The sequence below is a fragment of the Hemicordylus capensis genome, chromosome 8, assembly GCF_027244095.1.
Source record: "Hemicordylus capensis ecotype Gifberg chromosome 8, rHemCap1.1.pri, whole genome shotgun sequence".
NCBI classification, from domain to species: Eukaryota; Metazoa; Chordata; class Lepidosauria; order Squamata; family Cordylidae; genus Hemicordylus; species Hemicordylus capensis.
Genome location: NC_069664.1, coordinates 2,296,749 through 2,756,660, shown reverse-complemented (window position 1 = coordinate 2,756,660; position 459,912 = coordinate 2,296,749). Strand labels below are relative to the sequence as shown.

At 47.7% G+C, this 459,912-nt stretch overlaps 8 protein-coding genes and 1 long non-coding RNA gene across 20 annotated transcripts; 2 read left to right on the top strand and 7 right to left on the bottom strand.

The window, feature by feature from the left end:
- The first annotated feature begins 203 nt into the window (after positions 1–203).
- On the top strand, positions 204–158,301 carry ANTXR1 (ANTXR cell adhesion molecule 1). Of its 2 annotated transcripts, none has more exons than XM_053270047.1 (18): positions 204–333; positions 15,131–15,202; positions 16,169–16,240; positions 22,724–22,805; positions 23,630–23,663; positions 28,350–28,429; positions 33,515–33,583; positions 34,561–34,641; positions 44,974–45,034; positions 55,169–55,267; positions 79,488–79,557; positions 80,875–80,953; positions 102,015–102,110; positions 113,671–113,712; positions 128,818–128,913; positions 130,116–130,283; positions 131,846–131,926; positions 152,844–158,301. In XM_053270047.1, exons 3-18 carry the CDS (start codon positions 16,182–16,184, stop codon positions 153,117–153,119), a joined length of 1,473 nt encoding a protein of 490 aa, XP_053126022.1. In that variant the 5' UTR covers positions 204–333; positions 15,131–15,202; positions 16,169–16,181; the 3' UTR covers positions 153,120–158,301. The 2 variants fall into 2 exon arrangements, with proteins under 2 accessions (XP_053126022.1, XP_053126020.1); XM_053270045.1 differs by lacking the exon at positions 204–333 and adding an exon at positions 2,686–3,278.
- Positions 158,302–159,140: 839 nt separating this feature from the next.
- Positions 159,141–206,892, bottom strand: GFPT1 (glutamine--fructose-6-phosphate transaminase 1). Of its 6 annotated transcripts, none has more exons than XM_053269644.1 (20): positions 206,474–206,892; positions 190,393–190,500; positions 189,451–189,558; positions 188,770–188,895; positions 187,652–187,710; positions 187,388–187,522; positions 186,433–186,494; positions 184,426–184,505; positions 181,033–181,138; positions 180,070–180,233; positions 178,925–179,020; positions 177,886–177,983; positions 176,722–176,872; positions 175,902–176,027; positions 174,675–174,835; positions 166,240–166,354; positions 165,671–165,798; positions 164,732–164,899; positions 163,323–163,484; positions 159,141–162,538 (listed from the first exon to the last, which is right to left on the bottom strand). In XM_053269644.1, exons 1-20 carry the CDS (start codon positions 206,757–206,759, stop codon positions 162,494–162,496), a joined length of 2,484 nt encoding a protein of 827 aa, XP_053125619.1. In that variant the 5' UTR covers positions 206,760–206,892; the 3' UTR covers positions 159,141–162,493. The 6 variants fall into 6 exon arrangements, with proteins under 6 accessions (XP_053125619.1, XP_053125620.1, XP_053125621.1 ...); XM_053269645.1 differs by having other exon boundaries at positions 174,675–174,832; XM_053269646.1 differs by having other exon boundaries at positions 176,752–176,872.
- Positions 206,893–209,567: 2,675 nt separating this feature from the next.
- Positions 209,568–225,952, bottom strand: NFU1 (NFU1 iron-sulfur cluster scaffold). The gene is made up of 8 exons (XM_053269937.1): positions 225,849–225,952; positions 223,759–223,865; positions 219,849–219,984; positions 218,665–218,731; positions 217,679–217,793; positions 215,501–215,564; positions 213,397–213,571; positions 209,568–211,539 (listed from the first exon to the last, which is right to left on the bottom strand). The coding sequence occupies exons 1-8, from the start codon at positions 225,896–225,898 to the stop codon at positions 211,498–211,500; spliced, it is 756 nt and encodes a 251-aa protein (XP_053125912.1). The 5' UTR covers positions 225,899–225,952; the 3' UTR covers positions 209,568–211,497.
- Positions 225,953–229,089: 3,137 nt separating this feature from the next.
- Positions 229,090–240,140, bottom strand: LOC128333594 (uncharacterized protein FLJ45252-like). The gene has a single exon (XM_053269195.1). The coding sequence runs from the start codon at positions 239,662–239,664 to the stop codon at positions 238,555–238,557; it is 1,110 nt and encodes a 369-aa protein (XP_053125170.1). The 5' UTR covers positions 239,665–240,140; the 3' UTR covers positions 229,090–238,554.
- Positions 240,141–248,515: 8,375 nt separating this feature from the next.
- AAK1 (AP2 associated kinase 1) lies at positions 248,516–336,322 on the bottom strand. 6 transcript variants are annotated; one of them, XM_053269190.1, is made up of 22 exons: positions 336,228–336,322; positions 334,938–335,323; positions 300,641–300,759; positions 298,837–298,945; positions 297,036–297,178; positions 291,812–291,933; positions 290,104–290,185; positions 284,993–285,125; positions 284,653–284,756; positions 284,072–284,151; positions 278,847–279,001; positions 277,684–277,979; positions 277,177–277,413; positions 270,993–271,216; positions 269,779–269,936; positions 268,387–268,503; positions 265,802–265,891; positions 259,110–259,211; positions 256,167–256,280; positions 255,479–255,589; positions 252,236–252,340; positions 248,516–251,024 (listed from the first exon to the last, which is right to left on the bottom strand). In XM_053269190.1, the coding sequence occupies exons 2-22, from the start codon at positions 335,098–335,100 to the stop codon at positions 250,930–250,932; spliced, it is 2,859 nt and encodes a 952-aa protein (XP_053125165.1). In that variant the 5' UTR covers positions 335,101–335,323; positions 336,228–336,322; the 3' UTR covers positions 248,516–250,929. The 6 variants fall into 6 exon arrangements, with proteins under 6 accessions (XP_053125165.1, XP_053125164.1, XP_053125166.1 ...); XM_053269189.1 differs by lacking the exon at positions 336,228–336,322 and adding an exon at positions 335,695–336,026; XM_053269191.1 differs by lacking the exon at positions 336,228–336,322 and adding an exon at positions 335,695–336,026 and having other exon boundaries at positions 256,167–256,268.
- Positions 336,323–337,992: 1,670 nt separating this feature from the next.
- LOC128333596 (uncharacterized) lies at positions 337,993–341,885 on the bottom strand. The gene is made up of 3 exons (XR_008310982.1): positions 341,773–341,885; positions 340,875–340,950; positions 337,993–338,680 (listed from the first exon to the last, which is right to left on the bottom strand). It is a non-coding gene; the product is annotated as an uncharacterized LOC128333596 (long non-coding RNA).
- Positions 341,886–347,680: 5,795 nt separating this feature from the next.
- On the top strand, positions 347,681–375,017 carry ANXA4 (annexin A4). The gene is made up of 13 exons (XM_053269196.1): positions 347,681–347,983; positions 358,529–358,585; positions 361,648–361,735; positions 362,892–362,986; positions 363,987–364,100; positions 364,950–365,040; positions 365,891–365,970; positions 367,765–367,821; positions 370,111–370,204; positions 371,450–371,545; positions 372,361–372,419; positions 372,779–372,901; positions 374,020–375,017. The coding sequence occupies exons 2-13, from the start codon at positions 358,583–358,585 to the stop codon at positions 374,077–374,079; spliced, it is 960 nt and encodes a 319-aa protein (XP_053125171.1). The 5' UTR covers positions 347,681–347,983; positions 358,529–358,582; the 3' UTR covers positions 374,080–375,017.
- Positions 375,018–376,425: 1,408 nt separating this feature from the next.
- Positions 376,426–389,650, bottom strand: TSR1 (TSR1 ribosome maturation factor). The gene is made up of 15 exons (XM_053270280.1): positions 389,470–389,650; positions 387,941–388,044; positions 387,624–387,840; positions 387,406–387,540; positions 385,574–386,004; positions 384,022–384,181; positions 383,263–383,423; positions 381,452–381,660; positions 381,028–381,190; positions 379,807–379,917; positions 379,398–379,530; positions 378,922–379,038; positions 378,321–378,461; positions 377,349–377,423; positions 376,426–377,234 (listed from the first exon to the last, which is right to left on the bottom strand). Exons 1-15 carry the CDS (start codon positions 389,573–389,575, stop codon positions 377,056–377,058), a joined length of 2,442 nt encoding a protein of 813 aa, XP_053126255.1. The 5' UTR covers positions 389,576–389,650; the 3' UTR covers positions 376,426–377,055.
- Positions 389,651–390,787: 1,137 nt separating this feature from the next.
- FAM136A (family with sequence similarity 136 member A) lies at positions 390,788–396,451 on the bottom strand. Its single transcript, XM_053268926.1, has 3 exons — positions 396,250–396,451; positions 394,924–395,064; positions 390,788–392,964 (listed from the first exon to the last, which is right to left on the bottom strand). The coding sequence occupies exons 1-3, from the start codon at positions 396,334–396,336 to the stop codon at positions 392,776–392,778; spliced, it is 417 nt and encodes a 138-aa protein (XP_053124901.1). The 5' UTR covers positions 396,337–396,451; the 3' UTR covers positions 390,788–392,775.
- Between the last annotated feature and the right edge of the window lie 63,461 nt (positions 396,452–459,912).

Here is a 459,912-nt window from a genome sequence, read left to right as displayed (position 1 = left end):
GGACCAGACAAGTCAAGTCTGAGCATGCCAGCTGTGGAAAATTTATTATATTTACTTTTAGATTTATATCCTGCTCTTCCTCCAAGAAGCCCAGAGCAATGGACGTGGTGATGTTTATCTCCACAACCACCCTGTGAGGTAGGTTAGGCTGAGAGAGAACTGGCAAAACAAAACACTCGACTTGCATTTCCTCACTGCAACCACTAGAGGTCAGAGGGGGAACTTCTGGCTCTGTCTCCCTTCTGAGAACTGCAGCTAGAAGGATCCTGGAAGTTCAGCAGCTCATAAAATTGTTGCATTCCGGTGTGCGTACACACCTGCCGCCACCTGAAGGTAGTGTGTGTGGTTTGTTTGTTTGTTTGTTTGTTGCAAAGGAACTGCTCCTTCAACTGAAAAGTTTCAAGTTTGCAATTTCAGCTTCTTGAATTGCTTTCTAGGTCAGTACAGTTGGAGGATTAGTGCTGAATTGCCCCTTATTTCTCAGTGGGTGTGTTAAATGATTGTTTCTATGCATTTCCCCCCTCTTTTCTTTATCTTGTGGGGAAATAGCGCTAAGTTTCTTTTTTCTAACAGTTAAGCTTATGCCCAGTGCAAAAAGCCACACTTCCCAGCAAGGAAAATACTGGGGCAAAGAGGCAATGGTTGTTCCCCCCTGAACATGCCAACACCAGCAGTTTTTCAAATCTGTCTCTGGGCTGAGAGCAGCCTGGCATTTGCCGTTTGTGTCGGCATCTTTTCAGAATCTCATTCAGCAAATGTGAACTTGCTCTCACTTACTCCAGGGAAGCAAAGAAATCAAAGCATGAACAAAGCAGTTTTGTGTTGCTGTTCTTAAAAAAAAAAAAAAACAATTTCCTGGGATACCAGCTAGCATTTACAGTTCATGCTCTAAACACACTTTCTTCTTCCCTTGCTCCAAAGCGGGAGTTGGCCCAAGGGATTGCTGAGGTGGGGCACCAGAGTGGCCTTGCCCCATGCCCCGAAGGGCCAGCCAGCCCCCTTTCAAAACATGTCCCACCAACATGTATGGATGCCAGACTGACAAAAGTCAACATAGTTTTACAATTATGGCGAAGTCTGATCATCTGTGAATGTGGAACGTTTCTTTTCAATTGGGTGATGACTACCATGTTTCAAGAAAGAATTGGCATCCATAGGTTTCCTGTAAACATCTGTGCTCAATCTATCATTAGATATCTCAATATTAACATCCAGAAAATGAATACTGCCTTTATCAGACAGTATCTTAAATTTAATAGACTTATGTACAGGGTTAATGAAAACGCCAAATAGCTCCAGTTCATTGACGGTGCCTTTCCATATTATGAAGATGTCATCCAAGTATCTCTTATAGACTAATATATGTTCCCTGAAGGGATTGTTTTTATTTATCACATATATCCGTTCAAAGCGATCAATAAAAAGGTTTGCTAATTCTGGAGCAAACATGCACCCCCTCTCTGTACCCGAAATTTGCCAATAGTAATTTTCCATAAACCGAAAACAAATTTCTTCAATATTTCAGCTAGGTCACATAAAAAAAAGTTTGGTGGGTTATACAGTGCTTCCCGCTGATTCAATACTCCCTCAAGTACCAACATAGCCTCTTCCTGTGGAATATTAATATACAATGATGTCACATCCATAGTTACTAACAAAATATCCACCCCGTCCAATCTAATCTTTTACCATGGTGATTCTCTTTATTTAGCAGGGGGAGAGTAACTGGCCCTCTCCACCCCCAGCACAGGACCTCCAGTGACTGTTGCTGGTGTCTGTCTTACGTTTCTTTTTAGATTGTGAGCCCTTTGGGTACAGGGATCCATCTTATTTATTTGTTATTTCTCTATGTAAAACTGCCCTGAGCCATTTTTTGAAGGGGAGTATAGAAATTGAATAAATAATGATAATAATTCCCTCTAGAAATTTGAGAAAATGCATAGTATCCTTCAAATAAGAATCTATTTGGGGTACAAAAGGTTTAAGGAAGGAATCTATGTATGTAGAAATAGGTTCAAATATTGAACCACACCCTGAAATAATTGGACATCCGCGAACTGGCTGTATATCCATGTGTATCTTTGGAAGAATATAGAATTGAGGTACCCTTTCTTCAGACTGGATCAGAAAACCATGTGTCGGCCTAGAGATACTGTGTGACCTTCCACCAGGGCTTCCTCTATTATATTCATGATATCACACACAAAATACTGTTTGTGTCGTGGTTTGTTTGTGTGTGTGTGAGGGGGATGATGCTTAACTTGCAGAGTGGGGTGTGGACTCCAAAAGCCTTTAGGTCCAGGCTCCAAAATTACCTAGGTGCACCTGTGCTCACCATGTCTCATGAAAGGATGGCTCTTTCCTTTAAAGCCCCAACGGCACCTCAACTGTTGCAAGAATCATTACCGAAAAACTTAACTTTTGGCAGCAGAATCAATTAGGGGAAGTAAGAGTATATGTCTCCCACGCCAGGAAAGAAAGAAAGAAAGATCCTGCCCGGATACAATGGAAACAGCTAGAACAGAGCTTGACCCCTTTGTTGATTCAAGACAGAGGGCTGTTGGACGGGAGCATCCTCAAAGCCTCGCCTAACAAGGGATGCTGGACTTGTATCACAAGCATCTCACCACCAGATGGCGCCCTTGGAGCTTCCCTGGGCAAGCAGAAAGAAGAGAGCAGGGAAAACCCACAGCCCGCAATAAGAACATAATCAGTCTGGGAAGGGGGGGAAACCAGCTTTCCCGCATTCGCCGAAATCTGGGACAAAGCAGAAAATTGCCCGGAAGCTGCCTATTGCGTTGCAGTCAGCAGCGATGCTGCCTTCTCAGGGCTGCTGCGGGGGAAAGCAGGAGAAGTTTCTTTAAAAGGAGGAGGAAGCAGCAGCAGCAAGAAGAAGAAGAAGAAGAAAACTTGAGGAATACAGTCCTTGTGCATCCTGAAACCTGAAACCCAGCAAAGGAGGAATCGTCTCTTCCAACTTCCGAGAACTGACTTTCTGCAAGGCTTCCGTGTCTGCCCGGAGCAGCCGCTGGATGGCTTTCCTCGAGACCGTGTCGGAATAAAGGCGCTTGGCGAGGAGGCAGCAGCGACCTCGGCAGCCCCGTCTCGCGGGATACGATGGCTGCTGCTGCTGCTGCAAAGCCCAAAGTTTTCCGCCTGGGCTTGAAGTGCCTCTTCCTCGCAACCGTGATGGTCGCCTGTGATGGGCAGGCGGGGAACGGCGAGAATGGAGGCTCTGCCTGCTATGGGGGCTTCGACTTGTACTTCATTTTGGACAAGTAAGTTGGGTTGTCTGTAAGGCCAGAAGGTTGATGCCTCTTCCAGATTTGGCCCCTGCAGCAGTCGTTTCCTCCTCGAGATGATCTTTGCTTGGCCGGCTTTGGTCTGCAGTTCTGTCTGGCATTTGTGCAAAAGCGCCCATTAGATGCCTTATTCCTGTCGTTTCCCGACACTGGTGAAGACAGAGAACTTCGTTATTCCAGTTTCCATTCTGTGTTTCTCAGTTTCCGAAACACGTTTTCGAAGGATATGGCTAAGGAATGTTGAACTCCAAAATGCCACTTTTCAACAAATAGGAAACCCATCTCTGTGTTCTGTTGAATGGCTTTGTTAGGTCTTAGGTGCTTAGAAAGAAATTCCAGTTTGGGCCAGTGTTTTGGAAAGTGCGTTGTTGTAAGGTGTTTTGTGTGTGTGTTTGTTTTTTAGAAATCGATTTCCCCCCCTGAACTCTGAGTCATTTTCTCTTTGTTCCCACTTAATGAAATGCACATTTTGGGCTTTGCTGCTTTCTCTAGCTAATAGTATCCAGAGATGATATAAAGTGCTTACTCATGTTATTTACCCCACTGCTGACACGATGCCATGAGATGTTTGCATAAGCGGCTTAGGACCCTGTCTGGAAACTCCACAGGCTGCTGGGATGCCCCAGTATGAAGCAGCAGAGCAGTTGACAAATAGACGCCTCGTGAGAAAGGAAAACACAGGGGAGGACTTCAGATAGACTGGGATCCCAAAAGCCACTTTGACACCCCCCCCCACCCCAGGGGGCTGGAGGACATGCTCTTTGCGGGTGGGGTGGGGGGTTTGTTGCCTCTTCTCATATCACAGCCTGCTTCGGATAGTCCTCTTAGAAAGACAGGGAGATGCCTTCTACTGAGTCAGACCATTAGGCCATCTAGCTCAGGGTTGCCTACACTAATTGGCAGCCGCACTTCCAAGGTCCCCCCCTCCCGCCCCCAACCTGGAGATGCTGCCAGGAATTAAACCTGGGACTTTCTGGGCGCAAAGCAGAGGCGCTTCTGCTGAGCTACAGGGCTTCTCTAAACCTACGTGCATTGTTTTAATTATATTGTAATAATCCCGCTTTGGGGTTATTTTAATGAAAAGCGGTGTAGAACTCGAACAATCAATCAGTCAATCAATCAATCAGGAAGCCGTCAGACCTTTGCTGCATCGAGCTCAGGGCTCTAATTTGATTTCAAAACTGAGGGTGGGTGGTTGTGGTTTGCTTTTTCTACATTCATGTGAAAGAATTAAATGCCTAGAGACATTTGGGTTAGGCAGGATACAAATTTAATAAATAAATAAGATTAAAGAGTTTGCCAGGCTTCCGTTCCTAGGCCACATCCAGCCCTTCTCCCAGGGCCAAAAGGAGAGCGGAGAGATTTCTGTGCTAACTGGCATCCCTGACCGGCTCCTTTGAAGGATGGGGGTTAGGGCTTGGCCTCCCATGGCATGTTCTCTGTCCCAAAAGGAGCCTCTGATAAAACTGGTTACGGCCTTGAATCACAGCTGGATGATACAGAATAAGGCACTCCAGTGAGACAAATCTATTTGCTCCTAAAAAAAGAAAGCTTCCGAGTGGAGAACGGAGAACATTCTCTTTCTTGCTCTCTTGTGCAGATGCTGCCTTCAGCTTCTCATGGTGACGATTTTCATTTGGGTCGCATATTTCTTTTGAGTGTCAACTTTCCTGCTATTGCTGCAGGGATGGGGGGGGAGGGGGCTGTGTGGATGATTAGCATTTCAGATGGCTCACAAAACACTGCACTTCCCAGAGATCAGAGCCAGGACCGAGTGTGTTTTGCACCAGAAAGATCCAAATTCTACACCAAGGAAACCCAAGGGGTCTTCTGAGAAATCTCCCTGGCCTTAGACTCAGTTTGGCTTCCCTTGAAAATTTTCAGATGTTTGCTTTGAATTTAACTGTTTAAAAACCACAGTTTATATTTCTGTTCAGGCCTCATCTCTGTTCAGAAGAAATTGAGCATTTACGTACTTTCCAGAATGTACTCCCCAACTCCCCCCCCTCTTGGCACTTCATCTGGGGTGGCAGATGCGGATAATGAACTGAATAAAGGGAAGGACATAGGGAGGAGAACTGGTCTTGTGGTAGCAGGCATGAATGGTCCCCTTTGCTAAGCAGGGTCCACCCTGGTTTTCATTTGAATGGGAAACTTACATGTGTGAGCCCTGTCAGATCTTCCCCTTAGGGGATAATGGGGCCACTCTGGGAAGAGCATCTGCCTGCTTGCCTGCAGAAGGTCCCAGATTCCCTCCCTGGCGGCATCTCCAAGATAGGGCTGAGAGAGACTCCTGCCTGCAACCTTGGAGAGGCCACTGCCAGACTGGGTAGACAATACTGAGCGAGAGGGACCAATGGTCTGACTCAGTAGAAGGCAGCTTCCTATGTTTCTTCCTAAGGTCAGGTCATTTTGGGGACTTAAGGGCTCACTGTCCCAACAGCACTGCCATTTCCCCCTAGAAGTTCTTCTCGATTTGCCCTTCTGACACCCCAGCTGCACTTCCACTGTCCCTGGCCGCCCACATGGAGATTGATTGATTGATTGATTGGTTGATTAAGTGCCGTCAAGTTGGTGTCGACTCTTAGCGACCACATTAGATAGATTCTCTCCAGGATGGTCTGTCTTCCACTTGGCCTTGAAGGTCTCTCAGTGGTGCATTCATTGCTGTCGTAATCGAGTCCATCCACCTTGCTGCTGGTCGTCCACTTCTTCCCTTTCCTTCCACATTCCCCAGCATGATGGACTTCTCAAGGGAGCTGGGTCTTCGCATCATGTGCCCAAAGTATGATAGTTTGAGCCTGGTCATTTGTGCCTCGAGTGGAAATTCTAAATTGATTTGTTCTATGGTCCCTTTGTTTGTTTTCCTGACTGTCCATGGTCGCCTCAAAAGTCTTCTCCAGTGCCAAAGTTCAAAAGCATCAATACTTTTTCTATCTTGCTTCTTCAGAGTCCAGCTTTCGCATCCATAGAGTGTCATGGGAAAAACCATTGTCCAAACAATTCTAATCTTTGTAGGTGTAGACACATCACTACATGGAAAAGGCACATCCAAATATAGCCTACTCCTACCTATGTGTAGGAGAAAGCCATACTGGAAGCCGTGAATCAGCTGCTTGATTTTGGCCTATGTGCATGTAGCTTTTTATGTACATGTATATAGTTAACAAAGGAAATAGGAAGCTCCCATCTACTCAGTCAAACCACTGACCCAACTAGCTCAGCATTGTCTACCATGATGGGCTTTCCAAGGTTTCAGGCAGGAGTCTCTCGCAGCCCTGCCTGGGTTGGCTCCCAGGGATGAAATCTGGGATCTTCTGTATACAAGCAGGCAGATGTCCCTCCACTGAACGATGGCCCCGTTGCCTAAGGGGAATATCTTATAGTTCTCACATGTTGCTGCCCTTGCAAATCCTAAGCAGGGCAGACCCTTCTTAGCAATTCATGCTCGCTGCCACAAGACCAGCTGAGGCAGGATATCCCCCTGTGGGATATCCAGGCCTGGTAGAGATTGCTAGATAGGTGGGGGAGAAGCAGGTGCCCTCCATGTGATATGGGTAAGCACATTCAAACTGGCCCCACACATTTAGCTGAGTGTGCAGGTGTTGGTTCATCCTAGAGATGTTGTGAAAATAAAACTCCCCTCCTTATCATTGTGAATACACTCCTGTGACAGTTGGCTTCTGGTTTCTGATCCTTCATCCAGCACACAGGTTTCCAAAATAATATAGGGGTGTGTGTGTGTGTGTGTGTGTGTGCGCGCGCGCACACACGCTTTAAATGCTCAATGTTCCGTATCCTGTGCTGAATTATGATTGATTAGGAACATAGGAAGCTGCTGTATACTGAGACATTGGTCTGTCTAGCACAGTATTGTCTACACAGACTGGCAGCGGCTTCTCCAAGGTTGCAGGCAGGAGTCTCTCCCTGCCCTATCTTGGAGATGCTGCCAGGGAGAGAACTTGGAACCTTCTGCTCTTCCCAGAGTGGCTCCATCCCCTGAGGGGAATCTCTTCCAGTGCTCACACATCCAGTCTCCCTTCCATATGCAACCAGGGTTGACCCTGTTTAGCTAGGGGGACAAGTCATGCTTGCTACCTCAAGACCAGCTCTCCTCTGATTGATTGATTGATTGATTGATTGATTGATTGATTGCATTTATCTTGCCAAGGCATTCAGGTAATTTACATTGTTTAAAAACAAACAAGCAAAAGATAGCAACAAAAGACAAAGTAACAGCAACCATGACCTGGATCATTCCTTCTATCTCTAGGGGCCAATTGGCATGTGGGCTCCCTTCCTTGGACTTCTTCTCGGTTGTCCCTCCCTCAGGGCATAGGGGTCTTATCAGAGACCTGGGGACATGTAGTGTGTCAGAATTCTGTGTCCCTGGTGTGTTTTGGAGCCAGATTCAAAGTGAAGGTTATCCCCTTGAAAGCCCTGGTCTTGTGGTAGCCAGCACGACTTGTCCCCTTAGATAAGCAGGGTCTGCCCTGGTTGCATATGCATGGGAGACTTGATGTGTGAGCACTGCAAGAGATTCCCCTCAGGGGATGAAGCCACTCTGGGAAGAGCAGAAGGCTTCAAGTTCCCTCCCTGGCAGCATCTCCAAGATAGGGCTGAGAGAGATTCCTGCCTGCAACCTTGGAGATGCCGCTGCCAGTCTGGGTAGACAATGCTCAGCTAGATGGACCAAGGGTCTGACTCAGTATATGGCAGCTTCCTTTGTTCCAAAATGCACATGGTTTTGGAGAGGAGAGCTGGTCTTGGGGTAGCAAGCATGACTTGCCCCCTTTGCTAAGCAGGGTCTGCCCTTGTTGCATAGGAATGGGAGACTTGATGTGTGGGCACTGTAAGAGATTCCCCTCAGGGGATGAAGCCGCTCTGGGAAGAGCAGAAGGTTCCAAGTTCCCTCCCTGGCTGCATCTCCAAGATAGGGCTGAGAGAGATTCCTGCATGCAACCTTGGAGAAGCCGCTGCCAGTCTGTGCAGACAATACTAAGCTAGATAGACCAATGGCCTGGCTCGGTTTATGGCAGTTTCCTCTGTTCCCTCTCCAACTGGAGACTCAGCTATTTAAATGATTACCTGCTCCATCATGACCCAGCCCACCTTGTGAGATCTGCTGGGCAGATTCTGTTCTGCATCTCTCCTGTGTCTGCAATGCTGTTGGTGGGTGTGGGGGTCAGGGCTGTCTAGGTTGTGGCACTTTTACAAGATATAGCTGTTTTGAGTCAAGCATCTTCTGGCCACTTTGCAAGTATTTTTCTTCCAAGGGGAACATTTCGTGTGCTGGCAGCTCTTGCCATAGAAGATATACCTCCTCCATGGCTTCGCATCATGTTCAAATTGTGTGTGAAACAGTTTTAAAAAAGGAAACACACTACTACAACAAATATTTATATGCCACTTTTCAACCAAAGCTCTCAAAATGGTTTACATAGAAATAAATAGAATGGCTGCCTGTCCCCAAAGGGCTCACAACTTAAATGAAACCTAAGGCAGACACCAACAGGAGCCACTAGAAGGATGCTGTGCTGGGGCTGGATACGGCCAGTTGCTCTCCCCCTGCTAAATATAAAGAGAATCGCCTCTTTCAAAGGTACCAGTTAGCAGGATCAGCATATTAGCTTTTATTAGTTTTCTTAATCAAAGATACACACATGAACGGAGGGGAGCACTCATGTCATACAAAGGATAGAAATAAATCAACATACAAAGTTCAGGGATTTATTTATTTTTTTAAACATTCCTTAAGTTTTTTTCTCTCTTTGCATTTTCACATCCCAGTATGATAGCTGCCTGTGACCTTTCTTGTCCAGCTCCTCCCACTGATACTCCCTCAATGGACTCTTCTCTTTATCCTTTTTTGCCCCTTATTCCTGGAACTGCCTCCTGGCAGGATGCCTCTGCTTGATTGATTGATTGATTGATTGATTGATTTTACATTTATATCCTGCTCTGCCTCCAAGGAGCCCAGAGCGGTGTACTACATACTTAGGTTTCTCCTCACAACAACCCTGTGAAGTAGGTTAGGCTGAGAGAGAAGTGACTGGCCCAGAGTCACCCAGCTAGTTTCATGGCCATGCTGGCTCTTTTCTAAAGCTCTGATTGATTGATTGATTGATTGATTGATTGATTGATTAAGTGCCGTCAAGTCGGTGTCGACTCTTAGCGACCACATAGATAGATTCTCTCCAGGATGATCTGTCTTCCACTTGGCCTTTCAGGTCTCTCGGTGGTGCATTCATTGCTGTCGTAATCGAGTCCATCCACCTTGCTGCTGGTTGTCCTCTTCTTCTCTTTCTCCAGCATGATGGACTTCTCAAGGGAGCTGAGTCTTCCCACAATGTGTCCAAAGTATGATAGTTTGAGCCTGGTCCTTTGTGCCTCGAGTGAACATTCTGGATTGATCTGTTGTATGATCCATTGGTTGCATCAAAGCTCTATCACTAAAGCTCTATCACTTCAGTATTTCTAAACTAGCATTATTATATTATGCGGTGAGCAGCTTTGAACATTGAGAAGAATGGTCAGGCTGGATATAAATTCTTTAAATAAATGGCACTTGAAAAAGGAAAACCATTTCTGGATTCCCAGGAGGCATACCAGCGTGAGGCCGGCTAAATCTGAAGACTGGCCAAGGATAGGCCAGGGCATGGGGTGGGCTCCAGGGTCTGGGGGGCCCCTAAGTTTAGCACCCCCAGCCTAGGAGAGGCTAACTGGGGCCCAGGAAGGAAGGAAGCAGCATCATGGTTGGCAAGACTCATAGAAATACTGCATATGTAAAGAAATAGGCTGAAGAAAATCAAAGTCTTCCCATAACCATTTAAAAAATGTGCCTTTTCCATTGCTCTTTATCATGCTGACACGTTTCAGATTAAAGAGCTCTCTAGATGCCGCCTATATGCTGCTCTAGTATTCTGAAGCCTGCTTTCATGAACCAGGAGGGGACTGAAATGAACAGGGCAACTTCTATTCTGCAAAAGTTGATCGTGAATGCTTGCATTGAGTTTCTCTTTGAGTCACGTCACTCCATTCATCTTTGTTGTCATTTTCCTCCCTCTCTGCTTTTTTGGCATTTAAAAAAAGAACTGCTTAGAAACATAAGTGAGGATTTGAAATTTCCCGCTCTTCCAGTTGTGTAGCACGACCGGTTTCCTTTCACCCGGAGGTCTCAAGAGAAAAGCAAACACGACTTCATGTTGGCTTTGGGATTCTTTGCTGGGTGACATTTTGGTACATTTTCATGCAGCTTCTTTGTGGTAGAGGTAGGCAAAGTATTTCACAAAGACAGAGAGCTTTATTTCAAAGTTTGCCCTGAGTTTGCAAACATATCTACCAGGGTGGTCAACAGCAAATTAAAAACAACAAACTAATTTTTTAAAAATCATAAGCATTACAACCAAAACCCAACAAATGCAGCTACAAAACCAACTAAAAGAGGACTTCTACTCTCACTGGCCAAAGGCGTGAATGAACAAGGAAATGTCCTGTCCCCACTTGACCCAGTTGGGGTTCTTAGGGTTTCTCTTCCCTTCATCTCTGCTTCACATTTTCTTCTCCTCATACAGGGGTTCCCAACCTGTGGTAGTCCAGATGTTGCTGAACTACAACTCCCATCATCCCCAGGCATAGCTGGGAATGATGGGAATTGTAGTTCAGCAACATCTGGACTACGACTCCCACCATCCCCATCTGGACTACCACAGGTTGGGAACCCCCTGATCTAAATTAAATGCTTAACAATGCATCATCCAAGCTCCTGAATCCAGCCTGTGAGCTCTGAGTTCCTAGTATCTGAATTCAGGAACCCTTGGATTTTCCCTCTCTTTGTTTTAGAGATTTTCTTCTTCTTAAATCACTGCATCTCAAAGTGGAAGAAGGCCACCTTCTTGAGAAGTGACGAGACGTTTTCGCTGGCATTGGTGGCTGTGCTTTTTCTGTGTGAAGATCTGTGTGGGAAGGTTTTATGGAAAAAAGAGCTGTAATTTTAGATGTTTGGGTCTTGTTCCAAAGGAGAAAAAACTCTTGAAGCTTTCCTTATGTGGCAGATTTAAAAAAATAACTAAGAAGGGCCACTTCCAAACCACCAAAAAGTTAAGACCTTAGGCCAGCACAGGGCTTCTCAACCTGGTGGACGATAGGAGTTCTAGTACAACAATATCTGGGGACCCAAAATTAGGAACCCGTGGTCCAAGTCGCAACAGCACAGGGAAAACAGAGGATGGAATTTGTTGGCAACGAATGCAGGACTGAATTTGGAAGTTAGCATTTGAGCTTGGCTGGTACCATTTCTTAAAAAATGCACAACTTTTCTAAGCCATGGAAAATGGGTCAGAGATTCTAAACGCTGTGACGCTTTCACATTCTCAGCTTCCTCACTGTAAAGGGGTGGTGGACGTGGAAACTTCTGGCAAGATCCTTAGTCTGATAGGTTCTGCATGCCAGGATCAGACCACTGGCCTACATTTTCCAGTGCCCCCGATCCAGCTGTCCAATGCCAGATGTTTGAGAGGAGGGAAGAAAATGGGTTTCAAACCTCCCACAGGCTTGTGTTTTGATGTTTGACAATGTGCATCTTTGTGTTCAGAGGCGTATCTAGGGAAAATAGCGCCCAGGGCAAGCATTGAAATTGCACCCCCTGTCCAAACATCTGACACCCATCTTTCAGATAACTTTACCATAATATCAATGGAAAAATACAAGTCTGAAGGTCACATACAAGTGACATATCTGAATATGTGTACAGTGACTTATATTATATTATTATGTTTTTAAAAAATTACCTGTAGCCCCTTTGTGGGGCTTCTAAAGGCTGGGGGGTCTGCAAAGTTTCCCCCTCCCCCCTGCTGGCCTCTAGGGCCTCACAGGGACCATTTAAGCATGTGCGGTGGCCATTTAAGAAAAAAATTTTTTTTTAAGGCAGCTTAAAACCAAATGGCCACCACACATGCTTGAATGGCCTCTGTGAGGCCTGGTATGGCCTAGGGCCTCAAAGAGGCCATTTGAGCATGCGCGGTGGCCATTTTGTTTTCAGCAGCATTTTAAAAAAAATTAATTTTAAGAAATGGCACCCCCTTCAAGTGCCCTGCTTGCCGCACCCTAGATACGCCCCAAAACCTTCCTCCATTGACTTATTTAGCGACAAGCCTTTGTAACATCTAAAATAAAATAAAAAAATCACAGGGAATTCTCACCAGTTTAAGTACCACTTATGGTTTTGGGTACAATGGCTGCATTCAGATGATCCTCCAGACCAGGGTTAGGAGCAGGGGATCCCAACCTCTAGATGGAGTTGGAATCCAACTCCCTCATCAGAGCAGGGAGCCAGGACTGGTCGCTAAGGAGGAAACACCCTGAATTTTGCTTTGAGAGGAGCAGCTGAGCCAGCCTATCCTTTTTCTGGGTGGGGGGAGATGCTTTATTTTTTAGGACACGTTGAGGCTATTCTCACGACCAGGAGGAACTGGGCTAAGGGAGCCTAGCTGGGTTCCTCCTAGTTGTGTGCTGTCAGGGGGACCGTGTGGCTCCCGGCAGCAAACCTCCCAAAACACCCCTCCCCTTAAATGAGGCTAGTGGAGTGAGCCCTCCACTAACCCTGTTTAGTTGATCGTGTGCTGCCGTGGTGCGGCTCCACGCCACGCGACACACAAGTAGACCTCCGACCGGGAGGCTACAACAAACCTCCTGGCCTTGGGGGTCTCCCTGGGATTTCCTGCGCACTTGTGTGGGGCATCCTGGGCCTTTTGGGGGCCGGGCGGCCCCTGATCCCTGCCTCCCCTACTGGCTCCATGATGGAGCTGGTAGTCATGTGGGCAACCGATCCGGCTGCCCAGGCCGAGCTCCCTGATCATCTGCAGAGAGAGGGGGCTAAGCCCGCTCTCTCTGCAGAGCCCAGTTAGGCTCTCTACACCAGGGATTCCCAGCGTTGGGTCCCCAGATGTGATTGGACTTCAACTACCATAATCCCCAGCCCCAGTGGACGTTGGTTGGGGATCATGGGCGTTGAAGTCCAATAACATCTGGGGACCCAACGTTGAGAATCCCTGCTCTACACTTTTCGTGTGGAGAGCCTCATTTTGAAAATCCCTGCAGAAGAGTTGGTGTAGTGCAGCAGCTGTGAGCCAGGGAGCCCATGGTTCGGATCTCATCTTAGCCACACACACACACACACACACACACCCCAGTGGTCCCTCTAATTTTTTTCATCTGTGTGCAGAATGAGTTTTGTTCTGGGCGTCAGCATCAAGGCAGTGAGTGTGCACACGCATTCAGAGTGGGACCTTCCTAATTCAACCTGAGCGGGATCTAAAATAAACTGAGCAGACATCAGAAAACTTGTGAGCGCATCCACATGTGCATGCCTTAGAGGGAACAGTCACGCACGCACACACACACACACGCAGTGGTATTGCAGTCACATCATCTCCAACCACGTAGAATGGTCCAACCACATCTGGGGACCCTGGTTTGAGAATCCCTGGTGTATAGGATTGCAGACTTAGCTAACAGAACTGTTTTGGCTTTTAACCAGCTGACTAGATGTATTGACATCCGCTTAGCTGAAATTCCTCAACTACATTGGGAGGAGAGCTGGTCTTGAGGAGCAAGCATGAATAGTCCCCTTTTGCTAAGCATTTTGTTTATTTGTTTATATCTGTGTAAACCATTCTGGGAACATTTGTTGCAAAGCGGTATGTAAATATTTGTCGTATTTGTATCCATATTAGTTTGCACTTGAATGGGAGACTACATGGATCAGCACTGCAAGATATTCCCCTTAGGGGATGGAGCTGCTCTGGGAAGAGCAGAAGGTTCCAAGTTCCCTCCCTGGCAGCATCTCCAAGATTGTGCTGAGAGAGATTCCTGCCTGCAGCCTTGGAGAAGCCGCTGCCAGTCTGTGAAGACAATACTGAGCTAGACAGACCAATGGTCTGACTTGGTAGAAGGCCCCAGCTTCCTTTGTTCTTGTGGCCTTACGCAAGCTCTACAGTGCTTCTGCTCTCATCTGCAGTGGGGAAAAATTATATTGAGCTATGTCCATGATTGGTATAGGGATTTCTGAGACAGGGCCTTCTCGGTGTTGGCCCCCAGGTTGTGAAACTCACTACCGAGGAAGTTAATTTAGATACTTCCTTGTTGGCCTTCAGACACCAGAACAGGACAATAGAAATTTGCTAGGTTTTTGATCTGAGCCCTAGTGAAAAATGCCCCCTTTCCTCCTTCTCTAAATGGCCCTGTATTTGTGCTATATACTGCATTTTTTCATTAAGAGCAGCACAAGGAAGTCAATCACGTAGGAGGGAGGATCTTAAACTTGGGTCCCCAGATGCTGTTGTACTTCAACTCCCATAATCCCCAATCCCCGAAGGCCATTGTGGCTGGGGATTGTGCTTAAGCCCAACAACATCTGAGGACCCAATTTCAGGAACTCGGATTTAAGAATTCCCTCTTTTCCAAATTTGGATCTCTTTTCTGTCCTTTGGCCCATGGAATTCATCCCAAAACCGTGCAGTGATGAGAGCCAGGCTGTGTATTATTTGTGCAGTGTCAAGTTAAAGGTCCAGTGCAGCTGCTATATATTCTTGTCAAGGAACATCCTCAGGAGCTTACCTGGAGCATAAATCATCTGCATGTGCATTTCAGAGGCAATGCATGAAATATGGGCATTACCCCTCCCGCCTTGTCCAAGGAAACGCAAAAGACATTTTTAGCAGCAGATCAGATTCAGACCTGATGAGCTACACAGATGTCCAGATAATAAAGCAGCAGAGCCTAAAAGTTTCTGTAATTAAACCAATATTCCGGAATTATTTGTTTTCCAGATCAGGAAGTGTCCTGCACCACTGGAGTGAAATCTATTACTTTGTGGAACATCTGGCCCACAGATTTATAAAGTAAGAAATTATGGCTGATATTTCTGATATGAAAGTCCGTTGATAGCAGAAACAAGGAATTAGGGTGGGGTGGTGGGGTAGGAGGAGAAATCTACTGATGTAAATTGCTTGGTTGAAAATTATGTCCAGCCACAACCTAATGCAGAGCCATGCATACTGAAACAAGTCCTAGGCACACTTAAAGGTTGTGGTTCTAAGCACACTTATGAGGAGTAAATCTCATAGAACTTACTTGTAAGTAAGCGGGCATAAGCTTGGACAGCATGTCTGCATTCGACTGTGAATACAGCCTTGTTCACACAATCACTCAAATCTAGGTTAAAGTGGGTTACCAACATGAGCGTAATTGTGTGAACCCACACCAAGGCAGGTTTCTCCGATTCATCTGAAGCTGGCCCTTACGGTGAACCGTGCATCACTACTCCTGCTACTTCTATTTATATATTGCTTTTTGATGAAGAAGTTCTTAAAGTGCTTTACACAGGAGGAGGAGGGTCCCTGTCCCCAAAAGGTTCACAGTCTAGGGAGAAATACAAGGTAGACCCCCAAAACAGCCATTGGAGGAATGCTGTGCTATGGCTGGAGAGGCCCACATGGTTGCTGAGGGTCCCTCAACCTTTGGCAACACCTTTTCGGCGGACTCAGGAGGCTGCAGTGGCCAAGACCTGCCTGCACAATCTCACTGCTTCCTCTGGTGATGTTGTGTATGTGAACCAAGAAGAACTCTGCTAGGTGAGCCTAAAAACCCACACAGTCGAGTCTCTTGCTGTTGATCAAGGGATAACTTGCATCATAAATACAACAGGACAGAAAGAGCATTCTCCAGCAGGCATCTACTCTGACACTTCCCTGGTCACCACTTCTGCATTTTTCAAAGGAGTCGGCCGTCAGGTCAAGGAATCGAGCACAAGAGATGCACATGTGAACGGAGTCATGGATTGATTGTAACCCATCTTGTTTTTATAGCCCCCAGCTGAGGATGTCTTTCATTGTTTTCTCAACTCGAGGCTCCATTCTAATGAGACTTACAGAAGACAGGTGAGTGTTTTTGCTGAATGCAAAAGTTTGGGTTGCACCTTCCTGATGTTAGTGCATCTGGAGTTTTGGGAGTTGGGATGCAAACCACAGCATGGGACTAAAGTGGAAATTAACTCGGCAAGGGCAATAGCAAGTGCTGTCATTTCAATAAAATGTCACTTTTCTCCCAAAAAATACTTTTGGAAACTTGTATATTGAAAAGGAACAATTGCAAGAATCAGCCATCGGCGTTTCCCCTTCCTAGTCCTCTGGTTAACACTCAGTATTTATTAGCAAAAGCCACACTCGGGTGCAACTCAGAGTGTGGGCACATGTCACATTCACCATGTAACAAGCAGTCCTGTGCAACTGGACTCTGACTGTTGAGAGCTTTGAAGGTTGCTGTGGAAAGAGGCAGAGAGAACTCAGAGGGGCTGCAGGTGAACAACACGCCTCCCAATGGGGCAGCCTTTCTCAAGAACTACAAGTCCCAGAGTTCCTTAGTTCCTCCTGGCATTTCTTGTGCAGAGGCAGGAGGAGCTAAGAGGGTTAGGCACAATGGGCAGCAGGAGGGAGGGACAAGCACCCTAATCACCAGGGATGCTGAGAACCCAGCGACGTGAGATCTCATGCTGCCGACGGGATTTACAGGCCCCAGAATATATGTGAGTCAGTAGGGCTGTTCACATGACCTTGAACAGGGTTGGAGGAGCACCTAGCAGGTGATCATGTGAATCTGGACACGGGCGTAGCCACCATTGGGCAACCAGGTTCAAAGAACCCGGGTTGCCGCCCCTCAGGGGCTGTGCCTTGCGGCCCTGACACCCCCCCCACAAAAAAGTAGGTTTTGGGGGTCCTTACAGCCGGGGGAGGGGGTCCTCATGGAAGGGCTGGTCCCGCGCCAAAATCAGACACACACACACACACACACTTCTGCTTAAGTAGCCATCAGCCTTGGCTTTCTGTTTCTCTCCTCACCACGGCCCACACGTCTCCAACATGTGTCAGCCTCCCTGCGGCATCACCTCTACTTTTGCAGCCCCCTTGCTTGGATTGCATGATCCTTGGATAGCAAAGAAATGCCCCTTTTCTGCAAGGAGAGCCCTCTGCAGACTGCAGATTCTCTCTCCTCCCCAGATTCCACCCCCCTCCAAACACTTTCAAAGAGCAGAAAAGAGAGAAATCCACTCTTTGCCTCTGGGGAGCTTTTGACAGTATTTGCATTTCATAGGCGTGTCTTGCTTGCTCTCATCATCTTAATGTGAAGGCTAACACGTCAGTGCCTGCTACAGTTTATCTCCAAAAAGTCCAGGGTAAAACAGGATTTTAAAAAAACCTCATAAATCGGGATGAAGTGAAATCTGGAAGGAAAAGCCCGATTTGTGTATGGGGTACTTCCAAAGACATCAGACTTTGATGGAGAGCTGGTCTTGTGGTGCCAAGCAGGACTTGCCCCCCTAGCTAAGCAGGGTCCACCCTGGTTGCAAATGAATGGGAGACTAGAAGTGTGGGCGCTGGAAGAGATTCCCCTCAGGGGATGGAGCCGCTCTGGGAAGAGCTGAAGGTTCCAAGTTCCCTCCCTGGCAGCATCTCCAAGATGGAGTGGAGAGAGATTCCTGCCTGCAGCCTTGGAGAAGCTGCTGCCAGTCTGGGTAGACAATACTGAGCTAGATGGACAAGTGGTCTGACTCAGTATATGGCAGATTCCTACGTTCCTAAACTGAGCTTGGGGGCAATCTGGCTGCAGTGAGGACACACACCCTCCTTTTCCAGAGGAGATTCAGAGTAAAGCCCCTGTGTGAGGAAGCTCCTGCAGAAACATATTTCTTTGGGAGAAAATGAACAGATAAATATGTGTGAGGATTGTGTGCATCAACCCCTAGGCAAGGGCTCCCCAACCTTGGCTCTACAGATGTGGCTAGACTACAATTCCCATCATCCCCAGCCACAGTGGCCGCGCCATTGTAGCTGGGGGTGATGGTGAGAGTCGTCGTCCAGCCACATCTGGGGAGCCCAGGTTGGGAAGCCCTGATGGGCATGATAATAATCCTGGTCCGCCTTACAAGGTTGTTGTGAAAGCAGCTATTAACATATATGCAGCACTCTGAACACTGAAAGAGCAATGTTTTAAGTGCAAAACTCTTTATCATGTTCCTTGTCCCTAAAACCGGGTTTAACTGGTTGAGCTGGGGCAAAATATTTCCTCCAACATCGTCCACCTCTTTGCATACTGTGAAACTGGACAAATAATTTTGGTGATTTTGAGGATAGGGTGGGTGAGCAGCTGCAGTGTGGGGTAAACTTGCTAGCAGCAGGTGATCAGGCTCTTGGGAGTCCCAGTAGCTGGTGGGTGACACCCCCTCCCCTTTTTATGGGTAGAGAGCCAGTCTTGCAAGAGTGGGCATGAATTGTCCCCTTTGCTAAGCAGGGTTCACCTTGGTTTGCATTTGGGTGGGTGGCTACATGTGAGTGCAGTCTGCTATAAGATATTCCCCTTAGGGGATGGGGTGATAGCTCAGTGGAAGAGCATCTTCCTGCTTGCTTGCAGAAGGTCCCAGGTTCACTCCCTGGAAGCATCTTCAGATAGAGCTGGGAGAGACTCCTTCTGGAAACCTTAGAGAGCTGCTACCAGTCAGTGTAGACAATTCTGAGCTTCATGGACGAAAGGTCTGACTCAGTATACAGCAGCTTCCTGTGTTCCTATGTTGTCGTGTCATTATGAACACAGAATGAGAGCAGTGCTTTCTGCACTCACTCTGCAGTTTGCTGGGTGAGTCCAAAATGATGCCTGAGAGCATGATACGTTGATAGTGAGGACCATGAAGCCAACAGCTGGCAGCAAAAGAAAAGGTGATCTGGAGGTTTTACAGGCAAGGCTCTCACCGCCCCCGCCCACCGAATCCACTCCTAATTGGAGTGTGCCAGTCCACATATTCGCTGGATTCAACCTGACCTCCCTGAAGGCTATCAGGGACCAGGACAGACAGGGCTTTGTTTTTCTCCGAAGGGAGGCTGTGAATTCTGACTTAGCCTGAATTATGTCTGGGGTAAAAAAATCCTCTATTTCCAGTAGCTTTTGAAAAACAAAAATGGGGCTTCTGCTTTCTCTTAAGGTGTTGATGGAGGTGTGGATGGCTACATGAAGGAGGTGCCATCTTATCCCTTGAATTAAAATGCCTCGATTTGCTCTTCAGATACCCCGAGGCCGTGTGTGAAAAACCTCCTGCTCTGGGAAGCAGTGCTGGGTTTAGGCACAAGCTAAGTGAGTGACAGCTGAGGGTCCCACACTGTGATGTCCTTCCGAATACAAAGAAATGACTAAATTTCAAGTTTTACATAATTGGTTGAAACCGTAAAGGAGAAAGGAGATGTTTTAAATTTTATGTGATATGCACATTGACACAGTATTGCTTCTTCAATTCAATAATGTTGAACCGTGTAATGGCTTTTGTGTTTCTGTATATTTATTTTCATAAATGCTAGGTAAGAAATCATCATATATTTTCTTTTAAAGATACTGTATTTCTTATGCCAGTAGTTATTGCAAGATAACTGTTAGATTTAGTTTTTTGTTGCATCTTTGCCAAGTAAAACAAAGCTTTATTGTTTCTGTTTCCATTGTCCTTTTTGTTAGAATAACAACTTTTTTTGTAATGCTGTGGGGCCTTTTAAGCTTGATAAAGCTTCGGGCTTCAGCCTGTCCTTATCCAGCCCTGTTGTAGAGGAGGTTTTCTGAAGCTAATTCCAAACTGAAAAAGTTCTGAAATAACTTTGGCTTAGCCTGACTTTGGGGCAGGTTTGTCGCTGAATTAAAGAGGTCAAACCACCGCACAAATGTTCTTTGTGCAAATATCGTTTGTGATTCCCACATCCCTTGGAAAGCAAAGTGTGTTTGCACTAATTGTGAACCTCAGGAAAGGGAACCTGTCAACGAGCCTCAGCTGTTGGCTGGACTTGGTGGTGGCCACACATGTGGCTGCTTGAGTGGTAATAATCAGGTTCCCATGGAGATAGCAGCAGCAGCGTGAGTTTATGGGGAGATAGAGGGTGACCCCCCCCCCCGAGGCGTTATCTTGGCTTTCCAGCCTTTTGAGCTCCACTTGGCTCTCTCCGAGTTGGTTTTCACAGCTGAGTGAACACACAATGGAGCCCACCCTCTGTAACCTATGTTTAATCTTTCAGTGTGCCGGGGTTTTAAAAGATTAAATTGGCTATCTGGGGTTTTAAAAACCCTTTCCCATGAACTCATTATTCTTGGATGGAAGACCGGGAGACTGCCTTCAAATGATCTGAAGCCTGGAGACTGGAGCTGACGGTGCCGTTCCATTCCTAGGGGGTTCTCTTGTGGCTTGGCCAGTGGTGGGAGGTTTCTCGGAATGGGGCTTCCTCTCCAGTGGTGCTGCCCAGACGTTGTGATTCCCTCTTGGGGAAGTATAATCTACACCCCTTGCCTTCCAGCAGCAAGTCAAAACTACTTTGTTTTGGAGGGCAATTAAGGGCAGATCTGAAGGAGGAGAGCTGGTCTTGCGGTAGCAAGCATGACTTGTCCCCTTTGCTAAGTAGGGTCTGCCCTGGTCTGTATTTGGACAGGAGACTACTTGTGTGAGCATGGGAAGATCTTCCCCTCAGGGGGTGGAGCCGCTCTGGGAAGAGCAGAAGGTTCCCAGTTCCCTCCCTGGCAGCATCTCCAAGATAGGACTGAGAGAGATTCCTGCCTGCAACCTTGGAGAAGCTGCTGCCAGTCTGGGTAGACAATACTGAGCTAGATGGACCAAGGGTCTGACTCAGTAGAAGGCAGCTTCCTATCCTAAGAATCCAATTTAAAGGCTAGCCAATTTATTGTAACGTAGACCCTAGCAGACCTAAAGCCCACCATTGATTTCCTAACTTCTAGCCTTTTAAAGCACCTTGAATAAACTTAATTTTACTTTTTATCATTGTAACTTCTGCATGGGCACCTTCTCCCATCTAGGCATTGCTGGGTTCATGTAATCGTGGTTGGAATCCCCCTTAGCCAAAAATAGGGCTCTTTATGAGTTTCTATAGACAGCCAACAAGTACTGGAGATCCAGGTGGCTCTTTTGATATCAATTTTTGAAATAATACATGGTAGATGGCAGCTGTTGAGGTACCAGGAGGCTTTGGGAGCGGGGTGCCTTGTATTGCATTGGAGGGCCCTGCACATCTTCTGCTGCAGACAATGTGTTGGTAGCACAAGACTCCTGTTGTTTTTGCTGCAACAAACTAATGCTGGGGGTGCAACCATAGCTCAGTGGTATGGCTAGGCAACCTTGGCTCTCCAGCTGTTGTGGAGCTGCAACAACTATCCTCTACAACCACAATAAACTGTGGTGGTTTATTGCAACTGTGGTAGTTTACCCCTGCCCCAGGTTTGGCTGTAGTTCAGTGTGGGTAGCGCATCTGATTTGCATGCAGAAGGTTCCTGGTGGAGTCCCTGGCAGCATTTCCAGGTAGGGCTGGGAAAGACTCCTGCCTGCAACCTTGGAGAAGCTGCTGCCAGTCTGGGTGGACAATCCTGAGCTAGATGGACCAAAGGTCTGACTCGGTAGAAGGCCGTTTCAGATGTTCCACAGCTGTCCTCTGGAAGTCGTTGACTGGATCCCATTGTTCAGTTACTGTTTGCATTCTTATTTGTGTGTCCTCTGGTTTTATAAAGGTTTGTGTTTAATCTTTTTGTTGTGTGATTGTGAGCCACCTTGAGCTGCTCTGGTATGAAATGCTGGGACACAAATATCTTGGTATATTAAAATATCATTTAGCATTGGTGATTTTAAAAAAAACAAAGAACCATGTATATACTGAAGCTGGAGTCTGGACTACAGCAGAGAGAAGAGCAAAAGTTTGGGGTCCTGCAAAACTGGATTGGAATTGGGGTAGCTCTCTCTTTTTTTTTAATCCCCCACCTTCACTGTCTTGTACAACAGCCTAGCATACATAGGAACTGACTTGCAGCATCAGACCAAGAAGGTCAGTCCAACCCAGTATTCTGTCTTCAACAGAGGACAGCAAGATGGTTCTACTTGCTCGCAATTAGAATAAGAGGGTGATGGCCCTCCCTTGATGCAAGTTCTCAGCAACTGGTATACTATCTTGGGACACAGCAGGGTCATTTAACTCTTCTGACTAGTAGATATATATAAAGTTTGTCTAATAAATTAGTCTAGTCTTCAAACCATGCAGAGAGATAGTAGCTAAAATTTCTCACTGCTTGTGTCCGTGCCAGGAAATGGCTCATCTACAGATATAAACTCATGCACACAATAAGCACAATTGACCAGATTATCTTGTAATCACAACAGTACTACAGTTACATTGCAGAAAAGAGGTTTGCTAAATCTGAAATCTAGGGTTTCGGTTCCATTTCAGGTGTAAAATGGTTAAGATTCAGAGACCTATAGCTGCACACTTTCCTCCATACTCACTTAATGTTGTTTGCAGCACCCTGATTTTCTCTAAGAGAATGTCTCTTCTCTTTTTTTGCAGGGATCAGATACGGCAAGGTTTGGAGGAACTTCAGAAGGTCCTGCCAGGGGGAGACACTTACATGCACGAAGGATTTGAAAGGGTAAATAAGACCAAACTGTGTGGATGTGAGGTTTACTCTTGATCTCAACATGGGTGCGAAGGAATAATGTCTAAACAGTCCCTAATAGCAACCCGTTGAAGCATATGCTATGGGATGTTTCATCCTAGGCATACCTTCCTCCTTCCTTTTCCATTCCCCACATGTGAAGGTAGAATTCCGAAATATCGAATTTCTTACACTGTGAACAGCATTTTCCAAACATGGGACCTTGTTCATCTTGCAGATAACTGAAGCAGTAATTCCTAAATACTGTTGAGTGCTCTCCAGTTCTCCAGATATCTACCAGCCCAGGAACCCTATTCACACATTATGCTCAACCCTCGTATGAGTGTATACAGGTACAGTTATTCACACATTATGTTGAACACAGATACAGCTGTACATGTCCTATCTCTACCATGCATTTGAGGGGCCTGTAGCCAGGCTCACTTTTAAATGAATGCAGGAACAGTCATTCACACAAAAAATACAGACCTCTGGATACGGACATGGGTACAGACATCTGAATACAGGTATGACATAATGCCTGAATATGGTTAGGGGTGCTCAAACCTGGGTCCCCAGATGTTGCTGGACTACAACCCCCATCATCCCCAGCCAGGATGATGGGAGTTGTAGTCCAGCAACATCTGAGGACCCAAGTTTGAGCACCTTTCTCCCAGCCATTAATTCCCATGAAGGAAACATCACCTAGGTGTCTTGGGCTGCTGTTAACCAGTCATCTTGCTAATGGCAACAACAACAAAAGCAACCCCAGCAATATCTCTCCGTCACACTAACGATCCTCTTTGGTTCAATTTCAGGCAAGTGAGCAAATTTATCATGAAAGCGTGCAAGGTAAGACTGAACGAGTGAGTGGGTCAGTAGACAGTAGCATGGTTTCTGCTCTGCTTTCCTTTTGTGGCTGAACAGCTGTGTCCGTCTCCCGAGAGCGGGATGCTTCTAAAACTCCCGTAACTTCTTTGAGTCTTGCAGGGCAGTTGTGATTTGGGGGTGGTGGCGGCAGAAAGGGGGCCTGTTTTTCAGTGGGGACAAATGGGTAGTTCGGAGTAGATGGGGCCAGTGCTCAGCGGGAGCACATCTGCTTTGCATGCAGAAGGTCACACTAGAAGTGTGAGCACTGGAAGAGATTCCCCTCAGGGGATGGAGCCGCTCTGGGAAGAGCATCTAGGTCCCAAGTTCCCTCCCTGGTGGAATCTTCAAGCTAGGGCTGAGAGAGACTCCTGCCTGCAGCTTCGGAGAAGCCGCTGCCAGTCTGTGAAGACAATACTGAGCCAGATAGGCCAAGGGTCTGACTCAGTATATGGCAGCTTCCTAAATTCCTATGTCCCAGGTTCAGCCCCTGGAAGCATCTCCAGGAAGGGCTGGGAGAGAGGCTAACCCTAGCTGAAGCCTTGGAGATGCTGCTGCCAGTCAGTGTAGAGTAGGCAATTCTGGGCTAGATGGACCAATGGGCTGACTCAGTAGGTGACAGTTCCCACGTTCCAGACTAATTGAGCCTTCTTTCTGCTGCTTCTTTGTGTAACTAACACACACACACACACACACACACACACACACACACACACACACTTTATTGCAAAGTATATGGGGAGGGAGAAATAGTGGGAGAGGAAGCGAAGGCCAAACGATGACTATTGTGACCCTGGAAAACCCAGCATCCTGGGATCCAGGACTGGGTTCATGACTTGCTTGAACTAGCAGCACAGGCAAAGTGGGCCCTAGTTAAAGCAAGCAAATGGAATAGATGGTCAGAAATCTGGGACAATTTCCTTGGGCTGTGCATACAACAAGAGCCTTTTTACTTACCTCTATCCATACATACAAAGGTGTGTATTTTCCTCTTCCTCTTTGCGGTCTTCCTTCTATCTATCCATCTGTCGTATTTATATACTGCCTGATAAGTGCATCTCTAGGTGGTGCACACAATTCAAAACACAACAAATACAAAACAGAGTAAAAACAGTTAAAACAATTTCACAGAATAAAAAGTTAAAACAATCTCATGAGATAAAAACAAATTAAAAAGTTTAAAATTAATTTCAGTAAAAAGCCAGAGAAAACGGGTGTGTCTTGAGATACATCCCAAAGCAAACAGAGGAGCAGATGCTCTTATTTTAACAGGGAGCATATTCCAAAGCCCCGGGGCAGCCGCAGAGAAGGCTTTTCTGCTTCTTTTAACGTGGTTGCCCACACCTAGGACCTCTTCCCTTTGAACCTGCGAAAAGCAAACCACCCTCAAGACGACAGTGTCTCATTTGAATCTGCTGAATCTGCTGTCGATGCTCCATTCTCAAAACTCTCTTTTTCTCTCTTTCTACAATAGAAGTTTGCCCATAAATACGGGACACTTTTTATTATAAATGCATGTTTCATACAAATAAAAGAATCTTTATTAAAAAATGAACAACATTTCTGTCAGTTTTGGTTCTCCAGCTGCTGAATCAGAAGTCGTTTTTGGCTACTTTGCTCCCTGCCCCCTTCCCCGCCCCATCAAAAAGCAGCTGAACCCAAACCAGATCATCCCAACAGAAATTATTATTTTTCATCCTCTCCAGAAATGCGGGCAATTAAATGCACAGCTGTTGTTGTCAGTGGGGAAAAAAACATTCTGACGATTTAAAATAGTTTTAAGATGGATAATTACTGGGGCTCTCATTTCTTCTTCAGACAGAAGGCTTGGAATTATATTTAACTTTGACAAAAGCTAAATGTCAACTTCAGAATGTAATGCGTGACTTCAGAGGTCTTTCAAATTTACTGTGAGGAGCTGACGGCAGGAATCCAAATTAACTTTAATTAGTTCTGCTTCATGATGGTTTTGCGATTTCCAGCTAACCCCGATGACAAGCCTGGGCTATGCTGAACTAAAGATAGTGATCTTCATGTGATAAGAATGCATTTTGGCAGTAAATCTCCGCTCTCTATTGGTGGCACGCTGTAATCTGGCTGATGATAGGCTTGGCTCTTCGGCTTTATGAGCTGTTCTGTTGTAGTGGTGCCAGCGTCCAAATGGGTTCATGAACCTTTCCAAGCATCGTTGCACTGAGGGCCAAAGCAGGAATGTGGGGGAATGTGTTGCTTTTCACATGTCCAGTTCTCCCCTTTCTGTAACTTCAAGCCCAGGGCTGAGGTCAGGCTTGTGTGAATCTGCATTTCTGGAATGCCTATTGTTCGCCAAGGAGTTCAAAATGTAGGAAAGCATGATTGCATAGAGTCAGGACCTCTTAATAGTTAAGTCATAACCAATATGTTGCATGAGCACAAGGCTGTTGCGCTTGTGCCTTGTGCTAAATTTGGAGCTGGCATTCCATCCAGATTAGTGCTGTGCTCCTGCAGTCATGTCTCTGCTTGCACAGCGAGGTGTACAAGCTGTGGCACACCACCTATGCTTGGCCGGGAACACTTTTGCAAAGGTGCAGTTCTGAGCATCTCTGTGACTTCACACAGTTGTGCAGCCTTCTTGCACTAGTGCAGTTTTGTGCATTGTGCAAGGGTGTCATGACTCCGGATGTTGTCCCCCAGTTGCTGTATAAGGCATAAATATTGTTGTAAGACACACAGAAAACAGCTGTGAGAAGGATTCCCATATTATTTTATTTATGTATTTGTACACCGCCCCAAACTTGCGTATCTGGGCAGTTTTACAACAACATGAAACAAAAATTAAATCATTAAAACAAGACCACAATTCTAGTTTAAAAAGCTTGGGTGAATAAATGTGTCTTTTAAAGACTTCTTAAAAGCCGTTAGAGAGATGGGGAGGCTCTTATTTCAGCAGGGAGCGCGTTCCAAAGCTGCAGGGAGCAGTGGGGCTCATAGTGAAGAATACAGTCTACAGAAAATGCTGTTGAGCCTGTTTGATCCTAGCAAGACAAAGTAAATGTGTGTGATCATCATGGCAATAATATTTCTGTCTTACCTTCTCCAACTCATTGGATCCCTCAGAATGAGGCAATTATTGGCCGGTCTCCAACCTCCCATGGTTGGGCATGGTGATTGAGAGTATGGCAGTGTCTCAGTTCTAGACAGTCTTGGAGGAAGCAGATTATCTAGACTCATTTCAAACTGGCTTTTGGGTGGGCTCTGGGGTTGAGACGGCTTTGGATGATCTCCAAATTGGAATTGATAGGGTGTGTGTGACTCTGTTGATCCTTTTGGATCTCTTGGCGGCTTTCAATACCATCAACCATGGTATCCTCCTGGAGCGCCTGAAGGGTTTGGGAGTGGGAAGCACTGCTTTGCAGTGGTTCTGCTCCTACCTCTCGGTAGGTTCCAGATGGTGTCACTTGGAGATTGTTGCTCTTCCAAACAAGAGCTATTGTATGGGGTCCCAAAGGGCCCCATTCTGTCTCCAATGCTTTTTAATATCTACATGAAACCGCTGGGAGAGATCACTAGGGGATTTGGTGTAGGGGGTTATCAATATGCTGATGACACCCTGGTCTATTTTTACATATCAACTTCATCAGGAAATTCCCTGACTTCCCTAAATGCCTGCCTGGAGGCGGTAATGGGCTGGATGAGGGAAACAAACTGAGGCTGAATCCAAGCAAGACAGAGGTACTCATTGTGGGAGGTCAGAACTTCGTAAGTGGCTTAGATCTGCCTGTTACACTTCCCCAGAAAGAGCTGGTACATAGTATGGGAGTACTTCTGGATCCAAACCTCTCACTTGTCTCAGGTTGATGCAGTGGCCAGGAGGGTTTTATATCAGCTTCAGCTGATATGCAAGCTACATCCATTTCTGAAGATAAATGACCTTAAAACAGTGGTACATATGCCGATAATGTCCAGACTTGACTACTGCAATCTGCTCTACGTTGGGCTTCCTTTACATGTAGTCTGGAAACTGCAGTTGGTACAGAATGCAGCAGCCAGGTTGATCTCCGGGATTACCCAAACAGACCCTATTACACTTATTTTAAAATAACTACACTGGTTGCCAGTAAGTTTCTGGGTGAAATATAAAGTGCTGGTTATTACCTTTGAAGCCCTGAATGGCTTGGGTCCAAGGTATTTAAGAGAACACCTCCTTCATGAACCCTGCTGCCTATCAAGATCCATCTTAGTCAGGCTTTTAATTTAGACTTCTAAAGCTTTTATCTGTATTTTAAACTGTTTTAATTGTGTTTGCTTTTAGATTGTGAACTGTCCAGGGACTTGCTTTTGGGCGGTATAAAAATGTGTTAAATAAATAAAACAAAACCACTACCACTCTTGACAAAGGTGCACAGAGCAAGAGAGAGAGAGGAGAGGGAGAGAGAGAGAGAGAGAGAGTGCTTAAGGAGCAACTCCTCACTAAAACTTGTTTTTGTTGACAGGGGGGAGGCATCTTTGGGAAGGAGATCTGGGTTGTTAGGATTGGAGTTGGTGAGTTCAATAAAATGAGGCAGGGGGAACTCCTCAAATGCTTGAGGGGAAATCAGCACCCCTGTCTGACGGGAGAAATATAGCTCACTTTCGCCTGCAGTTTCTGATTATGCAGCACACTAGTAATGTTCATAATACGACTTTTCTCAGGTTATAGGACGGCCAGTGTCATCATCGCCCTGACTGATGGAGAGCTTCATGAGGACCTTTTCTTCTATGCAGAGCGAGAGGTGAGCCCAGAGAGCCTGGGGCCTGAAGGGCCATGATGGGTCAGGAGGGAGCTTTATTTTTATTTTTACATGTTCTATCCCGCTCTTCCTCCAAGGAGCCCAGAGCAGTGTATTACATACTTAAGTTCTTTCTCAAAACAACCCTGTGAGGTAGGTTGGGCTGAGAGAGAAGTGACTGGCCCAGAGTCACCCAGCTAGTTTCATGGCTGAATGGGGATTTGAACTCGGGTCTCCCCGGTCCTAGTCCGGCACTCTAACCACTACACCACGCTGGTCCCCATTGGGACCCCAGATGTTGTAGCTGGGAATGATGGGACTTGAAGTCCAACAACAAACGCCTGAGACTGTTGCCCAAGGAGCATATTTATGGGGAAACGGATTATGCCAGCAGGGAAAAGGTTTGTCTCTTCTCCCTCTCCTTTTAATATGTGTAACTTCTTGAGTAATAATAGGAGGGAATGTAAACAAGAGACATCAAAGTGTCCTTTTGTGTCAAACAATGCAATCTTAGTTATGAGACTTCAGGGTTCATGAACCAATTTTGATTGCCTGGGCATAGCTCAGGAATGCATGAAGCTGAGACTTCCTCTGAGCATGCCCAGAAAACCTTTTCTCTTGCGTAACGCCAGCCTGCTCTCACACATTAGGAAACAGAGCTTGCACTGCAGTCTTCTTTCAGACCCCGGTGTAAGAAAATACTCTGACCAAGACGTACGCTCCCTTGCAAATGTAGTGTTGAAGTGTGCCCCTTCCAAACTGCATTCCTTATCTCCTTGAATTGTCATGAAAGAGAGACAGTCGTGCATTAGTATATTTGGGCATGACCAGTACACATGTGTTGAGGAACAAATGAAATGTTCACTATACAACAACCCACAGCAGCCCAGAGGCACTTCTCAGTGCCAACTCCACGGCCACATCTCAGCTGGGATGTCCAGTTCCAAATCTGCATGCATATCTTGGTCCATCAGACTAGACCAAGTACTGGCTCCCATAAACTGCCTTCCAGAATCAGCTTGGACTCCATCTTGGACTTCCGGTGCTTGGGCTTAACCAAATGTAAATAATAAAACCTCTTCCCTCAGTCCCTTGCAAACTCAACTTTTATTACAAAGCCAGATTAATAAATAGGAACATCAGAAGCTGCCATATACTGAGTCAGACCCTTGGTCCATCTGGCTCTGTACTGTCTGCACAGACCGGCAGTGACTTCTCCAAGGTTGCAGGCAGGAATCTCTCTCAGCCCTGTCTTGGAGATGCTGCCAGGGAGGGAACTTGGAACCTTCTGCATGCAAGCAGGCAGGTGCTCTTCCCAGAGTGACCCTATCCTCTCAAGGGAATCTCTTCTTTCAGTACTGACGTAGTCTCCCATTCAAATGCAAACCAGGGTGGACCCTGCTTAGCAAAAGGGTCTTGCTTTTCATGCTTGCTACCCTGCATCTTTTCCTGCTCTTGTGAGCGGGGGGAGGGGGAGGCTAAATTCTATCCCTTTAAGATAACTTACAGCCTCCAGGTTTTTCAGAAAATAAATCCTTCCGTTGTGACACTTGGTTAATTTCCCTCATTCTGTCTCAAGAGAGAACTGTGCGGCTATATCTTTGCAATATCATGTTTTGTCTGTCTGGTGATCGAAGCTGACATGTGCTTTTTAGCAAGTCTGACAGCAAGAGTTTGCTTTCTTCCCGAAGACTCAGGCAGACAAGGGAATGTTGTCCAGACAAGCTGGAAGCCACAGACTGACAGTGCAGGGTTCATCTTACAAACACTGATGGAAATACTGAAGCATCTGCTTGGGTTTCTGTCTGGTGCACCGAAAGTTCTCCCTCATTTGAGTAAAGGGGCGGGAGGAGATGAAAGCAGACCCTTAAGCATTCCTGTAGGGGAAGATTTCTGGACAGCCAGTCTTGTGGGAACAAGCATGAATGGCCACCTTTGCTAAGCAGGGTACATGTTGGTTTGCATTTGGATGGGTGACTACATGTGAGTGCTGTCTGCTAGAAGGTATTCCCCTTAAAGGAAAGGGCCATAGCTCAGTGGAAGAGCATCTCATGTTTGCATGCAGAAGGCCCCCAGTTCAATCCTTGGCAGCATCTCCAGGTAGGGGTGGGAGAGACTTCTGCCTGGAACCGTGATTTGCATTTGGATGGGTGCTGTCTGCCAAGAGGTTTGCATTTAAATGGGAGACATGTGTGAGCACTGTAAGACATTCCCCTTAGGGGATGTTGCCGCTGGGGAAGAGTACCAGTGTGCTTGCATGCAGAAAGTTCCAAGTTCCCTCCCAGGCAACTACAATGGGCTGAGAGAGACTCCTGCCTGTAACCTTGGAGAAGCTGCTGCCAGTCTGGGTAGACAATACTGAGCTAGATGAGCCAAGGGTCTGACTCAGTATATGGCAGCTTCCTATGTTCCTATGCCTCAGGTCCCCAGATGATGGACTACAAATTTCACCATCCCCAGTATCAATGGCATTTTTAGTTGTAGTCCAACAACATCTGGGGAACCAAGGAACACATGATTTAAAGGGCTTACTTCTCCCAAGGGCTAGAGATAAAGAAGGGATAATAGCACACACACAGCTGTAAGCGCAACTGTGCTATCACTAATTTCCACCTCTAGTGGATAGAGATGGAAAATACTCTATCAAGAGCTTTCATCCTCTAAGAGGGTACCAGTGGCCAAAATTTGTGTGCCTGTGTCATGGACTCTACAGTGTCATGCAATGCTTTGCATGGATGGAATACCTTTTCAACTCCTTCCTGGGGTTGCAGCCACATTGTGTTCTCCTTGCAACCAGGCCCAGGATAATCATCTGTTTCCTGGCAACCAATCTGGTCCTCATTCTTCAGTGACAGTCCAGGCAGCTGGGTGTGTGCCGAACAAAATCCCACTCCACAGATTTTGACAAAATGGGTGGATCGTGAGAGTAGAGGCTAGGGGTTATCGTATTTGGGAGATGACACTCCACCCTCTGTTCATTTTGCAAAAAGCAATGTTCTCCACCCCCTTTTAAGATGCCCCTGTCTCCATGAAAATAAAGAGGAAAACTTAGGGAGAGCAAGCAGATTTTTCAGAGCTTGAAAGTGGAGTTTAGCTGACAAAGCGTTTAACAGGCAAAGGGATCACTGATGGTGATCTGTTATTTCTCAAAACACATTCCAGTCCAGAGTGACATGACGTCAGCTTGGTAACATCTCATGCACACTTTATTGGCTCTTACCAAGAATGTAATACTCTAATGAAGGCTATTGGGTATCTGGGACCAAGAGTGGTGATGTATCGGGGAGTTAATGGAATCCAACTCTGCGACTGTGTAAAAAGTTGGATTCGTTTGGACCAGAAGTTGGAGTGAATTATTGGCCGTGATGGAAATGTGGGGATTGTTATGAGACTTTTATCTTCCCAGGGAAAATAGGATTTCTAGCTTTAAAACGCCCAGATGGGACGGCTGCTCTTGTGGAATGAAAACAAAACTAGTCCAACAGTAATCATTGCAAGGAACAATAATGGGGGAAACAAAAGGGAAAAATAAATCTGCATTTGCAGGAAAGGGAGATAACCAGCTCTGTAGCCTTGATTTCTGGGAATATAATGTGGATGTGGACCCTTGGAAATTCAAAGGTATTCTCTTAAAGCAGGGGTGGCCAGCTTTTGTACTTTATGGTGGGTGGCACAGCACTATTATGCAGCAGACCAGGGGTGGGCAAACTTGGCTCCCCAGCTGTTGTTGAACTACAACTCCCATCATCCCCAGCCACAGGGGATGGTTTAGAGCCTAGGAGTATCTTGCAAGGCAAATCTACCCTTTCATGAGTGGTCAGTTTCCAGAAATCTGTCAACACCATCTGGCAGGAAAGGCTTCAGAGTCAGGCCTGGAGAAGGCTTAGCAAGGAAGCTAGAAGGGAGATGCTCTAAGACAGTGTTTCTCAACGTGTGGGTGCCCAGATGTTATTGGACTTCAATTCCCATAATCCCCAGCTCCAGTGGCCTTTGGTTAGGAATTATGGGAGTTGAAGTCCAGTTACATCTGGGGACCCACACGTTGAGAATCCCTGCTCTAAGAGCAGCTCAGCCTGAGCAAGGAGGCCAGTTGGAAGCATGACAGGGTCAAATGGGATACTCTTGGCTACCCATGGTGCTTGATCTGTGCTAGGCTGAAGCCTGCAGAATTTCCCCCTTTCCTGTCTACTGTAGTAGACTGTAGATAGTACTGCTGCTGAAATCATGCTCCCTCTTTTGCTTGCAAGCTGGAATGTGGGGAGCTGCCTGATACCGAGTCAGACTCTTGGTCCATCCAGCTCAACATTGTCTACTCTGACTGGTAGCAGCTCTCCAAAAGGGGTCTTTCCCAGCCCTACCTGGAGATGCAGACAGGGATTGAACCAGTGTTCCCTCTAACTGGGATTCCCAGATGTTGTGGACTACAACTCCCAGAATCTCCAAGCAAAAGTCATTGCAGCTGGGGATTCTGGGAGTCGTAGTCCACAACGTCTGGGAATCCCTGTTAGAGGGAACACTGGATTGAACCCGGGACCTTCTGCTTGCAAGTCTGCCAGTGAGCTGCAGCCTCATTCCAGTGTAAGGGGGAAGATCTTCCAGTGTTCACCCATCCAAATGGGAACCAAGGGGACCATGCTTAGCCAAGGGGACCATCCATGCTGGCTACCACAAGGCCAGCTCTCCTCCCCTGAAGATGCAGGAAACAAGGCATCTGAGCACCAGCAGTGGCAGAGTCCCTGGGCCAAGAAGACCTTGCTAATGAAGCACACGTGTCTAGGAGAGCCAGGGAATTCCAAACGAAATCCAGACGAGAAATGAGACACCAACATGTGGAATATCTTTCTCTCCTACACCATGGGCACATATATTCTTGCCAGTTAAATTGCAGGCAAACGTCTTAACCACAACGTGATTATTATTGGCTAGGGCTGTCAGTGGCTGGATCAAATTGGTTTGGGGAAGGAGCAGGCTGTTTGCCAGCTCTGTTTTGAAAGGAAATTCCATCCCGAGAATGGCACGAAATGCATGCAATGGATGGCATCTTTCATCTGCTTGAATCATTGATGACTCTTCGTCCTCTTGTTCAAGGCCAACCGATCTCGCGACTTGGGTGCGACTGTATACTGTGTGGGTGTGAAAGACTTCAATGAAACGCAGGTAACGGAGTCCATGTTTGTTGTTGTTGTTGTTGTTACATTTTATATCCTGCTCTTCCTCCAAGGAGCCCAGATCGGTATACTACATAATTAAGTTTGTACCTGTGAAGTAGGTTAGGCTGAGAGAGAAGTGACTGGCCCAGAGTCACCCAGCTAGTATCATGGCTGAATGGGGATTTGAACTCGGGTCTCCCCGGTCCTAGTCGAGCACTCTAACCACTACACCACGCTGTTATAGTTGAGTTGTTGTAGAATAGTCGGGATGCCTTGAATATGGCATTTGGTCACCTTCAGATACATTTGTTTTGTGGAGAGCAGCTAGTAAGAGGTTCCAGTTTCTAAAGAAAGCACCATTCAGTATGATAAACCAGGACACAGAAAGGCACTTGGGATTGGCCTGAGACCAACTCATGCCTTCAGCTTTTGCATACTTAATTTTTCATGGCCTGAGTAGCCCTTTTCACATCTTTGACATGTGATCTGCATACATGATTAATTTTAAGACAATTATTTGCACATGCAGAGCTGTTTATATTTGGGTTTATAACAGCCTCCTGGTGGCTGTTGCTGGTAGGGACGTGCATAAAACTGGAACGAATCAATTTGAATGGATCTCCACTTTATTCAATGGTCTTGAATTCGATTCGAATTTGAATCGATGCGTTCCAATTTCGTGCACATCCTTAGTTGCCGGTGTGACTTGTTGTGAGCCTTTCTGGGGACAGGGAGGAAGCTTATTCTTGTGCTGTGTGAACCTCTATACACAGGGTTCTCAAACTTGGATCTCCAGTTGTTGCTGGACTACTGTCATCCTTTGGCTGTTGTGGCTGGGGATCATGGGAGTTGTAATCCAGCAACATCTAGGGACCTAGGTTTGAGAATCCCTGCCTTAGACCATTGTTCCTTGACTGAAGTTTTGTGTCAAGACTTCCTTGTTTTCTGGCTTGCTTCTCATGTCTGTCTCTGCTACATTACCAGTTGGCTCGGATAGCTGACAGCAAGGATCACGTCTTCCCTGTGAATGATGGCTTTGAAGCTCTCCAGGGGATCATAGACTCTGTAAGTATTACTTACCACTGCATTCATTTTATGTCTTTGTAAAAAAATAAATTAAATAAAACAGCACTGTTGGTGCCAAAAGCTTCATTTATCAGCATTCTGTCATCTGAGGGCGCCTTCTCTTGGAGACTGTAGTAGCAGAGGCTTACGTGAAGGGCTGGGAAAGGGTGTGAACCGGATGGTGATGGGTGTGAGATATTTGGGATGCGTTTGGCAGAAGCAACGAAGGAAGATGCTTTTATAGGCGGCCTGGGGATGCCGCAGATATTTGCCGTTCCCCACTCCCAGTGTGTAATGTGCTGTTGTGCATTTAGTGATCCAGAAAGGCTGCAGGGTTGCAATTTCTGTGGGTCTTCTGTGGGCTGTGGGGCTGGCAGGTACGCACACGCAGCCAGAGGCTTAATTGTGCAAGGCTGTCTGGGCGTCTTAGCAATCATGCTGCTTGTGCTCACGCCATCCTACACAATAACCAGCAACGATGCAGCGCCATGGCCTGAGCTTTTCACAGTGCCTGTGCTGAGGAGGTCTGTGGTATGCTTGCACATGCACAGTGTAGGTTTGTGCATTGATCAGCTGACGTGGCTTGCTTGTTCAGTTTCATTGCTGAACCTGAAGTCGCCCTTGGCTTCAAGTGAGACTAAGGTAAGCGGAACAAAGAACAGCACCTTGGAGTTCTATGTCAGCAGTATAGTTAGATGCTATCCAGGCTGCACAGGTGACAAGTAAAGATGAATGACTCCCAATACAGGACCTTCTCAGAGATGATTTCCACCCTACCTAGGACTGTGCCTGGAGTATTATTGTGACTGTAGCGTAGACATCTGTGCTGCTTCTCTGCCCCTCACACTGCTGGGAGGAGAAATTAATGACCATATCAGGAGATGTTGCTTTTTTTTTAATGCTGGCTCCTCTCTGGCCATAGACACTTAACCCCTCTTTAAGGTGGATTTACTCTCAAAGGGTCCGGGAGACTCCTGTTCCAATAAACATGGGTCACCCAGTTTCACCAATCAATCTCTATTATGGTCATAGACCAGCATAAAGTATAAGGGTGATTACATGTTAAAAGTGAGAGTAGATAAAAATGATTACATATAAAATGGGACATATTAATACTAAAAGGACTAAAAATAATAAAAATCGTAGATAATACTCCAAAAGCATGAGGGCCTAAAAGCCGGAGAAGTAATAAAAACATATGAAAGGCATAAAAGGGCGGCGGGGGGTAAAAATGGACGTAAAAAGGTTAAAAGCAATGAGAAGACAGAAATATATGAAAGCCTGAGTAACAAAACTGGAAAACAGCCAGATTAAAGGTTATAAGGAACAGTAAAAAAGGGAGGCGCATGAGCAATTGTAGGGCCCGCCCAGAGTCACCAAGGGTCAGATTAAGGCTGATAGGACTCACTGCCTGTCATCCGCCGACGAATGCTGATCGCAGCCGCACGGTACCTGGTGACGCTATATGTGATGACGGGCTTAAAGTCAGAGAGTAGCAAGGAGCTGCAGAATTGGCTCGGACGACCTGGATACTTGCTTAGCAATGGAAGGATGAGGGAGGTGTGAATGTCGCTATAGAACAAGCAGTGGAGAAGGACATGCTCAGTAGTTACGATCTGCCCTGAGCCACAGGGGCATAGTCGCTCTGCAAATGGAGTCCTTCTGTAACGGCCTTCCAGCACTGCTGAAGGGAGGCCATGACAGCGAGCCAGAGTGAATACCCTTCTGTGCTTTGGGACCTCCAGTTGGTTGAAGTCTGCTGCTGGAGAGGCAGAGTAGCTAAGCCCATCACTGATATGAAATTTTGGGACCCTGCTGAGATCGGTTTGGTGCTCAATGTCTCTAATGTGCTGCTTGATGTTTGCTTTTGCCTGGTCATAGTCCATGTTGAGCAAGGTCAAGGGGGAAAGGCCCAGAGTAGCTATTTTTGTGAATCCAGCTAGATTGGTAATCATCGTGTAGGGTTAGGTGGGCAAGACCAATTGGGCAGAAGGATAGTCTGAGCCAATCACAAAGAATGGCCATCCACACCCTGGCCTCCAGCTTGATCAGAGCTGTCTCCAGGTGCAGAGTGGCATTGGAGACGCATCTCGGTACTTGGAGTGCTGCCTTCAGGAATTTAGATTGTACAAGTTCCAGAGTCACAATGTTGAGGAAGGGGCCCCATTGAGCACCATAGAGGAGCTGAGCTAGCGACTTGGCTGTGACCAGTTCAAGAGCCGCGGTTACATAACGGCCTCCTCTTGTCTGCAGGAATTTGAGAATGGCAGAGGAGCTTCTCTGGGCATTTAAAGCCACGTGTTCCCCATAAGTTTTCCTAGAGCCGCCAGAATGAAAAACTACTCCCAAGTATTTGAAGAGTGCAACGTGCTCAATCTTATGCCCCTCAATCCGCCAAGAGTGGATCTTGGGCCTCTTGGCAAAGGCCATGATTTTAGTTTTGTGATAATTGATTTCCAGTCAGTCCTCCCTCCAGTGCAGCATCGGGGCCCTCCGTGCTCTTCTACGGCCAATGGGGGTCCTTGAGAGGATGGCTGCATCATCCGCTTATGACAGAATGGCAGCGTGTCTCCCAGCGAGCTTTGGAGGGTGGAAATCTGGGTTGCTGAGCTGGCCCACCATAGAGTTAATGTAGAAATTGAAGAGGAGTGGGGCCAGAATGCATCCTTGGGGTTACCCAGTTTGGATATTCAGCAAGGAGGGGATAAATGAACCCAAGTTGCTTTGCATCTGATCTTTCCCTGGATGCCATCATCATTGCATATGAAATATAACGTGAAATATAATAGCCCACAAAAGAGGCCACAACTTCCTCTTTTACATTTTTTCTCGCAATGCAGCAAATTGGGTTGCAGCCCTTTTTCTAGCTTTCCGGACTTTTCTTCCAACCTGGATTGAACTGTGTGCCAAATTATGCTGGACCATCAGGTGTTGTGAGAGTCTGAAAGAGATTTGGTTCTCAGGCTACGCTCCCTTTGCAGCTGCTCTTAATAGGTTCCAGAAGCACTTCTGTCTCCGCACAGAGTCTGTGCGACTCTGTCTGTAGGTTTGATGAATCAAAGATTTCAGGCTTGGGCAGCTTAATTTAGCCGTGGCCTCAAGGTTGGTTGGCTGGTGCTGCTGAACCTATTGGGAGCAGTTGGGGCAGAGAAAGGTTACTCTGAAGCTGTAGAAAAAGTCACACAATGTAGAGGTGGAGTCGAGGTAGGAGAGAAGAGTTGTTAGATGGCAAGGAATAAGTGTGTGTCTGTGTGTGTTTGTCAGGGACACCACTGGGGGTGGCCCATGGGGCTTAGGCCCCATTGAATGACTCATGGGGCTCAGGTGGGAGACCCATGGGGAGATGCTTGGGGCTCAGGTGGCTCAGGCCCCACTGAATGACTCGGAGCCTTGAATCTCATCAACTGCCTCCTCCTTGAAAGGCGGATGGGCAATCCCCTCTGTTTCTGCTCCAGCAGCAATGAGCGCCTCTCATCTCTGTCCTTCCCAAAACTTGCTGTGTTGGGGACAAAACAGACCTGTAGCTCCCAGTGTCGCACTTGCTGCCTCCAGTTTCCCTTCCCAGGAGTCAGAAGCCATTATTCTGGGTGTGGGGGAGCACGGCTGATCTTAATTCTCAAAAGTGGGGACCCAGGGACCAGATCTCTTAAGTACCAAGCAGTGTTTCTGGGGTGTGTATATTATTTATTTATGTATTTATTTGAGTTCTATACCACCCTTCCAAAAATAGCTCAGGGCGGTTTACACAGAAAAATAATAAATAAAATAAAATAAAATAAATTTAAAAAATGGATTCCTGTCCCAAAATTGCTCACAATCTAAAAAGAAACGTAAGATAGACGCCAACAGCATTCACCGGAAGTACTGTGCTGGGGATGGATAGGGCCAGTTACTCTCCCCCTGCTCAATCAAGAGAATCACCACGTTAAAAGGTGCCTCTTTGCCCAGTTAGCAGGTGAGAGTGTGAGAGGGAGATAACCACTAAAGCATCAAACAAGCACATGCTAAATGCATATGCTGGGAAGGAGGTGTTTTTAATTTTCCCCAATAGCGGCTTATATTTTTCTGGACCACTAAAATGGAAGCGCACACATTCTAATTATTGTACAACCAGCCTTAAATTGGAAGATGGGTGGGCATGGGCGTGGAGCCAAATTGGCTTGGGACAGTAGGTCAAGGTATGCCTAATGTTTTTGGAAGCAGCTTGGCTTGCTTTCTGAGCAAGTCCAGCACGAACCGCTCCCTCTCAGCCTCAGATGCAATATGTTCTCATAAGTGCATAGGACAAGCGCCCTTCCCACCTCTGGCAGCTGTGTGCACACTTTCAGTCATGTGTGAGTTAAAAGGTAGGTAGGAGGAGGGGAAAGGGATGGTGCGTGAGGCGAGCCCAGGCTCTGGCAAGTCCTCCTACCGTAGTCATGTGCTGAGTAAAAGCGCTGGGTAGGATGCCACCCTTGGAGCCTGTGCTCGCCTCCCACACAAGCACCTTCCCTTCCTTTGACTTAGAACTCGCACCCGACTGAAAATCGGGAGCAGGCACAGCTCCCAACGGTGGGCAGGACAAGCATTCACGGTAGTGAGAACAGCCCTAATGCTTTCTTAGCCGAGGTTCTCAGTGGTCAAAGGCCTTTGTGGCTGGAAACGATGGAAGCTGTAGGCCAGTTTGAGGGCCCCTGAATTATTGGAGCAACTCCAAAGCACTCTATAGATGCTAAATATTATTAGTTTTAGTGCCCGGTACTTGGCAAGCCTCCTGTCTTGCACGGGTGGCAAAATGCAGAATGTTATCGAGGCCTCCGTGGGCCAGCAGACGTGGTTCGTGAGTTGCGGTTGGCTGGCAGATCACAAGGCACACAAGCCCATTTCACTGGAATCACGATAGAGACATGTATGCTTCTTTCTCCCCAGAATAAGGTCTGGAGTAAGATTTGTTTCCTCTGAGGTTGTCAGCTTGTTGTGATGCTTGGGCTGTGTAAATTCAATTAAGTGGCAGCTGCAAGTAATCGGCAACAGATTTTGTTATGCTGTGACTCACTTGAGGGATGGACGACTGGTTCGTAGATGCAGACTGAAGGTCGCTGGCAGACCCCAAGCAAGCGAAACCGTTGCCATTTTCTAAACTTCCACATCCTGTTTGCTAAACATTTCTTTTCTGTTTTGTTTGTGTGATTTATTGGGCCTTGTATGTCTTAGGGCAGGTAGCACCAAAATCACACCGGGAGATAAAAACATCCCCCTACTTATCGCTTTCCACCAGGTTGCCTGCCCAGACAGAAGGGTTTCCTGCTCTTCTGGAATATGCCAGGCTAAGGCTATGGTGAGCTCTAGGGGAGGGGAGTTCCACAGATAGGATGCTGCTGGCTGCTGCCCCAAATGTCCTTTGCAACCTCCCTGCAAGCATAGTGACAGTCTTACTAGATGTGATGTGGGATTACCATGACTGGAAATTCCAGTGTCACTTTCTCTTTCAAAAAGCCGCCAGTGCAGATTTGAACCCGTTTGGTGGAGGGGTGGTGGTTATCCCTTTGCTCCTGCACGGATCCTTTGATTTGAATCACTCCCCAGAACTGCTGTTCGCTGAAGGGGAAAACTTGTGCCTGTGAGTTTCCCCCTCTGTGGGTAATAGTAGCTTCAGGAGGATGATTTGAACTGTAGGGGAAAGAGTTCTTAAGCAGTGTCAGGTGGCCCTAAACCAAATTGCCGTGGAGGCTAGTGCTCAGTGGTAGCACAGATGCTTTGCATGTAGCATGTCCCAGGTCCAAGCCCTGGAATGGGGAAAATCCCAGTCTGAAACCCTGGGGGGCTGCTGTGGGTCAGTGCAGGCAATATGGAGCTTGCTGGACCAAGGGTCTGGCTTGGTATGAGGGAGCTCCACATGTTCAAAATGGGGTCCTCTGTTGCTGCTTTAAGAAAAAGACAGTGGCAGGCAACCAGACCAGCACATGTGCAACGAACACAAAAGCGCCCCTGCACGAAGGCCATGTCGCCGAGCTCACACTCCATCTCTCGTCCGTCGTGCGCAAGCATTGTGCTCGCCTAGCAAGCGAGCTGATAGCTTGGCCTCATTCCCTGCAGCATGCATGGACCGAGGAAGAGGTTTCACAGCAGGTGGTGCTCCACAGATTGTGCAAGTGCACCTTTGTGGCACCAGGGCACACTAGTCTGGAATGCATGCCCCCGACTTGGCGGGATGAGCTCGCGCAACATCCTTGCACCCGTGCCGCGTTGGTCTGGGTGTCAGGTCAGCCATGGGGCGTTCTAAGAGCAGAACCTCTGCACCCTGTCCAGTTGTCCCTAAGAGACTTGCTGTGGACTAGGAAGGCTGCCTCCTCTCATGTTTCCAGGCCTTGATTGTTGGGAATCTATTTTAAAAATAACAGAAAAATGTTCAGGACCTTAACAATAGCCCATGGTGGAAAGCACACTACCCCTGAAGGTGTGCATTTCACATATCTCAGAGCTAGACAGTGTCTGCTCCAGCTTGACTGTTTCCTTCTTCTTCTGCCACAACAGTTTTCTGCTTCAGGCAAATGGATCATGAGCAGAACCTGCAGCTTTTGTGTGCCACCATGAACCTCCTTAACGAGGGCTAGAGCCATGCGATGGCATGCAAAACTGCCATAGTTCCCTTTGCCTCCCAACTCAAAGTGAACTCTTAATCTCTGAATTACACAATCCACACTTAAACATTTGAATTTAGTGGTTTGCTTACACATTTAAAATTACTCATTGTGTTTATTGTGTCCCAAATGAATGGTTTCTTCTTTCCTTCCAATTTTCCACTCTTCTTTGTTCATCACATTTCTGTAACTACTGTACTCTTTTTTTCTTTTCTTTTTTCTTTTGCTTACTTCTATCTCTGGCAGTTCCTGCTTACTTCTGGATGCCTCTGCTGCTCTCTTCCAAATTTCACCTCTACTCCTAGAGTGTTGGGTAGAAGAATCTGGTTTTCTTCCTTCTTGGATATACATCCCAAGGACTCTTTTTCAAGTATCTGTGGAGACTATTTAAGCGGATATAGTTCCATCTGCATGTTGTACAGGCAGGTATACAAGGCAGACGGAGGGGTAATGCCCATAAAGTTAATGGGGGTCTCTCCCCCCCTCCGCCTTGGAAACACAGTTTGTCACAGATGTCTTTGTTTAAGACTTGGTTACAATTATCCAACTCAAGATATCTACTAAATGTTTCTGGCTTCAAAGAATGAACACTGGATTGGCTTAAATGCTGTTTTTCTAATGATCTGGTGCTGCAAAGTGCTGACCCTGTGAAAGTCTGGAAATGTGTCTGAGACAACTCTCAGAACTTCTTTATAAAATTGCACTCAAACAAGATATAACTGAAGTAGGGTAACTTGGTTGGTCTTTTATTGTTGTGAAATGAAATGGATGTTATGTGGCACTTCCGTCATATCAATAGATAGCTGTTTGGCTGGTTCAGATGATATGTTTGCTGTCCCTTCTTGAACATGTGGAAGAGTCTGGGTGCACAGGCATGCGCCCCCCCCCCCAAATCTGGCACACTGTTTCACTTTTGCCTAATTGTTCTTTAAAGGCATATTTCATCCATGCATGGAGGGGCAGTTCAGAAAAGCCTTCCCCTGCACAACTAGGGAGCAGAAGGATGGCACACCTTGTGTGGGGAAGACATTCACGTCCATTCCAGCTCCCTTTATGTGTTTGAAAGATGCATTGTCCAAATCAGCCGGTAATGAAGCAACCGCAGACATAGTTCACACACTCAGAATATTCTCCCGTGAAGTATCTCTGCAGGGCTGTGCAAAAAGTGATGTACGACTCTTCTCCATGACCTCCCCCTGCCCCCCGCCCACAAGATTTCTTTTCCCCTTTTTGTGTGCAAAAGTGTGCAGTTGGGGCCTCCATGCATAGGGCATTGGCATGGAACCAGCTCATGTGCTTCGTTCTCCAGCAGTGAATGTTATGAACCAGGGCTTAGAGCAAAAGACCAACTCAACTGATTAAGCATGAAGTTAACAGGCAGTGCTGACTGAAGCATAAACCGGAGTTTCCCAAATTGGGTTCCTCCAGATGTTGTTGAACTACAACTCACAACATCCCCAACCACAATTTATTGATGATGGGAGATGTAGTATTTGGGGGACCACAGGTTGGGAACCTCCATACTAAATTAAAAAAAAATAAAGCATTTGTTGCCTATTTTGGGTACCCCAGAATGTGCTCGCTGAGGTGGCTACTCCCAGCCTGTCCATCTCTCTTCCCCCGATGAGCATTGCCATGGCTCATGCTTCTCACACCCAGACCAGGGATGACATTTCTGGACTGACAACATGAACATTCTCACGAAAGAGCTTTCAGTTTGAAATTTGGTGTGGGGGGGGGAGGAGAGGAATGGTCCCCCTGAAACGTCCATCTCCAACTTAGTTTTTGTTACTGTCTTCTGTTTCACAGTATGCTGTTCCTGGTGGCTGTCTCTTACAATTTTTTTTAGCTCAGAAGTACCCTCAGCATCTGTGTTATACAAGCAAACAAGAGCTATATAACCTGGGTGTTATAGCTGTGGGTACCCAGAAGTTGGTGGATTACAACTCCTATCATCCTCAGCTGCAAGGGCATTTTGGCCATTGTGGTTTGGGATGTTGGGAGTTGTAGTCCAACAGCAGCTAGGGACCCAAGGTTAAGAATCCCTGATTTTATTTATTTGTTTATCAATTGTATTTCTGTAAGGTAACAAACATCTCTAGGTGGTCTACAAATTTTTTTAAAAAAACAGCAAATATTAAAACAGTATAAAACAATTAACAATCACAAAATTAATGAAACAAGACCACAGATGAAAAACACATTAGATTAAAAAAAATAAATCAGTTAAAAGCCTGAGAAAACAGGTATGTCTTGAGAGTCTTCCTGAAAACAGACAGAGAAGGGGATGCTCTTATTTCGACCAGCTTTCAGTTGGGCACCTGAATCAAGGTAGCTGTTTATAGCCAGGTAGGTCAGGTTACCAGTTTAACACAATCATAGGGGAAATCTGGAATCCCACAATATACCAACAGTCCTTGTTTACCAGACACTGTCCCTGTTTCTTTCCCTGCTGTATCACTGTCCCTGGGTTTTTTTTGCCTTTTGGAGGAGATGTTGCAAATACCTTTAAGTAATCCTTTCATTTCAGACCCGTGTTCTTTAAATTAACTGACATAGGAAGCTGCCTTCTACTGAGTCAGACCTTTGGTCCATCTAGCTCTGTATTGTCTACAGCAACTCTACACAGACTGGCAGCAGCTTCTCCAAGGTCGCAGGCAGGAGTCTTCCAAGGAGGGGAACTTGGAACTTTCTGCATGTAGGTGCTCTGTCCAGAGCAGGCCCATCCTCTTAGGGGAAGATCTTCCCATGCTCACAAGTAGTCTCCCATCCAAATGCAAACCAAGGCAGTCCCTGTTTAGCAAAGGGGGCAATTCATGCTTGCTACCACGAGACCAGCTCTCCCCTGACTTTGGGTGCCTGTGCGTATCTTGGCATGTGTACCTGGGTGCAGACAGCTGTGCCGTATGAGTGCTCTGCTTCCCCTGCCCTATAACCATCCTTCACCATAACACAGATACTGAATGCAATTTTAAGCTGCAGATGGCCCATCTCACGAGCGATCTGGATATATTTAACATTCTCAAGTTAAAAAAAGAAAGCAGCTGTAGTCACTTGACTAACCCACCATTCTTCAGAAGCCAGCTATGGCAGAGTAAACAATACTGTGTGTATGGCAGATGTGTAATGGGCAGGGACCCCCACAGAGTAATCCATGGCACAAGGAGAGGAGTATATAAGAGGGATCCCAGGTACATAGGAAACTTCCATATACTAAGTCAGACCATTGGTCTATCGAGCTCAGTATTGTCTTCACAGACTGGCAGCGGCTTCTCTAAGGTTTCAGGCAGGAATCTCTCTCAGCCCTCTCTTGGAGATGCTGCCAGGGAGGGAACTTGAAACCTTCTGCTCTTAACAGAGTGGCCCCATTATCCCCTGAGGGGAATCTCCTCCAGTCCTCACCCTTCTAGTCGCCCATTCAAATGCAACCAGGGCAGACCCTGCTTAGCTATGGGGACAAGTCATGCTTGCTACGACAAGACCAGCTCTCCTCCCTGTGAGAGTCTCCTGCCTAAAACCTTGGAGAGCTGCTGCCAGTCAGTGTAGACAAAACAAGATTCAACAATGATCTGACTCTGTGTCAGGCAACTTCCTATATTTCCTATGACCAACACATAAACAAATCTGATTATCTCCAGGATGTAAATAGTCTTAAATCTGAATGTGAGAAATATCCTCACACTTTTTATTCTCTTTATTCTGTGACTTCTAGATTTTGAAGAAATCATGTATTGAAATACTGGCTGCAAAACCTTCTAGTATCTGTGCAGGAGGTGAGTTTAAACTGGATTCTTCCAGTGCTTATTGCTTTATATTCTTGAGCTCCTTTCTTGATCCCTGAGGGAAGACAGATGCTGGAATCTGCCATCATTTTGCTTTCCTTGGGAAAACTTCCAGATGGAACTTGGCACAAAAATCCCAGAAAATTCCATTTGTTTTATGTCTGCTTCTATGAAGTGATCTTGATTTGATCTATATTAGGAATGTTTTTCAGACTTTTCATTTAGGCTACAAAATCTAACTAGTAGTTCTAAGTGGAGCCTGCTTTCTGTTTCTTTTAGTATGGTGGTGCTTACCTAGGACTCCCTCCCCATGTGCTATGTATGTGATTTGTATCACCTGACTGTTAGAATATGGGTTGTAAAGGGGTGTTGCCTGTACTCTGTGTTTCAAGATGGCGGACTGGCAAAAAAGACTCCCTTATTGGGGTCCCCAAGCCCCACCCTTCTATGTGCTGTGAACTTGGTTTGGATCAGTTACAAAGGAGTGCAACACATATTTTGAGTGGCTGCCATTTTGAACCGATATAACAGATTGTAGAAGGGTGACTCCAGAGAAGGAGCAAGAGTGGCAAGTGCCCCCCACTGCCCCCTAGAAGTGTCTTGCCTATCTACTGCCCACATTCTTATATGCGAGACCCAGCTTGCCCACCCTTATGTGCCCACCCCCTCATTTTTTTCTAATGCTACCACTGAGATCAGAAAAGAAAAGTTGGAGTCCCCTTGGCTGTCCTCCCATGGGCTGTGAATTTGGCTTGTACTGGATTGTAAATGCAAAATTTATTAGAGGGGGACATACACAGTGATCTCAAAAGCCTTTTTTCCTTTGTAAGGGCAAGCAAGCTAGAAAATCTCCAATCCATCATTCTAAGATTTAAAGATATCAATTTGTTGAACATTTTTGCAAGAGAGACACTTTTTTTAAATTCCCTCCCCCAAGGGGATGTGTAATCTCTTAACCCATATTTCCCAAGTTTTGAACATCCAGAATGACTTCCAAATCCCAGTCTTGCGAGACAAGATCAGAAGTGGGCTCCAGGCTCACATGCCCCATCCCTTCCCCCTCTCCCTGTGGAGAAGTCAACTGAACCGTGAGATTTTGCTTGGAGCATTCCTACCCCTGTGTGCATGACCCCGAGGACACGTGAGGGGTGCAAGCAGGCTTGCGGATATCCCCTTCTGCCTGCACATTATGGGGAAGGGTGGATCCTGCTGTACATCTTTAAAAACCCAAAGTGAAAAAGGTCCTTCCTCAGGGTATGGTAATGTGATGCTACCTCGTGAGTTTGTTTGTAGAGAACTAATTTGCAACATGGGCATTGAAGGAGAAAAGTCACTGGTGACTTGGATTGGCCACATGAAGAGCCACAGTGCACCGCTCGTGTTTTCATGTGTCTCCTTAGACCAAGGGTGGCCAACCGTTGCAGTAGAGGAGCAGAGCAGAAGTTTGTGGGATTCCTGGGCAGGAGCAAGGGGAACCGTGGCCCTTGTAGCATAGAGTAAGGCCTGCTCCCCTGCCTCGTGAAAGGGCTTAGAGCTTAGGTGGGCTTACCATAATTTATGCTACTGAAGTTAGGTTATAGGTCTAGGCTTCATAGGTGTAGATGGGAGTTCATAGTCTACATTGGTAGATTATGGTTCCAGCATGCCTGGAACCATGGATTTCTTCACACAGCAGACTTTACCACGGGTTTTCTACAAGGCTTTACTTCAAACTTGAAGTTGTCCCAAAAAACCAATGCAGAAAGTGGATTTTTGTACCCCAGATATAAATCAGGCTACACTCTAACGTGCAGTGAAAAACCAGAATTGGGTGTGAAGTGCTCCTCCCCGATAGCTCGTAGGGACTTCGGGGTGAATCTGCACACCCTCTATTCCAATATGAGCTAAAAACACCCATGCCTGTGTTTTTTACTTCTTGTTTATTTCAAATACTAAGTAACACAACTAAAATTCATATATATACAAATTTTTAAAAGAATGAAAGAAAAATACACAAATGAAATACATCCCCTCCCTCCTAATCTTCATATTTAAAATAAACTATTTATTTCAGTATAAAAAATAAATTTTACTTATTTATTTATTTATGTTTTATATCCCACTCTTCCTCCAAGGAGCCCAGAGGAGCCCAGTACAACATACTTTGGTTTCTCCTCACAACAACCCTGTGAAGTAGGTTAGGCTGAGAGAGAAGTGACTGGCCCAGAGTAACCAAGTATCATAGCTGAATGGGGATTTGAACTCGGGTCTCCTCGGTCCTAGTCCAGCACTCTAACCAGTAAGTTAGAAAAAGCCACCTTCTTTTAAAAATATAATCTTCCAATTTCATATAATACATTAAAATTAGACCAAATTGCAAAAAAAAAATAAAAATAAATCCTCTTCCTTTCCACTTTTTGAGGGGGGGAAACTTGTTCAAACTGTGCTAAAGAACACACATCCATAATCCACAACTGTCTGTCAGGAGTGAGCTTGTCCTTCCAATGTTGGCAATTCCCCATGCCATATCAAGAATCCATTGTTCTTGATATATAGACAAGTTCCATACTTTGGGGATATACTCGAAATGGGACATGGACATCTTTAACCATGTTTAATATTAAATACTGATAGACACCACTGGGCAAGGTGTGGGTGCCTAGCTGAAGCAGACAGTGGTAAATGAATGCCCAGGAACGAGGCAGGAGATTCTCGTGAAAAAGAGGTAGTGGTGGTGTGCTCTGCCCTGGCTAAAAATCCACAGGGAACTGGACATCAGTGAGTTGCCTCAAGAGGCCCCCTCAGAGGTATATGATGTCCCTCAGCCATCATAAAAACAATGTCCAAACATTTCAAACTTGTGTCCTCACAAAACTCATTGGTCCCCACAAGATGGTCCTCACAAATCTTAATTCTGAATCTGGGCCTATAGACTATGAAAGCCTCTGATAGTGGCCGGTCTACCAAGCTAGGACTCCACCAACCATCAGCCAGTCACCTATTTTAGTTACCTAATATATGAAGTTAATAATGAGGAATTCTCACACACAAAATTAATTCCTTAGTCAACTAGATGTAATACTGTAAAGACACTAAACTCTAGCAATTCTCTACCTTTCAACACACAGTTGATCCAGCACCAGCACCGTTGATCTAAGAGGACACATTAATATTTATGAACTTTTTTTTATTCTTCCATATAACAAAGTCTACATAGGTTAACAAAAATATGTCTCTTATCACATCACATCTCTTATATGCTTAAATTTGTACCTCTTAGCTGAGAGAGTTTCACATTTTGGTCCAACAGGGATGTGCCTAAAAACAAGTTGCAAAACAGAAGTCAGAAAATTATCTAGTGTCTAAATTTATTTAATTAATTTATTATTTAGTGTCTAAACCAAATGGCCCTCCTGACCCCCCTTGGATTGGAAATCTCAGGTTCCATGAAAATGCGAGCCTCCGAGGTGGAGATAAGAAAGATGGGTTGTCTTAAATAGTTAAACTTGAGTACGAGGTCTTTAGTTTGAATGAACCGGTCGAAACGGGCATTGACAGTTCTCGCAATAGCCTCTTAAATAAGTAGCCTTTAAATAAATAATAGTCTTTAAATATATATTGATTCATGTCTGCTTAAAGGAGCAAGCTGGAAATCAGTCACCTGGCTGGCTGAGGCCCACCTGCAAGCAGTAAGGATGCATCATGGTGACTGTTACAAGATAAGGTTGATGGTTGAGGTGATGCTAATTAAAAACTCAGTCAGTTGTCTGATGCAACGATCCAGGATTGCTTATGGTATCCTTAGTGTGCTGAACACAATGCAGTTTTTTGTGGTTGTGCTTTTACCAAATCACTGGCTAAATGTTTGCATTTAAAGAAAAAATTAATCCCCACAGACTAAAGATTGTGAGTGGATCTTGGCATCTGCCCTAATCAGTTTTGGCTTCTTTATCGGGGTTCCAGTTTGCTTGTTTTAACATATAAACAACCCACAAGAGAGAGGAGGCAGGGCTGGAATTCTGCAGAATCGGAGAGTGATTCAGAGTTCAAGTCATTTATTATTTATTTCACAGGCAAATTGGAGCAAGCTCACATTTGTAGAGGGAAAATGCATCTTAGTTCTTCCTCCACTTTCCTGCAGCTTGCCCTATTTATGCCGTCAGAAGGACAAAAGGGTGGTTTTATTTTTTTAAATCTACCCAACCATCTGTTCTGGTACATCAATCCTGAACTGAATCCTTGTTAGTTCTCTTTCAAGTGTGGCATTGTATATTTGGGTTGTAAACCAATTTAAAGATTGGGTGTGGTTTGGGGGTCAATCAATCATTTATATTTTACCTGGTTTTTAAAAAATAAATTGGAATTCTCCCAAACTCTCAACTGTGTGTGCCATTTTGAGAATGTTACAAGGCAGCATTCTTAAGTATGCTCGCTCACTATGGTGTATCCCTTATGGAAGTCAGTGAAATTTATGGGGCTTACCCCCAGGAAAGTGTGTTTAGGATTGCAGCTCTGGAGGTCTATCCAAAGCATGTTTACTCAGACAAATAAACATGATTTGGTTGGCACTATAAAGCTGCAATCCTAAACACACTTTCCTGGGAGTAAGCCCCATTAAACTTAGTGGGACTTGCTTCTGAGTAAAGTTGCATGGAATTGATCTGCAAAGCTGCTACTCACTGTAAGAAGATGGGCCTTTTCATCTTTTAACATTTTCTTTGTTTTAAAAAGTCCCCTAATGCAGTACCACACCAGAGCCAACATGACTTCAAGAAATGATTCAATATGACCGAGACTTGGCCTTTGTCAATTACAACGTCGCTTCACCAGTTGATCAGCTAAAGTTCTAACTGATTATGCTTCTGATTAAACAGTCTTGCTTTTTAAATCTTCCTACATCTAAAGATCCTGTAAAGTACTTCCTGGATCGATGGATGGATGGATTACTATTCATTCATTCATTCATTCATTTATTATTCATTCATTCACCGCCCTTCCTAAAGTGGCCTAGGGTAGTTTACATTAAAATCAAAAACACATTAATAAGATGACGACAACAACAGATAGTTATATACCGCTTTTCAACAAAAGTCCCCAAAGTGGTTTACACAGAGAAATAATAAATAAACAAGATGGATCCCTGTCCCCAAAGGGCTCACAGTCTTAAAAGAAACTTAAGGCAGACACCAGCAACAGTCACTGGAGAGATGCTGTGCTGGGGCTGGATAGGGCCAGTTGCTCTCCTCCTGCTCAATAAAAGAGAATCCCCACTTCTAAAAGGTCCCTCAGTGCTCAGCAGAAACAATTTAAAACAATTAAAATTAAAACAAAATTAATCCAGATTAAAATAAAAACAAGATAAGCCAGGCTAAAAAGATGGGTCTTTAAGGCTCTCCTGAAGGCCTCCAAGGAAGATAATCCTCTTATATCCATGGGGATATCATCTCAGGATTATTTCAACCCTGAAGTGAGTGTGCTGCTCAGGAGGGGTACAGTGGCCGAGGATGATGGGAGTTGTAGTCTAACATCTGGGAACCCCCTGGGCTGCTAGGAAGAGTCTTAAGATGGTTGATCATAAAACAACAAATGGATGAGGATATCTTGGATCTGGCTGACGTATGCATGCATACTCATCCTTTGAGGACTGCAGCAGTATTCTCTCTAATTTTTTCATCTGTGCGCGGAATGAGTTTTGTTCTGGGTAGCAGTATCAAGGCAGTGTGTTTGCACCATGTGCATTTAGAATGGGGCCTTCCTGATTCGACCTTGATCTAAAATCAAGTGAGCGGACATTAAAAAAAACCACCCTTGTGTGCGTATGTACATGTGCACGCCTTAGAGGGAATGCTGGACTGCAGCATCAGCTTATGTCCTGGATGTGTGAATGGGTAGTTACAGATAGAATATCAACTATAATGCCAATAAAAGATTTCTTATTATTTATTTAATTTTTATATCACCTGATTCCAAAGGCTCTAAGAGGCTCACAAAAACAAAATAGGACAAACTGTTAAAACAATTAAATAACATTCAACGATTACTCATCGCTTCAATCGCATAAATGCTCTTCGCTGGCATTGTTTCACACATTCAGCGGCAGGTAATCAAGTGGAGAGAAACGAAGTGCTATATGTGCATGTGTGAATGGGTTCCAGGGCTCTGATCCAGCAGCTCCAGTGTGCATGTGCAAAGCTCCAGCAGGAACTGTTGCTGTTGGGCACTCAGTGCTGTGGGGTTAGCAAGGCAAAGTTGGGTAAGAAGATTAAAATACTCAAGTGAGTAGAGGCAGGCAGGCAGGCTGAGGGGACGCCTGGCAAGATCTGTGAAGCCACAGAGCGGCTTTCCCAGGTGACCAGTTCTTCAGACTATTTATTTATTACACTTATATACCCCTTTTCTTCCATCATGGCACTCAGAAGGCATGTGACGGATGTGTTACCCGTCCAGGTGCTGAGCGCCAAGACCTGCTTAGCTTCAGCAAGAGCCCTCTTTGGACTTTAGGACTGTTCTCACGGCCATAAATAGGGCTGGAGAAGAGTTCAGGAGCCGTGTGTGGTCCTGTTTGCCGATCGTTGGTGAGTAGAAAGCAAGGTTGGAGGCGCAGTCCATGATCATCTGCTAAGCAGCAGTTAAATCAGAGGGCTTTCCCTCCTACCTTGTTAAAGACCTGGGTGCAGCAGCTGGGTAGGAGGGAGCCTTCCGACCCAGCTGCTGCTTAACATGCAGTCACTGATGATGGCTCCCTCCTTGTCGTTAATTCAATCAGCCAGCAAACGGGAGCGTGCCCAGCTTCCAAACAAGGGCAGGAGGCTTCTTCTGCCCTTCTCCAGAGGATCTGAGTGAGCCTGTTGTGTTAAATGTGCACACAGGTGTCTGTACCCATGTTTGTGTGTGAAAGACTGTACATGCATTCATTTTAAAAAGGGACCAGTACACACAGTTCCCCTCAAATGCAAGGTGGGGTACTACTACTGTACTGTACGGAGTACTATGTGTACTAAGGTACAGACAGGAAGTGTACTGCTTATGTGCATTGAACATAATGTGTGAATAACTGTATGTGGGTGTGCTGTCCACAGATTGCACATATGCCCACATAGTATGTGCCTAAGGTAGTTGCTTCATGTGCCCTGCCCTCGGACCAGAGTTAAGCACAGCAGCAGTCCCTGGGAGACAGAGGACCCAGCAGGTAGTTGGCTATACCTGATGACCTGACTCTTTGGCTAGCAGGTTTCTGCCTTGAAGAGCCTGCTGTAGCTTCCACCTGTCCCCCCCTCCCACCCCCCTGGTCTGCTACCCTGGATGCAAACCATCCTTCTGCGAAGCTTGTGCAGACACAGCTGCCAAAGGTCGGAATTGTTCCTCCTTGCTCCCAAGGATGGGAGGCCTTCCACCTTCCTGCTCCGTGGCATGCCTCCCTGAATGAGTTCAGCAGCCTGAGGGAGCTGATCTGGAGCTGATCCTGCTGGGATGGAAGAAATTGAGGCCTGGAGCACAGCCCAGATTCCTGAGTCAACTTGTATTCTGTGCGCAGCTACAATGCAGGAGTCCGTCCTCCTCCAGGCGTGCCTTAATAGAGGCAGTGAGTGGGCGGTGTTTGCTGAGTGCCAGGGAAATGGTTGATTCAGCAGAAACCGGGGTCACTGGTGCTGCAAATAATGTCTAAAGGGAGAGTGGTGCACTCTTTGGATCTCCTGTTTCTTTCAGTATTTCTGCTTGTAGGCAAAAGCTCACAGCTGTGAAGTAGAATCTGTCTAGAAAGCTTTCCTTGAATACGTTGACCTCTGCCTTGTCTTTTGGCCCATTGCTCGATGGTGGAGCTTCTGCTTTGCATGCAGAGATTCCCTCTCTGGCATCTCCAGGTCGGGCTGCGGGAGATTCCTGCCTGAAACCTTGGAGAAGCCGCTACCAGCCAGTGCAGACAATGCTGAGCCAGATGGACCAAGGCTCTGACTCAGTTTAAGGCAGCTTCCTATGTTCCTATAAGGCAAACATCTAACACCCCATCCAGGGCTTCCCAACCAGCATATAGTTCAACAATAGGAAGCCCCAGCCACAATGGCAGCAGAAACCCCCAATTTGTGACACCTTAAAAGCTAATTTCAGCAGAAGCTTTCATGGTCCACTTCATCAAATGCATTAAAAGTAGATAGTGACACATTTAATACGCCATCTAGTCTGGCCTTCAGGGACAGCCTATTGCAGGGTCAGTTTCTTTTGGAGGGGGAGAGTGCTGGAGACATCGGGTGTTCTTGTAATATCTGTTTAATGGCAAATAAAGAACTAGACCATGGGGGAGCAGGACGATGCTGGACACAGAGTGCTACTGTGACTAGTCTCCAAAGCAGTTTCGGTCCCCCGGCCCCCAAAAGCCAGACAGGATCCTCTTGGAGTTCACCACACCCGGCTCCTCCACCTGCAAAAACCCTTCAGACCGTTGCCTCCTTCATGGATTGTCATGAAGACAAAATCCTGTTCTGAGGTTCATTTGCAGAAGGACAGGGAAATAAGTTTTATCTTCATCTTGTTAATTATACAGATGAAAAGCTGAAAGACGTGAATGTGAACATTCAGATCTGCAAGATTAAACATGTCTTAATGTATCTCTGGGCCTGTGTTCCTGACTGAGAAATGTGTCTCTCCATTCTTGATTATCTCAACCTAGGGATGCAAGTGACAAAAATTAAAACTGAAGTAGCAGAATTGGAGACCTGGAGGACTTGGTCATGATTTTCTTAGGTTGTTGTTTTTCACTACCCAGTTTTTGATTCACATATTTTTGTTATGGCTATGACTAAACAAATGGATTGATTTGTCAAACTAACAGATTTGTCTGCATGTCAATATCTAGATTTAGTATTTTATATTTTTTGCAGGGAATAGCAGCTGATTCGTTGATTTCGCTAGTATAAAAGACAATTGTTACTCAAGTACTTCTACTTTTATTTGCACTAATATGGAGGATTTTTTTTAAAGACACATTAATTATCCAGCTGGTAACTTACTCCCCATCTGTTGAACCAAGTATGTAAAGGCAATAAACACAGCTGGAGATGTAACAGCATTTGCCCATTTGAATCTGTCAGGGTCCACCAATCATCATTGTAGGTTTTGCTGTTTGGTTGGTGGGGCATTCTCAGCAATGTCCCTCTTTCTTTTGAATGCCCTCGCAGAAGAGCTTCATCAGCATCCCTCCTGGAGGAGTTTTGAAAAGAACTGGATAATTCTTCTATTTGAAAAGCATGTTAAAATTGGTTTTAATTGGGCTCCAATTTTATCCGCTTTAGTACTGTTTGAAACTGCTCGCCCTTTTTATCTTGCTGCTTGTTTGTTATGATGTTCCTTTTACTGCCATTATTATTGTTTTTATTGTTATGCTTTTATTATAACAAGTAACAATGTGCTGGAGAGGCAGGATAGAAATATTTTAAATAAAATAAAATGTAGGTATTGTCTTGTGGCTTTTATCCACATGTGGTGGAAATGCCTGAAAGTGCAGGAATATTGTGCAAATGTTTTACAGGAAATTAAACGAATGACCTCTTCTGAATTACCACTCAGTCCTTACGGTGGGATAAGGATCTGCCCAAAGGCCATTATTCTTAGGTTTTGAATCGCAGACTGCTCCTAAAATTGTACTTTCAGAGAACTGGGGCAAGAGTGGAAAATGAAGGCTTGGCATGCCACACTTTACTGCATTAATGAGATGGGGATCAAAAGATGGAAGAAAATGACAACTGTTGCACCTGTTTATTAACTTTGGAGATGGGTTGATAGAAATGTTTGTGGTTGGGGCGGTCAGGAGTGCCCCTGCTTCCATGGGCTTAATGCCCCACTTCTCTTGTTGGGCCTCAATGAAGAAGGAGAGAAGGTTTAACTTCACCCTGGTATTTCTTCCTCCAGTCAGTCAGTTTGATCTGATAAAACTGGAGCCCAAAGCAGCAAAAAGCACACCAGCATCAATATGTGATCAGCAGATCAGCTTCAGAGCCAAACGTTAGTTATTCCTGAACTGATCATATATTGATGTGGATTTGCTTTTTGCTACTTTGGTTTTGACATCTTTTTATTTTAAATAATAATGGTGAGGATTTAGTTTCTTCATTGGATGTGGTAGGGATAGCCAATTATTTCTCTTGCTTTCAGAGTCCTTCCAAGTAGTGGTGACAGGCAACGGATTCCGGCATGCCCGCAATGTCGACCGAGTCCTCTGCAGCTTCAGGATCAATGAGACCGTCGTTCTTAGTAAGTGGATTGCTTTCATATCTGAACGCTTGAATACAGCACTGTGTTTGTCTGTGATTCACTGTTGACTTCCATGGAGCGTTGGCTATGGAAGACCTTGAAGAAGAAAAACGAGAGCTCAGTGTTGGTAGAAGTGGGTAGTCTCAGGGAGTGGGGTGGTTTTAGGGTACCATTTGGGGGTAGTACGGGAAAGCTGTGCAGTTTCCATTGCATTAATGTTGATAGATAGATGGATCTTGATTACGGTCTGCAACCAGTCTTAAATGCACCACTTAAAAGAAATGTTAATAGAATTCTGTAACTCTCCAATGAATGGTGACTCAAATTGCATGTTACACCAGCTGCATACAAGAGTGGCCTGATGGCCCCTTTTAAATTAGGAAAAGCTGCTTCCAGTGGTGGTGACTGGGTTTAAAGGACCTGCGGTTTCCTAGCCTGCTGTTTCCCTGCTTCAATAGGCTTCCCTTCTGATGGCATTTTACATGCTGCTTAGGTCAGGTAGCAAGCAGATCCAAGTCCATTATTTTACCTAGGAAGAAGATGGACCCATGTACAGGTAATGAGATACCAGCAAGGCAGGGAAGTTGCAACAGTTTTCATAAGAACATAAGAACAGCCCTGCTGGATCAGGCCCAAGAAGGCCCATCTAGTCCAGCATCCTGTTTCACACAGTGGCCCAACAGATGGCAGGAGTTGAGGGGGTTCCCTCTCTCCTTCTGTTACTCCCCTGCAACTGGTACTCAGAGGCATCCTCCCTTTGAGGCTGGAGGTGGCCTATAGCCCTCTGACTAGCAGCCGTTGATAGACCTCTCCTCCATGAAGTTATTCAAACCCCTCTTAAAGCCATCCAAGTCGTTGGCTGTCACCACGTCTCATGGCAGAGAATTCCACAAGTTGACTATGTGTTGTGTGAAAAAGTATTTCTGTATGGTCTGCACCTGGTTCATCAACTCTTTCATGAGGATCCACTTTGCAGACGATCTTCTTACGCAACCTCCAGCTATAGCATTCAGCCATACATGGCCCTGGACAACTGAGAACTCCCTGCTGCCAGGGTTACCAACCCTAGCATCGAAGGAGCCATCTGGAAGCCCTGCCTACATCTCAACAGACCAAGTCGATTCACAGCACAGCTCTTGGCAAGGGCCTGTCCACTCATAGTTTGGAAAGCACCATGGGCAGAGAGAGCACCCTCATTAAAAGAAGCACTATGTGCACAGAATTCGCAGGCAGTCCCTACGTCGCAGGGTACGGCCTGCTTTGAGCCAGCCTTAAAACTGAAAATGACAGACGTGGATAGCAGTGCATAGCATGTTCATTTGTCACCTTTTAAAATAAAACCAAAGAAACTTGAAGTGCATAACTGCTCAAGGGACTACAGAGGGTGTTTCTTGGTGACATCACGGGGGGAGCCAATCAACATGCAGAACCATTATTTCCCACAACTCAGTCCAGGAGAGGGATAAGTACATTTGAGAACACGGGTGGGTGGTGGCGGTGGGAGGGGGCACATCAGGGTTCTCAAAATATTTACATTTGCCTTTTGCCGAAGGAACCTGCCTTGTACGGAGTCAGACCACCAGTCCATCTAGCTCAGTGTTGTCTACACTGGCTGGCAGCACCTTCTCCAAGGCTTCAGGCAGGAGTCTTTCCCAGCTCTATCTTGGAGATGCTGCCAGGGATTGAACGTGGGACCATCTGCATGCAAGCAGGCCGATGCTCCACCACTGACCTACGGCCCCATTCCCTAAAGCACTTGCATGTCCACCCATCCAAATGCAAATCAGGGTGGAGCCTGTTTAGCAAAGGGGACAATTGATGCTTGCTGCCACAAGACCAGCTCTCCTCCCTAGGTAATGCTTGCATTCAGTTGCCAATTTCTGTATTCCTATTCACTATACTTACTAGCAAAGTCCTATCAATTTGCAAGTTTGATGGACTTGCACCCTGGGGATGCAGCATTCCTATCTGATAACAGGATGTCTGGATGTGAGGAGCGGGAGGCAGCAGAATTTGCTGGGCAGCGCAAAACAGCTGTTTACGGTGTGCATGTGTGCAATGCGTGTTGACAAGTTAAGACACTGACTAATTAATTGCTACCCAAAGGTCTCCTGTTCTTGTAAGACACTGCCCTTTGTTGCCCCTCATGCTGGAACTTAAGAACATAAGAACAGCCCTGCTGGATCAGGCCCAAGGAGGCCCATCTTGTACAGCATCCTGTTTCGCACAGTGGCCCACCAGATGACGCTGGAAGCCACAGGCAGGAGTTGAGGGCATGCCCTCTCTCCTGCTGTTAGTCCCCTGCAACTGGTACTCAGAGGCATCCTGCCTTTGAGGTTGGAGGTGGCCTATAGCCCTCTGACTAGTAGCCATTGATAGACCTCTCCTCCATGAAGTTATCCAAACCCCTCTTAAAGCTGTCCAGGTTGCTGGCTGCTTCCACATCTTGTGGCAGAGAATTCTACAAGTTGATTATGTGTTGTGTGAAAAAGTACTTCTGTTTGTTGGTCCTAAATTTCCTGGCAATCAATTTCATGGATGGACCCTGGTTCTAGTGTTATGTGAGAGGGAGAAGAATTTCTCTCTACTTTCTCCATACCATGCATGATTCTATAGACCTCTATCATGTCTCCCCACAGTCATCTTTTTTCTAAACTAAATAGCCCCAGCTGTTGTAGCCTTGCCTCATAAGGAAGGTGCTCTAGGCCCCTGATCATCTTGGTTGCCCTCTTCTGCACCTTTTCCAGTTCTACAATGTCCTTCTTTAGATGTAGTGACAAAATTGTGCACAGTATCCCAGGTGTGGCCACACCGTAGTTATATATAAGGGCATTATAATATTAGGAGTTTTATTTTCAACCCCTTTCCTAATGATCCCTAGGTTGGGATTGGCCTTTTTCTCAGCTGCCGCACATTGAGTTGACACTTTCAATGAGCTGTCCACCACGACCCCAAGATCCCTCTCCTGGTCAGTCACCGACAGCTCAGATCCAGCAGCATATTTGTGAAGTTGGGGTTTTTCGTCCTAACGTGCATCACTTTAGACTTGCCAACGTTGAACCACATTTGCCATTTTGTCGCCCACTCACCCAGTTTGGAGAGATCCTTTTGGAGCTCCTCACAATCTGTTTTGGATTTCACTAGTTTAAACAGCTTGTTGTAATCTGCAAATTTGGCCACCTTGCTGCTTACCCCAACTTCTAGATCATTTATGAATCAATTAAAAAGCACCGATCCCAGTACAGTTCCCTGGGGGACCCCACTTCTTACTTCCCTCCATTGTGAAAATGCTCCATTTATACATACCCTCTGTTTCCTGTCCTTCAACTAGTTACCAATCCACATTTCTCCTCTTATCCCATGACTACTATTTTTCCCCAAGAGTCTTTGATGAGGAACTTTGTCAAAATCATTTTGGAAGTCCTGGTATACTATGTCAACCAGATCACGTTTATCCACACATCTATTGACACGCTCAAAGAACTCCAAGAGGTTCGTGAGGCAAGATTTACCTTTGCAGAAGCCTTGCTGGTTCTCTCCCAGCAAGGCCTGTTCTTCTATGTGCTTAATAATTTTATCCTTGTTTTATCCAGGCTTTCCATCAATTTGCCTGGAACCAGATGGCCTCATAAGCTAAATGGCCTCTAATTTCCCGGATTGCCCCTGGATCCCTTTTTGAAAATCAGTGTTGCATTGGCTGCTTTACAGCCTTCCAGTACAGATCATAGGGATAAGATATACATTTTTGCAAGGAGGACTCTTGAGTGGATGCTGTCTGGCCCTGAAGATTTGCCAGTTTTCAGTTTTTCCAGACAGTTTAGAACATCATCTCTTGTCACTTCTATCTGACTCAGTTCTTTAGGCTCCATCCCTGAAAAGTCTGGTTCAGGAACAAGTATATGCTCAGTATCCTCTGCCATGAAGACAGATGCAAAGAACTCATTTAGCTTCTCTGCAACCTCCATATCCTCAATAATCCCTTTCACTCCCTCATTGTCTAATGGTCCAACCACCTCCCTGGCAGGTTTCCTGCTTCTGATGTATTTCAAGAAGTTTTTGTTATTCCCCTTGATGCTTTTAGCTAAATGTTCCTCAAACTCTCTTATTGTCACCTTGCATTTCTTTTGCCAGAATTTGTGTTCCTTTCTGTTCTCTTCATTTGGGCAGGCCTTCCAATTTCGGAAGGCAGTCTTCTTCTCTTTTATGGCTTCCTTGACTGTACCTGTTATCCATGCTGGCATCCTCCAGGACTTAGTGATAACTTTCCTCCTTTTTGGTATGCATTCGAACTGGGCTTCTAATATTGTGGTTTTGAGTAAACTCCATGCACTCTGGAGCGAAGTGACTCTCCTGGTTTTCCTTTTCAGTTTTCTTTTCATCATACTCCTTATTTTGGAGAAGTTTCCTCTTCTGTCTGTGTTAGACTTCCTTGGTGATTTTCTCCCCACAAGTATGCTGAATTTGATCACACTATGATCACTGTTCCCTAAAGGGTTGATGACACTGACATCATGCACCAGGTACTGGGTGCCACTCAGGATTAAGTCCAAGGTCGCCTTCTCTCTGGTTGGTTCCATGTTCTAGGGCACAGTCATTCAGCCTATCTAGAGATTTTACCTCTTTGTCATGACCTGACTCTTAATTTACCCAGTCTATGTGTGGATAATTGAAGTCACCCATTATTACTGCCCTGCCTCTCCTTAATGCTTCCCTGATTTCCTTCTGCAACTCCCAGTCACTGTCAGCGTTTTGATCTGGAGGGCAATTGCATGTCCCCAGTAGCATATTTCCTTTAAGGCCTTGTATTGTCACCCACAGGGTTTCTGTGGAGGACTCCAGTCCACCTAGGTTTTCTAGCTTGTTAGATTCTATCCCTTCTTTAACATATAGTACTACTCTACCTCCAAGGCACCCCTCCCTGTCCTTTCTATAGAGTTTATATCCAGGAATAACAGAGTCCCACTGGTTCTCACTGTTCTACTATGTTTCTGTTATGCCCACTATAGCTATTTCTTTGTTAGCAACCAGGCACTCCAGCCCGTCCAACTTGGCTTGGAGGCTTCTGGCATTGGCATATAAGCACCTATATGCTGAATCTCTTACTGGGTGTATGCTATCTTTCTTTTGGCTCTTTGGTTTCTTAGAGCATCTAGCACAGCCTCCTTTCTGCTCTTTATGTGGTTCTGCTCTGTCCCCTTCTGTTCTATTTTAATCTTTTACACTCTCACACCTTAAGGGAACACCTTCACACTATTTGCTGAATCCAATAATGCCCACCTCCAGTTGGCTATTCCCCAGGCATCATTTTGAAAGCTGCTCTGCAAACTTTTTGATTATAAGTGCCAGCAGTCTGGTTCCAACTTGGTTCAAGTGCAGCCCATCCCTTTTGTACAGGCTTTGCTTGCCCCTAAATGTATCCCAGTGCCTAACAAATCTAAACCCCTCCTCCTGGCACCAAGGTCTCATCCACGCATTGAGACCCCTCAGCTCTGCCTGTCTTTCTGAACCTGCATGTGGAACAGCAGAAGATAAAGAAGTGGAACTTGGTCATCGAATAGCTTTGTGCTGCCACTGTTCTCTTTCTTCAAATCTTAACTCTGGCTTAACTCTTAGCTCCTGAGCCTAAGGACTTGGAATTGCAGTTGTTCACATGCATACTTACCGTCTCCTCACTCCCTCACCACCTGGTCTAACTTCTAGGTCCCTGTCTTGCTTATGCTACTCTGTAAAGCATCGTAGATGCCAAAGGGGCAATAATAATGGTATTAGAAACGAGGGTGTATAATATTTTTGGTATGGAATAGGATCATCTGGACGTGGACAGTATGAGTAAATCGGGTTGCCCTCCTGAACATGGCAAGCAAGTCCACTTTTTCAGCTGGCTGACTTCCGCTCTGTTGGAGTATGAGCTTTTGGCCAGATGCCAGCTGGGAGTAGGGGCTGAAAACACTGTGTGTGTGTGTGTGTGTGTGTGTGTGTGTGTGTGTGTGTGTGTGTGTGTGTTCCAGTAACTTTGTTACCAGTCTGCTGGCATGAGTCTGGCAGAGAACTGCTCAGTTGCTATCCTGTTCCAGGAGATGGTCAGGGGTCATGCTGTGGCTTCCACTGAGGGGTCCAGATGCAGATAGAAGTTCTGGGAAATGCTCCAAGGGAAGCACAGTTGGCAGAGGGGTCAGGGGTCATCTGATGGTGACTCAGGATTGGGCCTTCTCAGTAGTGGCTCCTGGGCTATGGAATGTGCTGCTCCCTATAGACGTCCATGGTTTAACCTCTTTACCAGCCTTTAAAAGAGCCCTTAAGAAACTTTTTTTTAAAGCCAGGCTTTTAGTAATCTTTGAATGTTCTCAATTGCTTTATTTTATTTATTTTATTTATTGTATTTAACACATTTGTATACTGCCCAAAATGCAAGTCTCGCAGTTTATCAGTTTTTCTTATTTTGTTTTTGTTGTGTTTATTGTTGTGAACTGCCTAGAGCCTTTGGAGTCAGGCAATATAGAAATTAAACAAACAGATAATGAAATGTAATAGCTGCTGCCCAGGCAGAGGTTGATTCCCACCCCGGCCCCCTCTATCAGCTAAGCAGGTAGAAGAGAGGTTTCACACCTAGCTTCTTCAGACCCATCCCAGCTTCTCCTGACTTGGCTACAGCACCTTCTGTGGGAGGACCAGGGATCCCATAATTAAGCTCTCTAAATCACCATGAGGCCAAGTAGCAACTTTGCTTTGGCAGGAGATCAGAGATTAGATTAGTCACCTAATTCTAACGCAGGACACGCTCAAAAAATGTCCGTCTCAGATCAATGCTTTGACATGTTCAAATGCATAAACTGAAGTTCTTAAAATGCATTTGCGGTCAGGAGACCAAGCTCCCCCCCCTTTTTTTTTTTAAAGCAGTCTCACCTGGCAAAGATGCTGTGGGCTGGGCAAGTGTGCTGAGCTGAAGCATCAAATCTTCCCAATGTTTGTTAAAATTACCCAAGTTGTGTGGGCTCTGGTGCACCAAGGCTTCCAAGCTCTCAACTGGTACAAATGCTTCTGAGTGAGCAGATCGTTTCTGAAAATGTCAGTTTTTCTCTTGCACGAGACTCTAAACAACACAACCCTATACCTATGTGCTTGGAATTAAGCCCCGTTGTGTGTAAACAGGCTTACTCACAAGTAAATGGGTATAGGATTGTCGCCTAAGATTGTCAGTTGAGGTACTGGAGCTCTGCAGTCTTGGCTCTGTGTAGGAACTTACTTATTTTACAATACTTCTTGTTTAAAGCCCCTCTCTGTTTGAGGCAGCAGCATACAAAGTTCATAAAACTGAATCCCAAAAAGAACAAAAACATTCCTAGAAAAGCTGTGAAGCCAGCAGAGAAAATAACAGTGGAAGCAGCAACAGATTAATGAAAAGCAAGAGATGAAAAAGTCTCCAACGTCCTTGCATTACATCATGCTCCGTTATATTAGGTACCTGTGTCAGTTGTGAAAAACACCTTTATCTGTTTAAACTAAAAATGTTCCCTTTTAAATTTTTCAAAAGCAACGAGTGGGAAAGGATCAGGCCTCAGTTCTGTGGTGATTTGTACAATACTATGTCTTAGGGTATGTGTTTAGCACTTTAGTATCTACACTAGAGAGGAGAGCTGGTCTTGTGGTAGCCAGCATGACTTGTCCCCTTTGCTAAGCAGGGTCCACCCTGGTTGCATATGAATGGGAGACTAGAAGTGTGAGCGTTGTAAGATATTCCCCTCGGGATGGAGCCGCTCTGGGAAGAGCAGAAGGTTCCAAGTTCCCTCCCTGGCAGCATCTCCAGGTAGGGCTGGGAGAGACTCCTGCCTGCAACCTGGGAGAAGCTGCTGCCAGTCTATGTAGACAATGCTGAGCTAGATAGACCAGTGGTGTGACTCGGTAGATGGCATCTTCCTATGTTCCTATGTATGTTCCTAGATTATAACATTTAATGTGAGAACCTTCCCTCGGATTACTTAGACAGCTGTGCGATGCAGCTACTAAAAAAGTGGATGCAATCATAGGCTGCATTAACAGAAGCAGCTCATGAGAAGTATTCATTCCACTCTATTCTGTGCTCGTCAGACCTCACTTGGAATACAGTGTCCAATTCTGGGTCCTGCAGTTTTAGAAAGGAATTGATAAACTGGGATGGCTTCAGAGGAAACCACACCTTCTGAGGAACAGTTGAAGGAGCTGGGTGTGTTTAGCCTGGAGAAGAGAAGACCAAGAAGAGAGTTGTGACCACTCCTTCAAATATCTGAAGAACTCTCATATAAAAGGAGGAGTGAACTTGCTTTCGGCTGCTCCTGAGGGCAGGACCTGAACCCATGGGTTGAAATAGCAAGGGAACCAATTCAGGCTAGGCATTAGGAGGGCTTTCTTGACTGCAAGAGCTGTTTGACACTGGCACAGTCTGCTTTGTGCTCTGGTGGGTGCTGGAGGTTTTCAAACCGAGGCTGCTCTGCCATTTTTCAGGGATGATGCTATAAAAGAGCCCTACGCTGAGCACTGGGTTGGACTGCGAGTCCTCCAATGTCCTTTTCGACTCGGACATTTTGTGATTAGAATTCAGGGTGTTGGTGATGGGTGGCTTCTGCTGCCGTATAGCTGAACCAAGAACAAGGATCTATGCATTAAAACTCTCAAGTGGTTGGGGATCATAAAGACAACCTCCACTCTGCCTCTTGCTTTGTGTTCTCTTGTTGACTGATGTGTGCTGGATATCCATTCAAGAGAGGGGCTGCTCACCTGTGAGGCTTGCCTGCTGGGGAAAGCCTGCCTGCCTGGCTCCATCTTGGTTTACTTTTCATTGCCTGGTAAAAAAAACAACCCCTCTAAGGCTGGCTCTTGGTGGTGGCTGACAATTGCTTTGTAGTATTCCTGTTTTCTCTACTTCTTTTTTTTTTTTAACTCTGATTTTATTTGCTGGGTGTGCGGTGTGGGTTCTGCTCCTCCTAGGTTTTTTCCTTTGTCTATTTCCTTGCAGCTTTTATTGTTTTATAACAATTGGTTGTTTTTATCCATCTGTTCACTTTGGCTTGTTTTTACCACAGAAGTGGAGTATAAACAGCTTACAAATAATAATTTCCTCTCCCATTGCCAAGGATTTGTGTGGGTTAGGGCTGAGCTGAAATGGCCTCACCAATGATTTTGCCACTCCATTCACAGGTGGCGAAGTTGAGCGGCTATTTCAGTGATTTGGGGGAAGAGTAGCAGTGCTACCCACAGTCCTGGTGGCTGCCATGGTTTGAATCCAGGTTCCCTCAGAACAACTGTACATAAAGAAGAGTTCTGCTGGTGTCCGCCATTTTTTTTTTAATGCGGAGGTCCCTCAGAATAACATTACCTGATGATGTAGCATTGTTCTGAGGGGACTTTTGAGTTAAAGAAGAAGAAGAAGAAGAAAGAAAGAAAGAAAGGCACCCGCCTTTCTTGGAGTGGGAGAAAAAGGTGAGCCAAGGGTTTGCCCCTCCCACACATGCATTTTGAGCTGAAAGTTGCTGGTAGAAAACGTTTGGCTTTCCCTTCATGCTAGTTTTATTGAGATTCCCTTTGCTTCTCTTGTGCCAGCAGGGCAGGGAAATGCCCAGTGTAAAGACATCTAGAGTATGTGAGGTAAATTGTGCCACACATTATTGGGTGTGTGTGTGTGTTTGAACATGACACGGCTGCCATTTTGGAAGGCAATCTTGTGTACCTTACAACATGCAAGTTCTGTCCATGGAAGTCTTCCTCAGGCTCCAGATCTGCTTCAGATTTCAGTTCAGTAAAGTGTAGTAGTGACATCCAGGAACTGCCCCTGAGATATGTCTCCACTCGTGGCAAAACTCTTCTGGCATTCCTCAAAAGTCTTAGTCTCCTGAAGGTGAATCTAGGCACACTCAAAATGGGTGTAAGTTCTATTTTTGACTATTTTTTTAATCCTACACAACAAGGATCACGACTACAAGGCTTTGCAAAGTAAAGATGTGACCTTGGCTTCTGGATTACAATGAATATTATAGTTCTGAAATGTATTTTTAAGCCATTAGTGTGAGTTTCCTGGAAATGCAGCTGTTTTATTGCAAACCTTGCCTTTCAGGCCTGCTCAACTTAGGCCCCCCAGCTGTTTTTGGACTAAAACTCCCATAATCCCCAGCCACAGTGGCCAATAGCCAGGGATTATGGGAGTTGTAGGCCAATATCTGCGAGAAGGCCAAAGTTGAGCAGTCCTGCCTTATGTTGTTTGAGTTCTGGATGTGATAGGTAGATACCCTTTATTACGGTCATCAACCAGATAAACAATCATCATACAGTTTGCAGAGTTCTGGATGTGTGAAAGCAAAAGTCATTATCGAAAAGTTTCCAAATATTGTCTGTTTCAAAGGAGCCACATTGGGGATTATTGTGTCAGAGTTGCCAGATCAAGAGATTGGTGGTGGTGGTTATTAATTCGATTTCTATACCACCTTTCCAAAAATGGCTCAAGGCAGTTTACAGAGAAATAACATGACTGACTTCTGGAGAACTTTTGAACTCAAGCAAGGGTTCTCTGATTTTGAGATGTATGGAGTTTAGGCAAGTTAAGTAGCAAGCCACAAAGACAATAACTGAATGCCACACCATACTAAAGCAATTAGCAGTGAACTGTAGGTTTTAGAAATTGAGAGATCCAATCAGAAATCCTACAGTCCTACAGATCAGTGTGACAGAGAATCGGCATTCAGTGATTGCATTAAGAACAGCTAGATCTTTTATGCATGCTCCGTGGAAACAGCTGAAGGGCAAGTGGCCAGTACTGAAAAATCTGATCCTAGGAGAAAAAATGGATAAGTTACAGCCTCAAGAAGGGACTTGAGGCTGCAGTATTAGAGATGAATCAGTTGGCCAAGAAACTTCCTGTTTCTTCTGCGGTGTCCGTCAATCCCATAAAAATGCTTCCCCTCCCTGCAAAAGGAAATGGCTGCATTTTTGTGTGAGGAAAAGAAAAGGATGCAAACTGAAGCAAAAGCTGCAAGAAGAGGCCAAACCAGCCAGACCAGGTACATCAAATAGACCAAGAACTGAGCAGTGAGGAAGATTATGTTTGTGCAGTAAGCACAGCAACATTTGGAGACCCAGGTTTGAGAATCCCTGGTTTAGCTCAGAGACCATGGCTATGTACAGATTTATGTGGATCTTTTCCATCAGGAGATTACCTGCTGGTTGTTGATGCATAGTCCCAGTTACCCTGGAGTGGATATTCCGAAAGCCACATCTGCTAAAGCAATCATCCTGAAATTGTACCACTTTTTTTTTTTTTTGCATTTGGAATCTCAGAGGTACTCAAAACAGACAGTGGCCTACCTTTTAAAGGAGCAGAATTTGCAGAGGTTGCAAACTGCAGGATTTGCTAACTGGAAAATAAAACCTCTCTTACCCAAAGCAAATGGAGAAGCAGAAAGATTCATGAGAGCCACTGGCAAAAGAAGAGCCTTAACAGTTGAAGGAAAAAATTGGAAGTAGGAAAGATACAAGTTCCTGCGTCATTACAGAGCCACACTGGAGAACACAACTGGTCACACTCCAGCAGCTGTAATTTTCAACAGTAACATTTGCATCCAGTTACCAGAGAACACTCATCCAATGCTGGATAATTCTGACTTCAAACAAACAGCTGATGAGATGAAGCTAAAAATGAAACACAATTCCATGGCATCCAAGTCAAGTCAAGTCAAGGGGACCTAGTACTAGTGAAGTAAAAGAAGGAAAGTCGACCACTTTTTGAGGGCAAACTCATAAATAATAGTAAGAGGAGTAAAGATGGCCAGCCAGGGCCATGCTATTGCCAGAAATTCAGCCCATTTTGGGGTCATCAAGGAGTCATCAGAGAAGGCGGTGGCAAAGAACAAGCCATGGTCAGAGAAAATGTAATGCCAGCACAATACAAGAAGCAGCATTCTGCAACAGGAAGTCTTCCAAGTACTTTGGCAGATGATGCCTTGTGGCTCAATCCTTCCTGGGTAGAAGGGAGCCCCACTGTATCCCATGGCACTTATTCCTTTGGATTCCATCCATCACACACTTACAAAGGGTGTCAAGTGGAGCCTATGCAAACCAGCAATAAAGCTGTTGAGTTCATGTTATGCAGAAGAGAAATGCATGTATTTTGGTGGCAAGGGATCCATAGTAGCCGCAGCCACTGCCCAGAAGGAGTTTGGAACAGAGGAAGCTGCCATATACAGAGTCAGACCCTCGGTCCATCTAGCTCAGTATTGTCTATACAGACTGGCACCAACTTTTCCATGGGTGCAGGCGGGAATCTCTCTCAGCTCTATCTTGGAGGTGCCAGGGAGGGGATCTCACAGTGCTCACATTTCTAGTCTCCCATTCATATGCAACCAGGGCAGACCCTGCTTAACTAAGGGGACAATTCATGCTTGCTACCACAAGACCAGCTCTCCTCCACTTAGGGAGTTGGATCAGTTAGGAACTGATGGCAATAAGAAACCGCCCTGAGCCACATTTGGAAGGGCGGTATATAAATTAATTAAACACATAAATATGTCCAGAGGGAGAGGGTTCAATTTCCTCTGCTTAGATTAGGACAGTGCTCCAAGGGAGGGGGCCCCATCGTCCCATTGCCCGCTGAGCGGGGTCTGCCTCCATGCCATGGTTCATGAGTTGGTGATGCTTCCTCCCAAGGCACAGCAGCCTTGGTATAGTGCCCAGGAATGCCAGCTCTTGGCATCAGCCTTACTAGGAGGTATCAGGGGGGTAGCACTGACTGCCCGGGTTCTAACCTAAGGTTCCTTCCTTTATGCAAGACAGCGGCACAGGCAGATTCAAGTATCTGGGGAAAGCGTCCTGAACTCTTCAAGCTCCGGAAAGAATAGAGGAACAAGTCATGTGTATGTTACTTCCCCCCCAATATACCTTTAGTAGTCCCAGCTAAGAAAACTTTGATGATAAGTGGCAATTGGCAGAAACTCTAAATGCAGCATTCTGTAAGCCTTTTCTAACAGGCAAACTAGAAAGGACAGTTTGGGTCAAGAGATCACAGGCCTTCCATGTCAAATACATGACTGTGGCCAAAGGAATATAAATCCAGGTTTATACATTGGAGAATAATAGAGAAAGGCAGTGCACCCCTGCAGCGTCCTATTTGATCACATCTTGGGCTCTCCCCCCACACCCTGCCCGAGAGAGAGATCAGTGCATAATAGTATATTCTTCATGAAGATGTTGGGACTAAGTTCCTTCTTGGCGCAAATGTGTACAGTTTTGTGTTGCCTTCAAGCTGCGCCAGGTTCCACCAGTGGTGCATTTGGCCCCTTGGAGAGCGTTGAGCTCGGAGCACCCCTTCCAACCCTGCATTCTTGAGGTGGTGCTGTGACTCTTGGCTGGAGGAGGCTTAAAAAGCAGATTTAAATCAATTCGGCCCTGATGGGAACCTTATGCGGGCCGTGGAGTGCAGGTCAGTCGCTGCATTCGGTGAAGCCTCTCGTGATGTCAAAGGTTAACAAGGCCAAGGCCAAGATCCTTTGCATGCTCAGATAAGTCTGGTGGAGAGCTAAGGGAAAACGAAGCAGCGAGGCTTTTACAAGTCTTGACACTTATATATGCATGGAATCCAGATGATTGATAAGGGAGAGTTGTAACATTTCCAAATTCAGGGCTGGTGGGGGAGAGGGGGAGACGCCCGGCCAAAATACTTTTACAGCACGCACCCTGACTGCCTTCAGTCCAAATGTATCTGTTCTGCTCCAAGATCAAGCTCTGCGAACAAATGCTGCAGCCGTAGTTTGAAGCAGAAGCCGGCTTGGCACGCTGCTGGATCATGGCTCCCATCCCCCTGGCTGAGGCTCAGGGAACTATACAGAACACCAAAGCTCAGTCCACTGGAGAACTTATTCAGATACCTTCAGAGCTTTCCTCAGGTATTGACATCTGCTCTTGAAATCATATGATGGTGATCATAAGGCTAATGCTTTTCCTGAAAAAGCAGCTCCTAGGAAGCTGCCTTCTACTGAGTCAGACCCTTGCTCCATCTAGCTCAGTACTGTCTGCACAGACTGGCAGCAGCTCTCCGAGGTTCCAGGCAGAATTCTCTCCCAGCCCTACCTGGAGCCTCCTGCATGCAAAGCAGATGCGTTGCCTGGGCTTTGGACCCATCACCAAATCGGAGCTGCAGTTCTTAGGAAGCTGCATTTTGTGTGGCCAGTCCTGTGGCTTTTCTGTGCTTGTGCAGCAGGGTGGTGGCACACACACACACACACACACACACACACACACACACACACACACACACACACAGCCTTGCCTCCTTATTCTTGGAGACCAGATGAGCCGCAAGCTCAAAGTTCCCTAACCCAAGGCATTTCACTGAATGGTGGAAATGATTTCCTCCCAGTTTTTTCATCCATCCTAATCATTAATGAAGGTGTTGAGCCGCACTAGGCAGAGGGTAGTGGAACCACCCTGTCTATGGAACACGCTGGCTTCATGCTGGCCCATTAATTACTCCCGTTGCAGGGAGGCTTTCCAGCCAGAAGTGGATCCGCCTTCTTTCTTCCATATGGAATTGCATCCCATTCCTTGCCAAAGACGAAGCATATGCCGCCAGCTTAAAAGCTTGCGGAGGAATCCATTAGAGGGAAGGTGTGATTTTCCCCAGCCTCCTTCCCAGTCTATACAAAGAGCTGAGCCTGTGACATAACTGTCTATATGATTACCTCCCCCAGCCCCCTCCCCACCCCCATCCAGCAATCGTCGTCGTAAGTCGCTTTGGCGCTCAGAATGCGTACGATGCCTCTATGCAAAGGAGGGGAATGATATGATTCCAGCATGGTTTTCATTACAGCATTAGCAAAACACTCATTTCTTCTTTGCTGGGCTCTGGAGCAGGCGATTTTGCTGGCTTGGAGAAGGCACCAGTGTCTCTCTCGCTGCATTCTTGCCTCCCCACAAAATGAGCTTCAGCTTTTTAGAAAGGGACTCTTTTGTCAGAGGGAATATTCCGCGCCACTGTAGCTGGAGTTGGAAAAATGTCTCTGCCAGAAAAAGCAAATATTTCTGGATGGTGTGAAGATTTCCACGGCATTCTTCATGGGCTGCTTGCCTTATGTTAGTGCTTGAAGATCCACTGGCAAGGAAGCCAATGCCAAATAAAGATTCAGGGCTCAACCCCCAAATCGATTGAAATATGGAAAGAAAACCCAGCAGCCGAGCAGGGACTTTGGAGGAGAAACCTGTTGCTTTTGTCATTCCATCATATATATATATGGGGACACCCAAAAAGTATGTGGATCATCTCACTTGCTTTTAGGGCGTCCATATACAGCCTCTACCCTGATGGAAGAAATCCATCATATGGAAGAAATACATATCATATGTATCCGAAAGAAATAGGTTTATATAAAACTCATTGGAGTAATTTGGATATCTAAAAGCAAAAGGAGCAATCTATCTAAGATGCAAATCACCTACCTTCTAATACCACAGAGGGCAACACATCCATCTGGGCTAGTGTCAGGGCTCTTCTGTGGGTTGGATATGTCAGATTATACAGGTAGTTGGCTGTTTTTTGCAAGGGCTTAACTGCTCCAAACCTGCTGCAGCTTGATGCCCAGCCTAAATCGATCTGGTCAATAACGCACTGCTGAAGGATCACCCTGGCAGTATCATAGTCCAGGGGGCTTAAAGGCAGAACAGGAGGGGTGACTGAAGGGATCTCACTTAGAAAGATCCCCCATGGGTGGGACACCCAGTGTCAACAGTGTTTTCACATCCTGGCTTTGTAGTGCAACCTTCCCTACAAAGTAGAACCAGCTGTGCTATTATACTAAGGCTAGTATTCTAATGACAATGGGTACAGCAACCAGCCTCAGAAATGATAATGAAGACATTGATAATGAAGACATTGAAATGGTGTAAAGATAATGAAGACATTGAAGTGGTGTAAAGTAAAGTGTGCCATCGAGTCAGTGTCGACTCCTGGCGCCCACAGAGCCCTGTGGTTTTCTTTGGTAGAATACAGGAGAGGTTTACAATTGCCATCTCCTGTGCAGTATGAGATGATGCCTTTCAGCATCTTTCTTATATTGCTGCTGCCTGATATAGTTGTTTCCCATAGTCTGAGAAAGATACCAGTGGGGATTCGAACCAGCAACCTCTGGCTTGATAATAAGTCATTTCCCCACTGCACCATTAGGTGGCTTGAAGTGGTGTAGTTTCTGCCTTCTAGGATCAACCACCAACAGTAAGGGATCCAGCAGTCAAGAAATACGCCGCAGACTAGTACTTGGTAGCGTTGCAATGAAGGCCTTGGAAAGGATATTTAGATGCCGTGACGTGTCTACACCTACAAAGATTAGAATCAAGATAGAAAAAGCATTGACGTTTTTGAACTTTGGTGCTGGAGAAAACTTTTGAGGATATCATGGACAGCCAGGAAAACAAACAAAGGGACCATAGAATAAATCAATCCAGAATTTTCACTCGAGGCACAAATGACCAGGCTCAAACTATCATACTTTGGGCACATTATGCGAAGACCCAGCTCCCTTAAGAAGTCCATAATGCTGGGGAAAGTTGAAGGCAAGAGAAGAAGAGGACGACCAGCAGCCAGGTGGATGGACTCGATGACGACAGCAATGAAGGCACCACTGAGAGACCTTCAAGGCCAAGTGGAAGACAGATCATCCTGGAGAGACTCTATCTCTGTGGTTGCTAATTGTTGACACCGACTTGATGGCACTTAATCAATGTCAATCAATATTGTAAGGCTAGTATTATAATAAGGCAAGTATTCACACGAGCAGCCCAGCCTGGGTTGGGCTGCTTGTGTGGCGCACCAGGATTACTTTCAATCCTGGTGCTTCTGCCCCCACTAGCCTGACTTTAAACCCCGGCCCCAAACTGGGGTTAAAGGGCATAAGCGTGCCCTCAGCCCCAAGGCTATGTGTGTATGCATGGGCTACACGCAACCCAAGCACACACAGCTGTGCACCTAGAGTGCCCAACTCACCGGGGAATCCCCCAGTGTGCTATGCTCATCACATGGTGCATGATGGGATTCCTGGAGGCTGGGACCTGTTTTCCCAGCCTCCAGTGATCCGTGCTGCTGGGAGCAGCGTGGATTATGTGAGCGGTCAATGTCACACCAAAGAGAAGCTGCTTGCCCGTCTGGGGGGAAGGTAGATCCAACCTTGCCTCGCCTCCTCTCCCTTTCCGCCACTGCCATGGTCGTTTTCTATTTTGCACTGTTCTGCTCAATTGCACATTTTCTCCTGCTGCCGCCCATCACTAGGGGCGATTCTGAGCTAGACGGAGTGAAGGTTTGACTTGGTATAAGGCAGCTCCTGAAGCCCCACCTATCTCTGTAGTGTGCAGTGGCAGGCTTGGGGGGAAATCAGGATGGTGGGGACCAGGGCAATGGATTAGGGTGTGCCTAAGCTCCATCTGAGTCCCCATGTCATACAGACCTGGACCCATCACATTTGAAATCTGGTCATCCAGTTTCAGAGGCAAGGTTTGTTTTTCAACATAGATTTCCAGGAAGGAGCCAGATGGCTGGGATGATGCAAACCAAATGGATACGCATTTTTGTTTGTGCCAGAAAAAGAGCAACCAGAAATCGGGGTGTGTTTGTGTGTCTCAAAGCAGAAGCCTCTTACCCTGCAAAAGGAGACCCCCACCGCGTTCTTCAGTTAAACCTGTGTCCCTTGGGGAATGCCAGGCTACAAAAGAAGTGCAGGCTGAAGACAAACAACAACATTATGAAATCTTCTCAGAAAGTGGAAACACAAGATCTTGAGTCATTACATTGATAAATGAGACCAGTTAGGGTGAGGAAAGGAAGGACAGGACTGCTCTCTGACTGGGACATGCCCATGCCATCATTCAAGAATCAGGAACTCCACTTTTGGGTTGCCTTTGGATGAGGCACATACTTTAGCCGTGGTTTATTCTGTATAAAACAATCAAGGAAGATATACAGGGAGTCCCCAACTTACAAATGGGTTGTGTTCCAAAAGTTTGTAAGTTGGATGTTCATAACTCGGAATGCAACTAGTTCCTATGAGGGACGACTTGTTTGTATGTGTGGATCGGCATTTGTAAGTTGAAGACTTAATTTAATATGTTATGGAGCTTTGTTTGTAAGTATGGGCCATTTGTAAGTCGAGGAACGCCTGTAGCTGCTTTGAAATTCTGTCCATTTCTTTCTGCAGACATGCTATGTGCACCATAGCATCATATGGTCAGGATGCTTACCCACAAAAGTGGAGATGTGATTTCAGTGCAGATCTCTGTATCACTGCAGCATGTTGCAGGCACATTTTTGCCGGCCATTGACTTCACTGCACATCAGTGTGCGCATCCAGACACCATTCTGGAGTTGGTGTTTGTGTGATAATGATGTTCTCAAACGTGCTGCCTGTTCAGGGCTTGACCTCCCAAAGCAGAAATGTGATCATCAGAAACGGAAAACTGTAGATATTGACCGTCTATATTCTCTCTTATTCTGCTTCTATATCCTCTACTTATTCTGGTGCTTCTCATGTAAGAAATGCATTATGCATCCACACATGCTCTAGGTTGTTCTGAAGTGGTTCACTGTTCCTTTGTATGAACGATGTCATATCAGTCTTGTTCTCCCACAACCTCCCTTTTAAGTCAATACCCCTTCTGAGGGCTGTGCCTTTTTAAGTGAACACTGCTGATGAAATATAGTCCTTCAAATGCATATGCTGCTGTAGTAGATTAAAGCTTTTGTCTCAAAGCAAGCTCACGTGAGGGAGAGAAAATGCTAAATCATCCCTGCTGAGCTGCCTGGCTAGGCTTCTCCTAAAACTATCATTTAATTATCGTTAGGTTCAAAATATTGACACCAAACACCCTAAAACTTGTAGAGAACTGGACCCATGGATTGAGTGCTGTAATCCACAGGGCATTAGGCAAATACAAAACAACCTCCCACATGTAAGCTTACGTGGGATGAGAAAACTGATAGCTGCTGAACATCCGAGGACGTGTTTGCACTAGAGAAAATCCCCCTTCGTGCCCCCCTTTTCCTGAGTTAAAAAGCGACTCGGAGAGGCTTGTAAAAAGTAAAAACTTTTTTAAAAACCAATTTTATTCAATTACTGCAGACTGTTTCCATCTAAGGCTTTCTAGCTTTATTAGATACAGTAAAGAATACTTAGTAGATTACAAAAATAGGTTGTCTTAGGCACGTTTAAATGTTTATAGAGTCTTTTGCAATGCCCTAGTTAGGATGGGTGTAGGCTAGTGTTTCTTATTTCAGTCACATTGCAGGTAAATTATAATAAAACAGTATCAGGAATATGCAAAAGCATGCACACCAAATAAATATAAGTTCCTAACACAAAGTCTCAACAAACTTTCCCCTAAATTAACCTTCCCGAAGCCAAAGCCCAGGCTTCCTTTCCTTGAACTCTCCAAACTCCAAATGAGAATTCAAGCTTCCTGACCTCCTCTCTTTCAAGGATCTGCATAGTCATTCTCCTGCAGCCAGCCTCCATGGCTGCATGTCCTCCTCTGAGCACTTCGAGCCTAGCTTCTTTTCTAACAAATAAACTTCCTTCTTCCTTGCAACAGCTCTCACCTGCCTAGGGTGCTGATTGGCTGAGCCCTGGAGTTCACCAACCTGCCAGTCAGAACAGGGTTCACTTCCGGTTAACTCTTTGTGGGTGGAGAGTCTAATCACTACAGCTACAATAATCCTTAAAATGTCACAAGACTGTGTTTCTCCTGTTTGAGACTAGTAGGAAGATTCTGAAAGTGTATATGTTTTGTTATCTCTCATCATGGAGCTATTGAGTCTCATCTCAGGGTGTTAGTGTACTGAGCAAAATACAATAAAGTGGCACACCTCCCCTTTTGTCCATTTCGAATGGATCTGAATGGACAGATCGAGACGTTCGGTGTTGTTGCAAAGTCCTATACCTTTTCATGTGTAGAGCAGACTCAAAAATGCCAGCAGGAGTTTTTATCTTGTTTTCTTAACACCACGGTAGCATTTTATGTATTTTTTTTTATTTGTGGGGCTATAAAAATAAATGAACCGAGTCTGCTCATGTTCTTAGAACCTTTTCCATTGCTAGAAAAAAAAACATACTAGTTTTCTCATCTCCTGGAGTGATCTCAGCCCTCTGAACTAGCCACAGAGGAGGGAGGCAAAGCGTTCTGATGCTATAATGCTGATGTAACTCTAGCATTACCACTAAATGCCTAGAAAAGGTCAGGAGGAGATTTCTTGGAAGTTCACTGAGCTCCATTGAGTCTGGGGGAGTCTTTGTCAGGTTTTATTTTATTTATTTGGTGGATTTAGTTTCCTCCCTTCATCAAGTGTGAGTAGAATAAGGCAGTGTACAGATTCTGATTATGTAGTGGAGCCTGAACTTTCTCTACAGGGGCCATCAGGATTTTAAAAGTGGCAGCTAAACCTTTTGGGGTAAAGGTGGTTTTGCAGCTAAATAAGACCTTGCTATGTTTGGAGATCTTAATCAAATGATCTGCAGAGTGCAGTCAAGGCTCAGTGGATGCCGCCATAGCTCTGTGGAAGAGCATCTGCTTTGCATGCATAAGGTCCCAGGTTCAGTCCCTGGCCGCATCTCCAGGCAGGGCTGGGAAAGACCCTGAAACCTTGGAGAAGACACTGCCGGTCAGTGTAGACAATCCTGAGCTAGATGGACCAATGGTCTGAATCAGTAGAAGACAGCTTCCTGTGTTGCTATGCACCCCTGCTGTAGCTGGAACGAAGGCATGGATGGAGTTGCTTTGGGTACTATCCTCTCACAGTCCAAAGCCTTGACCGGTGGCCTTATGCAAGCACTGTCTTTCAGCCTCAGTTCTTTCTCTCCTCTAGTCTGCAATGTGTGTATCGTAATACTGACTTCTCTCACAGGGTTCTTACAATGATGACTGAGATAACACGTGTGATGTACTCTGATACTCTTCCAAGGAGCTGCATAAATCCGGCATTGGGCTTGCTAACAGGCACATGCCTATGGCTTGTGGGTGTTGCCACCTCCTGGTGACCAGGCAGTGAAGCTGTATAAGAGTCCATCCATGTCTCTTTTGTGTTGGAAATGACCAACATAGCCATGCATGAAGAGCAGAAGGTTTCAGGTTTCCTCCCTGGTGGCTTCTCCAAGATAGGGCTGAGAGAGATTCCTGCCTGCAACCTTGGAGAAGCCACTGCCAGTCTGTGAAGACAATACTGAGCTAGATAGACCAATGGTCTGACTCAGTATATGGCAGTTTCCTATGTTCCTATGCATGGGCAAGTAGACTAGTGAAAGAAAGAGCATGTTATGGACTGATAGCTTTCAAGGCTTGACTCGCAAAGCTGTGCCACTGTTCAAAAATGGCCTAGTGAAACTATCCTGGAACAAGGAAGCTGAGAAGATTGCCACAAGGTCAGCCGCCAGACACTGTGTCTTACCCAGAGTTTTTCCTGACAGGAAGCACAGACTGGTGCTAGATAGTCATGCCTAAGAACAGAAGTGCCAGACCAGCCCTGCCCAGCTGGTCTCCCTTCAGTCTCCTCCGGCACCGTTTTCTGCAGGATGCTTTGGGTTCCTGCATAATCACGTTGAGTAATGCAAACATGGGGCCTGAAGACGGGCCGTGTAGGACTAACTGGAGAGGAAATGAAAAGCAGACTTCTGGACTGAAGTGGGATTAAGGTTGCTCTTCTGGACAGTCTAAAAAAAATCAAAGAGCTTTTCAAAGCCACAAGGTTAAGAAGTTGTTATGATTTTTCCAACTCACTCTAAGATAGGGCAGCTTGCTTGTGCTTTTCTGCCGCGATGGAATTTTGCTTTAAAATAATGGTGTCTGACAAGGGGAGGTTTTCTTGGGGGAGATAAAACTTCCAGAGCAGAGCGTGTGATTTAGTCTGTCTGTGCACCTACAAGGCTGGTGCTGAAAGCTCTCGCAGGGATGTCTAGATTAGAATGAGTTAAATCTGTACAGCGCTTTGAAGTTTGTAGGAGGCAGACTGTGCAGCTGTGGCAAGGTGTTGGGCTAAAAGTTCTACTAAGCCTGGCGTTTGCATTCCAGACTAGTGTCGCACTACAGCCAGCATGCTTGTACTTGCGCGACAGCTGCACAACTTGTGGCATGTTTCGATGGGAACTTTTGCACAAGTGCACAATAGTGCAATCCTGCATTTCCCTCTTTTTTTAGCACAACTATGTGCTCCTCTTGCATTAGCACAGCGTTGTTCGTTATGCACACCTTCATTAGTCAGGATGTTGGCTGGTGGCATTGCTTAGTAAATATCTGGCTCTAGGTCTTCAGTAGTGGGGGGAAGTCCTCGGGGCTGTGCTCAGAGCTACAGTCCTTGCACGTCCCCTAAGCCACGGCATAAGCACTGAACATTTGAGTCAAGGTTCATCCTTGAGCTTGTCGTCCTAGAGCGAAACGCTCAGAGCCCCGAACTGGGTGAGTGCTACACTGTGCAGCTTCCTGTGGGCACTTCCAGACATGCTCCCTGTAGCACCCCACTGCCAGCTGTTGCTTACAGCCGAGAAACAATTGCTGGGTGGTGCTACAAAGAGCACATCTGAAAAGAGGGCACTATAAGGAACACATCTGGCAGCTGCTCTTTTAACTGTATAAGATTTAAATTGCATTAATTTGGAAATGCAGAATTGTGGTTTGATGATGTTTATATTGTGGCTGCATTCACACAAACATGGCAGCCCTGCTTAAAGAGTTAACCACGATTGCTGAGCCTTGTGGAGCTGATTGTGAGAATCCAGAATTTTCAAACCACTGCAACTAAACTGCATTTAACCGGGATAGATAACTATGATCTGATCTATCTGTTCCTGTTAAATGCAGTTTAATCGCAGTGGTTTGACCAGGATTGCCTGGAAATTCTGTGGTTGGCTCTTCAGGGCTTAGCAATCCTAGTTAACTCTTTAACTAGGATCACTGTGACTATGTGAATGCAGCCTTGGTTTTATGGCAAGGTGATCTGAAGGCCTTGAGTGGAGAGAATGAAGAGAAGCAAATATAAATTTGAAAAAGTTATATTTCAAAATTTATTTGAAATATAAATAAAGCTATGCCCACAATAATCTGGGGTCTCTACCTGAGCAGTTTGACTTGGTTCTAAACAGTCGATTACGTCAGGAGGCTTTCAAATTCTTGTCATATCAAGCCTCAACAAAAGTACGAACTGAATGAGAGGAGCAGAGAGTCCCAGACGTAATTTAAGAAAACTGGACCAGAGTTTGTAGGGAGGAGAGAGATCCCACATGTGATAATGAGAGAGCTGTTATTCAAGACGATCAAGGAGAGGCACACAGCACAGACTTGGGATTGGGATTGGGAGGAAAATCTGATTCCTGTGTTAGGAGAGGGTGTTCTTGTGACATCTCCTGTTTACCCATATCTAAGGGAATGCAGGTGCAGTCTTGGAGCTCCAAGACAGAGTGGCCAAGCTAAGGCTCACTAGCCATTCTGAGGGTTGTACTGTACACCTTAATTACAAAACTGAAGCCTGATAGGTGGCTACAGCTCTGATCCATGCTGTGGCTGTTCAGTAGCCGCAACCATGGAAGAGAGAACTCACTGCATCCAATGCTTCTGCCACTGCGGCATGGTGGTTAATTAGGACACTGGTTCAACCCTCCACTTAGTTCAACCCTCATAGTCTGTTACTTTTTCTACCTACTTCATAGGGTTGGTCCAGTCAATCAATCACCTTAATTTCGGTCTTGGACCAGCATAAGAGAAGTAGAATATGTGAGGTCCAAGCCGGGGTACAATATAAAATACAAAACTACAGTTATGAAGCTATAAAAGTGTAGGCTAATGTTGGGGGTGGGTGGGATGAAATTTAAAATAGAACTGAGACTGTCTACGAGAGAGAAGTCTGCATCCTAATAAACATTTGGCCAGAAGAGCTCTATGTGTGAGAGTACTTAAAAATACATAAGAAAATTTAAAATATGCATATGTGTGATGAAGAGTTGTAGGCAGCCTCTCATGTCTGAAAAAGAGAAGAAACACACTGGCCCTTCCCCCAACTCCTTGGTTTGTACGCTGGGATTTTGTTGAAGGTCATCTTGGCTTTATCATCAGCGGCTGTGGGAGTTGTGCAGGCCGAGGAGCAGGGTGCGATACGACAAACTGCCCTGCTTGTCATCGTCCCCTGCAGACATTGTGTTGCCATCTTGCAGTATGTTGTAACCTCCCTCTTTGCTTCTCTTCCCAGATGAGAAACCGTTTGTCGTCGAGGACACCTACCTGCTCTGCCCGGCACCTGTATTACGAGAAGTTGGCATGTGGGTTTGTTAGGGCATTGTTGGCTGTTCCCATGTTAAAACTTTCCCTTTTGCTGTCTGTATCTCTGGCATGAATTGCTCTTTGTCTGTGCACATCTCCTCTCCCTGAGATTCCTTGTCTGCCTTATGTCCTTTTTAAAACTGTTTTGTGGAATGGGGGTCGGATTCCCTTGGTAGCCTCAGCTGCAGCGAGTGCTGCTGAAGCATAAATGTTCCTATAGGACCAGCAGAATGTGCAGCATGGAATCGCCCCGTGATCTATCTGAAACAGACCTGCAGGCCCAAGTCTGCAAAGCGTAGGGGGAATCTGTGCACGCTTGGCAGTGCATGCAGATGTTTTCCTCTGCAAAGCCCTTTGGGGAACCTGTGCATGGAGCCCGAGGAGGAGAGCCAAACCCCCCTGTTGTTTCACACTTCCCCAGGCGATATGGTCAGAAACTTCTTTACAGAGCGAGTTTCCTTGGGAGGAGGGCAAAGGGGGAACTTGCCGTGTTTCTGTAAATTCTGTACAACAATAAACAAGTTGATCATGGGGGAGCAAATGGGTGTCCAGAGAGATAGTGCTCCATTGCATGAGTCAGCTGGGGTGTCAGTGCTGTCCAGAGGGATGGATGCTCATGGTGACTTTTGACAAGGTCTGCCCCCTAGAGATGGGAAAGAGCTGATAGCCTCCAAGACTTTCTGTGTGCTTTCAGTGCGTTGCTGTCATGCTTTGATTCTCCGGACCATCAGGCCTGCAGCGGCCAAATTTGCAATGTTGTATTAGAAGCTTTTAAAAACATAAAAGCCACTATAAAATTGTATTGATGTCGTCAGAGCATGGGAATGAAAATTGGCAGGAATGTCCTCCAAAGATTACTCCATGGAGAGAGTAGAATAATTTGTCCATTGTTATCCCCATACTGACCTAACCCTTCCCTCTATGCCAAAACAACTGTAATTTTACCCTCATCATGTAGGGGTGGGAATAAAGAAGGGGTGGTGAGAACACACAGAAAGTGCAACCCTGCTATCCCCTGTGTTCTACCTCTGTGGGGTAGACGTTGCCAAAAATAACTATGAGCATTCTTCTCCTGAGATGGTACGGATGGCGAACATTTCGACAGATTTGCATTCACAGGCTACTAGACGCCACCAGCCACCCTATCTGTTAAGCAGTCATCAAAACATGCAAGCTACAGACAAAATAATATCTTAGCAGGACACACAATAGTACTACTATCACAAGATTATGGTTTTGTGGGCACAAGGAATTGTGGCCTCAACCCCAATTTAGGTAATGACTTTTCTCCTTCCTCCTCCCCCACTCCCCCCCAGGGAAGCTGCTCTTCAGGTCAGCATGAATGATGGCTTCAGTTTCATCTCAAGCTCCGTCATCATCTCCAGCACACACTGTGTAAGTTATTTGCTTCAAAATCCATCCTCCCATCCCGTCGTCCCCCCGTGCAAAGCATCCATTGTAATGCTGAGGGGATGGGCCCATAGCTCAGTGGTAGAGCATTTGCTTTGCAGGCCTGGGAGAGACGCCTGCCTGAAATATTGGAGAACGGCTGTCAATTGGTGTAGACAATACTGAGCTATTTGGACCAAGGGTCTGACTCACTAGAAAGCAGCTTCCAATGTAAGGGACCTTGCCTGGTGGTCTTAAGTGCTGGGAGTGGTCTCTGCTAGGACTGGCTGGGGTCTTCTCTGCGGATGAAGGCAGGCCTGTGTCTTCAGGTCATGGTGGAGATGCTGGCTCAAGTTCTTCACATTCTCCTACTGTGTGGGATCCTGACAGTGCAGAGCAACCTGAGATCTTGTAGGGTCTTTCTATCCTCTCTCATCCCCTGAACTGTTTTTATTCATTGTCCTTAAATTTCTATACCGCCTTTTGTTAAAACAGTCTCAAGGCGGTTGAGATGATCTGCTTCATCCTCCAATGGAGGGGCAAGAGAGTCCTGGGTAATGGGAGCCAGTCCAATTGGGGAGGGTCTGCTCCCCCTGCCTGGCTAAAGACATTGGCCAATGCTGCTCTACAACATCTACGTGGAGGCTGAAAAAACCCACAAGATGATGATGCTTGAGTAGCAAGTGCCTAGAAAAGGCTGCCTGATGGTGACCCAAATCAGCGAACAATATTTGTCTGCCCAACTTGAGAATTAAGCCTGAGGCCAGGAGTGGCAAAAGCAGCGTGTGCATTTCTGGTCCCTGTAGCTTTGCAAACAATCCCATTGAACAATGTACCTCTAGGGATAAAAGAGAAACACGTCCTTCTGTCTGGCAAAACAAGAAAAGAATGAATGAAATGTGTGTGTATTTAAATAAAAGTGGGTAGGGAGGAGATTGGTTTTGTAGTTGAAGTTCTTGTACGTGTTCCTGTTGCTCAGAATTCTTGCTCAGAATGTTTTGGACAAGTTTTATAACTCTCCCCCACCCACCCTGCTCCTGGCTGAACTGTGGTGTAGTTAAGTCTGTGTTATTTTTTTATTATTCTTGTTTTAAAATCCAGCTATTTTCAGGTTCTCAACTTAAATAAGCCAGTAGGGGTTCAGTGGTTTTATATTTCCTTTCTAACAGAGACATTGCCAGCAATTGGACTGGGGCGAGGAGAACAGCATGCTTTAGGAAAATACAATCATGTTTTAAGGAAAACAGGAGGAATCTCTTGAAGCAGTGACACCTAACGTGCTTCAACACTAGCCCCTTTCTCTGGAATTTCCATCCTTTGTTCACTCACTTTTTACAGAGCATCCAGGAAGTTTTTCACACCCGGCTTCTAGTTTGCATCTCCTCCTGGAATGGAGGTGTGTGTTCATATATTGGCCAAACTTACCGCAAAGTACCTGTGAGCTGTCATGAAGCACTACACACAAATCTGGTATTTTTATATTACATATTAGGGATCTCTATTGTAGCCCAATTTATATCTGGAGTTAAAAAAATCCACCTTTTGTGTCGGTTATTTTGGGCAACTTTGAACTTTCAGTAAAGCCTCGCAATAAACCTGCAGTGAAGCCCTGCTGTCTGATAAAGCTACAGGAGACACTGATGTCAGCCTGTTGCATTCCAATGCTTTCTGCATTCCCTTCCTGGATTTTTGATTTGGGATTTTGGGGGCAGATGGGTAATAAAGCAGAATTGTAGCACCAAGCTATCCAGTGTGGACAGGCAAAGTGCTCTTAAGGTTTTGTCTGAGATCTATTTTGCCGTTAATTAAACCCTTTCTGTTTGAAGGTTCAGCCTATTTTATTATTTACTGTTCATCTTGACAGGGCGATTAGTGATAAATACCCTATTAATTGCCAACTTGCAATATCTATTTAAATTACTCTATTTAATTGCCCCAATATTAGTTTCTGATTACACAGATGGTAGTGGTGAAATTTTAATTACTTTTCTTTTAAAGAAAAATGCTGTAAAGAAAAACAAAACAAAAAACTTGAGAGCACATCAGCTTTTCTTATGGGGACAGAAACTGACATTGAGGCTATTAAGGATGAGAGACTGTTCAAGAGGCAATCAATAGGCTTTTCCTCATGAATCTCCCAAAAGTGGTCAACAGGAAGCAACAGGGTGGAATGAACCTGCAATTCGGAAACTTTAAAATCCCCTCTGCTAACTGGGGAAAGAGGCACCTTTCCTGGTGGAAGCTGTCTTCAATGTAGCAACCCAGCACAGAATCTCTCCAGCAGCTGTACACAGTGTCTGCCTTATGTTTCCTTTTCGAATGGGAGCCTTTTGGAGACAGGGAGCCATATTATTTCCGCCCCCTGTATAAACCACTCTGGGAACTTTTTGTTTAAAAGTGACATACACATATTCTTAACTTCAGTCTACTTATCATCATCATCATCATCATCATCATCAATTCTATTTTATTTTATTATATCAGGGGCCTTTGCTGAATGGGACTTAGTTGTGAGTTAATGTTATAGGAGGCTCTTGGCCATAGGGAAGGACATGGCTAATTAATATCGTGCCCAGAGAGTGCTGTGTGTGGAACCCTCCTTTTAATTCCAGTTCCACCTGATGTCAGAAAAGCAATGCTTCAACAGCACTAAAAATACTCTAGTGTGGAAGCATCCCTCGAGTCCAGTGGTTCAGCTGTTCATTAGCTGAGGATGAGGCCTGATCCAGCAGCCAGATCCCCACTTCTTGGCCTCCACTTACCTCTCCTGGGGCTTTTATGCATGGCAGGTTTTACTGTGAGTTTATGGGGAGGCTTTACTGCTAACCCGAAGTTGTCCACACAAATAGTGGATTTTTTTTTTACCCTGGATATAAATTGGGCTACGCTGTAATGCACAGTGAAAAACCCAAATTGTGTGTGAACTGCTCCCCATTAACTCACAGGGACTTCGGGGTGAATCTAGCCGATATGTGAATGCACCCCCTCCCTCCTGGAGGAGATGTGAGTTAATCGGCTTCAAAAGCCCCAGGTGAAAAGTTTCCAGATCCAGCTTTTATATCCTGAATGATCTTTCTCTTCCTAGTCAAGGCCCTTCCTCCCCTCTCCTTCCTTTAGGTCTAAACCAGGAGTCTTGTTTTGCTTTTGACTCATTTGTAACTCTTTGTTGAATTAGCATCTTCTGTAGTCAGAGGAACCCGGAAGAATAAGGTGTGGGTAGGGGTGGAATTGCTCCTAAACCTGCAGCAAACCAAGGCTGTGGGCTGGGGAGATGGACATGGCAGATTGCCAGGGTAGGGCTGGCTGGTCTTCACCACCTTGATGCCAATGTGTGTGCCCTGGCACTATGGCATTCTAAAGCCCACCACTCAAGACATTTTGCTTCCCAACTTCTGAATTTTCATTTTCAAGGCCCTCATTTTCAGAAACATCCCTTCCCCTGCCTCTGCACTAGCTTAAACCCATATTGGCTGCTTGGAAACTGGAGGACTGAAATGTGTCACAGGAAACCTGGCTGGATTCTGCAGGACGGCACACCCACAACACTCTTAAGTTTAAGAGCAGAAAAGCCATCTGCCAGGGATGGAAAATTGGTGCTAAGAGGCGTGCAGCCTGGAGAGTGGCCAGGAATTCTGCTCTCATACCCACCTGCCCAACTGGAACATGAACTTGGTTTTTATCAGTAGCCGGTAGGCGAGAAATTGGATGGATCTTTCCCCCGATTATGTTTTTGAGATTGGGTGCAAAGAGCCTTGCAGATTCTGGCTCTGAGGAACACAAAAAGGGAAAGGGGGCAGTGATTGTGCCTGGCAGGCCAGAGGGAGCCTTCGGGGATTTCTCTGTTCCTTCTCCTTCAGCAGCCAAAGGACCAAGAAGCCCAAGGCAGCTGGCAGAATTCTGTAGATCTTGGGCCTTTCCCTGAGACTCCTGTTTAGTTATTGAATTGTCTAACCTGCCTCATAAGGAGCACAGGAAACCTCCTTCTACCGAGTCAGACCACTGGTCCATCTAGCTCAGTATTATCTGACTAGAAGCGGCTCTCTGGATTTTCAGGCAGGAGTCTCTCCCAGCAGGATGCCTCTGAGTACCAGTTGCAGGGGAGGAACAGCAGCAGGAGAGAGGGCATGCCCCCCTCAGCTCCCACCTGTGAGCTTCCCAGAGGCATCAGGTGGGCCACTGTGGGGAACAGGATGCTAGACTAGATGGGCTTCCTCGGGCCTGATCCAGCAGGAAGGCTGTTCTTATGTATTTGGAGATGCTGCCAGAGACTGAACCTTTCTGCATGCAAAGCAGATGTTCTGCCAGTGAGCTACAGTAATTAATATTAACATACTTTGTTCTGAAGACATATATTTTGCTATTTGGCTAAAACATTCTCAGACTGGCTCACTACAGTTGCAGTAATACACACATAAAGCCCAACAACCTCCCCCTCCACAAATCCACATATTTACACACAAACCCGCAGCTTTTAGTACCCTTGGGCATGGCAGAGTGGCCTATCCATTGTGCCCCAGAACAAGAAGCAATCTGTCAATCAATAACATCCAGATAGATAGATAGATAGATAGTCCTCTTAAAACCCACAGAAGATTTTAAAAAATTCTATGAGACAGAATTGTGGTAGCTGCTAGGATAAGACTGCCGTAGGGAAAAGAGGACAGGTCTCTTGTAGCTTTTCCTATAGCACGGCATTTTGGCAGCTGCAGCGGGGGAGGTTCAGGAGACCTGTCCTCTTTTCCATATAGCAGCCCTGTGCTGGAGTGTCTCTTTACACCTCTGTCCACATCAGAAATGAAAGGTCTTTGCCCTCCTTGAGGGTTGGGAATTCTCTCTGGTAAGAGATACCCTTCTATTACAGCAGAGTGCACAGAGGCAAAACACAGCGGAGTCTGCCCATGCATGCATGTTTGCTAAGAGCAGAAAGAAACTTGGAGCCAGTTCATAGTTTCAAATCAATATGAGGAGTCTTTATTGGAGAACTCCATAGGAAAGTGGAGAGATAGAATCTCTACTCTATCTAACTAGCTGGATGCAGACAGATGTATGGTGCAGAGAGAGAGGCGAGCCAGGAAGGAAGTCTCTGAGAGTAGCAATCTACATATCAAAGGGATAGTGTTAGAGCAGTAGAGAGGAGGAATGACCAATGTCTTGATCCCTCTAGCCCTCTGACTCACTAGTCTGTCTCCCTCTGTCATTGAGGCATGAGGCAGCGCAGAGTCCTTCGCTTCCACTGAGAAACCTCAAGAGAGACCTGCTTAGGTGGCCTGTTCTCCGGGTGGGGCAGGGGAGAGCTAGAAGACCACAGCCCCTTCCAGCAATGACATCTTATGCATCTCTGGCCCTGCTTGCAAGAGATGCTGTCTGCTGAGAAAGAGATTCATGGAAGGGCTTCTAACAGCCTTCAAACAATAGGTTTCAGCCACTTGTCACAACTTGCCAGGGGAGGGTGAGGCAGCTCGTAGAAATCTCTGCAGTGGTTTTCAGGCCCTTATAATCCTGCCACATCCCTAGGCTGGCATTACCGTTTGGCAGCTGCCCAGAGTAATACTTCATACAGCACATTGGCTTGCGGCTTCAGTTGGAAACAGGAGCAGAAGTACATAGGAAGCTGCCTTCTACCGAGTCAGACTTTTGCTCCACTCACTCATTATTGTCTACACTGACTGGCAGCAGCTCTCCTGGGTTTCAGGCAGGAGTCTCTCCCAGCCCTACCTGGAGATTTTATCTTGCACAGAGATTACTCCTCTGGGGGATGGGGGCCTCATAGTAGTGGGCAATTTAATCATAGAGAGATGGGGTTGGTGACCCACGTGTAGAGCGCACGGTGACCTGCCTGCCTGGTACAGATGTTACAAAGTGTCTAGATAGGCTGTTGGGCAGTGCTGGAGAGGAGTCGGCTGTCGTGGTGCACGTTGGCACCAAAGATGTTGGGACATGCAGTCAGGAGGTCCTGGAGGCCAAATTTTGGCTGCTAGGTGGCATATTGAAGCCCAAGACCCCCTGGGTAACTGGCTGAAGGACAGGCAGCAGAGCGTGGGAATAAATGGACAGTCTTCACAAGGGAGGAAAGTAAGAAGTCCCCAGAGATCTGTACTTGGACCAGTGCTCTTTAACTTGTAATCATTAATTTAATGACCTAGAAATTGGGGTTATCAGCCAAGTGGCCAGATTTGCAGATGACACTAAACTATTTAGGGTAGTGGAATCCACAACAGATTATGAGGGGCTCCAAAAGGAGCTCTCCATACTAGGGATGTGCAAAACATTTGTGTGGCAATGTTTCGTCTTGAAATGGTCTGTTTTGAGCTCCAAAAAGAACACCCTTTAAATAAAGGGCCTGTTTCAAGCTTGCAACAAATCAACCCTGACTCCATCGAAACATTTTGACATTTCAAGCGCCATTTTGGAGGCCTGTTTTCCCCTTGCTGATTGGTTTTCTGGCACTGGCTTCTGATTGGCTTGCAATCTCCTTGCTTCTTGGTTGGCTTGTTATATAAATCAAGTGTTGTCATGGACAACTGTGCCCCATTGGCTGGGGGTGGGGGAGGGAGAGGGGTACACAAATTGAGGGCATTTCAAAATGTGTCCAAAGGGACTGGGAGACAGAGAGAGCCCTTATAGTGTGCTTCTCTTGAAGGAGGATACATCAGGAGGAGAGGAGTAAGGAATTGAAGAAGGTTTGCTTTTTTCAGCGCTGAGTATACTATGCTGTGCTATTGCTGCTGTAACTATCTGGTGGTTTTGCTGGATCTCAGACTGACAAACTTGGGTGCCTTCCTTCATTGAGTTGGGATTTGTTTTGTTTGTGAAATAGTGTTGTAGTAAGAAATGGACAGTGGCAGCTCTGTGTGTGTAATGTTTCTTGGTGGTTGCTGTGAAGAGCTCAGTGTCTGGCCTTGAGACTAACTGGTGCTTCACTCACAGCTCTGGGCTGCTCTGCAATCTGCATTGCAAGATGTACTCAGTCAAAATGTGGCTGAAGTCGCTCTAGTTGAGCTTATGGCTATGACTGCTGCTAAGGGTGTTGCTGTGGCAGCTGTTTCAATGCTAGGAAGCAATGTAAGGAGTCATAATTGTGTGTGAGAGAGCAACTTGTGCCAATCATGTTATTGCAGTGCAGGCACTGTGGCTGGCAGTAGATCCTGGGTCAGTGATTCTTTTCTGGACTGTATTTGAAATGTGTGTTCTGTGTTGGGAGAGACAGATTTCCTTTTACTGTGTGCTTCTGTAGTGCTTTTCAAGCCAGGGTTATAAAATACATTGCAAATTGCAATACAAAGCTTTTTGTGCACTCTGTGCTGCAGTTTGCTCTGGCTATAGGGAACAATGTGGAAACCCAAAATGCTCCATTGTGTCCCATGGGTAGCTCCTAGGAACACCAAGATGGGTTGGGTGGTAGGGCATGATGTGTGCTACTTACCACCCAGGCCACAAAAGAAGTGGGCAAACTGGCAAGTTTTAACAAATTTTTAATCTTTCCCCCAAACCTCCATAGAGTCTTCCCCATTTTGTTTGTGGGTTGGGTCAGGCATAGGTAGCACCCATCACAACCTGCCACCCAACCCTCTTTGGTGTCCTTAGGAGCTCCCCATGGGGAACAATGGGGTGTTTTGAGTTTCCCCACTCTTCCCATGGCTGAAACAATCAAAGCATTTTGAGTTGGTTTCATTGAAACTACCGGTCAGACTGGTTGTTTTCACTAATGAGCCCCTGGTGGCGCAGTGGTAAAACTTCCACCCTGTAACCAGAAGGTTGCAAGTTCAATCCTGACCAAGGGGCTCAAGGTTGACTCAGCCTTCCATCCTTCCGAGGTCGGTAAAATGAGTACCCAGAATGTTGGTGGGCAATATCCTGAATCATTGTAAACCGCTTAGAGAGCTTCCAGCTATAGAGTGGTATATAAATGTAAGTGCTATTGCTATTGCTATTGCTATTGCTAAAACATTTCAGCCATCTGAGTTTTGTTTTGAGCTTGAAACAAAACACAAAATCCGTTTTGTGCACATCCCTACTTCAAATTGGGTATGTGAGTGACAAAATGGCAAATGCACTTCAATGTAAGCAAGTGTAAAGTGATGCATACTGGAGCAAAAAAACCCCACCCAATTTCACATTTACACAGATGGTCTCTGAGCTGTCAGTGACTGACCAGGAGAGGGATCTTGGGGTTGTGGTGGACAACTCACTGAAAGTGTCATCTCAGTGCGCGGCAGCTGTGAGAAAGGCCAATTCCATGCTAGGGATCATTAGGAATGGGATTGGAAATAAAAATGCTTATATCATAATGCCCTTATACAAAACTATGGTGTGGCCACATTTGGAGTACTGCATACAGTTCTGGTCACCATATCTTAAGAAGGACATTGTAGAATTGGAAAAGTTGCAGAAGAGGGCAACCAAGATGATCAGGGTCCTGGAGTATCTTCCTTATGAGGCAAGACTACAACACCTGAGGCTTTTTAGTTTAGAAAAAAGACAACTGCGGGGAGACATGATAGAGATCTATAAAATCATGCATGGTTTGGAGAAAGTGGAGAGAGAGAAATCCCACCCCCAACACTAGAACCAGGGGTCATCCCATGAAACCGAAGGCTGGGAGATTTAGGACCGACAAAAGGAAGTTGTTTTTCATACCACACATAAGTAATCTATGGAATTCTCTGCCACGGGATGTGGTAATGGCCACTAGCTTGGATGGCTTTAAAGGGGGCTTAGACAAATTCATGGATGACAGGTCTACCAGTGGTTACTAGACTGATGTCTGTGGGCCACCTCCAGCCTCAGAGGCACAGTGCCTCTCAATACCAGTTGCAGGGGAGCAACAGCAGGAGTGAGGGCCTGCCACACCTCTTGCCTGTTGCCTCCCCAGAGGCATCTGGTAGGCCACTGTGTGAAACAGGATGCTGGACTAGATGGGCCTTGGGCCTGATCCAGCAGGGCTGTTCTTATGTTCTTATGTGATGCTGTTAGGATTGAACATCTTACAACACTCCCATATAGACTCCCATCCCAGTGGAAACCAAGGTGGATCCTACTTAGCAAAGGGGACCATTCATGCTTGCTATCACAAGACCAGCTCTTCTTCCCCAGAGCTTCCTTTGAGAGTTAGGCACTCATCTCACATCATCTCAAATAGATTCGGCTGTTTCCTGTGTTTTCAAAACCTACCAAAGCTGTTTGAGCAACCCTGGGTGAAAGGCAGTTTGGGTGTGTGCTATGGGAAGCCCCTACTTCGGGCTCCTTTTAATCCATCCCCCTTTGTTTTTTGGTCACCAGCCATGAAGTACAATCTTGCTTCATGTTTATCCAGGGTGTATTTAGATGCCTGAAGCATCTGATCCTAAATTCTCTTGCAAGGGAGAAAGTCTCTTTGAAGACAGGGGGCAGACTTCTGAGTGCATGTATACAGAGGTTGTGCTGTGATTTAACCACCTCACACCTTGTTCATGTCTCCGAACCACCCATGGAGGATGGAGGACATTTGCTTCATCAAGTCCTCTATGCACATGAATGCACCCCGCTTAACACTGAAGGTGTTTGCTTAATGCTGTCCACAGCTGTTAGGGTTGCCGGTGGAAACTCTGACTCCTGCTCTGAAGGTGAATTTCAGAGCATGCTTTCACAGATGGCATGCAGGCCAGCTGCTCTGTTTATCCCTGTTTTGGCAACGCCTGGAGCAAAACCTGATGAAATTCCAGCCAGTGGGCACCACCCCTTTAATTAGTTAAGGAGGAGAGGGGGTTGTCAGGTTGAACTCGTTGGGCAGGAGGCTAGATGCTCAGTTCTGCTATGCGTGGCATGTTTAACAATTGTGCCATGATGCTGTAGTTGACCACTACAAGGGATCAGTCCAGGACCTCCATCAGATTCCATCCTAACAGTTCACACTTCATAGTTTTATTTAAGAAAAGCAAGTTTCTATTTCTCCGGTTTAAAAAGATATGAAGGCTTCTGGGATCTCAGACCCTTCAATGTTTCACAGGTGTGGTAGTAGTAACTTTATTTCCGTGCATGCTCAGGAACAAAAACAAAACAAAACAAACAAAAACCCTAGTAACAACAACAGTAGTATATATCTAATATAGCCTGAAATTAACATGAATTATTTCACAAGTGAAAACAGGGTATTCCCATGCCAAGCCTCCCATTATGTATTGCTCTAGATACTTCTCTGTTGTCTACTGTATTTATTTACCCTGCTGTCCTCCACTGATCTAAAACATGGCTTTTGCTCTTTTGGTTAAAGACAGATGAACCTTGGTTTCTCATTTTGGTTTATTTCAAGCAAGTAGGTTAGAATAAACCAAGTCCAGTTGGTTTAGGCATCATAATAGGTTTGTTCCTAACCCATCAGAAATATGCTTCTTCCGACTCACTCACAGGTATGGGAAGGGGATTGCATACTCCTGAGGCTAAGAGTTGTCACGTGGAAGCAATGTTTAACTGTGGGTTCTTGTGATGGCTGAACCTGCCCTTAGACCTCGGAATCACAAGAGCAGGTGAACTGAGTTTTTTTTTGTGACTGGCGCTCCCAAGATCCTTCTCTTTTTCAAAATGGGTTGGGTCAGATTTTGACTGGCTCTTGCCCCCTTACTGATCCTGGCCTCCAAGGGTAAAACTATGGGCAACCATTCTTCTCCATGGCTCATAGAAACTTGAGGGTTATTTGGATAAAGGTTGTGGCATGGAGGGGTTAGACTCTTCTCTTCACTCCATCCACACACCATGGCCCCCCTGATCCAAATCAGGCCCTTGCACTGTTGGTTTTTGAAAAAAGAAAACAATATTGGGAGTCCTAGACACGTTTCCTATATCATGTTTAGTCTTGAGACACGATGCAAGATCTGCACTGGAAATAACCAGCATGCTGAATTTTGGTGCTCTAGATTAAATTTTCCCATTGAAGACAGTCTGCTCTGCATCATTTCCCATAAAAACCTTCTGCTACTGAACAGACAGATAAGTTAGGTTGGATTGGAATCCATCCTCTGGGTCAGGCACGGCAGGTATTTTATGAGATTCCCCACTATTGCGTGTGGCTGCTTTTCTAGAAAACAGTGGATGATCAAAGCAAGCTGGACTCTAAACCAGCAGGGAGCCTGTTGGAGTTTTAATTTCCTTTTTATTAAACCAGATTGTTTCAGTTATAAATACATGTTTTCTTTTTCTTTTTTAAAAAACCACTGTTATATACTGTATGATAGGCAGCACAGCTTCCATATTGCAAAGCAAAATTGCCCCAGGGAAACCACACAGAATAGCTTTTCTGTAGGCTTCAGAATAAGAGACCTCCCAATAAAAATTCAGTTAGTGCACACTTCTTGCCCATTTGTCTCCAGAGTCATTCTGTAACAGAACTGGGAAGGAATTATAAGGACCAAATTAGAAGTGTAGTAGAAGTTCCACTGGTGGTGGTGGTGGTGGTGGTGGTTCTTCTTCTTCTTCCTCCTCCTCCTCCTCAAAATGTTTATACCCTGCCTCATGTTCCCTCTAACAGGGATTCCCAGATATTGTTGACTGTGACTCCCATAATCCCCAAGCAAAAGCCATTGCAGCTGGGGATTCTGGGAGTTGTAGTCAACAACATCTGGGAATCTCTCTTAGAGGGAACACTGACCCCACCCCTTCACTGCACTACTGTTCAAGAATCAATATTGTAATATTGATACAATGCAGACTAAAAATTTAATAAAGTTTAAAAAGTTAAGACCAGACTAAAACCACAATTCTTTATAATTGAAATTATCAATGAAAAGCTGAACACTAAGACACCAGCCAGATAAAAGCAGAAGATAAGATATTTAAAGGTGTCTCTATAAAGATGCATCTTCAGTTGTAAAAAACACGAAGCATGGCGAAGCTCTCCTGGAAGGTTTCCAAAGTTGAGGGGGCCACCACTGAAAAGGCCTCGTCTCTAGTCAGCTAGCCGCATCTCCATTAGTGGTGGGGCCATGAGCAGGGCCTGAGATGCCTCAGTGGAGGGCCCTGGCAGGTTCATATGGCAAAGACTTTCAATGTCTTTGTCTTTTCTATCACTTCAAAGAGCAACTGTGGAGAGATGTGGAGGCCTGTCAAGGGCTACTAGTCAAGATGTCTAAATGGAGCTTCCCAAGGGCATAGCTAGGTTGGCCTTGGGGGCACGATCTGAGGATGGGGCACGCTGCCTGTCTTTACTGCTTGCCTGCTCACCTGTTTACTATCACTGGCCCACCTTTGCCAGGTGCCAACCTGTTGACTCTCAGCCCCAAATCTGCAGCAGCTGCACCACATAACATTGCAGAGACGATGTGGCCGCTCTTCCCCATGCCAGCGAGAACAAGGGGATTCTGAAATGGATCCCATAATCCACTCTGGGCACCCATAGCAAAGCCTAGTATGGCTGGACCTAGAATACGCCAATGTCTCCCGTGTGAGGAGCGTTGTTGTTCCTGAGTTGCCCTGCACCCTCTAATGTGGCGAGGGGACTGGCTTGGCAAGTGGTGAAGTGGGCGTAGTGCCACCCGGGACATCCTCAGGGCAAGTGAGGTCGCTCCCGTCCCAAGATATTTCTGGGATAGACCCAGAACCCGTCTGGTGTGTCGTTCATTTGGGTTGGTGGTAGGTAGGCCTCCCTGGCTTTCCACCTGTTGTTGAACTACAACTCCCATCATCCCCAGCCACGATGGCTGTGGAGAGCCAAGGTTTGGTTGCCTGCCCCTGATATGGATGGATTCTCTCCCATTGCCCCTGTTTACCAGAAACGGGCTCTGTTTTTTGTTACTTGTCTCGGGACTACCTTGTTCAATACAATACAGTTCAATATTGTGTTGAATACAATCGTTCTTGGATTTCGTATTGTTTCTATAGGTATTGAAGAGGCTACTAGGAAAGTCTTCCAATGTGTTCAAAGTCTTAAGATTTCACATTAAGAAAGCTAATTTATGCTCTCTAGCGTCTGCCCATAGCTGACTTTAATTGTTCTCCAGCTGGCAACGCAGCTTTAAGCAAAACATTTGGCCTTTTTAGAGTCTTTGGCGAGAAAAACCAGATTTCAGGTCATGATTGATTTGCTTGTTCTACAATTCTGCCTGTTCTGAATGGGGTTACACTCCCCCTAAAAGATCAGGTACACAGCTTGGGAGTGTTCCTGGACCCAAAGCTCTCCCTGGTTTCTCAGGTTGAGGCAGTGGCCAGGAGTGCTTTTTATCAACATTGGCTGATACATCAGCAACGTCCATTTCTAGAGATGAATGATCTTAAAACAGTGGTACATATTCCGGGAACCCTCAGACTAGATTACTGTAATGCGCGCTATGTGGGGCTGCCTTTCTACGTAGTCTGGCAACTACAATTGGTACAGAATGTGGCAGCCAGATTGGTCTCTGGGACAACATGAAGAGACCATATAACACTGGTTTTGAAAGAACTGTACTGGCTGCTGCTATGTTTCCAGTGCTGGTTATTACCTATAAAGCCCTTAGCGGCTTCAATCCAGGCTATTTAAGAGAGCGTCTCCTTAGTCATGAACCCTGCTGCCTTTTACGATCTTCTGGAGAGGGCTGGTTATGGTTGCCATCAGCTCATCTGGGGGCGAAGCAGGACCGGGCTTTCTCTGAGGCTGCCCCGGGGCTTTGGAATATGCTCCCCGTTGAAATTAGAGCATCTCCTTCTCTGTTTGTTTTCAGGAAGACCCTCAAGACTCTCCTGTTCTCACAAGCTTTTAATTATAATTAATTTTAATAATTTGTTTTATATTCTTTTTATTGTGTTTTATGTATTTTAATCTCTGATTTTTAATATTGAAATTTGTACATTGCCTAGAGATGTACATATCAGGTGGTATAAAAAAATGATAAATACATAATAATATGTAGAATACAAATTAGTTTTAATAAGTACAAAGTCAATTACATAATCCCTGCTAACTTGGCAAAGAGGCACCTTTTAACATGGTGATTCTCTTTATTTAGCAGGAGGAGAGTAACTGGCCCTATCCATCCCCAGCACAGAACCTTCAGTGACTGTTGCTGGTGTCTATCTGATGTTTCTTTTTAGATTGTGAGCCCTTTGGGGACAGGGAGCTATCTTATTTGTTTGTTAATTCTCTGTGTAAATTGCCCTGAGCCATTTTTGGACGGGTGGTATAGAAATCGAATTAATAATAATAATAATAATAATGATATAATACTATGGGAGTTCCGACTACAAACAGACAAACATCTGCCACACAATACACCAGATATAACTGTAGTCGAGAAGAAAGAAAAACGAGTTGAAATAATCGACATAGCAATGCCAGGGGATAGCAGAATAGAAGAAAAAGAAATAGAAAAAATCACCAAATACAAAGATCTACAAATTGAAATTGAAAGGCTGTGGCAGAAGAAGACCAAAATAGTCCCAGTGGTAATTGGCGCCCTGGGTGCAGTTGCAAAAGACCTTGAAGAGCACCTCAACACCATCGGGGCCACAGAAATCACCATCAGCCAATTACAAAAAGCAGCTTTACTGGGAACAGCCTATATTCTGCGACGAGATCTATAATAATATCAGCAACAACATTGACAATAAAATACAGCCATCCCAGGTGCTTGGGAAGGACTCGATGTCTGGATAAAACAAAACCAGTCAATAACACCCGTCTGACTGTGTAAATAAATAATACTATAATAGTAATAAAACAATGGAGTAAAGAAATCTGAAAATGTCAAAGAACATTTCTGATCTATATGGACAACAGGACAGATGTTTTGTGTTTGTGTAACAAGTAAGAGGGGCCCAATTTAAAGTTCTATTTAGGTGGTGCTCCATGTAGCACAGTGGTCAAGCCTCTGCTTGGCAGGCAGGAGGTCTCAGGCTCCCTGCCTGGCAGCATCTCCAGGTAGGGCTGGGATAAACCCCTGCCTGAAACCTTGGCCAGCTGCTGCCAGTCAGTGTAGACAGTTCTGAGATAGATGGACCAGGGGTCTGACTTGGCGTAAGGCAGCTTCCTATGGTCCTATGACTGAGGAACATTAGTGGTACAAAGACTGGACCTCTTGGAAGGGATGCCCTGTTCATATGATGGGGCTGCCCACCGCAACTCAGGAAGTATTTGGCTGAGCTTGTGACAGGGTGTGATATGGTTGGATATTTCCTGCCAGATGCCCCGTGGTATATCTTAGATGTAGTAAATGTAAATTAATTCAGGTTATAATTTCAGGAAAATAAATGAATGGGACACATATTAACTATCAGTGAAAAGACAAGCAGTTTAATCAGTTAATTTTAATTAATTAAAACACAAACATATAAACACTTCTATAAAAGGAAAAGAAAACATTATTTGACCATTCTCTTGCTGCCACGAGTAATATTTTGGACAGTTGCATCTGTTGAGAATTATTCATTCATTCATTCATTCATTCATCTTGTACATTTATATCCCACCTTTCCAATTCTTAGGAAAGCTCAAGGCCATTTACAAGTCTTAAAATGCAACAGTTCAAAACGTGAACACAGTAACATATTTTCAGTCCTAGTCCAGTTAACTTTTATCCGGCTTTGTCTGAGTACTAACTTCAAGGTCTGGAGCCTTCCCAGATTCATTGGGCTGTGTATGACTTGTGCTGAGATGCTTTAAAACATCTGGCAGCTTGGGATGCAACTGGAGCAGATGTGGTACAGTATCACAGTGGGGTTGTTCCTGACAACTCCAACGCGTGTCTAAAAATAACAACCCCTCTTTAAAAAACTAAAAACAAACAAACCAGGCAGTAGGAAAAGCTCTTTAACGCCCCCCTCCTTTTATAACAGCAAGACTGAAGACATTTTTTAATGAGCAAGATCTTTTCAAAGCTAACGTTCAGTTTTTCTACTGCTGTTGGCCATCTCTGAGCACATTCTGCATCTAATTGGAAAAGGCAGTCATGGAGAACAGCTCTTATCTGGCTCCCTTTCAGGATTACAGTATTCCGCTTTTGGGAGTTGGGAGCTGTGCAGGCAAAGAAGCCAGGCTCCTTGTCGTCTCTGATTTTGGGTGCGGATAAACTTGCAAAGAACTGGACAGATGTGCTTCTCGCCCTGCTCCATCTGGAATCTCTCCTCTGCTCCATTCTGGGCACCAGGGCTCAAGGAGAATGTTGATAAGTTGGAAATGCTTTAGAGGAGACCTACAAGGATGATAAATAGTCTACAAGAAAGGGCTTAAGTAGCTGCATATGTGTAGCCTAGAGAAAGAAGATTAAGTAGGGACGGTGGGAGAGAAACCTTGGCCATTTTAAAGCATTTGTTTCCAAGATCGATTGAGGAGAGAGCAAGAAGCAAAGTGTTGAAGTCACAGTTGGGTAGATCTGTAGTCTAAATATTGGGTGTGCAGCAGTGGAGATAAGAGCAGTTCACAGTTACACTTTTAAATTTACTGTCTTTTTCTTTAAAGAAGATGTATGACCGAAGACAGGAGGGAGTGATGCTCTGTGCTGGATCTTATAGTGCTGGGGAAACGGGAGTGATCCAGGGATTGAAGAAGTGCTTTTCCTGCAAGGGAAGGCTAAAGGGTTTGAAGCATTTTAGTTGAATGAAAAAAGGCAGCTAAGGGGTAAAATAATGCTTGGTGTGCAGAAAGTGAGCAAAGAGTAGTTTTAAAATTGATTGACAGGAGATTCCGGACAGAAAGGGTGGTTAAGGGATGGCAGGGGTTGTTCTCAAACCTAGGGTTCCAGACTGCAACGCCCATTGTTAATTTTTCAACGCTGCCTTGTCTTTTTACAAATATACAGGTACTGCGTGAGTCAGGGGCTTTCAAACTTGACTCCCCAGATGTTGTTGGACTACTGTTCCCATCACCCCCTGCCGCAATGGCCAGTCTCATCATCCCCAGCCTTTGGCCATTGGGACTGAGGATGATGGGAGCTGTAGTCCAACGACATCTGGGGACTCAGGTTTGAGAAGGCTGCATTGGAAACTAACCAATGAGAGCTTTGGTTTAAAATCTTGGTGGCGGGGGGAGTGAAAGGGGGGATGTTGGGCTTTCCGCTATCTTCTTTTGGGTCACTGGTGCTGTTTTGCAGGGCCTCCATCCACCGTTTCCCCCACAACCTGTTGGGGTTTGTCTCCAACATAACCTTCCTCCAGGTTCTCCAGTGGAAAGGATCTTGGGGTACAAACCTCTCTCTACTGAGCGAGGTGGGCCGGTGGTCTGATTAGGCAGTTCCAGGTGGCTCCCACATAGTGGGCAGTCATCCAGTATGAAGCAGTCACCCTGGGAACTGGTCCTGGGAACCCCCCTGTGGGCCAGGATCTGCTGCGGCCTCCAGTTCTGTCGTGTGTCGGAAGCAGCCTGCCTCTGTGGCCGTGGGGAGGATTCTCTGCCCTCAGTTTTGTTTTTTTAACTGTCTCGCTCTTTAAACCCAAAGCCTTGCTGAACTGCAGCCAAGCCCAATTTTGCCTGCTAGCTGATCCCAAAACCCTGATGACACCAGTGAGGAATGGCTCAGCAATATTAGCTGGTCTCTGGAAACTTAATAGCCTATACTTCGGGTTACGTTTGGAAGCGGCGCAGAATAATTCATTTGGAGAGCATTTCCCCGACTTAGGGAAATGGCTTGCACGAGGGCTTCCAGGGAGTGTCCAGTGGGGAACTGATTCTGGGGGCTCACCAATGGAAAAAAGATCTAGCAGCTGAGTCCGGGGGTCTGTCTGGTTTTGCGTTTCACACCTGCAGTAGCAGCTGCCACCTTTTGATTGGTGGTGCTGTTTGTCCTGAACTCTGTGTGGATAGGCAGCAAGTGGAGACTCGCCATTTCTCTTCAGACCTTTGAAGCAGTCCACAGCAAACAACATCAGATCTGTCAGCACTTTGTGACAAAGGCAGGAACTGTGAAATAACCATGTCACACTTCCATTAGTTGATCCTAAGACTCTCCGCAGCGTTTTGTTCAAAAATGAATAATAAAAAAGGCCTCCAAAGTAAAATAGAGTTCTCAAAATGACAATGACGGAGAGAAAAGGCAAAAGCTTAAGCAGTGCACTAATTAAAGAGTGCCTAATCTCACATCACTGATTAAGCCAGCTTGCAAGGCTGGAGAGAGGTGATTGCTTTTTTCAAAGAGTTGTCCGACTTGTGAAAGACGGGACACTGCACAGGATGTCTGCGCACCCATCCTTTTGGCAAAACAGGTCTGGCAGGGTTTTGTGTTAGTTCCAAACCCTGCTTGACCGGAGAACAAGATGGAGTAGCAGAAGTGTCCATGTGCACCTTTTACCAGACCTCTTCCAACTCTTCTGAGAACTACCTCTGGCCTAAGGGAGGTCAGTATGATTAGATCTACATTGCAGATGGGAGAATTAAGAGAGATTATTTCCTGAGTCTGAATTTGAACTGGGAACTTGCTGACTCATGTGCTTAGGCTCACAGATGTAATATAGTGGCTATTGCAAATAAAATTAAATCTTGGGGGGGGGGAATAGTTTGGAAAGATCCACAAATGGGGGTCTTTGTACAAATGCAGGAGAGATGGGGATTTCATCTTGTGTTGGCTTTCTTGATGAGGTGAAGAGTCACTCTTGAGGTAGTGAGCATGAATTGTCCCCTTTGCTAAACTGGGTTCACCTTGGTTTGCATTTGGATGGGTAACGACATGCGAGTGCTGAAAGACATTCCCCTTAGGTGGGGATGGGGCCATAGCTTAGTGGAAGAGTATCTGCATGTTTGCATGCAAGGTCCAAGGTTCAATCCCTGGCAGCATCTCCAGGTAGGACTGGGAGAGACTCCTGCCTGAAACCTTGGAGAGCTGGTTCCAGTCAGAGTAGACAATACTGAGCTGATGGACCAGTGTTCTGACTTGGTAAAAGGCAGCTACTTATGGTATTATTATTATGACTATTATTCTTTATTCACACAGTCAGACAGTTGTTATTGACTGATTTGTTTATCCAGACATCGAGTCCCTCCCAAGGACCTGGGATGCCTTAATTTTATTGTCAATATTGTTGTTATAAATATCATTTCCCAGTAAAGTTGCTTTTCGTAAATGACTGACGGTAATTTCTGTGTCCCCTATGGTGTTGAGGTGCTCTTCAAGGTGTTTTGGAATTGCACCTAGGGCGCCAATTACTACGGGGATTATTTTGGTCTTCTTCTGCCACAACCTTTCAATTTCGATTTGAAGATCTTTATATTTTGTTATTTTTTTCTATTTCTTTTTCTTCTACTCTGCTGTCACTTGGTATTGCTATGTCAATTATGTTGACTTGTTTTTCTTTCTTCTCAACTACCATTATATCTGGTGTATTGTGTAGCAGATGTTTATCTGTTTGTAGTCGGAAGTCCCATAATATTTTTACATCTTCATTTTCTACAACTTTTTCAATTCTGTGGTCCCACCAATCTTTGGCTACAGGTAGCTTGCATTTTTTGCAGCTGTTCCAGTGTATCATCCCTGCTACCTTATCATGCCTTTGTTTGTAGTCAGTCTGTGCAATCTTTTTACAACAGCTGATCAGGTGGTCCACTGTTTCATCTGCTTCTTTACAAAGGCGGCACTTGCTGTTTGTTGTGGATTTTTTGACTTTTGCTCTTATTGCATTTGTTCTTAGTGCCTGTTCTTGCACAGCCGTCTGTTTCTTTCTTCAAGTTGCCATTCTTAAGCCACTGCCAGGTCTTGGTGATGTTTGGTTTTCTGGTTATATTGTGCAAATATTGACCATGCAGGGGCTTATTTTTCCATTTTTCTACTCGGTTCTTGACTTGTTCTTTCTTGTAGGCCTGCTTTCTTTCATTGGTATTGAATAGTTTCTCGTTATTGACCATTTGAAGTGCATCTTCTTCACTGTCCTTTATGTATTCTTCAAGGCCTCTTTTCTCCTCCTTTACTGTTTGATGGACCTGCAGCATTCCTCTTCCACCTGAGCTGCAAAGAAGGTATAACCTATCTACATCACTGTAGGGATGCAGTGCATGACTGATGGTCATTATTTTCCCAGTCTTACGATCTAGCATCTCTAGCTCTGCCTGAGTTCAGTCTATTATTCCTGCAGTGTATCTAATGATGGGTTTAGCCCTGGTGTTTATGGCTTGTATAGAGTTCCCGCCATTGAGTTTGGACTTTAAAATTTTTCTAACTCTCCTGATGTATTCACTTCCACTTTTTTTTTAACTTCAGTATATTTGATGTTACCAGCCTGAAGAATTCAGGTATTTGTAATGTTCTTTCTCTTTGAAATTCTTGATGTTGTTTCCATTGGGAAATTCTGTTCCTTCCCTTTTTGTTATTTTTCCTCTGTTCATTATTAATACAGCACACTTATCTAGTCCAAACACCATTGATTCAATTTCTAATTGGGACCTTCCATACAACTTCAAATCATCCATATAGAGCAGATGGTTTATTTTTCTTCTTCTTGTTGTTGTTGTTATTTACCCAGTCAGACAAGTGTTATTGACTGGTTTGTTTTATCCAGACATTGAGTCCTTCCCAAGGACCTGGGATGGCTATATTTTATTATCAATGTTGTTGCTGTTATTATTTTAGATATCATCGCAGAATATAGGTGGTTCCCAGTAAACCTGCTTTTTGTACTTGGCTGATGGTGATTTCTGTGGTCCCTAAGGTGTTGAGGTGCTCTTCAAGGTCTTTTGGAATTGCACCTAGGACGCCAATTACTACTGGGATTACCATGGTCTTTTTCTGCCACAGCCTTTCAGTTTCAATTTGTAGATCTTTGTATTTTGTGATTTATTATTGTTGTTGTTGTTTTTTTTATTCTAGAATCCAACCCCTCAGCCCTGACCAAGTCTAACCAAATCTGTGTATGCAACTGAAATTATTACATATTATTTTATTTAGCTTTGCCTCCATCATCCTTCCTTTCCCTTGTTAACTCTTGGTGGCACTTGGGGCAGGGACATATCCTCTTACAAGGCTAGTTCATCACTCAGCCATCAATAGCACTATATAGATAATTATATTTTTATCCTGCCTTCTCTCCAAAGAACCCAAGGAAGGGTTTTCTCTCCCCCGCCCCCTCTGCTTTACTCCACAACTTTGAACACATGTCCAGTGTTTTCACCGCACTGACCCGAGTCTGTTCTGTTTTCCCTTTGCAGTCTGATGGGACGATCCTGGCGATTGCTCTGCTGATCCTGTTCCTGCTGCTGGCGCTGGCTCTCCTGTGGTGGTTCTGGCCCCTCTGCTGCACTGTGGTAAGCCTCTCCTGCCCTCACTCCAAAGGTCCTTCTTCCATCACCGCCGTGCAGGCCAGTCAGCACTCAGGTGGGGAAAGGATCATTCAAATCAGACACCTAGGCCAGTTCTACAGGGGGTCATTTTGTCGTCAGCCACGGGCCTTCCTTTCCCTCCATCACAGAAGTCCCAGCTTGCTTATGGGAGGGCAATGCCGGTACATTCCCTGCAGCTGGGATGAAATTGAATCAGGGCCCAACCTCCCAGCCTCCAAAGTATCGGCCTTGGGACATCCCTAGGCCCAGTTCTTACAACAAGCAAATGTATTGGTATATTTGTGTCTGGACTGGACTGCTGCATCCTCTTAGGGAGGGCTCACATTTTATTTAATTCATCTTAATGTATCTAGCCATTGTTACCCTCTTTTTCAGCCCTAATGAGGGCTTCAGAGATGGCTTCTAGATCAGATAAATACAATACAAAATCAACAACAAAGTTCTCACAGGAAGCTGCCATATACTGAGTCAGACCATTGGTCTATCTAGCTCAGTATTGTCTTCACAAACTGGCAGTGGCTTCTCCAAGGTTGCAGGCAGGAATCTCTCTCAGCCCTAGCTTGAAGATGCTGCCAGGGAGGGAACTTGGGACCTTCTGCTCTTCCCAGAGCAGCCACATTATCCCCTGAGGGGAATATCTTACAGGGCTCACACTTCTAGTCTCCCATTCATATGCAACCAGAGGGCCCTGCTTAGCTAAGGGGACAAGTCATGCTTGCTACCACAAGACCAGCTCTCCCCTCCTTCTCAAAGCAGTTACATACAGAAAAGGAATCCTGCATTTCCCTGAATAGAAGATAACCGTGAATTTAAGCCAGCACCTTAAAAAGAGAGGTTGAATATCTGTATTTACCCAAAACATTTTCCCCCTTTTTGTCTGGATTTAAGACAACCCCCTCCCCACTGGCTGCTGGCATGCTTTGCTTGCTGCTGCATGACAAGCTGTTGCTCCGTTAGTGGCCCCTTCTCCCTCAGGGAACTAGGGACATTTGCCTTCCCTGATTAAATTAAATGACACCCCTGCATCAGCAATAGCCACTGGAAAGATGCTGGGCTGAGTTGTGTCCCCAGCACCCCCACCTTTTAAAATACAAGAGAGTCACCACTTCAAAAGGTGCCTCTTTGCCCAGTTAGCAGGGGCGTGGTGGTGGTGGTGGTTGTTTTTATTGATCAAACCGTCGATATTTTTTTTAAAAAAAAATCAGTAACAGCTTGAAAACTAGTAACAAGGATTCTAGTTGCAAGGATATAAACTCATAGCAAGAGGAATGTCTGAATTCTTCCTCATACCAAAAAGAAATTCCCTGCACACAGAACAACTAGTATGTCAGGACAAAGGCTAGACCAGAACCTTTCCTTCTGCTTTTTTTTTTTTTTTTTTTTTTGGTACTATCCTAGCATTTTCACATACTCTCTGTAATATGTTTTTGGCTTGCAGTTTTAGGCTGGAAACAGGCTCCATAACTCAAAGGTCAGAAATTTGTCCTGTAAAGCAGAAGTTCCAAGTTCAGCTCTTACGGGGATTACAGAGGTGGGGCTGCAGCATCTGCTTTGCTTCCAGAAGGCCCCAAGTTAAATCCCTGGCAGCATCTCCAGGTAGGGCTGGGAAAGACCCCTCTGTCTGGAATCCTGGAGAGCTGTTTCCCATTCAGCGTAGAGTAGGCAATCCTGAGCAAGATGGACCGAGGGTCTGACTCATGAGACTTTTTCTTAGAGAGCTGGTTGGAAAGAGGATTCATTGCTCAGCAGTTCACGTTCCTGCCAGCTTGCATCTATCCATCCTGGTTTATTCCCCTCAGAGTATGAACTCTACACCGGCATGTCAGGCTGGAAACAGACAAAAATAATCTGAGAGAAGTATTGGTGAATGCATGCATATGTCATTTTATTCCACTTTTATCTGGAAAACGGGTCTAGCAAGTCTTTGTGTTGCTTTCAAAACCTGCAAAGCCTGTTTGACCCGAGCTGACATTAGAACAAAAAGGCCTCTTTTGTGCCTCCTTTAAATTCCTTCTGAATTTCTTAAAAACTCCAGCCTGAAGTGCATATAAAGTTAATACCCTGGGGGAGAGTAAACTGGGGGGGGGGGTGAGTGGGAGGGAGGGAGGGATGCAAGTTGGCAGGAACCTGACTGCTGTGGTGACTTCCCAAGGCTTCTGAATCTAGGTTTTGTAGCCCTAGCCAGGGGTTGGGCTGGTCTCCCTTCCAGAGCTGGAGGTGAGGTTTGGGCAGGATTCCTTGTCTGAGAGCAATGCCGGCAACCCCTGCCTTCTCCCAGCATTGTGGCTAAGAGAGGCTGTCCCGCCAAACCAAGGACTATGGCGGGACGTCCCTTCCTGGCATGCCCCATGAGCCTGGATGAACTTTTCCCTTTTTGTCTGCTAGCAAATGGGTTTCTGCAGGCTGGAAGCCTCTGTTTAAAGCCCATCAGGCTAACTTGAGAGGTAAAGCACAGCTTCAGATGCTGGTGGCATTCTGAGTGGGGTAAATGCCTGTGTTGTCAGAGCAGAACCAGTTCATGACAAAGGCAGAGAATCCAAGAGACAAGGGTCAAGACACAGTCAAGAGAAAATTAACCTCAACTGGCCTCAGGAGGGCCAGTCAACTGCTCACCTTAAAGCATACACACTTGGAAAGCATGTGCCTAAAGCAAAGGATGATGGGAGCTGTAGTTCCCCAACATCTGGGAACCCAAGGTTGGGAAATCCTGGCTTAAAGTGGTGTACAGTTTCACCCTTAGCTCAGCCCTTTGCCTGCAAATGTATGTTTGGAAGCATGCAGGTAATAACTGTGGAAATGTCTGAAGCCAGGTGGATTAGTAATCCTCTATAATAAAGAGCCGCGGTGTAATCCCGTGTCTCCCTGCCCGTGTCTTTCTCGGCCGTTCTGGGCATGCGCGGAGCACATGCCCAGAACGTCCGAGAAAGATACGGCTGCAGAGACATGGCCATGTTGGGGCCGGGAGGAGGAGAAGCGGCAGGCCGAGGAGAAGCGGCCGCCGCCAACGCAGGGAGGAGAGTGCAGCGAGGCGGTGGTGGCCGCGGCGGAAGGACTGGGCCCGCTGGCGGTGGCAGGGGCGGTCTACTAGCGCCCATTAATCTAACGGGCTTAAAATTGCTACTAATACATAATATGTTATCATAATAGAATATAATGTGATAATAAACACAGGCCATCTATGTAGCTCAAGTAATAGTATCCAAATCGCTTCACATATCTTGTTGTAATTATCACAACGGCCCTATAATATAGGGGTCAGTATTGCTATCCCCATTTGTGGATGGTGGGAGTGCTGAGGTGTCAGTTTTCCAGTGGCTGGGAGTGAGGCGTTGGCTCCTTGCATAGCTCCCACTACCAAGAAACCGAATATTTTATGCAAAACAGCCAGCCTTGCAGAATCCACTGTGCAAAATGACAGAATTCAAGCCAATCTGCCTTGCATAGGAAGGTGGGGCCTTCTGTTCAGTCAGACCATTGACTCAACTACCTCAGTATTGCCTGCACTGACTAGCAGGGTATATAAATTTAGCAGGGTATTTCCAGGGTATCAGGCAGGCAGGTGTTTCCCAGGCCGACTTTGAGCTGCTGCCAGTGGTTGAACCTGGAACCTTCTGCATGCAAAGCTGCCAGACATTTTCCGGATGCAGAATTTTTAACGTCCTCTTTTAGTTTTGGTTTTTTTTAGTACAGTGTCCTGGCAGCCCAGGGCATGCCCAGCCTTGGGATGTACATTTATTGTGGCTCCTGGGATGGTTTTTTCTTTTCTTTTCTGAGGGAGGGGTGTGTGTGTGTGTTTGTGTGTGTGTGTGTCTGTGTGTGTGTGTGAAGCATGTGTTTTAATTTAAGAACGGAATTCCTCCCCACCCAGTTGTGCTCCAGGCAAGACCCAGAGTCAGTTTCATTTGGGGGCTGTGCGTGTAATTAATTTCACCGAACACAGTGGATGCCTGCCACGGATTCTTCTGGACCAAATGGCTTCCTGGCATCCACCCAGCGATAAACATTGTTTCCAAATGCATCATTGTTTATGATTCTCTGGTGCATTCTGTTGAAGAAGGGGATGAAGGATGGAATTCATTGCTCCATATGCAGGAAAATGCAGTGAGGTCGATCGGTGGTCACCCAAAAGGGTTTTTTAAAAAGAAAAAAATCTGGCTCATGCAGATGTTCTGAACAGGTGGAGAGAGAGAGAGAGAGAGAGAGAGAGAGAGAGAGAGAGAGATGCATGCTTTGGGAACTTTGTTGAAAAGCAGTATATAAATATTTGTCGTATTCATGTCCGTGGACCAGTTTGGGCCGATGACCTGTGCATGCAACGGAATAAGGTGGTGGCATGGAATGTGTCGCTTGAGGCTGCAGGTGGGCAGGCTCCTGGGAAATAGGATAGTGGCTGACCCGCCTGCCTCTCTCCTCTTCTACCCCAGCCCATCCCTGCTCATGACCTTTGCCACCACAGCCATCCAGAGGGGCCCTGTGCCCTCAAATGTGTCTGCCCTTCCTACCTTGCTGCCTCATATACCTGGAATGGCCTCTTTTCCCTCTTCCCCTCTGCCTTCCTCCACTGGGTCTCTTGTGTGTATTTTTAGATTGTGAGCACCTCAGGGCAGGGACTTGTCGTCTTGTTCTTTATAATGCACCTTGCTAGTGTGGATAGAGAAATGTTTTTCTCCCTTTCTCACAATGCTAGTACCAGGGGTCATCCCTTGAAACTGAAGGCCAGAAAATTTAGGACGAACAAAAGGAAGTATTTTTTCCACACATCGCATATAGAATAGACTCCTCTGCCACAAGATGTGGTGATGGCCACTAGCTTGGATGGCTTTAAGAGGGGCTGACACAGTTTCATGGAGGACAGGGCTCGGCCTTGACCCTGATCCAGCAAGGTGGATCTTATGTTCCTATGGTGCTATAGAAATAATAATGCTCATGATAACAAGAAGATAGTGGTGTGGGATTGGCTCTCATTCAGCTGACTTCTGGGGTCAGGAGGCCTGTGGCAAGCCTGAAGTATGCCCACTTCTGCAAGCAACTGAATTCCAAGAAGGGATCATTCCAAATGTCAGTCATCTCACAGAACATCTTGTGGGACGGAAAGTGGTGTGGTGTGGTGTGAATAATCTCCTGGAGGTACTCATTTCTCAGTCTGGACTTTAATTTGCCCAAAGGATTTTGACGTTTTGGAGAAAATAGAGGAAAGTTTCCAAAAATGAATTAAGTACTCTTGAGGACAAAGCTGGAGAGGAAATGCAGGCCTTCAGCTGTAGCCCCCAAGGAACAATTAAAACCTAACCTACACATTTTCCCATCAGTACAGAGAAAATAATGAGGCTAAAAATCCTTTGACAACTACCCTTCCCAATGACAGAGATGAAGACAGGAGTAACTCCTCAGTTCTATTAGGATGCTTTCCAAAATCAAAAAAGAAAACTTTTAAAGAAGGAAAATAAAATAACAGCAGCAGGAGAAATCTCAAATGCTCATGGTGGAATCAGAATGACGTCAGCTGGAGAAGAATCATCCATCCCACAATCCACTGGGAAGTTTTCCTAAGAATAGCCTGCTGGATCAGGCCCAAGGAGGCCCATCTAGTCCAGCATCCTGTTTCCCATAGTGGCCCACCAGATGCATCTAGGAAGCTCATAGGCAAGAGGTGAGGGCCTGCCCTCTCTCTTGCTGTTGCTCCCCTGCAACTGGTATTGAGAGGCATCTTGCCTCTGAGGTTGGAGGTGGCCTATAGCCAGGGCCGACGGCGGGGTCAAAGCCAGTACAAATTACTGGGTCCTGGCAGTCCAGAAGGGGGCCCGGGGCCCAACTATGCTGCCTCCTGCCGCCCCCGCCCCACCGCTGGCCCAAAGCTGAACCGCCAATCTTTAAAATAATCCTAGCCGCCTGGGTGGGGGTGGGGTGGGGGTGAGCTGAGCACCCCACCTCCCCACCCCCGTGGCTACAGGCAGAGCAGGAGTGGCCGCTGATCCTGACCCTCCGGCCCAGCGACCCTTGAGAACCGCGAGGTGCTCCCGCACGCCTGTGCAGTTTGAATTGAGTGTCGACGCTCGATTCCAACTGTGCAGGTGTGCTGGATCACCTCTCAGTTCTCAAGGGCCGCTGGGATGGATGATCAGGCTCAGTGGCCGCTCCGCCTGCCGCCACAGGGGGGTGCTTGGCTCACCCCCCAGCCCCGGCTGCGCACATGGTAGCTAGAATTATTTTAAAGCTCGGCAGTTTGGCCTTGTGGCGGCGGCAGCGTTGAGGGGGAGCTTTTTTCCACCGGGGCCTGAACCTGCTCTTGGTGGCCCTCCCTATAGACACCAGATTAGTAGCCATGGATAGACCTGTCCTTCATGGGTTTGTCTAAGCCCTTTTAAAGACTTCACCACGTCGCATAGCAGAGAATTCCATAGATTAATTATGCGCTGTGTGAAAACGTATTTCCTTTTGTTGGTCCTAAATTTCCCGACCTTCATTTTCATGGGGTGACCCCTTATTCTGGTGCTGTGAGAGAGGGAGAAGAATTTCTCTCTGTCCACTCTCTCTACTCCATGCATTATTTTATACACCTCGCTCATGTCGCCTCTTATCCAAACTAAAAAGCCCCGGATGTTGTAGTCTTGCCTTATAAGGAAGGTGTTCCAGGCTGCTGATCATCTTGGTTGCCCTCTTCTGCACCTTTTCCAGTTTTACAGTGTCCTCCTTTAGATGTGGTGACCAGAACTGAACGCAATACTCCAGATGTGGCTGCACCATAGATTTGTATAAGGGCATTATAATACTAGCATTCTTATTTTCAACCCCCTTCCAATGATCCCTAGCATGGAATTGGCCTTTTTCACAGCTGCTTTCAACACTTTCAACAAGCTGTCCACCACGACCCCACAATCTCTCTCCTGGTCAATTACTGACAGCTCAGATCCCATCAGTGTAAATGTCAGATTGGGGTTTTTTTTGCTCCAATTTGCATCACTTTACACTTGATAACATTGAATTGCACTTGCCATTTTGTGACCCACTCTCCCAGTTTGGAGAGATCCTTTTGGAGTTCCTCACAATCTGTTTTGGATTTCACTACCCTAAATAGTTTTTTGTCATCTGCAAATTTGGCTACATTGCTGCTTACCCCAATTTCTAGATCATTTATAAACAAGTTAAAGATTGCTGGTCCCAGTACCAATCCCTGGGGACCCCACTTCTTACTTTCCTCTGTTGTGAAAACCATCCATTTATTCCTACCCTCTGTTTCCTGTCATTCAACCAGTTACTGGTCCACACACGAACCTGTTCCCTTATCCCATGACTGCTAAGTTTACTCAAGAGCCTTTGGATGGGAAATTTGTCAAAGGTTTTTTGGAAGTCCAAGTATACTGTGTCTACTGGATCACCTTTATCCACACGCCTGTTGACACTCTCATAGAATTCCAAATGGTTAGTGAGGCAGGACTTGCCCTTGCAAAAGCCATGCTGGTTCTCCTTCAGCAAGGTCTTTTCTTCTGTATGTTTAATAATTTTATCATTAAGTGTGCTTTCCATCAGTTTACCTGGCACAGAAGTGACCTGTAGTTTCCCGGATCCCCCCTAGATCCATTTTTGAAAATGGGAGTTACATTAGCTACTTTCCTGTGTTGTGGTACAAAGCCTGATTGTAGGGACAACTTGCATATTTTTGCTAGGAGATCAGCCATTTCACATTTGAGTTCCTTCAGAACTCTTGAGTGGATACCATTTGGCCCTGGTGATTTGTTAATTTTTAATTTCTCAAGACATTTTAGAACATACTCTCTCATCACCTCAAATTAGCCCAGTTCTTCAGCCTCCAAGCCCGAGAAGTTCAGTTGTGGAGCAGTTATATGGTCAGTACCCTCCTCCGTGAAGACAGATGCAAAGAACTCATTCAGCTTCTCTGCAGTTTCCTTATCCTCCTTAATAATCCCTTTCACGCCCCTATCATCTAAGGGTCCAACTACCTCCCTGGCAGGTTTCCTGCTTCTGGTATATTTAAAGAAGTTCTTGTTATTCCCCTGACACTTCTAGCTGTATGCTCCTCAACCTCTCTTTTTCCATCCCTTATTGTCACCTTGCATTTCTTTTGCCAGGATTTATGTTGGTTTCTGTCCTTTCTTTGGGCAGGACTTCCATTTTCTGAAAGAAGTCTTCTTCCTACTTGTTAGCCATGCTGGTGTCCTCCTGAACTTAATGATACCTTTCCTCCTTTTGGGTATACATTCCAACTGAGCTTCTATTATTGTGGTTTTAAATAAGTTCCTTGCTTTCTGGAGTGATTTGACCCTCCTGACTTTCCCTTTCAGCTTCCTTTTTACCAGTCCCTTCATTTTTGAGAAGTTTCCTCTTCTGAAGTCCAGCGTACCTTCGTTGGACTTCCTTGGCAATGCTCCACTTACATATAAGCCGAATTGTATCACACTATAGTCACTGTTCCCCAATCACTCTACAACTCTGACATCTCACAACAGGTCCTCGGCACCACAGGATTAAGTCCAATGTCACCTCCTCTCTTGTTGGTTCCACCACCAACTGTTCTAAGGCACAGTCATTTAGCATGTCTAGAAATTTGGCCTCACTGTCAATATCCGAATGTGAATTTGCCCAGTCTATGTGAGGGTAATTGAAGTCACCCATTGGTACAGCTCTGACTCTCTTTGATGCCTCTCTGATTTGCTTCTCCAACTCCGGGTACTGTCTGAACTCCATCAAAACGAGTTGCACAGGAGTTCAGTCAAGGCTCTTGGGCCGTGACCGAGAGTTAGGGTTGGGCCACTGGGGTCCTAGGCCTATGCTTTGTCTTTGCTATAATGCTCTTTGGAGACAGGCTGTTTGTTTTGGTGAACTGATGTCATCTCTGTATTCTGAAGCTAAATGGGCCTGACAACTTGGGGCAACACCTCCCGAATTTGGCTCCACTCTGTTATCTAATCAGTGCCTGTCAAATCATGCCAGGATGCCACTCACATTCTTTCTTGAGTGGTGGTTGCCATTCAGATTATTGAGCGTTGGAAAAGAGATGCAGAAGAAGAAACAGGAAAGACCTGGTTTTAATTTCAGTTCCCACTTGAACAGGGATGAGCTAGGGATATTATATGTTCCACGTTAAACAAAGTTGGCCACGTATAATTTTTTTCTTCTTCTGGAAGCTAACTATGAATGCCAAACATCAGAGTGCTGGTGGGAAATCAGATTTTTGAATGCTTCCCCGTGTATAAAAAAAGCACAAACAGAAGACCAGCAAAACAGACTGGGATTCAAATATTTCCTCCTGGTGTTTGTGTGATTGGTTTATGGGCAGAGATCCCCCCCACTCCCTACCCCCGTGGGGGGGAATTCAAAAATAGCACCCCTGCATCTGCAACCGGAAGTGGTATAGCCCACCTAGGACTGTACCGGCTTGTTTTTTAAAATTTATGGAGACTCAGATGAAGAGGGAGAGGAACCTCAAGGGACTCCACCTCTTGCTCCCAATGATTCCCTTCAAGCACCCTCAGACATGCCCGGCCCCTCCCTGGAAACTCACTCAGCTCTGACCAATCCTGCTGGCCCCAGAGGCTGAGGGAGATATCGCTGAGTACAGGCCTCAGAAACGGAGCGCTCCCCCTGATGAGGGCTGTTCACTTGCATGGAACATAAGAACACAGGAGCAGCCCTGGTGGATCAGGCCCGAGGCCCATCCGCAGGGAGGAGTGGCACAGAAGAGACACCTCCCTGCAGATGGCTCCAGCTTGCGTCTCTGGCTGCTGTTCCGCCTTAGAGCAGGGCTTCTCAACCGTGAGTCCCCAGAGGTGGTTGGACTACAAGTCCCAGTGGCTTTTGGCCTTTGTGGCTGGGATGATGGGAGTTGTAGTCTAATAATAATATCTGGGGACCCAAGCTGAGAACCTTTGCCTTAGGAGCAAACTACACATGACAGTAAAGATCCTTCCTTAACTGGACCTGCCAAAGTCTTGGGTAGATTCAGTCGGCCACAGGGGGCAATTTGGATCAGGATCATGTCATGCAGGAAGGATTTATCTTTCCCGGACTGATACCCCATGCAGTTGGCTCATCTTTCCTGAAAGCTGTGGAAGGGAAAAGGCACACTTACTCTTATTTGGCATTGTGCCTGTATGCATTCCTTTCTGTGGCTAATGCCAGCTCCAGGGATGGGATGGCAATGTGCATCAGGGAATGAGGTGGGAGGAAGTGTAAAATCCCTTCCACCATCCCCTAGCACCAGGATTTTGCCCAGATATTGCAATAAGATTCTCTCCTAGGCTGCATCTGAGGTTTAGGAGGGATGTTTGACGTGCCTCTGCCTTTGCTTTCCTGCTGGACGACTCTCTGTTGCTTTTGGAGCAAAAGGTTGCAGCGTTCGCCAGCTGCTTGCTAAGTCCTAGATGCAAACTTTTGCATGAAATAACAGCTTCACGCCCACATCAACTCTGTAGACTGTTTCTATGGTGAAGGCACCAGACAGACTTTTACACACACACACACACACACACACACACACACACACACACACCACCTCTCACTTGGATTGCTTTTTATTTTCATACATGCAGACAGACCCCACCCTGCGCCCCACATAGTGGCGTTTTTTTGTGTGTGTGGTGGTGGTGGTACTTTTTACCAAGCTTATGGGGAGGGATGAATCGCTTAAATTTCCCAGGGGGGAAGTTGAGAAAGGAAGCTGGAAAGACTAGGATTCCAGAAACTTCTAAATCTATGCATTAGTTTCATATTTATCTCACACTTTCTCCAAGGAGTTCAGGGCAATTCCTCTTCCTCCATTCTATTCTCACAACATTACAAAATAAGTTAGGCTAAGAGAATCTGGCCCAAGGTCACTCCGGCGAGCTGTATGGCCAAGTTGGAAATTGAGTCTAGTTCTCCCCAACCTAAATCCAGCACTCTAACCACTACAGAGCTGGCCTTTCTGTTCCGTGACCAGTTAATTTCTAAAGAGGGAGATCGTGGGACATAGACATCCTGTCAGCCAGGGTTTCTCACTCTTTGGGTCCCCAGAGGTTGATTCACTACGACCCTTTCCACAGTGGTTGGGGATGATAGGAGTTCGCAGTTCAGCAACATCTGCAGACCCAGGTGTGAGGAATCCCTGCTGCTGTTGCCACCACCTCTGACCCAGGAGCCCTTCTGCTCCAAATGACTCTTGGCAATTCTCTGCTGTATGTAGGGGTTCCGCATGCTTCTCTTTATTTTCTCTCAGTCACTCTTGCAACAGCCTTGTAAGGTAGAGCCCTAGTTTTATCCTCCATGGTGCAGATGGGGATTGTGGTGGTGTGACAGATAGGGATGTGCACGGAACCAATTCGGAGGCCCTTTATGGGACCCTAACCCTTTATGGGCCTCCGAACCGGTTCGAATGGCTGGCAGTTCCACCGGTTTGAAGAGGGGGGGCATACCTTTTAAGGGCGGGGTAGGATGCCCTTACCCCTCCTGCTACATTTCCCCAACCCTGGACATTACACAACATGGGTATGAATTTAACGTTCCGTGTCTTTTTTCCTGTCTCTTATAGATTATTAAGGAGCCGCCCCCACCCCCTGAAGAAGACAGCGAAGTAAGTGCAATAATCTTTTTCAGCCCTTTGTTAGGTCTTGGCTGCTGGTGCTGCTGCTATGCATTTTCCATCGCTTCCTCCTTTCTGTAGGCCGGGGCCCCTGACTCCGGAGGCTCCAGATGTTGTTGGACCACCACTCCCAGAATCCCCGGGCACAATGGCCATCAGCCAGCACACATGGGATTCCATGCACAAAAGCTCTAGGGCAGTTCACACCGTCGACGTGAGGGCAGGAGAACCTAGAGCTGGCCACGCTCCACGTTTCTGTTTGTGCATTGTGTGAAAACAAGGTCAGAGGCAGGGAGCTTGATCGTCAGTCAAGCCCCAGCTGCGTCGGGTGGTTTTCCCGCCTACCTCGTTCATAAGCTGGGGGTGGGATCTGAGCAGGCCTGCTTCTGCTCCCCAATGGGGGCTTGATTGACAACCAAGCCCTCCGCTTCTGACCTTGTTTTTATCCAGCTCATGATCAAAAATAGGGATTGTGCCCAGCTCCCAAATTAGGTTGGGAGGCTTCTCCTACCTACTGTTGGTCATGTGAGCTACCCTTATATTTAATAGCCTCACGCAAAGGCGCACTTACCCCTAGACTTCCAGGCAGAAGTCCAGGGCCTCCACACCCCCTGATAAAGGTCAAGTGTGCCGTCACATCTATTTTGACCCCTGGCGCCCACAGAGCCCTGTGGTTTTCTTCTGGTAGAATACAGGAGGGGTACACCATTGCCTCCTCCCGCGCAGTATGAGATGATGCCTTTCAGCATCTTCCTATATCGCTGCTGCCCGATATAATCCCAGTGGGGATTCAGCCCGGCAACCTTCTGCTTGTTAGTCAAGCATTTCCCCACTGCACCATTAGGTGGCTCCACACCCCCTGGGGGCCCCCAAATCCTCTTTAGTCTGTCCTGGGTAGTGTGGTTGCCGCTGGCTTGTACTGCACCAGGCAGCCGAGTGTGATTATAATCTGTGCCGGGTGCTTTGGAGACACTAGCGTGGAGTGCGGGGGAAATATGTTGGATGGGGATATGTTGGGTTGCATGTTGAAATGTTTCTGCTCATGCATATTTGCATACATATGCCTGTTTTCTATTCTTACATTCTTGTGAGTTCAGTTGCTATTTGTGCCCTCAAGAACCCACGTGTTAAAAATACAGTGTGTGTGTGGGGGGGATGATGCTTAACTTGCAGCGGGTGGGGGGCAGGTGTGGGCTTCCAAAGGCCGTTAGGTCCAGGCTCCAAAATTACATTGGTGCACCTCTGGCCCCCATGTGGGCCTCAGGGGACACTCCAGCTGGGGCTGGTGTGCCAGGAAGTTTTTTGCACCCAGTTTTTCGTTTGCATCTCCTCTGGAACGGAGGGGTGTGTTCACATATTGGCCAAATTTACCCCGCGGTCCCTGCAAGCTATCAGGGAGCACTTCACACAATATTCGGGTTTTTCATTGCGCCTTAGAGTGGAACCCGATTTATACCTGGAGTTTTTAAAAATCCTCTTTTTGAATCAGTTTTTTTGGGCAAGTTTGAACTCTCAGTAAAGCCTCGCAGAAAACCCATGGTAAACCTTCTGTCTGGGGAAAGCTCCAGGTGGGCAGGGAGGTCAGGCGTGCTCCATCCAAAGCAGAGGGCTGTGCAAACCAGCCCTCTGAATGTCCAGCTATAGATGGCATGGCTTGCTCAAGGACAGTGGAAACCCCAGGTGTGGAAATGCCACCCAGGCATTAAATGATGCATTGGCTGCATTCTTGTCTGCAAGGCAACGTTCAGCCCAACTGGGCAATTGGCAGCACATCAGCCAGGCATTGATTCTAGGAGGGATTTCGAGGTGTGGGGTCTGTTGGTGGCTGAGCGCTGCCTTTCCTCTGAATCTCCCCATTGTTGCTGTTCTGCATGAGCCCAGTTGAATTGTGTGGCAGCCAGAGTTAGATATGTGTGTGTTTTGATTGAGAACTTGGGTTCGGGCGAGGCTGCAGCTAATCAGCCATGAAGAAATAGAACTTCTGGATTATTAGACTCCTGGTGCGAACCTGGGTGTCTGTGAAAGGAAACGGACAGTCCTGTTCTGGTTGTGCTGTTGAACGGCTGGTTGCTTGGATCTCTCAGTGGCTGCCTTGAGTTTGTGGGTCTTTGCCCACGTAGGTCCTAGCCAAGCCTTTGGCCAGCCCACAATTGCATAATGCTTCCACCGGATTGGTTAATGCTTCCATCGGATGTCATCTGGCTCACTTAGCAGCAAGGCAAAGACATGCTGCAGTCTTGGCAGTGCTGTAATTTAACAAAGGTGATTATTACCCCCGGTAAGAGAAGCCTGCTAACCTAACCAAAGCAATCTTCTACATCCTCCTTGTCGAGAGAAGGAATTCCTAGAAGCTGTAGCTGCCCAGCATTTGGAGCTCAGCTGAGCTTAGCCCCCTGGTGGGATCCATTCCTGGTCCTGGACCATTTCGGACTCCAGAGTCCAGAACCAGCGACTTGAGTTGAGCCAGCAACTGAACCCGTAGCCCAGTTTTGTATTTTTACACTGCACTGGAGTTGTCAGCAAATAACTTAGTTGGGGTCTCGTTGACTCCAGTATCAGATTAGGAAAGTGCTTGTTGGAAACGCGGGTGGACGAGAGCCGTCTGCACTCCCACCTCCGTGGGCTTTCGGAGCCACCAAGTCAGCAAGGATTTGGCAGCCCTCCGTCTGCGCTGCAAAGCTGCTGCTGTAGCTTTTATCGGTGCTTATTAATCTTTCCCAGATTGTTTCCGCTCTCGCTGGCTCTCTTTTCCTGAACGATCTCATTGGCAGTTCTGTATTAAAATAAGCCTGAGGGCACATGGCTGAGCTCAGTGGAGCAGGAAATGTACTATTATGATTATTACCCATGAATTCTCCCATGCCTTTCAGTGTGGGCAGGGCTGCGTGGGGGTGGCGTGTCTCCCGCCCCCCTTCCTAGTAACCCTGGACTAACTCCTCTGTTGTGGGAAGGACAAGGGAGGAGAGGAAGGAGCCTTCCAGCAGAGTCCGGGGTCCGAAGGGGTGCGACTGGTGTGGAGCTGGAGCTGTGATTGGGAACAGATGCAGAGCAGGTTCTGTGCCTGGAAGGTAGAGACTGAAGAAGCCAGATTAGAGCATTGAGTTAGGGCAGGGGTCCTCCTCACCCTGGGGTTCCCAGGTGATCTCCCCATCCCCTGGCTGTTGTGCCTGGGGATGATGGGAATTGTAGGCCAACATCTGAGGGAGGAGAGCTGGTCTGCTGGTAGCAAGCATGACTTGTCTCCCTAGCTAAGCAGGGTCTGCCCTGGTTGCATCTGAATGGGAGACTATTATTTATTTATTTATTATTTATTTGTTCGATTTCTAGACCGCCCTTACAATTTTTCCAGTTGAAAAGATGGCATCCCCACCTCTGTGGCCTCGGTCCACTTCTTGGCCGTGGCCAAGTGATGGGGGCATATGCCCCCTGCTGCCTTTGGGCTCAGTTTTACTCCCATGGTGGGAGTGGGGGTCAGCTGCCTCCCCTGCCACAGTCCCGATCCAGATGGGCCCCTCACAGCTGCTGTTTGCCCCACAGAGACAAAGCTCCCATTGGCATCCATCTCACTCTTCTCCGGGAGCTTTCCCAGACAGCAGGGTTCACCATGGATTTACTGCAAGGCTTTACGACAGGCACCTCTGTATTTAATTCCCTTCAGTGTACCTGTCGCTAATCCCATGTGGGGCAGCTCTCGCGAGAGTTCGCAAGCAGCTGCGGGACTAGCGACAGGGACAGGGGAGGAAACAGGGATGCCAGGAACAGCGGGCGGCAGTGGGATACCCGGCCACCGGGAGCAGGCAGTGGCAGCAGGCCGGCCCAGCTGCCGGGAATTGGTGGGTGGGCGGGAGGGAGGAGGGGGCGAGCCGGGTTTCCAGCCAACCCACCAGCCCGAAAGTGCCAGGCGAGGGTGGGGGTGGGGCAAGAAGAAGTGGCCCAGCCGGCCCACTAGCCAGAAGCTGCAGGTGGGGGGGAGAAGTGGGCTGGCCGGGCAGCGGAGGCGCAGATGCTTTGCACCCGGCCCAGCTAGTATAGGAAATTTCAGATTTGCCTAAAAAAAGACTCAAACAGTGACTTTAAAAAAACAAAAACGGGCTAGGCTTAGGGTTGTCATATGCTGGCTCACCAAATCTGGGAACCCTAGCTGTCATAGTATGTAAATTGGCTTGCAGATAATTTGCACATTGTGTACATTAGCAGGTGCACTTTCCAGTTGACTTGTATTTGCTCTGGATATCTGCCAACAATAGTTGGGGAAGAGACCTTTGCCTGACCATTTTCCTTGACATATTAACAGCAGCAATAGAACAGAAAAATGCACATCTTTTCAGATAAGGCTGCAATTCTGTACACACTTCCTTAGGAGAAGATCTGATTGAAACCAACAGTGCTTACTTCTGAGCAGGCATGCGTAGAATGTAAAGCCAAAGTCCTTAAACATTACAATACACAGCCTGGTAGGCAGACAGTGATCTACATAAAAAGCAAGCTATCCTCTCACCTGCCTGATAGAGATCCCATGCTGATTTATTTTTTTAAAAGGCGACATTCCACAGGGGATTACTATACTTGTGAACCCCTCCCAGGTAGCCTCCTGTGCTATACCTGCCTTAATCCAAGTCCAGTGGTTGAGCAGAATAGTGATCGCATGTTTTGCTCCATAACTCCACTTCTACAAGGGCTAGAACCACCTAATGGCACCACGGGAAAATGATTTGACTAGCAAGCCAGAGGTTGCCGGTTTGAATCCCTGCTGGTATGTTTCCCAGAGTATGGAAATCACCTCTATCGGGCAGCAGCAATATAGGAAGATGCTGAAAGGCCTCATCTCATACTGTGTGGGAGATGGCAATGGTCAACCCCTCCTGTATTCTACCAAAGACAACCACAGGACTCTGGAGTTGACGGCACATTTCACCTTTTACAAAGGCTGAAATCCGGAGGAATCAGAGTGAGCCAAGCTATCTGGGTGACATGCTTAAAATCTGGGTACTACCTGGGAAATCGAGTGAGAAGGCAACTGTATCTAAGCTCCAATGTCCAATAAAAAGCCCGATTCATGTATGAAGTGCTCCCTGATAGCTTGCAGGGACTTTGACGTAAATCAGGACAATATGTGAATGCACACCTGCCCTCTCACGGGGAAGCAAAGTAAAATCGCCATCGGGGAATGGCCGTGCTAAGCCTTTTCACTGGTGCTGAGTGCCAGATTGTGACTCCTCCTTGCTTTCATCACTGGTTTTAAATGCACCCGATCTACTTTTTAGATTGGACGGAAATGCTGAGTTGCAGGAGGTTCTAGCCAGTCAGCTATTTTTTTTTTAATTGTGGCATAAAACATAAATAAATAAAGGGACGTTGGGCTCTCGTATAGCCTTTAATCCTTGGTTTTGCTACTCACTCCCTGCTTCTGGCAGCCAGGTAGCTGCTAGAGGGAAGCATCCATCTCAGTTAATCGACACCACATGTTGAAAGAATGTTTCCCTTCTGCCCTTGGCAGGGTGTAGGGCCTTAGTCAGAGTGAGCCCCAGGAAATGGCTTTCTTTCTTTCTCTCTCTCTCTCTCTATCTCTCTCTCTGTCTCCATTTAAAGCAAAACAATCTTGTTGCACAAAAAGAGAAAATCACGAGAAATTATTTGGTACAGGCAGCAATGGAGCAAAAACAAAAAACAACAACCAACCATCTCCCTCTAACATCTCCTGCTGCAAAACTCTAGGGATAGAAAAGAGGGATTGCAGTGATATCTCTTTTTGCAATGACTTCTGCTGCTGGTAACGGGCTGGAAAAGGTCTTGCCAGTTCCGAGGTGCCAGACTCCAGTCCTGAGAACTAGTCTCATATTTCCAAACATTTCTAGGAAACGAGGTCGCCAGGCGTCCTCCAGCTTTGGAGTTACGTTTAATACTTTATATCAGAGGTTCTCAACCTTGGACCCCCAAGTGGTGTCCCATTGTGGCTGGGGATGATGAGATTTGTAGTCAGACAACACCTGGAGGTTTTTCACACTGGGCTTTTAGCTCGCATCTCCTCTGGCAGGGAGGCTGTGCATTCACATATTGGCCAGATTTACCCCGAGGTCCCTGTGAGCTATCGGGGAACACCTCACACACAATTCAGGTTTTCCACTGCACCTTAGAGTGTAGCCCGATTTATATCCGGGGTAAAAAAATCCCCTCTTGGGTTTTTTGGAGACAGCTTCGAACTCGCAGTCAAGCCTCTCAGTAAGCCCTTGGTAAAGTCTGCTGTCTGGGGAAGCTCCTGGGAAGCCAAAGCTGCGAAGCCCTGCCTTGTACGGAAGTTCATGGTCAAAAGGTCCCTTTTTAGAAAGGCTGCCTGTTCCACCTACCCACACGTTCACTGGGCAAAGCATGAAACAGCAGCACCATAAGAAAGCTGAAGAGGCAAAGTGCATTTATGGGTGGGCAAGATTTCTGAAACCGAAATAGGGGCAGGGTGGGGGGCAAGCCACTTGTCTGGGGGGCATTTGCCCCCTGCCCCCCCGAACTGCCCTTGGGAGTGCTAGCCCTGTTCTCCCCCTCCCTACCCACTGCACAGTGGGCCCAATCCAAATCGACCCCTTAAGCAGCCATGGAGGGAAAGATTTCCCCTCCACAGCTAATCTCAGCTTTTTCCCCCTTTCTTTCTTTTTGACAGTGAGGGGAGGGGGTAAGTCAAAGGCTCAACAAGGGAATGAAGTTTTAAACCTCTCTACTTCCATGCCACACCCCTGTCCAAACTGCTGCCCCCCAGAGCTGCTTTCTGAAAAATAAAAAAGATGGGATGTCATAGGAAGCTGCCTTCTACTGAGTCAGACGAGTAGCCCATCATCTAGCTCGGTCTTGCCTACACTGACCAGCAGGGGCTCTCCAAAGATTCAGGCAGGAGTCTCTCCCAGCCCTACCTAGAGATGCCACCAGGGAGTGAACCTGGAACCTTCTGCCTGCAAAGCAGATGCTCTACCGCTGAGCTATAGCCTCATCAGGGGCGGAGCCACCATTGGGTGAGTGGGTTCAAAGAACCCAGGTCGCCAATGGGAAAAGGCCGCCAAATCCCGCCCCGTGGTTCAGGCTCCATAGGAGCCCAGAGCAAACTCCCCCCTCCCACGCCTGGGCCGCCGAGAGCACGGGCGAACTCTTCACCAATTATTGCAGGCAGCTCTGACTGCCCGATAGAACGTTTTCTCCCTCTCTGGAGGGAGAGAAAGGGGGAAATGTCCTATCAGGCAGCTGACGCTGTCTGAAATGATGAGGGGAGAGCTCGTTCGGGCTCTCGGCAGCCCAGGCCACGCCCCCTTGGTTACGTCACGTGCACAGGCATATTGGAGGGGGCTGCCGAGTGGGGCTGGATGCAGGCCGCCGCTTGGCTGGCTCTGCGCCTGAGCCCCATTCCCTATGGGGAATATCTAGCAGCAGACAGTGCTCACAGGTAGTCACCCATCCAAGTACAAATCAGGGCAGCCCCTGCTTCGCAAAGGGGGCAATTCATGCTCGCTACCGCAAGACCAGCTCTCCTCCCCATGATATCCTATCATGGAACCTCCCCTGTCACCTCTAGCTTGACCCTGATATTTGGTAAAGAATTTAGCATGCTCTGCCCTTTCATATTACAAAAGCAACCTGCTTCTAGCCTCCGTGGCATCAGAGCAAAACTGGGAATTGTGTGGTGAAGACTTAGAAATGAGACCAATCTGAAGTGCAAAACATATTTGGTAGAATTCCAGCAGTTGAGAGATGGCAAGAGAAGTGGTGGAAGGAGGTGAGAGATCCATCCTGTTTCAGTCCTGCTTGGAGGACTCTTCCGTGTGCTCTGAAAGACCCTTGGAGGTCAAACTGCCTTTATGCTGCTGATCCACAATACTCCTTTAGGTCAGGGGTGTTGAGTCGAAGGCTCCAAATGGGTAATAGGAGACCCAAAAGGATTCATGGGCTTGGGGGGGGGGGGTGTTGTGTGTGTGGTCCAAACATTTATGATGGTGGGTCTCTGGTTGCAAGAATTGTTTTCTGTTTTTGTTTTTGAACATTTTTAATGCTAGCTAAAGCCGATTTCCCACCCCACTGGATTAACAACTATAGATGCTTGGGTTCTCTTCTCCTTAAATGCACTTTCCTGGAAGCCGTGACACTGCTGATGTCTCCTCGGGTCGGAGCCTGCGGATATTATTTTACTACATGCAAGCACAACTTGACAATGCTTAATGCAGCTCATTTCTCTTTTGCTGAAAGGAGGGGCTGAGCAAGGGATACCTGTGGTGCCATTGTGCCCTCTTTCCCCACCCCCCATCCCCGTTACCTTTCTATTTTAAAAATATGTGTTTATTTAAGTCAAGCTAAACAGTACTTTAAGCATGGGATTAGGGCTAGTGTGCTTGGTTTTTAGCCTATCTTCCTTAAGGAAAGTAAACTTATGAGACCGTGTGTGTGTGTGTGTCCCATCCCCCTATCAATTTTGCTGTTCCTGGACCAACTTGGACCAAATTTGGTACAGTTGTAGTGGCACAAAGGGACACCTCAATGGCGTAGTTTGTGATGCTGTCAACCACCCAAATTCAAGATGGCGAATGCATTATTGTTTGAGGCAGAAGTGGGCTAACCTGTGAAGATGGTAATTATCGATTAAGATGATAATGAAAGGAAAGTAGGCAGACCAGTTCTTACCAGAGCTGCTTGTTTGTTCAGAAAATCACAGTCGGAACCCTCCTCCACAGAGCAGGACCATGGGGGTGAGGAAGTGGGGGGGGGTGAAGCCTCTGCCCCATCATAGTCCTGGTCTGTCTCATCGCCTCTGTCTGAATCCCTTTCCACACTGCAAGCATCAAGCCTGTTGGCACACTCCCAACCAGTCCAATGTTTCATGGGACTGTGCCACTCTACACTGTTCTCGTCCTGTGTGTTGGGTGTGCTGCTTTCTTCTGCCTGTTGGCTCCTCCAGACTCAAATGGCTCGCGTGGCTTTTAAGGGTCTGCGGAGAGAGTTTCTTAAGCTTTGGTATTTCCTGTTGTGCGAATGCTGGTCTGTGCAGTAACAAAGCGAGAAGAGTGGGTCGGCGCGGTGGGAGAAGGAGAGAGACGGCGAGAAATGCTGAAGGAAAAAATTTGGCTGGCTTTGATCCCAGTTTTTAAGCAAAAAGGTGGGGGACTCCCAAAAACTCTGGGCTCTCAAATTGCCGTGGTGTCCTTTTTTCAACTCGGAGAAGAATGAAAGAGGATCTGGGACCCAGGAAACTTGGATTTCCTCCAAGCAGCTGATTTCCCAACAAAAGACTTTGTTTGTTCCTTTGTTTATAGTTAAATTTATACACCGCCTTTCATATACTTATCCTAAGGCAATTTACAGAGTTAAAATAAAATCACCCACCACCATCCCCCTTCACAAAAGCAGTCTGGTTCACTACCCAGATTTGATTTCTTTTGGAGATGAAAGTGCCCGAGACTTCTGGTGTTCCTGAAACGTTTGCTTTACAAATAAGTGGAGACAGGGGTGTCATTTGGGGGTGGCCCATGGGGCTCGGGCCCCAATGAATGGCTTGGAGCCCCGAATCTCCTCTTCGAAGGGAGGGTGCTGCTCTGCTCCAGCAGCAATGGCTGCTTCCAGGGGCGTATCTAGTGTGGGGCAGGCAGGGCACGTGCCCCGGGCACCACTTGAAGGGGGGAGCAATTTCTTAAAATTAAATAATTTTTTTAAATGGCCACCAAAAACAAAATGGCCACTGGGCATGCTCAAATGGCCTCTGTGAGGCCCTAGGGCATGCCACTCCTCACAGAGGCCATTTGAGCATGCACAGTGGCCATTTTGTTTTCAGCGGCCATTTAAAAAAAAATTTTTTTTTAAATGACCACCGCACATGCTCAAATGGAGCCTGTGAGGCCCTAGAGGCCAGTGGGAGGAGGGGAAAACTTTGCAGACCCCCCACAGCCTTTAGGAAGTCCCCCGAAGGGGCTACAGGTAATTTTTTTAAAAAATTAATTTAATATAAGGCACTGTACACATATTCAGATTGGCACTATGTACAGAGAATAAGGGCTTGTGAATACTGAGCTGAAGTTTATGAGCTAAGATTGTATCCATTTGCTCTTACTTTGCTTCTTGTGATAAGTGAGTTAAATGTGATGTCTTAATAATATGGCTATTAATGGTCAGTTTGTCTTTGAATCAATGTGAAATCCTTAGTATTAAGGCCCACTGGGAGTTTCTTGCTCTTTCTCTCATTTTTACTGTCTTTCTGAAAGACTAGAATATATTCCAAGCAGTGACACAGTTTACTCTGCATATCTTGCTTTAATTATTTTCAGAGTATCTGGGGAAAGTCAAATTCTCCATTTATTTTTAAAACTTATATAATCATGATGCTACAATGCATAGCAGAGAATTAGACAGGCACTTCTATTTAGTTTTTCTAAGTACACCTCCACATAATATTTGGGTATTTCATGAGCCCCAGCATACTGAAATTTGTCGTTTTCCAGCATTTTCTTGGCCTGGCTATATCTACTGCTAAATAGTTTTTGAAATATTAAAAGATTAACAAGCTTGACTTGTATTTTTCAGCTGACATTAAGGTAAAGTTATCTGAAAGATGGGTGTCAGATGCTTGGACAGGGGGCGCAATTTCAGTGCTTGCCCTAGGCGCTATTTTTCCTAGATACGCCTCTGGCTGCTTCTCGTCTCTGTCTCTTCCCCAAAGGGTGCTGTGCTGGGCACTTTCCAGATTGCCCTCTCAACCGTGGCAAAACGTTTCAGTTCAGGCAAATCACATTCAAACCGTAAATAGCAACGCTACCACCAGGGGGAGCAGTCTCACAAAAACTAACAACTGGGAAATACAGCAACCTTTTTATGCCGGACATACAACATTATAGCAATAAATCACAGCGATTAAATCCGAATCAGGGCATCCGAATTGCGAACAGCACCCTGCTGACAGCGTAGAGACTGCAGTGTCACAACACAGGAAGTGCAGAAGCACACTTCGCAGATACGTCATGACCCCGTTGCAGGGTCTAATCTGGAAAGCACCCTGGGGACAAAACAGACACTGTAGGCCACAGTACAGCATCTACTTCCCCCCGGTTTTCCTTTGGGGAGGAACCAGATGCAATTATTCTTTGTGGGGGGGCCATGTCTGAGTTTAATTACTAAAGGAAGGGCTGTGAGCCCGGATCTTTTGAGTATCTCGCAACTCCTCTGAGTGGAGGCAAATGGCAGCCGTTCCTACAAAGCAGTGGACCCACATGGGAGCAACCTAGTAAGCCCAAGGTGTCTTCAGCCAGCCCACAACACTCCCCTCCCCCTTAACAGCAGACTGCTGTTTCTTCATGCACAAACATTCACACACACCCTTGCCAGGGTTCCCTCCAAGGCATGCATGCACATATACTCATGCTCACATTTTTTTTTAGACGTCCACTCATTTAGTTTTAGACCACGCTCAGGTTGACTCAGGAAGGCCCCACTCTGCACACATGTGCACACACAGTGACTTGAGACTGCTGCCCAGAACAAAACTCATTCCGCACACAGATGGGGGAAATGCCCCTTGCCCCCTCGCCTGCGTAGGAATGTGGCATGCCCACTCTCCATTCTAATGGGCATCTCATTCAACAGCACAGAGGAGTGGCCGGCTTTCAGGAGACATTCTCCTAATTATGATCTGAGAGGAAACATTAACCAGCACTGCCTAAGGAAGGAAATGGCCCCCCCACAGCTGCAATAGTTCTGGTTTCCTTGTCTCTTGCCTTGAATTCCCTTCGGTTCCAAGTAACTGCAGTGTTCACAGGAGTGGAGGGAGGCTGGCGGTGGCCCGTGTTCAGCTGCCGCCACGGCCCCCTGGCCCCGCCCTCACGTCTGATGTCAGGCACAGGGGGCTGGCTAGCCACACCCCTCTGACTGACATCAGGTGCAGGGGGTGTGGCCTCCCTCCCGTTTGGATTGGGCAGCGCGGGCCGGAGCGGCTCTCCCTGCCTTTTAAAAGGCAATGCTGTGTGGGCCGATTTTGGTCCCAAATGATCAGTCCATCTTTATTAATACAGCCAATGGCCACATTTACATAAACTTAGAATTTTTTTATTTTTTTTAAGAACAAAGTTTTGGTCCCAAATGGGGCCACGCTGGAGTCTCTGCTGGAGTCCCAAGTGTAAGCACACACAGGGTCTTGGAACTGGGGATACTTATATCCCAGAACGTGCCATGGTGGCACATGACCATTGTCATGCTTTGCTGAATAGAAAGGCTGAATAGATGGACCTGTTCGGAATGCATTGTTTCTGATCGGTCTTTCCTGGGTGTAACGGTGGGGGGGGGTGCTTTTTGCAAGTAAGACTGCTTGTGATGAAAATCAGAGTATGCAGGTGTGTGAAAGAATATCTATGGCTCTCTAATAATCCTATCAATAGGGGGATTGAAAATAAAACTGCTAATATAATAATGCCCTTATACAAAACTATGGTGCAGCCACACCTGAAGTACTGTGTACAGTTCTGGTCACCACATTTAAAGAAGGACATTGTAGAACTGGAAAAGGTGCAGAAGAGGGCAACCAAGATGATCAGGGGCCTAGAGCACCTTTCTTATGAGGCAAGACTACAACACCTGGGGCTTTTTAGTTTAGAAAAAAAGACGACTGCAGGGAGACATGATAGGGGTCTATAAAATCATGCATGGTGTGGAGAAAGTAGACAGAGAGAAATTCTTCTCTCTCTCACATGACACTAGAACCAGGGGTCATCTCATGAAATTGATTGCCCGGAAATTTAGGGCCAACAAACGGAGGTACTTTTTCACACAACGCATAATCCACTTGTGGAATTCTCTGCCACAAGATGTGGTGACAGCCAACAACCTGGATGGCTAGAAGAGGGGTTTGGATAAGTTCATGGAGGAGAGATCTATCAATGGCTACTAGTCGGAGAGCTCTAGGCCACCTCCAGCCTCAGAGGCAGGATGCCTCTGAGTACCATTTGCAGGGGAGCAACAGCAGCAGAGAGGGCCTGCCCCTTTCAACTCCTGCCTGTGGCTTCTAGCAGCATCTGGTGGACCACTGTATGAAACAGGATGCTGGACTAGATGGGTTTCCTTGGGCCTGACCCAGCAAGGTGGTTGTTATGTTCTTATTGTGGTGCAGTTCCTGAGCATATACAAGGTACAATCTCCAAGCCTGGTGACTTCTGGGAGCTGGGTACAATAAGCATGGATGGTAACATACCATTGCTGTGTCCAGGCTGTGTGCATCCTGCCATTCTGTTGAAGCTCAAATATCTGAGAGAAGGACCCAAATTCTTGTTTTAAAAAGAGGTGGGTTGGTATTAGTATTTATACAGCAATCTAGAGAGAGAGAGAGAAAGAAGGTAGGCAATGAAGGAAGAGAAGGGAGGTGGAAACAAAGGGAAAATAATTGTAACGATCAAGCTAGAGAGCATGTGGGCAAATTCTCAGAATCCAGAAGAGTTGCAGAATTGGATTTTCAGTAGAGCCAGTACCCATCTTATCTTTTTGTTCCTTCCCCATGAGTAGCAAAACCAGAATTATGCAAGTAAGAACAATTGTGTAAGAGTTCTTAAATGGCAAAATTGACATGGGTTGCAGAACTCCATATTATTGTTGCAGAGCTTGGATTACCTTTGCTCAGGATTCTGGTTTAAAAAATTATTTTATTTTAGTGCAGATCCACATAGGCCTCAATAGAACACACATTAGTTCGTTCGCTCGCTCTCTCTTCTCCTAAGATGAGCACGTACTGGAGAGACACGATTAATGCTTCCCGTAGCCTCCCCATGCATAAAACCATCTCCCCAGTCTCAAGTTCATGTGCCTTGGAGATAACAGATCACATTCCACTCTGCCCGCCAGGCCAAGGAAATACCTATTGAGAACAGTCTCTGAAGCTTGAAAGAGACTCTATTCTTAAGTGTTGGTTTTACCTCCTGTTAGGCTGAATTAATGAACAGAACTTTAAGAGGAGAAATGCTCCTCTCCAATAGCAACATCTGATCTAAATGAGAAACAGTATGATCTTGTGCTGAAGTATTAGTGTTCTTAATGGAGGTGCATGTTTTTCAGGTATCTGACATAGCTGCTAGCTCCATAACCTCTTAGGATCCTGTCTGCTCAGTTTCTGTGCTTTCAGGGTGTGATTGTAAAAGGTGCCCAGCTCCGTTACATGAGAATTGAGAGTTCCGTGGGCAGAAAATGAATGCAACAAATTAATAGAGGAGAAAGACATCTATCCATGGCCATTAGCCATGGTAGCCAAACTGGAACCTCCATTTTCAAAGGCGGTCTACCTCTGAATATAAGTTGCTAGGAACAAACAAAATGTGAGTCTTGCTGACTTCATACCCTGCTTGTGAGCATTTTGGGAAGCAGGGTGCCAGACTGGATGAAGATTTCCTCTGATCCAGCTGCGTTGTCCTTAATAGGTACCTAGGAACCTGCCATATCCTGAGTCAGACCATTGGTCTATCTAGCTCAGTATTATCTTCTTCAGTATTAGCCCTATCCTGGAGATGCCAGGAAAGGAACTTGGAACCTAGATGCTCTTCCCAGAGCAGCTCCATCTCCTGAGGGGAATATCTTGCAGTGCTCACACATCAAGTCTCCCTTTCATATGCAACTAGGGCGGACCCTGCTTAGCTAAGGGGACAAGTCATGCTGGCTACCTCAAGACCAGCTCTCCTCTGGTCTTACTTCAGATGTAAAATACAGACAGAGTTTGAAATGGCCACACAGCCGTGTCCTGCTGTGTTTTCTAAGGCAGGGGTTCTCAAACTCGGGTCCTCAGAAGTTGCTGGACTACAGCTCCCATCACCCCCAGCCACAGTGGCCAAAGGGAGGATGAGAGCTGTAGTCCAACAACTTCTGGGGCCCCGAGTTTGAATCTGAACCCTCATACTAAGGCTGTTGAAGCCTGTTGCCCTGTGATGTTCAGTCCAACATACTGTGAGTTAAAGTTGCCCCACACCATGCAGAATCTAGCGCAGCAGATAAATGTATGGTTTCAAAGTGCTCTTGGAAGCAGGTAAGGCTGCCGTCACTAACTGGCTCTTCCTTTATTCCCCATCAGCGGAAGCTTTAACAGGGCGCCTCTTTTGTCCCTCTTTGTTTTAGGAAGAAGATGACGACGGGCTTCCCAAGAAGAAGTGGCCAACGGTGGATGCCTCCTATTATGGCGGACGTGGCGTTGGGGGGATTAAGCGGATGGAGGTAGGACGCAAGGAAAAGCTCCTTGCCGACTGGTGGCGTCTTTGCATTGGAGTCCTTGGCAAGGCTTGGCTGACCTCATTCAGTGCTACTGAAACCTGCAATGGCCGTTGTGCCTCGCTAATGAGGACTCCTGCAGCCGAGAGCTGAGCTCTGGATAGGGCAGAAAGTGTGCTTCGTGGTAAGGCCCTGCCGTGGCCAATAGCAGCCTCCATCAGCCCTAAGTGTGGCTCCCTGACCCCTTGTCTATTGGGCCTGTGTGAAGCTTCAGCCCAAGCCGAATGCACTGCATGGTCTCCCTGGCACCACGTGGAGGCGGCTGTGACCACCGGGCAGTGCTGCGCTTTCCCCAGTGCTGGTGGGGTTCAGGGGCATACCGATCATAGGGCAAGGGGGAGACAGTTGTCTGGGGCCCACTGCCTTGGGGGGCCCCCAGAGGCAAGTCACATGACTGACTCCCCCAGCCACGCACCCACCCGGGCTTCCTTCAGTTGTCTTCATCCTCCGAAATTGATGTGAGTGTTAAGACCTGGAGCTACCAGAACAGCATGTCTTTCTCTAGTACCATGAAATGACTTGCATCGTCCACAATTTACAAAACCTTTTAAAAATAATTTAGGATGATGTTCTGTTATATATATTTAAGGTTATATATATTTAAGATTTCTTTCCTTCATGAGCTGAGCTTCAGTGAGGCGGGTAGCATTTTAAAATCTTGTCTCTGAGCCCACTCTAACCTTGCTACGCCCCTGGTGGGGTTCCTTTAAAGAACACGGAGCCGTCTTGAGCCCCTGCTCAAGAGAACTCTTGGAAGATATTGGAATAAAGGGGGGGGCTGGTTCACGGCTTAGCCCCTCCCCCCGCCCTCCCCCACAAGAAAAGCAGGTCTCAGTGTGGTCAGTACCTGGATGGAAGACCCATGCTTGCCATTTTGGGGGGTGGGGCTGTAGCTCAGTGGGAGAGCATCTGCATGCAGAAGGTCCCAGGTTCAATTCCTGGCAGCATCTCCAGGGAGGGCTTGGGAGAGATTCCTGCCTGGAACCTTGGAGAAGCCGCTGCCAGTCAGTGTAGACAAGACTGAGCTAGAAGGACCCAGGGTCTGATTTGATATATGGCAGGTTCGTATGTTCCTAATTTGGGAGGAGAAACAGTCCAGGTGGTATAGGAACTGAATGCTTTTGGATGTCTCCCCACCCGCCTCCCAGGTTCGCTGGGGAGAAAAGGGATCAACAGAAGAAGGTGCTAAACTGGAGAAAGCAAAGAACGCCCGAGTCAAGATGCCAGAACAAGAGTATGAATTTCCAGAGCCCAGGAGTCTTGGAAGCAACATGCGGCGGTCCTCTTCTCCCCATAAGTGGTATTCTCCTATTAAGGTGCGTCTCTTGTCTGATTTGTTTTTCTACAGCTCCTGAAACCACCTCCCCCATTCATGCAGTGAGCTGAGCATATTACATCAATACTATACTGGTTGCACTGGGCCCAATTCAAGGGTTTATATTGTATGTTGTTATATTGGGCTTTACGTTCTAATGTATTGCTTATGGGCCCAATTCAAGGTGCTGGTTTAGATGTCATCATCTTACATTCATATCCTGCTCTTCCTCCAATGAGCCCAGAGCTGTATTCACGGTTATGTTTATCCTCACAACAGTCCTGTGAGGTAGGTTAGCTTGAGAGAGAAGTGACTGGCCCAGAGTCACCCAGTGAGTTTCGTGGCTGAACAGGGATTTGAACTCAGGTCTCCCTGGTCCTAGTCCAACACTCTAATCACTACACCCCACTGGCCAAGGCACTGCTGAGATAATTATAGCTAAAGCAAGCCCCAGCCCTAATTCAAACCATGACTGTTGTTTCTACCAGCTGAAAACTCAGGCATTCGAAGCGGCTAGAGAGAGGTTTCCACCCACTAAGGACCATTATGTCCCCAGTCACCCATCAGTTGCCAGGGAATAAGCCCACTCACAATTTTCAGGACAACCCAAATACACAACAATATGATTGGAAACATCTCCAGCTATTCTTCTGTAGCCATGCCAAAAGCCTTTTGGTGAACAGATGTTCAGGAGACTCCCTTGCCCACATATGTGGCCACTGCTGGGTAAAGTTCTTCCATGGCTGCTTCTATATCTGTACATTTCCATACGGTCCAGAAATGAAAGCTTCCCGTGTGTCAAGTGTTCCTAAGGAAACGTGTTCCTTCTTGGAAGCTCAGATCTCTGGCTTATTTGGAGGGACAGGAAGGACCTTGCCGTTGTTCAGGAAGTCCCTGAAGGAAGGAAGCAACCGTGTGTGTGTGTCTCTCCCCAAAGCTGATGCTTGCCATGCCTGTAATTTTCTTTTTGGCCTCCATGAACTCGTTCACAAAACAGCCACCACATTTGCATATTGCGTCCCTGCCCAGTTCAAATAAGAAATTGATTTTTTAGAAGTCTCTTTTGGGTTGCAAATTTAAAAAAAAAACCCTTCAGAGTCCAGGATGCCTTGGCCCTAAGACCTCATTCCACCCTTGCTCATTTGTGGCATATTTTTATCTAGGGCTGAACCGAGTTCTCTCGTGATAATTTTTGGCTCGAGATTGCAGGGAGCAGGGAGGGCTTGGAGGAGGGGAAAAGTGGGGCGAAGCAAGGCTACCCTTTTTGCCCCTGCCCAGTTTGAAGTGCAGAGCTCCTCCTGATGGCCAGGGGCTGCCCTTTTCCTGCCACCATGTGCCCCTCAGGAAGAGACTAGATCTGGCTGGCCACTGTGGGAAACCGGAAACCGGGTGAGGTGAGCCTCCGGTCTGATTCAACAAGGCAGTTTTTATGTCCTTGTGGGTTGTGGGACGAGCCGGTCCGTGTGTGCCTCAGAGCAGCTCTGCTAGCTTTCAGGCCTTTAGAAATGGCAAGCGAGTCTGTTCAGTGAGCTTTGAGGCTAACGGTATTCATGGCAATTGCAGGGGAAGCTGGACGCCCTCTGGGTTCTGCTGCGGAAGGGATACGACCGTGTTTCCGTGATGCGACCTCAGCCTGGGGACAAGGTACTGTTGCCATTCTCCCATCACGGGTTCTGCACAAAGCTTCCGAGGGGTTGGAGGAAGGTTTTCTTAGAACAGGGATAGGCAGACCTGGGTCTCCAGCTGATATTGAACTACAGCTCCCACCATCCCCAGCCAAAATGTATTGTGGCTAGGGATGATGGGAGTTGTAGTTCAACAACAGCTGGAGAGCCAGGGTTCACTAACCCTGCCTTAAACCAAGGGTTCCCAGCGGTGATTCCCCAGATGCTGGTGGACTACATCTCCCATCATCCCCAGCCCCAGTGACTGAAGGCCATTGGGACTTGTAATCCAACAACACCTGGGATGCTAGTTCGGGAACCCCTGCCTTAGACATTTTGTGTCTGGTTGGCCATTTATCGGCATGCTTTCTCAAAGAGGGAGACGGTTGCATTTGTGTAGATTTCTAAATGAAAATGCTTATCCATCACTGGGCATGGCACTTTACAAAGTATTAGAGGTCAGGTCTCTGCCCCTAGGGGCATGCAATCTACATACTGACATGAGAAATTATTGTGGCAAGGGTAAAGTGGCGAATAATGTGCTCTTGTTTTCAGTTAACCTGGCTTAGTTACAGTAATGAAAGCAAGCTGGTTTTTCTGTGATGTATAACACAATTATACTCGGTGGTACAGAAAAGCAAAGGATCTGGTGCTAACTTCTTAGCATGGGCACAGTGGGATGATTCTTCCCCTTGTCCTGGTGGTGTTGCACTGTGACGCCCTCTCCATGCTCTGGGGCAGCAGCTCCCATCAATGCTGCTGTGCCAGAATTTACGAGAAGCCTTCATGGAATGCAGTTGGCACACATGCAGCCACTCATGACCAGGAATGTGCCAAGTCAGGGGGGTGTGGGTATGTCTGTGTGCATATGCATTCAGTGGCTCAGGATCTGCCCCTTTGACAAAGTTCACCCCATTTGTGAATCCAGGAGTTTTGCCTCTTTTTGGGTCTCATCAGGTCAGTCTGGGAGCAAACAGGAGAAGCTGGTGGTATTTTTATCCATCTTATTTATGTATTATTTCTCTGTGTAAACCGCCCTGAGCCATTTTTGGAAGGGTGGTATAGAAATCGAATTATTCATCATCATCATCATCATCATCAACACAGCAATACCAGGGGATAGCAGAATAGAAGAAAAAGAAATAGAAAAAATCACAAAATAACAAAGATCTACCAATTGAAATTGAAAGGCTGTGGCAGAAAAAGACCAAAATAATCCCAGTGGTAATTGGCACCCTGGGTGCAGTCCCAAAAGACCTTGAAGAGCACCTCAACACCATAGGGGCCACAGAAATCACCATCAGCCAAGTACAAAAAGCAACATTACTGGGAACAGCCTATATTCTGTGACGAGATCTATAATAACAACAGCAACAACATTGATAATAAAATTCAGCCATCCCAGGTCCTTGGGAAGGACTCAATGTCTGGATAAAACAAACCAGTCAATAACACCTGCCTGACTGTGTAAACAAGAGATGATAATAATTTGATCCCTCCTGTGGGAGGAGCTGTGGGTGGTTGGGTGGTGCAAAGAGTCTCTCCATACCGGCTCCTAGAAGTTGTGGAGGGCTACCTGCTAGAGTTGTTCCCCGCAGATTAGGGACATCACATCTGCACTGTAAAGGTCCAGTCTCATTTGGCATGGATTTGGGTGGATGAGTGGGGATGTGCAAATAGCTCTTAAGGTACACTCAGGGGTTAAGCAGGCCTTCCATGCAGAATTCACCTCCCATGGAGAAGAGCAGCTGCTTTCCTGGCTTGCTTCTGACCTCGAGGTGCCATATGGGAAGTTTCTTTGTTCCTTTAAATTTCCTTACATTGCAGAGCTCGTAATGATCCCCGTGTGGCAATGACATAACTGGGAGGGTGATGTAATAGAGACATGCTCAGGCGGCAGCAATGCCGTAATGGTGGAGGCAGAACCAAAGTGTTTGTGATATGCCTCGGTTAACACGTCTTCCATAAAAGAAGAAAGAAAGCCAGGCAGATTTTCCTTCTCTCCCCACCCTCTGGCTGGAGACAGATTTTATTTTCTTTAGGAGTTGAAAATCATTGAGATAGAACCATCACCGTCCTTGGTGTATGTACAGATTTCTTCTCCCCAGCTGCTGCCTCTGGTTTTGCAGGGTTTTGAAACTCTAAGGTCATGCACACAACAATTTTTGCTGGCGGGGAGGCAGGCATTGAGGGAGCACGTTGCGTTGAGGGATCTTCCCTCAGCCAGGTGCTCTTGCCGCCCGGCTCAGTATATGCTCAGGTTGCGTGCAACCCGAGCATAAACATGACCCCAGCGCCACTGTCTCCCCACCCCCCTGTCCTTCAGTCGCACTTCTTACAATTAGGAGATGTATGTTCGGTTTTCAGCTGTGCCCAGAACCTGAAGTTATGGGAAGAGAGCTGGTCTTGTAGTAGCAGGCATGACTTGTCCCCTTAAGCTAAGCAGGATCCGCCCTGGTTGCATACGAAAGTGAGACTAGAAGTGTGAGCACTGTAAGACATTCCCCTTAGAGGATGGAGCTGCTCTGGGAAGAGCATCTCAGGTTCCAAGTCCCCTCCCTGGCAGCATCTCCAAGATAGGGCTGAGAGAGATACCTGCCTGCAACCTTGGAGAAGCCGCTGCCAGTCTGTGTAGACAATACTGAGCTAGATAGACCAATGGTCTGACTTGGTATATGGCAGCTTCCTATGATTCCTATGATCCCATCCTATGACACCCAAAAGATGTCCTCCTTGCAAGCAACACTGAAGGGAAATCTGGTGCAAAGAGCATTTCGAATCCATGGGGGAGACAGGGTGGAAACAACACCCACAAATCCTACCACTTACTCCATCTCCCAGAAACCTAGACACAAATAATTCCAGAGGCTGCATTAATCATATTTTCTAAAGACACCAAGAAGAGAATTCCCCACTGAGAGTTATAAAAGAAAACCCCCCAGCTGAGGAACCTTCAAAGAGAAACCTGTGAGAGCTTCAAAAGTGCCACAAAAATGCTTTCTCTTGACCAAGTGACGCACCAACGTTGCTCCTGCCTGACATGAAATTTCCATCAATGTAAACATAACATACAGCAAGAGTCCCTGGGGAGGGAAGGAGGCATTAGGCGGTCTGGAGGCTTCTGCCTGAAAAGCATAGATCAAATTTCTTTCTCAAAAATCATAATTCTTCAGTTGCCAAAAAATTCCCCTCTAGGAGCAGGCAGAGATAGTGATGCGCTCAGCTCAAATAACATCGCTTCCCAATGTAACAAACACAGACAACGGTGTGTCGTTACAAGATAGTGCAAGTGGCTCAGAGAGAGCTGTGTTCATGGTTGTTCCCTGGCAGAGATCCAGGTTTGATAAAACTCCGTCAACAAAGCCATTTTGTCATTGGGACACAGATGTGCTCTCCTTGCGATGTGACACAAGAAGGAGCCCTCCTGGGTCCGGCCCAGTGTGCCCTCTAACAGGGATTCCCAGATGTTGCGGACTACAACTCCCAGCATCCCCAAGCAAAGCCATTGCAGCTGGGTGTTCTGGGAGTTGTAGTCCACAACGTCTGGGAATCCCTGTTAGAGGGAACACTGGTCAGGCCTGGCACCCAAAAGGCAGAAGAGTAGGAGTCAGGAAAGCATTTTTGGGGGCAGTGGGGTGTGTGCCCCAGCCAAGGAGATTCCACTCCAGGCAGGGATACCTGGGTGCTTTCCAGATTACACGCTGTTCAGCAGTATAATGCTTCGGCTTCTCAGGATTGTTTTGAAAACATATATAGCTTGCACAACCCTCCTACAATGGGAAAACACAGTAGTTGTTGTTTTTTTGGTGCAATACTGGTGCAATACTTGCAGCATTGTAGGTCTAAAATGCAAGGATAAAATCCGAAAGGCGGCGTCGGAAAGGTGAACGGCCCCTTGCTGACAGCGCAGGGACTGTGATGTCGAAACACAGGCAGCACGGAAGCACGCTTAATGGACATGTAGTGACACTGTTGTAGTGTGTAACCTTGAAAGCGTCCTGGAGAAGGACCTCCCGTGATAAGCCTCACTGCATGGGCAGGTTCAGGTGGGAGGCTTTTGCCTTTGTGTTTCAGGGCCGCTTCCTCTGTTCCGCTTCAGTGTTGCAGGCAGTCCCAGCTAGACCTTAACAATTCAGTCAAGGCAACATCTAGCAGTGGGGTCCGTGCAGAGGAAAGAGGGTCTGGTGGTACCTGCAAGTGATTAATTCTCTGGCTTGGAGTGCTGATTGGATGGCCTGGGGGTCTCCCCCCACCCCCACCCTTTTTTAAGCTGCAAAATTGTTTTCTGATCCTGTTTATTTTCTACACACTCATGAGGCAGGTATTGGGTCCTGTTGCTACCAACAACTCAAAGGGAGCTTTGGGTAATTAAAGGAGCTGGCTTGAAGCACTGATGATAATTCTTCTAAAACAGTGCAGAGCTCTGGGCCAGCTACCGGAGGGGTCTTGTCTGTACAGTGCCTCAAGGTCAGAGCTTCCCAAGCTTGGCTCTGCAGAAGTTCTTAGACTATGACTACTACTCCCATCATCCCCTGTCACAGTGACCAAAGGCTATTTGTAGTCCAACAATACCTGGGGGCCCAGGTTGGGAATCCCCCTGACCTAGGACAGGAGAAAACGTAGGGACACAGGAAGCTGCCATATACCAAGTCAGACCATTGGTCCATCTAGCTCAGAATTGACTACAGTACAGACTGGTAGTCTGTTGCCAGTCTCCAAGGTTGCAGGCAGGAGTTTCTCCCAGTCCTATCTGGAGATGCCAGGGAGAGAATCTGGAGCTTTCTGCATGCAAGCATGTAGGTGCTCTTCCGAGCAGCCCCATCCTCTTAAGGGGAACATCTTGCAGTGCTCACACATATAGCCTTCCATTCAAATATAAACCAGGGCAGACCCTGCTTAGCAAAGGGGATGATTCATGCCTGCTAGCCCAAAACCAGCTCTCCTCCGCCTCACCATCCATACATCTTCTGCCCTTGGCTGGCCCTCACTCCAGCCTCTGGATGGGCTCTGAGCCCTTCCTTCTCCTGGACATTCTGCCAGAAGTGGGCTTGTTCTCTCAAAGATATCCTAGAACAGGGCTGCTCAACTTTGGCCCTCCTGCAGATGTTGGCCTACAACTCCCATAATCCCTGGCTATTGGTCATTATGACTGGGGATTATGGGAGCTGTAGTCCAAAAACAGCTGCGGGGCCAAAGTTGAGCAGGCCTGTCCTAGAATGACGTGCTCCAGAGAGGACACCATGTTAGTCTGTTGCTGCAAACACAATGAGACCTCTTGTGGTATTTTCAAGACTGATAATTGATTTTGGTAGAAGCTCTCATAGACTAGAGTTAATTGCACTGGATGCATGAAGTGTTCTCCTTAGTCGACATGGGTATCAGGGGGGAGAAGTGTTAGACTGTGGGCCCAAATTGCAGTGGGGGAATGACCAGCTACGCTATGCAACATATTGTGCCTTCTCATCATGTGCATTCCTTCACATGCATATGCTTACTGGGCAAAGAGGCACCTTTTTAAAGTGGGGGTTATTGGGATAAGGACGAGATGTCTACAGTACCTTGTAGACATCTTGACATAATAAGGCCATTTTCCTTGACATAGCAAGGCCATTCACACAGTCGGGAACTGAGTAGGATACGTGTGCTCCCCAGATTTGGGAGCTGTGAGCAATCCCAATTTTCAGTTGTGTGGGATCAAATAACTAGGTGGGATGACCCCCATGGGGGGTCGTGGAGGAGGATTCCTCAGATGAAGACTCAGAGCAGGGGGGACAGGTTGAGACTCCACTTGACTTAGCAGAGCCAGCACTGACAGGCTTGCAGGCTCCTCTGCCTCCTTCCCGTTCTCCTCCTGATAAAGCCCCTGAGGTGCTTGAAGTTGAGGTACCTGAGCCAGATCCCCGGCAGCAAGGTTTGGCCAGAGTACAGGCTCAAAGGGAGGAACACCGCAGGTGCAGGAGGGAGGAGTTGGGTAGGCCAGCTTTCCCTACCACCTTGGTCAAGTGCTGGGTATGAAAGCTCCTGCTTCCACACGATCGCTTCTCCCTCCTCCTACCTAGTAGCTTGCTTCCATGCAAGCAAAAACTGGGAGCTGCTCACAGCTCCCAACCCAGGGGAAGACACTTGTCCTACCCTGTTCTCGATTGTGTGAACAGCCTCAGTGTCTTTTCCAGTGGCTGGTGGTGGGAAGTCATCTGTGCTGAGGAAACTTCCCTGTGTTTCTGATTAGATTGCAAGCTCCTTTGGGAACAGGGGAAACCACCTCATTCCTTTTGTTATGTCAACCAAAAGTGTCAACAACGTTTTGTTGTTGAAAAGCAGTATATGGAGTCAACAAATGAATATAGGCTAGAGCCAAGATGTATCTATCATTGACCTACACAGGTTTATGTTCTAGACATGGTTGGAGCTGAGTCCTGAAGAATCTTCTCAGACAATTCATAGGTTGTAGGTTTTGTTTTTTTTAAAAAAAGATTTTATAAGACACCTCTCAAGGCCAAAAATAGAGACCGTGGTTTTCCAGGGGCAGGTACCAGTGAAAAGAGGACTGGGAAATTGAGATGTTTTGATCTCGTACTCTCAGCACAACCCTCTGCTCCCTGGGAGATACAGATGACTCCCAGAAACGGCTTATCACAGGGGTTCTCTAGCCCGGGTCCCCAGGTGTTTGGACCAGTGTTCCCTTTAACAGGGATTCCCAGATGTTATAGACTACAACTCCCAGAATCCCCAGCTGCAATAGCTTTTGATTGGGGATTCTGGGAGTTGTAGTTCCTAATAGCTGGGGATCTCTGTTAGAGAGAACACTGGGACTACTACAACTCCTATCATCTTCGGCCATTGTGACAGGGATGATGGGAGTTGTAGTCCCACCTCTGGAGATCCAAGTTTGAGAACCCTGACTTAGCAAGTTTAGGACAAGGTGGAGACTGCTGAAGCAGACAGAAGTGGGGAAAAGCGTCGCTGGGGTACCTTTTGGTTAAAAAAAAGAAATCTTGAGTGGTACTTGTGGCTTCGTTGGTTGCAGCCGTTCGTTGGTCAGCTGCTGCTGCTTTTGTTGAATTACACTGTTGATTGCAGGGTGAGGGGCGAAACCCCTTTCCTAAGTTCATTCTGAGGAACTCGGGTGGATGAAAGAGGTTGTGGATGTGTTTCTCTCAGCCTCGAACCAGGAAATGGTCTGGGCTTACCAGCTGTTTCTAGCCATGAGATTCCTGTGGCCTGCCACATTCTAGAGGGGGCTAGCTGTGCTATTTTGCTTGTATTAAAGAAGTTATTTTTATATTCAGGAGAATAGTTCAAATAGATTGCTCTTTCCCCCCTTAAAGGAGTGTTGCTGCTGCTGTTTCCCCCCCTGAGGATACAAACATCCCTTCCCTTGCCAATTTAACAGGAATGGGAGCTGGGGTCTCCTAATTACAATGGCGCCCACTTGTGGTATTTTATAGTTGTGTCTTGCATTTCTATTATAAACACGGTTTTTTCAGGAATTTGCCAACCAACCATAAAAATGTGTTTCAACTCAAAATTAGGCCCAAAGGGCATCTTAAAGCTGTCAGAAAACTGTGTTTATATCCCCCCCCCCCGGCAGCCCATGCTTTAAAGGGGGGAAATTGCATAAATTTCATGCCGATGACACACTGTCGCATGACACGGGATGCTGAGGGAAGCTTGTTTTCTTTGTTGGTGTGTTTTTATTTGAAGTGTTTGTACCTCACTTTTCAGCCCAAAGGCTCTCAGAGCAGCCAATAATGGATAAAAAGACAAAAATGTTCCTTTTGCTACGAAAAATACTTGGAGAAACTTTTTTCCTTGAAAAGCAGTACATAAATTTTCTTAGTGATCGTAAGAGAACATATTAAAGCAACAGGACAGCATAAAATGACATTTAAAACACCAGTGTTGCACAAGGATTAAAAATACAAGACTAAAAGCAGAAGGTCAAGGCTCAGCAAATGAGAAGGGCTTTGTTGGGTGCAGAAAAGAGATCCAGGTTGGCACTGGGCAGCAGGAAGGAGAGATGGTCTTGTGGCAGAGAGCATGGATGGTCCCCTTTGCTAAGTAGGGTCCACCTTGGTTTGCATTTAGACAGGTGAGTACATGTCAGGGCTGTAAGATAATCCCCTTAGGGGATGGGGTTCTCAGACTTGGGTCCACAGATGTTGTTGGACTGCAACTCCCATCATTCCCAGCCACAGCGGCCTGTTCTGGGCATGCATCCTAACTGGAAAGAGGCAAGCACAGAGTCATGGGACAGCAAGGGAAAACAGCAGCAAGCGGAGGTGGGGAGCTCCAATTTCACTTGGTGTGGGACCAAGCTAGTAATGAGAGAAAAGAGCAGGGAGAAATGGATGGGTTTGGGGTGAGGTTCAGCCCCTCACCTCTGGCGTTTGCAAGAGACTCATTTTTCTTCTAGTAAAGGAGAATTAAAAACCCATTCATGGCACACCTGGATGACCTTTTTTTACAGCAGGGCTCATAAATCCAACCTAATAACATGTAAAATGCACACAGTTATTAGGAAGGGTCTTAACTTGAACTATTAAAATATTCTGGAATATTTGTGAGGTTAAAACAAAGGGCAGGGGGATATCCACAGATGGTCTAGAAATCATATTCTACCCATATGTAGAATATTGTCTTGTATACACAACTAATACCAGTAGGTCTGCTTGAGGAGTAAAGAAGCATCTTAAAAACTAAGCTGTGTGAGTCAATGGTTTTGACTTCTAAGTTGTCTTTAAAAGAAGCCATTATGTGGCTGTTTTACCATTCCAGATAAAATTATAGGTCCATTCGTAAATATGCCCGGAGCGAATATAAGGCACAATGTATTACTCTCATGACTTTGCCACAGCTCTGCTGAAAGAGGTGTTGGCATTTGCATTTCCAGCAGAGATTATATGTTAAGTAGTTCATATTGAATCTCACGAGACTTCTGCCCTTTCTTCTGCTTGTTTCTCAATTTTAAGATTATCTCACAAATTCATAAAGGAGACATTTTTCTATCCAGTGGTTGGGGGGGGCATTGAATTGAATTGCATACATGCACACCCTGACATGCTCCCAAGATCCCTCTGCCCAGGATGGGTCTGTGCAAATGCATGCACGCACAAGTGGAACAAAATTCAAAACACAAACATTATTAATTCAGAATATGCAGGTTTTAAAATCGGCTTCCCCACGTCTTGTCCCGCCCCTGGGGCTCCATATCCGCCCCTTCCCCGCCCCCAGCTGGCTGGGCCTGTTTGTTCCTCCTTTGTTTCCCAGGTTGGCTGGCAACTCTGTTCACAGAGTGGCTCACCAGAGGCTTGGTCAGGCTCCCAGCTTTGCTGCTTGTGTGGGACTGCAAAGCTGTGGGTGGAGCTGCTGGGCATCCTGGAAGGCCGCAAGGTCCTCGGCTGGGTGGGTGGGCTGCTTTCAGCTTAGGGGGTCACGCGTTGCACATGGCCATCTCCTTCGCCATCAGACTGCCCTTGCAAAACCACGGTTGCAAAATCACTGGCCTTTGTTGTTGCTTTTGCAGAATTTTGGAATGGAATCCCTCTTCTCCTCTGCTGTTGTTGTGGTTTGTTCCCCATTAATACAGCCATGGAAACATTAATCCAAGCATTAGCTGTTTTCCTGGAACTTCATAGACAGCAGGCAAAAGCCTCCCTGACTGATCCGCTCATCGGCTTCTCGGAACTGTGGCGCACCAAAGGGCTCGAGAAAGAGCAGCAGCCCAGAGCCTGTCCTGCCGTCCTGAGCACTGGCAGGCCAGCCGGCTCATACGCCACCCCTGAGGCCAGACATTGCTGTGCTGTTAGAGGCTGTTTGCACTCAGCCACAATTCTAGTAATTTCACCACTTCAAGATCGGCAGCCCTCCTCTCAAGGGCCCAGGAGGTCCGGTGCAGTGAGCCTGAAGCTAGCCCAGACACTTCACCAGCGCCATCCTCGGGGGCAGAATTGCTTGTTGCAGAGAGCGCTTCCCCTGAGGAAGGGGAGGCCGCAGAAACCCACACCCCCTCATGCAAGCAGGAATGGAGCCACTGCCGGCATTAGGATGGCTCTTTTGCCTAACCTGCCTCACAAGGTGGTTTTGGTTGAAATGGGGGGCAGGATTGGGCGGGGGGGGGGGAGAAGAAATGTATATGCCCCTCTGAGCTTCTTGGAGGGAGGAATAAAAATGAATAAGTGCGGGGGTGTAGCAAGGTTGGAGTGGGCCCAGAGATGAGATTTTAAAATGGGGCCCCCCTCACTGAAGCTCAGCTCATGAAGTAAAGAAATATTTAAGGAGGCTGAATAGTGGTAACAAAAAGCATAGTGAGTGTGTGTGTGTGTGTGTGTGTGTGTGTGTGTGTGTGTGTGTGTACACACACACACAGAGCAGTCAGCAGCCCTCCCTGCCTACGAACAAAGCAGTGGCCAGATGCTTAAACCAGCAGCAAGGCGGGAAGCCAGGAACAGCGGCCTCAATAAACAGGGCATGGGCATCCCTCACACACAGCAATCTCTCTTGCTCACCTGCCAGCCAGCTGATGCACCTTTCTGCTTCCACGTGCGGAGGGCTCCAACACGACACATGCCCACCTGCCAGCCAGTGACAGCCCTGACCGGAAGGGGAGGAGGAGCAAAAAGGAGATGGGGGGAAAGAGGGAGGGGGCTCAAGAGAGACAGAGAGTGAAGGAATACCTCTGGAACACTGAAGGAAGCGCAGGTGCTGGAGAGCCGGGATGATGATCACGTGAGTTGCCTCTGGAGGGCCCCTTGAGGCGGCGGGTCCGGAGACAAATGTCTCCCCTTGCCCAATAGTAGTTATGCCCCTGAATAAGTGGAACTCATGAAAAATAGGGAGCACCTATAACTATGAACTCCATTTGCATCTAGGGTATTGTATGACCCTAGACTCCCCCCCCCCACCAAAGCGCAGTGGAGTGGATCTTCTGTCCATGTGGTGTGTGTTGGAGTCAATCCTAAAACAGCAGTACTAACTGCAGCTTTCTTCGAGTGGTTTAAAGGGTAAAGGCCACTTGTGTGGGATTAGCACAGAGGTCCCAGATCAATTTCTATAAAAGCATCCAGGACCCTCTCTGTTTCCTCTTTCAGTTCTTGCTGTTGTGCCTTTAACCCCTTGCTTGTCAAGTTGTGTGATTTTCCACGTGTAAAAAATGTTGGGTTTAGGCCAGTGGTTATAGGGCCAAACTATAACTGGATCTCCCAACATTTTCTAAACACTTTAGTAGCACCCTGAATCCAAAGGGCTAGAAACATCTGTTGCTTAATCATGCGTCCTGAAAAATCAGTAATGAGGCCCATTCAAGAAAAGTCTTGAATGGGCATATCCTCCTGTGATTATAGCCCCTCTCTTGAGCTATTCAGATATTAGATACTTCTGTTTTGGGTTTTAGGGGGAACTTCAGTAATCTCCCAGACCTTGTGGAATTATTGCATTTTTCAGAAATCACCCAGATAAAATCATGGCTGAAATGGGACAGGAACAACCAGGAGATTTTTCTTGGAGTTGTTAAGCACAGCCACACCTATAAAGGAAGGACTGCACTCTTGCAATCTTGGGAACCTCACACAACATGCTGATTTGGTTCCACAAACGTGTGGCACTGTTGGTATTTTCAGAAGTGTGGCAGACAAAATCCTGGCTGGAATTGTATAGATATGCCCACAGCATGAGGGTCTGGAAGGCATCAGGGTGAGGGGCAGGCCGGGCCATTCATTTTCTAAACCATGTGCCGTGGTTTGGGGCTGTAGCTCAGTGAGAAAGCGCCTGTTCATCATGCAGAAGGTCCTGGGTTCAGTTCCCAGCTAGAGCTGAGAGAAGTTCCTGCCTGAGGCACAGGATTGCTGCTGCCAGTCAGAGCAGACAGTACTGAGCTAGGTGGACCAAGGGCCTGACTCCGTGTTAGGCAGCTTCCTACGGTTACCAGCTCAATTTGGGATGCACATCCTGATGCTTCCTTGTCTTTTGATGTAACTGCCACCATCTGTTTAGACAAGGAAGCTGGGCCATTCCAATATTATAGGGTTTGCTAACCCCTTGATTTGTTTGTGGCCGCACGATGCCTGCGAGCGTCGGGTGCTTCGGCATCCGTCTCGTTCTCAGATTGCCACATGCAGCTCCGGTGCCAGGTTTGTTTTGCCATTTGGCTTGTGGGTTGAAAAGAGGCCTTTTCTCCCTTAGGTCAGCTTTTTGCAGTCCCTTGGGGAAGCCTGGTATAACATTATCAGCAGAAGAGCCTCAGAATTCCTCCCAGACTTCCTTCTTGCCATTCGATTCAGCAGTTCCTTTCATGGGCGGGATTGGCTTCTCCCTCTTCTGTGAAGAGCCGGAGAGCGGCGGCGTAGTCACCCTTGGGGACTTTCCAGCCTGGCATTTGCTGAGCAGGGACTTCCAGGCAGTAGATCCTCTCCAAACGAGCAAAGAGGCAGGGGGAGAGCAACCGGCCCTCTCCAGCCCCAGCACAGAATCCCTCCTGTGGCCGTTGCAGTTGCTGGTGCCCACCTTACATTTCTTCTTAGGTTTCGAGCCCTTTGGGGACAGGGAACCATCTTATTTATTATTATTTTTTCTATGTAAACTGCTTTGAGAACTTGTGATGAAAACTTGTGATATTCCAGAGGAGAGGAGAGCTGGTCTTGTGGTAGCAAGCATGACTGGTCCCCTTTGCCAAGCAGGGTCCACCCTGGTTATATTTGAATGGGAGACTAGAAGTGTGAGCCTTGGAAGATCTTCCCCTCAGGAGATGGAGCCGCTCTGGGAAGAACAGAAGGTTCCAAGTTCCCTCCCTGGCAGCATCTCCAAGACAGGTCTGAGAGAGATTCCAGCCTGCAACCTTGGAGAAGCCGCTGCCAGTCTGGGCAGACAATACTGAGCTAGATAAACCAATGGTCTGACTCAGTATATGGCAGCTTCCTGGGTTCCTATGTTCTTAGTAGCAGTGTGAACTGTGTGAACTGATTGTGTGTCCTCCGGATCGTCCCCAGTTCATGGAGTTTTGCAGCAGATGTTAATGTGACCAGCCATGCCTCAGAACCACCATTAGTAAGGCAGAGTCAACAGTCCTTTGAAGACGTTACCACTGTGGGGGAGGAGGGTGGGAGTAGGGGTGGTAGGCAATGGTCGGGGGGGGGGGCATTTTTCAAAACTCACCCGTTTACCTACTGCCCTGTGCTTTGCGGTCCTGGCGGCAGCAGCTGCAGCGCTCCCTGACATTTCCCCCAACGCCATTTCCCCCCAGCAAGTGGAGGGCGGCGGGAAAGAGTGCCTCGCGTGATGCTAGAGCTTTGTCCTGCAGCCAGGCCAAGGAAGGGTGACACCGCCTGCCCTTATTTTGCCCACTGGAGGAGGGGAGCGGGGCCTGCAACATCCGATGCACCAAGGAATGCTCCAGCCACAGGTGGGCGGTAGGTTTGCCTCTCTTTCCTTGACCTGGAAATTGCAGAGCTGTTCCCTCCACTGCCTGTGAATGCCTGGCAAAATGGAGCGGGCACTCGAGCAGAAAATTGATGCAGAAAAGCCTGTCAGCTTCTCCAAGCCCGACTGTTGCAGCGGCCACTGCAGCTGGGGGTGATGGGAATTGTAGTCCAGCGACATCTGGGGACCCCAGTTTGAGAATCCCAGACAGGAAGGTGAAGTGACAGTGGTGGCTCCTCTTTTTTCACTGAAGAAGTGACATTAAGTACTTGAAGCCCCGACAGGAAGCTTGAGAATCCCAGACCCCTTGGAAGCCTTTCGCAACCCAATGCAAAGTGCTGCTGAGGGCATTTTCAGCCTCCTGTTTGCAAATGCTGCCCTGCGATATAGTATTATTTATTTCATTTATATATATTTAGCATATTTGTATACTGCCCCCTACCGAAGTCTCTAGGCGGTTTACAACATTAAAACAAACCAAGAAAATTTAAAACATATAAAAGTTCAAATTAAAACAACTATCCATAAAAACCACTAAATAGCTGAAAAGCTTGGCTGAAGAGATACGTCTCCAGTGGTTTCCTAAAAGCCAACAGGGACGGAGCAGCTGAAGTCTGAGCAGGAAGAGCGTCCCACAGTCCTGGGCAACTTACAGTGAAGGCTCTTGCCTCTGAGTCGTCACCAGATGAGCCAGCAGCATCCTCAGACGAACCTCCTCTGAAGATCTTAATAGGCGGTGGGGTTCATAATGAAGAAGGTGTTCTCTTAAATACCCTGGGCCCAAGCCGTTAAGGGATTTATAGGTAACATAAGAACCTAAGAACAGCCCTGCTGGATCAGGCCCCGCAAGGAAGCCCATCAAGCCCAGCATCCTGTTTCGCACAGTGGCCCACCAGATGCATCTAGGAAGCTCATAGGCAAGAGGTGAGGGCCTGTCCTTTCTCCTGCTGTTGCTGCTCCCCTGCAACTGGTACTCAGAGGCATCCTACCTCCGAGGCTGGAAGTGGCCTACAGCCCTCCGACTAGTAGCCGATGGTAGACCTCTCCTCCATGAAGTTATCCAAATCCCTCTTCAAGCCATCCACCACATCCCGTGGCAGAGAATTCCACAAGCCGTTTGTAGATGCACTACTAAGAATGCATGTAGGTGCTTCCAGTGGCCGGCCGGCCAGCTTTCTGACCCACTCCAGGGAAACTACAGCACCTGCTGTATTCAGACTGGGCCCCAGATTCTGCCCCTGAAGATAGTAGTTGTGTCTGGCGGGGAGGGAGACGTGTTCCATATGACTCTGTGATCTCAAATTGCAATGAAAACCGTCTCCTCTAAATATTTTGAGTGGATTTTGATGGGGGCTCGGCTGGGGCCCCAGTTGGATCGATGCAGCCTTCGCTTCGTGATTCTTCGGATCCCAGCTGCACACAGTTTCAGGCAAAGCAATCACAGGCGTGCTTATTTCTGGCTGAGTTTCTGCTGGCAGCGGTCCCTGCTTTTTATTAAATACTTGGGCATAAATAAAGAAAACAAATATTGCAGGAGGAATTGGTCCTCTGCTGCTTGAGTTACATTTCAGGAGTCAAGGCAAGGGAGGGACGTGTGTGTGTCGAGGTGGAGTGGGGATTTTTAAAAAGTCCAGGTAGCTCACCGAGGGCCAGACTAGATGTGATATGAGAGTTGGAATTCTTTTTCTCTCCAAAGGTGGCTGTGGGAGGGGCAATTTAGATCAGAACTGCAGTATTATTATTATTATTATTATTATTATTATTTTACATTTATATCCGGCTCTTCCTCCAAGGAGCCCAGAGCGGTGTACTACATCCTTGAATTTCTCTTTCACAACAACCCTGTGAAGTAGGTTAGGCTGAGAGAGAGTGACTGGCCCAGAGTCACCCAGCAAGTCTCATGGCTGAATGGGGATTTGAACTCGGGTCTCCCCGGTCCTAGTCCAGCACTCTAACCACTACACCACGAGACACTCTTTGCTCCCCCACTGGCCTCCTGTGATAACTACAGGTGGGGAAACTTGGGGGTGGAGGTTAAACTGGGGAATTGTCATGAGAGCATATCTGGGGCTCCTCCTGCCAAATAAGTCGCCTTTGGGAGTCCTAATCCCAGAACTCCCCCATCCATCCCAGTCTGACCCCTAAGTGTGCTGCTCAAGCAAGAGGCAGACACAGCTGTGACCAAATGAGATCACATTACTGTCTAACAAGCCTGCTGTGCGTGGGACTTCACAGATGTACTCCTTCTAAGAAAGATTCTCATAAATACCCTGTCAGCGTCTGAGCTCATCCAGCCCTTTGCAGGCCCAGGGTTTCAATCTTGCTCTTTCCTGCCTCATCTCCTCTGCTCACGTGTGTCTCAGATTGTGGTTCACAGCTGCCTGTTGTCCACTGTTATAGGGCAGGGACAAACAGAAAGGTGGCTGGGATCTCCTGGTTGACCTCTTGGTGATTTGCAGTAGATCATCAAGGATTCCTGGTTTCCAACTGTTTAGAAATAGCAACAACAAAAGATGCATCCCTGTACAGATTACCCGCGTGGTCCATGGGCAAGGCGTATAGCTCTGTTTAGTCGTCCCCAGCTGCCCCATGGAACTTTATGCTCCAGAGTGCTGCCAGCCCTTAAAATGACAAGTTTAAAAAAACCCAGTTCTCTGCCATGCAGATTGCTTCTCTCTCACGCTCCGTGTTTCTTCTGTATAAGTGTATCAGTTGGTTGCCAATAAGCAGGTCCTTGTGCTGCCCTACTGTGGGGTTGTGTAAGATCCCTTGATCTATAGTAACTCAGACGTGTGTTACTTTTGCATCTCAGTGTGTGGTGCTGCAGGTAATTAACGTTGCCCACTGAGCCATTGTTTTCACTTGTTCCAGTTGGTAGACCTTGGGATTCACATGAAAAAGCAAAGTGAAGTAGGTCCTATCATCCTGAAGCCTACCTGCCCCTACCTGTCTGTTGGCTTTTGGGCGTGCTTGGGATCATGTCAGTGCGTCCATGTCTCACCCAAATAGTTCTCCCTCCCTCTAGCTACACCTTTCTTTCTTACTCTTCAACAGACTCTCCTCACTCTCTCTTATCTCTTGTAAAACTGCAGGGTGTTCCCTAGATGAAGCCTGCCCTCTAGCAATCCATTTCAGCAGGGCGTAACATTGCTGTACTGTTTTCTTCTGAATACATCTAGTTTATTTGCAGTTAAGACATCAGCTGCTCAGCGTATCTGAACCACAGGCCACAATCCAGCACAAAGTTAAGCTCTGTGCTGGAAAGGAAAGGTTGTGCTGTCGAGTCAGAGTTGACTCGTGGCGCTCACAGAGCCATGTGGTTTTCTTGGTAGAATGCAGGAGGGGTTGACCATTGCCATCTCCTGCGTAGTATGCGATGATACCTTTCAGCATCTTCCTATATTGCTGCTGCCCGATATAGGAGTTTCCCATAGTCTGGGAAACACACCAGCGGGGATTCGATCCAACAGCCTCCTGCTATCTAGGCAGGTTGCTTCTCTTACACCCAACTAATTTCAATGGGTTTCAGTTATCTTAATTCTGTATTGGGTTATTATGACCACAGTATTTGCTCAGAGTTGTGGCACAATGCTTCCAAGCAATATTTAACAAGCTGGGATCCAAGCTTGAACTTGTCCACCCCACTGAATATGGGGTTAAGAAGGATGCAGAATTGTGTGTCTTGGAGATTCACGGCTATGTCGTAGAAATAGGAATATATTTCATATATGAACGTCGTATCCATCATGCCAAATGTTTTATTTATTTATCTAGGCCATATTGCCAGAATTCCTATTGTGGAATGTCTGTGTCGATGTGGGTCTGGAGAAGTAGAAGATTTGATCCATTTACTTTGATTGGTGCTGTAGTAACTTCTACAACGGTTTATCCTGGGAGGTCTTTGGGGTTCTATGCAAAAAATGTATTGGCCAACACCAGGCCCCATGTTATGAGAAAGTAGCCAGCTTTTTAGTTTCTGTCGTCAAAGTATGTGACAAGTAGATACAATCTGTCTGCAATACATTTTTGAGTGTCCGGTGCATTTTTAAAAATTGTTTTAACTAGATATTTTTGTTATAGCTATGGCTCAACAAACTGGTTGGTATTTTATTTATCTAGGCATTTATATCCCTCTTTCCCAACCTAGTTATGGGATTCTCAAAGCGGCTCTAACAATCCGCAGATAGAAACTACAATAAATGGCCAACGTTACAATGCTCAGGCCAGTGGGAATTTCCCTTCTGGTGAAATTCAGTGACCACGACGAATATAAAGTCCGTCTCCAGTTGCAACAAGAGAACAGTCACCTCCTCAGAGGAGGGCCCGCTCCCCCCCACTGCATGCTCGAAGCTCAGGCAGATGTTTCTTAGCAGACAATGATGTTGTCAGCGGCTAGCCAGCTGGAGGGAAACCGTGTATGCTTTTGCTGTTGCATTTGCGTTGCAGTACAACAGCATTGCGTCACCCTTGCATTCCGTCCCACTGCGCCGCAAACCCCAACCACTCGATCATGTCTGCTGGGCCTGGGTGGGGGAGGACAAAGGTGGCATGCCCCTCCTGCCCCCGCCATCTCAATGTATTATGCCTACATTTGCATCTTCCCGTCTGCTGGAAAGCTGAGCCATGAAAGAGGCAGACAAATTCAGCAGTAGAGGCCTGTGGCTGGCTCCCCGGCCGGCCTGCCAAGGGACAGTGAATCAAGGCATTACGAGTAAATGCAGATAGGCACTTTGGTTTCCAGCTTCCCCAGCATTGGCTGATAGGATCTGGCAGTGAGCGAGTCAACTAGAAACAGCCTGCTAATACGATGATGTAAGGCTGGGCTTAGGCACCACATCCAGGGGTGTAGTGGACGGGGAACGCGCAAGGACGGAACGCCGGTACTTCTCGGCTTCTCTGTCCGGTGGGGTGGGCATGGCTGCTGCCAGGGAGAGCGCCGCTTCTGCCCTTCTGAATTGGCAACTGCATCACTGGTGGCAGCCTCCAGCCTCCATTGCCATCGTGGCCCAATCCTTCTGTGGGCTAGTCATTCCCTCCCAGAGGAAAGGAAAAGAGAAGGGGAAACATTTTTTTTCTGGAAGGCGGACAGGGGGCAGGGGGGTTGTCACTGCTGTCCATATTTTTACTTTGTGGCCTATGACTAGTCCCACAGAGGGCCAGAGGTAAGCTGAGTATGCCAGAATTTGAAACCAGGACTTGATGTGGGTTTGCAAACCAGGATGAGGAGGGAACTTGGTTAGTGTTCACCATGGATGGTATTGATGCACATCTGCAAATGAGGCTAATACTGGTAAGGGAAGAGAGAAGTCAGTTTATTGTGGAGGGGAAAGGGAGGAACAGGGGTGCAGTGCAGACCCCCTGCTAAGCATTTGAGTTTCTACTGAACTCTTTGTCTTCAGGTGTTTCCTAAAAGCCAACAGGGGTAGTGCAGTTCTAATCTCAGCAGCAAGTGCATTCCACAGTGAGCTGAACTCCTCTCACTTTTCTAAACTCAGTGCCCATCAAAGCTAATAACCCGTCTCTCTCCCCTCAAACATGTCCTTCGTCTCTCCCCAAAAACTTTAAAAGAGGAGTTTCTCCTCAAGCTTCCCCTCTATCTCTGCTCCTGGAAGGGATAGGAACAGGAAGGAGATATTTTTGTTGGCGTTGTTAAGCACATCCTTCCTTGCCCATGAGGCAAGTGGACTCTCAAGATTTTGGGAGCTTCAAAACATGCTGATGTGGGTGGACCAGTCTGGGGTAATTCTGACATTTTCAGAAATCTGGCAGATAAGATCATGGCTCAAATTGTAGAAAGGCAAGGCGGTTCGCATTCCCAAGGCTGGTTGCCAGTCTGTATGGGAGGATGGTGGCAGGGAGGCGGCATTTCATCTGCTCTGGGCCTGGCAGAACAGATTACCAAGCAACAGACGATCACTAAAATGTGGCCCTTAGGAGCGACTCTAGTTGCCAAGGTCGTTTTAAAAAGTGGACCTTTCCCTTCTTTCCTACAAGCCAAGAGAACAACGGGTGTCCTGGCAAAGCAACACATCTTCAAAAAGTGCAGTCTGTAGCCTTGGGGCCAGAATGAGGAAGCCTCTGCTTCTCCCCCCCCCCCCGGTCCCAAAATGGCCCAGGTTCCCACCTGCTGGTGTTACATCCGGGCAGGCGGGGTGGGGGGCAAGAGGCAATGCTCAAGCACCAGCCTTCATTCCCCACAGTGCTGAATTCTACCCTCTTTTTTCCTCTCTTTCTCTCTGCAGCGCTAACATAATCACACTGGTTCTAAAACCTTTGACATTTCTTGATTATGGGATCTGTATTTTTTGCACAGGTGGAAATTATTAGAGGAAACTAAACATCTCTGCAGGCAACACTCAGGAACTTAGCACCATTTTTATAGGTGGCTGAAGAGGCATTTTTTGGCTCAGTGCAAGGATCCAGCTCTTAATGTGCAACCACATTGAGCATTTTTTTCCACCCAAGTTGCCATACGAGCAATTGCTAAATATCCCCCCGCCTGCCCCATCCTATTCCTACTAGTCCATAAATGCCTATAAACATCAGCCACAGCCAAGCCTCTCATACAACCCACAATGCAAACATCACCAACTATAACTTCTGTTTTGTTCCACAGTTGTTCTATTTCATCATAGAAACAGGATCCAGATTTTTAACAAGAGGGAGAGAAAGAAAAATACTTAAATTCCTAAGGCTCTCCGTTTGTGTTGCAGCACTGCACCTGTTTCTGGGTGGCAGAGAAAGAAGAGTGAGTTATGTGGCTCAGGCCAGAGGCAGCTTCTGGTTTTGATAGGCATTAATTCTGTAGCACCATCAGGGCACAAGACGCCACAGAGCGCCATAAGTGCAGGAGTGAATAAAGGCCGGTCATATCTGAAGCAGAGGAAAGCCAAGAGAGGGACACGCTGAGGGTGAAGAAGAGCAAATGCAATCGGGCAAAGCAACATTTGGCTTTTGTGCAGGTTTGTGGTGGTTGGTTTTTTTGCCTTGGAACTGGAAGGAGGTACTTAGTTGATTGATCAGTTAGATTAGTCTTTTAAAACCCTTTTGAGTTGCAAAAAAACTACCCCAAACCTGTCGATTTGGGGCAGTTTATCCCCACTCCTGCAAAACTGTGCACGCATGCGTGCGGCTTATGGAGTTGTGGCTGACAGGCCCCATCCTGGAAAAGGCCTTACTACTCTTCTCTCGGATGGGAGGAAGCACCCTCTCCAGATCTGCTTGCCAATTTGTTGTCTCCCTAACATCAGGCAGAGGCCTTGGTGTTCATGAAGACCTTCCCAGTGTCACCTGGTAGTAAACTTTAACCTGTTGGTTTCATTGTTCTCCATTAGTTTTATTCTGTATGTTTACTGCTCTGTTGGGTCCCTTTTATGATTGCAAATTACATATTTTATTTCTTTGGCTGTTATGACTTTCTAGCTGAAGGACACATTCATATTTTAATTACTAAATAAGCCATTCCCTCTTTGTTTCTCTTCCAGGGTCGCTGCATTAATTTCACCAGAGTGAAGACGTCTCAGACTCCGCCAAAGTACCCCCTCAACAATGCCTACCAGCCCCCTCCCTCTGCGCCCCCGGCTCCCATCTACAACCCTCCCCCTCCTGCCCCGATCTACACCCCTCCACCACCCAGCTCACCGACACCTCCCACCCCATCCCCACCTTCCACACTCCCTCCACTGCCTCCGCCTCCCCATGCCCCGCCCCCTAACCGGGCTCCGCCCCCTTCCCGACCCCCACCTCGCCCTTCAGTCTAAAGGGCTCGCCCCTCACTCCCAGAAGCATTTCTCAAGCCATTTCAGCAGTACTGTAACAATTCTATGGGGGGGGAGGGGTGGCCTTAACATTCTGGGTGATGAGATACGCAAACCACTTAATTTTTTAAAAATGACAACCCTATGCCTCAGTCGACTGGAATGCTCAAATCACTTGCGTTTGGTTCAAAAGGAAATTCTGCCATTCTTTGCTTCACCAATTGCCAGCATCTTCAGGTTGGCCAGAAATGGAAGCTGCCTATGGACCCTTGAATTCCCTGTTTCATGTTCCGAGTCACCTGAAAATCACAGAGGGAGGCAATTCTCTCTCCCTTCCCTGTTGCTTCTTGTCCATCCTGAGAACAGATCGATCCTCCGATGAATGTGAGGATCTCTGGCTGAGAATGTAGCTGTGATCACAGAAGCCCTAGTCGCCAAGCCAAGGCCATCCCGACGAACCACAGAGATATTGCTGGTGCCTTCTAGCATGTGGGAAGTATTTGTGTACATGCCTGGATTTGCTATGTTGCTATAAGGAAGAAGAGGTTGATGAAGGTTGGTTAACTAAGGGATAGATTAAAAAGAGGGGCAGATGGTTGAATGCGAAAGATCTCTATGAAAGGAGACGTCAAGTTCTTTGCCCTCTGAGGCAGGTGGCATTAAATGGACAGGTCAGCCCTCACAATGTTCTCTGCTGACAACAGAAGACCAGAAAAGTTGGAAGACAAAGAATGAAAAAGACAAGACATGTACTTTAGCAGTTTCACTTTGCACCAAGAATGATGGCTTTGTCCACACAGCAGATGGATGGAGTGTAATGCCACAAAGTTTGCCTAACACATGTTTGCAGAACATCTGAAGGCACCACCAAATGGTTGATTCTGTTGGCACACATAAAATCATAATTGTCATGAGCCTGACAGGGCTCCAAGGCATCCTTTAAAAGTGTGTGGCAGTTTCAGTGGAGTTCAGGACCATACTTCCTTCTGGCTGGCTTGAGAAAACCAAGAGAGATCAACAGTCAGGGGAAGCAACAGAAGGATGACTCTAAGGGGTTGTGTGTCAGTGGCACCCCAGTGTATCACACCCAGGACTGAGTGGTGAGTGCTGAGCTGTGGCATGGCTCTAACTGCCTTTTTGAACCAAGAGGAGTGCCTTCAACAATACTTTTCAAATAGATTCTCACAACCATTTTTTAACATGTTGATGTCAACACAAGTAGACGTTTTCAGTGGATTTGTGCAGGCTGAACTGGTCTTGTGAATGGTACATTAAGAATTGAACTGCTACTAACTCTGTGGCTGAAGCAAGGCAGTCTTAGCCTCAGTCCCCCATCTGTAAAACAGGGATAATAATGAGCATAGAGGGATAGTGCAGTTGTTGTGATGAAGGGGAACATAATATTGTAAAGCACTTGCAAATTAGAAGTGCTACTGGGATGATAAAAAGTGGTACCACGGCACCATTTGGTCCAGGACATAACCCGGTCACCTAACAAAACCTGTCTGTCTTGACTTCAACATGGGTGTGAGACTCTATTCTCTCCCAATGTTTAACAATAGATTATTTTTCTACATCAATTTGTCTCCCTTTCCTAAGGAACAGCTCAGAAGGTAGTGTATGCATTCTGGAAGGTCCAGGATTCTTTTCCTTGCATGTCCCATCAAAGGAGTGTGGACAGCAGGATTGCGAATGTCTCTGGAGAGCCAAGGCCAGTCAGAGTAGACACAGGACTGGGGAAGATGGACCTTGACAAGTGGTCAGACTTGTTTTCAAGCAGTGCCATATGGTCAGGGCCAGTGGTCATGTGATCTGGTGCTAGGCAATTAGAGGAGGGAGAAGAACCTTTGGCAAGAGCTGGTTCAGGCCATCTCCTCCGCAATGTCACTTTTATCTGGGGAGGCACTGAGGCGAGGCCAAAATGTACAACAGCACTGAGACTCCCAAGAGATGCACTGGTTGCATCTTGCTCTATTTTCCCCTCTTTTTAAAAACAGGCACGAACCTAAGTTTCCATCGACATGCATCGTAGCCTGTAGTAAAAGGCCCCGTTGTCCCAAAACCACTTGCCTCCTAATTTTTTCAAGGTTGTCTTTTAAAATCACCAGTGTAGCTCAGTGAGTGGGGTGTGTTGTTTTTTTCCAACACCTCTCCACAGAATAAATTAAAATAGCATCATATATTGGGCTAACCAAGTTTTAGACAAGCAAGGGTATGCTCCAGCCACAGTTAAAAGCACTTTCGGCTTAACTCTTCCATGCTTCAGCCTTCTTGCCCTGAGGTCAGCGTGACTTGATTGTGTGTAACTTGGGCTGGCTCATGCGCTAGGAAGAACCTTCTTCTTGGATGGTTCTTTGGGTATAGAGTTTCAGCGCAATAGAGCATAGTCCCAGAGGACTTGTTCAAGAGATGTTCTTCTGCCTGACTGTGGGACAAATAGCTTTGAGATTATTTTAATGAAAAGCAGCCTGGAAACCGAACAATTAAATAAATGAGCAGACAAGGTCACCATGTACCCTGAGAACTGCATGTTATAGTGTTCAAAGCCACCCAAAGGACAACCATGGACGGCTTGAGCTGAGGTTGCAACTTTTAAACAACTAGCTGGGCCAAACAAAGAGCAGCCTGCTTCTGCCGCAGCGGCTGTGGGGCCAGCAGATCTCCTGAGCTGAGGAGTTTCAGGTGCCGCCCCCCCCACCCATAACCTAAGGTACAAATTGCATAAGACATTATTATCTCTGCTCATCCTATTTATGCTTTCAAAGGAGATGGGCCAGGAATGGAGATTGAGGCCAGTTGAGCACTGCCCTGGGAAGAGGTTCTATCGTTTTGTGGGGTCATTTCTGAATCGCTTCTTTATACCTAGCGCAGAGAGGTTCAACTGCCTTTTGACCGTAGGGCTCTCCTCCCCTCTCCCACCTCCCGCCCCCCCAAACCATCACCAGAACAGCAGCTGCTTTGTCTGCAGGCAGTACAAGGCAGCCTCTATAAGAGCAAAGGGACACCCAGACACTGCTCTGTCACATACCTCTCCAAAAGTCTACGCCGTTTTGGTTTACAGGTTGTGGTCAGTTCAGTCACAAGACTACTTTGCGATGGTCAGGAAGTCCTGACAAAAAATTGGCGACGCCACTTCGCAGTGGTTGGATATCGTCTAGCCGAGTAGTTGTTTAGCTCACTGAAAGAGGGCAAGCACAGTCTGCAGGGAAGTTCTCTTGCACAAGTCCTGCTGAGATGAATGAGAGCCATGCAAAAGCTCTGCTTTAACAGGGATTGTGCAGGAGACTATCCCAACAGATTGTGCCTGGAACGTGTAAAATAAATGGGATATGTGTAATAGTCATTTTGGATTAAGTTTTACTCTTAACAGATCCTTGAAGTCGCCCCAAAGTTTGGAATTGGAATGCTTTTTAAGCAAAATAAAATTCCAAGGATACTATTAATTAACTCAGCAGTCACTGCAGATGCAGAACAGCTTCAGAGGGAAAAGTAAATGTGTTTTTACAGCCTCTGATTTTATTGAAAGGGAGTTTTGTTTTCCCAGTTCTGAAATCAAAAGATTAAAATCCTGGGGTGGGGGTGGGGGTGCTCAAAATATTGACCAGGCCAAGGACTTTTCAAGAAGTGTGCTAAGATTCCCCGCACAAGTTAAAAGCAACATTCCAAATCTGTGGTGTACATATTGTTATTGCATGCTTGCCATATTTTAAGTGGAAGCATTTCCTATCCTGTGTGGATAAAAGATCTTTTTTCACGTTGTAGTAAATTATTATAAAGCCAATGATATTTCATGGCATGTTTATTGTATCAAGCTGTGCTTGTTTCATTTTTATTTTCCCCCTTTATGTTTGTATTGCTTTTATTAATGTATAGATATTTCCTGTAATGACGAATGCCTCCTTTCACAGAGCATTAATGGCACTCAAGGCCTTTTGGTTCCTAAAACAACTTCTTCTTGAACCTGAGAGCAGTTCATTTCAGTTTCTGACGGGGGGGGGGGGGGGGGAGATTAGGTCAGTGGTCCCAATCCACCAGTGTCTAACTCTGCAGACACATTGCCTCGGTCTGCCTCTCTGGCCTGAAGCTGGATCAGCTTGTGCTGAGCTTCCAAGCCCCATAGAACTGTGCAGACAATTCCCACCTTCCTCTCCAACTGGGGGCTGGAAAATGGGGGCAGAGGTTGGGTTCCCTGCTTTGGAAACCCAGCATGATTCTGAAACACACACCCCCGGCCCCCTTCTAAGTGCCTTTTGGAGGCCAAAAACTAGGCAGCATTGCTTTGTGGGACAGTCCTGGCAGCCACAAATTCTTGGCTGGCCATCCATCAAGTGTGTGCAAGCCATTTGTGGGGGCAGGTGTGATTTGGGTTTCTTAACTACGGCTGGTTCCATTAGATTGTGGCCTGTAAGATTTGGTTTTTGCGTTAGCTTTTCCATATGGGGGGAGGGGCTGGACAACCCCTCCACATTGCACAAGTGAGATGCTAGCAACCTGGGCTAAGCCAAGACAGAAAAACCAAGGAATTTAAGTGCTCACCATTGGCTGGATTGTGACCATTGGTCCTAATGCTAATCAACCCAACAGTGGCAATTAATGCTATGTAAAAGTGAGGTTGAACTGCCTGGTGTACTATATTTGGTATATAGTACTGTGTATGTATCTTTTTAGTAGAAAACCCTAGGAGCTCATTATAATGAATATTCCAAACTTTGCAATTTCTAAAAAGAGTTCTTTATAGAACACCGCAAAAAGAAGAGCAATGGGAGTGATCTGATGGTGCTTTTCTGCAGTTTCTGGAAGACTGTGCTGTCTGTAGGATCACCACCACTTCCCAGACCTTGAGGCCGAAACAGTTGAGCAAATATTGATGAACTCTGCTGGGGCCACTTGGATCACAGACTTTTCAATCCTCGGAATGCCAAGAGTCAGGAGCCGGGCACATGTCAGCTTACAGAAATGGTGGCCAATCTGGCTACAGGAAGGAGCATTAACAAAAGGTAGAGAGGATGCAAGTCTGAAATGGAGCCTTTCTTGGGAAGATTTGGCTACTTCTGGTGGTAGCGAGGAATGACTAATCAGCCCGCAGAAGAGTGCAAGTCTGTGCCCTTGGCTTGGTTACAGGAGTCATTTTGAGATGCAGTCATTACTCTTTGCCAATTTTGATGTTATTAAAGAACTAATTGGAGCTCTGTGTATGTATATTGTATTCACAAAAGAGGGCAAGGGAAGCTGTGCAACAGAAGCTTGTGTGGCTGGCTGAAGCAGAGTTGGAGGAGCCCCCGTGGATGCTCTCTCTCTCTCCCCCCTGTGTTGTATTGTGCTTGTGGCTGGGTTAGGGCAAGGGCTTGGCATGTGAAATTGCTTGGCCAGCTCTCTGTGAGGGAATGGAAAGTTGTCAGTTTGGTATGCATTAAAACCTCACACTGGGAAGAGGCCTCTGGACAGGGAGCCAAGGAGGCAGAGTAGGGAAGGGACCTGAGAAAGCAGAGCATGAAGGGCAGAGGCAGCAGTAGGGGCTAGTGTGTTACTGAGCTGGGTGTCTGAAGGAGGAAGTGGAACAGAAGAGAGGTAGTGTGGCCTAGTGGCTAGTGTGTTGGATTAGGAAGAATTGAGTTCAAATCTCCCCTCGGCTATGAAGCTTGCCAGGTGACCTTGGGCCAGTAGCCATCTTGCATCATGGTTGCTGACAGAACAACAGTGGTGGTGGTAAACTTTAGTACAGCACCGTGAACTCCTTGGAGGAAGGGTAGGATTAAAATGCAGTATAAAAATAAAATATGCATGACATGAGGAGGAGGAAGCAGAAAGAAAAGCAGCCACAGAGGACGGGGGCAAAACTGTGTATGGATCCGAGAGAGAGAGGAAAAGGTGCACATACCATTGGCGGGGAGAGTGTGGGCAGGCTACTGCTAATGGTTACTTCTCTTCGTCATTTTAATGTGTATATCTCTGGCTTCCTAACAGCTCTTCGATAGTTCTTGTTATGGAAGTCACACTAAAGGATCAAGAACTTCTAAGTCACCGTCAGGTTGGGCACTTGTTTTTATTCAAAGAGCAAGATACAAAAAAGGTAAGCTAAGAACTGAAAACATGAACAATAAATGCCTACAGCCCCAATCAACGCTGTGCAGAGCACACAGGACGAAAGAAGTACATTGTGGTCCCCATAAAACCAAGGCAAGCTGGATATATACATTCAAAAGGAAAACAAGCAGAGAGAGGAAACATATTGCCTAAAATGTTCCAAGTTACACACACACACAGAGACACATATAATTTCATTTAATTTTTTCACGTGAAGGCCAGTTGTCAGCCATGTCAATCTTCGGTAAGCAGAAACAAGGAAAATTCATAACTAAGAATGTTGGCCACGACAAAAGTGCGAAGGGCCACACTAGGTTGGATGGTTGAGTTCCATGAGTTCTCCATGTTAACAAGCTTGCTGACTTCTAGATCTGTTGTGCACAAAGCCAGGGGTCATCGCCCCACAGGGAAGGTGATGCAGGAAAGATTGCTCAGAGCCACCATCTGCCAGCATCCCCTTGAGCCACATAGACACTGTACTGTAACTGGCTGAACTGCACACATTCCAGTTCACCAACAGTAGGATGAACCAAAGTGGAGTGAAGCCTCCTCCCAAAGGGGATTCTCCTCTTCGGATGGTTTCAGCAAGCCAGTAAGAAAGCTAAAGACAGTCCACAAAGGGCCATCACCGGTGCCTCAACTTTAATTTGCACCAAAGCAGCAAGCTGGCTTTCAAGAGAAACTTTAGAGCAGAATATTCCCTTCAGGACTGCTCCAGGGGGAGCATGGAGGAGACCCTGAACCTTGACGCTACATAACAACACAGACGTTTGCAAGGTAACTTTTTGACAGTATGAAATTCCACAGCTATCCAGCATTCAGCTGTATTTGTGGGCTACTTCACGTCTAACTGAATGGCAACTAACATTTCCAATGTGACAGAGTACGAGAGCTTGAGTATGAGCATTCAAGACTGAAAATGCCCCCAGACACCCATTTTGGGTGTGGTCCTGCCATCAAATTCCCATTCCTGGACACTGGAGGAGGGACAATAGCCTGACCCTTTTCTTAGTCCACCTCATGCCATCCCTGAGGTCTCCCTACTAGGACATTGAGCTCTGATCCACTAAAAAGCAGGATGCAGGGAACCACTTGCTGTTCAAAAATAAAACCTCCGTTATTTGGGCTTACTTGCCCTTTTCCCAGTTTCTGAACCATCTTCAATTCCTCCAGTCTTGAAATGCAGCAGCGAAAGCAGTACTGTCAGAGGACGCTATTAACAACACTTCTCTCAGCACCTCTGCCCTACTGCTTTGGGAGTTGGGGACTGTCCATTTGAGTCAGCGAGACTTTTGCCATCTTTGCAGAATCAATGGCTTTCAAAGCTGGAAAAGTCCTGCTGCTAGGAGCTCGTTGCTACAGATCATCTTTGGTTTTCATCTTCTATTGCATGGTCTCTCTCCTAAATTACCTGCACTATGCATTTATCTAATCACCTTGTGCCCCTCTTACCTACTTCACAAACATCAGTATAGTAGTGGAATGAATGCATGGCAGTTCCGTTTCTAAACTAGGTTTATGCATTACTAGGCGAGAGTAATACTAGCTTGTTTCCCTCGGACTAGGTTAGGGAAAAGACAAGTGGCAGACTGCCTGAAACGGCTCAACATTTTGTCGACCTTTTCTTTCACTTCTTGTAAGAAACCCTATATATAGCAGCAAGTTACAAACATTCTTATTTAAAATTGGTCATTCACATTAAACACAGTTCTCCTGCACGCTGATGGGATTTGGGGTTGGAAGGGAAAATTATCTTAAGAGGACTTCAATAAATGGATGCAGCTGGTGCTCTGCCAAAATCACCACCCTGGACATTTTGAGGGCAAAAAGCATCTTTTGGAAGGGGCTGAAATGGTCCCAAAATACTCCAGAATAATACTCCAAAATACTCAGTCCAGTTGGGAGGCAAGACACACATGCCTGCCCATTTCCTTTCTCCCCTCATTTGTCAAAACAACTTTTCAAAAACCAACAGCGTTTGGGAGTAAAACGACTTTCTAACAAAGCATACAGAGCGCCCATTTGGACTCCGCACTCGTTTCACCACCTGTCCCAGGGAGGGAGGGGAGGAGAATGTCCTCCACAGTGTGATAACGGCAGCTTGGCCTCCATCATTGCTTACATGGATTCAGCTGAGAGCCTCACGTGTTCTCACTCCAGTTTTGCCCCGGGACGCACTGGGTCAACATGAGTGGATCAGGGGAGAGAGGAGAGACTTAACTGGAGAACCATTAATGACAGACAGTCTGGCGCTAAGCACCATTGCTTTGGCTCTGCAGATAAGGTGCTTGCAGGAACACAGATGGCCAGCACAGAATCCAGTTCCGCCCCCTTGCCCACACAATTATGGGGGGTTCAAGACTCCTGGAGGGCTCAAGGGCAGACTTCCCTTTGACTGCAAACAATGCCTGTTCTTTACTGCTGTGAAAGAGGCACCCGGGAAGCCAAAGTTAACCACACTCTTGGGATAAATGCCAAGAGTATCTATCTCGCCAAACGAGCATGACAAGGTCAGGTTGCCTCACAGCAATTCCACTGCATCAAAAATAAATGCAAGAATTGGCCCCTCGTCTCAGTCCCAACTCTGCAAGATTGTCTAGGCAGAACTCTTCTTTTTTTAGGCATTGTATTTTTTACAAATGAAATGCAAAGAGTGACATCAAAAATGGGGGTGGGTGAAGATCCAGAGTATGAAGGATGCCTGTAGATTTGTGCTGACTGAGGGGACCAATGCATGATGGGCTGATGCCACTGTGCTTTTCTAGCAAGCTGCACAAATCCTGATTGCTGGAAGTGCAGGAGTCCACCGTGCAATGAGCCCAACCAAACCAGCCAGGTCCACATGGATCCTACCTTTTGACAACAGACATCACTGAGCAATGAAGAAAGAGCTGTTACCTGTGGCAGAACGCAGTCTATGGGCCCCATCTCTGCACACATGACTTTGAGAGCTATTCCTTATTTCGCAGCTAGATTCTTAGAAGATCTGACCAGCCTGAATGTCTAGGGATGATTCATCGGCTGGGTGATTTCTCACTAGAGAGGCCTAAAATCTCATCAAGCTAGAAGATTTTTTTAAAAGATAAAAACTACTTTGAAATCATCACCACTAATTGATGCTATTGGCATAGCTCATGGGTTCAACTTTTAACCATCACAAATGCAACAGAATTGTAAAGATTCTTGGACACATGAAATAAGATTTGATCAAGAGGGGACTTTTAAAATCAATGTCCTCCAGTACAAAAAAATAAAAGTCACTAACATCCGTGAAACAATGATTGAGATATCTCCTACTCGACTGTAACAGATTTGGCCAGGTTTCTTGGAAAGTCAACCTGCAAAATAAAGACAAGTTACTCTAAGTAAAAAGGGTCTCACAATGCTTTGAAAAATTGCCTTCAGGCAATCTTAATGAGTGCTCTCTCACAGTTCGCTTGATTCACACATCACTTTATACTAAAACCAGCACTCGAACTGAACTCCTTTCTTTTCTGCAAGGATCTATCCTGGCCTCCCCTCCTGAGTACCCAGAATGTTGGGGGCAATATGCTAAATCATTGTAAACTGCTTAGAGAGCTCCGGCTATAAAGCGGTATATAAATGTAAGTGCTATTGCTAAGTGCTATTTCAGCTCCAAGCAGCCTCTATAGGGCAGCTACAGTTTCCTAAAATTTCCCCCTTCCCGGGTGTGATCTCATGGACTGGGCCTTCACTTTGGGAATCCTTGCTCTATACAGAAGATCAGTACGGGAGGCAGTTTATGCTTCTTTAAATCATTCAGGTTGCTGGTGTTTTGAATATTCAGAATTAGACCACCACAAAGGGCCCCTCCTAATGCTAGCCTTGCTTTGCTGGCAAGTTGTCTGGGCACCTGCTTTTTGCAAACTAAGTTGCTAGCACTGTTAATACAGAGAACAAGGCAACACTCTGCCTAATGTAGTAGACAGATTTCAGAATGAAATGCTGCAAATCTAGGGCAAAATGGACTGTGTAGTTCAAGAGACACTCCCTTGGACGCGGGAAAATCAGAATTCAAGACCCAGTTCCACCTAAGGGCTCCCTGGCTGACTCCTGTCCTGGAAGGAAGAAGGGTGACCCCTCCTCCTCCCTGGTACTTACATCATAGCCTCTGAGGACTGCAAGGTGGAAAGCCAGAAGCTGTAAAGGAATGACGCTCAGGATTCCCTGCAGGCAATCCACAGAGTGGGGGACTTTGATGGTCCGCTTGTTGTTTTTGATGGTCTCAGTATCCTCCTTACCACAAATCACGACTGGCCGCCCCTGGGAGTTGCAAGAAGGTCAAGCAAGAGGGGTGGGGAGAGAGAGAGAGAGAGAAAAGAATCCTGTTTGAGTGGTGGGACAGGAAAAAGGAGAGGCAGAGGCAAGCAACCATTTTCATGCCTTCTGAAAGTTAACCTACCAGCATCTCCTTTTAGTTAAATTTAAGGAAACTAATTAGACATTGTCATAGTAAGGTAGTGCGTAGGCCTGTTCCCTTGAAAACTGAAGTCTCTCAGCCCCTAACCCTATGCTTGCCCCAAGGAACAATCTGCACACTTGCCTCTGTCCACTGTGCTCCTTTGTCACCCCACATTTTAAAAGTGCCAGGTTAAAGAGCTTGGCACAGTTTTAGACCTTCCCCTCCATTTCTCTAGTTCTCCCATTTATTTTAATCTGGAGAGAAGACACAGAAGCAAAACCAAGCCAAACTCGTTTAGCTTCACTTTGGAGCAGATCTTAAAGAGCCAAAACCAAATTTGAATTTGATGCAAAATTAATAGTTTTGTGCGCTGCCATTTGCCATCTGGTCTTTGAATACCGTAGTACCAATCTAAGTGATGTAGTGCAAAAATTGGGTCATGCATCTGTTTTATTCACATGGTCCGACCCACTCACATATGAAGGGATGGGTATCTCAACTGGCATCCAAAAGGAAAGTGCACCTGAGGGGGGAAGGAGGAGATACTACTCCCCCTCACCTGCACTCTCCTTATTGATGTCAAAATTATGACTGAGCAGCCCTCGCTGCTGCCCCCACCATGCCTAGCTTGGCCCCAAGAAATACGTGTGAAGGGAAAGAATGGTTAAGGCCCACAGCGGGACCCGGCAGGCTGCACAGAAGCACCTTGAGGGTCCTCAGCATGCCCGTTCCAGCCCTGAACAGACCCAGTGTGTAGTTGCTACACAAGCAAGAAGTATCAACTGGACAGATGCCAATAGCTTTGGCCCTCAAAGCGGTCCCAGTTACATTCTGCCTCCAAGCCAGGAGTCAAAGCAAAGAGAAGCGGGCTCAGGAGGAGGGAGCGAAACTCCCAAGTCAACTGCCGATGGGCAGAGGAAATGGCTTCCTCTTTTCTGTCAGGCACTGCCAGGTGTTCTAGGCTGCCTCGTCACACTTCCCTGTCCAATGCAAGCAAGAGAGGGGCTCTGTGGGGCTTGCTCTCCTTCCTGCGCCATGACACGCCCATGTCCATCTCAAAGTGGGGCTCCGACCTGCCTGGGGATGGCATTGCCCCGCATGGACTCACCTGCCGTGCCATCACTTGCTGCAGCGCGTTCTGGCACTTGGCATAGGTGTTGTCCCTCATGATGATCATGATCACAGGCATCAGCTTGTCCACCAGCGCGAGGGGCCCGTGCTTCAGCTCGCCAGCCAGGATGCCTTCCGAGTGCATGTAGGTGATCTCCTTGATTTTCTAGGGAGGAGAAGCAGCAGCAGCAGCAGCAAGTTAGCCCAGTCCTACGGAGTTTATGTTCCAGGCCAGAAAACTACCAGCATATCGCATTTGGATTCTTTTCTGAGTTCAGAAATAAAAACTCAGCCCGTTCCAAACTCGGAGAGGCAGTTCTTGCCATCTCAAGGTCTCACAACGTCCCTCCATCTTTGCTACATTTGACAGAATAGTTCTCAGTCCCTCTCTTCATCTAAAAATAATACAGGAAAGAGTTTTATAGGCCCATCTGAGTCTTGTTGAGTACTAGAAACTGGGGCAGCAGCGGGTGGGGGTACATTTAAGGCTGAAATCTGACTTCCACCCGTATGAGCCAAAAGCCACGCGCGCCATGGATGGCAGTTCCAGAAACCTCCTGGGTTTGCTGCCTGCCTGAGGAGGCAATACAAACCCCATCCCATCACTCCCCCAGAGATGGCTAAATACCTGGCAGGTCCCAAGGCATGGCTGGTGGGTTGTGTTCCGCTAGCGGATCACAAGCTGTGCAAGGCTCATTTAAAAGTCTGCACCTACTTCAGTCTTTTAGAGATCCTGCTTGGTTCCTTCTGGATTCAAAATCTTGCTACCAAATTAAACATAGCAGCAGTCTGAGAACTCCACCCGTACACCTCCCAAGCAGGCTTCCTGGAGATCTCCACCCCAGCCCCCCTCTTTTCTATGCCTGGTCACATCCGGCCCTTGGGAGTGTGGCTCGCACCTAGCCCTGGGCCGGCCCCTTTCTGAGGAGGCTCTTACCAGAGCGCCTTCCAGGCACGTCGCGTAGTGATAGCCACGGCCCATGATGAGGATGGACTTCTGGTGGTAGAGCTCTGTGGCCAGCTTCTGGATCTCATCGTCCATGCTCAGGACTTCTTTAATCAAGTCTATGGGGAGCAGCAAAAGCGAGAGACGCAGATAGAAAAGATTGCAGTCAAAAGCCACCCTCTCTTCTTTTGATTCTCAAACATGTACATGTAAAGTAAAAATTTAGGTGGGGGTCCCAGTGGGCTGTGAGCCTGGAAGATGACTGGTCTACCATACCCAGGAAGTGACATGGCCAACTGTTGGACAGCCTGCCTGCTCTGGTCTCTTCTTGCAGTGCAGAGGTAGGGGTGGGTGGGGGGTGGGTGGGGTGTAGATTGCGGGGAGGAAGAGAAGTGAGATCCAGAAAAGCAACCAGGGCCCTGGCCCACTCCTCCTCCATGATGTCTTCCAACACCTAGGAAGAAATTTAGTCTCGACTGTACGAAGAGAGCACACGAGCAGCACTGTCTTCCTTCAAAAAATTGTGTTTTATCATCACATCGTGGGGCAGCTGTACATACCAGGCAGTAACTTGAGACCTCGCATTATTTCTTTCCGTCTTTCTTGCATAGAGATTCTGTCATCACACATCATGAGTGCAAACATGACCAGTGAAACAAACTGGCTTGTGTAGGCCTAGGGAAGAGAGGAAAACCCCATTTGCAATATATGCTAGAATATTTCAAGTTGTCCAAAGCATACACTATAAGGCTGATGGGAGTTCAGAAAATCGACAGCTTTATTTCGGTCTTTGTGGGTGTCTTAAGGGCCAGGCTACCCATTTCCCCTGGCACACTAGTGCCAACAGTGTTCTCCTGGACGGCATCAGAAAATGAATCAGCTCTTCTACTTTGGAGTGGACAACAAACCTTGGGGGCAACCTGATCACCCTCTACTGGGTTATGTATTTTAACTCAGGAACCCAGATATCACCAATCAGGAATAGTTTACTGACCATAGGCATCAAACCAACCAATTTTTCCCAGTAGAGGAGGACCTCATTATTTACAGGGGTTCCATTCCTAGCTTATGATCGCGAATAATGAAACTGTGAATAACGAGGCATTGTGTCTATGGGAATTAGGGGGTTAGACTCTGGAGCCTGGAAAATGAGCTTTAAAGATCCACTAAAAAATCAGGGGGGAAAGCAGAAATAAGGATGGAGCACAGCTCTATAAGTATTATAATCATGAGGCTTCCTTACTCCACAGTTGAAGTTCAGCACTTACAAACCCCAAGCCTGTCTGGTTGCTCGGTTGCTCAGAGAGGAATCACAGGATTGGGCCCAGTTAAAGTAAACACACATGGGAGTTCCTTCACACCCCTGCCCCCTGCAAAGTTCAAGCTCACATTCGAAGCTCATGGTTGCAGTTCAGGTCAAGTTCAAAACCACGGATGTGCCAAATACCCTACCGTGAATATTGAATCTGGTACTTATTTTTAAACCACAGATATGTGAAACTGCGAATACTGAAACCGCTATTATTGAAGTCTGCCTCCATGGCGCAAAGTTATGTTTTGCAAAATTATGTGGTCAAGTCTTTCTGAGGCTGCATTCATACTTGCCAAAAGTAGCTGGAGGCCACATCTCTGTGGTGTCTTCTCACATTTGGGCAGGGCCAATTATGCTCTCTAAAGTTGTTCCTGAGTGGGCAGGAGCTGCCCAACCAGCCCCAGCCACGTTGTTTCTGTAGCCAAACCCTGACTGCAACGGTGCAGGAAAAGGATTCCCAACCTTGGTCTTTGGAGGCTGCTAGACTGCAACTCCCATCAACATTCTGTTTTCTCAGGTGATGGTCAAAGACCAAAATAAAGCTATCAATTTTCGGAACTCCCATCAGCCCAGTGGAGGATCCCAAGGCTAGAAATCCCTGGTGTAGGAAGACCCCGTGAGAAGCACCTCCCGCACTGCTAGTGGCAAGTGTGAACAGAGCTCCCAAAGGCCAGCTGCCCGAGTGCACTGAACACTGAGAGCACCAAGATCACAAGTGCTAAACCTCTCACAGCTCTGTTGCAGCGGCTGGAAACCTCTCTGCAAGGGACTAGGCGGGACTTCAAGCTTTGCCACAGCAAGTCACTCATCTTGTGAGCACATCAACAATGCGAAGGAAAGCAAAGACTTACTACTGCATAAGCAACAGGGTGAAGAATCTTACAAAGAGGGGGCATTATACAGTGAGGGAAATAAGTATTTGATCCCCTGCTGATTTTGTCCGTTTGCCCTCTGACACAGAAATGACCAGGCTATAATTGGAATGGTAGGTTTATTGTAGCTGTGAGAGACAGAACAACAACAAACAAACCCTCAAAAGCCCAGTGCCCAAAAGTCAGCGATGGATTTGCATTGTAGTGAGGGAAATAAGTAATCGATCCCTTCACAAAAGATGTCTTAGTACTTGGTGGCAAAACCCTTGTTGGCAATCACAGAGGTCAGACGTTTCTTGTAGTTGGCCACCAGGTTTGCACACAACCCAGGAGGGATGTTGTCCCACTCCTCTTTGCAGATCCTCTCCAAGTCAGAAAGGTTTCGAGGCTGATGTTTGGCAACCCGAACCTTCAGCTCCCTCCACAGATTTTCTATGGGATTAAGGTCTGGAGACTGGCTGGGCCACTCCAGGACCTTCATGTGCTTCTTCTTGAGCCACTCCTTTGTTGCCTTGGCTGTGTGTTTTGGGTCACTGTCATGCTGGAATACCCATCCACGACCCATTCTCAATGCCCTGGCTGAGGGAAGGAGGTGCTCACCCAAGATGGTACATGGTCCCGTCCATTGTCCCTTCGATGCGGTGAAGGTGTCCCGTCCCCTTAGCAGAAAAACACCCCCAAAGCATAATGTGTCCACCTCCATGTTTGATGGTGGGGATGGTGTTCTTGGGCTCATAGGCAGCATTCCTCCTCCTCCACACACGGCGAGTTGAGTTGATGCCAAAGAGCTCGATTTTGGTCTCATCTGACCACAGCACTTTCGCTCAGTTCTCCTTTGGATCATTCAGATGTGCATTGGCAAACTGCAGACGGGCCTGTACATGTGCTGCCTTGAGCAGGGGGACCTTGCGGGCACTGCAAGATTTCAGTCCTTCACGGCGTAGTGTGTTACCAATTGTTTTCTTGGTGACTATGGTTCCAGCTGCCCTGAGATCATTGACAAGTTCCCCCCGTGCAGTTCTGGGCTGCTTTGTCACCGTTCTCATGATCATTGCAACTCCACGAGGTGAGATCTTGCATGGAGCCCCAGACCGAGGGAGATTGACAGTTTTGTGTTTCTTCCATTTGCGAGTTATCGTGCCAACTGTAGTCACCCTCTCACCAAGCTGCTTGGCGATAGTCTTGTAGCCCAGTCCAGCCTTGTGCAGGTCTACAACCTTGTCCCTGACATCCTTTGACAGCTCTTTGGTCTTGGGCATGGTGGTGAGTTTGGAAGCTGAGTGATTGCTTGCTTCTATGGACAGGTGTCTTTTATACAGGTACTGTAACAAGCTGGGATTAGGAGCACTCCCTTACAGAGGGTGTTCCTCATCTCAGCTCGTTACCTGCATATAGTGAAAAGACACCTGGGAGCCTGAAATCTTGCTGGTTGATAGGGGATCGAATACTTATTTCCCTCACTACAATGCAAATCCATCGCTGACTTTTGGGCACTGGGCTTTTGAGGGTTTGTTTGCTGTTATTCAGTCTCTCACAGCTACAATAAACCTACAATTCCAATTATAGCCTGGTCATTTCTGTGTCAGAGGGCAAACGGACAAAATCAGCAGGGGATCAAATACTTATTTCCCTCACTGTACATCCCTATCCCACAAAAAAAATATATGTCTCTGGCCCTTATCATAGTTTGTTTATTAGATTTTTATACTGCCTCACCCAGATGGCTCTAGGCAGTTCACAATTTTACAAACAGATAAACACAAATAACCCATTAAAAACAAATAAAATTAAAACCAGTTGAAAATAGTTTCATTCCAGGTGTAACTTTTTATTCCTGAGCACCAGCAGAGCCAAACACAGTTGCAGTTCAATTCAGTGGAGCTCCACCAATCTAGAATAGGATTCGTCCAATAAATCCAGTCTAACTCCATGTCTGCCTGACCGGATGGACTATGTACGTTCTGACCAAGCACAGCAAGTGCCACCGACTCTGTGCTTCAGCTCCCTGCCTCCGCCCCCACCCGCAAGGGGGCACATCATTACTTGATGACCCCCCTTCTGTTCCATTGGCTGTCTTCTCAGTTGATCAACACAGGCCGTTTCCCCAAGGAAGTATGGTCTGGGATAAGAAGTGGAAGTGAGCCCGAGCGGTGATTACATTCTCCAGAAATGTAATCTTAATGTACTGTGTAACAGCGGCTCACTTTTGGGCCGTTGCCCACAGGACCAAGTGCCACCCCTCACACAAAAGAACTATCGGCTTATGGCATCCCAGAGCTACACAACCACACAATGAGGAATTGAGGCAGCAGTGGGATGTTGGGGACAGATTGCTGGGCTTCATTTTATTTATTTTTATTAAACATTTATTAAAATGTGTATTCCCCGCCCCTCCAGTACACTACTTGCTCGGTGCGGCTCACAATGCTAATAAAACAGATTCAAATGTAAAATAAAAGACTAATTAAGCCAAAAGACCAGGTTAAAACTACATTTAAAAGTACACATTTTTTAAAAGTTTCAAATTAAAAGTTATTAATAAAAAGCTAAAAAATGAGAACTATACAAACTTAAGAACCTACCAGATATAAGCAGCCAATAAAACATTAAAAAGCCTCTTTTAAAAGGTATGTTTTTATTTGCTTTTTAACAAAACACTGAGGGAGGGAGCATCGCAAAGCTCTTCAGGGAGGGCGTTCGAAAGCCGAGCGGCCACCACCGAAAAGGCCCTGGGGAGACCTGGGATCTGAGCACCACTCAGCTAAGCAACTCACTGGATGGCCAAGGGCGTCCCTCCCCTGCCTCAAGCCAAAGAGGCTGAACTGGGTCCTCAGGAAAAGAGCAGGATGCAAATGCAACCAACCAAGTGACTGGATTCAGCTTGAGGGGAGAGGATCCATTTCTGGGCAACCCATGGCCAGAACACGACTCCCACCATTATACTTGGAGGGGTTGGTTCTCTCAGCCTCTTGGGGTCAGTTAGTAGCAGTTGTCTGAATGAGCGGGGGGGGGCACCGAAGGAGGCATGGCCGCCTCTGCTTCCTGGCAGCAGCTTGGGTGGCTCCTCTCTCGCTCCCGCCCTGCGGTCTGGCCACTCAACAGGTAGAGCTACACTGTTAACTGCACAGCTCTACCTGATGAATGGCCAGCCTGTAGGCAGTGCGGGAGAGAGAGCTGCCTCCTTTGGCTCGTTAGATTGAACTACTTATTAGGATGAAGATCCTTCCTGCTCTTGATGGCAACTTGGGCACCACAAGAATCTCCCTATCCTTTGCACCCGACATTAACCCCCGAGCTCCATGTGGGACGATCACTGCTGCAGAAGCAGCAATACTGCAAAGAAGCTGAAACTTAATCCAGATAGGACGGAAGTGCTCTGGGTTGGTAGAACTGACCAACTGAGTAATGAGGTAAATCTGGTCTTGGACAGGGTCACACTCCCTCTGAAAGACAAAGTCCGCAGCTGGTGTGTGTGTGTGTGTGTGTGTGTGTGTGTGTGTGTGCGTGCTTCGGTGCCCCCCGGATCATTCGGACAAACTGCTACTGACCCCAAGAGGCTGAGAGAACCAACCCCTCCAAGTATGATGGTGCGAGTCGTGTTCTGGCCATGGGTTGCTGTCATTGGAGGCGCAGGTGGCGGCAGTGTGCAGAAGCGCCTTTTACCATCTACGGCTGGTACACCAGTTGCGACCCTACTTGGAGAAGTGGGACCCGACCTCAGTCACTCATGCGTTGGTAACATCCAGATTGGACTACTGCAATGCGCTCTACGTGGGGCTGCTATTGAAGACTGTTTGGAAGCTTCAGCTGGTTCAGAATGCTGCTGCAAGCATGCGCGTGGGTGCAAGTCGTTTCACAAGTATTACAACCATCCTGTGTCACCTTCATTGGCTACCAGGCTTCTGGGCTAGATTCAAGGTGCTGGTATTGACCTTTAAAGCTCTACACAGCTTGGGGCCAGGGTACCCGCTGGACCGCATTCGCCCATATGAATCTTCCAGGGCCCTCCACTCATCATCTCAGGCAACTCAGACCCTGCTCGTGACCCTGCCACTAACAGAGATCCGGTCGGCGGGGACTAGATACAGGGCCTTTTCAGTTGTGGCCCCTCAACTTTAGAACACCCTCCCTGAAGAGCTTCACCATACTCCCAACTAAAATGCATCTGTTTAAAGAGGCTTTTTAATGTTCTATTTCTTTTGGTTATATCTGGAAGGTTCTTTAGCTTTTTATAATTTTCAGTTTTTAGCTTTTAAAATAATCTTTAATTTGACCCTAATAATGATTGTGGTTTTTAATCTGACAACTTCTTTGTTTAATTTAGTTAATTTTATTACTTTTATTGCATCTTTCTTTCTTTCTTTCTTTATTCATTCGATTTCTATATCGCCCTTCCAAAAATAGCTCAGGGCGGTTTACACAGAGAAAGAATCAATAAATAAGATGGATCCCTGCCCCCAGAGGGCTCACAATCCAAAAGGAAACATAAGATAGACACCAGCAACAGCCACTAGAGGTCCTGTGCTGGGGGTGGATAGGGCCCGTTACTCTCCCCCTGCTCAATCAAGAGAATCACCACGGTAAAAGGTGCCTCTTTGCCAAGTTAGCAGGAATAAGATCTTGTGTTTCTCTTATTGTCGTGAGCCGCCCCGAGCAGCAGTGCACTGGAGGAGCAGGGTATAAATATTCTAAATAAATAAATATTGCAACGCGCTCTGGACTGGCGCGCAGCTCCTCTTCGAGTCCGGAATCACGGTCTCAGCCCTTTGGGGAAAGGGTTCCTACTTGCCCGACACCCCCAAGGCCCTCCCCCAGGTCAGTGGCACCCTGCGGGAAGCAGTGCCTTGTCAGGGATTACCCCAGACGCCAAAGCCTCGGCATCTGAAGAGCGGCTTCTTCGCTGGTCTCCCGGGAAGCAGAGAGCAGCCCCAGAAACAGACTCGGAGGTTTCTGACCTGCCTTGTGGGAAGCAACACAAATATTTTCCGAAGAGCTCGACTGAGGGAGGCTGGACCTGTCACACCTGTACCAACAAGTGAACTCATACCATTGTGGCCGGTGTGGAGGACCTGCCAGCATAACATTACGTACATGGCAGCTGTTGCCTCAGCATTCAAGTGCAGGAGAAGGCCGGCTCGCTGCCAAGGCCTCTCAAAGACAAAACCAAACCGGCCGATTGCCTGGGGGCAACTCACAAGGGACACTCAGCTAGGAGTCTGTTGGGCACCCCACAAAGAGAGGAGGGGGAGACCCAGCCGAAGAAGAGCCCGGCTGCATTCGGGAGGTTGGCACAGGAAGCACCACGTGAAGGGAGCGTGTGGGGGTGGCTGCTCTTGCTGAGCCACAGTCCGTGCAGGAATGCACCACTGGAGGCTGCAGCCACTCTGAGAAGCACCAAGGCGGGGGGATGACAGTGTCGGCTCTAGTGGAAAATGGGGCACTGCCTCATGTTGACAAACACTCTTCTCCTCAGTGGGCAACCAGTAAGCGTGAGAAAGAGTGTCAGCTTCCTGAAGAATAACTGAATACAATACACAGAGGAGTAATACGCTTACATGTATATACCCCTTACAGGGATTTGTGCAGCATTCTATATAGGTCACCTATTCTCGCTTCCTTGTTATTTATAACTGCATCCTAATCTCAAACCTACACCACAGATGCGGCAGTCTGGCAGACATCTGGAAAAGCTTCCTGAAATAAACAGGGGGAAACCCAGGCAATCTCCCAAAGCTTTAGGAATGCCCCATCATCAACAGTGCAGTACAGATGAATAATATTGTTCTCGGCTGGCAATAAAACAGTCTTACCTTTACCAGCTTAAATGCTAAAATGCAGTTTATAGTTCTTCAAACCCAATCAGATTACATGACATACATAATGCATGAATGGTAGTGCTGGCCCCCTTTTTCTTTCCAGAGAAGGACTGAAAGTAACTTTCTAATGCTACCCCGAACAGAAGCCCCCTCCTGCATGGATGCCATGCAACATATTTAGCTGCAAGAAAATTACCCTCTAGATTCTGTCTTGATGTTCACACCATAAAACAGTCCAGCTAAAATCATTAAAATCATGCACCTAGCATACAAGCTCTATATCCCATGGGATGTCTGACTGAAAACCTGCCTTCAGAATTCACACCAACAGAAAGGCAGCTTTTGCCTGCGAGATATGGATGTGCCCGTACTGTTACAGAGCTCCACCAACATTGATTTATCCACTATAGACAAGTGAACTATGGTTTCTTGAGGACTTAGGACCATCAAATTTAGCAAACAGGAATTTGGAATCCGATGCAAAGTGTTGACGGCTGGGGACATTGAGAAATCATCTAAACATGGGAATCATCTTTAAGTCACCTTTAACAACAGGATTGAGTATTAAAAGGAGGGCATTTGTGTCTCGTTCTCCTGGCTTCCACTCATGCTCCATATGCTGCTGCTGCTGCCTCTCACCAATATGGAAAAAAAAATCAGTGTAGCACAAGGAATTGTGCTGGGTTGGAAGTGGGAAATCTGGGTTCAGATCTCTGCCCAGCCAAGAACTTCACAGGTGATACCTTTAGCAAGTTTTCCTTCTCAGGTTAACTCAACATGCAGGGTGGCATGCAATTTCTTAATAAAAAGTATTGGGGGGGGGGGATCCCCAGTCTTCCCAGATCACCATGCCTCTTGAAAAGGCTTTTTAAATAAATGGCTCCAAATTCAAAATGGGGTTCAAAATAGAACATTCTAACTGTATCACAAGACAGACAGATCCAAACTGTTCATCCCAACAGCACTTATCTTGGTGCAGAGAGAGGATCACCTACCTTGGTGCTGGCAACTCCAATCTCTGGCCCAGCATTGATGTGCACTCCGCAGTCGGTCTCCCGGGATATTGAGCTACCAACAGTATTGGTGATGCCTACAGTGAGGGCTCCTCTCTCCTTGCAGTACCGAAGGGCCATCAGCGTGTCTGCGGTCTCACCTGCTAAGGCAGATGGAGAGAGTGCATTACAGCCCAGAAGACAGCTGCAAACATGGCTGACCAAAGCGGCAACTGATTTTTCAAGAACGTTTGTTTTGGGCCTTCTGCTCAGTTTCATGAACAAACTACTTCTGAGATACAACAGGGCAGAAGACATTTCAGTGAGAACGGCTTTGTGAATGACAACCACATGCTGAGAAGAGGGAAACACTGCAGATGTCTTATTTTTATATGGTAGAACTTTGTTCCTGGGATGGCATAAAGTATTAGAAGAAATTCAGTATAGCAAAGGATGCAATCCAGCAAGTACTGTTGCTGGGCGTCCCGTATTTCCTGTAAAGTGCACTGAAATCAGTGGAATTCGAAATCCTTTTACTGCAATATTGTAGAAGAAATTTCCCTGCTGATTACTCTTCTGCATAATCCACTGGCATGGAACTCATTACAGACAGCTCTGTCTGGAGTGAGTGTGTGTCTGCAACCAGACTGCCCCAAACCACTCAGGAGGCGCAAATGCCCACCACCCTCTAGCAAGAAGGGCCCCAGCAGCCTTGTGCTGCAGTTTGGAGAAGGAAACACAAATAGGAGGCGATTCTCCTGTTATTCCTCATGACATCCAGACCTCAGTGCAAGCAGGGTGTTCTCTCTCAGGTCCTCTCCACTTGCTGGAGGGCTTGGGAGATATGAGGCTTGTCTTGCTGTCTGGAGAAGGGAAGAAACAGCAGAAGAGACTTCTGACATCTCCTAGCTTCTCTTCCCAAGGCTTTCTTCACCCCAGAGGAGTGGGGTGGGAAGAGGGTGAGAGAGACTGGAGAAGAATCAAATCAATATTTGTAGGCCCCTGATGTGTACAAACATTAATATACTTAAAATGTGAATATCCACTTGGTTTAAATGTGTAGCCTTCATTTGACATTTAGTTTCTCTCCCGATTTATTTCTAGATGTACTTTACTTCATTACATTTGCACAGAGTTTTCCTTCTTTCAGTCTTGTACCTAAAATGAAAAATGCACTTTGCCCAGGAAAACTTGCATGTACTGGACTCTTGATCAGCACCAGAGCTGTACCTAGGATGTTGTGGTTTTTCAGCGCTGTCAAGATGGGAGGGGATGGTGCTTTGTGCTCCGAAGTCCTGAAGGGAGAACTGCAGGGAGGCATCTGCTCGGGGCTCCATGAGCTGCAACCACTTGTGCCTGGGGATCGTGGGAGTTGCAGTTCAACAACTGCTGGGGCCCCAAGGTTGCCCACCCCTCCTCTCAGTAGCATCGGGAGGCTGGCAGCAGCCAGTTTGGAAGGGAGATCAGCCGGCGCTGCGTTAGGCAGCACGGGCCAGAGCGACTCTCACTGCCTTAAAGGGAGAGTGTGTGAAGTGTGTGTGCACGGCCCCGTTTGGGAGGGAAATCGATCGGCCCCGCTGCGTTGGCAGCGAGACCAGGAGCGGCTCTCCCTGCCTTTAAGGCAGAGAGAGTCACTCTGGCCGAGCTGCCAATGCAGCGCGGGCCGATTTCGGCTCCAATTTTGGCCCCGTAGCCCCGTTTGGGACTGAAATAATGCCCCCGCGTCTGACGTCAGACACGGGGGGCATCTGGGGCCGCGCTCACGGCCCAACTGGTGGCAGCCCGCGTTCCTTGAACCCGTTCGCCCAATGATGGCTCTGCCTCTGCCTACTCTGGAGCATCCAGTGTCAATGGCCATTATTTATTTATTTGTTCGATTTCTATACCGCCCTTCCAAAAATGGCTCAGGGCGGTTTACACAGAGAAATAATAAATAATAATAAAAAAGGTGGATCTCTGTCCCCAAAGGGCTCACAGTCTAAAACATTAGGTGCTGATCAACCCCAGTAAAAAGCAATTAAGTCTGGCCTCCCCTCTGAAGTCTGCCCACCTGCTGACACTTCCCGGAGAAAGACCCCACCTGACTGGCTAATGAAAAAGCACACGTCATCTCGGAAGACTGGAGTGTTTCTGTCCAAGAAGTCACTGGCTAGTTCCACCATGACAGGCAATTCCGTTAGTTCTTCCAGCACTTGACGAGTCTGGTGAGACAGAAGCAAAAGGAAAGTGGCACACTGCTCAGCCCACAAAGCAATGCCACTAAGACTCTGGAGGGGATTCCCTCATCCTGCTTTCATCTGGGTAGTATGCCAATAATGAGCAGGGAAAAGGGGAGTCATTTCGACTTTGCATTTCGTATGCAGGGGGGGAAGCATCTAAGATCAGCCCTGCTCAAAAACATATCCTCACAGACTCTTTGGAAAGTGTGTGAGAGTGTGTGTGCGCACACACCCCCAGCAATAGGAAATATTTTAGAAAAAAACATCCACTGGGTTTAATCAAGTATAGTTTGGGTGAGCCATAGTTTGCTGCTACACCTGAAAAGATATTGGATTTATCTGAATCCAAGACTAGGCTTTTTCCAGGTTCTCTGATGTTAGAAATCAGGAAATTGTCTTCAATTCAGTCTTCTTCTTTTCAGGTAAATACAGGTATAACCTGTTTTGATATCTGTTTTTAAGGGGGGTATATAAAATTCGAGATAATCTTCAATTTGAGTAAATAATATAGTAAAATAAGGTTTGTGCTTACCCTCTAAACTAATTTTACCAATTCAGATGAAATTGCAAACTGGATTTGCCCAAACAATGCAGTCAGGGGCTGAACCTGAGCATGCAGGATCAGGGCTGCGATGGTGTGTGGAAGTCAGCCCAATGACTAACACTCTAATCCTAAATACCATCACCTGGGAGGACAAAGTGGCATGATTTCCATAGGCAAGCAATCTCCACCCTTTGAATACACCTTTGCATGTTCAGACTGATAATTAATCCCTGGATTGAAAACTTTATGCATTCCAGATGGGCCACTTTCAAACAAAGGCCAGGCCACTCTTTGAACATGGCTCTGTTACTGCAAGGGGCCATCACCGCTGCATTTGTGACCAGAGACTTGCCAAGGCAACATCACCCTTGGTGACCATTATGCAAGGAGCTGCTGATTTGCTTGATTTGTTTCACTCCCTACTTGAAAGAAAATCCAGTTGGTCACTTACTGCAACTGCAGCATGATAACTTGTCCCACAAGCAATTAGGATCAGACGCCGACACCTCTGGATCTCCTTAATGTGATCTTTCAAGCCTCCAAGATTTACTGTTGCACAACACACACACACACACTTCATATTAAACACAGCACAGAAAAACAAATCAATCAGCTTATTTGTTTAGGCGTAGCCATAACAAAAATATATTTGATATAAAAATAAGTCGTTAATTTTAAAAATTCACAAGATGCTCAAAAACAGAAACATTGACTCAGAATAATTCCGATTGCATCAGCTTGCCACAGAAACAAAGAAGGTGTGACATAATTTTTTTATCAGCGAATACAAAATTTGTATAGACCCCCAAAGATCTCCCAGGATAAACCATAAGCAATGGCCGAATAAATAATTGCATAAACCATTGTAGAAGTTACAATAAAAGTGTAAATGGATCAGGTCTTCCACTCCCCCAGACCCACCACAGGGACCCAGCCATTCTGCAACAGGAATTCCAGCCATATGGCCTGCGAACACAGGGGATGGTAAAGCATTGGATCTAGCATGTTAAACCACTTTCCTAAGTCTCATCTCTGTCCAGCTTGATAAATAAAGTACTGGGAATGAGGGAAAAGAAAGTTTAGGATAAGTGTAAAGAGGGAAAACAAAAACAAAAATGCATTTCAACAAAATCTCCAAGATTAATTTTGGCAGCTTACAGGAAATGAGAAGCTAGCCCCCCCTGCCCCCCTCCACTCCAAGAGAAAGGGGAAACTGACTCAGGTGATGCCATCCAGGAAAGTGGCTGAGCCTACATAACCCCAGCCCTCTGAGCAGCCCAGAGGGAGAGGCGGAAACCTACTAATCAGCAGAATGACCACAGTGCCATCCATGGAGAAGAGAGGCAGAGGGATCTTTGTGTTCCATCAGGGGTCACTCACAGGTTGTCTCTGATGTGGATAAACCCACTTAGCCATATTTTAATAGGCACCACTGAAACAAAAATACTGAAATCCTAACGCAACAATGGCAAAGCTTGTGTTTCGGTTACCAGTGTAGTCATCAAAGTTGACTCTTCCCCTCATGGTGTTAACAACAGATTCCGGTTGTTCAAAAATTTCCTTCTGCATGAACGAACTGAAGTTACCTTTAGAAAAACAAAAAAATGTCAATGGGTGGGAACAAAACTGCAGCATAGCAGAAGAGTCAATTTCTTTGTCCTCTGCAATACAAGCTGAAGGCGGGGTGCAAAGCCTCAACCTCCACCTTTTTAAATACCAAACCCAGAAGTGACATCTTCTAGCCCCATCCCGCCCCGCCCCAAGGAGCCTCACAACCAGCATCCCAAGTGCTACTTGGGCCTCCGAGGCAGTTTGGGGTGTGTGGAGGACATCATGGTTGCCGCCACAGGACTTCCTGGCAGTCAGTTCTGGAGATGTGGGAAGGCCTAGCCCACCAGGTCCCACCCCACTCTCTCCAAAAAGGACTCAAACTGCCAGCCAGGAGGCTACAGTCTGGACTACATGAACAAGATGGATGAGAGAGGGGTGAGATATGGACAATTTATAAAGGGATATGGGCAATTCAGTAAGGAGAGGAAGAGCAGACAAGGCAGAACCCAAAAGGCTTTGTTCAAGAAGTCAGTCTTGAAGAGAGTCCAAGCCCAGAATTCTGTTTTCCAGTGTCCAGGGGCAAAAGCTAGAACATGTTGCTATTCCTTTTTGAAAAACTAGCAGGAGCAATGTACCGTCCTACTCTCTTCTTACTCCCCGAGTGGGAGGGAGTGGTCCAGGTGGGAAAGGAAAGCTTGAGAAGGACAGGTTAAGGAGAATAAGTCCCTACCTAGCAGGACCACAAAGTGAGTGGTGAGGCAAGATGGGGGATTTCTACCCACCATCCTGCCCCAGACAACAGAAGAGGAGCACAAAGATGCCTTTCTGGAAAGCAGGCTGGCAATACAAAGTGGGAAGCTCTGAGCGTGAGGAAGTTTGTGAGGGGAGGGCAGGTAGCTCAGCAGCAGAGCCTCTCTCTCTGCAATCAGAAGGTCCTGGGTTCAGTCTCTGATCAGGAGGATTTCAGGTCCAGCACTGGGAAAGACCAAGAGGCATGGAAGAGGAGCCCCCCAGCACAGCTGACAGTACTGGACTAGATACACCAGAGGCCGACCCCGCAAGGCAGCTTCGTAGGGACACACACCCTTCATGATCTGCTGAAGTTCCATCTGCAGGGTCTGAACAGCGCGCCCAGGGTGATCGCCAGCCCCGCGCTTGATTCGATGGATGGAGAGACGACCTTCCACAACAGCCGCCACATCGTCATCTTCTAGAAAGATGACTCTGTTGGTGTGTTCAATAACTGCACTGTAAGAGTTGAGAAAGGCACGGAATTGGGGGTGGGGAGGCAACCACTGATTTTAAGAAAACAGAAGAGTCTGCAATCCAACACATGAACTTTGCCACCTTACTCTGAGTCAGGGGCTTCTCAACCTGGCATCCCTTGATTCTGTTGGACCACAACTCCCATTATCCACAAAGTCACAATGTTTGGAGGCCACTGTGGCTGGGAGTGATGCAGTCCAACCACACCTGGAGACCCAAGGTTGGGCGCTCCACTGTGCTTCAGCTCCTGCAGGATCTTTCAGGAACTGTATTTTCTCTTGGATTAAAGGCACGCGTTTGAACCCATTTTTTATCTGAGCCAATTTCTCCTTCATCCTGAAGCAAACTGGAGGTCAATCAGCCAGGTCAATGCTAACGGGGTCTCAACCTTAAACATTTCACAAAGCAGCAGAAGTGCTTATCACGTGAGGAAATGTTTGTTAGTAACGTCTGTATCCCACCACCTCTTCAAGGAGCTCGCAAGGGTCTTGTGCCAACCATGTGAGAAAGGTTAAACAGAAAGAGGAACTGCTCTAGCCACTGCACCAAGCAGCTCCCAGGGATACACGAATAGTGGCATGGTGCCACTCGTGTCCTTACAAGTGACTAAGCTATGCCTGTTAGCTACAGCCCTGTGGCTCACGGAGCCCGCTCCTCTCTGGCCCTCGCTGCAGAAGTGCCGGCCCACCATGGCGTTAGGTGAATGCACAACCCACTCCTCCACACACTGTAGGAAGCCAGGCAAAAGGCTACCGCCGCCCTCTCCACAGGAGCCACAGACCTCGCGTCAGATGCAAAGTAGTACTCCACGGCCTTCTCTTCCACAGGAAAGAGGCAGGTAGTGCTGTCAATGCGAGACAGGCTGCAACTTCCCTTCTTGTCTTTGCCTGCAGGATCAGAAAGTCGGGTTAGGCGTCGTCACTGCACACACCAACATGATCAGAGAGCACTCGAAATTCCTACCACAGAATCGGCCCCAAAGTTACAGTACCAACATGAAACTTTTATTTTTTTTAAATGCCACTGGCACAACCCACTGGAATATTGCCTGCACAAGCTCCGCTGAAAGAAAATGGGATATGTAGAAGAGCCCAGGCACCTCCTCCTTTCAGTGGGACTTGAGCAGAAGACCTTTCCATAGATTCTGTCTTGCTGGGCATTTTCGTAAGGAATTAGAGATGCAAGTCCGTTGAAGGATGACACACTTGTCAAAATGATAAGCTAGTTGTTCTTGAGGCTGCAGTTTAACTAGCTAGACCTTCAAGTGAGCAGTTTTAAGTAGTTTTGCATACACAGCATTCAACTCTTTTAGATAAGTTCTGTGTTTGTCAGTAAAAAGCAGTAGGCAATATTCTAGTTACGAGGCAGGAATTCAGTTCAGGCCATGGTTAGGTAGACATCTCCAAAAGACTCCATAATTAGAGTAATATACACCTCAGTGTTTTGCCCTAGCTGTTAATTCTGGTTCCTTACAAGACAGCTGTCCTCAAAACCACACCGGGTAGCTTTGCTGAAGACAGCTGGACTTCTTGGAATATATTGTACCTTAGGAAGAGAAGAAGAATCTCTTTTCCAGAAAGAACATCAGCTGAAGAGTATCTTCGAGAGCCAGCCAACACTCTTCCTGAACAGGGACCCCTTCTCAATTACAGGGATTGTTCATCAATCTCAATCTCAATCTCCCCCCGCCCCAGGTCTTCTGCTTGGCATTGGAGCTCAAGAAGATATCTGAATGTTCTGGGGGGTACATTTGTGCACAAATGATCCAAACAAATGCTGAATCACAGAACAAGCTACTCTCTTTTTAAAAGAAGAAGTGGAGGGAAGGGTGAATTTGAATTTGCCACTGTGCCAGGCATGCATACTTGTCCTCATTCTGAGAAGGATTATCCACTAATGTTTGACAAACTGTTCACATTCAGATTGATAACTGATTGTATTTAAATACAGTACAAAATCTAGCATTATAAAACACTGCTTTCATGTTGATACCAACTTTAAAAAAACAAACACCCCACAAATTACACCAGGCCCACTAAAACAGTTTCTCCGAATCCTCATATTCATATGTTGGTTTCAAGTGAACAAATCAACAGAAGGGAGAGAAACCAGAAAAGGGCAAAGAAGGGATAAAGACCCTTTTGTTAAGCAAGAAGTCCCCACTCTTGATTATGGCATGCAGATCTTCTCCACACACTGCCATCTCTTTAGTATGCAGCCACTGCTTTCCATCGAAGAAACAAGAGGGAGTTTGACACCCTGCTATTACACACACAGGTGCGCAAGCACGCACACACACTCAACAGCTTGACAGTTAAGGCACACACTTGTGTATGTTAGATGGGTGCATATGTTCATATACATTTTGATATCCTGGAAACTAGCCGGAGAAATGAAAGGCTCTGCTCAAATAAACGTATTCGTAGAGTATGCACTGTGAGGTTTTGTTCATCCTTTCGAACAGCAAGCTGTAAGCTGAGTATTAAAGAGGCAGTGCTCACTTGAATTCATTTACTAAGATGCAGGAGGACTGAAGAATTAAGAATTATGTCTCAAATAGGCACCTTCCTCCAGTTTTATGGATATTCCATCAAAAGATTGATCTATAGATTGTGTGGCTGAAAGTGCAATATGAAAAATAGCTTCAGAAAGTCATCGACAACAAGAGGAAGTTCAGCATGCCAACTTAAAATAAAAACCAATGGCATACACACAGAGAAGGCAGACCCTCACTGGGACCCCATTCACAGAGTCCTGCTAGCTGTTTTAAGACAGGAAAATGTTACTTCCATCCTGTGCAGTGAGGCCCAGCAATTACATCGAAGGAATAACTCCTTTGCACAAACTCTGCCACTACATTTAGAGAAAACTGCTTTCAAGAGGCCACACAACGGAACAAATATCCCCACAAAAGATCCACACAGTTCATCAACAAGGGTCTGAGCAACACTGGCACTGTTCAGCACATAAAGGAGCTGCTATTCACATATGGTGGAAACATAACAGAGTGATTAAATATGGGGATATGATGGAATAAATGAAGTTCTTAACCTACATTTGAGGCTAGACCCTTTGATATAGCCAATTAACTAAGTAAATCCTGGGGTAAATGATCAGGTGAGATAGCCAGTTCTGTACATGCCAGTGGAGGCTCATTTAGTATATGCAGCAATGTGGGGAAATGACCCAAACTGGCAGATTTTCTGAAAAGAATGTGGGCATCTGTATTCTTAACAAGATCAACAGCCTATTTAAAATAATATCAATATAAAAAGTAATAAATTATACAAAGAATGCATTACACATCACAGAAGCTGGATTTGAGACTGGATTTAATTTAAGGCTACATTAACTGAGGAAAATCTGAAATAATGACACTTAATAGGTGGGGTGGAAATGTGTTTTTAACTATTGTTAATGTTAGCATATTTTTTGTTGGAACTGAATTTTGGTAGTACTGAATGATTAATAGTGAAGCAATCTAGGTAATCTACATGTAAATTTATTTAACAACAACAACAACATAACATTTGTAATGTAGATAACCCAACAGGAAAGATTCTACTACCATCATTGATTCAGCACTATGAAAGAACAAAACATGCAATCTCTCTATGCCCCCCACAATTCCGATTTATGTAGCTACAGCCAAGGGATGCATTTTTCAGGTGTTTAAATATATATATTTTTAAAGGAGGTCTCCCAAATAGTGTCGCATTTCCCTATTCCTTCAGCCCAGGGATTGTCCAGCCTGGGTCCAGTGTTCCCTCTAAGGCGTGCGCACATGCGCTCACATGTTTTTTGATGTCCTCTCAGTTAAATTTTAGATCCCGCTCAGGTTGAATCAGGAAGGCTCTATTCTGAATGCACATGGTGTGCACACACTGCCTTGATACTGCCGCTCAGAACAAAACCCATCCTGCACACAGATGCACAAAACTCATTCAGCACACACAAATTAGAGAGAACACTGCCTGGGTCCCCAGAGGCTGTTGGACTGCCACTCCCATCATCCCCCCAGCCACAGTGGCCAAAGGCCCATTGATGATGAGAGTTGTTGTCCAACAGTCTCTGGGGACCCAAGTTTGAGAAGCCCCGATTTAACAGACAGTGCCCAGGTCCTCACTTCTGCTGCCCTGGACTAAAAGACAGACAACATTCTGTTTGTATGTACCTGTTCTGTACAGTATTGGAATGTGGTCAGTAGAAAGCTTGTGCTCGCTTCGCACTCCGATGAGCAGCGGGCTCCCCCTCCTGAAAAACAGAACACCCAGCCATCACTGGGGGAGGGGAGGTTTTGCACTTGCAGCTCACCCCAAGCAACGACCAAGCCATTCAACTTTAAGCTAACATGGAGGTTCCCAACCTGGGCACCCCACTGCTGGCTGGACTACACCTCCCATCACCCCCCAGCTAACTGCCAAAGGCCACTGTGGTTGGGAATGATGGGAGTTGCAGTTCACATCACCTTGGGACCCAAGGCTGGGAACCCGGAGGTAAAGTGTCAGCATAGCCAAGGGAAATGATATGCAGTAGTGTCAAAGGTAAGCAGGCGTGCCCTGGAAAGAGCAAGCTCAAACAAGGCACCGTGAAGAAAGCAGGAAGGGGTCATGCCTGGGGGCTAATATGACTGGACAAGCATCATTCTGAACCCAGTGGGGAAATGTTAGATACAAAAAGAAAGAATTAAAAAGATGAAAAGGACGGAGAAGAATAGGATCTCAGCCGCACTCAGTGTTCTTCAGTGGGCTGGTTCTCATCATCAAAATCAGGGTCGGAGGAGCGCCCAGTCAAACTTCAAGCCCCGTGGGTCAAGACAAGGTCATGTGGAGGGGGGCAGGACGTGCATTTCCTCCATCCTTGCTACAGTGTTGAGTACACAAGGTGGGTGGGCCACCATCGCCCTAACCAGACGGGCCCAGCAGACAATCACCCCCACCCCCACCACTCCTTGATGTTTGCTGACCCACGGCCATTTCTCAGGACTGGCACACAGGGCTTGGCGCTTGATCATGAGAATGACCCCATACCTTTGCAACAAATTCAGAGTTGGATAAATCTTATGCTGGGATGGAATACAGTTTTAAAGCATCCCATGTAAATGGAATACATTATAATCTGTGGACCAACATCTCAGCTTCATATTTTGTACAGGCATGAACGTCAGAGACGTAGACCCTCTAGGCAGCCGAGGAAAGGATCTTTAAGCAATTTCCTTCACACAGCTCAAGCTGCAATTCCCAGGAATCTTTAGGATAAGCTGTGAAATGTGTATAAAACTGATCTCAGGATCAGTGAGGCACTTAGTTTGCCAAACATCAATAGCAGAGAAAATCTAAACATTCACTACAGTCAAAAGCGTCAGAGTCCATCACCATCACACCTGGGACCAAGCTCTGCTCTCTATCCAGCTCATCTCATTCTGCAATCATACTTCAATAAACAGCTGTTTAGCAAGCGGCTGCCTGTTAAATGCACAGTTCTTGGGATGGCTGTTGGGACTGACTGTGTACCAAAAAAGATTTTTAAAAGTTCTGTGTCTGTGCAATGGCATTTTTCTTTCATTTGGCCTCTTACTGCCCAAGCCATGGAAAGAGTGGAATATAAATCTACTAATAAGTATGCAGATTGATCTGATAACCCCCAATAACTGAGCAAGAGGCACCTTTTCAAAGTGGTGATTCTCTTTATTGAGCAGGGGGAGAGCAACTGGCCCTCTCCAGCCCCAGCACAGCATCCCTCCAGTGGCTGTTGCTGGTGCCTACCTTGTGTTTCTTTTTTAGACTGCGAGCCCTTTGGGGATAGGGAGCCGTTTTAATCAATTACTCAATCAATCAATCAATCAAATTTCTATCTAAACAGTTCTTTGGGAACTTTTGTTAAAAAGCGGTAAATAAATATTCATCGTATTTGCATCTGCTAATGTTCAACTGTTTGTAATTTCTTTTAAAAAAACAGATAGAGAGAAAAAATACATTAAGGAACTGGGACATTTTTATAAGAGAAATGTTTCACAGCTGTGTGCAGTGTAAAAAAACAGAATATACAGGTGATATAATCAGGCTCAAAATTAGCTAAAGAATCAAAAGTGTGTGATAAGACAACCAACATGAGAGATGTGAATAAGAAAACTGAGGTTTTTGTGTCCAATAAGCGCACAGTGTCTAGGGGTGGTATTTACCTGGTTCCGACTGCTTGACCGGGATAGTGAACACTCTTGAATACCAGGGCAAACGCACCTTCCTTGTGAGGGGAAAAAGCAAACATATCCTTTGGTTATTTCAAATCAAAAGATACGTACATATGTACGTACGTACACACACACAGTATTGCAGCACACTCTTGAGTGAATTAAGAGAACCCATCATCAATGCATTTGGGTGGCAATAACCATGTGATGACTAAGGATACCAAATTGGTATAGTGCAGACATAGCTAAAGTTGCAATTCTATGCACTTCTAGCAAGCCTCACAGAGCACTGTGGGATGTACAGTATTTCTATGCTGTACATATGCATAGGATTGCAATGTAAGAGTATCAGCTGGGAAGATCCTTCATCAAGTTTCACTTCAGCTAAGAAAAATATGTACAACTGAAGATAATATCTAATAATAGGCATCATCATCATCATCATCATCATCATCATCATCATCATCATCATAACCTAGCCTTTGCCATTTTGTAAACACAGACTGATAAACTACGGAACGTACTGCCACAAGCTATGCTTAACAGAACCACGTACTAATGAGGTGATTAACATAGTTGCATTTATAAAGCCACCATAAACACTTATGTATGTAGATGAATTAGTAAAACACCCTTGAGAGCAGGATACTCCCTAGTCAATTAACCTATCTCCAGTTTGGCAAAATCTCTAAATCAAAATTGAGGTATTTCAGGCATCTGGTTGTGGCCACTGTGAGAAACAGGACTCTGGATGATGTGGGAGTTCTGCTGAGATCCAACTGGGTTCTTCCGTGGCTTACTCAAGATACTGCCAGAGAAAGCATTCTGTTCTCCTCTGATGATCAAACCAGACAATTCCGGAAGCAACACAATAAAATGGATCTACAGGCTTGGCAAAGCACAAGGATTTCACATTGTTTCTTGTGGATCAGGAAGGAGGATTTACCAGTTGTTGGATGACCCTCTCGACTAAGGTGGTGAAGCTGATATCGTCACTTTCACGGTTGTCGTACATGTACTTGACAAGTTTGGCAATCGTCTCTGTATCAGTCTCGGACTCAAATTCATACCCTTTGCTTTCCTGAAAGAAATGAAGACACTTAAACCAGATACTCAAACATGGTTTATCGTGATAGTTAAAGCTGCAAAACTGCTTCCTTTCTCAGCATCTTAAGAATGTTAAATATTTTGAAACATTTTGCTTACTTACCAAGAATTTTTTCAGATCTTTGTAGTTTGTGATGATGCCATTGTGGATAACAATAAATTCTGAAGGAATAGGAAAAGGAACATCAAATCAATGTCTGCAATCTTAACATGTGCTGCAAAAACAGGGAATTATTCCAGCAGGAGGAGGAGGAGAGAGATGTCAAAATGACTTCTTCAAAAACAAAATATCTTATACACAGCAAAGCCAGCAATAGAAGCTAGAAAATCCAAAACCAAACAAGCAGCTCAGAAGCACACAATATACAGATGATCTAATATACTAAAGTAAGAAGCCAGACCTCAGCCTAAGTACCATCACTTGGTTGCTTAACTTAGAGTAGACCAGCAGTATCATCTGCTGTACTCAACTGCAATACTAATGAACACATCCTATTTACAGTGCAATTTCCTAATGTAAGAGAATGTAGGCCATCCTGCATTTGGGCCATTACTCAAAATTGTTTTCTGTACAAACCGTACCAGGAGTGATGGTTGAGAACGTAACTGCCTGTTTTAACAATGCTCAGGGCAGTCTGTAATTCCATTTTGGAAATGTAATGAGCCTTTAGAATCAAGACATTTGACAGATTAATGATCTTTTATAACAGATTAATGGGAATTATAACCCATGCTTGCAACTTGGGTAATGTTTTAAAACTGCTGCTGTACTAACAGGCAGGTCTCTATAGAAATCATAACTGTATTGTTATCTAGAAACAGTCAGTGCACAATTGTAATTTGTTTAAGTGCATCATGGATTATTCTGTAATCCATGATGCACCTTTTTAAAAAGCCACCATTTAAAAGTTGTTACCATTTCTAAGGATGATACAGGTTTAAGAAGGATTGAGACCAGTCCTGTTTTTAAAGATTAAATACATTATTTAAGATGGAAGACGTGTTCAAAATGCAACTGACTCCTGGTTTCTTGCTGCTCTCTTCTTCCCATGCCAAAATGGGACATTCAGGCCCAACAGAAATGGCTTCCTAGCACTCTGCTCAACCAACCCCTCAAGCACAGGTCGTGAACTCCTCACAGCCAACAGCAGCCTCTGCTGGGCCAAAAATCAGAACCACCATCTCACTCCGCTACGTCCACAGACAAGACCAGCTGCTTACCATTGTCCTTATCCGATCGCTGCGGATGACTGTTGACAGGACTGGGCTCACCATGTGTAGCCCAGCGAGTGTGGGCAATTCCAAGATGTACATCAAACTCAATGTCCAGGTCCATATCCTGTTGTTCTATGCAGAGAAAAAAAGCAGTGGTGGTCTTCAGAGCCCCCTTTACTCTTCATAGGGCTCTGCTTGCAGCCTTTGGCCCAGGGGTACTTCTAGCTCCCTCCCCCAACTGCCATCACAGAGATGCCTGAGGGCTATCATGCTTGGGGGCGGGAGAAGAGAGACTCAGATTAGCTGCCACTTGCCCTGGTTTAAGAGTTCAACATGAGGAGATCTAGCTCTTGAAAAGTCTTTTTATGCACTGCTTAGCTTTGTCATACTTTCCATTTTTACCTGAAGATGATTACCAAATAGATTTTTTTTAAAAACTATTTTACAGGATTGCAGTGCGTTGCACATGGCAACCTGTTATGCTGTCTGAAGCAGAGGTTCTTTTCTCTGCAACATCACTGTCTTGCATTCGCACAACAGCCCTCCCCTAGTGCAACATTATTTAGAACACTTATGGGGGGGAGGGGGGATTCACTGTGCCCCAAGGTTGGCCTAAATGGCTATTGAGATCAAGAAGGAAGTTGCTAAAAATAAGAGGGGGGAAGAACTGTTTAGTGCTGTACTAACTGTTCACTTCTTCATCCAGAGCCTTCACCTTTCCCTTCTTCTTGATGAGTGCAATTTTGCAGGCATTGGCTTCCCAGTCTTTATCATTGCCTCCATCAATTCCAACTCCTAAAACACAGAAGGCGATAAAAACAATGCTCCACACCCCTACCCTACAGCATTAATAGTTCTACTTTCCAAGAGCAGTGATGCTCTTTTCCACTACTTTCCCACATGCCAGAATATACATTTATAGTGCCTCATTTATATATTTCAAAGTCAAACGTGACAATTATGATTCCACATGGAGATGTACACACTAGTTAAAATAAAATTTTGCACATTTGAAGTCTGGCAAATGTTCAGCAACTAGATTTGTAGGACATACAAATATGAATCCCCCCTCCCCACACCCCAATCATCCCCTGTTAGCCACTGGCTGAACTGCTGTGAAGTCACAGAACAGTCAAGCATTCCAACTGCTCAGGGTGATCCATGTCAGCAGTTGGAATCTTGCCCAAAGGGGAAAAGATGCATCTCTCTGGCTGGGGAAAAGCCTCTCAGAGTCTAATATTTAAGCTGCAGAATTTGTTTTCTGAACTGCCACTCTCCATATGCACACACAGTCAGAGGACAGCATTTTCCCCCCAAACTAGCTTTGGCTTTAAAAGTTCACATCATTAACATACTTGCACAGGGCCTTCACAGCACTGTACGGCCAAGAAATGCTGCTAAATTCATACATGGGATATTAGAATGCATTTCTGAATCTCAGAATTATACTAGATAAAGTTGTTCTGATTGTATATGCCCTGAAGGACAGAACAAATCACACCTAGCCTTGCTTCTGATATGCCACAGATTAAGTGGTGAGACTGTATTGGAAAGCACAGATTTTCATAAGCACAGCCATAGAAGAACGTTCACATGATAAATGATCCAAGGACCACATGAGCTACTTACCAGCAGAGTCATATCCTCTGTACTCCAGTCTCTGGAGCCCTTTAATAAGGGTTTCCAGGATCTCCCGTCTGGTCCGGGGAACATGATAGTTCAGGTAGGCAAAGATACCTGCAAAATTGATTTAGAACAGAAAGGGAAAACCAAAGACTACATTAGTCGAACTATATTTCATTTAGTAACTAAAAGTATGAACTGAAGCAAGTCTGCATAGAATTTCCGTTAGCACTGTCCAAAACTGTGATGAAGGAATTCATATTTTGACCAAAATGTTACAAGCCATAAGGAGGAAGACTATCACTTTATTGTTGCCACGGTTCTCCAAAGCAACAGCAACCTAAACATTATTATTTTATTATTTTAATTAATTTATGTGTGTTTCTTTCTCACACCACCCTATATAATTTATTTTTATATTATATTTATAATTTATATATTTATACACAACCCTGTATAAAATCTCATGGTGATTTACAATCTAATCAAACAAAAACCTAAAAATCTTATAAACAGATTAATAATAATATAAATAAAAATGTAAAACATAAACTAAAAGCCTTATAAAACAGGTGTGTTTCAAAAGTTGTTTAAGAACAACCATAGATGAAGAGAGTCTGATTTCATTTGGGAGTGTGTTCCAGAGCCTCAGGGCAACCCTAGAAAAGGCCCAATTTTGGGTCGCCATCAAACAAGCTAGTGGTAACCACAACCGTACCTCCCGTGATGATCTTAATAGGCAGCGGGAAGAATGAGGAAGAAGGCGCTCTCTGAAATACCCTGGGCCCAAGCTGTTCAGGGCTGTATAAGTTATAACTGGCACTTTGTATTTTGCCTGGAAACTAACTGGCAGCCAGTGTAGTTCTTTTAAAATAGGAGTAATGTGGTCCCTATGGGTGACCCCGGAGACCAACCTGGCTGCTGCATCCTGCACCAGTTGCAGTCTCCAATCTACGTACAAAGGCAGCCCAATGTAGAGCGCACTGCAGCAGTCAAGCCTGGATGTTACCAGCACATGCACCACTGTAGTTTGTCTCAACAAGGTCACTTGTCTCGAGAAACGGACATAGCTGGCATATCAGCCAAATCTGATAAAAAGCACTCCTAACCACTGTCTCAGCCTGAGCTATCAGGGATCAGTTTGGGTCCAGAAGTACTCCCAAGCCAATTACTTGATCTTTCAGGGAGAGTGTAACCCCACCCAGAAAAATTATTCATCAGTGTAAGTGCTTTACAAAGTTTCATAAGCAAACAAAGTTCCCTGCCTCAAGAAGTTCATAATCTAAAACCAACAGGTGGGAAGAGAAGAGAAGCAATGAAGAGATCTGAGCAAACCCACTTCACACTTCAGCCTGATTACAGCAGGAATGAAGTTTCAGGGTGTGCGCTGAAGGCCTCAAGGAAAAGGTGGTTTCAAATGAGGGATTTGAAAGGAGAGGGAGGGAAGGAAGGTCGCACCATGTGCACAGTCTTCACCCTCTGATTCTAAACAAACTGTGAAGTACCACTGAAAGAGCATATAAGGAATGTGATCAAGTTAGAAGCCACAGTTCCCTAATCTCAGCATATTCCAAACACTTTCATTTAAAAAAAAAATCATTCTCCACATTCCTGATTACTTATTAATGCATACTTTCTTTTTTTTAAGTTCCTGAGCTGGGTGTAGAAACAATGAGTAGTGGATTTTAAAGGTTGCTTCCTGACACTGCAAATGCCACTAAATTTAGGAGGGCAATTCCAAGTATATTTGTACCTAAATATGTTTAACTACTCTTTTAGTAGCTTTGAATTGCGCTATGAATAGATGTGTTGATAGGCTTGTTGATTGGAAATGAGAAACCTCTTACAGATACATCTATGGTGCACGAGTTTAAAAAAAACCACACACCATAAAGGAAAGATGCCTAAGATTATTGTATTATTATTTATTTACACAGTCAGACAGGTGTTATTGACTGGTTTGTTTTATCCAGACATCGAGTCCTTCCCAAGGACCTGGGATGCCTTAATTTTATTATCAGTGTTGTTGCTGTTATTATTATAGATCTCGTCACAGAATATAGGCTGTTCCCAGTAAAGTTGCTTTTTGTAATTGGCTGATGGTGATTTCTGTGGCCGCTATGGTGTTGAGGTGCTCTTCAAGGTCTTTTGGAACTGCACCCAGGGCGCCAATTACCACTGGGATTATTTTGGTCTCTTTCTGCCACAGCCTTTCAATTTCAATTTGTAGATCTTTGTATTTGGTGATTTTTTCTATTTCTTTTTCTTCTATTCTGCTATCCCCTGGTATTGCTATGTCGATTATTTTAACTTGTTTTTCTTTCGTCTTGACTACAGTTATATCTGGTGTATTGTGTGGCAGGTGTTTGTCTGTTTGTAGTCGAAAGTCCCATAATATTTTCACATATTCATTTTCTTCAACTTTTTCAATGTTATGGTCCCACCAATTCTTGGCTACAGGTAGCTTGTATTTTTTGCAGATGTTCCAGTGTATCATCCCTGCTAACTTGTCATGCCTTTGTTTGTAGTCAGTCTGTGCGATCTTTTTACAACAGCTGAAGAGGTGGTCCACTGTTTCATCTGCTTCTTTACAAAGGCGGCACTTGCTGTTTGTTGTGGATTTTTCGACTTTTGCTCTTATTGCATTTGTTCTTAGTGCCTGTTCTTGCGCAGCCAGTATTAAACCCTCTGTTTCTTTCTTCAAGTTGCCATTCTTAAGCCATTGCCAGGTCTCGGTGATGTCTGATTTTCCACTTATATTGTGCAAATATTGACCATGCAGGGGCTTATTTCTCCATTTTTCTGCTTGGTTCTTGACTTGTTCTTTCTTGTAGGCCTGCTTTGTTTCATTGGTGTTGAATAGTTTCTCATTCTTGACCATTTTAAGTGCATCTTCTTCACTGTCCTTTATATATTCTGCAAGGCTTCTTTTCTCCTCCTCTACTGTTTGATGGACTTGCAGCATTCCTCTTCCACCGGAGCTGCGAGGGAGGTAGAGCCTATCGACATCACTGCGGGGGTGCAGAGCATGATTGATGGTCATGATTTTCCTGGTCTTACGATCCAGCGTCTGTAGCTCTGTCTGGGTCCAGTCTATTATTCCTGCAGTGTATCTGATAACAGGTATAGCCCAGGTGTTTATGGCTTGTATGGTGTTCCCACCATTGAGTTTGGACTTTAGGATTTTTCTAACTCTCCTGATGTATTCACTTCCAATTTTTCTTTTAATTTCAGTGTGTGCGATGTTATCAGCCTGGAGAATGCCCAAGTATTTGTAATGTTCTTTCTCTTCCAGGTTCTTGATCTTGCTTCCATTGGGCAGTTCTATTCCTTCTGTTTTTGTTATTTTTCCTCTTTTCATTATTAATGCAGCACACTTGTCTAGTCCAAACTCCATTGCTACCGTATATCGCTACTGAATATACAGACAGTGTTTAGCAGTGATTCAATTTCTGACTGGGACTTTCCATACAACTTCAGATCGTCCATGTACAGCAGATGGTTTATTTTACTTGATGTTTTAGATGTTTGGTATCCGAGGCCTGTTTTGTTTAGTATCTGTGAAAGTGGGGTCATGGCGATTACAAACAACAGAGGGGATAGTGAGTCCCCTTGGAAAATGCCTCTTCTCATGCTAACCTGTCCAAGTGTCTCACCATTGATTGTTAACTGTGTACTCCACATGCTCATTGCTTTTTAAATAAATATCTGAATGTTTTTGCTGACACCAGTTGTTTCTAAACATTTTCGTATCCATGTGTGAGGCAATGAATCTAAGGCTTTCTTGTAATCAATCCATGCAACACTTAGATTTGTTTTTCTTCTCTTGCAGTTTTCTAAAATCATTTTGTCAATCAGCAGCTGCTCTTTTGTGCCTCTGGTGTTCGGGCAATTTCCTTTCTGTTCAACTGGAAGCTGTTTGTTAGTTAATAAGTGTTGCATCACTTCATCTGCTATTATTCCAGTTAATAATTTGAACATGGTTGGCAGGCAGGTGATCGGTCTATAATTACTTGGAACTGCACCTTTTGCTGGGTCTTTCATGATGAGATGTGTTTTCCCAGTTGTTAGCCATTGTTCAATATCACCACCTTGCATAATGTGATTGAACTGTTTTGATAGTTGTTTATGAAGGCTTGTTAGGTGTTTAAGCCAAAAGCTTATTGTACATGGACGATCTGAAGTTGTATGGAAAGTCCCAGTCAGAAATAATAATAATAATAATAATAATAATAATAATAATAATAATAATAATTATTATTATTATTATTATTATTATTATTATTCAATTTCTATACCACCCTTCCAAAAATGGCTCAGGGCAATTTACACAAAGAAATAATAAATAAATAAGATGGATCCCTGTCCCCAAAGGGCTCACAATCTAAAAAGAAACATAAGATAGACACCAGCAACAATCACTGGAGGTACTGTGCTGGTGGTGGATAGGGCAAGTTACTCTCCCCCTGCTAAATAAAGAGAATCACCACATTACGTTAAAAGGTGCCTCCCTGCCAAGTTAGCAGGGGGTTAACTTGAGATTCCACTTTTTCAGTGCTATGATAGTTTCTCCTTGGTTTCCCTTTACAATACCCACCCTTTAAGCATGTAAGCACCACACATCCTGGGATCTAAAGGTAAAACTTGGATATAATTCCTAAGAAGCACCAAGATTTATTAGGAGATGCAGAAAATAATAGCTGGACTATATAAATAATAGGACTACATTGGTCCTACATTTTCAGTACAACAAACCAGATCTTCCTTGAGGCATCAGAATTCCAAATTGCACCCTCAAAACTGCTTTTAAAATGACCTTCAGAATTGCCCATGTGTTAAAGGCATCACAATTCTCATGCTCTCTATTGCGAAGTGGGTAAAAAGGAAGAAACAAAAGATGATTAAGGAGAGAGGGGGAAAAGCTCAAATCATTCACAATATTCTACTAAATCAATATGGCTAAAAAGTTATGAAATCCCCGTTAAGGAGGAAATATCCATGTCACCATATCCAATGATGCTGGAAATAGTACCCTAGCAAAGGAGTTACACAGACTTTGTGAAGGCGAACAATTCCAACCCATGAGAATTTGTTTGGGAGACCCAAAATATAACTAAATGAAGAACACATGATTCGTTCCTCAAAGAGGAGGCACATGGTTTTCCTCCCGTGCCCTCCAGCTCTTTACTCCTCAGGAAAGTTCTGGTGCCAAAGTTGAGTCAGCTGGCAGGAAAATGCCTGGAGAGAGGGACTGAAGGGAGATAAGCAGCAGGCCAGGGAGAGGGGTCTGCACTCCTGTCCATTTGCCACTGAACACAGACCCTCCTTTTTCTACTTGAGTAGAGCAGTCCACATTTGGTGCCATCATAAGCAGCAGGAGCCTCATAATATTCTCCTTCTTGTCCAGAGTTCCACAGCATGCAAATCCTTGCAGCAGGATCGCCAGTGAGGGGGAAAAGTCTGTGGGAAAGAGACTAGGCCTGCCTAGTGATGACCCCCAACGCCAGTTAAGACACTTGGTTTTCATGATCCTATCAAATGGCAGATCTTCACAGGGAAGAATTACGGCCTCTCTGATGTTCTGTTGCCTCCCTAAGGGAGGGCCTACTCTGATTATGGTCCTAAGAAAAAAGACATTTTATTAGAGGTGTACAGACCCTTTTTAATGGCTTGGTTTACACAGTCATTCAAATCTAGGTTTACTTTGGGTTACCAACATTAGTGCAATTGTGTGAACCCCTGCCAAGGTAATTTATGGCCAGAGATGAATCTGAGATTCCCGTCTTGGCGTGCGTTCACACAATCACGCAAATGTCGGTAACCCACATTAAACCTAGATTCGAACGAGTGTGAGTCAGACCTATGTAAAGAAAAACTCAAAGTGACTTACAAACACAAAATACATTTTTAAAAAAAACACTTACATGAACTCATAATTTTAAACAGGACCCTGAGAACACAAGCTTACAACTGATGACAACCTGCTTGCCCCCAAATGCATATCCAAGCCTCCTGACACAATAAGAGGATGACCCCGAGATGGCTTAAAACAAATTCATAAGCAAAACAGTGAACTTCCAACATTAAAATCACTAAAGCGTCACTATAACCAAGAAAGAGAGAAATTTTCTCAGAAGTCTACAGAGCTGTCCAAGGTTTCAGGCAAGAGTTTCTCCCAGCCCTACCTGGAGATGCCACCAGGGTTAGGGTTACCCTAACTTGGGACCTTTTGCATGCAAGCAGGCAGGTGCGCTTCCACTGAGCTATGCCCCATTCCTTAAGACAGGGTTCTGAAACTTGAGTCTCCAGATCTTACTGGCCTACAACACCCATCATCCCCAGCTACAAAGGCCAAAGGGCATTGTGGCCAGGGATGAATGGGAGTCATAGTCCAGCAACAGCTGGAGACCTAATTCTGAGAACTCCTGGCCTAGAGGGAATCTCTTAGAGCATTCCTCACATGTAAATGCAAATCAAGGTAGACCATCCAAATGCAAACCAAGGTAGTCCCTGCTTAAAAAAGGGGACAATTCATGCTTGCTACCACAAGATCAGCTCTCCTCCCCTTCATGGCCTTCCAAGAAGAACCAATAGAGCAGAACTCCTTTGGGATGGCTTTTTAAAGCCAAACTACCTCTTTAATGGCCAGCCCAGACGTTACCCAAGGCTGTTTTCAGTACTTCTATTGCTCACATAGGAATAGAAGTAACACATGAACTTGCAACTGAAAGTAGATAAGATTAGAGACGTGCAAAACGGATCAAGCTCAAATTTATTCAAACTCGAAATGGGCCATTTCGAGCTCAAAGCAAAACACCCTTAAAATAAAGAACCTGTTTTGAGCTTGAAACGAAACAGCCTCGTTTTGACTTGAAACGTTTCAAGAGCCATTTTGAAACCTCTTTTTCCGAGGAGAGCTGGTCTACCAACTGGATTAGGCTGGTAGAGGCAGGCCAATGTGCAAAGTCCAGAGCAGAGGGCTGGTCTACCCGCCAACCCCAATCGACAGACCAGCTCTCCCCAGAAAAACAGGCCTCAAAATGGCATTCAAAACGTTTCAAGATTGATTCATCAAAACAGCCAGTTTGGCCATTGTTTCGACGAATCGATTTGAGGATTTTGCTATTTGTTTCGAATGCAAAACAAATTGCAAAATCTGTTTCGTGCACCTTCTCTAGATAAGACGGTACTGTAAACTACTGCCCCACTGACTTGCAGTCAAAAACCAGCCCCACACTGCATCAGCACTGTAAGCGGAGCTACAGCTTTAATTACCACGACACAGTTTCAGCTCATGCCAGGAACCAATTTCCTGTTCCCAGTAATGTGAGGTGTGTTTATCTTTTAGAAATGTTTGAATCAGTACATTTTCCAGTGCTCTAAATCAAATGGGATCTGATTTTGCATGTTTGATTAGTATTTAGTAAACAAAAAGGTACACAATCTATATATTTATTTCTCCTAGGTGTACCCGCCGCTAATCCCATGTGTGGCAGCTCTCACGAGAGCAGCTGCCTGGGGGATAGTGATGGGGAGACAATGGCGGTGGCGGGCCAGGCTGGCTGGCTGCCCGCTGGGAACAGGAGGTGGCGGTGGGCCAGCTGCCAAGAACAGGAGGCGGCAGGCTGGCCTGGGCCAGCCACCGCGAGGAGGAGGCGGCAGCAGCGGGCCAGCCTAGAGGTGGCGGGCCGGCCAGCCAGAAAGCACTGGGCCGGCAGAAGTGCAGATGCTCTGCGCCCGTCCCAACTAGTATTAATTTTATATGCTACATAAATATTTCAGAATGTTCCAATAGGCAGAAGTATTTGAACTGAAATATTTGATTATGAAAAATTCAGTAAATCATACTTAATGTAGTTAAATGCTATACTCAAAACAAATTCAAAGCTTTGTCGGACATTATTTTTATTGGAATACTTGCAATCATATTAAGACAACTCAACAGCATACATTTCTCTTACACCATGTCCACTTTTAAGAAAAAACAAAGGCCCTGGAAATTGCTCACATACTAACTTTAGCACAGCCAAAGATTATGCACTCAGATGTATTCTATATGGATGCCTGCTTCCTAGGGATGGTCACCTGAAAAGAAATGTTAATTACAGCTCTGAAACTGCCCACTGGTATTTTAATCATTCATAGGTTACCAATTAATTTTATTAAGCAGCATTTTTAGAAATGGAAGATGTTCTGCAGAAAGCTTTCCACCCCACATCACTGGCTCTTCCCCATGAGTAGCTTGCACCCCTCATCGGGGCAAATGTTTGACCTGCGCTAAAATCCACCTGCTCCACGGAAGGCAATAAATAGTCAAGTCATGAACGTGAGAAAAGGACCAGGGTAAAGCACTCCAGCATTTGCCATTCCCACGGCTTCCCAGAAAAGAGCAAGAACAGCGAGTACTGCTGTGGCTCGCAGCCGTGATCTTGACCCTGCAATGTTATCAGGCTTGTCGGACGTAGAACACACCCAGGACCACTTACTCATGCGAGGCACTGGTCTAAAGGACACAGTGAAAGAAGGAAGTGGGAGAGAGAAAGGCCCCAGGGAAAACACATCACGGCAGCATATAAACAATAAGAAAATAATCCATTAAATAAAATCTCTCTCTACGCACAATTCCACAGCAGTTTTGCAAACAAGTCCACAAATGTTACTAGCCAATAGGAATTCTTGCAAGTTCACCTTTGGAGTGAGCCATATGTGGCCACAAACCACCCCCACAGACCTTTGGCAAGTCCAGGCTCCCACCTCAGTCATTAGGAAGCAACTCATCACAGGTGACCAGGCAAGTCGCTGTTTGCACAGGTGTGCTACAACAACCAACTGCTGGAGTTAGAAGGGCCCTTACAAGGCCACACAACCTCCCAGGAGCTCTTACAAGCTGCCACATCCTCCTGTTTTTTAAAATAATTAATTGTTTGCTCTGCAAACTTTCCAGTGTGTTGTACTGTTTGCAATAATAATACAATGAGATTTAATATTTGCACTAACAGGTATGTAACTTCAAGAGCATTCAAATAACTGAGGGTGGCTTCAAGTGTAAGCATCTTTGATGCTACAAAAGAGAAAGTAACACATCATCACTACAGGAACACAGGAAGTGTCAGACCCTTGGTCCATCTTAGGGATGTGCACAAACCTGTTCAGAGGCCCTTTTATGGGCCTCCGAACGGGTTTGAACACCAGGCGGTTCGAAAGGGGGGCAGGAGATAACTTTAAGGGCGGGGGAGGGTGCACTTCCCCCCACTCCCTGCCACTTGCGTAAAAACCAATCCGGCGGGACAGCAGTGTACCTCCCTGCCGCCCCCCGTCCACTCCTCAGACCAGAAGTCACTGGAAGTAGCCCATACGCATGTTGTGCATGTGACATGCGCACGCACAGGCTACTTCCAGTGACTTCTGGTCTGAGGAGCGGACGGGGCGGCAGGGAGGGACGCTGCTGCCCCGCTGGACCAGTTTTTAAGCAAGTGCTGGCAGGGGAAACACAGTGGGGGGGGGAGTGCCCCCTCCCCCACCTTAAAGTTAACACCGACACACCTTTGAAGCAGCCCCCGCTGGTTCCCTGTGCGTGACATCCCTAGTCCATCTAGCTCAGTATTGTCAACACTGGCTGGCAGTGACTCTCCAAGGTTGCCGGAATGAGCCTCTCGCAGCCCTGCCTGGAGATATCAGGGGATGAATCTGGGACCTTCTATATGCAGATGCTCTTCCACTGAGCTATGACCCCAGCCCTAAGGGGAATCTCAAACTTGGTCACTAACTTAGATAAATACCCATTGTAAACAGCCAGCAATGCCTCAATCTCTCTTCTGCAAAACAAGAGAAAGATTTATTTTATTTATTGTTAAATTTATAGCCCGCCTTTCATTAAGAAAATCCCAAGGCGGCTCACAATAAAATTTAAAAACAAGTTTATTAAAAAGACACATTAAACTATTGAGCTAAAAAATATAAAAACAAATCTGATTTTTAAAAAATTAAATAAAAACACTAGCATAAAAATAGTACAAAATACAAGCAACAGTAGAGACAATAATATAAAAGCCTGGGTAAAAAGCCACGATTTGACATGCTTTCTAAAAACTGTGCTAGAGACTGAGGAGCGGATACCCACTGGGAGAGTGTTCCAGAGTCTGGGGGCAGCAACAGAGAAGGCCCTGTCCCGATGTACAATCAGTTCACAGATCACACTGTAACCAGCAACTAATGCTTGGAATTTCCTTTCAGTCCTATGGACAACCCCACCTCCCAATTTACTCTGCTAAGCCATGAAAAGCTATTACATATTTTCATCATTCCACCGTTTATAAAAATCCACTTAAGACACTGCTCAGGTTTAATTATTACAAGCAAGCAATCTTGTAAAATTTTAGCTTGCCTTTTTACCTATGCTGCGAGCATCAATTGGTTAAGGGGATCTATGCACAATACAGCTGCAGAACTGGTTTGGCTTGTGTGTCCTGGGCCATTGGAAGAGGCCAGGCACAACTCCCTGTAATCTGCTCTCTACTTTGGCTGTTAGCAATAAATATTTATTCAACAAAAAACCTGTCCATCAAAGACAGGCAAGCTTTATGGAGAAATTTAAGATAAAAATAAAGCCACAAGGTCAATAAACCCTACAATCTCAAGCACATAAGACAGGGGTTCTGAAACTTGGGTTCCCTTGTGGCTGGGGATGATGGGAGTTGTAGTCCAACAAAATCTAGGAACCCAAGTTTCAGAACCCCTGAATTAAGATAACCCCCAAAGACAGCTTGAAGAGAGAGACTCATTATGAGCCTCCATCACTCATTATGAGCCTCCATCATTTTCTCCAAAACAAGAAACTACTTAAAATGATGTGTTTGCAGACAATGCAAGAGAACAATATGCCACCGAATCTGCAAGCCACACATAGGCCCAAGATGACATCTGCAGGAAGACACACTTGCCCTGTGCTCTCAGCAAACTATTTATAGAACAAATTGCCTGTTCTATTCTTAGATTTACCCCACCTTCCCTCTTCTGAGGCAAATCTACAGAGCATTAAACACAGCTGCGCACCCTGTGACTGCGGCCATTCTTCTCAATGCTCAGCAGATACCTCTGTGCTCCGCATCAAAAACCCCAGGACGCCAACAGTGGAAGGAGGGGGATTTTTCACGCTCAAGCATGAAAAATCCCCAATTCTAATGAAGCTGGAGGAACGGCTAATGTCTGCCAATGGAGATCATGTAGCTGGTGAGGTGGGGAGTGTAGTGGCTAAGGGCATGAACTCTGAGCCAGGAAGATCCCGGCCCAAACCTCGCCTCAGCTTTCGATTCATGACATGGCCTCAGGTGAGCCATTCTCTCCTCTACCCATCCCTGTGCAATATAATACCACTGACCTAGTTTACAGAGGGTTTTTTAAAAAAAGGATTTCTGAGAGTGTACAGCAAGGGTTTTGCATACTCTATATAAACACTGAGTTTAAGTCCAGAAACTGCAGTTGGTACAGAATGAAGCAGCCAGGCTGGTCTCCAGGCCATCTTTGGTTCAACTCTTCAGGGTCAAACTGAACCACCCCGTTTGGTCCAACCCTGGACCAAACCCTCCCCCACCCACCCCCGCCAGAGGTCGGCCAGTTATTTTCTAATTTAATTTTTTTTTTTTTTACACATACCCCCTACGGGGGAGTTATCCAAGGCAGCAGGGGGTTCTCCCTCCCCCCGCCAGCCACCTTTATTTAAGAAATCAGCCGCTGTGCCAAGGGGGAAAGGCCAAAGAGCCGCCGCCGATGATTTCTTAAATAAGGGAGGCCAGCGGCAGGAGAGGATACCTCAGTGGACACACACACATCCCCGCCACCTCGGACAACTCCTCTGGAGGAGGTTAATGTAAAAAAAAATTTTTTTAAAAACAAAACAAACTCACAACCCCCAGCCCCGGGGAGGCTTCGGGGAGGCGCCAGACCAAACTGGTCCTGTCTGGGTCCAGCTGGTTTCGTGCACACCTCAACACATTACTCCTATATTAAAAGAACTATACTGGCTACCAGTGCATTTCCAGGCAAAATACAAGGTGCTGGTGATAACCTAAGAAACACTAAACAGCTTAGGTGCTGATTATTTAAGAGCACGCCTTCTTCACCATGAGCCCATCACCCACAGCTCATCTGGAGAGGTCCTTCTGCAGTTGCCACCAGCTCAACCAGTGGCTACTTAGGGACGGCCCTTCTCTGTTGCCACCCCGAGACTCTGGAATGCACTCCCTGCTGAAATAAGAGCCTCCCCATCTCTGGCAACTTTTAAAATGTCTCTAAAGACACATTTATTCATCCAAAGTTTTTAACTAGACTTGTGGTTTTACATTGCTCTAAGGTTTTGTTTTATGTTGCTGTAAACCATCCAGAAACGGAAGGTTGGGGCAGTGTACAAATAAAATAAACAAACAAACAAACAAACAAACAAACAAAAGCGAGAGGCCCTTCTTTCTTTGGCCACCCCTGCCTTCAAGGCTAGGTGGGAGGAGTCCAGAGTGGGGGCCTTTTCTATGGTGGCACCTGATAAAGGAACCCCCTCCCCAGAAATGTTTCTATGAAAACAATCTGTACAATTGTAGGCACCAGGTTAGCACCTCTTCATTTGTCTGAGATTTAAACCAACAGTGAGATCAATTTCATTGCTGCACCATTTATTGTTTTATGACAAGCTCTTTGCAATAATGTTGTATTAACTTTTTGGGGGGGAAACACTTTTTTTAAAAAAGGAACAATAACAATTAAATATGAAGTCAATGACTCTGGACATTATCCAGGGGACACACACACACACAGGCTCTCATATATAATGGGGCTCTCTCCTTTTCTAAACTGTCCTGTCTCTTGTTCATATATTGGAAGCTGCTCAGGGGTGTGTGTGTGTGTGTGTGCGCGCGCGTGTGTGTAACAGCAGCTTCTGATCCATCTAAGCATCTATTATTCAAAGAACATATTTGTAGAGAAGGGACAAACGCAATGCAGCTGAAGGCTCAGAAAAACTTGGCACAAGCCTCTGCGCCCCATAGGCCACTCTGCCCAAGTACAGGTATCCGAAACAATTGCCTGTTCTTCTGCGGCTTGCCCAGCCTCCATTTTCCTCCCCTTCCTTTGCTTTTCTCTTGTATGTCAAACTGCAGGTCTCTTGGAGCCAGGTCCTGTCCTCTCATGCTTGGCCAAAGAATCATGAACAGAAACATCATAAAGCAAGAGCTTTTTACTCATACACCAGAAGACCAAGTCAGAAAGGAGGAAATACCAGCCAAAGAATTAGCAGCACCTCTTGCAACGTCACCTCCATTGGCAAATCCAGGGAGGAAAAAATTCAGCAAGGACGTGAGGAAAAGCCAATCATTTCCTTTAAAAGAACTAAACTTTTGAAAGACATATTAGTCAGGAGTGAGGAGAGAGAGTACATGATACACCGCACATTTTGCCAGGCTCTTCGAAACCTTTGGGACATCACCCCTGTGGCCACTGTGTTTATTCAGTATTTATTATTTATTACTATGTAGTCAGTACACCTGCCCAATTAAAAACTTTGAGAACCATACCAATCATAAATGCTCCATATTGAAATCCTTCACCACATGCAACACATCTGGTGTGAGAGGCGCCATCCAACGCCCATGTAAGAAAATGTTGGTAAGACAGCGAGAACATTGAAAAGACACATTGGTGATAGGGATGTGCATGCTACCGTGGAGGCGCAGTCTGGCGCCGGTGGGGGTCTCCCTTTAAGGGCGAGGGGTTTGCACTTACCCCTCCCGCCACTTTCCCCCCGCCGGTTTTTGGGGCGGCAGCATTCATCCCTGCCACCCCTGCCCATGTTGTTGCCTGGAAATACTGGAAGTAGCGATCGTGCATACGCCTGCCGCCACTGCGCACAACTGCCGCATGTAAACGTCATGCACGCAACATATGCGGCGGGGACGCGGGGCGGTGAGCACACACGCAATTGCTACTTTTGGTATTTCCGGGCAACAACAGGGGCAGGGGTGGCAGGGAGGAACGCTACCGCCCCAAAAACATTTCACAAAAACGGAGCGGCGGGGGGGGGAGCAGCAGGAGGGGTAATAGCACCCCCCCACCCTTAAAGAACCACCCTCCCCCAGCGCCGGACTGGGCCACGTTCAAACCCGTTCGGAGGCCTCTATAATGGCCTCCGGACTGGTTCATGCACATCCCTAAATTGGTAAACATCTGAGCAATGTGAAATGTGTAAAAATGGTAGCTGTTTTTTGTTTGCTTGTTTGTTTTTGTTAAAAAAAAAACATTCTTTTAGAAATATACAGTTTTGGTCAATTGGAAAAAATCACACATGGCACTGATAAACTTTTACTTAAGAGAGAAGCATGATGGATTTTGGAACTGAACATTTTGGCTCCACAGGAGTTAAATGAAGAACATGCCTTTCTGGCTAGATTCAGATGAAGGGTGGTATATTCCTCTAAACTGATGTTTTTACAGTCAATGAATTACCTCTGGTTCTACTGGCAACAGTATAAATTTGCTTCTCCAGCTGGTAATGGTGTACGCTTGTAAGAAGGCAAAGGCTACTTGCTCAAGGTCTCTTTGATCTATTACAAATGCAAGTAACCATGAGCTTGATATGTTACTGGCTGCATTTTATATTGTTCCAAAAATGTTTCTATGAAGTGGTTTAATTGTAATTTTTAAAAATGTTATCTTAGTCTTGCCCCTGAAGAAGGCGGCTTCAATAAATGCTTGTCAGCTCCAGTTTTCACCACAAGGTGTCAGGAAGGCCAGTGTGGTTTGATATATTAGAACTCCAAGCAGGTGAACCTGATCGCCTTCCCTGTCCACCTACCTACCACTCACGGCCCATCTCCCTCTTCACATCTTGCTTCCGAGTCATATTCTAAAGCCATTTTAACTTCTCATAGTTTTTATGTTACCTGCCCTAAGCCTCATTTAAGGCAGCAATTTTGAAAATATTGCTTCCACTAGATACCATCTATTCATCCACACCCCGTTCTCTCCACCATTCCCAATATCAGCCATGTGCCCAGTTCTACACTTCTCACCCCACTTGCTCCAGTCCCTCAGACCATTTATCCCCCCGCCCAATTGAGCACCCACACAGAATTTAGGTTGCAAGCTCCTCAGGGCAGAGACATTTGTTTTGCTCATATCACGCTGTAATTTGTGACTAACCGTTACTCGCAACATACACCAACAGTGCTACATAAATGCAATATTAAAATCTACTACAATTATGAACAGTTAACTTACAGAGCCAATTTTTGCAGGGGGGTGGGGTGGGGTGAAAACCATCCCTATCCCTTGTCTCCTCTTCAACCCCTCACAAGATTTCCCAGCAAATCCCACTTATTTCTGCATCCTGACCAAACAGATAACCTATCAGGGGCTAGGGTTGCCAACTAACCAGAATCCCACTGCCCCAGCCAGCACTTCACCCTTCTTGCCATTTGAGGACACACACATATAGCTAGACATAACGGAAACACTGCCTGCACAGTTGTAGTTTTATGTCCTCAAATGGCAAGAGGGTAAAGCGCTGGCATATCTCTACAGTATGCAGCACACACACCCCTGTTTAAAAGGGATGGTACTCTTTGGAAGAGGTACTCTGGCGCACCGTCCACACATTCAGTCTGGAAAGGGTGTTTTTTAAAATGGCAAATGGGAACGGCACTCCATGCATGCTCAGAGAGCTTTGGATTGGGGTGGGGGGAGGCCTTGAGCCAGACCTATGCTTAGAAGTAGGTATTTATGGGGTGGGGGGAACCTGGGAGCCCCTAACAAGCTGCCCTGCAGTCCTTGAAAGAAGCGTGGGGTCCAAAGGAGACAGCCGGAATAGGGGGCACAGACCCCTAAGCAGCCGCAGCCGCGCCCCCAAAGAGGCACATCCACAGCAGAAGCCCCATAGAGAAGCCCCCGCCCCTTGCCAGAAGCCCACGAGGGGCAGGTGCTCGCCCCCCCCCGAGCCCCACACTATTCGGCCCTAAAGGGAAGGGGAGAGGACCCCCCCCATCACCGGCAGTCCTCCCCACGCAGCCCCCCCCCCCCCCATATTCCCGGCCTCAGCCTCCCTCACCGCACATGATGGCGTCGCCTGCCGGGGCCGAGGCGGGAAGAGGCAGCCGGGCCGGGCGTAGCAGCGAGGCGGAGGAGGCGGCGGCGGCTGCTTCTGCTGGCGCTCCCTCCTGGGCTGCTGGCAACGGGGGCGGAGGCGTGTGGCGGCGGCGGCGGGCGAGGGGCGCAGGCTCCCCGCCCGGCCCGCCATTGGGCCCCGCTGGGCTGGGCCCGCCCCGGCCTCGCTCCGCCTCACAGGCCGCCGGCGCTGCTTGGGAGGGACGTGGCAGCAGAGGCCGGATCCGCATCCGCCTGGGGCGGGCTGCGGGCACCTCTCGCCACGTGGCTGGGCACGCGAGCCCTGGCTGGCGGCGGAACGCACGGAGACATGTCCGGGGGTGGGGTGGGGGGAGCCGCGCTGCCACTGCGAGAGCCAGCTAGGCCGCTCAGGCCCGGCCGCCCCCGCTGCGGAGCCAAGGGCAGAAAGGAAGCGGGCGAGGGGGCGCTGGTGGGCTGGCGGGTGGCTTCCTTCCGAGGCCCTCCAGCGGCCGTTGCGGGGCTGCCGCCCGCACCCAGCACCATCCATGGCGGGGTCGCAGCCGGAGAGCCTCGGGCTGCCCGGCCCTGAAGGAGTCCGAGGATTCTTGCTGCCCCGTCCACTCGTTGCCTTCCGTGGCCGGCTTCCACCGGCAGAATCACCATCTCCCTGGCTGAGCAAAGGGCATGCAGGAGCTCGCCTCTTTTCGCCATAAAAACGTGCCAGCTGCAAAGCAAAGTCAATGCTTTGCCATTGTAACTGACACCCAGGAGTCACCACCGGACTGCACCTTGATCGCAAGGTGGACAAATCTCCTAAATAAAATTATGTTCTCCTAAATAGTTATTTTAAATAACTAGCCCACACAACGGCTGATCTGGCACCTTAACTCAGGATCAACCAGTTCCAGATAGCCCTTTTTTGCCAACCCAGTGATTAAGTGCCCCAGTGCCCACTCTTAGCGACCATCTACAGATTCTCTCCCGGATGACCTGTCTTCAACTTGACCTTTTAGGTCTCTCAGCCGTGCATTCATTATCTATCTTCCTCTCCTTCTCTTTCTTTCAACTTCCCCCAGCATTATAGACTTCTCAAGGGAGCTGGGTTTTCACATAATGTGTCCAAAGTATGATAATTTGAGCCTGGTCATTTGTGCCTTGAGTGAAAATCTGGGACTGATTTGTTCTAGGATCCATTGATTTGTTTTCCTGGCTGTCCATGATCTCCTCAAAAGTCTTCTCCACTCCAGCACCAAAGTTCAAAAGCGTCAATGCTTTTTCTATCTTGCTTCTTCAAAGTCGAGCTTTCGCATCCATAGGGTGTCACGGGAAAAACCTTGGTCCGAACAATTTTAATTTTTATAGGTATAGGCACATCACAGCATCTAAACATCCTTTCCAAGGCCTTAATTGCAACGTTACCAAGTACTAGTCTGCAGCGTATTTCTTGACTGCTGGATGGTCGATCCTAAAAGGCAGAAGCTATCCACCACTTCAATGTCTTCATTATCAATTCTGAGCCTGGTTGCATTAGTTTAATTCTTTACATTTAGTCGTAGTCCCATTTTTTCACTGTGCTCCTTGACTTCCATTACTAGAGCTTGCAGGTCATCCGCATTCTCAGCTATCAGTGGTGTCATCAGCGTAGCGCAAGTTATTGATGTTTTCTCCTCCAACTTTAAAACCATGCTCATCTTCTTCCAGTCCAGCTTCTCTCAGTATATGTTCAGCATATAAATTGAATAAAGAGGGAGAAAGTATACAGCCTTGTCTTACTCCTTTGCCGATCTGGAACCTGTCTGTTTCACCATGTTCCGTCTGGACTGTGGCTTCCTGTCCTGTGTATAGGTTTCTCAAGAGAACAATGAGATGTTCTGGGATGCCCATTTTCCTAAGGAAATTCCACAACTTGGCATGGTTGACACAATCGAAGGCTTTTCTGTAGTCAATAAAGCACATATTGATTTCTTTCTGGTATGCTTTGGTTTTCTCAATTATCCAGCATGCATCAGCAATTATGTCTCTTGTTCCTCGGCCTTTTCTGAAACCAGCTTGAACATCCGGCATTTCCCTTCCACATAGGGCTCTAATCTGTCTGGATGATCCTGAGCATTATTTTGCTAGCATGTGAAATTAAGGATATTGTGCAATGGTTTGCGCAATCTGTTCAGTCTCTCACCCAGTAGAAACTAGAAAGTTCTAAATACAGGATCTTCAACTTGGGAGAGTCTGGATTTACTCAAGTAACATTTTTCTTTTTTTCCCCATGCCACTGCACTTTAAAAATAGAGAGAGGAATGCTTTCTAAAAGGTTATGTTTGCAGATTGCATCACATCAGGCAATAATGTGCCTAATGCAGAAGCAGTAAAACCAATAAAAAGCTGTTATCTTCCAGGAACTTGGAACAAGCCACATCTTGATAAAATGCTTCCCTTGAACAAGTTCAAGATGGGAAGAACCCAGATGGCTTTAAGAGTCAGAGGCAAGGAGAGGCAAAAGGGCAGAACTTTGCATCTCAGGAGTCTTCCAGACTCCCTGGCACTTTGACATTTCACCAGCCCATCACTGCAGGGAGCAGCTCTGAATGTCTTTGATGTGGCTGCCCCTGGCCCCCCCACGTGGCTGCTGCCACACCAGACTATGGACAGCTCTGAGCAGAGGCTGAGGTGTTCCCTTACATGATGAGCTAGTGCCAGATTCTCTGCTCTTCTGCCCTTTAACAAGATGGTAGGAAGGAAATTAATCCCAGACACTTCTCTGCTGTTCCAACAAGCTGGCTAATACACAGTTGCAAGGCCATCTGAAGCAGGCTTTCCCCTTTCTGGGTGGCTTGGCCGAGCAACCTGCTGGGGCAAACAGAACAAGACTTGCACCACCCTTTCTCCCACTTCATGTACAGGCAGATTTTGGCACAGGAAGATGCTGGCAAATTTATTTGTATGGCGACGGAATTCAAAAAACATTACTGGACTAAGGGCTAAATCCACCCAGTAGGCTTAAATGACCAGAGTACTGAAATCTCTGAATAGAAGCAAAGAAAGTTAAGAACAATTGAAAAAAGACTCAAAAGACCACATCATACAAGTCGAGCAGATATAATATGTTGTATTTGCCGTGCTAGAGGATAATTGATTTGCCATTCAAAATTTTACAATGCACAGATATATCCCATAATTAAGCCAAATTAACTGATTTATTTTTAAGTCACCAGCCATTTATATAGTTTGAAGACTGAACTTCTATCCCAAAGGTACTTACACATTGGGCAAATCACACAATTGCATGAAAAGATGGCAACACGGTAGTTCAAAGTCAGTTTACCGACACAACTTGTTTACCCAGCAGGAGTACTTGCTGTTGTGTTAAATATTAAATCGAAACTACTTGTAGCTTTATACACTATAGGCTTCATTCTCTACTGGTTTTAAGTCAAGCTACCAGAGGAGTTGATCCTAAACCTATATCATCTGCTCCCTTGAATAACAAACATCCCCCTGCAAGGCAAAGCCATTTCACGTTTGTCTTTACTAAAGCTTCCCATCTTTAGTTTCCTTAAGGAGTCCCAGCTCCTGCATGGCAAACACATTCCTAAATTAACTCAGTGAGCAGTATATGGACTGGAACACTCTTTAATTACCTTGCTGTAGTTAAAGCAAAACTCTAATAACTTTTGTGTAATATGGGTAGTTAAAGAATAGCAACTAAGTTGGTTTTCTCCACATTTTTAAGGCTCCGGGTGAAGGACAGAGTCTAATCCACATTTATGACTGAATATGGAACCTGAAGCTAGCAGTTGTTCCGGACTAATTAAAAAGTGTGATCTTGTGTCCAGATGACATGGGTGTTCCAGCAGGAACTAAAGACTGCTCTGACTCCACTGCATGGAATAAGGGAGAGCCAGACTTTGGTTCACATGGGTGGGGGAAAGAAATGGAGTCTTGAAGATTATGGCACTCACCAAGAGGTGAAACTCAATGCAGGGAAGGAAGGTTCTCAATTACACCCGCCACACAAGCCTACACAAGATAAGCAAATTGAAAAGGGTATGAATAAGGTTTTAATGTATTTCAAACAATAGTTTGAAAAATGAAGGCTATCCAACCCCCATAAGGTCTCTATCAGCAGCAAATTAAAAGATTGAATTTGGTTATTCTGAGGACAAAATACATTTTTGTTCACTATAGTGTTGTGCATTTGGGGGGTGGGGAGAGAATATATATGTAATGACAGCAAGACCCAAAACAGTTACAATGCATGGTAACTGAACTGGATTACCCCCTGGTTTGAGTAGCAGGAAGGTATCTAGAGGATAATGCCATCTTCCTCTTTATATTTCATTCTCCAAGACGTACCCGTGGCTAATCCCATGCGTGGCAGCTCTCATGACAGTTCGGAGAGCTACAAGATAACCACGGGTACGAGCAGGAGGGGGGGAAATGGCGGACAAAGAAAACTGATGGCCGGCTGGTGGCGGCACAGAAAAGCGGGTGGGAGGGCAAGCCGGCGGCAGGTGGGGGAGGGAGAAAATGATGGGTGGTGGGTGGATGTGGGGGAGAGAGAAAAACAACAGTGGGCGGGCAGAAAAGCGGCAGTGGAACGGTAGCAGCGGTGGGAAAGCAATGGGGGGGGGGAGTGGCATCTAGAGGTGCAGATGCTCTGTGCCTGGCCCAGCTAGTTTACATTAAAATTGATCACTGCATCACTCTAGGAAACACAAGCTATGCTAAAGCTACCTAAATCCAAGAGAAAGGGAAAAGGTTTCATGTATTTCAGTTTATTCCAAAACTAAACTCCTCCATTTGGTTCATGAAAACAGCAGCAAATGGACAACTCTTTAAAGAGACCTTTTCATCACTTAGTTCTTTGGAATTGATTGATGAATCAGACATGAAAACAGTCCATTTAACAGGTTTCTGGAAGGAGTGGTGATGAAAAAAAATCTCCACATTGACTTGCCAGTTTAGAGACATTCACCTGGAAATAATTTCTGTATAGAATCTTTCACAAATTCAAGTGGAGTTTGCTCCTTTTTCTTTATCCTCATCGATAACCTGAAAGACAACAGGTTGTAATACTAAAGCACAGGTCACAGTCAACTCCAAAAAATAAATAAAACATCCATATACAAAAGAAGCCACAAGATCATCCCTGTAGGTGAGCCTCCACCATAATGAAGCACAAGTAACATAACTTATTAAAAAGGATAAAACTGCTTTTAAAATCAGAAATGGACACTAATTTGCTAAAATTTGGTTGCCATTTAGAATAATTATCTCTCAGAGAAACCATCACATACTAGGGATGTGCAGAATGTTCTGGGTTCAGAATGTTCTCACTCGAAACATTCTGTTGCGAGTCTTCTGTTCCGAAACTGAATGCCCTTCATCGTAAGGGTGTTCCATTCCAAAACAGAACTCTCACAATGGCTCATTTTGAGCTCAGGACGTTCTGCACATTCCCTATCACATACCTTTCTTCCCTCCATATACACCAGTGGTTCTTAACATGGGGTCCGCCAGATATTGCTGAACTACAACTCCCAGCATCCCCAGCCACAATTTATTTGTGGCTGGGGATGCTGGGAGTTGTAGTTCAGCAACATCTGGCAGACCTCACATTAAGAACCACTGGTATATACTGTAAAGGTAAAGGTGTGCCATCGAGTCAGTGTCGACTCCTGGCAACCACAGAGCCATGTGGTTTTCTTTTGGTAGTATACAGGAGGGATTTATCATTGCCATCTCCCACGCAGTGTGAGATACCATACTCAATCCATTACATACTGGTCAAAACAACACTTCCCAGACATTCCACACAATATGGCTGAGACAGTCAGCAACAAAAGCAAAGTCGTCCTCTTGACTAGTCTGTCTGGAGAGCGGGAGGCAGTTGTGCCCCACAGAACGGCAGCCACTGCCGAGTGAAGGAAGCGAACCTTTGCACTATTGTGGCCACCTGCTATACTTGCCACTCTTGGCCCACTGGAGCCAGCCAACTTAATGCATTCGTTAAATTTTGTTCCTGGCTCACTCTTTCCCCTCCCCCACCACTTAAAGTTTTCAGGGACCCTCAAGGCATCCCTATATGCTTAAGAGTTGGCAACCAGGGAGAGGGCCTTTTTGGTGCTGGCACCCCATTTATGATATAGCCTCCTCAGTGAAGCTCACCTGGCACCATCATTATGCTTTTAGATGGCAGGTGAAGACCTTTTTGTTCACCCAGGCTTTTTACATGTGTTTGTCTTTTAGTTCTATTCGTTGGTCTTAATGCGTGTGAATTGTATGTGTTATCTTATGAGCTGTCCAGACAACAATGGGTCAGACAGATAAAGATATTATTAAGAGTTGCACAGAAGGGAGACTGTCACAAGGGTTAGTCCAGGGGTTCTCAAACTTGGGTCCCCAGATGTTGTTGAACTACAACTCCCATCGCCCCCTGCCACGATGGCCAAATGCCATGGGAGTTCCAGACCAACAACATCTGGGGATCCCAATTTGAGAGCCCCTGGCTTAGTCTTTCCCAACATGGAGGTGCAGTATCTGGAGAGGAACCTGATGGAACTTTCCATCCTAAACAACTTTTCAAGGCCCAAGAGACGTCTCACAGTCTAGAGTGGTGCCTAAATCTTAATCTTCTGGAACGTACTTGCAAAGGCCTTGTGCAAGTTTCTACAGACCCACTTTCTCCACCTTCAATTATGCACTACCAAATATATCCTGTTGTACACACTGCTTCCTTTGATATGAAGCTTCTAGACTGTGTTCTTAAGCGGAACCAGGTATTCCATTTGAAGGGTCACAATGTTTTTCTAAACGTACTTGGCCAATACACTTTGAGGAGGTGTGGAGAAGCAACCGTATAAATAAAGAAGTGGTGTTAGTCCATTACACCCTTGAAACTCTGCTCACCTGTTCCACGCCTTCTACTTCTGGAATATAGAATTGCAACATGTTCTGAATCCCATTCTTCAGAGTTATGATGGAGCTGGGACAGCTTGTGCATGAGCCTTGAAGTTTCAACTGCACAATCCCGTCTTCAAAGCCCTTGAAGATGACATCACCACCATCTTCCTGGACAGTTGGCCTGAGGGAAGTTGCATCATTCATACACAGACAAATACTGTAAGTTTTAATATTGTATTAAATATTAATATTGTATTAACTTAGAATGAGGCTCGAAGTGCCTTGCAAACTAGGGATGTGCTGGTTTGAAGGTGTGGGTATGTGTGTGTGTGTCATTTTAAGGACTCCGCCCCCACCCCCGCCCCGCTGTGACATGCACAGTGGCCAATTCCGGTCCACGGCAAAGAGGTCCCAGCAGGACCGTTTCTGAGAACAGTGCTGGAGGGGAAAATGTTGGGGGGAGGGGGAGTTATTCCGCCAAACCAGTTCCATGCACATCCCTATTGCAAACACATGCTGTGCTGCCTTCTCCAACTCGCACCTCTGTGTCTTTCATTGTGCCATCGCTTGTGCCTAGAGCAGGCCGCCTCTTCCTGCCCACCTCCCTTCTCCTCCTTCAAACCCCTGCAAACATCTTCCCGTAACATCTGAGTTGGAGCTGCATTTGTTTATTTGTTTAGATTTTGATACCGCCTCACCCAGTTGGCCCCAGGCAGTTCACAAATATAAAAACAATTAGTTTCAGTACTCACTAAAAGCCAGGCTAAAAAGATGTGTTTTCAGGGCTCTTTTAAAGCCTTCTAGAACTCAGGCCTCTAATATCCATAGGGAGTGCATTGCAGAGCCCAGGAGCAGCTAGAGAGAAGGCCCGATTCTGGGTCACCGGCAGGCAAACTGGCGGTAGCTGCAGACGGACCTCTCCTGATGACTATAAAAGGGTGGTGGGGATCATAAGAATCTCCCAGGTAACCCAGTCCTAAGCCATTGAAGACTTCAAAGGTAATAAGGCAGCTTCCTATGTTCCTATACACTCCTTCTTGGGCCTGGAATCCGAAGTACTGCCAGGCCTACATCCCTTATGAAGTAACCTCCATCCAACCTGGCTCCCTTCTACATGGAAACACATGACCAACACTTATGAATTCTATCTCCATGGCAATGCTTTGCCATACTGAAGAACTTTGTGCTCCTTATACAGGATCTCTTTGTACCAGTTTGCATCCCTGGTGAATTCATTGAAGGATTGCTCACATTTATCACTGCTGCTACCAACTAGCTCCGAACAAAAAACCTTAGTTCCCAGAAGCGGGCAAACACCTGCGTCCAGCTCAGAGCTTGGCTCCCCCTTCAAAAACCAGGCAAGCTACTGTGCAAGAAAAACTGGCCTCTCCATTTCCCGTTTGTCCTGTGTCCCAGCAGGCCTTCTGTTTTTCCCCAAAAAGAACAGCAAGCACTCAGTTTGTGGGGCTGGCAGGCACTAGAATCCTGGAAACACCTCTGTGTGAATATTGACGCAAGCAGCAAAAGATAAATACACAACTGCCGAGTGTCTCTCTGGTGTTCTTCTGGAGGCCAAGCAGTTTTAGAAGATATATTCTAGGTGTCAAACAAGAGAGCTACATAATCAAGGAGCCCATCTACCTCCAGAAAAACACAGATTATTCACACCACTAACATTTTAACTCATTTCAAGTATACTGACTGCCGTCATATCTTTTTGAGGAGAAACAGCAAAAATAAAGGAACTCATGGGAAAGCAGTGGGGCAACAGCATCCTCTGAAGGGCCTGAGGCAGAGGTTCTCAAACGTGGGCCCTCAGGTGTTGTTGGACTACAGAGCCCGTCATCCCCAGCCACCATGACCGAAGGTCATTGGGGAGGATGGGAGCTGTAGTCCAACATCTGGAGTCCCAAGCCTGAGAACCCCTGAATTAGCAACATCAACAGTTCACACGATGAACAAGATCTTGCCTCCACAGAAGAATCGAAAAAGAGCAGGCCTTTGAGAAGTCTGCCGAAACAGATATGAACAATACATTCAGAACCTGACCCCCTTTCTGAAACTCCACTTTCCCCCAAGTGCTTGTATAGCAGGCACAGTCGATTGTTACCTTATTCTTGTATCCAGCAGCTCTTTTATCATTAATACAACTTCATCATCGTCTTCAGATGGTGCTTGAGTGGTTTATGAAAAAAGACAAGAACAATGGCCCATGTTTATCTTCATCAACAGCAGCAGAACAAAAGTACGATGAGCTCTCTGGGGGCTCTGCTCTTTGGCCTGACCCCATTTGGAATCTGGTGGGTAGAGACCAGCAGCAGGGTCTTCTCAGTGGTCATTATGGATTTCTCTCTCTGGGAAATCTGAAAGGCTCCCTCTCTGTGTTTTCAGGCAGGCTTTGAAAACTCTTATTTAGAGCGGCATTTGATGCATTTCCCCCCCTGCTGTTTAACCATTTTTAATACTTTGCTAGTGCTGCTGATTGTATAATTACTCTATTTTCAGACAGATTTTTAATTGTGTTAATATATAATAATTGTGCTGTTAATAAATATAAATAAATAAAATAATACTGTCGATGTCTGTAAGCAGCTTTGGTTGCATTTGCAGAAAAGCAGGGCAAAAGTAAACTGAAATAAATAAAACTGATCAACTACAATAAATAGTCCTTTTCAAAAAATATTGCTAGAAAATACCGGCAATGCACTGCCGAGAATTTCTGAGGTCCAAACAACAAGACTTAAACTATACTCTTAAAAATATGGTTCATTAGCATGCATTTAGGGCCTCTTAAGATAAAGGGCATTTCTTAGGACAAAATTCCTGTACTTGAGACCCTCTTGGTTCAGGGTCAAAGCTCTCTCTAAGTAGGGATGTGCACGGAACCGCAGCAGGGAGGCTCAAAGTGGAGCGGGTCTCCCTTTAAGAGCGGGTGAGGTGCACTTACCCCTCCTGCTGCTTTCCCCCCACCGTGTTTCTTAATGTCCATCGGGGCGGCAGCGTACCTCCCTGCCGCCCCATTACATGCCTCCCTGCCGCCTCATCTTCCAGATATGACTGGAAGTGACGGGCGTGCCCGCATGCGTGACGTACGCGTGCCCATGCACGCAGGCATGTCAGCGACATCCGGTCATATCCGGAAGACGAGGGCAACGGTGCGGCAGGGAGGTACGCTGCCACCCTGATGGGCATTAAGAAACACGGACGCTGGCGGGAGGAAACCGGTGGGAGGGGTAAGTGCACACTCCCCCACTCTTAAAGGAAGACCCCCGCTGCCTTCGAACCAGAGGAACCACCAGTTCTTTGAACCGGTTTGGAGGCCCATAAAGGGCTTCTGAAACGGTTGTGTGCACATCCCTACTCTCTAGTCCCGTATGAGCAGAGGGTTCCGCAGATGCTGTTGGACTACAACACCCATTATCCTCAGCCCCAAAGCCTAGGATGATGGGTGCTGTAGTCCAACAACATCTGGGGGCCCAAGTCTGAGAACCCGAGTTAGCTGACCACTGTTGGAGACCTGGTGCTAGACTTGATCGACTACACCAAAACTAACCAGACAAAAGCCCCATAACCCTAAATGATGATTGGTGAGGAAAACTGTGCTCCCAACAAGCTGAACATGAAAGTGGAACAGTAGAGAGAGGGCATCCCTGCGAGACCAGACAAAAGCACTTATGAACATACATAAGAGAGCCTGGATGCTACAGGCCACCTCCAGCCTCGGAGGCAAGATGCCTCTCAATACCAGTTGCAGGGGAGCAACAGCAAGAGAGAGGGCAGGCCCTCAGCTCTTGCCTGTGGGTTTCCCAGAGGCCTCTATCTGGTGGGCCACTGTGTGAAACAGGATGCTGGGCTGTGGGAAACAAGGATCAGCCTTGGGCCTGATACTTGGGACAGAGCAGGGCTGTTCTTAGGTTCTTAGCCCTGTGGGATCAGAGCAAAGGTTCAGCAGGTCCAGCCCCAGGTCTTCAACAGCCGCCAGCTAACTCCGGGGTTCTTGTGTCCCCAGATGTTGTTAGACTACAACTTCCAGCATCATCAGCCACTGTGGCTGAGGATAATGGGGGGAGTGGTCCAACATCATCTGAGAATTCAAGTTTGAGAACTCCCGGTCTCTGGAAGCTCCCAAGCAGAGCATGCAGCCAATGGCCTACCCTGCCACTGTCTGTCCCCAGTACTGGTACTCAGAGATGTACTGCACCTGCACACTGAGGTTCCATCTGGCCATAATGGCGAGCAGCCGTTGACAGAATCTCATCCATGAATTTGTCTAATCTCAGCCATTTACCTGTGTCTGTACGAGGAGCCTCTTCAGTAACGACAGGCAAGCCAGAAGCATAGAAATCCATAATGGCTGCATAAATATCTGGTTTCATTAAATTCCAATCTAAATCTTCACCTTCCTACAAAGTGTTCAAGAAAAGCATAAGAACAGATGAAGAACTTGTGGGATTAGGACCCGGGTCCATCTCATTCAGGGTGGCGTTTTCCACACTGGCTAGCTGCACACCTCTGTGAACGCTGTGTGAAGGCAACACTCCTGCTCTCTTTGTCCCCAGGATCTAAGAATCAGAAGTACACCGCCTATGAATGTGGGCACTCCCATGTTATGGATAACGATGGGTGACAGATCTCTCCTCCATGAATTTTCCTAATCTAGGGCTCTCAGTCTTTGGGTCCCCAGATGATGTTAGGCTACAACTTCCATCATCCCCAGCCTTTGGCCAGCGTGGCTGAAGACGGTGGGAGTTGTAGTCCAACATAATCTGGGGTCTTATTTGCTTTCCAGACAGAAAACAGTTTCCAGACAGAAGTACAGTTTAGCCCACTACCTTGAGAGGTAGCACATACATTTTGGAAACAATAAATCCATGTGGACCAAGGGCTGCTTCTCTTGCAAAAGGCTGCCATCCTTTCCACTAATTCTTTGAAACCCAAACCAAAAACAGTGAAAAATGACTGCTTACATTTATTTTAAACAAAGCATTCTAAAGGCAGCCAAGAAAAGAAGTGAGGGTCAATTCTGTCCAGCAATTGGGTCCAAAAGCTCATTTCCTTCAAAGCTGTAGTGGGAAGGCAGTACAAAGCCCCAGTTAAGGACCTGGCTTAAAACTCGCACAAATCTTTGGCAGCTTCTATTTTTAGAATGCTTTCGTGCATGCTGAAAAACTCTCCTTCAATGATTCAAGAAAGGAATATACTTCTCATCACTCCCGCAGACTGTGTGCAAGCCTCAGCTCATGTTTAGAGCATTAAGATCGTATTTTAGCTTACCTTTGTGACAGTGATGAAGTCTGTACCAAAGAAGACACTTTTAACCCCTTCAATCCTGAAGAGCTGCCTACAGAATTAAACAAAAGAAGTAAGACTATCAAAAATAAAGACCACCATTCACATCTGTGCCCATTGTGAGCTTCCTGGTTTCTCTGGATTAGTTCACACATGTGCATTTGTCCCTTGATGGCTGCAGTACTTCTAAATCTGAAACTCTAGCACATTTATTATTATTATTATTATTATTATTATTATTTCTTGTTTACACAGTCAGACAGGTGTTATTGACTGGTTTGTTTTATCCAGACATCGAGTCCTTCCCAAGGACCTGGGATGCCAGAATTTTATTGTCAATGGTTATAGATATCGTCGCAGAATATAGGCTGTTGTTGTTGTTATTATTATTATTTACCTCAACACAATGGTACTTATTTGTAGGACATATGGAACTGCACTGCAACAAAAACCCTCTTCAAATATTACCTCGTACAGGTGTCTGTGTGCATGCACATGTTTTTGTGTGAACTGTACATGCATTCATTTTAAAAGTGACCCTCAGTATAAGCCCACTCAATTGCATGGTACAGACAGGATGTGCACAACTGTGCAGGCATTCTGCACAACATGTGAATAACTGTACATGTGCACAGAGCGGTGCATGTGTACACAGACCGAGCATGTGTTGAACAGGGCTGGACACAAGGGCAAATCAAAAAGCTCTCTTTAAAAGGATGCATGTTATAGTCCATCCAGAACTGCCAAGGAAGAATTGCCTCGAGGCAACCCAGCAAGCAAGCTTTTCTAAGGTGCAGAAACCTGGGCTTTTTTCATTTCCTCTTTCTTACAGGCCCTCACCATGCCTCCAATGACTAACTTGCAGTCGCAGTTGAAAACTTTTGTGCACTTGCTTATAAGGCTGATCTAATCTTATATGAAGTAATATGATGATGCAATGCAGGGCAATCACTCCGGATTGCTGGCAGGGGCAAAAGCAACGAGGAGGGGAGGGAGGGAGGGTTTGGGGGAAAAGGAAACAGGCAGAGGAAGGGTCACACACAGAGTTCTTGTCTCTAATGCAAACCACCTTCCCCAGAGAATGCTTTGCAAGAAGAGACGAGACCCCTCTGAACATCTCTTGATCTGAGCATACAACCAAGTTATTGCATACAAAACCAACCACAAACCTTGCTAAAGGAGAGCAATACGTGGAAGCTGGAGAGGTGAATTCCATAGTCCTAGACTCCAGGACTGGTTTTCCTGGGATAAATTTCAGGCTGTTTGGATTTGGAGTGTCCTGTGTCTGAACAAACATAGACCTCGCTGAAATTTAAAAAAGAAAAGAAAGATGGGTAATGTATTAAGTGTGTGTGCATAATTTGTAATTGCCTAATTTGAATCCAATCGTCATATGATATAAGCAAGAACTCTTTGATTAAATCAAAGGTCTGTCTCTGGTGTGCCCAACCTTGGGCCCCCAGATGTCGTTGGACTACAACTCCCATCATCCCCAGCTGCAATGGCCAAAACACACTGCCTCTGAACACAGAAATTCTATCCAGCGTTCCTGCTAAGGCTCTCAAATGTCATTATCAGGCAATTTCATTTTCTTTCTTTCCTGATCAGGCAGTCTCAAACAAACTGATATACCCGTGATGCAAAGCAGCAAACACTACCGACACTTAACAACGGCTGGGCTGGGACCCGTTTCCATTTGGATACAGTTCCATTTGTCCTTCCCTCACAGAACTTTCTCCAGGTTGTCATGTGACTTGAAACTTCTGGTGCCTCAATTGACTTCTTTTCCTCCCCACCCCTTTCTCCGTTGCTAGCCAGACTGTAAGCCTGGGGGAATGGTGCATGTCTTAAATTTTTTAATCTCTGTACCACACCTAGAAAATTGTAGGCATAATAATGACAAAATATGAAGCTATTTACATGATATGAACAAGATGCTATTCCCAGCTTAACTAGAGCAGTTACCTTCTGGGGATTGTTAATTGGGCAAAATGTATGCTTCAGAAGGAATGACTTTTACTAAACATCAAACAAACAAAAAGAGGCCCTGAATCTTTTGTTTCACAAACCATTATTCTGTCATTAGCTGACAAGCAATATATAAATTACCAAGTTACTGCTCCCAAGTGCCTGTCATGGCAACAGCTCATTGGACTTTAATACACTCAGGTTTTCAAGAGACAAAATTCCAACAGGAAGCATGGATTTATTCCCACCTCGTCCTCTGCCCCCGCGCAATAAAGAGACTCAAGTTTTGTCATGGTGATCCACAGAAGTTTGAAAAAAACAGTTTGAGATTCAAGCATAATCCTGAGAAATCCAGTCCTAAAAGTGTGGCAGCCACCCTGGATTCAACCTCATTGCAATAATATTTTATGTTCACGTTTCAGAATGGGATTACAACCAAGGACCACAATATCAAGTTGGGATGATGATATGGCTTGGATCCTAACTTGAATCCTGAAGACTGGAGAATTCTACTCATAGAACTAGGCCTTCAGACCTCCCCTTTCCCTCTGGAGCCCCCTAAAAATTCCATCCTGAAGGCTGGGAATCCATCCTCTTGGATCAAGATGCCATACAGTATGGAGGGTTGCAGCCACTGTTAACAGGGATTCCCAGATGTTGCTGACAACAATTCCCAGAATCCTTGGCCAAAGGCCATTCCAGCTATGGATTCTGGGAGCTGTAGTCACAAACATCTAGAAATCCGTTACAGGGAACCCTGGTTCCAGCAGGAAGAGACTGGTGAAAACCAACAAACACATCTATCCCCTTACACCAGTGTCTTCTCCTTACACACGGCCACCAAATAAAAATCCAAATAAAATCCGTGTATAATTTGATGCCCCTGAACACTGGCAGTTGCTCAGGGTAACCTGCACTCAATGCAAATGGCCGCATGAATGGGCTGGACGCACTTGATACGGAAGCACTGCTGAATGGGGGAACCCAAGTTACTGCTAAACATCTCCAATGCAACAAAGGAGGGAAACGTTTATAGCAAAGAAATAGTTTGCCATATTTCTTGTGAGCAGAAGCTGTGGGTGGGAGGGCAGCTGTAGAAATAAAGTGCAGGGCAAAGGCTAAGCAACTCCCTGCCACAACTGCACCCTCCCCTTGCTGCTTTGCTGATGCTCAGCAGTGAGGTTTGCTGCTAGGTGTGTATTTCAGCCTTAAACAGGTGCAGACCTGATCAGAACTACTGGGAACTCAACAAAAGATGCTCTGCTTCCAGAGTGGGAGATAAATATAAACGAATGAAACATATGCATACTACTCTCTGGAGATGCTTCCCCTCCCATCTACTACAGGTGCCTAACAAGCTGCTGCTTCTTTTTTAAAAGTTAAAGGGGTTGGGTCTCTCTCTCTCTCTGTTTTTGACTTACAAAGACTTCACTCTAACAAAACTTGGGAGCCTCCAGATTCAAAAGTAGAAACCACTTTGTATAGGGAAGTTGCACGGCTAACTTCATGAGGACGACTCAGTTTTTGTTTTTACAATTTATGGGGGCATCGCTTAGTAGCAGAGCACCTGCCTTGGATGCACAAAGTCCCACATTCAGTCCTGGCAGCATCTCCAGGTAGGACGGGGAGAGAGTTCTCTGCTAAAACCTTGGAGAGCTGTTGCCAGTCAGTGTAGACAATATGGAGCTAGATGGACCAAGGGTCTGATCTGGTATGACGTGGTTTCCTATGTTTCTATATGAAATCTTTAGGGATGGTGCTGTAGCTCAGTGGGAGAGCATCTTCTTTGCATGCAGAAGGTCCCAGATTCAATCCCTGGAAGCATCTCCAGGTAGGGCTGGGAAAGACTCCTGCCTGGAACTTTGTGGAGAGCCACTGCCAGTTAGAGCACACCAGGGATTCCCAATCTGCAATACTCCAGATGTTGATGAACTACAACTTATTCCCAGCCACAAAAAACGGTAGCTGGGGATAATGGGAGTTGTAGTTCAGCAACATCTGGAGCACCAGAGCCTGGGAACCCCTGATGTAAACAATACTGAGCTACATGGACCATGGTCTGGTTTGGTAGAAAGCAGCTTCCTATGTTATACTATATTTTTCTACATTAGCATGTAAACAAAGCATCTTATGAAAAAGCAAGCACCACTATGCTGGAGAGAAGCTTGGACATGCTAGCTCTAAGAGGACCCAGCCACTCTCTCCTGCTACTCTGCTATGCTCTGTTGGAGTAGTAGCAATTGTGTGAGAAGTAGCTGGAACTAAGTGTGGAAGTCATTTCAATTGCTTGACCAAACCGAAGCCATTTTGTTAGCTTGATGCTAGAGCTGTTTGAACAGAAATGCTTTGCAAGGAGAAAGCAAGGCACTGGCTTAGCAGGCAGACAGGAAATAGCTAACTTGGGGTTTTGGCTTGAAATAGATTTCAGGGGAAAGGTCCCTGGAGATTTGAATCACACTTTAGCAGACACTGACAGCAGCTACACTTTGCACTACCCTATCTGGAGCATTCTGATCAAGCAGGGTAAATATGGTCTGTCATTGTAACTTCCTTGTTTTAATGTACACGTGTAAATGTCCAGCTAACTGACTGAAAATGTTTAAGCAACTTGAGTTCAATTATGTAACTTACGCTTTTGACCAGATAAGACAGTGTGATGTACTTTGCAAGTGGTCTTTGGGGTCTGATCAGATCTGTAACCTGCACAGGCTCTCTATGACCCATTTCAGCTGAAACTGAAAGCTGAAAGGCTTTCAATAAAGCAATTACTTGGATTATACTAAACACGACCATGTTTTCTTCCACATAAGCAATATAATATACGGTTCTTTCAGGAGAGCCTTAAGGACCCATCTTTTTATCCTGATTTTTAATCATATCTAGTTTTACTTTTAATCTGATTTATTTTAAAAACATTTTAATTTTTTTACTACGTGTTTTTTATTTTAATGTAAACCACTCTAAGCCATTTTAGGAAGGGCAGTATATAAATGGAATAAAATAAATAAAAACTGCTTCATGACAAAAATGACAGTCGTGTCAAGTATGGTTTTTATTGCATCCTCCCACAGAATTGTGAATGCCCACTTTTAGGTCAAGAAATATACTCACCCGTTGTCTGTAGTACTGCAGGTGGAAGGAATGGCTTCTTTTGTGTGGCAAGGTGTAGAGGTTGTCTAGATGCTCTACGAATGTCTTTTAATCCCAAGTGACAAAAACTCAAAAAGAAAAAGACCAGTCTTACCAAGAAGGCCACCATCTCAGACTCTTACGTCTTGTAGCACATCCCACATCATGCTCCAATGTCAAAGATTTAGAGGAACTCAGTAGATTCAACTAACCCATACTGCAGATTTAGTAAAGGTAAAGTGTGCCGTCAAGTCAATTTGGACTCTGGGCGCCCACAGAGCCCTGTTGTTTTCTTTTGGTAGAATACAGGAGGAGTTGACCATTGCCTCCTCCTGCACAGTATGAGATGATGCCTTTCAGCACCTTCCTATATCGCTGCTGCCCAATACAGTACCAGCAGGGATTCGAACCGGCAACCTTCTGCTTGTTAGTCAAGCATTTCCCCGCTGCTTTCTAGCTCACCCTAATTTGTGGCTCAAGGCAGGAAAGAATATTTCCTATCCTTACATCTTCTGCTCTCACAACCACCCAGGTTGGCCAAACTCACTCAGGTTAATCAAGGAACCAATAAATGAGTCAGGACTGGAGTCCTTGGTTCCAAGCAGCCTGTTCCAGGGATTCTGGATCTTGAGTCAGCAGTTCTGTTGAACTACCCCAATCAGCAACCCCAGCCACAATGCCCTGTGACCATTGCGGCTGGTGATGATGGGAGTTGGGAACACACAAGCCTTTAAGCACCAAAAAGGTCACTCAAAGGCCTGCATATTCTTTCACAGGCAAAATTAAGGGCAAATACGCAAAACATTTGCCAGGGTTGCCTTAGGTATCAGGATTGCAAGCTTCTCGAGACACAGATCTTTCTTTGCTTTGATATTCTATAAAGGCATTCTGAGGGCTATATCAATCTTCAAGGAAGAAAGGATGCAACGAATGGTACAAGGTGCTTTCCAACTGAATTTAGGCATACTCCTTCAAGGCAGATAACCCATACACCAAGAAAAAGATGTCTGTTATCTTAGAGTATAAGAATGATTTCAAGTTAGAATCAGGTTGCCTGTTCAGCATGTCTAAACCACTAAAATCAAACTTTTGAAGCCTAACTCTGTGCAAGATGGGCCCTTAATTACTTTTAATACACTCAATCAAGTTTTTGTTTATAAAACCTCCAGTTAACTCAAGAATGGTGAATGGGCAACTTTTCTGCCTTTTAAAGGCACATGAACAATGATGTGGAGAGCAGTACAAGAACATTCTTATTTTTAAGACTATCCCATCCAATATTGACTGGGGGTAACTTGGGGAGAACTGGCCTTGTGGTAGGAAACATGAACTGCCCCCTTTGCTAAGCAGGACTGGCTGTGGTTTATATTTGGATGGGCAACTACACATGAGCAGTGTCTGCTATAAACTATTCCCCTTAGGGGACTGGGCCCTTGTTCAGTGGCAGAGCATCTGCTTTGTATGCAGAAGGCCCCAGTTTCCATCCCTGGCAGCATCTCCAGGTGGGGCTGGGAAAGACTCCTGCCTGAAACTTTGTAGAGCTGCTGCCAGTCAGTGCAGGCGACAATGTGCTGCGTGGGCCAAGGGTCTGACTCAGTATAAGGCAGCGTCCTGCGTCCCCCCCACCCCTAGGGGGTAGACGCTGCACTGCAGGGACCGATACAACTCCTTGTTCAGGTACAGTGTTTCCTCTAACAGGGATTCCCAGGTGTTGTTGACTACAACTCCCAGAAACCCCAGCTGCTGCATCGGCTTTTGCTTGGGGATTCTGGGAGTTGTAGTCAACAACATCTGGGAATCCCTGTTAGAGGGAAGACTGTCCTGGTGGTGGGCGAGTTGTGCAGCAGCTCGGAGAAACCACTTTTTGCGGGGAAGGAAACAAAGAAATAAAAGCTCAAACTCTGGTCTTTACGCGGGGTGGGGGCGCTGAGGGGACAGCAGAGAAGAGCGGGCCCCCCCGCGAGGATTCAAGCCCTTCCCCCCGACTGCTGCGGGGGGCGAGGAGGACATAGCCCCCCCTTTCCAGCTCTCCAATTCCCCGGGGGGGAGGGGGCTCCGCCGGCGTCACCTACCGGCCGCCCCGCCCCAGCGCCGCCGCCCCCAGCCGCCTCAGAGCCGCCATCTTGGCTCCCTCTCTCTTTCTCTTCTCTCCGGCCTCCCGGAAATGACGCAAAAGGACCCCTGTGCCGGGCTGCCCTCCGCAGACGCCTGATAGGGGCACCTCGGTGGGAGAGAGAGCCAGGAAACTTGGGAAAGGTCTTCCCGAAAGGCGCCGAAGAGCGGCCTCTGCTGGCCGTCTCCGGGAACTGCAAGGATGGAGGCAGGAGAGCGTTGGTGCGCGAGGCGTGTGGGGTGTTTTTTGCACCCCGAAGCAGCTCATCTCTGCAGCTTTGCAGCGCACACACCCCTTTGGGACAAGCCGTCGTCTTCCCGTGCTGTGCCTCCAGCAGCCCCGGGCCCTTGCTGTGTTTGGGTGGGCAAGAAAAGAGAGGCGGCCGGAGCTTCGTGCAGAGTCAGTCCCGGGGGGGTGGCTCACTCCTTGGCAGCATCTCCGGGTAGGAAGGACGGGGAGAGACCCCTCGTTACCAGAGGTTTCTCCAGACATCCTCGGCATCGACAGATAAAAATTAAGGCTTCCCAAAACTCTTAAGAGGAGTCCTGCCTGCAGGATGAGACCAGGCATTCTCAATCTTGGTTGGACTACAAATCCCATCATCCACAGCGGTCAGATTGTGTGGCGGGGTGATGGGAGTTGTAGTCCAACATCCTCTGCGGACCTGCGGTTGAGAACTCCTGGTCTCTAGACCACCTACTGTTCCCAGCAGTGGCAAAACGGATCTTTTCTGGCAAACTAGAGGCGGGGGTGAAGGCAGCGGCGCACTGCCCTGTTGCCCGTCTCCCCTGCCAGGTAGGCTGCCTCCGCACGTGGGGGCTCAGTCTCTAATAGCTGCCACATAGACTTCTCCTCTGTGAACTTGTTTGGCCTAGAAGTTCCCATGCTTGGGTCCCCAAATGTTGTTTGACTACAACTCCCATCATCCCCAGCCTTTAGAAAGATAGGAGCAGCCGGATTAATCCCCTTTTCAAGCCATGTCAGTGAGTTGGCCCTTCCCAGGGCCGGTCCTAAACAGGTGGTCCTAGCAGGGGCGTAGCAAGGTTGGAGTGGGCCCAGAGACAAGATTTTGAAATGCCCCTGCCCCCCCACTGAAGCTCAGCTCATGAAGGAAAGAAATCTTAAATGAGGCTGAATCGTGGTAACAAAAAGCAGAGTAAAATTCATATATATAAATAAAAACCTATGTGCCACAATAGAACATCACCCTACATTTTGTTTTTTAAGGTTTTGTAAATTGTGGATGATGCAAGTCATTTAATAGTACTAGAGAAAGACCTGCTGTTCTGGTAGCTCCAGGTCTTAACACTCACATCAATTTCGGAAGGTGAATACAACTGAAGGAAGCCCGGGCGGGTGCGCGGCTGGGGGAGTCAGTCGTGTGACTTGCCTCTGGGCTCCCAGACAACTGTCTCCCCCTTGCCCTATTATAGTTACGCCCCTGGGTCCTAGGCAGCCACCTGGGGCACAAACTCTTGGGAGGCACAGGTAGCAGGGTGGGTGCTGCTGCTGCCCACACCAAATATCTACCACCGTTCCCACATCCAGTGGTAATGGATTCCACAAGCTCCAAATCTTTTGTTTGTCCCGAATCTTCTGCCGATCAGTTTCACTGGGCAACCAGAGCTCTCCTGCTGAAAGACAGGGGAATGTTTCTCTACGTCCCCTTTGTCCACCTCATGCGTAATATGATTCTGCCTCCAGCTCTCCACATGGTGAGTTGTTTTTGGGGCTCAGAACAACACATCTTGGATTCAGGTTTCCTTTGGAAGCAAAGTTGTTGCAGGCTGACAGGGAGTCTTGGCAATACCCAATTTATTGACACATTCAGCAGAGAGAGGGGTTGAGCATCTGATGGGAGGTAGGGGATTACAGATCAGTTTCAGGCAGTGTCTCAAATCCTTCAGTGTGTCTCTCTCAGCTAGCTGCCTGGCCTGCTTCTTCTCACAAATCTTATTGGGGGGGGGCATGGAGGAGGAGGATCAGGCTTCTCCCAGGAGGTGGCCAGTGCATGAATCTCCATGTCCAAATGACAGAGAGTTCACTTTTGTACTTAGCAAGTTGCCATATAGGGAGTCAGACCATTGGCTCATCTAGCTCAGTATTGTCTGCACAGACTGGCAGCGGCTTCTCCAGGTTTGCAGGCAGGAGTCTCAGCCCTATCTTGGAGATGCTGCCGAGGAGGGAACTTGGAACCTTCTGCATGCAGGTGCTCTTCCCAGAGCGGCTCCATCCCCCCAGGGTAATACCATACAGTGCTCACACATGTAGTCTCCTATTCAAGTGTAAACCAGGGCAGACCCTGCTTAGCAAAGGGGACCATGCATGCATGCTTTCTGCTGGCCAAAGACCAAAATAAAGACTAGGACTCTGCATGCATGTTTGCTACCACAAGACCAGCTCTCCTTGTGGAATTATTGCGTCAGAACTTCTGGTTCACACTGCAACTCGTCAGAGCTCTACGAGGAGGTCCCCCTCATCTCCTTTCTGCCCACTACAGTGAGCCCTTCTGGTGGCTTTCTGCAGGACAACAGGAGGAACAGGTTAGCCAGCACCTGAAGTTGCTCTGCCGCTAACGGGCGTGGAGTGGAGTCATCGCTGGGGCTAGCAGAAGAGCCGTGGTGCTGCTACAGAGCCATGGAAGAGGTGGCTGCGGCTACTACCGGCCGGGGGAGAATGCAGCTGTCCTCTCCGTTGGACTTGGGATCTGGGGCACTGTCACCAAGTCATCTCCTGTTTATTTTCTGGGGCTGAAACTAACAATTTAGGTAGGGCAGAGGTTTCCCCCAAGCAACACTTTGTGCAAACATTCGCCCTCTTTTCCTAAACTTGCTTCTTTCTTCCTGGATGAATGACGTGTGATATCCCAGCCAATTGGGAACTGTGCAGAGCATGGGATGATGCAGTGTGATGTAACCAATTCACTTTAGCTACAACGTGACACACTAATGTAAATGAACTGGCAGAGGGGTGTGTGTGTGTGTGTTGCATTAACTGTCAAATAACTGGGAGGGAAATGAGATGGTAGGTGGCAATGCCAAATATATTAATGGAAAACTGAGTCACTTCGGTTCCAACTATTGGCTGGTCCTGGGGTGTTTGCAAAAGTTAACTTGTTTTTGTTTGTTTTTTAAACAGAGGGACACTTTACATTCAAGTTCTTGGGAACACAAGCAGGAAAGGACACAGCAACACACACATTCTTGAAATCAGATTGTTTTTAATACAGCAAACAACAGTTTTCAGCGCTAACATTTCTTCATCAAGACTATAGCAACTGGAGTGAAACAAAACCCCAGAGGGACTCCAAGCAGCTCAGTAGGTCAGAGAGGTGTTTCCCACACCATCAAGTTCTGACTGTATCAACAGGAGTTTGGAGCAAAATCACTGGTCTTACAATCCATAATTGCACACTTCAACAGTTCCACATTAGCAGGGAAAAAGAGATAAATAACCCACTCATTCTCAAGCTGCCAGTTCAGTCAAGGCAATTTGAGCTGCCTGTGGAATGGGCCACCGTGATCTTTATTGTCTGCATTATAAACATCTGTAACAGCATTTCCTTTTTCCTCTCAAACCATCTACTTTCCCCATGAGAAATAATCCCTTTAAAAAGGGTCAAAGATTGCCCCTCTAATATCATAGCTGGCAAGTTTCATCATAACGGTTAAAATATTCCTGGTACACACACAAAAGAGACACAGATAACCAAAATAAACACAAACACACAAAAAAGCCACCAGCCAAATGACCGATGGCATAGGTATAGTCACAATAGCTAGGTTTAGGAATGGGTATATAAAGAGAAAGAGAGAGAAAACTGTTGCATCAAAATACTTATTGAGCAAAAATGTTACAATACCGAAGACAACTCTGGAAGATACCTTGATTTAAAACCACGCAAAATAAAACAAAGATACAAAACAAGTTTCCAGCATGACTAGTCTTTGGTGGCAGCTCAGCTGAATCCATGTAAATCTATTTATGATTTCACTGTGATGAAGTCCACACAGGTCCTGCAACATTATACTTCCCCCAGACATAAACCAGTGACTGTGGGTACAGCTATGCTTAGGACAGGATGTGGGAAAGGTGGAGGGAGTCTGAAATGTGAAAAAAGATCCATGGAGTGTCTCAGGCCAGGGTGCCCAACACAGGGTTCTCAGCTGTTGTTAGACTACAACTCCGATCCTCCCCAGCCACAATCGGAATGGTGGTCCAAAGACATCTGGGGACCCAAGGTTGGGAACACACACACCAACCCCTCGGGTCTCCAGTGTCCTCGAAGACACTGGAGAAGTCACTTACTTGGAGACGAACTTCACCTCTTCTTCCTTCACCAGCTCATACTGATCAAGCTTATGCTGGAACTGGTTCCACACAAGGGTTAAGTCACACAACTGAGAACTGGGCTTGAAGCCCAAGTTTAGTCCAGAGTCTGAAAATACAAGCTTTGCTAGGCAAAAACATTTTGGTGGTGGAGGCAGAACCCCCCCAGTGGGACCAGCACCAAAAGCCAACTTTCTGCCTTTGATCAGCGCCTCAACATTCTGCCGCCTCACTCGGCCTAACCGTAGGGCTGCTCCTTCTGCCCCCAAGAAGGCAGCATCTTGAGGACCAGGGACTCCTCAAGCTAAGCAAGGCCACATTGCTGCAGGATTTGATGGGCAGCAAAATGAAGGAAGAAGCTGGTTTCCCCCAAACCCCTTGGCATGCTCTTTGCTGTTATGAAGAATAGGATGCAAGGTCAACAGCTGACCACACCTTTCTGCTTTTCTCTTGTGTTTTAGAGGAATCATCTTACTAGGAAGGTTTACTACTTACATGTTTACTAAGAGTCCTCCTAGTAGTGGGTAATTCGATCATTAGGGGCATAGAGAGATGTGGGTTTGTGACCCACATGTAGGCCGCACAGTGACTTGCCTGCCTGGTGTGAAGGTCACAGACATCTAGACAGGCAGTACTGGGGAGGAGTCAGCTGTCGTGATGCACATTGCCACCAACAATGGTGGGAAATGCAATCAGGAGGTCCTGGAAGCCAAATTTAGGCTGCTAGGTAATATATTGAAGTCCAGACCAGGACCCCAAGATAGCGTTCTCTGAAGTGCTACTGATGGGCAGAGCTGGGGAGTCTCAATGTGTGGATGAGACGGTGGTGCTGGGAGGAGGGGATTAGATTTGTTAGGCACTGGGATACATTTTGGGGCAAGCGAAGCCTGTGCAAAAGGGACGGGCTCCACTTGAACCAATGCTGGTGCTTAACATCAAAATGGTTGCAGAGCAGTTTGGGAGATTGCCAACAGGACACCTGGGAGGTATATGGTTTGACAAGCAAAATCACCCAAGGTGTGAGGGTGAAAACCTTTCACATAAACCAGAAGGGGACAGATTAGAACCAGGAGTGGAGCAGATGGAAACAAATGACAGCTGGTCAAAAAGGTCAAGTGGCAGTAAGGGGGATAGCACATGCCAATGCCAAATAAGAGACTCGGCATATAGGTGCTTATATACCAGTGCTTGATGCCTCCGAGCCAAGATGGATGAGCTGGAGTGCTTGGTTGCAAATGAAAACATAGATGTAGGGGGCATAACAGAAACCTGGTGGAATGGTGAGAACCAGTGGGACACTGTTGTATCTGGATACAAGCTCTACAGAAAGAACAGGAAAGGGAGGATTGAGGGAGGAGTAGCAGTTTTGTTAAAGAAGGGACAGAATCCAACAAGCTAGAAAACCTAGAAGGACCGGAGTCCTCCACAGAATCATTATGGGTGACAATACGAGGACTGAAAGGAAATGTGCTACTAGGGACATGCTATCGCCCTCCAGATCAGAACGCTGAGAGTGACCGTTGGAGTAGCAAATCAGAAGTGTCAAAGAGAGACAGAGCAGTAATAATGGGTGACTTCAATTACCCTCACATAGACTGGGCAAATTCATATCCGGGTATTGACAGAGGCCAAATTTCTAGACATGCTAAATGACTATGCCTTAGAACAGTTGGTTGCAGAACCAATCAACCTTATATGTGAGTGGAGTATTGCCAAGGAAGTCCAACACAGATGCGTTGGACTCCAGAAGAGGAAACTTCTCAAAAATAAGAGGACTGGTAAAAAGGAAGCTGAAAGGGAAAGTCAGGAGGGTCCAGAAAGCATGGAACTTATTCAAAACTACAATAATAGAAGCTCAGTTGGAATGTATACCAAGAAAAAGGAAAGGTACCATCAACTTCAGGAGGATGCCAGTATTGCTAACAAGTAGAGTCAGGGAAGCTATAAGAGGGAAGAAGACTTCCTTCCAAAAATGGAAGTCCTGCCCAAAAGAAGAGAGTAGGAAGGAACATAAACTCTGGCAAAGGAAATGCAAGGAGACAATAAGGGATGCAAAAAGAGAGTTTGAGGAGCATATAGCTAGTAGTGTCAAGGGGAAATAACAAAAACTTCTTTAAATATATCAAAAGCAGTAGTTCCCAACCAAAGGCTCTAGAGTAAACTTAGCAGTCATGGGATAAAGAAAAAGGTATATGTGTGAATTGGTAACTGGTTGAAGGACAGACAACAGAGGGTGGGAATAAATGGACAGTTTTCACAATGGAGGGAAGACAGACATGGGGTCCCCCAAGGATCTGCACTGGGACCAGTGCTCTTTAACTTGTTCATAAATGATCTAGAAGTTGGGGTAGGCAACCAAGTGACCAAAGCTGCAGATGACACCAAACTATTTAGGGTAGTGAAATCCAAAACAGATTGTGAGGAGCTCCAAAAGGATCTCTCCAAACTGGGGGAGTGGGAAATACGCTGGCAAAGAGGTTCAATGTAAACAAGTGTAAAGTGATGCATATTGGGGCAAAAAACCCCAACTTCATATATACACTGATGGGGTCTGAGCTGTCAGTGACTGACCAGGAGAGGGATCTTGGGGTCATGGTGGACAGCTCATTGAAAGTGTCAACGTGCGGCAGCTGTGAAAAAGGAAAATTCCATGCTAGGGATCATTAGGAAGGGGATTGGTAATAAAAATGCTAATATCATGATGCCCTTATACAAATCTATGGTGCAGCCACATTTGGAGTACTGTGTGCAGTTCTGGTCACCGCATCTTAAGGAGGACACTGTAGATACTGGAAAAGGGGCCTGGAGCAAGGCTACAGCATCTGCGACTTTTTAATTTGGAAAAGAGGCAACTATAGTGAGACATGATAAAGGTATATAAAATTATGCATGGATTAGAGAGAGAGCGGACAGAGAGAAATCTTTCTCCCTCTCTCAAAAACACTAGAACCAGGGCTCATCCCATGAAACTGAAGGCTGGGAATTTTAGGACTGACAAATGGCCACTAGGTTGATGGCTTTAAAAGGGGCTTAGACAAATTCAAGTAGGATGGGTCTATCAATGGCTACTGGTCTGGTGACTATATGCCATCTCCAGCCTCAGAGGCAAGATGCCCCTAAATACCAGTTGCAAGGGAGCATCAGGAAGAAGGAAGGCATGCCCCGACCTCTTGCCTGTGGACTTCTCAGAGCCCTCTGGTGGGCCATTGTGTGAAATGGAATGCTGGACTGGAATGGCTTCCTTGGGCCTGATTCAGCAGGGCTGTTCTTATGTTCTTAAAGCAGGGGTTCCCAGAAATTGCTGGACTAACATCTGGGATGCGTGGGGATGATGGGTGTCCTAGTCCAACAACATCTGGGGATCCGCCGTTGGGAACCCTGCTGTAGAGCAAACTAAGTGAGCTACCCTGTATTTCAGCTTCATGTATCACTATTTGGGTCCAATCTTGATTCTGTGCTCCTGGATGAGGATACATCAAGTGGAAATGTTACACCTACATTTACACACATCAGCTGATTGACCCAGGAACATGGGGAAAAGCAAGGAGCAAGCTAGCCTTAGTGATGCTACAGACACACAGTTTTTCAGGGATGATGTGGAGGTGTGTTTCCCAATACTGGAATGGAAAGGTTGTTGCGAGGAAGAGCGCCCCACTCAGCTTTGGATTTTGCCTGCCGTCCGCCATCCAGTTCTGCTGGAGTACCATTGTTTTCCTGATAATGTGCATTACTAATTTAACAGGGTAATCAAATGCTTTCCTCTCATGGAGTGACGTCTGATTTTTGCAACAGTCTAAAGGCACCCAACTTATACCAGAAGCAAAGTTCATAACTGATAGGAACACTGCTGGAATTTCTCTTAATAATGGTGCCAAAATTAGATCTGGAGATACTACTTTGTCATTGCTTAAGCACCAATAATAATAATAATAATAATAACAACAAACATAATAAGAATAATAATTCAGAGACTTCAGCAGCCAGATGTCTGTATATTTCCACTCAATAGACCCATGGGCCATACAGAATACATTGCTGAGTGACAGGGTACGCCATCGTCAGTAACACATGCTGCTCAGTCTCCGAATTGTGCTCTGAGAGCCATAACACTGGAAGGATACCTCGGTCTGCATTTCCTATGGAGGGCATTCTAGCCATCCTCTTTCCTATGGTCCAGTTTTAACCTTTTGAGCAAGCTTTATATTCCAGAACACAAACACATCATGGAATGTTCATATGAATGGGGTGAGGAATACTTTGGAGAGAAACACGCTGTGGTTTCCCCCAGGGTGGACCTTGGATTTGATTTGCTAGGAAACAGTACACACACCGCAGCTAAGCAACCACCTAGCTTGATTTATTTAAAAAAGCAATATCCATAATGAGGCTCCAGTTTTCAAGCAAAACAGTGCAAACGTTTGTGTGTCTCCGTGTTTTCAAGAATTCTTCCCAAGGAGGCCTCACAGTCATCCAAACAGCACCAAAGTGCTTCCTTCCTTCCTTCCTTCGAGCCAGAGGTTCTCAGCCTTGGATCCCCAGATGTTGTTGCATACAATTCTCATCCTCCCTAGCCCCACTGGAGCTAAGGATGATGGGAGTTGTAGTCCAGCTACTTCTGGGGATCTGTGGCTGAGAACCGTGGTTTTAAGCCATGTTGGCTGTACAAGCAACATCGTGTTAGCTGAAAACAATATAAGAACAAAACCACTAAGCTCAAGATACAGGAGCTCCTTAAGAGAGGAGGTAGTGAACAATGAACTGACGACTCCAGACAGAGCGGAATAACCCGTCCGATGTAAGCTACATTGAGAGCCAAGCTGCTTTCTTTGCTATCCAAAACTGTCTTAGCAGCACTAACAGCAAATTAATACATGAGAAGAGGGGAATCCAGAGCTCAAGCTGTTCTGGAAACCCTGATGCTTATGGCAACTGGAGGGAAGGGCCTGCTGTACATGCTCAGAGGCACTTCCCAGCTAGCCTACAAATGCTGTGATTGTTCAAGTGAATGCATGCAAGAACCAGGTGCTGGTGTTCAGCCCCGGTGATGAACACTCATGGCAGGTTGAGCACAGGTACAATCCCCTTGGTACAGCTGCTGCTGCATTAAAAAGCATCTCCTCTGCCAGGTAGCTGGATTTGCCGGTTAGGATTCCTATTTACAGTCCTGCAGAGCTGCAGGCTGGAAAAGGCCTTTCAGTGATCACATTATCAGACCTGGTCAGCCTCGACAGGACAAGTCCTCTTGGTTTGACAGCCAAGGCACAGATCCAAGGGCCTGTGGTAACATACTTTAAAGTTAAACAGGATTAGGAAAGGTAAAAAATGTAAAGGCCTTTCACGGTCAGCTTACAAAAAGGGTCCTTACGAGAAGAGTAGAGATCCCCCAGCCTGCCTCAAACCGCCACTCTATGGATCCCTCTAGTTGAGGCTCGCAAGCTTGGGTACCTAGATGTTGGACAACCCCCATCACCTCAGCCTCAATGGCCTTTTTCACAGACGGTATAACCAATCGATGGAATTCTCTGCCATGGGATGTGGTGGCGGCCACTAGCTTGGATGGCTTTCAGTGGGGCTTAGACAAACTCATGGAGGACAGGCCCATCAATGGCTACTCGTCTGGTGGCTATAGGCCATCTCCAGCCTCTCAACGCCAGTTCCAGGGGAGCAACAGCAGGAGAGAGGTCATGCCTCCATCTCCTGCATGTGGGCTCCCCAGAGCCAACTGGTGGGCCACTGTGGGAAACAGGATGCTGGCCTGGACAGGCCTTGGACCTGATCCAGCAGAGCTGCTCTTATGTTCTATTATCTCAGGATCTGGGGTTGAGAACCCCAGCTTTAGCTGTAGTAACAGAGTCTCTTCTCAATACCCAAGACAGATTCCTGTGCATCGAGGGCAAGAGATTACAGAAGGCAGCTGGAGACGGAGTTTGAGAACCCAACAAAAGATCCAGTCCCATCAAGAGCAGCTCAGATTTCCCTCCCCACCAGGAAGTGGTCCCATGCAAGCCACTGTGCTCTTGCATAGCCCCCAATTTCTTTCAATGGGCAGTGTGCAAGAAAACTTCCCAATGGATCATACCCCATGGGCCAGATCTGTCCCTCACTCTGCATTCTTAATGGCACTCCAAATCCTTGCCTCAGCTCACACGAGGAAAGTAGACAAGCCCTCCAGAGGGTGTCCTTAAAAATACTTTTACAAAGGATTAGAGGTAAAACTGCAGTGTTAAAGGAACACAGCTGGCAGGATTTCTCTCAAAATGTGGGCCTAGCCACATCCGTTACCTAGGGATGCGAAGACCCCTCTCCTCAAAAAGGCACCACACACACTGACCTCTGTGGGTGAACTGGTCATTTTCTACATTAACCAAGGGTTACCCCTCACAGCTCAGTTCTGCAATTCAACAGCTTATTGGATTGTCTGTTAAAAACGGATAGATCGTCCTTCATAGAACAGCAGCGAAGAACACATGTGGGTCTATCATTCATTCATTCAATGCTTTGTTGAAATTGGAGTTTCAAAACTGATTGGAGTCAGGATTAAAGTTCACACCAGCCCCATTCCAAGATCATGTTTTTTCATGGTATGAACTATGGCAGGGGTGGCTAAACGGAGGATCTCCAGCTGTTGTGGGACTACAGCTCCCATCATCCCCAGCTGCAATAAACTGCAGCCAAGGATGATGGGAACTGTAGTCCAGCAGCTGGAGAGTCTCAGGTTGGCCACTCCTGCACTAGGGGATACCTTTAAAAACAAAACAAAGCAGAGAGCTGAAGTTCTTTCCCCCAAATATACGGTACAAAAAAATAAATAAATAAAGGATGCTTGAGTGCCTTTGTTGTACTCTCTAGTACTGCTGGTATGTTTGAATATGGGCTTCAAAAACATGCCAGAAAAGGAACTGCACCAGAAATTATTGCGAATTCACTTCTGTATGTAGAACGTAACTCATAAATGCCTCTCATCAGTGGTTTTCCAACTACGCTCCAGGAAGCGGTGCATTTTTTTTTAATGTTTTGCAGGGGGTTCCCAATGAGGAGTGGAGGGGGCGTGGATCAGAAACAGAGGATAAACTTCCCTGAAAGACAGCTTGCCCACCCACTATAGGGACACAGTGACAGGGAAGAGAGCTGGATGTCTTCACTCAGTTCATGCGGCACTATAAGCAAGGCTCAGTAAGAGAACCTGGTGCCTCCATCAACCAAGGGTGCCCCCACCCCAAATCCTCAGCAAAGTGGGGGGCGGGATTGTGACAGATGGACAGGGTGCCTCAAAAGACCACATGGAATGGATTCCTTGAAGACAGGAAGCTGAGAAACCTCAGCCCTTTCATCAAAGGGGGTTATCCTATCACCCCAATCACTAACAGTTTCACCAAGGTCAGAGGGAGCATGGAGGTCAAAACTTTCTCCACTGATCTCATCTGACTTGGATCCAACACAAATAAGAGAAGAAGCTTTTTGCAAGTGTTGTGTATCAAGTGATAAAGTTACGCCCTCCTTTAAGAAGCAAGCAAATGCCATGTCACAACGTTTGCAGGCTTTCTGCACTTTCCTTTCCACACAGGGCAAGACGTCCAGGAACAGCCACAGCAGGCCACCCAGAGGACAGTCCCCCTCCCCACCCGAGTTCTAGGTCTTACTTTCAAGTAGATGTGCATTACATTAGTGTCACTGGGGGAGCTGTTACCCAAAACCTTCACCTCTCACCTAAAGCAAGCAGGGCTTAAGACAATCAGACATGAACAGCTTCCAGTGGAAAAAAAATACAAACACACACACACACACACACACACACACACACACACACACACACACACACTCGTATTGTAGAACTAGACTTCCATCTTAAATTGGCAGTTACTGGTCCTGGAATAAGAGCTACTAGCAACAACTGGAAAAGTATATTCCGTCCTCCCTCGGTCAGGAAAATCTTCCATCTGGGTACCATTTTCTTCTGGAACGTTCTTGGTGTAGTGTTGACATGATGTGGAGTCATTAGCCAGTGCTAATATCAAGGAGGTAATTAGTCCTACCCAGTAAATTCACTCTGATTACTAGCTTAAATAGTTACCTGTCCCCCACAAAAAAAAAAATTGGAGGGGAAATGGAGGAGGAAAAAGTATCTTAAGAAGCACATGTTTAAAAACCAACAAAAATACCCCAAACCATTGTGTGGCAGTTAACAGCCCCAAACCAGCACCTTCATTATGATTCAGAGGACTTATCCCAACCAACTGGAGTTTGGACATACGTCTCTTATAGCTCTGGAGTGTCTTACGGCTTCTGAGTTCTTCACAGGGCAATATATTCAAAGACACTTACCCTGTCCCAGTAGATTAAGGATTCTGCTTTCCCAGTTTAGAAGGGAACGGTGCAGAGGCAAAGGGGTCAGAGCTGGGCAGTTCCTTAGTCCTGGAAGAAAGAGAGGCAATAGAAACAGACCCGGCAATTGCTTGCTTGTGGGTTTGGGAGACCACTTTGTAAGCTGCGATGGGCTGGACCTCCACAGCCGGAATCCTTTCTGGACTATAGTGACGCGAGTATTTCGCCAACGACTGAGGACGGAACGGCTTGCTGGCCTTTGAACCCAAGAGAGGTTCTTGTGGGAGGGCGTGTCCTTGGAGGATGTCGTTCGGAACACTGCCCAGCTCTCTTGAGGCGTCTTTGGGAGGAATGGTGTCTGGACCTTCATTTGCTCGTATGGAATGCGGCAGAACCCGGGTTGGCTGGGCAAATGAGGCGGCAGAGTACGGGCCTTGGGAGATGGGCACGCCAGGCACTCCCACCTCCAGGTTCTGGAACGCAGAGTTAAGCCCATACTGGCCAGCTCCAGTTGAAGCTAAGAATGCCACGGGGCTAGGAGATTCCTTAGCAACGCTGGGCAGCACCAGCTCTTCCTGGCTCTTCTTTTTCGTGAACGGGGCCCTCAGGAACACGTCACCGTCATCCAGCTGCTTTGCAACCACGTGGCTCTTGGAGATGAAGGGCGCTTTGGTGAAGATGTCCAGGTCCTCGTGGAAGGTTCTGGAGCTTCGGAAAGGAGCTGTGGCAAAGACGTCTTGCTCCTCAAACATTTCTCCAAGTGGCAGCTGGAAAGCATTGTGTGGTACCTGCACCATCCCACTCTGAGGAAGCTGTGGGCTCAAGCCTTCTTGGGGAATGCTCCCTTTTTCCTCATGGGGTGGGTTTGCTTTGCAAGCCTCCTCCTCTTCTTCAGAGTCCATGAGCAGAGGTCTGGACCCACTGCAATCCAAGAGGTCCCCCTCATGGTCAGTCCCTTCTCCCTCACTGCTGTGGAAAGAGCTGTTGCTTGAAGGACCATCCCGCACCAAGAACTCCAGTTCCGCTCTGGGCTGGGCATTCACATCCAGTGCCTCTGGCTGCTGCTTGCTTAGCGGGAACCAACCAGAAGCAGAAGGATCTTGACCTTGTTCAGCATTTACCATGAAGTATATGGGGGGCTCTCCTTGCAGACCTGCACAAAATGTAAGACAAGACGGTTACTTGTGGTCCTCAAGACTTTCCTCAACAGAACTTTAGCCATAGACGGTTTATGATATTTCACATCAGCAGCACACATGGGGAAGGAAATGAAGGGAGGGAGAAATACACTGGAAAATTAGTATGCAAAGATGAAGTCAGGTATTTACATCACACAGACTGGAACACAACTCAGCACTTCCTCACAGTTCAAGACTCCACAAAATGTGTGTTAGAAAGAGATGGAAGATGTTATAAATACACAAACATTCAAGCTTCATTCAAGCCTCTGTGTAGAATTGAAGGGGTGGTGGTGGGACTAAAAATCTGCACGGCTGTGTTTGCACCCGGAATCATTAGCACACAACAATTGTTGCTTTCATTTAAAACAAAGGTGGCCAGTTCCTCATAAATTTGGAGGGGGGAAACGTGGCGGGGTGGGGGAATGTGATCCATTTCTGCTTAAATGCTAAGAAACTAGAGTAAACGTGGGTCAGGTGCACCTCAGTTGCAGAGAGGGGTTTCCTGCATTTCTGACCCCTTGACATGGTTCCTAACACCTTTTCTCTCTACTGGCCTATTGATTCCCAACTGGCCTCTCACAAACCATGCAATTAAAAATAAAATAAAATCCTGTGCTATATGATGAAAATAGAGTATGCGAATTAGACCTAGGCAAAAATCACTGCATTTTTACAATACTTCCAGCCTGGATTGGCTTTTCTCACAATTTGAGATTTTAACTAGAAAATCCCAGAGCCTTGGGAGATGGTGCTGCAAATATCTTGCAAGGTGCACGTGAGAATGAAGGACCACCACTCACAGTAGATTCTACCACATGGAGAACATGCTCTGTTATGAGAAGCTTCTGAGTGGATGATCCCTTCACTCTTGTGGGTGGGAGAGGATCACTTCCTTGGCTTGCTGACCAGTTCACTGAGCAACCGCTGAAAGAGGGCAATGGGGCTTCTGCTTAGCTCCCGCTATGGCCAGATCAGGGGAGGAGACCTTGGCCACTGCAAAATCTATTTGGGCTCAATCCAATTCAAAGTCCCTCTGAGCACCTACCAGTTTGATGCCTTGTGAGCAGAACAATGAAGGCAAAAATGGAATAACTTTGTCTTGCTTTTATCTGATTGCAAGAGCCAAGAATTAATTTCTTTTTTGCCTGATGAACCACACATACAGTTATCAGAAGACGAGAGGGCTTACCTTCCAAGAAATAGAAGCAGGGTATCATGGCATTGGATTCATGTTAGCAAGAGGACAGGAAAAAGGCACATGAAAACTAAGCTATTGTTGAGAACCCAACCCAAGGCCTCAGCATTTGCTACGATCCATTACAATAATGGGATGGAAGGACAGCCAATACTCTGTGTTAGGAGGATGGGAAAGGCAGAAGGCAGACCACCGTCCACCTAGGCACCTTTCGCAAGTTGCTATTGGCCTCTCCCGCCTTGCCAGTTTTGGGAATTGTTGCAAAGAATGCTGAACTAGACGGACCCCACCTGACCTGATCCAGTCTTGGGCTTCTTATGTTCTTAAACTAGAGTGCATTACTCAAGATCACTTTGCACAGATTATGCCTTCACTGTCTGCAGTGAAGAAATCCAGATTACACACCCTTGCTTTGTAAATTTAACTCCTCTCTGGACCACAAGAATTCCAACAAGAAGCATTAACCATTACAAATACCCTGTGTGTCCTGGAGGGCCAAACAACATGTTAGGTATGTATTGTATGTAGTTCGGCCCTACGTGTGTGGTTATTTTTCGTGTAATAGCAGCTGCAGGGGAGGTCCCATCAAGCTCAGGTCCACAGCACATGAGGAAAGAGTCGGGGTGGGGGGAGCACACCAAACGCAAGTCACCAGAAGTGTAGAACACTAAACCACCATTCCTTGTGATCCAAGACAGTACTCCAAAGAAGCATCAACACCATTGTTTATTGAGAGACCATTAACTTTGAGACATGACACGCTGTGAGTGCAAAGCTGAGGTAGTTAAGAGGGCGGCATTTTTATCACATGATGATGTCCAAAGCCTCTGCACTGCTTCTGAAGGCAACATGCACTTGGCTGCCGTGTTACTTCCTCAGTTAAAAAGTTACCCCTGCTGCTTCCCCACACAGCTTCCCCACCCCTAAACCACCACCCCTGCTCAGAAAACACTCTGAACTCTTAATTGCTAGCGGTCTTTTGAGCCAGAACAGCAATATGGAGAAGACTGGGATGGATCAAGGCTTCAACGAGCTGGGGATTTCGGAAGCAGATATTCAGTACTGGGAGCATCTGCCTTCTTCCTGTATCTACCCTTCCCACACCCACCCACAATTCTAGCAACCAGCTGAGTGCCTTTCATATTTTAAAATTAAAAGCAACCATTCTCTTCTGAATTCTCCCTTTGTTTGGGTATGGATCTGCACTCAAAGCAGGTTTTCTCATTTTCAAAAAGGGATCCAGGGGCAGCTGGGAAACTACAGGCTTAACTTCTGTGCCAGGCAAATTAATGGAAAGCATACTTAAGAACAAAATTGCTAAACATATAGAAGAACAGGCCTTGCTGAAGAGGGACCAGCAAGGCTTCTACAAGGGCAAGTCCTGCCTCACTAACCTTTTGGAGTTGAGAGTGTCAACAGGCATGTGGATAAAAATGATCTGGTTGACATAGTATACTTGGACTTTCAAAAAGCTTGTGACAAAGTTCTCCATCAAAGGCTCTTGAGTAAACTTAGCAGTCATGGAATAAGGGAACAGGTTTGTGTGTGGATTGGTAACGGGTTGAAGGAACAGGAAATAGAGGGTGGGAATAAATGGACAGTTTTCACAATGGAGGGAAGAAAGAAGTGGGATCCCCCAGAGATCTGTACTGGGACCAGTGCTCTTTAACTTGTTCATAAATGATCTAGAAGTTGGGGTAAGCAACCAAGTGACCAAATTTGTAGATGACTACAAACTATTTAGGGTAGTGAAATCCAAAACAGACTGTGAGGAGCTCCAAAAGGATCTCTCCAAACTAAGGGAGTGGGCGACAAAATGGCAAATGTGGTTCAATGTAATCAAGTGTAAAGTGAAGCATATTGGGTTAAAAAAAAGCACCCAACTTCACATATACACTGATGGGGTCTGAACTGTTGGTGACTGACCAGGAGAGAAGTCGTGGTGAACAGCTTGTTGAAAAAGTTGACTCAGTGTGCGGCAGCTGTGAAAAAGGCAAGTTCCATGCTAGGGATCATTAGGAAGGGGACTGAAAATAAAAATGCTAATATCATGATGCCCTTATACAAATCTATGGTGCAGCCACATTTGGAGTACTGTGTGCAGCTCTGGTCACTGTATCTTAAGGACATTGTAGAACTGGAGAAGGTGCAGAAGAGGGCAACCAAGACGATCAGGGGCTTGGAGCACCTTCCTTAAAGAGGCAAGGCTACAGCATCGGGGGCCGGGGGCTTTTTAGTTTTGAAAAGAGGTGACAAAGATACAGGGCTGACAAAAGGAAGTACTTTTTCACACAGCACATAATTAATCTATGGAATTCTCTGCCATGGGATGTGAGAATGGCCACTAGCTTGGATGGCTTTCAAAGGGCCTTAAACAAATTCCTAGAGGGCAGGTCCATCAATGGCTACTGGTCTGGTGGCTATAGACCACCTCCAGGCTCAGAGGCACGATGCCTCTCAATACCAATTGCAGGGGAGCAACAACATCCCCTCACCTCTTGCCTGTGGGCTTCTCAGAGGCATGAAGTGGGCCCCTGTAGGAAACGGGATGCTGGACTAGATAGGCTTGATCCAGCAGGGCTGTTCTTATGTTCTTAAATACCCCCTTGCCATATTTGCTTTGCTAAAACATAAAGCCAACTTATCTTGCTGACATGACATCACCTGCATTTTGACTCGGGTGAGTGAAAACAGGCTTGGTTTGAATTCTAAATAACTGCTTGCACTAGAAACGGTTGAACACTTGCTTCGGGTGAGCAGGAGGTTTCAATCCTGAGCCTGGGATTTGTATAACTTGAAAAGCCACCTTAAAAGATATGAAAGAATAGAATGAAATGCCTAGAACTTCTTGTCTCAACTTTGGAGCTCTGCAGAACAAGTTAATCATACTTCATCATCCTCAAAAGGAATATTGCCATTCAAGAGTGTGTTCAGAAAACTCAACATTCTTTATCTTTGTCATTCTTATAAGAGGATAGGGTAATATTATCCCCAAATGGCAGTAGGGTGGGGGAAGCAGTAAGCTTTGCTGCAAGTTTCCTAATGAGTTCAGGACTGAGAAGGAATCTGAATCAGGGACTTCCTGATTAGCCAACATTGGAGAAGGAACACGAGAGACGTTACAGCCTCTTCTTTTATACTGTTCCTTTTATAAAGACTCATGTGCCAGGTTGATCACACCATTGTTACTGAGCAGCCCAGGTAAGGATGGATCTTACTACACATGGTTTCTCCTCTCTGATCATTGTGTAGACACTATCTGAAAGGCAGCTAATTTTTGCTTGGCAGCTATTAGAACTAGGCAACAAAGGACCTCCAATGAGATTTAATTCAATTTTGTATGGAATAAGTACTATCGTCTTTAACTATCGTATTGACCAGGGGGGCTTCTGGGTTTTCGTTTTTGTATATCTGAGCATTGATCATTAAAAAATAAGGTTTCTAAGATTAGCCAACACAGCTCTGCAGTCTGCATGGTGGCCTCCTGCCCACCAAGCATCTAAGTTGCAAGCAACGCTGGTGCTTTCATGCAAAGGCCCGATTTGCACTCTCTGGCTAAATATGTCCCCTTCTGATCCACTTGAGTACTTCTATGAGGACATAGATGTTTGACCTATTTTGCATACATTTGATTCTACAATGATTTCCGGACTGGCATATATCCTCAAACACATTGTTTGCCTCTTATGGTTTCAAATTATGCAATTTCAGGGTAGGTGGGTGTGGGGAGAGGAATGCTAAAGTTTTTTCTTAAAAAACAAACATAGAAACTAAAGAAATAGAGAGTAAGACCTATAGAAAGGCAACCTGGAGGAAGAGTAGATGGAAAAGGAAGCTGGAGAAGGAGAACCGAGCCCGAACCGGGAAGCAGCAGGGCCAGGGCCAAGGATGGAGCAGAGCAGGCTAAGAGGGCTGGGGGAGGGGCAAGAGGGAGCTTGTGGGGGGTGCTGGGGTCTAGATCCTGGACAGGGAATTCTGCCAGCTGAGGCTTCTGTTATCATTACAGCATTTGGATCTTGAAACCCTTCCGGTGCAACGATGGCCAAGAAGAAGTCATGGATCCACCTCTTGACTGGACCACCAGTTATTTGGAGGCAGACTTCTGAATTCATTATCTAAGAATCCATTTCCATGTGCACTTTTTGCGCGGTTCTGCTCCAGCTGAAATGTGGCCAGGTGAATTCTGCTCAGAGCTTGTGTTGGACGGCTGTGGGCAAGCGAGCATCATCAGGAACAAGGACACACCTGCTGCTGCACCAAGTCCAGAAACCGGAGGAGGAACACTTGGGTTTGGCGACACCACAAGGAAGAATCCTACTCGCATGTGGAGAGAAGCGGCTCAAACAGAGCTAGCAATGTTGGAAGATGCGGCCACTTGGGCTGCTCTGTGAGATTCGTAATTAATCCCCCCCCACACACACACACACACTTATGATATGAAGGCATGTGGATGGCTTGCCTGGCTTTGAAGCTGGCAAAAGCTCCAGGCCCCTGTTGGGTCGGACCATCTTCAATTCCCCCAAAGCGTTTGCAACCCAAAGAGAAACCAATTAGTGAAATGAGACCTCTCCTTCTCCGCTGCATTTATGAACCCACATTTCCCTGTTACTCCAAGCCATTTTTGTAATTGGTTAGTGGTATATGCACTTGCAGTAGTTATCTTTGGGGTTTGAAAAGGTTTCACAGTGTCTGGTTCCTTTCACTGATGCAGCTGTTGCTGCTGCAAACATGGGTAAGCCTTTGCCTCTGCTTCGAGAATCTGCCTCTTCCCCGGGTGATCGTCTGCAGCTGCTCAGCCTCTGGAGTTAAACGGCAGGGCTCCCCTTTAAGGCTTGAATGCATCTCCACAGCTTGCAAAGTTGGGAAAAGCGACTCCAGTTCCTCTTGCAGTTCCACAGCCTACAAGCCAGAGTCTACATACAAGCCTCTCTCTGGCTTGTACTCCAGTCCTTTCGAGCACCTGACTGTACTGCCATAGCTCACGGACAGTATCTGGTCACACTTCCCCCACCATACCTAGTCAAGAAAGAGCTTCTACTTACCAAGTGACTGTGTGTGCATTCCTAAGTATGCACAGCAATAAACAGTTGCTCATATTCCTCGGCTTGTTTACAGACTTTGTTGTTCTTTTCAAGGTATACAAGAGCAACACTGTCTTCTGCACAGCCCTTTTGGAGCCATGGTGTGTAATCCACACCAACGCCCAAGGAGAAGCTCCCCAGTGGGCGCCCAAGTTGGCTTTAACACACAAAGTACAAGGCAGAAAAAGGAGATACAGCACAAGCTTCCAACAGGAGAACCCATACAGCACTGCAGCGTATGATTCTCAGTCACAGATACAGCCAACACCGTTACAAGGAATGGTAGACAAATTATATCATGATACATCCATATGCTCTCTCTATAGAATAAACGACTCTAAGACATTACTGCAGTTGGGAAGTTGCTATGTGGACAATTGACTGGGAGCAACCTCTCCCCTTCCCTCCGCTGGAATGAATGGGTCACAAGAGATGGCACAAGGCCACGAGACACTCCCTTCCTTTTGGTGCCCAGGAGCGCCTTCCCAAAAGGCGCTCCTGAATGCAATCCTGCTTGCAGAGGTCTAGTAACACAAAATCCATAACCCTCCACCCAAATATTAGTGGAGCATGGGGAGAATAACATTGCTAAGGTTAATTTAACCTCCTGAAGCTCTAGTCAGCTGCAAGATAAAGCAATAAGAATATGGGCCAGATATACAGTGGGTTGTAACGGTCTGACTGGTGAGTAAGCAAATTTCTCTCTCCCACCCATTTCCCAGAGATTTCCCAAGGGTGCTGCATAAAGCAGGCCCTAAGGAGAACCTGCAGGAAGAGGACGGGGGAGTTGGGGCAGGACCAGAGATGTGGGCTGGCAGTGGGGCAACAAGGCTAACAGTCCAAAGGCAGGACCCACAGAACATGCACGTGTGCAAGAGAGAGAGCAAGAGAGGAGAGTGTGCGCGTTGTGCCAGCTTCAAAGCCATACAAGCCATTCATATGCCTTGATATAATAAAAGGGGTGTGGGAGGATTCTTGCACGCGTGTAAGAAAGGGAAGGAGAAGGGAAGTTTCAAAGGCCTATCCAGAATAACCAAATCCCGTGTTGTTATTTCCTACTTTAATTTCATTCAGGATTGTATTATAGTCTGGTCACAGCATCTCTAACTTAATCTCTGGGAGCAAGGAAGCGCCTTCGATTCCATGGCTCCCACCTCTCTGGACTTCCCTTCCCAGCTAACTCGGAAGGCCTCTCCCCAGGGCCTGATCGCGGCCTGCAACTCTCCCACTCCAAAAGGGGAGCTGACTCCCCGATAAAAAGGATGCTTCCCCCTCCAGGCTTCTTTCACTTCTTTTCGTTTTAAGAGTGGCCAAAGAATGCCAGCCAAATCCAGTTCTCAGAAGCTGAACTCAGCACTGCATTCCAGGCAACATGTGCCAGAGAGGTGAGCCGAAGGGACCAGTTTCTAGCAGGCCACCCAGTGCCTGCTGACTGCAGGGATCCTTTTGAAGAACCCTCTTCAAAGCAAGAGCCTCTTTGGCTCAACACAGGCTTATAAACTGTAGCGATCCTAAAGTCTTGCCAACACCACGTTGACCCTTGTAGCTTTCAGTTAAAAAACAATAATAATAAATCATTTGACTTAAAGCACCGGTATGAAGTCAGCCCTTGGATACCACAGAAGTCTACTTGCCCAGGTCAGGAATGCAAAAGCCGCTCCAGGGGGTGGGGGTGGGGGTTCAGCATTGCATGGTGAGCCAAACCGTCACTCCCTAGAGTTAAGATCATGACTCATGGTGTGAACTGGGCTTTCACACTCAAGCTCTTCTCAGTCCTTGGTGCACCATCAATGAGTTACCCACAAACCAAGCAAACCAGGATCTGATCGAACCATTAGTCTGTTGGGCACATCACTGAGTTGCCAGCAGAAACTGAGAAACTCAGGTGTTTGGCCTTGATTTCTGCAGTGAGGTCTGTTGGACAATATGCCCATGAGAATTTGCCGTGCAGATGCTGATCCTGGTAATGAACAATATCTAGACTGGCTCTTAAAACATCACATAAGAAAGACTACCCAGTGCAACAAAAGCACAGGCTGGCTGAGAAAGGGTGGTTCTTCTTGCCCCCATCCCCGAAAATAATCCCTCCCAATGCAGCTTCGGGGTTTAATACACAACCAAGAAGCAGCCCTGCACATCTGGCGTCTAAGGCAGATAATCCAGATAACACCCTTCCCAACCCTATGCACGGTTACTCAGAGGTAAGTCCTGCCATGCTCGGTGGGGTTTTATTCCCAGGTAAAAATGCAGAAGCTCACTGCATAAATAAGGGACAAACTGCTGCCCCTTTGACCCTGGAAGATGTGCTTTAGGGTGCCCCTCCCTGCTTAATGAGAGTGCCAGACCTGCAACAAACACTTGCTAACTGTAAGAATGAAAACAGGGTGAGGAGAGGGACAGAACTGGATGTTCAGGGCTTTGCCACTCTACATTTGAGCACTGCTTTTTTTTTTTTTTTTTTTAAAGGAAGAACGTCAACTTCTTGCAACAGTCTAATAATATTAGTCATTCCCAGAAGTTCAGTCTGGCGCCGTTTATTAAAGAATCTGCTACACGTCATTTCAATGACTTTTGGTCAATTCATAAACCTCTGTACAGAATAAATTAACTTTTCACCGTGTTATTTTGCCCATCCAGATGCATGAATAATTTTTGGGAAAACACACACAAAAGAGGAAAAAAGAGAAAGAAAAATCCCCACAACATTCACAGTTGCTTAGTTAATAGCACTACCCTCAAGCAACCACGTTACGATCATGATCCTGCTTCCAGAACTCTTCAACAAGTTCAATTAGACTTAAAATGTTAAACATTCTTTTAAAAGTATTTTAATTCACAGAAATGTTCTTTTTGGTTTCTAATATACAGTAGGTGGTTACTTTGTTTAAAAAAATCCATTTCTCCATATATTTTCAGCATCTGACTATACAACAACGTTCTATCTAAAGCTTTGCCAACATAATCCAGCCCCAGTTGCCTGTGCTTTAGGAATCAAAATTCAAAACAAAATAAAACAAAAACAAACCCAAAAATATAAAGATCTATCAACAATTTTACTAAGATCATTTTCCATAGTTCTGTCATGTAGATCAGGGATTCTCAGCCTTGGGTCCCCAGACGATGTTGAACTACAACTCCCATCATTCCCAGCCACAGTGGCAAAGACTATTGTGGATGGGGTGATGGGTGCTGTAGTCCAACATCTGGGGACCCAAGGTGGCAAACCCCTGATATAAATCATCCAGAAAGTGCAGTAGAAACACGAAAATGGACACAAACACACACGTATGCATGTATGTAGAATTTAGAAAGATTCATACAGAACTGACATGACTGTTAAATTCTATTTACAGAATTTGTTAAGCTAATTCCAGGGAGGAAAAGGATTGGATGGGATTCGTGGGGGAAAGCTTGGGTGCATCAGAAAGTCTTTTCTTCTTGTAGGAGAGGCTGAAACACCTAGAAATGGAGTCATTCGTACCTGCACACATGGAAAAAACTGCACTTTTTAAAACTAGTACAACTACATACACATACACAAAGTTAGCATAAAGCTAATTGTATTCCACTACGGAGTAAGGGTGGCCCTTCTCTTCAGAAGAACATCTGGAGAATGACACTTATCTCTGGACTTGAAGGTCAAAAGCCAAGGGAAAACAAGTTTACTATATCCAGTTGTAGTCTGACAAAACTGAGCATACCAAGGTGGAAATAAAAAAAGATACAACCCATTCAGGTACACCTAAGCTGGAAAGCACTGACTCTCAACTGCCTGACGAGGAGTACATGCGAGCTCTACAAAGACTGAAGGATTAAAAGAAACCTTACGTCATTGGTCTACTGGGAAGGAAAAGATGGCTCCATATTACGTGTTCAACACTATACACACTTACAAAGGGAGAGCAAAAACCCAAACCAGGGGTGGGGGGTGGGGAGACACCCAATTTTGACTATAATCCAAGTTATTATTTATTTTTAAAGAAGAGACTTGCCTTTAGGAAACTCTGACGTGTACATAAAGTTTACAGAATTCCTCTGCAGCTCAAAACCCTCACAAGAGTATACATCTGTTGCTACAACACGCCCCTCTTCAACTGAGAGTTGGTTCAACAGAAAGATCTTAGCCATGCTTTTTTTTTAAAAAACACATTATGATGTTTTACATTTTTAGCTATTTTGCGTGGGATAATTTCCATAGCTTTATTATTATCATTATTACTTTTAAAAGCACAGTCCATTCCTAAGCAGGTTGCATGAAAGAGTAGGTTGGGGAGCAAAACATCCTCTTTCAAAAGCTTGTGGTCTCTGATCTACTTGGCAGGTCTTGCAATTTTGGCTGTGGAGGACCCTCACTCTAGTCTAGAGCCTTCCTGACAGGTTCCCCTGCACTGGGGAGGGACAATCCGACTTCCACTCTCCTTTTCCCTTCTGACTTTTGAATCCGGAAGAGACACTGATATACAATTTGGTTAGCATTCGCTAGACTAAGACAGGATTTCAGAGGGAGAAGGCGTCTCGGTTGTATGCATTTCTAGCAGGGACCATACATAGGTTACACAGAATTCACTCACAGTTAGGGTTTTGGTGGAGCTAAAGGGTAAATCATAGCAAAGTGGTTAGTGAACAGTAGCGCTCCCTTAAGGGAGGGGGCTAGTAGAGAGACATGTACAAAGAACTGTAGCAGGCTGTATCAAGGACACGCTGAAAAGGAGGAGGGCAGAGAAGTCCCAAGGGATGGGCACAATTTGGGGTGGGCGGGCTTCTTCCATTTTATTTTAATTAAAAACAAACAAACCAAAAACCAAAAACAACCACCCGGCAAGGAAAAAGGTTAGCTCCGCTGGAAACAAAACAAAAAACAAAAAACAGGGAGTGGAGAAAAGAGTTGGATTTAAGTACGTTACAGAAACCGCCTCTGTTACTGAGGGGCTGCTACAGGTCTATGAGCTGGTCCACTAGCAGAAGAGACCTGGCTAGGTTGGGGAGGCTGGACTCAGGACTTCCACTGTTGTTTCTAGAATGCCCACCTGGAAGTGCGAGAGAGAGCAATTCAGTATTGCGCAAGAGACACAAACGAAAAGTTAGTTGTTGTTTTAAATTTAGTTTTTAAAAAGGATGCTTATAAGCAAGCTAAAAGGAAGAGCAGGGTAAAAATTAGAGAAAGCAGTCTAGAATCTTGGCAGGCTTGGATGGGTGAGAATTACCAAGGTGGGCACAGAAACTTGCCAAATATACACCCTACCTTTGCTGCATGCAGATTTCCCGGGCTTAAGGAGATTCCAACCACCAAACCTCTTTTAACTGCTCCCTTGCAGGAAAGGAAGCCAGCTGGCAACCCATCATCTATGATTTTTATTCCATGTGTAACACTCCTTAGTGAACAGGTAGGGCAAGGGCTCAGGCCTGTAGCTTCTCCCCATTACGCACAACAAGCAGCCTAATTCTTCCTCCCTTCCCAAAGGATGGGCTTTAAAACATCACTCAAGGGGATACTAAGAGGATAGGACTCATCACCACAACATGAAGTGAAAGCCCAAGCAAACCTCTCCTTCAGCTCGGAGGAGACCCCAGCAGCTCTTCCCTCGCTGGTGGAGAGGAGGGTCAGCTGCCTTATTTTCTGTGCTCTTTTGCTGCCATTATAAACCCTTCGGGGAACAGGAAAGGGCTGATGATGGTGGGAGAGATGGCTCTTGCATGGGGATGGGTGCCTTTGTGTGCGTGTGAAGCCTGGCAAAAGCGGACAGGCCAATCTTTGGGCCACCAAATCCAGGTTCAACAGAGGGCTTTCAGGTCTGGCCATTTAGGCCTTGATTTTAACAAACCATATGATTCAAAGCAGTCCCCCTAACCACAATCTCTGCAGCTCATTCCCTTCTTTAGGGTGGAATTAAAAAGAAAACACACCACACTATCTCTCCACAGCTACAAGCAGGACCTAAATGGGCCCAGGGAACACGGGTCACCACCATCAGATAGCAGCAGAGGACTCAACAGTGGCAGATCTAGAGCGATTCCTCTCTCCTTGGAGGACCTACACCCTTGCCACAGAGAGAGAGAGACGGAAGTCAAGGGTAATTTAGTGTCAGGCATGATGCAGAAGCCAAAGAAAGTTGGGCTCACGGGGGGGGGGGGCATGAAGACCTCATAAATTTGCATCTTGGTTTCTGGTTACAGGCCAGACAGGTTACCATAAAGACGAGGGCTTGAAATCTCAGGTCATTCCAGACTGCCTGCTTACCTTGTGAATTTTTGGATATCAACACAGGGATGGGGTCAAACTCATCTTCTGCCACCATTTCAGAGCTCTCTGGGACATCGAAGCCCGATATAAGGTTAGTATCTTCTGCAATGCGATGGGGAGGATGTAAGTGGGGAAAGGAGCAAAAAAGATAGAGCAGAGAAAGCCAGTTAGAAGTCACCAAAACAACAAGATGGGCAGTCATGTGTTTTGCTGCAGGAACAGCACAAAGAGCAGGTGGTTAGAAGTTGGCAGGGCTGGGAGGGATCTGCTGAGTTTTGAGTCAAGAAAACCAGCACAAAAACGCAGAGAAAGCAGGAAGAGGAAAGTGGGACGAAAATATGAAACATAACACGGAATGGGAGAAAAAGAAGCAAGAGGCACTTTTGTGGGGGAGAAGATAGAAGCCAGGCTGCACCAGAGTGTTAGGAGCGAGGTCGGTTTTCTGGCCACTTGGGAGGCATAGCCAGCAAAGGGACAAGGAAGGAGCAGAGAAGGCTTTGGGCAGGTGCACTGCCAGGAAGACTCACACAGAAGCAGCACCAGGGAAGCCAGACGCTTGGCACTTCCCCGAGAGATGGAGCCCTGTTTTCTGCTCCTCCCATGCTCATGCAAGCAAGGATGGGCTATGGGCTGACTGGCCAACCCACACACTTTAAAAAGGGATGGACAAGTGTTGTTCCAGGTAATGTGGGGCCTCATCACCAGGAAATGTCAGCTTTAGTGCAGATTCTGACAAGAGACTCCCGGCCTCTTGACCTCCTTCCTTGAAAAAGTTGTTGGATGAAGCTGTGAGGTCTAAGCAGCAGCCGCAGCGAGCGGACCTGTGATCCTGGGACGCCAGGGAACTCGGGAGCTCTGGCAACTCCATCGCCCCAGGATGCCAGAAGCAGCCTGGGCGTGACTCTGCATCCCCCCAGCCTGGACCCCGGCCAGCTTCAAATGCAGCAGGGGTATACTCGTGAGTCAAATGGGCTGTAACCCAAAATTTGGCTTTCAAAAAGCCAAATCTGGCAACAGAGCTCTGCACACCAAGAAGGGAGACAAGAGCAGGATGGGGAGAAAACGCAAGAGACGTGGCCAGTGAGAAGCTGCACATGAGCTTCAGAACAGCATGGGCCCATTTGGGGTCCAAAAGGCAACATAGAAAACATTGACATTAAGAACGTTGACCACCTACAATGAGTAATGTTAGTCTCAATATTGCTTAATACAGAAGTTCTCCAACATGGGTCCCCATATATTGTGGTACTAGAACTCCCATCTTCCTCAGCCACAATAGCACTTATAGCTAAGGATGATGGGAGTTGTAGTCCAACGACACTGGAGAGACCATGTTCGAGAACCCCTGGTTCAATAGTATCTAATCTTCATCATAATCACCGGTGCCACTAAGTAAGAGTTACGTGTTAAAGCCCCAAAGGTCTACAAGAAAGGAGCCCTCTTCAAAATGCCACTGAAAGCAAACATAAGTTACAACACGTGTTCCCTCCAGAAGAGGAATAATTTCTATTGCCAGAAAGATGTACAGGTGTCCTAGACCCCCCTCTTTCTGGTGCACAGGATTAAGCAGATCCCTATGCAAGGAAAAGAACATGGGGTGCCCCCAAATATTCACAGCAAGCAGATTCCTCCCCCTCCCCACCAACCACATCACTGGATCAAGCCTGGGGTTTGCTGCCATCCAATATCTCAAAGACCAGGACAGTAACCCCTGAGCATCCTCAGAAGGAACAAGGAAATAAACCCTGTTGAACACTGGGAACATGTATAAGATCAAGCTGGAGCCGGTCCATCAAAATAAACAGACAGGATTACTTTTTGCCTCTTGCTCTGCAAAAACAATGCAGCTATTAACACAGATCCATTCATACTACGACGACGACAACAAAGACGACGAATATTTATATACTGCTTTTCAACAAAATTTCCCAAAGCGGTTTACATAGATATAAACAAACAAAATGGCTCCCAATCCCCAAAGGGCTCACCATCTCAAATATCCACATGGTCCTTGCTCAGTTCACAGCCAGCTGCTTATATAAAACAAGGAAAGTGCACCTCTTGCACAATCAATGGATTTAAGAGTTGCCCACTATGAAATGGGAATACCGGAACTTCATGCAGTTATGCATAAGTGGAATGCCTTGCAGCAGCTGAATGGGAAAGAGCAAGCACTAACGAAGGTGGCAAGTGATTAATTTATCTACTGCCGGCCATGAGACACCGTGGCACATTACAGGATAACATGAGCAAGAGCTGTTTAGGAGCAACTTCAACAGGACTGAAAGGTGCAGGCTGGTAGCCTTGCATATCGGAACCAAAGGATCCCGCTACTGACAATTCAGGGCTGTTCACCTCTCTTGGCAGCCCTGCCCCAAGAAGCTTACATTTAGAGGGCAAGAAGGAGGACAATGCAAGAGAAATGGGCAAAGTCGCAGCTCTGGGCATTGCAGTTCCCCCTACTAGACGACCCATAAGAATCTTGGCACTGATGTCACCCTCCAAATATCTAGAGAGCTTGCTGGAATCCCTACAGCACTCAAGGAAAGGCCACATTATCACCGCTATATTGCAGATGGAGGGGATGAGCAAAGAGTGGCTTGATTGAGCCTTGGAGCTCCTGCATGCAAAGCAGACACTCTCCCACTGTGCTATGGCCTCACCTCCTAAGGGGAGCATAACTCTTACAGCAGACAGCCACTCATCCAAATGCAAACCAGGACAGACCCCTGCTTAGCAAAGGGAACTCTTCATGCTTGCTATGATAAGATTGGCTCTCCTCCCCTGACATTGTATTGCCAATAGGAGGTTCATCGTCTGCTATTCTTTACTTCTCACATGAAACAAAAGGTTTAGTAATATAAAAACCATGCCCGTCAAGTTTTTCGGGTGCAGTTTTACATAAACAAGACACAACACAGTACTGCTTTATCTGACATTTTCTTATTGTTTTGATTATTTAATGAGTGATATTATTATTCATGGTTTTCTATGGTATTAGCCACCTTGTGCATTTTTATTAAGTGCAAAGACAGAGAGAAATAAAATGACACCACACACACACACACTTCCTTCCTTCCGGGAATGAAGAACCAGAACATTTAAACTGGATCCTTAAGCTAGTACACATTGGTATTGTACCACCAGTTTCACAAGCTTTCATTTCCAGGACATCGTCTGTCCCCCAACCCAGATACAATCAACTTCCGTGAGTACAGTATATGCTAAAAGATGCTTTACCTTTGTGAGTTTGGGATGAAACTGCGAGAGGAGCAAATTCGTCCAGAAGGTCAGCAGCAGGATTAGGAATCAGAGCGCAGTCAAGCAGGGAGTCCTCCCCAGTGACAGAATCTGACCCCCAGTTAAGCAAGCGACAGCGTCGGCAGCAGAAAACAGCACACAGAACAGCTGGTTAGCGGTCTCACCTGGCCAGCCACAGTGTCCCAGCCCACCCTGAGCCCTTGACTAGGGCTGCTGCCTTAATTGAAGTGGAACCAAGTCCATCATTTCTGAATGGACTCAACACATCCATGAGGCATTCAGACTATTTCTTTCAGGCTAAGGACAAAGCAAGAGTCATTTTCATTGACATTTGAAATGCAGAGAGGAATCTTCCTGTAAGAGTGTCCAGCTCACTTTGGCCAAAGCCAGGTCAGATGGCAGGTCAACCAACACACACATTAGCCAATGTAGCACCAAAGACCTTAAACGAAGCAAGTTGGAACTTTTAAGTTTCTGTACTAGAGAGGATTCCTCATTATATCAAAAGTTCCTTCTTTAAAGTCAAGTGAACTTGCAGGAAGACCACAGAGCTGGGACTAGACCGGAGCAGTAGGCACGCACACACACACACACGCTCACGCCCTCTAATTTCCCACTGGGCCAGACTGCCCTCCTTGCCCGTGTTGGCTCAAGGGGCCCCACCAACCTGCTCTGTTTGAAGCCATGGAGTCTGCCTGTGATGGGGCCCGCTGGAGCCCAGGAGCCTCCAGGCCTGGTATAAGGCTCTCGACCGCTAGGTCAGCTTTTCCTTTCCGAAGGCATAAAAGAAAAGAGCAGAGCACAAGTCAGACTTGTTAAACGCAGAAAGAACAGGAGCAGAAACAGAGATGACAGAAGCTTGGATTGACAGGCTTGGTGCCACTGGTTGCAGAGAGAGGCTTTACATCAGGATTCCAAGCCCAGGCTAGTCTGGGTGCTAACATGTCGTAGCTGCCCTCCTGTAGACCAGGGCTGCACAACTTGGGCCCCCTGCAGTGGTTGGAATAGAACTCCCTTCATCCCCAGCCTCAGGGGCGAATAGTCAGGGGTGATGGGAGCCACAGTCCGGCAGGTGCAGCAGGGCCCAAGGTTTATTAGTCCCAAGCACAGGCAACCTGATCAGCATACTAGCCCAACTCACGGACAGATCTGTGTAACCCCATTTTGTCCTCCTGGGGTCGAGGAGGCTCCACTCCCATATGCCACTAGCAGGGTGGGGGCCATTTCCTTGGGGCGAGAATCCAAGTCACTGCAATATGCAAAGCCTCATGGGTGGGGATCTTTCCACCGCCCAGCTATGAAGGTGAGCAAGAGTACAGTGGGAAGCAAACGTACAGATGGCAGCTTCGGTATTCATGGAAACATCCAACCATTATGGCCTGCTACAAGCTTTAAAAAGATCCATACATAACTCATAAAGGAATACTGTACATCATCTTTGAGAACTGTGGACGTCTGGTTAGCAACATCTTATCCACTTGAGAAAGAGACGTTGAAACAGTCTCCGTTGTGGTGTCTGTGGACCATGTTCAGTGGCTGAGGTTTATGTTTCCATGTTAAACAGCTACACATTGGGTGGTTTTAGAGATTCACATTGCATGAGTTTTGCTCTGGGCGGTACTATCCAGGCAGTGTGTGCACACGTGCATTCAAAATGGAGCCTTCCTGATTCGACATGAGTGGGATCTTAAATTAACTGAGCGGACAACAAAAAAACTTGTGAGCCCACGCTCACGCCTTAGAGGGAACACTGGTCCCTAGTGATTTGGTTTAATTGTTAAGTTCTGGTTCAAATACCTCGTGGCTTAGGTGACAGATTATTATTATTCATTCGATTTCTATACTGCCCTTCCAAAAATGGCTCAGGGCGGTTTACACAGAGAAATAAAAAATAAATAAGATGGATCCCTGTCTCTAAAGGGCTCACAATCTAAAAAGAAACATAAGATAGACACCAGCAACAGTCACTGGAGGTCCTGCGCTGGGGGTGGAGAGGGCCAGTTAAGAATAAGTTACTTCCTCTACAAATTAGTAAGAAGTGATTTAAGAACCATTCGCTTTAGCCTAGATTGTGAAGTTCATTGACTTAGAAACCTAAAGGATGCTCTTTCATCCTGGTGGAATATTGACATGCTTTTCAAGAGAGCTTAATAGAACAGTAATAGCTCCTTTAAAATAAAAAGATTAAAAATAATATTTATTTATTTGAGTGCTACAAGCAAATAACACAACGGAAAGTTTTAAAGCTACCAACTTAAATTTTTGTCACCTATGAGAGTGACTAAAGCAAGCTTCCCCAAACTGTGGCCCTCCAGATGTTGCTGAACTACAACTCCCAGCATACCCAGCCACCATAAATTGTGGCTAGGGATGCTGGGAGTTGTAGTTCAGCAACATCTGGAGGGCCGCAGTTTGGGGAAGCCTGGACTAAAGTAAGGAGAAATGTGGCAGCCTGGAAAATGCACGGTCTCTGCCCCACACACCATCTGCCATGTGCTTGGAGGGTCTAAATTCAGAATGTCTTGGAGCTAAAACTGGACAACACAAATAGAGGCCTTAATACCTCAGGCTGTTAATCAGAAAGCTGGCCATGTCTGCCAAATGCAGACACGGGAAAGAATGCAGCCCCACAGAGAAATCCCTGGAGAGGAGAAGGGGGCTAGCATCCTTGGTTCTAATGGATTACTTTGACCCAAGTTGAAAAAGATCCATCCAAACGAAGCTGCATTCCTATGGACTTACGCTGGATGCTTTACTAGTATTGGGTTTTAACCAGGCCAAAACAGCACTCAGGCAACAGATTGTAGACCTGGAAAGGCAAGTAGAACAACCCCTCACACCCAGAGACGTTTGTTTGGGTAACCAATCCTTTAGCCTTAGGCCAGCCAAATATTTAAGCCGAAATCACAGAGTTGAAATATCAAAGGGCATTAACATTAGCTCGTTGTAACATTTTATCCATGGCTTTTTTCGGAAGGAAACTTTAAGAAAATTCCTTATGCAGCTCGCCTCTGCCCATATGGTGTGCGTGCCATCGAAACAGCTTATGTTTTTTGTTATATTGTCATTTTTATAGAAATATTCCTGCCCAGTATATATCACCTTTATTAATTAATTTTCCAGGCCATACGGATCTTTTCCATCTTCAGTATTTACTCTGTGAATAAAATGATGTAATTTCTTCTAATGTTGCCAAATTTTGCTTGTCTGCCTGTGGAACTCAGCAAGACCTGATTGCTCTCCCAGAATGATTATTGGCTGTTTGTATTGAGATCTGTCTGGTCTGAGACTGTAATCAAGCTGACTACCACAACTTCATTCTGCTGCAGGTGTAAGATCTGGCCCAAGTCTCTCTCTTGGGGTGAGCAGAGGAGAGAGGAAGACAGGTGAGTAGGAGAACCAAGGTTGGAAAACCAAGTTCTTGGCCTCAGGTGCAGACAGGGAATTTCAACAGCATGCTCCATTTCTCCCCCCCCCCCCCCCAAGATCATGCTGCACAACCTGGGTCCCCGGCTGGCCTCTGCCCACATTTCTGCTACAGTTCAAACATGCACTGCTGACAGGTCGACATGCAGGACAGACACACGCCAGAGAGGCTTTCGGGTTTTACCATTCACAGCATCGGAGGTGCTACCGAAGGGATCAGCAAGAGGCAGGATATCAGGGAGCAGAAGTGCAGGCTCAGGAGATTTGAGGCCCTCAATCAATTTTTCTGGCAAGGGGGCAGAGTGGGGAGAGGAAGGAAGGAAGGAGGCAGGAAGGAAGCAAAACAAAACAAGGTTGGTTAAAGCAGAACACAGGTTGTCCAAAAGGGTAAACTGCTCCTCTAATAACTAAGACTAAGAGTGACATTTTTATCATATTATACATGCAGAGCCGTAAATATTGTATTTCTTGCCTAGAGGACACAAACATTTTGGTTAGAACATAGGAAGCTGCCATATACCAAGTCAAACCATTGGTCCATTTAGTTCAGTATTGTCTACACAGACTGGCAGCGGCACCTCCAAGGTTGCAGGCAGGAGTCTCTCTCAGCCCTCTCTTGGAGATGCTGCCAGGGAGGAAATTTGGAGCCTTCTGCTCTTCCCAGAGCGGCCCCATCCCAAGGGGAATATCTTACAGTACTCACACATGGAGTCTCCCATTCAAATGCAAGCCTGGGTGGACACTGCTTAGCAAAGGGGACAGAAGAACTTATAGGGCAATGAAAGAGTCCTCTCTTAGAGAGCTCACAGACCTTCCATGACTCACTGTTCAACAAGAAGCTGACACGACTATTCCAGAAACAAGACGGTGGCCAAATAATGTTGGGCAGTTGTGCCTGTTGTTCCATGGGAGTTGTTGACCACATCAGACACGTTAGCATCCCTACCCTAAAAGAGATCTAGCTGGCTTGAGAGAGCAGGCTCAGAGGCACATGCCACCCCTTCAGTCAGTCAACAGGCAGAGAGAGAAGAGGAACAGCAGCCAAAAAAAAGGTGCATCATTCACATTATTTCCCCCCACCCACCCCCCAGCTCTCAGGCCTGGGATGCAGCAAGCCCCAACTCCAACATACTTCTGTGCCCAAGTCGGGTTGCAGGAGCTCCAGCTGAACACAGAGCATCATGAACCCAGACCAGTACACAGCACACTCCAGTTTCTGCGCAAGTGCCTTGTGTTAGTGGACAAAATCTTTGCAAATGTAGCATGCTTGAGATGAGCTACCTCGAGGGTGGGGTGGGCTGGGGGCAAAGCGGCTGACACCTGACTGAACAGTGCCGCCCAATACACATGGCCAGGAGAAGAACTCAGAATCCAGCTGAACTGGAATTCAAACCATTGGGCAAAGAATGAACAGCCCATGCTCTGGGATCCCAGAGGCATAGAAAGTGGTCTTCACTTCACTTCTGCAAACCCGCCCCCCCTCCCCACCCTCAAATCTGGCAGTGTTGAGCTATGTTGCTGTTAGGAACATAGGAAACTGCCATATACTGAGTCAGACCATTGGTCTATCGAGCTAAGTATTGTCTTCACAGACTGGCAGCGGCTTCTCCAAGGTTGCAGGCAGGAGTCTCTCTCAGACCTATCTTGGAGATGCTGCCAGGGAGGGAACTTGGAACCTTCTGCTCTTCCCAGAGCGGCTTCATCCCCAAAGGGGAATATCTTGCAGTACTCACACATCAAGTCTCCCATTCAGATGCAACCAGGGCAGATCCTGCTTAGCTATGGGGACAAATCATGCTTGCTACCACAAGACCAGCTCTCCTGTTTCTGATGGCGTGTTTGCACGGATGACATAGTGCATGGTGGGCTCCAAAGGGGTTTATTGCACACACACACACTCTCCCAGGTGGGGGGCCAGGTTTGCCCTAGCATTTCAGAGCTTTTGGGTCAAGACGTTTCAACATCACAGACACCAGAGCCACACTGTGCAAGCCTGGCTGACGTTGATTTCACGCAGAAGGCAGATCCCCTCCTCTTTCGAGTGGAAGGGAAGCAGCTGCACCTGCTGTCTCCAAGTCAGCTCTTGACTTTCCCCCCTCCTCTGTCACAAAGGAGAGAAAAATCAAGCCACACATCTCTTTTTGTGACCCTGAATCTCCCACAAGCCAACACGAAATCTCTGCCTTTTGTCCCCCCAAGCCCAAATGCATTATGCATTATGCAAATTAAGTTCCTGGAGGTCTGCAATTAGCCAATTTGCATTAAGCAGGCTTTGAATCTCACAACAGCTGTGTGCAAATTCTTCCAGGCTGATTTGGCACATGGACATGGAGAAACCAAGATCTGCAGGAGAGAAACAAAGAGATCCCAGAAAGGAAAACTTGGAAGTGCACAGGGCATCCAAAAGAGGTCTCAACTGGAGAGGTCCTCCAGGATCAGCGCTCTGTCCATGCAGAATCTGTTTGCTTCCCCACATGTGGCCAAGTGTTGGCTTTTAAGGAAAGCCTTTGAGCTCACTTACTGCAGCCTTTGGCATTATGAGGCTTTGCTAATGGTTTATTGTGTTCTGTGGCTACTGAGTGACCACTTTTAAAGTTTATCCTTGTAAGTCACTTTGAGCTTTTTGTGTCTCCCAGAAAAAGGCATGTTGCATGTACTTTAAATAAAGAAGAACACACTGTCTGTGCTGTCTATACCAGGGATGATTCACCTTTTGTGCCTGTGGGCCTTCCAGATCCTCAGGCATTACCTACAGACCCCCGCCTCACCCCACATATATTTTCATAAGGCACTAGTATGAAGCAGAGGTGGAGGGCAAGGGACACAGGATAGTTAACTCCACTCTGGTGTCTCTTTTCAACCGTGAAGGCAAAATTAACATGAAAGAAAAACAAATGACATGCTTTATTTGGCTATAAATTATTGTTTTGGGGAGCTGCCTCCAATAATATTTTTAATTTTCCACAGATCACTTGGTGTTCCCCACAAAATGCCCAGGGACCCCAGGTTAAGAATCCCCCATCTATACATATGGAATTAACCTCTAGGTCATTTCTTTTTAAAGCTACATACCTCAGGCTTTCTTTCTTATTATAGAAATGAAAATCTACAGGTGAGCCTTCAAGAAAAGTCAAGCTAAAGTTAGAGTATGAATGCAAAAAACAGACACACATTTGCAAGCACACATCTATCACAGAGGCAGAAGGGCGGCTTCCATAGAGTTCACTTCATGCATACACACTTATCGGCTTACTGGTCATAATTTGTGGTTTTTGAAACATGTTGCTTATAAGCCAGCCCCACCATGCCCAGCTCCCTAGTCAGGGTACAGCCCAAGGGACATACAATAGTTTGGAACTGCTGCTCGGACCCTCGGTCCATCGAGCTCAGTATTGTCTACACTGACTGGCAGCAGCGTCTCCAAGGCTGCAGGCAGGAATCTCTCCCAGCCCTAGCTGGAGATGCTCTGTCAGGGATTGAACTTGGGACCTTCTGCATGCAAAGCAGGTGGTCTCCCACTGAGCTATGGGTCCATCCAGTTTGACAGCCTCAGGTCTAGCTCATTCTGCCTGCTGCTTCTCTTCCTCATTCCAAAACAGAGGCGAACTTCAAGTGTACCTATGTTCTTCTTAGGAGGGCAACCAGCCCTCAGAGAAGCTTTCAGTGGGCAAGGATTACGCCTCGTTTATCCAGCATGTGATCTTAAATATTAATTAAAATCTTTTTATTACACTCTCAGAGAGAATTTGGTTTCTAAACCATCCCTTGCCATCAGTATGCTTCAGCTAAAGATCTAAAACAAATATGTAAACATCCCATCAAAGATCCTGAGCGAGGTGGGACCCAGAAGCTCAGCCAAAGTGAATTTCAGCAAACCATACTTGGAATCCTCAAGATGCACCCGTCAAAAGAGAGTCAAAACTTGGAGCATGCCATGCACACCTTGGAGGATATTACTCACTCTTCAACCAGGGAAGGAAAGAAAAGGAGCCACTGTTTTCAATAAAGCATACAGCAGCACAGTCCTTTTCTTCGGACATCAGCTGGGGAAGGAAAACTACCTAGTCAGAACCCACACAAAGAGCCTATTTGGACCAGGAATGCAAAGGGCCAAGGAGTACTCCATGGGGTCTTCCCAAGCGACTGCTCTAGGGCAAAGAGGCAGATTCCACATTTAGCCCTACGGGGTGTCAATGGATCAAAAAGGTGGGCCATGCATTTTGCAAGTTCTGCTAAAACGGAATAGATTAGATCCAGCCACTACATTGTAAAGAACAGCAGCAACACTTGTACAATACGAGGACTTTTTAAAAGAACTACTAGAGAGGGTGGTAAATATGTCATTCCTACACAAATAAGTTTAAAATCTCAGTCCAAAACCTGCACCAAGGGAAGCTGAAGTCTGTAATGTGCAGAAATGGTGCAGAATCTTGTGTTGTGCAATTTCATCTGCAGTTAATTTTTTAAATACAGTTTTATTTGGGCTTTGCAAGAGCACAGAAGCCTTCTCCTTAAGTCACTGAAAGTCAGGGCCACTGAGATTTCACCGGCTTGGCCCACACGCGGTTGCAAAGATGTGCTTCAAAGCCCGAGGACGAGAAGCTCGCTCTCCTCTTTAGGAAAATGAAAACAGATGTTGGGGAAGCGGAGTTCTGTGCCGAATACCATCGGTCATCCAATTTTATTTGTGAAGCACCGAAAATCAACAGGCACACTTCAACAAATCTTGCATTGCTTCTGCGCTCTGTGTTACTACTGAAGCACAATGCGCAGCCCTGCCAGAAAAGAAATCACTAGAGAGCGGGGAGGAAACACCCTGGGGGAAAGGCTTGAGAAAGTTGCTACAGAAGGATAGGCTGGTGCCAAGGCATTCTGCAATGAAGGGCTCAGGCTGGGGCACGCAGCTCTTCGGCTACTCAGTGCCTGCCACCTTGCCTCACGGCAGGGCCAGCACTGCATGGGGGTGACCTATGAGTGGAGCAAGACCAGCGTCTGGTGCATGGAGCAAAATAAAATGCTCTCTGACAGGTCAAGTGGTGAAGCCAGCAATAAGCTTATTAAAAGGAACTGGGCTCCATTCCACACTAAGGCATGGAAAGATAAGTGCTACAAGCCTGAACATTCCAGTATTTTAAACAGACGTTTGGCTGCCTTTGGCCTTCTCACCAGTCCAGCTTCAGCTCAACGCCTATTCGTGGTGGTGGCTCCTTGAATCGCAAATACCACCACAAGGGGATGCCAAAGGAGACAATTTCCCCAGAAATGTCTCCTGTGGAAACTCACTGGAATGGGGGAGAAGCAGATCAGAGCATTTCCATGTGTTTAATGCAGGGGTTCTCCAACTTGGGACCGCCAGACCTTGCTGGACTTCCAACTCCGACCCATGGCCACTGTGGCTGGCAATTATGGGAGTGGAAGTCCAGCAACATCTGGGCATCCAAGCTGGAGAATCCCTGGATTAATGGTGTCCAATGTTCAGCTGGTTCCATGATTCAACCACTGCAATGTACTGCCGCTAAAATTCAGAACGAGACACAAGGCTCAGTCACACCCCAGATAGCTGGCTAGGTCATAATTCATCATTGGTTTAAGAGACAACTTCACCACTATGTTCCTTCATAACCTTAAAGAGTGACCAGAAAGTCTGACTTAAGCCCACCCCCACTATGTGTCAAGTCAAGACACATGAAAAAGGGCCATTGGAGCCAAGACCTTTAAGTCCATCTCGCTCTGTCTTGTCTACACTGACTGGCAGCAGCTCTCCAAGGTTACAGGCAGGAGTCTCTCCCAGCCCTACCTGGAGATGCCGCCAGGGAGGGAACCCGAGACCTGCTTGCAAGGATGCAGATGCTCTTCCACTGAGCTATGGCCTCATCCCCTAAGGGAAAAGTCACCTATCCAAATGCAAACCAAGGTAGACCCTACTTAGCTAAGGGGACAATTCATGTTTTTGCTGCCACAAAACCAGCTCTCCTCCTATAGACCACAGACAACAAGGGAGCGTAGAGAAGCACTGAAAGACCATTTTATTTAAGCTGGCTTTTGGTGGCTGGGGAGAGGGCAGGATGGTGCTCAGTCATTGGAACTAGGAAGTGTAGCAATTTATATATTGCTACCTGGGCCAAGACCTTGGGAGACTGCAGGCTATATACTCAGTATTTGGGCTAAGTTATTTTTATCCTGCCCTTCTTAAAAAGAGTGCAGGGTGGAATACATATTCCCCTTGCCCCCACTGAATCCTCACAACCAGGTCGGTTAGTCGGGTCTAGCAAACTTCATGGCTGAGTGGAGATTGGAAGCTGGTTCTTCACACTCCCAGCCCACTCTAACCACTACACCCCACTGGCACTCACTGGATAAGTCAGATTAAATAATTCATGGCTTGCTCATTTGGGAAGGAAAGAAATCAGACAGAGTCTTTTTATATTTGGCAAAGCAAGTTCCATTCCTAACTCATGCCCAGGATCAAGGCCAGGAAAACAAGTAAGATTCTCAGGAGCAGCACCACCCCATATTTCGGCACCAGCCTGGCAGAAGAGCTGAATCGATACTCCAAAAAAGCTACCAGTGACACATTTTAGGAGTCCTGGAATTTTCCCAGCTGGTCCAATCCCCATCAAGCATCAAGGTGAATGCGCCATTCCCAAAGGTTCCCACATACTGGAACAGTTGCGCAAACAGTCTGAGGCAGCATATAGGTCCAGTTCACTTATTGAACATTTGCGGGGAGTGAGGGGATGGATGTGGCATGGCCAGCCCGACTGCACAGACCACCCAAGCTGCACTGGATGTGGCAATACTTTTAGTGCACAATCCAAGTGGCAAATCCTGGGATTGTTTGCCATTTTACCCTCCAGATATGCAAGTTGCAGTTACCTGGTGTCTCTGACAGTGGAAGAGGAATGAAAGGATCAGGAACAGCCAGAAGTGGAGGGCTAGAGTCCAGAATATCTTTTGTTTTTTCAGCTGGAAGAGCAGCAGGGGAAAGGAAAGAAAGAGAGAGAGAGAGAGAGAGAGAGAGAGAGAACACAAGATGTCAGGCAGAGCACAGGAGACAGCAAACAGACACTAAAGAGGCATTCAGGAGTTGTTTAGTTGCAGCCTGCATCTTGGCGTACCACTGCTCTGCTCCTCTGCTTTGCCCCCTCAGCACACTGCCATTATTTCTGTCCCGCATGGCAAAAAGGGGCTGCAAAACAGACATGAGAGAGGGGTTTCTATCCAAGGTAACCCAGCCACCAGCAGAACCCAAACCAACAATTCCTCTTCCAAGGGCATCAGGACACACCGCCACCTCCACGCAACGATTTATTTATTTTATTTGTTTGTTTGATCTTTATACCGCCCTTCTGAGCTGGCTCAGGGCGGTTTACAATTAAAACAGAAATTATTAAAAACAATTAAAACAGAAATACAAATATAAACCACCAATTTAAAAACATCTTAAAAAACAATTAAACTATCAAAACAATTAAAACCCTGAAAACCAGGTTAACATTAAAAGAATTAAAACGAATTAAAAACCCTGAAACGCTTTGCATCATAAGGGTCAGGTTCAAGAGTCACAAGACCCATTTACTTTGCAAAAGAAAAGAAAAAGAAGAAGCTTACAGAACTGTAACTATAGCTCTTCCAGATGAGTGCGGTCCCTAGGCTGAGGAACCAGGACGAAGCGCCTGGATTCATCACTTTGTCCTTTTAGGCGCCAGCTAAAGAGCTTTTTTTGTTTACTCCGGCCTTTTAAATTTTGATTTTTACTTGCTGTTTTAATGCTGTGTTGTGAACTGCCAAATGGTGAGGACAATTTGTTATGTGGCAGGTAACAAATAAAAGTGCATTGATTGTTATTTATTATCATTATTTAAAGGTCATGGCCTAGTCCAGGGGCAGACAACCTTGGCTCTCATTCTGCTGCTGAATAAATTGCGGCTGGGGGTGATGGGATCCGTAGTGCAGCAACAGCAGGAGCTTCAGAGCATGAACCCATGAAGCCGGTCCACTGGCCCACCTAGTCCGCTCCTATCTGCTCTCTTGGGATTTCCTTTTAACTGGAGAGGCCAGTGGGGCTGAGCCTGGCGTTTTCAGCATGCAAAGCAGGTGCTCTACCGCTACGCGATATCCTTCCAGCACGAGGATGTGTAAGCAAACACATCCAAAAGGTCTTCAGCAGTTCCTCAAGGGCTGCCGCCTTCCCAGGTGGTCTCGGCACACAACAAGAGCCTCCCTCCGTTGCATAAGTTGGCCAGGTTCTGCAGAGACGCAGCCAAACTTCATGGAGGTCAGATGGGGCTAGATCAGGGCTGGACTCTGAGAAGGATCAGCATCTTAGAGAGATGCTGCTTAGAGAGCTTAAACCGCTTAGAGAGCTTCGGCTATAGAGCGGTATATAAATGTAAGTGCTATTGCTATTGCTATCTTTGAGCCAGCAGAAGGAACTGGAAGTTTTAGGGTGGAGTTACCGGACAGTTCAGTTGGAACTGAGTATGAGCTTTAAGCCAACCCCCAGTTTCTGTATTCACTGGACAACTTTGCCTCATAGTCCAACAGCTCATCCCTCAGGAGGAAAAGGGCCCCCACATTCAGCCACCTTCCCTCTCTGCTTTTCAGTGCAGCCCCTTCCTGCATTTCAAGAAAAGCACTTCAGGAGTGTGGCGTGAGGGAGACGTTTGTGGAGCTGGACACGGAAGTCTTGAGGCAGGAGCTCCAGGGCTTGAGGCTGGGAACAAACCCAGGGAGCTACTTGGGACAGTGTGCATTCAGGCTTCAAACCCCTCTCCAGAGTCAGAAGAACAGAGGGGTGTGCAACAGTGCAAGTTGCCTAGGATTGTCAGGAAAGAAAGAGGCCCGGTGGTTGCTAGTGGCTGGGCCTGGTGGAAGGATGCCCAGTCTGGCTCTCTGCCCTGGCCTGGTCCAGCAGGCAGACATCCACACCTATGGAGGTGCCTTACACAGAGTCAGACCACTGGTGATGACGGACTACAACTCCCATCATCCCCAGGTGCAGTGAAACACAGGAAGCTGTCTGCTACCAAGCCAGACCAGTCTTGCCTACACCGACTGGCAGCAGCTCCCCAAGGTTTCAGGTAGACGTTTTTCCCAGCCCCACCTGGGGGAGCTGCCAGGGACCGAGCATGGGATTTTCTGCATGCCAAGCAGATGCTCTGCCCCAGGCTACGGCCCCATCCCCATCCCAGGAACTAACCCCAGGGACAGAGAACACACCCTCTCCAGACTGGGATCTGCATACGGCCCAGCCCCAACGCAGCTGACCACTGCGCAACTCAAAAATCCTTGCACCCCACCAGATGCCCCCCCCCCCCGCACACACACAACTCTTCATTTCAGCCGGGACAGGATTCAGGCTGACCAGAACCAACCAATTCCACTGGGAAAGCCCCCTGTACTGCGTGGGTGGAGCTGCAGATCAGCCCCCACGCACCCCCCACCCCACCCAGGCATACCTGGCACCGGTGCAAGAGAAGACGAACCAAACGCATCTGCCTGCGCTATTGAAGGTGCTGGCTGAAAGCCTGGGATCAGGTTCTCAGTGGAGCTGCCGAGCTTCTCTGGCGGTTTACCTGGAATGCCAAGGATCTGTTTACCAAGGGGGCCCGGGCATGGCGACCCACTTGCGCCCACTTTCGACCCATCCCCGTGCACTGCTCTCGGCAAGCCAGAATGACACCCTGGCAGCCACAATATTTTTAGGACAAGAATCTCAGACTGTTTAAAAAATCAGTTGTGAAATTGTAGTGTAGTTGTATTTTACTGTATTGTTTTTTAAAATTCACTTAAACAGTTAAATTTATTTATTTTGTGTATCATTGTTGTATGCAATGTTTTAGTCAATGACCATAAATATAACAAACTCACTCACTCCACATGGCTTCCTCGCTACAGCCACAGACTTCAGTGGGCCTCTGCTCCGAGTTAGGGTTTTGTTTTAGTTTCAAGTGAACTGTAATCATATTTTTTTTTAAATAAATGTTTTTCTGCCATTCTATGACATAAGCTTCTTGGAGGCCCCTACAAAGAATAAACTACTTTCAGTAGTTTTGGGAAAGGTTTAGAGAAACAAAAGTGGAGAAGGCCTGCTGGCAGTTATAGCCACCCCAGGCAGAAAGGCAACAGATTTGTATTAACAGACCGTATATTCCGGAGAGTTGTCATGCGACAGTGTTTCTGATTAAGCATGTCGGCACTGAGCACCAGCAGGCTGCACAGCACCATGGCTAGCGGACTCCCAGGAATATACATGTCTATTTTAGGGGGAGCTGGCCAGCAAATGCCAGATGTGGCCAGTTGCAATTATTTGCTTCCATACTTGAGCAGGGCCTAACCAGAAACCTCCTTCCTCCTCTCCTAGAAAACAATACCGAAGACTTCAAGCAAGTACAGAAGCCTTGAGTTGACCTCGGATTGTAATAAAACAGGCCAATTATTCGTTGTTGGGCTATGAAGGCCAGCCTTTAAGATGCTTCAGCAGGGGATGGGTGCTGCTGCCACACTGAGAAGCCCCCTGGTGTTCCTGGTTGACTCGGGAGGAAGTGGGGGGACCTCCTGAGAGTGAGCTAAGGGGACCTTTTGTTTGACCCCAACCTCCCCAGCCACAATGGTAGCAGGGCATTCTGGCAGGGGATGATGGGAGTTGCGGTCCAGCAACATCTGGGAACCCAACCCTAACCAGCCTGCTTTAATGTTGGCCTTGGCTGCTGGAGCAAACAGGCAAAGCCTCAGACAAGTCAGGCTGTGTGTTCTCGGGGTCACACCAGAGCTCCACTAGATTTTTATGGCTACCTCTTCCTCTCAAACAACCCTGTTACGCAGTTTCTGTTTTCTGATCGACAACTCACCGTCACTTAGTTTTGCAAAATCCTTATTCAGCAGCTCTTCTGCGGTGAGCTTGGAGAAGTTGTCGTCATCAAAAGGGTTCCAGGTGGAGACATCTGGTGGGTTGTAGACGTTTTGCTGAGAGGTTCTGGGGGACCCAGAGGGTGTAGTTGAGGCAGACCTAGGGAGGAAGCCACCACCAGGGGAAAGTGAAACGTTCACGCAAGCCAAACAGGCTTTCCCATTGGTTTGAAAGCCCCCCGGCTTCCCAGAAAGCCATTGTGATGACTACAGGCAATGCAAAGAGATGTGACCAGGGGATCTGAGGGCTTGTGCACATGCATCCAAGCAACGACACGGCAGAAATAGCAATGACACGGCAGAACAAGACAGACAGATACCAGGAGTCCTTCAGGCATACAGTACTGTGTAGTGCAGGGCCATACAACTTCAGTCCTCCAGCTGTGGTTGGACTACAACTCCCATCATCCCCAGCCACAGTGGCCAAGAGTGAGGGTGCAAGTTTGAGAAACTTGATGTAAGGATATCATGCATTAACATAAGAACAAGAACAGCCCTGTTGGATCAGGCCCAAGGTCTATCTAATCCAGCATCCTGTTTCCTACGGTGGCCCACTAGATGCTTTTGAGACACCCTCAGGCAAGAGGGGAGGGCAGGCCCTTTCTCCTGCTGTTGCTACTGACACTGAGAGGCATCTTGCCTCTGGGGTTGGAGGGGGCCCATAGCCATCAGACTGGTAGCCATTGAGAGACCTGCCCTCCGTGGATTTGTCTAAGGCAAAGGACTTTGAGCGCTTGTTCTTATTGTTTACCATCGTGGTCTTGGGGAAACCAGGCAGAGTCAGGGGCATGGAGTGATGGTGTGGCTGGATTTGGTTCGCCTCATTCAGCTCGTCTGAAGTTGCATTGTTAAACACTATAGTAATATTAATATAAACGTCTAATAAATCATTCTATTAATTAGCCTTAGGACTCTTGCATACAGAATTCTCCCTCAAAGTGCTTCATACGCATACATCGGCGCCAGGGTCACTGCAGAATGGCTACAAGCGCGTTGGTGTCATGTCAATCGAATACCAGAGGAATCTGAACTCCAAAACAGGCAACCAGGGGTCCACTCAAGGGCCTAGATATTTCAGACTACGTCCCCCCCCCCCCCGTCCAATATTGCAGCCAGCGAACCAAGAGGAGGCCAGAGAAGAGAACCCAACACTCACTTGGATTTATTGAGGCTGGCCTCAGCGGCCGCCGCCTGCAGAAGCTGCGTCGATTTGCTAGCTGGGACGCCAAAGACAGCGCTGTGAGTCACGTCGCTCAGAATCCTCCGGTGCCCGGCGCGCTGTGTCTTGGGGGAGGATGGGGGCGTGAGGGAGCCCGCCTTCTGGCCCTGGAGAGCAGAGGGAGGGGTCGTCGAGGCCCTTTGTTGGCGTGGAGGCGCTTGCTTTGAGGAAGGAAAAATTGTATTACAGTTGATATCGCTTTTCTAGCTGGGTTTATGGTCACCAAGAGCTTGCTAACGGAGCAAAGAGACACCTTTTGAAGTGGCGAGTCTCTTATGTTTAGCAGGGGGAGAGCAACTGGCCCTATCCAGCCCCAGCACAGCATCCCTCCCGTGGCTTGTGGCTGGTGTCAGCCTTATTTTAGATTGTGAGCCTTTGCGGGACAAAGATGTATCCCAAAGGTTCTCAAAACAGTTTACGTACAAAAATAAAGATGCTTCTCTTTATTTTTGTATGTAAACTGTTTTGAGAACTTTTATTAAAAAGCAGTATCTAATATCTATAATCATAATAATAATATTATACACACACACACACACACACACAATTAATAATAATGAGGAGGAGGAGGTCATCACATCTGTATCCAACCCTTTCTCTAAGGAGTCTCAGGGTCGGGGGGATATGGGGATTTCCCCCATTTCAGCGTTTCAGCAACTGTGCAAGGTTGGTTAAGATGACTGGCCCACAGGTATCCAGAGAGCTTCAAGGCTCAGTGGAGGTCTGAACCTGGATGTCTTTGACCTCGTCATAAGAACAAACCAAGGTTGTTCTAGTCCAGCACCTTATTTCCCACAGTGGCTCACCTGAGGGGCCTTGGGAAGCCCCCTCTCCTGCTATAGTTCCCCTGAAACTGGCATTTGAGGCATCCTGCCTCGAGGGAGCCTGTAGCCATCTGGACTTGTAGCCTTTGATAGACCTGCCCTCCATGCATTTCTTGAAGCCCCACTTAAAGCCATCCAAGCTGGTGGCCATCACTACATCCTGTGGCCGAGAATTCCATCGATTAATCGTGCTGTGTGGGCAAGTTCTTCTTCCTTTTGTCCGTCCTACATTTCCTGGCAATCAGTTGTAGTACAGGGGTTTCCCAGCCTTGGGTCCCCAGATGTGGTTGGCCACAGGTTACTGTGGCTAGAGATGATGGGAGTTGTAGTCCAACCACATCTGGGGGGGGGGGCGCATGGTTGAGAACCCTGGGCTAGTCACTGAGAAGCATAATACAACTTGCACCCCTGAAAGCATACACATATACAGGAATGAGACAGGATGTAACGTCGATGCTCTCAAACAGACTTTGTTTTTCTTCACAGTTCAGTTCCTTTGAGGTTAAGTGTGCCGTCGAGTCGGTGTCGACTCCTGGCGCCCACAGAGCCCTGTGGTTGTCTTTGGTAGAATACAGGAGGAGTTTACTCTTGCCTCCTCCCAATGTATCCCATAGTCTGGGAAACAGACCAGTGGGCATTCGAACCGGCAACCTCTGGCTTGATAGCCCAGTCATTTCCCCTCTGCACACTGTAAACCTCAGAGGAGATGCAGGCTGAACAGACTTAGTGAGCACTGGCAGATCTCACTGACCAAACACCAATTTGAAACTTGCCCTTCCTGGTTCACTCCAGGGTGGTGGCAGGAAACCTCTCCTGTTTTCACCTCCCACCAGGAATTCCTCCTTCCAGATCTCCTCCTGAAACCAGATGGGTTGCTGACACACAGGGCCTTTGGCATTCGAGGAAAACTCTGCAGCAAGAACAGCTGAGTGCAAGGACCGCTCCAGCTGGAATGTATTTAATGCCTCCTTCTTCATAGGCCGGGTGCCCTTTTCGGGGCGGGGGGGGGGGGCGGGGGGAGGAGCCAGCCAAAGAAGCTGCATTTCCATTTTTGAAAAGGAACAAAAGAGGAATGATTACCCTTGAAGAGTATGTGAGATTTCATTCCCAACAATCTGCAAGGAGGTTAGCGGGCTCCTTGGCACGCTCCCACGCCTTTTATACTGCAGGCAGCTGCTTTACTAGGCACAGGGAAAACCCTGCTTCTCATGAAGCAAAGTGCATTTGCTTGGGACAAACACGTACATTATATATAGTGGTTAAGTGGAGTATTCATTTATTTTGTAGTCTGTTAAAACAGAGAGTTGGGATTCACCTGCAGGTCCCCCCCACCCCGCACCGGGGTTCCTAATCTCAGCCTTGGCTCCCCAGTTGGACTACAACTCCCATTACCTGAAGACCATTGTGGCTGCAGATGATGGGAGATGTAGTCCACAACATCTGGGGACCCAAGGATGGGAACCCCTGGCCCAGACACTGGATTCTCCCCAGTGCTGAGGAACAGGAAGGAGAGGCCAGGATCCTTACACAAAGCAGGATTTGGGATTTCATTGGTTTAGCAGGGGGGAAACTAAAGGAGAATGACATGACCGAGGTTTATAAAATGATGCACAGTGACGAGAAATTGGGTGAAGGTATGTTTTTCTTCCTCTCTCAGAATCTAGGACTCCGAGGAACTGATGGGCAGGGGAGTGGAGAGGGACGGAAGAAAGGGCTTCATGCTTGTGGAACCCACCGCCACAAGATGTAGGGCTAGCCACTGGAGTAGATTGTTTCAAGACAATATCAGACTGAGGGATGGTCTAACCACAGCTGCTAGCCACAACAGGATTCCAGAGTAAATAACCTCTTATTCCATTTCGGCAGGGCTCCTCTTATTCAAAGAACCATGGAACTGCCCTCCTTAAGTCCCACAGGTACATAGGAAACTGCCTTATATTGAGTCAGACCCTTGGTCCATCTAGCCCAACACTGTCTAAACTGACTGGCAGCAGCTCTCCAAGGTTTCAGGCAGGGGTCTTTCCCGGTCCTGTCTGGAAATGCTGCCAGGGAGTGAATCTGGGACCTTCTGCAAGCAAGGAGCAGATGCTCTTCCACAGAGCACGGCCCCACCCTCGAAGAGGAATACCTTGCCATGCTCACAGGTGGTCTCCCATCATGAACCCTGCTTGGCAAAGGGGACAATTCATACTGCATTTACCCGAATCGAAGATGACTCTGAATAAGATGGTCCCTTTAAAAAGCAGAGGTGAAATACAAGTTATACCTGCATTTACTCAAAAAGAACAATACTCTGAATTTAGGACAAGCTCCTGATTTCTAATACCAAAAAATTTGGGGGGAAACTAGTCTTGGATTCAGGTCAAAACAGCTTTGCTTGCTAGCGCAAGACCAGCTCTCCTCCCTTCAGAGAATGCTCAGTAAGGACCATCACACATTCTAGATTCCTATTCAAAATACTGGCTGCTGCACGCAACAAAGATATTGAATTGAATTCGATGCATCCCTTCAGGACGTGCAAGAAAGAAAATGTGGTGAGCCGCCCCGAGCAGTAGTGTACTGGAGGAGCGGGGTATAAATATTTTAAACAAGTAAATAAAAATAAACCTTGCCATTAGACATCGAATGGGCTGGGTCTCACAAAGCTACCCTGGTCTCAGGACGCTGAAGGCAGGCTAGGTCTACGGAGCCTGTGCAGCTGAATCAGAGAAGTTCAGCAGCGGGTTTCCAAGGTTTACATTTCACCTTTCAGTAACAAAACATCTCCAGGTGGTTTGCAGCAGCAGCCACATGCTAAGAACCATTTTAACAAGATAGCAGCCAGTCCCTTTAACACAGAGGCAGTTAAGAACAAGCCACAGCCCAGGATCCTAGTGGGTTTCCGTTGCAATCTGGGCAGCCTCCTTTTGCACCAGCTGAAGCTCTCCCAAACGGTTTGCAAAATGCAGCACGAGCAGGCACACCGCATGGGTCAGCCTGCCCGGTTACTAACGCTTGCCCACAGGAGTGGCAAACTCCTGTCGGCTAGATAGGGGCAGGGGGGCAGTGTTTGCTGGTTGGTTAGATGCCGTCTATTGCCACATGATCGCCCAGGAGCAAAGCAGAAGAAGTCCGGAGACCTCTTCGGATGGCAGTTCCCGGCTCTTTAAAGCAGGGCTGCACGCCTTCGGCCCCCTTGCTGCTGCCGGACCACAACTCCCATCATCCCCAGCCACAGTGGCTCCCAGAGGCCCTGAGGGTTGCTTTCCTTGGACAGCAGATCCACCCCACCCCACCCCAACCCACCCAATGCTGCCTGGCAAACTTCAAAATGAAAGGAGGTGTGTCAAAAACAAGATGTGATAGTAGCAGCGGGTGGGGGCGGCATCTCAAAGTCAAAATGCAAATGCTGAAGGCATAGCTGTTTCCATCTCACAGCTCTTCTGTGGAAGAACTGACCCCAAGCCAGGCCAGGAGGCACCAACTCTTTCCCACACACCGGGGGCTGAGCATTTGCTTTGCATGCAGGAGGTCTCAGGTTCAATCCCTGGCAGCATCTCCAGGTAGGGCTGGGAAAGATTCCTGCCTGTAACCTTGGAGAAGCCGCTGCCCATCAGGTGCAGACAATACTGAGCTAGATGGACCAAGGGTCTGACTTGGTACAAGGCAGCTTTGTATGTTCCTAGCAATTGCTAAGAGGACCTACAAGAATCCCCTTGTTCAAATGAAGATCCAACAGCAAGGACAACAGAGGGCAGGAGCTTGCTAAGTTGAACAAATGCAAGAAGAGCCCCACAGATCAATTCAACACTCCCCCCATCCTTCTATAGCAAGCCACTGGACCTCCACAGTCACATTTCAAGGGGCCCCTGCTGGAATGAAGAAGAGTTTGCCATGTCACTTGGTGCCTTAGCCACCCTCCTAAGAAATGAGGTAGAGGCCAAGAGCTCAGAGCAACTGCTCTGTGGTGACATTTGCTGAGAAACCTCTTCCTTCCCTCCAGCGACTACTCCACCCCAAGACAAACAGAATCGTTCTACAAATACCTAGCTCAGGATGAAAGCGAACGAGAGGCATTTAGCAAAGTCAAATCAATTCCTCCACTTTATTCTGAACACAAAAACTAAAATGGGGATTCCTTGCACACCATTTGTATTGCTTCTTGCGGACTACAAGTAGCTTGCCTGAGTTGTCAACATCCCAGAAGAGGCCATGGCTCAGTGGAGGTCTTCCTACATGCCTGAATCCTGCCCTTCCTCTAAGGAGCACAGGGCAGCACCCAAGCGGGGAAAAGATCCCAATCTATTTTCACCAACAACCCTGTGAGGTAGGCTCAGTGAGAGAGCATGCACAGTATGACACCATGGTGATGAAGACCAGGGGTGACCAGGAGCCTTTTCCAGATCTGCTCCACAACACGTGGGGTGGGGGGAGATTTGGATTATCCATATCCAAACATTCTTGTCCGCTAGACCAGGGATACTCAACGTTGGGTCCCCAGGTGTTATTGTACTTCAACTCCCATAATCCCCAACTGAAGGCCACTGGGGCTGGGGATTATGGGAATTGCAGTCCAATAACATCTGGGGACCCAACGTTGAGAATCCCTGCGCTAGACCACTTGGTTCTCCAAGCCAACAACTGTAAGCATAATTGCTACTGTAGAAGAATTGGTTGTTGTTCAAAATGTATTTGACAACCACCATCTAAGAAGACCTTGATGAGCAGGGACATCATTAGGAACAGAGGAAGCTGCCATATACTGAGTCAGACCATTGGTCTATCTAGCTCAGTATTGTCTACCCAGACTGGCAACGACTTTTCCAAGGTTGCAGGCTGGAATCTCTCTCAGCCCTCTCTTGGAGATGCTGCCAGGGAGGGAACTTGGGAACTTGGGACCTTCTGCTCTCCCCAGAGCGGCTCCATCCCCTGAGGGGAATCTCTTACAGGGCTCACACTTCTAGTCTCTCATTCATATGCAACCAGGCACCCACATTCCCTCACTCTCTCTTTTCTAGAAATGGCCTTCTAAGAAAATTAGTTCCCGATCACGGCCCAACAAGCTCATTTGTGTGCAGATTCCAGTACCATATTTACCCAAATAGAAGGCAATTCCAAATTTAAGACGATGCCTTAAAAGACAGAGGCTAATAAATACAGGTTATATCCAAAAGAAAGGGGACTCTGAATTTAAGACAAACCCCCACCCCATATTTAACAGGAAAGAACTGGAGGGAAACCTTGTCTTGGAGTCAGGTCAATATGGCAGTTGGCGATCTATTACCAAACAGCTCCTCCTCATGCTTGCAGATTCTTACCGGCTGCTCCTGCGTAGGGGTCGGCTGTCCCGCCGCCTGTTGCAGCAGGGGCGGTGCCTGCGGCTTCTGCTGCCCCGCTGCTGTGGCCGGCTTCTGCGGGACGGCAGCCTGTTGCGCCAGCGGCTGCGGCGGCTGCATGTAGTTCTGCATCGGCTGCTGTTGCACCGGTGCCGCCACCACCTGCGGCAGCCCCGGGAGTTGCGGCTTCACGGCCACCGGAGGCGCCTGCGGCACGGCCTGGAGCGGGAATATCACGCCAAGTACTCAGAGCCCTGCTTCAGGATCAGCTGCGGCCTGGCACGTTCTGGGCAGCTCAAGACAGGCCAGCCGAGATGGGGCAGGGGGCAGCTGCACACATCCGCTTGGCCCGAAAAGAAATCTCTAGGTCGGAGAGGAGGAGAACCGCCACCCCCCCCCCCAGCCCACTGACGCTCGGCATCTCGGCTGTGACGGACCGCTGAGAAGGAAGCGTCCAAGAAACCCACCCACCACCCCAAAGAGCCTCACCTGCGGAGCCGGCAGGAGCGGCGGCTGCTGCTGCTGTGGTGGCGGCTGATAAAATGCAGCCGCTGGGGGGGGTGCCGGCTGCGGCGGCGGCAGCTGCTGTTTCAAGAAGAGCTGGTGCTGCGGGGTGGCCTGGGCCGGAGCCGCGGGGGCCTGGGAGGCAGCGGCCGGCTGCGCGGGGGCTGGCTGCTTGGGCTGCGCTGGCGGCAGAGGCTGACTCGGCTGAGGCAGGGCCTTCGGCTGCGGGATGCTTGCCGGGAGGGCGGGCTGGCTGCTGGCCAGGGACACCGGAGCCACAACTGCAGGGCAGGGCACACAGCGGGAGGTTAGGGCATTGCCCACGCTCGGCCGGAAGCCCCGCTGGGCCAGTTCACTTTTCTTCTCATTAGAACGGTGGTTGGGAAGCAATGAAGAATTAAAGCACGGATAAGGGCCCAGGAGAGGAGAGACGGGCAGCCTGTTGACTGCGTGGGCATTCCTGGTCTGACTGGCGTCTTTCTCTCAATACTGTGGGTCAGGGTTTCCAGCCTTGGGTCCCCAGATGAGGTTGCACTACACCTCCCATCATCCCCAGTCACAGGGCCTTTCAGCCATTGTGGCTAGTCAAGAGAGGAGCTGCCGCCCAACGAGACCCCCTGCTGGGAAGCCCTGAGGCAGAGCATCTTCACTCTCATTGGACTACAACTCCCATGACACCCGATTGTTTGCCACTGTGGCTGGGGGGGATGGGAGTTGTAGTCCTAGAGCAGCAGGGTGGGGGGGTGGGGCAAAGTTGTGTAGCTCTGTATTAAACGATCCTTCTATCCAGACTGTCAGAAATGCAGAGCTGATTGGTTACAGGCCTGAATTTAAAATGGTCAGTTCTTTAGAAAACCGATTTCATTAATAATGAATAAGAAACTTAGCAAAAGAGTTGCGTCTTCAACATATCCAAGTTACATGCCACTTGGTTTAAGGAGATGTGTTTGATGTAATGGACTACCTAACCTCTCCGTGACTGTTTTTAAGTTTCTTTCTTTCTGCACATTTTAATTCATTTTGCAGGGGCCTCCAGCCAAAACCATCAACTGGAACTGAGCTCGGAGTGTGTCATGAACAGGCTCTCTCCCTCTCCGGCCGTGGGGCTCCTTCCCCCAAGGTGCCTGTCTCCCCTCCCTCCCGCTCACCTTGGGCCTGGACATTTGCCTGGATTGTGGGCCTCTTCCTTGGAGTGAGAGCAGGCTGGATGGGAAGTATCCCCGGATTCGGTTGCGTCTGCCCGGCTTTGGGTCTTTGGCGTGGGGTGATAGATGTTTCCGTCGTAGGAATAGGATCTGTCAGCCTTGGGGGAGGAAGGAAAACATACATAAGCCACAGAAAACGAGAAGGCTTGTTTCTTTAAGAGAGAAAATAGGTTTTAGGTCCTCTCTCAGCATAACCACAAGCCATTCTCCAAGAACCCAATTCTTAGAATCCCCCAGCCTGCTTCCAAACAGCTGGCACATTTCCCCCATAAACAGGCAACTTATTTCCTGCCCCCACCAAAAAGAGAGCCACATAATTCCGAGTTCTGCAAGGCAACTGCACAAATTCCATCTAGGATGGCTTTTTGGGCAACTCTGCATACTTCTCCTGATTTGCGTAATTAGCTCCAGCTGGAGAGAGACTGGGGCTTGTGGTTCCAAGTGCAGAATGCCAGGTATTCTGTTCAGTCCCTTGGAGTCATTGTGTTAGTATTAGAGATGGAGAGAGCCCTGGGTAAGACTGCAGAAGGCCTTTTGAGGTTCGAGTGACAGCAGGGCCTTCCTGGTGGTGGCTTCCCCTGTCCTCTGGAACTCTCTCTCCCCTTGAGCTATGATTAACACCTTCTTTGGGGGTTTCTAAATGATAGCTAAACAACTTGTTCCAGTTCAGACCCCTTGAACATTTGTGCCCTGCCAGTTAGAGGAAAGAGGAGATCTGGTCTCGTGGTAGCAAGCATGACTTGTCCCCTTAGCTAAGCAGGATCTGCCCTGGTTGCATCTGAATGGGAGACCACATGTGAGCACTGTAAGATATTCCTCTTAGGGGATGGAGCCACTCTGGGAAGAGCATCTAGGTTCCAAGTTCCCTCCCTGGCAGCATCTCCAAGACAGGGCTGAGAGAGGTTCTTGTCTGCAACCTTGGAGAAGCCACTGCCAGTCTGTGAATACAATATTGCGTGAGGTGGACCAAGGGTCTGACTCAGCATATGGCAGCTTCCGATGTTCCTAGCTATCTGTGACTGAGATTTCCACTTGATCTCCATAGCTGAGTTCCATGGTTCCACCATTTTTAATTTTTGGCCTGAAGGTTTTAACTCCGCTTTAAAAAAAAAAAAAAACTTTTGCTATTAGCCACTATGAATTCCACTGGAAAACAGGAAGGATAATGTGTTCAGGGTAGTGTGGTGTGGATCTCTTGAACAGTAAATTCAGCAGTTGGGTCCCAGCACTTTCTCTCCTGTCCCACTGATACTCTAAAGTAAAGTGTGCCGTCAAGTTGAGTGCGACTCCTGGTGCCCACAGAGCCCTGTGGTTTTCTTTGGCAGAATACAGGAGGGGTTTATCATTGCCTCCTCCCACACAGTAGGAGAGGATGCCTTTCAGCATCTTCCTAGATTGCTGCTGCCCGATATAGTACCAGCGGGGATTCGAACCGGCAACCTTCTGCTTGTTAGTCAAGCATTTCCACTCTGCGTCCCTTGAAAACTGGGCTAACTCAGTGCTGCAGTCTTACAGGCTGCTGCAGCTGTCAGCTGACCCCCTGCAGGCCAATCCCAGTTCAACTAGGCCTATAAAGCTTTAGCCTCAGAGCTGGCCCATCTGAGCAACTTCCAGCTCCAAGCATCGGCAAACGACGACGTCTCTTGCCTTGACTTACATGACCGTCTTGCCGGAGGAATACCTTCATCCTGGCCCCAACTAGCCCTTGCTTCTGACCTCTCAGCCCAGATCTTCTTCCACCAGCCTCAACCTTGCCTTTTCATAGATCTTTTCATAGACCCTTGTTTCAGCACCTGTCAGTCAAGAGCAAGCCCCTGCCAAGGCCTGACAGATGGAGCTAGGCTGGCTCAGAAAATGCTTCACTAAAGCACAGGAAGGAGTTTGAAGGGCTTGAGGGACAGGGCAGCACACACATCCGCCAACGCACTCTTAAGTGTGCAAGCTCTCTTTCCAAGGATGGCTGCTCGAGCCACACCCCGCCTCTAATTACAAACTGCTGAAGGCTGTACGTCACCTTCTGTGCTTTACTCTGGGGTCACCTGCTTTCCACACATTTACAAAGGCAGGAAGCTGTCTGTCCTTCTGGTTGAAGCTCTGCTGGGCAAACACACAGCTTTCCTACAACCCGTTACTGACAGTTCCAAATGGAGTCTCACCAAGCGGTCAGAGAGTAAGCTCTGGGATGCCTCTGCGGCCACATGCATGCACTTCTGCAGCTGTGCATTTGAGCACGGGTTCTCAAAGTGGGTCCCCAGATGCTCAGCATGGGACTACAACTCCCATCCTGTCTGTTGATTTATCATGTTTATATACCACCCAATATAGGTATCTCAAGGTGGTATACATAATTTAAAATGTGACAAATATAAAAATGGAACACAAAACAATTTCACAGAATAAACACAGTTTAAAATTAATTTTTAATTAAAAGGCAGAGAAAACAGATGCATCTTGTGGGTCTTTTTAAAAGCAGTCAGAGATGGAGAAGTTTTTGTTTTGACAGAGGGCATATTCCAAAGCCCTGGGGCAGTCACAGAGAAGGCCCAGTCCCAAGCCACCCCAAAAAGAGCTGGTGGTGATGAAAGACTAGTCTCTAAGATGTACAAGTTGTTGCTTTTGGAGGAGACAAGAGATGAACTATGATAAAATGGGCTCAAGATGTGGGTCATAATATAGATATGGCTGCTTGGGAAAAATTATGGAAAACTGATTTAAAGTTTACTTCAGGTTATACTTAAAATAAAATTATTATAAGATGATGTATAGGTGGTATCTGACACCGAAAAAATTAGCATTAATGTATAAAAATGTTTCAAACAAATGCTGGAAATGTGGACAATGTGAAGGAACTTTTTTTCATATGTGGGTGGTCATGCAGGAAGGCAAAGGCTTTTTAGGATATGATATATAATGAGCTGAAGAAAAATTTTTAAATGACATTTCCTAAGAGGCCAGAATCCTTCCTGCTGGGAATAATTCAAGGAGAGCTTTCCAGAAGAAATTTAACATTTTTTATGTATGCAACCACGGTGGCTAGAATAGTTTATGCGCAGAAATGAAAAGACAATAAGATGCCCTCAAAAGAAGACTGGTTGATAAAAAATTTGGAATATGCTGAGATGGCAAAGCTTACAGCACTTATAAGGGATGAAAATTTGGAATGTTCCAAAGAAGACTGGGAACCATTTTTACTTTACTTGAATAAGTATTTTTCTAATATGGACCTTTCAGCAGGGTTTGAAATATAGTAATAACAGCAGGTTGGGTTGGGTAAAATCGAGTAGAAATGTGGAGTATGTATGTTTTGAATTATTATAGCAATGGCTTATATGTATAGTTAACGTGAACCAAGCAGACAGATAAGCGGGAAGTCAATACTTACTTAATCAAATAAATGAATATAGTTTGATTGTAAAGCTATGGTAAAAGTCAATACAATTTTAAAATACAAAAGAGCTGATGGCAACCCTAACCGGACCTCCCCAGATGATCTTAATAGGTGGCAGCAGGGCTCATGGCAAAGGAGGGGCTCTCTTAAGTACTTAATAGCAATATGAAGTAAATGTCATTGAATTAACACTCCCCAAGATGGGAGTTGAAGTCCAACAACACCTGGGGACCCAGGTGGGAGAATTCTGGCATTAGACACAAGATGCATCTACTCCCTACTCAGAAACCTGGCTTCAAGTGACCCTAGGGAGGAGGAACACACCAGCAATGTGGCAGAACCACTTTTTAGACATGCTCCCCTTAAAGACAAGAATAAGGACCAGGGACGGGATCCAGAAACCAGGAATTGTCCCTGGTCAAGGAGGGGCAGCGGAGCAAAATGGGCTGACAATCTCCTGGCCATGGCATGGCAGAAGACACGGAGGCTGGAATGGGAAGAGGAGACGGAACCAGCAGCCACTCCAGCAACTGCAGGACTCCTCTGCCCACTCAGCATCAACCCAGAGCCCCAGCATGCTACCACCAGCAGGAACAGAGCCATCAAGGTGATACGGCACTGAAACAGAAACACGAGACAATTCATCACCCGATTCTCTGAAGGCAGAGCCTGAAAGCAGGCGTGCTTGCCAAATTAATCTGACACATTAAGTATAGCCTCTTCCCCTGCACGGTTCATTTCCCCTCCTCCCACCTCTGAGGAAAGGACAGCTGGAACATGTCGACATCACTTAATACATGCAGAAGCTGGAGACAATATACTATTTAAATCTGCAGTTTGTACAGTTTGGGGAAGAGCAGACAAAAGGCATAATGAGCTGGCAACCTTGAAGAGCAGCCGTTCACGCTGGTGTTCTAAAAGGGACTTGTGTCTGGCTTGAGACCCCGTGCTCAGGAGTCAGTTGGAGGGTGCGCCTTGTAGCCACGGCTGTAGGATTACCGAACTGGTAGGGAACCAGAATCATGGCTCCTTTCCGGCACCCTCGTCCCAGACAAAGAGCGTAGAAATGCCAAGATGCAAGCACACCACAGTTAAGGAAAATGCAGAGGAAGAGGGAAAACAGCTGGACTACTCAAGTACAAGGGGGGAAACGGGATGAGGCTGCTCAGTTCTGAGTGCTGTGCTCCAAGGATCACCTAGGAACGGATTCGGTAGAGAGTCTAGAGCGCAAGCCAGATGGGAAGAACTGAAGGGACTGCATACTTTAGCCAGGAGAAGAGGTAGAAGCTCTTATTAAGAAGGGTTTATTTAAAATGTTCCCAAAAAGTTTAATTTTACAGGGCTGCTCAACTTCGGCCCTTCTGCAGATGTTGGCCTACAACGCCCATAATTCCTGGCTATTTGCCACTGTGGCTGGGGATTATGGGAGTTGTAGTCCAAAAAGAGCGGAGGGGGCCTAAGCTGAGCAGGCCTGGACAAGATGCAGAAATTGCACTATGGGATTTTACGTTTGGATGGGTTCTGGGTGGTACTCAATGAAACTGGGGGACGCCTCCTTTCTCTGTGACCTGTAAGGACACCGTGGGGAATGAACTGGATCCTATTTGGGCCCTTTAATTTTCAATTCGAATTCAGCTTAATTAGAGAGCATACCACGCCCTTTAATTTTGGGCCTCCAGGTAGCAGCCTGAACTGACAGCAGTTCTTGAGCACTGCGTTTTGACCTTCCACCTCAGAGAAGCAAAGGGGACACCACAGGAAGGCAGACAGATGCTCTTACCTGGCTTTTGGCTGGCTCTTCTTCGCAGCGGCTTCGCTGGCTTTCACTGGCTCTGGGAGTTTGGCAGGTATGGGAGAATTCTGTAAGGCAAAGCCCAGCCTCATTACTGACGGTGCGCAGAGTTACCCAGCATAATCAGAAGCTATGGGGAGAGAGAGTGCAACCCAAGTGGGGGAAACCCAAAGCTCTTCAGTCATTATCTTCACTTCAGAGAGATGCAGAGTTTATTAGCACAATTAATAACCATGGGGGCAGGAGGGGGGAGGAGGAAGCCGTGAAGGATGCTTAGAGATGGCAAATCCAAGTAAAGGAGTACAGGGTACCAATACAGAGTACAGAAATCGCTCTTCTGACATTACCGAAGAAAACCAACAGAGAACATGGTTTTTAAAAAATATGGTTCAGCTCAGTACATGGGAAGGTATATGTTGTATAGTTAGAAGACTATCAGTCCTTGTTTCTTGCAGACCTAAATGTTCTGGAGGTTAAAAGGAGAGTAAACCCAAATAACCTGACCCTGACCCCATAGGAGTGGGTCAAGGAATCTCCTTTCCTTCCGTGAGGGATCAGTTGCCACCTACCTGTACATTCTGGACCGGACAGTCCCTCTTAGCTAGCTTGAATGCGAAATAGGAGACCTGATAAATTTCAGGTCTCTTGTCAGGGTCTGGTTCCAGCATATATCCTACAAGACAGAAGACGGATTAGCCTCTGGAGGCATCAGGTGCTAGGGAGAGCCAAATCACATCTGAATCATTTTCCAGCACTGGCTCCCGACCTTGGAGCATAGGAAGCTGCCATATACCGAGTCAGACCCTTGGTGCTCCAAGCAAATGTTCTGGGTCCCAAGCCGAAATACCTGGGAGGGATTTGGGTTTTGAAAGCCAGGAGACGCTTCTCGGACTGAGGCCAGATACTCACGGATGAGGCAGTGCATGTCTTGGGAGTAGCGTGAGTTGTCCGGAATGGTGAAGTTTCCGTCACAAATGGCTACTTGGCTCTCCCCAAAGGGTAAAGTAAAATAACAGAGTTTGTACAGCAAACAGCCCAGGGCCTGAAAAGAGAGGAGCAAGTCTTTAGCTGGTTATGTGTGTGGATGTCAGCCATCTCCATTGCCACCTGTGGCTCTATATATTTAAAATATTTATACCCCCCACCTCTGGCATACTACTGTTCAAGGTGGCTCACAAACCACACACACACGCCAAATTAAAAAATCTAATGGACTAAAAAAACAAATCTCAGTTAAAACCAAATTTAAAATTACAAGTTAAGGAGTTCTGCTGTTAGATATTAGTTTGCTCCGTCTTGCTACAAGAGAAAGTTGGCCTGCCTGGAGGACAGGACCCACATCAGGCTGTAGGTCAGCAAGAACCGGCTTGATCTGAATCTAGGAATGTAGGAGCTGCTGGCTCTGCTAAGAGGGGCAGCTTTGCCTCTAGCGCACCGAGAGTGATTCTGAGCTAGAGGGCTGAGAAGCTTCAAGAGCTAACTTTTGAAATCCCAGTTATATGGAAAGGTTGTGCCAGAAGTTCTCCACTTTGGGACCCCCGGTGGTGTTGGACTATATGGACGACAACTATAGCTTTCAGCTGTTGTAGCCGGGGGAGGGGGGCGATGGGAGTTGTAGTCCAAGAACACCTGGGGATCCAAGGTCGAGAACCCCTGCTTTAGGTGACCTGGTGGAGGGCCAGGGGGGCCACCTATATATTCCCTTCTCCCTCACACCAAGACTGGCTGCTTGGTTAAGCTCTGAAACTGGGCCTCTATCTAGGTTTGCAATACGCATTCATAGGAGGAAACTCTGCAGACTGACAGCTCATCAACTCTAGATCCAGAGAGCAGCTCAGACTTCACCATCCATTATTTTAGTTTTCCTGGGAGTCACTGATTCCGTTTTGTATTGGAGGCGCCAGGTCTGGAATTGAGTTAGTCATTCAAAAACCGATGGGCACATAGCTTGAGTCTTATGGTCTTCTTTGATGACAAAGAAAAATCTACAGCAGCCATTGAGACATCCAAAAGTGGAACACAAGAATTAGGATACAGGCATCTCTCTGAGAAAAGAACCGAGACAGAGAAAGCTAGACGCACCCCTGAGTTTATAGACCACGTGTGGGGAAGCTTGGCCATTGTTGAACCCCAGAACCTCAAATACCCCCTCTACATCCCCACAGGGGGGAAGAAAAAAACTATCTCTTATCTGGGACAGAGCTGGGCTCAGATGATTTTGATCAACACAGAAATACACAGTGAATATCAAGGAGAAGACAAAATGTGCGAGCAACTACAGATTCAAGACATAGACTGATAAATAAAACACAGCCTGCAACAGAAGAAACCCCTTAACATTTGTTTAGAAAATGTCATAAATAAATTATAAATTTTAAACTAAATATAAAGGCCCAGAGCGGGGGAGTCCTTACTATCTAGTCTATTCCCTTTTGCTGTTATATTGTTTATTATTCTTTAAATGAAAATATTAGTGTTGATAAAGATGAACAAATTAAAGCTGGTGGTGCTAAAATGTTACAGGGTTGAATAACTGCTTAAGGAGGAGTAGCTGCAAGTCTATTATTAAAGAGAAGCAAAACAAGACATCTGTTTTGCAAAAAGAATCTATTTAGGGGCTAAGGAGGAAAGATTCCTTCGGGCTTTGGTTCAGGGGATAGATTTTTCTATGCTTCTGCACAAATGAAGAACAAAAAGAGAGAGTTCTAACTAGGGGCTTCTAAACATAAAATACTGAAGAAGTGTCACTGGAAGAAACAGAACTTTAAAGTTCTATAATGAACAAATGAAACTTATCTTCCTATTTTCCCCTTTAGTGTGTTTATATGCCTCAAACAAACAGTCAAAGAATTCTATGGAACTTATCAAATATCTTGAGTAATGAGTAGAAGGAGAACTATTTTTGGCAGGAGACCACAACTGAGTAATGAATAATGAATTAGATCAAAAGAAAATACTATATTTGCATGTTGGCCAAAGATTTTTCTAGCATAGACCTCTGAGGGCACTTCTATTCCAAGAAAAAGGCCTGTGCTTTTACAGTTGGGCTGCCCAAGTGGTTACTTGAGAACTGATTATATTGTTTTTAAAAGTTGTTCCTAAAGACAAGAATAGCTCAGATTCAGAACTAGGATTTATGCTAACATTGGAAACACATCTGGAGAACAGAAAGCATAGTACACCTTAAAAGCCAGTTAACAACGTGACGTTAAACCCAGAGGTTAAGGCAGAAGTGGAGACTTTTCTTCCCCAAACCCTGTTGTCTAAAAATATTACCATGTCCAAGAAGCATTTGAAGTCCATATATAAATACTGGCACTTATTGAAGATGGAAAAAAGTAAAGAGCAAGAAAAGTAAACAATTACTATGGAGCTTGAAAATTCAGAACAGCAGCATAAACAATATAGGGGATGGGATTGCACTACAGGTGAAACTCGGAAAATTAGAATATCGTGCAAAAGTCCATTAATTTCAGTAACGCAAATTAAAAGGTGAAACTGATATATGAGACAGACGCATTACATGCAAAGCGAGATAAGTCAAGCCTTAATTTGTTATCATTGTGATGATCATGGCGTACAGCTCATGAAAACCCCAAATCCACAATCCCAGAAAATTAGAATATTACATGGAACCAAGAAGACAAGGATTGTAGAATAGAATATCGGACCTCTGAAAAGTATAAGCATGCATATGTATTCAGTACTTGGTTTGGGCCCCTTTTGCAGCAATTACTGCCTCAATGCGGTGTGGCATGGATGCTATCAGCCTGTGGCACTGATGAGGTGTTATGGAAGACCAGGATGCTTCATTAGCGGCCTTCAGCTCTTCTGCATTGTTTGGTCTCATGTCTCTCATCCTTCTCTTGGCAATGCCCCATAGATTCTCTATGGGGTCAGGTCAGGCGAGTTTGCTGGCCAATCAAGCACAGTACACTGTATACTTTTCAGAGGTCCGATATTGTTCTGTTCTACAATCCTTGTCTTCTTGGTTCCATGTAATATTCTAATTTTCTGGGATTGTGGATTTGGCCATGATCATCACAATTATAACAAATTAAGGCTTGACTTATCTCGCTTTGCATGTAATGCGTCTGTCTCATATATCAGTTTCACCTTTTAATTTGCATTACTGAAATTAATGGACTTTTGCACGATATTCTAATTTTCCGAGTTTCACCTGTAAGTTGAAACTTTGCAATTGCAAATAATGTAATTTGTAAGGAACATAGAATTTGAATATACAGGTAAGAAGTACAGATAAAGAGGAGTCCTGCTCGATCAAGAGTCTATCTAGTTCACGATCTGGTTGCCAGTATTGGCTAGCCAGATGTGCCTGCATGTCCACAAGCAGGGCATGTCATGAAGACAGTAGTCCACTTTATTCAATGGATATAATTCAGTTACTCAACTTTTCTTTGGGGAAGACCAAGTCAACCTAATGTAGGGGCTTTCAAGCAGCCTCCCATCCAGGCAATGACAAATGGCACTGTATATATCAATTATAAATATGATTGTGTCATGGTTCCGCCGAGGGTGCCCAGAGCTCACAGGAGCCTAGGGGCGACACAGACACGCTCACCCCGGGAATAGGGGCAGAAACTGTGCCCTTGCCCCCACAGCATGGCCCCACAACAGGCCTGAACTGGCCAGGCAACCTGGTGTCACCCAAAGAGGAGGAGATCTCGCGAGACATGGAGGGCACCCTGTGCGATCCCGCGATGAACTCTCATGAGATCGGGGAATATTTTGAGAGTTCCCATGAGACTGGCAAATCTCGCGGGAATACCCATGAGATTTCGCCAGTATATAAGGCCGATGATGAGGGGCCAGACTAGTGAGGGCTGCCCAATAAGGGAGTCCAGAGAGATGGAGGCCTGGTGATCAGCAGCAGTCCCAGCTAGCCTGTGGAGTTAACAGGCGCTGGGCTTATTGAGGCAAGGAGGCCGGAGCTCTGAGGCCTGACCCGCCCTAGCCACCAGGCGTTGATGGGAGATCCCATAGGGACCCCGACAGAGTGGTAGATAGATAAATAAAATAAAAGCCCCATCCCCAGCTTCAACCATGGAATGCCATGCTCAGGTGGGCTCACTTTGAATGACACGTCCATTTCACATTAAGCTAATTTTTCCTGCACTTTGGGCCACTAAAACATGTGGCATTTTTGTTTTTATTAAGGCCACACTTATGAAGGGAATGGAAAATACTTAGAAGATACTTAGAATGGAACAGAAGATACTTAGAAGACACTGAATGGAAGATACTTAGAACAGGGGTCCCCAGATGTGGGTCCCCAGATGTTGTTGGACTAAAACGCCTAATAACCCCAGCCACAATGGCCTTTGACCATTGTGGCTGGGGACAATGGGATTTGTATTCCAACAACATCTGAATGGACCCTGGCATGAACCCTGCTGCCTGGAAGTCCAGTTACGGTCACCACCAGCTTGTCTGGAGGCAACTCAGGATTGGGCCTTCTCTGTGGCTGCCCCAAGGATTTGGAATGTGCTCCCTGTCAAAATAAGACCTTCTTCATCTCTGATTACTTTTTAAGAGACCTCAAAGACACACCTGTTTTCTCAGGCTTTTAATTAAAACTAATTTTAAACTATTTAATTGTTTTTAGCTTGTAAAATATTTTAATTGTTTCACTCTCTGAATTATTTTTATTCTGTGAAAATGTTTTGCTTATTTCGATATTCTAATATGGATTGTGCACACTGCCTAGAGATGTATATATCAGGCAGAGAGAGAGAGAGAGAGAGAGAGAGAGAGAGAGAGAGAGAGAGAGAGAGAGAGAGAGAGAGAGAGAGAGTGTGTTGAAGATAAAAAATCAAAAAAATCTGGGCACCCATAGTTGGGACCCCCTGACTCAGAAGCTCCAAACAGAGGCTCTTTTTTGGCCACATGTCAAGAAGAGGGTGCTGAGCTGACCCAATGACTTCCCCAGTTTAGCTTCTAGCCAAGAGAGATTGCAGGCCATGGGCATCTAGACAATTGCAGGAAGGTGTCCTACGCACCCATATGTCTGCTTTCGTAGTAATCAGCTTGCCGCTGTAGAGGTTGACCATTTCCGGTGCTCTGTAGGATAGCGTGGTGTACCTACAAAGTGAGGTAATGGGGTAAGAAAAGTTTGGTCATTGGCCAGAAATTATGCAAATACTTCCTTTTCCTTCCAAGGAGGTACACCCACCCACCGATAGTCAGGAAATATAATTCCTGATTAGAGAGCACAGCAGTTTAACTAAGCTCTCCTAGTTTTTACTTACAAAACTTCAGAAGGATTTAAATAACTATTCCACGCATGCTGATACAGTCGCGGAAGGGGGAGGGAAGTACGCTTTTTTCCCTGCCTACATGAAGACAGGGGCGTAGCAAGGTTGGAGTGGGCCCAGAGACAAGATTTTAAAATGGGGCCCCCCTCACTGAAGCTCAGCTCATGAAGTAAAGAAATCTTAAATTATTTTTTAAAAGGTTTTGTAAATTGTGGACGATGCAAGTCATTTCATGGTACTAGAGAAAGACATGCTGTTCTGGTAGCTCCAGGTCTTAACACTCACATCAATTTCGGAGGATGAATACAACTGAAGGAAGCCCGGGCAGGTGCGCGGCTGGGGGAGTCAGTCATGTGACTTGCCTCTGGGGGCCCCCCAAGGCAGTGGGCCCCCAGACAACTGTCTCCCCTTGCCCTATTATAGTTACGCCCCTGCATGAAGAAGCTGAGCATTTCAGATCAAGTGGTATCTTTGCCACATATGAATGGCTTTTATAAGCTATTCGTTTTCTAAGCACCAAGCTACACTACCAACTGGCCGAGGTTTTGGATTAGTTTAACTGCCATAGGCACAGGACCTGGGGTGCCAAGAAATCACTGTCTGAGATTCCTAGCTGCCCTCACTCCAAGAACTCCAGTTCCCTTTGTTCCCTGTGAAAGGTTACAGGGAATCTGCATTAAGTTTAAGATGTGCTTTATCATTCCCCATAAGGGATTCTAACCCCACCTCTGCTACCTGGGCAGAGAGAGACTTTTTCAAGCAGTGCCTCTCATGTGTAGCAAGGAGGTTTGCAATGGTCCCCATTCATCCAAGTGGCCATCACTACGGCGTTTCTTGTTAGACTGCTAATCCCAACGGAACTCTGAACCATCTCCACATTCTTTTTGCTACGCAAGGCACTGTGAGAACATTTTTGCTGAATAATTCTTAAATAGCATTGTTTTAAAATAGTGTAGACACAACCATCACCTTGGATGGACCAAGCTTTCGCAGATACAGAGGCCCCATAGCGCAGCGACAGATTAGTCACTGACTCGGGTCAATTCCCCCTTCCCTGCATCTGTCGCCCCATCCCACACGTGTCTCCAAATATTCCATCCCCAGGGCTGCAGCCCTTGTGCCTGTGGGAGCTCCAGACACAGAGCGGGGTACCCATGTGGTGCAAGCAAGCAAGCATGTAATACCCAGATCCAGAATAGCAAATCAGGCTTTAACCCAACCGATGCTGCCTTGGATCACTGGGTGGCCGCTGGGGAAATGGCCTTTACAGCCTCTGGCCTTCATATCCAGTGGAAATATATAGATCATATTCCTCTTAAGGGCTACTGCAACGATGATACAGATGAGGATACTATATACTATGGAAAAGCACTCCTGTATGACAAACATGCACACACAAATCAACAGGGAATAACAGAGAGTTGAGAAAAGCCACTCGAGACCCTACACGTACTTCTTAATCTCTTCCTCCACCGCGTTCACGCCTTCAAGCTGTGGGTTCTGGAATTTGTTGGTAGCACTTCCAAAGTCGCACAGGACGTAATGGCCACGATCGTGCAGCAGAATATTCTCCACCTGGAAACAGAGTGTGCACACATCAGGGCAGGACAAAGGATGCTCTGGACTAGAAGTGAACCGGAAACCTTCTGCATGCAAAGCAGGCGCTCTAGCACCAAGCTATGCCCCCTCCCATATGCAAATGAAGCTGCCTCATACGGAGTCAGACCGTTGGCCCATCTACCTCAGTATACTGTCTGCACTTACTGGCTGCAGCTCTCCAGGGCTTCAGACAGGGGTCTTGCCCAGCCCTACTGGGGTTGCACCTGAGACCCTCTGCATGCAGAAGAGGTGCTCTTCCACAGAGGGATGGCCCCATCCCAACTCTGTTGACTGTCTACAATCTGCAATAAATCACCACCATGGAGAGCAGCTTCTAAAAGCAAGGGGACAAATGCGCTCGGGCTAGGACAGAAACGACTTCGGAGAGGGCTACGGTTTACTCCTCTAACCCAGGTCTCTGTCAGAGGAGAGCCCCCCAGAGGGACCCAGCTTCCTCTTCCACAGCCGTGATGACCAAGAATGCTCCCTCGCCTCGTCACAATATTAGCGGGATACAATTACTGCCTTTGACAGGGTTGCCGAAAGCGGAGGGCTTTTCCTGCAGTTCTGCAGGCTGCCAGACAAGTGACAAACCTATCAGGAAAAGCTCTGCTTTCGGCAATCTAGCCCTTTGGGCTGCAAAGGAAAAGCTTGGAGAAAAGAGCAGCAAACGGGAAAATAGCCTCAGTCGCAAGAGGGGCAAAGAGAAGGGCTCTCCGTCGTGTCCCTGGCCCCAAATGATGGCGCCAACAGTCTCCCAACGGGGCTCAGCGTATTACAGAATAAAGTGCCCATCTGATATAAGCCCCAGACTTCCTCGTCAGTGAAGGACTCAGGTATACTACCTCTCCTGTGGCATCCCTAACACAACTGGATGTCCCAAAGCACAGGAGGGCTCCATGCTGGCACGCTGCCATGTTCTTTCCTCAGCTGTGCTAGAGGGACATTAGCAATAGCAATAGCAACAGCACTTACATTTATATACTGCTCTATAGCTGGAAGCTCTCTAAGCGGTTTTACAATGATTTAGCATATTGCCCCCCAACATTCTGGGTACTTACAGGGAGATTTTATTTTATTTTATTAAATTTATTTATTTTTACATTAATATCCCGCTCTTCCTCCAAGGAGCCCAGAGCGGTGTACTGCATACTTGAGTTTCTCCTCACAACAACCCTGTGAAGTAGGTTAGGCTGAGAGAGAAGTGACTGGCCCAGAGTCACCCAGCCAGTCTCATGGATGAAGGGGGATTTGAACTCGGGTCTCCCCTGTCCTAGTCCGGCACTCTAACCACTACACCACGCTGGCTGGTGTAGTGGATAGATCCCACTATCCAGAGATAGTGAGAGTGAGAGAGACAGTGAGAGAGATCCCACTCTTGGAACGTCAGGGCAAGTAGAAACAACAGGGCATGTCCTCCTTCAGTGTTTGTGCTACAGGGACATCTGTGCCACCCTCATTCTACTGTTACTACACAAGTATCCAGATCATACGGACCAATTTTACACCTCTTTACTGCTATCTGATAGCATCCCTGCCACCACTAACAGTGTTGCCAAGTTCTGCACGGCAGCGATTAAAATCTGGAGGATGAGGACCTCTTGCTCGTGCCCAGCACCCAACTTTATGGTCTAACTCGAGCCCACCTTTGCCTGCTGCCTCAGAGCACTTCATGGCAGCCCAGTGCTCCTACAGTTCTACAAGCCCACAACTTCTTGGCTTTTTATCTTGCCCTAAATTGATATAACTCTCATTAAACTGCAATTTTTATGTCTCGGCCATTAAGGGTCATTAAGTTTGTGGTCTTGCTCTGATTTAGGCAGCCATTTTAAATTTTACTCCTATCTTTGATTTGTATAGTCTCTCAGTATATTGTGCACCAGTAGGCTTTTAATACCCACTTTTACTTTTAAAACGTAATCTGAAATCACCCTTTTTACTTTATGCTGGTCTATGTCCATAATAAAGACTGATTGGTTGGTTGGTTGGTTGGTTGACCCAGGGGGCGGAATGTTCAAGGGTATCTGCTGCAAACAGAACAGCAGCAGGCCATGGAGCATTGTTGGACAGATGACTCACCATCAGATCTGGACCCTAAAATCAGCAGCTTACACCACTGTGTTTACTTACTCAGGCAATGCATGACAATGCAGGGGAGAAGAGCTGGCCTTGTGGTAGCCAGCATGAATTGTCCCAAGGATCTGCCTTGCTTTGCATTTGGATGGGTGACCACATGGGAGTGCTGTAAAATAGTCCCCTTAAGGGATGGGCTGTAGCTCAGTGGGAGAGCATCAACTTTGGATGCTGAAGGCCCCAGGTTCACTCCCTGGCAGCATCTCCAGGGAGGTCCGGGAGAGACTCCTGCCTGAAACCTTGGAGATGGGTTTACATTGCCAGTCAGTGTAGACCAGGGATTCTCAACATTGGGTCCCCAGATGTTATTGGACTTCAATTCCCATAATCCCCAACCAAAGGCCACTGGAACTGGGGGTTATGGGAGTTGAAGTCCAATAACATCTGGGGACCCAACGTTGCGAATCCCGGGTGTAGACAATACCGAGCTAGATGGACCATGAGTCTGACTATGACAAATTTTGATGTAAACCACCCTGAGCCAGTTTTGGAAGGGCAGTATATAAATCAAATAAATAAGTAAGTAATTAAATAAATAAATCAAGCCTCTCAAATGAACTGAAGAGAGAACTGGATCACTTGGTTGCAGGGAAAAGATGTACAGAGGAAAGGAAGAAAAGCTAGAATACTGGGGGGTGGGGAGGTCCCAAGACCCTCCTCTCCTGAATTCATCCTCTCTCATCACCCTGGCTGCCTTTCCATCAATGTGCACAGAACTATTGGACCAGAAGGAAGAAGGTCATTCAGTGCACCCCCTCAAGCCCTACAGATCGAGATTTTCTAGATATCCACTGTATCACTGCTCCCCCATAACATAAAGTTCAGACCACAAGAGAGAACAGATCAGTGCTCCACACTGAAGGTGCCTGCAGAGTCTGTAAGCAACCAGAGAAAACCTGTGGCAGTGGGGTGTGGGCAGAAAAGGCCCTGGTCCTTTGAGCATGGACAATGCCCACTGCTTCTGCCAACCACAATTGCACAGTCCGCTGGCCTTATTTGCTTTCCCTCCAATAAATTTTTCAACTTCTTATCAAGGGATATTCTGTGGAAGAGGTAACCAGATGTTGCACAGACCATCTAGGGAGATTTTAGGGTGGGTGTTGGATTCTGGCAGGCAGTTTGGAACTGCTACTCTCCACATAATCAAGTATACACAAAGGATTACCTCTTTAATCCACTGCAGATGTCCCAGCATTTATTTTTATGTTCTGAACAGATCCAAAAAACCCTTTCCTAAAACAATTATATGATACGGATGCCGAAAAACTGCACATTCAGAAGACTGAATTAGTCTGTTTCGACAGTCATCTTGGCTACTTTGCATATGCACACAAAGAATTCACTTTTTTTTTTTGCGCAAGGCGGGAATTTTGCTTTAAGAAAGATATATCTTTTTGTCATCTCCCCAAGATAAAAAGGTTCTTCAGCAGCACCTAAAGGAATGTCCACAGAGTGACTGGGCCCATCCACTGAAACTCCAAACAGAAATATTTACTACCTTAAATGTTTCTCACCTTAGCACTCTCTGTGCAGAAGAGTTTTATGTAATCATCAACTATACATCACTTTGAGCACTTACACGGATTGGGAAAGTGGCTCAACCTTTTTATAAACAAAGCAATCTATGAAGTCAGACTAAGACTTTGGCCTGTTGGGCAGGCCAAGGCCTCGCTTCTGAACCATAATCACCAAGTGTTGAACTGTGTACCTATATCAGCTTGTGAAGAACGTGAACTTCCACGACAAGTATACATCTCAGGCAAAATGATGTAGGATGGGGCAGGCTGCCATTTCAGACTGTCCTGAGACTGGAGGAGAGACAGAATCCCAGTGCAGACATGAATGGTGAACCACCTGGCACTGAGCATGGCCTTCCCTTGAGGACGAGTTTAAGACAGGAGTGAAATGGCCAAAAATGAACAGAAATTTATTTTCCTTCTGCAAAGCCATAGTGAGGGGCAAAAGCTATGCAGGCTGCTGAAGCCCTGCTTTCCAATTACTAGAAATGTGTTTACTTGCTCATAAGTTTATACCTCTAGCTTCCCTGTAAGGCATAGTCCAAGGCAGGAATCTCAGCCAGTTTCAGAGATTTCACTCCACATTTTCAAGCCTGTCTCCGTAACCATAAACTAGACATTTGGCAAGCAGAATTCCAAGGCACGTACCATACTCTGCAAGTTCAGTGTGCTGATCCACACACTCTTGTGAAGACAAGACACAATCCTGCTCATATTTAGTTTTAAGTAAAGAGAGAGGCAAGACCATTTCTACCAGTCATGATGTCATTACCTGCCAACTGAGGTGCTAAGATGCAATAAATAAATAAAATGGTGACAAAGATGTGTGTCACCTTAAGTGGTACAGCGGGGAAATGCCTAACAAGCAGAAGGCTGCCGGTTCGAATCCCCACTGGTACTATTTCGGGCAGCAGCAATCTAGGAAGATGCTGAAAGGCATCATCAATGGTCAACCTCTCCTGTATTCTACCAAAGACAACCTGTGGGCTCTGTGGTCGCCAGGAGTCGAAACTGTCTTGACAGCACACTTCACTTTACTTACAAAGATGTGCAGGGTAGCCAGTCACAGAACTGTTGCCACTCAACAGTTTGAGTGGAAAAGGAATAAATGTTCACAATTTCCATGTCATGCATGTGGACACACACAACTGCCCAACACCAGCCCAGACCAACTTGCCCAGTATTTTCTTCTCTGACAGTCAACACCCTCCAAGACTTTGGGGAGAGGTCTTTTCCATCACAGATGGCAGAGGTCTTCTTTTTAAAAAAAAAACAACCACAGGAGATTCCAGGGACTGCACGAGGGGCCGTCTGCATGCCAGACACATGCTCCACCACCAAGCAACAATGCCATGAGGTGATATCATCATGCAGAAGGTCTCCTGGTGCCACCCAGTTCTCCAGCTCACCAAGCCAGCCGTGAGTTACCTTCAGGTCCCTGTGGACAGTGGGCAGTTTGCACTGGTGCAGTCTAGCCACGGCTTCGCACGTGTCGCAGAAGATTTGCAGGACTTCATTTTCCGTGAACCCAGTCTGCAAGCGCTGATTCATCAGGTTCACCACCTGGCCCCCTGAAAATGATACAGCCACGGAGGGGGAGAGAGAGAGAGAGAGAGAGAGAGAGAGCGCATCCTAGTCAACCAAGATGGTAGCTCCCCCAGCCTTCTAAGGCATCGTCAACCAAAAGGTCAACGAAGCTTCCATTCCCCCATCACAACTGCACACAGACCGAGGGACAGCAAAAGGCTCCCTTCTGGCTGCTCCCCTTTCGGGGCATCTCAGGCTGCTTAGCCACACGATGCAAGAGGTGTGCCCAAACCCCCAGCACCGTCTCCAACGGTGCTAAGGACTCCACGGTGCATCTCTGAAAACTGCCATCCCCAAAGAAACTGCTTGGAGTCGCTTGCACAACTGGGCCACACCTGCAGATGCTCCATAAGAGCAGTGGTGCAGCAAGAAGAGAATGGCCCGGGGCCATGTAGTGAACACCCCCCACACACAGTGGTGCCCCCCTCGCCCTTCGCCATGCCGGCCGGCCGGCCCCCCTGCTGTCACCGCTGCGGGCCAGCCCCAGTTCCCAGGCCCATCCTCCTTCCTTTCAAAGGCTCCTGGGCCCAAGGGAGGATGGATCTGGGAGCCGAGTGAAGGGAGGCAGGAGGTGGCGCTGGTGGGTGGCAGGCCTCTGGGAGCCACCTCACTTGCCTCCTGCCTCCCTCTCCCAGCCGGCTGATGCTCCTCCTTCCCCCACCGCCATTGCTCACCTGGCTTCCCCAGCATGCTCCTAACTGCTGCAGGGACACAGCCGCCCTCGGAGTGGCTGGCCAGCAGAGGAGAGAAGGCAAGCCAGACAGCCCCAGAGAGGAGCAAGGCGGCCCTGGAGGCAGGAGGGGCAGGTTTTTGGGACCCATGTGCCCCATGATGGCTCCTCCCCTGCATAAGAGAACGGCCAACAGCTTCTCTCCTGCTCCTCTCGGAGCTCCTCCCATCACCTGGCTGTCCAGTTCATGCAGCTAGTGCAACAGGGTCTTCTTTATGGAAGCAAGAGCTCTCAGAAGGTGCCACAGAGGGGCTCTTTTGCTGGAACAGACGAAGAACAGCTGCTCTTAAGGAATTTTTACTTTCCATTTCCGCTGTTCTGAACGGACACTTTGCAGGATCCTTGTTATCAGGTCTGCGGTTTTAAACTGATCACTCAGATTTAAAGTGAGTAAAACTTTATTTTTATTTAAAATTATTATTAAAGTATTATTTACTAAGTAAAACCCTTCTTAATTGACTAAAAAGCACTATTTTTTAGGCTTGCTTCCTAACTTTCAATGCAGAAAGTGTATGTTTTGCTTTGATGTTTATTGTTTGGTTTTAGTTTGGTTTGATCAATTTCTGTAACTGGGAAATTATATGAATGCGCCAAGCTTGTTGGCCGAGATGAGGGGCTTGGCTTAACTAGGCAAGGAAGTGCTTTGTTCTTTTTCTTTTTTAGTCCACGGAAGAGCAACACAGGCATGTGCATGTGGGGAAAATGGGCTGGCACAGTTTGTGGACTAGTAACTTCTAGGGGCTTATTTGCAAGTCATGAATCTATGCTGTTTGCATTTTCCAGCACTGCTTGATCAACAATTCATGATTTAGCCAAACCAGTTATTAACAGAGTTGAGTCTGGATGTCACACAGGTCTTTTGGAAACTGAAGTCCTACTGTACAAGTCTGTCATATAGCTACTTTTACACACCTCTGCAAAAATCCATCAGAATCAAGACTTCCCAAACATCTCCGCTGCTCACAGAGTTTATACTGGAATCGATGTATCCAACAATATTCTTGTGTCCAGCAAGATCCCTCTTTTAAAGGGGAGAGAGAAAGGGGCACTGGTTATTACAGGCCTCAGCTAGCAAGATCAACATCCCAAAATACCCCGCTTCAAGCAGAATTATTATCCTATTTACCCAAATAGAATACCACTCTGAGTTTAAGACAACTCTCTTAAAAACAGAGGTTTAATTTATTATTTATTACTTATTACTTATTTATTCGATTTTTATACCACCCTTCCAAAATGGCTCAGGGTGGTTTACAATTAAAAACAAAACTATTAAAATCAGTTAACAATTAAAGCAAAAATTATAAAACAGTATAAAACAATTAACAATTAAAACATCATAAAACAGTAATTAAACAATCACAACAATTTTAAAAAACCCTGAAACACAGGTTACAACATTAAAACCAATTACAACTATTTAAAAGTATTAACTATTTAACTATTTAAAACTATTTAACTATTCATTGGAAGGCCAGGCCAAACAGATAGGTTTTAAGGGCTCTCCTGAAGGCCAGTAAAGAATTCAAATTGCGGATTTCTGCCCGGAGTGCATTCCACAGCCCAGGAGCAGCTACAGAGAAGGCCTGCCTCTGAGTCACCACCATACGTACCGGTGGTAACTGGAGACGGACCTCCTCAGATGACCTCAACGTGTGGTGGGGATCATGCAGAAGAAGGCGCTCTCTAAGATAACTCGGACCTAAGCCGTTCAGGGCTTTAAAGCTAATAACCAGCACTTTGTATTTTGCCCAGAAACATATCGGCAGCCAGTGTAACTGTTTCAAGACAGGCATAATATGGTCTCTCCGGGTTGCCCCAGAGACCAATCTGGCTGCCACATTCTGAACTAACTGAAGTTCCCGGACAACGTACAAAGGCAGCCCCACGTGGAGCGCATTGCAATAGTCCAGCCGGGAGTTTACCAGCTGATGCACCACTGTTTTGAGGTCATCCTCTTCAAGGAATGGACACAGCTGTCGAATCAGCCGGAGCTGATAGAAAGCACTCCTGTACAGGGAACCTGTACTTAGGGGGTTGTCTTTAAAACTCTAAGACAACCGCCTGATTTTAAACATCAGAGAGCCCAATCTTGGATTCAAGTAAATACAGTACTTGGTGCGCAGATGGCACATCTGAGTATTGTTCTAACCTCTCCAAGCACCCAGTTACTTTCCAAGCCAAAAGCGGCTGGTCCTAACAAGCCGGGGGAGACACCAAAGGCGGCATAGCGGCCACTAATTCCTGGGAGCAGCTTGAGTTGCTACCCTCTCTCTGGTTCCACACAAGAGCTGACCTGCCGACAGGCTGGCCATTCGTCAGGTAGGGCCATGCAGTTAACGGCACAGCTCTACCCAATGCATGGCCAGCCTGCAGGGGTGGGAGAGACAGGAGCAACCCAGAAGCTGCCTCCTTTGGCACCCCTGGCTCATTGGGATGAGCCACTACGACTTCAAACCCCAACTCCCCCCTCTCCTTAGGATTTCACCCCACTAGAATTCCCTGGCTCTGCCCCGGACATCCAGACCCCCCACCCCCTCCAATTTACTCAATTAGACACAGTTTTGATCATTTAGAATCTCTGCGGGTTCCGCAGCCATTCCAGAGGCTTCCCTTCCCCACCCCACCCCAGGTCTATAAATGGGCAATTTTTCAATCACCGTAAGACTATCCACACCGAAAGAACTTTGGGATCTCAGGTACCGTGTCTGCTTACCATGATCTGAATCTCCCACTTGCAGACTTGTAGGTCATGTTCATTGTTGACATACATTCGTTTGAGGGCACATTTCATCCCGTTGCTGGTCCTCACCAGAAACACGATCGCAAACCCGCCTGCAGACACATGAAACAAAAAACCTCAGTCAATAATTCAGAGGGCGGCCTGAAAGCCCATGACGCGGTCCTCCTGCTGAAGCAAAGCAGGGCGGCCTTTCCATGCTGCCTGGATGGAAAGCCAGCTCAGGCCTCAAGCTTTCTATCCGAAGAGCAGAGGAAGAGGTGCCTATACAGCCAAAGCACACTTTTTGTCCCAATAAAAATGGGAGGAAGGTGACAGATTTGAACATGAAAGGGGTTGCTTTAGATAGAGAATTCTTTTTAGGCCAGAATTACCTGCACTCAGTGGACTCCACCCCTGTTCCTGTGGGCTGCTGTTCTAGGCATGCCTCCTGCCTCATGCAGAGATGCAAGAGGCAGCCTCCTCTGCGGGTGAATAAGGCTGCTGTCTGTCTACATCAGAAGCCACTGAATGATCCAGCATGGATCCAATGCAAAGCCAGGGCAGAATTACTCATCCCAGAAGAGGCCAACTGGAAGGATGCAGGAGCAGCAACTGGGGCAAGAAGAGGAGATACTTCTCTGAGGGTCTGTCGTTTTGCTCAGCAGCCCCCAAAGCAGAGCAAGTTTACTCACTCCTGGCAGAGGCTGACTGCTCTGGCGGGGCCTCCTACACAGGCTCAACGGGCAGCATCGCCTAAGAGGTAACTTGGGTTCACGGTAGCCTTTGCTGCACATCTTGCAACATGCTACTGGTTCTCTCACAGCCAGTGATGTGCGTTTTCTGGAGAACTCTGTATTGGAAAACCTTCCGGAATTTCCCCCCACTAAAGTTACCCTAAATTTGTTTGAGGATTTCTCAGAATTCACTATGCAAGTTTCCTCAGGGCCCTAGACAGACTGTGATTTGACTTGGCACGTGATGGTAGTCATGGGTGCTGGGGTGGAGCATACAGAACTGCCATCTGGATGGAGAGGTGGAAAAGCTCCACTGCGCACAGGGAGCTGCCTTGGTCCACCTCGCTCAGGATAGTCTACAGCGATGGGCAGCAGCTCAGCAGGGTTTCCAACAGGGAAGGGTCTTTCAAACTGGAGAGGCTGGGTTGAACCTGGGGTCTTCTGTATGGCTGGCATCTTGCCTATATAGTCTGAGAGCAACACAGCCCTCCACCAATCCATTTCAGAGGAGATGTGGCTGTAACTTATTTATTGTTTGTTTGTGTTTGTTTGTTTGTTTGTTTGTTTGTTACATTTATATACTACCTTTCATTAAAACAATCCCAAGGCGGTTTACAACAAAATTAAAAAAGAAGATTGTAAAAATGGCACAATTAAAATATTAAGCTAAAAATATAAAACAAAACTGATTAAAAATTTAAAACAGCACAAAAAACAGTACAAATACAAAAAAGCAGCAGCATATAAAAGCCTGGATAAGAAGCCAAGATTTAACATGCTTTCTAAAAGCTGTGATGGAGACTGAGGAGCGAACGGCCACCGAGAAAGCATTCCAGAGTCTGGGGGCAGCAACAGAGAAGGCCCCGTCCCGCGTCCACGACAACCGAGCCTCCCTCATTGTCGGCACCCGGAGCAGAGCCCCCTCAGATGACCTTGTCAAGCGAGCAGCAACCCTTGGGAGCAGGCGGTCCCTCAAGTACCCTGGGCCCAAACCGTTAAGGGTTTTAAAGGTCAAAACCAGCACCTTGAATTGGACCCTGATGTCCTGACCTGCATCACCAGGTGACCAGCAGGTCGGTGAGGGGAGGGCAAGATGTGGGTTGCTCTTCTTTTTGCAAGTAAAGAGAGTCCTGTTGAGCAACTACCTCCCTCTCCCACTGACTTTTGCTCTGCCACAACTGCAGCACTTCGCCTGCTTACACCAGAGGTCTAAAGAGGCAAGTTCTCAAAACGGAGGAATCAAAGTCAAGAACATATTGATAGTAACAGGCAATTATGCAAGCTCATTACTGTGCCACATGGTGTTTTGCTGCTCCATTAATTTGCATTGTGCAGAAGCACTTGAAATACAACCCCCCCCCAAAAAAAGCGAGGGGGGGATGACATCATCATTGCTGTGGCAAGTCCTGGTTAGGTTTGCAATCTTGCCCTTTTCTCCAAGGAGGTCAGAGTGTCATTTTCTAGTGGCATAGGATCAAGGATCACCGCAGCAGGCAATCTGCCCAGGCCAGGTGCAGACGGCACTTGGAAGACTCTCCATCTACAGTTCAGATAATCTGTAGCAGAAAGAAGGAATCTGCTTCGCAGGAGTATTGTGGAAGGGAAGCCACTTGATCTTCCACCAAATAATCTCCAGTGCTTTACCAGAGATAGTATTACCTTGGAACCAAACTGTGATACAACCACTCTAGATAGAACACTGATTAATGCCATTCCACAAACCACGACCTTTACAGCCAAACCACAATCAATGCCCCCACAATGCACCACGTTTCCAGGCACGCTGCTATGTAACGTGGATGCACAGGAACCTAGGAAGCTGCCTTCTACTGAGTCAGACCCTTGGTCCATCTGGCTCAGTATTGTCTACCCAGACTGGCAGCGGCATCTCTAAGGTTACAGGCAGGAGTCTCTCTCAACCCTATCTGGAGATGCTGCCAGGGAGGGAACTGGGAACCTTCTTCATGCAAGCATCCAAGTGCTCTTCCCAGAGCAGCCCCATCTCCTAAGAGGAATATCTTACAGTGCTCATGTGTACTCTCCCATTCAAATGCAAAAAAGGGCGGACCCTGCTTAGCAAATTAATGCTTACTATCACAAGACCAGGTCACCTCCCAACAAATGCCAGAAGCCCTATGTGTTTTCCTTTAGACCATGATGTATAAATGCAAGAATTTTCTTTTTGAATTTGTATGGACCTCCTTCATTACCAAATGTGGTTATGAATTAGTTCCGTGTTTTGGATCTTACTGTTTCTTTTCTGTATTCTTATCAGGGGTGTAAAGGCAAAGTGTGCCGTTGAGTCGGTGTCAACTCCTGGCGCCCACAGAGCCCTGTGGTTGCCTTTGGTAGACTACAGGAGGGGCTTCCCATTGCCTCCTCCCACGCAGTCTGAGATGATGCCTTTCAGCATCTTCCTAGATCGCTGCTGCCTGATATAGGTGTTTCCCATAGTTTCCCCATAGTCTGGGAAACATACCAGCGCAGCGGGGATTCGAACCAGTAACCTTCTGCTTGCTAGTCAAGTCATTTCCCCGCTGCACCATTAGGTGGGAAATGCACAGGACTGGAGAGCTGGCTGTCAGGGTGAGCATGTAACTAAGTTCTGTAGTAAGGTAAAATCTCAATAAAAATCTGTTTCCTTAAATTAAAAAATCTGTTTCCTAAGTGTAACCTGCTTGTGTGCTTGAAATACTGAAGGATGACACTCCATGCTCCCTTCCAGGGCTCTGGAGGTTTTTGTTCTCCCAGGAGGGCCATTTTGGAACATTTTCTCATTGAGTCTGACACACACACACACACAGTGATGAGATCGACTTAAAAGAGCCCAATCCAGTATCTTAAGAGCCTCAAATGCCAACCATTTCACTGGCATTGACCAGTCAGGTCACCAAAGCCACTCCTGCCCCGGCCTGGCATCAGCACATGGCACCTTCAGGTAGCAGTCAGGGACCAGGTGGCCTCCTAGGGAACCCCCACAACCGATGTCCATCCTGGGACCGAAGGGAGGATTAGATCCAGCCAGCAATTGGCAGCCACCAGCTGGGTCAACCTTGGCAGTGACCAACTCCAGAGGAAAACAGAAACCCAGATCCACCACCGGGGCAAAAGGAGGGGGCTTATGGTAGGAAGGGTGCATTGTTTATTTGTGGACTGTTTTCCAAAAAGTGGGTGTCCACTACTTTTACTGCTACTGCTACTGTTGATGATATGCTGCCTTTCAACAAAAGTTCTCAAAGCAATTGACACAGATTGATAGATGGATAGATGAGTGAATAAACAGATAGATCAATCAACAATCAATCAATAAGATAGTAACAATAAAATATATACTATCTTACAAACAAAGATCTTACAAATGAATACATATACATATATCAAATGACGAAGATGATAATAATATAAGCAACTCCCAGCCGTAGATCTATAAAAGGTGGCTAGAACTTCTGGCAAGTACTGAAAGCCACGATTTTCCACGGGCACCACGTTATTATTATTATTTTTTAAAAAAACACAACATAGTTCATGTGCAATCAGACTCGAGTTAGGCATTCCTGCCCTTTCTGGCTTGAGTATGGGGGAAAGTGCTCTTGAGTCACAGCCCTCCTAAAATCCAAGATCTCCCTCTTTATTCCTATGGGCAGCTCTCATGGCCACTTCTTGGCAGCAGCGGCTGGTCCCTAAGAGCCCGGGGGTGCCAACAGAGACGCGGCCTGCCTCTGCTTCCCGGCAGGAGCTCCGGTTGCTCCCTTCTCTTCCTGCCCCACCCGAGAGCCGTGCTGCTTGCAGGCAGGCCATTTGTCAGGAAGAGCTGTGCCATTAACCACACAGTTCTACCTGATGAATGGACAGCCTGCAGTTAGAACAAAAGACAGAGGAGCCATCCAGGCTGTTGCCGGGAAGCAGAGGCAGCTGGGCCTCCTTTGGCGCCCCCCTGGCTGCTTCGGATGAGCTGCTGCTGCCTCCGGGGAGAGGGGAACCAACACCAACACCAACCCTTTCAAGGTCAACTCATAAGCATACCGTTCAGGCAATGAGATCAGTCACTGGCATTTCCTTAGCTGTGTGCACATCACGATGAGCCAGCCACACTACCAAAACGGAAGCCCCATTGTGGCCTGGCGCGCTTGGAGATTCCCCCTTTAAGGACAGCCCACAACTAACACAAGACCTCATTTCTCAACCCTGGGCCACGTCAGACCTACTAATCCTCTCCAACCAGCCTGATGAGCCTTCGCCTCTTCCTTCCCTTCCAGACCCAGTCATGTTTTCCATCCCCAGGGCTGCTGGCTACGAAACCGCCAGTCTCCTTTGCCGGGAGAGCCACATGCGTGCATTTGGAGAGGAGGAATGCCAACCCCAACACACTTCCCCCCAGGACAGAGTTCTGCAAGGGAAGAAACCAGCACAAGCCCACCTGGGAGGCTGTTCCATCCCCAGCTCAACCACGTTAGCCACCACATTGGCAGTGACCCAAATCCATGGGCACCCAGTTTGTTTCTGAAGGGCAGGACGACTGGGGTCGTTACTGGTCTCTTTTTAGGCCGTGAGCCCTCTGAGGACAAGGGGCCGTTTTATTTGACTGCAGCCCGTTCTTCTCTGCACTGACTGGCAGCAGCTCTCCGAGGATAGAGGCAGGAGTCTCTCCCAGCCCTGCCTGGAGACGCTGCCAAGGAGTGAAGCTGGGACCTCCTGCAGGCAGATGCTCTGCCACTGAGCTCCAACCCCATTCCATAGGGGCAGCACAAAACGTGAGACACACATAGGAACATCGGAAGCTGCCATAGACTGAGTCAGACCCTTGGTCCACCTAGCTCAGTACTGTCTTCACAGACTGGCAGCGGCTTCTCCAAGCTTGCAGGCAGGAATCTCTCTCAGCCCTATCTTGGAGATGCTGCCAGGGAGGGAACTTGGAACCTTCTGCTCTTCCCAGAGCGGCTCCATCCCCCAAAGGGAATATCTTCCAGTGCTCACACTTCTAGTCTCCCATTCATATGCAACCAGGGTGGACCCTGCTTAGCTAAGGGGACAAGTCAGGCTTGCTACCACAAGACCAGCTCTTCTCTCCTTTGATTTCCTTATGTTTGATTTCTGTAGATATGCATGTCTCCTTTTTCCTTTTATCTATATTCTTGTTCTTATTTTTACTCTTTTTCTCTGCAGTTGTTATAAATGAGAAAAACAGGAGCTACAACAAACTGAGAATGGTCTCTGTCATATATACAGGCATCTCTCCTGTCTGGTTTCTAAAACTTTCAATATACATAGTTTATAGGGATTTTTAAGAAAGTAAAAGTCGAGCAGTTGTGTCGGCGGCAGCACGGATGGCTCTTGGAACCGTACCCTAAGCCACAGGGCCTCAGCTAATCTCCGTGTCAGCTGCATGCAATTAACAAGCCCGTGTACGATTTCAAATTATACCACTGCGGATTCCAAAATACAGTGGGTTGTCATTCTGCACTTACTAATAAATATTATTCTGAATTTATTCCTCAGGCCAGCTAAATGGAAACTCCATGTTCAGAGGGGGAGAGAGAACATGAACAAACATGTCTCTGAATACCAGATGTTGGGGTGGGGTGGGGGGTGGGGAGACCCATCACCTCCTCCGTGACCTGCTTTTGCATTTCCAAGAAGCATCTGGTGGGCTGCTGTTAGAATGATGCTGGGCTCCAGGGCCTTAGTCTGATCCCTTGTGACTGCAAAATGGAACTTCCATGTGCAGAGGCAGTGTGGTGTAGTGGTTAGAGTGCTGGACTAGGCCGGGGAGACCCGAGTTCAAATCCCCATTCAGCCATGATACGAACTGGGTGACTCTGGGCCAGTCACTCATCTCTCAGCCTAACCTACTTCACAGGGCTGTTGTGAAAGATAAACTCAAGGATGTAGTACACCTCTCTGGGCTCCTTGGAGGAAGAGCAGGATATAAATATAGTAATAACAACAACAACAACAGAGAATCTGAGAATCAGATGCCGGGAACAGACATAGGAAGGCCATCACCCCAAGGCTGCCAGCTGTCCTTAACCCAGAGGCTGCAGCAGCTTCTTGGGAGTGCAGTAACAGAAGTAGCTGTGTGAGTACCCAAGAGACTCTGCAAAATCGGGACTTGACATCTGGGGACCCAAGGCTGGGGGTCCATGATGTAACTGGACTACAATTCCCATCATCCCCAACCACAATGATTGAAGCCCTGCTTATATCATTGCTACTCCCCAGTATTTCTCCTTTGTTTCTGCAAGCGGCTTCCTGCAGAGCTACCTTCATTTGACTGCTGACTTGGTTTTATTTTAATCGGTGGATAAACTGAATATGTTGCTTTACAGTGAACATTTCTAAATTGAATGAGCTTTGTTTGATCTTTACTATATTGCCTGATGTGTATTGTGAACCATTCGGGGCATGGGGGTCCCCCATGGAAGAGCAGCAAACTAAACGGAACTTCCTGCACAGATGGTTAACTTCCCAGAAGAAGCAGCCGGGCCAACGTTGGGGAAAGAATTCTGGGCTAGAGAGGCGTTTGATCAGGTCCGGCAAAAGAGCTCCAATATTTTTACATTTTGTAGTTTAGAAGTGTGGGGTGGTCTTTCGGGGAAAGGGGGAGAAATTTACTTCATCAACCTTCTAATCATGGATTCTAAAATTTCACAATGGCTTTGCACGCAGGTTTCCCCCCCTTCCATCTCCACCTGCCATTTTTGCAATTATTTTTTCAAACGTATAACTGCAAAAATTTAAAAAATTAAAATCCCCTTCAGATATATATTGCAATGTCAAGATTCTAAAATGGTAGAGAACTGTCTTGGAGGAGGAGAACATATCTGACCTGTGTCACACCCATCCCTCTTCATTTATTGCAGAACCAGGTGGTGTTGGAAAGAGACCAATATGGTAGAGACAGCGAGTGGAAGACTCTGGATGAGCACAGGAGGCCAAGCAGCAAGCCAGCAGCCCACCATGGACCCCAGGAACCATCTCCATGGACTGGGAGCCAGGCTGATTTTGCGAAGCCCAGAAACCGGCTCTTCAGAAGCTTTTATGCACACACACAAATCCTGAGACACCTGGGATTCTGGAAACGCAGCCAGAGTACAACCTGTTTGATGTGACCATCTCAAACTTCCCTGATCTGCAGGCCTCCCTGCATATTCACACTTTCCCTGTATCCACCTCCATGGCAAACACAACACATGTTCATGTCCAGGGCGAGCAATTTCCATGTTTCATAGCACCCTAAGACACACACCACTCACGCCCAATCCTTTGCAACACACTAATGTATGAAGAATCCCGATTGCTACCAAAAGAGCATTAGTCATCATTATTATGGGCCAAGTAATTCCCAGAACATGGGTGCTGCAGTACTGTTTGCATTTTTAGAAGCCAGTACATGCTGCCAGCAAAAGAGGCAGAGAAAATAATGAAACACCATTATTTTCTGTAAGTACAATTGCATTAGGCCCCAGTGATTCAATGGCATTAGCGACCTGAATTCTGAGAACATACAAATTAACCTGGCTTCCAGCTCTCTGATACCCTTTCTGACTCCCAGAGCAAAGCTCCTCAAATCCCAGATTGTTAACTATAGTGCATGCAACCCTCACTGTAATGAAGGGACCCAGATGCGGTCCCATTTTGGGGACCCACACCAATGTCCCTGCTGTCACTACAAACATTGCCTCCTCCTCTCGAGAATTCCCTCAAGTGGAGATAGAAGAACCTGCCTTATACCAAGTCAGACCTTTAGTCCATCTAGCTCACAGTATTGTCTATACAGACGACGTCTTCTCCAAGGGTGCAGGCAGGAGTCTTTCTCAGCCCTATCTTGGAGATGCTGCCAGGGAGGGAACTTGGAACCTTCTGCTCTTCCCAGAGTGGCCCCATCCCCTAAGTGGAATATCTTACAGTGCTCACACCCATTCAAATGCAAGCCAGGGCAGACTTTGCTTAGCAAAGGGGACAATTCATGCTTGCTACCACAAGACCAGCTCTCCTCATCCTTTTGAGAGTAGCAGAACTATCTTTTCTGAATGGATGCTGCTTTTGTGTGCAGGACTGAATATCCACCACCAAAAAATACTTCTTGCACATAGAAGATCAACATTTTTGCGAGGAGGTTCAGCCTCCTTGCAACAGTAATTTTCCGTATGAAAGTTGGTGTTTGGTCCTTGCAGTTTAAATCTGAAGCAGCATGCCCCACTACAGCCTGAGATGGTACCATTCAGAGAAAGCTCTGCCACGGAGTTCTGCTGATAGTATGCCCTGGCATGCAGGGAATTGAAACAAGCTACTAAAAATGGAGTTGGGAAGAGGCACCCCTGGCTTCACCATGGCTCAGCCATGAGTCTAGGGCTTGCAGCCTTGGGTGCTCCAAGGGACCCCAGGAGCAAACTTTGCCAGTTTCCTGGGTCTCCAAACCCCGATAAACACTGTCTGGAAGCCAGCTGGGCCTCGGGCCGCCCATGCCGCCCCCAGCCCATCTGCATTCATCTCTGCGCTGTTTTCGCAAAGGTCCTGGCGCTTCCATGGCTGGGAATGATTACCGAGGAGTCCTCTCAGCAGTTCCAGACATAATACCCAGCTTCCATTTGCTGGCTGCCTTCAATTTAAACACACACCCCATAGCAGAGTCCTCCTTCCTTGCTGCGTTTCCCAGAAGCCTGCTGAGCAAACAGGTTTTGCTACATGAAAATAACAGCCTTCGGAGCTAACACTCAGGTAGGCAAGAGAGCGAACTAAAGGAGAGGCCACCTCCCGCTCAGGATCTCAGGACGGCGCCAGCAACGCAACTGACGGGTCACTTGAGGGGCCATCGCCCCATGCGAGAGCACAGGCTGGGCACGCAGGAGGCCCCAGGCTCAGTTTCCAGGGAGGGCTGGAGAGAGAGGAGTCTAGAGGCGCTGGCTGGGCACCTCTACCCGCCCTTATAGCTAGTCACCAACACTCCTTCCCCTCCACTGAGTCCTCTGGCACACTCCAAGGGCCTGTGGACGAGGAAGGGTCTCTCTCCAGGACCAGCAGTGGGAGTCTCCTCTCTCTCTCTACTGCTCAGAAAGCATCCCCTCAACTACAACTCTCATCATCCCCAGCCACAACGCTTGGAGGGCATTGTGGTGGGGATGGTGGGAGTTGTAGTCCATCATCATCATCATCATCATCATCTGGGCACTCAAGGTTGGGAACACCTGATTTATGTATGTATGTATGTATGTATGTATGTATTATTTTTAGATTTTATTTTACATATTTATGTACTGCTCAAAACTCACGTCTCTGAGCTGTTTACAATAAAGCAGCACAGATTAAAACAAAAACCAAGACATTAGAACAATTTAAGACACAATGACAAATTCTGTAAGTCTAATTAAAACCCTGGGTGAATAAATGCATCTTAAAAGCTGTCGGAGACGGGGAGGTGCTTATTTCAGCAGGGACCTCATTTCAAAGCCTCGGGGCTGCAATGGAGGAGGCCCGTTGTCCCTCTGAGTAGCCCCCCAGTTGAGCTGGTGGCAACCGCAGACGGATCTCCCTGTCTGTACATAGAACACTGAACAAGACAGACCAGGGCTCTGTAGCAGGCAGCCTCCTGGGACCGACGGAACCCTGGCTGGCAACACAGAGGCCGGTTCTGGATCCCGGCAGAACACAGGGCTTTGGGCCAGCCAAGCTCAAAAAGAACCCTACAAGGATGCCTGGAATCTAGCAGGACGCAAACAGGCAGGCTAGAACTTTTGTGCTGTCTCAAACCAGAATCCAGCACCAGTGAAGACAAAGCCACAGACTAGCCAGGTCAACATTCTGGAAGCAAGGAACAATATGGAACTGTGGTGTCCGAAACCAAGTGGTAGTTACTAGTGCGATGTTCGGAAGGAAAGGCGAAGGGAAGCCAAGGGGTGCCTGCAGCTTCCAAGATATTACTGGAAGGGAGGAGCTGTCAGCTGCAACAGGGCAGGTGCAGTCAGACCTGTCTGTGATGATGTTGCAATTCTGAAAGAGAACGCCACCCAAGTGGATGATGTCACCCTCTTGGCACCTGGAACTGGGGAGATTTTGGGCTATTGCCCAGTGGTAGGTGCACTCTGCATGCAGAACACTCAATCCCCAGAAGAGGCCTCTTCCTACCAGGGGCCTTGGAGAGCCACTGCCCGGCAGTGTAGGCAGCACTGGACTCAATGGCAAAGGGGCTGGCTCAGAATAAGGCTTTTATGTGTAATTTTATGCTGGTCTCCAACCGTAATAAAGCTTGATTGACTGATTGATTGAACAAGGCCGTTCCATACGTTCGAGTATGCTCAAGTTGTCCATAAAAATGAGTTCTCCCTCTTGCAGAATGCCACAAACTTTACCCACCGGCCTGTTCTTTCTGCGACATTCCACAGAGGTTTGGGGGAAGCGAACACACACTCCAGCTGGCCTTGGTAGCCGGCTAACATTGCAGCTGGCCACCAACTCTGTCCCTCCAACATCATGCCGAGGTTCAAAGGCACTTTGCAGGGAGGAGCCCATCTCCTGCCCCAGTTCCAGTGGCAGCGGGGAGAGGGTTGCATGAGCTTGTTCCCCATCAGGCTCCGCATGGCAACTGTGGCAGGCAATTTTCGCTCTGGATCCAGTAATAGGCAGGCCTCCTCAATGGCACAGTTGTGACAGAGAATGCACCCTTGTGTGAAAGAGAGGCAGTTTAGAAGTACAGGCACATGAAGTGCAGCATGACATCTTGTCTTATCTGCGCTTTCCATTCCTGCCCACGGATCACCCTGCGCCCCTCACACACAGAGGAGCTTCACAGTGCATTTTAACCCTTCTGGGCTATTCCAAGAATCAACTGCAAGCGACCCACCCTACCTGTATATGCTGATTTATCAGAGCCAGACTGACATGGTCTCTCTCGAGTTTGGACCCCTCTGCAGCCACGAAGCTGAGAGGGCAACTCTGGAGCAGTCACCCTCCTTCAGCCTAACCTGCCTCACAGGGTTGTTGTGGGATGGATTAGCCTCCTGTGTCCTGCCCTCAACTCCATAACAGATCCAGGTGCCGAGTTAGGACGTTTTTTCTCCTCCAAGCTTTTAACTTCGTTTTCTTCCTGCTGACCTGCTTATTTTACTGGCTCTTTTACTGACTGTTGCTAGCCACTGTGCATCTTATTGCCTTTTTAGAATATGCATATAGTTCTTATCTTGTTTTAGTCCTGCGCTTTTTGTGAGCTGCTTTGGAGACTTTTTCCTTTTTAAAGTGGACAGTCTCCTTCCCAACTTGCAAATCACATTATGGCCAATATAGAGTTGGTCTCTTTCCCTCAAGGCTGAAAGATCAGTTGATAAATTCTGCCTGCCAATTAACTCCCAACACAAATTGACCTTTTCAGATTATTCTTCCTCTGCTAAAAAACAAAACACACACACACAGTTTGGCACGAATAGCTTGGTTGCAACTGTCAGTCTACAGCTTGAGTCAGGAAACGCTTTGCCTGGGCTTGCTTCAGAAAAAGACTCAGAATAGCTTCGCTTTGCAACTCCCCTGTGAAGAACGACTACAATGTTAGGGCCTTTTTCGTTTAGGAAGACGGCAAAAAGGCTTGTAGGGAGGGACTGAGTCCATGGGTGGCAGGGGTGCTGAATGCCTCTCTAAAGCAGGGGTGGTTTCCCCTTGCCTGGAGGAGGCAGTCATTAGGCCCCTCCTTAAAACGCCCTCAGTGGACCCAGATGACTTAGATTACTTCTGACCAGTTTCAAACCTCCCCTTCTTGGGCACAGTGCTGGAGAGCGTTGTGGCGTCTCAGCTCCAGGCAGCCCTGGATGGATCTCATTACTTAGACCCTTTCCGGTCTGGCTTCCGACCTGGAGATGGGACGGAAACTGCCTTCATCGCCCTGGAGATAGGCAGAGGGAGTGTGACTCTGTTGATCCTCCTGGACCCCGCAGCTGCTTTGGATACCATCAACTATGATGGCATCCTTCTGGGTTGGGACTTGGGGGCACAGTTATACGGTGGCTCCGCTCCTACCTGGAGGGTCATACTCAGAAGGCCGTGCTGGGGGATGCTCGCTCCACCCCTTGGCCTTTGGCCTATGGAGTGCCACAAGGATCTATTCTGCCCCCCCCCCTTGCTGTTTAACATCTACATGAAGCATCCAGGAGAGGTAATCCACAGATATGGACAGCAGTGCCATCAGTATGGTGATGACACCCAGCTCTACCTATCCTTTAAATCAGCAGACACCAGGGAGGCAGTGGATACTCTGAACCGGGGCTTGGAGGCTGTTCTGGACTGGATGGGTTGGTAGGACTGATCGTCCAAGTAATGAGATAAATCTGGTCTTGGACGAGGTCATGCTCCCTCTGAAAGCCAAAGTCTGCAGCTTGGGGGGGCGGGTGCTTCTGGACCCAACGCCATCATTGGAGGCGCAGGTGGCAGCAGTGTGCAGAAGCACCTTTTACCAACTACGGCTGGCACACCAGCTGTGACCCTACTTGGAGAACTCGGACCTGACCTCAGTCACTCATGCATTGGTAACATCCAGATTGGACTACTGCAATGCGCTCTACATGGGGCTGCCCTTGAAGACTGTTCAGAAGCTTCAACGGGTTCAGAATGCGGCCGCAGGGATGCTTGTGGGTGCAAGTAGCTTCACAAGTATTATGCCCATCCTGCGTCAGCTTCAGTGGCTACTGGTCCACTTCCGGGCTAGATTCAAGGTGCTGGTCTTGACCTTTAAAGCCCTACACAGCTTGGGGCCAGGGTACCTGTCGGACTGCGTTCACCCATATGAACCTGCCAGGGCCCTCCACTGATCATCTCAGGCCCTGCTCATGACCCCGCCACTGACAGAGATCCGGTTGCTGGGGACTAGAGACAGGGCCTTTTTGGTTGTGGCCCCTCAGCTTTGGGACGCCCTCCCTGAAGAGCTTCGCCATGCTCCCTCCCTCAGTGTTTTTAAAAAACATCTTAAAATGCACCTTTTTAAGGAGCCTTTTAATGCTCTATTTCTTTTGGTTATATCTGGTAGGTTCTTTAGCTTTTTTTATAATTTTCAGTTTTTCATTTTTAAAATAACCTTTAATTTGAACCTAGTAATGATTGTGGTTTTTAATCTGACAATGTTTTGTTTAATTTAGTTAATTTTATTACTTTTATTGTATCTTGTGTCTATCTTATTGTTGTGAGCCGCCCCAAGCAGTAGTGCACTGGAGGAGCAGGGTATAAATATTTTAAATAAAAATAAAAATAAAATAGATGGAGATCTTCCTAGGAGGCCTTCAGGAGAGCCTTAAACACCCATCTTTTTAGCCTGGCTTTTAATATCTAGTTTTAATCTTAATGTTTTAATCTGGTTAAAATGTGTTTTGTTTTATGCTTTTTAATTTTATTTTAATGTAAAATAAGAGGAAAGGCTGTGTGTGTGCACACACGCGCGCATGCGCATACAGGTACGGATAACCTGGACAGAGAAAAAAACTTCTCTCTGTCTCAAAACATTAGAAACCAGGGACAGGGTCATCCATTGGAGCTAAATGCTGGGAGATTCAGGACAGACAGAAGGAAGCACCTTTTCATGCATCGCATAATTAACCTATGGAATTCTCCACCACAAGGTGTGGTGATGGCCAACAGGCTAGATGGTTTTAAAAGGGAATTAGACAAACTCATGGAGGAGAGGACGATCAATGGCCATCAGCCTTGATAGCTGTATACTTCCATCAGGGTCAGAGGGGGCATGCCCCTGAACACCAGGTGCTGGAGGGTATCAACAGGAAGGGGCGGTTTCCCTCTTTTCCCCACTTGTGGCTTGCCCAAGTGCATCTGGTTGACCACTATGTGAGAAAGGATGCTGGCCTGGATGGGCCTTGGCCTTTTCCAGCAGGGCTGTTCTTATGTTCATTGCACAAACCCTCTAACTGGCTAACTCAACTAATTCACCAGAGAGGGAACCCTCAGCTTATCTCCCCATCTACACCAGGCCCCCAACTCCCTCTAAAAATCTGGACCTATCTTGCTTTAAGGCCATGACACATCCCCATCTCGATGTGCAACACCAGTTAGGAGAGACGACTAGAAGCTTTCTGAAGAAGAGTGGCAACTCAAGAGCAGGCCTCTTCAGCTGGGGTGGCCAAATCATGCAACCCACCCCCACCCTGAGAAGAATGGTGTGATCCCTGCACACATGTCCTTTCAGTGCCAGGAGAAATTTTCTGGTTTCCAAACATTTTAGAGCATCAGCTGAATTATTTTAGTCTACCTCTGTCGGCAGTGACGTCTTAAGTTGTTTTTACTCTTGGTATTTTAGCCTGCTCAATGTTTGCTTGCCAAGAACATGGCAACTGTAATGCCACTCAGAGGATGTGCTGAAGGCTCAATGCGGTCTACACAGCCCAGCAGCGGCTTCTCCAAGGTTTCAGGCAAGGGTCTTTCCCAGTCCTACCTGGAGATGCTGCCGGGGAGAGAATCTGGGACCTTCCACATGCAAAGCGGATGCTCTACCATTGAGCAATGGCCCCATCCACAGGAAGGAAGGAAGGAAGGAAGGAAGGAAGGAAGGAAGGAAGGAAGGAAGGAAGGAAGGAAGGAAGGAACAAGTCAATATATTACTAGAACCCCTATTTTACAGAACAGCAATGTCCTCTGAGATTGGAGCATTTGAGGGAAGATGCATTCCCATCCAACTGCTGCAATTGTCATGGAGCCATCAGTTGCAGTGAAAGACTTCTCAGTGGGCTTTGTGATTCCTGATGAACCATGTGGCACTCCAATAAAACTGGCAAGGCAGGCCTCCCTCCCTCTGGAGGCACTCCGACAAAAGCCTATGAAGTTGGCAGCAGAGTCAAGGAGAAGTGAGCTGTTCTTGTGGTAGAGAGCATGAACTGCCCCCTTTGCTAAGCAGGGTCTATCTTGGTTTGCATTTGGATGGGCCTACATGTGAGCGCTGTAAAATATTCCTCTTAGAGGAATGGGGCCGTAGTTCAGTGGCAGAGTATCTGCTTGCATGCAGAAGGTTCCAGGTTCACCCCCTGGCATTTTTAGGCAGGGCTGAAAGAGACACCCGCCTGAAACCTTGGAGAGTCATTGCCAGTCAGAGTATTGAGCTGGATAGGTCTATGGTCTGACTTGATATAAGGCCACATTCTACGGTCCTAATAATCACAAGGGGAAAACTCAACTCAATGGAGCACCAGCAGAAAGATATAAAGAGTTTCAAAGGATCCATTTAAATGAGAAATTCCTAACTTGCCTTAATATATTGTAAGCCACTTTGACTCTCCGGGATAAAAGTGGGGTATACTCAAAGCACCAATGACCAGGCTCAAACTAGCATACTTTGGACACATTATACGAAGATCCAGCTCCCTTGAGAAGTCCATAATGCTGGGAAAGGTGAAGGAAAGAGAAGGAGAGGATGGCCAGCAGCAAGGTGGATGGACTCAATGACGACAGCAATGAATGCACCACTGAGAGGGACTTAAAAGGCCAAGTGGAAGACAGATCATCCTGGAGAGACTCTATCAATGTGGTCGCTAAGAGTCGACACCAACTTGACGGCACCTAATCAATCAATCATACATCTTCTGAGTATAACAAGAGCCTGGTGCTCTAACATGTAAAGCCTTGAATCAGTTCTGAATTTCTGTTTTTGGCCAGGCTTCCTACTCGGAGTCCAAGACATGCTCCCCTAGCTGCTTTTGCATCCCGCCCCCAGGAAAGAGAAACAGAGGCATCTGCACTTGATCCCACCCATGCCAGGAAAAGGAAGAGACAGCCCTGCGCACAATCAGCTACAAAATGCATGGCAAAAGCGGCTGGATCTACTCCTTGTGCACAGCAAAGGGCACATTCTCAGAACCTCTGGCAATTCCTCCAAGGATCTTGGGATACCAGGAAACGACTGCCCCGGGGGCAGCGAACCCAAGGCTCTCCAGCTGTTAGACTACAACTCCCATAGGCCCTTGCCTCATTAAGCACCTCAGCTGCACATGCCCAGGTAGAAGCCGAGACTCAGGGAAGGGGCAGTGAGTTGTCAAGCTGGCATCCCCTAAGGAAAGGGCTAGTCACAGCTTCTGCTGCCATTCAGAGAGAAGGGGGTCAAGGAGCCCTTCGCCGGGGCCTCCCAGCAAGGCCAGCACTCCAGCTTCTGCCCGACTGAAACGATGCGCCGTTGCCAAAGCGGCTCTGAAATGCAGGTTAGGAATTCTTCGGAGGTCCCAGCAAGCTGGGTCATTAGATCAGAGCAGAAACAGAGGGCACGACGAGCAGGAGGGAAATCGTGTGCCTGGCCTCCGCGCCGTCACTTTGAGCACAAAACGGAACTGCTCCGGAAGATTACACAACTCGAGAAGTGTCACAGAAGCATTTTCTCACTCTCCAGGCTGCCTCTTCCTCCCCCTCAATTACTGCGTTTTAAAAAAACCACACTGAGCAAGCATCCTTTTAACCCTCCAAGTCTCTGTGCAAGGAAAGTGTTCAGCTGTGCGGTGTACAAGACTTGCCATGCGCCGCCCCACCCGCCCCATACACACACAGTTTTGCACAGTCAGTGCTTCCTCCCTCTCTCGCTCTCTCTCTCTCTCTCTGCCGCTTCAAATGGAGCCTCGCAGCAGAGGGCCAGCCTGTCGCCAAGCGAGAGAGGCTATTGCATAAGCACCATGAAGCGAGAGCTGCTGCAGAGTGATCCTGAGCACGGCGGCTAAGCCAGCAAGGAAATGCAGAGGCCAATGCAGAGGAGACGGCCTTTGCTACCTAGCGGAGGAGGAGGAGGAGGAGAGCCCTAGAAGGAACACGAGGAGGAGGAGGATTCCATGCACGTACCCATATCAGGAGGGTACTAGCAGGGAGAGTGATAAATGGAGCACGGGCAACTGCTACATTGACTGACACTCTTTAGCTCCCATGAAGTGTTTGAGTGTCCAGATCACTCCACATTCTCTCAGTAATCTAGCGGCCACCAGCTGCTCTTGCAGCAGCAAGCATTAGTTGTCTCCTTTGCTAAGCTAGGCTTGCCTTGGCTCGCAGGTTTGGCCGCGCAGCTGTAGCTCGGCGTTAGCGCTTCCACTTGGCATGCAGAAGGTCCCCAGTTCAGTCCCTGGCAGCATCTCCAGGCAGGGCTGGGAAAGACCCCTGAGCCTGAAACCTGGGAGAGCCGCAGCCAGTCAGTGTAGACAACACAGAACTAGATGGACCAACAGGCTGATTCGGTAGAGGGCAGCATCCTATGTCCGTGTGAGAGCCACAAAGAGAAAACTCAACTCAATGGAGCACCAGCAGAAAGATAAAGAGCTTCCAAGTATTCATTTGAAGGAGAAATTCCTAATGTGCCTTAGTTTATTGTGAGCTGCTCTGAATCTCCAGGAGAAAGTAAAGTAAAGTGTGCCGTTGAGTCAGTGTCAACTCCTGGTGCCCACAGAGCTCCGTGGTTGTCTTTGGTAGAATACAGGACTGGTTGACCATTGCCTCCTCCCACACAGTATGAGATGAGGCCTTTCAGCATCTTCCTAGATGGCTGCCAGCGGGGATTCGAGCCAGCAACCTCTGGCTTGCTAATCAAGTCATTTCCCTGCTGAGCCATTAGGTGGCTCCAGGAGAAAAGTGGGGCATAAATCTTCTACATTTAACGAGAAGGGCCTGGTGTTTCTTATACAGCCCTGAACCGGTTGTTCTGGATTTCTCCTTTTTCGGTCAGGCTTGCTCTATGGCTCCCTTTCCACTCTGCGTCGAAGAGAGGCTTCCTAAGCTGCTTTTGCACCCCACCCCACCCTCCATTCACCCCAGGAAAGATGCATCTGTGCCAGATGGTGAGCTAGATGGACCCATGGTCTGACTCAGTCGAAGGCAGCTTCCTATGTACATGGCAGGGCACTCCCACACTGCAGAGGCTGAGCGAGCAATGGCATGGTCAAGGCCCACTAGCAAGTCTGTGGCAGAGGGAAGATTTGAACCAGGGACTCTGCAGTCCACTGCTCCGTTCTCTTAGCTACTCAGTCTTTTGCGGGGTGGGGGTGGGGGGAAGCAGCAATTGCCCTCAGGCAAGAGACAGGCAGACAGACAGACGCCGTTGCGGCTGCATCTGCTATGGCCAGGGCAAGGAGGTGGCAGGAACGGGACGAAGACTTCAAGGCCTGTGCAAACAGCTCTGGCACAGAGATATGCAAATCGCCTCCTTGAGCCAGCAATGGCCTTTTCTGCGTTCCAGCCCAGCGCAACACCGGGTGTGTGTGTGTGTGTGTGTGCTGCTGCCCCAAGAGGCTGTCAGGACGTTTAAAGGCACAAATTGGCCCCCGTCCTTTCAGGCTGCTTCTCAAGCAGAAGGCAGAGGGCTTGTTGACACGCCGAGGTAGCAACGCCTCCCAGCGCCCATGCGCTTCTAGGCTCAAGGAGAAACTGCAAGATGTTGAGAGGCAACATGATAGAGGTCCGTGATGTGGAGAGAGAGAGAGAGAGAGAGAGAAATCTTTCTCCCTCTCTCATAACACTAGATCCAGGGGTCATCCCATGAAACTGATTGCCAGGAAATTTAGGGCTGACAAAAGGAAGTACTCGTTCACACAACACATAATTAACCTATGGGATTATCTGCCACAAGATGTGGTGACAGCCAGCAGCCTGGATGGCTTTAAGAAGGGCTTGGCCTTAGATAGGTTCATGGTGGACAAGTCTATCAATGGCTACTAGTCTGAGGGCTATAGGCCACCCCCAGCCTAAGAGGCAAGATGCCTCTAAACACCAGTTGCAGGGGAGCAACAGCAGGAAAGTGGGCATACCCTCACCTCTTGCCTGTGGGCTTCCCAGGGACATCTGGTGGGCCACTGTGTGAAGCCAGATGCTGGACTGGATGGGCCTTCATGGGCCTGGTCAGCAGGCCCGTTTTTATGTCAGCACACGGAAAGGACACCTTGAGCTTCTATTTGCATCATGAAACCAAGCAGCATAAACGCGTAGCTGCAATCACCTAGGTCAGGGCGGGCACCATTTTGGACTCCAAAATGGTGCTCTTCTGGTGGCTGCGAGTGTGCAGAGGCCAGAAGAGCACTGTTCTGGAATCCACTTGTATATGTACTGGTTGAACTAATCTATATTAAAAAGAAGGATCGTGATCTTGGTGCAGCCTGCATCCCTGAGCCCTGGATGTCAGATGGGTTGCAGAGCAGAAGGCCCGGCTCCTAGAGCAGAGGGCAGCACACTGTGCCTGACAGAGCCAATGGTAGCGAGCCTGGTACACTTAGAACTCTCTGCTAACTTGGCAAAGTGGCACCTTTTTAACGTGGTGATTCTCTTTATTTAGCGGGGGAGAGTAACTGGTCCCACCCCCAGCACAGGACCTCCAGTGACTGTTGCTGGTGTCTATCTGATGTTTCTTTTTAGATTGGAAGTCCTTTGGGGACAGGGAGCCATCTTATTTATTTATTATTTCTCTGTGTAAACTGCCCTGAGCCATTTCTGGAAGGGCGGTATAGAAATCGAAACAACAACAACGACAACTCTCCAGCCCTGCGTGCTTTGCTAGGATTCGCTTCAGCCCTATGAAGTTCTTAGTAAGGATGTGCAAAATGTTTCAACATCAAAACATTTCAAATCAAAATGGGCCGTTTCAAGCTCAAAACAAAACGCCTTTTAAATAAAGGGTCTGTTTCTAGCTCAGAACAAAACAACCCCATTTTGATTCAAAATTTTGAATCATTTTCCATTTTGGAGGCCTGTTTTTCCTTTGCTGATGGGTGTTTTCTGGCACTGGCTTGCGATCCTATGAGGGTTTGGGGAAAAGGTTTAAAATTTGTTTAAAATCACCTGCTTGCCCATTTCTTTTGTGGGTTGGATGGTAGCACCCACCATGCCCTACCACCCAACCCACTCTGGTGTCCCTAGGAGCTACCCATGGGGAACAATGCAGAGTTTCAAGTTTCCCCATTGTTCCCTATGGCCAAAACCCTTGAAACATTTCGAGTTTTCTTCTGTCGAAACCACCAGATCGACCACTGTTTCGATGAAACGTTTCGGCCGTCTGCATTTTATTTCAAGCTCAAAACAAAACGCAAAACTAGTTTTGTGCACATCCCTAGATCTCAGTTAAAGCCCCTGAGAGCAGCTGCATTTCCCTTTCACGTGCATGCAGGAGTATCAATAAGTGTGTGCCATGCATTATTCATCAGATAATTGTGGTCCTTTTGATAATTTGATTGCTGGACTGCAAGCATCAACCAGCACCTACTGCTGCCTCTGAGCAGCTCATGGAAGCGAGAGTCTGAGGAAGCAAGAAGAGTGTTCTGTGGCAACCGAGGCTACAATTTTAACATCCCCGTTTTTATAGCAGGGTAACATGACGGCATTAAGAATGCAAGGAGAGGCTTGCTAAACCAGACCCAAGTCTCCACCGGGCCCACTGTCTGCAGAGAGGCCACAAGCATTGCCCAGACCCCGGCCAGCCAACGGGGCACGAGGCACTTTATGAGGTGGCAGCTCTGTTCTATTCAGCAGGAGAGAGCAACTGTCCCTGACCGGTCCTGCTGAGCATCCCTCTGTACAGCTGTTTTTGGCATCTCCCTTGTGGTTCATTTAGCCCCTTTTGGACAAGAAACCCTCTTCAGGCCCTCTTGTAGCAGCCTGTTGGGGACTCACCCCTCCTAACGGGGCCAAGAGGCACTTTTGCAAGGGGGAGCGCCTGTGTTTATCTATTAAATTCATTAATTTACCATATTTATACCCCGTCCCTCCAGTGTGCTACTGCTCAGGACGGATTACAACATTAAAAAATAATAGTAAGTTAAAAGACCGGGCTAAAACCACAACTGAAATTGAAAGTTACCAATAAAAAGTGAAACACTAGGACTAAACACATGTTTAGCAGGGGGGAAAGCAACCGGCCTTGTCCTAATCCAGCTCAGCATTTTTATGGTGGTGGCTGTTGATGCCTCACTCCTGTTTCCTTTTAGGCTGTGAGCCCCTTCGGGAAAAGAAACCAACTTATTCTTGTTTCTGTGTAAACCCCTTTGAGAACGGTTGGTGTCAAAAAGGGAAATAATAATAAGGGCAAGGGTCCTTTGCTATAGTTTCCCCCCAGAAATGGATACTGAGCAGCCAGGCCGCCTCTGAATACAGGAGATCCCGTTAGCTATGGCCTAAATGAACCAACAGATGAGAGATTGCCCATTTTAAGTGCTCCCCAGTGTACAAACATAGAGGTAGCCCTGCTGGATAAGACCAAAAGGTCCATCTGGGCCAATACAAGACTAGCAGCACTAGCCAAATGCCCCAAATGGGAAGGCCACAAACAGGGTTTGAAGGCAACGAGAGTCCTCCATGAAACATTGCAGAACATTTGATATTCCGTCAGTTTTCTCTTCACATAACCTTCCCCAATGCTCTGTCTTTTAGGCTGCACACTTGCAGGCAGGTTCTGCTCTGTTTAATATTTGATACGGCATTTTAATCGTATATAAATATTGCAGTCGTTACATAGTTATGGTTATACTCCCAGACTCCGTCCCTGAAAAAAGTATGTTGCACGTTACGTTGCAAGACTAAGGAATCATCCATGGACATCAAATAAGCTACTCAATAGCAATAGCACTTACATTTATATACCGCTCTATAGCCGGAGCTCTCTAAGCGGTTTACAATGATTTAGCATATTGCCCCCAACATTCTGGGTACTCATTTTACCGACCTTGGAAGGATGGAAGGCTGAGTCAACCTTGAGCCCCTGGTCAGGATCGAACTTGTAACCTTCTGGTTACAGGGCGGCAGTTTTACCACTGCGCCACCAGGGGCTCTCAAGTCACCACACTGACTACACAGCTTCAAGATACACAGAAATCCAGTTACCCTACTCCAGACCTAACATCTGCCGTGTGTGTCTTGTCCCTCCTGCCCTCTGAAATGAAGCAGCAGCAAGATGCACAAGAGTCCGTCTGCCAGAGGACCAGAGCTTCAGAGGCCCATGGCTGGTTCGGCCAGTGAGCATATCCTGACCCAGAAGTGTTTATAAGAAGTCACGGACCATCAACTGACCTGCTTTGGCCTATTGCAATGAAGAGGTTTCCTTATCCATTCATAGCTGGCCTCCTCAACATCCCTCTCCTTTGAACTAAACCATACAGTGGAGCATAATCCAAATTCCCCTTTGACAAAATCAAGTTTGAAACATGTGCAGAAGCTGCTTCGTTTCCCAAACACTTTCAAGCTGTGTTGGCTGAAGAAAACCAGTTTGCATGCCATGGATCTTGAGGGACACGCAGCGAGCATTCAACCAGACTCTACCAGAGGTTTTAAGATTTCTACCAGAGGTTTTAAGAAATCTGACTTGCTTTAAAAACACTAGGATTAGGAAACAGTTAATACCCTATGTGTTACCAGAAAATGCCTTTCAGGAGTCCGTAACCCTTTATAACCAAGCAATTAGAGGCATTCAACCTTTGGAATCTAGGAAAACTGCATAGCAAGGAGCAGGCACTGACTCTCAAGGAGTCTTCAGAAGGGTTAGACCTTTCTCATCTGGCTTCAGTTTCAGCTCTCTCAGTCAGGAATCATCCGTATATTTTATTTATTCTGCAGGGCCCTGGAAGAGCTCTCAAGCCTGGCCTATTCTGCCTGAGTGAAAAATTAAATTAAATTACAGATCAGAGGCTGGCTAATGGGATGTGTTTCCTTTTATGTCTAAAGTCACAGCCATACTGCACCTGAAGAAACCCCAGTGCAGCATCAGGCAAACAACTGAACAGTACAGTCTGGGTGTCCTCCATTTTCACCCAGACTTCCACAACACACACACACACACACACACACACACACTTTTACTCTTAGGGCCTTTTCACAGGGCGTGCTTATTAGCTAAACAGCTAAAATTTGTTTTCAAATGTACTGCTCCAGTCACAGCGTGGATGTCACAATCAGATATTTATGAACGCATGAATCACGGTTAAGTACGTTCATCAAGAAGCCAGAACTGGCTCCAGCACCTCACTGCATATGTGCTCTGGTTTGTGTACACACAGTACATCACAATACACATTGCACAAGGTGGTTGCTATGCAATGTGCAAAACAACCTTTAGTTCCAGGAGGTGGGAATGAAGCTCTACCTATTTCCCGGGTGGAGCAACCAGCTCACCTTCCTCTGTAGACAATCTTCAGCAGCTATGGCTGCCTGTCCTTTCGAGGGCTGTTGAGACTAGTTATGTGCAGCACATTAAGAGAGTGAGATTTTTTTAAAAAAATCTAGAGATGTTATGCCCATGAAATGTCACTTATGTTTCATTTGACCTCTCATCCCCAGAGCCATTTTTTAAACTGTTAAATTTATATACCACTTTTCATTAAAATAATCCCAAAGCAGTTTACAATTCGATTTCGAGTTCTCTATCATCCTTTCAAAAATGGCTCAGGGCAGTTTACTAAAAGAAATAATAAATAAACAAGATGGATCCCTGTCCCCAAAGGCCTCACAATAAAAAAAGAAACACAAGACAGACACCAGCAACAGTTACTGGAGGTACCTTGCTGGGGGTGGATAGGGCCAGTTACTCTCCCCCTGCTAAATAATAAAAAGAATCACCACATTAAAAAGGTGCCTCTTTGCCGAGTTAGCAGGGGTTTTAATTACAAACACACACAGGTACAAACAATATGATTACAAACACACACAGGTACAAATATTTAAATATAAAAAATAATCCAGCTATTTAAAAAGTTTTTATATATATACGCTAAATTTTAGACTGTGAACTCCTTGGGGACTGAAAAGTTTGCATTCAAAAAGATACTGTAACCTCCTCTAAGCCCACAGGACAGAGAGGGGTAAAAACACTAAGTAAATTTGCTGGTCAATGACCGAATAAACTTATAACTAACTAAGTAAATAGTTGAAGAATAAGCCTTTTAGACTAAAATATTAAAATATTTTAAAATATTAATCTAAAAGGTGCTACCTTATACTTATTTTGATCTATATATTTGGCTAACATGCCATATCATGTCTCTTTTTTACACAATTAAAGAAACAGTTGTTAGCATTAATGTCTCTCACTTGGCCATTCAAGAGAGTCAGGACTACAGTCATGAAGCAGGTCACACATGCTGGGCGTGAAGGTTTGCCTCCCCTGCTTGTTTCAAACATTTCTATCCCACCCCTCCAGCACGCTGCTACTTGGCCAGCTGTAGCAAGAACCATCTATAAGAACAGCAGCAAGTGATTAAAACCAGGAATCCAATTTTCCTTAGACATAAAGGTGGGCAGACATGTGACAGCCCTGGGCCCATGCCCGTTTCCAAGAGAAGCAGCGATCTTTAGGGCAATCCTCCAATTAAATGAGTTTTAAGTGATTCGTGTAGGAATCATAACTGACCAGTTGACCAAGAGTGCACCTATTCACATACCAATACTACTGAAGAATTTTTGCATTGTTGCATTTTAAAAGTCTGCTTCCTGGATAGTCAGGAACATCTTTTTAGCTGATCAAAAGGTCTTTAATAAAATAATGTAGCAGCCCACTAAACCTTGTAACCCTAATAGTTTTATGAACATGTTTCATGTATTTGTATTCATATACTGAATACCAAGGTGAAATAGTACTATATATTGTATATTTTTATGTGAGCTCTGTTGAGCTGTAGGAAGAGCCTACAACCTTTTAATACAAAATAAACACTGTCTTATTGTAAATATTGAGCAACTTGGAAGGAAAAACAATACACGCTCTATAAACAAACGACACCCATACAAGTGATACTGGAACTATGCAGAATAAGCATTCACTTGCATGTCTGAGCTCCTGCCAACTCAAGGAAAATATCAGCACCCTTCCACAGTTCCCATCCATTCAAGTGAGAGAGAGAGAGAGAGAGAGAGTATGTCTGTTTTCCCTTGGAGGACTTCCTGCTAGGCTCAGGCCCATAAATGTGATCTGGGTTGCAAAAATCCCAGGCGTCTAGGAACGGGATCATGCAGACCCTTAAGAATGTGAATGGAGCCTTTTCTACAGCCTGGGATCCTGTTACTCTGCTCTCTGCCTCTCTGGGGATGCTCTCAGTACAGCCATAGCAGATGGCACACCTACAGAATCTGGAAGCTTGCAAGGCTTCTGTTACTCTTCGAAACAGATCGCTTCACCTATGAAAGCTCTTACATGGTAGCAGCCGGATCCGCGATGGCAGTAACTCCCAAACCGTGCGTCAGGGCGACTCTCAGGGGTCCATGAGACATGCATTAATGAAATAAATGAGGAGAGTCCTCCTCCTGTGAGCCCAAGGCACCCATCCATACAGAGGCCGCAGCCTGCTGCATCTCCAGGTGACTTACTCTTCTGCCTCCTCCTCCTCCTCCTCCTCCCAGCCAGCCAGCCTGCCTCCCTCCCCCACCAGGGCAGCAAACTGAGCCAGGCGTCTGCTCTGGATGTGAATGCATCCGGATACAGACTCAGCAGAATCGCCCACTCTCCGAAGAAGCAGCGGCCTCTTGCACGACTCACGGCTCTCATTGTCTCTTTCCAGTCAGGAAGCACACGCAGAACAGTGACTCAGGCAGGAGGCAGGCAGGCTCTCTGAGGGCAGGTAGTGCTCACCCTCAAAAGCAAAACCTGCCTTCGTGCGAGAGGAAAGCGGGCCTCCCGTCTCAATGCAAAGGGAAAACAGAAGCCTGCTCTACCCTGCACCATGGAGCATGGCAAACACAGGCCAGGAAATCAGTAACAACAGCCTTTAAACATGACAAAGAGATGCACAGGGGAGGTGTTGGAGGGTGCGAAAGCAGGACTCCGCTTGGAACTGTGCAATCATGAGGAAGCCCAGTATAACAGATGTGCACAGGGACAGTGCTGATCGGGGTACATTTGAACCATTTCCCTTTTCTTTTCTTTTCTTTTTTTTTAAACGCACATGAAATCCTCCTTGATAAGGAATTCGGAGCAGGCCACAGGACTGCCTCTCTCTCTTCCTGGAGAGCTCATGTGCCCTGCTGGCCTTAAACTGCAGTTAAAGCTAGTCACGGTTCCTGCTTCAAGCAGGTTTGGAACTGGTTTCAGTGCTTGGTCACAGAGGGAACAATGGGTGAAGGCTAACCGGAGTAACCCTGGTGCTGATGCAAGATAAGGCCAATCAGTGGGGAAGGTGGGGCAGGGGGGAGAAGCTTGAGCTCCATAAGGGAGGGAGGGAGGGAGGTGGAATTTTCACATGGTTTAACCATAGTTGAGCAAAATCAGGAGCATTACATGGCTACTATTAATCTTTTACAGACACATCCGCTAAATTACAAGATCGCTTCTTAAAAAGCTACTTGCTCATGGTGAGAGTGTATTGCCACACAGTGCATAATCAATCTCTGGAATTCTCTGCCACGGGATGTGGTGGCGACCACCAGCTTGGATGGCTTTAAGCGGGTCTTAGACAAACTCATGGAGGATAGGGCGGTCAGCGGCTGCCAGTCTCGATGGCTACAGGCCACCTGCAGACTCAGAGGCAGGATGCCTCCGAATCCCAGTTGCAGAGGGGGCAGGCTTCCGTTTCCCACTCGTGGGCTTCCCAGAGGCATCACAATGCTGAGCTAGATAGGCCTTGGGTCTGATCCAGCAGGGCTGTCCTTATTACTAGCTTTGCAGACTAGAAGAGCTTCTACTCCTCTTTCAAGCTGTAATAAACCATCATCTAAGAACCAAAAGGGGCATCTGGTCGAGCATCCTGCTTTCCTGTCTTTGGAAAGCCCCAGGTCTAAAGCCAAGGCCTCTGTGAATTGGTCCAACAACCGGTGGCCATTCATTCACAAGTCAGGGGTTCTCAAATTTGGGTTCCCAAATGTGGAAAGACTACAGCTCCCATCACCTCTTGTGACTGCTGGTGAGAGCTGTAGTCCAACCATATCTGGGAACCCAAGACTGAGAACCCCTGACTTAGGTTCATTGCAGGGAGGAAACCGGGTAGCAAGCATGGGTAGCAAGCATGAATTGTCCCTTTTGCTAAGCAGGGTCTTTCCTGGTTTGCATTTGGATGGGTGACGACATGAGAGCGCGCTCTGCTGAAAGATATTCCCTTTAGGCATCGGGGGTGGGTGGGTCGGCTGCAGCTCAGTGGAAGAGCATCTGCATGCTTGCACACAGAAGGCCCCAGGTTCAATTCCCTCCAGGTAGGGCTGGGAAAGACTCCTGCCTGAAACCTTGGAGAGCCACTGCCAGACAGTGTGGACAATACTGAGATAGACGGACCAAGGGTCTGACTCTGTATAAGGCAGCTGCCTGTGTGAAGTTGTACTCTTTTGTCTGTCCTGAATCCAACACCAGTCAATTTAACTGGGCAGACCAGAGAGATTAGAATATTAGAAGAGAGGAAGTCCCCCCCACCCACATGTCATGCATAATGTCATAAACCTTTATCATGTCCCTCCATTTAGTCATTTTTTCCTAAACTCAAAAGCCCCAAACGCTTTTGCCTTGAGTTGCTCCAGCACCTGATCTTTGGAGTCACCCTTCTCTCCATCTTTCCCAGCTATACGTTCTCCATCCTGACCCACAAATGCCAGGATACTCAAGACATCTGTGGTCTAGTAACTTCGGTGGACTGATCTGCAAGGCAATTATCCACACTGTTTGTGGGGGTAGCCCACAGAGACCACGCTGACTGGTTGCACCCAGCGACCTCCGCTGAGGCACAGCCTGCAATTTTGCCCGGAAGGAGGAGCAAACTTAAGAGTGTAGGTCAAAAGCAACTTCCTACATGGGAACAGCAAAACAGCATCTACCATCAAGAGTGGTAATCAAGGTCTGGAAGGAGGAAAGGAAGAGAAACCAACAACAAGGCTGAACGAGGATGGGTCCAACTGTGGCTTCACCCACAGAGGCAGGAGAACGGGGACTCTCTGTTCAACAGAGGAACTCTGTCGGCATGGCACAACATTCTAGGTCAGCCGAGCAGACTTGCTGTATCAAACCATCAAAACCAGTATTCCCATTCTGTCAGTCGAAACTCTGGTCGTTCATCCCCAGAGGTACACTGCCTCTGTACAGAGGCATTCTGTTCATCAGTCATGGCTGATAGCAGTTGATAATAGTCCAATCCTCCATGCCGGCTTTGAAAAACCTAGGGCAGAACATGACCCATTTTCTTGGGATCTAGGAGCCAGCCAAGGGGTGCTTGACAAAGTTACCAGACTTTTAGAACATAAGCGCAGCCCTGCTGGATCAGGCCCAAGGCCTATCTGATCCAGCATCCTGTTTCCCACAGTGGCCCACCAGATGCCTCTGGGAAGCCCACAGGCAAGAGGTGAGGGCATGTCCTCTCTCCTGTTGATGCTCCCCTGCAACTGTTATTTAGAGGCATTTTGCCTCTGAGGCTGGTCTATAGCCACCAAACTAATAGCCATTTATAGACCTGTCCTCCAGGCTTTTGTCTAAGTCCCTTTTAAAGCCATCCAGACTGGTGGCCATCACCATAGCCCATCAAATTTGATAGATTAATTATGCACTGCGTGAAAAAGTACTTCCTTTTGTTGGTCCTAAATTTCCTGGCCTTCAGTTTCATGCAATGCAGTTCTAGGGCTGTAAGAGAGGGAGAAAAATTCCTCTCTGTCCACTCTCTCTACTCGATGCATCTATCATGTCTCCCCACAGTCACCTCTTTTCCAGACTAAAAATCCCCAGATGTTGTAGCCTTGCCTCATAAGGAAGGTGCCCCAGGCCCCTCTTCAAGGATTATTTCTGAACAAGAAAAATGCTGTCATGGCGATCCCTGCCTGCAATCCCAAGGGGGGATGCCGTGAGTCATATGTACACCTCCTCTCCTCTGACTTGTGAGAACTAGCCAGGTTTGAACTACCTTCAGACCTGGATCTTCAACTCATACTACCCGTTTTGAGTCAAGTGTGGTCTCAATCCTAACCCCAGTGCAGTTAGAGAGAGAGAAAAGGGTTAATGGCGAAAGAGAATGGCCACGCTGATTAGTGAGTGTCCAGTCATGCTATGCAGACACTCTGTATTCCGGTTCAGCCAACAAAAAAGCCAGGGAACCACAGCAAACGGCAAAGAATGCCCCATGTGAGCTTCTGCTGTGTCCCACAGACCTGTTACTCTGTTCCCTGTCTCATTAAAGCCATCACCTTCCATAATCATAGAGCTGAAGGAGAGTTGTAAGCCATTAAGTGCAACCTCCTGTTTGATGCAGGAAACCCAGAACTGGCACATTCCCAGCCTCTGCTTGAAGATCTCCAGCGAGGGAGAGAAAACAGCTACCCTTGGGTCAAGGATTCCCAACCCATGGTGCTCCAGATGCTGATGAACTACAACTCCCATCATCCCCAGCCACAATAGGCTGGGGGTGATGGGAGTTGTAGTTCAGCAGCATCTAGAGCAGCGATTCTCAACGTTGGGTCCCCAGATGTTATTGGACTTCAACTCCCATAATCCCCAGCCCCAGTGGCCTTTGTTTGGGGATTATGGGAGTTGAAGTCCAATAACATCTGGGGACCCAACGTTGAGAATCCCTGATCTAGAGTACCACAGGTTGGGAACCCCTGACCCAAGGGTAACTGGTCTCATTGTTGAGCTGCTTTTAAGAGGTTTCTCCCAATGCTGACATGAAATCTAACCCCCACAACCGAGGCCTATTAGTAGGAAATCCACTATACTTGTCCACGAGGAGTGAAAAATGATGCCCAACGAGTGAAAACATTCCTGATGAGTAATATACCAACATATCTCAAGGAACCACCTGACAAGCAAGTTTTTTGTCTGGCTGATGAACAGAGCCATCATTTCTTGACCCCTGCTCACTGGCTCTTGCCCCGCCCTCTGGAGCAGCAAAGCACAAGCCTATGCCCTCTTCTGTGCAACAGGCCTTCCAATATTTGAGGAGTCCTAGCACAATATCAGGCCTCCTAAGAGAAGCAGACCACCTTCTTCTAGAGCAACAGTTCCAAGACTAAGCTTATTCTTCATAGCCTCCCTTTCAGCATGCAAAGAGCTGTACCATTCTTACCGCAGCTATCCTCAGCGCAACCCTTGGAGGCAAGTTCATGTTCTTCTCCCTGATGTCATATCATGAGCTTTAGGACTGGTCCAGGCTCCCCACTGATCATCACAACCACATGATCACTAAAGTATAGACAGCAGGAAGCATGCAAGACCATTTCCGCAGCATACCGCCATGGAGGAGCCTTCCCTTGCAGGCCCCACCCAAGTCAGAGCCTCCAGATGAGAGGACACACACTTCCACAGGGGTGGGCTTGTAGGTCAAGCTTCTAACAAGATCACGTCAGTGCAACACAGAGGCTTAGGAGTGCAAAATGTCCCAGGTTCTAATCGCACCTCAACTGCATTCAATGGGGAAAGTGTGTACAAGAGGGCGGGAGGAATTTAACAAGTGCCTTCGTACAAGCGCTGGTCTTTAGCTGGAAGCTTTGGGCACATTTTAGTTTAGCTGCCAGTGCTGATCCACGAGCAAAGATCCACCCGTTTACGTTTAGCTCACTAGCCTGCCATTATCCGTAGTTGCCACCATAATCCCCTTCCTTCCCTCTGATCCTTTTCTGGCACACAGGCAGTAGGGTTAGGAAAGAAGTGGGTCTTCTGTCATTGGCAATGAGATGTGGAGATGGTAGGAAACCGAGGGAGTCCTCTCCTACTGTTCAGAAAGGATCCCTGCTGTTTCTTGCCTTTTCCAGAACGGCAGCAGAAATGAGACATCGGGAGAAGAGATCTATGTGTCCTCCTCGCCAGGGAACACTCACCACTGGCAAGCAGATTTGTAGATGCTGGTCCATGAAGATCAGGGCAGCCAGAAGCCGATTCCAGACAGGAAGGGGAGCAAGACTCCCAAGGAGTGTTCCTGACTCAAGGCCCCACAGAATAGGCATGGATTAGAGCACCTCTGTATGTAAGCCCAGGTTCAACTGACCTGACCATTTCAAGAGGACACCACAAGGATGCCACCACCATAGACATGAGCCTTATATGTAAAATCCAGTCACTCATTTTTAAAATGCTGTGCTTTTATTTTTAAAGGCCTCAGCCTCTCTATCCACCCATATCTCACTTTGGTATTTGTCCCAGTTTTACTGCTGCTCCCTTGTCTTATGCAAGATATGCTTTACGGACAGTCCCTTATGAAAAGCTGAACCAGCAAGAGTTATAAAATGAACACTGTAATCCCTGGATAGATGCTGGAACTACGGCCCCACCACTAGCAGGGCACTCTGTGCAGGCCTCTTGGGATACAAGTCCTGGGAGGAAGAGCAGCCTTATTACTGGAGAGTTTGCCTTCTCCATGGGAGGGTAGTTCCTCCCACCAGCCCAGACCACAGGTTCCCACCATATCCCATAATCCAATGAGGCAGCCAGGTTGCAAGACATTGGAACACAGGAAGTTGCCTTATACCAAGTCAGACCCTTGGTCTACTCAACTCACTATTGTCAACACTGGCTGGTAGTGGTTTCTCCAAGGTTTCGGGCAGGAGCCTCTCCCAGCCCTACCTGGAGATGCTGCCAGGGATTAAAAACCTGGGACCTTATGCATGCAAGCATACAGATGCTGTACCCTGCTCACATGTAACCCATCCACATGCAAACCAAGGCAGACCCTGCTTAGCAAAGGGGACGATTCATTCTTGCTGCTACAAGACCAGCTCTCCTCCCCAGGAATAGAGATGGCTAACCTTTGAACCCCTAAAGTCTGTTCTGGGTCTGTGCAGTCTCCCTGTGCCCCCCTCTGGGACCAGCTCAGCAATCCCCCAGGCAGACTTGAGCACGCACACATGCACACACGATGCCGGGGGTGGAGGTTGTTGTTTTTGCCAGCCCTCGATTTCCCCCAGCCAAAACATGCTTTAGAGCACGGGTTCTCAAGCGTGGGTCCCCAGGTGTTGCTGGACTACAACTCCCATCATCTCCAGCCACAATGGCCTACCGGGGGAACCAAGCCTGAGAACCTCTGCTCAAAGGGCACCTGGATCCAACCACACATAATCACCACATCTGTATTCCTCCCTTTGCACACTTTCAAGGGCCGCCCTACGAACAAGGATTTGGGGGAGACAAGGTGCAGACCATACCACCAGACGGGAATGGAGCAGCACCATTTCTCAAGAAGAGAATCTGCCAGTAGAGGAAGCCGCTCATACTCTGTTCCTGTCAACATCACACAGAGGATCTGCCGGCAAGTTATTTAATCATCTTCAAAGGAGGGCTTATGTTTCCTGCGGTAGGCAGGAAGCGAGGAAGGCAGAGCTGTCAGTCTGTCCACAGCTCGCTCCTAAGATCTCCGCACAGACAGGGCCCTTGCAGAACAAGCAAAGCAGGCATCCAGGCCGGTTTGGCTGAACTCGTGCCTCACCATTCTTAATTTGCTTGGTTATTTTGAAAAGGGACGAGGGCTGGCTGCCTGCCCACTCTCTCTGTGCTGTGCGGTGCTGCCTGCAGCAATTTGCCATGACCAGCAACAGCCCGCTCATCCAGGGTCAGAACCCGCCAGAACCCCAAGTGGCTCTCACGCCAGTCTCTGCAAATGCATGCCCCATTCAGAGCACCAGTTCCATACAATTAGCTTTGCATAGGGATTAAAAAAAAAAAGCTAGCACAGATTTCTGCATCCATTTCTGCTGATCAAATTCCCTCCATGGTTGGTCGAGTCATCCATTACAAAGCCTAAACTCCCCGTTTTTCCTCCCTTTTACAGAGATGCTCTACAAATGCCTGGCCCACAAATATGCCTAAAGGATAATGCCACCTTGAAGGTCAAACCTAAGGTTACATATATATCATACAAAACCAGATTTTTAGAGAGAAAGAGAGAACCGCCCCCTACTTGGACATTAACCCATGGACTCTTAAAATCCTGACTAGATTGCAAGTAAGAGGCCACTGGCAAACTTTATGGGTAAGGCTTATGAGGCCCTTTGGAAACATCTTGCAGTCATTAAAACATAGCACAGCCCTGTGCAGTCCACAACCCAGTCTGCAAACAAAGATATCACACAAGTCTGCTTCACTCCTGCTGTACAAACAGGCCAAGGAGATTGGGGATTTAGTCCTCAGCACCCAGTTACCCCTTCACTTACAGTACTGAAACTGACAAACAATCTAGAAGGAACGACTTCTGCCCATTAGTCTATGCATCAATGCAGCCTAGCATGTTACATAATTTTGTTGCTGGGGAGGGGTGGGAGGAGAGAACATTTTACTACGATACGTATAGAGGAAGCAGTTAATTAAAAGCCACCCAGCTACTAAGAGGTGTTTTTTTTTTTAATGTCTCTTACCTCACTATTCTTAGAAGCGATCACCCAAGTCATCTTTAATTTATGTTGATTTAAAACAAAAGGCCAACCGCACCAGCATACGCCTTCTATTATTAGGAGGCGCCGTGTTTGAGAACCTTGGAAGACCAAGCTGACTTGTGACCTTTGTGAAGTTTCACGTTTTCTCAAACTTGGGTCCCCAGATGTGGTTGGGATGATGGGAGCTGTAGTCCATCAACATCTGGAGACCCAAGTCTGAGAGGTCCTGCTCAAAGACAGTGCAAGGGAGCATGAGTTAAGAATCTGCTTTCATTCAAGTGAGCAGATATTGGGGGCTGGGTGGGTGGGGGGGAGATCCAACAGAAGCTTACCTTCTGCTAGGACTTCATCCACCGTCACCTGATGTCTTCCAATGTTGAACACCCGGCCTACGTAGCCACTCCCAGGCCCGGTGCTGCTGCTGCTCCCCCCAATGGTACCAGAACCCGCTCCGGATCCCCCCTGGTCTCTTCGGGAGTCAAAAAACTTCTTCATCCTTCCAGAGTGTGCAGCTCCAACTCTTTGTTGAACAAGTTACGGATGGCAACCCCCTCCGCAAAGATATATATATATATATACACACAACTCTTTAGGTCTTGAATCAAGACAAGGTTAACCAATCCCTTGGAAGGAACCTCCTGCTTGGCTTTCCTTAGAGGTCAAGTGCTTTGCTGATCTCGCTCAGTCTTGGGAGGCAGAGCTTGGGAATGGTTCAGGCCTGGAGAGGGAGAGAAGAGGCAGGGTTAAGGTGCCCAGTTTCTCCAGCAGGCAGGAAAAAGGGGGCCCCGTTGTGGAGGGGGGGCCCCAAGCCAGCTTGCCCAAGAGGAGCCAAAGGCTTCTCGCTCCCCCTTCCAAGGGTCCAGGAGAGAGAGAGAGAGAGAGAACTGGGCAAAGCAGCGGGCAAAGGGGTGCCCCCCCCGCTTGCTGGGTGACTCTTCATGCCTCTAAGGCGCCCCCACCTCAAAGCGCAGGAGAGAGCCAGGCGAGGGGGGAGCGGGGAGGAGAGGCCTCCCCCCCCCTCCAAAGACCAGGGCAGGCAGCCCCCCCCGCCCCCGCCCCTCCCCAGGAAGTATCCAAGCGCGGCGCTACCTGGCGCGGCCACACTGTTGCTAGCGCCGCCGCCGCCTGGGCGTTCCGGCCTTGCGGCATCGCTACAAAGTCGCCGGGCCAGGCGCGGCAGCATCGCCGGGGGCCCGGAGCTGGCTGGGCTGCTGAGGCGGGCCGGCGGGCGGCGGCCGCAGCAGCAGCGACCATGCCCGGCCCCGCGCGCCCTCCGTGCTTGAGCCCCGCTCGCCTGTCCCCTCTGCCCGCTTCCCTGCCTCCGCGCCCGGGAGCAGCAGCCGCAGCCGGAGCCTCAGCAGCACCCCGCGTCCAACCAGGAACTGGCCTGTCACAGGAAGTCCCTGCTTCCACCCGGGCGGGAGGGGGGAGGCTTCCCCACCCTCCCCTCCCCCTTAACCCTTTCCTGCCCACCCCTCCCCGCCCGGGGCCTCCTCTAAGCGCAGGGCCCAGTCCCCTGCCCCCAAGAGGGGACAGCAGCAGCCGCTAGCCCAAGCTACACACACAGAGAGCGAAAACAGCCCGGCTTTCCTTCTAAGCACAGTTTTCTGAAATATATTTACTTTCTGCAGCGTCTCCCTTTTTTTTTTTTTTTTTTTTTTTTTGAAATTGCAACAGACGTTCCAGCCGCGCTGCGTTCTGGGAAGCGTAGTTTCTCCCCCAGCCCTGGAGTTCCCGGGTGAGCGGCTCGGCTCGGAGGACTACAGAGCCCAGAAGGCGATGGGCGAGCAGAAGCCGGGCGGGGGAGAGAGGCGCGCGCGTGAGTCATGGGCTATTAATAACACGGGATGTGAACTGGGTGCAGCAGCAGCAGCGGCGGACATTGTAGCACTGGGAAAGGTGCACTGCCGAAGAGGGCGAGCGAGCGAGCAGGATGGGCAGGACTCTGAAGAGCCCTCTCCTCTCCTGGCGAGGCTGCAGCGTCTGGGGCTTTTTAGTTTGGGAAAGAGGCGACCAAGGAGAGACATGCTCGAGGTGCATAAAATTATGCATGGCGTGGAGAGAGAGAGAGATGTCTCTCGCACGCACATACACACAACGCTAGAACCAGGGGGGCTGACCCCGTGAAACGGATTGCCAGGAAATTTAGGACCAGCACGAGGAAGTACTTTTTCGCACAGTGCATAATTAATCGATGGAATTCTCTGCCACGGGATGTAGGGGGGGCTTCGACAAATCCATGGAGGACGGGTCTGTCCATGGCTACTAGTTTGGTGGCTCTGAGTCTAGGCGACCTCCAGCCTCAGAAGCAAGATGCCTCTCAATGCCAGTTGCAGGGGAGCATGTCCTCCCCTCTTGCCTGTGGGCTCCCCAGAGGCATCTGTCGAGCCACTGTGGGAAACAGGATGCTGGACTAGATGGGCCTCCTTGGGCCTGACCCAGCAGGGCTGTTCTTCTGTTCTGCACCCGGTGGATGCTTGACTAAATCAATCTGTAGTTAATGCCCCTGAATAGGCTGCCTCCACAGGTGGAGATTTGGTCTCCTGAGTGATTAATGGCCATAATTATGAACAATAGGAGAAGGTTTGGGAACGGATAGCCTAGGCTCTGCTTGGGATATGAGATCCCTACCAGAGCAAGGCCGCCTGATGATTGATGTCCGTCAATTTTTCGAGCTGCTAGGACCAGAGAGATTTCCTTTTTGCACCTCACCTGTCCTTTTTATTTAACAGGCGGAATAACTGCAGTGGTGATGAGCAACACAGAGTTGCGGGGTGGATTTGGGAGCTGTAGCTTGCATGTAGTTGCCTAAAACAGGGATGGCCAATCTTGAGGGTCTTCAGCTGTTGTTAGACTACATCTCACATCATGCCCAGCTGGGGATGATGGGAGATGTAGTCCAAGAACAGTTAGAGACCTTCAGGGTGGCCACACCTGGCCTAAACTTTCCTCCAGTGGGAGAAATTCTGCACGTTGGAGGACCTGGAGGGTCCATGTAATAGCCCATTTTGTCCAGTATGGGAAACCCAAAGGCAGAGCAGGATAACATCCCTCTCCTCCATTCTTCCTGCCCAGCATCTGGTATTCAAAGGTATACTGCTGCTACACATGGAGGATTGATTGTGCCATTGTAAAATAACGGCTTTGCTGGATCAAGGCCCATGGGGCCCAGCATCATTCCAACAGCAGCCTGCCAGATGTTTCTAGGGAGCTCTCAAGCTGGGCATGGAGGTGCTGGCCATTGGCAGTGGCTTCTCCCCAGCATCTAATCTCCAGTTAGACTTCTGCACATGGAGGTTTTATTCTTAGCTGTCACCGTGAAGAACTGCAGACAGAGCATGAATTGATTGAATATTTTAATTTATTTTTAATTAGAAATACCTCATTAGTTCAGACTAAAGTGGGTCTATCTAGTCCAGTATCCTGTTCCCAGGGAAGGCTGGTTGGATGCTCCCAGGAAGCACAGAGGCAGGGCGTGAAGAAGGCCTCTTTTCAAGCAGTGGCTGGCTCTCTCTTATTCAGGAAGGGAAGAGTAACTACCCCTATTCAACCCAGCACCTTGTGTTTCCTCCTGGATTGTGAGCCCTTTTGGGACAGATAATTTTTTTAAAAAATTGCCATGAAGTCCAATGTGGCTGGGAATGATGGGAGTTGTAGTCCAACAACCCAAGACTGGGAACCCCTGCACTCCCTGGTCAGAGCAGAAGTGAGCTGCCTAGTTGCTTCTTAGCCAGAGTACTAAACAGCATCATGTCAATTGCTTCCCAGAAGAGCCTTCCAGTGCTTGGAACCAGGAGAAATTGCTTAATTCTAACTGACCTCTGCAAAAATGGGCAGCTGTGCATTTGCAAAATCTGTTTCAGAAAGTGCCACGCTCAGAAGTAATAAAGGACATCCATCATGTCCGGAAGGGCTGTCTCCCGTGTTCTGGAATGGAAATTAGTTTAAAATGAGGCACGTTGACTTTCCTGGGCTTGAATGTTCTGGGAAGACCCTTAACAATCACCACAATTTGCTGCCTTTACTGCAAACATTTCTCTGGATGAAAAAAATCTTCCCACCTGCCGCACCATACCTGAAACACAAAACAATCATCAATTAAAGGCAGTATATAATGTCCTCCATGTCTCTTTTTTGATTTCAGGAGTCAGTCCCTGGAATTATAAAGCTGGAGGTCAGCCATGAACCCTCAGAACATAAAATTTGCCTTACGAAGGAAATGGGCTGGTGTACTAGGGATACACCCCAGAAGCACAAATCCGTCTAGATCCCATAGAGGGGTGGCATTTATGCCAGGGCTGCCAGGACGACTTAGGCCTTCCTGCAGATGTTGCCCTACAACTCCCATCATCCCTGGCTTTTAGCTATTGTGGCTGGGGATGATGGGAGTTGTAGTCCATCAACATCTGGGGCCCAAGGTTAAGAAACCCTGATTTAGGCGATGTTGATGACACTGATGTGATTCAGAAGAGGACTCAGGCTTGCGTCCCTCCCCAGAGGTTAGTGAGCTACAGCCCCTGAATGACCTTCAGCCATTGTGGCTGGAGACGATGGAAGCTGTGGTTCCACATGATTTGGGGAGACCCTGTCTGAGAATCCCTTCCTATCCCACTTCCTTTCCACACTGGAACTGAAGGCAGCGTGTTGCACGCTGAGTTCCCCGGCACTCGCCTCTCCAGGCTCTGGCCTGCTTCCCTTCCTCAAGGTGCCTGCTTCATGAACCTTCAGACCAGAACCTGCACATGGAAGCTGAATGCAATGAAGGCTCCCGAAACAGGCTGCTGCTTTGCCGTCTCATCATGGGCCATATCCATCTGGGAGCCTTTGGGCCTGGCCCCTCTCCATCACATGCTCCTGCAGGGGTGGGCTGTGAATATGCATGCAAAGCAGTAACCTCGCCTTCTGCACCTGCAAATGCCTTCCTCATCAATCCAACTGCAAAAGGCAACCGCCTCCTCACCCTCCCTCCCCAAGTGGCAAATGGCCCTTCAGCTGCTGGCTGGCTCCGTGTCAGCCTCCCTGACTCAGCAGCTTGGCCACGATGAGTCAGTGCAGTGGGTCAAGCAGCCCACAGAGGGGGATGGGGAAGCGTTTCTTGGCAAGGCAAAGCAGGGGGACAAAAGGGAGAGAAGAGAGGGGAGGCTACCTACCAACCGAGGCTTGCAAGACATTTTTCCTCTTGGGTTAAATTATCATTTGCCCTGCAATGGGGTAGAGGAAGAGGTGCTCTTCCCCCTGGACTCTGGGGCTGAAGTCCAGGCTCTCCACACCACCCGGGGGCCCCCAAATCCTCTTTAGTTTGTCCTGGGTGGTGTGGCCACCGTGCCACCAGCAGCCCAAGCTGCATCGGGGATGCCGAGTGTGATTGTGACCTGCGCTGGGTGCTTTTGAGACAGAGCGGGGAGTGGGAAAAGAAATATGTGGGATGGGAATATGTGAAGTTGCGTGTTGAAATTTTTCTGCTAATGCATATTTGCATAAATATACTTGTTTTTATATTCTTACATTCTTGTGAGTTCGGTTGCTGTTTGTGCCCTCAAGAACCCACGTGTTAAAAATACTGTGTGTCACAGGTGTGTGTGTGTGTAGGAGGATGATGCTTAACTTGCAGTGGGGGGCAGGGGCTCCAAAGGCCCTCTGGGCTCCAAAATTACTTTGGATCTGGGCTCCAAAATTACCTAGGTACACTTCCGGGTAAAGGTACCCCATTAACATCTCTTTGGCATTAATATCAGCAATCCAGACACCAGATGCAAAGGAGGAGAAGGGCTCCTGCACTAGTAGAACCCCCTCACCTCTGCACTTGTTGATATACATACCTTCTTCCCAACAGATAAGATGCATCCCCCCGACATTTCAAAAGAGGGGCAGGCTTGTTTGCCACGTTCCTATTTTCATGCTGACACCCCCCCCCCCCGCTTACAGCAAGGCTGCATCACTTGGGTTCCCCCCCTCTGGCTCCGGTAGGAGCTAAGCCCTGAAGAGCTGCTGCCAGTCAGTGTTGGCAATTCTGAGCTAGCAGGCCAATGGCCTTACTCAGTAGGCAGCAGCTTTATATGTTCAACAGGCTGCATTTTCTTCAGGAGGCTCATGCCTGAATTAATGGACCAGGGATTTAATGCAAATTTGCTGCTGCTTCCTTATTGATCAAACTTTCCAGTCAGTTCAGCATTTTGTAAATGAAAACATGGCAGGCTCGGAGAAAGCTCAGGACTGCCAAGACCGGGCAGAGAACTGATGTCGAGCTCTGCTTATGGAGCAATACTGACCTCTTGTGAGCAACAAGGAGGGAAGCAGCATCCCATCTCCAGGAATTGGGCTACATCGGGATCCTACCTGCTTTGTCTGTTAAGATACAAATTACAGCATTAAATTTATTTTATTTATTATGTATTTAACATATTTATATACCGCCCAAAACACAAGTTCTCTGGGTGGTTAAAAGTTAGGATCCTTTTCTCCCTCTTTGAAATGCACCCGGGGCACACCTATGACGAAAGTTGTCCTAGCACATCCCTTCACGTCATAATAAAGGAATACTTAAGTTCTGCCTCTCCCCTCCCACAATATCCATTACTGCCCCCCTCTTTTAGTTAACTTACTTAGCTGATCCCTTCCTAACTGAGCAAAGAGGCACCTTTGAAAATGGTGATTCTCTTATATGTATCAGGCAGAGAGCAACCGGCCCCATCCGACCCCAGCACAGCATCCCTCCAGTGGCTGTTGCTGGTGTCTGCCCACCTCATGTTTCTTTTTAGATTGTGAGCCTTTTTGGGACAGGGAACCATCTTCTTTACGCATTGTTTATTTTTCTATGTAAACTGCTTTGAGAATTTATCTTGAGAAGTGGAATATAAATATTAACAGTAGTTGCTTATAAAACTTGAACCTGCAATTTATCCTGGCGTGCGCCCGCTGCAATCCCTACACTCTCTTACAGGGCATCCCCATGCAGACGTGGGTGTTGCAGTAAGCAAAACAATCCAAAGGAGGGGAGCAGTGTTGTGCACCTAAACCAGATGTGGCCAAGGCATGCATGATGCTGGCCAGATCGGCTCTCTTAGCAATGACACACCAGCCAAAGCTGGGCAAAGCTGCCCCTGGCCACAGCCACCGGCTAATCCCCAGGAGCAAAATTGGCCCCTGGAGCACCCCCAGATTGCACACCTGGTCCTTCAAAGGGATGCTGCCCCATCGAGAACACCCTCCTCTGGGGTCAGCTCATCTGGCCTACCAAGCAGGAACGCTTCTCAGGGCTGGATTTCTTCCCCACGTCCACCCCATCACCGCCTCCAGATCCTGTGACGGCAAAGAGTGACAAAGTTGCCAAGACAGCTTCAAAAGGTGCTTCTGCCTTCAGAAGTATGCCAGCATTGTTTATCTATCTATCATGTTTATTTACCACCTTATATATCTCTAGGCAGTGTACATAATCCAAGTTCCTATATAAAAATAGACACAATTAAAACAATTTCACAGAATACAAACTAAAAAAAAATTCACAGAGTGAAACAATTAAACAGTTTAAAATTAGTTTTAATAACAAGCCTGAGAAAACAGGTGTGTCTTAAGGGTCTTTTTAAAAGCAATCAGAGATGGAGAAGTTCTTGTTTTGACAGGGAGCTCATTCCAAAGCCCTGGAGCAGCCACAGAGAAGAACCGTTCCTGAACTGGCACCAGACGAGCTGAGGGCAACCCTAACCAGAGCTCCCCAGTAGGCAGCAGGCTTCATGACAAAGGAGGAGGAACATAGGAAGCTGCCATACACCAAGTCAGACCATTGGTCTATTTAGCTCAGTAATGTCTTCACAAACTGGCAGCGGCTTCTTCACGGTTGCAGGCAGGAATCTCTCTCAGCCCAATCTTGGAGATGCTGCCAGGGAGGGAACTTGAAACCTTCTGCTCTTCCCAGAGTGGCTCCATCCCCTGAGGGGAAGATCTTACAGAGCTCACACTTCTAGTCTCCCATTCATATGCAACCAGGATGGACCCTGCTTAGCTAAGGGGACAAGTCCTGCTTGCTGCCACAAGACCAGCTCTCCTCTGGTGCTTTCTTAAGTACCCTGGACCCAAGCTGCAGAGGACTTTATAGTCCTCTTGTATTTCGCTTGGAAACATATTGGCAGCCAGTGCAGTTATTTTAAAATATGCATTCTATGGTCCCTTTGGGTTGTCCCAGAGAGCAGTCTGGTGGCTGCTGCATTCTGAACTAGTTGTAGTTTCCAGACAAGATACAAAGGCAGCCTCACATAAAGTGCATTATACAATTCATCAAGCCTGGACTAACCAGCATACAGTATGTACTACTGTTTTAAGGTCATTTATCTCCAGAAATGGACTTTGGCCTACGTATCACCCAAAGCGGGCTAAAAAGCGCTCCTGGCCACTGCCTCAACCCGAGAAGCCAAAGAGAGTTTTGGATCACTCCCAGGCTACATACCTGGTCTTTCAAGGGAGTGTAACCCCTGAGTATCACCACTACTGTTAAGATTTATACTACTTTTTGTTGGAGGGATGGTTTACCCAACTGCAGCCGAATGGCTCAGATGAAGACAGAGAACACACAGCTCATTAAGAGTATCAGAAGGCATGTGCTTGAGATTAAAAGCAGAGAGGTTTATTGGGGAAATTCAAATTTGGGTAGAGAGCCTGCATCACTGCAGATAGTTACCTCATGGTGCTGGGGAAGGAAGAAGAGGAACTCTCTCTCTCAGGTGAGCAAATGAAACCTGAGAATATCAGTTTGCCACCTAGAGCAGAGACAAAGAGAGGGATCGAACAGAACAGAAAGGGTCCCCTGGCTGGCTGGCTGGCTGGCTCTCTCTCCTCCCAGGGCCTGTAGTGGATAACCAAATGGCAGGTGCAGGGAGTCTGTGCCTTCTAGTGCTTGCATCTCCAACGCCTTTCAACAACAGTTCTCAAAGTGGTTTAGAGAGACAGACAAAACAGAATCCAAAATAACCCTTCAAACAGACGCTCCTTGAGGGATGTACATTGGTACTAGCTGATTAGCTGATACATCCGTAGATGATAGAAATGGATTTCAGTTCGAATGAGAGCTGTTATGGCTCCATATCCTCAAAACGGAGGCATCCTGAGGATAGATTGAGGATGTAAACTGATACATTTGTTACCAATTGATTAGTTACAGGTAACCATGTAAATTGGTGTCTAAATAGGTGGCCACAGTTTCCATCTTATGTTGTTGATTGTAAAAGATACTACACTGTTGTATTTTCCTGTAATTTGATGTATTTGCAGAATCAATTTGTTCAGACTGGAGTTAGGAGTCTGAACCAATGCAAGTGGACCATAGTGTTATGATTTGTATTTAACTCCAAAAGGAGACTGGTGCAGCAGCAGCAGCTATTGAGGAGCTACTTTTTAGAGTCTAGCAAACTGAGAGTCCTTCTTGGAATTGAAGAATTGTTGATGGGTTTTATGAGTAGCAGATTTTATTTTACTTTGTTACTCAACAAGTCTTATCTGATGTGGGTGCTTATAGAAATGGAGGACAGAGTTGGAGGGCAGAATTAATGACAGTGTATTGTAGCTGTAATATATAGATCCATACTTTAGTGAAGAGTTGGCGTGATTATTGGGCTGAGGGGATTATATAACAGAGTTCGTAACTTAAGAGTTCCTCCATGGATATAAGATTGTTTGAGTGGTGTCTTGCAGTATGTTTTTGGCTTGCCCCCACCGCACCCCCCGCCACTGTTTGGGTTTTTTTTGTAGAGGTTATACTGGTGATGGAACTTCTCTTGAATGTTTGTTCTGCTAGCTTCCATTGGGATATTGTGAATCAATGGACTGATAAATGGACTGAATAGGCTGAAACATGTTTGGCAAGCTAGTACCACTGGCAATCCAGTACCATGATGATGCAGAAGCCACAGGATCATGATGATCCAGTCATCATCATCATTATTTCTTTCATAGTCAGGAAGGATATAGCAATGACAGTACTTGGGTACAGTGAGGTCAGTGACCAATTAATATCAGTTAGATTTCATGGACAACCCTTTAATATGACAGTTCTTCAAATCTATGCTCCAACGACTGACGCAGAAGAAGAGGAAGTTGAGTTTTATGCTCAAGTCCAGTCTGAAATTGACAGAACATGCAAGCAAGATGTGATGCTGGTGGTTGGAGACTGGAATGCCAAAGTTGGAAAAGGTAAGGAGGAAAACACAATTGGCCTATATGGCCTAGGAAACAGAAACTAAGCAGGAGAGCAACTTATTAGTTTCTTCCAAACCAATGATCTCTTCATTGCTAACACATTCTTCAAACAACCAAAGCAGCGCTTATACACATGGACATCACCAGATGGAGTACACAGAAATCAAATTGATTACATTATTGGTGCAAGGAGGTGGAAGAGCTCAGTTATAACAGCAAAGATATGGCCGGGGGCTGATTGTGGAACAGATCACGAACTGCTCATATGCAAGTTCCAAGTCAAGCTAAAGTGGAAAAACAAAGCTCTCCAGTTTCCACGATACTATCTTGAGAATGTTCCCACCATTTTCAAGGAGAACGTCAGGAACCACTTTGAAGTACTGAACCTCATTGATAGGGAACCAGAGGAACTGTGGAATGAAATCAAAGAAGTTGTTAAGGACGAATGTGAAAAGAGACTGTCAAAGACCAAGTAACAGAAGAAAGCAAAATAGGTGTCAGAACAGACGGTGGAAATTGCCAAGAAGAGGAGAGAAGCCAAAATCAAGAAAGAGAAAGACCTCAGGAAGGAACTTGATGGGGAATTTCAGAAAGCTGTTAGATGAGACAAGGAGCAATACTACAATGACATCTGTAAAGACCTTGAGGATGGAAATAGACACGGAAAAACAAGGCAAGTTTCCCAAAAGATCTCTGATGCCAAAGGACAGATAGTAACTGATTCAGAGAAGATCAAACAGAGATGGAAGGAATATACTGAAAATCTGTACAGCAGGGACGTCAACATCCAAGATACTCTAGAAGATATTCTCTACTTACAAGAACCTCTAGTACGGGAAGGCACTCTGGTCATTACCAAGTCGGAAGGCTACAGGAATTGATGGAATAGCTACAGAAATAGGGCAGGCAACAGAAGAAGAATCAGTCAAGGCTCTAACCAAACTATGCTAGCAAATTTGGAGATCGACACAGTGGCCAACAGATGGGAAGAGGTGAGTCTACATACCCATACCAAAGAAAGGAGACTTAACAGATTGTGCAAACCATCGCACAATATCCTTAATTTAACACGCCAGCAAAATAATACTCAGGATCATCCAAGGCAGATTAGAACCCTATGTAGAAAGGGAAATGCTGGATGTTAAAGCTGGATTCAGAAAAGGCCAAGGAACAAGACACATAATTGCTGGAAATCGAATCAATCAATAAATAATTGAGAAAGCCAAAGAATACCAAAAAGTCATTAATATGTGCTTTATTGACTACAGAAAAGCCTTTGATTGCATCAACCATGTCAAGTTGTGGAATATCCTTAGGGAAATGAGCATCCCAGAGCATCTCACTGTTCTCCTGAGAAACCTATACACAGGACAGGAAGCCACAGCAGCAAGGTGGGTGGACTCGATGACGATAGCAATGAATGTGCCACTGAGAGACCTAAAAAGCCAAGGTGCAGACAGATCATCCTGAACAGAATCTCTCTACATAGTTGCTAAGAGTCGACACTGATTGATGGCACTTAATCAATCAATCAGGCTCAGGGCCCCTCGATGCAACGCAGCATTGAGGTTGGAAACGGGCCTACAGAGGTGAAAACAAAAGCATGGATTTTAATCCTCAATTATTGGCTCAAGATCAATTTCTTCCCTCTGGGGCTGATCCCTCTAATGCTGGCCAAGGAGAGGAGAGCTGGTTTTGTGGTAGCAAGCATGACTTGTCCCCTTAGTTAAGCAGGGTCCGCCCTGGTTGCACTGAATGGGAGACCACATGTGAGCACTGTATGATACTCCATACAGTGACATTATGTTGATGTTTGGAAGCGCAGAAGGTTCCACGGTCCCTGGCAGCATCTCCAAGATAGGGCTGAGAGAGATTCCTGCCTGCAACCTTGGAGAAGCTGCTGCCAGTCTGTGTAGACAATACTGAGCTAGATAGACCAATGGTCTGACTCTGTATATGGCAGCTTCCTCTGTTCCTATGATAGGTTTCAATCCACCTGGACACAAGCACTATTGGGCAAATTGTCATAATTTGGCTTTTCTACTGAATATTTGTCATTACTCGATTACAGTCAAGCCAAGGAGATCCTCAAACAGAGGGTCTTGGACACTGAACACCAAAATGATTTAAGCTCCGTTTCGGAGAGACCATAAGAGGGTGTCTCCTCGGTGACTTGAACCAGGGACCTGCTAGCTACCTATTGTCCCTTTCTTTACTGAGCCATCACAGGGTGTTTCTCAGAGCAAGATATGAGGCCTGACCGCCAGCAGTTCTCTCTGGAAGGTTTCTGAGCATTCCCTTGGCCCCTCGGATCTGCCCTTGTGGCTCAGGTGAGGTTGAATCCGTCCAGCATGTGCTGCTGTTCTGCTCTTTTTATAATGATAGTCGCACAGTTTAATGACTCCTCTGCGATCACCCTTGACAGGCCCAACCGCTGAATTTTTATGCCACCCTCTTTCTTGCCGATAAGAAACTTGTTATCACCGACAGTGTTGCCAAATTTGGGGCGGCTGCTGCGAAGATCCGCCAACAGCTAACTTCTAGCCCTACTTTCTTCTCGATGCCGCTACAAGAGGCTTCTATCATATGCTAGTTTACATGGTGTGCCTGAAATCTGATCAGAACGCAGTAGTCTCTGTTTGTGTGTTGCCCGCATCGGCTCGGTGGTCGTAAGAAAGCCGTTCCTTCATGCGAGAGAGCAGGCTCGCCCGAGGAGCCTGTGCACGTGGCTTGTTCAGACGTACGCCCGCTGACTTGCTCCCCCGCCCCCCGGTAGAGAGATAGATACGTGTATTTCGGCCATTGACCAGTATTGTAAACGGGTCAGGGGCAGGTGCGCGCAGCAGGGCCGCATCATCCTTGCAGAACAGTGAGTCGGTGGCGCGCCGCGGCTCGCGGGGGCTTCCTCGCCGCCCGGGCCAATGCGCAGGCCGGCCGAGAGAGGCAGCTGGCCGCAGCCGCCGCCGCCCCCTCGGTCCCATTCAGAGTCAGCTGCAGCTGCTGCCGCCCACATACGCTTCCCATCCCTTCCTGAAACCCGAGCAGGGCCGGAGGAGGGCGAGTCCCGGCCGGGACAAGAGCAGCGCCTCCTCCGGGCGCGGCCACCCCCTCCAGGGCGGGCCCTGCTGCTGCTCCCGCTCCCAGACGCCCAGCACTCGGCTGCTGCTCCCCGGACGGCGCGGACGCGAGCGAGGCAAGTCAAAGCGAGTGGGCGCGCCGGCGGGGAATGGGGAGGGGGGAGGAATCATTGGGGCTGGGCCGGGGGCGCAGGCTGCTCACCAACCGCCGCCGCCCCCCCCCACCGGCAGCCGGGCTGGGCTGGGCTGGAGGCGACTCCCCCGCGCGGCTCTCTGCCTGCCCCTCCCGAGCCGGGCGCTGCCAAGGGAAGAGCAGCAGCAGAGCTGCCAGCCTCTCCCCCCCACCACCACCTTGCTGCTCTCTCCCCCGTCCAGCGCGCTGCCCGCAGGCTAGCTACGCGTCAGGTAGAGCTGCGCGGTTAACCTGACGGGTGGCCAGCCTGCAGGCAGGGCGCGCTCTCCCTGAAGGCCGGCCGGGGCCGGGACTGGCCTGCCTCCCATCCCAAGCCGCGGGGGGCGTCGGGCGGGCGGCTGCCTTGGCGCGCCAGCCTGCAGAAGGAGGAACCACCGAGCCTGGGCCGGCTCGGCAGGCCAGGAGGGCCCGGGTGGGAGACAGGCTGCCCTCCGGGAAAGGAGCATTGACTGCCGACCTGACTCCTCCTCCTTGGGTGCTGCTGCGAGGGTTGTCTGTGAGTGAGGCTCCGGAATCCAGGGACTTCACGGGGCCCAGCGGCACAGCCCGGGGGGGTGCCCAAGAATCCTTTCCTCCTCTGAAACCAGGCTGGATCCTTTCCACGCGCCGCAATGGCAGCCCTTGACAAAAGTGGAAAGACGGCCAAGCCCCTGCCTCAAGGGAAATGGGCACAAGGGCGACAAGAACTCTTGCCTTGTTCTCTTACAAGGGGTCAAGGTTCACTCACACACACACACACACACACACACACACACACACACACACACACACACCCAGCTCTGTTGCATGTGGGATGCAATGGAGCATGCGAAGAGTGCCCTTCCCTCCATCGGTATATAGTTATCGCAGGAAGACGTAATGGGCGTATGTTCTCCACTAGTCCCTGTTTCAGGGGTGGGCAGACTTGGCCCTCCAGAAGGGTGCTGAACTACAACTCCTATCATCCCCAGCTACACTGAATCAACACCGCCCAGAAGGCAAAGTTTGCCCGCCTCATTTTCTGGTACTTGTCCATGGTATATAAACTGCCCCTATTTTGCTTCTGCAGACAACTGTGTATACTGTATAATCTACTTTTTAAAAAGCAGCTTGCTTCAGCCTCCTCTTTAGAAGCGAAATCTGATAAGGAGACAGATGCACTTTGACTCTATCGTGTGTGTGAACTCAAGCATGTGGATGCAATTGCCAGGGTGCTCTTTCCAGCTCCCCCCTCGCTGCCTAGCCAGATGGCAAGCGTCTCGCTGAGTGTGAACTGCAGCTATTGTAGAAGTACAAGCCGGTCAGGTTTGGCATTCTGCTCAACAGTTGTTGGCTTTCCGAACAAAAAGGGCCACCTTTTTATGGTCCACTGACTCTGTTCCAGTCATCCTCCTGCCAAGTAATCAAATCCAGCAGGTGGGAAAGAGACTTCCGCCCCCCGGTGTAACAGGAGGCAGGCCTCCTCTGGCCCTTGCTTTTCTCCAAAGCAGCTATTCCCAACTGTGGCTTATGTACCCGGTCTCTCTCTGTTGTCTGGTGCTGAACTACAGAGGTAAACTCTCCGCTGCTTTGATGGTTACCATCCTCCCTCCCACGAACGAGATTTGGCCAGTTGATTTGTTCCACAATCTCCATTACTAAGAGGGCCTATTTCTACACCCAAGTGGGCAATTCCAGCTCCCCAGGGCTAGTCAATATCCCTTGCTCAAAATGTAAATCAAGCACAAATTTGTTTTGAGGCTTTTGCTTATTTCATCTGATTGTGTCTTGTTTGGGTTGGGGTATTTGTTGTCTGAAGTCTGCTACCTGTTAAAGTTCAGGGATGCTGCCCTACAGACCATTGCAAGGGGGCATAGCAGGCAGAAGGAAAGCGTAAGTAGCAACTCCTGGCATATACGGTGCAGGGAACTCAACTCCTTAAATCCTTCGAGGGGGAATCTGCACCCAAAGAAAGAAAAGTGCTATAAAATAGCCGTTTGGAGGCCTGTCAATGCCAGTTAGTCACAGGACCTAAAAGGAGCCTTTGTGTTCTGGTCTGCCTACTTTAATCTTTAAGTGGAGAGGAGAGCTGGTCTTGTGCTAGCAAGCATGACTTGTCCCCTTAGCTAAGCAGGGTCTGCCCTGGTTGCACATATGAATGGGAGACGATGTGTGAGCACTGCAAGATATTCCCCTCAGGGGATGGAGCTGCTCTTTGAAGAACATCTAGGTTCCAAGTTCCTTCCCTGGCAGCATCTCCAAGATAAGGCTGAGAGAGATTCCTGCCTGCAACCTTGGAGAAGCCGCTGCCAGTCTAGGTAGACAATCCTGAGCTAGATAGACCAATGGTCTGACTCAGTATATGGCAGTTTCTTATGTTCCTAATCTAGGGGTGGGAAATCAGAACATAGATGAAGAAACCTTGTCCTGCGGATTGAAACCAGCCATTCAGGGAGGGTTGCTGACCGCCACGCCACTTTTTCCAGGCAAGGTGTGCGGAGCAGTGGGGCAGAACTGTAAACAAGACTCGGATGTTGGTTTTTTCCACTGCTCTGTGTGGGGCCAAGAATGCAAACAAGATAGAAATCATTCTAAATGATGACCATATTCTCCGTGTGTCTAGAATTGACTTGGTTCATTTGAATCCGCTTCAGGGCCGAAAAAGCAAGAGGCAATTGCTGCCTTTATTTTGGAAGAGCTTGTTAGTATGCTTGCTTCTGTGTGTGGGGTTTGTTTTTTTGTTCTGTTTGTTTAATGTCCTTGTAGAACAGAGTTTGCAGCAAACTGTTACCATTGAGAGACTTTAATATGCCTGGTTTCTTTCCCTGAACTTTGTAGTTTTCTGCTCTGCTACTATCTACTGTATATAGAAATATTTTTGGATGCTTTTGTTACAAGGTGCAAAAGTTGGATTCATTAGAATCTGTTTTTAATTAAGTTTCTAGTCATCAAATGTGTTCTTACCCTTCAGTGTTTTGTAGAGAGAATCTTAGCACCGTGCAGGTCAAATATGTCTCACTGTAGATTTCAGGGCTTCTGTCTGGTTCCTTATTCACACTCTTCCCCCCCACCCCACTGCATCCTGATCCTTGTATCCAGTAATTATTCCTATTCTGTTGCCCATGGCTCTCCTTCTGCAACCAGAGGGCTCTCCTTGCAAGAAAATAGCAAGTTTGCATGCATAAATAAAATGTGAGCTTCACACCAACTCTTGAGCAGACTGGTGCCCTTAGCGTGCTTTGCTTGAAAGGCTTACTTACAGCATTTGTACCATGCCCTTCCTTCAAAGAACTTGGTGCAGCTGAGAATTGGGAAGTTCCCTCCTTGGTGTTCTGCAATCCAGGGCAGTTTACAGGGCAAAACCTACTTCCCTTTATCAGTAAGAAAAAATATAGATTGCTGAGAGATTCACAAGCTAAATCAAGGATCAAATAAACCATGGTACAAGACAATAAATATTTGAACTGAATAATAAAATGGCAATGTAAACCAAAATAGGTTATGGGTCAAATGAGCTATCTCCTCAAAGCTTTCTTTGAGCACACATTTGACCACACCATTTTGGAATCCCAGCAGCCCTATGCATATGTTTCGTTGACTTTAGGTTATTTATTTATTTATTTTTATTTATTTGATTTCTATACCACCCTTCCAAAAATGGTTCAGGGCGGTTTACACAGAGAAATAACAAATAAATAAGATGGATCCCTGTCCCCAAAGGGCTCTCAATCTAAAAAGAAATACAAGTTAGACACCAGCAACAGTCACTGGGGGTCCTGTGCTGGGGGTGGAGAGGGCCAGTTACTCTCCCCCTGCTCAATAAAGAGAATCACCACGGTAAAAAGGTGCCTCTTTGCCAAGTTAGCAGGGATAGGAAGTTATCCTTCCTGCATTTCCTCTCTGGGGAAACGTATGTATGTATTTATTTATTTTATCTTTATACAGCCTGATATGTACCTCTCTGATATGTACCGCCTGAAATGTACCTTGTACCTAGGTTCACTTTTAAAAGTAACGCAGGTACAGTCATTCACACAAAAATATGTACCTGTGTACAGACAGATATCTGTACACTCACTGGACCCTAACTTATTACCTGAGTGGACTCCAGTATCATGCACAGAGATTGCTTCGAGAGTGAATCAGTTTAAAACTGGTAAGGCCCCCGGCTCAGACAATTTGCCGGTAGAGGCCATCAAGAATAATATGGACTGGTGGCTGCTGGTATTAGCCTCTTCGTTTACAGTTATTGACCAGACGACCTCGCCCCCTAGTGAATGGGGATCGGCAATTGTAATTCCTATATACAAGAGAGGCCAAAGACATTTACCATCTAATTCTCGCCCTATCAGCCTTCTTAATGTTATTGGCAAAATGTATGCATTTCACCTACTTAACAAACTCCAGGACTGGATGGACAAAGAGCAGGTGCTGGCTGATGAGCAGGCAGGCTTTAGGGCCAATCATTCTACTACTGAGCATGCTTTAGTCTTACGACATCTAGCGGAGAAATATTCTAATCTATCCCGTTCCACTCTTTTTGCTGCCTTTGTGGATTTTAAATCGGCATTTGATTCCATATCCAGAGACAAATTATGGGAAAGGTTGTTTAGCTCCTCTATTGATCGATGTTTGCTACTTTTAATTTATAAACTCCATAAGAATTCACGTCTGAAGGTACGATGCAGTTCAGCTGGAATCCTCACTAAGGTAAGGAACTCCCTACCTTTCGAGGAGTGAGGCAAGGTTGTATACTTGCTCCAGCTCTTTTCAATTATTATATTAACCCCATTGTGGATATTATCACTAATCCATCTTTTCATCCACCTAAATTGGCCAATAGACAGGTTAATATTCTGCCTTATGCAGATGATGCAGTGATTTTATCTTGGACTCCTGTTGGTCTTCGTAGAGCGCTTTGTTCTTTGGCTACTTTTTGCCATGAATATGCTCTGGAAATCAATTAGAGCAAGACCAAAATTCTGGCCTTTGCTAAACACCCGAAGACCTTGAACTGGTCTCTGGCTGGACATAAATTAGAACAGGTTAAGACCTTTAAATACCTAGGGGTTGTTTTCCAGGCCTCTACGAAACGCCAAGCACATCTGCAATATGTTACCCAAAATGCACGTAAATCGGCATTTGCCATCCAATCATATTTTCATCAAGATGGGGCTCAATTTGTACCAGCCGCCCTTAAGCTATTTATAGCTAAAGCCTGCTCTCAGTTGCTCTATGGGTTGCAGTTAGGCCTGTACACTAACTGCATACCTCTAGAGGTAGTTCAGACAAAGTTTTTGAGATCTATTTTACAGATCCCTAGATGTGTTCCCAATGTAATATTGAGGGTTGAAACTGGTATGCCTAAGATGTCAGCCCGGATGTGGTTTTCCATTCTCAGCTTCTGGTTAAGATTGTCTTTCTTTTCTATAGGCCTTGCTCACCTAATTTTTATTGATAAATTTAACTCTAGTTGGAAGCAGTCAATATCTTGCCAAATAAGTTTATACGGCTTTAGTCTGGATGGTTTATTAGAAATGGGTTTTTTTCGCGCAAGACTGATATGAAAGCAGCGGCTCTATGATATGGAAATGCAGACTGATCGATCTTTAATCTCTAAAGAAGTTTTCCTAGGTCTACAAATGTATAATACTAAACCTGCGAATTACCTGGATAAGATTACCATTACTAAGTATCACAGGATGTTCACACTGGCCAGATTTAATGTGCTACCTTCAGCTGAACTAGAAGGTAAATTTAGAGGGATACCAAAAGAGCAGAGACTATGCCCTTGTGGCTCTGGAGAACAGGAGTCTATCTTTCACATTTTACTCTGCTGTCTCTTCTATAGGGACTTTCGAACTTGTTATATTTCCTCATTACTGACTGATTTCCCAGGACATACAGATGTATTTTACGTCAACTATCTGCTCTCAGATCAGAAGAGGAAGTAACATTTAAAGTTTCTAAGTTCTGTGAGGCAGCTAAGAATGCTAGACAGCAGATGGTAAACCAGATTATGCAAACGGGAAACTGCTGATTAGGATGAGTCTATGTTTCTGTTTATATCATGTATATATTATTACTATTTCATTTGTGTTATTATGTATGTTTTAAATTTTGGTCTATGACCGTAAATAAACATGATTGATTGATCTGAACACTCATTGAGTATAACGTCCAGATAGAGCTAACATCCTGCCATGTTTTCAGGCTTGAGATACTTTGCCAATACTGCATGGTTTATGATCTGGCCAGTCTCTTTTTAGTAGTCGCTAGAGCTCAAGTCTGTGACTCAGAATTTTCCAAATCTTGCCTTGTGATGGAGGGTGGAGTTTCACTGGAAAGCTGCTTCTCTGGTTTTGGTACGTATTTACATCTGGAGATGGGCCCAGTCTCAGGAAAGCCCAGGTGTGGCCCATTCCTAAATGGGTGTTGAAATGCTGCTTCATTCATTCTGGAGCAGTTTTCCCTCTAAGGTGTGTGCATGTGTGCGCATACACAAGATTTTTTTAATGTCTACTCAGTTAAGTTTAGAGCCAGCATAGCATAGTGGTTAGAGGGTTGGACCAGGAAGACCTGAGTTTGGAGACTCTTGCTGGAGTCTGTCTTATGCTTCTTTTTAGATTGGGAGCCCTTTGAGGACAGGGATCCATCTTATTTATTTATTTATTTATTTATTTATTTATTTATTTATTTATTTCTCTGTGTAAACTGCCCTGAGCCATTTTTGGAAGGGCGGTATAGAAATCGAATTAATAATAATAATCTGCCTGCCTGCCTGCCTTTTCTGTGCTCTGTTGCTTTAGATACTCCCCGCTGCCCACAACTGAGCTCTGACACCAGAACTTAGTGAGCCAGCCCAGGAGAGAAGTGCAGGAAGTTGAATTCCCCTCACTTGTTAGTCCTTGGACTCCTCTTTGAAGCGAATGGGGCAGACACATGAACCACAAACATGGCTAACCTGCCCCATCGAACTTGGTCCTTTTAGTTCTTTTCTCTTAGTTGCTTGTTCATCTTGGGAATGTCATCTTAACTGCACTTGTGTGAGGATCTACACAGTGTGAACTTCATGGACCTGCCTGGCTAAGCAGTGAAATGAACACTGTAGTACATAGAAAGCTGCCATTTACTGAGTCAGACCCTTGGTCTATCTAGCTCAGAATTGTCTACACAGACTGGCAGTGGCTTCTCCAAGGTTGCAGGCAGGAGTCTCTCTCAGCCAGTTGTCCCTCTGATTTTTTTCATCTCTTTGCGGAATGAGTTTTGTTCTGGGTGGCAGAGTCAAGGCACTGTGTGCCCACCTGCATTCAGAGTGGGGCCTTCCTAATTCAACCTGAGTGGGATCTAAAATTAACTGAGTGGACATCAGAAAACTTGTGAGCATGAGCATGCCTTGGAGGGAACAGTGCTCTCAGCCCTATTTTTGGAGAAGCCAGAGAGGGAACTTGAAACCTTCTGCTCTTCCCAGAGCAGCTCCATCCCCCAAGAGGAATATCTTACTGTGCTCACATGTGGTCTCCCATCCAAATGCAACCAGGGCTGACCCTGCTTAGCTAGGGGGACAAGTCATGCTTGCTACCACTAGACCAGTTCTCCTCTCTTAATTGGCACTTTTAAAGCCTACATTTCAAAATGCATCTGCATATTCTCCATGTCCCGGGCTCTGAAGAACAATGAATAATAGACAGTATCCCTGTGTACACAAGGAACTTTAGCACAATATCATTTAAGCAAAATGGGAAAGCGAGGTCTCTGCCTCAATATGCATACAATCTAAACTTTGGGGGGTGGTTGGGGGGACTACCAAGAAATGCAGTTAGGTGGTGTGTTAAGTAGGGCCAGGACTACGAAGTCCTTCGGCCGAGGATTGCTCATGGTGGGTCCCTGTAAGAATCAAGACAGAATCTCTCACTCCTCATTTCTTTTCACCTTGGCACAATCAAGAAGCAAACATGAGGTCCGGGCCTGCTAAAATGGTCAGCTTTGCATATGGTGAATTACCTTCTCTTATTTGCCTCTCATTTGTGAGAGGGGAGAGTTGAAATACCGCCTCTGGATTTGCGTTTTCAAATTGGCTGGGTTTGTGCAAAGCCTAGTCAAACGGCTGGTGTGGCGCAGATGGGGCTCTCTGCCTTTTTCCCTTTTGCAAACCCACCTAGGATGTTGGACAGGAGCTGGAGGGTCTGCAGGCCTCGCTATGGCCCAGCGACAGATCTGCAGCCCTTCCTGGTTTCTCCCACTCTGTGCTCCTGCCTGTTCTCCAGCTCGGTGGGCTAGAGCCGGGGTGCATCACTCAAATGCCCTGGTGGGCTGGAACCAACCATGACTTGATATGTTGGAGCTGAGGGACATAGGGAGCTGCCATAGACTGAGTCAGACCCTTGGTCCATCTCGCTCAGTGTTGTCTTCACAGACTGGCAGCAGTTTCTCCAAGGTTGCAGGCAGGAGTCTCTCTCAGCCCTCTCTTGGAGATGCTGCTGCCAGGGAGGGACCTGGAACCTTCTGCCTGCAAGCGCTCTTCCAAGAGCCGGCCCATCCCCTAAGGGGACTGTCTTGCAGTGCTCACATATAGTCTCCCAGGGTGGACCTTGCTTAGCAAAGGGGACAATTCAGGCTTGATATGACAGGAGCAGCTGTCCCAGGTGAATTTTCAACACGTTAGTACATTAAAGTTAATTATTAAAAATATTAATGAAAGCGAAAGACAGAGGGTTGGCAGTGGGTGAGGCGAGGCAGGGAGAAAAAAGGCTCAGGGAGGGTGTCGTGGGCTCTGGCCCAGGGATGAGACCCAGCAAGGTAGACTGTACCTGGCCAAGCGGCCGGCTCAGCTAAGCCTCTGTTGCTCATCAGCCGGCAGGCCAAGATCTCTCCATGGCTCCTTCTGCTGTTGCTGCAGGACTTTCCTTCCTACACGCCAGCAAAAAAGCCCTTGTGGGCCGGATCCAGCCCCCGGGCCTTATGCTGTGCAGGCCTAGACTAGATGCACATCTGTATTGCAGGGCTGGCCCACCAGCTGTTTTTGTACTACAACTCCCATAATCCCCAGCCACCATGATCAGTAGCCAGGGATGATGGGAGCTGTAGGCCAACATCTGCAGGCAGGCTGAAGCTGAGCAGCCCAGCAGTGTATTGCAACATATGCAGCCCCTCTGGGATCGAGTTTTCTTGCATGGTCTATTTCGTTTCGTTTCCGGTTCGTTTCCGGGTCCAATTCAAGGTGCTGGTTTTGACCTTTAAAGCCCTTAACGGTTTGGGCCCGGGGTATTTGAGGGACCGCCTGATCCCAAGGGTTGCTGCCCGCTTGACGAGGACATCTGAGGGGGCCCTGCTCCGGGTGCCGACAATGAGGGAGGCCCAGCTTTCGTGCACTCGGGACAGGGCCTTCTCTGTTGCTGCCCCCAGACTCTGGAATGCTCTCCCGGTGGCCATTCGTTCCTCAGACTCCATCACGGCTTTTAGAAAGCTTGTAAAGACTTGGCTTTTTACCCAGGCTTTTACATGATCGTTTTTACTGCGGCTTCTCTGTGTTTTTATCTCTTATCTGTTGTCGTGTTTTTATGCTTGTTTATATGTTTTTAGCTTGATGTTTTTATTGCTTGATGTTTTTACTGCTTTTATTGTATGTTTTAATTTTTGTAAACCGCCTTGGGGTTTTCTTTTAACGAAAGGCGGTATAGAAATGTAAAAATAAATAAAAATAAAATAAATAAAATTTCTTAGAATCCCCTTGGTCCACAGGCAGGCGTCAAGTTCTATAAAGCAAGGATGCAACTTCAGAATCCTTTCACTCAAATCTGTGTCTGAATGTCCTGCCTTCACTACATGCTCTCAGGACAGCATTACAATCACTAAAAAATGTTGAAACCCTGAAACAAGATTAAATGACAATAGCAGCTTTTTTAAAAGGCAGCACTGCCAGAGTCCTATCAAAAGAATTCAACTGATATTTTAAAAGGCCTTATAAAATAAAGAAGGGGGTCGGCCGGCTCTAAAGGACGCAAGAGTAGGTGCCAGGCAAACCTTCTCAGGGAAAACTTCCAGAGGACTAGCACCCGTGTTAATCTTAAAATGCCAGAAGAGTCTGGTTTTGCTGCAACAGATTAAGAAGTGTGTTTCAGCATAAGCTTTCATGGACTACACCCCACTTAGTCCATTAAAGCTCATGATAAAATGTTAGTCTAAGGCAAGGGTTCCTAACTCTGGTTCCCCAGAGGTGGTTGGACTACAACTTCCATCAGTCACAATGGCCAATGTGGCTGATAGGAGTTGTAGTCCAACAATCTCTGGGGAACCAGGGTTGGGAACCCCTGCACTCTGGCAAGGGTGTTCCTCGACATTCACCCCTCTCTCCCTCACAGCTACCAAGGACACCTCAGCATTTCCTGCCGTTGCTAGTTGGCATCAGGCGTTGCAATCCTTGGCTTTGTAGCCATCACGTAGGTGCTTAATATTTGAGTTCTGTCAAATATTATCTAAAGCCGTTCCCTTTCTCATGCTTTCATTGCAGAGAGCCATTTGTCCAGAGGGCTTGAGATCAGAAGATTGCAGATATCTCATTGTCATGGTGAGTAATTTGTGTTTGCCAGGTACCATGTTGTGCCTGGTAGGCTCTGAGCCTAATAAACAGGGTTACTGTTTGGCGATATTGACTTGGGGAGATAAAATATGAGGAAGATCTGCCTCTTCCTCATTGCTGGAGAAGTATTAAGCGGATATCAGTTAGTATTAAAAGTATTCTAGGATATTGGCTTAGGTCCAGGGTATTTAAGAGAGTTCTGCCTTTGTCATGAGCCCTGGTGCCTATTAAGAGCATCTGCAGAGGTCTAGTTACAGTCACCACCAGCTTGTCTGGAGGCAACTCAGGACTGGGCCTTCTCTGTGGCTGCCCCAGGGCTCTGGAATGCACTCCCTGTCAAAATAAGAGCTTCTCCATCTCTGGCTGTGTGTGTTGTTTTTTTAAAAGACCCTTAAGACGCACCTGTTTTCTCAAGTGTTCCATTAAAATTATTTTTAAACTGTTTATTTTTATCGTGTGAAATTATTGTAATTGTTTCACTCTGTGAATTGTTTTTATTCTGCCAAAGTGTTTGAATCGTTCTTTTAATTTTTATTTTGTAATTTGGATTGTGTACACTGCCTAGAAATGTATATAAAGGTAAAGTGTGCCGTCAAGTTGGTTTCGATTCCTGGCACTCCCAGAGCCCTGTGGTTTTCTTTTGCTAGGATACAGGAGGGGTTTCCCATTGCCTTTTCCCACGCAGTATGAAATGATGCCTTTCAGCATCTTCCTGTATCACTGCTGCCTGATATAGTACCAGTGGGGATTCAAACTGGAAACCTGCTACTTGTTAGTCAAGCATTTCCCCACTGTGCCATTAGGTGGCTAGAAATTTAAATAGAGATGTATATATATTAGGCAGTATATAAATTAAATATCTCCATAGGACAGGGCTTGATCTTGTTCCTACAGAGCTGACTGCTGGTGACAGAAACAAAGTCGCCAACGCTTGGTCTTGGGCGGTTTAAGGATTTGGACCAGGTTTCCTTAAGGACCGCCTTTGCCCATATGAACCTACCGGAGCCCTAAGATTGGTCTCGCAGGCCCTTCCCTCTGCCCTGTCATTAGCTCAGGTACACCTGGCCAGTGCCAGGGACAACGTTCTCTCCTTGAGGATGCACGTTTATCTCCCTCTGTATCTTTTGAAGTGGAGGCTGAAGACTCTGCTCTTCCCTTGCTCCGGGCTGCACAACGTCAACCCTCCTGCAGATGTTGGCCTACAACTCCCCAGTGGGGCTGGGAATGATGGGAGTTGTGGTTCAATATCAGCTGGAGGGTGAAGTTGTTGTGCAGCCCTCTTGTAAGGCTTTTAGTCCAGGGCAGGGAACTCACAAAGCAGCCCTTCTGCAGATGTTGGACTACAGTTCCCATCACCCTTACCCTGACTCCTTGTGGCTAGGGATGATGGGAATTGTAGTCCAAAAACAGCTGCACGGGCCACAGTTGAAGACCCCTGATCTAGGGTTTCAACTTTCTGCTGGCCTTTAATTGCATTAACCTTGCTGTGGTGCTGTGCTGTGTGTGTTTAACTGTGTGTGTTGTGTTGATTGTGTTTTTAAATTGGAAGCTGCCTTGTGAGAGTCTTTGCCCGAAAAGGCAGGGCATAAATCCATAGCTTGGTCTTGCTTGCCTCATTGACATTTATATGGCCAACCATCCGTGCTCTTGGAACACGGTCAACTTGACCCGGACAAGCCCTGCAGTAGAAAATATCAGATAATGGCATGAGGAAGAGAAAGATCTTCCTGCTGCTGTATTTCCCCCAAGTCAATATCTCAGAGCACCGAGACCCCGTTTATTAGTCTCCAACTCAGCCAGCCAGGCACAGCATGCTTCTCTCTGCCATGCCATTCGTTTGGGGTTCCCGTCTGCGCTCTGCTGCGTGCCGGCGTCTCCTCATCCAGAAGTGAGCACGACTTGCCCTCCTTTTGTTCCCTGCCTGCTCTCCCTCGTTTCCCTGGTGCCGCCCCTGTAAGGAGAACAGCCCTTAGGCTCTTCCCTGTGTGAGCAAGAGGATGGGCCCGTAGCTCAGGTGTGGCGCCTCCACTTGGCAGGCAGAAGGTCCCCGGCTCCATCCCTGGCCACATCTCCAGGCAGGGCAGGGAGAGCCCTCTCTGCGCAAAGACTTGCAGCAGTTCCTTGAAGAGAATGATCTCCAAACTGGGCTGTGCTCACTGGTAACCTCTAGGCTTGACTACTGCAATGCGCTCTATGTGGGACTGCCCGTGTCTGCAGTTCGGGGACTTCAAACTGCAGCAGCCAGACTGGTCTCTGGGGTTTCTCAGAAGAGACCCTGTTATGCCTGTTTTAAAACAGTTGCACTGGTTGCCGATATGTTTCTGGGCAAAATACCAAGTGCTGGTAATTACCCTGTAAGCCCTAAACGGCCTAGGGATGGGTGCCCAGAGGGAGTGCCTCCTATAGCATGATCCCCTCCGCACCTCAAGGTCATCGAGAGAGGCCTGTCTCCAGCTGCTGCTGCTGGCAGTTCACCTGGTGGTGACTCAGGATTGGGCCTTCTCTGTAGTTGCTCCGGGGCTGTGGAATGTGCCCCCTATGGATTTCTGAGCCTTGAGATCTTTACCAGCCTTTCAAAGAGCCCTAAAAACATCTTTTTAACCTTGGCTTCAGTGATCTTTAAATGGATTTCATTTTAATAGATTTTAATGGGTTACTTATTTATATGAACTGCCTAGAGCCATTTGGACGAGGCAATCGAAAAATTCAAAATAAATATATACATAAATAAAATCTTGGAGAGCTGCTGCCAGCCTGTGTAAGCAATACTGGGCTGGATGGACCAAGGGTCTGACTCAGTAGAAGGCAGCTTCCTTCGGTCCCGAAGCCCAGGGTGCCTGTGGACATGTGAAGCTGCCTAAGACCAAGTCAGGCTATTGGTCTGCATGTCTCCACCAGCTGACCGTGGAGGCAAAGGTCTTGCCTAGCCCTGCGTCCAGCCTGACCTCAGACACCGTGCTTGCAGCTCAGGGGCGTCCTGCTGCACATTAGAAGCTCTGTGACCAATCTGTTCATGGTGGCATTTAAAAAAGAATCTTCTGTGGCTTTAGGCAGGAAACCATGGGACGATCAAGGGGGCTTCCAACTTCAATGCTGATGCCGAAGCCCAAAAGCTCCGAAAGGCCATGAAGGGATTGGGTGAGTAGGATTTCCTGCGTGGCGCTAATTCCCTTTGCATCTCAGCTCTTGGGCCTTGTGTACAACTGTGGAATTCTAATACTCTCACCTTAAGCTGTTGGCACTTTGACAGGACAGACCATTTCATTCTGCCTCAAAGCAGCCATGGGAACAGCAGGCGCTAGAGGGCCTCTGTGACTTCAGTTATTTGCATTTTAAAAAAAACAACCCGATTGCATTGGCTTTAACTGCTGCTGGCTCACGTAGTGGGCTTCATTCCAATTCCTGTGCATGTCGGTTTTTGTTTGTTTGTTTGTTTTCCTTCTCAGCTGTTAGCAGAGCTCCTTGAGCATCCACACTGGTTTCTTTAGATATCTCCCATTTTTTGCTCTCAGTGGAATCGTTTGCGATTGTAACTTGCTCTTCAAATGCATCAACATGAGATCCGAAGTTTTCTCTGAGCTCATTAGCATCAACATGCCTGACATCTGGTGTCCACATCTGCCTACCTTTTTAGCTTTCCTTCCATGCCCGCCTGAAATCCCAGAGAGCTGCGTCCTGCCAGTGTGGACCAGGGCTGTACAACTCCAGCCCTCCCCTTGCTAATTTGGACTGCAACTCCCATGATCCCAAACCACAGTGGCCAGTAGTCAGGAATGATTGGAGTTGTCGTGAAATGTCTGCAGGAGAGCCAACGTTGGGGCAGCTATCGTGTAGTATGAATACTTATATAGCTCTCTTCCAGAAAAGTTCCCAAAGTGGTTTACATAGATATATTTAAATATAATGGACTAAAGAGTAGGCCAGTGTACCCTGAAAACTAGGGATTTCCAGATGCGGTTGATTCCAGCTCTTATAATCCCCATGATAGAGGGGGCTCTTAGCATGCCCTGCCAACGGGCTTCCCATACGGGACTAAATGGACTGCTAGTCTGATCCATCAAGCCAAAGGCCATTGCAGCTGGGGATTATGGGAGTTGTAGTCATCAACATTTGGGAATCCCTGTTACAGGAAATGCAGGTGCAGACACTGTTGACCTAGATGGACCTAGTGCTCCAACTTGGCAGAAGAAGACAGCTTCATGAGTTCTTGAGAAAAACACACATTTCCCCTGTTTTGTAAGCCTTGCCACTTGAATTTCTGATATCTCTGGTTTGTTTTCTGCTCTTGTCCCAGGAACGGACGAAGATGCCATCATTGAGGTTCTGGTCCATACAAATCTGTCACAACGGCAGCAGATTAAGATGGTCTACAAATCTACCATTGGCCGGGTAGGTGAGGTCGAACCCCAGGCTGGCTTCCTGGTGATGCATGTGGGTTGGGCCTTCCCCAGAAAGCCGTTCAGGCAGAGAGAAGGAAACTGCTGATTAAGTTAGGCGGAAGGAGAGAGTGGCTGGCCCAGAGCCACCCTCTGGGCTTCATGGCCGAGCAGAGCCTTTGTCTTGGGACCAGCCCTCCTCCTTGCCCATCATGTTGGCCAAGTTTAAGGATGAATTTGTGTGCAAGTGTGCGCATGCATGAGCAAAGTGCACTGGATCCTGCTGCATGCAGTGGGGGCTGCTGGATTCTCCACCCCATCCCACCCCACCCCACCCCCATGCAGAAGTGTGCAGCAATGGGGTTGTGGCCATTGGCACAGAAAGAAGGCTTGCTACTTACAGTGGGATTTGCTTCCTCAAAATGTGGAACTTCCATATAAAGCTCTACTTCAGTATGAATGTAACACTGAAGACGAATCAAGTGTGCATTATTTTCCAAACTAAATATTTCAGTTCAAAAACGGAGCTGAACTATTTGTTAGAAAATATTTGGAGATATTGACAGAGCATGAAACATTCACATAATGTTTATGTTTTGTGTTACTAAATATTAGACAAACATGGGAAATCAGATTCCAGTCAATCTTGCCACTTTACAGAACTCTGTAGAAAGCTCACATTGCTACCTGCACCTCTTTTCCCACTGTGGCCGTGCAGCTGAGAGATAGCGGAATGCAATCAGGCACTTCACATGGTCAGTAGCCGGGTAGGACAAGTGTCCAACCCAGTTTCGGGAGCTGTGTGTGCTCCCAATTTTGATCACCCAGCTGAGGGTGAAACACAGTAGGAGATGGCAACAGGGATGATCTCCAAGCAGCACCTGCATACAAGGCCTCTGTTCTACCTGCTGCTAAATGAGGTAGAAGGAACTGTCCTACCCAGTTATTGATTGTGTGAATGGCTCTCATGTGTTTGCATTCTTCATCTGGAGCCTCTCTCTCTCTCTCAACAGGATTTGATTGGCGACTTGAAGTCTGAGCTGAGCGGGAATTTTGAGAAGGTGGTTGTTGGCCTGATGACTCCCATCACGTTGTATGACGTCGAGGAGCTGAAGAGGGCCATGAAGGTTTGCAAAAGCTTTTGCCGAAGCAAACGCAATGCTGGGGAACGTCCTGCAACAAACGTCATTCTTGCCAAATGGCCGCAGGGCAGGATGGCCGGTGATCAGGCTCGGACTGGCCCACAGGGCAACAGGGCATATTCCTGGGGCGCCACACCCACGGGGTGCCCTGTGTCCTGCCACATTTGGCAGCAGTGAATACTCCCACCTTAAGTGCCCATTCTGCTCAAAACCCAGCGCCCTCCCCACATACATTCCACCGCCCTCTCAGTGCCCCCAGTCCGGCCCCTGCCTGTGATGAGGGTCTGCACCCAGATATCCTGCTGCCTGGGTTTAGGGTTCCAAAGTAAGTTGGACCAGGATGACCAAAAGGAGAGACAGTAGCTCCGGAGGCAGAGTCAGGTGGGGAATCGTCCCAGTAGAAGCAATGTAGAGGGCTGTCCAGGGCCCTCCAGGAATCCTGGCACCCTGGCTGTGGGAAAACTCCACCAGCTGCCCATCTCCGAATCCTGCCCTGCATTCGTGGCCAGTGCCACAGCACAGCATCACAATTTGCATTTCTAGAGCCAGCCTAATTTCATGCAGATCCACTGCACAGCTCTTGCTCTTAACTTCACAAGAAGGCTATAAGCATGCCGAGAAAAGCCGATCACACCACAGGATGCTCTGTGAGGCCAGATTAAAACTGCAGCACTTTTTTTTTTTTTTTGTGGTGATCCCTGTGCTCCCCTCTTCCATCTTGGGGTTGGTCTCAAAAAGAAGCCCAACACAGTTACTTGAAAGTCCTGCACGCCTTGGACGTGGACCCTTTCCCCTCTCTGTGTCAGTAATACAATTCTCTCTGTGTTTGCTTAGGGGGCTGGTACAGATGAAGGCTGCCTGATAGAAATCTTGGCTTCTCGGACCAACGAGGAAATTCGACGGATTAACGAAACCTACAGACACCGTGTGTATTACGTTATTGATGGATTTTCCCCACATTTCTGTGGCAGTCCTCCTGTTCATTTCAATGGGGCTTGTGCAGAAAGATTTGTGTATCTTTCTCTAAGCGCATGCACGGGGGGCGGTCATACGCCCATGAACGGAAGGAGCCCTGAGAAAGCTCCATCTCTTATGGCCCTTAGAAACTTTTATCTGGTGGTTGCAAATCTTTATCTGGTTATGAACAGCAGGCCATTGACCTTGCTGGCGGAGATGTGGTTATCTCTCCGAGATTTCTTTATTACCTGCTGCATTCTTGTTTGGCTTTTCTTTTTTTTAAAGTGGGTTTTCATGGCATTTTTATAGTAGGATGGTATACACTGCCTTGGACACTTGAGAAATGAAGCAGAAAAGTGGGGTGTTTATTAAATTAGTGGTGCCCAGAATCACCCCCCACAAGGCAACGTCCTCAACTTGCCTTAGGGTAGGGCCACCCCCTGGACTGGAAGTGACCGTGGCCCACAGCATGTGCAGTAAAACGAGATGGAAGACCTATTGTGGTGGACTGTAGCACTTCAGACTGAGAGGTGTACATGGGCGTGTCTCTTGGGATGCTTCCTGCAAATAAGTCGGCTAGCACAGCCGGAGAAGGTTCCCATTCCTTGCTGTGCTAGTTTTCTCCTTGCAGGAAGGCCTTTCCACAGGGGAGCATCCAAAAAGGTGAGCCTCTACCTGCAGCTTGAGGTTATATTACCAATTCTACCATTGCAGGACTCTGCCATCCCATCGGCAGGCCAATTCAGTTTCTTACGGTGTTCTCGTAGCTACTCACTCTTTTCTCTTACAAATGGCTCCATGTCTGCGTCTCTTGACAGAGTATGGAACCAACCTCGAGGAAGACATTGTCTCCGACACCTCCTCCATGTTCCGGAGAGTTCTGGTATCCCTAGCAACCGTAAGTAATTGCGACTTGGAAAGCCCATCTGCCCTTCCTTGCCAGGATCTCCCAATTTTAGCCTCTCTCTGGTAACATTTCTTCCAAGGGGATGCTACACAGCGGGGCTGTCCTCACAATCCTATTTAGGGTAGGAGACGTCTCCTAACCATGCTCAGGAGTTGTGTGCACTCCCATTTTGTGGTCGTGTGTGAGGCTCCTGTGGATAAGAGGACTTTTCCTCCTCTCTCATTTAACGGCTGGGTACAGCTGCTGGGTAGGACGGAGCCTCACACATGGAATCTCCTACCCAGCAGGAGCCTCATGCATGATCACTTCCTCCCCCTCTTACTTTGCTGTTCATTTATTTATCATATTTGTAACCACCCCAAACTTGCACGTCTGGGTGGTTTACAACATAAAACAAATCAAAACATTCAAACAATACAAAACCACAATTCTAGTTAAAAATCTTGAGTGAATAAATGCGCCTTTAGAGACTTTTTAAGAGCTGTCAGAGATGGGAAGGCTCTTATTTCAGCAGGGAGCGCATTCCAGAGTCTGGGGGCGGCAATAAAGAAGGCTTGTCCTTGAGTAGCCACCGGATGAGCCTCTGGCAACTGCAGAAGGACCTCTCCGAGTGATCTGAATGGGCAGTCGAGCTTGTAGCAAAGGAGATGTTCTCTTGAATACCCAGGGCCTAAGCTGTTTAGAGCTTTATAGGTTAGCACCTTGTATTTTGCCCGGAAACCTATTAGGAGCCGGTGTAGTTCGTTTACTCTAGGAGTAATATGGTCTCTCCAAAATGACCCAGAGACCAACCTGGTCTTTTACTCACAGACTGTCACAGAACGGGAGTTCGCACAGCTCCTGAGCTTGAGTAGGATTCATCTCCTGCCCCATAGAGGATGGTGAGAACCAGCTTACTGGGTTCCTTTCCCCTGCTATTGCTTAACGGTAATAAATTTTAAAACCTAAGCTGTCAGGTGGGCCTTCTGGAGAAGGAAATGCTGCTGAAAGAGTCAGTGCGAGCTCTCGAAACACTCATGGAAGCTGCCTCCTACCCAATCAGACCAGTGATCCTTCTATCCCAGTATTGTCTGCTCTGACCGGCAGCAGCTCTCTACGGTTCTCCGGCAAAGGAGTCTTTCCTGGGTCCGCTTTTAACTGGTGATGCTGCCAGGACCTTTTTCAAGCAGAGCTACAGCCCCCTCCCAAAATGAATGGCAGGCAACGTCCACTGAAATGCAGGGTTCTTCCCCAGTGGTCCCTGGAATGCATGGCCACTGCATTCCTTGGCCGTTGGGTCCAGTCCCAATACTAGCCCAGTTTTGCCTGCACTGACTGGCAGCAGCTTTTCAGGATTCTTGGGCAGAGGAGGTTTTTCCGGGCCCCGCTGAGACCTTTTAATGGGAGATGCCTGCCAGGAAGTGAACCTGGGACCTTCTGTACGCAGAGCCGATGTTCTGCCCCTGAGTTACCTCCTCCTTCCCCTGCACAACATGCACACTTCCCAGGTCTACAAGAAGCCTGGCTTGCTTCAGGTGATGGAGTGAATGCTCACCCCGAGGGTGAAGCTGCACCCACCAAAGGGTCCCTCGGGAAACATCCCTGTGACTTCACAGGGGCTCCCCCACACCCCAGTCCCTTCCTTGGGCTGCTACCTGGCTTGCAGAGTTGTGTGGCAGAGCATCTAACTGCCTTGGAGAGTCTCCCTGCCCCAGCGCCTCCCCCCTCCCTGCCTCCGCTTCCCGGCGACTGGTTGGTCTTATTTGCCTGGACTAGCTGAATCTAACACCCATGTCTCGTTCCCAGGGCAACCGAGACGAGAGCCATCATGTTGATCCGGATCTCGCCCGACAAGATGCCGAGGTTTGTAACTCTCCATGACTTAGGCACGTAGGAAGCTGCTTGACACCAAGCCACGTCATTGCTCCATCTGGCTCAGCATTGTCTACACTGACTGGCAGCCGCTCTCCGAGGCAGGGACCTTCCCTGCCCTACCTGGAGAGGCTGCCAGGGAGTGAACGGACTTGGGACCCTCCGCATTTTTTTATTTTTTTTTTACATTTATATCCCGCTCTTCCTCCAAGGAGCCCAGAGTGGTGTACTACATCCTTGAGTTTCTCTTTCACAACAACCCTGTGAAGTAGGTTAGGCTGAGAGAGAAGTCACTGGCCCAGAGTCACCTAGCAAGTCTCATGGCTGAATGGGGATTTGAACTCGGGTCTCCCCGGTCCTAGTCCAGCACTCTAACCACTACACCACGCTGGCCATCTGCATGCAAAGCAGATGCTCTACTACTGATCTAGGGCTCCATCCCCTAAAAGGGAAATCTCGCAGCAGACCGTGCTCACGTGCAGTCCCCCATCCCAATTCGAATCAAGGTGGACCCTGCTTGGCAAAGCAGACCATTCCTGCTTGCGGCCACAAAACCAGCTCCTCTTCTGCTCCGTTTCCAACTCTGCTTCCGAAAGCCGGTTTGATCTGGCAGCTTGCAGCATGGCCCCTTTCTGCATGAGCTCCCAAACCGAGATCTTTATCGGAGACCTTTTGTATTCAGCTCTCTGCAGAGTGGCAAGCAGTGACCAGAGGAAGGACCTTTCCCCCTCCATAAGGGCTGCCCTGATTGAAGAGTTGCCTCCCCAGAGAAGGTTCAAGGCTGGCTCCAGAGATGTCTTTCTGGCACTTGGCTAATATCTTCTGCACGTCCAGATCTTCCTGCCCGTCGCAGGAAACTGATTTTATAGTTCTTATCGCTTTGCTGGCTTCATACCCCTGATTTGCCTTATTGCTTCTGCCATTCTTAATGTCCCTGTTTCATTCCCACCCCCCAATATCTTTAATAGCACTTCATGACCGCATTACACTGGCTGCTGCTGGTCTGTCGTAAGCCATCCTGGAAGTTTATTGCATAGAATAAATACAGTTGGCTATTGTCTAGCCAACAAAGAGGCTGCTGGAGCCGCTGTTTCACCATCACTCCTGCTGAGCTGTACAATAGGCTCATTCACACCAGTCAGGCCCTTGGTCCATCTAGCTCAGGGTTGTCTACGCAGACTGGCAGCAGCTTCTGCAAGGTTGCAGGCAGGGATCTCTCTCAGCCCTGTCTTGGAGATGCTGTCAGGGAGGGAACTTGAGACCTTCGGCATGCAAGCAGGCAGATGCTCTTCCCAGAGCAGATTTCCCCCATCCCCTAAGGGGACTATCTTACATTGCTCACACATGCAAGTCTCCCATTCAAATGAAAACCAGGGTGGACCCTGCTTAGCAAAGGGGACCATTCGTGCTGGCTACCACAAGACCAGCTCTCCTCGCTCGACCAGCTCTCCTCCCTCTGTTTCAGGAGCTGTGTGCACTTCCAGTTTCTGATGGGAAATCAATGCTGGAAGCGCTGGCAGTGATTGTCTGCCTGCCTTCCATTGGGTAGGAACATAGGAAGCTGCCATATACTGAATTAGACCCTTGGTCCATCTCGCTCAGTATTGTCTACACAGACTGGCAGCAGCTTCTCCAAGGTTGCAGGCAGGAATCTCTCGCAGCCCTGTCTTGGAGATGATGCCAGGGAGGGAACTTGGAACCTTCTGCTACTTGGAACGTAGATGCTCTTCCCAGAGCAGCTCCATCCCCTCAGGGGAATATCTCACAGTGCCCACACTTCTAGTCTCCCATTCATATGCAACCAGGGTAGACCCTGCTTAGCTAAGGAGACAAGTCATGCTTGCTACCACAAGACCAGCGCTCCTTCCTACCCAGCGGCTAAATGAGGGGGGGAGAGCCTCCTACCCAGGAGGAGAGCAGCTGGTGATCACTGCTGGCGCCTCCAATCTTCTTCTTCTTCTTTTTTACTCACTCACCAGCTGAGGGACACTTCTCCCCTGTTTATCATCATGTGAGCTGCCTTAATTGGTGGCTTAACTGTTGACTTTGCTTCCTAAGGGCCTGATCCTAGGCCTGCTGACTTCAAAGTAAGCTGCCTTCTGCTCTACGTTAGATGCCACAGCAAAGAGCCTGGTGTGAACGGCTGGCCAGGGCCTCAAGCTTGCCTGCGTCATTCCTTGGCATGCTCTGCGATCTCTCCATGATGCCCAGGATCTTTTTTCATCCCGACCCTTCCAAAATTAAGGTTTTATATTCTCTGCCTTTCTGTTTTGTTTTTAGTGCCTGTATAAAGCCGGGGAGGAGAGGTGGGGGACAGATGAGGTCCAGTTCATGACTATTCTCTGCACCAGAAACAGAACTCACCTCTTAAGGGGTAAGGACTCTACTTTTGTGGATTATTCTCCATTATATACACACACACTCCCGGGCATCTGGGATGCTTTTACAAAGCAAAGAAGGGACTTCCCCCAAACAGCCGACACTGGCACTGTCTCAAGTATGGCTAGGAGGGGTGGGGGGAACCTCTCCCCTGCAGGATCAGCTCACCTGTCTTTGTTTTTAATTTTATGTTATTGATTACTTTTTACATTTTGCTGCTGAGTCACCTTGAATATTTCTCTTATGGAGAGATGAGGCATTTTCATCTTTTTATGAAACCATGCACCTAAAACTTTGCCTCTTGGTATACCCTCAGCATGTTGTCAAGGTAGGAAACTGTTCTCTTACAAGCAAGAACTTGACATGCCCAATGAGAATTGCTGCTTTCTAGACCCCTCTAGTCCCGCCCGCCCCCACCCCTCTCCACTCCAAAGCCTTCACATGCTCCTTGTTTCCCTTTGAGGCCAGTGCTCTCACCATGGCTTGTTCCTGCAGAGGAATGCACATCAGGGACGCTGTGCCAGCATGCAAAACTCACCAGGAGCTTGTATTTGCATGTCATTCCTTCCTTTCGTAGGCATCAAAGGGAAAGCCTGCATTGCAGTTAACCCTTTGGAGCTCCTGGGAAGGAGATTCTGCCATTCCTAGTCCCTCTTCCCCCTCACCCCACTTCTTTTGTCATTATGGCTGGATTTTAAGCTTGCTGTGACCAGCAATATCGGCACTTGATCCTGCTGCTACTTGTCCCTTCCAGCTAGATGGAAATTCCGGCTGTACATCCTTTTCCTCCTCCCTAGCACAACCGGCTTATTTTCTCTAGGTGAAGCCCTCTCAACACAACATGCACAAGGCAATTCTGATAGATGACACTTACCTGCAATGATCAGAAGTAGGTTGCTTGTTAAATTTGTGCTTTCTCGAGCATTCTTAAAATATAGAAAGCTGTCAAGGATGGAGTTTAAGAACCCCACATCTGAACACCTCGAAAGCACACTCGGTTTCCACAAAATATACTTTATTGCTGGGTAATCTGAAGTTTTCTAACTAGAGAGCAGATTTAATGTCAGAAATGAGAATAATCCCCGTGGTATCTCCACCTGCATAGCAAACCAGAGGCCAAGCTAAGCATCTGGGTTTGTTGACTGGACAAACTCCTGCACCTTCACTTTTTTTGGTTGGTTGCACTAGAAATGGGACTAATCCAGTTTTCCTTGCAAGTAAACTCGCTCTGCCTTTTCAGTGTTTGATGACTACAGGGTCATTGCTAATAAGGACATTACAGAAAGCATTAAATCGGAGATGTCAGGAGATCTTGAGGATGCCTTGTTGGCCATAGGTGAGTGTCCTACTGAACTGTCAACAAAAAAGTGTGTGTGTGTGTGTGTGTGTGTGTGTGTGTGTGCACGCGCGCGCATGCGTGCAGGGGTGGGGCACTTGCATAGTTCAATAAGGCGTTGTACTATGCACTTCTAGCTTACTCTTGGGTAAATATGCATAGGATTTCAGCCACAGAGGTGTTTTCCAACCATTAATCTTCCAAAGCAGGGGTGGCCAACTTGAAGCTCTCCGGCCGTTGCTAGATTGCAGTTCCCATCATCCTAAGCTGTAATAAACGCAGCTGGGGATGATGGGAGCTGTAGTCCAATATCAGCTGGAGAGCCTCCGATTTGCCACGCCCGTCCTAAGAGCTGGTTCACTTTTTAATCATTTTCACTTGCTCTTCTTCCAAGGGAGTCAAGGCAGGAGGATTATTCTCTTATCCCTACAACCATCCTCTGAGATGGGCGAGGCAGACAGACGGAGAAGGGCTCAGTCGCTCCTGGAGCTTCCTGAATGACAGCTATTTGGACCTGGGTCTTAGCCCAGGGACTAAGGCTGATCCTCCAGCCCCCTGCTCTCCAGCTGTGGCTGAACTGCATCTTCCATCATGCCCAGCCACAATTAATTGTGGCTGGGGATGATGGGAGTTGTAGTTCAGCAACAGATGGAGAGCCCAGGTGGCCTACTCCCTGTTGTTGGCAGTGCTAACTATACAGAACACTCTTGCTTTACTAACTTAGTCTTGGACAGTTGTTTGCATGAGAGGCTGCATCTGTCACAAGTGTTCTCTCTTGCATCGTCAGACTTCCTTTCTCTGTTCTCTCCTCGCAGTGAAATGCATGAGGAATAGGTCTGCTTACTTTGCTGAAAGGCTGTACAAATCCATGAAGGTAAAAAATAAATTTGATACATTCAGAGTTTATTTTTAAAAAGCAAAAAAATTAACCACTGTTTTGGTGTGGAAAAACCCCCAAGAATTCTGCTTTTGAAATTCTAGAACTGGAAGTCCAGATTTCTGTGATTGGGATATATTATGCAAAGAAAGCACACATTATTGTCATAGGCTGGGCTCATTACAATTCTGGGGATTCTAGTTTGGTGGGAGGAACCAAGTTTTCTCTTGGCAAACCCTTGCATAATGACGTTCTCACGGTTCCTTGGGAGGGAGGGAGGGAAGGAAGAATAACTTTTAAGCCTCTTTAGATTTGGATATGCTCGAGTCTCTTTGCTCTTCTCCTGGCTTCCCCAGGGTTTAGGGACAGATGACGACACACTCATTCGAGTGATGGTTTCCCGCTGTGAAATTGACATGATAGAGATCAAGGCAGAGTTCAAGCGGGCGTATGGGAAGTCTCTTTACTCCTTCATTAAGGTGAGCATTTGGCGTGCAGCAGAATGAACTTGCATGAAGTTGTGCTTGAATGCAACAGGCCTTAGTAGATCAAATCAGCTTTGCATCTGCTCTTATAGGATGTTTCCCTACACAACAGTAGCAGCGGGTGTGTCTGTGGGCTCTATCAATTTGCTGCACACCACTTCAGCATACCTGTGCATGCTTTTGGACACCCTCTTCTTCCTTCACCTACTGAATCACTCACAACCATCCTTAGCCCATTTCAGGACCATCTGTTCCAAATCACTACATGCCTTAGGGACCTTTCAAGCAGAAAAGTGCCTCTGACCATACGCAGAGGACACTGCGACACTACTCAATAACCAGTCCGGAGTGCCCTCCAGGGATCCTATCTGCCCCAACTCACTAGTTTCACATATCACCTGGGACATAATTTGTAAAGAAATGCTGCTATCCTGAATGGGTGGAACCATTCTGTCTTTAACTACCCCAGCTATAAGCTGAAAGGGTAGTTAAGTGGGAGATACCTACAACTCCACAAAAATGAAAGACTTAAGATGACATGTTTGAAGAGCAGCCCCCACCCAAAAAAGGGAGGGCAGTAAAATGCCTTAGTGGGATAGGAGTTCACTGTGTGTTCAGATTTGTAAGCTTTTTGGGCTGCACAGAAATTCTTTATCTGACTAGGTATATAATTAAAATAACACACACTGATTATTTCTGGGACAGCGTCGTCTGGTTTAGCTCTGTCTGCCCTTGGATGCAGCCTCGAGGTGACAATCGTAAAGGTTCTTGAGGACCCAGTGAAGAACTGTGCCTGATCTAAAAGGCTTGTACACCATATTTTGCCTGCTCTCCAAAGCAATTCATCAGAATAGATCATAAAAATAAGAATACAAAAGCTCACTTGTACTGGGGTGCCTGTGAGTTTCTGTAGGGCCTTGCCTGCAAGACCCCACAATGATAAAGGAAGCCAGGCAGCCTGCCACTTTCCAGACTGATGGTAAGGAAGGAGGAATGTAGCAGGGGGCCTGGGGGGCAGTGCCCCATGCGCCAGCCTCACTTAAATGAACAGGAGCTGCAGAAAGGATTTGGAGGCCAGACGTCCGAGTGCCTTGTGTTGTTCTCTCTTCCAGGGAGACACTTCAGGAGACTACAGGAAAATTCTGCTTGCCCTGTGCGGTGGGGAAGACTAATAAGCAAAAGGCTCGCCTCTTGCTACGTCCAGGCAATGCTGCTGTTGCTGCTTCCCGTCATAGACACCCAAATAGCCTCTACCTCTTGCAACGATGCTTTACTTTTCTTTCGGGAACACTTTGATGCAGACATCTCGCTTTTGCATCATGTTGTCCTAGATTTTTACCTGCTATGGTATGGGTCGTGAACTAACTTCTTTCACTTTAGTAGCAGAAGAGAAACACAATATAGGGTGAGGGGTTTTTTTAACCCAGATGTGCCTTGTGTGCAGGGGCAGTGGGATCCTGTTTTTTGTGTGCTGCAGAAAGGCTAGTCGGTAGAAAAGGAGTGAAACCTTCCAGTAATGCCTTTTGACAATGGTTGGTTGGTGCCCGTTTTGCAATGTTTTGTTGCACTTTATGGAAGTTAGATGTGACCCTCTGAGATCTATGACCTCCTTGCACCACTGAAGTACATGGCTGCTACCTCTTGGAAGCTGCTTTTAAGCATACCAAAGCCTTATGATGGGCCAGTGAACCTCTTACTAGACTATGCCTTAATATTAATGCAAGTGGTCTCAATGTCCAGGACAGAATCACTTACGCCTCTGCACCCATCCCCAAAAGAATAAACTTGATTTTGGTTACAATCGGATACATATTTACGTGTGGGGTGAGTCCCATTGGATTCCTGAATTGGAGTCCAGCCCCTTACAGAGGGCTGGGCTCCTTGTAGGCAAGATGTATTTAAAGATTTAAGTGCCAGGTTGTTACACTGAAATACAGGTGGACCTCCTTATCTGTGAGCGTTCTATTCCTCCCTTACGACTGCGAATAATGAAACCATGAATAACAAGGCATTGTGTCTATGGGAATTGGGGAGTTAGGTTCAGGAGCCTGGAAAATGATTTTTACAAAAAATAAATAAAGCAGAAATAAGGATGGAACACAGCACTGTACGATGGCCACCTCAGTACTTATGCTCCTCCAGTAATGCATTGTGATCATGAAGCTTCCTTACTCCACAGTTGAAGTTCTGGTTGGCAGGTTGCCCTGAGAGGCATCACTGGATTTGGGGCCTGTTCAACTAACCACACACAGGAGTTCCTTCACTCCCCACCCAAAGTTCACATTTGAAGCTCAGGTTAAGCTCACAGTCAAAGCTCAGGTCAAATTCAAAACCATGGATATGTGACATACCCTACTGTGAATATTGAATTTGGTGCTTATTTTTAAACTGCAGATAGTGAAACCACTGTTGATGAGGTCTGCCTATATGTCTTGTTCTAGCCTCTTGCTTGGCTCTAAAACTGGGTTGGTGCTAGTTCCCATTTATGTACAGTGGGAGCTTTCTAATACAGAAGTCATTCATATCGATTCTAAATGATTGACTTTTCTTTTAAAAAGATCAAGTGCCTAGTCTTATGGAGGGAAAAGTTTTTCTGCTAGATGTTTAGAAACAAAAATTGTTTGTTGTCAAGGAGATTTGCTCATCACAAAGGTCTGCCTTTCATGATAGGAATAAACCAGACATTCTTTTGGTTTCCAAGCTTACTCTGTGTAAGTGCAAATAATTCCAATGTCTATAGGCAACCCTTAAACAGAACTTTTATAACCAGAATGAAATGAAAACCAGAAATGCAATTTTGGGCAATATGTATAATCCAAGTCAGTCTATGTGAGGCTGCCTTTGTATGTAGTCTGGAAACTGCAGTTGGTACAGAATGTGGCAGCCAGGTTGGTCTCCAAATTTGACTGAAGCTGCAGCTCATGGAAATAGTAGAGGGAGAGGGTTAAATTATTGTACTGGTAAGATACAGGGGCAGCAGTTATCCCTCAGTAGTACCAAATATGGAGTCTTCCCCTTTCATCAAGTCAAGAGCTCTTGCGAATCACAGTGGTCTGATCTGTCCCTCACACTCACGTTTATATATGCCATTTTGCTTGCCAAAGAAACCTCTTGTTTTGGAGCAACCGTGCAACTGAAAAGTCTTCTTAAAGCCACCTCTCTTCAGATGGGGACCTGAACAGGGCATTTCTCCCAAATGCAGATGTTTTGTTGGGGTTAATCCCTTTAAAAAAATCTAACACCACTTGATTCAAGAGTGTACAAACAAGGGTCAAATTGGGTCTGAGCCAGTGTTCCCTCTAAGGCGTGCAACATGCTCACAAGGTTTTTTAAAATGGGTGCTTAGTTAATTTTAGATCTCACTCAGGTTGAATGGGAAGGGCCCCATTCTGAATGCATGGGTGTGCACACTCTACCTTGATGCTGCTGCCCCAAAATTCATTCCACACACACATTAAAAAGAAGAGAGAACATACTGGTCTGAGCTGCTTGTTTTCAAGTTAAAGAAAACAAATGTCTCTCCTGCTGCTGTTTAATTTCTCACATTCATATATTGTCCCACATAAAACATCTGGGCAAGTTTTTACAAATTAGAAACAATTATATATAGAAAATTAATAACCAACAACACTTTTAACACAAATTAGAAGCCTGATAAGTGTGTTTTCAAGAGTTGCTGAAAGACCGCCAGAAATCGGGAGGTTCTGGTCTCCTTTGGAAGCATGTTCCAGAGCCCTCCGCGAACCACAGCTGAGCCTCCCCGGATCTTAATAGTCAGTGGGGCTTGTGAAGAAGGTGGTGTTCTTGAACACCTCATGTTCTGTAGGCTTCACAGTCTTGGGGCTCCTGCTGTTGTTGGACTAAGACTCCCATCACCCTCAGCCAAACTTACCCCAAGTTCAGACATGCTGCCTGCCCTCTGCAAACGAGGAGAAGATGGCAAGTAGCCTCTTCTGTACAGAATTAGCCACAAACCAACTCTCTGCCAGGGGGCCTTCATGGACTTGAAACCCCACCCCCAGCTGCTAGCCCGGCAAAGGAAAAAAACCTCAGATCAAGACTTTTTTGGGAACTTGTATTTCCTCCAAAAATAAATAGATACAAATGAAGCCGGGCTGGTGTCAGAAGGCACAGAGGCACCTCAGTTGCTAGTGCATGCCCTCGCCCTCCTCCTCACTAAGGAGGGGGCTCCTATGCCTGACCCATGGCTCTGGGACGTGGGGGTCATATGTCCATTTGGGGAAAACCCGCTTGTAGAGGGTCATCAGCACAGTGTCCTGGGACTTCAGCTGCCCGTCAAACTGGCACTTCATGTGGCCGTGGGTACCTGGAGGAGGAACAGGTTTTGGAGTTAGCCCCTGCAATATTTCTTAGAGGAGGAGCGGGCTGGTGGCCCACGTGGCTTGCAAGCCTCCCCTCTGCAGAGGCCTAGCCCGCTTACCCAGAGGCTCTTTAATGTGCCCTCTCCGACCCCACTTCGTGCGGAGCGGCACCGGCTTGAACCACAAAACATCCTCTGTAGGGTGGGTGAGAGAGAGAGAATATGAATCAATGAGAACCGTCAGGAGCAGCTCCGCTATCAACTTCTTTTGCAACATGCCATGTTTCCTTTCATTTCGTGCAGAGCTTCACAAACACCCCCAGCCCGCCGCAAAAGGTATTGTTGGATTACAACTCCCTGCTGAGGATCATGGGAGCTTAGTTTGTCTTGCATTAGCGAGCATGAGCTGTCTCCTTGGATAAGCAGGGATTCCCTTGGTTTGATTCGGATGGGTGACTACATGCAAGTGCTCTAAGATATTCCCGTCAGGGGATGGGGCCCTGGCTGAGTGGCAGAGCATCTGCTGTGCAGGAGGTCCCAAGTTCAGTCCCTGGCAGCATCTCCAGGTAGGGCTGGGAGAGAGTCCTGCCTGAAACCTTGGAGAGCTGCTGCCAGCCAGTGTAGACAAGACAGAGCGAGATGGACCAAGGGTCTGACTCTGTGTAGGGGGGGGAGGTTTAGGAAGCCCCAGCTTCATGTCTCCCTTGGAATGCAGGCCTTCCATCAAAGCAGAGGGGTGCTGGGTGCATTTGAGGAGGAGACCGTGAGGGCCAACAGGCCTGGTGCCTGCCCCAGAGCAACAGGACACAGACACACACCCTGCCCCGCAACTTGCAATTCTCAGCAGTTTCCGAGCAGGGGAAACAAGACAACAGGCCTTTGTATCGGGGGTAGGGTGGAGCTCTCCCTTTCATATTGTGTTTGGGGCAGGGGAGCTTGCCGCCGGCACCACCCCCTGCCAACAAGCCAATCAAAGCAGCATGTGTTGGGGCTGGGCCTCCATGCTGCCCACAGGACCATGATGCGTCCTCTGCCACTGAGCTCAGGAGTCGTTCCTCGCCCTCCCCCGGCCGCACCCTCCAGGACCCCTACCTCTGTTGAAGAACATGTAGCGCACAACTGCCATCTTGACGAGGATCTTGAACGGGTGGCCGCTCAGCACCAGCCGCTTGATGACCAGCCTGTTGGGGTCAACGCTGAGCAGGGAGCCAGTGGCTAGAAGGCTGTGTGACCCTACACACACACACACACACGCGGGGTGGGGGGGAGAGGGAGAGGGGGAGGGAGAGAGAGAGAGAGAGCTGTTGACATCCTCCAGATCATGTTTTGGAGCTTATCAAGGTCCCTCCTTGCAAGTGGACCTGAGGTCTGGTTACAGTTACCAGCAGCTTGTTCGTTCGGTGGCAACTCGGGACTGGGCCTTCTCTGTGGCTGCCCCGGGGCTCTGGAAAGTGCTCCCTGTCAAAATAAGCGCTTCTCCATCTCAGGCCGTCTTGAAAGAGACCTTCCACACACACCCGTTTTCTTAATTTCAAACGGCTCATTTTATTTCAAAAGTGTTTTACTCACTTCATCCTGTTTTAGAATGGTTGTATTGCAAATTATATACACCACCTAAGGGGGTGTATTAATACGACAAACTGATTTCTCACAGAGACGGCCCTGTCCCAGTCGCCAGCGGGGCCCGACTTACCGTCGCTCCTCTGCTGGAACAGCAACACGGAAGCTGGCGGGAAGGTGATGGGGGCGTAGATGGTGGCCACCGTGGCCGTGTCGGCACGCAGAAAGCGCTCCAGCTTGTGCTTGTCCGCTGAGGAAGGGGAGAGGGAGGGTCAGGCTCAGCATCTCTCCTGCACACTGAGCTCCCTTTGGAAACCCCACTCAAGGCCTCCTTGGCGCTTCCCAAGGGCTGATCAGGGACAGCTGCTCCCTTGGCTAAGTGTGAGAGAAGCACCGTTCCAAGACGTGCCTCTCTAGCAGATCAAGCAGGGTTCCAGAGCTCCTTCCCAGCCTGCGATCCAAAGTCCTGCCCCTGGAGATGCCAGGGAGAGAGAACCCGAGATCTTGACATGCAACCTTTTCCAGGCCCTTTCACGAAGCCTACCCCAGACTGAGACAGGCAGACACTGCAGGGTCAGAAATCTGGGGTAACGGACAACACTCTCCCACCTGAGCTGTGCTGGGAGTAGAGAGGGGAGGCCCGGAAACGCCGGAAGCCGCAATGGACGATCACTTCCTCTTTGGATCGGACGGGCTCGCTGTTGCCTGGGTGGCGTCTCACCAGGAGGTTGAGCACCGACATCTGCAGACCAGGCAGGAAACAAGGAGGAGGAGGAGACCTGAGCCCCCTGCCAGGCACAGGCAACTCTCGCCCAGCACAGGGGGAGGGATGAGGGAAGCCTCAGGTCACAAAAGGGTCGTCAGTGGGCATCGGACAGGTTCAGACATTGCGGTGAAGAGTCATCACGGGCTTCTCCGGCCTGGCTTTAGGACAGTGCATAAGGGGCCGTGGCCAGGACTCCTCCCCACCACTGGCCACAAAAAATGCCAGCTTCTCCCCCCAGCCCCTCGGATTCACCTTTTGTTCATGGGGAAGCAACGTAAACAGCACCAGGGGACGCCGCTGCTGAAAACTCTCCATGACAGAGACGGGGACGTTGCAAATGTGTAGCGTAACATACCAGCCGACCTGCAGAAAACAGAGTCATCAGACCTGGATCCCGACACCCTCAGAGGGAGGCAGAAGACACTCATATTTCACTTCACAGAGTGCAGCTGGCTATTGGGGACGGTGGGTCAACTTTCTGCCCATTAGATGGTTGATTAGAAACCTTTCCTTGCCTCCAGAGAATTCTGAAAGTCTCCCTAGACCAGGGTTCCTAACAGGGATGCTTGAAGGGCTCCCAGGGCGCACTCAGAGCCCTCCTGCCACCACGCTATTTGTTCCCCATCTGGGGACCGCCAGCTTCAAGCCGACACATCTGTAGCAATGCAGACGCTACAGAAGGGGACACCCTCCCCCTCAACTCCTGACTGGCTGGCCACATGCTGGAGCTCAGCAGACTCCTCCCCTCAGCCTGACAGGCTTCAGCAAAGTAGTACTGAGTATTCCCGTCTCCATCAACAGGACAAGGAACCATCCCATTAATTTCAGTAAAGAAGCCTATTAGTGTGGATGCGAGTTGGTGACAGGAGCAGCCTCTCTCCCCAACTGTAACACTTCAATTTGTTCATGTATGTACAGTGTGTGTGTGTGTGTGTGCGCGCGCGCGCGCACATAAACACTTTCTCAAATGTTAAGAGTTATAAGACGTGTAAGCAAGTGGAGTAGCCTGCCCCATATCTGTACATCTAACATTTGTGTGTGTGTGTGTGTGTGTGCGTGCATGCACACAAATCCCTATGGGGTCCCTGAGCTGAGGTTTTGCGACAGAAGGGGCACATGTCAGGACCCTAGAGGAGTTGGCTTAAGCACACACAGGCTTGCCTCAGCTGGTGCCGCAAGCAGTGGGCCAGCCAGAGAAAGGCTCCTTGCTCCCGTTCCTGACAGGCTCTCCTCCTCCTGCAGGCACCTTCAAGCAGGGAGGCCTCGCTCACTTCCCTCCGGCACCTGCAGTGAAGCTGCTGAGGGGAGCTCCAGTGCAGCCAGTCCCATCCCAGCGGCCAGGCTGGAGTCCCCTCCTTTGGCCTACAGCGCTCGCAGCAGGCTCCTGAGGCAGGCCAAGCACTGTGTTCACAGTATCTTTGGGGGCCCACAGCAGAGCTGCCTGGCCCAAGCCCCTCTGGGGGATGCCCTCACCGCAGCTCCGTCGCTCTCCTCCTTCTCCAGCTGCCGGAAGACATGTTTCCTCATCCGGGAGAAGTCTTGGAACTGGAAGATCCGGGCGTAATCCCAGGGAAGGTTTTCTTTGGGGTCCCACGGAGATGTCCGGAAGCTTTTCAGACCCCTGTACTTCTGGAACCTGGGAGGCCAGAGGAAGTCAGCTCCCCTGCCTGCGCCTTGATCCCACCCACCTGTCCTCACCTCCCTCCCCAGCCCAGCTGCCAGCTGTAACAGCAAGTGGAAGGAGGTTCCATACTCCCAGAGGGGCTTGTGGCAGAATCAAGGCCTGGCCTTGGCAGACTGAACCAGCCATTCTAAACGTGGCAGAGTGGAGCAGGCTCGGCAGCAGATCAGAGTTGCTTCTCTGGATCTCCCCATCCTGCCAGCGGGAGGTTCTTACCGGATCCTGGCAGGCACATCCCGGGGGGTGTCCACCTCGTCTGGGAACATCTCCTCCTGCCGCTCCTGCCTGTACTTCTCGAGCATCACTTCCTCTTCCTCCTCCATCTTCTCATTGTCCTGCTCAGTCTCTGGCAGAGTCATGGTCTCACATTCTTCTTCTTCTTCTTCCTCCTCCTCCTCCTCCTCCTCCACACTGCCACTCCCATCCTGGAACACAAGAAAGCAGCCTGGCTAGGCTTCGGAGCTAGACAGACAGCAAGGATGTGCCTTGTACATCAGCTGTCTGGAAGACCAGTCGGTGAAAAGGCAGGAGAGAGATCTTTGGACTAAAATATCAGTACAGATCCTGCTGGGGACAATAGCAACACATGGGAAACCTCAATGACGACTCCTGGTGAGTGTGCTCTTGAGGTCGTCGGCATGAATTGTCCCCTTTGCTAAGCAGGGTCTGCCCTCGTTTGGATTCGAATGGGAGACTACTTCTGTGAAAGCACTGTAAGATATCCCTCTTTAAGGATGGGGATGCTCTGGGAAGAGCACCAGCCTGCTTGCATGCAGAAGGTTCCAAGTTCCCTCCCTGGCAGCAGCTCCAAGATGAAGCCGAGAGAGACTCCTGCCTGCAGCCTTGGAGAAGCCGCTGCCAGTCTGTGCTAGAAGGCCCAAGGGTCTGGCTCAGTAGAAGGCAGCTTCCTGTGTTTCTCCTTCCATCCCTGTCTGTCTCTACCCTGTAAGTGATGCAAGGTGGAAAATTTTCTACTACGTGAGGTTTTCTACCCTGTAAGTGATGCAAGGTGGAAAATTCCACCTGTAAGTGATGCAAGGTAGAAAATTTTCTACTACGTGAGGTTTTTTTTAATGGAAAATTTTCCATTTCTAAAAATGCATTGTTTTATTAAATTAAATTAGCAATACAATAGGCTGGTTCTCATGAGAGGAGATGGGCAGGACAGCACCATCCTAGATAGCTCTTGTACCCAGAATTTTACACAGGAACATAGAGAGCTGCTAAATACCGAGTCAGAACATTGGTCCATCTAGCACAGTAATGTCTACACCAACTGGCAGTGGCCTCTCCAAGGTTGCAGGCAGGAGTCCTTCAGTGTTACACTAGTCTCCCATTCATATGCAAACCAGGGCAGACCCTGCTTAGCAAAGGGGACCATTCATGCTTGCTACCACAAGACCAGCTCTCCTCCCTTCACAAGGTTAGAGGAAAAGCCGCTCAGCCCCGTGTGAAGCTCCCACACAATCCGTTCCCCCTCTGCCAACCTAGGTTTTTATCACAGACAACAGAAACTGGGAGTGCCGACAGCTCCAAAAGCCGGGTAGGACGCTTGTCCAGTTTATGGTTGTGAGAACAAGCTAGACAAATGGATAAAGCACCAGGAGAAGATCTGCGGAACAAGTAGAGCTCTACTGCCACGGCCTTCCACCTGCCCCCATTCATCTCTCAATGCCGCTTCCCTTCCCCACAGCGACGTGTGCCCCACACGAGGAGGAGGCCAAGTAGTGCACAATCCTCCCCACGGGCCCCCGCTTCCCTGTGATTTGGAGAAGGGAAGAAACAGCGAGTGTCTCCCCCGTGCTAGAAGTTATGCAGAAGGGAGCGGGTCGTTGGCAAGGAAGAGGGGAGGTGGGCTGGCAACCCAAGGTCCTTGTGGCCCCCCCCCCAACCTTCAGGCTTCATTTCTGCGACACCCAGAACCAGCTTATTTGGCCCTCCCTTCCCTTCATAAAAACTCTCAGCAATGGCAGCACTCTGTCTGGCCTCTAGCCAGGCAAGGAAGGAAACAGCACCGATGCCAGTACCTGGGAGACAGTCTCTTCCATACAAGCGTCTTCCTCCTCCTCCTCCTCCTCCTCCTCACTGCCATCGTCTCCTTCATCCTCATCCACGATCCAGGCAGCCTGGTAGACAGACGTGCCTTTGGGGACCCTCTTGGTCACTTTCTTGCTCTGCTTGAGGGCCTCTGTGGGTGTTGCATAGTCAGAAGCCAAAACAACGGATCACTTGTATTTTACAGGTAACTAAGAGAGGAGTCGTCAGCACAAGGCCAATCGTGGAAAAGAATGTTTAAATGTCAATAAGAGAGTCAGCAAGCTGGGTCAGCACTCTTAAGCATGCAGTCCCATTTGACAGCTGGGGAACGCAGAGGCCGAGACAGACAACTGGCCTGTGCCGACTCAGAGGTTTACAGACTTGCATTTTTGCAGCTTTTGAGCATCAGAGAGTCAGAAGCCTTTGATGCTATACAGAGACCCCAATTTACCTTCTGCCAGACCCCAATTTATGAGCACATAATCAGTACCCATTAAGCCAAGACCGTGAACAGGGCTTTGGGCACTCTGGGGTAAAATACGTGCAAAACTCTGAAACTCAAGAAGGAGGGCAATTACGAAAAGCCTTATTTTGCACTCCTTTTTGCCTGAGTAGCCATGGGGGAGCATCATCTTGGAGGGCAGCTGGAAGGGAGGTATACTGCCCCAGCCCCCTCTAAGGGACAGACTTGGCCAACAGCACAGAAGGGGCAGGATGGAGAGAACCCCTCCCAGCAGTTTTCAACTGACCATCTGCCTCTCGGAGCTCCTCCTTGGTGGGCCAGGTCTGCTCGCCATCCATGGGGTCCGGGACCACCTCCGACTGCAAAGACTCTTGCTGGCTGGGGTCCGCTCTCATTAGTACCTTCACACCTTCCTCCATCTCAACTGCGCCACTGCCAAGGTCCTCCTAGGAGAGGGAAGCACAAAAGCCTTCCATGTGGAGGACTGAAAAGCATCTTGTGTTTAAATGCAACCCCATTCAGCTGACAAGGCTACCGCAGCGGCTTATGTAAAGAGTTAAAGATCAAGATGCAAGACACCAACACAGAGCAGCAAGCTGTGGTGCATTCGGTCAACACCCCAGTGTTAAAACCAGATAAAACAAATAGATCTGACGCACAAATAAAAAGGACTCCACCTGGCCCTGAAAGAGAGATCCAACCTGCTGCCAGGTAAGCTTCCTTGGAGAGGGAGTTCCAGAGACAGGACCTTTTTGGTGGTGGCCCCTTGGCTCTGGAATGTCCTCCCAGAAGAGCTTTGCCATGCTCCATCCCTTAAAGTATTTTTTAAAGGATCTTAAAACTTCCTTGTTCACAGAGGCTTTTTGGTGTGTTTTACTACAGCCTGAGGGGTTTAATTGGATTTGTTTTAATTCTACACTGTGTTTGTTTAATTTTTTATTTTACTGTTGCAAACCGCCCCGAGCAGAATTGTACTGGAGAAGCAGGATATCAATATTTTAATAAGATAATAATAATATAAGTATTATTAATAGCAGCAGCATTTGAACACCAGGCTAGTTTGCACCACCAGTAACTGGGCAGGACATTTCAGGAGCTGTGCCCGCTCCCGTTTTGTGATCCTGTGTGAGTGAAAAGCAAGGAAGGAGGCACCAGCAGCAATGGTGTGCAAGGCTCCCACTGGGCTGGAGGGCTTTTTCTCCTTCCTCATTCAACAGCGGAACAGGACAGAGCCCTCCGGCCCAGCACGAGCCGCACCGATGCTTGGTTCCCCCGCCTCCTGCCTTGCTCTTCACAAGCCCAGGACAGCAAAATGGGAGCGCACAGGACTCCCGAACATGGGTCGGTCCTCATCTATCACTGGTCGTGAGAACCAGCCTACTCTCTCCAGCCACCAGGCCTCCAGTGGTTGGGCCCCCAAGAACCTGAAGAGTGTTTCCTCCTCGCCTATCACAGATAAGAGGATAAAAATGGGCCCTGCTGCAAAAGCTCTCTCTAGTCCCCCACTGTTTCCCACGGTGGGGGTCAACCAGATGCCTGGCTCTGGGAAATCCAGAAGCAGGACCTGTCGGCAGAAGAGCCCCGTTTGCTGTTGCTTCTGCAGAAGTCAGTCAAGCTGCCTTTGAACCTGCAAGCAGCATATCGTCACGGTAGCCAGCAGCCATGGATCTCTCCTCCATTCATCTTCATGTCCGAGCAGGTTCACAGAGGGTCCTTCCGGGCCTTCCTCCCTGCTGCCAGGCCTCCAGGCTGACTGCAGGCCACATTCCTTCTCCCCGACACCCCACCCCTTGTCCAATCTCACCCATCCGAATCCCCTGCAGGGCAACAGAACCCACCTGCAGCTCGGCGTCCTGGCCATTGGCTGGCTGCCGCTTGATCACCCGGGGGTTCCGGGCAAAAGGCTCTGCCGGAGCATCCACCTGGCTCATCTGGAAGTCTCCATGTCCCACAATGTGCACCAGGCAATTCACATTCAGGCTGTGCCCCCTCACGTAGCCAGAGACCTTCAGGGTTCCCACCAGGGCACTGTCTGGGCTGGGCACAAATTCGGCAGTGTCAGCCAGTAGATGGGCTCGCCGGTCTCGGAAGGCCAAGCGCCGCTGCTTCTGGATAGTGAGGTGCTGCAGCAGCAACGCAGACTCCTGCTCCGTGTTGAGGGGGAAGAGCTTGGCCTCGGGGAACCTCTTCTCAATGGCTTTGCTCAGCTTCTTCCGGGCATCGAGTTGCTTCTTTGGCAGCTGGTCGGCAAGACCTTGAACAGCGAGGCCTAGAGGTGACAAGGAGAAGCAGCGCCAACGTCAGCACAGCTGCTATGACCAGCAGCAGAGACACCACGGGAGCCCAGGGAAAAGCTCTCTCTGAGACAGAGCAGACCCAATGCATAAGACACCAGCAGACGCCAGGCAACGCCGACCTCAAAAGGTTGGCCTGGAATTCCACGGCCATCCCCTCGGCCTCTCTGCACCGGATGGTGGAGGGCAGGAGTCCCTGTATGCTCAGCATTCAGCTGACACCCACACAGCTCCTCCAGGAGGAAAGTGAAGACTGCACTTTTTAGCCAGGCTTTTGGCCAATGAACTGGCCTTGGCTCCCTTTAAACTTTTCATCATTCTGTTTTGCTATGTTTTATTGCTTTTATCTTGTTGTTAACCGTCCTGGGGTCTTAGGGTGAAGAGCGGTATATAAATATTTAACAAACAAGAACAGGTATTGCCAGATGGGAGCTGTCTATACTTACAACCTTAGGAGTTGTAAGGTTAACATTTACAACTGTAGGGGTTGTACGATGAACATTTTAGGATTCTCTTGTGCGTGCTCATATTTATTTAAAATCTATATATTTAATTTGCTAAGACGTACCCAGGGCTAATCCCGTGCGTGGCAGCTCTCGCGAGAGTTCTGGCGAGAGAGGGTTGCTGGAAGGGCAGCTGCTGCTGAGGAGGGAGGGAGGGAGGCCGAGGAGGCGGCAAAGAAAGAAAGAGACACGGAGCAGTGGCATCCGCCACCACCGAGTCTCCTTGCAAGGAGAACAGCTGCGCTGGGGCGTACGGATGCACTGAGGACCATCTGTGCAGGCTGGAAGGGAAGCCCCGGCTTAGCCATCCTCCTTGCGAGGAGACTCAGCAGTGACGGATGCCACTGCTCAGTGTCTGAGGGGAGAGCAGCTGAGGGGGGTGAGTGAGCAATGAAGTCTAAGAGCGCAAATGCTCTGCGTGGGATAAGCTAGTTCATTATATGCTGCCTCCTCCAAAGACTCTAGGCAGAGGACAACCACCATACCAATAACAATTAAAAATAAACTAAAGGGTAAATGTCTGGCGAAACAGGTAGGTCTTAAGAAGGGCCTTAAAAGCAGCTAGGGAGGGGGGTGAACAAATCTGCTCATGTTATCACTGAATCCTATATTTCAAGGTTTCTTTTGTTTTCTTTCTCCCTCTTTGCTTCCGTGAATGTGTCAAATCCCCTTTTAATAAGATCGTCGGGCCACGCAGCTTTCCTGCCCCCTCTGTCCTAACGAGGCTCAGAGTTGCTGCCCAGCCAGAGGGCATCCCCCTCGCTACCGAGACTAGCACCCCTTGCTGCCATCCCTGGCTCCTAGCCTGCCAGGAAGAACACAGGGGAGCAAAAAATTCCCCGCCAGCACGCCTGCCTTTCAGTCCACACTCACCATAGCTGGGAAGGCCCTGTGCAAAGATGCAGGAGAGGCAGGAATCGCCAGCAGCATCCCAGCCTTCCAGAGGATCCAGCACAAAAAGGAGGGTGTCGGCAACCTTGGCGAGGTCCAGCACAGTGCACAGGTTTCCTGGGGGGTGAGAATGGCATGGATAAGGCCGAGCATCACCTCCTGGAAAAGCTGCGTGCGTGCAGGTGTGCTGGTGCCCTTACCTGTGTCGGCAGCCACAAAACGCCAGTGCAGCTTGGAGCGGGGGCACAGCAAGGCAAAACCAGGTGGGCCAGTCTTGGCCTGGTGCACAACATCTGCCTCGCTGCTCTGAAAGAGGCCCAGAGCTCTCTGGGCAACGACTCTTGCATGCAGCGGGACCATCACCACTAGGTGTGGTGGCCCATCCTTGCGGCCCAAGTGCCGCTTCTCCGTCAGCACCTGCAACCACAGAGAACAACCAGGAATCCCTCTTGGCCTCCAGCAACAGGCGGCCTGGGCTCCCCCTCTGCCACCTCCTCTCCGCCTCTTGCTCACTCACTGCCTCCCGGTGCTGCCGGCGCAGCTGTAGGGCCCGGTGCCTGCGGTCCAGCTTGGCCAAGTTGCGGTTCTGCTGCCGGCTGAGCATCTTGGCAGGGATCCGGCCTGTGGAAAGAGAGGAAGAGGGAAGGGAAGGGAAGAGCAGCTGTCAGGGACACAGCAAGCTGCCTTGTACTGAATCAGACAGAGGGACAGAGGAAGCTGCCACATATTGAGTCTGACTCTTGGTCCAGCTAGCTCAGGATTGTCAACACCGACTGGCAGCGGCTTCTCCAAGGTTGCAGGCAGGAGCCTCTCTCTCAGCCCTATCTTGGAGATGCTGCCAGGGAGGGAACTTGGAACCTTCTGCATGCAAAGCAGATGCTCTAGGGAGTGAATGACAGGAAATGCCCACTGGAAAGCTCTGGTTCCTGCCAAATGGCCATGGAATGCATTGGATTCCATGCATTCCTATGGAAGGAGGAACATAGGAAGCTGCCTTATGTTCTTCCTGCCAAGTCAAACTCTTGGTCCATCTAGCTGAGTACCGTCTACCCAGACTGGCAGGGGCTTCTCCAAGGTTGCAGGCACTGTTCCCTCCAACAGGGATTCCCAGATGCTGTTCACTAAAACTCCCATAATCTCCAACCAAAGGCCATTGCAGCAAACTGGCAACCTCTGGTTTGGTCGTCAAGCTGTTTCCCCGCTGTGCCATTAAGTGGTGGATAGCTTCTGCCTTTTAAGATCAACCACCAACAGTAAAGGATCCAGCAGTCAAGAAATACGCCACAGACTAGCACTTGGTAGGGTAGCAATGAAGGCCTTGGAAAGGATATTTAGATGCTGTGACGTGTCTATACCTACAAAGATTAGAATCGTTTGAACCATGGTTTTTCCCGTGACACTCTATGGATGCGAAAGCTGGACTTCAAATACAGAATTTTTATTCGAGGCACAACTGACCAGGCTCAAACTATCACACTTCAGACACATTATGCGAAGACCCAGCTCCCTCGAGAAGTCCATAATGCTGGGGAAAGTTGAAGGGAGGAGAAGAAGAGGACGGCCAGCAGCAAGGTGGATGGACTCGATGACGACTGCCATGAAGGCACCACTGCAAGACCTTCAAGGCCAAGCGGAAGACAGAACATCCTGGAGAGAATCTATCGATGTGGTTGCTAAGAGTCGGCACCGACTTGACGGCACTTTATCAATCAATCAGTGTATATACGTGTGTATACACACAAGTATTTATGTTATGCCTCAAATCCCCTCCCCTCCCTCTTGCCTTCCTTCCTGTCGGTTGTCGACTGTGAACACCTCGGGGCAGGGGCCTGCCTTCTCATTCTTTGCTCCGCACCATGCACACAGATGCGAGCAGACCGTCACTAATACACACGCGCTACTTTTTCGAGATACCCTCCCAGAAACCAAGATCTCGCCCTCGCTGCGCTCAGAGCGCCCAGGTCAGCCTTGGCGGGAGCGGGAGCCTCATGAAGTCCCCCATCTGCATGGCTCCTCCCCCTCCCCGGGGCGCCCGGAGGAGCTCACCGCCCTGCCTCCTCGCGCTGCTCCCGCGGTGCCTCCCGGCCTTGTGGGGCTTGTTCTGCTGCTTCAGCGCCCCGGCCCGGTGGGCGCCTCCAGCCTGCGGAGCCATGGCCACGTGCTCCTCTCCGGGCGCCCTCCTCGTCGCGGTTCCCTTTGCGGGCCGCGCGCCGGAAGTGACGCCAGGGCGTCTCAGCGGCAGCAGCACACCCCACACTTGGAGACCCACTTCCGGCCTCCAAGGTCACCGCGTGCTCATAGACTTATTAATGATAGACTCGCACCCAGCCGCTAGCTTCCGGGAGGTCCTTGGGTCGTCTTTTTGGTTTCCAGCCCTGAGCCGGGATTTAAGCGCAGCTGTAATTGGGTAGCGGCGTGTGTCCCCTTCCCCACCCCACAAAAGGTAGCAAAGATGTCCATCTAGCTCAGTGTTGTCTACCCGGACTGGCAGCAGATGGCTTCTCCGAGGTTGCAGGCAGGAATCTCTCTCAGCCCTATTTTGGAGATGCTGCCAGGGAGGGAACTTGGGACCTTCTGCTCTTCCCAGAGCGGCTCCGTTAAGGGGAATCTCTTACAGTTCTGCTCACACATCAAGTCTCCCATTCATATGCAACCAGGGCAGACCCTGCTTAGCTAAGGGTACCAGTCATGCTTGCTACCACAAGACCAGCTCTCCTCTGGCTGGCAGATGCCTTTTCCGTTACGCTGGACCACTGGGGTGCAAATGTCCTATGTGCATTTAGCTGGGAGTAAAATCCACTGAATGCAGAAACCAGCATTGTATGGTGGCAATCCACAACATGCCTACTGGGAGGTAAATTGCATTGAAGCCAATAGCACTTTCTTCTGAGCAAAGATGGCTAGGACCAGGGCAAGTTCCACAGCACCCAGCACACTTGCTTTGAGATGGCATGCTGGATTGGGCAGCATTTACTTCTTATCTAAATTTAATATCCACTTTTCCTCCAAAGAGCCCAGAGTGGGGAACTACATACTTAAAGTACTTCTGAGTAAACTTACATTGCAATTTTCATTACTCCTCTTTTTCCTGTCTGCTGAGTCTCTAGCCCAAATGGAAATGTACAATAAAATAAAATGGTCACATCCTTGTTTGTTGTTATTCTGTCTCTCACAGCTACAATAAACCTACCATTCCAATTATAGCCTGGTCATTTCTGTGTCAGAGGGCAAACGGACAAAATCAGCAGGGGATCAAATACTTATTTCCCTCACTGTAGCATCTATGCTAGGACTGTTTCACATGAACATGTAGACGGCTGCAACAGTACAAGACAACACACTTAAAATTCCAAAAAGGGCATGGTTTTCCATTTAAAATATTTTAATTAAACTTTAAGAAAATAGTTCACAGTTTAAAGAGAAGGGGAAATAGAGGCTTCATGAACTCAAAGCATGGCATTGTTGAAGAGGTAGTCCTAGGAGGGCCTTTCTGTTGGCATAAACACATCCACAGGAACGGTTGGACAGAGTTTCTCCACTGGGTGGACCTTACTAATCTTCCACGCAAAGCCAGATATTGGAACAGTCCTAAAGGGTTTGCACCCCTAAACTGGCTCCAGGGATCTCCAGCAGAGATTGTCTACAAAGTCACTTGGTGACAATCCTAACTGGCACAACTACGCTAAGCACATCTACTCAGAAGTCAGTTCCATTCAGTCAGATAGTACTTTCTTCCGAGTAAGTGTGCTTTGGATTGCAGTTTCGGTCCCTGCATTCCTTAAGCTTAAGGCAAACCTGGCTCCCCAGATGTTGCTCTCCATTGTGGCTGGGGATGGTGGGAGTAAGTGGTCTAGCCACATCTGGGGACTCAATGTTGGGACGCCCTGCCTTCACTGAAGTCAGAAAATGATGTTGGGTTTGTACTGTAGCCGTGCTCCAAATCTGGCCTTTCTCCTCTTTGCTTCGCAATACATTCTGAGTAATTATTATACTGGAAATCATTGAGTTATTCCACAGATTCCAAGGAGCTGTGGCTATTTCCTCTCCAAAGACAACTGTCTGATGTCTTTTCCTAACAGAGTAGTCCTGTTCTCTTAATAAAGCACAGTGTCTGTTCCTACGGCATATGGCCCATTTATTTAACCCCCATGGAAGGCTGAGCCAACAACAGAAGCCATGCAAGGCCATCTTCTGCTGCCAGGGTGCTGACCCACTATGCATTCCATTCTCGAAGTATTCCTCACAATTGCTAAAGGAAGGATTGAGTGTGCTACATGTCCTATGAAGAATTCCCATTTGAAAAATGGATCCAATATCAATGCAGAGAATTCAAATGTGATTGAAAAGATTTTAATTTAGAGGTTTTTGGTTTGGGGGTGACAGTCAGGTGTTAGGGGATGTCACAGGTTCGGCTGGCGAAATCCAGGCTCTGTTGCTGCATCCTGAGGTTCAGGGCTGGGGCTGGAATGGGGCAAATCCTTTGAAATCCACATTTCTGGTTCTTGCAGCAAAACCAAGCAGCAAGTTAGATTCCAAGAAGGACAGCGCCCCGAAGAGACAGCAGGGGGTGGAGGTGGCTCACCAGAGCAGCAGGTAGGACCTGCCTGCCTCCTTTTACAGGTATCCCTCACCCCTCACCAAAACATTTCAGCGGCAGGAGGTCGGATCGTTTCGGCATCTCTCCAAAGAGGTGCCGAAATGATGCGAGCCCCTCCCTAGAAGTGTGTTCCCTGTAACAGGGATTCCCGGATGTTGTGGACGACAACTCCCAGCATCCGCAACTGCAACGGCCTTCAGCAGGGGATTATGGGAGTTGTCGTCAACAACATCCCAGGATTCCTGTTCCAGGGAGCACTGCTACGGTGGTGCCTTTTCTACAGAGGCATACTTGTAAGGCAGCCTAGGAACACAGTGCACAGTGAGGGGATTCATCCTGCAGACAAGGAGCAATGCATTTCCAGGCCACCACCAAGGCAGCACCTGCCAAGGCCCTGCCACACTTACTGCAAGGAAGGGAAGAGCCACAGCAAAGAGAGGAGCAGAAACGGTCTTCAGCACAGGTTTGCACAGTCACACCACCGAGCCTGAAAAGAAGGTCTCCCTCCTCCCCCCGGCAACACGCAGCCCTTCTCCCCAAGCCTCCAAACTCTGAACCAGAGCGATGCCAACTTTCCTCCCGAGCTCTTAAGCAGACCAGAGCTTGTTGGGACACCCTGCAGCACATCCACACCACCGCCAGTCCTCCCCGGGATGCAGCCCACTTTCCCTGCCCAGTTCCTCCCAGCAGGGTTCCTGGCAGCCCCGTTGCTCTTCCTCGCGGCCCCTGTCCTTTCCCGGCTCAAGGCTGCGGTCCTACTGAGCAATGGCGGACAAGTTCTCCTTCATCTTCTTGGTCATGCTGGGAATGAGGTCGACGTGGTCGTCCACACACTTGGACACACAGCCCTCCAGCTGCCGCTTCACCTGCGGCTCTTTGACCCCGGAGTCCAGGGAGTCCTTCGCTTTGTCGTTGCAGTGCATCGTGCAGCGCGAGAGGCGGTCCTAGGAGCAAGACACAGGCGGGGGGTCAGAGGCCAGCGCGGCTGAGACAGGGGACTGAATGGCACAAGCCGTCTGCCGCTGGACAGGAGGAGCTCGGAGGCTGCTGCCTGAACAATCGGGGCTGCGAACGGCCTGGGGCATCTTTAACAGGCGGTCTTCCTTTTGAGTCTCTTTGGAACGCAGGAAGCTGCCTTCGACCCAGTCAGACGCAGACCCTTCGTCTAGCCAGCTCAGTATTGCCGACTCTGACTGGCAGCAGCTCTCCAAGGTTTCAGGCGGGAATCTTCCCCAGCCTTACTTGGAGATGCTGCCAGGGAGTGAACCTGGCAGGTCCTGCATTCACAGCAGAAGCGCTTCCACTGAGCTAAAGCCTCTCCCCCCAAGCATAGGAGCATGTGCAGCTGCTTTGGACAGAGTCAGGCCTCTCGCCCATCATCCAGCTCAGTACCGTCTGCACGGACAGGCAGCAGTGATCCGGGGTTCCAGGCAGGCAGGAGTCTCTCCCAGCCAGACCTGGAGAAGCTACCAGGGAGTGAACCTGGGACCTTCTGCAAGCCAAGCAGGAGCTCCAGTCCTCGGCTACGGTCCTTTCACGAATGTTTGGTGCTTTTCAGGCTGGACAGCAGTTACTGCCCGATGGCTACTGTGGGTCAAGTAAGGCAGCAACATGGGGGCTGGGGAGAACACCCCTGCACCTCTGACAGCCTCCTCCACGGAGAGTCCCAGCCAGGGGCCAGGAGCGGTTGGTACCATCCACTCGCCAGGGGGTGGGGCCGCAGCTCAGTGGCAGAGCCTCTGCTTGGCAGGCAGAAGGGCCACGGTTCCCTCCCTGGCAGCAGCAGCAGCAGCATCTCCAGGTAGGGCTGGCTGGGAGAGAGACCCCTGCCTGGAACCTCCAGTCACAGGAACATAGGAAGCTGCCATAGACTGAGTCAGACCCTTGGTCTATCTAGCTCAGGATTGTCTTCACCGACTGGCAGCGGCTCCTCCAGGGTTGCAGGCAGGAGACTCTCCCAGCTTTATCTAGAGATGCTGCCAGGGAGGGAACTTGGAACCTTCTGCAGGCAAGCAGGCGTGCTCTTCCCAGAGCAGCCCCATCCCCTAAGACAGGGGTGGGTAAACCACATTGGCTGGGGATGGTGGGAGTTGTAGTTCAAAAACAGCTGGAGGGCCAAGGTTCCCTACCCCTGTCTTAGGGGAAGATCTTCCCGTGCTCACACATCTTGTCTCCCATCCAAATGCAAACCGGAGTGGGCCCTGCTGAGCAAAAGGGGGCAATTCATGCTTGCTACCGCAAGACCAGCTCTCCTCCCATGCCAAGTGCGTGACGTGGATTGTGAGCCCTTTGAGGACAGGGAGACATCACATTTATATGCTCAATTTTCCTGTGCAAACTGCTCTGAGAACTTCTGTTGAAAAGTGATATCTAAATAGTAGTAGTTGTAAGAACATCAGAACAGCCCTGCTGGATCAGGCCCAAGGAGGCCCATCTAGTCCAGCCTCCTGTTTCCCACAGTGGCCCACCAGATGCCTCTGGGGAGCCCACAGGCAAGAGGGATGTGCAGGCCCTCTCATCTCCTGCTGCTGTTGCTCCCCTGCAACTGGTATTTAAGGGCATCTTGCCTCTGAGGCTGGAGGTGGTAGTAATAGTAGTTGTAGTGTGGATAATCACAATCTGATGAGGTATAAGGCAATAAGAGAGTTTCCTGTGTCTCTAGGGGTGGTGGTGTGGGGAGCATACTTTACTCAGGCCGGGAGATGCCCAGCTTGAACTGCAAGCTTCTTACCAAGAAAAGCAGGCAAAGCAGCCCGTTTGCAGTGCTTTGGATGGGATGGGGGTGAAGGACAGATCCAAGGCTATGAGTCCTGCTCAGTTCAGAATACAGCCCCGCTAGGAAAGGCCCTGGCCCCCAAATCTGGAGGGCTGCCTAGCCCCTCCACCCAAGCCCGTGTCCTCACCTGAAACCTCTCCAGCTCCTGGGTGACCACCGCCTGCGCTTGTGCCAGGGGCGTGTGGCAGCGCTCAATGCACTGGTGCACCTGCTGCATGGAGGCCTTGCTATTCTCGCAGCAGGCTGCGCTGCACCGGAACATGAGCCCCTGCAAAGAGACGGGTGGCAGTCAGAGAACGCAAGGGAGCCTGCTGCTGGGCCAATCCTCTTTACAGAAGAACAGCCCTGCTGGGTCGGGCCCCAGGAAGCCCATCTAGTCTAGCATCCGGTTTCACACAGTGGTCCATGAGATTGATCATTCACACATTCATTCGATTTCTACACCACACTTCCAAAAATGGCTCAGGGAGGTTGGCACAGAGAATTTACAAATAAATACGATGGATCCCTGTCCCCAAAGGGCTCACAATCTAAAAAGAAACATAAGATAGACACCAGCAACAGTCACTGGAGGGATGCTGTGCTGGGGGTGGAGAGGGCCAGTTACTCTCCCCCTGCTCAATCAAGAGAATCACCACTTGAAACGGTGCCTATTGATGTCTCTGGGAAGCCCACAGGCAAGAGGTATGTGCAGGCCCTCTCTTCTCCTGCTGTGGCTCCCCTGCAAATGGTATTTAGAGGCATTTTGACTCCGAGGCTGGAGGTGGCCTCAGGAAAGCCCACAAGTGGGTCATGAACACAACATTTATTATTTCCATTTTATATCCCGCTCTTCCTCCAAGGAGCCCAGAGCGGTGTACTACATATTTAAGTTCCTCCTCACAACACCCCTGTGAAGTAGGTTAGGCTGAGAGAGAAGCGACTGGCCCAGAGTCACCCAGCAAGTCTCGTGGCTGCATGGGGATTTGAATTCAGGTCTCCCCGGTCCTAGTCCAGCACTAACCACTACACCATGCTGCCTCAAAAGCTCTCCCTTATTTTGCTTCCCTGCAGCAGATACTCAGTGGTATACTGCTTCTGAACACGGAGGCTCTATTGTCATGGCTAATACCTACAGACTATGCATGAAACTACAAATGTAGCTTTTATGGGGAATTATCTTGCTGGATCCGACGCCCATAAGTAGGGCCCGAAGGTAAGCAGAGAAAGCGAAACAGCGAGTGCCTGCTCCAAGGTCACCCAAAGTACTTCCTGGGTGAGTATGGATTTGAACCTGGGTCTTCCCAGCAGAAGCAACAGCCATTTAAAAAACTCAAATCTGCCAAGCCCCACAGTGTCTTGGCAGATCCCCAAGAGGGCTTCCAGTAGAGGAGAGGCGAAAGCACGTGAGAGACTCCGTGCGTGTATGCATGCAACGGATTCAGACGTGCGTGGCTGCACGCAAATGCCAGACCTGCATTTTCCGGATGGTCTCCCGCTCTAGCCCTTGCACCATGCCGTCGATGGCCTCCTGCACTCGGACCTGCTGAGCTTCAGCCATGCCGGGTCGCTCCAGCAGCCAAACCACGTGGAGGAGCAGGAGGGCTCTGGTTCGCTTCCCGGGTCAGCGCTCGCGGGGTGGGAGGGGGGCGCCACTCCCATAGACTCTGTGGTAGACTCACAAAGGATGCCGCACTTGAGGGTCACTTTTTAAGATCCTTTATTTCCCCACTTCCCGGAACGGAGGAGTTTGCTCACCTAGAAAGCGATGGAGAATATGGAAAGCAAAATAGGAAACAATGGCGAAATGCCTTCGAGTTCTTGAGCAGACGAGCAGCTACTGATTATGCGCATGAAGGAACCTGGAAGTCTGAGAAACACCTTAAGTCTAGGCATAAGTCTAGGAGACTAATTCCTGACCGCCAAGGATATTCATAGACGTACTGAGCATAGACTCACACCTGTGAGCAGCATCCGGGATTCCTTGGATGGCATTGTTGGTCTCCAGTAGGGCGGTGAGAGCCAAGATTTTAGCGGGACAGCCTCATTCTGCTAGTCCGAATCCCAGCTGGGACTATATCGGGCAGCAGCGATATAGGAAGGTTCTGAAAGGCATCATCTCACACTGCGCGGGAGGAGGCAATGGAAAACCCCTCCTGTATTCTACCAAAGACAACCACAGGGCTCTGTGGGTGCCAGGAGTCGAAACCGGCTTGACGGCACACTATACCTTTACCTTAAAGTTATAGGACTGGGTTGTAAACCATCCCTTTCCCACTAGATGGCAGCAGCACTTTGGGTCCTAAGAGGCAGCATTTTTTCTGTTCCGTATGTCCATCAAGGAAGCAAATTGCAGTTGAGCAAACCCACGTAGGGCTGACAGCGACTTCTCAAAAAGGCTGGAAATGTATCACCTCTCCATTCAGCTGCATATATATAATGATTGCATCCCACAAGATTTCTTTACGTAATTGCACTAGGTGCTAATATTAATCACATATGCACCAGGGGTGTAGCAAGGTTGAACTGGGCCCAGAGACAAGATTTTAAAATGCCCCCCCCCCAAGCTCAGCTCCTGAAGTAAAGAAATCTTAAATGAGGCTGAATAGTGGTAACAAAAAGCATAGTAATATAACACAGCTATGTGCCACAATAGAACTTCATCCTAAATTATGTTTTAAAAGGTTTTGTAAATTGTGGATGATGCAAGTCATCTAATGGTACTAGAGAAAGAGATGCGGTTCCGGTAGATCCAGGTCTTAACACCCACATCAGTTTCGGAGGATGAATACAACAGAAGGAAGCCCGGACGGGTGGGCAGCTGGGGGAGTCAGTCATGTGAATTGCCTCTGGAGGGCCCCCCAAGGCAGTGGGCCCCCAGACAACTGTCTCCCCTTGCCCTATGATAGTTACGCCCCTGATATGCACTAATTTAACTTTCCAAAACTGTTGTAAGTGTGCCATATAGTGCTGTAAAAAGTAACATATTAAAAATGGGTGCAGGTCCTTGCCCCACAGAGCCTACTATTCAAACTTCAAGAGAAGGAGTAACATCCACATCTATTTCTCCATAGATATTGATCTCATCAGGAAATGGCATAACTTCCCTAAGTGCCTGCTTGAAGGCGGTAATGGGCTGAATGAGGGATAACAAACTGAAGTAGAATCCAAATAAAAGAGGTACTGACTGTGGGGGGTTGAGAACTGAGAGATTGTTTAGATCTGTCTGTTCTGGATGGGGTTACACACATCACCTGAAAGATAATTGGGAGTGCTCTTGGATCCCAAACGCTCTCTGGTTTCTCAGGTTGAGGCAGTGGCCAGGAGTGCTTTTTATCAGCTTCGGCTGATATGTCAGCTATGCCCATTTCTGGAGGTAAATGACCTTAAAACAGTGGTGCATATGCTGGTAACCTCCCGGCTCAGCTATTGTAATGCACTCTACGTGGAGCTGCCTTTGTATGAAGTCCAGAAACTACCATTGGTGCAGAATGCGGCAGCCAGACTAGTCTCTGGGACAACCCAAAGGGATCATATAACACTGCTTTTAAAATAATTGCACTGGCTGCCAAGAGGTTTCCGAGCGAAATATAAAATGCTGGTTATTACATATGAAGCCCTCAACGGCTTGGGTCCAGGGTATTAAGAGAACACCTTCCATGAACCCTGCTGCCTATTAAGATTATCTGGTGAGGTCCAGTTACGGTTGCCACCGGCTTGTTTGGTGGCGACTCCAGACCAGGCCTTCTCTGTGGCTGCCCCAGGGCTTTGGAATATGCTCCCTGTCAAAATAAGGGCATCTCCATCTCTGATTGCTTTTAGAAAGACCCTCAAGACACACTTGTTTTCTCAGGCTTTCAACTTAAATTAGTTTTAAACTGTTTTTATCCCATGGAATTGTTTTAACTTTGTGTTTGTGTTTATGAAATTTTATATTTGTTGTGTTTCAAATTGTGTAAAGAGACACATATCAGGCAGTATATAAGTATGGCAGAGAGAGAGAGAGAGAGAGAGAGAGAGAGAGAGGAAGGAGGGTAAGGCGATACTGTCCTTCCCCCAGTGGGCCTCAGCACAGAGAAGCACAGAGTATGTTCCTTACATACTTCTTGGTTAGAGCAAAATGTCTTGTAGCAGCAGAATCGTGGGCTCTGCCCTTGGGAGGGTAGTTTGGATGTTTGCAATGTTGCATCTTCTGCAAAAGATCCCCCCTCTTTTTAAAAATTAAAATAGGGTTCCCCAACTTGGGTTTCTCAGATATTGGACTACAACTCTCATCACCCCAGTCACAATAGCCAAAGGGATGATGGGAGTTGTAGTCCAGTAACATCTGGAGTCCCAAGGCTGGGAATTTCTGTGCTACAGCATTTGGATAGTGGGGATTTCAGAGAGGAAATTACTCAGACACCCAGTGTGATACAGTAGGAAATGATGTCAAAGGGTAGTGAATGCTGACTTCCAAACTTTGCAATAAAACTGAAACTGCAGGAGAAGGAAAGATAGAAAAAATATTCTCATGATCAAGTGGAGACTTCACCAGAAAGGCATTGATGCCTCACTTGCCACTTTCACATGGGGAAGATTTAGAATGATGCCACAATTCTCCGTATTTCTTGCAACAGATTACATCCACGTTCTCAGCTTGAAGAGGGCCTTCCTCTTTCTAGGAAAGAATTTGGTTCCTGGTTCAAGTGCCAGCTGCCCGCTTGAAGGGCAGAATTCGGAAGTGGCCCAAGCATAGTCACAGGAGTGGATGAGTAATTCTTCTTCCTCTGCCCACTTCCTTGCCCAAACACTTCCAAATTTAGCCTTCCCCCCTTTGGGTTCATGGCTCACCCACAACCGCTCCTCTGGCTTCTGAGTGCAGAGGTCACAGGCATGGTGAGCTCAGTTTTGAATTCCATGCAGTCTTCAGGGGCAGTGATGTACTCTTCACTCCCCAGCCTCATACAGAATAACAGACGCAACATAATATATATATATATATTAAAAGAATAACACAAGCAAGATGAGATAACATCAAATGAAAATTAACACAAGCAAAAAAAAAAATAAATAAAAACAAAAACAAAATCTAGGTCTTGCCTCCCAAAACCTACACTCCAGACTTTTGCCAGTGGAGTAGAAAGGGGGAAAGGCCCCGGTGGCAGGAGCTGATGGGAGATGCCGTCCAACATCTGGGGCCCCTAAGTCTGAGAACCGCTGGGGAAGGCAACAGTGGATGGAACAGACAGGCCAGTGCTCTTACTTGGTACAGAGCAGTTTCACAGAACAGGCGGCCTCTATGGGAGGAGCCCCTGCCTTGGATGCAAAAGTCCCACCGTCCCTGGAAAGCAGAACACCTGGAACCCGGAGCAGCTGCTGCCAGTCAGTGTAGGCCAGGGGTGGCCAGCCTGAGGCCCTCTGGCTGTTGTTGGACTAGGACTCCCTCCACCCCCAGCCACAATTTATGATGGGAGTTCTGGTCCAGTGACAGCTGGAGGGCCTCAGACAGGCCACCCCTGGCACAGCCAATTCTCTGCGTCCCTTCAAGGCGGTTTCCAATGCTCTCGCTGTGAAATGATCCCAGGACTACATACAGCACCCGGAAAGGATAAAAGAAGCCACAGCCGGCTTCGGCAGGTCAGGGAGCCAGCTGGGTGGAAGCCTTTCCAGTGGATCCTTTGAAGTGGATCTATAGCCCTCGTTTCTCAGGGTCACCACAATCGAATTTGAAATTCCAGCCTCTTTACGCAGCCGCATATTGTTAAATCCAGATGTTCCACTGGATGCACCAGAGTCTCTCTGAAAGGAGTCCTTTTAATGCTTCTCCTGCTTCTCAGCTCAAAGTCGCATGAACGGAGATGGGCCAAACCATCACAAAGACAGCGGACGTGGCCCAGATGACCCAAGCAGGGAGTTGGAAACCCACACATCATTGCCCCTCCCTGACAGCTGAAGGCAGTTGGGTGGGGAGGATTGCTGCTCATGGACACTCATCTGACTGCCACCGCTAAACAGGGGCAAATAGGTTTTTGCAGACGTTTTTGCATTGTTTTCAAATCTCTTTGACCAGAGATGACAGAGCGAGAAAGAGATCTGTGTGTTCACCAAGAAAAGTGATTCCTTGCTCAAGTTCCTGGTGGTTCATGGCTATGTGGAACCTCCATGGCAAGAGCAGTATATCTCTGAATACTGGTGTCCCAGGGGGCAATAGCAGGAGTGGGATAGTGTTTTCATGCCCAGCTTGTGGCCTGCCCAAAGGCATCAGGCTGGTCACTGTGGAAAGCAGAATGCTGGACTAGATGGACCTATTATGGTCCGATCCATATAAATTACATACAGCATTTAAAGCATGATTTTCCCTTGCTGGATTTAGTTTTTCTGTAGTCAACAAAGAAATTAGCAGCCAGCTCAGGTCCCCTCTGGACTGGGACCATGGGGAAATGTACATGGGCTTTAACTCTGCCCATCACCACAACACCATTTCAGAGAGCTCTTGGTCTAGTTCTTCTATTTACACAGTTTTTAGAAAACAAGTAAAAACGTGGCTCTTCACCCAGGCTTTCATATGAGAGAGCTCTTTTTGTTTTGCTGTTGCTGCTTTGTGTTTTGTCTGTTACTGTTTTATTTTATATAGGTTTTTAAACTTTTAAATAAAGATATATTTATATATTTAATATTTGTAGTTATTATTTGCATTTTAATTGTGCATTGTTTTAATTATACTGTAAACTGCTTTGGGATTTCTTTAATGAGAAGCGGTATAGAAATTAAACAATACAAAATACATCAATTAAAGAAATTCAGCCAAGAAAAAAAGCTCCCATTGGTGATCGTGGCTGGTCTAGGGCCATTTGGAGAACTCAGGCAGTGGTTCTCAACCTTTGGTCCCCAGATGTTGCTGGACTGCCGCTTCCATCATCCACAGGCACAGCAGAGAGAAAGCGAGAGAGGGCATAAGAACAGCCCTGCTGGATCAGGCCCAAGGCCTATCTAGTCCAGTATCCTGCTTCACACAGTGGCCCACCAGATGCCACTGGAAGCCTACAGGCAGGAGTTGAGGGCAGGCCCTCTCTCCTGCTGTTGCTCCCCTGCAACTGGTACTCAGAGGCATCTTGCTGGAGGTGGCCTATAGCCACCAGATTAGTAGCCATAGGTAGACCTGTCCTCCATGAATTTGTCTAGGCCTCTTTTTAAGCCATCCAAGCTGGTGGCCATCACCAGAGAGAGGGAGGGAAGGAGGGAGGAGAGAGAGAGAGAATTTAATGTGTGTGCATGTGTGTAGAGCATACAGATGCTCTAAAGTGTGTTAGAGTCTGGGAGTGGTTGGGAGTTGCAGAATGAAATCAGGGAGGCATCAAAGAGAGACAGAGAGGTAATAATGGGTGACTTCAACTACCCACACATAGACTGGGTAAATTCACCATCAGGTAATGACAAAGAAGTAAAATCTCTAGATACGCTGAATGACTGTGCCCTAGAACATGGAACCAACCAGACAGAAGGCAATCTTGGACTTAATCTTGAGTGGCACCCAGGAGAGAATTGCCAAGGAAGACTAACACAGAAACTTTGGACTTCAGAAGAGAAAACTTATCTAAAATGAGGAACTTGGTGAAAAGAAAACTGAAAGGGAAAATGAAGAGAGTCACTTCATTCCAGAATGCATGGAGCGTATTAAAAACAACAATAGAAGGCATGTATACTAAAAAGGAGGAAAGGGACCACCAAACCCAAGAGGAGGATGCCAGCATGGCTAACAAGTAAAGCTATCGAGGGGAAGAAGACTTCCTTCCAAAATTGGAGGGCCGGCCTGCCCAAATGAAGAGTACAGAAAGGAACATAAATGCTGGCAGAAGAAACGCAAGGAGCCTGGACCTAAAGGCCTTTGGAGCCCAGCGTCCCACCCCACCCCACAGCAAGTTAAGTATCATACCTCTAGACACACAAACACACCATGACACATGCAGTATTTTTAACACGTGGGTTCTTGAGGGCACAAACAGCAACTGAACGCACAAGAATGTAAGAATAGAAAACAGGTTTGTTCATGCAAATATGCATTAGCAGAAACCTTTCAAAACGCAACAACATATTCCCATTCATGTCACAGATTTCTTTCCCCTCTGTCTCTAAAGCAGCAGCAGTCATGCTGGGCTGCCCAGAAGACTGTGGGCTGGCAGCATGGCGACCACAGCATCCGGGACAGATGAAAGAGGATTTTGGAGGGCGGGGGGTGGGGGGCCCAGGCGGTGTGGAGGCCCTGGACTTTGGCCTGGAAGTCCAAATCCAAATTGGTGGAAGTCCAAGAGGTGCTCCTTGCAAGGAGACAATACGGGATGCAAAAAGAGAGTTTTTGGAGCATATAGCTAGAAGCATCAAGGGGAATAACAAAAACCTCTTTGAATACATCAGAAGCAGGAAACCTGCCAGGGAAGTGGTTGGACCCTTAGATGATGAGGGCATTAAAAGGATTATTAAGGAGGATAAAGAGATTGCAGAGTACTGGGACTAGTGTGTTAAAATTTATTAATAAATGATCTAGAGGTTGAGGTAAGCAGCGAGGTGGCCAAATTTGCAGATGATGCCAAATTATTTAGGGTAGTGAAAACCACAAGAGATATATATTAGTTGTGGAAAAGGCCAAATCCACAAGGGCGTATCTAGGGTGGGGCAGGCAGGGCACGTGCCCTGGGCGCCACTTGAAGGGGGTGTAATTTTTTAAAATTAAAAAATTTTAAAAAATGGCTGCCAAAAACAAAATGGCCACCACACATGCTCAAATGGCCTCTGTGAGGCCCTAGGCCATGCCAGGCCTCACAGAGGCCAGTTGAGCATGCGTGATGGCCATTTTGTTTTCAGCAGCCATTTAAAAAAAAACACAATTATTTTAAAAATGGCCACCACACATGCTCAAATGGTTCCTGTGAGGCCCTAGGCCCGCGCGGGGAGGTGTAACCTTCACAGATCCCCCCTCCATGGCCTATAGGAAGCACCCCGAAGAAGCTACAGGTAAAACATTTTTTTAAAAATTTAATATAATATAAATCACTCTACACATATTCAGTTTGGCACTATGTACAGAGAATCAGGGCTTGTGAATACTGAGCTGAAGCTTATGAGCTAGGATAGTATTCATTTGCTCTTACTTTGCTTCTTGTGATAAGTGAGTTAAATGTGATGTCTTAATAATATGGCTGTTAATGGTGAGTTTGTCTTTGAATCAGTGTGAAATCCTTAGTATTAAGGCCCACTGGGAGTTTCTTGCTCTCTTTCTCTCATTTTAACTGTCTTTCTGAAATACTAGAATATATTCCAAGCGGTGACACAGTTTACTCTGCATATCCTTTAATTATTTTCAGAGTATCTGGGAAAAGTCAAATTCTCCATTTATTTTTAAAACGTATGTAATAGTGATGCTACAATGCATAGTAGAGAATTAGACAGGCACTTCTGTTTAGTTTTCCAAGTACACCTCCACATGGTATTTGGGTATTTCATGAGCCCCAGCATAATGAAATTTGTAGTTTCCCAGCATTTTTTGGTCTGGCTACGTCCACTGCCAAATAGTTTTTGACATTTTAAAAGATTAACAAGCTTGACTTGTATTTTTGAGCTGATATTATGGTAAAGTTATCTGAAAGATGAGTGTCAGATGTTTGGACAGGGGGCGCAATTTCAGTGCTTGCCCTAGGCGCTATTTTCCCTAGATACGCCTCTGCAAATCCATGCTAGGGATCAATAGCAAGGAGATGGAAAATAAAACTGCTAATATCATAATGCCCTTATGCAAAACTATGGTGTGGCCACATTTGGTGTTTGGTTCTGGTCACCATACCTCAGAAAGGGCATTATAGAATTGGAGAAGGTGCAGAAGAGGGCAACCAAGATGATCAGGGGCCTAGAGCACCTTCTTTATGAGGCGAGGTTACAACACCTGGGGCTTTATAGTTTAGAAAAAAGACTCCAGGGAGACATGATAGAGGTGTATAAAATCACACATGATGAGGAGAAAGTGGAGAGGGTGTTTCTCCCTCTCATATAACACTAGAACCATGGGTTGTCCCATGAAACTGACTGACAAGAAATTTAGAACCAACAAAAGAAAGTACCTTTTCACACAATGCATAATTAACCTATGGAATTCTCTACCACAAGATGTGGTGACAGCCAACCGGATGGGCTTCCCAGAGGCATTTGGTGGGCGACTTTGGGAAGCAGGATGGGCTTCCTTGGGCCTGATCCAGCAGAGTGCTCTTATATTCTTAGAGTGTGTTCCCTAATGTGTGTGCATGTGAGTACACTGTGCATATATTTAACACGTGTGTGTGGCGTGTACTCATCACATACTCTGTTCAGCCATTTGGCTAAATATGTGATAAATACACAGACACCACACACGCATACATTAAATATACACACAGTATACTCATATGTACACACATTATGGAACTCTAACACACGGGTGGGAGCTATTCCACCTCCACCTCTCGCTTTCTTCTGTGAGAAATGGGTGAACTGGGGAATCTCTCTAACCTTCAGATGACCCAGCAAGATCAGACAAAGGAGACACTCAGCACTCTGTCCTCCGGCAAGACGGTTCATGTTGGGTTTCGGTGACGCAAGGCAAGGTGGACACACACAAGGTAGCAGATCCTGCCAGAGCTGCAAGGAGGGAGGGAGGGAGGGCCAGACTTTCCAGTGACCGTCTCCTAAAATAAGCAGAACAATTTCCTGGTCACCAGTTTCAGAAGACAGGATCCCCTCGAAGGGAAGCAGAGCATACCGGCAGGCCTATATTCACCTTACCTGTATATACTTTTTGGAAGAAGGAATATGGAAAACAGTCCCTGCCTTGTGGTGGTTGAGTTTTTGGCTCAGTCTCAAAGAGTCCAGGGCAAAAGCTGGGCTTCCCTGACTAAAAAAAAAGTTTTGATCTGAGTTTCAGTCAACCCATTCAATTGCATTCAACATGCTCCTGTCCCCAAGATTCAGCAGAAGGCGCCCCTTGCCTTAGATGAGGGGCGCCTCCAGGTCAACGGACAGGCTGGACCACAAGCAGAAGCCAGGATTTATCCCCCCATTCTTGCACGCAAGTGGCCATGGGGCCCCAGATCATGAGAACTCCAGCAGACCTGGAAGACGTCCTGCTGCTTTTCTAGCCGGCTTACAATGGCATCTTTCCCCTCTTGCTTTGAATGCGAGAGACACCCACGCTGACCTCTGTGGAATCTCACGCTCCTTGGCCCTGTTGGATTCGCTTCTGCTCGGGGAAAGGTCAGGAGACCAAGAATCTCCCTCGGGATAGCAGCTCGGAATTGTTTCCAAAGCACTGCTGTACGTATAAAGCTGCTTTATACCGAGTCAGACCATTGGAACATCCCACCTCAGTACTGGAAAACTCAGCAGAGCAGCGGAAAGGCATCAGCCAGCCCCTGGGTGCATCGGCAGCTCTTTTGGCATCCCTGCTACCTAGGCTTTCAGATAGCTCCTCACCTAAAATCATGTGCCATTTTAATTCTTTAATTTGGGAGCCTGTCCTGGCTGAAAATTACATTACAAGGACATGGAAGAGCCCCTGTACTTCAGGTGAGGTGTAAAAATGGCATTCTACCCATTATAGCGCCTAGAATAGCCCTGGACAGTCTACTGGTCATAAAATCTGCACAATCTATCCTTTCTTCCTGAAATTTGGTCCACATCAACCAAGCACTAAGCATTACCGCTTTTCCAAAGTTTGTGAAGTTTTATTGAAAAACGGCTGATATACAGCAGTTTGAAAATGTCTATGATGTGGGCAAGAGGAATTTTGGAAGGCCTGGTTCAAATCTCACCTGGTTCAAATAATCACCTCTGGGGATGGAGCTGTAGCTCCGTGGAAGAGCATCTCATGTTTGCATGCAGAAGGTCTGAGGCTCAGTCCCTGGCAGCATCTCGGGGTTGGGCTGGGAGAGACTCCTGCCTGGAACCTGGGAGAGCCACTGCCAGTCAGTGTAGGCAATGCTGAGCTAGATGGACCAAGCTGACTTGGTATCGAGCAGCTTCCTTGAGTTGTAGCTCACTGGGAGTGCATTTGCTCTGCATGTAGAAGGTGCCAGGTTCCCTCCTTGAAAGCAGGCAGGGCTAGGAACAAACCTGGAACCTAGGCCTGGAACTTTGGAGAACGGCTGCCAGTCAATCTGGCAGTACTGAGCTAGATGGACCAATGGTTTGTCTCGGTACAAGGCAGCTGCCTGCCTTCCTAGGCTATGAACTAAGGTTGCCAACTGACTAGGAAAAAAGCTTGGCCTGCTCCTAACTCTTTAACAGCAAATTGATACGCAGAAACCAGTTAGTGAAGCTTTTATGTGGCATGGTGCTAAGCATGGCCAGCCTCTTATTGCTGCAGATCAAATTACCCAAGTCATCCCTGCTAACTTGACAAAGAGGCACCTTTTAATGTGGTCATTCTCTTTATTTAGCAGGGGGAGAGTTGTTGTTGTTGTTAATTATTTATTTATTTTTACATTTTATATCTGGCTCTTCCTCATAAGAAGCCCAGAGCGGTGTCCTACATACTTAGGTTCCTCCTCACAACAACCCTGTGAAGTAGGTTAGGCTGAGAGAGAAGCGACTGGCCCAGAGTCACCCAGCAAGTCTCATGGCCGAAGGGGGATTTGAACTTGACCGTCTCCCCGGTCCTAGTCCAGCACTCTAAGCACTACACCACGCTGGCGCTATCCCGTAACTGGCCCTATCTACCCCCTGCACAGTTCTTCCAGAGGCTGTTGCTAGTGTCTATTTTATGTTTCTTTTTAGATTATGAGCCATTTGGGGACAGGGATCCATCTTATTTGTTTGTTATTTTTCTGTGAAAATTGCCCTGAGCCATTTTTGGAAGGGCGGTATCGAAAATGAATGAATGAATGAATGAATAAATAAGAGTGAAATGAAACACTCCAGAGGCCTCAAGTTGGCAATCCTTCTAGGAACTCTTCAGCTGGGCTTAAGCAAAGCTCTCCATCTCTGCAACACAGAGACAATACGATAGCTCTACTTTCTACTCTTGTTGCAAGGATTACAGTGCTGAGCTGGTCTTTGCAAAGCTCCCTGAAGCCCTACATACCGGCTATTAAGCATTGCCAGTTGGCCAAATCCCAACGGATATTCACACCCAAGAAAGACCACAAGAGGAGTTGCTTTTCTGCAAAGTGGTGGCAGCAGAAGCAAGCGATCTCTCTCCGAGTCTCTGAAGACGAACCGTTCGCCTCTTTAGAAACACAGGAGCTCTTCAAAGCTCTCGGTGCAGACATTAACTCATTCGTGATGCTGGCAAAAGGTTCCACCCAGTCAAATAAAATGAGGGGTGACAGCATGAGACAGGGGAACGTCCCGGCTCCACGGCTGCAGTGTGTGCGTGAAACTGGGGTCGCCGAGTTTAAGACGTACTCCAGATGTGCAGAGTACATTACACAGTGGAAAGCGCCCAAGGGAGCCAAGGATGCGGCCTGGTCTGCTTCTCAACAGAACGTTTTATTGATTCCTTTGAAAAGCTTTGCTCTGGGAGACTCAACAACATTTCAGGGCTCTGAACTCAGTGAGTTGCGTGAACAGCCAGACGCTTGTTTTAAGAGTGGCTGGTCCTCATGAGCCAGGAAGGGAGCCAAAGGAGGCGGCTTGGGTTGCCCCTCTCTCTCCCGGATGCTGCCTGCAGGCTGGCTTTCATCAGGTAGAGCTGTGCGCAGTTAACCACGCAGCTGCAGCTGATGGCCAACTTGCAGGCCGCGTTCAGGACAGCGAAGAACAACACGAGCTGCTTTCTTTACATTTACATTTTATATCCCGCTCCTCCTCCAAGGAGCCCAGAGCAGTGTACTACATATTTAGGTTTCTCCTCACAACAACCCTGTGAGGTAGGTTAGGCTGAGAGAGAAGTGACTGGCCCTGAGTCACCCAGCAAGTCTCCTGGCTGAATGGGGATTTGAACTCGGGTCTCCCCGGTCCTAGTCCAGCACTCTAACCACGACACCACGCTGGCTTTCTTTGTACCCCCTCCCCCACTCTACAACTTTCTTTGCCCCCAACCCTACCCACAGGCTGCTTAGCTTCTGCTTCCCCTTGATGCAAAACTGACCTATGCAGTCTGCTGTTGGGCCACAAAAAGTGGGCTGCCCATCACCTATAAGAGGTTCCCCAACCTTGTGCCCCCAGGTCTTGGATCAACCCCTGCTAACTGACCAAAGAAGCACCTTGTAAAGTGGCGATTCTTTTTCTGTTTAGCAGGGGGAGAGCAACTGGCCGTATCCATCCCCAGCACAGCATCCATGCAGTGGCTGTTGCTGGTGTGTGTGTGTTTCAAGACTGCGAGCCCCTTTAGGGACAGGGAACAATCTTCCTGTCCATATTTATCTGAATAGGAGATGACTCTGAATTTAAGACAATCCCCTTAAAAATTCCAGATTAAATTCAGATTATATCTGTATTTACCCAAAAGGAAGAGGACTGAATTTAAGATGAACCCCCACCCACACCCCTGTTTCTAACATCAAAGAACTTAGAAAAAAACCCAGTCTTGCATTTAGGTGGATATGGTACAGGGGTGTAGCAAGGTTGGGGTGGGCCCAGAGACAAGATTTTAAAATGCCCCCCCACCCCACAACTGAAGCTCAACTCATGAAGTAAAGAAATCTTAAATGAGGCTGAATAGTGGATATATAACACCAACGTGCCACAACAGAACATCATCCTAAATTATTTTTAAACAGGTTTTGTAAATTGTGGACGATGCAAGTCATTTGATGGTCCTAGAGAAAGACCTGCTGTTCTGGTAGCTCCAGGTCTTAACACTCACATCAATTTCGGAGGATGAACACAACTGAAGGAAGCCCAGGCGGGTGCGCGGCTGGTGGAGTCAGTCATGTGACTTGCCTCTGGGGGGGGGGCCCAAAGCAGTGGGCCCCCAGACAACTGCCTCCCCTTGCTCTATTATAATTACGCCCCCCTGATATGGTATTTCCCCCCCTATGTATACCACTTTGCTGACTTTTTGCAGGAAAGTGGTATATAAATAAGTTGTCGTAGTACAAGTCCCGTTATTTCCAGGCACAGTGGCCGAAGGGGATGGAGGCAGTTGTCCAATAACATCTGGGGAGCTCAAGGTGGGAAGGAAGCTAAGCCATGGGGAGGAATCACTGGGTTGCTGGCTCCAGGCCTCCCCTGCTGCTTAGTCTCAGGGCCATCTCCAGATTCACTTTGGATTTGGCTCAAAGCAACACGCTGCTGGTGCCCGGTCCAGGAAAACTCACAGCGGAAGAGCGGGAGACGGGGGCAAACGTGTACTTCTCACTTTTTAAACTCTGCCTCCTAATACAAAGCATGGGAGGAAGGAAGTCTGTGGTGGGTGAGGACCTGAGAATGGGGTTCTGCCTGCGGTCATATTGACACTAGCGGAAGAGGGTGAGTGTAGGAGGTTTTTTTGAATGGGCTGGAAGGAAAGGAGTGACTGCCCAAAGGCCTCCTGACCACAGGGAAGTGGGAGAAAGGTGTTCACAGCCCAGCAAGGGCTGCAATCGTGGGCACTGCGGAAAGACAGGGTGGCTTCATTTGGAGACATTGCAAACGAAGATTTAGCAACAACTTAGACGCGTCAAGCGTGAAGGAGGGGTTGAAGATGACTCCAAGGTTGTGTGCTTCTGAGGCATGCATGGGAGATGACTCTCCCTCCAAGAATGAGCAACTGAAATGGTGACGCTGTTGCTAGAGGTATCTAGGCAGAGGCTTCGTCTTCCCCCAAGGAAGTGATGGCTGAACACAGCACCCATCTCCGGCGACCATGTGCAGCAGCCGGCTTTGCTCAAATTAGGCAAGCGGACCGTTACCACAGACAGCTGATACAGCAAAAATGGAAAGGCATGCATTGATGTACTGGGCAGAAACACATCTGAGAGGAAGCACTCTAAATTGATTGATTGATTACGTGCCGTCTGTCGACTCTTAGCGACCATAGAGATCGGTTCTCTCCAGGATGATCTGTCTTCAACTTGGCCTTGAAGGTCTCTCAGTGGTGCATTCATTGCTATCGTAATCGAGTCCATCCACCTGGCTACTGGGTGTCCTCTTCTTCTCTTTCCGTCAACTTTCCCCAGCATTATGGACTTCTCAAGGGAGCTGCGTTTTTCCATAATGTGTCCAAAGTATGCTAGTTTGAGCCTGGTCATTTGTGCCTCGAGTGGAAATTCTGGATCGATCTGCTCTATGATTCATTTGTTTGTTTTCCTGGCTGTCCATGGTATCTTCTCCACCAAAGTTCAATACTGTTTCTATCTTGCTTCTTCAAAGTCCAGCTTTGGCATCCATAGAGTGTCACAGGGAAAATCATTGTCTGAACGATTCTAATCTATTTCCCTGCTGAAATAAGAGCATCTCCTTCTCTGTTTGCTTTTAGGAGGAACCTGAAGACGTACCTGTTTTCCCAGGCTTTTAATTGAAATTGAAATGTTAATGTTTTTATTCATTGAGATTTTTATCTCTTTTATGAATTTTAATTGTTTTATATTGTTTTTATATTATGTTTTAACTGTACACCGCCTGGAGATTTCTATATCAGGCAGTACAGAAATACGATTCATTGATCGATCGATCAATCAATCAATAGTGCTCAAGGTTAAGGAGAATAGCTAGGAAGTCTAATGAGCCTTCACAGCTCCTAACTTTATGCTCTTCTTCTGCAGCTGATGGTGAAATAGTTGCTGATTTACACATTAATGACGAGGCATGTGGTGTTTAAGAGCTGCAACTATGCTATTTTAATATGGTTAATATGGATTTCCTTGTCCAAAGATAGCAGATAGCAGCTAACAACATGGCACTCATTAAAACCATCAATGTCCATTACAGTTTCCCGGGCCCTGTTTCGCAGTGGTTCCGCTCCTGTCTCTCAGGGAGATTCCAGTTGGAGTTGTTCGGAGATGAAGATTCCTCCAAACAAGAGGTGTTTTGTTGGCATCCCACAAAGCTCCATACTGCCTCCTTTGCTTTTTAATGGCTACTGGGGGAGACCCTCAGGAGCACTGCTACAGGGGATTCCCAGTACACTGAGGAGACCCAAATCTATTGGGGGGGGGTGTCTCAAACTTGGGTCCTTCCCCAGATGTTATTGAGCTCGGCTTCAGCCATTGTGGCCGAGGAGTATGGGAGTTGAAGTCCAACCACATCTGGGGACCCAGGTGTGAGAACCCCTGCCTGCACATACTGAGGTCGTCCGCATGACTGGGAGAGTGGTAGGCCATAGGGCAGGCTTGTTAAACTCACCTTCCCCGCAGACAACCGATCCCATGTTGCTGAGAATGCGGACCCCACACCCAGATAATTTGCATTGGGTGCCTGCAGAGCGGCGCTCCGGAAACCTGGACCTGGCCTCTGGAGATCCCACAATCGCCGACACTGTGACATGGATTCCCCCAGGAGACAGGCACTCCAAGCGGCCGTCTCTGTGTCCACTGGGGCTAAACATAGCCCCAGCAGACACACGAGCCCGTAGCCTGGGTTAAGGGAGCGCTCACTCCCTTAACCGCGGCTAACAGCCGGGCTACAAAGCGGGACTAGGCGGTTCTCATGCTCAGCCTAACCCAGGCTGGGCTTCCCTAATCTGGGTTAGGCTGTGCATGAGAACAGCCTCATCATCTAGACTCAGTCTTTAGTCTGTCTTGGGTGGTGTGGCCGCCCGGCGGAGCATGATAATGCTTAAATTGTGTGTGTGAGAGAGGGGGTGAGGGTGGGGCTCCAAAGGCCTTTAGGAGCGGGCTCCAAATTGGCCTAGGGTTGGGGTCCCAAATTACCTAGGTGCGCCTCTGTCTAAAGTGATGCAGCGGGGAAATGCTTGACTAACAAGCAGAAAGTTGCCGGTTCGGATCCCCGCTGGGACTATACCGGGCAGCAGCAATATAGGAAGGTGCTGAAAGGCATCATCTCAGTGCACGGGAGGAGGCCATGGCCAACCCATCCTGCATCCTACCCAAGACAACCAAACCAGTTGCATCCTGCATCCTACCCAAGATCCTACCATCCTGCATCCTACCCAAGACAACCAAACACATCCTGCATCCTACCCAAGACAACCTGCATCCTACCCAAGACAACCACAGGGCTCTGTGGGCACCAGGAGTCGACACCACGGCACACTTGACCTTGACCTCTGGCTAGACTAGCCCTTATGACCAACAGAAGAGCTGGGGGTGAGAGCGAGCAGCTGACCTCAGGCTGCCCAGTGTGTTGAAACTGAGCTCTGCTCTGGGCCAGGGACTTGCCGCAGGTCTCAGCTCATGCTCTTCACCGCTCTGCACTGGCAGCTTTGCGGATTAACACGGTCTTTAAAAGCACCGCTATAGGCGGCCTCTCCCCTGCAGCAAAGCGGACAGCGGGGGGCGTTGCGGTCACAGAAGCAAAGCCTCTTGGCGGGTGAGCTGCTGATGCCTCTTCAGTGGTACAGCCCTCCCGGAGGCAGGCTGGCCCACATAAGAAGAAACATCCTCCTCGCAGCTCAGTGAGGAGCCGATGGGTCTGTCCTGGACTCTTGTCCCGGCTCTCTTTTTCCAGCAGGGGGAAGCACCCATAAGGTTATGCTGTGGAAGAAATCTGATGTGAAACCTTTGGCCATGGAAAGAAACAAAACTCCCCTCTGGTTTGCCTCAGTATTTGTGCTCGAGGTTGTTTACCTTTCAGGCTCCACCGTTCCCTGTGGCGTCTTTCAGGGGCCCAAGCGCAGCCTCCAGCTTGCTTGGCAGCAGTCCTCTGGCCTCAGATGTTTTAACTCCACAAAAATGAAATGAATTTCTCTGTCAAGTCAGGCCCATCTAATTGTCTGTCTCTACACTGACTGGCAGCAGCTCTCCAAGGCACAGCAAACATGCATTGTCCCCTTTGCTAAGCAGGGTCTGCCCTGGTTTTCATTTCAATGGGATACTGCATATGAGCCTGGTCAGATATTCCCCTTAGGCAGTGGCACACCTAGGGCAAAAAGGAGCCTGGACCTGAAGGGCCTCAGAGCCCCTCCACCCCCACCACTCAGCCCCCCATTAATATTTTTTTACCTGTGGCTATCGCCACTGCTGCTCCTGTCGCCAGGGGGGCCTTCAAATGATCGGGGGGGCTCCCCAGAGCCCCACCACTGCACCGCTTCCCCGCCCCACTGCTGCCTTGTGCCCACTGCTGCCCCATCGATATTTGTCATCGTCACCACCAGGGGTGGGGGGTGAGCGGCCGAGTGGAGCAGGCCTCCCCCCCCCGGTGGTGGTGGTGGGCTGCAGACACCGTGGCTGGTCTCCGCTGCATCTGTGGCCGCCAGCACCGCCTCTACTGGGTGGGAGGCCTGCCCTGCTTGGCCGTTCACTCCCCACACACCCCGCTCAGGCAGTGAGGATGCCAAATATCGGCAGGGCAGAGGCGGGCGAGGGGAAGAGGTGCAGGGGCAGGGCCCATTTTTGGAGAGCAAGCAGGGAGGGGTCTGTAGGGAACTCTTTTGGAAGCAAGTTGTCCAGCTTCGGGGCTGCTGCAAAGAAGGCCCTGCTCTTAGTGGAGGTGAACCTGGGGGTGAGCTAGTCTTGTTGTAGCAAGCATGCAGAGGCGTATCTAGAGAAAAGAGCGCCTAGGGCAAGCACTGAAATTGCGCCCCCTGTCCAAACATCTGACACCCATCTTTCAGATAACTTCACCATAATATCAGCTGAAAAATGCAAGTCAAGCTTGTTAATCTTTTAATATTTAAAAAAATATTTAGCAGTGGACGTAGCCAGACCAAAAAATGCTGGGAAACTACAAATTTCAGTATGCCGGGGCTCATGAAATACCCAAATACTATCTGGAGGTGTACTTGGGAAACTAAACAGAAGTGCCTATCTAGTTCTCTACTGTGCATTGTAGCATCACCATTACATAAGTTTTAAAAATCAATGGAGAATTTGACTTTTCCCAGATACTCTGAAAATAATTAAAGGATATGCAGAGTAAACTGTGTCACTGCTTGAAATATATTCTAGTCTTTCAGAAAGACAGTTAAAATGAGAGAAAGAGAGCAAGAAACTCCCAGTGGGCCTTAATACTAAGGATTTCACACGGATTCAAAGACAAACTCACCATTAACAGCCATTTTATTAAGACATCACATTTAACTCACTTATCACAAGAAGCAAAGTAAGTGCAAATGAATACTATCCTAGCTCATAAGCTTCAGCTCAGTGTTCACAAGCCCTGATTCTCTGTACATAGTGCCAATCTGAATATGTGTACAGTGTCTTATATTATATTAATTAAAAAAAATTTTTTTTAACCTGTAGCCCCTTCAGGGGGCTTCCTAAAGGCCGTGGGGGGTCTGCAAAAGTTCCCCTCCCCCCGCTGGCCTCTAGGGCCTCACAGAGGCCATCTGAGCATGTGTGGCGGCCATTTTGTTTTTGACAGCCTTTAATTTTTTTAAAAAATTTTTACAAAATGGCGCCCCCCTTCAAGTGGTGCCCGGGGCACATGCCCTGCCTGCCCTACCCTAGATACGCTCCTGCAAGCATGACTTGTCCCCTTGGCTAAGCAGGGTCTGCTCTGGTTGCATATGAAAGGGAGACTAGAAGTGTGAGCATTGTAAGAGATTCCCCTCAGGGGATGGAGCCACTCTGGGAAGAGCATTTCAGGTTCCAAGTTCCCTCTTTGGTGGCATCTCCAAGACAGGGCTGAAAGATATTCCTGCCTGCGACCTTGGAGAAGCCGCTGCCAGTCTGGGTAGACAATACTGAGCTAGATGGACCAAGGGTCTGACTCAGTATATGGCAGCTTCCTATGTTCCTATGTTCCTCATAGGATGGATCTAGAGCAGGGCCCATCTGAAAATCTGCCTGGACTGGGGGAATCTTACAGAGAAGGAGACCTTTCCCATCAAGCCATTTTGCCTGGGGCTGTAAAAGGTACGAGCCAACGCTTGGACAGCCAGAGGAGAACAGGTGAGCTTCGGTGAGCACCTGTTAAAAATGGGGCCGTAGGGCAGTGGTAAAGTGTCTGCTTGGCATGCAGAAGGCCCCTGCTTCAATCCCAGGCAGCCTCTCCAGGTAAGGCTGGGAGAGACTCCTGCCTGGAACCTCTGGGAGCTGCTGCCAGCCAGTGTAGATAATCCTGAATTCGACAGAACAAGAGTCTGACTCAGTACAAGGCAGCTTGCTATGTTCCTAAAAGGCATGCATTGCAAGGCCCAAGAAATACTGCATCATCTCTCTCCAAAACTTGGTCAAGTGAGAATAATAAAATTCTGACTTCAAACTGTTCTTTGCATGAGAGGAATTCCTTCAGAGACCAGCAAACCCAAGCCAACGCAACCCTGCAGGTGCCAACCTCTCTCTCTCTCTCTCTCTCTCTCTCTCTCACACACACACACACACACACACACACACACACTTAAATCTGGGCACACATCCTGTTCTCTCTGCGACAGGATGAAGGATGCTCTCTTCCTCCGCGACCACAACTGAGTGCCAGCAGCAGCCCTGCTTCTCCAACCCAGCTTGCTTCCACCTCCAACCCTGATAGTAAAGCGTAGAGCAGCCTCCTCCTCGCTTCAAAGGGCCAAGCAAGATTCCAGGAAGAGGGAGCTCATGAAACGGAGCCGCCACGAGGAGGCCCCCCATACAGCTTCCCAGCCACGAGGGCCGGCTCATTCCCTCCACAGCCCAGCCCTCTGCTTTGTTCTGGCAGTGCGGTTTGTGGCCATCCACCCCTGGGCCACTGAAGGGAAACGAAGTCCCGGCTGCTACAGGGTCACCGCCTGGCTGGTCTCGGACCCCGGTCAAGCCCACTGGCCTCCCGTCCCCGCCTCCAAGCGAGCAGCTTTGCCCTTCCTGTGCAGGCACGGCTGCCTCTTCTCGGTTGATAGGCTGCCCTTCGTAAAACTCATCCAAAGGCGCTTTACAACAGTTAGCATACAATAACACTCCATAAAAGTCCCATCGAAACATTAAAATCTATTAAATACAATTTAAAAAAGAAACCCAGGAAAGCTGCAGGAGAACAGAGAAACAGATGGTCAACCCCTATGAGGTAAAAACTGGAACAAACAGCAAAGTCCTGGGTTGCTTTTTTAAAGCCAGAAGGGAATGGACACTGGCCAGGAGAGCTTTCCAAACCCTGGGGGCAGCAACCGAGAAGGCCCCGTCCCATGCACACGATAGCTGAGCTTCTCTCAATGTTGGCACGGCTATGATTGATACACTTAGCCCACCACTCACCAGTCCACCACACGGCAACAAACAGTGGTACTTCTGTCGGTAACCTCCAGACTTGACATCTGTAATGCACTCTACGTGGGGCTGCCTTTGTACAGCCAGGTTGGTCTCTGGGTCATCTCGGAGAGACCACGTTACTCCTTTACTGATGGAGCGACACTGGCGGCCAATAGGTTTCCGGACAAAATACAAAGTGCCAGTTATAACTTATAAAGCCGTAAACAGCTTAGGCCCTGGGTATCTAAGAGAGCGTCTTCTTCACTACGAGCCCCACCGCCCACTGAGGTCATCTGAGGAGGGTCGTCTCCAGTTCCCGCCAACTGGTTTGGTGGCTACACAGAGACGGGGCCTTCTCGGTCGCTGCCCCGAGATTGTGGAATTGCGCTCCCTGCTGAGATACTATCCTCCCCATCTCTGGCAGTTTTTAAAAAAACACCTGAAAACCCATCAGGGCCAGCCTGACAGCCAGGAAGGGGTAGGGCCTTTGCCTTATGTATAACCCCCTCCATTTGGAGCCAGCCTTTGCTAGGTCAATAGCAGCTCTTTATAGTGAGCAGCCACCTTGTTGGGCATGGACAGTGTCTTATGCAGAGTTCTCCCACAATTGCTCCCCAGCTCTGGTTAAAGAGATACACTACCTCTGAACATAGAATTTCCACCTAGTCATGACACATGGCCATTGATAGACCTGCTGGCCTCCATGGACTTCTCTAATCCCCCCTTCAAGGCATCTAAGCCAGCAGTTCTCACCGCATCTTGTGGCAGGGAGTTCCGCAAGTTAATGATGCAATCTATGAAATACGTGCTAGGGTTAGTATGCATCATGTAAATGAAGGTCTTTCCAAAATTTACTCCACAGTCACTATAAATGTGCATAATCTGTTTTGTTCCCATAAATCCTGGGGAGGGACAAAGGAGTGACGCATGGCCTGGCCTGGCACAGGAAACGTTATGCAGCAGTTGCTCTAGCTTCTGAGAGCTCATCACGTGCTGCCCCCCTGCATTTCAAGCAAATCTTTACGACTTAAAAGGGCTAGAAATTGGCTTTAAAAAAGCAAAGCAAAGCAAAGCAAAGCAAAGCAACGCAACACATCAAAACAAAACAAAACAAAGCAAAGCAAAGCAAAACAAAACAAAACAAAACAAAACATGGATGTGGAGATCCTCAGGGAGCTGAATTCTGTGCCCCCTTAAAAAAACAAAACAAACCCTGTGCTTTTTCTGTCCTTGCACAGAACTGTGGTGGCCTACCCAGGGTCCGCACCTTGAGTGCCGTGCACAGTGGCAGGGCCTGGAGAAAGGGTGTCTCTGGAAGGAACCCCCACAAGGGAGGCAGGGTGGCCAGATGTTCCCCCAGCAGCAAGAGGCAGCCTCAAGAAGGATGGTGGCTTAGCCTGAGGGGTAGCAGACCCTGCTCTGGAGGGAGGGCCCGGGCAGTTTCGCTCTGGCTATACGCAGCAGCAGCAGCAGCAGCAGCAGCAGCAGCCGCCTCCCTCTCCTTCCAAGCCTGGAGGTGGCCACGGCTGCTGTTGAGACAGCATCCCGAACGGGCTAAATCCAGGGTGGTGAAGTCATCTCATGAGCATCCTGCAAATCCCCTCGATCTGGGGAGACACACATGCCTTCGGTGGGCTCCTGGCATAGCTTCACTAACTGCCAGACCTTATACGGCCAGGTGCTGGAACGCTTCCATCTGAAGTGTAGGCAACATCACACTCCTCTCGTGCTGGGACGGGGGCGGGGGCTAGGGAGGCCCAGCAGCGCTTGGTTTCGAGCCCCGTTGACACTTCTGCAGCGTCAGAGCCCTGGTCTCTGCCTGTCGCAGGATTGACAGGGCTGCTCCACTTCGGCCCGCCTGCTGCAGATGTTGGCCTACAACTCCCATAACCCCTGGCTGTTGGTCACTGTGGCTGAGGATTCTGGGAGCTGTAGTCCAAAAGCAGCTGGAGGGCCAAAGCGGAGCAGCCCTGGGTCACTACTCTGACTGGCAGCAGCTCTCCAGGCAGAGGGATGGAAAGGAATGGAAAGACCCTTTTAAAGTGGAGAGTCCAGGGTGAAGTGGAGATTCCTTGTGCAAAACAGGGAGAACAGGGGCATCATTAGGGGGCAGTCCATGTGGCACAGAGCCCCGAAGCAGCTCAGTGGCTCTGAGTCTTCCCCCCAGGTCTCATCAGCCCCCTCCCTCCCCCATGACCTCTTCCAGCAAGGCAGGGTAGCAGTGGAGGGGAGAGAGCTCCTGGTCTCATCTTGCTCTCTGCTGCTGCCACCTTCATACGTGTTGCATTAAAACAAGAGCCACCATGGTGTAGTGGTTAGTGTGTTCGACTAGGACTGCAGAGACCCGAGTTCAAATCCCTCTTCAGCCATGGAACTCGCTGGATGACTCTGGGCCAGCCACTTCTCTCTCCGCCTAACCTACCTCACACGCTTGTTGTGAGAATAAGCATAAACATGTACACCACTCCGGGCTCCTTGGAGAAAAAGCAGGATATAAATGTTAACATAAATAAAGAAATGATACTGGAGAATTTAAAAAGAGAGAGCGAGAGAGAGAGAGAGAGTATGTAATTATTGGGCGGGGGCGGGGTATGGAACATAGGAAGCTGCCATATACCAAGTCAGACCCTCGGTCCATCTCGTTCAGTATTGTCTTCACAGACTGGCAGCAGCTTCTCCAAGGTTGCAGCAGGCAGGAGTCTCTCCCAGCCCTATCTTGGTGATGCTGCCAGGGAGGGAACTTTGCATGCAAGAGGTCCCAGCATCTCCAGGAAGGAAAACAATTCTGTCTAATGTCCTGGAGAAGCTACTGCCAGTTAGGGTGCCTTAGATCAGAGGGATGTCTCCTAGGAACATAGGAAGCTGCCATATACTAAGTCAGACCATTGGTCCATCTAGCTCAATATTGCCTGCACAGACTGGCAGTGGCTTCTCCAAGGTTGCAGGCAGGAATCTCCCTCAGCCCTATCTTGGAGATGCTGCCAGGGAGGGAACTTGGAACCTTCTGCTCTTCCCAGAGCGGCTCCATCCCCTGAGGGGAATATCTTGCAGTGCTCACACATCAAGTCTCCCATTCATATGCAACCAGGGCAGACCCTGCTTAGCTAAGGGGACAAGTCCTGCTTGCTGCCACAAGACCAGCTCTCCTCTCTGATTAAGCTTGACTATTAAAAGTGGGGTTGTGGGCCTGAGTCCTGGATCTTTTAAGTATTTTCACTGCTGTATTTTCAGGGTATTTTTCAATGACTGTGGAACCTGAATGAGGATCTTCACAGATCATGCCTTTGGACAAACAGCAAGGTCCCATCACCAAAGACGGCGGAAGATTGCCATCACTGACAGCAGATCTGACCCAGAGGGGAAATCTGATTAATTCGAAACAACAGTGTCGTGAAAGATGTCAAAATACAGTTTTAACGTTTTAGAACTTATAATCTATATTTTAAAATGTTTTAGTTGATTTGATGTTTTAATTGTTGTGTTTCTGTAAACTGCCAAGAGATTTGCATATAGAAAGGTGTATAGAAAGGTGTCAAAGGAAGAAAGAAAGAAAGAGACATCCCCATCCACAATGGTTTAAATATGCCATCTGTGGTTAGAGACAGACCAGAGTGTGGAGTTCTCCAATGGGGTTCCCAGATGTTGCAGGACTACAACTCCCATCATCCCCAGCCACAATGGCCTAGGGGATGCAAGGGGACATCTGAGGACCCAAGTTGCAGAACCCCTATCCTAAGGGTTGAACATGAAGGAAGCATGTTCAAACGAGTGCACTCTGGAATCTCTCACCCAGAGTGGTGCAGTCTGTCTCATCTGTGCTTTCTCTGAAGCAGACCATCTTGGGATGAGTGTGGCCCACCCTAGAAAGCAGAGAGGGTCTTTGGCTCTCTAAAGCAAACAAGCAAGCAAGGCCGTGAAAAGCATCTGGCTTTCGGTGTCCTTCGAAATCACTGTCTCTCTCCAGCCTGCGAGGAGTGGATCATGGATGCTGTTTGTTCGATTTGATGCAGAAAATCAAACATTGTTACAAATAATAACAGCACATGGATAAATCCTCTTGCTCTGCAGGGGGCTCAATAGACAGGGGGAGGGAAAGCTGGGCGTCTCGGTGGCAGCTCGGGCTGATTCACGGGGTCAGATTGCACAGCTGGCATGCAGCCTTCTTTTTTAAGCTAAGCCCTGGGAATCCAATTCCCCTCCTCAACCTTGCTGCTTTCTATGGAGCCATTCCTGACTTAACCTCTGGAAAACAGCTCGGGTCATGACATTGCCTTTATTTATTTGGAGCATTTGTTCCCCCCTCTTGAGCCACAAGGGGTCTTGGAGCAGCCTGCGTGAAAGTGAAGACGCACAAGGGCCCCCCCCCGGACTAAGCCACAACCAGACAGCGGGCAGGAGAGTGGGTGGGAGTGCCTGCAGCACGAAAAATGCCACCAACAGCTGAAAAGGCCGGCCAAAGAAAAGGGCTCCACACCTGGAACCAAAAAGGAAACTGGGGCCGCTCCAGGTGAACCACGTTGGGGAAAGGATGCCACAACCAGGCGGCACCAGAACTGGGGAAGCCTCCGAGGTCTGGCCAGGAGCCCTTATTGATGGCCTCCTAGAACCAGGGGGCTTCCCAGGACATACATTTAAGAGCAGGGAGGGAAAGAGTCAAAGCTGTTCTGCGCTGGGTGCAAGATGGGCAAGGAATAAAACATGGAGACGTCCCTCTCCTGTCTGGTGCCTCGCTGGGAGGAGACTCCCAAACCCAGCCCCGTCCTCCGCTGTGCCCAGGAGTTCCCCAGCCAAGACATCAACACAGGGAGAGTTCTTCTTCAGCATCAGCCGGGATCCACCCATTGAGGCTTCGCTCAGGAGCCAGCCATTATTTGTCGTTGCCCCCAATGCCTTCTCTTCTCTCAGATCCTTTTCTGGCATGTAGGCAAAGGGCTTGGGAGAGTGGAGTTTCCCACGCAGGGCTCTTCAAGCCCTTTAGCTCGCCTCTCCTCCAGAATGGGGTGTGTGCATTCACATATTGGGCAGAGATTCCCCCAAAGTCCCTGTGAGCTATCAGGGAGCACTTCACACACAATTCACACCATTTGGGTTTTTTTTTTTACTGCAGGTTAGAGTGTAGCCCGACTTATATCTGGGGTTTTAAAAAAGCCCCACTTTTTGCGTCGGATTTTTGGGACAACTTTGAGTTCGCAGTAAAGTCTCACAGTAAACCTGAGGGAAAGCCTGCTGTGTGAGGAATGCCCAGGTCTTCTCCCATTTGCACTGGGATGTGGAGATGGTAAGAAACCATTCAGTGGGAGCCCTCTGCTCCTGCTCAGAAAGGATCCCTGCTGTTTCTTGCCGGCTCAAGAGGCAGTGAGACCCCTGGGGAAGAGAGAGCGGTGTGGTGCTCGGGGGGGGGGGCGCTCTTCACTGGTGAGCTGGCAAGTGGCTTTGTAGAGGCCTGTTCAATAGGACCACCTTCCGAAAACGGGGAGCATTCCCCAGAAGTCACTGCGACACTCAGGGGCTCCATGGTATGCATGCAGAAGTTAACGTCAAAGGTGCGCCCTACTGGTTCAAAGTCTGAGAGCCTCTGCTGGAAGGAAGAGGCACCACCCACTGGCCAGCTCTCTTGCACAAGCACCACAGAAAGGAATTCATTTCCACGGGGCTCAAGCAGGAGGAATGGACTCTCCTTTCCTGGGAAGATGGGCATGGGGGTGTTTTAGTGAGGGCATGTGCCCACCGGGCCTCCAAGCCCAATGCTCAAAGCTTTCTCCAGAGCTGCTCCGCTGGGCTGGTGCTCCCGGGGGGACCGGAGGCTCATACCTTTCCCATGAGCTCTGCCTGCGAAGCATTCCTGGGAGGCTTCTCTCCTGCTCGCTGCCAACCCAGGCCGGCCTTCCACGCACACGGCGGGGGCCCGGCCTGTGTGCGCCTTTCTCGTGAGTTCAGGCGCTGCAATTAGCAGGGTCACATTCCTGGCCCCCACGAGCAAGATGACTTCACCAGCAGACGGCTGCCGCTTGTGTTTTCCCCGGGGGCACGTGGCCAGAGCGAGGTGGGAGGCCAGTGGCCAGATGTCAAGCCAGCCAGCTGAATGCTGACTCCTCGGATGGCAGGCATAACTTGGGCCCGCAGGGCTCCTCAGCGGCTGGCCATTCTTGTCTGCAGAGACAGCCTCCCGCAGCCCGGCCCGGCCTTCGCAGGCCCCTCAAAGGCACAAACCCACGGCAGGGGGGTAAACACAGGACTGCCCAGAGGGCTGGCCGGGTTGGCCTGACTGGGTCTGGCCCTCTCCCAAGGGGGAATCCCAGAGAAGGAGGGTGCAGCATCTCATCAGCCCTGATGGGCCTGAAGGGGGCCTGCGTGCGGAGTGGTCCTTGCATGAGGTGGGGTGGGGGGCAGTTGCCGATTGCCGGCAGAGGGGCAAAGAGGCCCTCCACTGCTGCCATCTGAGCCCCTCTCTGGGAGCGCTCTGAGCAGGGCTCTCTCTCCTTTCCCCCGTCTGTGTGCGGAGTGAGCTTTGTTCTTGTTTTGTATCCAGGCAGTGTGTGGGCACCATGTGCATTCAGAGTGGGGCCTTCCGGATTCAACCTGGGCGAGAACGAAGATTAACCGAGCAGACACCAAAGAAGAGGTGAGATCGTGCCCACGCACATGCCAGTTAGAGGGAGCACCAGCTCTGAGCCGGACAAGCTCTCCAAGGGGCTTGGCCTCTCCTCTTCCTCCTCCTCGCAAGGAGCACAGGAAGCACGAGGAGAGGAGAGGAGAGGAGAGGAGAGGAGGCTGCTGGCCGCCACCCGCCCTCCTCCCAACCCCCATGACATTTCCAAAGCTTGCAGGGGTCTGCTTGGAAGGAGCAGAGGGCAAGCCAGGGCAAGGCAGCGTCCGGCATCTCTCCTCAGCCGCCGCAAGACCTGGGGATGCCCCCAGTTCCCAGCAAAAGCAGTTCCTCCTAATGAACTGTGTGGGTTGGGGAGGGCAAGGAGGCACAGCTGCCCTGGCTTCCCAGAGCTGTGCTTGCTCCTCTCTCTCCTGTCCCCTGCGCTGCCTGCAGGCTGGAGGCCCTTCATCATCTCCCTGGCCAATGGCCAGCCTGCAGGCAGCAGGACTCTCGGGCAGGAGAGAGAGGAGCAAACGGCACTGCAGCCTCCAGGAAGCAAAGGCAGCTGTGGCCCCTTGGCCTGCCCCCCCGCGCCCCCCCCAGCTCACAGTGACTGACCGCCAGACCTGGACCTGCTTCACTTCAGCAAGGGGGCTGCACCAAACTGTAGAACAGTTTTGAACAGTTTGAACATGGTGTTCAATTTTATGAAACTGATATTTCCATTTCATAAATTCATAAATGGTATGAATGTTTTACTGATTTACTTTGTATTGTTCTTGTCATATTGTTTTTGTCTTCACATGCCCAGAGACATGGCATTTTGGGCCAAATATGTGTTAATATAATCATATAACAAAATAAATAATCAATAAAGTGAGCCCTCCACGGCTTTGAAATCCTGGGGATAAGGTGGGCAGGCCAGACCCGAGTCCTCTTCTATGGGAGTCCCCTCAGGCAGGCTTTGCCCACCCCTCAGGAGGGCATGGAGACCCAGGCTCCCCACTCTGATCCTCCTCTTCAGGGAAGGTCTCCTTTGGTGTAAAGGTCCAAATACTGGCCGGTCCTGACCCCTCGGCTCCTCAGCTGAATTCCTGGCAGCAGCTTCAGAAGAGGCTTCAACTTTCATGGCAATAAAAGTGCTGGAAAAGAAGACCGTAAACCTAAAGATGTCTGCCGAGTTAAAAATAGGGCCCTGGGGTGAGGCTGTGCTCTCCACATCGCAGAGAGTAAGCAAGCCCAGATGAGGTATCTTTTTGGAGCAACCTCAGGCGACATGCAGAAAGCAGAAGGGAGTTGCCCCGTGTGGAAATCCAGCTCCCAGCCAGATTTGCACCACGATGCAGCAGCACACTGCAGTGAAAGGGGCCTTGTCAGGATCAGACCCTGTATTCTTAGCAGCCATCCTATTAGGTAGCCCTGCAAAGAATCCAGGGGTGGTGTTGACGTCAATGGCCTCACGCTGGAGAGGCTCCTTCTTCATCCCAGCCCTTTCGGAACGCCAGCAGTCGCAGCTGTCCCGTCTCCAGTCAGGTACCCACGAATCCCTTAACGGCCCCAGGCTGGCCCTGACAGCTGGCCATCGAGTCATTTCGTAGCACCCAACTGGAGCGCTCCCGGAGCTGGCGGAGGAGAGGACAAGGCTTGGCCCGCGTCCCTAGCCTGTCACCAAAGGGAGCAGATGGCCCAGTTCCAGCGCCGGCTGATGTGCTCTTGCGTCACCCAGGCGGATGGGGATACCCCAGCAGGGCAACACCAGGGGAAGTCCACACCGCGGAAGCCGAGGAGGACTCGCTGTCATCTCTTCCCCAGTTTCTTTGCTTACCACACGGAGCTCCTCCTGACTTCCTGCTCTTGCATCTTGCTGAGTCAGAGGAGGGCCAAGCTCCGGCCCTTTGCTGAGCAAGAGCTGGAGGGGCCTGCCGATGAGCGGGGGTGATGCAAGAGAGAGGGGGGAGGGAGGAGGGAGGGATGACCGGCCATTGCAGCAGGGTGATATCATGCCAGAAGAGCCCTTCTGGAGCAGGCCAAAGGGCCCTCCAGTGCAGGAGCATTCGGTGGTGGTTGCCCACAGTAACCAGCCGGATATCAACTCCAGCAGCTGGCCCGCCTTCAGCAGGGCTGTAAGACAAAAGCCCTCTCCAGGCCCTGCGGGACAGGGAGGCTCCACAAATATCAAAGGGCTTTGTGTTGCCTGTTCTGAATCTACTGCCCAGTTTTAGGAGATGACCCCACGTTAGGAGATGACCCCTGCTAACGGGGCAAAGAGACACCTTTTTAACAGGGCAATTCTCTTTATGGAGCGGGTGGGGGAGGGAGTAACTAGCCCTATCCACCCCTCTTATTAATCAATTAATTCTCTATGTAAACTGCTTTGGGAACTTTTGTTGAAAAGCGGTATATAAATATTTGTTGTTTATTATGTATTATGCAGGGGTGTAGGAAAATGGGCCCCTACTTCCCCACATCTCTGCCTCCTCCTTCAGAGAGGAGGGAAGAGGAGGAGGTGGAGAGTGAGGAGCAAGCGGTTTTATCTATCTATCTATCTATCTATCTATCTATCTATCAATCTATCAATCTATCTATCTATCAATCATTTCTATTCCGCTCTTCCTCCAAGGAGCCCAGAGCGGTGTACATAATTCAGTTCCTCCTCACAACAACCCTGTGAAGTAGGTTAGGCTGAGAGAGAAGTGACTGGCCCAGAGTCACCCATCAAGTATGGCTGAATAGGGAATTTGAACTCAGGTCTCCCCAGTCCTAGTCCAGCACTCTAACCACTACACCGCTCTCCACATTAGGCTCAGATGGTGGGCCGCCTCTCCCCCAAGGGTCATTTGTCTCTCCCCGCTCTATTCAATTGTAGCGACCCCCCTGATATTACAAGAGAAGGAGCACAGCAATTTCCCTCCTTCCTATAAAATGGGATCTGTGACCCGCTTCAGAGGACCGTTGTGAGACTAGGCCAAAACTGCCAAGTGTTGTTTTCGACAATAGCAGCAAGCATCAGCCCTAAGAATAACCCTGTTTGGGAGAACTCGTGACTCACAGCCCAGGGGGTGGCAGGGAAGAGTCACGAGGTCCCAGAGCCCACGGCCAGGACACAAAGCCGTGATGGAAGCATCCGGAGAATGTGTGAGATGGCAAAAAATATCTGCCCCCACCAGTGAAGTGGGAGCTGTGCGTCTCCCATGACAGCAGCGGAGGGCTTTTTCTGAGCACAGACGCTTGTGAAATGCTGGGATCGGCTTTCGGCCTGGCAGCTGCCGTCACTTCACAGGCATCTCCAGGCTCTCGACATCTTTCTCCTCCAAGCTCTTAGCAGCACTGAACCCGACAAGCGCATCAGCTTTGCTGCGATCTCTCTCTGGCTTCCTTGCTTTTCTTTCTGATCAGCCACAGAACAGCATGGCCAGATCTTCCCTACCAGGACGATACAGACGGCTGGCATGCCAAGTCTCTGGGTACATGCAGACGGTGGTAGCAGTAGCCCACGGCAAATAGTTGCCATTGCCTGCATTGGACTGGACGGCAGCTCCAAGAGGCAGGAAGTGGAGCAGCTAAGAAGACCGAGGCCCTGGTTCAACCTCATGGCTTGGGTCCCGGGTCCTTAAGAGAGCACCTTCTGTGTCATGAAGCCACCCAATGGTGCAGCAGGGAAGCAACTTGCCTAGAGAGCAGGAGGCTGTTGGTTCAAATCCCCGCTGGTGTGTTTCCCAGAATATGGGGAACTCCTCTATCAGGCAGCAGCGATCTAGGAAGATGCTGAAAGGCATCATCTCATACTGCGCAGTAGGTGGCAATGGTAAAGCACCCCTGTATTCTTCCGAGAAAACCACATGGCTTTGTGGTTGCCAGGAGTCGACACCAACTCGATGGCACAACATTCTTCTTTGGTGTCATGAATCCCGCTGCCGATGGAAAAAATCTGGGAAGGTCTGTTGGCAGCTGCCATTGGCTCGTTTGGTTGTGTCGGGACCAGGCCTTCTCTGTGGCTGCCCCAGAGCTTTCGAACCCAACACACTCCCCTGTCCAAATAAGAGCGTCTTCACCTCTGGCTGCCTTTAAAAAAAAAACCCTTAAGACACCTCATTTCTCAGGCTTTTAGTTAAAAACATTTATCCAACTGTTTTATTTGTTATTATCTGTGCCATTTTTGTGTTTGCTCTGTTTTAAAACAATGCACACCACCTAGAGATGTGTGTGTATCTATTTTAGGCAGCTTACAAATGTGATAAATAAATACATAAATATATCTTATCTCTGCTGTTAATTCACTAGGAGGCCTCCTAATCTTAACCCCAGTCTCAATATGGAGATAAAAATGCTGTTAGGATCATACCAAGGTGATGTATGCAAAATACTTTGAACACTCTAAAGCAGGGATTCCTAAAGTTGGACCCCAAGAAGATGTTGGACTAAAACACTGATCATCCCTATGTACAGTGGCTGGGGATGATGGGGATGATGGGATTTGTAGTCCAACAACATCTGGGGACCCATACAGAGGCACTCTTGCCCCTGGACTTCTGGGCTGAAGTCCAGGGCCTCCACAGCCCCTGGGAGCCCCAAATCTTCTTTATTAAATTATTAATTATTATTATTTACATTTTATATCCCGCTCTTCCTCCAAGGAGCTCAGAGCAGTGTGCGTCATACTTAAGTTTCTCCTCGTAACAACCCTGTGAGGCAGGTTAGGCTGAGAGAGAAGTGACTGGCCCAGAGTCACCCAGCAAGTTTCAGGGCTGAATGGGGATTTGAACTCAGGACTCCCCGGTCCTAGTCCAGCACTCTGTCTGTCCCAGTTGGTGTGGTTGCCCTTCCAAGCACGATGATGCTTAATTTGCAGGGGAGGGGGGCCCTCCATAGGCCTTTAGGTCCAGGCTCCAAAATTACCTCAGTGCACCTCTGGACCCACAGATGAGAACCCTCTGCTCTAAAGGGCGATGTGACAGCTAAGTATTAAAGTGACTTGGATGCTGACGGTGTTAAATTATTATTTCTGTATAAATTTGGGGATTAAAAAACCCAAGCCCTGCTCCCTCAAGGGCTAGCAACTTGCTTTTTAAAGATGTGAACGGCGCTTCTAAGGCAGATGAATTCTGCATTTGATGGGAAGCAAACAGAAGAATTCCGTTTTCATGGACAGAACGTATCATGCAGTGCTGGAGACGGACAGAGAGGCTTGCTTTGGCTGGCCTGGCCACAGTGCCCATTTCAGAATGTTCTGCTCTTTAGCACAAGGACATCACACCCAAAGCAAAAAAACCAGGGCACATCTGTGGCAATGACTCCAGACCGCAGGAAACATGCATGGCTGAGGCAGAGGCTCTCAGCCTTGGGTCCCCAGATGTTTTCTTGATAACAACTCCCACCACCCCCACGATGGGACTGGGCGTCTAGGAGCATCTGAGGATCCAAGGCTGAGGAATCCTGGTTCACAGAATGAGCACTTGAGCTCTTCATGAGGCCACTGGGTGCCCTTCGGCAAGCCGTCCTCTCAGCTTTAGCCCTGACCCTCTGATCTGCAAAATGGAGTAACGATCCTGGCCCCCCATACTGGGGAGTGTGCCGTATTAATGTGATTACTTATACCCTTGTTGCATTTGCTTTGCTCTTGGGATGTTTCGGTGTAATTTAGACAAGCTCTGAACCATGGGAATGGGCAAGTTCATGGACGACAGCAGATCTGTCCGTGGCTATATGGAACCCCCAGCACCAGAAGCAGTCTGTCTCTGATTATACTATTATTTTTAGTGTTCTTATTTAGATGTTTTATTCTATATACTTTGTTTTAGCCACTGCTTTCTGCTTTTTATATGTTCCACTTTTCATATGCTTATAATTTTTATAATGTTATAGCTACCCTCTTTTGTAAGGGTAGCAGCCTTTTAGTATTATATCATAGCTTTATAGCATTAGAGTAGAAATTTAAAATAACATAGTTTTATAGTTTCATAATTTGTTTTAATTAGGCTCTACTGCTTTATCTTATGCTGGTCTCGGACTGTAATAAAGATGATTGATTGATACAACAACAAAAACAACAACTGTTTATATTTCTTGAAACAAAGTTCTCAAAGCGGATTACACAGAAAAATAGATCCGACATAATTAATCAAGATGGTCCCCTGTCCCCAAAGGGCTCACAATCTAAAAAGAAACATAAGGCAGATACCAGCAACAGCCACTGGAGGGACGCTGTGCTGGGGACGGATAGGACCAGTTGCTCTCCCCTTGCTAAGTATAAGAGAATCACCACTTTAAAATGTGCCTCTTGGCACAGTTAGCAGGGGCCAGTTGCTTGGGAACACTTGGCAGAGGAAGCTTATGCCTCCTCACCCTACTTGTGAGTTTCCCAGAGACTTCAGATTGGCCACTGTGGGAAACAAGATGCCGGACTTGATGGACTGGATGTCCTCCGACCCTGGACATCTCTTCTACTGTTCTAAATCATAGCTAGATGGAGCCCCCATTTTCAGAGGTAGTCTACCACTTGCTGGGGGATAAAAGAGGGCTGTTGCCATCCTGCCCAGGCGCACCATTGATGGGCCTTGGGCCTAATCCAGTTGGGCTCTTCTGAACTTTCTATTTCTCTTGAACTTTTTCTTGAATGCCAATTGAGAAAGAAAGTTGACCTATAAATGAAGAGAAACCATCACACTTTGAATGAATGAATGAATGAATGTTGCTAAACAAGCTGTGATGGTGCGTGGCCATTAAAACGGATAACCCGGAGGAGACACGTCAGGCAGTTTCCAGACAAGGCAAGTCTGGAGAGGTCTCCTGCTCCTTCGGGAGGGTCCCCTTCTCTGGGGGAGGCCTCCGCTCCATGGCCTACTTCTCTTCCTGTCTAGCTGACACTCCTGCACGCATCACCGAGGACCTGAGAGAAGGAAACAAAACCCGGCAGCCCTGGCTCTTATCAGGCTTGGCTGGCCTCCCCGTGGGAAAAGCATTTTTGCAGGTTTGCCAAGAGTCCCAGCGAATAAGTGTGCAGTCATACGAAGCTGGGAAGCGAGAAGCAGAGGAGGAGGAGGAGGAGGAAGAGAGGAAGGAGAGTGAAGAAACAGAAACTGGAGCTGGGAAGAACGTGCTTCCCCCAATCCTCACCCCCACCCCGCCAATTGTGGGGTCAAAGGCTTTGCAGGTAGCCTCTCCTTGAACCCGGAGCGGCTCGTCCTAATGAGAGTGGGGTGGTGGGGTGGGGGTGGGGGGCAAAAGAAGCTTTGCTGCTTCTGCTTCCCGGAGTTCCTCCTGTTTGCTCCTCTCCCCCCTGCCCTGGGGCTGCCTGCAGGGACAGCAGTTCCATTCAGGCCATCTGCAGCCTCTTGGGAATCACGCCGCAGCCATTTTTGACCTGGGCTTGGAGGCAGCCAGCCAGCCAGCCCTCCTCCTGGTGGTGGGAAGGGAGAGGCAGCATCTCCGAAGCCCTCCTCGCCAGGGAGCCATGCGGTTGTGCAAGAGCGACTGGGCCTCCTCAATCCGGTTTGGCCGGACAGGCTGCCTTGAGCGGTGGCAGGAATGTTTGCAGAGGGATCTCTAGGCAACGCGGCCGGTTTGTTTCCGCAAGCCTCGGCCCCACGGCGTAGCTTGCTGCCTCTGCCCCACAAAGGGGTGGTCTGAGCGGGTGCGGTGCCAAGGGGTTGGGGCCAGAGCATGCCAGGGTGCTTGTGCAGGACACGGGGGATGGTGGGGAAGAGAGTGTCGCATTCCCTTCGTTCATGCCTGCTTCCGCTGAATTGTATTTGCTGTTGGAGAGGTTAATCTGATGCATCCTACTTACCTTCCACAAGCATGCTGAATTAACCAGTTTGGGAATGAATGGTTGCCACCCAGCTGTACGGGTGTACCGAGAAGAGAGGATCCCAGTCGAGGCAAAGATTTACCTCACCTGGCTCAGAGACACGAATGAAGCATTTTAGGGACATAGGAAGCTGCCATATACTGAGTCAGACCCTTGGTCCATCTAGCTCAGTATTGTCTACACAGACTGGCAGCGGCTTCTCCAAGGTTGCAGGCAAGAGACTCTCTCAGCCCTATCTTGGAGTTGCTGCCAGGGAGGGAGCTTGGAACCTTCTAGCGGAATCTCTGACAGTGCTCACACATCAAGTCTCCCATTCACATGCACCCAGGGTGGACCCTGCTTAGCTAAGGGGACAAGGCATGCTGGCGACCACCAGACCAGCTCTCCTCCTGTGTTCATCCTCGAAAGAGGGCTGGCCTGGAAAGAGATCAGGTAACAACTTGCCAGCAATGTGGTGCTGGTGTGAGGTGGGGGTGGGCATGATCCTTGAGATGATAAGGGTGCATTTCAGTGATGGGAAAAGACTGTGGCTAAGCTTTAGAATTAACAACATGGATGGAAGAGGCAGTGTCAATATTGCCAGTATCAATATTGACTTGCTATTTTGATCGCTAAATAAGAATATAAGGACTGGATCATCCATCTCAGCCATCAGCTCTCAACCAGAGCATGGACTCACAGGCTAACGATGGCAGGAGCGGCTGTCTTAACAAATGGGGGGCAGGGGGGCGGGCAGGGGGGCGGGCAGGGGGCGCTGAGGGAGGCGCAACTGCCTCTGTTCTCTGGAGCTCTGTTTAGCAATAGCAATAGCAATAGCACTTACATTTATATACCGCTCTATAGCCGGAGCTCTCTAAGCGGTTTACAATGATTTAGCATATTTGCTCCTCTCTTTCCCGCCCCATGCAGTCTGCAGGCTGGAGATTTGTCAGGTAAAGCTGTACGGTTCTGTGCAGCTCTACCTGACGAATGGGCAGTCTGCAGGCTCTCAGCAATGCTGCAGCAGAGTGGGGTGGGTTGGGAGAGAGTTGCACATGGAGGGCTGCAGGCCTGGTGCTCAGGACAATGCAGGCATCACAACACACTGGAAGCTGAAAGGAGGGCAATGCTACCAGCTCTTTCCCATCTCTCAAAGACCACCATGAGTACACCTCTCCACAGATGGTACCGGCCACCCCAGCTGAGTCAGGGACTATAGCCAGCCACCAACCCCCCCCCCCATGGCAGGCACACCAAAGAGGCAGCTTTTGGGCATGGGTCCACCTGCAGACCTGTTCAAGCCTCGGCCCCCTGGCCCCGCCCAGTAAGGCTTGCTTCGTTTCAAAAGTACGCCATCCTGTTGGGAAAGTCTGGGCCGGCTGATTCAAGGAAGCTCAGTATCGACCCAAACAAGAAGGCTCGTCCCAGGCAGAAGCAGGAGTCTGCATTCTAGAAAGCTGAACACATCCCATGACTCAGGGCAAGAGCATGTGTCCGGAGTGCCCAGAGGCAAATCTAACTTGCCCGCTGAACGGTTACCTGGGAATGCGGTGGAGGAAATGCCCTGTAACCATCCTAATTACAGCAGCTGTATGAGGATCCTCCCAGAACCACCCTTTGATCTGAAAGTAAACAAAACAACAGCAGCCATATTATGGGATGGATCATCCAGTGAGTACACAACATTCATGCCACTGTAGAGGGGGAAAGGTAAACAGAATGTCAGGAACCCTTCATCATGGAACTGACAGATAGAAGAATGTGTGATAATTGCTTATATGTGAATTCTGCTTCCAAGAAAATGCAGCACTATTACGCCAGATTAAAGTTCTGAGGGACACTTTGCCATGTTTTTTTAAAAAAGTGTCGAAGATGGCAAGGGGCAAGGAGGGGAGTGATTATCAACCATAGAGCAAAGAAAAACTAGAGCGACACACAGCCTGCAATCTTTGACTTAGGGCTCCCAATTAAAAACTTCTGCTGAACAAGAGCATAGTATGGAAAGAAGAAACTACTCTACCCCAGTATCTCTATATGCTCTGCCCTATTATTATGTTCCTGTTGGAGTCATTAGCTGAACCAGGCCGTCAGCTGTGGCAGGGATCTGGTAAAGAGAGGAGTCTTGAGAGGAATTCAGCCCTCGGACAGCTCCAAGGCAGATCAGCAGCCTGGCATAGGAGTCAGGACCTAGGAGAGCTCCAAGCAAGCAGGGTTGAGCTAGATCATCACAACAAAGGAGGAAAGATGTTGCTCTAGCAGATGTCTGGAGTCTGTTGCAGGCTTCTGTCGGTTGCTGGCTAGTTGGGACAGTTGGCTGTGCCCTCTCTCTGGAGAAGTTTCTGTGCCTTAAAAGAGTCGTGTCTGATTTCTCAGTCACTTACTCTAACAGCACTTGGAGGGTCTCTGCTCAGTTTTGGGGACCTTGATGCAGCTGGGGATGGTGAGAGCTGTAGTTCAACAAGAGCTGGAGAGTCTCAGGATGACCACCTCCTTTGCTTATTTGAAGCTGGTTTGACATTTTAGATATCCATTTTTTATACCCACTCCAAGTTGCTGAGCCGCTCAGAAAAGCTGATGTATGGGGGAAACAACCACTGGTTTGATTGTAATTAGTTAACTGTAAGATGTGGATCAATTAGTCTAACAAGTCTGGCAATTATCTATGGATTGAAAGTGAAGCAAGAAGAGGGTGATCTGGTAGTCTGGTGTCCTTCTCCAGGAACCAGGCTATGAAATGGTTGAGATCCACCCAAGTTACCAGGAGCAAGTCTTTCTTGGTGGTGGTGGTGCAGCAGCTTGAGATCTCCCTTAGGGAGATTAATTAAGTCTCCAAGCTCTCTGCCTTTAAGCAGGTGCTAAAAAGCTTCCCACTTTGCAAACCTTTTAAAAAAACAACAGATTGGCTTATATCTTATTGAGATTTCTTGGCCTATCATGGCTTATAGTTTCTGCTCCAGTCATTTATTAATTGCAGTTACAGCAGCTATGATGTAGTTTTATATTTTAATTGATTTAAGTTGGCTGCTGCCTTGAGAGATGGCATCCCAAAAGGAGGAAAGAAAAGATGCATCACATAAATCAAGAAGCTACTTCGAAATCGGGTCTACTTTCCTCCCATCTCATAGGATCATTGAGCGGGGAGAAAATCTGGAGAACACCAACTGTAGTGCCCTAAGGACTGGATTTTAGCCCCAGCCAGTAGAGGGGGGAACTGGGGGGAACAGGATTGTGGGAAATGAGGGGGGGAGGAGAGGATTCGGATTAAAAGAGGATCTTAGGAAGCAGGTGGTTGCCTGAGTCCTTACCCAGCTGTCAGCTAGAGTAGATGTTATAGGAGCTAGGTGAACAAAGTGTCTGATGCCGTTTAAGGCAGTGCTATATTTATGTGGAGGATATGATCAGGCACAGTATTCAGGCAGAGTGAATTAATTATGCATCCCCAGCTTAAGTACAGGCCAATCCTCAATGGTCTATAGGGAAGGTGGAGAGGCCCATGTTCAATAAACAAACACTGGTGCCCTCTCCCTGCAGCATGGCTGCCCCCTGGTGATGCAGGGCCCCCTACTCACCCACAGGGCTGCTGCTGGTCACTTTTGCCACCTGAGCTGCTGCTCCTGCCTGCTCACCAGGCTCTCTGGCCGGAGGGACACAAGAGAGCCCCACTGGGGCCTTCATGCTTCCCACGGGTCCAGAGCTGACTGGGAAGGCACAAGGCACAGGTGCCCTGATGCAGACACCGGGCACATGCATGGCATGCATTTCCCCAGCTGCCTCCGGGCTGGTGGGAAGCAAGAAGGCCCTGTTGAGGGCTTTCATGCATCCCACTGGCCTGGAAGCCTGGAGAGAGGGTGGCAAGGTGGTTGTGGGATGGGGAGAGGGAGGCGCGAGGCAGCTCTCGGCAAGGTGGCTCCTGTGAGGCAGGCAGTAAGATGAGAAGAGGGAGGCGAGGTGGCTCGTGTTCTTCGAACACACTCACCCAATTATAGCCCCACTTCTGCCAGTCCCCACTTCTCCTTTGCACCAGGAAGGCCACCCCAGAGCAAGCCTTGGCATCCTGTTGGTGAAAGGGGGAGGAGGTCTGACCAGCAATCGCTGGGGAGTGTTGGAAAAACACCCCCCAGCCCCCACTCAGTGCCCTGCCTCCCTTCAGCACATCGGACTTTGGGCCAGAGGTGCGCCTACGTAATTTTGGAGCCTGGACCTAAAGGCCTTTGGAGCCCCCCCCCCCGCTGCAAGCTAAACATCATTTTTTAACACACAGGTTCTTGAGGACCCAAACCACACCATCCGGCCTAGACTAAGGAGGATTTGGGGGGGCCCAGGAGTTGTGGAGGCCCTGGACTTTGACCCCCAAAGTCCAGGGGTAAGAGTGTCTGTGCTTTGGGCCAGTTTCCCTATTGCAATTTCCCTCTTCTAAATACGAATACAACAAGTATTGATTGACTGATTGATTGATTGATTGATTGATTTTAATAAGACAATACATACACATAAATAGTAAGACTGATGCATAAAGACATCCATTAACCATCCTTCCAGATATGTAAATAATACAAGAGTTTATATATCGCTTTTCAACCAAAGTTTCCAAAGCGGTTTACATACAGAAATCAATCAATTAATTAAAAGGCTGCCTATCCCCAAAGGGTTCACTTTCTAAAAAAGAAACAAAAGTAAGACACCAACAACAGCCACTGGAGGGAGGCTGTGCTGGGGATGGAGAGGGCCAGTTGGATAAAGGCAGCTCTGTGGGGGCTCCCGATTTAGAATGGGGCCTGTGTGTGTGTGTGTGTGTGTGTTGTGTGTGTGTGTGTGTGTGTAGGGGGAGGTCTCACCTTCTGCCCCTGCACTAATTTCCCTGACTTAAATTGCCCCCTGGAGCCACTATTAGCTGCAGAGGCATAAAATTTGCCAGCACAGTTGACATTTCCCCTTTCGGTGGCTAATGGCAGCAACAAGGGCTTTGATGCTTTGGATCAGGTCTATGGTGTGGGGAAAAGGACCGGGGGCCTCTCCTTCCTCATCAGGGCCCCAGTCCAGCTCGTCCCACCATGGCTTCGGTTTCAAGAGGAAAATGACCCTGAGAGTTCCAGCCATGGAGTTTCCGCGTAATGTAGAAACGGGCTCTTGATTGCTTTCTCCAGGTCACGTTAATGAATCTTTCCAGGAGAACCTGCCAGGCCAATGTCCACTGTGTGTGGAAAGAGAGTTCTGAAGTCAGTTACTCCTAATCATGCTGATGACCCAGTGACAATCAGGACACTGCCCACTGATAACTTCTCACCTCCGCAGTCAAACTAAAGGCCACTAGAAGCGACCGTTTGATGAAAGAGACGTAGCCAAGGGTGTCGTGTGGACAGTGAGGGCTGCCGCTCACTCGGTGGTAGAGTCCCTGCTTTGCCTCTGCTTTACATGCAGAGGTCCTGGGTTCAACTCCTGGCAGCTGCAGGTAGGGCAGGAAAGACAGAGGAACATAGGAAGCTGCTTTATACTGAGTCAAGCCATTGGGCCATCTTGCTCAGTGGCTGGCAGCGTCTCTCCAAGGTTCCAGACAGGAGTCTTTCCCAGCCCTTCTTGGAGATGCTGCCAAGGATTGAACCAGAGACCTTCTGCATGCCAAGCAGATGCTCTTCCACTGAGCTCTGGCCCCATCCTCTAAAGGGACTATCTTACAGAGCAGCCATCACAATGCAAACCAGGGCACACCCTGCTTAGCAAAAAGGACAATTCATGCTTGCTCCCACAAGACCAGCTCTCCTCCCCTCTACCTGGAACTCTGGATAGCTCCTGAGAGTCAGTGTAAACCAGGAGCTCTGGATGCCCAGTTCTTGTTGGACTGCAGCTCCCTTGCCACAGTGGCCAAGGGGATGATGGGAGTTGTGGTCCAACAACATCTGGGGATCCAAGTCTGGAAACTCCTGATAATACAGAGCTGGGTGGACCCACAGTCTGACGCAGTATAAGGCAGCTTCCTCTGTTTAACGGTAATTCTAGGGACTTTAAACCATTCCTTGGAAAACGATCTATGGATTCACTCTCTTTCAGGAGGCTGCACACCATCTCTCTCCAACACCAGGACAAACAAGTTTGGGGTTTTGTGCTGGAACACGCTCTCCCCAAATCGGTGGCTTGGATCACGGGGGAAACCCACATGAAACACTTTACACAACTTTCTCCCCCCCAATTCTTTCCATCTTTTCCGTGTCAAAAAGGAAGACAGATGGGGCAAAAGGGGGGGGATCTGCAAAATGAAATGACCCTAATGAGATTTTCAAATGGAACAAACAATAATTAAACAACATATTTTCCATATTAAAATTTCATTTTTAAAGGCAGCTCTCTTGGATTTCAAAAAATGTGGAAAGAAGAATCCCAGCCCATCCGAACACAGCTACATGCATTTGCTCTAGTACAGGGCACAGCCCAGGGGGAAGTTCTCCTGCATAGCAACTGCCTCCCATTCATCTCCGTGGGCCTGGTGCATGAGAACCTTCCACTGGGCTGGAGTCTAGGGGAGGATTGCTGGTCTTGTGGTAACAAGCATGAATTGACCTCTTTGCTAAGCAGGGTCTGCCCTGGCTTGCACTTGAATGGGAGACTGCATGTGTGAGCACTAAGATATGGGGCCTCTCTGGGAAGAGCACCTGCAAGCTTGCATGCAGAAGGTTCCCAGTTTCCCTCCCTGGCAGCATCTCCAGATAAGGCCGAGAGAAACTCCTGCCTGCAACCTTGGAGAAGCTGCTGCCAGTTTGGGTAGACAATTCTGAGCTAGATGGACCAAAGGGTCTGACTTGGTATAAGGCAGCTTCCTATGTTCCTCCTTCCATAGGAAGGCATGGAATATCCGAATGGCCATTGGCCATTCTGCTTCGCATATAGAAGGTCCCAGATTCCCTCTCTGGCATCTCCAGAAAGGGATGAGAGAGAAGCCTGCCTGCAACCTTGGAGAAGCCACTGCCAGCCTGGGACAGCACTGGGTAGACCAGTGTTTCTCAACCTTTTTGGAGTCCAGGACCGCTAAATTCTTCGTGCAGAGTTTCAAGGACCGCTACATTCTTCATGCGCAGTTTCCCGGACCGGCAGTTAGTAAAGGGGTTTCAATCTATCTATCTATCTATCTATCTATCTATCTATCTATCTATCTATCTATCAGACTTCTATACTGCCCAAAACTTGCATCTCTGGGCAGTTTACAATTAAAATAATATAAGCATTAAAATAATTAAATTTGGAATCTTTTGCAAACATGGAATATTAGGGGTTCTCAACCTTGGGTCCCTCAGTTAAACTCCCATAACCCCCAACCACAATGGCATTTGGCCATTATGGCTGGGGATTATGGGAGTAGAAGTCCACCAATGTCTGGATACCCAAGGTTGAGAACCCCTGAATCTAAAAGCCTGGGTGAACAAATTTGTCTCCAATATGTCTTCAGTATGTGTGGGGTGGGGGTGGAGGTGCTTGTGATTACTCAATGGAGAGGGGATGTTGGGCCATTAGAAAAATTCAAAAGCTACATGGGGGCAATGAAAACAACGCACAAGCAAGCTTTTGAATTCCCCAAAATGCTTCATCAGGCTGGATGTCAAGCAAAGCAAAAAGGAGGTGAGGAGAGGAGAGCAGGGCAAGCTCAGTAGAGCCCGAAATCTACAGTTTAACCCTCTCATGATGGAGGTGGAGTTTTAGCAGGAGTTGTGTAGTCGCAGGGCAGGATCCAGACAACGTTAGTCACGACCACCCACTGAAATTAATTTAGTCATCTCTCATTTGTGTCAATGCTGCTTGGTCATGATCACCTGACTTGATCTGGATCCTGCTCTTAGATGTGCACTTTGTGAGGTGGACCTAATGAAACCCGTGCAGCTCCTCCAAAACTCGTTAAATTCGTTACATGGCAGGTGCTGGGAATGGGTTTTTTTTAATGGTGAAAGAAAATGTGAAGAAGAGCAGTGGAGACCTGGCATTAAAAGAAAGGGGGTGATTCTGAGATGGCGGAGGGTGTGGGGCGTTGTAGTGGTAGATGCCTCATTTTCCTCGCTGGGGAGACGAGGCACTGTTCAGGGTGGGTGAGGCAATGGTGCACCGGACTGCACTCGGAAGGTCGCCTGGGTCCAAGAGCTGCCGCCACTGTGCTTGCGCACCAGAGTGTAGCAGGTGTTCCCCATCCTCTCTCACAATGTGCACTTCTGTGCCCCCCTCCCAACTCCCCTGCGGGAGCCAATCACACGCAGCTCACGTGGTCCCACATGCTGCCCGCGCATACCTGCGAGGTGAGCCAAGGCGGCCCTCCTCCCTCCCTCCTCTGCTTAGCCCTCACTGCGGCATGATCCCGGCCAGAGATTGTCCCCCGCACCCGGCGAGGTCATAAAGGGGACCGCTGTCCTCCACCGGCGGTGCAGACCAGAGGGTTACAGGGGGCAGAGGGACCACAACACCCCACCGATGCAAGAGGGAAACAGCGTTCCCTCTCAAGGCGCCTCGACCACAATAGGCAGCTGGGTTTCAATCAATCAACCTTTGGCTGCAAACAATGAGCATGCAAGAACCAGCAGCCCTTCAAGTGGCAGCCCTTCAGGTGGCATACCTTCCACACCGCATACAGTTTGAAGCTGTAAAGATAGGGAATAAAATAGCTGTAGGAAGATCACAGCAGCACGTGGAGGCAAGGGACAAGAAGGTGATACTCTTCCTCTTCCGTACCATGTGCAAAATTGAGGAAGTGAGTGCCTTGATTGCAGTTGTTGGGGGGGGGGGTTGACTCCCAGTCAGGGACCGGCGCTCAACCCTTCGGGGACCGGCAGCGGTTCCCGGACCGGTGGTTGAGAAACTCTGGGGTAGACAATACTGAGCTAGATGGACCGAGGGTCTGACTCGGTAGAAGGCAGCTCCCTCTGTTCCTGTAACTGGGTCCAGCAATCCCGGCTGGCCACTCTCTTGATGCTCAGATTGCGCCCTGCTTTTCTTCTGCCACCCCAGGCATGCCGCACATTCCGTCGCCGTCCGTCACCTGAGCCCTCCTACCTGCCCCAACAGGCTGTGGCGGCACCTTCCCTCTTTCCTAGCTCAGTCACACATGTGTGCCACAGAAATACACCCCAGGCATGACTCACTTTCCAGTTCCTTCTCGCCCTGCTGAAACGCAGCTCTCTCTCTCTCTCTCTCTCTCTCTGCTTCTGCAGCCTGTCGGGACCCCTGCCCATCTGGGGATGCCCTCGGCAGGGTGGGCGGCGGCTGGTCCACAGTCTCCACGCCTTTCTGGCTTCCCCGTGTCCCCTTTTGCTCGTGGGCAGCTGACTGCCGGAGCCAAGCTGAGGGCTGTGCCCCAGCCAGAAATCTGGCTGAAAAACTGGTGGAGCAGAGAAACCCTTTGCTGGGGTGTGAGGCTGAAACTGCAGCCCTTGCCTCTCAACCACACGCAGGTGTGCACAGGTGCCGAGGAGGAGTTGTGGCCCAGCGGGTTTTCCTTTGCCGCCTCTGGAGCCGACAGAGAGGGATGGGGCTGAGGCCTCCTGCGGCCCAGGGTGGCCTGCCCCATGGAAAAGCGGGCGGGTCTCCTGGATCTTTCAGTGATGCACAGAAGAGGGAGCCTTCAGCAGGTGCTGCTTTTCTCTCCCCTGCATGACAAGCTGCACCTGCTGAAAGGTGCACCTGCTCGTGGCCCCGACACACACACATACCCCCCACGTCCGATGTCAAGATGTGGGTGTGTGTGCTGGTTTAGCTCCCGAGCAGGCTGCGGGGCCCCATTCGGGAATTAAATGGCCGGTGCTGCATTTGCGGGGTGCTGGCGGTCTGGCTCCGCCACTGGTCCCAAGTTCACTCCCTGGCAGCATCTCCCGTTACTGTTGGGAGAGCATCTCCTGCCCGGAACCTGGGGGTGCTGCTTCCGGTCAGTGTGGACAGTGCTGAGCTTGAAGGACCCAGGGCCTGTCGACCTAGAAGGCAGCTCCCCATGATCCTGTTCCCCAACACTTCCATCCCATCCTTTCTCCCAAGGACCTCGGGGTGGTGCGCCTGGTTCCTTCCCCTGCTTACTCCTCACAACCATGGAGACCACTCCAGGGCTGAGCCATGGGGTTGCAGGCCGGGTCTCCAGGCTCCAAGTCCTGACCCTCTAGCCCAGGGGTCTCGAACTGCAGCCCCCCTGCAGATGCTGGCCTACAGCTCCCATCTTCTTTGGCTACTGGCCACTGTGATGGGGGATGATGGGAGTTGTAATCTAACAGCTGGAGGGCTGCAGTTCGAGAGCTCTGGTGCAGTCCTTGCCTCTGGCCCCAACTGGGCTCGTGGCTGGCTCCTCCTTATTCGCACGTTGGCTGCCAGCCTTCTGGACCCTGGCAAGTGACCGCCGAGAAGGAAGAGGAGGAAAACACATTTTACAAAATCAGACCATAAGGTCACACACACACACACACATCATGGATGAGATAACACAGTAGGTGTGCCATAACTCAGCGCACTAATGAAGACAGAATCCAATCAAACGAATACAAGATCCAAGGAGCCACCGGTGATCACGAGGCAGAGCAGGGTCAGCAGGTAAACAAGCACCTGGAGAGAGAGAGAGCTCCTCCTTGCAGGGAGCAAGCCGCTCCCAGGACCGTGGAGACGGAATTCCACACCCGCCCGGCTGGCTGATGGATTCCGATCCAGCAGGTTCCCACTGGAGTCTCCCTTTGACAGTCTCTGGCTGCAGTCTGGAGGCTGGGAGGTCCTGCTATGGAATGTTCCGGGAGATCAAAAGGCTTCCCGCTGGTTTCCGGGGGTTTCCGTGCAGCTTTGCTGAGGGTTTCATCTCTTGTGGGAAACTGCAGGAAATGTTGGCGCTCCCTTACTGGAACTCCCTCCCAACACAACTCTCTTCTTATTGTAAAAGCGGGCATGGGGGCACCAATGCCGGGGTGTTGTGTGCCCAACCCCTACCCCCTGCATCATGGCCCTGATTCAAATTATCCCCCAAAGTTGCTATTAGCTGCAGAGGAGAACAATTCCGTTCTGCCTACGTGTTTTCCCCGACCCCTCTATGGCTAATAGCAGCTACTGGGGTGCATGTGTGTGATTTAAGTTGGGAAAATTAATGGAAAGGAAGGGGGTTGAGCCCCTTCTCCCCTACACCATGGTCTTGGTTCAAATGAGGGGGACCTACAGCCACTTTTACAGGAAGAAAACCATGTTGGGAATTCCCATGGCAGAACTCCCTTTGTTTGGCCTACATGGAACCTTACCTGGCCAGCCTTTTTTGAAACAGCAAGGGTCATCATTGGCAGAGGATGGTGTGTTTCCTCTTGGAGATTGCACGGCCAAATGAGCCCTTGTGCAGCTGCTGCTTGGTTAAGTACTTATGGGACAGATTTGACCTCAGGGACTGTTGTCAGTGCCCATAACCCAAATAAGAAGGGTTGTACCAGGTGCAACTGCTGGGATGGTGATGGGCTAGAGGAGCTGCATGCCAGGCTGGGAACTGGGTGACCAGAGAGCAGGGCTGGAGGCTGCAACTGGAGCAAAGCTGGAGCAGCAGGACTTTTTCAGGAGGCTTCACCCTGGGAACTTCCCATGGTGAGCTGTTGCACCAGCAAGGGCCTGGGTGAAAAGCAGGGCTTACAGAGGAGCAGGAAGCACCTCCCTTTCCAGGAGTTAGCTCAGCTCAGGTCTGAGATCGCTGCACCTTCTCCTCCACCACCACCTCTTGAGTAGGCTCATCAGAAGAGAAGCTTCAGGCAGCCAGGCAGGCACTTCAGTGCTGGTTCCAGATGTTGTCCTAGAGCCAGTATCATCGTCGTCGTCGTCATTGCTCTTGGTGTCCTGGGGGGGGGCTCCACAGAGCCTGATGTAGGGCAGGGGGATTCAAATCCCTGCCCAGCTGTGGAGCCCCCTGGGAGATGTTGGGCTGGCCAGCTGAACCTACAAAATACAGGAAGGGAAGAAGAGGAGTCTCAGCTCTTCAGGTGAAGGGTAGGCGAAACGTGTGTTTTCGGCACGGTCTGTGCTAAACCGCTTTGTTCAAAAGGTTCCTTCCAGAGTTAAAATGTGGATGTTTCCACAGACCTGAATACTTTCCTCTTGCCTTACCCTGAAGCTGGAGCTCAGCAACCCCTTTCAACATCTTGGAAAGACAGAAACGCTCAGTTGGGTGATCCCCTTGATCGGATGTTTGCTCATCAAACAGAAAAGCATTTCTTTCCTTTTCCTGCATCTCTGCAGACACACTTGAGGCCAGCACTGACCTCCTTGCAGCACCGGTGAAGTTGTTGTTGATAATGATGATGATGAAGATGAGGAAGAGGAGGAGGAGGAGGAGGTGGTGGTGGTGGCAACCGTGGTGGAAGGTAGGTGCAGGTAGTCAGGCTGGTGCCTCCCCTATCAGGCCTCCTGCATCTCCAGGCCCAGTACTGGAGGTTCTGTTCTCCCCAACACCACCCCCCATCAGTGGTCCTGAGAGTTTCTTGGAGTCATTTCACTGGCCATTGCTGGAAACAGGATGCTAAATCAGATTTAAACCAGTTTGGTCAGATCCAGCCGGGCGATTCTGGTGCTGTTATGCGTTTCTCTCAAGGCCTGTACATGCGGAGAGGTCATGCGAACAGGCTTAGTCACAGGTGAAGGGGCCTGAAACACAGACACATCTTCCCATGACCCTCCTCCTTCCCCGCTCCATGAATAACCAGGATGGATTAGAGGATTCTGCTGAGCATCCGCCGATTTGGAACCAAGCGCAAGGCGGAACTCTTCCCTACAGAGAACACCCCAGGAACAAAGGGCTTTTGTTCAGTCGGACTGGAAGTGCAGTTTGCTTGTAAGCCTGAAGGTTTCCCCCTGACCTCTTTCCTGTCCAGAGGGGTAGTGAGGAAAAAGCAGGCCCAGTCTCCATAAAGGGTTTATGTTGGCGCAATGCCCCATTCCTAGGTGCAAGATCCTGTCAGATTACGAAGCACACATCCAGTGCAGAAGAACGGAGCCGATTGTCTGAGCTGCCAGCACTTTCCACTGGGGTGGGGGAGGCAGGTAGAATGCATTAAAATGCACCAGTAAGGGGAATGTGGAGGGAGGGGGAGACCCAAAAAGATGAAGCTGCACAGCTTCATTTCAGAGAGGTCAACAAGGTGAAGAAACGAGAAACAGAGCAGGAACCCAGTATACCCAGGAGCACCATTTCAGATTTAGCGGTGGTGGTGGTGGGGGAATTTTCTGCAAGGGTGAAATAAAAGCCTGTTTGGGGCAGATTCACACTTAAATTGCAGAACCACAACAAAGAAGCAGGTTTTAAAAATATCTGCTGCAGTTGCTTTTATATATATATTATTGGAGTGCCACTGCTGTGTGGTGTAGTGGTTAGAGCAGGAGAGGGCAGACTGCAGATTTGTGGGGTGCCCTTTGTTCTTTATTATTTTATTTATTTATCATATTTCTATACTTCCTGATCATATAGACATAGAAGCCAGGTCCACGGAACAAGGTACAAGGCTGGGAACAACATGTTGGGCAGGAACTTAGAATTAAGGAACTGGGTGCTTCCGATTATATGCTCAGCCCAGAAATTGGTTTTCTCGTGAAAATCCAGGCCTGGTTTCTTCTCAAGCTCTCGTCATTTCAGCAGCCTAATTTAGGGGGAAAAACACTTCTATTTTATCTCAGATGCAGTTATTTTTTGTGTATGTACGCTTTTCCATGTGTGTTTGTAGGTATGCAAGTATGCTTTTGCTTCGTATGTTTTCTGCTTTACAATTTAAAATCTATCTTGTTTTCGGAAAAAGAAAGTCTGTTTAAGAAAGTGTTGGATCCTTCCCCTCAACACATCAGAACCTAAGAACAGCCCTGCTGGATCAGGCCCAAGGAGGCCCATCTGGTCCAGCCTCCTGTTTCGCACAGTGGCCCACCAGATGCCACTGGAAGCCTACAGGCAGGCGCTGAAAGGGGCATGCCCTCTCTCCTGCTGTTACTCCCCTGCAACTGGGACTCAGAGGCATCCTGAATACCAGTCGCAGGTATTCACTCGTCAGCCTTCATTCCTTGACCTCTTTTCTAGTTGACATTTTCCTGAATCAGGTAACTGCACCAGCTTCTCCCATGTAACAACTGACAGTCAAGAATTCTCCTCGGCCATCCTGGCTCTGAAAGGCATCTCACATTCTGGTATATGGTGACCTTCCACCAGTCACCTGGAGATCTTCCAGGAGATCCTTTCTTCCTTCCTTCCTTCATCTTATTTTTATATTGCCTGATATGTGTATCTCCAAGTGGTGCACACAATTTAAAATACAACAAATATAAAACAACATAAGAACAGTAAAAACAATTTTGTGGGATAAAAACAGTTAAAGAGTTTGAAATTAATTTCAGTTAAAAGCCTGAGAAAGCAGGTGTGTCTTGAGGGTCTTTTTAAAAACAGTCAGAGATGGAGAGGCTCTTATTTTGACAGGGAGCTCATTCCAAAGCCGTGGGGCAGCCACAGAGAAGGCCCAGCCATCCTTCCTGGTGACCCCTGGGTTAGAGTGCAGGACAAGGACTGGGAAGACCTGGGTTCAAATCTCTGTCCAGCCATGAAGCTCACTGGGTGACTTTGGGCTTGTCACTGGCTCTCACCCTAACCTACTTCACAGGGCTGTTGTGAGAATAGAAGTGGGGAACCAACAATGTCTTGAGATCTTTGGAGGCAGGACAGATAAAAATTATAATCTATAAATAGCAGCAAGGTTATCATGGTTGCCTATAACATCTCTGTGTGTATGTGTGTGTGTGTGTGTAAATGTGTGCATGAATGCATGTGTATTCACGTTCGGTTTCAGTACAAAGAGAAACCTCCTTCAATTACTTCAAATCACAGAAATGCTCAGAGTTCTGAACATTCTGAGTTCATCCTCCATATAAGACTCTGAACAAATGAGTGTCTGAGTCTGAATGCATCCAAAATTCCGTTCCAGGTGATGTGGAAAGCTGCAGGGTCCTGTTGCCTACTTCTAGGCTATTTCCCCCTCTAGAAATTCTTGGGTTTTAACATTTTCACTCCATGTGAGGTGAAGCATGAGACGCTGTGGAGCTTCCTTAGCCCTCACCTGCCCCACTTGCTCCTTGATCTCGCCGTTCCAAGGCTGAACAAAGAAGAGGAACTGAAGGAGCATCGGCTGCTGTGACTCAGAGGTCGGCATTACGCCGGGTGATCCTCTGTCATCTGGTATTCTGCGTGTGCTCTCTCTTCCTTAGCAGGAATAACCCCATCTGCTACCCAGAGAGAGTCTGAGAGCCGTCAATTGGTTTACGGGGGCAAAAACTCCCGGTAAGCAGCTAAAGGCATCAGGAGCTGCTACATAAGCTGGCAGCATTGCTTTCGGGCCATTAATACGGCATATTGTCTCCAAGATCCTTGCTAAGACAGCCCGGCAGTTCCCTAGATCGGCTTAGTCACCTACATGCCATCTGTTGCAAGCAGCATTGGGTTGAAAGAGCAAGCCAGAGCAAAAATGCATGTACACACATCACCTAGCGCAGCTTCCACTCGGTGTGGTTTTCCGGCTGACATCTGAAGCATTTGCCCTGGTATGCGATGCAGCTGCAACGGCTACTTTGGCCAGGATGCAATTGTACGTTTTAAAAAGTATCCTCTGCCTTTCAGCTGATAAAGGGCTTCCCAAAGTGGATGATGTGTACTCAAACCCAGTTTGCAAATCATGAAAGCACACACAGAAACATGGCATCCAAACCAAACATCGCAGCCAGACAAGCTGCAGCTTTCCTTGCCAACCATTTTGGATCCATGGACAGCAAACGGGGATGTTGCTCCAGCAAAGGTCTGGAGCCAACTGAGGGCTTAACTGCTCCTGTCTTCATGTTGATGTTTCCCTCTCTGCCCCTCTGAAGGAAGGAACAGAGTGGCGGCTCAAAGGGGCCGCACCCTGGAGCACTGGCTCCAGTGGAACTAGGGAACTTCCTGCCTTTCCAGGGTTCTAAAGAGGAGTCCACGGAGTCAGAGGATGGCCTGCCCCTTCTCCCACTCTGGTTTCCCTGCAACTGCATCTTGGTGCTCCCTTCTTCTGGTGAGGTGATTCAAGACTCTTCCTGGGGATGGTTCCTGACCCCAGGATCCCCCATCCTCAGGCCCTTCCTCTGATAACAGAGGACCCAGCTCTTGGACCAACACAGGGACAGTGTGTGCAGCCAGGAGGGGCCCCACATCATCTGAAGCCTAAGCTTGGTCTTAGTACAGTGGCGAGCTGGGCTGTAAACTATTAATTAAGCTTGTGATTAGGGTGCATTTATTTAATTTTGCATGCAAGTCTTTTTGCTTTTTATTATTTTTAAATTGTTACTGGGCTTTGGTTGAGATCAGTGGTAGCCAGGGCCCATTGGGGCTGGGGCGGGTAGCAGAGGAACGCAGGACTGCTAATGTCATTTGTCAAGCAGGAATTAATAATCAATTGGATATTTTCAGTAAGAAATCTGCATTTTGTTTTCCTAGATCAATTAACATAGAATCCAAGAAGGGACTCTCATCTATATGGTGCTTGTCACCTTTTTCTTGCATACACAAGTTCGGATTCTTCTATTCTAGACTAATTAAATCTGGAATAATGGTCAGGTCCTTGGCTGTGTACCCTCTCAGCTATTAGAGCAAATTTGAATCCTAGCTCTTTGCATAAAATGAGTTAAACATGGGACAAAAAAAATAATTTTGCTATCACTCTTTTCACACAAGAGGGTGGCAAATCTTACAGAGTGATGCCCACACCAGTGTGCATTCCCAATCACTACCCTACAACAACGCAAAAAGGCTCCAATGACTTAGTAGGGGAGAGCTGGTCTTGTGGTAAAGGTAAAGTGTGCTGTTGAGTCGGTGTCGACCCATTGCCATCTCCAGCGCAATATGAGATTATGCTTATCAGCATCTTCCCGTATCGCTGCTGCCCGATACAGGAGTTTCCCATAGTCTGGGGAACATACCAGCAGGGATTCGAACCGGCAACCTCTTGCTCACTAGGCAAGTCATTTCTCTGCTGCGCCATTAGGTGGCTGGTCTTGTGGTAGCGAGCATGACTTGTCCACCCTGGGTCCACTCTGGTTTGCATTTGAATGGGAGACCACATGAAGGTTCCACGTTCCCTCCCTGGCAGCATCTCCAAGTTAGGGCTGAGAGAGACTCCTGCCTGCAACCTTGGAGAAACCGCTGCCAATAGACCACACTGAGCTAGATGGACCAAAGGCCTGACTCGGTAGAGGGCAGCTTCCTCTGTTCCTTGACTTCTCTGAAATCATTTTTAAGCTCCTAAGAAGTTAAAACGGAGGCGGCGTTCTTGGCTCCAGTGAGTACTCTTCGGCTGTTTTGTAGAGGAGATGGGAAGAGTCAAGACATCGTCTGAGCAAGGAGCCTGCTGGCTGCTGCGGACATCCATTTCCGTTCTTTATCACAGGGGTGCCTAACCTTGGCTCTCCAGCTGTGGTTGGACTACAACCCCCATCATGTCCCACCACAAAGGCTGACACCTGGGACCAGCCCTGGGATGCCCATGGGCAAGGGGCTTCCTTCCTCTCTTCCCCCGGCTTCAGGCCGCCCTCGCTGCAATTCCCTGCAGCAAGAGATGCTCTTGCCTGCTCCTGGACAACCCCTTCCCAAACGGGGTGGTTGCTCTTAAGGGCTAATGCAGTATTTGGCCCCTGCCAGGGTGGCTCCAGGGCTTGCCAGCTGTCAAGACAGGGCCGTTCTTCTGGCCATCCAAGTGCGTAATCAGGCCTGGATTAATTTCAGGAGATTAACGTCCCACACAGACAGCCTGTTTGTTGCCATTAATCTGTCAGAGTTTGGACTGGGAGTCGGGAGAGGGAAGTCCTGTGATCTCGGGCTCTGAAGGGGATTTCAGCGCCAATTTCATGTGATGTTTCTGCAATTCAAACACGCCTCGATGTTTCCTTTGGTCGGGGGCTGTTAAAAAGGCCGTTTGTGCACAAAACAGGCTTGCCCAGGTCTAAATACCACTTTTGAGATGATTTCCCTCATGATGGGCAGGGAAGGACCCATCCTCTGGCTGTTGTGCCTGGGGATGATGGGAGTTGTAGTCCAACAACCACTGGGGAACCTAAAATTTGGAATCCCTGTGCTAATGCCCATCAGGCAGCAGTTGACAAACTTGGATCTCCAGATGTTGTTAGACTACAACACCCATCATCTCCAGCAAGGCCTTTGCAACTGGGGATGATAGGAGTTGTTGTCCAACAGTATCTAAGGATCCAAGGTTGAGAACCACTGCTGTTAGGTATGATGGCTATATGGAGCCTCTAGATTCAGGGGCAGTATACCACAGGATACCGGTTGCTGGGAAGCAACAGTGGGTGACAGCTATTTTGTCTCCATGTTCCACTTGTGAGCTTCCTGCAGGCATCTACTTGGTCCCTGCAGGAAGCAGGATATCGGGCTCAGAGGCTCTTTGGTCTAGCAGCCAAGCTCTTCTTATGCAACCTGCATACAACTCTGCCTACGGAATAATCTGCCACACCAAATTAGCAGGAGTGTGACCTCCCCAGAAGCGCACATTCCAGGATTATGCCAAGGAAACAGGCTCTATCTGAAGAGTGTCAAAAGCACTGGTGAAAAGTCCCTGCACATGTTTCGACGCACCGATAAAGCTACTCCTGTGTTATTGCTCGAGATGCTGTTCTGCAACTCGTACCTGGAAGGCTGAACCCTCCGTGCAAAGAGACATGTGGGTGCTGGGAATGCCAGCTGGAGGCAGAGTGCATGCGGGTGCTCCGCGGAGGTGAAATGGCCCGTGGAACGACTTCTGGTCCGCCACTGGGTAACTTTCAACACTTTTGCTTCCCTTCCCACTTGGCAAACACGGCTAAAACCCAGGTCCTACTGAGGCTCTGTTCATTGACAGAAACGTCAGGATTGTAAGGACACCCAAGGCTTGAAGCTGAAGGTTTAGCTCAGGGGTAGCCAACCTGCGGCTCTCCAGTGGTGGCTGGACTACAACCCCCATCATCCGCAGTTGCAATAAATTGTGGCCGGTGACAATAGGAACACGTTGATGCCTTATACCAAGTCCAGCTGTTGACCCATCTACCTTACTATTGCCTACACTGACTGGCAGGGGCTCTCCAGGGTTGCAGGTAGGAATCTCTCCCAGCCCCACCTGGAGATGCTGCCAGAAACTGAACTGGGGGCCTTCTGCGTGCTCTGGCCCCATCCCCGAAGGGAGACATATCACAGATATGTCTGCTTATAATTGCTGGCCTATGACCGTAATAAATTCAATTCATGCCGCGCTCACATGTAGTCACCCAACCAAATGCAAACCAAGGTGGACCCTGCTTAGCAAAGGGGACAATTCATGTCCGCTGCCAGGAAACCAGCTCTCCTAGTCCCCATGGAGGATGGGCGCTGTAGTGTCCGGCTGCAGTCTAGCAGACATCTAGGAAGGAACTCAAGGGCAAGAATCCTGCATTCCGCAAACGACTGCTTGAAGCAGGTACGAAAAAAGCCCTGCCCTTTCCCAGGCCCAAGATCAATCTCTCTGCTAGGCGCGACATATGAGACAGGCAGAAAAGAGTTAATGAGTCACGGCAGAGCAGAATGAGAAGGCTGAGGCACTGCCGGCATCTACCCCACCCTGGGCTCTGCGTGTCGTTCACCTGGCATTCCTCTCGTAAAACCCGATACAGCAGCAGCCTCCCCGAAGCTGGCGCTGGTCTTACTCGAAAGGTGGGCACATGCAGTTGTTCCTTAGGAGGCAGGGCCCAATGTCTTTCCTCCCCCACCACTCCAACCGCCTCAGCTGTTCGCCAGAGGACCCCCACCACCTTTGTGGCTTTGCTTTGCCTCCCTGTTTTTGAATGCTTCTTTGCCACCACCTCTGCAAAGCAAAAAGCTGCAACCACTGTTCACATCACAAGACGACGACCATAAAAAGCACTCCCCAAACTGACGTAGCAACCCAGAAAGCAAGGTCCTAGCAGCAGCAACTTAAGGGGTGTCGTGAGGGAGTGGCCCCCAAGGAGTGGCTCAGAGGACCCCCAAATCCCATCACCGGACCCACCTCCCTCCAGCAAGGGCGTGCAGCAGTGGAGGCCGCCTGCACCGAGCAGGGGAGAGAGCTCCCGGCTGGCTTCACCTGGCTCTCGGCCATTTCCACCTGCATGCCGAAGGAAGAGCAGGTTGGTTTAACTTTAAAGCAAGTAAGGTTGTGATTTGAGGCAAAGATTGCCATCACAATCTCAAGCAGAAACAAGATCTTTCTTGGAACAAAGCATTATTTCAGGACACCCCACAAATCAATAGTAGGAAGCCACAAGACAGAGTTCTCAACGGGTATGAGGTCACCAGGGACAGCCAGGGAAACAAACAAATGGACCATAGAACAGATCAGTCCCGAATTTTCACTCGAGGCACAAATGACCAGGCTCAAAAATGATCATACTTTGGACACATTATGCGAAGACCCAGCTCCCTTGAGAAGTCCATCATGCTGGGGAAAGTTGAAGGAAAGAGAAGAAGAGAATGACCAACAGCAAGATGGATGGACTCGATCATGACAGCCATGAATGCACCACTGAGAGACCTTGAAGGCCAAGCTGAAGACAGATCATCCTGGAGAGAATCTATCTATGTGGTCACTAAGAGTTGACACTGACTTGATGGCACTTAATCAATCAATCACGAGGGACCAAACAGACTCCTCAACGAAGTTCTGTGAAGGATCCCATACAATCAAATACAATCATTTTCATAACTTTAATGATGATGCTTGTTTACTGCTTACTGAATGGAGAGTCAGTGTGGTGTTGTGGTTAGTGTGTTGGACTAAGACAGGGGAGACCCACATTCAAATTTCCATTCAGCCATGAGACTCACCCACTGCGTCACTCTGGGCCAGTCACTTCTCTCTCAGCATAACCTACCTCACAGGGTTGTTGTGAGGAGAAACATAACCATGTACACCACTCTGGGCTCCTTGGAGGAAGAGCAGGATATAAATGTAATGAATGAATAATAAATATCTTTCTTGATTTTGCACTTTCCATGACCAGGTCCCCCAAGTACGTACAATCTGTGTCAATGTACAGGATGTGTGGTTACTTATTTTTCTGCGTTTCACTACCCGTTTACCACTTTTTAGCAGCAAAATATTTCTGGACAGAAGCAGCAAAACAATGGCCTCCCATTTCATATCAGCAAAACAAGCCTGTTTGGTCAAGCTAAAAGCTCTGCATATCAATAGCTATTGTCAATATTCTTCTAATAATCAGAAATTACCCAACTGAATTACTCCAACATCTCCCCCTGCCCCTGTTATTGCGTAGAAGTGTGGGCTTTTGGTCCATGTCACTTCTATGCAATACTGAAACATCTTGATCTATGTGTATGTGTGTGTGTGTGTGTGTGTGTGTGTGTAATCTTCATACTCCTATAGTAATATATGCTATGAACCATAATAAGTTCCTAAAGGTAAAGTGTGCCGTTGAGTTGGTGTCGACTCCTGGTGACCACAGAGCCCTGTAGTTGTCTTTTGGTAGAATACAGGAGGGGTTTACCATTGCCTCCTCCTGCGCAGTATGAGATGATGCCTTTCAGCATCTTTCCTATATCCGGAGGAAACATACCAGCTGGGATTCGAACCGGCAACCTCTGGCTTGCTCATCAAGTAATTTCCAAATTGATTAAGCATAAATTCCCTGGGCACAATGCATTTCTTGAGCACTTATCCTGAGTACATTATCTCCCCCTCTACACATACTAATACATTTATTTCCTTTATAATGCAGTTAAGCAAAGTGAAGCTGCTTACAAAGCAAGGTTATGCCTCCCATTTTGTGCAATGTCTTCTTAATCCCCTTCAGGAGTCAAAATAAGGTGTCAAAAAAGGAATGTCCTGTTGCCTCTTATCTGCTTTCCCTCCATTTGCACCTCATTGGCTGCATGATCCAAAACTTGGGCAGATGGATTAAACTCCTTTGCATTATTTAGAATTTGCACTTCCAAATGCTTAAATTCAGCCATCCATTGCAAGATTTCGATAGCACCCACAAAATGAAAGCCCATTAAGTTATAGGATCTCTTCATCCCCCAATTTTCCACCAGTGTGTCATTAAAGTCATGGATTGTCAGTACTATCCAGCCAAAACAATAATGCACCCATGGGAGACACATATAGGGATGACCTTTCTGTAATGGTCAGTCATCAGACAAGAATTATTGGGCAAGAGCAAACAAGCACACAGGGTTTGCAGACAGAAACAATCATGACTGATTTGATATAACTGGCTGTGTTGAGCCTTATAAATTGTAAAAGCAGGGGGAAAGTTGTTCCTGCCACAAAAGAACCAGCTGTACACAAAACTGCAGTTTTGCAGATGGAAAATATAAGTCGTATTGGCCCCATCATCAAGAACTTTGGGCAGCATGTAATGTGATGTACCATAACATGAGCCAGCACAGCATAGTGGTGAGAGAGTTGGACTAGGATTGGGAAGATCCGAGTTTGAATCCCCATTCAACCATGAAACTCACTGGGTGACTCTGGGCCAGTCATGTATCTCTCAGCCTAACCTACTTCACAGGGTTGTTGTGATGATAACAATAACCTCTGAGCTCCTCGGAGGAAGAGAGGGATATAAGTGTAAAAATAAATCAATAAAAATCAATAAAAATGTGTCGAGGAATTCAAAGGCAACCCTAAATGTAAAACTGCCATTTTGAGCATGGCTGGTTCATTTGTTACATCATGCCAGAAATTTATCCAGAATGAATTTTTTTCTGCTTTTACAGTACATAAGGCTCAATGCTGCCAGTTATATCAAACCAGGCATGGTTGTTTCTGTCTTCAAACCCCGGGTGCTTGTTTGCTCTCACTTCGGATGTGATGTTTCTCATTGAGCCAGGCCAACCTTAGTGTGAACCATCCATCTAATCAAATAAATCTCCTTCAACAGGAGCCGTAATATAATAGTAGAGACTTTTTAAAAAACCCACATAATCATGCTTGCAGGAGGGATGATTGAGTTTAATCATCAAAGGGGGGTTGCAGGCCCTGATCTTTGAAGTACCTAACAATGTCCCTGAGAAAGGAGCCACGTCAAAGGTGTCAGGGCAGGAAGCTCATCTCCAGCCCTCCAGAGAGATCATTCTCCAGCCTCAGAGGCGCAATCCCAGGAAACACCCAGCCTGCTCCTCTCCACAGATGTCCACACTCTTTGGAGACAGGCGGCAGGCCCAAACAGCACTGAGTTGCTTGGGGAAAGGCGGTCTGTGTGAGCAACGTGCAAACTGCCTGGGGCACAAGCCTCTTTCTCCTCTTCAGTGGCCCCACTCCGATGTTAAACTGCTTCATCCGCGGTTGTTGACACGAGCTTGGAAATGCTCTCCAGGCCCAGGAAGAAAAGGAAGGCTTGACTGCAGGCTGGGCTCAACCAGGACACCGTTCTGTAAACTGCTTTCATTGCCAAGCCTCAGAAAACATGAACAAAGGGGGTAATGCCTCTGAGCATGTACAGAGAATTCAGAAGAGAAGCTGAACATATAGCTGCTGCTAATGCACACTTTGCGATTGCCCGAAGAGCCGCCCTGCCTCCCCTCAGTCTGTTCATAACGTAATCTGGAATCCAGATTAGGGTTGCCACCCAACCAGGGAAAACCTTGTGCCATGCTCTTGTGCCTTTAATGCCAGCAAAATGGGCAGACATCAGCCGGTGGCCCACATCTTGGGGAGAAACATTCACTACCTCCAGATATTTGCTTGCCCAGCAGCTGTTAAAGGCAGAGCTACAGAGGGCAGTGGAAACATGGCCAGCGCTGGTCGGGATTAATTTTCCAGATGCCCAAGGCGTATGCCCCAGATTTGGGTCTTAAATAGGCTTAGAATGTATTAGCTGCACTAATGGGCATTGTCTCCCCCTCATAACTGTGGCTGCATTTATCTTTAGGGAAGGATAAACTCTGCATTTGGGGATCAAAATGGGATCCAAGCCAAGCCAAACCTTATTTCTCCTGCCAGCCTGCTCCTCCTCATGCTGTATGAAAGAAAAGGGCGGTGAGTTATTGTACATTTGAGCCTTGAAACGGCATTGTGGGGACGGCAGACAGACAGCTGCATCTCTACGAGGGAATTCCGCGCAAAGGCTTGTATGGACACCTGGAGCGCAATGCATCTGTCTGGAGAGCCTTGTCCAGGATCAGCCCTCCCCTCACTCGCGGAGACCCTTGCGGCTGGGCTTAATGTCTAGGGAAGGGAAAGACAACTGGAGTGTTTCTGGAAACAGCAGCCTCCGAGTTGAAAGTCCTCTTGTTCACCTTGGAGGAGTGGAAATCCACCCCCTGTGTCCGAATTGTGCACAGAATGCCTGCATGGGATGGCAGGATGAGTACCAAAACCAGTCCGGTCGAAACGATAAAATGGTGACAGAAAGAGCAGTAACCACAAGAGGTCCAGGAGGAAGCCGTTCAAACAACCAGTCATGAACAACTAACCACTTCAAAGCAGGGGGGCCCCCCAGCAAACATACAAAAGGCATTTGGACATGGTCGGGGGCAGGGTTTGCAAGTGCCTAGGACAGGGATGTAGCCGTTCGATTGTGGCAGGAGATGGTGGGTTTCGTTGTGGTTGTTGCAACAGCAGCTGCAGAGCCTCAGGGTGGCCACCCTGGCATTGGGCGATGGGAAGGGGCTCTCTCTTCCCGGGACTGGAAGGACGCTGCTACAACACGGAGCCAAGGGCCAAACTCGGGAGAGCACGGCTGCATCTGTGCTCAGGAGGAGGACGTGCTGTCTCAGGGTAAAGGCATACAGCAAATCTGGAGAGAAACATTTCAGCAGGGGGCCAAAGGCTCAGCTATTGATCCGCGGCATGAGAATTAGGTCGTCACAAGCATGCATGTCCCTGTTTTCATCAGAGAAATGTTGAAGGGGCAGGGAAGGAACGTTGATTTGAAAAGGTCATAAAAGCTAGCTGCGGGCCAATGCACTTACCTCGTTGCCTTCTGAAAAGTCCGAGGCTCACCCTCTTCTGGTCAGGAAATGGGTTTAGTCCCCTCGTTGATGAATGTTCACTAAGACATGCCATGGCTCCAGACACAATTAGACCAGGGGTTCTCAGCCTTGGGTCCCCAGATGTTGTAGGACTACAACTCCCATCATCTCTTTAGCCCAGTGTGGCAGGGGATGATGGGGGTTGTAGGCCACACCATCTGGGGGGACCGAAGGCTGAGCCTCCCTGAATTAGGCAGGGCACAGGCCAAACAGCTGCCGCTGGAATTTTCACTCTTCTTCCATGGCCCTTTCAGTGCATATTTCAATTTCTATTTTGGAAAGGTTTGATCTGCTTTTAATATTGGCTTTTAGGGTTCCACGCCAAGTCTTATTTTATTTTTACATGACACAGCTTTGTAATTAATGGTAACCATTTACATCCCAATGACCTTTGCAAGCAGCATTCTGGTGTGGCTTTTCAAAAACAAGGCTTCTAGCTACAGGCAAACACACACGTTGAGGCCTTTGGTTGCCAGCCTCCAAATAGAACTGTGGAAAATATTTGGGGGCACCAAAGGATCCTCTTATGACCCTTTAGCAATCCGGCCCCATGACCGTGCACAGGCCTGAGAGGCAGCCAGGGACCACCTCCTAAGGTCCGCAAGCCAGGCTGCTTCAAAGGGGCAGCAGACGGAATGAAGAGCCACCCTGCCTTGCTGAAGAAAACCCTGGAAGCCGGAGAAAAAGCTATTCCCAAGAGCCACTGGTCTCTTTCCCCAGCTCCACTCTACACACTTGCCCCAAAGGCATTTCGAGACCTCATCGTTGGGGTGATGCGCTTGCAAGCATGAAGTTTGTGTGCTGGCTCATACAGGGGCCAGCACACAAACATCATGCTTTTGTGGGGGGGGGATGAGGAAGGGTGAGGGGGCACATCTCAGGTGTGGGTGTGTGGAGGGACATGGGGGCAGGAGGTGCCAGGCCCTTCCCTGCCACCTGCTGCCACCAGCCTAAGAACAGAAGCCCTGCTGGATCCAGCCCATGGCCCATCTGGTCCAGCACCCTTCTGAAAAGTAACCTGCCAGATGCCTCTGGGGAGCCCCCCCCTTTCCCCTCTGCTGCGATTGCTCCCCTGCAACAGTATTCAGAGGCATCTTGCCTTGGAGGCTGGAGATGAACCATGGCCATTGAGACTAGTTGCCATGGATAGACTTGCCCTCCATGAAGTTGTCTAAGCCCCTTTGAAAGTCATCCAAGCCGGTGGCTCTCACCACATGCCAAGGTTGCTCCTGTCACACTGTGGAGGAATCATGCTCCATAAACAATAAAATAAAAATAAAACACAAAAAATAAAACAAAAATTAAAAATCCCTATAGAGAAAGTTAGCGTGTCAAGGAAAAGGTGTCTAGCTCGCCTTTCTTCCTGAACGGCTAGTTTTCTACAAGCAGGAGTTCCATGTTAGAAAGGAACAGTCAATGATGAGAGACAGTCTGCCGTCTAAAGTGGTAGAGCCCTCATCCAAGTTGACCTCTTAATCTGCAGTCTATGAGGATTCAGGGGAAGGTGGAAGAGACCTCCCATAAGAGACATCTTGCGGATGAAGCTCCTGGCCGGGGGGGGGGTGGATTTCAAATACAGCAAGTGTTTCCCCAGCACTGATCAAGAGCCTGAAAAGGGGAAAGGTCCGCTGTGTGTGCTCAGCACCCTCTCCGCTCAGTGGCAAGGCCAGCTGGTGATCAAGGCGCCTTTGAAACCGGTTTGGCAAGAAACGAAGGGAAACAGTTCAAGTAGGAAAGGGGGGAAAGGAAACAGACAAGGAGTGAAGTCTCGAAAGTATCGCTCAGATCCCCGTGATGGTATCTGAAGAAAGTTCCATCATACATTTAAGACTGCTCTGTCAAGGCTGACCATTTTGAACTGAGCTTTGGGACCAGGCAGAATGCCTTTTAGACTTGACCAGTTGCAGGACCAGTTGCAGGGGAGAAACGGCAGTTGAGAGGGAACGCCCTCCACTCCTGCCTGTGGCTTCCAGCGGCATCTGGTGGGCCACTGTGTGAAACGGAAGGCTGGACTAGATGGGCTTCCTTGGGCCTGATCCAGCAGCGCTATTCTTATTTATTTATTTTTATTATTATTAAAACTTTTATACCGCCCTTCCAAAAGGCTCAGGGCGGTTTACATTAAAAACCATTAAAATCAATTAATAAACAAAAATTATAAAGCATAAAACAATAACTAATAATTAAAAACATCATGTTCTTATGACCTGGCTTGTCTCCCCAACAGCCCTGCAATGCAGCTTGTTTTCATTCCCTCTCCCTACTATGCATGTTATTTTGCGAAGAACTGAGAAAAACAGCAAGCAGTTCACTCAGTGTCTACCTGAATAATGATCACAATAGCAACAGCAAGCTCCTGAGAATCCCTAATGCAGTGGTTCCCAACCTTGGGTCCTCAGCTGCTGGACTACAACTGCCATCATCCCTAGCCACAATGGCCAAAGGAGGTGATGGGAGCTGTAGTCCAACACCAGAGGACCCAGAGGTGGGAACTGCTCTGCTAGCTGAATATAAAACAGTACCCTCAGAGCCATTTGTGATCAGAGACTTACAGGAACATATATGTAACACCCACCATTACTACTATCGGTAGGTTCCCTGCACTTGCAACTAAAGGGTGTCTGAGCTCCCCTCCCACCTCTTAATGGATTGTGGAGGGTGCTCAGAAGGTCCTTAGAATCTTCGAGAGTTTTCAAGCCCAGCTGAAACCTCCTGAGCAGAGAAGGAAGGCGAGATCTGGAGATCTTCTATTCTTTTATGAACTTGTTGATACACTGCAGTTCTTCGTTGGGCAAGATTTGCACGCTGGTTTGAGATTCTGGACCAGGTCTTCATCATTTTGGCTGCTTGCCCACAGGACTTTCAGTATGGACTGTGCATGAGCATTGTTGGGATCATTCCCTTAGAAGAAAGAGACTGGGGTTTGGTTTGGGTTTTATTTAGTGGACCCCTAAATGGTGTTCTCATCAGTGGCCACCCAGAGCTTCAAGATGCGACTGGCAGTAATCTTCATCTTCATAAGCAGAATTCTTTCAAACTTGCTGCATTTATTAATAAGGAACACAGGCTGCATCCACTGAATGTAAGGTGGTTTACTTCTGAGTAAGCATGCATGGGATTTTGTATGCTTTGTGACTTTCTATTATTTGTAATTGGGTATTTTAAGTTTACCTCCATGCATGCTTGGCAAATTCGGTTCTACAAAGAAAAAACATGTAAATGTTTATAAACCCTTGAGTTTGGCATAAGAAATTATTTTGGGGGGATTCTCTTTCTGAAAGAGAAACCACTGGGAAATACATTATCTCAAAATATAGAGATATATCTAGAGAGAGAGAGAGAGAGAGACACTTGAACCCCAAAAACCCAATTTCCAGAGTAAGACGGGTTACATATACATGATCTATTGGCTCATTCTGTTGGAGACAATTTCAGACACACAGCAGGTAGGAAACAAAGCAATTAGGACAGGTACCAGCCCTTGTTATTCATTCTCACCTCCAGCAATCAGAGGTTTTGGGAACACCTTGAAAAAATGAGGTTGCATG

Excerpts from the sequence above, each read along its gene's own strand:
- ANXA4 (XM_053269196.1), top strand. Across the intron at positions 365,041-365,890 it reads TAACGAAACCTACAGACACC|AGTATGGAACCAACCTCGAG; the intron begins GTGTGTATTACG and ends GTCTCTTGACAG. Across the intron at positions 372,902-374,019 it reads CTCTTTACTCCTTCATTAAG|GGAGACACTTCAGGAGACTA; the intron begins GTGAGCATTTGG and ends TCTCTCTTCCAG.
- NFU1 (XM_053269937.1), bottom strand. The coding sequence starts at position 225,898 with ATGGCGGCTCTGAGGCGGCTGGGGGCGGCGGCGCTGGGGCGGGGCGGC. Across the intron at positions 219,985-223,758 it reads TGCAGTACTACAGACAACGG|CGAGGTCTATGTTTGTTCAG; the intron begins GTGAGTATATTT and ends TTTAAATTTCAG. Across the intron at positions 211,540-213,396 it reads AAGTAGAAGGCGTGGAACAG|GTTATCGATGAGGATAAAGA; the intron begins GTGAGCAGAGTT and ends GTTGTCTTTCAG.
- ANTXR1 (XM_053270045.1), top strand. The coding sequence starts at position 3,118 with ATGGCTGCTGCTGCTGCTGCAAAGCCCAAAGTTTTCCGCCTGGGCTTG. Across the intron at positions 55,268-79,487 it reads CAATGAGACCGTCGTTCTTA|ATGAGAAACCGTTTGTCGTC; the intron begins GTAAGTGGATTG and ends TTCTCTTCCCAG. Across the intron at positions 131,927-152,843 it reads GACCTCAGCCTGGGGACAAG|GGTCGCTGCATTAATTTCAC; the intron begins GTACTGTTGCCA and ends TTTCTCTTCCAG.
- TSR1 (XM_053270280.1), bottom strand. The coding sequence starts at position 389,575 with ATGGCTCCGCAGGCTGGAGGCGCCCACCGGGCCGGGGCGCTGAAGCAG. Across the intron at positions 379,918-381,027 it reads AGGAGAGCGACGGAGCTGCG|GTCGGCTGGTATGTTACGCT; the intron begins GTGAGGGCATCC and ends TGTTTTCTGCAG. Across the intron at positions 378,462-378,921 it reads GTTCCAGCAGAGGAGCGACG|GGTCACACAGCCTTCTAGCC; the intron begins GTAAGTCGGGCC and ends GTGTGTGTGTAG.
- AAK1 (XM_053269190.1), bottom strand. The coding sequence starts at position 335,100 with ATGAAGAAGTTTTTTGACTCCCGAAGAGACCAGGGGGGATCCGGAGCG. Across the intron at positions 279,002-284,071 it reads AAGAGCCAGCCAAAAGCCAG|GCTGACAGATCCTATTCCTA; the intron begins GTAAGAGCATCT and ends TCCTCCCCCAAG. Across the intron at positions 269,937-270,992 it reads GCCAGCCTCAATAAATCCAA|GTCTGCCTCAACTACACCCT; the intron begins GTGAGTGTTGGG and ends CTTCCTCCCTAG.
- LOC128333594 (XM_053269195.1), bottom strand. The coding sequence starts at position 239,664 with ATGGTAAATGCTGAACAAGGTCAAGATCCTTCTGCTTCTGGTTGGTTC.
- GFPT1 (XM_053269644.1), bottom strand. The coding sequence starts at position 206,759 with ATGCGGATCCGGCCTCTGCTGCCACGTCCCTCCCAAGCAGCGCCGGCG. Across the intron at positions 188,896-189,450 it reads TCTGGATGAAGAAGTGAACA|AACAACAGGATATGGACCTG; the intron begins GTTAGTACAGCA and ends TTCTCTGCATAG. Across the intron at positions 186,495-187,387 it reads AGAGGGTCATCCAACAACTG|GAAGGTGCGTTTGCCCTGGT; the intron begins GTAAATCCTCCT and ends TCCCCTCACAAG.
- FAM136A (XM_053268926.1), bottom strand. The coding sequence starts at position 396,336 with ATGGCTGAAGCTCAGCAGGTCCGAGTGCAGGAGGCCATCGACGGCATG. Across the intron at positions 395,065-396,249 it reads AGACCATCCGGAAAATGCAG|GGGCTCATGTTCCGGTGCAG; the intron begins GTCTGGCATTTG and ends GTCTCTTTGCAG. Across the intron at positions 392,965-394,923 it reads AGGAGCTGGAGAGGTTTCAG|GACCGCCTCTCGCGCTGCAC; the intron begins GTGAGGACACGG and ends TCTTGCTCCTAG.